This window comes from Triturus cristatus, chromosome 2_2 (genome assembly GCF_964204655.1).
Source record: "Triturus cristatus chromosome 2_2, aTriCri1.1, whole genome shotgun sequence".
NCBI lineage: Eukaryota > Metazoa > Chordata > Amphibia > Caudata > Salamandridae > Triturus > Triturus cristatus.
In genome coordinates, this window is record NC_140582.1 from 1163148198 (window position 1) to 1163724913 (window position 576716).

Genomic DNA, 576716 nt, shown 5'->3' on the forward strand with positions numbered 1-576716 from the left:
TTTGAAGAGGGAGACGCTTCCTTAACTCTCCCCCTGCAGACGTGTCTGGAATTTCCTGCCTCCCTGCCCTGGCCCCAGCTTGTCTGGGGTACAAAAGGCCAGAGTGAAACCCTTTGGAGCGTGCTGAGGCAGAGCCTATGTGGTGTGTAAGTTTGGTAGGTGACAGCTCCCCCCCCTCATCCTGACAGAGATGGCCTATCCTGACAACACCTATTGCCCCAATGTCTTACTATCTGGGAGTAAAACACAAAGACCAACTGCCAGCTACACTCAATCATGTGACCCAGGATGCAAGTTGTAGGCACCAAATGGTTAGGACAAGAAAATAGCAAAAAAGTGGTATTTTCAGATTTGTAACTTAAACTCCAACGCTACAATTAACAGGGGTTTAAAATTCCAATTCCTAAAAGCCCAAATTTGACCTTCCTACTTGCTCCCAATTGAAAGTTATCACGTATTAAATGTAATAAGGTAACCCAATGTTATCCGATGGTAGAGGCAGGCCTGCCAGTAGTGAAGAACGAATGTAAGAGTTTTTTACTACTAAGAAATATAAAAGTTAAAAGTACATGTCTAACTTTTTAAATACACTGCACCCTGCCCTGTGTGCTGTTTAGAAACTACCCTGGGGGACTATCAATCAATCAATCAAACATTTATAGAGCACTGCAAATCACCCATGAGGGTCTCGAGGCCCTGGAGCTATTTGCTGCTGTGTGGAGGTTTGATTATTCAAACATCCAGGTCTTTAATTCTCTTCTGAATTGCTGGAGCTAAGGTGCGATCCTGATCAGCTGGGGGAGGTTGTTCTTAGCCTTGGCTGCTAGGTGCGAGAGGGAGCGTCCTAAGCTGTTGGCTCAATGGATCTGTGCGGTGTCTGCGAAGGAAAGGGAAGCTGATCAAAGGTTTCTGGTCAGTTGCATTTGTTGATGTATGCTGGTCCTTCGTTGTGCAGGGCCATGTAGGCGTAGGTCAGCATTTTCAGCTGACTTCTCTTCTGAATCTGGAGCCAGTGTAGTTTCTTGAGATGTGGTGTGGTGTAGGTCCTTCTGGGAAGGTCGAGTATAAGTCTTGCCACTGAGTTATGTATTGTCTGGAGTCTCTTCAGGAGGCGTGCAGTCATTCCTATGTAGAGCGTGTTACTTTGTCCAGTCTGCTGGTGATGAGCGCCTGTGTGGCAGTCCTTCTGGTGCTTGCCAGGAGCCACCCCCCACTATTCACCTCAGTGCACAAGAAGATAATCTGCGGAGTCCCCCAAAGATTGCACCTCAGCCCGACCCTCTTCAATACCCACATGACCCTCCTGGCCGCCACAATCAAATCACACGGACTCAACATCATCTCCTATGTCGATGACACACAGCTCATCCTCTCACTGGCCAAAGATCCCTCAAAACACTAAAGCTAAATTCCACAGATGGATGATGAACGCCACAGACTGGATGCTGGTGAGATAGGAGGCGATCCATGTGAGGGCGTTTCCTTGAATCCTGATGTGGTGGAGTCAGCTGATCAGTATGTGGCGGCAGACAGTGTCAAAAGCAGCAGACAGATGAGGGCTGCTTTTTCCCCGTGGTTCAGGAGGGCCCTGATGTCGACTTTGGATGAAATCAGGGCTGTCTCGGTGCTGTGGTAAACTCAAAATCCAGATCGGGAGGGGTCCAGGACGTTTTGGTCTTCTAGGTTTTGGGTGAGTTGCTGGTTGATTGCTTTCTCAAGGACTTTTTCTGGCTAGGGGAGCAGAGAGATGAGCCGGTAGTACTTCATTTCGGCTGGGTCGGCGGATGTTTTTTTCATTCGGGGCCTCACTTCCGTTTTTTTCGAGTCATCAGGGAAGGAGGTTGCAGTGACAGAGGTGTTCATGACCTTCTTGAGCTCTTTGCTAATTGTCTTGCTTCTGAGGTTGAAGATGTGGTGCGGGCATTGGTCTGTGGGTGCTCCCGAGTGCACAGAGTTCTTGATGAAGATAGTGTTTTGCGTAGTGAGGATTTTCCAGTGGGTGAGAAGGTTATTCGGGGTTTGTGTTCATGGGTTTGAGCTGGTTGATGCTATCTGCAGTGGAGGGTTGGCGTTTGAAGTTTTCATAGATGGCCGAGATCTTGTCATAGAAAAAGTCTGCGAGGTTGTAGCACATTTCATGGGAGGGAGTGATGTCGTTCTCGGTGGCTGAGGGATTGGCGAAGAGTTCTTTGCTGTTGTTTGTGCTGGTTTTCATGTGGTCTACTGGGCATTCTTCTTGGTTTCTTTCAGGAGGCGGTGGTACTGGTTGAGAGTGGATCTGAAAGCAGTGTGGTCTTCTGTTTCTTTTATGATGCGCCACTTCCTTTCAAGTTGTCAGCAGTTGCATTTAGTGAAGTGCAATTCCTCGGTAAACTAGCTTGCTCTTTTGCTTTGTTCTTTGATCCTGGCTGTCTTTGCGGGGGCGATTGCTTCAGCAGATTCTGTGATCCACTGGGAGAAGTTCTAAGCTGCTTGTTCAGGGTCAGTTGTAGAGTTGGGAGCGGAGTGTGTAGTTCCACTGGTCTTCTGAGTGCACGGTGTCGGGGTAGGTGGGCCCTGAGAAGGTGAAGTGTACGAGATGGTGATCAGACCAGGTTACTGGTGTAGAGTGGATGCATCTGACTTTGTCACTGGAGGTGAAGATGGGGTAGAGCATGTGTCCTGCGATGTGGGTAGTGTCGGTGATGAGCTGCTTGAGGCCGATAGTGCTCATGCTTTCCACAAAGTCAGTGTAATTGGTTTTGCTGGGATTGTCGAGGTGCAAGTTAAGGTCCCGTAGGAGGATGTAGTGCACTGAGTCAAATGCGAGCAGGGTGATGAGTTACGGGATGGCGTTGAAGAAGTTGGGGCGTGGTCCCGGTGATCTGTAGGCAAAGGTGCCTCTGATGGTGCTTTTTCCATCTGTGTGGAGTTGGAAGTTGCGTTGTTTTAGTACTGGTGTCGGGTCATCAAGGGACATTGTGCAGTGGATAGTGTCCCAGTAGATGATAGCTATTCTGCCTCTGTGTTTGTTGGTTCGGTCCAGGTGTGTTAACTTGTTACCTTCTGGGATGGTGGTGGTGATGTCTGGAGCGGAGGCTGGTTTGAGACAGATTTCTGCGAGGAAGATGATGTTTGGGTGAGTTAGGAGATCATTTCCCAAACCTCCATGATTTGTTTACAGAGTGAACGTGCATTAAGTAGGATATACTCGACTTGTGAAGTGGTGTTCTCGGTTGATGTAGCGGCTGCAGCCGCGTTTGCGGTGTTGCTGATGTTGACTGCTTCATTCCTGAAGGTGAGGCAGCAGTGTCGGCAGGAGAATGATACTCAGGTGGTGCATGGATATGCACAGCAGCAGTGATTGTTGGTGTGTCTGGGGTCCAGGGCTCAGAGGTCAGTGGCAGTGTTTCTTCGTGGGGTGAAAGAGCCAGAGGTCTTGGCACTGGGCATGGTCCAGGCGCAGACAGGTGCAGGCGGGCTTGCCTTTTACGCACCTTTGGCACGCCAGTGTCGCAGCTGCATTGCAGCTTCCATTAAGTAGGTCCTGGGAGGAGGGAGGGGCGCTGGGGGGCAATGGGCAAGACTAGGCGGAGAGCGGGGAAAAGGGCAGCAGGTGGGAGCAGCTATGGGAAAATGAAGGAAAAAGGCGTAAACAAATTAGGGAAAAGCAGGGAAAAGCTCTAAGTAAAATGGTGGAAAGGAGGGAGAAAACAGTAAAAATGAGGCAGAAAGCAGGAGCAAGCGCTCAAAAAACAAGGGGAAAGGAAGGAGAAAGCAGTAAAAAAGCTGCAGAAAGCAAGAGGAAACACTCAGATAAATGGGAAAAGGAAGAAGAAAACAGTCAAAATGAGGCAAAAGCAGTAGAGAGTGATGCAGCAGCACGGAAGAGCTGCCCCTTTAAAAAGGAAGGTTTGGACCTGGCAAAAGGTTTATTTGGCCAGGTCAAAATTGCAGTTTACAACTGGACACTTAGGCTGCAATGGCAGGCCAGAAGTATGTTTATAGGGCTACTTACGAGGCTGTCACAATGCATGCTGCAGGCCCTCTAGTAGCGTTTAATGTACCGACCCTGGGTACATGTAGTACCACTTTACTAGGGACTTAGAAGTAAAGTAAATGTGCCACTTGGGTGTAAGCCTATTTCACCATGTATACATGTGAGAGCACAAGCAGTTTAGCACTGGTTAGCAATGGTGAAGTGTGCAGAGTCCTAATTCCAACAAAAGCAAATTCAGCAAAAATAGCAGTAAGGCAAAAAATCTGGGTGAACACCCTAAGGGGACAGGTTTAACAATTATGTTATTTCACTAAAGTTCAGGACTGGAATTAATGACCATAATGAGCTGGAGTGAGGTACTTATCCTAGGAGGTGATTACCTATAATACATATTTGTGTTATAAGGTTGGATGTTCTAGCGACCAAACTTCGAAACACAGGTGTAACGAATATCATTGTAGCATCAAATAGTGCAGGTGAGCAAACAGTAATGAAGCAAAACTGGTGTGCATCACCAAGGTACCTATATTGCTTGTAATCTTCTTAGAGACAAATTCCAGGAATGGGCGTGCCTTAGCGAGTGCAAGAGCCCTTTATCATTGGAGGTGGTGACACAACAACAGATTTATCAATGATTTTTAAGTTACGATGAGGTTGTCCTGGTGTCTGATAGGATGCCACCTTCTCGACTTTAGGGGTACTTCCAGATTGATCGCTTTCATGTCTTTCTTTTCAGAAATGATGGGATTCCAAGTAATGCCTGACAAAAGTATTTTACTGCTAAAAAAGTTAATGGAATTGAGTGAATGTCAAATAAAACTATGCCCCTGTCTGAAGACAAATAGCACGGGAAGGTGGTATTTGACGTCCCCTCATGCGGGTACAGCAGACCCATATCCCTCCTTACCCACATTGATTGTTCCATAATATCAAATTGGTACCCTGTCTAACTCCCAATTGAATTTTCCATTTAGAGGAAGTGCCCACAGCTCACTGCTTCCCTTTCTGTAACTGGTTGACCATTCTGCCCACTGGCAGCCTCCCCTAACCCTATGCAGAAGGTACACCCCATTGTCATAATGGGGTCCATGAGCGAGGAAGCTTGAAGATCAATGGTGCCCTTTGCTTTTATCCAAGAAAAAGACCAGAGTGAGGATAAATAGGAAAGAGAAAGTGTGAAGTGCAAACATTTATAAACTCATCTCTATCTTGGAAATGTTCAGACCAGGTGACGGTGTCTGGATGCAGTTAAAGGTACAGAAGACCCTGCTAGGGTGCTCCAGACCTTTTAGTTGCTACTTACTCAACCTTGTCGTTGATACTTTTTTGTCAGTCCCTAAGTAACACTGGGGCATATTATCAAGACAGGCGATAAAATTATCGCCGCTTTAGCGGCAGAAAACTGCAGCTAAAATGGCGATAATGGGCTTGATAATATGCTCAATGGAATTCTATGGAATTCCAATTGAAGCTCAGGTTAGATGTCCTTCACATCTAACATGGGCTTCTATTGGAATTCTCTGCGGCATATTATCAAGCCCATTATCGCCGTTTTAGCGGCAGCTTTCTGCCGCTAAAGCGGCGATAATTTTATCGCCTGTCTTGATAATATGCCCCCCTGTGTTTCTCTGGTGGGAGAGGCGTTTTGCAAGGGTCAATTATTTCTAGTGCTTCTTCAAGAGCACGGCAGAAGCCGGGGTCCCTGGACCCTAGGAATGAGCCAGATTTAGTTCAACTCTCTGGCATCGACGAGCAGGGTTGCGGTTATTCGGTGTAGTTTCTCTGCCTCGTTGCTGATGTACAGGTTCAGTTCTCCCGACATCTGATCTGTGCAGGAGACGCGGAGTCGCTATCCCAATAATGGGATTGATCTAATGCATTCTCTCTGGTGGGTCTGGGCCCTAAGGCTAGGTCTCAGCTGGAACCATCTGGAGGTTTGTGGTGCTATCCCCTTTGGAGGCAATCTTACATTCTGAATTGTTCTCGGGTGCTTGGTTGCGGAGTAAGGGTCCCTTCACGGGTAACCCTAAAAAATTACTGGTTGCTGGTCTATGTCCGTTCACAGGGCCCCGGGGTCAGCAAGACAGGTCCACAGACAGGGGCTAGATTCAGGGTCTCCTCAAGCAAGTTAATGTCCTAAAGAAGTGAGTCCTGTAGATTTTTAATCTCATCATTACTCTACATTTCACATATTTTCAATTACATTTCGCATATGTACATATTTTAGTTCCAGTTGCCTGTACGTTATGTATAGAGACCGAAGATTTGTTATTCAGTTACATAAAGCCAGAATATAACATATATTTGCCAACTTAAGTCCCTACTGGATTTGGAAGTATGTAAAAAAAGTTGGCTAGTCTGCTAATTTAGTTGGGGTCCTCTGTAGTCCCTTGTAGCTTTTTGTTGCTCCTTTATCCGGCTCGTTCTGCTGTGTAAATGATATCCACGAAAAATAATTCAATTATTGTACTTACTATATGGTTGGTAACTAAATTAGACTTTTATGTGCTTTAATTTGTTTTTGTAATTTTATTTAAGTTGCACTAAATGTAGATGTTTTTAATAAGTAAATCTTATGACACCTATTGGTCAAAGGAAATGTGAGGCACTTCCTGTTGGGTCATACAAGCCAAAGGTTATTTGATGATAATCACCTTTATTACATTTCGGGTCAGGGGCGGCTCCTCCGAGGAGCGCCGCCCCACTGGCTCAGAGCCAGCAACTGAAAAATAAAACAATATAGTCACAGTGGCGTAGCAAAAGTTGAGGGGGCCCCTCTGCAAGGTACACAAAGGGGCTCTGCTCCGGATTTAATCCAGAGCTCTCAGGCCTGAGTACTGTGCTGAGGGAGCCCCCTGCAGCTCAAGGCCCCCCCGCACTGCAGCGCTGCGGGGGCCTGTGTTACGCTCCTGTATAGTTACTATCATTGTCTTATTTCTCAGCTATTGACTCTGAGCCAGTGCTGTCGGGAGGGGTGGGCCGGGCCATGGGAGGAGTGATTGGTGCACTTATAAGTGCGCATGTGTGTTTTGCCAGTCGTTTTAGGCCAGCCAAACACACATGCGCACTTAGATTTCTCCAACCCAGATGCATTGCACAGCCGGGTTGGAGAAACAGCACATACTCCCTGTCCTGAGCGGAGCGTCAAAGCAGCCCGCTCAGGCCAATCCTCACACTGCTCTCACAGAATGAGAGAGCAGCGTGGAGATTGCACAGGGAGTCAGTGATGCTGTCCCAGGGGCTGCTGGGACCAGGAAGACCGAGGCGCGATGCGGAAGGTGACCAGCAGCTTCAGGTCACTCTCTTTTTTTCCTTCTTATTATCATTAATACATCTCCGTCCCTGTTCTCCTCTCCCTTCGCTCCCCCTGCCTCACCACTGTTTGTTTGTGGCGGCCGCCACTGTTTCGGGCAATAGTGAGCATCCATGGCACTTTGGTCAGCTGTTAACTAGCTGGCTTCACATCACGGGGAAACAATAGACTGCATTCACAAAGAAGAACAATCAGAGATGTGCGCCTGTGGACTTGTTGTCTGTGCCTAGTGTACATTTTAGACTGTTTTTTTAGATTCCTGGAGTATTCTCAAATAACATAACAAGTGTATTTGTAAAGCGCACAATTACTGGAAGGTGTCCTGGCGCTGAATAACAGATGCTTATTGTTACCCAACTCAATGGTACTCATTTATCGACCTGAAATGGATGAAAGGCTGAGTGGACCCGCCGGGGTTTGAACCTGTGACCATGAAGTCGACCACAGGCCCCTCCAGTGGGTGCTTTAGTCCACTGAGCCACCAGACCCATGCGTCTGAGACTCATGAGGAGAGGTTTTTAAAGAGCGGTGCAGGATTCATCTTTTAATATCCAAGATTCTCACATGTGAAAGCATTTATCCATGTGTAAATATTGCAGGGTCACGTTTACCTACTGATGAATACTTTGCAGAAGAGCATTTACACTCACACACATACGCACACATATTTATGCCAACACACGAACACACGAACACACTCTCTTTTGGGGCAGTTCAACCCCAGCCCCCATGAGCACAATTCTACTCCTGCCCTTCAACGTATTAAGATTTAGTGTAGCCATCGCACAGATCTGTAAATAGCCACTAACTTGCATTGTGTGTGTATCCCCATGCCTTCGAGGACATCCTAGCCCGGGAGTGCCCACTTTGGACCCGGTCAGCAGATCTGATCACAAGTAAAGCTACAATATCCAGGTGTAATGTTGCTCGAGAATAAAACACAAGGCGAGTGCAAATCCACATTTGGAACCTGCTGCCCTTGTGCATATGGCCAATTCAATAGTGAAACATTTATTTTGATGCGTTGATTGTATTCGTTTTTGGGTCAGAGTTTGTGCCATCTTAGGTCTCCTTTTTTGGTGATTGTTCTGCCAGTATGGTGCCCTCTGCTGGTGGCACATCAATAGTTACCTTAGAGCCAGTCCTGTTAAGACAAAATATTGTATCGCTTTCAGGAAGATTTGTGGCCCATTCTACCCTCATTTCAACCAGTTACGCTCAATATCACATTTCTAGAGATTACTAAGAAATGAATTAAACCCGTGGGTCTGATTCACAAAGGTAAGTGCATGTGTACGCGTCACTCTGACAGTTTCCAGTCCTGGAAAAGTGCAAGAGTAAAATGGCGGAAGTAAATCCCCTTCCAGGGTGGGAAGTTTCTCTGGTGAGGTTACTCGGTAAGAGGTTTCTTCACCGAGGAACAACATTGTGCGGTTGAACTCATGTGGTGGCGCCTCTCCTTATGTGGTTCTGCACTACGCACCTTTGAGTGTGTGGAAATGTCTCTGCATTGTCAAATTTCCAGGCGCAGACTGGGAACCCTTTTTAAATTCCAAAATAAGTAAATCTGCACCCAAACAAAGCCTTTAACTGTAGAGTGTAGATTTAGGGCCATATTTATTAAGGGTTGTGTCCCTTTTGCGTCAATTTGCATGGTGCACAAGCAACACAACCCTAGAAATGCGATTTAGAATGCCACGCAAGGCTACCTTGTGTGGCCCTGAGTGGCTTCATAAATCCAGCGCAATGCAGCACAGCGAAAATAACTGCCTTTGTGTTACTCTGCCCCAGGGCGGCGTCTCGTGGAAGGTGTGTGGCCAGGGGCGGCTGGTGACATTTGAAAGTGGTGGGCGTAAAAGTTGTAGATGAGTAGCCTGAAATGAGTGAGCATAACGAGCGAGCCCTACTGGCATAAGGGGGGCCACTTTCAAGCAAATTTGAGTAAGCAAGAAGGTTAATAATGTACCTCTGAGCTTCCACTCTCCCTCAACCTTTCTCTTATCCTTCTCAAAGCCTCAGCTTCCCCTCAGCTTCTCTCTCCTCCACTTCCAAGTCTCTGCACTCTCTCCTCCGCTTCCAAGTTTCAGCTGTCCCATGGCCTCTGCCAGTCTCTCCCTTCAAGTTTCTTCTCAGCCTCTGTCTCTGCCACCTCCAAGCTCCAGCTCTCCCTCAGTCTCTCTTTCCCTAGGCCCTGCTGTCCTACATTCCGGGCAAGAGAATGCATACTGTAGTGCACACAAGTCCTTTACACATACAAACAAATCCCCTCCTGTCACTTTAGGACTGCTTGCTCTCCTCTCTCTGCAGGTAGAAAATACATCCCCAAGCCACCTGTACTGCCTGATGACTTCTTTGCTCTTAGCCCTTCATAAAAGACAACCAGAAAGGAACTTGAGGGCTCTGAGGCCCTACACATGGCAGAAACTATATAACTGCTTTACATTGGCCTTCCACTTAACTTGGATGAAGATTTTTTTACAATTATAATGCAGCGCATGAGTGCCAGAAACAGGTTGCAGCACACACCTCACATTGATGGCCTTTTTAGGGTTTCAGAAATTGTTTTTTTTGTAGAAAAGTTAACAAAATCAACATCCTGTGCTATACAAATCTATTGTATCTCTGGAGCACTTGCATGACACTTGCACCAGTTGCCTGCACAAAATATGTGACTTTACATAGCACTTCCCATTGATGGATTCCTCCCAAACTTCCTGCACACCCATGAATTCCCCCTCCCTACCACTCACAGCAGCCCCGTTCCTCTCGAGCAACTGGAACACCCTAAAAACCACTTCTCCACCACCTCAAAAACGCCCATTGGATAACATTGCATTTCGAGCCTTCAAAAAAAAGCGTTTCTTTCGCACTTCCCCTACTTCGATCCTCTTGAAACTCACTGGGACAGTAATTCCAGCAATTACAAAGAATCTCACCAAGAATTACACAAATCCATCCAGTGGAAGGGGTACGACTTTTCGATCAAACACGCGCCCCCCGCAAACCCACAAAAACACCCCAAAATCAGCCAAAACTCGATCGAATTTTGCCAAACCACTGGAAAACCTTCCCAACACCAACCCAAACAAATCAAAATCAAATCCAGCCAAACCTTCCCAACCCCAACCCCAACCCAGCCAAACCACCCTATAACTAAAATTAAAAGACACTTACCTGACCGCCTCTTCTCCTGGTCCGCGTTGGCGCCTCTTCCCTCTTCGAACTGGAACAGCACGACGTCAGCACTGCGTGGCAACCCCTCAGCCAATCCTGGCGCTGCTGCAGCACCAGGATTGGCTGATGGCACAGCCTACTCCTCGCCCGCCGCCTGCCCATTAGGAGACCGAGGGGCTCTGTTCTGCTTGGGTTTTCGGATCAGATAGAACCCGCTCATCAGAGCCTCACTAACCCAGCCAGAACGTTACCCCCTCCCTCTCCCTAGGGCCTATTTACAATAGGGAACCACACATATATCTACCACCTAAGGACAGGGAATTCCTACTATACATACCAAGACCTCTTATAATCGGCGGCCTCGCGATCCCATACGAATCCAGACCTCTCTGCCCATACGACAGTATCACAAGTGGCGGCCTCGCGATCCCATACGAATCCAGACCTCTCTGCCCATACGACAGTATCACAAGTGGCGGCCTCGCGATCCCATACGAATCCAGACCTCTCAACCCAGACGGCAGTCTCAGCACAATCGGCGGCCTCGCGATCCCATACGAATCCAGACCTCTCTGCCCATACGACAGTATCACAAGTGGCGGCCTCGCGATCCCATACGAATCCAGACCTCTCTGCCCAGACGACAGTATCACAAGTGGCGGCCTCGCGATCCCATACGAATCCAGACCTCTCTGCCCAGACGACAGTATCACAAGTGGCGGCCTCGCGAACCCATACGGATCCAGACCTCTCTACCCAGACGGCAGTCTCATACGACAGTTCATCCTATGATTACCATAACATACAAAAAGGGAATCAGTCTCACTATTCATCAGATCACACAAGGACTGCCAGTTCGAGCATAGCCTGTTCTCCGGTTCGAGGGGCTCCTCTTTCCCTTATTCAGTTACCACTTACCTGATCAGGGTTAACATCTGTTCATGTAGCCGCAGCTGACTAGAAGAATAGGCTACCCTCTCATACAAGAACACGCAGCACATGTTGGTTCACTACAAACTGGGTACTTTATTACTCATTACATACGCAATCACATAACATTACAATATAACACATAACCTGCAAAGAAAAGTGAAAGATTAAGTTGTGTACTCTAATAAGAAAGGGTCGACATCACCTTAGTAGTATGTAGCCTGCACTCAGTGGTCATCTAGGTTCCCTTCTCGTCTGTGCCTCGGCTCGCCTGGAAGTCACACCTCCGCAGTCACGGATACATGTCTGCACCACTATGCGCTGTTCCCTTCACCCTTCTCCGAGTCACTGGGACCTCTTCCTTATCGGCTACTCTCTCCTCTCTGGCTATTCTGCTAGGAGAGTATCTGTCTCTCGGTTTTTCTCCGCCTTCAAGATGGCGTCTGTCTTCCCTGGAATAAGTAGTAGCTTTACTGCTAACGGCTAGATGCCGCCTACGGACTGAACATATAACTGCCTCAGACTTTCACTAATATAGAGGTGCGTTTCCTCATGGAAAATTCCGGCCCGTAACCTGCCGCCCACCAAATTCTTGTACCTCCCCGTACCAAGGACACGTTCCCAGCCGGCCGGCCTGATGTAGTGTCTTCGGCATGAAGAAAAATACAATCCTTCGATAAGGGCCGGCCTGAACCGGTTCTCTCCAAGCGAATAACACCTCATAACTAAAACATTACATTTGACCTAGAAGCATCCCAAGCTGCCGGAGCAGAAAGAAAGATGGAGTCTCTCCCGTTTGAGGCCTACCAGGCCTGAATTCAGCACGGCTCCATGAAATACCCTCACTACAGGACAGGTTATCCCTAATACTAACAAATCTATCCCCTAGGCTATGTGTGCAAGCCCTGATCTATGGGGAAGAGCACCGGATCATGTCGAAGTGCCTAGTAAATAGGCTCCATTCACTACTCTAACCCTTAGACGTGAATGGTAAGAGACTGAAGTCACATTCAATCACCTTTCCTCACAAGAAGGCCGGGAAAATCGAGCAGAACATTTCACCCTTGACTTCAGTCTATTATACATTCATTAAACAGAACTAATATCTGTGGAAGAATAATATGAAACAAAACTAACTGATCTATGTCTAGTACCAGGTGTGCAGAATTGAAGTAGTGAAGGAATACACTGAATAAAGCAACAGATAGAAATCAAAATGCCGATAGTAATCAGAATACCTCCTAATATCTGACGTAACATATGCAAATCAGGTAACCAATTAAAGAGCCAGTCAAACCAGCCCTGGTCAATGTGTTTTCTAACTTCTTCTGTCAAGTCATGTAGTTTATCAATGTGAGCTTGAATGGATTTTGTATGATCAGACAAGTTAAAACAACAAAGACCCTCAAAATCAGAACAATTGTGTCCATGTTTAAGCAAAAGATAATCAATGGCCGCTCGATTTTGCAAGATAGCTCTACGTTCACCCTGGGCGTCTAATAGCATGTCAGACAGGACTGTAGAAGTATGATTAATGGATTTTACCATCCAGCAGGCCATTTTCCCAATAGATTTGGCATTATAAACTGCCAAAGCAGGAACACCAACAATTGAAATAGCCAGGCTAAGGTATTCAGACTTGGAATATAAATGCAAAGATGAGTCACAATCCTCCTGTAACCTCACTGTATCTCGAATCACACGAGAGTTGGCATTCGGATGTGATGAAAACATTAACAAGCTCAGTCTAGTAATGGCACAAGGGCCTCCAGAAATATTTGCGGGGATATATGGCCAGGAAGTATTACCACATGAGAAAAGCCATCCGGCAGGTAGTAACATCGTGCGATAATGACTGGGGGTAACTACCAAACTCTTGCAAGTCATGTTATTCTGAACAGAAGTACATGTTTTCGGTGTCCTTTGAAGGCACAAAGTTCGTTCATGAGCGGTGAATGAAGTGGCACCTTTCAATCTTAAACGCATACATTCAGAAATCGCACTAGGATCACAAGTAAGGAAAAAACACAAATCACCCTGTGTGATATTATAGGTAACTATTTGGGACTGGATGGGGGGTATCGGGTCTGACAGTACAGTACACAAGGGGCAATACTCATAGGTAGCAAAATCGGCCAGAAGAACATTGGGGCGAGCATTCGATATATTAAAAATATGAGTCAAAGTCTCCAATGAAGCAGGGACAGCAACTAAACAAGTCGCTAGAATGTCAGTCACCGATCTCATCGGTGTCAAGCAGAAATGAGGGGCTTTAGTCACTCGTTTGGCTAACGTAGTCCAAAAGTTCGACGACGAATCCCACGCAGCGAAGGAACGCGACACTCGGGTTCTCAACTCAGCCCGGGTTGATGGGATCCCTCCTCTCTCGTCGTACCAGCCCAAAAGGAGTCCAACGCCGACACATCCTGCAGCAACAGTCCAAAGAATGATCTGAAAGAGAATCAAATACAGGCATTATTCATTCTCGTAAGTAACATTTGTCAGCCGGGACTGCTTCCCAGCTATCTTTCCCTGGTCTCATAACTAAAATGGTGTTGTCTTGACCGGTTGCAATGACTTCTGCTTGTTCAGGGGGATTCTTAGGCGACTGCACCCAAACTCTGGCCCCAGGATTATCTGTGGAGCCAAAACCTTTCTGGCCTCGTACAGTTAGCAACGTTGGGGCAGTGCCTTTTGTGATCTCACCACTGAAAACAGGCATTATTAGCAATTGAGCCACTCGGTCAGTTTGATGTATCAGTAAGTCAACCTCACTGCTATTCAGCAGGAGCACCTTAATCTCTCCCTGATAATCACTGTCAATGATTCCTCCAAGCACCTGAACGCCTTTTACAGCCAGCCCCGATCTAGGGGCGATTAATCCGAAATTCCCAGTTGGTATATGAACACCAACACCAGTTTCAATGATGACTCTATTCTTACTTTTTATAACGGTGTCATCCATGGCATGCAAGTCTAAACCTGCCGACCCTGGGGTCGCTCTACATGGAGCCAAAGCTCCGGGAGAAATTTCCCAGTACATCACAGTCTCTCTGATTTCATTGGGCTTAGCATCAACATTCGGAGGAAACAAACGCATAAGTGGGGATTCAGCATTTAGAAAAGGACGGTTATTCAAAATCAATAACGCTTGAGGCAAAATGTCTCGCCAATTCTTATACTTGTCATCTGTTAATTTACGTAACTGATCTTTCAGCATGCCATTCAACCTCTCCACAAGACCCGAGGCCTGTGGATAATATGGTATATGAAACACCCATTCAATATTGTTTTCCACACAGAATTCCAGTACCAATCTTCCACGAAAATGGGATGCATTATCAGATTGAATTTGGAATGGCACACCATAATACATCATAATCAATTCCAATGTTTTAATAGTATTCAATTGGGTAGCTTGCTTACAGGGAAGGGCCACCAACAGGCCACTGTATGTATCAACAATAGTGCAAACATATTGACAATTCCTACTCATAGGAAGTGGACCGATGTAATCAATCTGCCAAATTTGAGCGGGCAATTTCCCGCGATGTAAATGACCTTTAACAATTTGGGGCACTTTGCGCTGCCTGATATGCTGACAAATGGGACAATGTAGAATAACATTTTTGATTAAATCTAGGGGAATATAAATTCCTCGATCAGCAGCCCACCTGCTAGTGGCTTTCTCTCCAAAGTGTCATGCTTTCTGGTGGGCCCATTTCGCCAATCCCGCAATATCAGAATCTTGCCTGTCCACCACTGCCTCAGCAATTTTAGATTTCTCATCTGCAATGTTATGAAAGAATTTGTCAAGAGAGTCTATCGGGGTATGAGCATCCACATGGAAGATTGTAACAGTACTCTGTGGGAGCATTTCCCAAATCTCCTGCCATAATTCTTTTCCCCACAGTTCTTTTGAATGGATTTTCCAACTATGGGAATGCCAAGTCGGTAACCAAACTGCCAGTCCATTGGCAGTAGACCAAGAATCGGTGAAAATATGACATGTGCCAGGTAACTCTTGTTTCAGAACTTGATAAACAGCATAGAGTTCAGCAAATTGACTGCTCTTACCCTCACCAGTTGTACTCAGCAATTTTTGTGTGATCGGATTATAGGACACCGCCTTCCAATGCCGTTTCGTCCCTATGAACCTTGCTGAACCATCCGTAAACCAGACATGGTTTCTGTCCTCTGCGGACAAATCATCAAAAGGTCTACCCCACTTAACAGGAGACTCCTGTACTAAAGGTACGGAACATTCACTCTCAGTCTCAGTCGATGGCGCCCGCGCCACCTGCTCATGCAAAGATGCAACTCCTTTTTGTCCCACACGTGCCCTGTCTTGTATATACCATTTCCATTTAATCACACTCGCCTCTTGAGCGTGTCCAATTCGGTGAGTTTTCGGCGAACTCATAACCCACTGCATGATAGGAATTTCAGGTCGCAAAACTATATCATGTCCCAAAGTCAATTGCTCGGTATCCACCAGAGCCCAATAACATGCAAGTAACTGTTTCTCAAAAGGTGTATAACGCTCACCAGCACCAGGTAACTTTTTGGTCCAGAAACCTAACGGTACTCTACTCTTGCCTTGTTTCTGCCACAAACTCCAATTCGCATAAAGGCCTTGTACAGACACATTCAAATCCACATCACCATCACATACAGGCCATAAATCCAGAGCATGCTGAATTGCTTCTTTCGCCAGACTGAACGCATCTTGCTGTGGTTTATCCCATTCAAATGCATTCTTTTTACGAGTGACATGGTACAAAGGGGCCAATATTTGACTCAAATGAGGAATATGCTGGCGCCAAAAACCAAACAAACCAATGAAGCTTTGGGCTTCTTTCCTATTCCTCGGAACTGCAAAATCAAGAATTTTCTGTTTAACCTGAGGGATCACTTCTCGGTGCCCCTCATGCCAATTAATACCCAAAAATTTCACAGCCTGGGACGGACCTTGTAATTTATCCGGGTTGATTTCCCAACCTTTCTCACGCAGGCACTCAATGACTCTGTCCAATTGGGTCTGAACTTCCTCTTGTGTTTCGCCTTGGATCAAAATATCATCAATATAGTGACATATCTGAATTTGCGGATGAACCGGTACCTCAGCCAAATGCTCTGCCACCAGCCGGTGACATATCGTAGGACTATGCACATAGCCCTGGGGAAGACTTCTAAACGTCATCTGACGCCCGTTCCACGTAAAACTGAATTGTTCCTGACACTCAGGGGCAATCGGAATCGAAAAGAAAGCATTAGCAATATCAATGGACGCATACCATGTACCTGGATGTTTTTGGATTCTTTCAATTAGGGTAATAACATCCGGTACTGCAACAGTCAAAGAGGGTGTGTGTCTATTCAATTCTCGATAATCAACAGTCATGCGCCAAGAATTATCACTCTTACGTACAGGCCAAACAGGATTATTCCAAGCAGAAGTAACTGGGGTTATAACTCCTGCATCCACCAACTCCTGAATAGTGGTACTAATCTCTTCATGACCACCTGGAATACGATACTGCTTCTGATGAACAACTTTTGTCGCCTGGGGAACTTTTATGGGGGGCATTCTTAAGCGACCAACCCGTACAGGCCTGGACGATATATAATGTTTAGTTCCAAATTGGTAACATCCATCATCTAAGTGCAAAGTCATTCCTTTCAAAATATCAATTCCAATTATGAATTCTAAGAGTGGCACCACTAATACAGAGTATTCTTTTCTAGGAATTCTACCTATTCTCATTTCAAGTAAAGTTTGAACTGCGGGAGTTTCCTTTCCACCTAATCCGGTAATTGTAAAAGGCTGACCTTTAAACTTCTTTGATTTTCCATGAATAAGAGTGGCCTCCGCTCCTGTATCTACCAATGCTCGGGCCCTTTGGACATTACGATGTCTCCAATAAATATCAATATCTACATAGGGTCTATTATCTCTGTGAGCCCATCTGTGTACTGGAGCTTGACCTATTTCCTAGTCATTTTTACTGCGTTCTGTGTACCAGGATAAATCAGGATAAAGACTCTCACGTTTCCCAGGTATCGATACCTCCTGTTGATATCCATCTCTATTACGAAATGGATTCCTGTCCTCTGCATTGTACTGCGGGTTTCGATCGGCCAATCTGTGTCAATCCTCTCTCCTTCTCAACTCAGGGGATTGATCCCTATCATCTCTACGTCTGCTGTTAACATAATCATCTCTCCCCCTTTCTCTTTCCCCCTCTCTCTCTCCATCTCTCTCACGACGGGGGGACAAATCACGTACATAACGTCGATCATCACGACGATCAGAGCGCCCACGGCGGTCGTCATCACCGCTACCGTCAGAAAAACCACGATCACACTCAGTCGTCCGAACACGCCGGGCACCCTCCTTTCGATCCAAGCCACGTTTGCGAAACATTTCCCACAAACGAGAAGTAGTCTCACCGTCAATGTCCTCCTTCCGCACACCATCGGCCATAAGACCAAAAAACATATCACGTCTAGTAAGTTTATTGTCACCAGGAGTACGAGTGTCAGGCCGGGACTGCCGTTCAGGTTTAAACCACTCACCCAACTCACCGAGTTGGCGTACCGATTCCAGCACCATAGATAATATGTTACCAGTCTGATTAATCAATAAAGTCATCATGACCTGCTTATAAGCAACAGGGGAAGAACGAATAATACGATTCCGCACAGAAGATGTCAACAAACCATCAAGCAACCTGTCAGCAGTATTCAGAAAAATTGCCGTTTTCATCACCTCCTCTTTGAGACGTTGTGCAGCATCGCGCAAAGAATACCACGGTTTGTCATTCACAGGCAAGTCAGACTCAGTAGGATATTTTTGATTACAACCCTCAGTCGCCAATTGAAGCAAAGTAATTTGACCACCACCATTAAAGTTACGAAAATGATCCTGTACAGTAGAATCCGAACTCAAGGAACAAAACTTCAAACAATCGCCAGCATCCAACATAATGCCAGCAGCGCCCAGTTCATAAAGGCGCCCCATCCATGTGAGTAAGGTCTCACCAGCTCGCTGCCGAAATCGCTGCAAAATATCACTAATTTCTTGTTGAGTAAAATCCTCCAAAGAGTCTAAAGCAATACCATTCGGAGCACCGGGAGCCTGCTGCAACTTCTGCCGAAAAACTGGATGCACCGAGACCGCGGGACGAGCATCACAAGGAGCTCGACCAGTACACGTAGAGGAACAATCAGTGTAAGAAGCATCGACCCCACTCGAAGGACGAGCGCAATCACGGGGTGCACCATCAGAGGCGCAAGAAGCAGACTTACAATCACGGCCGGAGCGAGAGGACTCGCGCTTGGCAGACTCCTCACCCGAGGAAGGAGAATCACTCGAGTTCCAGATATTACCATCCCATTCATCAGGATTCCAATCCAGTCCGGCTTTCGCCACGACCAGACGCACCTTTCGCGTCGAAACCCGACCACGCCGATTCTTGTATTTATAACGAGCAATTCGCACAGCCGCCCTCTCGGCAATAGTTTGGTACGTCTCAAGTTTGTCAGCAAGCAACTTATTTTGACACCGCAACAAAGTATGAGCATTCTGAATCTCAACAAAGTTCGCTTCCACATCCTTATGCAATTTCTGTAACTTCAACAACCTCTCATGCAGAATCCTGTACGCAGACAGAACAATCCAACCTCTGCGCCCCAAAACGGGAAGCTCATCACCCTTAGATACCGGCGCCTTCTGTAAACAAGTAATCACATTAGCCGGCTCCGCCAGCTCCAAAAAAGAATTCCAATTCTCACTCAAACCAGTAGAATCAGCCCACTCACGGGCTAAGGCTTCATAAGGCGTTGAATCCCAGCCGGGAATATCAACGGGCAACTTAAAAGTAGATTTCGACTTTCTAGAAAACATCTCGGAAAGGAAAGAAAAAGAGAAAAAGAGAAAGAAGAAAAAAAAACTACACACACAATTATATACAAATAATATACAAACGAAACCACGCACGCGCCGAAAGCAAACACGATACAACCACAACGCACACAGGTTTCGGAAACGGTTCGTGACGCCAAATGTTCTGCTTGGGTTTTCGGATCAGATAGAACCCGCTCATCAGAGCCTCACTAACCCAGCCAGAACGTTACCCCCTCCCTCTCCCTAGGGCCTATTTACAATAGGTAACCACACATATATCTACCACCTAAGGACAGGGAATTCCTACTATACATACCAAGACCTCTTATAATCGGCGGCCTCGCGATCCCATACGAATCCAGACCTCTCTGCCCATACGACAGTATCACAAGTGGCGGCCTCGCGATCCCATACGAATCCAGACCTCTCTGCCCATACGACAGTATCACAAGTGGCGGCCTCGCGATCCCATACGAATCCAGACCTCTCTGCCCAGACGACAGTATCACAAGTGGCGGCCTCGCGATCCCATACGAATCCAGACCTCTCTGCCCAGACGACAGTATCACAAGTGGCGGCCTCGCGATCCCATACGGATCCAGACCTCTCTACCCAGACGGCAGTCTCATACGACAGTTCATCCTATGATCACCATAACATACAAAAAGGGAATCAGTCTCACTATTCATCAGATCACACAAGGACTGCCAGTTCGAGCATAGCCTGTTCTCCGGTTCGAGGGGCTCCTCTTTCCCTTATTCAGTTACCACTTACCTGATCAGGGTTAACATCTGTTCATGTAGCCGCAGCTGACTAGAAGAATAGGCTACCCTCTCATACAAGAACACGCAGCACATGTTGGTTCACTACAAACTGGGTACTTTATTACTCATTACATACGCAATCACATAACATTACAATATAACACATAACCTGCAAAGAAAAGTGAAAGATTAAGTTGTGTACTCTAATAAGAAAGGGTCGACATCACCTTAGTAGTATGTAGCCTGCACTCAGTGGTCATCTAGGTTCCCTTCTCGTCTGTGCCTCGGCTCGCCTGGAAGTCACACCTCCGCAGTCACGGATACATGTCTGCACCACTATGCGCTGTTCCCTTCACCCTTCTCCGAGTCACTGGGACCTCTTCCTTATCGGCACTCTCTCCTCTCTGGCTATTCTGCTAGGAGAGTATCTGTCTCTCGGTTTTTCTCCGCCTTCAAGATGGCGTCTGTCTTCCCTGGAATAAGTAGTAGCTTTACTGCTAACGGCTAGATGCCGCCTACGGACTGAACATATAACTGCCTCAGACTTTCACTAATATAGAGGTGCGTTTCCTCATGGAAAATTCCGGCCCGTAACCTGCCGCCCACCAAATTCTTGTACCTCCCCGTACCAAGGACACGTTCCCAGCCGGCCGGCCTGATGTAGTGTCTTCGGCATGAAGAAAAATACAATCCTTCGATAAGGGCCGGCCTGAACCGGTTCTCTCCAAGCGAATAACACCTCATAACTAAAACATTACATTTGACCTAGAAGCATCCCAAGCTGCCGGAGCAGAAAGAAAGATGGAGTCTCTCCCGTTTGAGGCCTACCAGGCCTGAATTCAGCACGGCTCCATGAAATACCCTCACTACAGGACAGGTTATCCCTAATACTAACGAATCTATCCCCTAGGCTATGTGTGCAAGCCCTGATCTATGGGGAAGAGCACAGGATCATGTCGAAGTGCCTAGTAAATAGGCTCCATTCACTACTCTAACCCTTAGACGTGAATGGTAAGAGACTGAAGTCACATTCAATCACCTTTCCTCACAAGAAGGCCGGGAAAATCGAGCAGAACAGGCTCCTAATGGGCATTCGCAAGGCAGTAAAAACACAAGTACGCATGACTGGGCACGGAGTAAAAATTAAGCTCCATGCCCACTCATGCGCACTTGTGCTGCCTTTCCCTGGGGTCTGACAATGCATGTCAGTCAACATGACGCCGGACCGCCCACGGTCCGACGTCATGCTGACTGACATTTACGAGGAGGGAGCTGATGGCAGAAGCAGTAATTCGCTAGTGGCTCTGGGTCTTAGAAGCAAAATCCAGAGAGCAGTGTTCCAGTTCTGAGAGGAGCAATTTCAGTGAGCAGTGTTCCTGGCTTGTGAGGAGCTGGCTCAGTGAGCAGCGTTCTGGGTTCCGGGGGCGGGGGGGCTACGCCCCCACGCCCCAATGGACGCACCGCGCCTGTGTGTGGCTGCCCCCTTGCAAAACCCATGCATTTTGACACATTCCCAGAAATGTCAGAGGAGCCGTAAGGAGGGGAAATATATTCAATTCTCCTTGTTTGTTCCTCTTTCTATGTGTGCTGCATTCTGGAAAATGCCTCCGGGGATTGTTCTTTGTACAGGCAGGTGTCCCTTCCTGCACAAAAACAATCCTGCTTACAACGCAGGCACCCTTGCACCCTGGTGTATGGGCGCCTGCGTTGGCGCTAGGCAGCGCATTGTGACCAGCGTTGGGGAAAGGCCGGAATGCGCCGAATCGTGATAAATACAGCACAATCCTGCCCATTCCCTGTGACACAGCACAGCAAGGTGACTTGCTGTGCTGCATTACATTTTGATAAATATGCCCCTTAGTTTTGGAATCGGTGCCCTGTAGTTATGAGAGGATTACGGTGCTCTCTGCGACATTTGTTTTGCACTAGAGTTTTGGTCTGTTTTGATTCAGCACTGCTATGACAAGCCTCGAAACCCCCTAAGTGCACTTTGCAATGACTGCACAGATTTTCATATAAACATAAATCATTTACCATGTGCTGTTTTTGTTCACAGACTGGTGACCATAAAGCAAAACCTGCGTTAAATTGAACTGAGCAATCCTGACACAGGCCATTCATTGATCACTAATGCTGACAGCCAATCACCGGGGAAAATATCACACCTCAAACCAGACACACATCCTTTAAATGTGCCATCCAATTCTTTAAAGTGATTCACTTATGAGCCCGCAGGACATTCGTCAAATAACTGAGGGGCATATTTGCAACAGGCAGCGATAATTATCGCTGACCTTGTATACCGCATTTTTTTCTATCGCTGGAATATTTCACCAGGCTAGCGTTGTATTAACAACGCTTAGCGCCATGGCGATGTATATTCCAGCGATAGCGCCCTTTTCCATGAAACATCGCTGGTTTTCCAGCGATGTTCTATGTAAAAAGGCGATATGCTTGATGATACGACCCTGTGGTCATATCACATGAATACACCTCCCATGTTAGGTATGCCTTAGTCAGGAATTTAACAGACGTTAAATTCCTGCGTTAAGGCATAATTAGCGCGATTAAAATAATCACTTCACCGCATTGTAAATATCGCAAAGCTGCCTTCGCGATATTTACCCATGTTGTTTCCACAGACACGCCTACTTTGCATCTCATTAACGATGCGAAGATAGGCGTGCTGGAAACGGGAGCAAAATCAGCAAAACACGCAATAGCGTGTCTTTGCTGATAAGGCAATAAAATGATCGCCGCTTTTCGGCCAAAAACGAACCAAATTTGTTTTTATCGCCGCATTGTTATTATGCCCCTCAATGAGAGTTTCACTCTATGTCCAGGATCGGAAATCAGACTCCTCCTCCAGTGTGCCCTGACTCATGCCTGAAGGGTAACGGATACATATTTGTGTGGAAGCATAGTACTGTAGAATAATATTCAGCCAGACCTAAAAGTAAAATGCCATGTGGTTTATGGACTGCCCTCCTCCCATCTGTGCTGCTCCTAGAGAACAGCAACATAAATGATCTATTTACCTAAGACATTTTAATAGCATTGCAATGTCATATGTGTACCCCTGAAAGTTCAAGCTCAGGCAGCTGGATAAATTAACAAAATGATGCCAACTGTGTGAAGGGCAAGCACTTCTTTTGTGAAAGTGTACAACGTCTGCCAAATCAAAGCATGTACTCCTGGCTCCCAAGTATGTGGGCGGAGCCAAAGCTCCTCTCCTGATGATTCTCACATTTGTTTGGCGACAGCAACACATGTTGCTTTTGTGGCAATTCATCAAAGTGCTATAGGTTGTGGACGTGACATCATGCACCCTTTGACTCCATATGATATCACAGCTGTGACACCTGAGTGCTTGTCCCATCCTGAGCAACTCAAGAGCATCCTACTGGCTGCTGAGGTGTAGGGAAGGGCTAATAGTACCCCTACAGGACTTAAAGTTGCTTCTTAGAGCCCTCTTCACCCCTTCGTTGCTAGGCCTATTCCCCCCCTGTGCTAAGCCTTTTTTTGGCTATTTGGGGTAGTTCGCGCCTAGGTCCCTGTAACTTTTTGACCACATAAGGTATCCATGCCAAATTTGCGTCCTTTTCTTCCAACATCATGGGCATTCTAAAGGTACCCAGGGTTTGTGGATTCCCCTGGAGGGGACCCATAAATTAGCCAAAATACAGCTACATTTGTTTTGGGGGGGTGGGAGAAATGGGAAATAAGGGCTGCAGATGAAAGCGTCTGGTTTTTCCCTGCAAATGGTATCAAAAAAGGGGTTGTGGTGCTGAAATCACCATCTTCCCAGCTTTCAGGGACAAGCAGACTTTTGTCAGAAAACCAACATTTTTTACACAGTTTTGGCATTTTTCTGGGACATAGCCTATTTTTGCTATTTTTAGTGCTTTCAACCTCCTTCCAGTTAATGGTAGAAATGGGTAGGAAAGCAATAATGAATACTGGAAAGCTATACATTTTAGAAAAGTAGACAACATTATGAATTCAGCAAGGGGTCATTTGTGTAGATCCTTCAAGGTTTCTTCATAGAAACTAACTGTTAAATATAGGAAAAATTGAAAATTAGTTGAAAAAAACAGCCTTTTGTGTCAACGTTTTCACCTGTAACTTCTGCTAATTATGACAACTGTTTAAGAGCAATATACCGTTACATCCGCTGGACCTTCCCGGTTGTGAGGATATGTAGGACTTGTAGGTTCACTAAGAACCCGATGAACCCAGAACCAATAACTGGGCAGCGTCTTGCAATGGCTTTTTATTATGTACCTGGCATATAGCAATTAATTTGGGAAAATATATACATAGAAAAATCGGTATGAGAGACACCTATGTATTTCTGAATTTGGAACAAAATATAGAGTTTAGAAACAGTAGATATTTGCACGTTTCCGAAATTGTGAGTACCCATACTAGCATGAGAATTATAGGTCATTTTTCAAAATCACTTTTTTTTTTACACATTGTCTTTCAATTGTAAGGCAGAAATGCATCAAAAGTCAATAGATAATAACAGTTGCTCTACAAATCTGTGTTACCCTAAGTCTCCCGATAAAAATGGTACCTCACTTGTGTTGGTAGGCCTAATGCCCGTGACAGGAAACAGCTCAAAACGCAATATGGACACACTTTATTTTTACAGTGAATACTGACCCTTTGTTTTTTAAAAGTGCCTACCTGTAGATTTTGAACCCTAGCTCTGCCGGAACTTAGGGAAACCTAGCAAACCTATACATTTTTCAAAACTAGACACCCAGGGAAATCCAGGATGGGTTGACTTGACTGGCTCCCACCACGTTCTATTACCCAGAATCCCTTGCAAACTTAAAAAGTTGTCCAAAAAACACATTTTACTCACATTTCTGTGGTGGAAAGTTCTGGAATCTGCGTGAATCCACAAAATTCCCCTCACCCCGTGTCCCGCAAAGTCTTCTGAGAAAAATGGTACCTCACTTGTGTGGGTAGGCCTAGTGCCCGCGACAGGAAACGGCCCAAAATGCAACGTGGACACACCACATTTTCACAGTGAAAACTGACCCTTTTTTTTGCAAAGTGCCTAACTGTAGACTTTGAACCCTAACTCTGCCAGCACCTAGAGAAACCTAGCAAACCTATACATTTTTTAAACCTAGACACCCTGGGGAATCCAGGATTCGGTGACATATCTGGCTCTTACCAGGTTCTGTTACCCAGAATCCCTTGCAAACCTAAAAATGTGTCCAAACAACCAAATTTTACTCACATTTCTGTGGTAGAAAGTTCTAGAATCTGTGTGGATCCACAAAATTCCACCCACCCTGTGTTCCCCAAATTCTTCTGAGAAAAATAGTACCTCACTTGTGTGGGTAGACCTAGTGCCTGTACTGGAAACGGCCCAAAACGCAACGTGAACAAGCCACATTTTCACAGTGAAAACTGACCCTTTTTTGGCAAAGTGCCTAGCTGTAGATTTTGAACCCTAGCTCTGCCGGCACCTAGGGAAACCTAGCAAACCTATACATTTTTTAATCCTAGACACCCTAGGGAATCCAGGATGGGGTGACATATCTGGCTCTTACCAGGTTCTGTTACCCAGAATCCCTTGCAAACCTAAAAATGTGTCCAAACAACCAAATTTTACTCACATTTCTGTGGTAGAAAGTTCTAGAATCTGCGTGGATCTACAAAATTCTACCCAACCCCGCATTCCCCAAAGTCTTCCGATAAAAATGGTACATCACTTGTGTGGGTAGGCCAAGTGCCCGCGACAGGAAACGGCCCAAAATGCAACGTGGACACACCACATTTTCACAATGAAAACTGACCCTTTTTTTGCAAAGTACCTAGCTGTAAATTTTGAACCCTAGCTCTGCCGGCACCTAAGGAAACCTAGCAAACCTATACATTTTTGAAAACTAGACACCCAGGGGAATCCAGGATGGGGTGACTTGTCTGGCTCTCACCAGGTTCTGTTGCCTAGAATCCCTTGCAAACCTCAAAAATTGTAAAAAAAAAACACATTTTCCTCACATTTCTGTGGTGGAAAATTCTGGAATGTGTGTGGATCCTCAAAATTCCACACACCCAAAGTCTTCAGAGAAAAATGGTACCTCACTTGTGTGGGTGGGTCAAGTACCTGCGACAGACAAGGGCCCAAAACCTATTGAGGCGACATCAAAATTACCTATCACAAAACAACCTGGGTGGTAGGAAACCTCAAATTTTGTTGAAAAGAACAATTTCTTCTCACATTCCTGTGTAGGGAAGTTGTAGGATCACCGGGCTGACACAAATTTCATACCACCCAGCATTCCCCCAGGTCTCCAGATAAAAATGGTACCTCACTTGTGTGGGTAGGCATAGTGGCTGCAACAGGAAATGGCCCAAATTGTACTGTGGAGACTTCAAAATTATCTTGCAAAACCAGGTTGTTTTGTGAACGACCTGGTTTTGCAAGGAGAGTCACCTGGGTTTTGACCACGGGCTCGGCGGCCATCTTGAGAAAGTACCAAACCCACACATTTCTGAAAACTAGACACCCGGGGGAGTCCAGCGAGGTATGGCTTGCATGGGTCACCCAATGTTTCCCTACCCAGAATGCCCTGTAAACTTCAAATTTATTTGAAAAAAACACATTTTTCACATATTTTTGGGTGGAATCACCGTGCCCGCACAAATGTCCTACCCCCCTGGGGCGATCCCCAAGCAGGGATACACTAGGGAGGGGTACCATTGGAAAGGGGAGATTTTCCCCTTTCCTATGATACCTCTCCTGTCTTTCTACGTGCTCGGGGGGCTGAGATAGCCCCCTGAGCACGTAGAAAGTGAAACTGAAATTAGCCTGAAGGCTCATTTTAGTTTCGGTTTCTGTGCAATGAAGTCAGCGCGACGTATACGCTTATCTTCATTGCACAGAAACAACACAGACAGCCTCGGGAGCTGGAGAATCCCTTCCCCAGCTCCCGAGGCTGTCGGGGGAAAAGGAAATCCCTCTGGTGCCCGCACCAGATGGATTTCCCCTGCCATATGCGAGGATGGCCGGGAGCCGTCCTGCGCTCACTAGCACTGTGGCGCAGAACGGCTCCCGGACGTCCTGCGCATGGAAGGGGTTAACAGTGTACTGCTGTCATAGCCTTCATGACCCTAAGGCTAAGGGCAGCAAGAAAATGTCACTGTACTATGCTCCCTGTCCAGCTTTAGAACGCAGTATTTTTTTCCAGGATATTTTGAGAATTGTAGGGAAATGCCTCTTTTTGCATGATCTCCCCCAAAAGTTTGGACTGATGCTGCTTGTTTTTCGACTCTGGGCATGTGCTGAGGCCTCCTAACCAGGCCTCAGTGCCAGTGCTTTGACCCCAAAAAGTGTAATGTGAGATGGGCTATACCCAATTGACATACTTACTCATAAGTCCCTTGAATAGGGTATCAGAGGTAATCAGGACCTGTTAGTTAAAGTGTCCCCCACAGGGCTGCAGCACAACTTATGCCACCCTTGCGGCAGCTGCAAAAAGAACAATTGATGGACAGAATGCAGAACAGTGTCATACATTCACCCCAGTACAGAGATTTAGACCTAAATCCATCTTTTTTTTGCTCACCATGCCATTCCAGTTTGGACCCAGACATATGCAAATCAGTCTTGACCCTGCACCCAATGGGAACAGTCCAACCCGAACTGCCAGGCCAGGTCCTCCCTGGACTGGAAACAAGCATCCTGGGACCGGTTTCGGGCGTTCAGCCTGGATAGCTTGATTCCAGTGGCATGGAGAGCACGGGACCCACGTCTGGGCATACCCTTTCCACTCGGGGTGACAAATGCAAAAAGAACAATTGATGGACAGCATGCAGAACATATGGCTGGGTCTAAACTAGGGTGGCATGGTGAGCAAAAGAACAATGGATTTAATCCAGATCTCTTGACTGGGGGTGAATGTATGATTTATTCAGCATTCCGTCCATCATTTGTTTGCGTAGGACTTTTCACCCTAGGTGGGATGAGTATGCCCAGATGTGGGTCCCTTGCACACTGTGCCACTGGATTCAAGCTAGCCGGGTTGATGAAGGGTAATACCCAGAAACCGGTCCCAGGATGCTTGTTTCCAGTCCAGGGAGTACCTGGCTTGGCAGTTCGGTCTGTACTGTTCGCATGAGGCACAGGGTCAAGACTGATTTGCATATGGCTGGGTCTAAACTGGGGTGTCATGGTGAGCAAAAGAACCTTGGATTTAACCCAGATCTCTTGACGGGGGGTGAATGTATGATTTATTCAGCATTCCGTCCATCATTTGTTTGCGTAGAACTTTTCACCCTAAGTGGGATGGGTATGCCCAGACGTGGGTCCCTTGCTCACTGTGCCACTGGATTCAAGCTAGCCTGGCTGATGAAGGGTAATATCCAGAAACCGGTCCAAAGGATGCTTGATTCCAGTCCAGTGAGGACCTGGCTTTGCAGTTCGGTCTGGACTGTTCCCATGAGGCACAGGGTCAAGACTGATTTGCATATGGGTGGGTCTGAACCGAGGTGGCAAAGTGAGCTAAAGAATGATGATGGATTCAACCCAGATCTGTGACTGGGGGTGCGGGTCTGAACGTTTCAGTGCTCCGTCCATCATCTCCTTGTGTGTGCTTCACTTCTGAACTGGCAGTAACACCTTGAGCTCTTTAATAAATGTATTTTTGAATAAAATTGTTCTTTAAATGCAAGGTTTGGCCTCTGTTTTTCCGAAATTGTCTTGGAAGTTGTCCTTCTCCACCCTTGGAGTGTATGAGGCTCACTTGCTATATTTACATATATGGAAAGTGCCAAGCTCACTGGCAATGATTGTGTACATGGAGAGCTTCAGGCTGGCCTGCTCTGATTTGATATGGAAAGCAACAGCCAGGCACGTTTGCTATGCTCATGTATGTGAAGAGCATTAGGTGCGCTTGCAATTCTCATGTATGTGGAATGTGTTAGGCTTGCTTGCTCTTTCATATATATGGAGACCGCCACACTCGCTTGCTGTGCTCGGGTACACGGCATATGGAGAGCATCAGACTCGCTTGCTATGCTCATGGATGTGAACAGTATTACACTTGCTTGTTCTTTTCATGTATGTGGAAACCAACAGGCTTGCTTGCTATGCTCATGTACATGGAGAGTGTCAGGCTCTCCGGCTATGCTCACATATCTGGAGAGCATTAGACTCGCTTGCTTTGCTCGTGTACATGGAGTATGGAGAGCATCAGGCTCGCTTGCTATGCTCATGCATATGGAGAGCATCATGCTCGCTTGCTATGCTCATGCATATGAAGAGCGTCAGGCTCGCTTGCTATGCTCATGCATATGGAGAGCGTTAGGCTCGCTTGCTATGCTCATGGATATGGAGAGGGCCAGACTCGCTTGCTATGCTCATGTATATTGAGAGCGTCCGGCTCGCTTGCTATGCTCATGTATATGGAGAGCATCAGGCTCGCTTGCTATGCTCATGGATATGGAGAGCATCAGGCTCGCTTGCTATGCTCATGCATATGGAGAGCGTCAGGCTTGCTTGCTATGCTCATGCATATGGAGAGCGTCAGGCTCGCTTGCTATGCTCATGGATATGGAGAGGGCCAGACTTGCTTGCTATGCTCACGTATATGGAGAGCGTCAGGCTCGCTTGCTTTGCTCATGGATATGGAGAGTGTCAGGCGCGCTTGCTATGCCCATGTATATGGAGAGCATCAGGCTCGCTCGCTATGCTCATGCATATGGAGAGCGTCAGGCTCGCTTGCTATGCTCATGCATATGGAGAGCGTCAGGCTCGCTTGCTATGCTCATGGATATGGAGAGGGCCAGAATCGCTTGCTATGCTCATGTATATGGAGAGCGTCCGGCTCGCTTGCTATGCTCATGGATATGGAAAGGGCCAGACTCGCTTGCTATGCTCATGCATATGGAGAGCGTCAGGCTCGCTTGCTATGCTCATGGATATGGAGAGCGTCAGGCTCTCTTGCTATGCTCATGTATATGGAGAGCGTCAGGCTCTCTTGCTATGCTCATGGATATGGAGAGGGCCAGACTCGCTTGCTATGCTCATGTATATGGGGAGCGTCAGGCTCGCTTGCTATGCTCATGTATATGGGGAGCGTCAGGCTAGCTTGCTATGCTCATGCATATGGAGAGCGTCAGGCTCGCTTGCTATGCTCATGGATATGGAGAGGGCCAGAATCGCTTGCTATGCTCATGTATATGGAGAGCGTCATGCTCTCTTGCTATGCTTATGTATATGGAGAGCGTCAGGCTCTCTTGCTATGCTGATGTATATGGAGAGCGTCAGGCTCGCTTGCTATGCTCATGTTATAGATTAGAAATCCTGCAGCCTGTCAAGCTGGCTTGCTATGTTCATGTACGTGGAGATTGTCAGCCGCACAGGCTATGCTCACACATCTGGAGAGCATTAGGCTCGCTTGCTATGCTCATGCATATGGAGAGCGTCAGGCTCGCTTGCTATGCTCATGCATATGGAGAGCGTCAGGCTCGCTTGCTATGCTCATGCATATGGAGAGCGTCAGGCTCGCTTGCTATGTTCATGGGTATGGAGAGGGCCAGACTCGCTTGCTATGCTCATGCATATGGAGAGCGTCAGGCTCGCTTGCTATGCTCATGGATATGGAGAGGGCCAGACTCGCTTGCTATGCTCATGGATATGGAGAGCGTCAGGCTCTCTTGCTATGCTCATGTATATGGAGAGCGTCAGGCTCGCTTGCTATGCTCATGTTATAGATTAGAAATCCTGCAGCCTGTCAGGCTGCCTTGCTGTGTTCATGTACGTGGAGATTGTCAGCCGCACAGGCTATGCTCACACATCTGGAGAGCATTAGGCTCGCTTGCTATGCTCATGTATAATACTAATATTAATAATTTAGTGATGATTATTTAAAATTTTACAATAGATTAAAAATAATCATTCAAATTATATCAAATACATTATAATAAAACATGTTTTTACAATAAAAACCTCCTTATTATACAAATTGAAAATGTACTCATGTGTATGGACAGCTTTAGGCACACTTGCTTTTGCTACGTTTCAATCAAGTGGCCTCTTTCCCCTCCACCTCTGAGGTCCATGTGGCTCTTACAAACTCTAAAAAATAAACAAACACTAATGGCAAATGCAAAAGAACTTCTTTGGTGCTCGAAATGTTTCCACTGTGGCATACAACTTTTGACTGTGAGTAATATTCTCCAGATGGCAGAGAAGGTGGCATTCCAGGCGTGTTTAATTAAAAAAAAACACTGATTTATTATTCGAACTCGTCAGAAAAAAATCTAAAATTCTTGGCTGGATTTAGAGTACGAAGAACCTGCTTCTTATCTTCCGGCATTCCAAGGATTTTCAACATCAGCACTGGAGGCCTGTAAGAATGGGTGTATTTTCTAACTCCTCCAGGCCTCCGAGTGGCTGCGTTTTAAAGTATATTAAAGAGGAGAAACTGCTAACATTAACAATCATATCCTTCACAGAAGGTGGTGGTCCCAAGGTGGAGGTCAGCAATCTGCAGGAGAATGATGGTCAGCAGGAGAGAAAGTCGTTTGTTGTTACTTTAGTTTATTGTCATAATTGCTTTAATGTGAGAGATGAGGACCGCTCATTTGACATTCCCATGCCATTCAATTGGAACATGCAGACGCCCTCCTATTTATTTGAAAGTCTAGATGGCAGCCGACTTGAGATCTCAACGCAAAGCGTTGTGCCACCCGAGCTCAAAGTTGCCAAGTTGGGCCAGTGTTTTAGAACAAGAGGCCACAGCAATGGCCCTTCAGAGAAGTGGGAAACCGCTCTGCTGCTGCGCGAGGGGCTGTGGGTCAATGGTGCTGTTTGGCAAGTTGTCCCCTGTAAGGTTCCTGATCCTATAACTGTGTCCCCTATGAACTTTGCCCCAAACCTCAGCCCAGCAAGGTCTCCTTTTTCACTCACCACCTCACTGGCTCTAAACGTGTCCTATATCTCCGACCACACCCACTCTATATGGGGGGAGGTCTGGTGGACATTTGCAACTCTTTAAATCCCTTCTCTGGTGCGAAGTTTCCAAATGCACTTTGCAAGGTTTATCCGGCCCACCCTTAGTGGCGGCTCGCGCCCCATTCCCCAACGACATTTCTCCTATCATCAAGCCCCACGTTATGAAGCATAGCGTCAGGAAAAGTAGCGATATCCCCTGTTATCGCTACTTTCCTTAGCCTGCTTCAGGACTGACTTAGCCATGATATCCTATGGAAGGTGGATATCATGGCTAAGTTTGTGAGTCCCTATCAGCAAGCTAACGCCACATTGCGTGAGATTATCGCTGGGTTTCCAGCGATAATCTCACGTTAGGCAGTTAGCATGAGGATTTTTATCGCTGAGGAGATAAGCGTTGCTAATAGCACGCTATCTCAGTGATAAAAATCCACGTTATCCGACGATAATTATCCTCACGCTAAGAGCGCTGAGCGATAATTACCGCCGGGTGTTGCTGATATGCCCCCATATGTGCAGATTTTTCGAGGTTGTAGTTTTCGCCACTAGGTGTAAGTGCCCACAGAGCCTATCAATTAGGATTTCCTGTTTGACCTTGCAGATGCAATTTTCGTTTGATTCAATAAAACCAGGTGTGAAAACGTCTTGACATTTGTCCCTTTGTTCGCCAGAAGTTGTTTTATGATCTCTCATAAGTTCTTTTCCCTTTTTAGGTCTCGCCTAGCGACACAGCGCATACGCTGCTCGCTCTGCAAGATCTATTGTTGTCAATTTAGCTTTCGAAGGGGGACAGGAGATGTGCACGCGCCTGGACAGGCGATGTGCACGTGTACGGCTCGCGTCATTTGAGCACAACGCGCGCATGGCACGCTTTTGCTTTCCCCCCCACCCCCTGTCAGGCCGCTGTGGAGGTACTATCACTGCACATCAGAATGTCAGTGTACGGCGTCATTGCTAGTACAAACTGACCATTGACATTTTACCTGTGTTTGTTTCTCTGTCATTCTAATCTTCAAGTGTGCTAAGCAATGGCTTCAGCCACAGGTGAATGCATAGGAAGCATATTTTTCAGAAGAAAGCGGGTAGCGTACAGCTGCACAGTTCGGACTAAGTACGCTTGTTGTTTGAAGTTTTAAATAACACGAACTCGACACGAAGAAGGTATTGGAGCACTTTACATATGCACCAGCTACCACAAGGTGTTTGCTTTATAACTGCCACTACGGGTTGTGTGTCGGTCGGCCCCCGGACTGCCGGACTCCGCAGCTCTGCCTCCTTACCCACCGTGTCCCTTCCAGGCAGCTTATACTTCACATCGCTTCGGTGAGAGCCCGTCCCAGTGAGCGGTCGAATCTTTCAGAAATGATCCTCGGCAGACGGGATGGGGAGCTTGCAGCAACGTGCACCTCAGCATTTCACCGCTAGCCCCGCCCCCTGTATCAGCTACATAGTTCCCCAGAAATATCAATTATCTATCTGCGCCTGCGGCCTCAGGAAAGTTAAATCTTTTTGGGTTCAGCGCTGCTAATGAAGTTGCATTAGAACATCTGGCTGTTTCCCGCTCGCTCGAGGTGGCACTCCAGACTCCAACCTATCAAGCTGGTTTTGTAATGACGTACCACTCCCATGCCCCTCCAAGGTACATTACCCATTATAATCTGTCTCAAATGCCTCCCTCAATGTGTCAACAGAGGCCCATGGTTCAAATCAAAACCGCATTTCATTGCTCAGCAGATCTCTGCTCTGAGTCGAGTAAATTTCTCCACAGCCTACGTGGTCATGCAGATGTGGGGACATTAAGTGTGAGGATAGCCCAACAGAGCCTGGCAGGCAGGAAACAGATTTCACCCATCCCACCACATTCCCTGAGACCAACCAGAAGTTGATTCTAGAGGGAGATCCATGGACTGCCGAGAAAATCTCCAGCAGGCAGGTCTGCAGCCCGATATAACTCGAATAGTTCAAACTGTCTGATAATGTTTCGTAACTTATCAAATGCTCAGCCGTGCCTGCTGGCGCCAGAGCCAATGCTGTCTAATTTGACCTGTAATGTGGTATTGAATTCTCTTCCTCACATAATAGTGTGAGGGGCAGTGTTGGCGCTCTGATCTCCAACCTCAGAGAAAAACTGAGGGTCGTCCAAATTCAGGCCATAGATATTTATCAATGGAATGGAATGATCAGCAGAAAGCGTCCATAGTCATCCAATATGACTTTTAAAGGTTTGAACTGAACCCCTGCCTAATCTATACGGCAACTCTCCTGGGGGAAGGTGGAGAAAGAGGACAACTAATGGTCTGAGCTTCAGCTGGAAGCAAATTTACTAATACCAGAGTCAGCAATTTGTGTTACCTGAATTATGAATTAGCCCAATATATATCATATGTCGGCTAAGATATGCCAACAGTAGGTGGGTTTTCCGATGATTGGTTTATTTTGTATGTCACCTGAGTATCAAACTCCTGGAAGGGCTTGAAGGACTGATTCCATCCTGCTCTGTTCCGTTCACGACCAAAGGATTTGTTTATCGTGGTGTGTGAGTGCTGCTCGGTTTGTATCCTGTTCAAAGTCGCCTCAGTAAGTCCCCCCTCTGCACATCCCATATCATTCCCCAATTGCTCAATGAACATCCCCTAAATAACATCAATACTTTAGAAACATAATGCAAACAGTAACATCAGTTCTATAACAATTAGAGTGGTTAATGTCGGCTCTGGGGGGTGCCCAGAGATGCAATATTAGACAAGCATTTGCAATGCAATAGGTCTCGCATTTATGCGAGTTTGAGCTATTGACATTGCAAATGACAATGCCTTTTATTTATGTTTTAAAAACAAAAACAAAAATAAAAGGCATTGTCATTTGCAATGTCAATAGCTCAAACTCGCATAAATGCGAGACCTATTGCATTGCAAATGCTTGTTGCTCTTTGTGTTGCTAATTGAATGGGCCATGGCCATGCGACGGGTCCCATGTTCCTCAACAAAGACCTCAGTTCCTTCGCCTTTGCACTGTCCTTAAATAACCAGAGTAAGCTCTTGCCTGCCGTTCTACCGGGGTGGAGGCAGAGGAGGGCGAGAGAGGGGTGGTAAAGTAGAAGATAGCACGCAAGCTGCCCCAATACGAACAACTACACTAGTTTAACAATAACGATAACGCCGTCACTTATCTACTGTGTTTCAGAGGCTTAGCTCCTTCACAGGGGACACCAACACTAACAATGAGAACTTGCACCCAAGTACCTTACCTCAGGAGCCTCCCTTCTGTACTACAGGACCGGGTTGCGGATACAACGGTGACACTTTTAGCATATATACCTATGTGAATTTTGTATAGTGTCTCACTGTCAACTTACAGTGATATCTTAGCTTGTTGACATTGTCCTCTGCTCACTCAAGTGTAGAAAGCTTGATCAGTTTTTACTGTTCCCACTTAGTAAGCTTGACATATGCCTCTTTCTTTACAGAGCGGTATGATACTGTGCAAGGAACATCATTGAAGAAGACACACAACAAGGCTTGGACAGGAGGACAAGACCAGGCATGCAGTCGATTGAAGAAGCCAGTGTCTGGAATCACAGGGTGGGGTCTGATCTCTGTTCACTCCAAATGTATTGTAATCTGGGCTTATCCTAGCTCGAGTTGTGCTTACGATGTCCTTCATTTTGTACGAACGCCACCGAAATCACGTGTTCTTGTTGTCGCTTCTTATGTTACCCATCAAGGATTGGACTAATAAACAGAAAACTGTTCCCAGAGAAGCTTTTGCTATGTTCCAAGGACGTTTTCACTGTCCAAGGCTATGGGCATGCAACGTATCCAATGAATTGCTGAACAAACCATGAGAATGGCTGTACATTCAATGTAAAGCTATCATGAGAGAATTCTCGAATGTATTCTGTGGTAAATTGATTCCTGTTGCTAATTCACTATTGGTGCAAATCCTGGGAAATGTGTCCCCATGTAGAATGTATGACTGTCTGTGTCTATAGCACTATAAAAGGATGCAGATTTCTATGGGAATCACTCCACCCCTTTCCCACTCTTAAAAGGCGAATCTATGCCAGATTTCACGGAGAACTGTCCCGAGGGGCATATAGTGGTGCAGAGCAGGGCAGCAAGTTACCTTGTTGCGCTGCCCTGTGTCACTAGGATAGGGCAGGAACGCACCATATTTATGCCATACGGCGCATTCCTGCCCTGTCCCCCCACGCTGGTGCCATTTTGTTGACTGGGTGTGAGTGTTTGATTGATTCTGATGCTCCGTCCATCACCACTCCCTTTTGTACCATTTGGCAGCCTAGCCCCAATAAAGGCACCCTTGCACCATGGTGCACGGGTGCCTGTGTTGTAGGCAGGATTGTTTTTATGCAGGAACGGACATCTTCCTGCACAAAAACAATCCAAAGAGGCGTTTTCATCTTTCTAAGTGTACAGAACACATAGAAAGAGGAAAAAGCGAGTAGAAGTAAACATGTTTCTTCTCCTTCCGACTCACCTAGGGAGGCATATCTTTTTGACACATTCCCAGATTGACCATGTTTGGTCAATCTTGGGATGCGTAAAACACCATAGGTGGTGCGTGGGAAGACCCACTGCAATGCCCCTGGATCGCCTCCCTTGCACAGAGAAAGGCAACGCAGCGATTTGCACGGAACTGCCTTCCTCCGGATTTATGAAGCAATTCAAAGCCACTCAATGTGGCATAGCGTGGCTACAGAAATCTGACAGAAAGGTTTGCGTGACACATGTACCACTTTGCCTGGTGCAAACGTGACCCAAGCCTCTCATAAATTTGACCCTGAGTTCTTTGTACCTATGATTTATAGGCTTTGCTGCTAACTTCCTGATAGAATATATGTTGTAACCTGCCTATAACTCTATATAAAGCTTTGAACCTACAACCCTTGCCTGTCGTTCTTATTTGAATATTTATCACCTGCTACCGTGTCGAATAGAGTGATGACTCTAGTCGGAGAGCACTAAAGTCCGCTCAGGGATTACACCGCTCGCGGTCCTAGTTGTTGGTGAGCTCATGAGTAGTATTTAAGGGGAAAAAAGAGCCCCCACAACAGCATTAAAAGACTGGTGCTGAAGAGCCACCCCAAATGTAACATTCACTACCTTTGTAACCGAGAGGAAGTAAACACTTGGAAAGTCTGATCAATGTTTGCCAACAAAAGGAGACTCTGTCATGGGCCCCAAGAGTGCTGTGTGCTTAGGACAGTGAGTGGGGAGAGTGGCAGCTCTGTACAGAATTGGACAGGTTAAGAAGCAACTCACCTTGGCTGTTGGAACAGGAAGCACTGAGAAGCAAGCTGGGTAGGTGACAGGTTAAGAGGGAACTCTCATTGGCTGTTGAATCAAGAAGCAGCAAGACGCAAGATGGGTATCTGATTTGTGAAGAGAAGGGGGTGTGTTGAGTATAGTGGAATGTTGAAGTTGCCTTGTAACTGGTAGATGACAGGTTAAGAGGGAAATCTCATTGGCTGTTGAATCAGGAACCATCGAGATGAAAGCTGGGTATCTGATTTGTGAAGAGAAGGGGGTGTGCTAGGTATAATGGAATGTTGAGGTTTGCTTGTAATTGGTAGATGACAGGTTAAGAGGGAAATCTCATTGGCTGCTGAATTAGGAAGCACCGAGAAGCAAACAGGTAGAGGATAGAGGAGCTCGTTGGTCTCACTAGTGGCTAAGAGTGAGCCCATCCTGACTGGCTTAATGAAGAGCAGTAACTTGGGGAGCCGGTGAGCGCCTTAAAGCTGTAGCCTTACTCGCTCGGGAATGTATATTTGACCATTCTGCAGGATTAAAGTTGATCCTGTTGACTTAGGGTTGAGGGAACAGCCATCCTGCACCTATGTTCATCAGATAAATTAGCATAAAGGAAATTATGACAGGTCACAACAAGGCTACATGCGCTACTAATGGATCAGACGCAGCCATCCTAAGGTGGGCAGCCTGTTGGCAGGCTTAATTGGTCCATAGGTAGGTATAGGGGTGGGCGGAATTTGCGAAATCCACTTTCGCAAATTATCGTGAAAAAATGTTTAAAATTATCGCAAACAAGCGGAAATATCGCGAAGATGCAGAATTTTTTTTCCCGCATGTTCGCGAGATTTTCTGCATGGTTGCGGGTCGCCAACTTACCCATGTGGTTGCTCGCGGGCGCGGCCATCTTGTTTTGAGTTGTCTCGCGGTGCATGATCGTGAGAAGAAAGACGTGATCGCGCGAGGCATGACGTCACTGCGGGCGCGAACTGTCGCGAGACAGCGCAAATGGCTAAAAACAATCCAGCATCTCATGGAGAACGCGACCGGATCAAGAAAACTTGTCGGCGAACGCAGGCATTTAGGTAAGGCGATCGCGCGCGCGCGAGAATGTATTATTTTACAGCGCGAGCAAGAAACAAATTATCGCCAAGCTGCGGAAATCGGAAATTTTGACATTTTCGCGCTCTCCGCGGAACGCGAAAATGTCAAATTATCGCAATTTCTGCGAACGGAACGAAATTTTTGCCCAGGCCTAGGTAGGTACTTCTGGAATAACACTCAGGTGTGAAAAAAGGCCAACAACCAAAACCATTGCTTTCAAGAATGGAGCAGATAGCGTAGATCTGGTGAGACAGTCGCAATGCCAAACAAAGATAGCAAAAAGAGGTTACAGCAAAAATGCACTCGAAGATAATCAAATTAAACTAAGTAATCTTTTCATCAAAAATTCTTAAATTAAAGTGTGCACCCTGTGGGGGGCTCTGTCAGCCTCCTAATACGAAAGTAGACGATATCAGCCCGGATACGTGTCCAGTAACTCAAGGCTCAACCACTACCTAAGCCAGACCACTATTTGTCACTTAATCCAAAGTGTACATTTAGATAATAAGAGTACTTTAAATATATAACTATGACAATCTCAAAACAGGTAATCGATGAATCATTTATCCTTCAACGAACGTTATCAAAACACTGGATTAAGTGACATTGTAGTAGTGCACCTTGAGTTCCTAAACAAACTGACAGCAGGCATCTTCTCCAGTAGGAACAATAACTGTCGGATGTCTCCCTCTGAAAAATAATACACCTATCTGCATGCCCTGACCTCCATGTATCCTCCGACATAGGCGCTTGGGGTTGGCCCTAAATGGAAAGTTGAGATCTGGTGTCGCAGGGTAGATATGACAGGTGTCTGTGGAGTGACATCTTAATGAAACTCCAATATAAATATGAGCAAAATCATAGCTGTGAGGGAGAAAATCACCTGATTTAAGTGCTTCCTTTGCAGGTACACATGACAATTACAAGGAAAATAAAATCCCAGGCAAGAATTGCAGAGGGAACTAGTGGCAGAACTCTATGGCCCAGACTTACAGTGACTTTGCACCAGGTTAAAGTCACGCAAGCCAAGGCAAAGTCTTGCCAGGATATTTGCTTCCAATTGCTAAAGGTATTTTACACTGGAAAGGTGCACTTTTCTCAGTTTTGTGCTGCTATACAACAATGTGCATCAAGAGAGCATTACTTGGGTATAGATTGGGCATATCTTCACAAGCACTCATACTTGGGCATAGATTGGGCATATCTTCACAAGCACTCATAGAATTGACGCAAACCCTGATCTACAAAGATAGCCAGACCAGGCTTTGCATCAAAAACGAATGCTTTCTTAAAGCAGGTGCTAACAAGGAGAAATGGTTTCATTTCTGCGGATCTCCTACACATTGCATGCCGGCTGCACTGCACAGCACACATTCGACATGGGCAATGCTGCAGAATTTGTCACGGCATTGGAGTACAAATCCTATGCTAGACAGCACACACAAACCACTACACCATGGTGAAAAAGTTGTGCATGGGGCTAGGCAGGCTTTATAATGTGGCGGCACATGGGGTGACAGCAGCAAGCCATTTTGAATAAATATCACTCAGTTCTGCGGTCTACCCCTTGTGCAATGCAGAGCAACAACTCCGATAGCTGCGCTGCATTGCAGTAAAAAGGCCGCCTCCTTAGTTGAACTGCGGCAGCCACTTTGTGGAAGGTCTGTCTGGGGCAAGGGGTTGCTGTTGACCTTGAGTCGACCCTTAGATCTGACACATGTCTATGTTTTAGAAGATCCCCAGCTGGTCCATGCATCAATTTACCAAGGACCATGGATGCCGGGACAGTCATCCTCGTGGGCTAAGGTCTTTCTGAGCAGAGAACTCCACTCTGGCAGAAGAAAGATTTAAGTTTTATTTGTGGAGGCATCACCTCAGATGTATCAACCGGGTGGATATCGAAGGGCACACTTGGGAATAGAATGTGGTAAGCGGATTTACTACTATGGTGGCCCTATGGAAGGTCAATTTGATATTAGTTGGCATAACCTTGACTGAATAATCAGGTAAGTAGAAGACGCGACTGATTATCTTGGAAACTGAAACTGCTGAACAAATCTCCAACCCCTTTAGCATCCTGGAGCAGGAGGCGATCACCAGGAGGACATCTCTTTGGAGGGTTAGAGTCAATAACTGATCTGCTAAGAAGCAGAACTTTGGTTGGCATCCTATAAGGTCGCACAACGACCTTATAGGATGCCAACATTACAGTGTTTGAGTAGGTACACAAAGCAACACTGCCTCTCAGGAGGATGGCAGAGGACCCAGTGGCTTCAATCACACACAGTCTCCAAATAAAAATAAAATGCTATTATGCTGTTTGTTGTAGAGACACTGAAATGTCTAAATGTGTATAAGAGACATTATTACGGGAAACGGCCTCAACAACGAATCAATAACAACGAGTGTACTAAACAACCAATCCTCAACAACGACCTTTACCCGAACCACGACTTCATTAACCACTACTGTACATGAACCACGACTTAATAAACAAGAGGTAAGTGTCAATAATTAAATAATTAATCTATAATTGGAATTAGGAAAGGGATGTAAGGTGTTTAATTTTAATCAGGTGTTCAATGTATTAGACTTTATTATAATTTACTGTATTAGGCACATTTGAAATGGTGACAAAACGGAGAATGCCCATTTTTTATTTTAAAAAAAAAAATTGCGAAAAGAACTTGCTATTTTACTATATTTTAAATGAGTAAATTTGGTGTTATTTTAATTTAATTTTAGTTGGCATTCTAGTCAAAATCGAAAAAAAAGATGATGGATTTAAATTTTATTGTTATTTAGCGAAGATTAGTGTCAATTAGTAAGTTCGCCAATATTTGTAAAAAAAGATTTTAAAGAATGATAATTTAAAGATTAAATACATAAAAAAGTATTATTAAAAAGACAAGTTTAATAAAATTACATTTTTGTGCCGTGTTTTAAACATGCATTTAAGAGAATGTAGTCTTAGAATTAGGTAATATGGAAATTGATAATTTTTCGTGGTTTAGTAAGTAGTTGTAAAGAAAATAGTGGTCTGGCTTAGGTAGTGGTTGAGCCTTGGTGGTTAAGGAATTTGTTGTTAAAGTGGTAGTGGTTTAGTCATAAATCCATTATTACTGCTGGGCATATTGTATGTATGTATGTATGTATGTATATATACCGGAGACTTCTTTACAGGTGGGGATATTGTATATATGTATATCGGCATTGTCTCTTCTTGTAACTCCCTGTTACATGTGTTGTTACTCCCTAGATCTTTTTTTTTTTTTTTTTGAAACCTTTATTACAGAATGCAAAAGATATACAAAGATGGGCCTACAACCTTCAGGCCGGCCGCTAGCAAACAGTGAGAACATAAAATACAGTCATTAAACACAAGCGGCAAGTGATAAGGGTCCCAGAAGTCGAGGGAAGCGTTGGCGGCCACACCGGCCGGACCCCCCAAATGACGGTTCCATTTTTTATAAGAAACCACAAACAAATCCACAAGGCAGCAAAAATCAAAGCAGCATTATGAGCTCCCCTGGGGAGGACCCTACCGATCCACAGGAATAGGGGGGGGGGGACAGGCCGGGACAGAAACAAAGTAGACACAATGCCCAGAACCAAGGTGACAAGCAGACTAGGGAGACTGGGCCACTGCCAAGTCAGGCGTCAGCGGCGGGGTACAAATCCCGCCACGATAGGAGTTCCAGGGGCCCCACACCTTCACCCATTTCCCAGGCTTACCTCTCGCCACATACACTACCTTCTCCCGAAACATACACCAATCCATGTTGTCCTTCCACACCGAAACCGTTGGTGACCTCTGGGAGCCCCACAATTGTGCTATGTCACGCTTGGCCACCATATATCCCAGAGTCACCCACCACGTCTGCGGCACCGTATAATCAGTCGGCTCCCACACATTTAGCAGACATCTCCTAGCCTCGGGAAACAGCGCCACACGCGTGACCGCTTGCAACACCGCATGTACACCACGCCAGAATCGCGCCACCTCCGGACATTCCCACAAAATATGGATAAAGGTCCCTAACGAACCACACCCACGCTTACACAGTCCATCCACGGCATATCCCATACGCATCAGACCCGGCCCCGAAACATAGACCCTGTGGAGTATTTTGAGCTGGACGAAGCGAATGCGGGCCGGTATGGCCACCTCTTTCGGGGAGGCCACCGCAGACACCCAGTCCTCGTCATCCAGCTCCAAGCCATCGGCGACCCATGCCTCACGAAGGCCAGTCAGCAGTCCGGAGCGATCGTTGATGAGCTTTTTATAAATCAATGAGATAGTGCCATCCGGTACATGCCCATCTAGCACTCTATCTTCCAGAGGGGAGCACTCCGGTATGGAGGCAACATCCGGGAATACAGAACACAGCGCGTGACGAACCTGTACATATCGGAAGTACTCCCTGTCCTGCAACTGGAATTCCTTCTGCAGCACATCGAACGTTTTGAATCCCCCCCTCATCCAGAGATCGCCCACCCTGCTGATGCCTATCATGTCCCACTTCTCAAAGCCTTTCGAGGTCCACAAGCAGCCCAGTCGCTCAGATGCATACAGTGGCGTCGCCCGGGTCAACCGATCCTTCCACCCCATAGCCAAGTTTGCCGCGTGCCACACCCGTACCGCGACCCGCGTAGGGCCCGTCAAACGTGCGTCGAGCGATGTAGAGTAAAGCGCATGATTATAGTCACCACCCGGCAGTAACAGTTTGTCCATTTCAAAAGCCGGGTTAAGGGTGGGCCCATAAAGGCCGTGGTTTATCGCAGCCAGCTGGGAGGCCCAGTAATACCGTTTGATGTCTGGGAGGGCGACCCCCCCGGCATACCACGGGAGCGTCAGCTTCGCGAGGGCGATACGCGGCCTCCCATCCCAAAACAGGTGGCGCTGCAGACCCTCCACCTCCCGAAAGTAGCGCGCCGGGACGACGTCCATCGTGTTTTGTAATGCGTATAAGAAACGTGGCAACGACATCATCTTAAACAGTGCCGCACGGCCGAGCGGCGAGAGCGGCAAGCGCCTCCAACGCGCCACATCCTCCTTCAAGCGCTGGAGGGGGGGGAGTAAGTTCTGTTTATATCGGGCCGCAGCGTCCAGGGTAATAAAGATACCCAGATACTTAAATCCCTGCGGAGCAACCTGGATGGGACAACCCCGCGGAAGGATAGGAGCCTCCCCAGAGAGGACATACACACAGGATTTAGCCCAGTTGATAGCTAAGCCGGAGTTGCGGCCGAATGAACGCAACACATCCACTAAAACAATCAGTGATTTGCGCGGGGAAGCAAGGTACAAAAGAATATCGTCCGTGTAAAGGGATACGCGATCCTCATACTCGGGGGTCCATCGGAGACCACGAATCGAAGGGTGCCACCGCAGCCACTCCGCCAGGGGCTCCAAGGCAAGCGCAAAAAGGAGCGGCGACAGCGGGCAGCCCTGCCGCGTGCCCCTGCCCAGCTCAAACGGCGCCGATACTCTACCATTCACCGCCACCTGCGCCAGCGGTCCGGAATACAACAGTTTCACCCAGCCAATGAATCCCGGGCCAAACCCAAACTTAGCCAGCGTCGCCCAAATATATGGCCACTCAAGCGTGTCGAACGCCATAGTGGCGTCCAAGGACGCCAAAATGGCTGGTTCTCATATGAACGGGACCCTCGCGAGCACCCCGTGCAGACGCCGCAAGTTAAGCGCGGTGTTGCGATGAGGGATAAAGCCGGACTGGTCCTGGTGGATCAGATCGCACACCACGCCAACCAGCCGATTAGCCAGCACCTTGGCGAGAATTTTCGGCTCCGCATTCAACAGCGAAATGGGCCTGTAAGACGTGACCCGATCCCGCGGCCTCCCCTCCTTATGAATAACCACAATAGTGGCAAGACGCTGGTCCAGCGGGAGGGAACCCGCCGACCGGGCCGCGAGGAACATAGCGCGGAGATGCGGAGCCAGCGTATCCGGTCGTAATTTGTACAGTTCAATGGGAAGGCCATTAGGACCCATGGCCTTGCCAGAGGCGACCGAACGTATGGCGAGGGCAATCTCCTCAGATGTCGGGGCCGCGTCCTCCCGAAAGGGAAGGCAGCGCAATGTCTTTAAGCAGGTCAAGGGAATCCTCTTCCTCTTCCGAGCGGGAGGATACCGGGGAATACACCCCACGGAAATACTCGGCGACACACACACCATCCAGTCTCTCAATCGACGGGACAACTCGACTCGCTCTCTCCTTTTTATCCAGCCACGCAATCAATTTACCAGCCTTATCACCCACATCATACAGTCGCCCCTGTTGCTCTCTACTCAGGCCCCTGGTTGCCTCCGTGACTAGGGCCCTGTAGTCCGCCTGTTTGAGTCGGAGAGCATGCAGTTTATCATCCGTTACCCCACACTCCAGATCACCCTCCAACTCAGTTATCTCAGATTCGATACGGGTCACCTCCTCCCGCTCGCGCCTCCGGGAATGGGAAATGAGGGACAGGGCCTCCCCCCGGAGTACCGTCTTAAACGCCTCCCACAAAGAAACCGCAGACGACACAGACCCCACATTGTCTTCAAAATATCGCTCAAGAGATTTAACCAAATCAGCGCGAATTGTGGGGTCACGCAGGTACCAGGAATTAATCGGGACCACCCTCCCCTCCCCCCTCGGGACAATGTCGAAGTACAACAGGAGCGGGGAGTGATCTGAAATACCCCGAGCCAGATGTCGTACCTCCCCGACCCTCCCTGCCTGTGCTGCTGGCATCAGAACATAATCAAGCCTCGAAAGACTACCATGAGCCCCGGAATGAAAGGTGTATTGTATCTGCGTAGGGTGTTTCAGCCGCCAACAATCCACCAGCCCCAGGGTATCCAAGAGGCCAGATAACCAAGCTTGGGCACGGGGGAGATCCCTGGGAGGGTGACGATCCTCAGTTCCGGAAATTACAGCGTTAAAATCCCCCCCAACCACTAGAATCCCCTCCGGCAGGCCAAGAAGAAGGCGCCCCAAATCAGCAAAAGTAGTTGTCTGCAACCCTGGCGGGACATAAACAGAAACCAAAACAATCACTTTACCCTCCAATCTACCCACCAGAGCCGTATATCGTCCCCTATCATCATGGAGCACCTGCTCAACCTCCAACGGGAGCGAGGTTTTAACCATAATGCCCACACCCCTCGAACCAGATGTGAAGCCCGAGTGGGCTGCAAGGCGATAGCCCCGTCTGTTCATGGCACGAAAGGAGTTTCCAATGAGGTGTGTTTCCTGCAGAAATACTATATCGGGTGAAATTCGTTTTAATAACTGCAGGACCACTCCCCGTTTTATCCTGTCCCCCAGTCCATTGACATTCCAGGACAAAAGGCTCAGTCCCCTACCCCCCATCATAGCCAAAACCGATCAATCTCCCCCCGGAGAGCACTTTAGCGATAGCACAACAATACTTCTGCCTTGTGGTACAAATAAACAATACCCAACCCCAACCCAACATCCCAAACAAAACTCCCCCCTCCCTGCACCCCTGCATGAGCCCAAATAGCCCCCCCAACTTGCAGTGTGCCTGTCGCCCCTGTGTAAACTAAATTACAAAGACCCCCTAGAGGAGGAAAGAGAACCCCCTCGAGACACAGCACAACCTCCAACGGAGGGGAAACAAGACACAACAGTCAAGAAACCCTAAGCCTGGCCGAAAGGTGGCATCATCAGGAATGAGCCCCAGTGTCGATACCTCATACCCGGTCCGGTGGGCACTCTCCTCCCGCCGCCCCCATCCCATCCCGATCATGTCCCCCAGACAAAGTGTCCAACCAGTCCCCGGCCACCTCGGGACGGTCAAAAAAGTGAGTGCGACCATCAGCCTCCACACGCAGCCTGGCCGGGAAAAGCATGGCATATTTTAAGTTCATGTCTCGAAGCCGCCGCTTAACGCCCATGAAACTCAGTCTCTGCTTCTGGACCGCCTGCGTGAAATCAGGATAAAAGTTCACCTCCATGTTCTCCAGCTTAAGCGGCCCTTGCAGTCTGGAAGCTTGCAAAATCGCATCCCTATCCCGAAAGTTGAAGATACGGGCAATAAGAGGCCGCGGAGGAGCTCCGACCTTCGGTCTGCCGCCAGGAACTCTATGGGCCCTCTCCACCGCGAAGAATTTACTCAGTCCTCGAGGCTGGAGATGGGTAGAAATCAGGTCCTCCACAAAGAGATCCGCCGCCGAGTCCTCCCGTCCCTCGGGCACTCCGATGATGCGAATGTTATTCCTCCGGGCCCTGCTCTCGGAGTCCTCCAGGCGCCGATCCGTGAGCGCACTTGCCTGCCGGAGCCGGCGCACCTCCGTCTGAAGGGCCGCGACCTCAGTCGTGAGGCCCGACGCGGTATGGGCCAAGGAGTCAACCCGGTCATTTGTCTTAGATAGATCTGCTCTAACAAGGTTGACATCGATGAGGACCGCATCGAGTTTGTGCGCCAAGGTGTCGAATTGTTGGCCTACTGAGGTCTTCATCTCAGCAATGGCGCCCATGACGTCCTGCAAAGTCAGATCCGTATGCAAATCCGGGGCATCCGGGGGACACTCGGAAGACTTGTGCGATCCGCCGGGAGACCCCTTCGGGAGGGTGTAGCGATCCATAATGTTGACTTGAGGTGCGGTGCCACGCCGGGTCGATTTGGCCTTCAGCCGATCTCCATCCTGCTTCGTGGCCATCGTCGCGTACCTCGCACCCCCGCCAGTCACGCAGTGGAGAGCAAGCAATCAAGGCCGTGAGCCCCGGGGGTCACCTCAGGAAGGCGGAGCGGGTCCCCGCAGGCAGGCAGGCAGGGTCCCCCAGCGAGGCCACCACCACACAAAGAAGCGCCGTAGTCCCACTCGCGATGACGGCAAGGGGACTCAAAAGCGAAAGTGAAAGTGTGGGGTACGCGACTCGCCAGGCCCGACCCGCCGTTGTTATTCACTTCGCCACTGGGTCACCCCCAAACTCGAGTCCGGGGTCAGGAGAGAAGAAGGCCGCAAACTTCAGTCGATGCTCACCCCGGCCCCCGAAGTCCGATTCAAAAACGGAAAACGGGTACCACCTCGGCTCAGGTTCACCGACACAGTCCCCTCAACCGATTCAGGATGAAGACAGGATAAACGTAGGAGGTTGCGGAGGTCCTCGGGAGCCTCGCACCTACGCGGCCATCTTGGTTGCGCGCTAGGCTCCTCCTCCTACTCCCTAGATCTTAATTACAGCCTCAAGTGACTATTTTCTTAAAAAGGCTTCAGGCGGGACACACAGAGGTTCCCTAGGACCCCTTTTGGTCACATATGGGGTTACAAGAAGAGACAAGGCGGCTACTAAGGAGGGATTACTAAGCCTATTGCCCACTGAAAAGCCACCGCTCACAAAGGACAGGGACAGGAGCCAATTAAAAAGATGGGCAGAAAGTGGGCAGAGCTTTAATCACATATCCTGAATACATCATGTCTCAAAGAGACAGCGCAACCGCTGCCTAGGTGATACCGAAAAAAAAAAGTAATTTGTATTTGTGACACGCAGACTGCCCCTAAAATCTCCGGTGGCACAGTAAGTTCATTTTAAACTGACATATATGGCATTAAGTGTGTCTTCGCTGAACCTCAGCAATGCAGAGAAAAGAGAGTAGGGGTGACGGAGTAAATGTAAATTAGATACTTGTATAGCGCACTACTCACCCGCAAGGGTCTCAAGGCGCTTGTACAAATACCGCTGTGGAACCCATCCTGGCTTTCCCTGTGAGGCGTCCACTCCTGGGCACCCCCAAGGTGGAGGCCAGGCATCCTTAGCGTTGTGGGGGCCGTTGTGGAGATTAAGCAAGCTATTGCCCAGAGTTGCAGAGTGGGACTCCATGATTGGAATAGGCACGAGGTGAGAATTATCAGGTCCGTGGAATTTTGAGCCCAAGAACTGCCGAGGCGGGGAATTGAACTCTGGTCCTGGGCTAGACCTCTGCATCAGGGTCTGCCGCTCTAATCATTGAGCCACACTTCTCCACTGGGAGTGGGGGGGTCTATACTACTGAAATGAGTTCAGGATGTTGCAGAATGTGCTGGATCAGTCTGAAGTGTTGGGACTGTCCTGCAGTCTCTTAAGGACAACTTACAGATCTTTCCATTGTGCCACTAAGGGCCGCTTTCATTGCCCGCGTGCCTCTTCTCGCCAGTGCGCTGTGGTTTCTGCCCGGCCCCACTTCTAAGAGTGGCTGCCTGCCACTACACTACACTTGGCAGCATGCCAGCCTTCCATTGCATAGCTATTAACTTACGCGCCATTAGCAAAGCCAGATCAATGAAGCGATTTGTGGCCCCCCAGTCTTTCGATGTCTGTAAAGGCCTAACATGCTGCCAGCCATGCAGTTGAGGTCGGTGCGGCCTGTGATTCTGGTAAGGGCGTCCGTGACCCCTTTGCATAGGCGGCAGGCCATCTCCCAGCTTCAAAACATGTGCAATATATCTGCCACAGCTGAGTGGCAGTGCGGGCACTTCGACAACACCTCGGGATACATTTTATGAAGCTTGGCTGGGGTGAGGTATGCCCAGTGCAGGATGTTGTGTGGTATGTATTGGAAGCGGGCGTTTCGGGAGACCACCTGAGGGTACAACACTGTTCTCAAGCACGTCTGAGAGTCTCCAGAGGATCCTGCAGTGTGTGGGCTGGGGGCTTAGTTAGCCATGTAATCAGTTGATGGCCACCACCCATTTGGTAAATGGTGATGGCCACCAGCTGGTGGTTTTGGTGGTGGTGGTGGTATTGGTGGTGGTGGTGATATTGGTCATGGTGGTATTGGTATTGGTGGTGGTGGTATTGGCAGTGTGTGGGTTAGGGGCTTGGTTAGCCATGTAATCAGTTGATGGCCACCACCCATAGGGTAAATGGCCTGGACCAGCGGATTGTGGGTGAGGTTCCGAATCCACTATACCCCACTATACACTATACTCATCATCTCGCCCACCAGCTTCTCATAGGCCGGAAAGTGGTCCACCAGGAGACCTGTATTGTCTACAGCTCTTCGAAGGGGCTAAGGGTTCCATCCAGGAACAGGTCGCCCAGGGTGAGCACTCTCCCAAAGCTCTGCTCCCTCCCTGCTGATCTGTTCTCTGACTGCTCAAATGGAACTCAAGTAGACCCCAGGGGTGTACTGAGACATGTCTGGCATAAGGCGCAGGGTTCTTCCAAAGCTGTCAAATTCCACCTGCAGCAGACTACTAGCAGGCAGCAGACTACTAGCAGGTGAGGGGAGCACCATCCTAGGTAAAAATAATTCTCACACCAACTAATGCGCCGTCCTTCCGGGGGCCCGTCCCAGCTCCTCTACGTGTCTCCCTGCAATCCAGCAGGTGGGCCATTGCAGCTGCGCCGCCGGGTAGCAAAGTTCAAAGTTCGGGGTATCGAGCCCTCCTCTCTCCATGGGGAGCTGCAGCTTGGTCAGGGCTACACTTCACCTTCCCTTATTCCAGATGAAACCGTTAAGAATGGTGTGCAATGTTCGGAATTTACTGTGGGGGATGTTCAAAATAATACAATAGGTGCGGAAGCATCATCATCTTTGAAAGAACCAAACTCTGCCTACACCAAAAGTGGAAGAGCACCAGAAGACGATGCGAGGATGGAGGGAAGCAATTGCCTTCATGAGATTTCCATCTTTGAGGTCTCGGGATGCAAGGTAAACATTAATGCCCAGACAGCGAAAGGTGAGGGGCTCCAGTGAAGGGCATGAGTGCCCACCAAAGCATGCTGTAGTGGACAATCTGGATGGATCAGAAACAAGCAGGTCTTCATCATATGTATTTTATTATTTATTTATTTATTTATTTATTTATTATATTAATTTCTAAGGCGCACAGCTACCCACAATGGGGTCTCCCGGCACCGCCGATGACATGGCGAAAAAGGGATCACTGTGGTTAAGATTTATTGGCGAGGAAAGTGCCAGGTCTTCAAGTTCTTTCGGAAGTTATGGAAGCAAGGTTCCAGTTTTAATGACAGAGGTAGTGAATTCCAGAGTTTAGGTGCCATGCACGAGAATGAGCGGCCGCCCATTCTGGACAGCCTAAAACGGGGGATATGAAAGTTGCCCTGAGAAGAGGATCTGAGAGAACGGACAGGATCGTAAGGACGAATGAGAGATTCCAGGTACGCAGGGGCCGTCTGATGTTTAATTTTAAACATTATGCACAGTGTCTTGTATTTGATGCGATTTTCAATACACAGCCAGTGTAGATCTTGAAGAAAAGGAGAGACGCAGGTCCTCCTGGGAATATAACACAGGAGGCGGGGCGCTGAATTCTGGACTAACTGCAGTTTCCGCAAAATCTCCTTGCTGCCCCCCAAGTATAGTACATTCCCGTAGTCTAGGCGTGATGTAATTAAGGCCTGAACTACTGTGCGCTTGGTGGAGTCCGGGAGCATCCAGAGGATCTTCCGTAACCATCTCAAAATGGTAAAACAGGTAGCTGCAACACTGACCACCTGTTGCCGCATCAAGAGTAGATCGTCCATAATAAAGCCGAGGTTCCGCACCTGCTTCACTGGCTGGGGAAGAGGACCCATTGTAGTAGGCCAATGTTGGGGGCCCCAAAGGTGTTTGTTATTACCTAGTATCAGCACCTCCGTTTTCTCACCATTTAGTTTTAGAAGATTAGTCTGCATCCACTCCGCCACCTTACCCAGACCAAGCTGAAGCGAGGAGGGAGAACTTTCCTCTCCCGCTGATAGTGAAAATATAATCTGGGTATCATCTGCATATGAGTAAAGAGCTAAGCCAGAGGTCTCCACAATATCCGCCAAAGGACGTATATAGATATTGAAAAGCAGAGGGCTAAGTGAGGACCCCTGGGGAACTCCATATGCAGATGGGCGGATAGAAGATGAGGCAGTTTGTGAAAAGATCTGAAAGGAGCGATTCTGTATAAAGGAGGCCAACCAGGCCAAGGCTGAACCCGCTACCCCTGCAGACCTGAGGGCGTTCAATAGGATGGAATGCGACACAGTGTCGAACGCGGCACTTAAATCCAGAAGGATAGGAGCCGCCGATTCTCCCCTGTCAAGCAGAGAGCGGAGATTCTCGGACACTCCTAGTAGCGTGGTCTCGGTGGAAAAATGCGAACGAAAGCCTGATTGAGAGGGATGGAGAAAACCGGACAATTCTATGTACAGCGACAAATGGCTGTTAACATGTCTCTCAAGAATCTTGGAGAACATAGGCAGCAAAGAAATCGGGCGGTAGTTTGAAAGAATTTTGGGGTCCGCTGTAGGCTTTCTAAGAAGAGGGACCACCATAGCCCACTTCCAGTCCTCAGGGACAGTAGATTCTCGAAGGGAGGCATTTAAGAGGGCCTGAATAATAAGAAGGGAATCAGGGGAGAGCTGACGAAGAATATCCATCGGAACTGGATCCAGTGGGGAACCGGATTTCACCTTGGATAAGCAATCAGATAAAGTTTGTTGATCCAGCCTGGGCCATTTGAGAAACAAAGGGCGGGCAGAGACAGGGACTAGCAGTGATGGTACAGACTGCAAAGAAGAAGATGGAGGCTGAGGTCCCAAAAGGGAACGGTAGATAGTTTCTACTTTGGTGGTGAAAAAGTCTGCAATCTCATTGCAGCGAGGCTCGTCGAGCGAAGGTGGAGATGGGGAGGCCTTGGAACCAGCCAGATTTTTGACCATAGCAAAGAGTGCCCGAGGGCGGTTAGAAGAGTTATTTATCTCGTCTATTACAAAGATGGATTTTGCTTTCCTACAGGCCAGATGATACTGTCCAAGTGCTGCTCTGTAGGTAAGTTTGCAATGAGGGCTGTAGCTCTTTCTCCACCTACGTTCCAAATGCTTACACTCAGACTTCATGAGTTTTAACTCATCCGTGAACCATGGTGCCGGGGGGTGATGGCCTAGGCTGCGTTTACGACGCAAAGGCAGATGAAGGTCTATGGCAGAAGACAGCCACGAAGAGACTGCTAGGTTCAAAGGCAAGAGAGGGAGATCAGGGTCTGGGCGAGAGGCAAGTAGAGAGGTATTAAAACCAGGGAGGTCTAATTTTGACCATGCTCTGTAATAGCTGACCGAGTCTGAGCTGTGGACTGGAGCAGATCTCTTAATCTGCAGACTAAAATGGATGGCATAATGATCAGACCAATCCAAGTGGGTAGACGGGCTGCATGCGTAGTCAAGGGTAGAGAAAATTGGATCCAAAAAGTGCCCTGCCTGGTGGGTCGGGCCATGATTACGTAAGAAAATGTTCAATGCCTCCAAATCCGTCAAAACAGCGCTGATTAAATCGTCTTGCGGGTTTTCCAAATGTAGGTTAAGGTCCCCCACAATGGTGAAATTGGCCGACTTTAGAGCGAAAGGGGCAACTAATTCTGCCAGTGATGATAGCCAACTCGTGGAGTGACTGTCAGTTTGACACATGGGAAACAAGGGTGCATACATAGCTAGATTTAAAGATTACTGCAATACCCCCACCTCTACCAGAGGCTCTATCACACCTCACCACTACATACCCCGAAGGAAGGGCAATGGCCACATCAGGGCCAGACCCGGAGTGAAGCCAAGTCAAGAACACTGCATCGGGCTGTTCTGAGTGAAGGAGGTCAAATATGTGGGCCTTGTTTTTGGGCAGAGATCGACAATTAATACTGATTAGCTTTATGGTCACGTTTCCAGAATCTCTGGGGGTTTTAGGGGACAAATGTTGGGACAGTGGTCTGTTTATTTTAGGTTTCACAAAAAAATTGCATTGAGGACACTTACGATAACAGATGGTAGTCATGTCCATAGGGTTACAGTGTAAGGAGTTGCCATGTAACCGTCGCAGATCAGAGGCAGAATACTTATAAGTCGAGCCGCTATTCATGTACGAAGCGGCATACTGACTGGCCGCTGGACGCTCCAGGGCGCGGACGGGTGCAGATGGGCTTGCCTCTGGCGCGCCTCTGGCGCGCCACCGGCGCTCCCGCTGCGCGCATCCGGGTGTTAAAATACGTCCGGTCGTCAGTCCAGGGGGCGTGCCCAATCAGCCAGCAAAGTCCTCCCTCTCTGTTGAAGATCTAAAGACGAGGGGGAGGCAGCGCCACAATAACGTAGCCACAGAAATATGAAGGGTATATGAAGGGAAATATGTATCCACAGTCCCGAGGCAGATTTAAAGGCATCTAGGATGTACACTATTTCAGCAATGCCCGACCTAATGTCCCTAATGTAAATTAGTACATCATCAGCGTATAAGGTGACTATGCGAGTCGTATCTCCTATCGGTATGCCCCAGTCATAGCCTGCTGCTGGAGCCTCTGTGATAGAAACTCAATTGCCAGGGCGAAGAGTAGGGGGAAGAGGGGGCAACCCTGATGCGTGCTCCTGACGACCGAGAAGGGGGCCGATATTCGTTGCTCTATTTACATTCTTGCTGTGGGGTCTGTGTAAATCAGTCTTATAAGGCGCTGTAGTCTGCCTCTAATGCCCAGCGCATCCAGTGTTGTGAACATGTACCCCCAGTCTAAGGTGTGAAATGCTTTTTTAGGTCTAAAGCCACACAGGCTGAAAAACGACTCAGAGCATCCTCCAGTATCCTGTGTAGTCTACGGATATTAAGTGTCGTGAATCTGTTCGATATGAACCCTGTTTGATCTGAGTGGACTAGGTTGGGTAGATGTTCTAGGAGCCGAGTGGCTATGGTCTTGCTCAATATCTTATTTATGCCCAACGTGGACAGTGGTCTATAGGAATCTATATTGAGAGGGACAATACCTGTCTTTGGAAGGGGGACCAAAAATGCCTCGCCGAAGGTCGGGGTATCGTACCATGGTATGTGCAGCTGTCTACAGCTCGAACAGCTTGGCTGTCAGTGGTGCCTGGTAAGCTTTAAAAAACTCAATAGGCAATCCATCTAATCCCGGGGTCTTACACGTAGGGGAGGTTCAAATTACACCTCGGGGTTCCTGCCCCGTTAAGGAGGCATTTAAAGTCTCTCCCTACTCTGACTCTACAGTGGGCAACGTAACTAAGCCCAAGAATTCACAGATCTGCACCTGACGATCTTCCGGGGGCGGGTTACAGGTGCAAAAAGTCCATGTACTTCATCCTGGCTAGTGGCTAACATTGTCAGAGAAATGCCGATCACAGTCACCAGGGTAGTGGCCATTGGTCTCCTCAGTAGCCGCGCTAACAAATAGCTAGCCTTGTCCCCCTCAGCATGCATTCCAGCCTGATATGGCTTATAGTCAATACATTGTAGTGCATGCCACTCTCTCTGCTCATTCATGGTGACCCTCAAGTGTTCCCACCACAGCCTCTACTTGTGTCAGTTCTCTGTGAATGGCATTTCTCGTGCCAACCACAGTGTGCAGGCAGTGACCCCGTATTACTGTCTTCAAAGCCTCCCACTCCACTAGCCGGGTGGTGGCAGACCCCCAGTTGTCTGTAATGTAAGACAACGTGGCACTGCTGGTCGACTCGTTAAATGCAGAGTCGTCTAGCGCCACAGCCTGTAAGTGCCATGTTGGTACAAGAGGAAGTGGTGCTCCTGATTCTACATGGAGAAGAAATGGGTTGTGGTCCGACAGGCTTTTTCCTAGATATTCCGCCCCTTTGACTTGCATCTGAATAGTGCGACTGCATAGAATCCAGTCTATGCGCACATGCACACTTATGTGGTAGAGAGTAACAGTAATGTTTTCTGGGTTTTAGCTGCAGTTTGCATCAGCTGTTGGTCCATGACCAATATGAAAGCCATTGAGACAGGTAGGATGCTGTACCAACTACTGGGGAGTTGGGTAGCGGAGAGTGCGAGCGGTCTATCTGTGGGTCCAAAACACAGTTGAAATCCCCTCCTTTGGATCAGGGCAGATGGGAACATCTGGTCAGCAGAGTGGAGAGGCATGCTAGAAACTGCTGTTGAGCTGTATTCAGGGCGTAGTTTCTTCCCAATAAGACATTCTTACCATCCACTTGTCTCTCTACAAAGACATATCAGCCCGTGGGGTCTTTTTTAACCATTGTGCTTGTGAAGGCCACTGAGGGCCTAAACCATATAAGCGTTCCCTGGCATTGCCTGAACATGTTGTGCTGTAATACTGGCCTCTCCAGCACATCAGGGGGCGAAGACCCTGGTGATGTGTGTCTCTTTGAGGAACACTAACTATCTGGGCACCCTTCCTCCTGTCATACTGATGTACTGCATGGTGCTTTCATGCTGTACCTATCTCTTGGAAATTCCATGTTGAGAACGCACCGTGAGCCATGTTACAGTCCCAGTAAAGGTTGTGGGGGGCAAACAAGCGAACGTGGGCCGTGGCCATGAGGCGCGTTGGAAATGGGGGCAGACTGCGTATATGGTGTGGCTCTGCAAAAACAATTAATGAAACTCCCAACTCCTGATCCCAGGACGTCAGAGTAACATCTAACTGTCCAAATGCACTGTCCCACCTGTGGGAACCTCCAAGCATCCTACCATAATGCATGGCAAGACCCCTAGAAAGTAAGGGGGTGGCCCACCAGTAAGGACTAGTACACATGTAGGTGATGTGTCTCAGAGTGGAGTGGTGATATGACCCTCTTTGCCACAACTAAGACTATGGGCCATATTTTCAAGGAACGGCGATAACATTAGCGCCGCTTTAGCGGCAGGAAACTGCCGCAAAAGCAGCGATAATGGGCTTGATAATATGCGCTTGTGAATTCCCATAGAAGACCAGGTTCTGGTGTGAACCTGGGCTTCTATGGGATTTCACAAGAGCATATTATCAAGTCCATTATCGCCGCTTTAGCGGCAGTTTCCAGACGCTAAAGCGGCGATAATGTTATCGCCGTTCCTTGATAATATGGCCCCATGTGTATTAAGTCATCCGGGCTCGTCTCCGAGTGCCCCACCTATGTGTGCCCCCAATAATTCAGTGTGGGTATGGCATGACATCGAGGGGTAAGGCCAACCCCAGGCGATGTACTCCCAGGCACGTGTCACCCAGTAGCACCCCATTCCGCAAGCAGTGGCACCCCACTCACTTTCAGTTTAGACAATGTCATCTGGTGTTTGCAGCGTAATGATTGGGAGACCAGCCGAGGCAGTGCTGCGGTCCAAGGTTCTCGACCCTGCCTCTGACGGCGCCCCATCTGCATCATCCGTGGTTGTGGGAGGCCTTCCCCGCCCACATATTGGTGGCCACTGAGAGTGCCTGCCTCTGTTCCTCGTGAGCCTGGGCTTGGGTGGGCAGCCGCAGGCGCGTAGCTAGGGGGGGGGCGGTGGGGGCGGACCGCCCCAGGCGGCACTATATTTAGGGCGGCATCCGTTGCGGCTGCGGCGGCCTTTATCATTTGTTTAGGGACACAGTGTCACTAAATAAATCATGAAATCCGCCGCGGCCGCAACGGCGCGCGCGGCCGGGTGGCCCTGTTTAAAAACATGATCGAATGTGATTCCGTGCAACGAATGAGCCAAACCTTTAGAGCAGCCAATGTGGTGCAATGACTTATCTGCAAGACCCTGCTTTTGCCAATGGTACACTTGGTTAATTTTGAAGTGCATATTTCTAACTAAATGGGTAGAATGTAATTTATTGTGACATGGCAATTCATAGTGACTAAATTACAGACATGAGGTGCTGTATCATGAACACTTCAAAATAGCATTCTGTTTCGTATTTGTCAACTTCTTGACCCTTCTTGGTTCATTCGCTGATATAGGTTTTTTACTATAAGGTGGGATTGAATCATTTGTAGTTACACTCTGTAAGCCACTGCTCTAGACGCTGTTACAGACAGACAGACATTACTAGTCGATGACTCCTCCACAGATACCACACCAATGTCACCTTGAAGGAGGGAGAAGTTCCACCATCACGATTTTCAAGCGAGCACATCTGAGTCAGACATTCACAATTTAATATCAAACGCTTTATTACGGGACATTTGTATCATATTTTAAAAATATATTCTTGCCCCTCAACCACCAAGCAATGAATGCCTACTCACCCAGTGACCCTTGTCTGGGGAGTACACTTGTTTGCATTATTAAGAGCCACGTGTTGTAACTTGTTGGTCCCATCCCAGCCTGCTCCAGGGCCGTCAATCTTGGAGCGCGCACCAGCGCTACCAATGACGGCCCTGGGCTACATTTTTGCCCGGCCCTCGCGATGAGAACGTAGCGGTGACGCGTCACGCGCTTCACCACTACGCACGCACTCTCGTGAGGACCGATTGTGGCTTGGGGCAGTGAGTCAGTCTGCTGCGTGGATAATTCGTTTTATGCAGCGCAGGAGAAAAGAAGTTTGTTTATTCCTAACCACCTTTCCTGACCCCTGCAGCTGCTTATCACATCAGGCTGTGACACAAAGTTTAACTAATGGAGTAGTAGGTAAGAGAATGTGTGACTATTTATACTTCTTTCAAAAATATGCGCAGGCCCAGCAGGACACGTACTTCGTGTGCCCTTCATTTAAACAGTTTTTATCATTATCATGGCTGATGCAGAACAATCAGACAAACACAATAACAAATGTCCCAATAACGCTGGTGATTAATGATCCGCTGGAGAGAAATAATTTGTCTGTTAGTAGTTTTTAAATGCAGATGAACTGTATTTTGTTTGGAAACTCAGTGGGTTACTGCCTTTGTTACAGAGAACCTTGCGTTACTTGCAGTTCAGAGTTACAATCCTAACATAGGACAGTGACCAATGAACTGTCACCAAAGAGTGACATGAATGGTATAGTTTTTTTGTTTTGTGATATAGTTAGAACTTCCTCAGTCTTTCATCATTCTAATGTTGCTAAAATGAGTATGTTTGGGCAGAGATACATTTTTATCAGTAAAGCTGACCCCATGGAATACTCTTTTAAATCCTAAGGTTGTGTTTCCCCAGACCAAACCCTCTCAAAATATACTGCCCACCAGTATGGATGACGTGTGATTCCTACACCTTGTAATCCTCATTGGCTTATGTGACATTCTCTGTAGACTGATTTACATACTTGTATGATTCATTGTCTCTGTATAATGTGTTTGTGGTGTAAAGTGCTGACACACTACACTGATATGAGTAGCACTAAACAACAAATGCATATGAGAGAGGGGCTACGGAGCGATGAGGGGCACTGGCGGAGGGTTGCAGTGAGGGAATCTGAGGAGGAGGTAGTTGGAGGGGATGTGGAGCGATGAGGGGCACTGGTGGAGGGTGACTTCAGGGCTCGAGTCGGGGTACCAGGCGGGTGGATGGCGTCCCCTCACTTATTTTAATGAGAGCTCGATTACTGGAGCAAATGGAACCACACATTTACTCTTTGGCCTCTCTGGGGCGAGATCGGAGCTCATTCAGAACGCTGCTCACGCGCTGGCTTCTCTGATGCAATGGCATCTAAGGGGTGAGCGAGGGGAGGCAATGAGTCTGATGGTGCAAGCCACCTTTCGTGACATCACTTGCTGTTGTGACGTCAGCGTCCCCCCACTTCTTTTTTTAGGACTTGTGCCCTGGGTGACAGTGAGGGAATCCGAGGAAGAGGTCATGGTGTGGAGGGGGAGCTAGGGTGAGATGAGGAGCACTGGTGGAGGGTGGTAGTGAGGGAGTCTGAGGAGGAGGTCATGAGGGGGAGAAGCTACAGAGAGATAAGGGGCACTGGTGGATGGTGGCAGTGAGGGAGTCCAAGGAGGAGGTCATGAGAGGGGGAGGGGCTATGGGGAGATGAGGGGCACTTGTGGCGTGAGGCAATCTGAGGAGGAGGTCACTAGGGGGGCCATGGAGGGATGAGGGGCACTGTTGGAAGGTGGTAGTAAAGGTATTTACAGAGAAAGAGGTTATTAGTGTGGCGCCAAAAAATACTTTCGCATCAGCGCTAAAGCCGGCCCTGTCATGACCTTTCTGTTTTTGTTTATTTAATTAGCAGTCGGGTCATAAGGGCTACTGTGGAACATACTTTAAAGTGCATGCTAATTATATTTACTGCTATATTCAATGTTTTAAGTTTGAAGGTGATTTTACTAATGTTTTTACCGGGAAAAAGCAAAGTGGAGCCCGATGGTGCATGATATGGGGCTGGGGCCCAAGGTCAGCTGTGAGGTAAGGTGCACTGGAGAGAGGAGTAGTGGATAATCAAGCCTGTAAGGGAGAGCGTTGCCGAGTCCGGGGTCAGGTGGAGGTAGTAATGTAGAGGGATTCTCCCTGAAGGCTCGCACAGAGGGAGCCTGTAAGGGAGTGCGTTGCAGAGTCTGGGGTCAGGTGGATGTAGTAATGAAGAGGGATCCTCCATGAAGGCTCGAACAGATGGAGCCTGAGTAGTATCACTTGCCTGATACTCCCACCTCAGAAACCTCCTCTTCCCATCAAAGGAACATTACATGGAAAGTGATAATATTTAGAAAGAGATTTGGAAAAGAGTGAGTTTTACTGGTCCTATTTTTCTTGTTTCTTTTGAATATTCAAGGAGTGCAGCAGCGCCGGAACAGTTTGTCCCGGGTCTTGGATAGAGTTGAACAAGTTCCCATGGCCCCCACAACTGTGTTTAAGGATTGTGATCATAATGTGTCGCCCCTCCCTGTATTTTAGCTTTGGGCCCCCAGGCGGGCTGTGCACCATGTGTGTGCTGAGGAGATGCACTATTACAAGCTGGTTTTAGGTACCAAGAGCACATGTCTTTTCATTCCCAGGGAGTTGGTTGCTGCTGCTTGGAAGTAATGACAGGGAGCGACCCCTGGTTGTTGCCTTTGGGCCACCAGAGTGGGCTTTGTATCCGGTCTGTGTTAGCAAGGTGGAGCTGACTGACCTCTTTGTGCTGCGTTTAGTTTTAAGGACACACAGTGAGTCATTCCCTGTGAATAGTTAATTTGCTGTTTTTGAAAGATAAAGAATCACAGGCTTCGACACTGTTAAGTTGGTTTTGGGTCCACAGAGCACATCACGTTTGTGCAGGTCCCCACTGCTTTAATGGGGGGGACCATGATGTATGGTCATTTAATGTCAGCTGTAGATGGAGGTTACATGAACAGTGTAATGTATGTGCATGTTTGCATTGTGTTGAGGGGATTACCAGGTAATTGTTCACACAGCTCTCTGATGGATGTCACATGCGGTTTTTCTGAGTCCCCAGATAGATCATGCAGTCTGTGTGTTCTCTTTTGTACTGCCAGTCACCGGTGTATTCAACTGTGTAGCCTTGGACCGTGTCATGTATGTGCATGTAACTTGCATGATCAAGGTAACTATTAGCGGCGATACTACGTGTCTCTCGGACCTCTTTGAAGTGCATGCCCTCCCGGGGGGGGGGGGGGGGGGGGCAGCAATCTGAGGGATAGCCCCGGGCGCCACAAGCTCTAGCTACGCCACTGGGCAGCCGCGGTCGGTAGTAGGAGTAGCTGCCGGGCGGTGACGTGGTGAGGGGGAGGGGCAGGGTGGGGGGTAGCAAACTATGGATTACGGAGGTTTACAGGTATGTTAACACATAAATTAATAAAACGAATTTCATTGCGTGCAGTGCATCGTATTTGGGGATGCAGTGCACGCAACGAAATTCGTTTTATTAATTTATATGTTAACTTACCTGTAAACCTCCGTAATCCATAGTTTACTACCCCCCACCCTGCCCCTCCCCCTCATCACGTCACCGCCCGGCAGCTACTCCTACTACCGACCGCGGCTGAGGGTGGATGCACACAACATCACAGTTCCACCACTCCCACGCCTCCTTCCGCATACCAATTTAATTACACATAAAAAGGTAAACAACATAAAAAATAACATTTTACAATAAATATATTACTTATTACAAACATTAATAGTTTAAAAAAACATACATTTAAAACACAGAAACATCATAATAATATAAATTTAAACAATATAAACAAAACTATAAAATTCTAGGAATAATACCTATACTTTTCCCACTTCAGTCTGCGCAACAGTAGGGAAAGGTTTGGACCCAGGAGGGGTTCAAATTAGTATTCCCACTCCAGTAGGTGAAAGTGTTGGATTGTGCAGCAGTAAAATGTATTATTCCCACTTCAGTCTGCGCAACAGTAGCAAAAGCGTTGAACTCAGGAGGGTTGGGGCATGGCCAAGATGGCAGCCGCGACGGATGCACTGTAAGGAGCTCCAGAGCTGGCCCGCTGACTCTCCTACAGTATCCTGCCCGGCATATTCATAGCATGTGGAAGACCTAGATGTAGCCAACTCATTACTGGGACCGAAACTTGTGAGGCGTCCCCTGGTCTTTCTTTGCAGCTCCCGTCGTGAAGGCATGAAGAAGATACGCATCAGAACATCACTGTGCTGGCACTGGCGTAACGATAATTGAGGGGACCCCCCTGCAAGGTACATGGAGGGGCCCCCTCTGGACTCTATGAGGAGCTCCCTGGCCTAAGTGCAGTGCTGAGGGGGACCCCTGGAGCTTGGGGGCCCCCGCACTGCGGGGGATGCGGGGACCTGTGTTACGCCCCTGTGTGCTGGCTGGCATTCCTGCTGCAGGCCCGAAGGACTGGTGTTGAGCCACCCTCCACATAATACACTACAGCCCTCACAATGGGCAAAGTGGGCAATTGCCCAGGGCCCCACATGTCAAGCAGCCCCCTGGTAAAATGAGAAGGAAAGCCCTCCCCTGTATAGTGCGCTCATGCACCCTATGACAGCTTAAAGGCTTTATGTATTTGCAACATTCATACCAAAGATGGCAAGTTTCAAAGTCTATAAAAATCCCAATGTAAAAGGTCCATTTCTAGAAAACGACAACAGTGCCAGACCTAACAATACGAGATCCAGTTGCAAAAAGAAATGGCTTAATAAATACTCATTCATGGGTTTTTTGGTATGTTTTTAATTAAATATAAACATTATCAAAAAGGAGAACAGTACTATTTGGATGGCAGGCAGCAGAGAGTTTGCGCTTTTGGGCCTCAGCTCTGAATGTGAAAAGTTTAATTTAATATTGTTTGGCGTCACTAGGGCTTGAATTAGCAAAAAACATGTAATCCACTCAGATCTGTTGCAAACAGGACCCTACCAAAAATACATTTTTCCCAAGGCCCCCCAAATTCTTAACACGTCACTAAAACAAAACTCATAAGGCTGGATAATGCTAAAAAAAAATAGACTATACTGAGAAAATAAGAGCACCAGGAACAGAACTTTAAGACAGTACAGACCATGCCTTACAGATCGTCACAGACTCTGGATGTTATTAAACAAGAAATGAATAACATTTTGAAAACAATAGTAGCATACATGTTTCCACTTGAACCCTGCTGGAACTCAGCCCAAAACTACAAATAGAAAAAATTAGCAAGAAAGGAAGCTTTAGGGGAGAAATCAGAGATTGGGAATTCTATGTATGAGAGTAGTATGCTAAGCCACACCATGGTGAATGACCTAATGGCAAATAAACTCTGTCGTTGGTCTCACTAGAGGAAAGACAAATCCCATCAAAATATATAAAAGGCTCTATGCCTTTGCATCAACACGGCTCTCTATGTAAATGTTGAGTTTTTACAGATTTTTACTGGGGATGAGAGAAATGTTTGATTCCGCCTGTGGAATTGGCGGAATTTGGCAACTTCGCGTTACTCTTGTAATGCGGAGTTCTGACCAAATTTTACCAATCGCTGCATGGCAGAATTATTTTTCCGTTAAACTTTAGAAATGCTAGTTGGCGAGTGCACACAAGATTTGGCATCCCCATGCATGATTTTCTAATGCGGGCGGTCACGAGCAGTCGCGGTCCGAGGGCTGCATCTCGGCTAGATGTGCTGCGGCTCAAGTAGATTTTCGACTGGAACGGGAGCAAAATCAACTCGAATGGCTGTGCGCTCTTGTGCACCGCATGGTGCCGTTCGTGCTGATTTTTCAGAGCTGCTCATGCTACTAGCAGAGCTAGATATCAGCGCTACTAGCATATTTTCCGCCCGTTGGTGGAACCGCAGATTCTTTCTGAGTTTTTATGCAACTCTGTAGAACTCCAGGAGTGAAACTCCACAAGCTCCGCCCACCCCTAAGTTCTACATATAAATACAGATAGAAACAGTCTCATTCCCTGTCTGTATTTAATCTGAAAAACTGAAAAATACAGAAATTTGACATTCATTTGACCTGACATCTTTGTGTTGTCATTCCTGCCAATTTGGCTGTGCACGCAGACAAAACGGGAAGTTAAAAATCATATATCCTATTGAATCTTAAATCGATAATCACATATATGTGGGCTAGTAGTGCACTACTAAAGTTTTCAGGTTAGATCATTGTGTTATTTTATGTGACTATTTAGCTCACTAAAACCTTGTAGACAATGAAGTGTGAGTTCACATTTATTAGTTCAACAACTACAGAGTTATACTATTTACAGTTTCGTTTTTTCACTGAACAAAAATAAGTGCATAACAAATAATAATAAAATGAGAAAAAAAATAATGTTCAAAATAGGTTTAAACTGCAAAACCAAATATGTCGACGACACTGACCTGGGAACTCTAACCATAAAAAATAACAATTGTTTATGTATTTATGTTCGAACCTCCAGATATGAGGCGTACAGCAGCAGCCGACATATTGTTGTGAAATCTAGCACCTCCCAACCTCCCAAAGAATTATTCTTGTGTGCCAGGGGGTGGACACTCATTTTTGGAGGCCTGGACTTATTTTTCCTCAGCTGATCCTGAGCAAGAGAGAGAAAGGCAGAACAACAATAACAAAAAAGGCAGAAGAGAGCAAAAGAGGAAGGATGAGACAAGACATAAGTGAGAAGAGGAGAAAGGGAGAAAAAAGTAACATGAATTGCAGAGTGGTGGAAAAAAGCGGTGCGAGGTGGAATCAAGAGTCGAACAGGCAGCCTGGAAATTTCGCAGTTACGGGAATTCTGCAGGGCCAGCGCCAGCGACGGGCTCGTAAGAAAGTGCCTATTTATTTATGTATTAAAAATTATATTTTAAATTCATCCTGAACACTAGTCGCCGATTAAGGAGCCCCAATTCATTTTCAGGATTCAGGCGCCATCTTGTGGTCACTTCCTGAAGACGTTTCTTTTGTCAATAATGGAGTCGAATAAATTAGGGACGTTTTGACAGATGTTAGGTTTTTTCCAATTTATCAAGTGAAGTATGTATTGTCCGCCTAGTGGAAACGAAGAATGAGTCAAGATAATGCCAAATGACGGCACACACTGCACAGATTAGACGTGGTATATTGGCATGCTGAGAAGAAACTTTAAACTCAAACCCTGAAACAAAGACACTCTATCTATCCGGACAGATCTATATGATGGTATCAAAGCTAGTGACCGGCTGCCAATACAAGTCCACAAACACCAGAATACAAAAAATCCCAATGAGCCATGCATACACCTGATTGAACAAAGTGCGATGAAAAATAAATAAAATGAAACATATATATAAACAAATGTAAGTGCAAGAAAACCACACTTGTAAGCAACACGCGTCACATTCCTAAACATAATTTATAGGACGCTGTAGAAATGCAAATACTCTCCACAATAGCCACAATGGAATTGCCATCGACTGGAAAAAACTCACAAGTTTATGAAAGTATAGCAAAAGTGCCAAGAAGAAAATATATATAGATTTGATACATTGATTCAAATAGGATTTTTTTAGAAAAAAATACCAGCTATATATTTGCATTTTGCTCTTCTGGAACAGCCAGGATCTGTCAGGTGAAGAAGAAGTTGTATTAAATGAATAGGATTATTTTCTAACATGTCAGTTATTCCTCTGTTTGTTCTAATAACCATTGAAACGAGTCAGGCAGCTCTGAAATACTTTCTAAAAGTAGGGGCATATTTACAAGGGCTTTATCTCCGCTTTTTTGTCTTAAAAAGCCAAAAAAGCGGAGATAAAAATATCGCCCTATTTACAAGAGGGTGCTAACATGCATAATCGCATGTTAGCACCCTTTTTCCCAACGCCTCCCTTTGCATCTCTAATGAGACGCAAAGTGGGCATCACTGGGCGTTCCCCGGATGAACTACCTTTCAAATATCGCTTATGTTCACATCACGATATTTACAAGGCAGCCCACAGGATTTTAGCACACGTTAGATTTGGGCGAAAACTGCTGTTTTCGACAAAAACTAACATCTGCTAAAATCCAGACTTACCTATGCTTTACATAGGGGGTGCATTATGCTGATATGACCACCGGGTCGTATCAGCAAGGTTATCGCCGTTTTGCAGGGCACATCGCTGGAGAACCAGCGACGTTCCCTGCAAAACGGAGATAACTTCACTATCTCTGGAATTTTTATCGCCCTGGAGAAACGCGTTGCAAATAACACGCTGCCAGGGCGATACATTCCAGAGATAGCCTGCGATAAAAAAGTTATCGCTAAGCACGGCCAGCGATAATTATCGCTGGCCGTTGCTAATATGCCCCTGAGTTAGTTCTTTGTTTGTTGTTTTGGGTTTATGTTTCAACATAAAAATATCAGATTTCACTGCTCTTCTCAATATTTTTACAGGCTGGAAATTAAAAAATTGGCCTGGTGCCGAGCCTAGGTTCAGTTCATAGGCTGGAGTGAGGAGCATCAATGAATCGAGGGGGCTTTTGATAATTCAGAGACAATAGATAACATATAGGAAGCTACTGCCATCACTTACATGTCTGTACACTAATCTTGGAAGCCCAGAGAGACAACTAAGAACCTGACTTTCTACTACTACAAACAATAACTACACAGGCCCGGACTTACTACTAAATGCCATGGGTGCTCCTACAACGCTCAACGGTGCTTTACCCTCCGGACCAATCGACTTCATGTCGCTAAAATGATTGAAAGTTGAGGTAGACACTGACAAAATCATATGTTGTCGTGTAGCCCCAGAGCACTTAGGGGCATATCAACAAGGGCTTTATCTCTGCTTTTTTGGCTTTAAAAGCCAAAAAAGCAGAGATAAAACTAGCGCCCTCTCAACAACAGAGTGCTAACACGCAAATTTGCATGTTAGCACCCTTTTACTCTACGCTTCCCCTTGCATCTCTAATGAGATGCAAAGGGGGCGTTCCAGAGTAAAATAATAGGAGAAATGTCGCTAAGCGACATTTCTCCTATTATCAAGAATGTCGCTAACCGTGTTAGAGACAAAAAAAGCAGCGCTAACCGCGGTTAACGCTGCTTTTTTACGTCTGGTATTTTTCTGACTTTGCCATGATATCCTATGGAAGGTGGATATCATGGCTAAGTTTGTCTGTCCCTATCAACAAGCTAACGTGAGATTATCGCTGGGTTTCCAGCAATAATCTCACGTTAGCCACTTAGCGTGAGGATTTTTATCGCTATTGAGATAAGCGTTGCTAATTGCACGCTATCTCAGCGATAAAAATCCACGCTAGCCGGCGATAATTATCCTAGCGCTAAGTGCGCTTAGCGATAATTATCGCCGGTTGTTGTTGATATGCCCCTAAGAACCTGACTTTCTACTACTACAAACAATAACTACATAGGCCCGGACTTACTACTAAATGCCATGGGTGCTTCTGCAACGCTCAACGGTGCTTTACCCTCCGGACCAATCGACTTCATGTCGCTAAAATGATTGAAAGTTGAGGTAGACACTGCCAAAACCATATGTTGTCGTGTAGCCCCAGAGCACTTAATAATGTATGGAGAGTGGGTGGTTCAGAGAAGAGACATTTCAAACAGCCATTGACACCCAAGCTGACTGCAAACTACTATAGTCAGGGACACTGGAATTATGCAATTTTGTGGCTGTGACGTTTCATGTATAATTAAGAATTTGTCGTATTTGCCACATAATCCATCATCTGCTGCATAATCTGCAGATTGTAACGAAATGCGCGTCTCTAGCTCAAATGGATCAACAATTACTAAAAGCACAGGTAACTGTGTCGCCTTGTAGTGTGAGATCCTTCTCAAAGGTTGACTGGTCACTTTGATGTTGCCTCTTGCTGTATTTGGCTGTTAAACTGGCATTAATGAGGTGAAACCCTCGTCTAGACAGTTTTAATTTAAGTTTTCTTGCCACATAATTTAGTCTCCTCTTCCACATGATTCCAGTGGTGCTAACTATGGTCACGTGAATTAACACAAATGAGAATCCTTGCAAATGGTGTGACATGCTATCATGAAATGAAAGCAGGTACAACTATTTTGTGCTATTATTTGGAAAAAATAAAAGGAATAAATCTGCAACATCCCAAACCCCACGAAGGTCTCAAGGAGGTTGTAATACTCAGACAGGGACTGCACTGCAACTACTGCAATTGGCCTGAATAAACCCCCAGGAGAAGCCGGTGTAAGGAAAAAAATCCACAATCAAGGATGGGACATGAAATCTGAGTAGGAAATCGAAGCAAGAACATACTATTAGACCGCCAAAACATACTGCACCCACCCCTTAACCTACTACACGTAGATCGTTTTCAGTCCTAGGTCACTGTACATTTTTTTATTTTTTTTATTTTTTTTATTTATGCTGGTCAGACACAAAGATACAGATCACCACCTTTTTACATATACACATTTGTAGCTCCATATAGGTAACGAAACCATAACATTTGCATATTCAAGCAGCATTGTTACAGCCGTCGACAGGTGCTATACACAGCTTATGCACAGGTAGTTGTCCTGGTACATCATAGAAGAAATAGAAACCACAGAAGTTACATAAGCCGTACTCGATCAATACAAACCCCATCAGTTATAACATATTTAAAAATATTTTTTTTCACGGATGTCCAAATAGTGTGACTCGCACCTACATAGTTTGAGATATACTCAATGTTCAGTTTGTGTGGAATTAAGGTTTTGTACCAATGGATCCCAGAAGTCTTTGGGTCGTGACGCTTGCGGCAGCTCCTCCGCATATGTTTCCAATTTCTCCCTGCAGTATGCCATATCTGCAAGCCAATCTTTACATTTTAGTATACGTCTGCCCCCCCCTCCATCGCATTGCTATGCGTCTCTTAGCCAGTAGTAATGCTACTGCCAGAAATTTGCGTCTACGAGCCAGTTTGATCTTATATATGCCTCGAAGGCACACAAATGCATTGAGCACCTGCTCTGACAACATGAGAGTGTGGGTGGTGATCACTTCTTGCCAGTAAGGTTGGAGTATCGAACACGACCATGCCATGTGTAAAAAATCCGCATTGGGCGCATTACATGTGTGGCATCTATCATCTGCCCTTAAGTTATATGTATGCAGCTGCACAGGTGTATAATATACCTGATGTATAAACGTGAAATGTATAATTCTCAGGTTGCAGTTAGGTGTAAGCATTTGCAGCTGTGCACAACTGTATTCCCAATCCGCAACGGCGATAGCATCACCAATTGCTGCCTCCCACCTTTCCCGGGGTTTGTTTTGCTCCAGGTCACTGTAAGGGCCATATTATCAATGAACGGCGATAACATTATCGCCCCTTCAGCGGCAGGAAACTGCTGCTAAAGCGGCGATAGTGGGCTTGATAATACGCCCTTGTGAATTCCCATAGAAGCCCAGGTTCTGGTGTGATAAGATTACATCACTCAAGCAACTTCAACTGTCACAAGAACAGTCTCTTCTGCCTTCTCAACCCTGTGATCACCCAGGGCCCTAATTCTCTCTGTTGTCTAAAGACCAATTAATCAAAACCCTCAAAGCTTTAAAAATACTTTTTACTGTGGTCGCCTAAATCTACTTCTCATTATTATAAAGATGGTCCATTATCTTCATAAAATCTGGTGTAAATGAATCAAGCCATCCTTACAAGAAGACATTTTACCTGCAAATTTAAATCATGTATTCCCTACAAAAAACGTAGGCTACCTGGTCGCAACTCTCCAACCACTGAACTATCTTCAACCCATCCTGGCTTGGTAAAGTAATTGGCAAATGTGTTTCAGATAAACTTAATACAATCATAGGCAAAAAAGCGTACTAATGGAGACACACAATGAAAGCTCCACTCCTATACGTCATACTTACGTACATTAGCACAATGTATCTACTGTGTGCCTTAACTTTATTAATGTAGGGGGCGTGGCTTGGTGCCCACGGAAGATGGGGGTTTACGAGTGCCTCTCCTCAGGATGGCACAGAATGGATAAAGCATTTCTAATCTTTTTCTTCACGACAGCCGTTGTCCTTTAAGCGCACCTTTAAAATACCCTGCAGGCATTGTCTTGTCCTTGTTCGCTGCCTCGGGAGTGGCACACAGCATGATCCTTTGAAGACGACGCGGCTCCCCTCACAGCAGCGGCAGTGCCCGCCATCTTGTGATGACGAGGTGGCTGAAGAAACAGAGGGGAATCTCATCTGGTTTGTGCTCCTGTATTTCCCTGCTTTGCTGGCACCTATTTTATAATGTTATTCGCTGGAGCACCAGTTTCCATTATTTATTACATTCTGGAATAGACATTGCATAATGCAAACTAAGCCCTCATATAAGCACACCATAATGCATGGAATTTGTGCTCTTCTTATATGGCACTAATTTTAAATTAAACAAGAATTTGTCCAATTCAGTAGAGGAAACTAGCTGAGGAGGGAGTGTACCAAGAACAATTTTCACATTATTGCATTATTACATATATGTATTTCCATGGACGAAGTTTCATTTTTTGTCTTGGACAACTCATAGTCTTATGTTTAACTTCTCAATGTATTACCTAGCACCTTCTCTCCATACTGTGACCCAAAGGAGGAGCGCACACCAAATGTGTCGGTGCTAGCTTGGCTCATTCAGTGCAGGCTCTTTTCTCGAAAATAACAAGGACCCCCTGATAGTTCCTAGGACAGGGTAATATATATTTGAAAATTAACAACCTAGGCAATTCTCATGAATGATAACATAAGCTAATTCTGTATCCAATAGTCAGAGCAACTCAAACAGTGAAACAAATATGCAAATTATTGTTGTTTTTTTAATTATAATTAATTTGTACATTCATGAATAAAAACAATTTTATTATGCATAAACAAGTGTTAAAAAATCATTACAATCATTAAAATAAATTGTATGTACAAATTAATTATAATTAAAAAACAACAATAATTTCCATATTTGTTTCACTGTTTGAGTTGCTCTGAATATTCATTCAGTGCAGGCGCCATCTATTTAGTGCTAACAAACTGCAGATAAGAGAGGTTTTTTTTTAGACGTGTTTGGTTTGTGAGAAGTTGGCCTGGCATATGCTGTCTACTAGTTATAGTGGGCACCTTGCACCAGTCCAAACAACCCTTATTGATGATAGGTTTAAAGACAACCTTTATTGAAAGCTATCCTAGTGGTAGCTATGGAGAGCCGCCTTCAGGCTAAGTCTTGAAGGAGTGTAAAGCAGCTTGGTTTACCAGATTATAACCTCTTGAATCACTAAATGAAATGAGAACCACACAAGGTATATATAAAACATATGTATTTATTTCTAAACACTCACTACTAATCTCTTTATGAGATTAGAGTCCAAGATACACAATAGTACAGTTCTAAAATGACAGTAAATAGCACAATATACAATGGGCCCTAGGGGCGGACCAAACCATATATTAAGAAAGTGGTATAAGAACCACGACTTGACTAGACACAGTGCCTAGAGCACGTAGAATTTCTGGGACCCCAAGGAACCACCCAAGGTAGTGACACAGGAGACCCACGGGAGGTGTGCAGTGTGAGAACACAGCCACGAGCCCCGTACTATTCTATGGGAAAGTCGCGGTTGGAAGTTAAGGACACTTAGGAAGGACTTTGAGCAAACCCCTTTAGACTTCGGGGGTTCTAGGGCCAACACCCACGGGAACACCAGAGTACTCGAGTTACTTCACCCAGGGAAGCTGGCTGCATAGGTGTCAAATGTTGTCGGGATCGTCGTTGATTTCAATGGCGACCTGCTGCAAAGTACTGCTGCCGGGAAGGAGAACAGTGTCCGGTGTGATCCAAGCCTGGATCAAAGATCAGAAGAACCTGAAAGCAGAGGGGACAGAGTCTGGGTCACTTGCCAGTGACCAGGGGCACGATAGACGAATGCCAACCGATGTCGGGTGTTTCAGGTGCGAAGAGGTGAAGCTTGACTCTGCCGCCACGAGGACCAGGAGGTGTCGACGATGACCAGGAGCTGGATTCGAGCTGTCCCACAAAGGATGTCGAGTACTGCAGTGTCGGTGCCCAGATTGGACCCAACAAGCCTTGCCAACAGCAACCCACGCAGGAAGAGAAAAGATGCTTCGTGTGAACCAGCAAGGTCCTGGGGACACTCCAAGCAATGGAGAGTCAGGGCACAATTGCAGCAACCAGATAAGCCCAATTAGAAGTAAAGTTGCCTTCACAGGGACCCACCAGTTGATGGACTGGGGATCACAATGGGACCTCAAGAGAAAACACAAAGGGCCAGCTCACTGAACACTCGTGGAGTGTAAGCAGGCAATCTTCAGGGCAAATGCTGCTCGGGGTCAGGGCTATAAGTAAACCAAAGCTCAGCTGCAGGAGTTGCTGGAAAGCTGATGCTTCTGCAAATGGCCGCGGTGTCCAGGGGTTCGGGTTGCACGGTCTTCCATGAGGGATACAGGCCTCAAAATTGCACAGATCAACCTCAGAGACCACAGAAACCCACCTCCTGTGTTGCAAAATTCTTCGGAGTCCGGCGGGAGCTTCGGAGATGCAAACCGGACAGATACGTCTTTGGTGCCTGCCTTGCAGGGGAGTAACTTCTTTACTCCAAGGGAGATTCTTCAGTTATCTAGTTCAATGTAGATCATTGAAGTTCCAGGGTTCAGTATCAGAGTTTCATCCAGGTGTAATCTAAAGTCCTGTAGCCTGGGTTTCCTTTATTATACTCAAGGAAGGGGTTGGACAAACTCTAGGGACCCACCTATGGGAGGGTCAGAAAAGAGGGGTGGCTACACTCATTTCCTTTGTCCAGTTTCATGCCTGAGCAGGGGCTGGTAGCCCCTGCAACCGGTTTGAGCTGGGCTATGCACAGGGACACCAAATGTGCCCCCAGTGCTGAACTTCAAAGCACTCTTGGAGTGCACCCACCCAGCCCCAATACACTAAAGCCTGACTGGGAGGTGGTGAGACCTCCCTGTGACAGGAAACCTATTGTCCAGGCCTCCTCTGCCGGAGTTTCATCCAGCAGCAGGAGGGCAGACTCGTGTCTGTGGCTGGCAGCATCCATTTTGTGATGCCAGGGCTCTGTTAGCTGGTTCCGGGTATACCGGTGCTGTCATGTCTCTCCCTCTAGAAGGGTGGGATCATACTCCCACACCAGTTACTGGTGTGGGGGTATGATTCCAAGGTGTTTGACACCAAACACAACATGTTTCCTTGCAGCCATCCCAAATTTAGCATTTACCATTTGGTTATAATGTATATATCCATGGATCTTCTATTGGAGGAAATTTGCGCTTTGCACCTTTACATGGAAGAGACCAATGCCAAGCTACAACATCTCTCTGACAGATGGTCTCAGATGGAAGAAAGACTTACCATAGCTAAGCAACATATCACGTTATTTGCAACAACTAAAAGTAAATGCTCTTCAAGCTCAAGTTTCCTCTCTTCAGAAACAAGTTGAGGATCTTGAAAACAGAAATAGGAGATACAACCTACATATCTATGGTTTACCTGAAGGCACTGAAGGTACTGAGCTGCTCACTTTTTATAATTCCTTTCTTCCTAAAATACAGAAAATGCCGTAAGGAATGTTGCTTAATTTCCAACATACTCACAGATTAGGTCATCAACCTGCTGTTGCTTCCACTTCTAGATGACCAAGAGGAGTTATCCTATATTTCTTGGCATATATTGATCTACTTCATGTTGTCTCAGCAGCCAAATCAATGAAACGTATCTCATGGTCAGGCAGTTTTCTGTATTTTTCCCAGGGCTACACTATAAGTACTGCAGACAGACGCAGAGACTTCCTCAGCATGAGACTGGCATTACGTTCTCTTGGTGCTCGTTTTGTTTTGTTTCATCATTGCTTCTTTAAAGCAACTTATAAAAATAAAACGACTACATATGAGGATCTCACTAGGATGAAGAGTTTTATTGACACCTCCAAGATTGAAAATATGGCTACATCTGGAGCATCTAAAGCTTAATCTGTTTAAACTCATATACTTTTTTTGATAGTCTCAGTTTTTTAAACAAGAATTTTTCAAGTTCTTATGTTGATACTCAGTTATAAGATTTTTTGTGTTTCAGAAAGATTATTCTAAATATTGCCCTAATATCTATTTTTCTCCTCTACAGGCATTGTCCTCTTATTTATGTCTGTCTGCGTTCCCTGTTTTATGTGCTGCATTCCTACCTACGCCTTTACCCTTAGGATTTGGACGTGTCCTCTGTTCCATGTGGTCTCACCTCCGTCCTTTTTAGAATTCTTTAGGTATGTTTTATTCTCTCTTCATTATCCTATTAGTGTCCTTTTCCCGCTTCGATTCTAGACCTCATTCCCTTCCTTACTATCTTTTACTTCACCTTTCTTGCTGTCCTTCTTTAAGTTATTATCCTTTTCCCTTCTTCACTTTCCTTTCGCGATATTGCAATTTTTTTCCAGATATAATGGTTACTTGTTTACTGTCTAGTTTCTTAAATGATATGTCTGATCTGACTTTTTTCTTTGACATGTGTTTATCTCTCTGAAAATTGTTTCTTGGAATGTCAAAGGTTTATATTCTCCTATTAAAGGACACCGTGTTTTGACTGTTTTATCAAAACTTGTGGCTAACATAGCATTAATTCAGGAATCACACCTCACAGAGATAGCATCTTTAAAATTGAAAAGGGGCTGGGTGGGTGAAGTTTTCTTTTCACCGGGAAATGGTAAGTGATATGGAATTATGACTCTTTGTCATAAATCACTATGAACTCAATTGATAACCTAAGAATCAAATGATAATGGTCAAAGGTTATTTACCAAGTTATTAATTGATACATTTCCAGTTTCTGTATTCAATGTTTATGGTCCCACTACTAATGATTGTCAGTTTTGGTCCCATCTTACCCCTCAGCTCATGAAATATCCTGATTATAACTTTATTTTTGCAGGTGATTGCAATCAAATTGTTGACCCATTTATAGTACGCTATTCCACACTATGCCACTCCACTGTACACCACTGCACTCTAGACCACCTTGCTGTACCCCACTCCAATATAGGCTACTTCTCTCTATGCATCTCTACACCACTTAACTCTATGCTCTTCAACTCTGTGCCATTCCACTCTACACCACTCCACTCCACCATGCACCACACCACTGTAAGTTATTCCACTGTAAGCTACTCAACTGTACTCTACTCCACTCTACGCCACTACACTCTACGCCACTCAATGCAATTCCAATCTGAACCACTCCACTCTGTGGCACTCCAGTGTACGCCACTCCATTCTACGCTACTCTACTATACGCTATTTCAGTGTACGCTGCTCTACTGTATGCTATTTTACTGTATGCCACTCCATTCTACATCATTTCCCTGTACACCACGGTACCCTATTCTACTGTACATCACTCCACTCTAACACCACTCCCCTATACGTCACTCCACTCAACACCACTCCACTGTATGCTATTCCACTGTACCCCACTCCACTCTATCCCTTTGCAGTCAACCCCACTCCACTGTATTCCACTGCACTCTACAACACTGTGCTCTACACTACTCCACTGTATGTAACTACACTCTACCCCACTCCACTCTACACTATTTCACTCTATGCCACTCCACTGTACCCAACTCCATTCTACGTCGCTGCACTGTACCCAGCTCAACAACACTATACTTTACTCACCACACTCAACAACAGTTTACACCCCTCCACTGTACCACGCTATACTATTTGGCACTACACTGTACAACAATATACTCCTATCAATGCCAGTGTCCAGCACTCTACTTTACTCTATACCACTTTACAACACTTTACTCCACTCTATGCAACTTCCTCTACGCTGCTGCACCCCAGTTAATATACTCTAGACACTACTCCACTGTACTCCACTACTGCACTCTTTGCCACTCCACTGTATGCTACTCTATGCCACTCCACTCTATAGCAGTCCATCCCATTCCAATCTACCATATTGCACTGTACTCTACTCTACTCCATGCCACGCCACACTACTACACTCCACTGTACAACACATCAATCCACTCTGTGACACTCTACTCCACTCTATGACACTTTCTAACATACCAGTCTACGCCATTGTACCACACACCACTACACTCTACAATACTTTACTCCACTACATACAATGCCACTCCACTGTACTTCACTTCATGCCACTCTAGAAAAACACACACTTACCTTAAGTATACTCACCTTTCAGTGTAAAAGCATGCGTGGTAAAGTCATTGCATGGTAAAAGCATTGTGTGGTAAAAGATGCGTGGTTAAGGAATCCTTTTGTAAATACAGTGTTTTTAAGGATGTCTCTCCTAGAGAATAACACAAGGTGACTGAAAACCCACTCTTTTCCTATGCAATTCTTCACATCAGCAACATTGAAAGCTTCAGGGGTGGGCATATTAATTGCTGTACATGTGGGATTTCCACTTGACCACACACCACACCAAGTGGTTCTGTCTAGAGAAGGATCATGGTGGTTAGATGACACCCTACACTTTGGATGTAGGACAATTAAATAACAAAATTAGAATGTGATATTTCAATCATTATTTGTGTAAATACTCATGCACGCCGATACATCTTGCATTCTTAAAGTGAGGCACATCTCTTACAGAGGGAGCTGAACAAATTCAAAAACTTGCCCCCAGTCACAGTTTCTCTAATGTACTTGTGAAGTGATAAGCTGTATGCCTTTGTTTCCTTCCATTGCTTTTCCATCTAGACAATAGGCTTCAGATAGCGCCCAGCCTGGGTGATACCTGAATAAAAGTAGGAATCATGGCCCTTTAAATCAGGCCTTTGTTTTGGGCCGGGCTTGAAGTTAAAATAAGAACACCCTCATGGTGCCTGCAGGTTGCTGCGGTCAATGAAACGCAGACAATGTGCACGTGCTGCTAAATTATGTCCGGGTGTAAGAAAATGGCATCATGTCAAATTTCCCTAGGTTGACTGGATCTGAGATCTGGCCCAGTAATAGCGGCCGGAACAGGGAACCCCATACTTTCCAGCACTGAGCCTTGGTGTTCGGCATGTTGATATGTAATAGCACCACACGCAGGCTCCTGAACAGAGGTTTGGGCACCAGCCCTCATTCTTTTACAAACCAAGCAGTAGGGGTGCACTTGGCACTGCAGAACATTAGTGGCCCCTTTTGTAACATAAACATGTGGCTGCTGCATAGAACACGGTGACGCTTGCCACTTGCTTGGGAGCGGGATATGAGTCCAGAGCCTCTGAATGAAGTTTATTGTGTTAAGTACAACGGTCATGTGCAGATGGTTGGCAATGTAAGCCCTTTGCCTCAATTATATAGCACTGTAACAATTTGCAATCAGCACTGCCGTTATGTATGGGATATTTACAAAGTCAACCCAAGTAGTATTTTGGCATAGCTCTGGTTGCACACATTTGGTTCCATATTACAGCCTGCAGCCAGGTAACCCGTTGTACTAGTATCCTTCAGCGTGTGTGCCATCATCTCCTATGGCTTTAGGCAGTGGTCCTCAAACATTTTAATGCTGCTCCTACCTTAGTGCAAAAAAAAAAAAAAAACATCACCCCCTCCCCCCCAAAATATAATACTGAATTATTCTATTGCATTGGCAAGGTTTAAATATGTCTTGACTTATTTAAACGTTGCAGTTAAGGACTGTACCGTTTTAAAAACGCAATCAAATTCATGATTGCCAAACATACTATTCAGGTCCGGCAGGCCTTACTAATGTGTAAAAGAATCTACAGTGTGATTATTAGAAATGGGGGTTGGGGTCTTGAAAAATACTGCAGCTCATTTTCCCTTCCCTGAAAACAATGCACTATTATCAGCATAATGCTTCTTTTGGCCAGAGCCTGGAGCCCCCCCCCCACCCCCCCCCCCCCGCCCCTCGGAGATCACTTGAGGCCTCCCTCCCTAGGGGGGCCGACCTTCAGTTGGAAGATCCCTGCTTTAGACCATACATGAAATCCAGGCATGCACCACACAGTGCGCACGTGCGACCCAAAACACTTCTCCATTTGTGGCTGCACTTTCATTTCTCCTCGAGCGCTCGCCGGCAATGCAGCACTTTACCCTTTCCCTTCTGCGGGCCTGATGTGCAGTGGTATCTTGCGGTAGCAACACTTGCTATCTGCAAAATCGCAGCGTTTGTAACAGCTAGCTACCCTTTTACAATTCACAAAATCGCTAATACTACACAGTTTCCAACTAGAACAAGCATTTGCAACGCAATAGGTCTCGCATTACTGAAAGTTTGACCTATTGGCTTTGCTATTAATAGTGCAACGGCAATAGCTGACACTTTCAGTAATGCGAGAGCTATCGCATTAAAAGTGTTTTTCTTCTATTTATTTATTTTTTAAGCAATTGCTGCACCCGCGCTTATTGCTTAAAAAAGACAGGGGTGTGTTAAGAGAACCCTGGCAAAGAAGAGCAAACCAGACCGGAAAACAGTGCTGTGCAAAACAGATGTTAGGATACCAATCATCCTAAACTTGGGGCTGGCTATTAGCTGTTATTACACTTCACGCCACTGTAGACACCGTACAACCACGACTGCAACTCACTGCCTCACTCTTTCACTTTCCTGACCTGTTGCCTGTCGTTTTGGGACAGCAGCTGACACATTTATTTAGATTATTTTCAGGTTTTTTTAATGAACAAAGGGCCATATTATCAAGATCAGCGTTAAAATTATCGCCGCTTTAGCGGCAGGAAACTGCCGCTAAAGCGGCGATAATGGGCTTGATAATATGCCCTGGAGAATTCCCATAGAAGCCCATGTTCACACCAGAACATGGACTTCTATGGGAATTCACAAGGGCATATTATCAAGCCCATTATCGCCGCTCTAGCGGCAGTTTCCTACCGCTAAAGCGGCGATAATGTTATCGCCGTTCCTTGATAATATGGCCCCTAATGTCTTTTTCAAGTCCCTCAAAGTGGTAGATCATTGGTGCCGCGTTCGCTGGCAGCAGTGAGAATGTTAAACATTTTTAGCAGCTTAGATCTGTGTATTTTGCGATTGTGTCCTTTTTTTAGCACAATCTCAATATTAACCAGCACACTTTTTTCCAATGATTAAAGGCACACTTAAGCATTAGTCACCTGTGTTTAACGCCTACAGTTTGCACTGCTGGTCTCATCCTTCCCACGTGAACAACTCAGGACCCTCGAAGATGCACACTTCATTGTGCAATGGTTTCAGTGTGAGTGTCATGATTTGTCAATTGCATCGCTTGCAAGAGGGTGATGCGCGTAGTCAGAATGAATGAAATAAAATAAGTATATCTCAGTGAGCTGATGTAAAAGAATAAATAGTCTGAACAAAAGAGAGGGGGAAACAGTTAGAGTGAGAGAGTGATTGATTGATTATAGAGTGAGAGAGTGATTGATTGATTACAATATAAAGGAGAATAAGAGAAAGTATTAACCGCCTTTGTTTTTGCCCGAATCCGCTTATGCCAAACAAACTCTTGCCTCTGAGCCTCCCACTGCCTCGCTGTCTCTCAAAAATCAAAGCGCTGAAGCTATGCGCTTAAGAAGGACCTCGAGCGCGGCAGCTTTGGCGGTGTTGGTTCTTTGAACACTGTGACCGGATCCCTGGACAGCGGCATCACTGGCCTGCGCACACTCTGGTGAGTGATTGACCTGGCTCATGGGAAGACTGGCAGCCGCAGACCTGAGGACATTAGAGTGTGCCTGCTGGGCAGGCCCCTGGTGAGGGAGGACGGTCCTGTTGTGCACGTACTCCGTCTGAGTACGAGGGTGAGAGGGGAAACCATGTCCTGATGTGGTCATCGGTTGACAATACACAAAGTGTCAGGGTTGGCTCACTTGAGTCCCGTTCTGTCCGGTCACCTGAGGCTGCTGACCAACGAGAAAGTGCTTCTGGACTGCCTGGGACATCCTCTCCAACCTGCGGCATGTGTGGCCAATAGTTGTCAGCCGGATGATTGAAGGAGGGCCCCGCATTGGGAGACCCTCAGTCCACTGCCCATGTCTGAGGCAGTCTCAGCACTTATAAAAGAAAAGTAAAAACACAACTGGCGCGCTGAATTTTTTAAAAAAAAACAAGAAGTGCCCATGAGTGGTGTGTACCAGAGCTGTCAGCCGGATGATTGAAGGAGGGCCCTTCGTGGGAGACCCCCATACCTACTGTCCCTGTCTATAGCAGTCTCGGGGCTTACAAAATGAAAGTAAAAGTGCACATGGAACTCTGAAAATAAAAAAACACAAGAAGTGTCCATGTGTGGTGTATGCAGCGTCTACTGCAAAAGCGCAGGGGTGCAGGGCTGCTTAAAAAATTAAAATGTGCGCTGAAAATGAAACAAGCGCTGGCGACGGTAGAAAGTAAAACTTATATTAAAAAAAAGTTCTCCCTCATGACAGCTCACACAGCAAAGGGTAAGGGATCTGTACTTTACCAGTGCGCCTCTGCCTGAAGTGAAGTGTGGTTTCGGCAAAGCCTATGAATTAGGAGGCAGCAAAGAAAAAGGACTGCGGAGTGAGCCAACAGTAAGTAGCAGGCGGGGAAAAAAGTTGAATTATTGATTACAGCAGGTCTTGCAGACAGCGCATGAGCACTGTCGCTTGACCTAAAAAGGGCTTTTGCAACCCTGTTGAAATTGTAAAAAACGGAGAGGGTGAAAAAGTGCTGCCCCTTTCCTATTTGCAATTTGGAGTGGAGTGTATTAATGGTTTGTGACAGCAATTGTGGTCACAAACCATTGGTCAAATCGTAACACCTCGGATGGGGGTTGGTGTCTGATTTACAAAGGAGAAACCGTCTTATGGGACAGTGTCCCTTTCGGCATTCATGATGGTGGCTTCTATGATGGCGCAGAGGACCACTTGGTGTCTCCTCATCCCAATGTTTTCCCAAACTGGAAGTATTTGTATGTAAAAAGCAGCACCGGTCCCTTCATTGGACACATGCTATTTTAAAAAGAAAGATGTTATCTGTTCAGAAATATACATGCAGGGACGAGAACCTGCTGTCCATTGCAGGTCCCCATCCCTGTGTTTGCTGCCAATCCAACCAGAGGTTGCAAACTACAAACTGCTTGATTAATATTAATAAGGCAAGGCATTTTGAGATCTGCTGCAAACTTACAATTAATGATGCAGCCTATTAGTACTTAGGTCGCACTGTAAATTGTATTTCCTGGCCTGAAAATGGGAATAGTACATCAGGCCCTATATTTATTAGCAGTAGCTTGGACGTGTACAATATTGATGCTTTAAGAAAAATCTAAGAAGATGAGGATGGCTATGGCGTGTGTTGCTGCACTCAAAGTAGTTCCATAACACAAGTGCTCTACTCCCTGGGTTAACCGTAAAAAAAAAAAAAATCACAACATGAATATACACAGATATAGGAGAGGCACACCATAAATAATAAAGTAACTCTCAATCAGTACCAACATAAAATGAATATTACCAGTGTAGGGGTCAAAACAATTAGTCAATCCCACAGATACAAGAATACTTGTATATAGTCAAAGTGCAAACTTGCAATATGAATGGCTAACACAGCCACAATATGAATGACGTACACAGCCAACGCATTTCATCCCTGAGACAATAGGACTTCTTACGGCTTGTAAAAACTAGGGGTGGGTAGAATTTGCGTAGTGGCGCTACGCAAAGATCCGCAAAACGGTAAAAAATCTCTGCGAGCACGCAGAAATCCCAGAAACACGCGGAATTGCTTGTTCCACACGTTCGCAATGCTTTTTTCCTGTTCGCGAACGCTGTTTACATGCTCGGGGGGAAATATCTCGCGAACACACATTTTGAAAGCACGAACAAGAAAAAAATTCTGCGAAGCCGCGGATCGCAGAATTTTCTGGCAATTCCGCGTTCTCTGCGGAACGCGAAATTACCCAAATTCCGCAAATTCCGCGAGCGGAACGGAATTTACCGCCCAGGCCTAGTAAAAACGCTTTGGGGACGATTCCGATCCGGGTCGGAAAGCACTCCGACCGAGTCGGATCTGGAGTGTTTTCCGACCGAGCCGGACCCTTACAGTTTGACCGAGCAAGTATGATGCGCACGTATGCTGTCGGACTCGGTTTGGTCGGACTCCCATAGAAGTCAATGGGAGCCAGTTGTACGACGCGTACATGCGCTCCCATTGACTGAATGGGTACGTCTCGAACAAGTGCGCCCCCTACAGTGGGTACGCATCGGTGCCATCCGCACCGTACAAGTCTGTGTTGGGGAGACCCATAGGTCTTCCCCTGTGTCCGAGTCGTAGGGCTGCGAGTGTCAGGGGGTCCGACGCGGACCCCCGAATTACAATTCCGGGAGCTTTTGCGAGCCAGACACTCCGGCTCGCACAGGTTGTCCGACGCGTGCATCGTACTGGCTCAGTTGTAAATCGCATCCATTGCACGCCACCGTAAGCTTCCGACCAAGAAGTACGGAGCGTTTCGGACCCGGAAACGACTCGGTCGGTGAATCTCACATAGCTTGCATCGTACTTCCTCGCTCGTACAGCTGTACGAGTCGGCCGGAAAACACGCGTACGGCTCGTAGTTTTTCCGGCCGGATCACGTTCAGTGCCCTTCCGACCCAGATCGGAATCAGCCACATAGAATGTGACAAACAAATATTAAAATCTCATACACTACAATTGTGAAAGTTACACATAACACACAAATATTAAAAATATACATGACTAAAAACAAGATACCAATATAGTATATCGATTCACCAGGAATCAAACCATTTAAGGGCACCCTAACATACATAAATGTAACTTTAATTGAAAGCAAGGCATGCGTCATGTACAGATGATAAGTTGATCACCTAATATCCAGTTGACTCATAATTCACATAGGCAACCTTCCTCTGCAGTATTATATTGATGTATGTTTATCAATCACAATAATTTTCAGTCCATCCAACATGTAAAATTGAAATACACAAATATACTCAATAGTCAATGTACAGAATATGGCCTAAGACATTGAAACAATAATAAGTCAATATTTCACAATTTGCCTCAGATCAATTCCAAAGTTTTAAATTTGGAAATGGACACCAATTCCTTATTAAAAGTCTAGACCTATATCAAATTTAAGGAACATACATCATAAACTTTTCGGTCCAAATAATTGTGACCAGTATAAACAAATATTGGAGATCTATATAAATAATCAAAAGATTTATTTTTTATCTTACCAAATTATTATTGTCCAAAAAGCTACTTTGCATACTATATTTGCATCTTGTTTTAAGTCATGTGTATTTGTAATATTTGTGTGTTGTATGTATTTTGCACAATTGTAGTGTATGAGAGTTTAATATTTGTTTGCCATGTTTTCTGTGTTTTTAGAAGCCCTGAAGAAGACCCATTGCCTCTGGGACAAAACGTGTTGGCTGAGTTTGTCATTCATATTACAGCTGTGCTCGTCATCCAGATGGCAAGAAAGAGATAAAGAATTCCACTTTGACGATACAAGTATTCCTATATCCCTGGGATTGAATAATTGTTTTGGAACTTACATTTGTAACATTAATTTTACTCTGGGACGACTGAGAGTTGCTTTATTATTTATGGTGTTCCTCTCCCATATCTGTGTATATTGATGCTTTAAGAAGCACATCACAATCTCTGTGCAGAAACAACACTTAATGCAAGTTTATTTTTAATGTGCAGAGCACCTGAGGTGGACTCCTATGCATGCCAAGCATCATTAAAAAGAGCAATCTTTGCATTAACGCACTGAAACAATGTTTCTGGCTATATTGTACTGCGATAGAGACAATGCATATCGAGCTAGATTTACAATAAGCTAAGCTGAATGCAAGCATGGTCGGAGGGACTGCTCCCTGGCATCCAGGACTTGAAATGTCTTAAGCAGACTACGAAGTGAGTAGGAACTGCACGGAGGGCTATCGATTTTATTTTTATTGTTAAATAGCCGCAATATATTTAACATTTATTCTCAATTGTTAAACTTGCGCTGCCAGTGAGTTTAAAGGTATCTAAACTGCATACCTGTTAACAAAATGCGTTCAGAGTCTTAATGGGGTCACCCACTTTTTCAAACCTATATCACCGCCCTTCACTTTCTGTTAACTTTAATGGGATCACCCTTTTGAGTGCCTGACTTCACCCGCATGTTTGAGTCAAGAGTTTGACACTTTCGAAACAGAACTCAGGGGCATCTTTACAATGAAGTGACGGAGCGCGGCGTTAGCCTCGTTGGCTTAACGTCACGCTCTGCCACTTCAGAAACGCAGGGCTTCACCGTATTTACAACAATGCGGTGCAGCCCTGCATTCCCCCTGCGCTGGCGCTAAATTTAGCTGCCTAGCGCCAACGCAGGCATCTTTGCACCATAGTGGCTTAACGCTGCCTTGTAAATAAGGAGAAGCCCCTGTCGCCACCGGAATTTCACTAAAAGGGCTTGTAAATATGCCCCTCAGTCCACTACAGAGCCTCCTTGTCTACCACACGCTTGCTGTTGCACATCTACACTTTAAAATCCAAAGGCATCCATGCGCTGCACCAGAAGAGTCAATAAAGGAAAAAAAGAACAGTGGGAGAACCCTTAGGGCAGGGCCACTAGAATTATGTGGCAGGGGAGGACCAAATTATGCAGCAGGGTTGTCTAAATTATGCGGCAAGAAAAAATAAATTATGCATCAGATTGGGCTACATTATGTGATAGTATTACCTCATATTTTGGCATTTTTACACGTTAACACTATCTGGACAAAGGTTTCACCTTATTATTTCCAGTTTGACACCCAGAAACAGCAATAAGCAACTGAAAGGGTAGCAGTCGACCTTTGTAAATTACCTTCCACGGCACAGCAAGATGTGTCCCATTTTTTTTGCAACTTTGGATCTGTTTGATCAAGAAATATTTTCTTTGTTTAAAATCAAGAGATTATGCAGATATTGGTGGATTTTGTGGCAAATGAGGGAAATCCATAGTTATGAGGGAAATGCAAAATTAGGTGCTCCTGGATTTAGGGCCACAATGCAATCATGAATGAGCTTGTCTCTAAGTTTCGATTCAGTATATTTTTTTTGTTTCAATTCCTGAGAGGTCACACGATTAAGAAATGCTAATTCGTGTAATCAAAAATGGTGCTTTCCTGCAAATATTACATCGCTGCCACTCAAAGTAACTACATTGCTAATAATAACCATAACAGCCGACATCATCAATTTAAAAGCGGGAAATAGGCCTGAGAAAAGAGGATGCAATTATTTTTAGGGTCGAACATTGCATATTTATTATTGTGGCCCAGAGGACTCCGGAGGAGGTCCCGGCCAGAGCTGCGTCGCCCCGGCTGCTGATCCGAAGGAGCCGGCGCCCGAGGGGAAGGTAACTTTTAAAGCTTGAAGTGAGTGTAGTGTAGAGTATGAACTGGATATATAAAAATCTAATAGAAAATCTACATATTTATTAATGTATGTGTGTGTGTGAAGGTCCCTCTTATTGTATGCAATCAGGACAGTTATATATTCATTCATTGATACTAATGTAGAGATTAGAAACTTGACAAGCATGGTGTTGGGGGCAGAGCAGGTTCCAAGAGTTTGTGTTTGGGGAGGTTAGGGGGGGCAGGAGTGGTCTACGAGAGGCTTAACTGGTCAGGCATCTGGGAGGGTGAAAAAAGCTCCTAGAAGACCCTGTTAGGGTCCCGTACAGGCACTATAGTGAACTATATATACTAGAACCTACCAAAAGGTAGTTAGGCCAGAAAGACCACTAAATATTGTCATGAAAGTAAAGCTGCGCACTACTGATCCATAACCTTAAACAATAAACGAAGAGCATAGCTGCGCAGGCGCAGAAAACACTATATTCTACTCATTGAAATGGGGGGGGGGACTGTGGAACTATTTGGTGCTTCCTACAATCCACTGGCTGGCACTCTCTGCACCCCTCGATCCCTGGTCTCCTCTGCAGCTCCCCGACCCCTGCCCACGTCTGCAGCCCTCGACCCCTGGTCACCTCTGCAGCCCTCGAACCCTGGTCACCTCTGCAGCCCTCGACCCATGGTCACCTCTGCAGCCCTCGACTCCTGCTCACCTCTGCCCCCTCGATCCATGGTCTCCTCTGCAGTTCCTCGATCCCTGCTCACCTGTGCAGCCCCTCCACCCCTGGTCACCTCTGCAAACCCTCGATCTCTGCCCACGTCTGCAACACTCGACCCCAGCCCACGTCTGCAGCCCTCGACCCCTGCCCACATCTGCAGCCCTCAACCCCTGGTCACATCTGCCGCCCTCGACCCCTGCTCACCTCTGCAGCCCTCGACCCCTGCCCACATCTGCAGCCCTCGAACCCTGGTCACCTCTGCAGCCCTCGACCCCTGCCCACGTCTGCAGCCCTCGATCCCTGGTCACCTCTGCAGCCCTCGAACCCTGGTCACCTCTGCAGCCCTCGAACCCTGGTAACCTCTGCAGCCCTCGAACCCTGGACACCTCTGCACCCCTCGATCCATGGTCTCCTCTGCAGTTCCTCGATCCCTGCCCACGTCTGCAGCCCTCGACCCCTGCCCACATCTGCAGCCCTCGAACCCTGGTCACCTCTGCAGCCCTCGACCCCTGCTCACCTCTGCAGCCCTCGACCCCTGCTCACCTCTGCCCCCTTGATCCATGGTCTCCTCTGCAGTTCCTCGATCTCTGCTCACCTCTAAAGCCCCACGAGCCCTGCCCACCTCTGCAACCCTCGACCCCTGCCCACGTCTGCAGCCTTCGTCCCATGCCCACATCTGCAGCCCTCGAACCCTGGTCACCTCTGCAGCCCTCGACCCCTGCTCACCTCTGCAGCCCTCGACCCCTGCTCACCTCTGCCCCCTCGATCCATGGTCTCCTCTGCAGTTCCTCGATCTCTGCTCACCTGTGCAGCCCTCGAACCCTGGTCACCTCTGTAGCCCTCGACCCCTGCTCACCTCTGCAGCCCTCGAACCCTGGTCACCTCTGTAGCCCTCGACCCCTGCTCACCTCTGCAGCCCTCGAACCCTGGTCACCTCTGCAGCCCTCGACCCCTGCTCACCTCTGCAGCCCTCGACCCCTGCTCACCTCTGCCCCCTCGATCCATGGTCTCCTCTGCAGTTCCTCGATCTCTGCTCACCTCTGCAGCTATCGACCCCTGCTCACCTCTGCAGCCCTCGACCCTGCTCACCTCTGCAGCCCTCGACCCATGTCCACGTCTGCAACCCTCGACCCCTGTCCATGTCTGCAACCCTCGACCCCTGCCCATGTCTGCAACCCTTGACCCCTGCTCACCTCTGCAGCCCTCGACCCCTGGTCACCTCTGCAGCCCTCGACCCCTGCTCACCTCTGCAGCCCTTGACCCCTGCTCACCTCTGCCCCCTCGATCCATGGTCTCCTCTGCAGTTCCTCGATCTCTGCTCACCTCTAAAGCCCCACGAGCCCTGCCCACGTCTGCAACACTCGACCCCTGCCCACGTCCGCAACCCCTCGACCCCTGCTCACCTCTGCAGCTCTCGACCCCTGCTCACCTCTGCACCCCTTGACCCCAGCTCACCTCCGCAACCCCTCGACCCCTGCTCACCTCTGCAGCCCTCGACCCCTGGTCACCTCTGCAGCCCTCGACCCCTGCTCACCTCTGCAGCTCTCGACCCCTGCTCACCTCTGCAGCCCCTTGACCCCTGCTCACCTCTGCGGGTCCTCGACCTCTGCTCAACTCTGCAGCCACTCGACCCCTGCTCACCTCTGCACCCCTTGACCCCAGCTCACCTCCGCAACCCCTCGACCCCTGCTCACCTCTGCAGCCCTCGACCCCTGGTCACCTCTGCAGCCCTCGACCCCTGCTCACCTCTGCAGCTCTCGACCCCTGCTCACCTCTGCACCCCTTGACCCCAGCTCACCTCCGCAACCCCTCGACCCCTGCTCACCTCTGCAGCCCTCGACCCCTGGTCACCTCTGCAGCCCTCGACCCCTGCTCACCTCTGCAGCTCTCGACCCCTGCTCACCTCTGCAGCCCCTTGACCCCTGCTCACCTCTGCAGGTCCTCGACCTCTGCTCAACTCTGCAGCCACTCGACCCCTGCTCACCTCTGCACCCCTTGACCCCAGCTCACCTCCGCAACCCCTCGACCCCTGCTTACCTCTGCAGCTCCTCGATCCCTGCTCACTTGTGATACCAATGCTGCATGTAGCCCTTGGCTTCAATGCACCGTCCTGGACCCCGGCTCCCCATCCTATCCTTGGCTGGAGCTCTTGGCTTTAACCCCACTTTGGCTTTAACCCGCCTTGGCTTTAAGCCTCTAGGTTTTAACACCCTGCGCTGCACCTGCCTGCACCCGCCTTTAAGACCTGGCATTCCTGCAGCTCCAGGGCTCAAGGATCCCCTAAGTTAGTGATACTCAAAATACAGCCTGGGTGCCGCATGTGGCCCTCCTCACCATCACAATTGGCCTCCAGCTGAGAGACTGCTCTGGGCTGCTGTTTACTTGAGAGAGCAGTAACATTCAGAAAGATGGTAAATAAACAGGCAGGCATTTATTAGCAAGGTAACTGAAGTAAAATAAAACAAGCAAATAAGGCATCCTGCTCCCTCTAACGTTATGGACACATTCAGTTTTTTAGGCCATCTTGCAACAAACGTGTAAAAATATAATAAAGTCTTTTCAAATTTAAAAAGTATATTTTATTAACCTGCAGAAATATTTAGTACATCAGATTATATCAGTGCATTCAGAAGTATGTTTTAAAACTGATAGTTTTTAAAAATGAAGTAGACGCTTCATGCCTCCTTCCACCCTGACAACAATGTCAACAGTGAACTGAGAGGCAATTGTCACATGGAACTCTCTGGATGGTCTGGGTTGTTATTAAAGATGGACAACATTAAAGTTTATTACATCAAACAAAAGAGGAGGTGTTGTCCAATGCACACCCCAAACTCATGTATTTCAAGGTGCACTTATATGTCATAATGAAGAAAAAGGAAGCAAAGTGAAATTAGACATATCATTTGATCAGATGGGGAAGTCAGGTTTGATCCCAGGTTTTTTTGTTTTCAAATTGTGCAATTCTATTTCATTTCAATTCAATGATCAAGTTATTTCCTTTTACCACTCGACTCTCCCAAGGGAGCAATAGCCACCAGAGAAGGCTTACCCCAAGGTGCAGTAGAGGGATAGTGATTCAGAGACAGCCTAACACAGCATTGCCAAATCTATGACTCTTCTAGAGACTAGGGGGCAGATTTATGTTCGACTTGCCCCTCATTTACGCCACAGTTGCGTCACTTTTGTGACGCAGCAGCGGCGCAAATCCTGCACCATGGTGCGGGGTATTTACAACGTGACGCATCTGGGAGATGCGTCACGTTGTAAAGCCCTGCGCCAGAAGTAGGCGTTCCAGGGCAGGTGGGGGCGTTCCGGCGCAGGAACGCCTCCTAAAAGCGGCTGAGGGAAATCTACAAGATTTCACTCAGTCACTTTTAGGCCCGTGCTGCGTCAAAACCCTGCGCCTGCTTGAAGCCGGCGTAAGGATTGACGCAGCATTCACAAGATAGGGCCCCCCAGAGCATTGCTGGAGCTGCGTCGCGCTTGCGATGCAACTCCGGCAATGCGCCACTTTTACGGCACAGATGCGTCACGCATCTGTGCCGTTTTTGCCCCATGGTGGCGGAGCTGGGGCGCATAATAACTGGCGCATCCCTGCTGATATGCAGGGATGCGTCAGTTATTATAAATATGCCCCTCGGGGCTTTATTTAGAGGGCAGTATGGAATGAAATCCTGATAATAACTCCATGACTCACTGACTACACCATGTATATGATTCTCTTCGCCTACGCCCACCTTCACCCGGCCCCCCTCACACACACAAAGCACCACTCCCCCTGTGGTGGCATCAATGCAGCCCTTGGGCACACCACAGACCACAACTGTGAAAATGTCTGCGAGCACCCATGCCCTACGCTCACCACTTCGCTGCAGCTTCTGGTCCACCCTTTCACCGATCATGATCCTGTAGCTCCCGGCTTCCCTTCAGCTTTTCAACTGCCCATAATACATACCCACTCCCCCCGCTGCTCCTGGTTCCTACTGCAGTTCATGTCCTGTCAGTAATCTGTTGAAGTCCCTAGAACTCCGGACCCCCTACAGCTCGTGGCTTGGTCGGCAACCACTGACTCTCCAATGATCTATGTTGCTCCCTCCACCTCCAAGCCTTCCCGCATCTCAAGACCACTCCGTGACTCTGGCATCCATGCAGCTCCTGGGATTGGAGCTTCTCGCAGTTCCTATGTGCCCTCACGGCTTCTCTGCCACTGCTAACGCTGGCCATCCTACACCCCTTGCTTCTTGTTGTAGCTCTTGATCGCACTGATATACCTGAGCTGCTTCCTTCAGCTCTGGACTTCACTTCATCTGCTGGGTCCTTGCTCACCTGGCCTCCTTTCAGGCCTCATCCTCCCTGCAGGTTCTAAGTGCACTGATGTGAGTGCACTGTCCCACCCGGGCGGTACAGCCACACCCTGATTAGGGGTGGGCGGAATTTGCGTAGTCGCACTACGCAAAGCTCGGTGAAACAGTAAATAATCTCCGCGAGTACGCAGAAATTCCGGAAACACGCGGAATTGCTTGTTCGCGATGCTTTTTTCCTGTTTGCGAATGCTGTTTGCGTGCTCGGGGGAAAATATCTTGCAAACACGCATTTTGAGAACATGAACAAGCAAAAAATTCCGCAAAGCCGCGGAACGCAGAATATTGGGCAATTCCGCGTTCTCCGCGGAATGCGAAATTACCCAAATTACCCAAATTCCGCGAGCGGAACGGAATTTGCCGCCCAGGCCTAACCCTGATACCAACACAAACTGCCTCAGCCGGGCGTGGCCAAGGCGTTTAAAAAGGAAGGACAGACTGCTTATGGTCAGGCCCTCACTAATATACATGTGGTGCGCATGCGAGTTATTGCAGCTATGTGGTAGGCTTCATGGCAGGCGCTGAGGTGCATCCAAACCCTGGCACCATCATCAATATAGGCTAGGGTGACCAGACGTCCCGGTTTTCCCCAGACAGTTCTGGTTTTCATAATTTTTAATACATGTCCAGGTTTCTGGGACAAAGGTAAATTTAAAGGCATACTCTCAATATATAATGTATCTGTTTCGGGCAGGGCAGGTTGCCATCGACAGCATGTATGCTGCAACACATGGGAGACAAATAGCAGGGGGGGGCAAGGGTAAGGTTAGAGGTCGATCCATAGCTAATTTTAGTTAAGGATAACTTAGGACTAAGCTCAAAAATGCAAAACTTGGGTCAGCCCAGACATATAAGTAAGGTTAAAGGCTTTAGTCCTACTTATATGTCTGACATGTCCCGGTTTTTGCTTCCTAAAATCTGGTCCTCTATCGTAGGCACATTGGCAACGAGTGTGGACTATATCCACAGTGAGCCGCAGTGCCAGGTATCGTCCATGGGAGGCGCACATGGGGTTGGGCCTACAGCGCGGTGTGCATTATTGGCTGTGAAGCCCTCAGAGTAGCGTCGAGGCTGACCGCAATGCCTGGTGAAAGGCTGAGGACGTCTCAGGTGGCGTGGTGAGCCCTGCTACTGATATGGCATGCTGTGGGGCTGTGGCCTGCACTCAAGAGTCCTCAGGTGGAGGTGCGGCACAACAGAGGCCCAGAAGGGGCCCTCTGGCAGGACTGGTGATTGCGGTATAAGGGCGGAGGATAGGCCAATAGCACCGCAAATGGAAGAGGAGGCACTAGAGGAGCGAGGTGCCTTCCTGGTGTCGGTGGCCAATGTCTGGCAGTGATTGAGCAGAGGACCTGTGATGGCGGATAAAGCATGCGCCGCAGGGGCCCAAAGGCCAGCCCAGGCCCGATTGTTGCTGCTGCAGGTACAGGAGAACGGATATCTTATTACATGCACACTCTACGATGGGGGTGCTGGCGCCATTCAGTGAGCTTGCTGACCCGGCCACTGTGGCCTCCGGATGGTAAATGTGGGTGGACTGGCTGGAAAATTACTTCAAGGCCACCAGGGAAGGTGACACGGAGGTCAAGAGGTCCCTTCTGCTGTACCTTGTAGGGGACGAGAAATCCCAGGCACAGGGGACATTGGTGACTATGATGCTGCGATTGCTGACCTTAACACCCCCTTGCGAACCCCGACTTTGAGCTCTTCAAGCTGAATCAAACCAAGCAGCGTGAGGGGGAGTTGATTGATACCTTCTATGTCTGCATCCAGGCTTTGGCAAGCACTTGCACTGATGACGATTAGCAGCAGAAGGTCAAAGCACAGCTAATTCACGGTTGGTGGTCGGCTACCCTATGGATTCTGATCCTCAGGCAGCCAGAGATCAAGTTGGAGGTCATGCTGATGATGGCCCGCACTTATGACCTGTCCAGTGCAAGCTCTGATGAGATGGAAGTGACCCTCATCCAAGACGCGGGACCACCGTTGGGCGTCAGAGGTACAGACGTTAAGATGGAGACAGTGGAGGCTATCCATACCAGGGCCCCACCTCAGAGGGAAAGACACTGGCCAGATGCCGACGCATCATGCAGGAACTGTGAACTAGAGGCCTACCCTGCAGACAAATGGTCAGTACCAAGGTGTACGTGCTTGGCATGCAACAAGCTGAATCATATTGCCAGGGTCTGCCGAAGTGGAGATAGGGGGCCCCACTGATGAGGCAGGAGACCACCAAAAAAGGCCAGCAGACAACTGTTGCTGGGGGAGCAGTCCCAGTCAAGCAGCCAGAGCCGAGAGTGGTGGAGAGAGCGAGACTTGGACAAAGATTACTCAGAAGATTAGGAGGTATTACTCCTCTCCTTTGTGGTGCCAGGGCTCAGAGAGCAGCGTCCACAGCTGGTGTGCAGCATCACTATCATGGGCATGGGGGTACGTGCCCTCATTGACATAGGGGCTTCAGTAAACGTAATGAACCACCAGCAATACCTACTGCTGTACCTCCGGCTGCCCCTGGGACCAACCCGCACAAGGATCTACATGTACGGGGGCACAAAGCCCATTCCTTTGGTTGGGGCAATGGATGTGGCAGTATAGCATGGGGACAGAGAGATCACGATCCTGTTCCATGGGACCAGAAAAGGGGATGGGACCCTCCTAGTTGCAGCACAGCTGAGGACTAGAGCCTGGTCGTCTTGCTAAAGAGATACATGATCTGCTGGTAGATTGCATCATGTAGCAGTTCCCAGAACTATTCAGGGGTCTGGGGTGTCAGAAAGGAACGCCAGTAAGGCTCCACATCAGCAAGACTGTCCAGCATTGAGACAACAGAGCACACCGTTCCACTTGTGAGCACAAGCGGAGGCAGAGCTTGACATATTCGAATGCATGAATGTCAACAAGCGGGTCACAGGGCCCACCCTGTGGGTCTCGCCATTGGTGATAACTAAGAAGACCCATGCAGCTAGGGGCAAGACAGCTATGTATAGACATGAGACTCCTGAATCAGGCCATTCATTCAGAGTGACACATCATCCCGACGATGGATGATATTGTTGAGGAACTCAGTGGAGTAGTGTGGTTCTCAAAGATTGACCTGAACACTGGATATCACCAACTGGTGCTTCACCCTGACAGTCGGTACATCATAACTTTTTCAACACAACTAGGTGTTGATGACGGATGACATCCAGCAAGCCACAGAAGTGGATGATGGACTTAAAAGAGTTGTAGATGCCATTGACAGCAATGCATGGAAGCTGTTCCTACAGGACACAAATCAGTGGAATCTGGTAGAGAAAACCCAGTTGTCGCACCTGTGGAGGATGAGAGATGACTTGAGCTCCCTGGCCAGAGGAAAAATCATGCAGGGCCACCGCATTGTCATCCCCAAAGCTCTGGAAGACCGGGTAATTGACCTAGCCCATGAGGGTCACCCAGCAGTTGAGAAGACCAAGGCATGGATGAGGTTATCGGTCTGGTTCCCCAGCATCGACACCAGAGTGGAAGAATCTGTGAGGCAGTGCTTGACATGGTAAATCATGGGAAGCCCTCCAGGACCACCGCCCATCGTTACAGAGGACACGCCAACAACACCATGGAAGAGGGTTAGTTTGGACTTTGTGAGTTTTCCGGATGGCTGATTCACCATGGTCATGGTCAATGACCAGTCCTAACATCCACTGAACTGACACCCATGACAGCTTTCTCCCATGTAAAGCCCCTGTTGTAAAAAACACTGGTTGTGTGTGGACACTACTGGACAAGGTGCCCATATGCCTCATTCATCTAAGGAGAGATGTAATGAGCTAGCTACTTTTTTAAATAATAAAGTAGAAAACATTATCAACTCACTGCACACGAGCCCCGTGGTTGGCCCCGAAGGATGGGAGGCAATTTCGGACTCGAAAAGCCAATTCCCTAGTCTGGACCAATCCAGTCCACCTCGTTCTCCAGTATTGGGTTCCTACTCGATAATCTACAAAGAACTGACAAGACTATTATTAGGTACAATTAAGTCTGGCTCTCCACTTGATCCAGCTCCCCCCCGCATCTTACTTCAGGGCAGACACTCTATCCTCTCCACAATGGCAGACCTCCATTCACTATCACTGAGCACCGGGATAGTTCCTAAGACGTTGTTAGAAATGAGAGGGCTCTGGTTGGTGCAGGTGTGTACCCACAACAAGCAGGGACCCTTTACGTCTTGCCAGGGCGAAGGATGACTCCCCAGAATAACCCCTGCTCACCCTCTAGGTGCGTGGCGCGAGCAGCCTAGGCTAAGTCTTAGGCGTACACGGTTAAGCAAGTGCAATTACACATACAGTAAACCCCTTGCATGCACCACAAACGGACACCAATCAGGAAGTATATAAAAATAAGCTTTTATGTAGATTCAGCAGATTCAACACAAGGCCCAGTAACGTTAAAGTGATGGGGCCACAACTCTTAGGAATACGGTAAAGTTCTCTTTGTTACGGAAAGTTCTTAGGCGGGCACAAGGTAACTGTGGGCCTCAGCGCACTTCGTGCTGAGGCGGCGACCGGGAAGCACACGGCAGATGACAGGGAAATAAACAACGTTGCGGACCCTGGATCCGATGCGAGCTCGCGGTCGAGTTTGTAAGTACAGTACCTTGTTTCTTGACGCGAAGGCGGGTGCGGGATTTCAGCGGCTCTTCGACAGAAGGGCGAGGCGCCGTCCGGGGCTCCCACACTCCACGATGGGGGTCTGATCTTCAGGCTCACGACAAGAGCGGGGTGTTGCAGGTGGCGAGTGAACAAAGCGGGGCAGCCGAGCACGCAGGTTACGTCCGGGCCGTCCGAGGCTTGGAGATGCTCACAACGCCGATTCCGGCGGGAGGTTGAAGGTGCGCAGCGAGCCTCCGGCGAGCGAGGTGACAGGGGCAGCCCAGCACAGCGTAGGGGGAGCGGCTCAGATCGAGCGAGGCTCTTCCCAAGGCGGGGGCGGCTAAGCAGTCCTGGTCACGGCTCAAGGAGGGACTGGGGCACGAGGGTCACAGCTCCGGCGAGGGAAAGGACACCACAGTCCAGCGGCAGGCGAGTGAAGACCAGGTAGAGCCCAATGGTCCTGGGGCTCAGTTCAGGGGGCAAGCTCGTTTCAGGCCCTTGGAGATCGTTTTGAAAAGCACAAGTCTTGAAAGTAAAAATAAAGCAAAGTCTTCAGCAAAAGGTTCCTCTTCTCTCCTTTGGCAGCAAGGTCACCACTGCAGGCCAGTCCCCCAGGATAGGGACAGTCTTCCTCCTTACAGCTTTCCCGGTGCCTCCTCCTCAGGCAGAGATTCTTCTTGGTCAAAAGCGGATCTAGTTTCTTAGGAGCAGGGCTCCTACATTTATACAGCAAATCTTTTGTTCTCCCAGGCCAGGGGGGCCCTTGCCTAGTCCAGTCCGGTTTCTGAGCACTTTGTTTACGCGATGCAGGCTTCTTCTTTCAGAGTGCAGGGCAGAGTCATCAGACGCTCCACGGGGGGCGGAGCCGGCATTGTGGTGGCAGAGCACTGTCCTATTCAGAGCCTAGGAGTACTCCTTCCACCCATCTACCTGTCGATCGTCCTATTCACCACCAGGCTACCTAGCCCTGCCCATCTGGGTTCCCCCAGCCCTGTCACTCACACCAGCCAGACATCAGATACACATCACGCAGAGGCGGGCTGAAATGTTTAGGCAAGCAAAGGCCAGCTTTCTAAAAGCGGCATTTGCAAACGCGGAATATTAAAATAAACCTTGGGAAAAGATGTACCTTATTATTCCGAGTTCAGGCATACTAAACTCGATCTTCTACCATGTTCCCTGGGTCGGTTAGGATCATAGGATGTAACAATCCTAGCCGCCCATGCTGGCCTATGAGAACAGGGTAGCCTTACAGTAGTGAACAACAAGATGGCGGTAATTCACTACTAGGACATGCCACGCATCCAGGCTTGTCCTACCTTATGCTTACAACGCACCCTGCCCGTGGGCCTACCAGAGGGGTGACTAACATGAAGTTAAGGGAAGGTTTAGGGACCGGCAAGTGTGGGCACTTGCCAGTCAGCATGTCAGTACCAGACTGCACGCAGGTTCTGCGATGGCAGACCTTAGACATATTTTACCGGCCGCTTCTGTGGGTGGCACAACCAGTGCTGCAAGCCCACCAGCGGTGTTTGCATTTACATGCCCAGGCGCTCCTGGCACACTTTACTGGGGTCTGACAGTAAACCAAACAATCTAATCATGGAATCCAACCAACATATACAATTTACATAGGGAGCACTCGCACCACGACACTGGTTGGCAGTGGCACAGCGCGCTGAGCGGCCAACACCATAAAAGCACATGAGGCACAGCGACAAAAAGAGGAAGGGAGACTCACGCCAAGGTGCCAGGTCTAACACGTGTCCCGTCCAGCTGAAAAGTGGGGAGAACTACCCTACCCCAAGGAGTTCCTCATCACTAAGGCGGAAAAATCTGGACAGACCGTCAGCATTGGCGTGATCTGTACCAGGGCGATGTTCCACCGTGAAATCCATACCCTGTAGGGAAATGGACCACCTCAACAGCTTTGGATTCTCACCCCTCATATGCATCAACCATCTGAAGGGCCTGTGGTCTGTCTGAACCCGGAAGTGAGACCCAAACAGGTAGGGTCTTAGCTTCTTCAGCGCCCAGACCACAGCAAATGCCTCACGCTCAATAGCACTCCACCTCTGTTCCCGTGGAAGTAACCTCCTGCTAAGAAAGGCTACGGGTTGATCTAGGCCCTCCTCATTAATCTGTGAAAGAACAGCCCCCACACCATGCTCTGAAGTGTCTGTCTGAACGATAAACTCTTTGGAGAAGTTGGGAGCCAAGAGCACGGGCGCCGTGCACATAGCTGTTTTCAGGGCCTCAAAAGCTTTCTGACAGGTGTCAGTCCAAATCACTTTCCTGGGCTGCTTCTTCGAAGTCAGCGCTGTCAAGGGGGCAACCATGTTGCCATACCCCTTGACAAACCTCCTGTAGTACCCAGTGAGACCTAGGAAGGCTCTCACCTCTGTCTGGGTTTTGGGCGACTCCCAATTCAGGATGGTTTCTATCTTGGGCTGAAGGGGTCCCACCTGGCCACTCCCAACTTGGTGCCCCAAGTACACCAGGGAACCCTGCCCGATCTGGCACTTACTCGCCTTGATCGTGAGGCCTGCCTTGCGCAGCGCCATCAACACTTCCCAGAGGTGGCGCAGGTGTTCTTCCCAAGTGGAGCTGAACACCGCGATGTCATCCAGGTAGGCTGCACTGAACGAATCCAGCCCAGCCAACACCTGGTTGACCAATCTCTGAAAGGTGGCAGGGGCATTCTTCATCCCAAAGGGCATAACCCGGAACTGGTAGTGCCCATCTGGGGTGGAAAATGCTGACCTCTCTTTAGCCCCCGCGGTCAAGGCGATCTGCCAATACCCAGACGTTAAATCAAACGTGCTGTGGTAGTGGGCAGCCCCTAGCCGATCTATGAGCTCATCAGCTCTGGGGATGGGGTGTGCGTCAGTCCTAGTGACTGAATTGAGTCCTCTGTAGTCCACACAGAACCGGAGTTCGGGTGTGGCTCCCGGCGCTGCAGCCTTTGGGACCAAGACCACTGGGCTGGCCCAAGGACTGCTGGAGGACTCAATTACCCCGAGTGCAAACATCTTGGAGACCTCCTCCTTGATGCATGTCCTCACCCTGTCAGTCACCCTGTAGACCTTGTGCCGCACAGGTGTACTATCCCCAGTGTCCACATCATGGACGCACCAATCAGTGACACCGGGAACCAGGGAAAACAGATCAGAAAATTGTCCCAGCAACTGGCGACAATCATTCTGTTGCTCGGGGGTCAGGGCGGAAGAGAGGGTGACACCATCCACTGACCCATCTTGCTCCTTGGCTGACAGGAGGTCAGGAAGAGGTTCTGTCTCCTCTTCCATCCCAGCATCTGTTGCCAAGAGCATGCCCACTTGGGACCTCTCCAAGTGGGGCTTGAGGCGGTTGACATGTAGGACCCTTAAGGGGTTCCTAGGAGACTTCAGGTACACCACGTAGGTAACAGGACTCTTGCGCTCCACCACCTCAAAGGGACCGGTCCACTTATCCTGGAGCGCACACGGCTCTACGGGGGCCAAGACCCATACCTTCTGTCCAGGCTGAAGCTCTACCAGAGTGGCATTCTGGTCGTACCACCGCTTCATCTCCTCCTGGCTGGCTTCCAGATTTGCCTCAGCAAGTTGCCTGAATCGCCTAGTCTGATTCCTGAAGGCCAGCATGTAACTATATACATTCTGGGGAGGTTTCCTGGGAGATTGCTCCCAGCCTTCCTTGACCAGACTTAGAGGTCCTCTGACCGGGTGACCATACAGAAGCTCAAAGGGACTGAACCCCAGAGACTTCTGTGGCACCTCACGGTAAGCGAAGAGAAGGCATGGTAAGAGGACGTCCCACTTACGCCTCATGGGTCCTTCTAGGCCCATTATCATGCCTTTGAGGGTTCGGTTGAATCTCTCAACTAACCCGTTTCCTTGGGGGTGGTAAGGTGTGGTGAACTTGTAGGTTACACCACACTCTTGCCAAAGGGATTTCATATACTTGGACATGAAATTGGTACCTCGGTCAGACACCACCTCTAGAGGGAATCCCACTCGGGAGAAAATTCCCATCAGTGCACGTCCCACCACGGGGGCCGTCACTGTCCTCAGAGGAATGGCTTGCGGGTACCGGGTGGCATGGTCCACCAGGACCAGTATGAACCTATTGCCCATCGCTGTCCTGGGGTCCAGTGGCCCTACAATGTCAATCCCCACTCGCTGGAATGGGGTACTGACCACAGGGAATGGCTGGAGTGGAGCCTTCTGCTTCCTTCCACTCTTTCCACTTTCCTGGCAAGTCTGGCATGTCCTGCAGTGAGTATCTGAACTCCTGCGCATTTGAGGCCAATAAAAGTGGGTGACAAGCCTTTCAAAGGTCTTGTCCTGCCCCAAATGCCCTGCCAATGGCACATCGTGAGCCAGCCCCAGTAGGAAGGCTCTGGAGTGCTGGGGTACCACCAGCGCACGGGCTGACCCAGGCTCAGCAACCTTAGGCTCTGCATATAGGAGGTCGTTCTCCCAGTAAATGAAATGTGATCCTGACTGGGGTGGGCGGAATTTGCGTAGTCGCACTACGCAAAGCTCGGTGAAACAGTAAATAATCTCCGCGAGTACGCAGAAATTCCGGAAACAGGCGGAATTGCTTGTTCGTGATGCTTTTTTCCTGTTTGCGAATGCTGTTTGCGTGCTCGGGGGAAAATATCTTGCAAACACGCAATTTGAGAACACAAACAAGCAAAAAATTTCGCAAAGCCGCGGAACGCAGAATATTGGGCAATTCCGCGTTCTCCGCGGAATGCGAAATTACCCAAATTACCCAAATTCCGCGAGCGGAACGGAATTTGCCGCCCAGGCCTAACCCTGATATCAACACAAACTGCCTCAGCCGGGCGTGGCCAAGGCGTTTAAAAAGGAAGGACAGACTGCTTATGGTCAGGCCCTCACTAATATACATGTGGTGCGCATGCGAGTTATTGCAGCTATGTGGTAGGCTTCATGGCAGGCGCTGAGGTGTATCCAAACCCTGGCACCATCATCATTATAGGCTAGGGTGACCAGACGTCCCGGTTTTCCCCAGACAGTTCTGGTTTTCATAATTTTAAATATATGTCCAGGTTTCTGGGACAAAGGTAAATTTAAAGGCATACTCTCAATATATAATGTATCTGTTTCGGGCAGGGCAGGTTGCCGTCGACAGCATGTATGCTGCAACACATGGGAGACAAATAGCAGGGGGGGCAAGGGTAAGGTTAGAGGTCGATCCATAGCTAATTTTAGTTAAGGATAACTTAGGACTAAGCTCAAAAATGCAAAAATTGGGTCAGCCCAGACATATAAGTAAGGTTAAAGGCTTTAGTCCTACTTATATGTCTGACATGTCCCGGTTTTTGCTTCCTAAAATCTGGTCCTCTATCATAGGCACATTGGCAACGAGTGTGGACTATGTCCACAGCGAGCCGCAGTGCCAGGTATCGTCCATGGGAGGCGCACATGGGGTTGGGCCTACAGCGCGGTGTGCATTATTGGCTGTGAAGCCCTCAGAGTAGCGTCGAGGCTGACCGCAATACCTGGTGAAAAGCTGAGGACGTTGCAGGTGGCGTGGTGAGCGCTGCTACTGATATGGCATGCTGTGGGGCTGTGGCCTGCACTCAAGAGTCCTCAGGTGGAGGTGCGGCACAACAGAGGCCCAGAAGGGGCCCTCTGGCAGGACTGGTGATTGCGGTATAAGGGCGGAGGATAGGCCAATAGCACCGCAAATGGAAGAGGAGGCACTAGAGGAGCGAGGTGCCTTCCTGGTGTCGGTGGCCAATTTCTGGCAGTGATTGAGCAGAGGACCTGTGATGGCGGATAAAGCATGCTCCGCAGGGGCCCAAAGGCCAGCCCAGGCCTGATTGTTGCTGCTGCAGGTACAGGAGTGAGTGCACACTCTACGATGGGGGTGCTGGCACCATTCAGTGAGCTTGCTGACCCGGCCACTGTGGCCTCCAGATGGAAAATGTGGGTGGACTGGCTGGAAAATTACTTCAAGGACACCAGGGAAGGTGACACGGAGGTCAAGAGGTCCCTTCTGCTGTACCTTGAAGGGGATGAGATCTCCCAGGCACAGGGGACATTGGTGACTATGATGCTGCGATTGCTGACCTTAACACCCCCTTACGAACCCAGACTTTGAGCTCTTCAAGCTGAATCAAACCAAGCAGCGTGAGGGGGAGTTGATTGATACCTTCTATGTCTGCATCCAGGCTTTGGCAAGCACTTGCACTGATGACGATTAGCAGCAGAAGGTCAAAGCACAGCTAATTCACGGTTGGTGGTCGGCTACCCTATGGATTCTGATCCTCAGGCAGCCAGAGATCAAGTTGGAGGTCATGATGATGATGGCCCGCACTAATGACCTGTCCAGTGCAAGGGCTGATGAGATGGAAGTGGCCCTCATCCAAGACGCGGGACCACCGTTGGGCGTCAGAGGGACAGACGTTAAGATGGAGACAGTGGAGGCTATCCATACCAGGGCCCCACCTCAGAGGGAAAGATACTGGCCAGATGCCGACGCATCATGCAGGAACTGTGAACTAGAGGCCTACCCTGCAGACAAATGGTCAGTACCAAGGTGTACGTGCTTGGCATGCAACAAGCTGAATCATATTGCCAGGGTCTGCAGAAGTGGAGATAGGGGGCCCCACTGATGAGGCAGGAGACCACCAAAAAAGGTCAGCAGACAACTGTTGCTGGGGGGAGCAGTCCCAGTCAAGCAGCCAGAGCTGAGAGTGGTGGAGAAGCGAGACTTGGACAAAGATGACTCAGAAGATTAGGAGGTATTACTCCTCTCCTTTGTGGTGCCAGGGCTCAGAGAGCAGCGTCCACAGCTGGTGTGCAGCATCACTATCATGGGCATGGTGGTACGTGCCCTCATTGACATAGTGGCTTCAGTAAACGTAATGAACCACCAGCAATACCTGCTGCTGTACCTCCGGCTGCCCCTGTGACCAACCCGCACAAGGATCTACATGTAGGGGGTACAAAGCCCATTCCTTTGGTTGGGGCAATGGATGTGGCAGTATAGCATGGGGACAGAGAGATCACGACCCTGTTCCATGTGACCAGAAAAGGGGATGGGACCCTGCTAGGGTGCAGCACAGCTGAGGACTAGAGTTTGGTCGTCTTGCTAAAGAGATACATGATCTGCTGGTAGATTGCATCCTGTAGCAGTTCCCAGAACTATTCAGGGGTCTGGGGTGTCAGAAAGGAACACCAGTCAAGCTCCACATCAACAAGACTGTCCAAGCAACAGCATTGAGACAACAGAGTATACCGTTCCACTTGTGAGCATGTCGTGAATGTCAACAAGCGGGTCACAGGGCCCACCCTGTGGGTCTCGCCATTGGTGATAACTAAGAAGACCCATGCAGCTAGGGGCAAGACAGCTATGTATAGACATGAGATTCCTGAATCAGGCCATTCATTGAGAGTGACACATCATCCCGACGATGGATGATATTGTTGAGGAACTCAGTGGAGTAGTGTGGTTCTCAAAGATTGACCTGAACACTGGATATCACCAACTGGTGCTTCACCCTGACAGTCAGTACATCATAACTTTTTCAACACACCTAGGTGTTGATGGCGGATGACATCCGGCAAGCCACAGAAGTGGATGATGGACTTAAAAGAGTTGTAGATGCCATTGACAACAATGCATGGAAGCTGTTCCTACAGGACACAAACTAGTGGAATCTGGTAGAGAAAACCCAGTTGTCGAACCTGTGGAGGATGAGAGATGACTTGAGCTCCCTGGCCAGAGGAATAATCATGCAGGGCCACCGCATTGTCATCCCCAAAGCTCTGGAAGACCGGGTAATTGATCTAGCCCATGAGGGTCACCCATCAGTTGAGAAGACCAAGGCATGGATGAGGTTATAGGTCTGGTTCCCCAGCATCGACACCAGAGTGGAAGAATCTGTGAGGCAGTGCTTGACATGCTAAATCATGGGAAGCCCTCCAGGACCACCGCCCATCATTACAGAGGACACGCCAACAACACCATGGAAGAGGGTTAGTTTGGACTTTGTGAGTTTTCCGGATGGCTGATTCACCATGGTCATGGTCAATGACCAGTCCTAACATCCACTGAACTGACACCCATGACAGCTTTCTCCCATGTAAAGCCCCTGTTGTAAAAAACACTGGTTGTGTGTGGACACTACTGGACAAGGTGCCCATATGCCTCATTCATCTAAGGAGAGATGTAATGAGCTAGCTACTTTTTTAAATAATAAAGTAGAAAACATTATCAACTCACTGCACACGAGCCCTGTGGTTGGCCCTGAAGGATGGGAGGCAATTTCGGACTCGAAAAGCCAATTCCCTAGTCTGGACCAATCCAGCCCACCTCGTTCTCCAGTATTGGATTCCTACTCGATAATCGACAAAGAACTTACAAGACTATTATTAGGCAAAATTAAGTCTGGCTCTCCACTTGATCCTGCTCCCCCCCACATCTTACTTCAGGGCAGACACTCTATCCTCTCCACAATGGCAGACCTCCATTCACTATCACTGAGCACCGGGATAGTTCCTAAGACGTGGAAACATGCTATCGTGATGCCTCTGCTTCAGGAACCCCAACTAGCTCCTTCGGTATTGGGGAATTTCCGCTCCATCTCACTACTTCCCATTTTGGGTAAAGTTAAAGAAAAACATGTTAATAATATCATCTCACAGGTCCTGGAGGAAAACAATATCTTGCACCAGACGCAAATAAGTTCCGTCCAGGACTTAGCACAGAGTCAGCCCTTTTAGCAATAACAGATAAACTAAAAAGGATACTAGACCAAAGGGGTTCGGCCACTATTCTTCTTCTAGACCTAAGTGTGGCTTTCGATACCGTGGATCATAATATACTAATTCAGAGACTAGGTGACTTAAGGATCCAGGACAAAGCCCAAAAATGGCTCACCTCTTTACTAAGCAAATGGTTTACCTCAGGACTCAGCACTCAGCCCGACCCTGTTTAACTTCTACCTGACTCCACTAGCACAAATTGTTCAGGAGTTCAGACTTATCATTGTGTCTTACGCTGATGATACACAATTAGTAGTCTCAGTGTCTGAGGAAATGAACTTTAGTCATCTTCAGCTTGTACCATGCTTGGAAAAGATAACCAACTGGATAGCCAACTCCAATCTAAAACTGAATTGCGATAAAACATATCTGATGTTCTTGGGAAACTGCCCAGGGGGATCAGCTGGCCGCCCATTCCAAAGTCTTCCATAAAAAACTTGGGGATGTGGCTAGACCACAACCTCTCTATGGAAACTCAAGCCACAAAACTGTTTTGGCATTTTGCGGATGATCCGTAAGATCATGAGCCTAATCCAAGAACAGGCACGGAGAACTGTGGTCCAGGCCCTAGTGATCTCAAGACTGGACTACGGCAATTCCCTGTATCTGGGTTTCCCCAAATACGTGGTCAACAGGCTACAAGTTGTCCAGAACGCTGCAGCGAGGATGCTCCTGAAGATCCCTAGACAGGAGTCAGTTAGAACCTCGCTGAAAAAATTGCACTGGCTCCCCATCCAATCCTGGGTCAGGTTCAGAGCACTATGTCTAACTCACAGAGCTATGTGTGATAGGGGTCCAGCCCTGTTAAAAACCATGGTCACCCCTGATGTCCCTAATAGATCTCTGAGGTCCTCATCTGACTACCACTTGAACACCTTAATGATAAAGAGATCCAGATGAGGAGGGAGATACTTCTCATATCTTGCTCCAAAGCTCTGGAACTCTAATGCCAAGGACCTGAGACTGACTAGAGCCGAAAGGAGTTTCAGGAAAAAACTCAAGACGTGGGTATTTTCTTAAGATCCCTCCCCCACACTTTGCCTTCTCTAGGTAGCGCTGGGAAGCCCTTGGGCAGCCATGCGCTCTATAAATTCTATAAACATAAACATATGGACTACCGGAGACCATCCAGACTGATATCGAACCTACTTTTCAAGGGGCAGAATTTCAGGTGGACCTGACAGCACTTGCGATCAAGCACCAGAAAATAATACCTCAGTGGCCTCAGGCCACCGACAACGTGTAAATATTGATGCGGACACCCCTATGCACTTAATGTTTCAAAGATACGTCAAGGACAGCATTCCGATGCCAGCCAAACAAAATATATTGTTGTTCCGACCAACAGGAATCCGAGAACAGGAAGGAGAGGAGGATTTGCCTGGACCCGATGGTAACTTGCCACCGGATGGTGATGAGGTTGTGGAGGGTACTGGGAGCAGCAGAACCCCTCAACAAGTAGCCCCAGGAGACAAGGTGATCCTGGGAAGTTGTGTGGGGCCAGAATAAGTCACATCAGGAATACCCATTGTACCACTGGCGGGGAGAAGCCGCTTGCATGGACTAAGACCAAACCCTGCCCTCAGCCCACGACTCAGGGACATTGTGTGCACCCAAATGGAGGGGAATCTTGCCATCGGACATTGGATGGGATGTACTGAGCCACCAGAGCAGTGCAGCCACACTCTGATGTCAGCATGCAGTGCCTCAGCAGGAAACCGCTGAGCCGTTAAATAAAGGGAGGATGAACCGCTCATGGTCAGTCCAGCATTAATATACATGCAATGTGCATGTGAGTTATGAGGTAGGCCTAATGGCAGGCCCTAAGGCCTGGTGTAGTCCAGTGCCCTAACTCCCTAAAGATCATTGGCCCCTGCTCCACAGCACAGCAAGGGCCCATACAACAACCTCGCCTCGGTTGACAAAATGCACAAAGGACACAGTTGTACGCTCACTGAGGGTCACCACGAGTGGCCTCCTACCCATTTATTTATGCCTTGCATGCTGCCTGGTCTCAGGCAATGTTGGTGCCGGGTGGCACCCTACTCTGGGCTCCTAGCTTGTAACCTCTCTTCTGTTCCTGGTAACCCTAAAGGGCCTGGCTCCCCTGCCGCTCTTGTCATCCCTGCTGTTCTTGCTTTTCCATGCAGCTGCTGTCCTCACTGAAGCCTGAGCCTCCACATCTCCTGGCAGTTCATGAACCGAGGGCTTCCTGTAGCTCCTGCTTTCAAAGCAGCTCCTGACATTGCTGCAGCTACTGTGCCTCCTTCTCATTTGTACTACTGCAGCAGTCTCTGCGTTTCCTGCAGGACATGCATCCCAACAACTCACAGGACCACTTATTTTGCATCACTTCCGAATTAAGTCCTCTGCATGAACTTGACTCCCTGAAGCTCCTCGGACACTTTCTCCTGTGTCTGCTACGATCTGCAGATCTCCTGGTCCATTTACAGCTTCTTAACTAAGTACTCCCTTCAGATCCTGGAAAACCTCTACCTCTTAAATTAATTTCTCACTTTTACTTCTGATTGCAGTATCTGGCCTCCCTGCAACTCTTGGGTTATGATTGCAGCTCTTGACACACACTGCAGCTCCTTCCCTAAAGACTCACTTTAGCTGCTAGCATGCTAATAGCTCCTGGGTCAAGAGTTCATTATAGCTCCTGGTATCCCATAAAGGTCTGTTCCATAAGTTTACCTGCTCTCCCACTGATGTTCTGTCTTTTGCTCTTGGTTCCCTGTAGCTTACTGTTGCTTTGCAGGTTCTGCATTCATTGTGGAACATTGCCTAACTGAAGCCTACTATCCTCCTTTTATACAAACACTGACCTTCTTTCAGATTTGATGTTCCCTACCACTCACAACCTGGTTCCTGCTAGAGTTCTGTGTCCCCCAGTACCTTGTGGACTCCTCCTCAAGACAGTCTTCCCTACAGGTCCTGGCACTGCTGGCAGCTCCTGGCTCTACAGCAGCTTCTGCCACTGATGCAGCCCCCTGGCACTACTTAGTGCTTAAGTCCTCCATGCACCGCCAGACCTTCATGCAGTTCCTGTGGTCCTGGCACCTCCAGACCTTCATGCAGCTCATGTGGTCCCAGCACCTGCAGACCTTCATGCAGCTCTTGTGGTCCTAGCACCTGCAGATCTTCATGCAGCTCCTGTGGTCCTAGCAGCTCCAGACTATCATGCAGCTCCTGTAGTCCTGGCACCTCCAGACCGTTAGACAGCCCATGTGGTTTAAGAACCAGCAAACTTTGATGCAGCTCCTGTGGCCCTGGCACCCCCAGACCTTCATGCAGTTCCTGTGGTCCTGGCACTTCCAGACCTTCATGCAGTTCCTGTGGTCCTGGCACCTCCAGACCTTCATGCAGCTCATGTGGTCCTAGCACCTGCATACCTTCATGCAGCTCCTGTGGTCCTAGCACGTGCAGACCTTCATGCAGCATCTGTGGTCCTAGGAGATCCAGACCTTCATGCAGCTCCTGTGGTCCTGGCATGCCCAGACCTTCATGCAGCTTCTGTGGTCCTGGCACCTCCAGACCGTTAGACAGCCCATGTGGTTTAAGAACCAGCAAACTTTGATGCAGCTCCTGTGGCCCTGGCACCCCCAGACCTTCATGCAGTTCCTGTGGTCCTGGCACCTCCAGACCTTCATGCAGTTCCTGTGGTCCTGGCACCTCCAGACCTTCATGCAGTTCCTGTGGTCCTGGCACCTCCAGACCTTCATGCAGCTCCTGTGGTCCTAGCACGTGCAGACCTTCATGCAGCATCTGTGGTCCTAGGAGATCCAGACCTTCATGCAGCTCCTGTGGTCCTGGCATGCCCAGACCTTCATGCAGCTCCTGTGGTCCTAGGAGATCCAGACCTTTATGTAGCTCCTCTGGTCGTGGCACCTGCAGACCTTCATGCAGCTCCTGTGGTCCTGGCATGCCCAGACCTTCATGCAGCTCATGTGATCCTAGCACCTGCAGACCTTCATGCAGCTCCTGTAGTCCTAGCAGCTCCAGACTATCATGCAGCTCCTGTAGTTCTGGCACCTCCAGACCTTTATACATCCCTTGTGGTCTTAGAACCTGCAAACGTCCATGCAGCCCCTGTGCAGGTCCTGTGGTCCTAGCAGCACCTTCATAAAGCTCATGTGGTCCTACCTCCTGCAGACCTTCATGCAGCTCCTGTAGTCCTAGCTGCTCCAGACCTTCATGCAGATCTGGGCCTCCCTTTAGTTTCTGTCTTTGCTGCAGCTCAAGTAAATGCTCAAGGATCTGCCACTCCCCCATAGTTCCTTTCTTTTTATGCTGTTCCCAAATCCCTGAAGCTTGATGCTCAAGAGCTCTCTCTTCTTCTTTGCTATGTATTCTTGCTCTCCTGTCTCCATTGCACCTGTGGGTCCCATTCTTGACTGTCCCATGGCTTCACCATCTAGCCTTTCTGCAGCTCCAGGGTCCTCTTCTCCTGTGTTTTGTGGCAGCCACTGTAGATCCTGGATGTCCTGCAACTTTTGGCATATTTGTAGTTTCTGAGCTGAGGATTCCAATGAGCTCCCAAATGATCTGCAGCTTCTTAGTCTGATGCCAACCTATACTGTCCATGCAGGTCGCTGGTGTTCTTTTAGCTAGTGTTTCAGTTTATTTTATCAATAAAGGCAGACAAACATTACAAATTCGCACACTTTAACAAAGTTAAAAGAAAAGATAAACTATCTTAATCAAGACCTATAATATGGCCTTTATCCCTAAGCAGATGGTTAAAGTCAAACTGCATGTAATGTGGAGTGCATATTCAGCCATGTCAAATGTTGCTTTGTTTTAAACTGCCATTTTATCCTGGTCAAATAAAGCTTTTACCATGCCTAAGCCTTCCTTTTTTCATACATATAGGCCATCCCTTGGATACGCCCTAAACAGCTCATAGGGCATGGAAACTGTATTTAACAACTGGTCCATGTACTTTGAACTTTTACATGTCCTGGTAGTGAAAAACTCTTCCATTGGTTTTTCACTACTGCAATGCTTACCTCTCCCAGAGGATAGCATTGGTTTAACTTATTACAATTAATAAGTGAAAACTTTAATTTAGGAACAGGAAGGAATATTGAGTTTGGTGTTTAAAGAATTGTAATTTAATACCATATTTAATAGAAAAGTTAGATTTTAAGTCACAATTCTGAAAATGGGACTTTTAGAAAGTTGGCAGAAAAAGGAGAAATAGGTTTTGGCAGGACAAGCTCTCTGACTTGATGATGTCACCTATCACATTTACACATCACAAAAGCGCTGCATCAGCACACTCAGAAAGGGTTTCAAACTAGTCTTTTGTGACCCCAGACAAGCTGTGGCCGAGGCAGGGAGGCAGAAAATTACAAATACCTCTGGGTGAAAACCTCCAGAACCTTCTCCTACTTCAAAGTTGGCACCAAGCATAAACATGGTACCCTCAGACCCAACTCTTCAGTTTACACCTCTAGACCCGTGGATTCAGAAGGACTGCTGTGCTGCTCTTCTGCAGGAAGGACTGCTAATCCGCTGCCCAGCTGCCTGTTACCCTGCTGCTTGAGTGAAAAGGACTGGACCTGTATCTTGAACCCAGGTGAGTGACTCCAAGAGCTAGTTGGTTGGCTTCCCGATCAGAGCCTTAGGGACAAGAAAGGGTCCAACCACCATGAACCCAGCACCCAGGATTCTGTCTGCTGTGAGTCTTAACCCCCCAAAGTGGTGCCACCCCAGATATGGACATTTGGAAGTGTCCTGAAGGTGCTCTACCAGCCCAGATGTGGCCTCTTGGGCAGAATTGATACAGCACAATGCATCACCTCGCAGCTGTGCATCGGAACAGCAACTGAGCGCTGCATCCTCAATGCAGGAGCGCGCATTGCAGCCCACAGTTCCTCGGAACTGCCATTGGGCGACACATTTCTGATACAGGACTTCATATCCCAAACCTTCGTTGATGGCATCCTCGACAACAATGCAGGATCTTGTATCACAAGCCTCGGTGATGGCTTCATCATAACCACTGCTGCACTATGCTTCTCTGACGCAGGACTCCGCATCGCAGCCTGCAGCTCATTGGAACCACCGCTGCACAATGCATCCTTAACTTAGGATCTTGCAACGCTCCGCCTAACTTGGTCCCTGTATCTGGCCTGTGCTCCATCGCTGTTGGCCTTTACTCATGACTTTGTCTCGGTCTAGTGCGACCATATTACCACTTTTGGGTCTCTGTGCTTTTAGCCACTATTTTTAGCTAAACCTTTAAAACTGCCTTTCTCCGGTTCTACTAGTTGATTTTTGTCACTTTGGTGTCAAATCATTTATTAAATATTACTCTATTTTTCTAAAACGGTGTTGGATTTTTCTTGTGTTTTGTTTTCATTATAATGCTGTTTGTGTGCTGCATAAATACTTTACACATTGCTTCTAAGTTAAGCCTGACTGCTTTGGTGCCAAGGCCCAAGTTACATTGGGGTTTGCTTGTGACTTCACCCTGACAAGAAATGTGGTTGCTGCTTGAGTAGGGTTTCACCCCTCAACCAGTAACTGGATTCCCTACATCCATCGTCTGATATGTTTTACTTTTCTATTTTTAGGTACTGCTGCAAAGTCCCCTTACAGTCCAAACATATTAGATTTGCCAACTGGCGTCTTTTCCTGCAATTGTTTATGTCACATTGTAGGGCAGAGCTTTGTACTATGTTCTTTATTTTTTATTTTCTTAACGAAATGTAACCCTTTAAGTATCTTCAAAATCATACATTTTTCCTAAAGTTTTCCTCTATTAATCGCATCAAAAGAAGTATATGGATCTATGTAGGCTGCATATATTAATTGATTTGTTTTAAAGGCATAATCTTACACCTTCTACTTAAAAGCAAAACCCCCCTCTACTGTTGAATGACCTCTCCTGCATCCTTACTGCACTTTATGCAAGATCCTTTCAGTTTCCACCAGTTCATCCAGGGTTTATAGCAGATGCTTCACATACATTTTACTTGGAATATCTTTAAAAAATGTCATCCTTTAATTATTTGGTACAGTTTGGGACCCTCTTTTCAAAATTGGGAGTCTGCAATTTGTTTGCAGCAAACTACTTCGGCCATCGAAGGCGTCAGTACTTGTGCCCGTAGGTCAGCGTCCAATTCTAATATATATCTGCGGACAAGCCACCTGGCCCTTCTGTATTATAGCTGCAACCTCCTTTGTGGATGGTCTAAGCGTACTCCAATCACTGCTGATGATTGAGGAGATATTCCTGTATTTCAATATTTTTATTTTCCTTAGTACAATAAAGATTGGAGCTGTAGTTCACCCATTATCTACAGCGCACGCCGCCTTCCTTCTAAGGTTTTACCGTCCTATGGCCAAATGTTTTTCGCTCTCCCACTGCAAAGGCCACAATGACCAGACCAAATACAGTGCTTTTCCTTCCAATCGATCATCTCTTCTTTCCTTCCTAAACCCCTTCTTATAATCTTTTATCAGCGTATTTCTGAAATTGGGGGTCACATTAAATGCTTCGCTTACTGTATTATTCAAAGTTGCTTTAGCCTTTTCTTTCTCTGACCACGATTCGACCCTCTTCTTTTTTAGCCCATTTCTAAACTTAGATGTGAGCTGTCAAATTTTACTTTTTAGCTTTTCATATTTCGCCAATATCTTATTTTCTGTATCTTTTCAGTATGAACGCAGGAGATTCTGATTCATTTGTTTTCTGTTTTCTCATTTTGACTGACCATATTATTCTACCATCGCTCTTACACTGATTGTAGGCTGAGATCCACCAAATGTCTGTTTCTTTAGCTATTGTTCATCCTGAAGCTTGTGACCTCCTTCTAGCTCTTGGGTTGGGGGTTCTATACGAGTTGAGGGACCTGTGCCCCTTAATGCTACTTGTCTCACAACACCCTAGGCCAAGCATGAACAGCCCTCCAAATGCATTCTGGTGACTACAGTTTTGTTTCCATGGTAAACCTACAGGACTACAAGCAGAAAACTGCAAAGTTAAAGGCAGAACTGATGGTGAACACTTCGTCACTTGTGAGTTACTGAAATTATCATGACCGGCATTTACCAAAACGCAGTGGGGAACGTTTGCTGAGATGCCAACGGTGGGCCCCTTCCCCCATGCATGGCAAGTTATTAGTGAGGATTTCACATCTACCCTCCCAGCTAAATTTACAGGAAACTGAGAAGAGCTGAATGGGAAGGTGGGCCTGATCTAATGATGGATAAAATCAAACTACCTGGCCTCAAAGGGGTCATCCAGTGGAGAGAACATAACAGTTCTCTTTATCAGGTCCTGCATTTCTGACAATCACCAGCAATAAACATTCTGGAAGGCTGCTTTGTTTGATGATGTCTGCTTGGGGTTTGAGACATACTGTGACACCCTTCATCAGATGGCCCCTTTAAACACTGATAAAACACAGCTCATGTGTAATTCTTCCCCATCGTTGTCATGTGCTCCAAACATGCAGCTTCTACTATTATAATAGAATATGTTCTGGATATATCTGTTATATATATATGCAAACACCAGGCGCATTCTCCCACTTCCAGGCAGGCGAAGAAGAAAGCACACGGACACCAGTCGTGCTTCAGGAGAGTTTAATCAGAGCCAGCACCAACACAGCACGTCATTACGCGTTATGTCATGAGTAATGTAATATGTGATGTCATCAGCAGTGCATTGCGGGGGCACGAGTTATAGTTAGCTGAACTAACTATAACAGGGGAATTTCTAGGGTTTTGTACGAGGGAAATGTCCAGCTAACTATAACACCCCTGAAACCGATGGTTTTTTCAGTGAATTTCTAAGGTTTTTTAAATGCCAATTCCTAACTATAACGCCCCTGAAACCTTTGATTTTTTCAGTGAATTTCAAAGGTTTTTTAAATGCTAATTCCTATCTATAACTTATCTCTAAAGATATCATGTTTAATGATTTTGATTGGATTTGTATATTTTTCAAATTCAGTGTGTCAATTTCATTAATTACATTTTTTTTAAAAATACTTTTTTAGCACCATTTTTTAAACTTATTTTTTCAATTAATTCTTTTAAAAATTAAAAATTATTATTTGAGCTTAATGGGTTTTTTAAACATATTTTTTTATATTTTTCAAAATATTTTTTTAACTAAATGTTCAAAACTTTATTTTATACATTTTTTTCCATGTTTTTGGATCTGCGCACCCAACGCGAAAGGAACCGTGCACCCAACGCGATAGTATGCGCGCACCCTGCGCGTATTTCGCCGTTTTTCTTTTTTTTTAAAAAGGGGGCCCTAGGGGGTCCTTCTGGGACCCCCTAATCACCTCTAGAGGGTCAGAGTATTTCCACTCTGCCCCCTTTATATGTTTTACACACTTATTCCCCTTGCTTCTTCAGCCTCGCTTCTACCGAGGCAGAAAATGGCCGCCAACAGTTCCTGGTTTCGAATGTAGAGAGAAACTCGACAGCCAATTCGCATTCAGCGCACGATGGGGAGGGTGCGCGCTCGGTTCGGGGAGGGTGCGCTTACGGTGCGTGTAGGTTCCGCGGATCCTCCCCGGCCATAGATATTTATGTACTTTTAACTCTAATTTTCTCAGGAACTACCGAACGGATTCACACCATTTATGCAAAAGGCACGAGTCTGAACTGAGGACTACCTCTTTGCCAAATTTGGTGTCATTCCGTTCAGCGGTTCGGGCTGTAGCTGCGACAACAGATCCTATGGAAAATTGCATGGGGAAATGCGTTTTGGGACCCCCCTTTTTTCTCGGTCCCCGCTTGACGAATCACCACAAAACAGGGTAGGAGCGGAGCGGAGCTGGCCAAAAGTTTGAAAAATTTCGTGAAGATTCGTCAACTGGCATTAAAGTTATTCCCAATAGAATGTTGCGGATTTCCTATGGAAGATAGGTCCTAACTATAACTATCTACTGGCGACCGCCAGTAGATAATATATATATATATATATATATATATATATATATATATGCAGACAAAATCCCTTCAAAGAAAAGATCAGAGGACACAGCGTGGATTCTCTTGGCAGTCCTTTATTCACGGTGATGGGCATGATGCATTTCGGCGCATTCGCCTTCCTCAGATGCCTGGTTTCACCTGATTACACCACCTCCCTCCTTTGTATGTTCCACCGCACTCCCATTGGCTGGAGAGCGGCAGGCTCCAATTGCTTGCAGCTGCAGTTCGATGCTGAAAAACACCAAATCCCAGCATGCATTTCTCCGGCAAGTATCGGATGTGGAGCTATGTTGTACTTCTGTGAGCGCTGTTATATCCATCAAGGGAGGGAGAAAACTAATGTTTATCGAGTGTATCTTGCAATGTCGGTGTTCAAGGCTGCCTAGAATCCACAACGCCTCAACCCCAAGCGCAAAGTCCAAACCAGGCCGTGGCAAGCAGGTACAATGATCCTGTGTCCCCGTACAATGACGGACTGCAATCCGCAGCAGCCTCTTGTTTGGCAAGTTTTCAGGGTGTGCCCGCACAGTCCAATACCTTGGAAATGAAAAGCCACGTTGCCAATATTTTGTGTAGGCCACTTGATAAGGCGGTTCCTCTGTACACGCGCTACTGGCCAGCGCGCGATAATATGCAGACAAAATCCCTTCAAAGAAAAGATCAGAGGACACAGCGTGGATTCTCTTGGCAGTCCTTTATTCACGGTGATGGGCATGATGCATTTCGGCGCATTCGCCTTCCTCAGATGCCTGGTTTCACCTGATTACACCACCTCCCTCCTTTGTATGTTCCACCGCACTCCCATTGGCTGGAGAGCGGCAGGCTCCAATTGCTTGCAGCTGCAGTTCGATGCTGAAAAACACCAAATCCCAGCATGCATTTCTCCAACAAGTATCGGATGTGGAGCTATGTTGTACTTCTGTGAGCGCTGTTATATCCATCAAGGGAGGGAGAAAACTAATGTTTATCGAGTGTATCTTGCAATGTCGGTGTTCAAGGCTGCCTAGAATCCACAACGCCTCAACCCCAAGCGCAAAGTCCAAACCAGGCCGTGGCAAGCAGGTACAATGATCCTGTGTCCCCGTACAATGACGGACTGCAATCCGCAGCAGCCTCTTGTTTGGCAAGTTTTCAGGGTGTGCCCGCACAGTCCAATACCTTGGAAATGAAAAGCCACGTTGCCAATATTTTGTGTAGGCCACTTGATAAGGCGGTTCCTCTGTACACGCGCTACTGGCCAGCGCGCGATAATATGCAGACAAAATCCCTTCAAAGAAAAGATCAGAGGACACAGCGTGGATTCTCTTGGCAGTCCTTTATTCACGGTGATGGGCATGATGCATTTCGGCGCATTCGCCTTCCTCAGATGCCTGGTTTCACCTGATTACACCACCTCCCTCCTTTGTATGTTCCACCGCACTCCCATTGGCTGGAGAGCGGCAGGCTCCAATTGCTTGCAGCTGCAGTTCGATGCTGAAAAACACCAAATCCCAGCATGCATTTCTCCGGCAAGTATCGGATGTGGAGCTATGTTGTACTTCTGTGAGCGCTGTTATATCCATCAAGGGAGGGAGAAAACTAATGTTTATCGAGTGTATCTTGCAATGTCGGTGTTCAAGGCTGCCTAGAATCCACAACGCCTCAACCCCAAGCGCAAAGTCCAAACCAGGCCGTGGCAAGCAGGTACAATGATCCTGTGCCCCCGTACAATGACGGACTGCAATTCGTGAAGATTCGTCAACTGGCATTAAAGTTATTCCCAATAGAATGTTGCGGATTTCCTATGGAAGATAGGTCCTAACTATAACTATCTACTGGCGACCGCCAGTAGATAATATATATATATATATATATATATATATATATATATATATATATATATATATATATATATATATCCAGGCTCGTTGGGGTGACCACAAGGTAAGCAGCACTCGAACACGACACTCTTTTCCCCAGTAAAAGCATTTATTTGGTATGCACAGCTTCGCTTCTCAGTCTATTAGCATACGACTGCCACCTGACGCGTTTCGTAGTTCACTTCCTCAGAGGCACCGCAGTCGAAGGAAGCAAGCCGGGCCACATCCTCCTTTTTAATCCAATCGTCCGCTGATATGCAGCTGCTCTGGATGAGACAAAACGCAATGATTAATGGGAGATGTAGTCCGTAGTTACTTGTCCATAGATGGTTGCTTCCTCAATAATTGCAAGTTCATAGCTCTACATTGAGCCCCAAGGAGTGAAGCCGCGCTCAATCCATGCGCCGCGCTCCACATTGAGCCCCGTACCTCGGAACTCGTGGCCCCCTTCACATGGGGTGGTGCTCGCTCAGCGGCTGGCCTGCCGCTTGTTATATCCAGGCTCGTTGGGGTGACCACAAGGTAAGCAGCACTCGAACACGACACTCTTTTCCCCAGTAAAAGCATTTATTTGGTATGCACAGCTTCGCTTCTCAGTCTATTAGCATACGACTGCCACCTGACGCGTTTCGTAGTTCACTTCCTCAGAGGCACCGCAGTCGAAGGAAGCAAGCCGGGCCACATCCTCCTTTTTAATCCAATCGTCCGCTGATATGCAGCTGCTCTGGATGAGACAAAACGCAATGATTAATGGGAGATGTAGTCCGTAGTTACTTGTCCATAGATGGTTGCTTCCTCAATAATTGCAAGTTCATAGCTCTACATTGAGCCCCAAGGAGTGAAGCCGCGCTCAATCCATGCGCCGCGCTCCACATTGAGCCCCGTACCTCGGAACTCGTGGCCCCCTTCACATGGGGTGGTGCTCGCTCAGCGGCTGGCCTGCCGCTTGTTATATCCAGGCTCGTTGGGGTGACCACAAGGTAAGCAGCACTCGAACACGACACTCTTTTCCCCAGTAAAAGCATTTATTTGGTATGCACAGCTTCGCTTCTCAGTCTATTAGCATACGACTGCCACCTGACGCGTTTCGTAGTTCACTTCCTCAGAGGCACCGCAGTCGAAGGAAGCAAGCCGGGCCACATCCTCCTTTTTAATCCAATCGTCCGCTGATATGCAGCTGCTCTGGATGAGACAAAACGCAATGATTAATGGGAGATGTAGTCCGTAGTTACTTGTCCATAGATGGTTGCTTCCTCAATAATTGCAAGTTCATAGCTCTACATTGAGCCCCAAGGAGTGAAGCCGCGCTCAATCCATGCGCCGTGCTCCACATTGAGCCCCGTACCTCGGAACTCGTGGCCCCCTTCACATGGGGTGGTGCTCGCTCAGCGGCTGGCCTGCCGCTTGTTATATCCAGGCTCGTTGGGGTGACCACAAGGTAAGCAGCACTCGAACACGACACTCTTTTCCCCAGTAAAAGCATTTATTTGGTATGCACAGCTTCGCTTCTCAGTCTATTAGCATACGACTGCCACCTGACGCGTTTCGTAGTTCACTTCCTCAGAGGCACCGCAGTCGAAGGAAGCAAGCCGGGCCACATCCTCCTTTTTAATCCAATCGTCCGCTGATATGCAGCTGCTCTGGATGAGACAAAACGCAATGATTAATGGGAGATGTAGTCCGTAGTTACTTGTCCATAGATGGTTGCTTCCTCAATAATTGCAAGTTCATAGCTCTACATTGAGCCCCAAGGAGTGAAGCCGCGCTCAATCCATGCGCCGTGCTCCACATTGAGCCCCGTACCTCGGAACTCGTGGCCCCCTTCACATGGGGTGGTGCTCGCTCAGCGGCTGGCCTGCCGCTTGTTATATCCAGGCTCGTTGGGGTGACCACAAGGTAAGCAGCACTCGAACACGACACTCTTTTCCCCAGTAAAAGCATTTATTTGGTATGCACAGCTTCGCTTCTCAGTCTATTAGCATACGACTGCCACCTGACGCGTTTCGTAGTTCACTTCCTCAGAGGCACCGCAGTCGAAGGAAGCAAGCCGGGCCACATCCTCCTTTTTAATCCAATCGTCCGCTGATATGCAGCTGCTCTGGATGTGGCCCGGCTTGCTTCCTTCGACTGCGGTGCCTCTGAGGAAGTGAACTACGAAACGCGTCAGGTGGCAGTCGTATGCTGTGCATACCAAATAAATGCTTTTACTGGGGAAAAGAGTGTCGTGTTCGAGTGCTGCTTACCTTGTGGTCACCCCAACGAGCCTGGATATATATATATATATATATATATATATATATATATATATATATATATATATATTGATGGAGTGAAGATCTCTACAGCTAGTTTAGTGAAAAACTTTGGATTAGTCTGCGGTGGTGGTAATGGAGACCAACAGATTTGACGTCTTCCTTTTCCTTCCATGTTTGCATTGTCTCAAGGTAAAGTCTAGGGCCCCTTGTATGCAAACACATTTATATACCAGGAAGGGCCTTAGCATTGAACTTCTGACATTGGCTGGCATGGAAGTGAGAAAAACCTATGACAGGCTTCTTATAGCAAGAGGTTCACGTGTAGTCTCTCTGGGTATGGACAGCTGGAATAAACTTTAATTATCCCAAAGATAGATTGAGGGCATACATCAGTGTAGAAAAAGATGTAAGACTGACATCTGTTCTTCACTTTCTTGCTAGCCTCACTTGTGTCTGCTTTCAAAGACACTAGTGCCTGAATGCCTTTGAGTATAGGCGCTATACAAATGATCTTTGATTGATTTGATGGATTGTATTAAGATTAAGGCTCCCTGTTTTCCGTTTTTACAGATTTTTACAGATAAATCCAGACAAAAACTCATGTATTTTCCTGTCTGTATTTATTTTTAAATGTGAATACAAATGGAAATGCAGTCGTTTGAGTGAGTCTAAATGCTGTCAGTCGTGGCCGCCGAGTGAATAGCTATGCAGATTGACAGGCAAGGGGGTTAAAAAAAGAAAGGAATTTTAGAAAAGAGGCTTAAAAAGCAGTAGATGTGCACAAGTTTGATACCAAAATGTGTATATTTTGATATAAGTGCGTTGATTTATCATCTGTTAGTTTTAATATCATTGAAACCTCTTAGGAAATCAAGCATGTTTGCACATTTATCGGATAAATATGTGGAACTATACTACCTTCTTTTTTCACAAAACCCAAAATAAATATGGGTAAATACAGATAAAATTAGTAAACAATAAATATAGATAAATACAGATGGAAATGTAAAAAAAAATACCATATAACCGGGAGGCCTAATTAAGATTTAGGACTGTGGAGGCGCATCATGGAGCAGCGCCTTTAATTCAGTAGGTTTGGGAAAGGTCATATTGGATGTGACTTGGGTTGTTCTTGTAACCTGCCAGATCTGCATTGCCTCTGTGAGGAAAGGCAGAGAAGGAGGACGGGTTTTCTTCTGTCTTGCTCATAAGCTGTGGAACTGCCTGCCTTTCAAACGGTGGGTTTGAAACCCTTGGGGTAATCATGTCATTAATTGAGCTCAAATCAGACAATCTCTGTCATGGAAATGTGACTAATAGCCCACAAACTGTTACTAACATGATCAGATAGGACTCAACATGGGACTCAACACGATCTTCCATAAGACAATTTTTAGGTCCTAGTTTTGAGGTGGGTGTAATATTAATTTTTCCAATATCTGGAGGAAGTCATAGCATCACTGCTCTATTTTTACGTTTGAAGACATTTTTCTTGCCTTTTCAACTCCAATTTTAGTCTTTCTTCATGAAATCAATGAGTTTCCCTTTAAGAACCCACTTATAATGAGCCCTCTTAAAATTACCTCTTCATCTGAGGGTACATCAGGGGGTCTTCAACCTTTTCCTTAATAAGAGTTACATCTGTTCAATGAAAACGATCCTGACCTACTAATATTATTGGAATTGTAATAGTGACTCCATAACATAAGATTACATTAGTAGCCACCATATGCAAGATCACCAGCAGTGATCACCTCAGTGCATCAGGCACGGTTGTCATCAGTAATGTAAGCAAGCATTGGCAAAGCCAACAGATTTCGAGATTCCGAGAGCTATTAGCATTGTAAATGTTAATATCTTTTAGCCATGTTTTATCGAGTGGAGTGGATTATGTGGTGTGGAGTTGGAATTATGTGGGTTGGAGTGGAATCATTTGTTGTGGAATTGTGTGGTGTGGAATTGTGTGGTGTTGGTGTTGAGTGGAGTTATGTTTAGTGCTATTATGCGGCATGGTGTGCAGTGTAATTATATGGATATTGAGTGTAGTGAAATTATGTGGTGTGGGATTGTGTGTCATTGAGTGTAATTATGTGGCGTGTAAGTATGTATCTTGGAGTGGCATGTAGTGGAGTGGAATTACGTGGCATGGGGTTGAGTATTTTATCATGATGTGGAATGCTATGGTGAGTATTGGATGTATGTGGTGTGTAATAGAATTATGTGTTGTGGAGTGGAATTATGTGGTTTTGTGTGGAATTATGTGGTATGTAATGGAACTGTGAGGGGGTGAATTGTGTTGTGTGGAAATGTATGGCATTGAGTGAAAATATATTGAGTGTAATTATGTGGTATGGTGTGGATTGTATTTATGTGGAGTGTTGTTATGTGGCATAGAGTGTAATTATGTGGAGTGTATTTATGTGGTATTGAGTAGTGTGTAATTATGTGGAGTTGAAATATGTGGTGCTGAGGGCTATTATTTGGAGTATACTTATGTTGTGTAGTGTGGAAATGTGTGGAGTTGAACTGTGTGGTGTTGAATTCTGTGCTGTTGCATGGAATTATGTGGCAGGTGTGGAGTGGAATTATGTGGCATGGTGTGGAGTGAAATCATGTGGCATGTTGTGGAGTTTAACTTTGTTGAGTGTAATTATGTGCTTGTAAGTTGAATGGACATAACTGGAGCATAAATATGTGGTATGAAGTGTAGGTTGGAGTGTAAATACATGTAGTGGAATTATCTAGCGTTTAAATGTATTGTGTGGAGTGGAATTATGTGGTTTGGAGTGGAATTATTTTGCATGAGTGGTATTATGTGAAGTAGAATTATGTGGCATGGAGCAGAGTGGAAATATGTGGAGTTGAATTTGTTGGATTATAATTATGTAGCATGGAGTGGAATGATGTGGAGTGGATTTGTCTGTAGTTGAATTGTGTGCCATGTAATTATGAAATGTTTAAATGTGTTGTATGTGGCAGAATTATGTGGTGTGGATTTGGGTGTTGTGGAAATGTGACACTTAATTGTGTGGTGTTGTGTTGAATGGTTATTCTCTCCATGGGCCAGCTTGTGCAGTGATCTCTGCAGGGCTTCGACAGCTGCGTGCAGCATATCTACTGCAGTGCTGAGGGGTTAGGCTTCATGGGAGGTGAGACGATGTTGTTTTTCTTTTCTTTCCCCTCACCCCCCTGAAATTGGCTAAAACATTGTGAATGGCATCCAGCAGATGTTTCTGCTGCCCCGGAAAGAGTGCTTGAGTCTTGCGATGACTCCTGATTCAGGCAGTTGGATTGATCACCGCTCTGTAGTTTCAAGGGGCTCTGCTGGAGGAAGGGGGCATGGCGATTAAAGGCACCTCACTGAGTCCTCTGTATATACTCAGCGAGCCAGTGGCGTTTATTTTGCTCTATCCTTCTGTAGTATGTTTTTTTTTAAAAATGTGCATCAGCATGAGGGGCAGAAATAAAGTTATTGTATTCCTACTGCTAGACCATGGCGGCAGCAGCTTGTCTGCAGTTCTTATGTTTGGTAATGTACCCCAATATAGGCCTGGGTAGTCGCCTAACCTTTCACCTACATTTTCCCTGCCATTGTACTACATAACAGTTTTTGGTATTAACTTTTACCTAGTTACGGTGCTGCATAAATGTCGTGTGGTTTTCCCAGAAAACTAGCCTCATTTATTATGCATGAGGACTCTCAGAATCACAGCAGGATTACCATTTTATGCATAATAACTATGCATAAGGGTCATCCCTTTTGCCATCCTCGGCCGAAATGACACAGCAAGGTAGCACCCCTGAGGGTACCTTTTGGGTATGTAAACACCATATCTTTGCTGGAGCAGGCAAAGGAGAAAGACTTCCATGCTGACACACTGACAAGAGATGCTGAACTATTCTCTCCTTGGTAAGAGGAGTTTACAGTGGCACTGCGAGCTAGCTGGTATACAGACGAACATACCCAGTGGGGGTGTCTGGAATAAGTCTGGGCACCAATCCCAGAGGTTATGTTGTCTAAACGCTCAGATCCTATATAGATTTATAGGAACTACAAGGCACAGTAATGCCCTTTAAATTACAGCAAAAAGAAAAAATGATGGACGGAATTCTGTGCAATGCAAACATTCACCTCCAGTCACAAAGATCTGGGTTTAATCCATCCTTTTTTTTGTACACCATGCCATTCCAGTTTAGACCCAGCCATATTCAAATCAGTCTTGACCCTGCTCCTCATGGGAACAGCACAGCCCAAACTGCCAAGTCAGGTCCTCCCTGGACAGGAACAAGCATCCTGGGGTCGGTTTCAGTGTATCCCCCTCATCAGCCAAGCTAGTTTGAATCCAGTGGCATAGTGACATTAACAAAGTAGGTCGCACACTGCTCGTCATACCCCCAAATAGCCCCATAGAACTCTGGATAATGTAGTAGCAACGGTGAGTACGCCTATGCCACGAGTATGTCACTATAATGCCATCCCTGGACACGTGTTTCGAGGTAATTGCCTCTCGTCAGCAGGGAGCAGGTAGGTATGTGGGGTGCCAAGTAGACTGCCAAAATATTAAAGGTAAAATACCTCTACCGGCGCGCAGGTGCGGATATTCAAATCAGTCTTGACCCTGCTCCTCATGGGAACAGCACAGCCCAAACTGCCAAGTCAGGTCCTCCCTGGACAGGTTTACCACAAGAAGCCGCTCCTAGTGTGAAAACCCAAAGCGAGTTACAGGAACGTCGTAAGTGTGGGCATCTCACAAAAAGTTACGGACTGGTCTCACACACCACCTGGTGTCATGCTTCATCATTGACCAGTCCTCGCCCTCTAAAACCTTCGTTTGATAGAGGGCGGGCATACACTTGACGACAAGGATGCACTTTCTAAATGGTTAAGTGGGGGCCCGTGAGATTGTGAGTGAGGTTAAAAATCATTATAGTGGTCAAAAGTGATTTTAATGTGAATGACAACTATATGATATTAAAAATATGTGTGACGGTGTATAGGGTTTCAATGTCCCCTAACCGTCCTATGTGTGGTCAACATGTTTCTGCCAAAATGGCCCTGTCGGGTCCGCGGCATTCATCAGGACCAAAGTATGGGTGAGGGCTCCGTTCTTACCATATGTCAGTAAGATACTACCACCGCATGAGTGTGGCATGGGCCACACTTCACTTCCTATGGTCGCAACCGGGAGCCTGGAGCGGACGCGTAGGATACAGGCATTTTCTGCCACCTGTTACAAGTTTAATTAACAGTGGATCTCCACAGGTCCCTCCTTCCCCCCTTGGGACAAGTTGTCCGACCGATTAGGGCTTCACCTTTGGAAGCACCATAGGAAGTGAAGTGTGGCCCATGCCACACTCACGCGGTGGTAGTATCTTACTGACATATGGTAAGAACGGAGCCCTCACCCATACTTTGGTCCTGATGAATGCCGCGGACCCGACAGGGCCATTTTGGCAGAAACATGTTGACCACACATAGGACGGTTAGGGGACATTGAAACCCTATACACCGTCACACATATTTTTAATATCATATAGTTGTCATTCACATTAAAATCACTTTTGACCACTATAATGATTTTTAACCTCACTCACAATCTCACGGGCCCCCACTTAACCATTTAGAAAGTGCATCCTTGTCGTCAAGTGTATGCCCGCCCTCTATCAAACGAAGGTTTTAGAGGGCGAGGACTGGTCAATGATGAAGCATGACACCAGGTGGTGTGTGAGACCAGTCCGTAACTTTTTGTGAGATGCCCACACTTACGACGTTCCTGTAACTCGCTTTGGGTTTTCACACTAGGAGCGGCTTCTTGTGGTAAACAGTTATAGTGGAGGCTGCCAGCTCCTAGAACCCCTGTGCCTCTAGTTCCCTCCTCCACAGATCCAGTGGAGACTTTGTGTGTGCTACCTCCCTGGACAGGAACAAGCATCCTGGGGTCGGTTTCAGTGTATCCCCCTCATCAGCCAAGCTAGTTTGAATCCAGTGGCATAGTGAGCATGGGACCCACATCTGGGCATACCCTTCCCACTTAGGGTAACAAAGCAAAAAGAACAAATGATGGGCGGAATGCTGAAGAATGCATACATTCACCCCCAGTCACTAATATCTGGGTTCAGTCCATCATTTTTGTGCTCACCACACCACCCCGGTTTGGACCCAGCCATATGCAAATCAGTCTTGACCCTGCTCCTGATGGGAACAGTCCAGTCCAAACTGCTAAGTCAGGTCCTCCCTGGACCGGAAACAAGTATCCTGGGACCGGTTTCAGGGTATCACCCCTTTTTGCATTTGCTACACCGAGTTGGAGGGGTATACCCAGATGTGGGTCACGTGCTCACCATGCTACTAGAGTCAAGCTAGCCTGGCTGATGAGGGGTGATACCCCAAAACTGGTCCCAGGATGCTCCCAGGATGCTTGTTTACGGTCCAGGGAGGATCTGGCCTGGCAGGTCAGGCTGGATTGTTCCCATGGGGAGCAGGGTCATGACAGATTTGCATGTGGCTGGGTTTAAACCGGAAAGGCATGGTGAGCAAAAAAACGATGGATTTAGGCCCAGATCTCTGTACTGGGGGTGAATGTTTGACATTGTTCAGCATTCCATCCATCAATTGTTAAGTGCACCTGCAGCCATTAAAACAAGAAATAACTTTGTCTTCGGTTTCCTGTCCAGAAATGGCACATGGGGTAATAAAGAAATACAAGCATGGACTGTGGGTGAGGAGGGCAGTAAAGAAAGGCACACTTTACAGTACGAGCTCTGAAGAGAACGAAGCAGCAGGGAAGGGGGTGGGTGGGAGGAGAAGGAGCAAGTGAAAACAGATGCACTCATGTGGAGTGCTTAAAAACAAATAAAAAAGTAGCTCCTAAAACAGGAGCAGTGGATGGACACAAGTACTCTGTCCATGCTCTGCGGGGGGGCCAAACACAAGAAGAATGCCATGGACTAACGGGAATGAGGGATATAACAGCGATGTTGCAGGGAACAAATGGTAAGCCTACGGGCGGTCTGAATCTCACAGATTGTTAACAACATGTTTTGAAGAGACAGCGCATGCGCTGCCTAGCCGAGACCTAAACAGACTTTATCAATGAGGAATTCTTCTACATGGGTAATGCTTATAACAACCATAGCTGCAATGCTTCTGGCATCAAGATAATAATATTAGTAATAAGTCTCCCCTATATAAGCTTTAAATATATATATATTGAAAATTCAACCATTTTTCTTCAAACATTCTGAAAATATGCACGTTTTTGTCTCAAATACAATCATCGATTGTATATTATACAAATATCAGGTATGTGCAAAAGGTGAAATCATAGAGACATACATCGTGAAAAGTCCAAAACAGAAGGAACCTGCCCCCCATATAAGATATGATAGGATGTTCCAGCCATATGTTGGGTAATGTCTAGGCCCTTGGGACAATCATCGACTGCACATTATGGGGCAGATTTATTAAGATTTTGCGTCAGAGGTGTGTCACTTTTGTGGCACAGCTCGACACAGAATCAATTTTGTTATTTTCAAAGTCATGCAAAGCCACTTTGTGTGCCTTTGTCTGGTATAGAAAATACAAAGTAATGCGAGGAAGCGCATAGGGCAGCTTTGCGTTACCTTGCGTTGGGATGGCGTTCCATAAGTGGAGTGTGGGTGTTCCTATGCACAACAATTTGGTGCATTCCCAGAATTACAAAGACTTGTAAACCTGGGAATGCGTCAAAGGGCTGCACCTTTCTCAGTTAGGCGTAACGAGGAGACATATCTTTATTTCTCTTTGTTATTTCCTCTTACCACATTTTGCAGCACACGTAGAAAGGGAAAAGCACAGTTAAGAATTGTTTTTCTGCAGAAAAACAGTCCTTCCTGAATGCAGGCTCCTTTGCACCATGGTGCATGGGTGCCTGCCTTGGCGCTAAGCAGCACACAGTGCACCGGCGCTAGGAGGCAGCGGAAATCTTAGTTGATATGGCTCATTTCTGCTGTCTCCCTTTCACGCAATGCAGCAAATTTGCTTGCTGCCCTGCACTGCGTAAAAAATGAGGTTATCTGCCCCTATATACATGACAGGAGTAGCTCCTGCCATGTGCTAGGGTCAAATCTAGACCCTTGGTACATCATCAATTGCTCTTTATTCAAATACTCGGTATGGATGAATAGATTCCTGGTTACCATAGATGCCCCTGGTATAATCATCTGTCGGACAGTATTCACATATCTTCTGTTTTGGAGTTTTTACCATGTATGTGTCTATGATTTTACCTTTTGCACATTAGAATCACAATAACTAAATTTCGCTTTGCTTGCTCGGGGAGCATAATGCTGCTTTTGGAGAACTGAAACTTGGGACTAGAGATCCCTCTGCGAAATGTACTGCAGAGGAAACAGATTGTGACGAAAGGAGAGCACAGGCCACAGTTGCACAAGACTCCTCTTCATTGACGCGCTCCATCGACTGAAGGATGCAGTTTCGCAACAGATTTAACCACAAATGCGTGGGGTGATGGCGCTCTGCCAACTGGACCCAAAAAGTCCCTCTTCTTTTGTTTCCAAACTATATACTTGCACGGCCAGGATTTTAGGGTCAACACACATTCAAACACAGGGTTTCTGGGGGCTCCCGACAAATGGCGGAGCAGAGTAGTGTAGTAAAGTTATCGTCACTATACACTACCTTCAGGGCTGGGCTGGTTCAGCGACTTGAAACTTTACAAAGAATGCCACAAACATGAAGGCATTTGCAGAAGTGTTGGGTAAGATTATCTACTAACAGAAGCTTTGCCTTTCTATGTACCCTCCAGGCTAGCAAACAGTTTCATTATGGTCAATGCAGCAGCATTGACTTTGTGGATGAATTTTCGAGTGTACATGTGTCAGAACCCCTTTCAGAGGACCACGGGGCAAGCAGCGGTTATTGGTCCCGACTGTGGGACTTGAGGCCTTTTACTCCTGATGTCCGGGGGCCTGGCTTACTATGAATCCTGAGCAACTGGTCCAAGTCCCCCTTCAGCACTTGACTCTCAGTAATAGCATAGGTCGAGCAGTCCAAGACTTCTCTTGGGGGAGAGTGAATACAGGGAGTGAACACGGGCTAACAACTCAAAACACGGGCAGCAGCAATAAATAGTTGTCCATTCAAAAACCTACTTTTATGAAAAAATATGTATTTATTTTTACCGCTTTTAACACAAAGGGAATTATGACATTAAACATTCGAAAATAACTTACAGTCCCCTGACGTCAGGGCTATAGTGTTTCTTTAGCTGGTTTTGTGAGTCTCACTCACTCCTCATTCTAGTAATAGTGGTTATTCCCCATTCACTATGGGTGGCATTCAGGTGTAGTCCGAGTGTCAGGATTTCCCACTCGGACTCTGTAAAACAGTAAAAAATGTTAAAGTAAAAAATGTTCCACACCGCAGCACTATCTGGCAAGCAAGTTCCCCAGGGCCAACTGCCCAAAATCAGTCTCACCCGCACCTGAAAGCTAAGTTTAGCCCTAAAGTCTAAACCTTCTACATCACGAGGCACACTGACCTTACCCCAACCCTCTCATAGTAAAACATGCTCTTCTTTCTCCTTCACCCTCATCTTATTCACTCACCTCCCATTTCTAGTCACACTCGGAGCTACTCTTCAGCTATTCATGGTCCAGAGCGAATGTGGCAACCCAGGGAAGCTGTTACTGACAACCTGAGGCCAGTTAAAGCTTTTTAAAAAAATATTTGGCTTTTGCTACATATGAATAAGTTTAAGCCCTGAATAACTAGACAGTGTGGTCTACTGGGAATGCTGCTGGCTTTGAACCTGAACTTGGAATCCAGCCTTGACACTTAACGTTGTGTGATCCTGGGCAAATCGCTTGTAAATGAAGATGCAAAATCTATGCTTTATGTTTCACAGAACCACCCATTCTGTACCATGCTGCAATACTCTAGTACCAAAACCTACAAACTGCCATTGTCAGCTCCTGTTCTGTGATACTCCAGTGCACAATATGACGTGACAAATACAGGACAATGTGTATTTCATTATTACTGGCCTATAATTACTGGTGGGGCCGGTGAAATACCGGCCAGGTGGCAACCCTGCCATCTCCAAATATTTCTCCTTTTAAATATGACTGGGTAACACATGCTTGTCGCAAATCATAACACCTGCACGGTGGCGAGCCACATCAGCCTGCCCATCCACGAGCATACGTGCTTAGCAACAAACTGAAGCTATAAAACTCAGTGTTATCATCAATGACTTTATTTCAGATGTCGCAATGATATTATCAATGATGTCATACAATATGTCATGTGTGATGTAATATGTGAAGTCATAAGCAGTGTATGGTTAGGGGTTGAGTTCAGCTAACTATAACTGGAGATTTAAAAAGTGAAAGCTGACATTGTCACCAAACTATTACATCACTTTAACCTTTGGTTTTTTTTTGTGAATGGGCAGCATGGGGTTGACGTGGAGTGAGACTAGTAAATCGAATATGTCTGAACTCTAATGCTTTTCCTACTGCTGCTCAGATTGGAGTGGGAATAGTAAAACTAACCTCTCCGAAGTCCAACGCTTTCCCTATTGTTGCTTAAAATTGATTCGGAATTACAAATCTGACCCCTCCAAAGGCCCACATTGTTCCTAATGTTGTATGACTGGATTTATATTAACTATTTTTTGTATTGGTGTTTAAATGTGTTTGTTTTTATTTTGTATTATTTATTTTTAGTGTTTATGTAATATTTACAAAAGTGTATTTTTATTTGAAAATATTGTGTATGTTTATTATATTTCTTTAATTCATTATTTTATTATGGATATCGTTTTTTTTAATGTATGTCTTGTTACTGTTAACCCCTTCGCCGCGGCACGAATTCCGCCGCAGCGCTGGGGGGGTTTGGGGGCAGTGCGGCGCCGCCATGCTCGTGACGGAACCACTCCGTCCTGAGTCACGGGCGAGCTGTGCTCATGACGGCGTGGTTCCGTCACGACTCCGCCCACTGCGCTATTCGCCCGCACAGGCGGGGAATTAGCGCCGCGTGGGCGGAGCGGCCACCAACGGCCGCAGCATGACGGCACCACTCCGTCATGAGCACACGGCGCCCGTGGCTCATGATGGAGTGGTTCCGTCATTAGCAGAGAACGGGTTAATATCACTTATACAATGTTTTTAATTGTTAAAATATTGCTGTGTTTGAGATTGATGGGCTGCTCCGTGCCCATTGTACTGCGGCCGCCCTGCAGAGTCGGGGCCTCCTTGACTCAGAGGATTTTGTTCTGGTGTGAATTCAGGAGCATGACCCACTCGCCCTCACATGCCAAGAGGAGGATTACCCGAATATAGCAAATATGTGACAGTGAGTATGGGATTCGGAGGGGACAACCTCCTGCTCTGATATTTCCGGATTACTGGTGTTTTCGTACTAATAAAGCACTATGCAAACAGGCTAATGCACATGACTGCTACAGGAAGGATTTCACAATAACATCAGTGCATTTACAAAGAATGAAATGATAAAAACGAGACAAACAAGGATTTCATGTTTTACACCCAAAATGAATTTATAATGCACCATGGGAAATGGATTGTTTTACTGAGTCATGTGACTGAATGGTTTTAAAGCACGCACAGATGCACTTTGTATTTTGAACTGTTTCCACCTGAGATCAAGGCTGCATTGGACGCCGAAACGCGTAAGGATATGAAAACAGAATGTGCTGCTGTGTCTTGGAATAAATACCAGGTTTCCAGAACTGGGCCTGATTGATGGGCTGCTCCGTGCCCATTGTACTGAGGCCGCCCTGCAGGGTCGGGCCTCCTTGACTCGGAGGACTTTGTTCTGATATATATATATATATATATTCACTGAAAAAACCATAGGTTTCACACATGTTATAGTTAGCGGAAATTTTACTGATAAAAAACCTGTGAAATTGCCCCGTTATAGTTAGTGCTGGCAACTATAACTCACGCGACCGCAATCCTCTGCTGATGCTAATACTGTATTTAGACACTTATTTGCCCATGTCTTCTTCCATACATTTTTAGCTATACATATATTACAAATATTTTTTTTTCATAAAGACACATATGTCATCAGCAGAAGATTGCGGTCGCGTGAGTTATAGTTGCCAGCACTAACTATAACGGGGCAATTTCACAGGTTTTTTATCAGTAAAATTTCCGCTAACTATAACATGTGTGAAACCTATGGTTTTTTCAGTGAATTTGCAAGGTTTTTTAAATGCTAATTCCTAACTATAACGTGTGTGAAACCTATGGTTTTTTCAGTGAATTTGTACGGTTTTTTAAATGCTAAGTTACTTTACGCCATTCGAGGCGTGCGCGCCCACTTAACGCAGTTCGTTCCGTGCACGGTTTTTATCAACTTTAATAAGCCCTGTACATTTGGTGGCCTTCGGCCACCAAAAGCACAGGGGGTGGGGTCAATGTGGATAGTGTTTTTTTTATTTCGATTTTATAATTTCATGTTGCCAAAATTTAGTTTTTTTTACCTATTAATAAGCCCTGTACATTTGGTGGCCTACGGCCACCAAAAGCACAGGGGGTGGGGTAAGTGGGGATAGTGTTTTTTTTATTTTTATTTTTTTTACCGTACGCTTACGGTAAGCGTACGGTAAGCGTACTCGGCGAAATTGCCGAAAAAAAAATAAAACCGTTTTTGCTCTTGGGGGATGTTTGGGGACTCCCTCAACATGACTATGTGGGAGGGAGTTGTCAAAACAGCCCCGTAACATGTTTTTGGCCATCATGTTTGATAAACAACACTCAGTGCGAGAGACAAAATGGCGGACGCCGCTTCCTGGTTTCGGCCGATTCGAATGTTTACTAAGATCTAAGAGCCAATCAGAATCGCGCTCGCGCACGCCACCGTACGCTTACGATAAGCGTACGGTAAGCGTACCGTAAGCGGGCTCAGATATATATATTGATTTAAAGGCTATTTTCTCAGAATCTACTGAACAGATTTACACCAAACCTACAAAAGGCACTTCCTTGACCTAGGGACTACCTCTCTGCCAAATTTCTAGTAATTCTGTTCAGCCGTTCGGGCTGTAGCTCGTTCTAAAGGTCCTATGGAAAAATGCATGGGAAAAACGCGTTTTGGGACCCCCCTTTTATCTCAGCCCCCGCTTGACGAATCCCCCCGAGACTTTCAGGGTAGGAGCGGAGCATAGCGCCCCACCTATTTTGAGAAATTCGCGAGGATTCATCGACCGGCGCCAAAGTTATTCAAAATAGAATGTTGAGGTTTTCCTATGGAAAAGGGGTCCTAACTATAACTACCTACTGGCGACCGCCAGTAGGTAATATATATATATATATATATATATATATTCAGTGAAAAAACCATAGGTTTCACACATGTTATAGTTAGCTGGACATTTTACTCGTAAAAAACCAATGAAATTCCCCCGTTATAGTTAGTTCAGCTAACTATAACTCGCGCGCCCGCAATGAACTGCTGATGACGTCACATATTACATCACTCATGACATGGTCAGTGACATCACTCATGACATCACTGATGACATCTCAAATGACATCACTGATGACCTCACTGATGACATCATCCAGTGAATGTGTGTTTTTCTGAAAATTAAATATGTTTTATATATGTATATCTCAAGGTTGATGGAAGAATAAATGGGTATATTACTGTCTAAATGGATGATTTCTTTTTGAAAAATTGATTATGTAACTGACTGATTAAGTGTATCATAGTGAATACATGGCTTAGTGAGTAATGTTTAAATATATAAATATCTGTATCATTTTTTCACTTTGTGTATAAGTGGCTGCATGGGTTGGTGAGTAGCTACATGGGTGTCTATATAGGTTATTAGTTGGTTTTTTGAGTATCAGTCTGAGTGTCTGCATGGTTCGGTGGGGGGTATGACGTAGTGCATAGGTGCATGAATGAGTGACTCACTGTTTGTATGTGTTGAACAGAGCATGTGTGCAGGACTGCATGGGTGGATGAGTGTGTGTATGGGTGTGTTAGTGAGTGAATGACTGTCTCAATAGTGTCTTTATGAGTAACTACATATGTTTAAAACTAGTATATGTGACTATTGGTTTATATATGTGAGTATATGTGAGAGTGAGAGATTGAAAGAGTTCCTGTATGAATAAGTATGTATTTCCATAAGTGATTGTTTAAAAGACTAAGTATGTGTAAGTTTCCGTAGAAGTAAGTGTGGTGGTGTGTGTATAACTGTATATGCAAGTAAATGTATGTTTGATTCTTTATTAGCATGAGTGACTATGTGTGTGAGTAGCTCTATGGATGAGTGGCATTGTGTTACAGGATGTATAGGTGTATGAGTACATATGATAAGTGAGTACATGTATGAGTGACTGTATTGGACTGTTGGTGAATGAGTGGATGTGTATGTGGATCTTAGAATTACTGAAGAGGTTGTTGTAACTGTTATTGGTATGTCCATTGTTTTGTAAATTTTAGTCTCTATTTTTGAATGTGTGTATCAAAGGTTTTATTAGGGGAAGAGGAGGTCTGCCACTCTATCACAAGGATGATGTCATCAGTGAGGTCATCAGTGATGTCATTTGAGATGTCATCAGTGATGTCATGAGTGATGTCACTGACCATGTCATGAGTGATGTAATATGTGACGTCATCAGCAGTTCATTGCGGGCGCGCGAGTTATAGTTAGCTGAACTAACTATAACGGGGGAATTTCATTGGTTTTTTACGAGTAAAATGTCCAGCTAACTATAACATGTGTGAAACCTATGGTTTTTTCACTGAATTCTAAGGTTTTTTAAATGCTAATTCCTAACTATAACGTGTGTGAAACCTATGGTTTTTTCACTGAATTTCTAAGGTTTTTTAAATGCTAATTCCTAACTATAACGTGTGGGAAACCCATGGTTTTTTCAGTGAATTTGCAAGGTTTTTTAAATGCTAATTCCTAACTATAACGTGTGTGAAACCCATGGTTTTTTCAGTGAATTTGCAAGGTTTTTTAAATGCTAATTTTTTTTTTTCTTCTATTTTTTCTAACATATTTTTATTTTAATTTTCTTACCTTTTATAAAGACTATGATTACATTTTTAAAATTCTTAAATATGTTTTTTTTTATATATTTTTTAAAATAAACATGTAAAATTTATTTGCAGTACTTTTTTTCTATTTTTTTTTTATTTTTTTAGTACGCGTACCGTAAGCTCACGGTAAGCGTACGGTTTACGCAATGTCCGTAATTTTCCTACGCTGCTTGCGTATAGTTACGCAATTTGCGTAGCCGCGCGTACTCCGCGTGGGACGCGTACGCGTGTACGCTACACGCGCACGTTACGCGGAAGTGCCGGGAGTGACTGTTATGCGCATGCGCGCAAGCGCGTGTCTTTTTTACGCGCATGCGCACTTTTGCCGTAAGCGTACCGTAAGCGTACCGTAAGCGATGGTAGGTCATGTGATCATGAAACACAACTTTTGATTGGTTGAAACTACTTTCAGTTCTAGAACTCTCCTACACCACACCCATTCCCCTCATTTCTGCTTGTGATCCCTTGGGAGAAGGAGCTGGTTTGTCTTTGGGATACGATGGCAGAACAGCAGAGCTCTTCTGAGAGTGAGGCTAGCACTAGCAGCACTGTCTTGAGGCAGAGATCGAGGAAACAAAAGCCCTCTTATGTATGGGATTATTTTACTTTTCCTGAAGGCCAGCAAAAGGTAAATGCACCCTTAGTGACTTGTAAGCTGTGTAAGCGTGTACTTTCTAGAGGTAATCCTAACAGGAAGTATTCCTTTGGGAATCACACCATGAAGAGACACCTCCAGGATGTACACAGAAGGACACATGGTCATCTTTTTGGAGGTAACTCTTCAGAAAGACAAGCCAGTACATCCACAGCAGCTCAGCCTGAACCATCATCTGCAGGGCTGACTCCTTCTTCTGCAGGTCAGGTGAGCCCTTCATCTGTGGGGGGAGAATCTCCTTTTGCTGGCCCTCTGGAAATCAACCCTCGATTTCGGAAGGTTGATATTCGATGCACATTTTGTCAAGATCTAATTTGCTATAGGGAGACCAGTGTTTCCCTAGTGAACAACAAAATAGATCAACACATTTGTCGCTTTGAATAATTTTCCCATGCTTCCTTTCCTCTGTCCCTGCATGAACACAACGGTTCTTTTAAGAGCCAACCTTATCTTTCATCTTTTTTTTACATATGTTTTTAAAAACTTTTTTTTATTTTTTTTTACCGTACGCGTACGGTGCGCGTACTTTTTTTTTTTTTAAAAAACAAAACACTAAAAATCAATAAACACATTACAAGGTCCTTGAGAGACTACAATTATTATTATTGACTTACCATACTCACTGAAAAAATATTTATTCATTTGTTTTTTTTAAAAATAGTTTTAAAAATGTTTGTAGTTTTCGAAAATTTTCTATATCTATCTGGAAAAAAAGAAAAAAGTATTAATATTTTTAAAACATTTTATAATACAGTACACATATTTACATTTTTTTCCATAAAATATTTTTGCCTTATTTTTGCTGTTTTCAGAATATATTGCATTTCACTATAAATTGTGAAAGCAATTGCATTCATCATTTTACAGCGGGCAAAAAAAAATAACAATCACAAAGATTGTATTAAAAAAGCCCTGATTCTTTTTTTACTTAAACTTAACATTATAGAAATGCATAATATTCTAAAAAAATATCATCTAATACCAATACTTATTTCTTTAAAATACCGTCTGATATGTTTGTTTAAGAAGTATAATCACAATATTATATCTCAAATAACTCCAAAATACATCTGATTTCATTTCCTTTAGACCAAATAGTAATTTTAAAATTCTTTTTTGATTAAATTTCCAATGGTAATCCAATAAAATTCTAAAGTTTTATTTGTACAGATCTCACCGATTCTCTGTAACAATTCCTTTATTGTATTTAAATATATTACTACATTTCTTTTCACAATAGTCACAAAACGAAATTTCCATGCCAATTTGAATGCACACTAACTGCTCTTTTTTTTGGGCAAGTGAAAATCACTTTTACAAACTGTCACATTATGAAACCACTTTTCAGATTTTTTAAAAAGCCCATGTCCAGACTGCTACACTACAGCAAGGGCAACCAGCCTTAGTGATGCTGAATGTATTTGCATTACAGACTGAAACCTGAAAACCCCACTCGCTTGTAAATACTGTGCATGACTATACATGGCAAGCACATGGGTGTGTGCTAAGACTCTGCTTCTTCCCCCAAAAATTCGCTCCCCCTTTCCATCTAATGCAACTGTGAAATCACCAGAGCAAGACGCAATAAATCTCTGCCTATAATTCCTCTCTGCACACAGAGTCATGTTTTCACATTAGTCCCAAAACGAAATTTCTTTGCCAATTTGAAAGCACACTTACTGCTCTTTTTTTTTTCGGGGCAAGTGAAAATCACTTTTACAGACTGACACATTATGAAACCACCATGTGTAACTACAACAAAAACAATTTCCATTTCTATTATTCATTTCTTAAGTTACCACATACATCCCCTCTCAAACTGTAAACTCACCTTTAAAATTAGTTAGTTGTGAAAGAAATGTGACACTCAAACAGCAGATTATCAGAGCCAGGATCTCTGTTGTGTTCACCTCTCTCCTCTCAGCAGAACCAGATAATGGCAAACTTTCCCTCTATTTTTCCACACATATACTTGTAAGTTTCAAATCTCAGTGCTTCCCCCTTTTTTTCAAATGTAATCACACATTTCTATTGGTTGAAAACCAACCCTTTTCCAAAAGTACCCTTCCCCCAACTTGACTTCTGCCTAGTACCCTTCCCCCAACTTGACTTCTGCCTGCTACCATAGCAACAGCTCATGGAACACTGCTGTGTTGAGTTAGGTCAGAAGTTCGCCAAACAATGTTTCAATTCCACAGAGCAAGAGTGCTTGACTTTTCAAACCTAACAGCAAATCCATAGTACTGTTCTTTGGTTACACATTTTTTTTTACCAATATAAAACATGCTTCTATTAATTTACACATACAGCCTAGTTTTTATTCTAGAATGGTATGAAACAGCCAATCAGTTCTTTTTGTTTTGAAAAAAATATGTATGCCTCCATTTCCAAACTGTCTTTCTTTTCATATTGCCATTCTACTGAAAGACACCTCCTGAGTGCATCCAGTTCTCCTTTGAAGATGTTCACAGTGTGGATTGTAGGGCACAGCTATGTCTTCTGGAGTGAAAAGTTTGCAGAGAAAACAGGTATGGTGAGAGACCTTGCTTTGCCAAATGTAGACATTAAATGGATTGGTCAGAGAGGGTTAAAGTGGCACCAATTGATGCCATTGGTGAAATCCTTCATTCAAATCCAACACCCTGACCTCATAATAGTGCACTGTGGTGGCAATGACCTAGGCACTTTGACTGGGGTAGGTCTGGAAATGCTTATGAAGGACACCTTTGCACAACTGTTTACACTTTTCCCTAAAACTGCCTTTGTGTTTTCCAACATATGCCAAAGGCAAAAATGGAACTGGTCCAATCATTTCTGTCCACAGATTGACAAAGCAAGAAAGCACGTCAACAAATCTGTTTCTGCTTTCCTCCGTGACTATGGTATGGGTGCCATTTACCACAACAACTTGCGTTATGACATGCAAGACATTTATAGAGGAGATGGTGTGCACTTCAATGATGAAGGGAACAGAGTCTTCCTCTTGAACCTTAGACTCTGCATCGGTACTTACTTGTAGGTACCACTAAAAAAATGACTTCATAAACACAACAGCTCTTTTTAGAGCTCCCTAATTTCTAAACTCTTAAATCTGCTTTTCATTTATTTATTTTTATTTTTTTACCGTACGCTTACCGTAAGCTTACCGTACGCGTACCCCGTGATTTTTTTTAAAATCAATAAATGTTTTTTTTGTACTTTTCTGTCCTTCTTTGACCCCCTTACAAATGTTAGGGGGTCTGTAACTCTCCTCATTGCCCCCTTTCCTTGTTTTCACTCTTTTTTTTCAGAGTGAAATACACAAAATGGCGGCCGCCGCTTCCTGGTTTCGACCGATTCGAATGTTTACTAAGATCTAAGAGCCAATCAGAATCGCGCTCGCGCACGCCACCGTACGCTTACCGTAAGCGTACGGTAAGCGTACCGTAAGCGGGCTCAGATATATATATTGATTTAAAGGCTATTTTCTCAGAATCTACTGAACAGATTTACACCAAACCTACAAAAGGCACTTCCTTGACCTAGGGACTACCTCTCTGCCAAATTTTGAGTAATTCTGTTCAGCCGTTCGGGCTGTAGCTCGTTCTAAAGGTCCTATGGAAAAATGCATGGGAAAAACGCGTTTTGGGACCCCCCTTTTATCTCAGCCCCCGCTTGACGGATCCCCCCGAGACTTTCAGGGTAGGAGCGGAGCATAGCGCCCCACCTATTTTGAGAAATTCGCGAGGATTCGTCGACCGGCGCCAAAGTTATTCAAAATAGAATGTTGAGGTTTTCCTATGGAAACGTGGTCCTAACTATAACTACCTACTGGCGACCGCCAGTAGGTAATATATATATATATATATATATATATATATATATATATATATATATATATATATATATATATATATATATATATATATATATATACATATATACACATATATATATATATTATCTACTGGCGGTCGCCAGTAGATAGTTATAGTTACAACCTAGTTTCCATAGGAAATCTCAAAATTCTATTTTGAATAACTTTGGCGCCGGTTGACGAATCCTCGCGAGATTTTCAAAACTAATGGGGCGCTCTGTTCAGCTCCTACCCTGAAAGTCTCAGGGTGATTCGTCAAGCAGGGGCTGAGAAAAAAGGGGGGTCCCAAAACGCGTTGTCCCCATGCATTTTTCCATAGGACCTTTAGACACAGCTACAGCCCGAACGGCTGAACAGAATTACTTGAAATTTGGCAGAGAGGTAGCCATAAGGTCAAGGAAGTGCCTTTTGTCTGGTGTAAATCTGTTCAGTATGTCCTGAGAAAATAGCATTTAAAAGCATATATATATATGTGGGCGAAGCCTAACCACACATCTCATCCTGAGATCTGATTGGTTGTCAGAACTTCATCCAAGAAGTGTTGGCAGCCATCTTGGGACCAATATACATGATAGCACCTCATTAAAAAGCATTGCAGTTAATAGAAGGTTTTAAGACTTTAGTTACATTATAAATCATTTGTTGATGGTACCATGTGAAAAAGCCTTCTGCTGGGATATCATGATTGAGAGAAAAATATTTTCTCATGCTTTTACCACAGAGGTTTGGAAGGTGATCTATAAGCTAAACTGAGAGCTTATTTTCTGTAAATTCACATTATCTTTCTCAGTCATGTGAGAATGAAGTCTGACATTCTCAGTAAAACATGTACATCCAACAAGGGCAGAGACTGTCAGTTGATTCCTTTGTGTTCTACTGCAGCTTCCCAGAGTGTTCCAAAGAACTACTAGAGCGCTAACAGTCCTACTTATGATAAACGTATGGCACACCTGAAGCCATCTTGCTTGGATTAAAGTGGTAACTCTTAAAACATTTAATTTAAAAAGGAACAAAATGAGGGGGTTCATTTTTCCATAAAAAGTATGATTAGTGCTGCAGAAAGAAAAATGAGGGCACATTTTGAGTGACTTCTCAAATCCTCTTCTATTTCATTAAAACATTCTGACATGCAGACTGAAACATGCACTTTCAATACCAGCAGCAGTTTTCCCTGGTGAGCAGTAGCTTTACTACAGTGATCTAATGAGCAAAAAGAGTGCTAACATTCTGAATTTATGGCAAATGTGTGACACACCTGAATGCCTTCTTAATGGAATCAAAGTAAAAAACTGAAAGTATTTCCTACTGAGGAGACTGCAGTAAATGAGGAAATTAGGAAACTTCATAACAAATAAGTCTCCCAAGATGGCCACCAGAGACAAAAGAGCCCAAATGTAGCCCAAATATCACCCAGATGTAGCCCAAGTATAGCCCAATTACAGAATGTCCCAGAATGTTCTTAAAAACAACTAGAGCGCTTACTGTCTTCATTATGACAAAAGTATGGCACACCAGAAACCATCTTGATTGGAAAAAACTGGTAACACTTAAAACATTTAATTTAAAAAGGAACACAATGAGGGGGTTCATTTTGCCATAGAAATTATGAATAATGCTGAAGAAAGAAAATGAGGGCACATTTTGAGTGACTTCTCAAATCCTCTTCTATTTCATTAAAAAATTCTGACATGCAGACTGAAACATGCACTTTCAAAACCAGCAGCAGTTTTCCCTGGTGAGCAGTAGCTTTACTACAGTGATCTAATGAGCAAAAAGAGTGCTAACATTCTGAATTTATGGCAAATGTGTGACACATCTGAATACCTTCATGATGGAATCAAAGTAAAAAACTGAAAGCATTTCCTACTGAGGAGACTGCAGTACATGAGGAAATTAGGAAACTTCATAACAAATAAATCTCCAAAGATGGCCATCGGAGACAAAAGAGCCCAAATGTAGCCCAAAATCACCCAGATGTAGCCCAAATATAGCCCAATGACAGAAGTGTGCAAAACACTTATTATTTTGTGTTTTTGCAGTGTTATATAGTGCAGACTTGTCAGGTATTGGAGTGCTTTACATGAGCATTGGTTACATCACACAAGAACAAATTCATTTTGGTTGTAGACATGGGGAGACTAAGTGATTTGACCAGAATCACAGAATGTCGAGCTGAAGCAGAAACTTCAACCTGGTTCCCCAGTTGCAAAGTCTGCAGTTCTGGAAGTAACACCACATCCTCTACCCTAAGTGCAACATTTAATCAAGTGGTCAACTGGATAAAAAAACATAAAGATAACAAATAATTTAAAAGTGCTTTGTCGCTATTTGAAAACTCAGAAAATATGTCCTTATTTTAGTCTTTTAGAGCACTAACCATAATTTTGATGCCAATAAGACCCTCTCATATATGTAATTTCTAAAGGAAATGCTCTAGGTATTACAGTTTTGATTACATCAAGATGATGTCAGGCGTTCCACACTTTTGTAATAAATATAGAATGTTAGCAATCTAGTTGTTCATTAGGATACTGTTGAGAGGCAGAGGCCAGGGGCACGGACTCTGAAAATTGAAGGCAGGTAGGAGGGTGCAAAGGCAACAATTTAACCACACTGAGCAGGCAGGAAGGGCCGTGGAAGCACAACAGACTATGGAGGGCAGTGGAAAGGGGGGCAGGGGCAACAAACCAACAATACAGGACTTGCAAGAGAGGCTGTGGCAATGTAATAGACCATTGTGGGCAGAAGGAAGAGGCAATGGTAGTACAACCATACATGCCCGATTCAGCCAGGAAACGTCGAATGTTTTTAAGCTCAAATGGGCTTTATTTGATCTGTCTCCTGTCTACACTCTCCTCTTTTTCAATGTAACTCAAAGGGGAAAATCAATACCCCAGTTTTTTTTCAAAATCTCCCTCTTACCAAGTTCAAAATGTTCGGCAAGTATGGTACATTGGATCATGGAAGGAAATGCGGTAGGGACATGGACTTGGATAACAGAGGACAGGAGGGACATGGAGAGGTGTACCAAACTGACCCTGCAGGGCAGGCATCAGGGTTTGCAGCAGCACAATACACCACACAGGGCATGCAGGACGGGAGTGCAGCACAACAATCCATAGAAAGCAAGAGGGAGGGGACAGGCCCATGCACATGGACAACAGAGAACAGAGGGGCAAGAGGCAATGGTAGCTAGCTGACCATAATGGACAGACAGGAGAGAAAGCTGCAGCATAACAGACCATAAAGGGCAGGAGGGATGGCATCAGGGGCATTACAATGGAACAGACAAGCCAGGAGGGAGGGAGTAGGGGTCTGCACATGTAAACAGAGGGCTGGGGGCAAGGGGGCAGGGCAGGAGCAGCAAGATAGCCATGGAGGTCAGGCAGGATGGGCACTAGAAGCAAGACACACCATGAAGAGCAACAGTGAGACTGTGATGGCATACACACAGACCATGGAGGGAAGGTGGGATGGGGTCAGGGGCAGCTAACTGACCACACAGGGAAGGTGGGAAGGGCCATGGCAGCACAGAAGACCATGCATGGCAAGTGGGAGGGTTAGTGGCAGCACAATGGCTATGATGGACAAGAAGGAGGGTGCAGGGGCATGCACAAAGGACGATGGAGGATAGAAGGGAGGGTCAGGACCTGTGCACAGACAAGAAAGTTCAGGGGAAGGGGCCTCACAACAGACCACACGGGGCAGGCAGGAGGAGCAGTTGCAGCACAACAGACCAGGGAGGGCAGAAGGGTGTGGCAGTACAATGGACCATGTAGGACAGGAGGAAGAGGATAGGGGCATGGCATGTGGACAGGCAGGGTGGAGGTGGCAGGGACAGGTTACAGTCATCTGACAATGCTAGGCAGGTGGGAGGGGAGTGGCAGCTCAACAGAACACTCAGAGTAGATAGGAGTGGCAGGTCCATGGAACATGGTGGGTAAAAAGGATGGAGCATGGGCATGCACAAAGACATCGGAGGGCAGGGGGGAGGAGAATAGGGGCAGCAAGCTAAGCACAGAGTTTAAGCAGGAGGTCAATGATGGGGCATAGAATTGGGCAATGGAGGGCAGGAGGAGTGGACTGGTACATCATACTAAATTGAGGGCAGTGGCAGCACATCAGACCATGCATGGCAGGAGGGAGGAGGCTAGTCCATGGATTCACACAACAGAGGATAGGGAGGAGGGGGATGGGGCAGCAAGCTAACTGTTCAGAGAAGGCCGGTATTAGGAACTTTATTGTTTTTAAAACATTGTGTCTGTGCGAACTACTTAAAATATGAACAAGTATGCAGCATAATCTCACTTTTATTCAGGAAGAAGAGGACGTTTGTGACTGTGACTCTGGGCTCACTTGGCAGAAACACCCCCTGACCCTCCACCCCCTATCGCAAAATGTAATGCCCGTGAAAAGGGTAGGTGAACACAGTGATATATAGAACATAGTCCTGAGAGCACGATTGAAAATGAAAACTAGACATAGTGTATGGTATAAACTATGCACCAAAAAGTGTGATATAAGATGAACCGGGCATGAAATAGAATATGCAATACATTGTGCGCAATGACAGATTCATTGGAGAGCGCGAGATAGCACAGGCACTAGCGCGTGCTATGCGATATGCGCCTTGGAGTGTAATATGCACAGGGCAGTGTTGTGTAACCTAACTAGTCTCTAAAGTTGTAATATAAAATATGTGCTGGGGAGTGTAACGTTGCATATGCACTAATATGTATGGCATAGCACTGTGCGTTATAACATAGGCATCGAGGAAGGCACGTTAGATGGGGCAATATAACCCGTGCGAAGACAAGTGTGGCATGACATATTCACGGGGTGGTGTTACAGTGCACATGGGCTAGAGAGTGTCATAGCATATGCACTAGCTAGTGGAATACAACACAGAGGTGTGTGGCACTCGGCAGGCAATGGTGGGTGTAACACAGCATTGGGCTCTGTCAGGAGCGCGCTGTGACTCTCAAGTGATGTTCGTCCCCTTTCCAGAGAGTAAAATAAAAAGTATTACACATCCGGCAGTGGATGTGTGTTTTATTAACCGTGAGGGGGGTTTCTTGCATAGTTTTGGTCGAATTTTTGTCGAATCCCCTTTGAATGGCTTGGTGTGCATGTGTATTAAATGTGCCCGTCAATAGCTACCCATGTTTGTATAAATAAACGACAAGGGTGTCTACCGGGATTAGGCACGGTAGGGCATCAGACATGTCAGAGCTTCACTAGTGGTGTAAATACATTCCACGTGGATTCATTGTATGCATAGTCGCCTTTTAATGAATATCACGCAAATCGTCATGGTGATAGGTACGTACGGTTTGTCCAGCATGTCCTAGGTGTGTCTATAAATATATATTTTTAAAAAATAATAAAAAACAGTGGCCGGCCCAGGGGATTGGGGTCAAAAAAATATAATTAGGAGACAGGACCTGGGGGATGGGGTCATCGGGGCCAATACATTAGAATAAGAAGGGGAACCACACAGCCCCCCTTCTTAAAAAATTAAAATAAATAAAAGACTGGCATCGTGCCGGAGGCCATGCCCCCTCAGTGCAGCACTCTGCAAACGCGCCCCCAACAGGCATCTCCAGTATGCGCCAGGGAGCTGCGCTGCAGACAGGTGTTCTGAGGCCAAGCCCCTTTTTACACCTCTCTGCAACGCAGCTCTGTGGCGCTTACTGGAGGTACCTAGTGGTCTAGTTTGACCCTAGGGACCCTTAGGATTCAAGGGGACTTAATCTCTCAACTTAGAACAGCCACAGGGCGCGTTTACACAGTGGTGAAGGGAGGGGACGGGGCCTGAGGTGACGTGTGCAAACACGCACTATGGCACGTTTTAAATTGGGGATATAATTTCCCTTCAATACTGAGGGCCCCTGGGGGCTAACTAGCCCACCAAGTGCTTCCAGTAAGCGCCACTGAGCTGCATTGCAGAGAGGTGGTCCAGGCCGTGCCACTTTTTACACCTCTCTGCAACGCAGCTCTGTGGCACTTACTGGAGGTACCTAGTGGGCTAGTTGGACCCTAGGGACCCTCAGGATTCAAATGAACTTAATCTCCCAACTAAAAACGGACACAGGGCGTGTTTACACAGTGGTGAAGGGAGGGGACGGGGCCTGAGTTAACGTGTGCAAAAACGCCCTGTGGCCTGTTTTAAGAGGTAGTTTTAATCCCCATGCCCTATTATATACTAGGGGCTTACAGAGGAGGTCATGCTAATCACAGGGGGACCCCAACGCATAATGTTCCCTAGTGTATGTAGGTGTTTTCACTGTATTCTAAGTGTCTTTTAACATAGCACTGGCTCTAGGACTGGTTAGTCAGACTCAGTTACCACCAGTATCCGTCTGAAAAAGTTGAGGGTACAGGATGATTTTGCAACAAGGCTTCTTTCTGCTCTTCTTTTTGTTCTTTCTGCACGTTATCCTTCTTCCTGCACTTTTCTTCGTCTTTGAGGACTTCTGTTGCTTCTTTTTTCACTTCTTTTGTTTCTTTCTGTGCATTTTTTCTTCTTTCTTCACATGTCCTATCTCTGTAGGCATAGTTAGAAATTAGCATTTAAAAAACCTTTGAAATTCACAGAAAAAACCATAGGTTTTAGGCACGTTATAGTTAGGAATTAGCATTTAAAAAGCCTCAGAAATTCACTGAAAAAACCATAGGTTTCAGGGGTGTTATAGTTAGCTGGACTTTTCACTTGTACAAAACCATTGAAATTCCCCCGTTATAGTTAGTTCAGCTAACTATAACTCGCGCGCCCGCAATGCACTGCTGATGACGTCACATATTACATCACTCATGACATGGTCAGTGACATCACTGATGACATCACTGATGACATCACTGATGACATCATCCTTGTGATAGAGTGGCAGTCCTCCTCTCACCCTAATATAACCTTTGATACACACATTCAAAAATAGAGACTAAAATTTTCAAAACAATGGACATACCAATACCAGTTACAACAACCTCTTCAGTAATTCTAAGATCCACATACACATCCACTCATTCACCAACAGTCCTATACAGTCACTCATACATGTACTCACTCATCATATGGACTCATACACCTATACATCCTGTTACACAATGCCACTCATCCATAGAGTTACTCACACACATAGTCACTCATGCTAATAAAGAATCAAACATATATTTACTTGCATATACAGTTATACACACACCACCACACTTACTTCTACGGAAACTTACACATACTTAGTCTTTTAAACAATCACTTATAGAAACACATACTTATTCATACAGGAACTCTTTCAATCTCTCACTCTCACATATACTCACATATATACACCAATAGTCACATATACTAGTTTAAAACATATGTAGTTACTCATAAAGACACTATTGAGACAGTCATTCACTCACTAACACACCCATACACACACTCATCCACCCATACAGTCCTGCACACATGCTGTGTTCAACACATAAAACAGTGAGTCACTCATTCATGCACCTATGCACTACGTAATACCCCCCACCGAACCATGCAGACACTCAGACTGATACTCAAAAAACCAACTAATAACCTATATAGACACCCATGTAGCTACTCACCAACCCATGCAGCCTCTTATACACAAAGTGAGAGACTGATACAGATATTTTCAAGTTCAAGAAAACTTTATTTCGGAGTAACTCCATAAAAGTACATAAAATGAATATAAAACCATTTAACAACAATAAGTAAAATGTTTAAAATTAATACAGCCACATGACTAATACATACTAATTACATACAGTGGATCAGATTTGCATTTTTAGATATTTTTTCCGTTTGTGCCAAAAAGCCCCCAAAAATTTTGCCACTGCGAACATAATGTGCACGGCCGTTTCGCTCTTAAGAATTCTGAAGGCTTCATGGCACCTAATGAAGCCCAGGTTCCTACAGATAGGGATAATCCATTTTCTGCGGGCCTCAGTATAACCAGTGCAAAAGAATATGAAATGCAACTCAGTTTCGTCACATGATCTGCAAGCCGGGCAAATACTGGGGGACGACAAAGACCAAGAACTAGTAAAAGCACGAATTGGCAAAGACCCGTGCCTCCATTGCAAAGAAAGCTTCCTAAGTATTATAGGATAGACATTGTCAAGGGCCAATTCGAAGGTATAAGTACTCTTCATAAGAAGGAATTGATTTGTTAGAGACGCTAAGGATTTAGAAGGTCGAAGTAAGGGTGCCTTGGAGTCATGATACACTTTGGTTAGAGCTTTCTTGGAAAGCTTGGGACAGGCGTTACAAGGATCATTCCATAGTGCATCAAGACCTAGGCTCTCCAAACTACTCCTTACGAATTTAAGCCAGGCAATGTTCCCCGAATTTGGGAAGCTAAGAACTTCCTGGAGGCCCTGTCTATAATGAGTCAATTCGGGCACCGTCCACAATCTGCGCCAGTAGATCACAGGACGAAGTGCCAACTCTTCCTCTAGGGGTCTAATGCCTAGGTCGAGTCGTAAGGGCACTAACGGTGTACTCGGGGGAAGAGCTACTAGACACCAGAGGAATCTATTCTCCTCCTTTGTCAAGCTGTCCAGTACTTTGTGACCCCATAATTCACTCCCATAGGTAACTGCTCCTCTTGCTTGAACCTTATAAATGTGTAGGGGAGGGCCTATGGGTTTAAGGGTCGACCTATTCTTCCCAACCATCCCTAATATTCCACCAATGTGTTGTGCTAATTTCAACCTCGCTTTCTCCTGATGTTGGCCCCACCCCAATTCCTCGTTCAGTGTAACACCAAGGTATTCAAAGGTGTTTACTCGTTCGAGTATATTGTCCCCTATGCGAGGGATACGGTGGAACCTGGGTGGCGGATTGAAGGCCATAAATTTGGTCTTTGTGGTGTTTATTTCCAATCCGTGGTCTCTACAGAAGTCCCCAAATCCATCCAGCACACGCTGGATTCCCATAGGTGACTTGGAGAGAAGGAGGGTATCATCAGCAAACATGATTGCTGGGACCCTCCTTCCCGCCAACTTCGGGACATCCGAATTGGGGACCCCGTTAAGATGGTCAATAACACCGTTGACAAAGAGGCAAAACAGGGTCGGTGCAAGTACGCACCCCTGTCTTACCCCTCTCTCAACGGGAAATTTGTTTGAGAGTACACCCTGTGCACCGCACCTCACTCGAGCATAGGTATTTGTGTGTAGGCGGATGATCATACTCAGGAGATCAGCTGGCATCCCAGCATTCGCCAGGACCTGCCAGAGCTTGCCACGAGGGACCAGGTCAAAGGCTGCCCTTAGATCTACAAATACAGTATAGAGGCTGCCACCCTCCAACTGTATTGTTTTCCAATGTAGAAGGGACAGCCTGAATACCTGATCTATAGTAGAGGTCTTCTGGCGAAACCCAGCCTGCAAAGGGCTCAAGATGTCCCTCTCCTCGATCCAGTCCAAAAGTCGATCCAACAGAAGCCTCGCAAAAAGCTTCTGAGGGACGTCTATCAGACTGATCGGTCTGTAGTTAGCGGGGAACAAAGGTGAGCCCTTTTTGAAAATGGGCACAATCTCCGCCCCAAGCCAAGTTGGAGGAAGTGCCATCCCATGGATGATGGCATTAAACAGTACCAGGAAGTATGGTGCCCAAACGCTGACCTCGTGCCTTAAGAGGTCTCCTGGGAGCTTATCTAAGCCTGGCGCTTTTCCTGTGGAAAGGCAAGTAATTGCCATTTCTAATTCCTCCAGCTTAAAATCTTCCAGCTCGGTATGATTGTCGATGGTGGGGACCACTAAGCACTCAGGCGGAGTTCCCATTTTGTCTTGCTCAGCTCTAGAATAGAGCAATGAAAAATGTTTTTCCCAGACTTCCGGTGCAATATTACCTTCTATAGCCATAACAGGCTCAACTGAGCCATGTTTGACTATATGCCAAAATTTCCTTGAATCTCTGGTTTGGAGAGCAGATGTTATTTCTGTCCAGTTCTCCCAATCCCAGTCTATTTTAGCAGATTCAAGGAGGAGCTTATAGGCCACCCTCTTCTCCCTAACCACCGAGGATGCTTCCTTGCTTTTGAGCACTTGGAGAAGATCTTTCTTAGCTCCCCTGCAGGTGGCATTGAACCATGAGGCTCTTTCACTTCTCAGTTTCCTGCCCCGAACCACAGGGTTCAAAACCTCAGCTAAATTGTCACAAAGTGTCTGATGAATGACCTCAAGGGAAGAACGACCTTCAGGCGAGGACAACTGAGGGAGGAGACTTTCCACTCTTTCCAGGGTAGAAGCCATTTGCTCGTATATTGCCCTTATACGAGTCGGTTTCTCTAACAATTTGTCCCACCTTATTCTTCGTCTGTTACTGGATAAGGTGAGACTGGGGGCAGGTAGTCTATTTCCTCGAGTTTCAGTCCTGAGGAAGCCATCTGCATCTAATGAAAGAATTAGGGGGTTATGATCACTATCCACCCTTTGGACTATTTAAAATCTAATGCCAATTTCCAATCCTGGAGTCTAATCAGTATGTAGTCAATCCGGGACTCCTGTCCCGGTCTATTAAAAGTTGACTGGGGCGGAATATCCCCATTGAACCTACCATTGCATGCTCTGAGTGAATTTGCCAATGTTAATGTTAGAACTTGCAATAGGAGGGGTGATGCTGCCCTTACTGGTGGTCCTGCAATACTTTGGATTCCCCAGAGATCGTCCTCTTCACTACTAATCCCACCTAAGTGAAGCGGAAGTGGTTCAAACTGAATATTAATATCCCCTCCGACCAGGAGTATATCTGGGCCGGTGAGAGAATCAAGAAAAGTCGTTAAATCCTCCAATGTCCTTGAGGTGGCCGCAGCTCCGACTGGTCTGGAGTATATATTTACCAGACTCAGACCCCTCCCAGTGGGCCAACGTAAGACCACACACAGGATGTCAAGAGAATTTGTTTCTATCACCTCGGCCGTACAGCCTAGATAGCAAGCAATCCATATTGACAGTCCTCCAGACGGGCGTCCCTTCCCACCCCATCTAGCCGGAATATTAAAAACTGCGAACCCGGGGTGGCAAAGGTTTTCTCTGGCTCACGTCTCTTGGAACATGCATATATCATGTTCTTTAATAAAAGTTTCCCAATCAGTATTGCCTAGCTTATTTGGGAGCCCAGCCACGTTCCATGACAGTATCTCTAGTGGCCTCAAGGCCCTGTTTGTAGGCATAGAGATCTCATACAGAGTGCTTTCTACCGTCCTTGATGGGGCGCAGACCCCCAACTCACTTCGTACTTTAGTTGAGGACCCCTGTAGAACTTTAGTCTTTCCGGAAAAGCAACCACCCTCCACCTCTACCCTCTCCTCCCTGTGTTCGGAGTGAGAAGGTTTTAAAGCTAGTTCGTCTACAGCCGCCGGAACATGTTCCAGGGGCTCTATATGAGTCACCGGTAAGGACAAGTGTGACCCGATGAGAGTAAAATTATTACTTGGACAAGAAGTCAACAATTTGGGGATCAGATCCATATCCTCAACCTGGTCGCCCTGTATACTGAGCCCATAGTCAAAGGTAGTACTATGTCAGTCGCAGTCATCGACTCCTGATAGGGCCCCAAATCTATTAGCAACTTCGAGAGGAGTAAATGGTAGCCTATAGTTCATCCTCCGCGGTCCAAGTCTATGATTCCCGGAGGGAACCGTAACCCATTCTGCTGCATTTCCGTAAGCCACAGGGCTGGGTACATACATGTTACAGTGTTGGACTTGGGGACCAGAAGTTGCTAGAAATGGGTGAGGGTAAGTCACTGTTTTTACTGGAGCCCTGGGGTATGCATTATAAGAGACTATTGATCTTGGGTAAAAATATGATAGTGCACGGGGATTTATAGACCCCCATGTAGAACCCAAGGGGTAGTCTAAGATGTATTTGACTGCTCTAGGGTCTCTAAAGTTGATGATAATTGCATCCCCTTCAAGATCCTTGATTCTGCGACCTAGCCAAGGAAGTCTCCGGACATGCAATATCTCCCCATTGATATTGGGGGGGAGGGGTCTATTAGTCCTAAGCCAGTGCATGGTTTTATTTTTAAGATCGTAATAGCCCTCATTTTTACCCTTAGCCAGAGGCGGAACTTCTGTTAACACTACCACATACGGTACCGCCTCTGGGGGTAAGTTAACTTGATGGCTATATGGGTCACTTGCTCTAGCTAGGTGATGATTCTCACCCCTCTCCTTTGGGGACATTACTAAGATGGGATTTGCTATTTCCTTCCTTATTTCACCCTCTTCATTTTGACGATGACTTTGCAGGGTTGTGATGTCGAGCGGCTTGTCCCTATACTGGGAATTAGAGCTACCTGTCTCATTAGTCCTAGTGTGAGTAAGAGGTGCGTCTGAAACCATGGGGGGGGGCGGGAGTAAGTGAGCCGGATCTTCCCGTGGCCCGGGGTATTTTATAATTAAAGATTCTAGATTCCCCAATCGTGACTCTATATTTTTTAGTCGTTCTATAATGGGTAAAGTGAATGATCTTATCAATTTCTCGATGCTCTCAAGATATGATGGCATTGTACCCAAATCAGGTAGGAGCAACGAAGAACGAGACAGGTCAGGAGGAGGGGGAATCAAAGAAGTAGAAGATGTTAAGGCCACATCGTGTATTCTTAATGGCAATGATGGAACCTTTGTCGGCGATGCAATGCCCACAGTTTGCATAGGGCCCTTGCCAAAATCAGTGTGATTGATCTTGCCTTTTGGCAAGTTGCCTAGTCTCTTTCTTCTCTTCGACGGAGGGGGCCTCGGAGCATTAGACACCAACGCCCTCCCTACCTTCTTACTAGACGACTTAGCCTTAAACTCAGAGGGAATAGTGACAGTATCAGTTTCTTTATCAAAGGTAATAATACTGGAAGGGGGCAAAGCAATTGAAACTGGTGACACATTGAAATTGCTAGGTGTAGACTCAATAGATCTAAGCAGCTCAGGGACATTATCCATAGCTAACGCCTCCTGCGTCAAAGTAGGGGGACTTAACACAATGAGGGACGAAGTCAAAGGAGATATACTGTCCATTAATGTCCTATTTTTAATACACTCTATAGAGCGACGTCGCTCGGCCCTTCGTTCGGCAAGCGTAGTCTCCTTGTCCGTGGGTACAATAACTTTTTTAAAATAATCAACCAATGTGCCTTTGGTCGGTGCATGTATTACAGGAGGATTAGTATCTATAATATCAGCCATATTCGTTTTTCCAGCAGTATCGAACACAGGACTCACGGTTGGTGGGCAATAAAGTTAGTAAGTTCCCCCGGTCCGGTCTCCTCGTGTCTCTGAGGGTCTCAGAGGGTCCGCCCTTAGTCCGGGCTTCGTCCCGGGTGATGTCCCGCACACGCGTCCCGCTGACGCGTAATGAACTTCAGGTCTTATGCTGACTGTGGATAGAGGGGGCGGAGTCACGGGAAGAGGCGGCAGGTGTGCTCGATGGAACACGCACAGCCTGCTGGTCCTCGCAGTCCCGTCCTCCTGCACAGCAGCTCCCCAGTCTTCTTCCAATGTCCACCGGGGCTCCCAGCACACAGGTCCAGTGAAGGCAATGCCCAACGGGGCTCCGCGAGGCAACAAGCAACAACGGGTCAAGGACTCTTCAGCGAGCGGCTCCCGCGAAGCGGGGGCCGCGAGGAGTTATCAGCGGTCAGCAGGGGGCGGAGTCACGGGAAGAGGCGGCAGGTGTGCTCGATGGAACACGCACAGCCTGCTGATCCTCGCAGTCCCGTCCTCCTGCACAGCAGCTCCCCAGTCTTCTTCCAATGTCCACCGGGGCTCCCAGCACACAGGTCCAGTGAAGGCAATGCCCAACGGGGCTCCGCGAGGCAACAAGCAACAACGGGTCAAGGACTCTTCAGCGAGCGGCTCCCGCGAAGCGGGGGCCGCGAGGAGTTATCAGCGGTCAGCAGGGGGCGGAGTCACGGGAAGAGGCGGCAGGTGTGCTCGATGGAACACGCACAGCCTGCTGGTCCTCGCAGTCCCGTCCTCCTGCACAGCAGCTCCCCAGTCTTCTTCCAATGTCCACCGGGGCTCCCAGCACACAGGTCCAGTGAAGGCAATGCCCAACGGGGCTCCGCGAGGCAACAAGCAACAACGGGTCAAGGACTCTTCAGCGAGCGGCTCCCGCGAAGCGGGGGCCGCGAGGAGTTATCAGCGGTCAGCAGGGGGCGGAGTCACGGGAAGAGGCGGCAGGTGTGCTCGATGGAACACGCACAGCCTGCTGATCCTCGCAGTCCCGTCCTCCTGCACAGCAGCTCCCCAGTCTTCTTCCAATGTCCACCGGGGCTCCCAGCACACAGGTCCAGTGAAGGCAATGCCCAACGGGGCTCCGCGAGGCAACAAGCAACAACGGGTCAAGGACTCTTCAGCGAGCGGCTCCCGCGAAGCGGGGGCCGCGAGGAGTTATCAGCGGTCAGCAGGGGGCGGAGTCACGGGAAGAGGCGGCAGGTGTGCTCGATGGAACACGCACAGCCTGCTGGTCCTCGCAGTCCCGTCCTCCTGCACAGCAGCTCCCCAGTCTTCTTCCAATGTCCACCGGGGCTCCCAGCACACAGGTCCAGTGAAGGCAATGCCCAACGGGGTTCCGCGAGGCAACAAGCAACAACGGGTCAAGGACTCTTCAGCGAGATATTTACATATTTAAACATTACTCACTAAGCCATGTATTCACTATGATACACTTAATCAGTCAGTTACACAATCAATTTTTCAAAAACAAATCATCCATTTAGACACTTATATACCCATTTATTCTTCCATCGACCTTGAGATATACATATTCAAAACATATTTAATTTTCAGAAAAACACACATTTAATTTTCAGAAAAACACACATTCACTGGATGATGTCATCAGTGATGTCATCAGTGATGTCATTTGAGATGTCATCAGTGATGTCATGAGTGATGTCACTGACCATGTCATGAGTGATGTAATATGTGACGTCATCAGCAGTGCATTGCGGGCGCGCGAGTTATAGTTAGCTGAACTAACTATAACGGGGGAATTTCAATGGTTTTGTACAAGTGAAAAGTCCAGCTAACTATAACACCCCTGAAACCTATGTTTTTTTCAGTGAATATATATATGTCTACATAGATATAGATATAGATATACATATAAATATATCTATATATAAATATATATATATGTGTGTGTGTGTGTGTGTGTGTGTGTGTATGTTAACAGTATACTTAGTTTGAAGGGTTAAATAAAACTATTTTTGTACGTTCATTTTAACATTTAAATTAGGTTAGGTATGTTTTTAAGTAATTTGATACAAAATCCTAACTTTACGACTTTCGGTATTCACAAAAGGCATTTAGGAGTAGTAAAGATAGGATTCCTAACTTTACTACTCCTAAACTGAGACAAAATCCTAACTTTGCTACTCCTAACTCAGATTACTTTTGTGAATCGGGATCATAAAATTCGTAAAGTAGTTGTTACCCTGTTTGATGGTTTGAGGCATCGGTTTATGCCTTTAATTCTTTAACAGTGTGAAATGTCTGTATCTTGATGATAATACATAATTGAAAATTTAGAAAGTTGTTTAAAAAAAAGTCGAAACATAATATTTTGGTAAATTATATTTGTGCCACGATATTCATGTCAGCCAATATTGTTCGTCACAATATCTTGTCATACAACTATCATTTTAATACTTAACTTGGGCTTGCCTGTGATGTAGTGACCCCCGATGTAATTGTTTAAAATCTTACGTGCGATGCACTGATTACCGATGTAGTGGCTGCGATGGAGCGACTCCCAACCCCCATCTCTTAGTATGGTAGAAGTGTACCCTGTATATAGCCTGGATGCTTGTTAACACCTTCCATGCATAGGACGGCTGGGAGCCGTCCTGCGCCACGGTACTAGTGTGTGCAGGACGGCTCCCGGCCGTCCTCGCACATGGCAGGGGAAATCCCTCTGGTGCAGGCACCAGAGGGATTTCCTTTTCCCCCCCGACAGCCTCGGAAGCTGGGGATGGGATTCCCCAGCTCCCAAGGCTGTCTGTGTTGTTTTGGTGCAATGAAGATCAGTGCGCATGTCGCGCTGACTTCATTGCACAGAAACCGAAACTAAAATGAGCCTTGGGGCTCATTTCAGTTTAACTTTCTACGTGCTCAGGGGGGTATCTCAGCCCCCCGAGCACGTAGAAAGACCAGGAGGGGTATCATTGGAAAGGGGAGAATCTCCCCTTTCCAATGGTACTCCTCCCTAGTGGATCCCTGCTTGGGGATCACCCAAGTGGGGCGATCCCCAAGCAGGGATCCATCTACTAGGCACCAGGGAGGGGGGAGCGGCCCCTTGGGCAAGGGCCTTTGCTTCCCCATAAACATTGGGCAGAAAGCCCACTAGAACCAGGGATTTTGTTTAATTAGGGGTGGGGGCTGCCCAATATGGCCACCCCTCCCACCGCAAAATACCAGTCTTTCTGTCCACCCTGGGGGGCAGATGGGGGCAGTAGCATTCCCCAAAGTCTTACGGGAAAAATGGTACCTCGCTTGTGTTGGTAGGCCTAGTGCCCGCAACAGGAAACGGCCCAAAACGCAACGTGGACAAACCACATTTTCACAGTGCAAATGGACCCTTTTTTTGCAAAGTGCCTAGCTGTAGATTTTGAACCCCAGCTCTGCCGGAACCTAGGGAGACCTAGCAAACCTATACATTTTTTAAACTAGACACCCAGGGGAATCCAGGATGGGGTGACTTGTCTGGCTCTCACCAGGTTCTGTTACCCAGAATCCCGAGCACACCTCAAAATTTGTCCAAAAAACCCACATTTTCCTCAAATTTCTGTGGTGGAAAGTTCTGGAATCTGCGTGGATCCACAAAATTCTACCCACCCCGTATTTCCCAAAGTCTTCTGAGAACAATGGCACCTCACTTGTGTGGCTAGGCCTAGTGCTTATGATAGGCACGGCCCAAAGCAACGTGGACACACCACATTTTCACAGTGAAAACGAACCCTTTATTTGCAAAGTGCCTAGCTGTAGATTTTGAACCCTAGCTCTGCCGGCACCTAGGGAAACCTAGCAAACCTATACATTTTTGAAAATGAGACACCCAGGGGAATCCAGGATGGGGTGACTTGTCTGGCTCTAACCAGGTTCTGTTACCAAGAATCCTTTGCAAACCTCAAAATTTGTCCAAAAAACACATTTTCCTCACATTTCTGTGGTGGAAAGTTCTAGAATCTGCGTGGATACACAAAATTCCACCCAACCCGCATTCCCCAAAGTCTTCAGAGAAAAATGGGACCTCACTTGTGTGGGTAGGCCTAGTGCCCGCGACAGGAAACATCCCAAAACGCAAAGTGGACACACCACATTTTCACGGTGAAAACGGACCCTTCTTTGCAAAGTGCCTAGCTGTAGATTTTGAACCCTAGCTCTGCCGGCACCTAGGGAAACCTAGCAAACCTATACATTTTTTTAAAACTAGACACCCAGGGGAATCCAGGATGGGGTGACTTGTCTAGCTCTCACCAGGTTCTGTTACCCAGAATCCCTTGCAAACCTCAAAATCTTTTTTCTAAAAAACACATTTTACTCACATTTCTGTGGTGGAAATTTCTGGAATCTGTGTGGATCCACAAAATTCCACCCACCCCGCATTCCCCAAAGTCTTCAGAGAAAAATGGTACCTCACTTGTGTGGGTGGCTCAAGCACCCGCAACAGGCAAGGGCCCAAAACCTATTGAGGCGACATCAAAATTATCTATCACAAAACATCCTGGTTTTGCAAGGGGGTCCCATGAGGTTTTGGCCTCGGGCTCGGCGGCCATCTAGGGAAACCTACCAAACCCACACATTTCTGAAAACTAGACACCTGAGGGAGTCCAGCAAGGTATGAGTTGCGTGGGTCCCCCAACATTTCCCTACCCAGAATCCCCTGCAAACCTCAAATTTAGCTCAAAAAAACACTTATTTCTCAAATTTCTGTGTGGGAAAGCTCTGGAATCTACATAGATCCACAAATTTCCGACTACCCCGCATTCCCCAAAGTCTTCCGAGAAAAATGGTACCTCACTTGTGTGGGTGGGTGAAGTACCCGCGACAGGCAAGGGCCCAAAACCTATTGAGGCGTCATCAAAATTACCTATCACAAATCAACCTGGTTTTGCAAGGGAGGTCCCATGAGTTTTTGGCCCCGGGCTCGGCGGCCATCTAGGGAAACCTACCAAACCCTTGCATTTCTGAAAACTAGACACCCGGCGGAGTCCAGCAAGGTATGGCTTGCGTGGGTCCCCCAACATTTCCCCACCCAGAATCCCTTGCAAACCTCAAATTTAGCTGAAAAAAATCACTCTTTTCTCAAATTTCTGTGTGGCAAAGTTCTGGAATCTACGTGGATCCACAAATTTCCTTCTACACAGCATTTTCCCAGGTCTCCCAATAATAATGGTACCTCACTTGGGTGGGTGGGTCAAGTACCCGCGACAGGCAAGGGCCCAAAACGTATTGAGGAGACATCAAAATGACCTATCACAACACAACCTGCTTTTGCAAGGGGGGCAACCTTGGTTTTTGGCCCCGGGCTCGGCGGCTAACTAGGGAAACCTACCGAACCCACACATTTCTAAAAACTAGACACCCGGGGGAGTCCACCAAGGTATGGCTTGCGTGGGTCCTCCAACATTTCCCTACCCAGAATCCCCTGCAAACCTCAAATTTTGTTGAAAAAATAAACATTTTCTCACTAGGCCTACCCACACCAGTGAGGTACTATTTTTCTCAGAAGACTTCGGGGAACGCAGGGTGGGTAGAATTTTGTGGATCCACGCAGATTTCAGAACTTTCCACCACAGAAATATGAGGAAAATGTGTTTTGTTTTTTACAAATCTTTAGGTTTGCAAGGAATTCTGGGTAACAGAACCTGGTGAGAGCCTGCCAATTTACCCAATCCAGGATTCCTCAGGGTGTCTAGTTTTCAAAAATGTATAGGTTTTCTCGGTTTCCCTAGGTGCTGGCAGAGTTAGGGTTCAAAATCGACGGCGAAGCACTTTGCAAAAAAAGGGTCAGTTTTCACTGTGAAAATGTGGTGTGTCCACGTTGCGTTTTGGGCTGTTTCCTGTCGCGGGAAGTAGGATTTACCCACACAAGTGAGGTACCATTTTTCTTGGAACACTTTGGGAAATGCGGGGTGGGTGGAATTTTGTGGATCTATGCAGATTCCAGAACTTTCCACCACAGAAATGTGAGGAAAATGTGTTTTTTTTTACAGATTTTTAGGTTTACAGGGGATTCTGGGTAACAGAACCTGTTGAGAGCCAGTTATGTCACCCCATCCTGGAATCCCCTGGGTGTCTAGTGTTAAAAAATGTATAGGTTTGCTAGGGTTCCCTAGGTGCTGGCAGAGTTAGGGTTCAAAATCTACAGCTAGGCACTTTGAAAAAAGGGTCCGTTTTCATTGTGAAAATGTGGTGTGTCCACATTGCGTTTTGGGCCGTTTCCTGTCACGGGCTCTTATCCTACCCACACAAGTGAGGCACCATTTTTCTCGTAAGACTTTGGGGAACGCGGGTCAGGTGGAATGTTGTGGATCCATGTCGATTCCAGAACTTTCCACCACAGAAATGTGAGGAAAATGTTTTTCTTTTATACATTTTTATGTTTGCAAGGGATTCTGGGTAATAGAACGTGGTGGGAGCCTGTCAAGTCACACCATCATGGATTTTTCCTGGGTGTCTAGTTTTAAAAAATGTATAGGTTTTCTAGGTTTCCCTAGGTGCCGGCAGAGCTAGGGTTCAAAATCTACAGCTAGGCACTTTGCAAAAAAAGGGTCCGTTTTCACTGTGAAAATGTGGTGTGTCCATGTTGCGTTTTGGGCTGTTTCCTGTCGCGGAAGCTAGACCTACCCACACAAGTGAGGTACCATTTTTCTCGGAAGACTTTGGGAAACGCGGGGGTGGAATATTGTGGATCTACACAGATTCCAGAACTTTCCACCACAGAAATGTGAGTAAAATGTGTTTTTTGGACAAATTCTTAGGTGTGCAAGGGATTCTGGGTAACAGAACCAGGTGAAAGCCGGTCAAGTCACCCCCTCCTGGATTCCCCTGGGTGTCTAGTTTTAAAAAATGTATAGGATTTCTAGGTTTCCCTAGGTGCCGGCAGAGCTAGGGTTCAAAATCTACAGCTAGGCACTTTGCAAAAAAAGGGTTCATTTTCACTGTGAAAATGTGGTGTGTCCACATTGCGTATTGGGTTGTTTCCTGTTGCGGGCACTAGGCCTAGCCACACAAGTGAGGTACCATTTGTATCGGGAGACTTAGGGTAACACAGAATTGTAGAGCAACTGTTATTACCTATTGACTTTCAAAGCATTTCTGCCTTCCAAATGAAAGACAATGTGTGAAAAAGAAGTCATTTTGAAAAATGACCTATAGTTCTCATACTAGTATGGGCACTCACAGTTTCGGAAATGTGAAAATATCTACTGTTTCTAAACTCTATATTCTGTTCCAAATTCAGAAATGCAGAGGAGTTCTCATACCAATTTTTCCATGTATATATTTTCCCAAATGAATCGCTATATACCCCGTACATAATAAAAAAACATTGCAAGACACTTCTGTTATTGGCTCTGGGTTCGTCGGGTTCTTGGTAAACCTACAAGTGCTATATATCCCCACAACCAAAAAGGTCCAGCGGATAGAACGGTATATTGCTTTCAAACAGCTGTCATATTTAGAAGAAGTTACATGTGAAAACGTCACACAAATAGCTGTTTTTTTCAACTAATTTTCAATTTTTCCTATATTCAATGGTTTGTTTCTATAAAGAAACCTTGAAGGATCTACACAAATGACCCCTTTATGAATTCAAAATGTTGTCTAATTTAATAAAATGTATAGCTTTCCAGGATCCATTATTGCTTTCATACCCATTTCTACCATTAACTGGATGGAGGGTGAAAGCACAAAAAATAGCAAAAATAGGCTATGTCCAAGAAAAATGGCAAAAATGGGGAAAATATTTTGGTTTTCTGACAAAAGTCTGCTTGTTCCTGAAAGCTAAGACGATGGTGATTTCATCACCACAACCCCTTTTTTGATACCATTTGCAGGGAAAAAAACAGACGCTTTCATCTGTAGCCCGTTTTTCCCATTTTTCAAAACAAAAACAAAATTGAGCTGTACTTTGGCTAATTTCTGGGTCCCCTCCAGGGGAATCTACAAACCCTGGGTACCTTTAGAATCCCCATGATGTTGGAAGAAAAGGACGCAAATTTGGCGTGAATACCTTATGTGGTCAAAAGGTTACAGGGACCTATGCACGAACTACCCCAAACAGCAAAATAAAGGCTTAGCACGGGGGGAGGGAAGGCCTAGCAGCGAAGGGGTTAAAGAATCATCTGTGCATAGTACAACCTTGGATTGCAAGATCTCTGTCACAGGCAGATGCTGATCTAACCACACTTCTTCTGGAGTAGGCCTAATCTTGCCACCTAGTTATGCACTATCTGGAGCCCTCTGGGACTCTGTGTACATCACATTGGGTTAGTCCTATCTAGCTACTCCTAGCTAGTGAGTTCCACAAAATGGTGCATAGAGCTCAAGGATTGCACGGAGGTATGGAGGCTCCCAAGAATTACAATGAGGATTGTATGTGAAATGCATGTTGCATCTGAGCACAGATCATCCCAGCATAACATTATGGACATACACGCTTGAAGTGATTTGGAAATCTTTGACTATTTTAAATTTGATTTAATTAGCATAATGGTAATACAGAGGTGTGATCCCGAAATTGTGTTAGTACAAATTGTCTTTCGGTGCTTCTAACGTGGTAAAAGCAGAGCAGCAGTTTTTAAGGTGGTAATTAAAACATATCTAATAGATAGAGGTTTTCTGAATTGACCATGCATTGTCGCACAAATATATTAAATGCAGATATTATCCTCTAGCTAGTTGTTCTTTACAATCATTTAAGAGCATTGCTTGCTTCTGTCTCAGGCCCCCAATGGCTGGTGGTTGTGGTTAACCCACAATTATGCCTGCTGGTGTAGTGAGTGTGAACTCACCCACTGCATATCATAAATGATAAGAAGCTCTAGCCGCCATCTTTTGTTGACAGCTCAAAATTGGTGCAACATTGTGAACGATAGCAGCGAATGACACTGGAAAGCAAGTGTATTTATTTGTGATGGTACCTATTGCTGTCTAACCAAATCTTTCTATTTCTTTTAGATCACAGAAAAGAAGAAAAATGCTTATAATAAAACTTTTTTGGCTGGCGACTATGGTATTCCAAGGTATGGTGGCATACTTGTGTTTAACACTTATCACTTTATATATATTTTTTTCTTTCCATATGACTCTTTCTACCAAAAGGCAGATCCAAAGTACCTTATCTATAAGGAGGCGACTGAAAGCCTCAAAGCACTGCATTAATCGTCTATAGGCAGATTCCTATTAATACCATCCAAGCAAAGCTGGAATAAGTAAGAGCAGCTCCTGACACATGCTTTGCTCTCATTAGAGATCTTCAGAGAGTTCTAGCTTTGCCCAGGCACAAGGGGGCATCCAGTCTAGGATAAAACAAATCACCTGCAAGCTTAGAGTGCTGCAAGCTTAGAGTGCCGCAGGCTTAGAGTGCTGCAGGCTTAGAGTGCTGCAGGCTTAGAGGGCTGCAGGCTTAGAGTGCTGCAGGCTTAGAGTGCTGCAGGCTTAGAGTGCTGCAAGCTTAGAGTGCTGCAAGCTTAGAGTGCTGCAGGCTTAGAGTGCTGCAAGCTTAGAGTGCTGCAGGCTTAGAGTGCTGCAAGCTTAGAGTGCTGCAGGCTTAGAGTGCTGTAAGCTTAGAGTGCTGCGAGCTTAGAGTGCTGCGAGCTTAGAGTGCTGCAGGCTTAGAGTGCTGCGAGCTTAGAGTGCTGCAGGCTTAGAGTGCTGCGAGCTTAGAGTGCTGCAGGCTTAGAGTGCTGCAGGCTTAGAGTGCTGCAAGCTTAGAGTGCTGCAGGCTTAGAGTGCTGCAGGCTTAGAGTGCTGCAGGCTTAGAGTGCTGCAAGCTTAGAGTGCTGCAGGCTTAGAGTGCTGCAAGCTTAGAGTGCTGCAGGCTTAGAGTGCTGCAAACTTAGAGTGCTGCAGGCTTAGAGTGCTGCAGGCTTAAGAGTGCTGCAAGATTAGAGTGCTGCAAGCTTAGAGTGCTGCAAGCTTAGAGTGCTGCAGGCTTAGAGTGCTGCAACCTTAGAGTGCTGCAGCCTTAAGAGTGCTGCAAGCTTAGAGTGCTGCAAGCTTAGAGTGCTGCAGGCTTAGAGTGCTGCAAGCTTAGAGTGCTACAGGCTTAAGAGTGCTGCAGGCTTAGAGTGCTGCAAGCTTAGAGTGCTGCATAAATGATGGCACGCTAACTTGTTTCATGCGTTTATGGCCCTAGATTGCTGGTATTTGGAATCTATTATCAGTGAGAGTCTACCAACTAATTTCTCTCTATACGTGTTTATTCCTTAAACATGGAATTCATTGAGAAACACCAATTAGCACATATGACGTTTAGGAAAGTCCGTGGTACAATGCAGCAAAAAGTATTCACATAACATAAAAATCAAACACCCAATGACTTCACAGCTTGGCCTCACATCCCCCACATATGAAATTCAAAACATGACAAAGGGGTGACAGATGGCCTTCGGACACTACAGACAAAGCTTCAGTGTGCACTTGCCAAGCCCAAGCCATCATAATATGTTTAGGGTTACCTCTGACAGTAAATACGTCAACTTTAATGTATACCTGGAAGCCACGAGGCCTAGTTATAAATGGTTAGGAGTAAAACACAGAAGATATGCTAACTTGGATATTATAGTAGTAACATGGATGTTATGCAAATGTACATGTTTCAGTAGTAACAAGGATGTTATGCAAATGTACATGTTTCAATAGTAACAAGGATGGTATGCAAATAGACATGTTTCAGTAGTAACAAGGATGTTATGCAAATGTACATGTTTCAATAGTAACATGGATGTTATGCAAATGTACATGTTTCAGTAGTAAGAAGGATGTCATGCAAATGGACATGTTTCAGTAGTAACAAGGAAGTTATGATAATTCACGTTTCAGAAGTGACAAGGGCACTAAACTGGCACTCAGGCTGTGCATTTGAAGAGCCTGTCAGGTCTTAAAAAGCCTACTTTGCATCCTAGACTTTGAATAGAATTGATTGTTCATTCTGGCAACATTTGGCTACTTAGAGGAAATCTTACAGGCCTCAAACATATCTGACTGACTGCTCATAGTGGCAGGAAAGATAGACTGGCATCAAGTGCTTTCACCTCTTTACTTCACCCAAGTGGAAAGTAAAATCCTTTGCCTCAGTGTCCCTTGGAACTTGTGGAAAGTCTGCAGGTCTGTAACCTTTGAGAGGCAGTTTCTAGTGATTCGGTTCTGATCTCTTCAGTGTTTGTTTATTTTTCTTGTGCTGAGAAAGAATCAATTTGCTTTATTGTTCCAAGCACGAAAATGCCATGCTCAAGGTTGCCAAATGTGTTCATTTTAGTGTTTACATTTGTGTTTACTTTGGGTAGAGTTCGCTGACTTGTTTTACCAACAACACAATGTATGCATTATTGCAGGCCTGGCTGACTCTCCATGACATGCCACTGAAGAGTTGGCAGGGCTGGGAGCACCAGTCTCAAATATGCCTCATGGCTTCATGTCAGACTGCAGACTCGTAGCCGGGATTAATTTATTAGCAAAGCATACTTCACTTCTTAAAACTCTGGAGCCTACGCTCAGAAAGGAAAAAAGGAAAATTACCTCTCTCATCAGACTGTGTGCTACTGGCTAAAAATCTCAGACTGGCTGAAGGTGTCACTCATGACATAGGGCAATTTGGCAGCATTAAGACGCCAGTAATGACCATCTCCGAGTGTCACTCATCACACCTCAGCACTGCCACTGAAAGGATAGCAGGACTGAGGAATAGACAGTCTCATGCAAAGATAAATTGTAAACGGCCGGTCTGACTGGGTAATTGTCAGTCACATGGGAGAAGTGCTTCAGAAAGGCTTGTAGGTCTGGTTCAGTGTCAGTTATATGCAGGGCCACTGGAATTATGCGGCAGGCGAGGTTCAAATTATGCGGTAGGGTTGAGTCAATTATGCCGCAAAAAAAGCGGCATAATGCAGCACATTTTGTAAAAGTATTGCTTAATTATCTTGTTCTTTTTACACTTGTTAACACTGTCTGGGCATTGGGTCATTAGTACCAGTTTAATACCCAAGTATAGCAATAAGCAACAGAAAGTTGACCAGTCAACCGTTGCAAAAGGCCTTACCCTGTACAGCAACACGTTCCGCTGTGTTTTTTGTAACTTTTGTACTGTTTGAGATAGAAACAACATTTTGTTTTGTTAAAATCTGCAGATTATGCAGCAGATGATGGATTATGTGGAAAATGCGGCAAATCTATAATCATGCGAAATTCGCTGCGGCCACAGAATCCATCATTCCAGTGCCCCTGGTCATATGCCACTGAAAGATCAGTAGAACTGTACATTCAGGATCACCTTTGAAAGGCTGCCTGGGTTGAGGCATATCAGTCATAAATCAGTCTGCATCTGAAAGGGAATTAAGTGGGGGCATAGTCTGGCAAGTTCCATACACCCTCATATATCTGACTGACTTTACCCCAGTACTACCACATCACAGCACTTACATAATGTAAACATGAAAACACTTCACAGGAGTATCAGTAGAGCACGCATTCACATTAAGGGATCTTTTAGTGCTATTGACAGAGTACTGGTGTTTATTGTTACTCAACTCAAAAGTACTCATTTTATCAACCTCGGAATGGTGAATGGCTGAGGGGGCACTGACATTTAAACCTCTGACTATGGTGTCAGATACACCCTCCTGCAATTGATGCATTAGTCCACTGAGCCAACACCGCTGACTTAATGGAGATGAACTGAGGTAATGCAATTATTTTGATACTCGTTTTATTTCTAAAGAAAATGAGGCCAAGTGAAGACCTGGTGGGTCTAGTAAGCTATGTTTAGTTATTCAACCTGTAAATCTAGTAGCAATTTGTTGTTTTTCATAACATGACTTATGGCTTTATTACGACTACGCCCGTCCATTGGACTACCATAGTTGTGGTGACGGTCCGTGGACGGACAGACTGGCGGTCCACCCGCCATATTTCAACGTTGGCGGTTAGACCACCACAGAACCACCGCTACCGCCAGGGATCTGCAATCCCTGGTGGTCTTGCAGCGGTGTGAGGCTGGTAATATAGTGGTGGTGCCGCTGCGGCACCGCTAAGCATATTACTTGTTTCCTCACCGCCAAAGTTTTCATGGTGGTGAAATGGCCATAAAAAGTGTGGTGGTGAGGAAACTAAGGAGGTCCTACAGGGGCCCTTGTTGCCTCTGCACCAGGAAATGCATGAATGGGGCGCATGGTGTGCTTCCCTGTATGCATGCACCCCCAGTTCCTGCAGGGAATGGACTTAACACACCATGCCCTGCAGGAACATGCAATGGTGTGCCCATTGGAGTACCTTGCTATGGCTCACATATGAGCCTTAGCATGGCACCGTCGTAGGCCAGCTGCCACAGGACGGCCCGACCTCGATTCCAGTCAGAATCTGGTGGGCTGTCACGATATGGTTTGGCAGTCTTGTAGCAGGGCCATGGCGTGGTGGTCCGCTCCAACACCACCAAAGTCATAATAAGGCCCTTAGTACAAATGTCACATAAATAATTTTAAAAACTATGGTTGGCATTCAGCTTTTCATTCACTTTGTCCCAAGCCCAGATCTCTGATAAAAGGTGTGGAGTACCACATAATTAATACTCGGCTTGTAGGCAAAGAGGCTCATTGGCTTAATGGTCGCTGTGGTAGGCTCACCTAGACATGGAAATACAATTCTATGAGCTGCCTCTAACCACTAACACTATAAATATCAGATTTGTGTGAAAAGGAAGAAAGAAGAATCTTACACTGGGAACATCCAAATACATCAGCTTTTTCACTACCATGTCAAAATAAAGAAACCTTAAGTAATGTCCTGTGATGAGGGTTTTGGCAAAGACAACTGGCACCTCTCTCCGCTAGGGAAACAAATGATAGGTGAGCAGTTTAGACATGTTTCTCTTTTATTTAGAGATATCTTTATCTAATTTTAATGGACAGACGTAAGAGATGGCTTAGGAAGCCCACACAGATATACAAGACTTAGGGTCTGATTACGAGTTTGGCGGTCCATGGGACAGCTGAACCCATGGTAGAGGTGTGGTGGCGATCGTGGACCACCGCCCCAGTGGTCCGACTGCCACATTACTAGAGCGGTGGTCAGACCGTGAGGGGACTGCTGCAACCGCTGTGGATCAGCGATCCCCGGCACTGGCGCAGCAGTCCTGAGGCTGAAATATGCTTGGCGGTGTCGCTGAAGAAAAGCTAAGCATATTACAAGTTTCCTCCCCGCCTCACTTTTCACGGCGGTGAGCACGCTGTGAAAAGTGAGGCGACGAGAAAACAAACGATGCCCTCTGGGCCTGGGGATATATATGCAAGGGGCCCATGTTGTGCCCCCTGTGTGCAAGCAACCTGTATTTGCTGCTGGAACTGCATAAAGGTACACACCTCTGCAAAGTGGCTATCAGTGCAGGGTGTTGTGTTGCTTACGTGTATCTCTAGTGACAAAAGCCAGTCCATTTTTCCACAACACTTTTGTCTATTGTAGGTTTGCTAGTTACTACAATATGAAAGTCATGATGAGTTTATAACATGCCACATTGTTTTGACATAGGGCCTGTTTTGCACAAAGATGGGCACAACATGTGCCCCCGGTGTGCATGCACCCCCAGTTCCAACACGGCATGGACTTCAAAGTCCATTCCGTGCTGGATCTTCCTTTGACGTCTTTATTACGGTGCCTATTTTATATGACTAAAAAAGTAATAATACAGCGGCAGTTCTCACACTGGTTTGGCGGTGCGGAGGCAGTCCCGCCGCTTCACCATCAGACTCACAATCGGGCCTTTACTATTCCCACTCCAGTGGGTGCAACAGCAGGGAAAGTGTTGGATTCAGGAGGGGTAAACTTCACTAATCCACTCCAGTCTGTACAAAAGTAGGGAAAGCATTAGACTCAGGAGGGGTAAAAGTTACTATTGCCACTCTGGACTGTGCAACAGTAGGTAAAGAGTTGGACTCTAAAGGGATAACATTTACTATTCCCACTCCAGTCTGTGCAACAGTAGGGAAATCATTGAGTTCAGGAGGGGTAAAAGTTACTATTCCCATTCTGGACTGTGCAACAGTAGGGAAAGCGTTGAACTCAGAGGGGTAAAATGTACTATTCCCACTCCAGTCTGTGCAACAGTAGGGAAAGCATTGAACTCAGAGGGGTAAAATTTACTATTCCCACCCCAGTCCGTGCAAAAGTAGGGAAAGCGTTGGACCTAGAAGGGGTCAAATTTACTATTCCTACTCCAGTCGGTGCAACAGTAGGGAAAGCGATGGACTCAGGAGGGGCAGCGTTTTCTATTCCTACTCCAGTCTGTTCTACAGTAGGGAAAGTGCTTCACTTTAAACACATACCATATTTTAATACAAGTATTGATTTCTTAAAATTAAAAAACTATTAACATAAAATTAAATATATACTTTAAAGAAAACTATTACATTTTTTAAACAATCATACATCTTGAAAATAATTATTATGAAAAAATATAATTTAATAATCATTTCTTTAGACTCACACACTATACTGCCACATACCTAGCATCCCACATTTAACACATATCTGAAATAAAAGATTAAAACACAATTAACATAAGTAATAATAAAATAATAATAATAATAATAATAATAAATAAATAATGATTTGTTAATTAATTATTACTTAAATAACTTCCCACCCTACCCCCTAAAACTCCAACATCCCACTCCCAAAATATAACTTAAAACATATAACTACACAATTGACTAAATGAATGATCAACTTAAAAAATGAATGATGTACTATTAGTACATTATTACTTAATTAATGTCTCACCCAATAACCCTACAAACACAATAACCCGCACCTAAAACATAACATTAAATATATAATAACGACACTCTACCTAATTATCAATTAAATAATTAATAATAAATCAATAATTAATTATAAGTAAATTATTACTTAATTAACTTCCCACTCTATACCCCTACAAACCCACCGACACACACCTAAATGTAACATAAAAAATAATGATTACAAAATGTAAATAATAGCTAACAATTAAATAATTAATCATAAATAAATAAATAATAATGTATTATTTAAATAACTTCCCACCCAATAACCCTACAAACCCAACATCCCACAACTAAAATATAACTTAAAATAATTTAAATAACACAATTTATATAATCCTCAAATAAATAATTATTATTAATTGAAAAATAATAATTAATTAATTCTACTTGATTAACTTCCCACCCTGTACCCCTACAAGCTTCACAACCCACTCCAACACTATAAATTACTATTTTACAATTCAATTAAAAATATAAATAACTTAAGATTACAAACTGTATTTAAAAACTTTAACAGCTATTATACAAACAATATAAAACATTTCTTTTTTTTTGTGTTGAAATTTTTTATTGAATTTTACAATAAAATACATGGTAATAAGAAAGATAAGAAAACAACAATACATTATTAAGAAATACTTGAGAAATACTATAAAAATGAAAAAATAACATTGGATATATAGCATATGTTGGTGGATACAAACATAGATATGAAATATATAAATAGGCATATTGTAAATAGATAATTAAATAAATAAATATATAAATAGTGAGAATTGATATGAATAAGGTATTGATAAAGCATATATTATTAATTGATTGAATATGAATAGATCAAATATAAATATAAGACAGAGACTGTGCATAAGAACATCACAATAATAAAAGCGAAATAAGTTGTCGTAGAAAATGTAAGGGAAGGAAAGAGGAAAAGAAGAAGGTAGAAAGAAAATAATAAAAAAAAAGAAAAGAGGAATAATGTGAAAAAGATGGAGCCAGAGTACGAAGAAGAAAGGAAAATAGGAACAGAGTGAAGGGAAAAATAGTAGAAAAAGAATATGAGAGGGTGAAAGTGTACAAAAATGTAAAACAATGAATTAGTCTGCTTAACTAGATGCATCAGAAGGGACGGAGGAATTAACAGTGTTATCAATATCATCAGTTTTTGCTTTTAGAAAAGGTGACCAGGTGTGGAGAAACATATCAGCTTGATCCTGAAGGTTATAGATCATTCGTTCATGTGAAGCCGTTTTTTTGCAGCTAACCATTCTTCCTGTGATGGTGGGTATGATGACTTCCAGTGTCGTAAAATACAAATTTTAGCTTTACCCAAAGGAGGGTGGAAGAGACGGAATTGTGATTTAGAAAGTTTTGGAGAGTGACGTAGATAATGTAAAAGAATGTTAATAGGTGTGAATGGTAAGTGTAAGGGCATTGTAGAATGTAAGGTTTTACCAATATAAGACCAAAAAGGTTTTATTTTTGGACACTCACAAATAATATGTCACAACTAGAACATCTCCATGTGGAAGTAAACCAGCTTTACGCAGTTTAACCGGTGACCAATGCCAGTCATGGAGAATATTAAACAGACAAAATGTAAGTCTAGCTTCACAGAATCCTTTATGTAGACCCTCCAGTATCTGATCCCATTCAGCAGCTGAATAAGAGATTGATAACCGGGATTGCCATTTAAGTTGAAGAGTATGAGAAAGGGTTTGTGAAAACAGTTGAAGCGTAAAGGTTTTATAAAGTCCAGAGGTCACTGCTTTATGCTTCCCCCATATAGTTAAGTAGAACAATATTGGAGATGTTTGAAGCAGCCAAGGGGGTGCCCCTAAATATTTTTCAAACATTGTTGGAGTTGAAGGTTTTTTAGAACAATGCTGTATAGGAAGATTAAATTCCTCCCTTAATTGTGAGAAGGGTTTAAAGTCACCATTATGAAGAAGCTGATCTGGAGAATGGATGCCCGCTGTTTGCCACAAAGGCCAAGATAATGTACGACCATTAATACGTATACCTGAGTTATTCCACAAGGGAGCCTTGACATGAATACGTGAGTTTAAATCTAATAAACGTTGTCCTCTTTGTCAGGATTTATGCATAGCTGACAAAATCGGATTTTTGGGATCAGAACGACAAGTACCGCTTCCATACAGAAGAAAAAGACCTGAATTCATGGATAAAAGATGGCGCACTATGTGAATCCATTGCGGAATATCTTTGATTCCTGGTACAAAATAAGAAAATTGAGAGATGTGCCATGCACGGGAATAGTGTTCTATGGATGGGAGACTCATTCCGCCATATAATTGACGAGCTTTTAGTTTTGCAATTGCAAGGCGTGGCCTAGCTGAATTCCATATAAAGGTCTTAATATTAGAATCTATTGATCGAAGTGTCGAAAAAAGGGATCTGAAGAGGAAGCATACCTAAAATATAAATAAAACGCGGAAGAGTGACCATTTTAATAGCTTGGACTCTGCCCCAAAGGGACAGCCCCAAAGTCCTCCATTTGTTAAAGTCACGTTGCATTTGAGAAAGCAGTGGAGCCAAATTGTCTGTTATCATGCTATCTAAGCCCATATTAACTAAAATTCCTAGATATTTAAGGCGTGAAGATTGTCAATGAAAAGGGAAACCGTATACAGCTGCTTTTGTGGTTCCATCATAAATGGGTAATGCCTCACTCATGTCCCAATTAATCTTATAACCTGAAAAGGAAGAGAAGTTATCAATAATTTGAAGTAGGGACGGAAGAGATCAGGGCAGATTTGTAAGAGTAAGAAGGATATCATCTGCATATAAGTAAATTTTAGAATGTCCAATTGGAAGGGGAACACATGTGATTTCAAAAGATTGGCGGATAGTGGAAGATAGTGGCTCCATTGATTAAAGAAAAAGAAGGTGGGATAAAGGGCAACCGTGGCGCGTTCCCCTCCGAATCAAAAATGTATCAGATAGAAAACCACCGCAATTCACTTGGGCAGAAGGATTGTTATATAATAACTGTACTTTGGTTATAAATTGTTCACCTAACCCAAAGCGTTGCATTACTGTAAAGAGGTAGTCCCATTCAATGCGATTGAACGCTTTTTCTGCGTCAAGTGAGAGAGCTAATGCATCCTCTGATAGATGTTTGGCAGGCCACAATGTATGAGCTAATGTACGGAGATGATTCCGAGAAGAGCGTCCCGGGACAAAGCCCACCTGAGTGTAATGTATTAGGGAAGGTAAGACTTTACGGAGGTGGGACGCTAGTATGCTGGCCAATATTTTGATATCACAGTTTAATAGCGATATGGGACGTAACTACTGAATAGCAAAGGATCTTTACCAGGCTTGGGTAGCACAGCGATAACTGCCTTGTTAGAAAGAGGACCCAATGAAGATTCACTATCTGCCTCCTGAAATGCAGCATGTAAAGTATCAATAATATTGTGTCCTGTCCATCAGTAGAATTCAGCAGGGAATCCATCTTCCCCAGGAGCTTTGTGGTATGGCAGGGCAGAAATGGCTTTGGAAATCTCGTCCCTGGGATTTCACCTTCAAGTAGTGCTCTACCCTCATCAGAGAGGCGGGCAAGTGTCACACCTGCGAGATAGTAAGACATCTTATCCAGATCTATTTGGTTGCCTGGAGTATAAAGGGATTGGTAGAAAGATGCAAATTCATTGACAATCTCTTGAGGTCTCGAGAGTATGTCACCTTGTGCTGATCAAATAGCCGGAATGGCCATGTCAGCCTCCCTCTGACGCAGTTGTGCAGCTAACAATATCCCTGCCTTTTCTCCCTGTTCGTAATGTCGCCCCTTCCTTCTCTGCAGAGCATATTCAGCTTTTGAATTAAAAAGGCTATTTAAAGCCATACGTGCTTGCTACAATGATTTACGATTCTGCAAGGTTGGGGTTATTGTGTATAGGTGAGAATAAGATTGAATGTCGCGTTCTAGCTCTATTTGCTGGGCAGGATTCTCCTTCTTAGTGAGTGCTGCATCACGCATTAGCTGACCCCTTACAGAGCCCTGATTAATCGAGAGATAGTCTTGGAGATGTGATTGTAGTGAAGTTTACCCTTGGGAGTTCTAAGCCGTTGTATGTTAAAATGCCGTGGTTTGCGCCCTGGCCGAGATAACCCTAGTTAAAGAGACAAGAGGACAGGGGAGTGATCAGACAGAGCTGCTTCTAATATGCGAGACTCCGTGACCAATTGAGTCACTTAATGTGATGTCAAAAAGTAATCTAAGCGAGAGAATGTGCCATGAGTAGGAGAAAAGAATGTGTACTCTGTATCTGTTGGGTGACTAAGACGCCAGTGATCAACTAATCCTTTGTCTGAAATCATATCTTCTAGGATAGCTCTGTCCGTCGCATTTCCTTTATCTAATGGACCAGTTTTATCTAGAATTGGGTCACGTACCACATTCCAATCCCCACCAATGAGATATTGTGAAGCATCAATCTCTGTTAGTAGACGGTTCAACTGGAGAAAGAATGATTTTTCAGTTCCTGTCAGTACGTAAACTGATCCAAGGCAGATGAAAGAATTCCCAATACGTAATTTAGCAAATACATATCGGCCATCAGGATCTGACCATATTTTGGAGATCGTGACTGGGAGAGACTTCCGAATAAGAATTGCAACTTCACATTTGCGGATAGGATTAGTATCTGTGGGATCACCTTTTCGAATGCTGCTGTGGATGACCTTTTCCACCCAGTCCCTGCAGAGTTTATCAGATTCTAGTGTATCTAAATGAGTCTCTTGTAATCATGCCACATCTATGTGTTTGGATTGGAGATAAGAAAGAACCTTCTTCCTTTTAATGTAGTGAGTGAGGCCATGTAATGGTGCATAGAGGATGAGTACTCGTCATAGTGAAGCAATTACAAAATGGGTTAGCAGCTCAAGATTCAATATACTTTTCAAAATAAGGAGAGCAATACATTAGGGAGAATACGATAAGAGGGATAAAAGGTAGAATAAGAAAAGAGTGCTCTGGCTTACCACGGAAAAACCAGTATTTTGGTGTTAGGGAAACAACCAAGAATATAAGAGAAATAGTCTAGATAAATAATATAGTGTGCTGGGAGGAGGAAAGGAAACGAAAAGAAACTATCAAAGTAACTTGTTAAATAATAAGATTTAGTAGGAGAAAATTACAAAGAAACGATATCAGAAATAGGAAAGATAAACAGAAAAAAAGTCTGAAAATGGAAAGTGAAACAGAAAACAAGAAATTTTTAAACTTTAGCCGCAGGTCTGGGCTCACTAGAGCACCACCATGGGTGGGAACCTCATCCAGAGGGTTGAGACTTGATAAGGACTGTATAGGAAAATAAAGTAAAGATCTAAAGCGCGAAGTGCGCAATAAGAAGATGTAAAGAGCCAATCGTGTATTAGAAAGACTGTTGAAAGGAAGAGATAAAGGCTGACTGAATACATAAATGTACATATTGAAATATATATTAGTTCAACACTACCTAAATATAATCCATAATATAGAACAAATTACTAAATATTGCCAGCTTGTAAAACAGTATATTGAACAGTAATTCTATAGATATTAAAAATTGATCAGAAAAAAGTAAATACAAATATAAATATAAGTAGCATTGGGGAGGATGGGAATGGGCATCTGTAAAAGGGGAAGAGAAACGCTGATAGAATATATAAGTAAACATTAGAAAGATATATGAATTCATTAATGTAAAAGTACTTAATATTGAACATTTGACTACTAATTTATAGCATAAATAAGATACAACAAGTAATCCCATTGCAGCACAGACAAAGCGATTCGCGACATGGGCGCACCACTGGTCCCTCACAGATGCCTGGTGCAATCGGAACCCCACCACCAGACTCTGGTCGTTCCACTCAGTGCCATATGACCTCAGAGTGCGCTTAGACAGTTTCCTTTGCTATCCTGCCTCTCATTTCAGATACGGACTACCTGGGCAGAACCATATCGGACCATGACGCTCACACACTCATGTTCCGACGGCGCCCACCACACTTCCCTGTCCCTGCTTGGCGCCTTCCCAGGGACTGTCTCGACGACCTGGTTCTGCAACAAACTCAGGCGGACCACATCCGCCAGTACTTCCAAGAGAACACTGATACAGCCACCACACGTACGACAGAGTGGGACGCCTTTAAGGTACTTATACGGGGCACATGTATTCAGCACATCACGGGATTCCGTCAAGTCTTGGAGCGAGACATCAAAAGCGCAGAGCAAACACTGGCCGCCCTTACAAAAGAGACTGACCCAGACAAAGGCACGCCGGCCCAACTTCCTGCTGTCAAAATAGCATATGAAGAGGCGTTAGCAAGCTTGCGCCGGTATAACTTTGACCCATGCTCACAAAGAAGGTGACAGGGCGGGCATGTTATTGGCGTAGCTCGTCAAGCAAGATTCGACCCTCCCGCCAATCACGGCCATTCACAGTACTTGAGATATTCTATTATACTCCCAAGATTCCATCCTGCGTGCCTTTCAAGATCATTACACATTACTATATGCTAGCCCTGCTCAAATACCAGTGGGGGCCCTCTCCCATTTCCTGAATCGACACCAGCTACCCCAGATAGACCGCGACACCCGCCGAGACCTTGATGACCCCATCCGAGTGCCGGAAATCAGACACGCCATGAAGGCGTTAGCTACCCGGAAGACCCCTGGTTTAGACGGCCTCCCACTAGAATTTTACCGCACCTTGGCATCCCAATTGGTCCCCCAACTAGAGAGGCAGCTCCGAGCGGCCCTTGGAGAGGGCGCCTTACCCCAATCCATGTGCGAATCAGTTATAGTGTCCCTTCTCAAACCAGACAGGGATCCCCACCATCTGGGCTCTTATCGGCCCATAGCCTTATTACCTGCAGAGTATAAAATCTACAGAAAAATCCTGGCGGATAGATACGCCACTATCCTTCCGCAACTGATCCACCCGGATCAAAATGGATTCGTGCCCGGCAGAAACACCTCTTACAATATCCGGCGGCTGTTCCACGTACAGGACCAGATCCGTGACCGCTTCCCTCATGCGGCGTGTCTGGTCCTGGATCTGGAAAAAGCCTTTGATACCCTCTCATGGGCATATTTATTTTGGGTCTTACAACATACGGGAATAGGACCCCGCCTCCAGGCATATACTAGGGTCATATACTCCACGCCCACCTCCAGAGTGCGAATAGGCCCCCTTATCTCCGCCCCCTTTTCGGTCCGCCGCAGTACCTGGCAGGGCTGCCCACTCTCCCCCCTACTTTTCGCCATGGCAATGGAGCCTTTGGCAATCCACCTCCGTGCCGCGGGCGAGGAGTGGGGAATCCCTATCGCCAACTTCACCCATGCTGTGTCACTGTACGCCGATGATGTACTCATTTATGTCCGAGATATTGCAGCAGACCTCACCCCTATACTACACATTTTACAAGATTTTGAAGACGTGGCTGGACTTAGAGTCAACTGGTCTAAGTCCACTGTCTACCCCTAGGTACAGGCCATGCCCCAGTGCCGGCTGAGACTGGCCATTGTTGACCTCTCATGGAGCCCCCAGGCAGTACGTTACCTAGGAGTTCGACTAAATCATACGCCGCAGGGCATCTATGAAGGCAACTACCGTAAGCTGATGGCGGCATCAGATCATCCATACACTTTTGGAAAGATCTCTCACTGGCAGTCACAGGCAAGATAGCGGTCGCAAAATTTATCCTAGTCCCAAGACTCCTATATCTCTTTTTCAACCTTCCAGTGGTTCCCCCCGCTCGTTTTTCAGCGAACTAGATACCCTGCTAGGGACCCTCATCTGGGGCTCTGGACGTAGGCGTGTCGCCCTGGCAAAATTGCAGCTGCCTCTCGACCAAGGAGGGCTAGCTGCCCCATCCTTTGAGGCTTACTTCCTGGCCGCCCAATTACAATGGGTGTCCCGCTGGACAGCGGGCCGGGCGCAGAGATAACTGATCACTACGCCTGGACAACTTCAAACTCCCGCCATCCATCGCATGCTGCTACCAAGGGCTGCGCCGCCCCCGACCAAGCCACTCCAACTGATGACAGCGCGTGCCTGTCTCGTACACATCCACAGAATGCATCGTGCGGCGCCTCCGTACTCCCCTCTCCTGCGGTTGGTAGGGCTTCCCAAGGCCGCACACATTATACGGAGAGAATGCTGCACATATGGACTGAACACGCCCTGACGGACGCTGGGGCGCTATATTTTACCAGACATTTGAGGCACTCATGAATGACTTTGATCTCCCTAGGGACAGTTCCTGCTGCATAGGCAGCTCCTAGATGACTGCCTCAAACAATGGCACACAATTGATGTAGAACCCCCTACACACCCGGTCCTCCACGCAATTCTACAGATGGGCCCAGGGCGACACCTAGTCACCTGGATATACAAAGCCATACGATCCCTTAAGCAGCCCACTCTTGCACCCCTCAGGGAAAAATGGGAAACTGACTTTCGCAGGCCTTTACATGATAGGGAATGGATCAAAGCACTAGCATACACCAAGAAGGTATCCCGCAACTACCGCTTCAAAAACATACAATTGCATATCCTGCATCGGGCATACCTCACTCCCAAAAAACTCCAGAAGTATTTCCCCAATAGTTCCTTCGCCTGCCCTAGATGCCGGGAGCCCACTGCCTCATTTTTACACATGCTATGGGACTGTCCGTCCCTCCACAGCTACTGGCGTACCATCCATACTACCCTTAGAACGGTCACAGGACTACGAGACCTCTACACATGGGAGGTTAGTGCCCTTGGAATCTGTAAGCGCCACAAGCACATGAAAGTAGAAATGCGCTTTGCCTCCTTAGTGCTCCTCCTGGCCAAACGATGCATAACTATGCACTGGAAGGCACCAGAAGGCCCTCCCCTGGCGGCCTGGGTGGGTGCAGTCAAGAAATGGGGCACAGCGGAAGAGGGAATACTTTGAGGGGAGGAAGTCCAGGGAATTCGCAAACATCCAATCTCCATGCCCTGGGCCATGATACTCCACTCCTTTACACAAGATACGCTAACAGTGGCGGAAGCACGGAGGGGCGGTTCCCCCAGGGCCCTTATAGCCCCTGTGGATGCTCGGGAGGGTGTTCAACGGGCCCAATGGCCGCCAACGACCCATCACCACACCCTCCTACAGACAGCTCTAAGCGATGTCCCTCCTCCTCCCCTATCCGCACCGGCGCAACTCCAACATGATATCTCGCAATAGTGCAGCTTTCAGGCACTCATATACACGCGGTCGCAACATAAGACACAGTGCATCCTAGTTCTATACCCCAAGTTTGTTCACGGTTAGAATATGGCTGGCTCTCCACAACCCCTACGCGAACATGAGTGGGGGGACAATGCACCTCACATCCCCAGCACGGCGTAGAGTTCGTCCTACATGAACGTTAACTGTATATGGACACAGAACCCTAAGGGTCATCGCCCACCAACAGACTGAGCGAGAGGGCTCTACAACCTTCAAATGATATGCTCTTATGTCAAACTATGATGTACCCGTGCGAGATCGCTAATACGCCAATGCCATCGGCAGTGTAAAAATGTGATGTGTGTAATAATCTCAAATGCCAATAAAAATGTTTTACAAAAAAAAAAGATACAACAAGTAATAAATATGTTTGTATCAAGAATAATAAGATAGACTTGTTTTTAAAAGGTATAAACTTAGGTATAAGTATAAATATAAATATTATTAAATAGATAATGGAAAGGACAAAATGCATTAATACATAGAAATATTATCCAATATATAATAATAACATATTTAATATAGACTCATTAAAAGAGAAAAGATCAAGGCTAATAAGACGTGGGAGGATACATTAAAATCCCGATGGCTCTGAAACTGTAAAGAGGAGTAAATACATTGCATGTTAAAAATCATACAATAAATCAGAGCACTAAATATTAAATAGAATAAATTTTACGCAAGGCAAAATCTAACAATACTCTTCAATAAATGACGGACAATAAATAATCCTATAACCATTCTAAGTTGAGAAACAATTATGTGGATAAGACCAAAGAGGTAAACTCTAATGTGAAGAGCTAGAAAAGAGTTATCTAGAGAAGATAAGCTCCCAATCATATCTATAGTGAAATATAAATATTATGAGGGTCATTCTTCATCCGAAGCAGATTTTAAGGGAGATGTCTCCATGTAGATCTGTGTGAAGGTAGATACGGACTGAAGAGCAGAGATTTTGTCTTCATGGTTACGAATTGATCGTTCTACATCTCTGCCTCGAGGACGAATTTCACTGTTGCGTTGCTGTAAATCTGATGACTGTGGAGGATGTTGAGAATCAAGAGAAGACAGTTCAATAGGAGTATATTGTACGTCCATGTCCTGAATGCGTTGTTCATCTATAAAGTGTTGTAGATCTTCAGGATTGTAAAAGTCTTTGGATTCACCATTTTTGGTGATGCGAAAACGGGCAGGGTCAAACAAACCATATTTGATGTCCAATCTCCGCAACTGTGGCCTCATAGAAAGAAAAGCTTTTCTCCGTTCATTAGTTTCTCACAAAAAATCAGCTGCAATGTGGATTTCATGTCCAGTATATGAACATTGTGAGCATGCTGCCATTAATATTTTTCGTACTTGCTCATGCCTCAAGAAGCAAGCAATAAGAGGCCGTGGCCGAGAATCTGTGGCAGTGTGTGGAGCACCAATTCGATGAGCACGTTGGATTTCAAGCGGTGGACTGAAGGTGATGCCCAGAAGTTTAGGAAGAACATTGCATAGGAAGAGTTTGGCATTCTGACCTTCAATCTTTTCTGGAAAACCCAAAAACAGAGATTGTCTCATCTACTACGGACTTCTAAATGAACTAGCCTACTGCAAAGAAACAAGAGATCCTGATCCTTGTTTTGTGTGGAATGGAGTTTGGATTCTTCCACAGATAAGCATTGGTCTAGTTCGTCCGTCTTAGTGTTAAATTGTACAATCTCTGCTCAAATTGACTTGGTCTCAGCAGCGAGAGAAGAGATATTAATGTCCATATCTGTCAGACAACAACTGATAATTGATATCTCTTGTAAAATACGATCCATAGTTTTTCCTGTCATTGCAGAGGAGGTGGCTGAAGACGGATTAGACATTGATGAGGCGGGACCTTTCGTCGGAACACTTTGTGATTGTTTAAGAACTTCTGCAAAGAGAGGTTGCTTGGAAGTTTTGTGCTCACTTTAATGATTAGGCATTTGGAAATTAGCTGTCATATATTGATAGAATATTAATAGTAGTAGCACTAGTCCTCCTGACCAAATTATAATAGTGAATAAGTCTGACAGTATGTGTAGTTGAAAGAAGTCAGGAGAATAACATTAATGAAACATTGATATGTGACAAAATCAAAAAAAAAAACCTGTAAGTCACATGCAAGGATATTTATCTCATAAAAGCAAAAATAATGTGCCTTCACTTTGCAGAGACTAAGGGGTCGATTATAATGGTGGGTGGATCGCCACCGCCCGTATGGCGGCGGCGATCCACCCGCCATTATTCACCACCCGCCTCCCATTTCCCCCCGCCATATTAGGATCGCGGTGGGGACCACAGCGGACGCAAAGAACGTCTGCCAGTTTTCCGCCGGTCTAACAGGAGACCGGGCGGAAAAGGGGAATGATATGGTTGCGGTGTCTGCAAGATACCGCCATCCATATCAAGATGCAGGCGGTGAAGTGCCTTTCCATGCTGCATTGCCGCCATGGAAAGGCATGCAGAGTCTGCATGGGGGGCCCGTTGTGAGCCCCCAGGTTGTCGGGGGTGGGGAGTGCACATGGGGGGTACCAGTGGTACCCCCCTGCATTTGCTTGCACAACGTGGCAGGCACCGCACGGTGCCTGCCACGTTGTGCATGCAAATGCACAAATGCCTTTTTAAGATTGCGGCGGGTGCTGCTGAAAGCACCGCCCACCACAATGTCAAAAATCTGGGATGCGACCGCCAGTGTGGCGGGTGTATCCTAATTGGATTTGCCGGACCGCCGCACACATAGCGGGCGGTTCCATTTGCCGAAACGAAAGTCCGCCCGCCATCGTAATAGACCCCAAAGTGTCTGTCGGTATATTGCACATCAACTCAGAAGAAACCACACGAGAAGATAAAATGGGAGATGTGTCACAAATAGATGTTCTTATCAGTACAGTGCAGAAATAATAAGAGAAAATGGTCAGAAAAAGTCACCTCAGGACGAGAGTCAGTAGCATCAGACGTTAATGGAGCATTGCAGGTCACACCATGAGTAGTACATTTAATAAACAGTGCAGAAGAAGAATTTATTTAATGTTGTAGATTGAAGCTCCAAAGATGGCATGCACTCTGAGGGAAATGTTCCATGTTTAATAATTGCTGACAGAAGGTAGTTCGTGAAAGCTCCAGAGAGGCTTGTAGAAGCTGGCCATGAGCAACACAGTAATGTGCATATGGATTTATGAAAGGCCTTACCAGGATGTAGCGAGGAGCAAGAGCCAAAGAACGTGGCTTTTTCAGCTACGCGCTCAATGATAAGGGCCCCACATGAGGGTAGGAAAGCGTGCACCAGCTACGCAAGAGCCGGGGATTCGCCTGTCAGGACAGGCCGAGCGGGCGTCTCGTGAGGAAAATGCCGCGGCGGTGAATACGTGCACCTAGCGAGTACAGAGACTCGCAAAAATCATCCCAGCCGCTGTCGCCACATTCCGCTGAGTAGAAACGTCGGCGCCGAGGTCCTGGGCACGTTGAGGAGAGCGCCGCCTCCGTCCGAAGTTACACCAGTAGCGGAGCTCGGCGTTTAGGCAGCCATCTTCCTGCATGGTCAGACCACGTCCCAAAATGATATTTCTTACCTTTAAAAAAAAAAACGATATTTCTGCACATGATATTTCTGTATCACGATATTAGAAACTCAATATTTGTGTGTCTCAATATTTTTAGCTCGATACTTTGTCCAAAAGCTGTGAAATAAAAGCATTAACCCATCCGCCCTAAATAGGGTAGAAAGTGTAAAGCCCTTCCTCCAAAAGCCCATACTCCATTGGGCCATAGAAGGAAGTATTGCCTTGATGGAGCCAACAAGCGCTTTGTCGCCAGAATACTTATGGTCGGCCCATCTCTAAATGTGGTGGACAAACTTAGGGGCATATCAACAAGGGCTTTATCTCTGCTTTTTTGGCTTTAAAAGCCAAAAAAGCAGAGATAAAACTAGCACCCTTTCAACAACAGGGTGCTAACATGCAAATTGGCATGTTAGCACCCTTTTAGTCTACGCTTCCCCTTGCATCTCTAATGAGATGCAAAGGAGGCGTTCCAGAGTAAAATAATGGGAGAAATGTCGCTAAGCGACATTTCTCCTATTATCAAGAATATCGCTAACCCTGTTAGAGACAAAAAAAGCAGCGCTAACCTCGGTTAACGCTGCTTTTTTACGTCTGGTATTTTTCTGACTTTGCCATGATATCCTATGGAAGGAGGATATCATGGCTAAGTTTGTCTGTCCCTATCAACAAGCTCACGTTAGCCACTTAGCGTGAGGATTTATATCGCTATTGAGATAAGCGTTGCTAATAGCACGCTATCTCAGCGGTAAAAATCCACGCTAGCCGGCGATAATTATCCTAGCGCTAAGTGCGCTTAGCGATAATTATCGCCGGTTGTTGTTGATATGCCCCCAAGTGTTTGGCTGGCTGTTTATTTTGTCGCATTGTTCCCAAAATTCAAAATCAGGCCTGTAGCAGAACAGGTGGGCCCATAGTAGAACAGGTGGATAATAGCAACATTGAACAGTACCTTAGACATTTCCTGGAATTGCTTGTTCACAGCTATTCCAAAATTACGAAACATCCATCCTGCATTATTAACTCCCTGTTCCTTTCCTCTTTGTTATAGGATTGGGGTCTTCTTGGAACGTGATGTGCCCAGATCAACTGAAAACTGTGACGGGGTCCTGCTTGTTCATCCCATGTGAATTCACCTTCCCCAGTGATGTGATGACTCCAAATGGGATTACTGCCATCTGGTACCAAGACAATAATGGCCAAAAGGCTGTTGTCTACCATTCCTCCTCCACTGAGATAGGTGGGAGGTTTCAAGGACGCACTGAGCTTCTTGGTGACCTCAGCAAGAGGAACTGCACATTGCTCATCAGGAATGTAGTAAAGGAAGATGCAGGAAACTATGCTTTCAGATTTGAAATAGACAACGTGAACCGTTGGTTGGATAAAAAAGGTGTCACGGTGACTGTTACTGGTGAGCATTAACATGTCTCTTCGCTGACTATTTTGCTGATGGTTTATTGATGGCTACTTGGGTGATGTTACTCCATTAATAACTATAATATTATGAATGAGTGTTGATTGCATGGCCAGTTCTAGCTGGACAAAGATGTATTTAGGTTATAATCTCTCATAACCATAAATGTCTCATGTGGCTTTTTGTGATAAACCAGTGTTGGTAGACTGTCACCTTCGTTACAATTCTCTCTTACATTGCATAATATTCACAAAGTATTTTCTTAAGATTAGAGGCAGGAACTGGAATGAATTTTGAGAGGTTTATATATATAAATCTAAAACCCAAGGTAAGTGCCTGTGCATTGCCACTAAAGTCAAGATAATATGCAGTCTAGCTGTTCGGTTAACCACTAAAACAACAAATTGTGTTCCTATTGTAAAGCGTCTATTTTTTTAGTTAGCGCGGGAAGGCTCAATAGGTCATCTACAGCTTAATAAGTAGTTTTTGTTATGGTAATAGACATAACGGGGCTGATTACGGTGGCAGTTGGACAAGCGTCTAAGTGCCATCGTTGTGGGAATGGGACCGACTGACAGGTAGTCGGCAGTCGCGCCCGCCAAATTACACAGCGGTCAGAAACATGCCTCTTGCCATTGAGACTTGTGCTGCGGCCGGGAAAAGAGCCGCAGCACAAGAACTAATGTCAACAGGCATTTATTTTAAAACATCCCTGCACCATGTGTCAGGCACCACACGGTACCTAGCATACGGGACACAGATGTTTGGGCGAGCACCACAGATGCCCCCGGGCCTCATAGCGGAGGCCCAGGGGGCAAGGGGAGCCTGCTAGGGGCCCCCAAATTCCCTTTCTGACAGCCTTTCTATGGCGGTCGGACTGCCATGGAAAGGCTGTTGGAAAGGGACATGGTAATCAGCCCCAAAGTGCGATTACTCTTCTGAAGCTGTGGTAGCATTTAATTAGGCTATGAAATTCACTGGAATTGAAAACAAATGTGACAATGTAAGGCATATCTGACAATGTACATTACCTCCTGTGGCACAGACCGCATTTCACCCTGAACCACTGCATCCAATACATTACTGGGGTCCAATTAGGGCATCAACTTATTTTAGCTAATGTTTGTTTGTACTCAATTAGGACATGTTAGAAATTGGGTTACTAGTTGACTGAGGTATGAGCCCTGGTAAATCTGCAACCACAACTCTAGTCAGGGTAAGGTCTGGGCAAACCCTAGATTTATCTGTTAGTTTGGCACAGAGCAGTGAGACTTAACTTTGAGGCAGTGTGTAAACCTGGTGTGAAAAAGATTCCACACCATGTTAGGAAAAGACCAAAACAACAAAAATCTAATAAGCAGAACTGGAGAAATTGAATTACTAAATGTTAAGTAAAAATAACGCCATGAAGCAAAGTTGCACCAGACCAGGACAAAGTTACAAGTTAAGCTGGCCACGATGGAGCATGGGCTGGCTACAGGGACCCACTTAGGCCAGCTAAACAAGGTACTTGAAATCCTGGTTGCGGAGCCTTGCGTGGATCTGCATTAAACATGCTTGGCACAGCTGAGGCAATCCAAACTGCAGCGAGGCTGCGGTGCAAGGTCATGTTACGTTGACGCCAGGGATCCTGTTGATGGGGCTTGCGATGCAAAGGCCGGTGTCGAGGATGTGTTGCGCAGTCGAGGCAATGAATTGGTTCCGATGAGCGGTGAAGCTGCGATGCAGAGTTTTGGTGTCATCATCGAGGCTGATGTCGATGAAAGCTGCAGGGAGCTTGCAGCAGATCTGAAGGCAATGCGTTGAATCCAAGATGCTGTTTGCAGCAGCAATGTCAGTCTTTTGAGAGGGGTTCAATCCACACAGCAGCAGCAATTGTGTCATTTCTGCTCGAGAATGCCCTGTTCACCTGAAGAGATGTGTTGATTCTGCTCGGGGATGAGCCACTCATCAGAGAGGATTCATTGGTTCCCATGGTAAGCACCTTAGGCCCACTTCCAAGGGTCCAGGACTGGGGTGGCACCACTTGGCAGGGCAGACTCACTGTTGGAGAAGCAGGGTGGTTGGAAATCTTTTAAGCCCCTGAGACTTCAGAGCAGGAGACCAGCCAACTAGCCCTTGGAGTCACACTGGGTTCAAGGGATGCAGGTCCAGTCCTTTTCACCCAGGCAAAGGTCTATAGGCAGCAGGTCAGTACAGCAAAGCAGTAGTCCACCGGAGTGAAGTCTAGCCGAGTAGCAGTCTATCAGCAGCACAGCAGTCCTTCTTCCTGGCAGAGTATCCACAGGTCCGGAAGTATACTGACGTGGTGGTACCTTAGGTCCAGTTCTTGTACCCAGTGGTGTTGTGTAGTTCCTATAAAACCTATATAGGATAGCGTTTAGACAACATACACTGTAGGATTGGTGTCAGACTGATTCTAGACACCCCCACCAGGTATGTTAGCCTATGTACCAGTTAGCTCACAGTGCCACTAGAAACCCCTCTTACCAAGGATAGAATAGTTCTTGCCAACTATCGAACATGGCAACCCTGAACCCTCAGAATCGTGGAAACAGTGTACTACTTTTCGCCTAGTCACTCTTGCTCACTTAGTCTCAGAGAGATACACAGAATAAACAGTATGGACATTTTTCAATAAGCATTTATTGAACAGTCGTTATTCTAGTGTAAAATAGGTGTGCTGAAACAATCATTAGACAGTAACAGATATAAATGATTAGAAGCACTAAGAAAGTAAAAGGGTGGTACATTTCTACCATTTTGCTATAACCATGAATACAGGCAAGTATAGAAAATACGTGACAATAAAATGTGTACTCCTACGATTCTACCCTAACTAGATGTACCTAAGTGTACCTAGCATGTATGTAGGTGTCAAGCCAAGAATCCCTCTAGGATAAAGTCACCCCCATTACCTGAAGTGAGAGACTGTGGGACCCCGTCTTGGTCTCGAGTCGGACACCCTGCAAGGGATGTTCAACCACTGTGAGCTGGAGTATCTGCATGCAGGGACCTCAGCATCTCACGTCAGTGTGTCGGCAGGGAAATACTGATCTCCTATGTTTGTCTGAGCAAGATGTGATGTGTATATACCCAAAGGTCTCCCTGAGGGTTCTACCTTGCTGTGGCACTTGTGGGACTTAGGATGACGTTGGGAATTAACTTTATTCATACTTATTATACAGGAGATGGTAGTCCTGCTGAGATTCCAAAAATCTTGTGTTCTGTGTGCAGTGTTATATCTAGGTAAAAGGTCAGTCACCAAGAACCGTTATGTGTGTAATGTAGGGGAGAATATCAGTGAAAGGTTACAATGTCACCTGAGCATATATTGGGGTACCTATATGGAATATAACCCCCACTCCTCAACCGACTGGATGACATAATTAAATTCTAATGTACTACTAGGCTGTTTAGGCACTGGTATGCAAACAACTACAGTAAAACAATAGCTTTGCAAAAAAATGTACAAAAATAAATTCTAAAATATGGTAAAAGAAAAAATGGTCACTCAAGCAATAGCTCTAACGTGTCCATATATATAGTTTGAAGCACTACAAGCATTGTAAAGCCCTGCAGGTCATATAAGTGTAAATTGTTCTGTAGTTCCAATTTTAGTTTGAGTAAAAAAAGGAAAATTTTCCCAGCACACGACAAGCCAAATATTTATGTGTCCTGGCTGGTAGACGCAACATTGCTGTTGTCTGACTTCGCAGATGACGACCCTTGTAACACCTTGCAGATTACATCAATTGAGCACAGATGATCTCCCGTACTGCCTGCAGCCGACGCGGGGGGAGCTTGTGCACCATCCAAGGCCTGGGTGTCAGTGGAGGAGCCAGTATCCATTCCAACAGGAGCAGAGACTTCCTGTGGAGGTTCCAAGAATGCCGCCATCAACATAGGAATACACTGGGGACACTGCAGAACATGGGCCCAGTAAAGCATCAAAGTCCGGTTCACAACTGATGGGAGTGTCAGACAGAGATCCAACACGCATTCTTCTCCGTAGAACAGGCATCGGAGAACAGGTAGGACACAGTCCATCCAGACTGGACTAAATGACAGGAACCAAGAGGCGCTTAGTTTCAGTAGGCGAGGTGTGCCTTGATGTTGTACCATGCGATCAAGGTATTTACGCTCCAGGAGTGCTTTTTCCATCTTGTTGGTGACTGGGACGTCCTTTGCGTAGCAGAAAAAATACAATCTGATATCTGCTATCAGAAACAGGATCAGCCGAAATCCTCCAAAAATGCTTCCGGATATGGAGTGTATAAAGTTTGGTATAACTCCGAGGACGGTCTGAAAGGTGCTTAACAGTCCCGAACCTATGGTATTAAATAGGTGGCCTATACCTGTCGTATCAGACATGTTAGAGATACGATTTACCATTTCTGTGAAATGTAAGGGGCAGTTCGTACATATGAGTGCCTATATCTCAGCCGAGGACCTTGCGATCTGGAGAACAAAATCCTCCCGGGCGGAGGTTAAGGGCACGGTTTTCCGTAGAAGCATGGCTTTCATTCTTCTCAGAGTATCAAACTGTATAAAGGAAACATTAAATGGAAACCATAGCGGCGCCTCCCTGACTGTGTGTGTCGGTGGAAGCAAAACTTGCATACAGCAAGTAACCCTGAAGCTCACGGTAACTAGATATGCGATGCCCGGAAGCATCCCACAACAACCTTGATCGTTCAGCATCAAGTAACTCCCATTTGAAAGCAACCTGAATACCGGGGTAATCACGGTTGCTGGGGTACCCCTCAAGTGACAGGATAGGGTCACTACTGAACCATTGCAGGCCCGTGCAGCATAATATCTCAATATTTGAGGTTGAGGTTTTTAGCCAATCGAGGCATAGCTTCCCAATACTGTATGATGTCACCACCCCTGGATGTTCTCTTGTACATAGCGTGGGTCTGGCCTGTGGATACTAAACCCTTCAGTGGTACCCCTGAATCTTCCCTGACATCTGTTTGTGTCTGTGGGCCAAACCAACCACCCCTTCCAATTGGGGTCTGATCTATTGTATTGTTAAATGTCATCTATTGTAGCCCCTGCTTGTGAAGTTAAAATTTCCTCGGTATGTGATGGTATTGGAATCTGAAGAGTGTTCAAATCCTTGTTCTTGGCTATTCCAAGACAGGAAGTCTGTTGCACAGTATCATTTAGAAGTATCATCTGGTGAGGAACGAGGCATGCTCTGAATAGCGCTTCTATCCCCTGGACTTGCCAGTCTCTAGAACCCCAGTACTCTATGTCTTTCCAAAAGTCGAAATCCTTTTCAGACAGTTGGGGGATAAAAGTTTAGTGTTAGCATATTTTTCTGTGCGGATGTCATCGCAACCTTATAGTAATATGAGGTCGGGTCAGAAATGTTATATCCTGAAAAATATGAAAATTTACGTGCAAAAGTTTTCAAACTACTTTTCAGTGGTGTAGGGCAATGTTCCCATTGGTGATATGCGAAAACATTTCTAGGGGTACTGGATTTGTGGAGAGAACGATGACCATAATGTTGATAACAATACATGGTGTTAAAATCTGATGTGTCTTCTAACATTTCATTATTAGAAAATGCAGCAGACTGTTCTAAATTAGACAACGTATTGTTTACAGTTTCAAAACCCCAATCATCGGAAAATGCACTGGAGGTAATGATATCATTTAAGGACATTTTAAATAAATGAGGTATTTTTAAAAGTTCGGTCGGACCAAATATATCATAATCAACCTTGTCCCATACTATACCATCAGGTATATGAACTGCTGTAATGTTCACTGATGACAAGTCTCTTTGTTCATGATTGATGAAATATGAAGTTTCAGGATCAAGTTCACTTTCAATGCTGCAGAGCTTTGGCGAAGGTATGTTCCATTAATAAGTAAGCAGAAAACAGTTACTAAGCCTATCGAAAAGAAAGAACAGTATATCTATGATTATCCAAAGTTCTAGCCAAGGTGACAACAGGTAAGTCTTTTTAAGAAAAATGAAGACGTCTTTGATTTGTTGTTGAAGAGATATTGGGTCTGGCGTTGTTTCAGGTTTACTTGGATCCAATGAAAATTTATCAAAGTCGATGAAATAGCCAGATGCAGTTTGATCCATTTTAGGTAGCTCAGCAGGTTTTGTTGAACTTGTTGAGGGCTCTTGTTGAGGCATATTTATGTAAACATCAGTGTTAGGTCGAATGGAAATTTGTCTTTCATTTTGATTTTGAATTTCTGTTTCAAGAGGAACGAGTTCATGACATTGTTTCATAGTCCATCATTCTGTATGGGAGAGGAACGTGATGAGCCTTTCTGTCTGAACTTCCTGTATAGTGGCTATAGGAGGGCGTCGGCTACTCAGGAGCCCACGCAGCCTACTATTCAGTATCGGCCACATAGTGTGATTTGATCAGATCAATGGAGACAAATCTCTTCTCCTTTTTTCCGGCAAGAGCTGGCAGAAGTACAGTTCTTGTTCCTTCAAAGGCCAGAACAGGTACAGGCTTTCTGTAGGATGGCCCAAATTCCTTTTTGTCCACTATCTTTTCCCTGACCAGATCCCCAACTTTAGGAATCCAGACAGGTCTTGCTGTGACTAACTTGACTTCCCCAGTGGTGGTCCCCTTTACCTGCACATTACTTTGTAGTGCCCTGGATTCATTTGGATCCTGTAAAACATCCAAACATTTATTGATGTCAAAATGTTCTTCATCTGTGCCATCACAATCGAGATCAGGTACCCACATTCTCATCCCAAAAAGGACCTCATAAGGAGTGACACTCCCTAGAGAACTTCTTGGTATGTTATTCAAGGCCCGTTGTACCCCATATAAATGTTTGACTCAACTGCCACCCTTGCTTAATACTCTAGCTGTTAATGATTGCTTTAACTCCCGGTTTTTCCTCTCCACAACCAAATTTCCCTCGGGTTGGTATGGAGAGGAGTACCGCAGTGCAACACATAAACTTCTCATGGCTTCCTTGTAAGCCCTAGAGCTAAACGCGGAGCCACGGTCAGAATGTGCCAACTGCGTATGTCCCTATAAAGACTCACAAATCTTTGATAACAGTTCGAGCGTCAGCCGAGTGCTGAGGCCATAGCCATAGGAATCTCGAGCAGGAATCCACTGTAGCCATGATGTATTTGTAAACCCCATCAGATTGTAAGGGGCTGCAGTGGTCCAAATAGAAACAGGCAAGTGGTCTGTCTGATATTAGCAATGGTGTCTGTGTTGGATGTGTTATGGTGGAGCCCTTCATCTGTTGATAGATGTCGCACTTTAAGACATATTCTTTGGTCTGCTTTGTTAAATCCGGCCACCAATAGCGTTGTTTCAGTTAAGAAACTGTTGCTGTAACTCCCGCGTTTGCAGAACCCAGACCCTCGTGTGCAGCTAATTGTAAGCCCAATCTGCGATCCATGTTTGGTATTACTCTATCCCCCACTCCGGGTATTTAAGCAAATGGAACGTTATTTGCATCTAACTTGTAGGAGTACTTAAGTGGAAAACCTTTTGGCGATGCCTTATTGTCTTTGCGTGAAGCAATGACAGCTACCATTATCTGTCTGTCTATTCTCGTTTTTGAACGAGTGATTGCAGCTATGGACGCAGTTCATACTGCCCCCTTTGTGGCTTCATCAGCCAATGAGAGCCTTCAACGTAAACACCATCACATTTATGACTCAGCGTGGGTATCACGTGAGCCCTTGGTAGTTCGCTTTTCAACTCCACTACCTGTTCCCATAGCGTTTTATGCTTAATTGTGCCACCTTTTGAGTCTTTAAACCCATTTTGTCCCCAATGGTGAAGATATTCATTGTATGACTAGACACAGTAAAAAGAATTGCACACAATTAGTGTGGGGAATTCTGAATCCGTATTTATCAGTGCCAGCAATAGAGCTTTTAATTCCACCAGCTGAGCCATTCAGTCTCCTAGAGCTTGGATGGAACTTTCCGTCCTGCATAGACCTTTTACAATCGCACATGCAGCGCTGTACTGTTCTTTGCTTCCAAAGGCCGGCTGAGCAGATCAGTCAGTGTAAATTATGTATTCATACTGATCTAGAGACATTATTTCATTCAGGAGACGATATTCTTGTTCATATTGCAAAAATGCTTGTGTTTTAGACTTAGGTCGTATCTGTATTCTACGTCTGATGCAGTGAGAGTATTCGCCCATTGTATCCATTTTGGATGTAGAGCTTTAGCATTTGGAATGCTAGTCTTTGTAGCAGCCTCTAAGGCCGGTACTGGAGTCACGACAATTATTTGTTTTCCCTGGGCTAGTGCTCTTTCTCTCACTACAGCAGTATGTACAGCTGTCAGAATTTTCTTTGTGGATGCGAAGCGCATCTCAGCGTTCTTATATAAGTGTGATTTGTATGCTATGGGTAATGTTTCGCCTTCATTGTATGTTAGGTAGGTGTACCCAGATTGACCCGCAACTATAAGGATCACTAGGTTGCAGACATTTACGTGTGTCTGTAAGTATTTAAACGCTATCATGTCTCCTTGTAGGGAAAGAAGGATATCTGTGTGTTCCTGTGTCCATTGTCTAACTGAAAAATCAGGTCTTATGAGGTCGTAGAAAGGTTTAACCCTTTCTGCGTAATCCGAAATGTATGTTCTACCAAAGTTAAGGGATCTCAGTATGGATTGTACATTTTTCAATGTTTTTGAAGGTTGGAGCAGCGCACATGTTTCTAAAAAGTTAGCTGCCAAGCTTTTTCCTTCACTTGAGAGCTCTCATCCCAAAAATAGGACATTGAGTTAGGCATTTTTAAATTTTTTAAAGTTGAATTTGTAGCCCTCAGAGGCGAATCCCAAAATTATGGTGCTCACCCTGGTCAAGTGTTCCTCTAGGTCATCATCCATCAGATAAATGTCATCTACATAGGACAATGCCTCTTCATCCAGATTCTGAAGTAACTCAGGTACCCTAGCTGAGAACAACCCATAGCTGTTTTATACCCCTGGGGGAGTCAACAAAATTCTGTCAAATATCTGCTCTCAGGCGCTATATTTTGGCAGAAAAATCCATTTGAGATATCTAGTGTTGTTATGTATTTTTTCTGCACAGTTATTCATCAATGAGGCACTGTGTGCGTTTTGTACTGCAAATGTTTTTGTGCATGAGTTTAGATGTCGATAGTCTAAAACTAGACAATATGAGTTGTTAGGTTTCATTACGGGAAATAAAGACTTATTCATTGAAGAGGTGCAAGTTTCAATCACACCCTGGTATTCAAGTTGATCTAAGATCTCCCTGACCTGTTTTTTAGCTTCTTGCTTAATTGGATACTGTCTCTGTGGATTCAGAGTAGATTTTAATGGTATCACATGGTGGGTTAAATCTTCATCCTACCCAACATGGTTGCGATATAGTGCGGGGGCAAGGGCTACCGTCCATGTCTGTGTATATGTGTGTTTTAAGTGGTTAGGGACGAGGTCTGAAAATGCTGGGAAAATTACCCTTTCTCCCTTTGGGCAATTCATAACAATAGCAGGCGGCCAATCTCTTTCAGCTAAAAGAATGTCATAGCCAAAAGTCAGATTCTCCCAAAAGAGATCGTTATTTTTTCTGGGCTTGTTCCCCTCCATTTGGAGTGTTATTTCATGTAACCTATGTGGGACACTTACCCTAGTATTAGGCGTTTCCACCATGATATGTTCACTCAGCTCTGCTGTCACCAGAAATTCCATCAGGTTCTGGTGAGCTATTGTTACTTCTGCTGCACTGTCTAGTATCATCAGAGCCCATTCCCCGTTCAATAGTTGAGTCCTTAGAATTCTGGACATGTCTGATCTTAAGACCTGCTACCCTCTTCTTTTTGAATTGAGGTTTTGATTTTGCTTTTTCTTCTTTCTTTCAAGTGTTTTATGGAGCGTGTTATGTGTCTACGGACTTTGTACTCTTTTCTTGTCTGTGTTCAGACCGTCCATTCCTCTCAGGGTTTTTTGATGAACCCTGAAAGGAACAAGAGGAATGTGTATCAGTGTCCTGATACCTGTCAGGTTTCCTAATGTTGTCCCTATTCCTAAAGTTATACCTCCTTTTGGAGGGCTCCTGTTGAGGAGACCTACCTCTGGATTAAGATCTATTCTCTTTATTCTATTGTTGTTTGTTATTTCCCCATTTCTTCATGGAAGAAGCAGGTGCTTGCTTAAAGGAATCTTTTTCGGTACTACCCATCATTTGAGGTTTTATAGCCCTAGCTCCCAAGTTGTCCCTACCTAATTCTGTATAAGCAGCTTCAACTATTTTAGGTAATTCATGTTCCTGTTGTAGAGGGGTGAACTCCCTTAGGCGTTGGTGTATTGCCACCGATGCAGCCTCCCCTTTAATGTTTGCTAATATTATTGCTGATACCTGGGCAAAATTACCTAGTAATTTCATCCCTAAGTTCAGAGCAGGTTTTGCTCCGTACTCGTTTTTTATTTGTCTTAATACATCTGGTATTACTGCTAATGGTGGGATACCATGAGTCCTGGTATACATGGCAGCGAAAACTGTACCCCAAGAGGTACAATCCTCTATCTGGGGGGTGACCCCCATGGGCAAGCAGATTGTTAACATTCTGTGTTTTTCTTGTGGGCTTGTGTTTGGAAATTCTGCCTCTAGCTGTGTTATTTTTTGCGCTACCCAGAATGGCATTTGTTCACGTTTTGTGGGCATCTTGCCCATAACTGCGTGTAACATTTGTGGTGTGATTTTAGTTGTTGATGTTTGAATAGAACCTGTTGGTGCAGCCGTTGCTGGCTGAAGTGTGAGTGTTCTCATCACAAATTGTGTCATGTTTCTGTACAGTCTTATTAGTTATTTATGAAGTGTACGTAAGTCTCCTACTGGCATTGTTTCAATGTCAGGATGTGGTGTATAGGCAGCTAACACTGGCCATGTTGCTCCGTCTCTTTCAAGCGGACCGAGTCTTACTTTATTTCTTGTATGGGGAGGGCGCCTTTAAACCAGTATAAATGCTCCTGGTAAGTGAGCGGAACTTCAATGTCCTCATACGGACAATATTCGTTTGGTAAGTCATCTTCTGTGTAGTAATGAAATGTTTTTGTTCGTCCATTTGCCTGTAGGAATCTAACCCATGATTAGGATACCTCAGTTCTAAATGATTTGTGTGCCTCAATCACGAAGGTTACTGGCCCACCCCTAGCTGTTAAACCATATGAGGCTAGTTTTAGGGTGATGGCATTTCTAACATTTTCTGTAATTTGTATTGCATCTGCATCTTTTTCTTCGGCTGAGAGATTTAGTTCATGTACTGTGTTATCCGCTTGCTCAGTCATTGTTTTTAGTACGAAGACTTTTTCAAGAGAACCAAGATAAGGTGTTTATGCACAAATAGGAACAATGTGTCCTTCAAGCTTGATTAATCCACAGCCAAAAAATAGTATTTTGCCTACTCAGCTCGGCGGATTTTGTACCCTCCCACTCCAGACGTCTCTGTGAATGTGAGTAGGGGTCTTTGAGAATAGCACGACTGAACTTCTCAGATTTCACTGTTAAATAAGTAACCAACCAACGTTGGGCGCCATGTCGTGTAGTTCCTATAAAACCTAAATAGGATCTGCGCATTTAGACGACATACACTGTAGGATTGGTGTCAGACTGATTCTAAACACCCTCACCCAGTATGTTGACCTATGTACCAGCTAGCTCACAGTGCCACTAGAAACTCCTCTTACCAAGGAGAGAATAGCTCTTGGCAACTATTGAACACGACAACCCTGATCCGACAGAATCGTGGAAACAGTGTACTATTTTTCGCTCAGTCACTCATGCTCACTTAGTCTCAGAGAAATACACAAAATAAATAGTATGGACGTTTTTCAATAACAGTCGTTATTCTAGTGTAAAATAGGTGTGCTGAAACAAACATTAGACAGTAACAGATATACATGATTAGAAGCACTAAGAAAGTAAAAGAGTGGTAGATTTCTACCATTTTGCTATAACCATGAATACAGACAAGTATTTAAAATACATGACAATAAAATGCATACTCCTATGATGCTACCCTAACTAGATGTACCTAAGTGTACCTAGCATGTATGTAGGTGTCAAGCCAAGAATCCCTCTAGGATAAAGTCAACCCCATTACCTGAAATGAGAGACTGTGGGACCCCGTCTTGGTCTAAAGTCGGACACCCCGCAAGGGATGTTAGATCACTGTGAGCTGGAGTGTCTGCATGCAGGAACCTCAGTGCCTCGCGTCAGTAAGTCGGCAGGGATATCCTGAACTCCTCTGTTTGTCTCAGAAAGATGTGATGTTTATATACCCAAAGGTCTCCCCGGGGGTTCTACCTTGCTGTGCCACTTGTCAGACTTAGGATGGCATCGGGAATGAACTTAATACATAGTTATAATACAGGAGATGGTAATGCTGCTGAGTTTTCAAGAATCCTCATGCATAATTTACCAGGGAAAATCAAGCGTTCTGTGTGCAGTGTTGTATCAAGGTAAAAAAAGTATTCAAAAGGTATGGATCACGCACTCCGTAATAACCCTTCTGTTAGAACCAATTTTAATAGGAGGTATTTGGGGGTTGGTTGGCGTGCAGCAAGGTATCGTCCTCTGATCCTGGGCGTGTGTCAACGTAACAACTGATGAGCTTCTCCACTGGTAAGGGTCTCTTTAGTGCACTGCCGGAGATCACAAATGGAACATTTTAGATGGGAATTTTCAATCAATTCAATCTCGAAGTCAACTTCTGTTTTCAGTTGAGTTTCTTTATTTGCCTTCAAAACAATATTTTCGTATGTTGTAATTGTCCACTTTGTTCATGTGAAAACATAAACCATATGCATCAATGGATGAACACCAAACCTTGTTTATTTCCAGTTCCGGTTTCACTGGGTCACTCAAATGGCGTTTACCTAAGGAGATGCATCACCCATGTAGCTATCCTGATAAGCAATACGTCCCCTGATGAAGGGCAGTGCTATGCCCGAAATGCATTGGGGACATTCATAATCTTCGTTTGGTGTTCATACATTGATGTATTTGGTTTATGTTCTCACATGAACAAAGTGGACAGTTACAACATGAGAAATTATTGTTTTGAAGGCAAATAAAGAAACTCAACTGAAAACAGAAGTTGGCTTCGAGATTGAATTGATTGAAAAATCCCATCTAAAATTTTCCATTTGTGATCCCCGGCAGTGCACACAGCGGGGAAGCGCATCAGTTGTTACGTATCTAGGTAAAAAGTCAGTCCCCAAGAACCATTATGTGTGTAATGTAGGGGAGAATATATGTGAGAGGTTACGATGTTACCTGAGCCTATTTTGGGGTACCTATATGGAATATAACAGTGGTTCCTTTGAAGTGGGGAGAATTCAAAGACAGGCCTTTGAAGTGCACAGAGATCCCTCCCTTCCTGCTTTGGCTCTAGACTCACTACAAGGGGGTATGCAGCCTGTGTGTATGGACAGGACACAGCTAAACCAGGTGTGAGGCTGGGCCCCAGCTCATCCCTCACATCCTGACAGGATGACCCATCAAATCACACCTAAGCCCAGCTGTCACCCACCCCAGACATTTGATCAGAGACAGGCAGCAGGCACCAAATGGCTAAGGTAAGAAAATGAAAATCACAACAAGTACGCCTGGTCATAAATTATCTTGTAAATTAGTTAACGTATGTGTAATGAAGCTGTTAAGAAAGAAAAAATTAAAACCTTGTTTGGGCAAGAATCCTCACTCACCAAGAGTGCTTCATTCACAGGGTTCCCTCCTCACACCCGGCCTGCAAAGTCTATGGTATGGGTTACAACTCCCATTTGGGAGGAGCTGAGGTGTTTTAGGATGAGCTATGAAAAAGCGTCTGTGAGGGACAGAGTGCAAAAGATGTAAAAAGTGAATAAAATTATCTCCAAAGGGCCACATATACATTATTGGTGGTCCGCTGGGACAGAATAAGAGAACGTGTTTTTGTGTACAGCAAATATACCCCTCTCAATGCCCATTTATGACTCCAGCGGGGTTCTATTGCATTCATCAGGACCTAAAAAATGTTTCTATTGTCACTCTTTGTGGGTAGAAGCAAAGGAAAATGAAAATATACTGGCCACCGTAGGATCTGAGCGGCCAGAATGACGATGGTCCATGTATATTCTGGGTCCATCGTCTTTCTAATAATAGCAAGGATAATGTCCACTCTCAAAGCCCTCGTACGTTTCAAAAGCGCCCAACTCCTTGGACAGTATGTAAGCCGCACCATTGAGAGGGGTATATTTGCTTTAAAAAAAAAAAAAGTCCTCTTTCTTTTGGTCAGTCCCAGCGGACCACCAACAAGGTATATTCGGCCCCTTGGAGATAGTTTTATTCACTTTTTACAGTTGTAGCCCACACCATGGACTTTGCAGTCCGGGTGTGAGGAGGAAATCCTATGATGAAGCATGTCGCCCTCGGGTGAGTGAGAGTTCTTGTCCTAACAAGGTTTTCCTTCTTTACTTTCTTGGCAGCTCCATTACGCGTATGTTAACTAATTTACAAGATAATTAATGACCAAGCATACATGTTGTGATTTTTATTATGATTAGGGATTAGTACACGTCTGGTTGGGCCCCTCCCCACTAGATCCCCTGTGTGAGATTATTAAGGTAAGAAAATGCCAAGTTTCTCAAAGTAAACATAAGGAGATGATGGCCGGAGCGCGGAAACTTTCCAGACACTCACCCTAGTCACAGATCTGGGTTAAATCCATCATCATTCTTTAGCTCACTTCGCCACCCTAGTTTAGACCCAGGCATATGCAAATCAGCCTTGACTCTGTTCCTCATGGGAACAGTCCAAGCCAGGTCTTTCCTGGACTGGAAACAAGCATCCTTTGACACGTTTCAGGATTTCACCCCTCATCAGCCACGCTAGCATGAATACAGTGGCAAAGTGAGCAAGGGACCCAACTGGGTCAAGAGTAATTTGCACAAGGCTGGGTCCGAACTGGGGTGGCATAGTGACCAAAAGAAAGATGGATTCAACACAGATTTCTTGACTGGGGATGAGTGGTTGCAAAGTTTCAGCACTGCGTCCATAATCTTGCTGTGTTTGCTATGTTTGCCCTAAGTGGCCAACCGGGAAATGCCCAGACGTGGGTCCCTTGCTTGCTGTGCCACTAGATTCAAACTAGCCTGGCTGATGAGGGGATGAAACCCCAAAACTGGTCCCATTATGCTTGTTTCCAGTCCAGGAAGGACTTGGCCTGGCAGCTCGGGCTGGTCAGTTCCTATGATGAACAGGGTCAAGGCTGATTTGCATATGGCTGGGTCCAAACTGGGGTGGCATAGTGACCAAAATAATGCTGGATTCAACCCAGATCTCTTGACTGGGGGTGAGTGGTTGAAAAGTTGCAGCACTCCGTCTATCATTTTTTAGTGTTTGCAACTTTCTAAAAGTGGCATTTTTAGAATTACAATTTAAAATCTGACTCCACTACAAGGTAGGATTTTAAGTTGTGATTCCAGAGACACCAAACTTGAAAGAATCATCTTTTACGATTTGGAAATTATGCTTATAGATTGTAATAAGGCAACTCCAATATTATCCTAAGGGAGAGTAAGGCCTTGCAGTAGTGAAAAACGCATTTAAGAGTTTTTCACTACCAGGGCATGTAAAACTTAAAAGTACATATCCTGATTTTTAAATACATTGCACCAGGCCCTCTGGGCTGTCGAGGGCATACCCTAAGGCTGACCTGTATGTATTAAAAAGAAATGTTTGGACCTTGCATATGGGTTATATTGCGAGTTCGAAATGGCAGTGTAAACTGTCCACACAGGCTCTGCAATGGCAGGCCTAAGCTATGGTTAGAGGGCCACTTAAGTGGGTGGCACAATCAATGCTGCAGGCCCACTAGTAGCATTTAATTTACTGGCCCTTGGTACCTTAAGTACCACTTTACTAGAGACTTATAAGTAAATTGAATATGCCAGTTGGGGATAAACCAATATTACCATGTTTAGAGGAGCGAGCACAAGCACTTTAGCACTGATTAGCAGTGGTAAAGTGCACAGTTGAGATAAGAAAATTGCTAAGAGTTATGCTCTGTGAAAGATGGTGACCTTTGACCCCTGGAGTGGAAAAAGGAGCATTTGAGTCTCTGCCGGTGCTATTTACCCTTGGGGTGGACCAGTGCCCAGGGGTCGGCGCAAGGTAAATTTAATTAATTATCCAAGGAGGGGGAGTCCTTGGGCCTCATCCCCCCAGTCAGCGTGACTTCCATGGGGCAGGGACCACATGCCTGGGTCCTGAAAACAAAGAACGGGCCCTGGGATTCCACTCCCTGGACTCAAACACAGGAGCAGGGGTGGCCCAGCCACACACAGCTGCTCCTGCTGCTGACAGGAGCTGGAGACAAGTTGCTCCTGCAGCGGGAGCAGGAGAAGCAAGAAAAACAGACTATCTTGCATGCCGGCCGGCCACTGGAGTTGGCTGGGCGCGAGGGAGCCGGGCAGGGTTGCAGAGGCCTTTCGGCTAACCACTCTGCCCCCAACATGGAATTTGCCTTGGGGTGGCCCGGGTGGGCATGGGCACCCTCTGTAATAAAAACAAAAGAAGAAAAAGGCTCTGTGGCTCAAGGCCGCATGCATTGAAAGAATGCAGCCGAAGCCAATAATAAAATAGTCATGGCTCCCAGACTGAGATTGCCCCTACATGTCTCGGGAGAGGCTGATCTGCATACGTTCCTGCCTTTTGTGGTGCCCCAAGGAAAGCAGGGGCACCACCACCATGCTTACAGACGTGCTTGGGGGCTGCAGGAGAGCAGCAGGCCCCTTTGATTAACTTTAGCAAGTTGACCCTATGTTTCTGAGGTCATATAATCCATGACCTCCAGGCTTCTTCACCATAACTTTGAAAGACTTTCCAAGTCTGAGACTTTTGTTCTCCAAGCTGTGAGAACAGTGCCCTCTAGAGGATGGTTTTATGGCTGGATTTTCTGTGGCTTAAAAGTGTTTCAGAAAGACTTAGATCCATGTTATATTAATTTTTAATGCTTTATTGATACTATATTATTGATAGTGACTTTTGATAAACATCACAAAGCCTTATGAATAATAACAATTCCTTTTCAATATGGTTATTGATTTCAATGACATCATTGGAATGTTTTAACATGTGGTTACTGCTCTTTTAATTTGGTGACCTTTCACAAAGCTAATCGGTTTGCCGTATATTATTATTTCAATGACCCCTTGACAAAGCCAAAACGTTTTCCTTATAGATTGATGTGGTGACCTTTGACAACGCCAATAGGCCTGCTTCTTTTAAAGTGATACCCTTTCTATATTGTGATGTTCTATCTGGTATAAGTGGGGGGTGGAGGGTACTGTGATTTTTTTGGACGCTGTGACCCAGTAGTAGTCAAATGTGCTTTTGCAATGTCGCCAAAGATATTTCAATCTGTCTGATGTATATATCTGTAAACTAATGCATAGTATTTAGTAGTGTGTGTGTGCAATAAATGTACTTTTCCTTTTTCAAAGTAGAAGCACTGACTGGACAATCATTTATCGAGTGTTATTATTGCATGCCAGTGACTGGTGATTACTAGCCCCCACCACCTCCCCTGAGTAGGCCTTTGACTGCTCTGTTTTGTTATCCTGAGATAGGCAAGTGCTACATGGGGTGCTTGGTTCCCAGTATGGAGAAATTGTGCACCTATTACTTGTGCAGGCCTCACACCCTGCACAACTAACAACTGCAACAGGGAACAATTTAGCACAGAGGTAGAGAAATCAGTAGAAACTAGCCCGAGACTATGAGAGAGACCCAGCCCTTTTCTCGATGATGGCAATGACTCAAGCCCCATGGCCAATACTGGAAATGGGTGAATATTAATACACACGCAGTCTCTACTGTTACCACCAATGTACTGGTTGATGAATATTTAAAACAACGATTGAAGGTGGTGGTCCTGTGCCTACTGGCCGGTAGAGCAAGTCAATGTCTATCTCTCATTGAATCCGTAATGTAATTTGGAACATTGTTTTGATTCCTTTCTTTGCTCAAGTTCAGCTTTTCAGAAGTTATGAACTTTTTGCTACATATTTTATGAGTTTTAAGCATGTGGCTTATCTTATGCAAGCCAACATGTTTTTAAAACGCTACATGTCATTTTGAGAAAACAGTTTCAATGTTTTTAAAACTTAGCAACACCTTTTAGACTATTTTCAATAATAATATCATGAATACATTTTACAACTTTTTAACAAGCAAGAATATTCTTAGAAAATCTCTTTAAAGTAGCTTTACTTTTAAATATAAGTGCCAACTTATTTCCCCTTTTTAAGAAATAAGCTAAACGATTGTGAGAACTATAAAATGTATTATGGAGATGGTGCAAACATATTACACAAATTTTATTTATTTGGGATAGTTCCATTTCTTAAATTCATTCTGTGGAAGTGCAGCCTTGGGGTTAGCCAAAATTCACAGATGTTGCATTTGTGTGTGGAATTTTGATATTTATTTTGCAATGACATAAACCTTTTGATGATGTTAGGCTCTTTATGGAACTATTATCAAAATGTATAATATGTCATACCCATGAATAAGGATTGTAGTAGTGAACAATAAGAGGCCAGATCTGGCCAAGTTTGATGGAAAGGCACCTGCTTGACCAAAATGTCAACTAAATTTGCTTTTGAAATAGAGGAACCGAACAAAAAGTTAGCAGCATTACCATTGTACTTAAGACATTCAAAGACACTTTCTAGGACATGAGTTGGTTCATTATATTGGCTCTTGTAGGCACTCACTGGATACAAACTTGGACTGTGTCCTACAGAACATGACAGAGTCATGTCAGTCAAAGAACTTACCGTGACGTACTTAAATACACGTTCCATGGTTAAACATCAATCAGACATTTACAATATTTTGGTCAATGATGCTCCAGACATGCTTTTATTGTCTGAAACCTGGCTTACTGAGGAATCCTCTCCTGAGATTCTGGCAGCTCTTCCAGATAACTACTTTTTTCTACACACAGATAGACCCTCAGGAAAAAGAGGGGGCGGTGCAGCAGCCCCTATAAAAAAAGAATGGTCCGCTACTACTCTGTCACCTTTCGAAATTCCATCAGTTGACTCTTTGGTAATTAAACTGTATCTGAAAAATAGCACACTTATATGTGTAGTACTATATAGACCTCCTAAAATGATGCCTGATTTTCCCAAAGCATTAGCAAATAATATTGCTTCCTTGACCACCGACTACGATAAAGTCCTGGTCGTGGGAGATCTGAACTAATGGGCTAATGAGACAGATGAAGGAAACCTATCCAGAGTACTTACGGAGTCCCTCACCAGCCTGAATCTTACTCAATATGTTCACTCTCCCACGTATATTAAAGGCCATTGTCTCGACCAAGTGGGGTCCACTAGTGTCATTTTGCATAATTTGGTAATTCTGCCATGTGTATGGTCAGATCATTCTATTATTAGTTTTAACTTGAATAATTTGTCAAAGCCGAAACATTTACCTCACCTAAGTAGCACCTTTAGAAATTAGAATCGTATTAATCTGCCTGCGCTCCTGGCCACTTTATCCTGTGAGCAGAATGTCTTAGAGGGAGATCTAGACAACTGGGAAAGAGAGATTACCGATTGGCAAAGGAAGGCCTTCAATACCCGTGCCCCTTTACAGTCTAAAACTTCCTGCCTCAGCATCTAAATGGTTCACAAAGGATTTGAAGATCTTAAAACTTCATGTACGCCAAGCGGAACGGAAATGGCGAAAATTGTACTCATCGGAGGATAAAGTGAAATTTATTGCTACGTTGCATGCTTACAAAATAGCCATACTGGAGGCCAAGAGAGCCTACTTTACTAATAAGGTACTTGTATCTGATAACAGCTCCAAAGAAATCTTTAGGATTGTGAAAGAACTATCCAATCCTAGTAAAGTGACCCCACCTCTTTTGGCTACTTTGTAACGACCTGAATTCCTTTTTTGAGGAAAAAATAAACAAAATTCAAAATTCCATTGATCCTAATAATAGTACTACTAAAGATAGTACGACCTATTCCAACTCTCACTCCCTTAACACCTTTCCCAAGTTGAACATTAAACTTTTTTGGATCTAGTAGTAAAGGTCAAATCGGGCTCCCCTAAGGAGGACTGTCCTATTAACTTACTGAAAGCAATCTTCCGGGCCTTCCCTGACACTTTTCTGGAATTCCTTAATCGCTCTCTGTCCTATGGTATTGTACCGCCAGATTTTACGGAAGCTGTGGTCATTCCTATCCAAAAAAAACAGGGTCTGGATTTCAGAAAGCTGTAGAATTATAGACCAATCTCACTCCTTCCATTTCCAGCTAAACTGTTGGAGGCCCATGTAGCCACCTGTCTTAGTTCCTTCCTTGAAACCAGTACGTTTTTGGATACTCATCAGGCAGGCTTTCGTCCAGCGCACTCCACAGAATCTGTGATCTTATCGGTAATGGATGATCTTAAAAGACAGGCTGATATTGACCGCTCTCAGGCCCTGATCCTCCTAGACCTGTCTGAGGCAGTTGATACTGTGAACCACACTATTTTATTGGAGCGAATTGCCGCAGCTGGTCTCGGGGGCCCAGCACTGGATTGGTTCAGCTCCTTTTTAGAGGACCATAAACAATCAGTGTGGCTTTCGCCATACAAATCCAATATGGTTGAAATGTGATGTGGTGTCCCACAGGGTTCCTCTCTTTCACCAATCCTTTTTAATATATATACGTCCTTTAATCTCTAGTCTTAGGCAGATGGGGGTGAACATTTTCAATTATGCTGATGATATACAGCTAATTTTCACCCTAGAGAACTCAACAGAATCTGAAGATTTTGTCAGGAGCTCCATGCTGCATGTGAAAACATGGATAAACAATAACCATTTAATATTTAACTCAGAAAAGACCGAGATTATCATTCCAAGTAATAAACGTATCCACTGGACACCCTCCCACTGGCCGCCTGAGTTAGGTGCGGCTCCTCTTCCCAAGCCAGTGATAAAGGGGTTGGGTCTTTATATTGCTTCGGATCTCGCTATGCGTGCCCAAATTAGCTCAGTTACATCCGCCTGCTTTGTTCAACTTCCTAAGTTGCGCAAGATTAGGCGGTTCCTCAGTAAAGAGGCCAGCATCCAAATTGCGATTGCTCTTATTCTGTCAAAGATTTACTATGGAAATGCCCTTTACCTTGGCCTTCCACAGAATCAGAGACATCGTCTTCAAATGATTTAGAACTAAGCTGCTAGAATCATCTACCTTAAGGATAGACGCTGTCATATCACCCCACTGCTTAAAGATCTCCACTGGCTTCCAGTGGAGCAACAAGCTAAGTTTAAAACTGGCTTCATTCAAGACACTGGTCCAAGTTTCATCTCTTCGCAAATCAGTAAGTATGTACCTCAGCGTACTCTGAGATCTATGCATCAGAATCCTCTGAAGGTGCCCAGAATCAGAATCAAGCGCATTGGAGGGACCCGGTTTTCTTTTCTGGGCCCGATGTTCTGGAACTCACTACCTATCTCACTCAGGCTTGAGGTTGATTATGTGCTGTTTAGGAGACAACTTAAAACCTGGCTGTTCTCCCTAGCATACAACTAGTTGCATCTTGTTTGCTCTTTTCTCTGATCAGACTCCATAGCGCCGAGAGACCTGTCGCTGGACGTGCGCTTCGCTAAATTCCCACGTAACATAACATAACATGCAGGAAGTCCAAGGATCATGCACATTATTGAGTTTTATTCCATACATTTTAATAGTTCTCTTCTGATAATCTTATCTGCATAAAGGTTGCAAGGAAAGCAGATAATACACACCTTCCACAAGGTCGTAAGAAAGGAATGAATATCATTGTCAATGTAACTTGATGTTTTTCCTTTTTTTTCTTCCTAGATGACCCAGTAAGCCCTGAGATAACTGTCCCAGCAAACATCATAGACGGCAGTTCCATAACTTTAAACTGTATGACTCCATATTTCTGTCCGGACGACAGTATATCACTGCAGTGGAAGGAAGGTGTTCCAGAGGGGGCTTTCATTTCTACGGAAATGCAGCTAGATACATCAGCTGTTTTGACTCGACAAAATTTGCACACCATTGCGTCATGGCGGGAAAACCAGAAAACGCTCCAATGTGAAGTATCTGTTGGAAACCGTCGGGCAGTGACGGATGTGACGCTCAATGTTAAACGTGAGTACTCATGGGCATCAACACACCAAAAGGCAATGGGCAATGGGAGAGACACAACACATCCTCAGATCATCTTGGTGACATCATAAGGTTTAGACCTCTAGATACTCTATGGAGCCCTGTTTGCTACTGAATTGCTAGATAAAGGATTGGAAACTACAGAAAGTCAAAAAGGTTCCAATAGTCCTTTTTAACTCTTAACACCAGTAGCAGGGAGTTGAGTCACAGCAGTACCAAGAGGGAAGCCAGTGGAGGCAGCTCTTAATTCACCTGCATTTAGGCATTCTTGCTCCCAGGTTTCACTCCAAGGGGTCTATGAATAGACAAAGAAAGTTACAAATCCTGGGCACCATTGTTTTTTAGGTATTTAGAAAAGGTCAAAGACTGGATGAAATATAGTAGGAGTCTATATAACGCTGACGCTCATCATGAGAAGAGAAAAAGAGATGAACTTAGAGTAACTGAAATTACCACTAAGTACTAGTTCCTTCATATGAATTGCGCTAGGCTCTTCATTTGATTCTAACATTGACCAAGTGTGTTTCTTCTTCCTCCATTACATCTGTTTGGCCTATGTTGATAGCTTTGACCATTGTATGCAATCAGTATGCCATTTTCCTAATAGTGTCTGCATAATGCTAGACCCCAGGATAGTCCTGCGGGACTACTAGGCTTTTAGAGAGTGCTATCTAAAAAATGTTTGTTTTCTCTCCGATTTCTCATCTGCCAGTCCAACTGATCATTACCTGCTGGGGTTGACTAGATAAACTGGACTGAGCGTAGATCACAGCACTAGCAAAGAGCAGGTACTCAACAGTGAGCTCATAAATCAGTTGAGGATGAGAGGTTCCTGTAGTGGGGTGGAGTTGGAGCAGCATTTTGAAAAAAGATCTGGGGTTCATGCAACCTATTGCTAGTGACCCACAAAATGTTTTATGAATATATTTATGAAACTTCCCATTTTAGATGTTTTGGAGCCAAATTTGCACCGTGTGTCAATGGACGAAAAATAGTACGACAGGAGTACTCATTTATGTACTCCAAAATGCCTTCATAAATAGACCCCATTTAATCCAACCTGTTATTTAGCACCTAAAACAACCCATTACAAAGAAGGGTCTGCAGCAATAGACACTCAGGCTGTCACAATTCACAAAACAAATAACTCATGTAGAAACAACACTCAGAGGCAAAGTCAATGCTGAAATAAGACAAAATGCGAGAAACAACTAGAATATTGATACATAATAAGTCAGAAGATGCTTTTGTTAGTAGTCCAGGATTAAAGAGATGGCAATAAGGAGATTCTAACATTAAACTGCCAATTCCCCCTTTTCTGGGATAATGAATGCAGAGTAGATGGTAAAACATCTAATCAAGGAGAATATGAAGTTAAAGGTGAGAGAGAGTGAGAAGCAGCTAGAGTGGTCAGGAATTTTGTGGTTTAGATATTGACTGAGTGCAGCTGGAGTTGAACCGATATCCTAGGCACAGAAAGCTACCATCATGTCCTACAACATATATTTATCCATTAGATAAAATAATCAAAAAGAGTGCAATGCAACAAAATGTAAGGATGATGCTTGTGTGAAATAACAAATTCTAGACTTACCAAATGCTTCACAAGAGAGCTTGATGTCAAATCCAAGAATGTTCAGAATGCACACTCTGGAACCAAAGCACCCAGAGTGATAGTTGAAATGATAAGTAGGAAATTAAATCAAAACAATGAATCAAAGAATCCAAACCGACAAAGATTAAAGGAAAGCGAGAAGTGAATGAAGAAGGAAAAACAAAATAAAGTTGAAGCAATGCTGCAGGATGATGAACTCCATGGCAGCGGAAGCCCTCCAACAAGTTAAAGTTACTAGTCAATGAGGAGTTTGGACTGCTGCTTCTTATGATGTCCCCAAAGAGAATGCTTTTGTGTCTCAGTGTCCTGCAAGAACTAATCTCACAGCCAGGGGTCTTCTACAACCATATACGTGTCCTGCCCACCTGTGACCCAACCTCCATTGGCCCATCTACCAGCATTTCCAGTGCCTCCCATATCTAATCTGACACAGTATGCACTCTGAAGTTATGGTGCGTTGCTGATGTGAGAATGAAAACTTGTAAGGTGAGGTGTACATCTTGGTTACCAAAGGTGGTTGTTACAGAGTTGAATATTGGATTCCAACACGTCTGGATTTATTCAGGAATGATGTTTACTCAATCCTTGGGTATCCAACCAAAACCATCTTTGAAACAAGAAGCCAAACATGAGTGCTTCATTTCCCATTATCCATCTGCACAGGACAAGATATCACTGGTTTCCTGCTAAAACCATCTTTAAAAGAAGAAGTCAAGCAAGAGGACTTACTTTTCTATTATCCAGCTGCAAAGGAAGTAGCACCACTATATTTCCCGTCATCCACATGTACAGGAAGTGACACCATTGGTTTCCTGCCAAAACCGTATTTGAAAGAAGAAGCCAAGCAAGAGGACTTAATTTCCCATGATCTGTCTGCACACCACCCACTACCCCCTGGCTTCTCCCACCTCCCAGGGCCAATTAGGCCACGGCTTCACTGCGGACTTACAGTGAACATGTGCAGCAAGCACTCCAAAAGAAAGCTCCCTGCACCTGTCCATGCTTGGATGGCTCTCAGCACCAGAAACCCTGGTCCTGCCCACCTCTACCCTGCAACACTCCTCCGTGTTCTCAACTTCGCCGGTCGCTTGTCACACTGCTGCCACACCATGCCACATGGTGGGAGCATTCACACGTGCCTCCTGCAACTTATTATGCACTCTCCCATACCCAAAACTACAACTTTTGCACCAACACCACTCACTCACACAAACCAGACACCTGCTCACACAGACCACCGGCGCAACATGCCACACTTGCATACTGCTCAATACCCACTCACGCACTAAACATGCCACACAGATATCGAACCTACTGCATGACCACGCTCAGGACCTGCTCTTCCCCACAGAAACATGACTAAACCCAACCTCTCCACCTGACATTGCTACAGCAAGTCCCACTGGCAACAAGATCATCAGGCAAGACCGTCAGCACAAGCCCAGAGGCAGAGTCACCATTATACTCAAAGACACCATCACCTGCACCACCTACACGGACGCCCCCTCCAGCTAAATGGAACACCTCATATTCAAGACATACATCATAGCCAACTTCTCCCTAGAGAGAACCCTCGTATACAGACCACTGGAACCCTGCACCAATTTTGCCAGCGTCATCATAGACTTCATTGCACCCCTCATCATCAACACCAGCACCTTCATCCTCATCCTCATCAGAGACATTAACTTTTTTTTTTGCCCTCATATCACCATAGCGACAGAAAATCTCAGACCGTTCTTTCTGTCCATCTCGCAGTCTGTTGCATTTTCGGTTGGCTCCCCCACACCTTGAACTGAAAATCTATACAATAAAGATTTAGGTCTAGGAGTGCTAAGCCGCCCTTTTCAAGCCCACACCTCATCTTCTTCCATGCCAACCAAGCCTCCCTGGAAGCCCACATAAAACTGGATCTTATCTATAATTAATCAGAGACCTTAACTTTTACTTAGAAGACCACATCAACCCAAACTCTATGGCCTCTCTAGAAATCTCGGAAACCTCGGCTTCACCCAGCACATTACTAAACCCACCCACAGTGCCAGACAACTATAGGACATGATTTTCTCCTCAATCAGCAACATCAAAATCAACAAGCCAGCAACTATGACCTGGATAGACCACATCCACGTCAGTTTCAGCATACTCATCCCACACTACCACAGATTTACTGCTATCGGACTGACCCGCCACAGCTGGAAAAGCATCACAAAAGATGATGGGATTTCCGCCCTCTCTACACACCGGCCCGAACCCACCAGCACCTTGTTAAAGCCATTAAGAACCTTAACAGCAGGATTCATGCATGCCCCGACACCCTGGCTCTCTCTCAAGCACTATCCAACAGCAAGAGGCTGACTTCAGGCTAGCTGGTACACACAGGAACTCAGACTGATGAAGCATCAATATAAACAACCAAATTGCGAATGGAGACCAAGTCAAGACACCATGGAAAAAGACAGCTTTAAATCGGCACTACATTATAACACCAACCGATATGGAACACCATTGTGCCCCTGCTCAAGGAACCATATACTGACCCAGCCATGCTCTTCAAGTACAGATCCATATGACCCAGCCACGCTCTTCCAGTACAGATCCATATCCCACCCATCATTACTGGACGAGGCATTAGAGAAACTAATCAACTGATGCCTTACCTACCACCCCAGCAACCACCAGCTCCTTGATGCCACACGCTCCAGATTCAGGCCCAGCCACAGTACAGAAACAGCACTCATCAACAACTGCATGCTACTTGACGGTGTAGGCACAGAAGCACTTATTCTCTTGGACCTTTCTGCATCACGATCTCACGCCCCATCCTCATAAGCTGCCTTCATGAGATTGTCATCCAAAGACCCATTCTCCACTGTATCTGCTCCTTTTTAACAAATAGAACACAAGCTGTAACCTGGCACCCTACTCTTCAGAAGCTCACAAACTTATTTGCAGAATGCTCAAGGTTAATCGCTCAGCCCAACACTTGTCAATGCATACCTGATCCCTCTGGCCAATGTCACCCGTGCACATGATAGCAACATGCAACTCATACTTTCCCTTTTGGACAAGACCCCTAACACAAGAAACATGTTCCCCACCTGCATTCCTTTGTAGGAGCTACCTAGTCAAGAGAAGAGCGTAGCTAATTATTGAAATTGAGAATTTTAGCTGGAGAGTTATCTCCCATAGCAGGGAGAGAGATGTTCAAAAGCCTGGCAATGGTAGTCCCCTCGATTTGGCACAATTCTGCCACATCAATGTAGTAGAATTATGGGGGAGACATGTATCGATAAGAGCAGGTCAAACTACAATGAAAACAAGATAGCTATAATGGAGTATTGTTCCTCAGAAGGCGAAAGAGCTCTTGACGCAAATTCAATTGTCACCTCTATACTATCTGACTATTTTTGTGAGAGTACTTCTCCAAGGCCTTTGAAACTTGCATGCATGGTCATGATACATTTCAATGAAGGGTCAAAACCTTGCCTGGCACTTGCTCAACAAATATCAGATTACTTTTCATGATGTCTTTTTAGCAATTTAAACTTATTTTTCAACAATTGTTTAAACTAGAATGTTTTTTTAGACATAGTGTTCAACCCAAATAGCCCAGGACCAGTGCTAGTGGTTCGGCATAGCATAAGCATAGGAAATCAATTTTGACTGTATTACCAAATGTGCTCTCTGGGGAAATTGAAGCTCTTACCAATTTCACTCACATAATTAAACTATTGAGTGTGCCAGACCTAAAGTACACAAGATGAAGAACTTACTTTTAATCATTCAAGATGAGGTGAACCGGGAAATAGACAAACTTTTCAAACCATGTATTATAAAGCTGATTGATACTGCAGAGTGGATAGCTCCTTTAGTTGTAGCAGGATGATCGAATGGGAAAATTCAATTGTGCATCAACCTTAGAAATCTTACTAATAATATAATCGTTCAAAGGTTTCTCCTGTCAAGAATTAATAAAAATGCTTGCCATGACGAAGATGATGCAGGGTTTTCCAAGATAGAATTCTCATCGGCATATCACCAGGTGTGTTTGTACTCTGAGAAGAAAAAGATGACTGCATTCATGAGACCAATGGGGGTTTTCAGTATATTTGCATGCCATTCAGATTAGCGTTTGTGGCAGCGGTTTTTCATAACTTAATGCATAAATATTCTAAGCAGCACACACATAGACATTCTAAGTTTATATATATATATAAGAATCTGAAACTGACAACTTCATCGAGCCAGGTTTACTATTTGTAGTTCCTCACTTTTCCCTTGCCCTAGCCCTGTAGTGGTAAATAGGAAGCGTGTGAGGGGCCAACGATGAAACAAGGAGTCAACCCTGTGATGTCATCAGGGGTGCATGGGTGCATCATCTTAATCCTGCTACCTCTGCCATTTTGGTAAATTGATGTTGAGGTGTAAGGAGTTTCACCAGAATGTACTTTTGGGGTATTTTAGCCAACATTATTTATTTATGTATTTAGTTACTTAATATTTGTAGAGTGCGGGTGATACCGAAAGTAAGGCTTCTTGGCGCTAGTAATCTCAAGATTGTCAATACTATTTTGCCATGGTTTTCTCATTCTCAGATGCACCGAAGGGCACAGAAGTTGTTATCAATCCAAGCACAGTAAACATTAAAGAAGGGGATAGCGCCTCGATGGCGTGTACCGCGAACAGCAGCAACCCTGGCATCACCAGCTACAAGTGGTACAAGGATGAGGTTGAGGAGGCCTTCAGCATTGAGCAGGTGGTGACCTTCCAGAGTGTGGCTCCTTCTGACTATGGGCAATACCACTGTGAGGTCAATAATCCTATTGGAACTGGAGTGGCACCAGCCCGAACCCTGACTGTCTTCTGTAAGTTAGTTTGCATTTTTTATTTTATTAATTCCTAACTGTCTTTGGCACCACTCGCTCATCAGAAATTAAAAGTGACAACTAATTGTTAATGAGATTTGAAAACATCTTATGGCCTAGATTTACTAACATTCTATGTTGTGGTTGTGCCACTATTTTGGTGCAAAGTGTCAGGATCTCCAAAGCCATGCACATCTTGAAGTGAATTGCATGGCTTTGCATTGCATTTCCCTCCAAAAGTAACAAGGCAGCGCATCGCTTGCGTTACCGTGTGTTGGGGATGCGTTGCATGGGTGGAGCCTGGGAGTTCCTGTGCATGTGGTCAGAAAACCTGGGTTTGCAGATAAATGGTTTGCAGACCACAGGCTTGTGAATGGAAGAGAATTAGCTTTATTTCTCCTCATTACTTCCTCTTTGTATTCTGAAGCACACATGCAAGGACAACTAAGAGTCTAAGGATTATTTATTGTACCGGAAGGTATCCCTTTCTGCACAAACACAATCCTGACCACTAAATCTGGGCTTATGTCTTTTGTTTGCAGCAAGAGACAACCTAATTTGCTCCCTCGTGTTTTCCCTAAATTTTGAGAACATTTTTGACTTCTTCATAATTCCCAGAGGATTCCATGACCATCGCTGTGAGTGTTGCTGTTTTCCAAGGAGCACTTTTATAAACTTCACTTTCGCGTGAGTCAGGATTAGACTTCCGCATAAAACTTTCCAAATGCAAATGAACTTGATAACTTTTTTTGTTTTTATATTCTTCACAGGGAAAATAGTTATCTCCATTGAGAAGCCCCTTTGCTATCACACCTCAACAATTTGGGCTGCGCCATGCCTCTCACCACCCACTTGATTAGAGTAAATGTCTGACTGCTTCTGTGGTCACAATAGAACAATAGTATGTGAATACCTACCAAGGGCGGCAGTTGTGCAGAGCTTTCTGAGACATCCCCAACCTGATGGCTATAGGTTTTCTCATCTATGAACGACCAAAAAGATATTTAAATTCCTGTGCATCCTGAGTTTGCAGAACACAGAGTTCAGAGGGACTGAAATGGTAATTTCAGGTGTCCCTAGTTCTTCTCTGTTTGCATTGTTTGCCAGGAGCCACAACATTAGGATCAACATCCCTATGGATGATTCATAGACCTGGCATCTTTGGTGTTGGTTTCCCCCTAAGTTTTTGCCTTTAACCCTCCTGTTTGCTGACTTTGTTTTTGATGGCTTTAGGACACTGCCCAGTTTACCACTGCTAACCAGTGCTGAAGTACATGTGCTCTCTCCCCTAAACATGGGAGAATTGGCTTATACCCAACTGGTGCATTTAATTTACCTGTACGTCCCTAGTAAAGTGGCACTACCTGTGACCAGGACCTGTAAATTTGATGCTACAGGTGGGGCCTGCAGCACTTATTTTACAACCCGCTTAAATAGCGTTTAAACATGTCTCAGGTCTGCCATTGCAGCCTGTGTGTGCAGTGTTACACTGCCATTTCGACTAGGCAAAATAAACCTTTTACCAGGCCAAAACCTTCCTTTTTAGTACATATGAGTCACCCCTTGGGTAGGCTCTGCATGGTCCAGAGGGCAGGGTGTAGTGTATTTAAAATGTTGGACATGTACTTTTTAGTTTTACATGTCCTGGTAGTGAAAAAACTAATAAATGTGCTTTTCACTACTGCAGGACCCACCTTTACCATATGCTAACATTGGAGGTACCTTGTGGCATCTAATAAGTGATAATTTCCAAATGGAAGTAGGTAACTAGTTTGGTATCTTTGGAATTGTAATAAAAAATCCTCTCTTATGGTGGAATCCGATTTTAATTTACAATTTTGAAAATGCCACTTTTGAAAAAAGTTGTCATTTTCCTGTCTTAGCCATGTAGCGCCTGCAGCCTGTCTCTGGGTCAGATGGCTGGTTGTAGCTGACAGTTGGGCTTTGTGCATTCCTCCTAGGTAGTCACACACAATAGAGAACTTAGGTGTGCCTGGATGGGCCATCACAGGCAGGATGGCAGGGCGGAGCTGGGCACAGACCTACTTACACCTAATTAGGCTGTGTCCTGTCTCCATACAAAGGGCTGCATACACCCTGTAGTTAGCCTGGAGCCAGGACAGGGAAGGCAGGATGCCTGGGAACTGTAAAGGGAAACCTCTAGAAGCTTCTTCCACTTTGAAGGAAGGCCCACGTATAAATATTGGACCCCAGACACCAACTCTTCAGTACACCTCTGGACCTGTGGATACTATACCAGGAAGGACTGCTGTACTGTCGAAAGGACTGCAACTCTGCTGGACTGCTGCCCTGATGTGGTGGCCTGCATCCCTCCTGCATGGGTGAGAAGGACTGGACCTGCATCTGTTGAACCCAGGGCCCAAAAGTGACTCCAAGGGCTAGTTGGCAGGCATCCTGACTAGAGACTCAGAGACAGAAGGCCCCAGCAACTTTCAACCCAGCACGAGGACTCTGCCATCTGTGAGTCTTACCTTACCAAGTTATGCCACCCCAGTCGTGGACCCTTGCAAGTGGGCCTGGATGAACCCAGCAGAACAGACGCATCACCTCTGCTGCTTGGTACAATCCGAAGCAGAACTGCTGTATCGCCTCTGCTGTGAGGGTTCTCCCAGCACAAGGACTCCATATCAACCTCTCAGCCCGCTTCACCGACGCTGGCCCTCGATCGCAAATCCCTCATCAACGTCAGCCTCGACAGCGATGCAGGTTCTCGCATCACAGCCCCTCAGCTCTTCCAAACTGACGCATTGCCTTGACGACTGTGCTTCACATAATTGACACCAGACTTCACAACACAAGCCCTTATCGATAGAATTGTCGACAATTACTCAGGACCTCGCATCCCAGCTCCACAGCACAGAACTGACTCATTCCCCTGGTTGCATAACGCATCCTTGATGCAGGACCACACAATGATCTGCAACCAGGATTTAAGGTATTCTTTTTCAGAAGGTCTAACTGGGTCCCTCTTGCCAGTCCGTGCTCCATAGTGGTCAGACTCTGAACTTGTAACTTTGTCCGAGTCCGGTGCGACCAGATATCCACAGTGGGTGCTATTTTTTACTGAACTCTTTCAAACTGGATATCTCCCATTCTACTGATTGGATTTTTATCATTTTGGTCTTCTTTTATTTACATTGTCTCAGGGTTATGCCTGACTACCAGAGGGTTGAGCACAGGTTACATTGGGGTGTGCTTGTACCTCACCCTGACAAGGATTGTGTTTGCTGTTTGAGTACGGTTTCACCCCCCTTAACTAGTAACCTAATTTCTCACATAACCCTTCATCAGGCAGACAGACACCTGCAGTGATGGTAAGACATTTGAAGTAATGCCAAAGCCTATAAATGAAGATAGGGCAGTAGAGTTTTCAGCTGTTGAATACACAACCTCTCACCTCCATAGATACACTGGCTATCATCAACCTACATGTGTTCTGAACCACAGGTAACCTGCTTTCTTAACTGGAGTTACCAAGTTTGCTGATAATGTTGTGTCCTACCTTCTTCTGTCACTTGTGATTTTTTTGTTGATGTGAGGTCAATGTCCTGTAGGTTGAACAGAGAAATTCAATCTAGAGAGACTATGTCAGAAGTTGTGGTTTTTACACAGTCATCCTGCGAGCTTGTTAAATTCCCTTAAAGTATTCAAAAACAGAAGGCACAGGATTAGAATGTTAAATCCTATCCTCATCCTATCTTCATTGATTCATTCTCATAGATCTTTTAATTGGTGTCATAAGGAGGAGAGCTATCCCCCAGAGACCTAAGTGTACTCTTTCCACTCTTCCCTTTCCAAGCAAAGTCAAACAATAATCAGTATGCAGAGAGGAAGTGCAACAGGGTCAACTTAATGGCAAATGAATGTTTATTTTCATTCCTTCGCAGAAACATCTAAGGTTCATATTGTCTCATGAACTGTGTGTATCATGGTCCGATGAATACATTTAGTATTACCTTAAATTATGTACATTTGTGATGTTTCTTCCACAAACCTCCTGCAGGGTCTGTCATGATTGGTTCAGCTGCCCCATTTTGGACCATGGTGCTGACGCCGTTGCCAAAAGTAATGTTGTGTTATGCTATTTTATCTTAAATAGTTTATATGTATGTATATGGTATTTCTATAGTATGAAAGTATCCAAAAACCTGTGGAGCACTGTACATTGTCAAAGGCAAGCTTAAAGTTGGCAAGTAGAAGGAGAGGAAGCTGAGTTGTGGGCAGTTAATTAATTATGATGTAGTGTTCTTTAAAGAGGAGCATCTTCATTTCTCTCATAAATTGGAGCAGAGTTTGGGCAGTCCTAATGGATATAGGAATGTTGTTCTACATCTTGTGTGCCTAGATGGAAAGGTCTCCTACCTTTTTTTTTACTTTTTTACACCCTTTAGTCTGCAGTCTAATGGCGGCCTGGATGCGGGTGTGCCGCGATCTAAGCCTGTGCACAATTTTCCAATTCGTGGGTAGAATTGGAGACATTTTGGTAATTCCATATTACTCTTGTAACACAGAATTACTGATCAATTAAAATTCTGCCACTCAGCCGGTGGTATTAAAATTATGCAGTGGTTTCTCATGTTTCCAAATAACTGCATAACACTCAGCTCCATTCATATTCTGCAGTGATAAAAAGTTTTAATTACAGCAGAGTTTGCAAGGACGACAAGTGATATGCAGTGATTTCTAAACTTCAAAAACCAGCTGCATAATTTCTAATTATGCTGGCAACGTGGTGGAATTTGAATTTATTAGTAATTATGCCTAATAAGAGTAACAAGAGTAACAGCCAAAATTCCTCTGATTTTGCTGGCAGAATTTTAAAAATCCTCGGCAAACCTGCAGCCAGGCACTCATTAGACTGCAGACTAAAGTTTTGAGACCACTATATAGCACTCAGCACTCCTTACATGCTCTGCAATGATTACAAGTTTTAATCACTGCAGAGTATGAAAGGGCACCAAGTGGTATTTGGCGGCACTATTTTCTTAGGCTAAATGCATCCTCACATCCATTTTTGTATGTAATGGTGCATTTTGCGCTAAGAAAATAACATCAAATTCCCACTTCACCCTGTTGCGGAATTCTGTGGAATCTGGTGGTGAACTTGTCTGCTGGATAAGCAGAGGTCCTGGTCATGACAGCTATGTAAATGATGCAGCTGGTTTTGAAGATGGTGCAGGCCGGGAAGGGGACCCAATAAGGTTCCACCATGATCAGAATGATTGATCGTATTCCTTCAGGCTCTGGATGAGACGTGCTGTGCTGTGTAGTATGTAGGGTGCCAGTGTGGCATTTCAGACGCCTTTGATCAGAGTATTACCTCCATCCAGATGTGACGGTATCAGCAGTTCTAAAGCCTTTGTCTAGAAGAAACAGCTTTACTTCTCTTAGACGAGAGAGCTAGTGCCAGGTTGTAAGAAATTTGGTTATTGTTTTTTGTGTTTTTTTGGTGATGTGTTCCTTGAGCTTGAGGCTGGTGTCCAGGGTGAATCCAAGTAACTTGACATTCTGTGAAAATTGGGGCTCAAAACCCTCTAGGTTCATGTCACTGAGACAGGTTTGTTCAGTTTCTGGCTTCTTGTTTTTTGAATATAACCGGAATTCTGTCTTGGTTGGGTTAAGCTTCAGATAGATGCTGGATTATGTGCATGCCGTGTTTGATTCACTACACGTGTGAAGCAGAGGAGACTTTCAAGTAGAGTTGTGTATCATCAGTGTATTGTTGAAATTTGAAGCTGCTACGAATGAGTAGAGCACAAAGCGGCTCATCTTTACATGTTGTGTGTTACATTTTCTGAAACGACATTGTGTATCCCAATGAAGGATTGGATATCAGAAACAGTGCACAAACAAGCAGTTATAGTTTCCAAAAAGCTTTTGTCCTCCTATACACTTTTCACTTGCGTCTAGAACACTGCTTCCCAAACCTTTTAGAACCGTGAATCAATCTTTTAGAACGACAAACCTAGCTTAGATGACATGAGGCAGGCAGTTTTTTAAAGTAATTTCATCAGTATTCATTTACAACCAACCTTATCCTAATGTTAGAAAAATAGGCAGCCATTTGATGGAAGACATAGCCTGACATTTGACCTCTGTCTTTGAAACACAGCAAATGTGGCAAGATAAATACAGAATTAAAGGCATCTTTATTCCTTGTTTGGACTTTTGCGACCCACCAAAAATCAACTCATGACCCACAGTTTTGGAAATACTGATCTAGAGGTACTCAAAATAGAGAAGATTCATGATGGTAAAAACCAACCCCATTTATTGCCCAAATGCCTAGCCCTTACCCTCTTCTTTGACTCACCAAGTATTCATTAAAACAGCCCAAATGCCCTCACTTGGTGGGTACGTTTGGCCCAATAATCATCTGGATATATAGTCTCCATGAGTCCCCAAATCTTCCCCTCTTTTCATTGATCGTTAAACTTACCATGACTAAAATGTCTCATAATCTCCAGTGCCACGGTATCACAGCAGGGGCATCCTCCTCTTCCATATCAGGCAATGGTGGATTTTACTACCACTAGACATTACCAGATTAAAGTTCTGTTCTCCTTTGTGGGCTCACTTGGACCAAGCAGAGCAATAAAACTGACCAAGGGCTCTTTGATATTGGGTATCTTATAATATTTTAAATGACACTCTGGACTTCTTTCCAAATTAAGGCGACATATGCACCATGTCTCCTAAAGCATCTCCTCTTCAACAACTGGGATCAGTCGTGCAATGTCTATGGTGTAGTTTGGAAAGGGTTTAGTATCAGTCATAGAGAAGGTTGTATTGACTCTCCCTAGTTGTATCCTATAGTGCTTTTGAAATGTCCCATCATCAAACCGATTCCCATCTTCGAGTGGAGACCTGCCTACCTAGAATTCGCTTTAATTTATGCATGTGTGCGAATATATCAGGATATCTGGCAATTTGTCCCATATCCTCAGGGCTGTCTGTGTGGGAGTGCTCTGGAATTAAATGTAGGATCTAAGATCCTTATTATGAGTATGGCGGTCCACAGACAATCAGACTCACAGTGACAGTCTCCTAACTGCCCTATTAAGACTACGGCAGTCAGGTTGTCCTGGGACTGCTGCAGCTGACAGGGATCCACCATTCCCTGGAAGTTGTATGGCGGTTCTGAGGCCGCAATATGCTTGGCAGGACGGCCACGGTCCCACCAAGCATATTATGAGTTTCCTCTCCACCATGGTTTTTCATGGTGGTGAGCCCAACATGAAAACTGTAGCAGACAGGAGACAAAAGGGAGCCCTGCTGCCTCACTCATGTGCATGCACACAGGGGGGCACAACATGTTGTGCAGGTACTGCCTTTGATTTTCCCATTGCGGTGCCTATTTCATAGGCCCTGCCCTGTTTACACCAAAGAACCGCCCACCAGACCAGAAGAGAACTCCTGATCTGGCAGACGGTTTGTATACGGGTTTGGCAGTGCGGGATCGGGGGTTCCTGCACTGCCAAACTCATAATAAGGCTCTTAGTCTCTTTTCTTGCCATGCAATGCACAATGGACAGCCCACCACAGTGTGCACCATGTGTGCCCAAAGCTTATCTGTTTCCCTATTACACCTTTCCGTTATCACTTTCAATTAAAACAGAGCACTGCATAGTTCAAAATCTGGTAAAGCCTTACCCTCCTGTACCTTCTGTTTCTGAATGACCCTCATTGGCACTCCTACCCTAGAGCCCTTTGAAACAAATCGTGAATCTGCATGTTGGAGCTCATTAAAAAGCTTTTGTTTACCCTTATTGCTAGAGCTTGCAGTAAATATGAAATCAAAGGAAATACATTTATTTTTTGCAATGTTTATACTTTCATCTGCATGAGGAAGAGAGATGACACTTTCTTCAGATCACCACCTATCTCAGCTAGTAATGGTGGTAAGTTAGCCTTATATAGGTCTGAAACGTTCACTGTTATTTTAACCTCTAGATATATTCTGTGTCACCCACTGGGGTGGAATTCATTGTCTCAGTCTAGTACCTTCCTCTTGACTCAACATAATATTTATGATACAGACTTTTAAACCAGCATCTTGTTCAAATGAATGTAAGTGATGGATAATTTAAAATATGGATCCATCTACTGTTCCGAGAGTGAGTACAATGTGGTCCACAAATATGGCTGAGTGGTGGGCTTTTAGTGCAAAGGAAATTCCCAGACTTTTATCTGATTTTCTAGTGTGGCAAACTAGTTGAGTCTATGTAAAAGCAAAAGAAAGTGGCAATATAGGACATTATATATATAAAAATGTATATTAACTGAAAAACCCCAAAGGTTACAGGGATGTTATAGTTAGGTTCACACTTTACCCACACAAAACCATAGAAATTTGGCAGCTATAGGTATTCCTATAGTTATACTTATGTTAAGAAACTATAACACATGGCCTAAAGTTACTTAATGGCGCAAGTTATAGTTTCTTAACATAAGTATAACTATAAGTATAGCTGCAGAATTTCTACAGTTTTGTGTGGGTAAAACATGAACCTAACTATAACACCCCAGAAACCTTTGTTTTTTTCAGTTAATTTCTATGTTTTTTAATGCAAAGTTATATATAATTACTGTATGTTAATACAACCACCTACACACACGGCAGGTCGTGAGGCCAACCCCCATGCACGTCACAAGCACCTATCTCGACGCTGCGCAACGTGGCGGGGGTACGGTGTTAGAGTTTTTTTTCCATTGGGCTTCGGATCTGTCGATCCCTCACGTGGATCCTCGATTCAGGCCCAAAAAAGATTTGTGGGCAATATCTTGCCCATTAGGTATTCCTCAGGGACCCCTCCATGTGTCCAGTGGGGTGAGGATACCTGTATCCTGACTCCTTATGTGCTTTGACACTTTATTTTTCCCTCCTCAGGCCAAGCAACTAACAAAATGCCGGCCGCAAAGTTCCTTTCAAGTTGCAGCCAGCCAATCAGGGTCTTACTTTTCCCCTGGATCCACGGATCTTGAGGGTACCCATGAATCCCAGTGTTGTGATCCGTGAATGATCCACGTCCCTAGATATCTATACATTTCTTTCTTTAATAACTCCCAAACTACTGAACAGATTTACACCAAATCACACAAGGGCTCTTTACGGACCAAGATCTAGCCTTCTGCCAAATTTGTTGTAATTTTGTGCTGTAGCCATGTCTAAAAACGGCAAAATCCCCATACACATTGCATGGGTGAAAAGCGTTTTGGGACCCTCCCCTTTTTCTCGGCCCCCGCTTGACAGATCACCCAAAACTTTCCATGCAGAACTAAGCAAAGTACGGCATCTTTCAGGCAAATTTTGATTTGTCAAATGCGCCAAAGTTATTAGCAAAAAACGCTTCATCTATGGGAAAAGTTGGTCCTAACTATAACAAACTACTGCCCATCGCCAGTAGGTAAAATAATCTCTCTCTCTCTCTCTCTCTCTCTCTATGTATATATAGATATATAGATATATATCTATATATAGAGGTGCTTGCCGTATCTCCACAAAATTTTCACAGAGCTTCCCCTTTTTGGTTCAGCTGGTGTGGTGAAAGTTTTAGGGTGATCCTTCAAGCGGGGCAGAGAAAAAAGGGGAGTTCTAAAATGCGTTTTCCCCATGTTAAGCCTAAAGGGATTTTTTTAACAGACTGCAGCCCGAACTGCTGAACAGAACTACACCAAATTTCGCAGAAAGCTAGGTGTTGGTCCAGAAAGAATGCTTTTTGTGCTTTGGTGTAAATCTGTTCCGTAGTTTTTGAGAGAGGAGTTGGCCTAATGGCTAGGGCGGTCGACCTCGAAACTGGGGAGCTGGGTTCAAGTCTCGGCAATGACGCTGAACATCCTGTGATTCTGGGCAAATCACTTAATCTCCCCGTGCCTATCAAAAATGAATGTGTGTCCTAATGTAACGTAACTGGTGCTATGTAAAGCGCTCTGATACCCGTTTCGGGTCAAGTTCGCGCATTATAAATCTCTGCAAATAAAAATATATATATCTTTAAAAAACATAGATATCTGGAGATGCGAGTTCTTGCAGTGGACTTTCGAATCCTACTAAAATTTGATTAGCTGTCAACATTTCAACTTGGAAGTGTTGGCAGCCATCTTGGGACTCGGCTTGAAGCTGAGTCCCTGGAAGAAAGTTGTAAAAAAAGAAAAGGGGCAGAGTATGAATACCCTGATCCCCCCCAGATATGTTGGTGGGGATCCCTCAGGGATGTGGACTCGTGGATGGATCGGCAAATCTGTGGCAATAGTTTTTTTGAAAGCGTGGGCTCCTGTGCTCGATTTGGGAATAACCCCCGGGTGAGCCAGGCCCAGGGGGCATTGTGGAAATGTAGGGGAGGCGTACGGGGCTAGCCACCTTCCTGGGGCACAAATACAATAATGAAGAGGGTCCATTGTGGGCCCCGGGGACCACCGCGTCGCCGGGACTTACTTAATAAAGAAGGGGGGGCCGCGCAGCCCCTTCATGGAGCCCTACATAGACCCGGGGATCGCCACCCCCCAGGGTCTGCTCCAGCAATATCCCAGGGTGCCCACCCCGGTAAATTACAGCTTGCTATGGCACCTCTCTCGCCAAGCCATAGCTAACTCTGCTATCAGCAAGCGAGAGCAAAAATGCTCTTGCTTGCTGAAAGCAGAGCATGCCAGTTTTCCTGCCCACTGTGAAGCGAGCAGGGAAACAGACATTGCTTTGGGATCGAGGGAGCTCCATGTTGGCAGCTCTCTGGGCCTCAAAGCAATGCCGGCTCCACCAGGAGGCGGGGAGCCAGCAGGGACTGCGGAGGCTTTGAGACTCCCCCCGCGGTCCCCGCCGAAGAGGCTTGGCCCTGGGGTATGGGGTCCCTGGGACCGATATCGACCCGGAGGGGCTGCATGGGCCCCCTCCCCATTTTTAACAAATAAAGGAAGGCCTGGACCTGGGTATGGGGTCCCCAGGGCCGATATCGGCATGGTAGGTTGGACATGTGGCCCCCCTCCCTGTTTGTTAAAAAAAATAAGATAAAAGTGGCAGGCCCTGGGGATGGGGCCCCCTGGGCCGAAAATGGCCCAGGGTGGGGGCCGCTCGGCCCCCCTCCCTTTCAAATATATATTAAAAAAATAAAAGACGGGCCCGTGAGATAGCAGGCCCCCTCCATTTATTTTCAATACAAAATGTAAAAGGGGCAGGCACCAGGGGATTGGGTCCCCGGGCCCCAAAATGAGAGTTCTTACTGGAGGTAACAGGAGTGTGTGTTGGATTAGCATGTCCCTTCCTAACCCTCTTAAATTTCCCTAAATCCCTCCCATTTAGTAGTAGAGAGTCCCAATTTATACATATGTGTATGGATCTCTCCACCACAAGGTTACATAAATGCTGTTGTAACCTATTAACAAAATACTCTTGTCTAACAAGTTGTGTGCTTCATTATTACTATTCATTTCAAAATAGAGTTGCAATGAATTTATAGCTGAGTATTAGGGATATTAATAACTGATACTATGGTTTTCATTTTGTTTTTCCTCACAGCTACATGCTATCCCTTGCTGTCAATAATGCACTTAATAAATTGTATACATAAAACATGAAAATAGTTGGATTATACACAGAACTAGTGGAATAATGTTGACTGAATTATGTGGCAAAGAAAGCTACATTTTGCATATTTTGATACAACATGTCCCCACTCTTTTACAGCGGCAAGAGTCTTGGTGTCACCATCTTCAGAGATTCGTGAAGAGCAAACGGCCACTCTGACCTGTGAAGTTCCTAGTGGAAATCCAGACAAGATCACTTATAGTTGGTACAAGAATAACATCTGGCTGAAGGAAGGATCTGCAAGAGTATTGGTATTCCACAAGGCAATCGACAGTGATACTGGCTATTATGCCTGCAAAGTGCAAAATGACAAAGGCAGTGATATTTCACCTCCCATCGCAATCACAGTGGTTTGTAAGTTTCTAAACATACCTTTTTCAACTGACAGTCATTAACACATCCTTATTGGGACAGGAATATTCCTTGCATGGTGTACAGTCATGCCCCTGCCCTGAGTGCCCAACTATAAGACCTAGGCCTCGTCCTGTAGCTGGAGGGGCACACCAAGTGTACTCTTCAGAGTGGCAGAGGACTACTGTTCCTGTTAGGGGTTCATGTGTGTGTGGTGGTGGCAGCATTCTGTGTTTGTGTAATTCTTAGTGTGGTCAGACCTTTTACCCATGCCATGGAAGTTGAAGCCAACTGGACCACTTGTATAAACTTGCACTGCTACAGACAAGCCTTGATCCTTGTGCTAAGAGCATGAGAGAAAGGGTATATGTATGTTATCTGTGTTCTCTGTGTTCCACACATATGTGAGTTTCTGAGTGAACCAAAGTGGCACAGGCCTGCAGGTTTCATTTTGGAAACTCCTGGACTTTTCATGTGCAGAAGATGGAGGTGATAGTTCTTTCTCAGACAGTGAAAGTGTATTACTGACAGTCCTAAGACTGGACGGTGGAAACCTGGGCACTGAAGTGGGGACAGAGGAGACAGGTTTCACATTAGAAATCGATTAGATACATTCGATTCTGAGGGCTGCTGATTAGAAATATTGAGAAATGCCATCTGGTAGATGGTAGGGGAGAAGAGTGGGACTGCAGCTCCTGTTTTCAGAGTGTGCTGTCTCTCGTACAGATCACTTTCAGGTGAGGCTCTTGATAGTTAGGTACAGAATGCTCACTCCTCTTTGTGAATCTGCTGTGGGTGCTCCAGTCTAGAGATATCTCGGCTGTGAAGAGCATGACTTCACTTTAGACAAAGGCTGATTCTGAGAGTTATTACCACCAATGCGTGGATCATTCTAAACTCTACCTGAAGGTCACCACCCTGAAGACAACATTTTAGCTGCTTCAACACTTGAAAACACGCAATCCTGGATTACGTTTCATCGCCTCAAATTCAATGCTATAAAACTAAGCTGACCACAGGAACAAGACCAGATTGACTCGATCAACTTAATTTGTTCTCAATGCATTATTTATAACGTTATATCTCTATTTTACACCCATTAGGCTGGCTTACGATTGATGGGAGTGCATTTTTCGGAAATAAGGCATTCTCTGGATGTGCCTCAAATATGGTACATTATACTACCTTCAAATATGAACCTTAGCATCATTTTCATCTTTCAACAGAGAACTTTCTCATGATCAATATGGTCTATATGGCATTTATGATGATGTCCTGAGCATATCCCAACACAGAGATAGGCTAAAGGTTTAGATCAGGGTTCTCCAATATCGGCCCTGGAGGGTCAGATCCAAACAGATTTTTAAGATAACTACATTTATCTAAATGTGGATATGCTAAAAATCTGGCATGGATCCAGCCCTCCAGGACCGACATTGGAGAACCATGGTTTAGATAGTAACCTTCCTTGCATGATAGAACTGCTTAAATCCTTGATTGTATATATTTTGTCAAGACAGGCTTTACTTACTTTACTTTACTTTTACTTACTTTGTTACGCATTTCCACGCTGTCTCCACTGTACTCATCCATTTATTATTGTTTCCAGCTTTATCATATGTTATTTTTTCCACTTTTCTAAATGAAGTTCTTTGATGCTCCTAGGCCTTGTACACACTATACAAAAATTACTTTGGAACCTGGCCATCACAAGACACTTTATTACTCTAATCTGCAAATATGCCATTCTTCCTTCAGCATTAGGAGGAAGACTGCAATAAATATAACCACTGGCAATCACTCGGAGTAGCATTCTAAGCAATATTCTTATGCCCAGAATGCTACCTCAGATAAGACCCAGCCATATGCAAATCAGTCTTCCAATAGGAACAGTGCAGACAGAAATGCCAACCCATGTCCTCTCTGAACTGGAAAGCAACAAGCAACCCAAGACCTTCAATTGGGTTCAGCATACTTCCAGTAGCACAGTGAGGGAGGGACCCATGTCTGAGCATACCTTTGGCCACTTAGGGCGTTACATCAAGTATACAAAAGGTGATGGGAGGCTGCTTGCAATAAGTTTATCCACTGCAATCTCTTGGGGTAGTGTTTCAACTCAACTAAAGTCTGTCATAATCCAACCTCAATAATTTTACTAATGCTACATACCACCCTCAATTCTAATCACTAACAGAATCTTCTCCTGTTTACTTTACCTGACAGGGTTAGCCACAAAAGTCACTCTTTAGTTCTGACAAGTTATACACTCCACCTAACCATGTTCCTAAACAAATACCACATGAACAAACAGTCTCTATCACAGGACTTCTCATTCTGCCTGTTAAATGTTAGGTCTATGTGCAACAAAAACACTTTCATCACAGATCAATTATACAGCCACTGTCCACCAGTGGACTCTACCTAACAAAAATTTGAGTTCAGCCACATAATATCACCAGTCCAGAGTTGCCTTAAATTGGTCACACAATTATCACCAGCTCACTCCGCAATATAAAGTTAACATTTACTTTTGTTAATTTCAGAAAGATTCACCCCAGCAATCAGATAGCCATTTTGACATCATCTCCTCTTTATTTCCACAGTTAATTGTCAGCTGTTCTCTTCTATCTTTACTCCAATTAGTCATGATTCAATGAATGTCCTTCTGCTGCAAATTATTTGGCAGCCTTTTTCTTAATTAACCTTCTTCATCATGATCTCCAATCCTCCCAATTCTCAGACCCTTAACATCATCCTCCATATCCAACTTCCTCCTAACATCACATGTGGAACTTGCCACCATTCTCTAAACCTGTAACACTTTTCTTGTGCTTTCTGCCTCAGGAATCCATCAAATTATAAAAATTAATATTTCTTCAGTGACACTCCTCTAACTTACTGATTCCACCAGCCATTGTGTAAGGCTTCTATATTCCTAGATCCAAAATCATAATCATAATCCTGAAGAAAATATCTGCAGTCATGACCACCTCCTCCAGCTACTGACAAACCTTTCTTCCTTTTTTCTCAAAATTAGTTTAGGATAAATTGGGCATGTCACAACACTCTTACCACACCCATCCCACTGCCCTATGCAGGCTTCATCCCAATAATATCTCATTTGTAACTTCATCACCTCTAATAATCAGAACAATCTCACATCATTCTTCTCGTTCTTAACATCTCTCTCTTTCTGTCTCACTCTGTCTCTCTATTTATCTGTCTCTCTCTATCTGTTTCGCTCTATCTATCTATCTCTCTCATATATATATATATATATATATATATATATATATATATATATATATATATATATATATATATATATATATATATATATATAACCAGCTCGTGGGGAATGTCCAACAGTTGAATCGCACTCGCACACAGAGAAGCTTTCCCCATCGCTTTATTGTTGGTAAAGCAGTTGCACTTCCAGCATAATTGAGCAACTGACCGCAGCCCTGACGCGTTTCGAATAATCTTTTTCAAAGGGTTAGTGCAGTCAAAAGAGCATGTGCGGCAACACCTTCCTTATAATGCCATATCGTGAGTCCTGATTGGACAACTCTGGATGAGTAATCACGTTGCATGCTGGTTGGTGAAGTCCGATATTCGTCCCCAAATGGATGCGCTTCAAATTCAATTGCTGATTCTTGGCTCTGGTTGAGCCCCGGAAAGCGCTGCTGCCTCAATCCGTGCTCTGTGTCCCACTGTTGAAGCTCGTATTTTCTGAGCCTCGTGGCCCTCGTTACGAAGAGACTTCACCAACCAGCATGCAACGTGATTACTCATCCAGAGTTGTCCAATCAGGACTCACGATATGGCATTATAAGGAAGGTGTTGCCACACATGCTCTTTTGACTGCACTAACCCTTTGAAAAAGATTATTCGAAACGCGTCAGGGCTGCGGTCAGTTGCTTAATTATGCTGGAAGTGCAACTGCTTTACCAACAATAAAGCGATGGGGAAAGCTTCTCTGTGTGCGAGTGCGATTCAACTGTTGGACATTCCCCACGAGCTGGATATAAAGGCGGCCGTCCTGCCGCCGAATCTGCACCACTTCGCAACGAGGGCCACGAGGCTCAGAAAATACGAGCTTCAAAAGTGGGACACAGAGCACGGATTGAGGCAGCAGCGCTTTCCGGGGCTCAACCAGAGCCAAGAATCAGCAATTGAATTTGAAGCGCATCCATTTGGGGACGAATATCGGACTTCACCAACCAGCATGCAACGTGATTACTCATCCAGAGTTGTCCAATCAGGACTCACGATATGGCATTATAAGGAAGGTGTTGCCACACATGCTCTTTTGACTGCACTAACCCTTTGAAAAAGATTATTCGAAACGCGTCAGGGCTGCGGTCAGTTGCTTAATTATGCTGGAAGTGCAACTGCTTTACCAACAATAAAGCGATGGGGAAAGCTTCTCTGTGTGCGAGTGCGATTCAACTGTTGGACATTCCCCACGAGCTGGATATAAAGGTGGCCGTCCTGCCGCCGAATCTGCACCACTTCGCAACGAGGGCCACGAGGCTCAGAAAATACGAGCTTCAAAAGTGGGACACAGAGCACGGATTGAGGCAGCAGCGCTTTCCGGGGCTCAACCAGAGCCAAGAATCAGCAATTGAATTTGAAGCGCATCCATTTGGGGACGAATATCGGACTTCACCAACCAGCATGCAACGTGATTACTCATCCAGAGTTGTCCAATCAGGACTCACGATATGGCATTATAAGGAAGGTGTTGCCACACATGCTCTTTTGACTGCACTAACCCTTTGAAAAAGATTATTCGAAACGCGTCAGGGCTGCGGTCAGTTGCTTAATTATGCTGGAAGTGCAACTGCTTTACCAACAATAAAGCGATGGGGAAAGCTTCTCTGTGTGCGAGTGTGATTCAACTGTTGGACATTCCCCACGAGCTGGATATATATATATATATATATATATATATTCACCAAAACCCCTCCATGCAGGAAGATATATACACAAACATTTCCACTGCTCGCCAAATGTGCCGCTCTCTTGCACGACGTGTGCCGCTTACTCGCGGAGGCAATTCTGCGAACAATTTCAAAACAGTACTTCCCAGGAAGCATAGCGCACTCAAGAGTATACTTTTAAAAACATATTATTGCACCACCATAGTACTGACAAACACGTTTCGGCCTCACCAGTCTTGGTCAATGTCAGTGTTACCTTACTTTCTTTCAAATTTATTTAACCCTCCATCACCTATGTGTCACTCATCATCATAGTAAACGGACAGAGTTTTTCAAGTAAGAACAGGCAAGGCATGTTACGGAGTGGCCATCAGTGGCAGCCCCCCTGCTATGGTGAGGAGCGTCGCCCCACTGCTTTTAAGCAGAGCAAATAAGGAAACAACAGCTGACCAGGGTCAAGCACCTCAATTCCAATAATATTGTATATCACAAATTAAGTGCAACAACTCCCCGCATCCACTGTTGAGAGATGCCAATCAATAGAACAATCCAAGACAAAAAAAGGGAAGGTGCACTATAATGGAAGTCAAGAATAGAAAATACACTGGAAATCCAAAACGATTCTTCTTTTATTCGTAGTTGTTTTACTAAAAACGGCACACAGCCAACGCGTTTCGTCCCCTTGTGCCTTCGTCAGGGCTGTAACAATCACAAAGACATTTTTTACACATAGATATACATATATATATACATAAAAAAATACAATACAAATGACCAATCCACAATACAACACAAGAATAAATGTTCATACATATATATAAATTTGGAAGAAACATAAACAATTATCACACAAAAACAAAATAAGTAGCCCAGAACCAAAACAAACAGTAAATTATAAAAAGTCACATTTTATGAACAGAAAACAAATCTATACATTTGAGATTCATGGAGTGAAAACTCATAATCCTGAATATTGAGTCCAAAAAGTGGAACTAAAAAGAATATAATAATAAGGGAAAAAGTAAATAAATAAAGGAGAAAAATAAAGACAAAAAGAGCATGATAGAAATAAGGCTTAAGAAAATTTAGGAAAAGGGGAAATACAAATAGTGAAAAAGAGAGCATCTCACCTCACTAAAGGTAACAAAACACTTTCAGAATACGTATCAAGATTCCATTTCAGTGCTTATGGCGTGTGAGAGCACTAATACAGAAAGTCCGATATGATCAATCAAATGAGGTTCCTGAAGAAATATATTAATTTTTACTATTTTTATGAAACAGATTATTATGGCAACATTGATAGTGCATACAAAAAAGTAAAAGTGCTAATAAGATGGCAAAATCAAATACAAAATACCTCACCTGGAAAATAGACCAGTGGAAGGAAATAGTCAGCTCAAATCAAAAGCATTCCTAACAATCAAAGAAAGGCAGAGGCGTCTATGGCATACAAGAACCCCTGAAATAATTAAGTTGAGTAATTACCCAAAGAGCCAATATGTGAAGTAATATAAAAATACTAATTCGATTCACAAAAATGTACAAGAGCCAGACACATAAGACAGAAAAACCTCACCTTGATAAAGGGGAATACGGTACTGAATAAGTATCCAATACAGGAGCGGTAATATTCGCACAGGTAACGAAGAAAGAGGACCAGTGGATCCCCACTATCAGGTTTCTGAAAGAAAAACAGGATCAGTCACTAAAACCCGAATCGTCCAATAATGGACAATTCGAATATTAAAAGGATGAGAAATGGGGTTATTAGGGAAATTATTAGAACCCTAATCGATCATGATTCAAAAGTACCCCAAGGATAAAAATATAAAATGAGAGCATCCATATTAGAGGTTTCCATTAACGCATTCTAACCGAAACAGTATTAAACGATCTTTGTCTCCTAAATAGTAGTGAGAATATGCACGTAACATATTACGAGTAAGACTGCAATGTTGCGCATGTGGGCGATAGTCCCATTCTATTGAAACAAGTTTCAGCATGGTATATAGCCAATATGGAGTCAAGTAGTTCCTATACGAAAACAAGTTCTTGGATATGGTAACATTGTTGATGCGACAGAAGTCGCAAAATAGAAATGCAAGCGGGAAAGTATCCCGTTTTCAAATATGTCGCTCAAAATTCAAAGACAGAAAAATAGAGAGATATGTGATGCGCAATTAAAAGAAATGGACACAGGAGGCATTAACCTACAGTGTTTCAGTGTAATAAAAACAGCACTTCTATTTTACCACACTGGATTGACATGTGCCGATAGCCAACGTTAATAATTACTGAAGACACGAGTAAGGTTGAAAACGTGACAACCAGCTCGTTGTTAATTTCAATGGGCATATAGCCAAATATAAACAGAGCAGCGCTATACCTAAAATGCAGGTGGGAAAGTATCTTGTTTTCAATTACATCTCTCAAGAGTCAGAGACAAGGAATCTAAAAGGTATGTAGCGCGCATATAACAAGCTGGACAATGGAGACATTGACCTACAGTATTGTTGTGTAATAAAGACAGCACATCTATTTTACCACACAAGGTCGATATTTGCCGATAACCAAAGTTAATGATACTGGAGATACGAATAAAGTAGAAGACGTGACCACCAGCCTGTTGTTAATAGTACTAATATAAACAGAACAGCAGGGTACATAGCAATCGAATCAGAACGGGAGCAATGAGGACAATAAAATTCAAATGTAACGGAGCAAGGCGGTAACGCATCTGAAATAAAGCACAAAATACCCTAGCTTACCTTATCAGTAAAGAACACGCGAACAGCCTGGTACCCGTAGGCGAAGCGGATCAGTATAGGGAAAGCCACCATTTAGCATACAGTTTAAATGAAGCCCGCTGTCAGGGGTAGTGACGTGAGCACGCTACGGGCAAATGTAACCATAAAGGAAGGACCACAACCCAAGAATAGAGAAAATCCATACCGTGGCGGCCATATTGGTATATCAGAAAATCGGTTCTCACCAATAACAACCAATTCCCTAAGGGCGGAGCAAATTAATACAGGGAATATCGTAATTTCAAATTCAGTTTAAGAGATACGTGCTTAGCAGAATCGTAATATAAAACATAAAAATAGGTTCACACCTATAACAACCAATTATCTAAGAGCGGTACAGATTAATACAGGGAATATTGCAAATTCAAGTTCAGTTTGAGAAATACATGCAAAACCAGATCATAATGTAAACATAATATAATCAAATATGGCCATGAATCAAGGAACAGAGATCTAAAACAAGAAGTGACCATATCATGGCGGCCATGTTGGAGTGTCAGAGTAGTCCATTCTAAAAGATGAAAACAGAATGCACGACACCCAATTACAATTACAAGTCTGATGTAAAGAGGATAAGCTCGCCAATTAGTGAACAAAAAGATAAAACTAAAGTCGCAAATACACGAGAATAAGTCCCAATGTGATAAAAGGCAATACATATTTAAGGAATATCAAGGGACGAACCTAGAAACATAAGAAAAGGGTCAAATGACAAACCTATTTGAGGTTTCACCCAAAGGACTATCTGTTCAAGAAATTAAGTAGATAGACCACAACTATCTTCTATGCGAGTAGATAGAGACCCTGTAAACTAAAGAAATGCATTGATGATGTTTACGTGATGTATCCATAAGAGGGTATCTATTCACAAAATTAACTAGATGGACCATGATCATCTTATGAAGGAATAGATAACACCTTATACCCTATACAGATGTATTAGTAGTGTATAAGTAATATAGCCATGAAACATGAGGTTGCTCAGGCTGTCCTCTCGCCATGAACATGTAATAGAGGACTATGTGAAAAAACCCAGAATAAAGACAGAAGAAGCAAAATGAACTGGAATAGGATACTGTTAATATACTTCGTAGAATAACATCTGGTCTGTAATGTACAATTATTCAATAGCATTCTCCTTTGTATTACTAGGTGAGGAAATAGTGAAATTCAGTATCGGTATTGTGACCCATCTGGGTCGCTTTCAAGCGACAGATCCATTTTGCCTCCCTCTGTCTAACTTGTAACTCACGATTCCCACCTCTGGCCCCAGAAGGTACATGGTCGATACCATGAAACCAAAAAGAGTTGTCATTAGGATGGGTTCCCCTGTAATGCTCACTTACAGGATAGCGTCTATCTCCGTTAATTATTGCCCTACGGTGTTCTTGGATCCGGATCTTTAGCGGATGTACAGTGCTTCCTACATAAATGATATTGTAATTGCACCCTAACACATAAATTACATGTGTCGTATTGCAGTTAATAAAATGTGCAATATTGTAGGATTTGGTAGTATTGTAAGTGAAGTTAGTAGTTTTGTTTTTCCCAGATGGGCATACATTACAGGAACCACAAGTAAAAAAGCCCATTGGTTTTGAAGGTAACCAAGTGTGACTAGGGTTAGTCACATAGCTGGGGCACAACATGTCACGCAAGCATCTACCCTTGCGATAAGTAATGGAAGGTCTATTGGGTAGACATTCGTTACAGCTAGGGATGTCTTTAAGAAGGCTCCAATTCTTATTTAATACCGTATAAATTTTATTGCTGTTGGTGTTATATTGAGTGACAAACCTAACTGTCTTGTCCCTGTGGGCAGTAACGTTTGTTTTAGGTTTGTCAAGCAAAGTATCTTCCCTTTTGAGTTCTTGAGCCCTTTCAATTGCCCTATCCAGTACTTTTGGATTGTAGCCCCTTTTCAGGAATCTCCTTTTTGAGTCAAGCACATGCTCATGGTAGGTATTCTCTTCACTGCAGTTCCTCCGTAACCGTATCATTTCACCGTAGGGAATATTGTTGATAACCGATCGTGAATGTGCACTTTCGGCATGCAAGACTGCACTACAGGCAGTTTCCTTTCTGAAGAGAGTGCTATGTATAACCCCTTCTTTAACGTAAAACTGTATGTCCAGAAAATTGATCTTCATTGTATCATAAGTCATAGTCAGTTTTACATTAAAGGTATTGTCGTTTAAGTAGGTGTGATATTCATTTAGCAACTCAATGGATCCAGACCACAAGACGATAATGTCGTCAATGTATCTCCCCCAGAACACAATATGTTGGGTCCAGGGGGAGGCACGTCTATGCCAGGCATACTCCCTCTCGAACCACCCCATGAAGAGGCATGCGTAAGAGGGAGCACATTTTGAACCCATGGCAGTCCCAAGTATCTGATGGAACCAAGAATTGCCATGTAAGAAAAAGTTATTGCTTAAGATGATATCAATCATTTCTAACAACATTTCGTTGTAGTCAAAATGATCCGCACCTTCTCTATCCGGAAAAGAGCGTACAGCCAATATTCCAAAATTTTTTAGTATACATGTGTACAAACTTTCAACATCAAAAGTGACAAAACAAAGTTCATCAGACCATTGGAAGTCGTTGAATTTCACCAGAATATCTTTACTATCCCTGATGTATGAGGGAAAGTCTAGAACATGTTTTTGATCAACAAATTCTGAAAGTTTTTCAGACGGAGAGTCAATTCCTGAAATAATAGGGCGGCCGGGTGGAAAAGTGCCGCCCTTATGAATTTTAGGTAGGATGTAAATGTAAGGAAATTTCGGATTGTCAATCCTAAGGTATCTGAATTCATCTTCGGACAGTAAGCCAACATCTCTCCATTCGCATAATCTCATATTGATCATAGTTGTAACTTTCTTAATGGGATTGCTGGTGATTTGTTCATAGCAAAGAGTATTACTCAATTGTCGATCAATCTCAGACATGTATTCGCAATGGTTCATAAGCAGTGCGAAGAAGAAGCATGAAATGGTAATAACGTTAAATTATTATCATTTTATGCTTCCTGCTGCTTTGCGGGTGGGCAGGTTGGCAGGGCTGCTCTGCTCTCGGAGCAGGGCAAGGGAGCAGTGGTTTGCCCACTCCTAAGTGCACAATGACTGTTGGGTCGGCCATCTGGAGCCTCCCAAACCAGTCACTATCCCCGTTCTCCATGCAGGCTGCATTACAGCCTGCATGGAGAACAAGTCCAGGCTCCCATTCCCTGGTTGAGCGTCCAACCAGGATGCTCAAAATCAATCACAATGCTGCATTGCAGCATTGTGATTGGTCGGGAGAGCCTGGGTGCCTACCAATCGCAATGCTGCATTGCAGCTTTGTGATTGGCCAGTGCGGCCTGGCTGTGCTTCCGTCCAAGACGGAGAAGAGCAGAAGCGGAGACGCGGGACCCGGCACAACTGTAAGTTTTTTTTGTTTTTTTTTAAAATATTTTATTTTAAATATGCTTGTCCCCAATGCGACCCCCCGTGCGACCCACCCGCCCTGTCACCTGCGAGCCATGCCCGCCGCCGCTGTCGGGCATTTAAAATTAGTCAACATTGCCATAGCTCTGTCTTATTTTACACTGTAATGCTGTCTTTTACAGATCATTTCAAGGACTTTCAGCCCAATATTCTTTACAGTATTGTGCATGATGATATTTCTCACCAATCACAGTTTGCCTGCACATATTGTTGTCACATTCACAATTGCGCATTGTATGGGCATTGCACAGAAAACCCTTTCTTTGACATTCCACCGCAATGAGCTAGGTAATTTTTTCAATAATATCACCTTACTTTTATTGGTCACCACTGTCACCTACATGACCAATTATTGTCGGGCTTAATCCCATCACAATTGTGTCCTGTATGGCCTTGATATAGTGCCATTGAAAATACAATCATCAAATTTAATTATATTAGCATTGCACATCTTGCTACTAAACTACTGTTAGATAAATTATAAAGTGCATGTTTGCCACTTCCTTAATTTCTTATATGCTTATATGTTTTACAGTACTCCCACGTTGCCAAACTACAACATCTTCCTGTTTAATCTATGATATAGTTAATAAATATCTTTATAAAGTGCATTCATGCCATTTCTCGCCACAGAATACCGTCCTTCATCGACGGTATTCCAACTTCTACATGTGATCTTTATTGCTTCTATAGTCAATGCAAAGCTCTTATAAAGTGACTGCGCCAGAAATTTTATTTAAAGTGACTAATTGCCTACCGATAAAACCTACCCTCTCCTATAATATACAATATATAAAAGATAAAATCTAAATTCAAAAAGGGAGGGCAGGAGAAAAACAGTGCAAAAAAAGAAAAAGAAATGGAAGAAAAGATAAAGAAAAAAAGAAAAAATGAAGATGGGGGCAGGGAAGGGGATGGGGATGAGAAGGGTGAGAGGGCCAAAAATACTCAATGTTTTTCATATATATATATATATCCACATACATATACATATATATACAGAGTATATACTACAATATTATAGTATTAGAAATTCACTGAAAAAAAGGTTACAGGGACGCAATAGTTAGGCTCAGATTGTACACGCACAAAATCATAGAAATTCAGCCATTATAGTTACCTGAGCTAACTATAACTTATGCCCCCGCAATGCACTGCTTATGACCTCACATATTATATCGCTCATGACATGGTAAGTGACATCACTGATGACATCTGAAATTACATCACTGATGACATAACTGTTGACATCATGCAGTGATAGTGAGTGTTTAAAAAAACGTTGATGAGTATCCTAAGCTACTACAAAAGTTAAATTATTATACTTTGTGTATTACTAATGAGTGATACTACTTCTAACATATATTATGTGAGTGCCTGTGTGACTGTGTGTACCCATGTGTGAGTGGTTGTCTGAATGACTGTATATGTGTGGGAGTAGGTGTGTGAGTGGCTGTGTGAGTGGCTGTATTAGTGAGTGAGTGGGTGTGTGAGTGGCTAAATGGGTGACTGAGTGGCTGTGACTGAGCTGAACTATAATGTCCCTGTAACGTTTGTTTTTTTCAGTGAGTTTCTAAGGTTTTTTAAAATTCTATTTCCTAACTATAACATCCCTGCATCCTTTGTTTTTTTATGTGACTTTTGAAGGTTTCTTTACATTTTATTTCCTAACTGTAACCGGTAACCTTTGGGAGTGAGTGGGTGTGTTAGAGACTGTATGGGTCTGTGACTGGGTTTGTGAGTGATTTTGTGTGTGTGTGAGTGGGTGTGTAAGTGTGTGAATGGATCTGTGAGTGGGTGTGTGAGTGTGTGGGTATGTGAATGGGTCTGTGAATGAGTGTGCGAGTGAATGTGTGGTTCTGTAAGTTAGTGTGTAAGTGTATGAATGGGTCTGTGAGTGCCTGCATGGGTATGTGAGTGGGTGTGTGAATACCTGCAAAGATTTGTGAGTGGGTGTGCCTATGTGGGTCTGTGATGGGTGTGTGAGTGTCTGTGTGGGTCTCTGAGTGGGTGTGTGAGTGCCTATGTGGATCTCTCAGTGGGTGTCTGAGTGTCTGTGTGGGTCTGTAAGTGGGTGTACATCTGTGTGGGTCTATGAGCGGGTGTGTAAGTGTCTGAGTGGCTCTTGACATGGGTATGTGAGTGGCTCAGTGAGTGAGTCTGTGAGTGTTTGTGTGGGTCTGAGAGTGTGTGTGTTAGAGGGCCTGTGTGGGTGTTTGAGTGGGTTTGTGAGTTTGTGGGTCTCTGAGTGGGTGTTTGAGTGTCTGTGTGGGTCTTTGAGTGGGTTTGTGAGTGACTTAGTGGGTCTGTGAGTGGGTGTGTTGCTGGGTCTGTGATTGGGTGTGTCAATGCCTGTTTAGGTCTTTGATTGGAGCGAGTGCCTATGTGGATCTGTGAGTGAGTCTGAGAGCGCCTGCATGGCTCTGTGAGTGGGTATGTGAATGCCTACATAGGTTTGTGAGTGGGTGTGTGACTGCCTGGACGGGTCCGTAAATGGGTGTGAGAGTACCTTTGTGGGTGTCTGAAAGTTTTTTTTTTAAGTGCACCAAGATTTGTGAATCTGTTGTGGATTTACACGGGGGCTCCGCTGAGAATCATAGAGGACCTGTGGATTAACGAAGTGGGGAAACAATTATATAACTCAATTCTGTACGTAACATAGGTCCCTCTCATACTCCTCTAACACACCCATTGGGTCAGGGTACCGAAACCCAAACTCCTTTAATCATTTTACAGAAACATTTTAAGACCCTAGGACCATTACTCGATACTTAAAATGGTGGCCGCAACCTCTTGGTTAGTTGACTTGGCGGATCCACTGCTGAGGATCCCCGTCCCTAGATATATACATGTGTTTTTCCTTTAATAACTCCACAACTACTGAATGGATTTAAACTAAATCCCAAAAAGGGCTCTTTCTGGACCAACAGCTACCCCTTTGCCAAATGTGGTGTAATTCTGTCCAGTAGTTTGGGGAGTATTTAAGTTCTGTGAGTGGTTGTGTGAGTACCTGTATAGGTCTGTGAGTGGGTCACTGAGTACCTTTGTGGGAATGTAAGTAGGTCTATCAGTGCCTCCATGGATTTCTGAGTGGGTGTGTTAGTGCCTGCATGGCTCTGTCAGTGGGTCTGTGAGTGTCTGTGTGGGTCTGTGTTTTAGTGTGAGAGTGGTTGTGTGGGTCTGTGAATGGGTGTGTGATTGCCTGAGTGGGTCTGTGAGTGAGTGTGTGAGTGTCTGTGTGGGTCTGTGTGTGGATGTGTGAGTGCCTATGTGGGTTTGTGAATGGATGTGTGAGTTCCTGTGTGGGTCTGTGAGTGGGTGTGTGAGTGTCTATGTGGGTCTGTGACTGGGTGTGTGTGCCTACATGGGTATATGAGTGAGTCCGTGAGTGACTGCATGGGTCTGTGAGTAGGTTTGTGAGTGTCAGGTGGGCCTGTGAGTGGGTGTATGTCTGTGTTGGTCTGTGATTGGGTGTGTGAGTTTCCGACTGGATCTGTGAGTAGTTATGTGAGTGGGTCTGCAAGTGGATGTGTGAGTGGGTCTGTGAGTGAGACTGTGTCTGTGTGTCTCTGAGTGGGTGTGGGAGTGTTTCAGAGGGTCTGTGAGTGGGTGTGGCAATGCCTGCAAAGGTCTGTGAGTGGGTGGGTGAGTGCCTATGTGGGTCTATGAGTGGATCTGAGAGTGCATGCATGCCTCTGTGAGTGGTAGTTTGAATGCCTGCATAGGTCTGTGAGTGGGTGCGTGACTGCCAGTATGGGTCTGTAAATGGAGGTGAGTGTACATGTGTGGGTGTCTGAGTGGCTCTGAAAGTGTTTTTTTTTAAAGTACTCCAAGATTTGCAAATCCATCGTGGATATACAACGGGGGACTGCTCTCAGCCTCATGGGGGATATGCAGATTCCCCAAGTCAGGAAAAAATGGTATAACTCAATTTTGTACCCCGGGACCATTGCCCGATACTTAAAATGGTGGCCGCCACCTCCCAGACAGGTTGTGGTCAGCCAAGCACGGCATTGGGGGTGGCATGTGACTTTGTGGATTCACCGCAAGGAATCGGCAATAGATATACATTCCTAGATATACACATTTATTTTTCCTTTAATAACTCTGCAACTACAGATCAACAACAAATCCTAAAAAAGGACTCTTTCTGGGCCAACAGCTACCTCTCTGACAAATTTGGTGTAATTCCGTCCAGTAGTTCAGGCTGAAGTCATGTTCAAAATCCCTAAGGAGAATTACATGGGAAATGCACATTTTTGATCTCCCCTTTTTCTCGGCCCCGCTTGACAGATCACTCCGAAACTTTCAATGCAGAATCTCTTCCTTCAGATGAATTATATATATATATATATATATATATATATAACGATAGAATTTTGAGATTTCCTATGGAAACTGGGTTGTAACTATAACTATCTGCTGGCGACCGCCAGTAGATAATATATATATATATATATATATATATATATATATATATATATATATATATATATATATATATATATATTACCTACTGGCGGTCGCCAGTAGGTAGTTATAGTGAGGACCCCTTTTCCATAGGAAATCCGCAACATTCTATTTTGAATAACTTTGGCGCCGGTCGGTGAATCCTCGCGAATTTCTCAAAATAGGTGGGGCGCTACGCTCCGCTCCTACCCTGAAAGTCTCGGGGGGATTCGTCAAGCGGGGGCTGAGATAAAAGGGGGGTCCCAAAACGCGTTTTTCCCATGCATTTTTCCATAGGACCTTTAGAACGAGCTACAGCCCGAACGGCTGAACAGAATTACTAGAAATTTGGCAGAGAGGTAGCCATAAGGTCAAGGAAGTGCCTTTTGCAGGTCTGGTGTAAATCTGTTCAGTATTTCCTGAGTAAATAGCATTTAAAAGCATATATATATGTGGGCGGAGCCTAACCACACATCTCATCCTGAGATCTGATTGGCTGTCAGCACTTCATCCAAGAAGTGTTGGCAGCCATCTTGGGACAAATATACATGATAGCACCTCATTAAAAAGCATTGCAGTTAATAGAAGGTTTTAAGACTTTAGTTACATTATAAATCATTTGTTGATGGTACCATACTTATTTTAGGAATTGTGGTATGTTCTAAGGTGATTTCACCATGTGAAAAAGCCTTCTGCTGGGATATCATGATTGAGAGAAAAATATTTTCTCATGCTTTTACCACAGAGGTTTGGAAGGTGATCTATAGGCTAAACTGAGAGCTTATTTTTTGTAAATTCACATTATCTTTCTCAGTCATGTGAGAATGAAGTCTGATATTCTCAGTAAAACATGTACATCCAACAAGGGCAGAGACTGTCAGTTGATTCCTTTGTGTTCTACTGCAGCTTCCCAGAGTGTTCCAAAGAACTACTAGAGCGCTAACAGTCCTACTTATGATAAACGTATGGCACACCTGAAGCCATCTTGCTTGGATTAAAGTGGTAACTCTTAAAACATTTAATTTAAAAAGGAACAAAATGAGGGGGTTCATTTTTCCATAAAAAGTATGATTAGTGCTGCAGAAAGAAAAATTAGGGCACATTTTGAGTGACTTCTCAAATCCTCTTCTATTTCATTAAAAAATTCTGACATGCAGACTGAAACATGCACTTTCAATACCAGCAGCAGTTTTCCCTGGTGAGCAGTAGCTTTACTACAGTGATCTAATGAGCAAAAAGAGTGCTAACATTCTGAATTTATGGCAAATGTGTGACACATCTGAATGCCTTCTTGATGGAATCAAAGTAAAAAACTGAAAGTATTTCCTACTGAGGAGACTGCAGTAAATGAGGAAATTAGGAAACTTCATAACAAATAAGTCTCCCAAGATGGCCACCAGAGACAAAAGAGCCCAAATGTAGCCCAAATATCACCCAGATGTAGCCCAAGTATAGCCCAATGACAGAATGTCCCAGAATGTTCTTAAAAACAACTAGAGCGCTTACTGTCTTCATTATGACAAAAGTATGGCACACCTGAAGCCATCTTGATTGGAATAAACTGGTAACACTTAAAACATTTAATTTAAAAAGGAACACAATGAGGAGGTTCATTTTGCCATAGAAATTATGATTAATACTGAAGAAAGAAAATGAGGGCACATTTTGAGTGACTTCTCAAATCCTCTTCTATTTCATTAAAAAATTCTGACATGCAGACTGAAACATGCACTTTTAATACCAGGAGCAGACTTCCATGGTGGAGTAGTTTTACTACAGTGATCTAATGAGCAACTAGAGTGCTAACATTCAGAATTTATGGCAAATGTGTGACATATCTGAATACCTTCATGATGGAATCAAAGTAAAAAATTGAAAGCATTTCCTACTGAGGAGACTGCAGTACATGAGGAAATTAGGAAACTTCATAACAAATAAATCTCCCAAGATGGCCACCGGAGACAAAAGAGCCCAAATGTAGCCCAAAATCAACCAGATGTAGCCCAAATATAGCCCAATGACAGAAGTGTGCAAAACACTTATTATTTTGTGTTTTTGCAGTGTTATATAGTGCAGACTTGTCAGGTATTGGAGTGCTTTACATGAGCATTGGTTACATCACACAAGAACAAATTCATTTTGGTTGTAGACATGGGGAGACTAAGTGATTTGACCAGAATCACAGAATGTCGAGCTGAAGCAGAAACTTCAACCTGGTTCCCCAGTTGCAAAGTCTGCAGTTCTGGAAGTAACACCACATCCTCTCCCCTAAGTGCAACATTTAATCAAGTGGTCAACTGGATAAAAAAACATAAAGATAACAAATAATTTAAAAGTGCTTTGTCGCTATTTGAAAACTCAGAAAATATGTCCTTATTTTAGTCTTTTAGAGCACTAACCATAATTTTGATGCCAATAAGACCCTCTCATATATGTAATTTCTAAAGGAAATGCTCTAGGTATTACAGTTTTGATTACATCAAGATGATGTCAGGCGTTCCACACTTTTGTAATAAATATAGAATGTTAGCAATCTAGTTGTTCATTAGGATACTGTTGAGAGGCAGAGGCCAGGGGCACGGACTCTGAAAATTGAAGGCAGGTAGGAGGGTGCAAAGGCAACAATTTAACCACACTGAGCAGGCAGGAAGGGCCGTGGAAGCACAACAGACTATGGAGGGCAGTGGAAAGGGGGGCAGGGGCAACAAACCAACAATACAGGACTTGCAAGAGAGGCTGTTGGAGGGAAGATCTATTACGGGTCAAGGAAGCTAGGGGCGGTCCCCAGATCCCCGGGAGCCACCACAGTTCTGAGCAGGAGAGTGAGTCAGGGACAAAAGGGGCACCTTAATTTGAGCCGGGGTGCCTAGGAACGCTTGCTCCAAAAATGAAGAAAACAGACATATGAGACATGGAATTGGAGGCAGAATACAATGGCAGTTTAATGAGAAGATGCAACTTCAAAGAAACCGCAGAATAGAGACATAAAGTACAAAAAACAGAATCCAGATAATCATACAGCTGTCATAATATTCTCTGTATCTCAATTAATGTACTGACAGAGAGAGAGAGAAAACACATCTATAAATGCATCATGAGAAACAAGTTACACCAAGGAAAATGTTACCTAGGAACACTCACGTTTACTCTTAGAGCAAGCATTCCTGCAATTACAATACAAAATCTTTTAAATGCAAAAGTAAAGAGAACAATGGTTAAACATAACATGACATTTCATATAGGTAAAATAGAATAAGATACTTCAAGCAAAGCAGAGCAAGACATTTTAAGCAAAGGAAGACAAGAGCTCCCAGCTCTTGGGGAAAACCTGCACTGCCTGTTAACCTACATACAGACGGCGAGGTAGTCCGTCGATATCTGTGGGTGCTCCCTTTTTATATCATTTTGTGGGCTCCTTTGCACGCTACATCTACCTACGTATGCTACCCAAAAGCTTCGACTGCAGATTTTACCAGACATTTCGTCATTTACCCACTTAATGCTGACAATGGACTGGGTGAAAAGGTCAGTCTCTCAGGCCAATCGCTTATCGTAAGTTCCATAGAGCAAGCAGAAAATAATGGGTATTGTACGGGAATTCAATATATTCATGTATAAAATCTCCTCAGTTCTCCTAACTTGACGCTCTGCGGTTGCCACTTCCTTAAAAGCGGGAAACCTGCCCAGGAAGCAAGTACCAGTCCAGGATGCAGCCTACTGTATGTCGACAGCTTCAGGGGGATGTTGAACTTTGATACCGAGCACGGAGCACTCGGGTAGGGTGGGGGCTACTAGTTTGGATCAGAAGGCCTCGCAGACCTGCCTTCAGACTGCTATACACTAAAATTGCAGAGCTATGGTCAATTTAACAAAGAGGCCTACATATTGAACAGAAGGGCCTACACAGGGGTTTTATGCTGGCTGAGTGGTAAGGATGTCTCAGGATAATTATATAGCAATACAGGACCCGCTGGTCAATTTAATACGGCCTACAAATGCAGCTGGCAGGGCAAGGACAAGGGTCTCATACTTCAGGTGTGGACAGAACGGGCCAGGGGCCCCCTGTGATACAAAATCTACCCTCCTTCAAGGCTGTGGCAATGTAATAGACCATTGTGGGCAGAAGGAAGAGGCAATGGTAGTACAACCATACATGCCAACAGACCCGATTCAGCCAGGAAACGTCCAATGTTTTTAAGCTCAAATGGGCTTTATTTGATCTGTCTCCTGTCTACAATATCCTCTTTTTCAATGTAACTCAAAGGGGAAAATCAATACCCCAGTTTTTTTTAAAAATCTCCCTCTTACCAAGTTCAAAATGTTCGCAAGTATGGTACATTGGATCATGGAAGGAAATGGGATAGGGACATGGACTTGGATAACAGAGGACAGGAGGGACATGGAGAGGTGCACCAAACTGACCCTGCAGGGCAGGCATCAGGGTTTGCAGCAGCACAATACACCACACAGGGCATGCAGGACGGGAGTGCAGCACAACAATCCATAGAAAGCAAGAGGGAGGGGACAGGACCATGCACATGGACAACAGAGAACAGAGGGGCAAGAGGCAATGGTAGCTAGCTGACCATAATGGACAGACAGGAGAGAAAGCTGCAGCATAACAGACCATAAAGGGCAGGAGGGACGGATCAGGGGCATTACAATGGAACAGACAAGCCAGGAGGGAGGGAGTAGGGCTGGGGGCAAGGGGGCAGGGCAGGAGCAGCAAGATAGCCATGGAGGTCAGGCAGGATGGGCACTAGAAGCAAGACACACCATGAAGAGCAACAGTGAGACTGTGATGGCATACACACAGACCATGGAGGGAAGGTGGGAGGGGGTCAGGGGCAGCTAACTGACCACACAGGGAAGGTGGGAGGGGCCATGGCAGCACAGAAGACCATGCATGGCAAGTGGGAGGGTTAGTGGCAGCACAATGGCTATGATGGGCAAGAAGGAGGGTGGAGGGGCATGCACAAAGGACAATGGAGGATAGAAGGGAGGGTCAGGACCTGTGCACAGACAAAAAAGTTCAGGGGAAGGGACCTCACAACAGACCACACGGGGCAGGCAGGAGGAGCAGTTGCAGCACAACAGACCAGGGAGGGCAGAAGGGTGTGGCAGTACAATGGACCATGTAGGACAGGAGGAAGAGGATAGGGGCATGGCATGTGGACAGGCAGGGTGGAGGTGGCAGGGACAGGTTACAGTCATCTGACAATGCTAGGCAGGTGGGAGGGGAGTGGCAGCTCAACAGAACACTCAGAGTAGATAGGAGTGGCAGGTCCATGGGACATGGTGGGCAAAAAGGATGGAGCAGGGGCATGCACAAAGACATCGGAGGGCAGGGGGAAGGAGAATAGGGGCAGCAAGCTAAGCACAGAGTTTAAGCAGGAGGTCAATGATGGGGCATAGAATTGGGCAATGGAGGGCAGGAGGACTGGACTGGTACATCATACTAAATTGAGGGCAGTGGCAGCACATCAGACCATGCATGGCAGGAGGGAGGAGGCTAGTCCATGGATTCACACAACAGAGGATAGGGAGGAAGGGGATGGGGCAGCAAGCTAACTGTTCAGAGAAGGCGGGTATTAGGAACTTTATTGTTTTTAAAACATTGTGTCTGTGCGAACTACTTAAAATATGAACAAGTATGCAGCATAATCTCACTTTTATTCAGGAAGAAGAGGACGTTTGTGACTGTGACTCCGGGCTCACTTGGCAGAAACACCCCCTGACCCTCCACCCCCTATCGCAAAATGTAATGCCCGTGAAAAGGGTAGGTGAACACAGTGTTATATAGAACATAGTCCTGAGAGCACGATTGAAAATGAAAACTAGATATAGTGTATGGTATAAACTATGCACCAAAAAGTGTGATATAAGATGAACCGGGCGTGAAATATAATTTGCAATACATTGTGCGCAATGACAGATTCATTGGAGAGCGCGAGATAGCACAGGCACTAGCGCGTGCTATGCGATATGCGCCTTGGAGTGTAATATGCACAGGGCAGTGTTGTGTAACCTAACTAGTCTCTAAAGTTGTAATATAAAATATGTGCTGGGGAGTGTAACGTTGCATATGCACTGTGACAAATATATGGATCCCAGATTGTAATATGTATGGCATAGCACTGTGCGTTATAACATAGGCATCGAGAAAGGCCATTAGATGGGGCAATATAACCCGTGCGAAGACAAGTGTGGCATGACATATTCACGGGGTGGTGTTACAGTGCACATGGGCTAGAGAGTGTCATAGCATATGCACTAGCTAGTGGAATACAACACAGAGGTGTGTGGCACTCGGCAGGCAATGGTGGGTGTAACACAGCATTGGGCTCTGTCAGGAGCACGCTGTGACTCTCAAGTGATGTTCGTCCCCTTTCCAGAGAGTAAAATAAAAAGTATTACACATCCGGCAGTGGATGTGTGTTTTATTAACCGTGAGGGGGGTTTCTTGCATAGTTTTGGTCGAATTTTTGTCGAATCCCCTTTGAATGGCTTGGTGTGCATGTGTATTAAATGTGCCCGTCAATAGCTACCCATGTTTGTATAAATAAACGACACGGGTGTCTACCAGGATTAGGCACGGTAGGGCATCAGACATGTCAGAGCTTCACTAGTGGTGTAAATACATTCCACGTGGATTCATTGCATGCATAGTCGCCTTTTAATGAATATCACGCAAATCATCATGGTGATAGGTACGTACGGTTTGTCCAGCATGTCCTAGGTGTGTCTATAAATATATATTTTTTAAAAATAATAAAAAACAGTGGCCAGCCCTGGGGATTGGGGTAAAAAAAATATAATTAGGAGACTGGCCCTGGGGGATGGGGTCATCAGGGCCAATAAATTAGAATAAGAAGGGGAACCAAACAGCCCCCCTTCTTAAAAAACTAAAATAAATAAAAGACTGGCATCGTGCCAGAGGCCATGCCCCCTCCGTGCAGCACTCTGCAAACGCGCCCCCAACAGGCATCTCCAGTATGCGCCAGGGAGCTGCGCTGCAGCCAGGTGTTCTGAGGCCAAGCCCCTTTTTACACCTCTCTGCAACGCAGCTCTGTGGCGCTTACTGGAGGTACCTAGTGGTCTAGTTTGACCCTAGGGACCCTTAGGATTCAGGGGGACTCTCAACTTAGAACAGCCACAGGGCGCGTTTACACAGTGGTGAAGGGAGGGGACGGGGCCTGAGGTGACGTGTGCAAACACGCACTATGGCATGTTTTAAATTGGGGATATAATTTCCCTTCAATACTGAGGGCCCCTGGGGGCTAACTAGCCCACCAAGTGCTTCCAGTAAGCGCCACTGAGCTGCATTGCAGAGAGGTGGTCCAGGCCGTGCCACTTTTTACACCTCTCTGCAATGCAGCTCTGTGGCACTTACTGGAGGTACCTAGTGGGCTAGTTGTACCCTAGGGACCCTCAGGATTCAAATGAACTTAATCTCCCAACTAAAAATGGACACAGGGCGTGTTTACACAGTGGTGAAGGGAGGGGACGGGGCCTGAGTTAATGTGTGCAAAAACGCCCTGTGGCCTGTTTTAAGAGGTAGATTTAATCCCCATGCCCTATTATACACTAGGGGCTTACAGAGGAGGTCATGCTAATCACAGGGGGACCCCAACGCATAATGTTCCCTAGTGTATGTAGGTGTTTTCACTGTATTCTAAGTGTCTTTTAACATAGCACTGGCTCTAGGACTGGTTAGTCAGACTCAGTTACCACCAGTATCCGTCTGAAAAAGTTGAGGGTACAGGATGATTTTGCAACAAGGCTTCTTTCTGCTCTTCTTTTTGTTCTTTCTGCACGTTATCCTTCTTCCTGCACTTATCTTCGTATTTGAGGACTTCTGTTGCTTCTTTCTGCACTTCTTTTGTTTCTTTCTGTGCATTTTTTCTTCTTTCTTCACATGTCCTATCTCTGTAGGCATAGTTAGAAATTAGCATTTAAAAAACCTTTGAAATTCACTGAAAAAACCATGGGTTTCACACACGTTATAGTTAGGAATTAGCATTTAAAAAACCTTAGAAATTCAATGAAAAAACCAAAGGTTTCACACATGTTATAGTTAGCTGGACATTTCACTCGTAAAAAACCATTGAAATTCCCCCGTTATAGTTAGTTCAGCTAACTATAACTCGCGCGCCCGCAATGCACTACTGATGACGTCACATATTACATCACTCATGACATGGTCACTGACATCACTCATGACATCACTGATGACATCTCAAATGACATCACTGATGACATCACTGATGACATCATCCAGTGATTGTGTGTTTTTATGAAAATTATATATTTTTTATATTTATGTATATCTCAAGGTCAAAGGAAGAATAAATGGGTATATAAGTGTCTAAATGGATACTTTTTTTTGGAATTTATTTTGTGTAACTGACTGTTTAAGTGTATCATAGTGAATACATGGCTTACTGAGTAATCTTTAAATATTTAAATATCTGTATCAGTTTCTTACTTTGTGTATAAGTGGCTGCATGGGTTGGTGAGTAGCTACATGAGTGTCTATATAGGTTATTAGTTGGTTTTTTATCACTATGAGTGTCTGAGTTTCTGTATGGTTCGGTGGGGGGTATTACTTAGTGCATAGGTGCATGAATGAGTGACTCACTGTTTGTATGTGTTGAATACAGCATGTGTGCAGGACTGTATGGGTGGATGAGTGTGTGCATGGGTGTGTTAGTGAGTGAATGACTGTCTCAATAGTGTCTTTATGAGTAACTACATATGTTTTAAACTAGTATATATGACTATTGGTGTATATAAGTGAGTATATGTGAGAGTGAGAGATTGGAAGAGTTCCTGTATGAATAAGTATGTGTTTCTATAAGTGATTGTTTAAAAGAGTAAGTATATGTAAGTTTCTGTAGAAGTAAGTGTGGTGGTGTGTGTATAACTGTATATGCAAGTAAATGGATGATTGATTCTTTATTAGCATGAGTGACTATGTGTGTGAGTTACTCTATGGATGAGTGGCATTGTGTAACGGGATGTACAGGTGTATGAGTACATAAGATGAGTGAGTACATGTATGAGTGACTGTAGAGGACTGTTGGTGAATTACTGTATGTGTATGTGGTTCTTAGAATTACTGAATAGGTTGTTGTAACTGATATTGATATGTTCATTATTTTGAACATTTTAGTTTCTATTTTTGAATGTGTGTTTCAATGGTTATATTAGGGGGAGAGGAGGTCTGCCACTCTATCACAAGGATGATGTCATCAGTGATGTCATCAGTGATGTCATTTGAGATGTCATCAGTGATGTCATGAGTGATGTCAGTGACCATGTCATGAGTGATGTAATATGTGACGTCATCAGTAGTGCATTGCGGGCGCGCGAGTTATAGTTAGCTGAACTAACTATAACGGGGGAATTTCAATGGTTTTTTACGAGTGAAATGTCCAGCTAACTATAACATGGGTGAAACCTTTGGTTTTTTCATTGAATATATATATATATATATATATATATATATATATATATATATATATATATATATATATATATATATATTTTTTCACCTTTTATGCCCACACCCCAATTAGGGGACAGAGAGGGAAAGAGAATACATTTTCAAATTCAGATAGGCTGTATCCTCCTAAAACAGAATCACTAATCTCTGTAGCATTATTTAGGTTCTTACAGGCAAAACACCAGCAGCCTGTATGAACATTCTTTCACAGAATTGTTATGTATAGTTTACATTGGAAAATGAGAAATGCAAGTTGTGTGCAAGATCTGCTGTGTGTTTTGTTGTCCATGAAACATGTCACATTCCAGGCTTAGATGCCGAGGCATTTAATCTAGGGGTATTAGTTTTACTTGTGATATATACATATATATGAGGCAGTGTCAGCCATATGTCAGCAGGTGTTCTGAGAGACCCCCAGAGCAGGTGCGAGCTCCTTTAGATGCTAGATGCCAGCACACATGGCACCAGTGAAAGTAGTGCAACTGTTTTGTGAATCACACAGTGAGTCAGTGATTCCAAGGAAGCCACTAGTGGTGGGGAAGAGTCAGTCACATGGTAAGGCTGGGACACAGTTAGTTTTAGCATAGTGTGGTGACCCTGTAGCTGCAGAAAACATAGGATGTTGTCAATCACAAACTTAGCTGATGTCACAGAAACAAGGGTAGGGTCAAAGGCTAGAACATGCTAGGTTGATCCTTCAAAGAGGTCGGCAGAGCTGGACATAATCAGTTTGATTATTGATGGTTGATAGGGCTGGGGTGGGGACAGTTGCATAAGAGTGTGTCGCTGGGAGCGAAGAGTTTGACGCATGCCAGGTCAGTGTCTGAATTGCTGGCAGAACTAGGAGACAGTTAGTATGATCTTAAGATGGCGCGTCTCAGTGGCCGGATGGGCTTGGACGGAGCCAGTTACATGAAGTACGGGCAGGGTAATTCACAAGTCAAAAGAGTGTCTCAGGGAAAGGTTTGTGGTATCAAGCCAGAATGTTGTAACCTTTATATCTCTGAGGGTAGCAGGAAAGGGATTGACGTTTTTCAGTCATGATAATGACTCATATATAAATAATAAATAATTCACATTTGTTAATCGTGAACCTATCACCCCTTGGGGTACCCAGAGGCTGGGTTGCCTTCGGGGAGGTTAAGTGAGCTACTGCCCAGAGTCACATGATGCTGAGCTGAACTGCCCCCCGCTCCGGAGATCGAACCGTCAGCCCTGCGCTTCAGAGTGAGTTGCTCTGGCTGCTGCGCCACACCTCTCATGAGGAGCATGCGTGTTCAAACCACCTCTCAGTGTATTGAACAGTTGCATCCATAACTCATACACCAAATGAAAAGCTTATTGTATTGTAATTGCATTTATATAGCGCTTACTACCCCTGACGAGGAGTCGAAGCGCTTTTTCGGCGAGTAGCACGGTACACCGGAACCCACAAAGGATTAGTGTTGAATTAGTATAGTGAAATATGAAAGTAATCTGAGTGGTGGATAGGTTAGTCAGTTATTTGGATTCAGAAGGATAGCTGAGGTAAAAAGGTTTGCATTATAGCCTTACAATACCAGTAAGTAATAGCAATTAAAAGCACATCATTAAATAACAATACCTGTGTGTTACGGGCATCGTGCCGGGCACACGCGCAATCCATAAATAAACTCTGCAGAAACAAGAACAGGTGCCGGCACTCCAAATTATGTGCTTTTATTCCACTAAATACAGAGTAGAGACAGTATTTTTGCTACTACAAGACTTATTCATGTTGGTCGCCATTTTCACATCATTCCTCATATGAACGAAGAGTCACATGACTTCCTAGTATTATCGTTTCATGAATCACATTGCTTGAATTGCTTTTATATGTATGTACTTTTATGACAGTTTTTTCTCGCCGAATAATGTTCTTGAATTGAATTGACTTCCTAGTATGTCAAATAGACTATGTAAACAGACTTAGGGAAGTGTTTTTATATATAATGCAAGATATACTTATCTGCACAGAATACACGATAAATACAATATTTGTTAACCATACTACATAACTGATAGACATCAACGACAGACTCTTACTTGACCTGTGCATTACTATCATGATAAAATCTCACTGTGACCAAATTGTCAAACAGGCCTTGCCGCAAATCACAAAGCCATGTTTGCACAGGCGATCGATCCAGTGAAAAGTGGAATTTAATAATTTATAAGCTACATGTTTTCACTTGATATCTATGCCCCCATCACTTGGCGGAAATCACCGCGATCAATGTTATTGATCACTTCCTTTAGGATTGGTAATAGTATTGCTTCAGTTTTATGTACAATCAAGCCCAAGAGGGGAAAACATACAAAAACCTTCAACATCGTATGTAATACACATAAGTACTAAAGCAGACTATAATGGCGACGAAGATTTCATTCTGCAGTGGATACAACAACGACGTCAGTACAGTGACACCATGTACTCTTTCAATCAAGCAAGATGTTGCACGAATTTGCATGAGCAAAGTGCATAATATATTGTGCACTGTGCCTCGGAGTATTCCGTTTTCACCGTGCAACAGTTTAGATATTATTGCTCATGTTTCATGTAATATATAGCATATTAAATTAAATGGAACTGTTCAGATAAAAAGATCACTATCAATACCAATAAAGTGACAAATTATCAAAGTTCCACTCTTCCAGCCGCTGCCCCTGCAGGTAAGAGCGGTGAGGCCGGGTTGGGGGGGATTCGACAGACGACCACGAGAGAAAATTAAATAAATAAATCATTTTCCCTCAACACTGTCTGTCGAAATTTCCCATCCCACCCGGCCCTACACTATCACCTGCATGGGCCGCAGATGAACTCTTCAAATTAATTCTGTAAATTCACAATGTTCCAACTCGAACATTGAAAACATACAATCTCAAAGAGCTCAACAGGTCAGACATTATTACTCCATCCATCCATAAATGCAATCAAAAAAGTTTATATGTAAAGAACACACAATACTCTATATGATACCCTTTCATCAACAATATGCCAAAGGTCATAGCTTGTTTAATGTTTTGGAGAATTTCTTTATATCACATTCCTCATAGCATAAAAATTTAACTCAGAAGTGATATTAAGTTTGTAATTCACAATTTCATCACTTTTATTCAAAGAGGGACATGAAGCATCTCTTTTGCGAACAATCCAATATTTACATCAATATAAAAGAAGTCTGTGATTCCTGAAAAGAGCATTTTATTTAAAAACAACTAAACATCCTAAGGAAGAAGCCAAACTGATTACAGGTCTTCCCAGGTGTGGGTGCAATTGCTTGTCAACTTGACCTGTTTTGCATATCTATCTATCTATCTATCTATCTATCTATCTATCTATCTATCTATCTATCTATCTATCTATCTATCTATCTATCTATCTATCTATCTATCTATCTATCCATCCATCTATCCATCTATCCATCTATCCATCTATCCATCTATCCATCTATCTATCTATCTATCTATCTATCTATCTATCCATCTATCCATCTATCTATATATATATGTACACGTATACATATAGCCCTGTTTTTTGTGAATACATATCTGTATATATATATACACACACACACCTATATATTCCAAGCTTTTTCACTATTGGATATTAACCTTACAAAAATAGTTTTTTATTCTGTACATTTGCACTTTGAAGAAACTTTTCAATATTTTTAATTTTTATTATTTGTGTATTAATGAGCATTTTAAATATTGAATATGTTTTTATGTAGTCGATTATTGTTGCGCTGCATCCAATATGTAGTTACACCCACTTAGGTTTTATTTTTCAAATACTCACGAATAATGATCGTATGAAATTGGTCTTTGTTCTGTCCAGATATATTTGGAAATGTTTTCAGTTATTTTTAAATGTCCATGAATTAATGTACATTTTTAATAATAATTACATTTTATGTATTGCCATATTTGCACACATAACCTGGTTGCTGCTGTACTAATGCTATATCACTATATATATATATATATCTATATATATATACTTTCTCTATGCCTATTGCATTGTGCTTTGACTATCACGTGCTGTTGCATTGTCACTTTAAAAGTGGGGACACTACCTCATGGCGTCATGAGATCAAGGCCTCCCGAAGGCCGAAACGCGTCATGGCGGTAGTGCTGGGTGTCTGAATCAATAAAATACCTTGCACGAAGATTTGGGTCCATATTCGTCTTTTCCTGGGCACTAGGATCAATTTGACGAAGTTCGTCTCTCTCTCTCTCTCTCTCTCTCTCTTTCTCTTCTCTCTCTCTCTCTCTATATATATATATATATGTTAATCTTTTTTCGCCAATAAATCTTTAAACGATTTAAAGTAACAACAGTGCTGGTCAAATCTACTTTGATATATAGCTATAGATATATATATTCACACAAAAAACAAAGGCTACAGGGACGTTATAGTTAGGTTCAGATTTTACACACACAAAACCATAGAAATTCAGAAGTTACAATTATAGTTATCTCAGGTAGCTAGAACTTGTGCCCCCGCCATGCACAGTTTCTGCAGCAATAATTTTACAGCAAATGTTGCAGTGATATTATCAATGATGTCATAGACGATGTTATGATGATGTAATATGTGGGGTCATTAGCAGTGCACGGTGTGGTAAATATTTCATTACCGGTACTATTTTTATGCGGTAAAGTCTAGTAAGAATAACTCAGTAAATATAAGAGGCAGAATCCGTGGTATTAGAGGTTCTAAAAGGCTTTATTCCTCTACAAAGGAATTACAGTTCAAACTGCAGGCTTCAAATTCCATCACCATGAAAGTTCAGGAAGGGAAGGCAATACATTATTGACAAGTAATGGTATTTATATGGAAAGCATTACATTAAGACAGATGCAAGAGGCGTAACAGCTGATAGTACAGATAATGATACACATACGTAATGAAAAAAGGCGTAAACATAGGCGTAACTAAAAACGTCATTAAACATGATGTCACAAGTGGGTGGATCCATAAGAGAATCCTGAAATGTCAGCAGAAATATTTGGCAGAGATGCGCGCGCAGCCGCATGACGTGTGATTGACGTGCAACTAGAGGGTGAAGGGGACTTGACATTTAGCTCTACATGTGGAGACAGAAGTCTGGGGGGTCATGTCAACTTAATCCCAAATCATATCTAATATCTTATGTTTAAAGAACTGTATTATCCAAAAGGAAAGGTCTCTATGATGGAATCTATTCTATACTGACTGTTAGTGCGTGTACAAGCGTCTAAGTGTCTACATGAGATGCGAGGGGGCAGGAATCTTCCATGGTAACAGGGGCTATGAATTACTTGCATGAGAACAGTGAGGCCTGGCCCTTTGCACGGTAGCTGGAAGAATGTTTACCTAAACTACTAGACAGGAATGCATCGGATGAGGAGCGGAGCAGATAATCTTGAAGGTGAAATACAGTTTTTGGCAGGCAACAGGCTGGATCAGGCACCGTTAGCCGCGCAGGGAGTAGGACAAAGTTCATGGATACAGATGCAGGCTCGGACTGGAGCTTTCAGAGGCAGAAGGCAGAAAAAGACTTGATGGCAGAATTCAGGGCCTACTCGCCTGAATCTGTAAAATGTGGAAAGTGAGCCACATAAAGTCGGTGGCCTTTCATACTTAGGAATGGAATATCTGACCCATTCATGGCGAATCTGAAAGAGGACATGTTGACGGTGGACGCACATGTATTTGCGTCTTCATAACTGGAACTGGAGGGAACATACATGTACTTATAGCATGCACATGGAGCCGTTGGGGTCTACGATAGGGGACATAACTGATCACAAAATTCATATTTCCTCAACGGCGAGGGCCTGAGTTATAATTACTTGAGATAACTCTAACTCTAACTGCTGAATTTCTCTTAATTAATTAATGCTGCTGCCCAGCCAGACAAATATGCATTTGACAATTTGTCAAAATACTTTCTCTTAGCAGCACTTGGACAGCTCAGCTGTAGTAAACACATAACATTTTCCATTATAGCTATGAGGCACCTAAGGCTTCAATTCCTATCAATGTTCGGGGAGGTCCTAGCCCACACATATGTTTGGGAGTATTCCTGTGTCCCTTGCATGTAGTTCATAATGCAGGAACACTTCCTTATTTGTGCCTATCAACACTAAAAGTAAGTGTGTTTCAAGGCTGAGAATGTGGAGGGAGCATACACAATGTAACATGTAACATGGTTGTGGAGAGGGGATCTTGAGAGGTATGAGAGATATGAGGGAGTAGGAGACTGAGTGTTGCAGCTAAATGTTCAAATGCACATTTTTGCCAAATTTGTGTATGTGAATCATGCCACAAATCGGTAACCTGATTTGTATTTCAACAAAGTACCCTGAAGAAACCTTAAGGCAACATGTTTTAGTACCCAATAACTCAAAAAATACATATGTAGACCAGGAAAAAGTCAATAAAACATTACATTGAGTGTATGGTTGTTTCCGATGGATTTCCTGCTTTGATCCCACTTATTAATTAATAATAAATATAGCCACTGAATGACAGGATGCGAAACAGGGATCAAGAAGACAACAAGACTATATATCTCATCTCTTTCTGTGTTGTTTGACCCTGCAGATCCTCCAAGGACGCCAGTTATAACCTCCTTCTTAGAGACTCAAGAAGGAAAATTGGCATTTGTTCACTGTACCGTCGATAGCGAACCCACTGCGGAACTGGCCCTGGAGAGGAATGGTAAACTTATCGCTACCACCAGCTCCAATGGTGCACCCAACCAGCGTCTCACTGTCTCGTCCTCACGCAACTCTTTGAAGTTGGAGATCAGAAGTGTGGTCCTGGATGACGAAGGAACATATGTTTGCAGAGCTACAAATGTCTATGGCAACTCCACAACCTCTAGACACTTCAGCGTGGAAAGTAAGGACATATTTTGTGTAGTTCTTTATTTCAATTGCACTGTGATGTATGGTTTGTAAAAAAGACAAAATAAAAATTGACAAAGTAAGCCAGAAGAGAGAATTTACTGGCTCTTCAGTGAGCGCCATCCATGCTGTTTTGAGGGGTTTAATCTGCCACCGAGGAAACGTAAGTCGCAAAATGATCCGAGAGATTGCAAGGCTATTGTACTTCTTAAAAGCCTTTCTGCTTCACTCAATGAAAAAATTACCCCTACACATCTCTCTAAGAAAGATGGGAATAAAAATAGACCCATTGCTTTTTAGTATGAGGGTGCCGAATTTTTGGAGTTGAACAAACAGAAAAACAATTACTCATTAAGAAAGCAACAGGATATCTTGTGATGGTAACTCAGTAGTAGAGTCTGTAACTAATGAATGTGGAACTAGAAGGAGGAGTCAGAGCTTAGAACTGGAGCCAGAATTCAATAGAATCAGTAGTCACAACACAAAAGCCAATGCTTAATCCTCAAACCTTCTTCCTTCCTCTGACACTACATTGTTGCATTGTCTAGCACTAGCTTCCTTGTCAATTTATGTCATCAGCTTTTCCAAACTTCAAGGGAAGATAGACCTTCATGGCCTCATAAAGCCCTGAGATTCATGATTTAGAGGATATTGCATATTATGAAATTTATGAGGCTATAGCATATTATGAGGATTATGAGAATTTCACATATTATGAGGATTTCCCATATTATGAGGATTATGATGATATTGCATATTATGAGGATTAGGAGGATATCGCATATTATGAGGATTATGAGGATATCTCATATTATGAGGATTAGGAGGATATCGCATATTATGAGGATTAGGAGGACTTTGGATATTATGAGGATTAGGAGGATATCACAAACACATTTTGCCCTGTAGGATTATGAGACTTGTTGGGAAACTGTGCATTTGGGAGTTTTTTGCCGCTTGTTTCTTATCTAAGTAGATTCCATAGCTGTCTAGACTTATTGCTAAATAATTAATCAATTTTGCTAACCTTCTAAGCAACATCTTTTTTATTGAAGGAGTGCTACACTAGTCTGATTCTCAAATATCAATTAAAAGTAGCCGGGGGTAGCGCACTGCTACCCCTGCTCTTTGGTTCCCTTTGCACTGTGCTTTATATGTATGGTATTAGAGGTCAGCAGTCATATTCTGGAATGTGCCCCATGGGCTCAACAGGTGTGGGACCTCAGGGCCCTGTACCTCAGGGCACTTTGGTATTACATGGCTTGGCAGTAACACACATCGCACTGGCAATCTCAAGAGACCATTCCTCCATTTCCATGTGGCCACGACCCTAAGCAAATGAGGGAATCATTTACCTGTTCACCCATGCCATACTATAGACTCTTGTAAATAGGCAAACAAGCCTTTAGGAGGCGATCTAACTGTGTACCACATAGAGGTGGCACAGAGTTAGTGCACTCCCAGAGGGTGCCTCTCCTGAAGTGGGCATGGGGGTTACAGGGATGTCTGAGGCATCAACCTGCATGCAGGTGCAGTCCCTTACGGCAGGGGATCCCTTCCCCAAATAAACCTGAGGTTGCTTTTCCAGTTTAAACAGCAGCTGTTCCACCTTTCACAAATGCCCTGCTCCCAGTGCAGGTGCATTTGCTATGATACAGTGCATTGTTCAGGTCTGTGCCCATTTGCACCATGGCTCAGTCAACAGAAGTTTGCAGAGTCTATAAAATAGCCCCAGGGCCGCAGGAGCAGAATCTGAACTTAAATCAGGACCTTCCTATGACCACACTTTGCACTCCCCTTAGTCCATCCAAAACAAGCAGGAGGCTGGTTGACAAAAAGGCAATATGGTGATGTCATCAAGGATCAAATGGCACCCAATGGCACTTCCGCAACTTCAGCTTTTTACTGAATCAACAGACGCCCAAGCTAATTCATTGTCCTGCAACTGACAATTAAAAAAGTGAATTTTAAAATTATTGGCAGTGGATAGGGTCCATATTTCAAATTCAAATTATTTTTTGTGTGTCGACTAAATATGTGGCATTATAGGGCTTAGGCCGCTCCTTCTCGTTATTCATATGCTTGTGGAATAGAGCCCTCCAGCCTACCTTAGTTGTGCTTCCCTAGACACCCTGCAATTGACACATAGTTTACTAACACAGCTTCAGGCATCACCTACAGAGTTTCCAGAAGGGAATATCACCAAACATTGATTTTTGTAAAAGGTCCTGAGAATCAAATGTACATACCACAGTTCCCTCAGCATGTCTGGGTTCAAGGATTAACCTTAAAAAATGACGCAGGGGATGTGTGAGAAATTGGGTAGTTGGTTGACTGGGGTGTGAGCCCTGGTCAAGCAGCAACCACAATCCTTGTCAGGGTGAGGCACAAGCCATCCCTAAATTAACCTGTGCTCAACCCTCTGGCAGCTTGGCACAGGGCAGTCAGGCTTAACTTAAAGGCAATGAATAAAGAATTTGTGCACCACTTCAAACAGTAATTAATGAAAACACCACACAAAAAGGATAGTTAGAAAAATAGAACTTATTTTTATAAATAAAACAAGACTAAAACTACAAATCTACGACCTTAAATCATGGATTGCGGAGCTTTGAGAGGAACCATGTCTAAGATGAGTCTTGCAGTCAAATCAATGTATTGATTCCGAGATGCAGCAAGGCTGCGATTCGAGGTCTTGCATCGTCGAGAATCCCTTTGATGCGGCTTGTGATGTGAAGTCCGGCATTCAGGATGCAGCTCATAGTCTGAGCGATGGGTCGGTTTCGAAAAGTTGCTAAACTGCAATGCGGAGTCTGGCATTGTCGTTGAGGCTGCCATCACTGAGAGATGTGAGATCCTGCACTGAGGATGCGTCATACTGTTGGGACGATGTGTCGATTCCAAAGGGCTGCGAAGACATGCAGGAATTTGCAATCGGTCCAATCCACACAGCAGCGATGATGGGTTGGTTCTGCTCAGGTTCGTGCCATGCAGCAGAGGAGATGCATTGGTCCCCCGGAATCCACAGACTGGCAGAGGATCTTAAGTCACTTCCAAGGGTCCAGGAAGTGGGTGGCACCACTTGGCAGGGCAGACTCATAGATGGCAGAGATCAGGTGCAGATGAAAGGTGGTTGGAAGCCTGTTATGTTCCTGAGAGTTCAGACCAGGGAGCCACTCTACTAGTCCTTGGAATCATTCTGGGTTCAAGAGATGCAGGTTCAGTCCTTCTCACCCAGGCAAGATGACAGTAGGCAGTATGTCAACACAGCAGGGCAGCAGATCCTTCAGACCAATAGCCAGCAGAGTGGCAGTCCTTGAAGCAGAAGAACAGTCCTTCTACCTGGCAGAGTATCCACAGGTGCAGAAGTGTACTGAAGTAGTAGTGTCTGAGGTCCAATATACCCAGTTGTATCTTTCAAGTAGGGAGAACCTTCTAGAGACATTCCTTTGATGCTCACATATGCCCTGCCATCCTGGCCCTGGCTTCAGACTAACTACAGGGGGTATGCAGCCCTTTGTGTGGAGACAGGACACAGCCTATTCAAGTGCAAGTGTGGCTGGGTCCCACTCTTCCCCCCATCCTGCCAGTGATGTCCCATCCAGTCACACCTAAGTTCCCCATTGTGTGTGACTGTTTAGGAGAAATACACAAATCCCAGCTGGGAATAACATTTTGTTTGAATCATGAGCATTGTCTTGTTGCATTCTTAATAAAACAATTGCAGCACTGATGGATGTCTATTTTGCTACGAGTTAATGGCAAACCATTGTTAAAAGGTGTGTATAGGAACCTATAGGCTACACCGTTGTGCACTTTGGGTCTGGTTCTTCATAAGGTAACCAGCTATTCACTAAAAGGATTATTTTGCCAGGTCGAAATGACAGGTTAAAACCGCACCAACGCAGGCATGATACATGATACATGTTTAAAGGGCTACTTAAGTGGGTGGTGCAATCAGTGCTGCAGGCCCACTAGCAGCATTTAACTTACAGGCTCTGAGCACAGACAGTGCCACTTTACTAGGGACTTACAGGCAAATTAAATATGCCAATTGGGTATAAACCAATCCAACATGTTTTTAAGGCGAGAGCAGAAGCACGTTAGCACTAGTTAGCAGTGGTAAAGTCCACAAAGTCCTAAGGCCAGCAAAATCAAAATCATCAAAAACAGGAAGTCTGAAGGCAAAAAGTTAGGGGAAAACCACGCCAAGGATGCCAGGTCTATCAGGATGCAAGAAAGGATGCACAATGAAAATCAACTTCTCGTAAAGAGTATGGTGCACAAAGTATGGGTATTCAAAAAATAGAGTGAATTAATAAAAAGGAATATTAATGTATAGGGACTGCTAAAATGGGAAGGGGTGAAACAGAAATAAATACTTTTTAATAATCTAGTAGGAAATTAAGATTATAGCCCTGTGCTAAAGGGTTATTGTAAGCATCCATTAATGTCTACGGCGATAGAAAAATGCTTATGACTGTGGTCACTATGAGTCCTATTGGCATGACGATGTACATGGTGAGGTCTGGACCAGAGGATACAGGATAGATGTTTAATAAGTTCATTTTAGAATTTCATCTTTCTTCTGCAGCAATGATTACTCAGTAGGTGGTTATCAATCAATCAATCAGGATTTGAGCAGCGCACTACTCACCCATCAGGGTCACAAGGAGCTGGGGGTGATGGGGAGGGGGTATGCAGGTCCGTTGGGGTCATTCTAAGAGCCAGGTCTTGAGGTCTTTCCTGAATTGGTGCAGTGTGGGGCTTCACCGGAGGTGAAGGGGGAGGCCGTTCCAGGTCTTGGCTGCGAGGTAGGAGCAGGAACTTCCACCAGCTCTGTTCCTGTAGAAAGCGTGGGACGGTGGCTAGGGCGAGGCCGGAGGAGCGGAGGTATTTCTAGGGGGTATGTAAGGAGAGGTAGTTGTTGAGGTATTGTGTTATAGAGGGCCTTGTAAGCGTGTGTGAGCAGCTTGAAAGTTATTCTTCTTTGGACGGGGAGCAAGTGGAGGTCACGGAGGTGTTGGATGATGTGGTTGCGCCATGGGATATCGAAGATTAGTCTGGCCGCGGTGTTCTGGACAGTTTGGAGTTTGCAGAGAGTCTGCTTGTGATGAGGGCATGAGTGACCATTTTCCTGGAGTTGGGGGGTATCCATTTGAATGTTTTGCTTAGTATGCAGAGTTTGTTGAAGCATGCGGACAAGATGGCGTTGATCTGGCGATGCATAGTGAGCGATGAGTCTAGTATGATGCCGAGGTTACGTGCATGGTCTGTCGAGGTGGGTGGGTTTCCGAGGGCAGGGGGCCACCAGGTGTCATCCCATGCGGAGGGGGTGGAGCCAAGGATGAGGACTCTGTTTCTCTGAGTTGAGTTTCAGGCAGCTGTTCTCCATCATCCCTTCTTGAAAGTTGTGCCTGGTGAAATCGGGTTCCTTGGTGAAGGGGAGGATGAGTTGAGTGTCATCGGAGTAGGAGACGATTTTGAGCCCGTGGTTTCTTACGATGGTTGCAAGGGGGTCCATGTACACGTTGAAGAGGGTGAGAATGAGGGAGGATCCGTGGGGAACACCGCATCTTGTCTCTGTCGGTTCTTAGAGGAAGGGCGAGAGTCTTATTCTCTTTGTTCTGCCCGTGAGGAATGAGAGTATCCAGTCCAGGGCTTTTCCTTGGATGCCAGTGTCGTGTAGTCTGGTGGCTAGGCTGTGGTGGGAGATGGTGTGGAAGGCCACTGATAGGTCCAGGAGGATGAAGGCTGCCATTTGGCCTTGGTCGAGGAGAACGCGGATGTAGTCTGTGGCGGCGAGGAGGGCGGTCTTGGTGCTGTGGTTGCTGTGGAATCCGGATTGGGTGTTGTCTAGGATGTTGTTGGCTTCAATTAAGTATGCTAGCTGGGTGTTGGTGGCCTTTTTGATGACCTAGGCTGTGAAAAGAAGCAGCAAGATGGGCCTGAAGTTCTTGAGGTCCGTCGGGTCTGCAGAGGGTTTCTTCAGGAGGGGGTTGACTTCGAAGCGCTTCCAGTTGTCGGGGAATGTGGCAGTCTCAAGGGAGCAGATGATGGTTTGACTTGGCTCGGTGCGATGGCTGTGGTGGCCCTGTGGAAGATGTGTGGGGGACGGGGTCTGAAGGTGCTCAGGAGTGGACGCTCTTCATGGTCTTTAGGGTGTCTTCTGTCATGAGTGGGGTCCAAGTGAGTAGGGTCTGTTGGGTGGGGTTGCTGGGGGTGGAGGTTGAGGCGGTTGCAGAGGCCTTGATCTTCGAAGTTATCGTAGAGTGTCTTGATCTTGAGGTGGAAGAAGGAGCTGAGTCTGTTGCAGAGGTCTTGGGAGGGGGGATGTCTGTTGTCTCACTGTTGGGTTTGGCAAATTCCTGTATGATGGAGCAGAGTTCCTTGAAGTTGCGGGCATTGGAAAGGATTCTGTCTTGGAGGAAATTCTTCTTTGTGGATTTGATGAGTTGGTGGCGAGCCGTGGTGACTGTTTTGTAGGCAGTGTTTGTTTCCGGAGTTTTACTGTTTCTCCACATCTTTTCCAGTCAGGGGTGCTGGGATTCTTGAAGTGCCGTGGTGAACCAGTTTGCTTTCCTGTTGTGTCGTCCTGTAGTCTTCTGGAGGGGGGCGAGTGTGTTGGTGCAATTGGCAATCCATTGGTGGAAGTTGCTTGCCATGGTGTTGGCGTTTGACGTAGTTGGGGGTGAAGTGCAGGTGAGAACAGAGGTGACGTGTTCTTTGGATACTTTGTTCCAGTTTCTGCATGGGATGCACCGTGCATGCTTGTGTGCGGTGGGTTTTCTGAAGGAGAAGTGGTTGCAGTGGTGGTCAGTCCAGAGGAGTTCCGTGGAGTGGCTGAAGAAGATGCTGTTTCCTCCTGCGAAGACGGGGTCGAGTGTGTGTCCTGCTGTGTGAGTGGGGGTAGAGAAAAACTGCTTTAGTCCTGTGTTGGTGATGTTTTCTAGGAGGGCGGTTGTGTTGAGGTCATCGTGGTTGTCCAGGTGGAGGTTTAGATCTCCGTGTAGTGTGTAGTCTGCAGAGGCAAGGGCGTGGGGTACGATGAGGTCGGTGATGACGTTGGTAAACAAAGCGCAGGGTCCAGGGGGTCGGTATACGAGGGTTCCACGGAGCGTTGTTCTGGGGTTGGTCTGGATCTGGAAGTGGATGTTTTCCATGGGGGGGCGAGGTGGCGTCCATGTCAGTGGTTGTCATTCGAAGGGAGCTTTTGTGGATGATGGTGAGGCTCCCTCCTGGGTGGGTGGGGCGGTCTTTCTTCAGGAACTTGTATCCGTCAGGGATGGAGGTTGCGATGTTGGGGGCGGAGCTGCCGTTGGTCCAGGTCTCTGTGAGGAAGGCAATGTCGGGAGTGTGAGTGTTGAGGAGGTCCCAGATTTCTATGGCGTGTCTGTGCAGGGAGCGTAGATTGAGGAGGATGCAGTTCAGTGGTTTGTGTGCGCTGGCATCCGGTGAGCTGGGGGCTGCTGCTTGGGTCCGGAGATGGGTGAAGGTGCGGCAGCAGTGTCGGCAGGAGATTGGGCCTTGGGTGTTTCTCAGTGTCGAGCGCTGGCAGTTGTTGTTGAGTCCGGGGTTGAGAGCGTGGAGGGTGCTGGGGTTGTAGCGGCACGTGGTTGGAGGACCAGGGTTCCTTGTGTTGGTTGGGGTCGGGTCATGGACAGGCGCAGACTGGCTTGACTTTGGCGCACCTTTGGCGCACCAGCTACATGAGGCCACGCAGCAGCCGCCATTAATTAGGGGTCAGGGGGAGGGCGATCAGCTTGGAGGCAGGAGCGACATGCTGGGGGATGAGGGGCCGCAGGGGCAGCAGCGGCGGGGAGCGCGGGAAGAGGGAGCGAAACTAGGGATAGGAGGCAAGAGAGAAAAAATTGGCAATGTGGGAAAAGAGGCAAGAGAAAGAGAGGCAGAAAAGAAAAAAGGCAAAAGAGAAGACAAAGGACACAGAACAGAGCAGTGTAGCAGAAGAGCAGGGTGCTTTTCACTAGACCACCAGGGATGAGGCGCAGGCAGGAGCCTGCGGGTGGAAGAGGATCTCGAACACCTACCTTGTGAGTAGCTCGGGAGCACTGGCTCAAGAGCAGACCCTTACAGATGGAGCTGCGTGGGGGAGAGCAGTGACACCGACCAGGAAGGTCAGTGACACTGACCAGGAAGGTCAGAGAGTTGTGTTGACTGTAGTCAATGGACATTTGGCATGGATGCCTGTGATGAAGAAACTTGAAGCTGATTAAAATGATGCAGGGAGGACAAGGTGCTGCTGGAAAGTGGTGCAGGATGTGTGGCCACTAGACTAATGCCATGGTTCTAGTTATTATGATGGTTAGTGCTAAAGATGCTGGAATTGGTGGTGCAATGGGTGGTGCAGCAAAGCCACAATGTGTCTAGGGTGGAACCTGGGTGAGAGCTGACTAAGCCTCCTCCCGGAAAGCAACATGGAAGGCAGAGATTTTGTTCCTACCTACCAATGTCACCCAGTGGCAAAGTGCCAAACTGGAGTTATAAAGGCGCCAACAATGGTTGGTGAAAACTAGTGCAATATCTTCCACCTTCTTAGTTAAAGTTAGTTGCACACAACTCAGATGACAGGAGTTTTGGCTCAGGCTGGCGCAGGGCTCTTATTTAGTGGCTTGATTACCATGATTCTAACCAAGGGAGTAGCCAGAAAAGTAAACTATCCCCTGCTTGAAACATAGCTCCAAACAGACTGAGCGTGTGAAGTGAGCAAATGCAACTATCCTTAGAAGAGTTCCTTTTACCCACCTTCATCTATCCATTCTTTTAGCCTTCCATTTATTCACCCATCCTTCTGTCCACCTTTCACCTTTCCATTTACCCACTCATTGTCCCATCCATCTATCCGTACGACCATCCGTCCATCCGACATCCATCCATCCACCCATCGATCCAACCACCCATCCACCCGTCCATCAATCCATCCATCCATCCATCCTTCCATCCATCTTTTCACCTATCAATATGTTGATGTATTCATCTGCCTTTAAACCATCCACACAGTCACACTTCTCCATCTGCCTATTCTACCATCCCTCCATCCATTCACACCTTCACCAGTTAATTCTTTCACTCTTCCATTTAACTTTTCATTCTTCCATCAATCCTTTCACACTTCCATCGGTCATTCTCTCACCTTTTCATCCTTCCTTTCACCTTTCTTCCATCTTTCCTTTCATGTTTGCTTCCTCCCTGTCGCCCTCCCTTTCTGCCCTGGTTGTTTTTCCCCTTTTATAGCTACTCATCTATTTTCTCTCATCCTTACTTTTTTTTACATATATTTCACTCTCGTGCTCATCATTTTCCTATGTATTTCTCTTACTGCATTTTCTCTTATTTGATTTTTTTCTGTATGTGTTTCCTTACCTTTGCATGCCAACTGACAGGGCTGACAGCTTCCAGGTCAGCTATCGCCTGCCATACCGCCCACAATCAGCGCAAGCCGCGCCAAGCAGACCCATTGACGGTACATGATATCAGCCCTTGGCGGTATACTGTCTAATAGTTGGATAAAACCGCTTATTGTCCTGACTCAAAGGGAGACCTAAAGATAAATCATCTTCTGACAGGTTTCATCATCCAACAACTGGTTCCTACCATGTGTTTGGTCCTGATGATGACCTTATTAAATAATGCCTTTTAGGTTCGAAACGTCACCAACCACACTACTGGACTGATAGCAATTACATTTATGTACATACTGTATTGTTAGAGTAGGTCCTGCTGTGCCAATTTGTATTTGTACAGCTCCTAGTATTGTATTAATGCTTTGTATATAGCACTGCACACATCCTCTTCACCTTTTTCACCACTCATTTTCACTGCACTGTTATGTTGGCGCACCTCATCATGATATAGTATGTTTGTTGCATAGCATGGAAATGTTCATGCAGTTATTAAATGTAACTGTATATACACAATTTGATTGTTGTTAAATCATTTAGCCAAGGGAGCTTAGGTTTAAACTTCCTCTGAGGGAACTTCTGTTCTTTTTCTAACATTGTCCTACTCAGGGTTGCACCTTAGTTTTGTATGCAGGTGAAACTTGGGTCAGAGAATCTGGTATTAATAAGTGCGGGAGGCACCACTCCTTCCTTCCAACTTATTGGCAAGAGGGGAGGTGGTTGCTCATATCGATCGTCCCGCCTTCACAGGCTAAAGGAGAGAGGAGTGACACTGAGCGTAGCTACCTAATTCCCTTTTTTTGCACTGTATCCAATAAGAGGTACATACTGGAAAGTATGTGAATATGTCTTTCCTTAGAGAGCAGACTCCATGTTAGTCTGTCTGTTTACTTTGTACTTAGACTTTCCCCTGGTCTTTCTGGAGGTATGCTTCATGACACAGTCTCTATTGAGTTATCCTCAGAATAATTTCAGAGCCTCAGACCTGCCATCGTGTGACACGATATCAGCTCCAAAAAACATGGTCACCCAATGAGGAGCTGATTTCACACTGTGGCAGGGAAAATGATCTGAAAACCACTGTAAATAGTGGATTTATAGCTCGTTTTCTAAGGCTTTGAACTGTCAACATCCATCAAGGGGCTGAAAACACCCCAGTACTTCAGCACCAGCCTTTACAAGCTATTGTTTTTGTTTTTGGAGGAGGGGGCTTGGGGACAGGGTGGGGGCAAAAGTGCCTCTTAAGTACTTCTTGGGCATGAGGCCCCACCACCTTCAAACCGAACCCCTTTCTCAGACAGTGAGATTTGTGTTCAAGTTGGCAAGTATGGAACCTGTTGCATATTCCCAGAGACAATCATTATGACTTTATATTTAGAATATTGAACTTTTGATTGATGCTGAATGCTGATGCTAACCATTTGCCTTTTTCCTACTGTAATTTTTCTTTAACTTTTAAAGAAACCTTCATGGTTTACACTTGAATGGTATTCCAAGTGGATTTTCTTGGGTGGATTTTCCTAGATGGGTTTTATTGTAATTGAAAGCCTAGAGCTCTCGTCCTTTGGTCATCATACAGCCCTGGTCTGTTCTATCGGCCCTTTTAATGGGAAAAAGTGTTGGCACAACAGACCACGAGGTTCGTGTTTTCACATTGTAATGATGGGAAATAAAGTCTGTGTGAGAGCCAGTCTGAGAGAGACTTCAGGTACTGCAGAAGGCGCATCTACGCCAAACAGCTGGCACCAAGGTGGCACATGGGTGCTTGCGATCAGAACAATAACAAATTACTGAAAATGAGATCCTGTGCACACGTATGGATAATTAGCTGGTCCTGTATGTATTCAGTAAATGCCAGAAGGAGTCGGACAGATTCTTAATAATGGATAAACACCGGTCGACATCAGGTGTGTTGCGTGCAAGATTCCTTTTAATGAAAAGTTTCAGTGCAATATACAAAAGAAAATTGATCAGCCGACACGTGTTTCGTCACAACGTGTAGCTGTTGTGACTCATCAGGGCTGTACGGAAGTAAATGTATGTATCAAAAAGGACCTCGATATGAAGTCACTCGGATGACGCTAAAATAGCAGGATCGGTTGAAGAGCAGTCTCGGGTACGGGATCAGCTTTCGGTATTCACAGAAGGCATTTAGGAGTCCTAAAGTTAGGACTCCTAACTTCTGTGAATACCGAAGTGAGTAAGTGTCTTCTGTGAATACCAAAATGAGTAAGTGCCTTCTGTGAATATGAAAATGGTAGCAAGTTTAGGATTTTGTCTTAAGTTAGTTCTGTTAATCGGGCCCTACATTACTAACATGTATTACTATGTATGTATTACTAACATTGTCAGGTAGGATTCAATAGTTACCCAATAGTTTCCAGGTTAGTTGTGGGAGATGCGTGAGTCACAGAATGTCTGTTTCTTCTGGTAAGCTGGTAAATTGTGCCAAACCTAGTCTGGCCTAAGAGCCAAGGACAATCTACTGGGCTGTATTTATAAGCAGACTTATAAAATGATATCACTTTGTTGCGAGTCCAGTGTGTGGTGCTCAATGTTCCCCTATGGCTGGCTAAGGAAATCCCGTGTGGTGATCCGTAGTTTTGGGTTCAGAAGCCCCTCATCCCGTGACCTCATCCTTGTGTCTGTTTTGTGTTACTCCTCCAGTTGACTTACACCTATGCATAGCGCACAAGGCAGTCGTTCCACATGAGTAACTTTAGCAGCAATGGGCATTAGCCTGTTCAATTTTTATATATTTCCAGGTGGCAAAATCCCTTCTCCTTGACCACCATGAATCATAGGGTAGTTTGCTGATGTTTTTCACCTCCTTTCTTCATGTTCTCTGTCCATATCTTGTAAATGCATGTGTGCATGTAGAGCAGAAAAACCTTAGAAGGTATTAAACACCCACAAATTTACAAGCTATAGTCTGCCTTTACTCCTAAACCTAGTAATAGAAAAAATTGCCATACTGTTGCTTGATACTATATTCAATTTATGGATGGCATTGTCTGAGGATCCTATTCTGTACACAAGGATCCTGAAATTAGACTTGATCATAGAGAATGGTCCCATGTTCAATGTTGATTGCATTTGCCAGAATGATGATCATAGATCGGAAGACCTATAAGACAATTAATACATATGGAATACTAGAATATAGAGTATTGTTAGAGAGGTATGTTCTGCTTATTGTATTGCATCCCTATCTCTTTAAATTACTTCCTTCTCCCACAGCTGCAAAGGTACTTATTTCGCCATCCGCTGAAGTGCGTGAAAGAGATATGGTAACCATGACCTGTATGGCCACCATGAATGAGCATGTGGGATCCCGATACATCTGGTTCAAGAACACAAAATGGCTGAAGGAAAGCTCAGAGAGATCTTTCATCTTTGAAGCCATAGCAAGTGGCGATGCCGGGTCCTATAACTGCAAATCAGAGAACAAAGGCGAAAGTGCCACATCACCACCGAGAATGTTGACCGTGTTGTGTAAGTGGTTTTGCATCTTGGTTTCTTCTGATTGAAATTCTTCCTTTACTTAAAAAAAGTGGAATGTGTTTGTAATTTGTTATACCTTATACCAAATGCCTTAGTAAAGGTTACTTTTATGCTCATATAGACTGTGTACAGAACAAACTCAAATACATTACAATAACCAATATAACTGAGAGGCATTTAGATTTGAATACAATTATCAGAAATTGTTTCAGCCATCATGACTGATGAATATAATGATAATGGAAACATCAATGAGTTTCTTGGCTGGAAAATTTCTCTTTGAAATATTTTGAAAATAATTGATTGATGATGCTTCGAGAAAACCAAATATTATGCTATGAAAGTACTTGGAACTGGAATTACATTTTGGAATTCCATCAAATATGTGGTGAACTTGCCTTAAGATATTATATTTATTTTATACTTTTCCGTCAAATTGTAATGATTTTCAAACATAGTGACAATGGTAAGTTAGATCATTCAGCAAGATCTGGGTGACTGGTACAATTTAAAAGAGGGAAAGCTGTAAAATTTGCACTAGAAAATGGTAGTATTTCCATTGACAAATAGAATATTTTGTTCATGACCCTTCAGATAAATCTGCCCCTGTAAATCTCATTAAAGAGTTGGAAAAGGGTGTTCCCAGGCGTGACTTCCCTTATGAGTTTGTCGACACTCACAACCATGAACATGTGTGGGCATTCCTGAGCTCCTTTCTGACCCTCTTCCACTATGGAAATGGTTGGAGATTTACTCCTGTTTCAAGTCGAAAGTGTCACCCCTACATTTACTACAAGGAAAAATGTTTTCTCTAGGGAGAAAAAAGTGTGCCTTCGTACAGCGGGCTCCCCTCCCACGGTGCTCATTTCTCTGCTATGTATGGAGCATCTTACTTCTTTTGGCAGGCATTCAGCTAGCGCCAAGACGCCCTTTGGGTATTCAAGCGTTTTATAAAAATAATAACAACATAACAACAACAACATGAGGAACTCTTCCCAGCTGGCATTGGACTCACAGGAACCACAGGAAGAGTCATCTGACATTTCCCGTAGTATGGAAGCCTTTTTCCAAGCATACCATTGGGAATATTGGTGAATACCAAACAGTATAACATCTGCACCCACAGATGTAAATCTATGGGTGCATAGTTACTACATTCTGAAATCTGAAGGTAAAAATATCCCCTTCTAGGAGAATGAAGGCAACAACTGAGCATAGAAAATACTGGTATTTATTGGGGGATTTTGTTTAGAGGATGCTCCCTAAAAGATCTTACACCTCGTAGTTTGTATATTAATGACCACTCTGATGTTGCAAGATGAGGCGCAAGATGCCCGTAAAACAAGGAAGCTGTAGCTGCAGCTAAAGCCCTATGCCGATGACAAATAGTAGAATTCAATGAAACCCTTGGTATAAAAAGCAATAAGGACAAGCCTCAGATCTTGTACTGGGCAGCAGTGAGATTTGCAAATATCAAGCAAAAGGTCAAGGATGAAAACTTGATCCAGATAGGCTGGGCCAAACTGCTTTCATTTGAGCCACCATCTCTGCAAAGGATCTTAAGTGATGTTATGTTATATTATCTTATATTACAGATATCTCTATATGTATATTGTCATTAGTATGCCCTTTCAGCACTGTTGGAGTTCATCTACCTTCACGCCCTTGTCTGGATGATGCCTTCACAAGTCTGAGTTCAGGTTGTTTTAAGCCAGAACATGAGTAGAGTGGGTGTGCTTCCTGTGTTGAATGTATGTAAGGCTTTACATTGGAAAGCCTCCCTCCTTCTGGACAAAAGACTTGTTCAAATCCCATGACATCTGACCACTATATTCTAATTTTAAATTCAACATTACATAGGGTCTTAAAGGGTGGCCATTGCTTAAATGTGCAGAAATCGATTTGGTGAAATTCTCGCCTGCTCTCTAGGCACACAACTGACCATTGTGGTCCAGATAACATACATTTGAACATTATGTACCCCACCATTTACATGACCACCCAGTGTAAAATGTGCATTTTCATTGACTGACCAGTGTAGAAACAACACTTGCCCTAGAAGACTTATTTTCCAGTTGGAAACAAATACAGCAAGCACATTCTCTGGCAATACTTCCATCATCTACCTGTTGAGCATAATTCAGCATCAAGATGCCATAACAATGGAAAAGTGGTGTAAGGCTGCCCCCATCCGCCACACTACCCACTGCACAAACCAACAGTGAAACCCAGTCAGTGGCCTCCCGATAACAATGCTGCAACCAATATTCAGAGTCCAAGGTGACCGTTCGACGGGCCCAGTCAATCATCCGATTGTGAGTTTGCAACCACGGCACTCTAAGTTTTACACCAAAAGTGGGGGCATCAATCAGGTAAAAACAGACAGACTCAGAATGACCATTTCCCCATGGATTTTCTCGTGCCTTAAATAAAGTAAACTCCTGGTGTAACCCTTGGTTTTCATGCCGCTATTCCCTCATCTCTGACTGAAGTACTGTAAGGGCTGCCATCAATTCCTGCACAGAAGGATCCATCCCCGCAACCCTCTCCTCTAGGGGGATAGAACTACCAACAGAGGGATCCATCTTCGCTCGGGCAGTGTGCTGTTCGTGGGCTTGGTTTTCTGTCCTGCCCCATACACAACTAAACACTGCAGGAACGAAGGTTATCCCAGTCTTCTTCTCACGCATTCAACACTCCCACCCATATAATAACAAGGTGAAAATAGAAGAATACTTATGGGAGAAGGTGGGGCAACAAAGACAAAAGAAATCAATAAGGACCTAGGTGGGGGACAAGTGCTCTGGACTCCTCAATCTGACTACGACCATTTCCAGGGGGCACTTGAGTGACTATAGAAAGAAGAAAAGAAACAAGAAAAAAATTAATAAACATCTGCCAGAACCCAACCCCCATCCCCCCATAACCCAAACAATCTATCACCAGGGTTAATTGGGAATGTCTTACCCCAGTGGAGCAAAGCAACAGCCTCTATAAGTCCTCTACTAAGTTCTGTGTTCAGCAGTCCAAGTAAGCAAATCGGAGTCCGCGAATCAACACAGTCCTTTCTGGAAAAACCCAAACTGGGAAAAAAACAGTTTCAGAGAACTGTAAAAATAAGGTAAATTCCTAACAGGATCCCTTATATGCTAATTTAATGAACAAAAGGGTAAAAAAAAAAAAAAGGGGATCCAACAAGAGAAAGGGGACACTAATACGCCACTGACCGTAGCTGCAGGAGAGGCGTCACGGAGGGAAAAAGGCAAACCCAAACAAATGAATAGTACGGAGGAGCTGAAAGGGGGCGTGGCTTCCTCTGTTCTGTAGTACTGAATTCCAGCGTTGCACCTTCTAACACAGTTCAAGGCAAATATCCGAGGGAAAAAAACAAAGCCAGTGTCCCAATCCTAATCCAGGTCATCAAAGTAACAACCCGCAGCAAGCTCTAAGGAACATGATTCCTTCCGCTTTCTTGACGTCGTCCAGCAAGGAATATCCAGCTCAACTCCAGGACGCTGAAAACAAAATCCTTCCGGGGGCAAGGGACCAGAAACAAAATCAAACATGAAAACACTGGCGAGCTCAAATTAAATACAGAGCTACTGCTGTGCGTCCACAGGTAAACCCTCCCACCCTGACCAAACACCCGACAAACCACCAACAATAGAAAGAGGACGGCAGCCTTATTGCATAAGGGAGGGACTTGGATGCAGCTAAATGCCTACAGGGATGGTGGGTTCTTCTATATCAATGCATTGATATGTTTTGTGCTATGCTGGCGGAGGTGGGCGGCGGGTGGTGGTGGGGTAGAAGGTGGTGGACGATTCAATGTGACATGCTTATTAAGTTTTGTGTTGGAAATGCAAATAAAAATAATTATAAAAAATAAAAAAAAACAATAGAAAGAGGACAGGACAGAATAAAAGCAAAGCCTCTCCTACGCTCCCAGATCCCGGACATGACAACACCTCAATTAAAACAAGAAAGTGCAAACAAAACCCTTCAGGACCGTGGTACTCTAAAGAATTTGCAATAAATTAACTATCCACAGACAGGAAAGAAAATGGGAGGAAAACAGAACTACAGATGACCTCATAATACGGAAATCCCCCCACACAAAAAACTGACAGCTTATCACATCAGCCAAAGCATTGTACTATATCAACATTATCAATGAAGACACCCACCAACAGAAGCAGGAAACCCTTCAAGGCAATCAAGCCCTGCATTAACTCCCCGCCAGACCAACCTATTCCTCATTCCACAGAACAATCCAATGCAATCAACCTCTTCAGTAAAAAACAAATACAGAAGATCCAATAGCACATAGACAATGGTCATCCTTCAAGAAGCCCTGTTTTTTGCAGATCTTGCCAACATACTCAACTCCCTCAATGCCTCTCTCTGGGGGTGCTCTTTAACCCCTACTCGCCATTATCAATGCCTCCTTCCTCAAGGCATCTTTCCAGACGCCAATCAGGGCCAGATCCTACCACTCCTAAAGAAACCTACACTATACCCTGATAACCTAGCCAACTACTGGCTGATCATTCAACCACCATTTATCAGCAAGATCATTGAATAAAGCCATCTATGTTCGACTCCAAAATCACATTAATGCTAACAATCTCCTGCCTGACTACCAGTCTGGCTTCAGATCAAGCTGCAGCAGGGATACTGCTTCCTTAGTTACCTTCTTACACATCGCAGACAACGTCCTCCAGACTACAGATGAAGATGACCGCTGCCTTCTGATAGGGCTGGTCCTCTCAGATAAGTTCTACACAGTCGACCATACTACCTTTGTGCACATCTTGAAATATCGAATGGGATTCACTGGCAACTGGTTCTTTTCCTACTTTTCCAACCAACGCCATTTTGTTCATATGGGCAAACGTTGCAAAGGATCACCATCATTTGTGGAGTAGCCCAGAGTTCCATAACGTTCTCCAGCATCTTCAGCCTCTACCTGGAGCCGTTTCGTGTTCTACTCATAGACAACAGCTTCAAGATTCAACAATATTCCGATGATCCAGGACTTCAGACAGTGCCTGCATATCATCCAGTGGGAGATTTCAAGCCTCTAACTGAGACTCAACCAGTGCTTAATCTGAGTTGGCAGTTTTCGGTGCTCAGCTCTGGCACTTTATAGTCAACACAGGCACTTATGACAGACTGACCTTGGTGGCGCTGGTTGGCTAATTTTGTGATGAGCTCAACAGTTGTTTATTGAAGCAATGTACATTAAAATGACCAATACCTGCCACCCAAAGCTATAAGCCTACATCAAACACTGTCTGAATTTCCACCGGCCCTCCAGGCACTTGCGATCTGCCTCTCTCGCCCATGCCCCTGCATCCACAGAAGCAATAGTGGTGGACATTCCTTCTCCTACCTGGTCGCCAAATCCTAGGATAGTCTCCCCCACCACCTCTGGACCTCCCCCTCCCTACAGGACTTTAAGAAGGAGCTGAAGACATGGCTGTTCGGCTAATCCCAACCCAGCAGTAAAACCCCAGCGCCTGGATATCCTCACAGGTGAAAAGCAGCCCCTTATATATTCTTTTTTTACAAATTAAGTACTGGGCTCAACCCAAACAAGACAGAATTCTTAATTTTTGCCAAGAACAATAAACAGTAAACAGTTAATAATCTAGCTTAATGACATGAACCATCATGGCATAGAACCCCAACTTTCACTAAATGCCAACTTGTTTTCACCCTTAAACGCCAGACTCACGCTCAAGGAACACATTGCCAAAAAACAAAGACGGCTTGGTATCAGCTATGACTTCCAAAGAAAGTGAACCATTGCTTCCAGAAAGGAACTTCAGAACTGTTGTTCAAGTCCATGTACTCTTGCATTTGGATGGTGGTCATGCCCTGCTCCATGGCCTCCCAGACTCCACACTGGCACCCCTTATGGGCATCTTACACAGCATAGCATGCCTCATCCATGGCCTTAAAAAAATATTAGATCACCACCATCCTGATGTAAGGCCATTGGCACCCCTTGCCAGACAGCACCATTTTTTAAACCAGCAGCATAATTCACGAAGCTATCATGATTAGCACCTCTGCTGAGCCTGCCGACCAGCTCACCATCTCTGGTGGTACAAGACACACCCACAGCCACGACACTATTGGACTGCAGACTAAGAAGTGTAAATAAGAGAAAACAAAGGAATATGCCTTTTCCATCCATGCACCCCGGATTTGGAAAAACATCTCTGTATCCATCTGGACCTCCCCAACTCTAATCCAATTTAGGAAAGATTTGAAGATGCAACTCTTTAAAGAACACTACACCACAATACATTAACAGTCCACAAATCAGCTACTTATCCTATCGCTTGTTGACGTTATGCTTGTCTTTGACCATTTATGGCAGTCCTCTGACTTTTGGATGCATTTGTGATATACCACAAATATATATGCATTCATACAAAGAAATACACACACTGAGCCATCTCTGCTCTGTTAACATTAAGAACATCATAGTACTACAATGCATAGTGGAAAATGTAAAGAAACCTCACTTTTAATATCTTATTTATGACAAATCTGAGAGCTGATTATCAACCAGAAGATACAAATAGTTTAGTCACTATACAAGAATAATAGGGTTCTTTCTAAGTGAAAAGTTGGTTTGTGTTTCTAGTGTCAAGTGGAAATTATTATATTTTGCTAAGTTTACATCTGATGCCCCTAAGAAAAGTGTGTGTCTAAGCAAAGTTTTGTTATCTGTGGCTAAGTGAAAATGGGTAAACATTAAATTAAAATATTGGAATGATGTCCATCTGAAAATGACACTTCACAGAAATAGAAAGGGAAGAAAAAAAAATTACATAAAAAGTCAAAAACATCCAAAGATTCCATTCAGCAAGTATAAGCCTTAGGGCAAAGAAAGTAAAACAACACCCCATACTGGTATTTTCAGAGATGCAAATAAGGTGATGTCAGACTTATGCATTCTTAGAACTCTTACAGGGATTCGCATATATGTTTCTGCAAATGTGATAATATGAAAAATATAACAGCATGTTTAAGAGGTTATTTTGACTGTTCAAGCAATATTGCATTTTTAGGTATTTGACTTCCTACAAGTGGTGTTAGAACTTATTGGAACATACTACTTTCATCAACAGATGCACCAAGGAAGCCCTTGATATCTTCCTTCCTGCAGATGCAAGGAGGGCAGCTTGGCGTCATTGAGTGTTCCGTAGACAGCGATCCCATTTCTGAAATATCTCTATACAGAAAAGGTATTCTGATGGCTTCGACCAGCCTTCACGTTCTTCATAATAAGAGGCTCAGCATTTCTTCATCTCATAATTCTTTGAAACTGGAAATCCAAGGTGTTGAATTGGAGGATGAAGGACAATACATATGCTCTGCCAACAATACTTATGGTATTGCAAACTCATCTATAGATTTCACTGCAGAAAGTAAGTGACAATTAGTGTTATTTGCAACTATTACAAATGGTGGTGCTGTTTATTTGAAACCAAGTGTCACTTTTATGTGCTAGCCACAAGAAGGTTGTAGTGGTTGGAATTATATGTGCGATCAAAGTTTCCAAGATTCTGTTTTTCTTGACAAATACCACCTCTATTTGCGGACACATGGCTAATTCTATGAAAGACAGACTATTTCTATGAACAGTGAATGTATTTCCTACATTTTCTAATATTTTTAAAATTACAAAATCCCAAGAAATTTGATTAGAAATCTATACATATCATAGTAGTGAATGCAGCATATTTCCTACTTCCCGTAGTCATTCCCATAAGAAATGTCCACAGGCAGATATTCCACACCTTTGTGATTAAGTGCAAGATAAATTCGATTATTTCCTTTGATCGTTTAACATTTCAATGCAGATATTTAAGAATTAAGCATAAGGTTTAATATACTAGCCTAATACTAAGTTAGTTAAAGAAGTAATTCATGAACTAATTAGGAAACATTGTGAACAGTTGTATAGATACCAGACAAAACCCCCAAAACAGTTTGTTTGTGAAACAAATAACATCCTGTTACTGTTAGAAAGAACAAACAAAAATCAAACAAACAAAACAAAATGTTGGCAATTGTGAACAAAATGCAATGGTTTAAGATGTCTTATTTAGCTGGTGATAGCCCTAAAGATATTGAGATCTTTGATTTGCATCCATTTTATAAAATAAAATTCAACGATTTACTGGAAGATCTGAAAAAAACAGAATTTGGGAAGAATATCTCAAATTAACCATAACGTACAGACTTTAAAAGCAGTCGGAATCTGTATACCTTTGAAATTGATGGTGGCAAAGATTAATGTGCCCCAATTATTACATAAAAAATCAGAACCCCTTTTTAAAAGTAAATTATGTCTCGCGATATGTTGGGCAGTATGTGTATGTAAGCCTCCGGAATTCGTAATTTGACATCTACCAGCAGAAGGACCAATGAACTACTCTACATATTTCACATATGTGCTGAACTTTTAATATCCAGATATGTAAATAATTGATGTTATTAACAAGCGGTTTGCTGACCCAGACCTGAACTCCTGATCTAAGGATCACCACAAAGGTCAGCAGCGTCTTTTAACTCACTAAAACATAATTATGCAATAGACAGTAAATTGTAAGCAACAGTTGAAAGGATTAGGATTTTGGTTAGGATTTTTTTTCAATGTTCCCAAAGAATATATTATTTGACTATGAGGAGCAGATACCATATACTGTTTGTGTTAAAGATAATATTTCAGATTCTTGTAGTACTCAGTTAAAGGAGCACAGAACGTATCGCAAGTGTAAATCTTCATTAAAGCCCCAAAGCATTGTGGTAGATGCAGTGCTTGCATTTCTCGTTTCTTTCTTTCTTCTTTATCTTAGCAGTGAAATGGGGATTAATTTTCAATGAGGTAATCTTTCATTCAAATTGTACAGTTATTTACATTTTGTTAGTTTTACAAATAACTCCTGTAGAAATGCTTTGAAGGGAATGTTGAGATGTCAACAGCTAAATGAGACATTCTGGTTTTCCTCCATTGATTCCTTTTTGCATCAACCAGCTGTGAGAATAACCATCAGCCCATCTGCAGAGATCTTGGAAGGGGAGGTGGTCACCCTCACCTGCATGTTGAGCCGTGACTCCAAGGATGGTGACAACTACACTTGGTACAAGAACAATGAATGGCGCTCCGACAGCTCTGAACCGGCCCTCGTGTTTCAGCAGGTATCGAGCCAGGACACAGGGTCGTACTTCTGCACGGTGTGGAGCAAGGAGGGAAGCAAAAGCTCACCAGCCATTGCCTTGAATGTATTCTGTAAGTTTGTTGAAGTGTCTTTTATAAAAAAAGAAAACATGTTCTTGGAATATTAGGAAGTTGTGTTTGGGGTTAGTCATGACTGTGGTAAATTTGTGAGCATTTTGGCTTCATGATAGTTGTGGTCCACAGTATCATCAATTTTATAAAAGAATCTGGCAGTACAAGAGCCTGAAACTGCAGTTTCACTTCTTCTGCAATTTGATAGGAAAATATATTTAGAAAAAAATAAGGAAATATCAGGCTTCCTGCCACTTATTAGAATATTTGGAAAGGTGCCAAAGTAAAAGACTTTTCTGCTTTTTAAATTTTATTCTGATCAATGAACTCCATGCGTGTGTGTGTGTGTGTGTGAGAATATGTGCGTACACGCTCATGTGCACGTATTTATGTGTGTCCCTCTGTGTATGCTCTTTCGAAGATGCATCTTGCATCCATTACATGGAGAGGGATGATAGGCATCACATGCTCACATCAGAGACCTTCTCCTGACATCCTCTGCTGCACCCAGCAGCTCACAGTTGGGTATCATGTCCAGCATGCACACGAGGAAGTCCCAAGTGAATCTCTTATCCTGAACCCCAGTGATGCCTACTGCCAGGCTGAACATGCAATATCTTAGCATGAGGGTTGGGGCTCTTAGCCTCATCAGGCTGCCTCATTATATTCAATTGAGGCTCCCAGGGATGCAGAGGCTCTTTTTGTCACTGGAGCTTTGTTAAGGAAGTCAGTCAGTAGCCTGGCACCTAGATGACTATCACCATTTAAATTCTAACATGGTCAGGTAAGGTTACTTGAGACATAGAACAACTGCCTACAGACCCGCACTGATAGCACGGTCTACACATGCAATTTGGCATAACACCTTTGTGTATGTGTACATAGAGCAAACGTAGTTAAAAGGCAGAAGAGTGCTGCACAAGGTCAAAGAAAAGCATAGCTTCAATGAGAGATAGGAGAGGAAGCTGGGTTATCGACTACCAATACAATGTGAAGTAGTGCTCTTTAAAGAGTTGACTCTTCAACTCTATCCTAAATTGGAGCAGCATTTGGGTGGTCCTGATGTATACGGGATGCTGACCCAGATCTTGGGTAAACGGATGGAGAAGGCCTACTGCCTTGTTTTTTGTTTTTAATCCTGCTTCATTTCTTTTCTTCTGCTAAGAAACTTTATTTTATTTGTGATTTAAATGATGTGGGGGATATACTTGCTCACAAGCCTTTAGCACGAGGCATCAAATGATATCATATACTTAGATCAGAAGGTCAGTAGGTCACTCATCGGGTGTTGGTCTCATCAGGTCAAAGGATTGGCCAGCTATTAGCTCTGCAGTCCAGAAAACATGCACTTATCTTTGTCAAGTGGTTTTTCAGTAGATAATAATAATCCAATTGTAAAGCGCGAACAATCAACCGTAAGGGTCTCTAGGCGCTGGGGGCCGCCGGGAAGATTAAGCGAGCTATTGCCCAGAGTCACATGGTGCTGGGCTAATCTGCCGCCAGCGATCGAACCGGGATCCCCAGATTCCAGCGTCAGTCGCCCTGGCCGCGGCGCCACACCTCTTCCTATGGTGGTGCTTTTTAACTCTTTGATTTGGACAATGACATTGTCCTCTCAATGTTCTTTCCGAATCTCTTCTCTGAGGCTGAATGATGTAGATGTGGTTTCAGGGACAGACTGCAAATTGTGAGTGTTGGGTCCCTTGGTGAGGGGAGGGCTCCAGGCACCAAGAATGCAATTCCTATCAAATACAGTAGAAGTGCAACTTGCAAGTTATGAGATCACATGGTGGGAGCGCTATGAGATTGGAAGGGAGATTTTACACCATCACATCTACAGTGGATAAACATGAAGAGGCCTTCAGAGTCATGTCTTAATGTTTCTTTGCTATGTCTGTTGTGCAACATGACACTATGGCCCAGGTTTAATAATATTTCATGCAACGCAGTGCAACATCCAAGTTTGTTGTAATGGATTGCACAAGAGGAAAAACACAGCACAGAGCCATACATGTTTAAATTGGTCTCCTGCTGGTGTCATCTCCTGCACTGGCACTATAAAGGGCTGCCTTGTGAGATGTACAGCCGTGCAGAAATCATTGTGCGCAGTCTATCATGGGATCTGCACTAGACGCATACCCTTCCAGTACAAACTGTTATGTCTAGACAAGCATAGAAGTATCCTTCACACTGGGGTCTAGATTTACAATGATTGTGCATCAGGGTTGCATCAGGGTTGCGTCACTTTTGTGGCATAACCATGATGCAAACTAATTTTTGCCATTTAGTAAGCCATGCAAAGCTACTTTGCATAGTTTAGTAAATACAAATTAATGTAGCGCATAGAGCTGCCTTGTGTTACTTTTTGTCAGGGAGGCGTTACATGGATGGAGCATGGGGGTTCCTATGCATCAACTTATGTGTTTTGCTACAAAACCCGATTTACAAAGGAGAAATATGTTTATTTCTCCTTTATACTCCCCCTTTCCATTTGTACTGCATGCTGCAGCACACATGGAAGGAGGAATATGCCTCTTTAGATTTGTTTTGTGCAGGAAGGTGCCCCTTCCTGCAGAAAAACTATTTTACCCATAGCGCAGACACCCTTGCACTATGGTGTAAAAGAGCCTGCGTTGTCACCAGGCAGCCCAAAGTGCACCAGCGCAAGGAGACAGTAGGCATGCTGCACATCATTGTAAATATGGAGCCCTTCTGCTCTCTTTCTCTCTCTCACTCAGTGCCGTACAGCAAGTTCCCTTGCAAGTGTTGCTTGAAATAATAGTAAATGTGCCCCTGGTGTGTGCTGTGCACATCAGCAAACACAGCAATTGATGTTTTTTTTAACACATGAACGCATTTCTCCTTGTTAGCACATGGTTCAAAGAAGCGCTATGTTTTCTGATATGAAGCCTGATCGGCCTCCCTTAGTAGATCAGGCTTGGCGTCAAAATGTATGGCTGTTTGTGCTGATCCACCCAACTAACACCCTACTAATGTCCCATTGGCGCCTGGCAATGCAAAGCAGCTCAAAATACTTTTTGTACTTAGAAAGGGGCACCTTTCCATTGCAAAATGACCTTTGTACTGGAAAGCAAATCCCATGTGGCACTTTGCATGAGTTGTGGCACTTTGCAGTGACGCAGGGCCTTAGGAGTCTGGGCCTGTGTTTGCCAGCTTCCAGGTCAACTCATTGATTGAAAAAAGGCCCTTGACAGATTTAACTGACGTATTATTTTGCTTTTGCCAGATTTAAAATTATTGTTTGCTAAAGAAATCCATTTATTTTGTAGCAAGCAGGTCATTTTCTACTCAGTTTGACCTTAGTATTTTCATATAATGCCATATGACCGTACACTGCCACAGCTTCGAGATATTTCACCTGAAGGAACCATTTAAAGCATGTATATGTCCATTAAAGGTACTATCTACTATATGATAATTCCACAGTGCTGTCCAGTTAGTAGCAGTGCTGTTGGACAATATCTTTTATGAATATTTACTGTCGTACAGAGAAATAGAAAAAAGACTGCTTGGACAAACTAAGAAAATATACGATTTGTATTAATGGCTTCCACTGGAACTCGGCGTGAATCAGGGAATAAAAGCTCCGATAATCAGAACACTAATTCTCAGCACTTAAAAGCTGTTGCTTGCATTGTCTTTCACAACGTCGCCCAGATCTGGAGAGACTCGAGGGAATCAGTGAGAGGACATGCACTGGTTTTTCACCTACCTTTGGTCTCCTGAGGCTCAAAGGATGCGGTGTTCCACTGCCACCGCTGGTCAGTGAGGCCCATGGGAGACATTAGCTGTCGGCCATGTTGGTAGAGGCTGTCTAACAAAGTGAGGCCCATGGGAGACATTAGCTGTCGGCCATGTTGGTAGAGGCTGTCTAACAAAGTGAGGCCCATGGGAGACATTAGCTGTCGGTCATGTTGGTAGAGGCTGTCTAACAGAGTGCCTGCAAGCATGATAGCTGCACTGCTCCTGCTCTCTGCCAATCAGCATCATACATGCCAACATTTTAGAAGAGGAAAGTGGAAGATTTTAGAAAAATAATCAGGAGATTGTTTTTCTCCTGGTGACAATTATCAAGGCCTGAATTGGCTCTACTGTCATGTATTGCTGCAGGTTCGGAAATCAGAAACGCTGATGTCTTTTTTTCTCCCACCTGTCTCAGGAGCACGGAGAAAGTGCAGGCAGATTGTGACAAAAATGTTGTGCACTAGCATGCAAGTGCAGGTTACCAGATACGTTTTAAGGCATAGGCAAAGTGGGCTCTGGCCCAGGGCCCCAGCCTTTCAGGGGGCCCCTGATAGAGCCAGCTCTGCTCTGCAGAGAGTCTTGCCCTGATGACCTTGAATAATTCTAAAACAGATCTTTGGAAAGAGCGTTTTCCTTTAATTTATTTTTAATGTGGGTGATGTGTGAGAGTCTATCACAGACATTTGGCAGACAAATGTTTTGTTTATGTTTCATGCAACATCCATAAAAAAAGTTTCTTTTAGATCAGTACAGATTAGAAATGGGAGGGGGACACAGAGATTATGTGCAGAAATATTAATGAGCTGCTGCTGTGTTACAATATTGAAAACAGGTCACTATCCCTAAATATTAGATGTAAACATATTTAGAATTGGGATAAATGTGCCTGTGGTCTGTCAGTGACCTGGCAAAAGAGGGCATGGAAGAGCTGAAACTGGATCATAAAATCAAAGCTGTTCCGAACAGCTCCCCCCGCCCCCCACAAATTACGTTTGGCCCAGGGCCCCCAAAATCCTTAAACCATCCCTGCAGGTTACAGGCAGTGAATGCTACGAGTCTCACTAGACCAGTCTCGGCTGCAACCTGCCGAGAAATCGGGTTTTTGAATGCAGGAATCGGGAGGCGGGAGACTGCCTTGAAATCGGTAGTCTCCCGCCTGAATCGGGAGTGTTGGCAATATGCAGCAGGAGCAGCCCTTTCAGGGAGAGAGGATGAGGAAGAGGGAAGTGTGGAGGGAGTGTGAGGATGGCAGAATGTTCAGCAAAGAGAGAAGCGGAGGAGCGGCCTGAATGCCATATATTTTATTTATTTGGGGCCTCATTTCCAAGCGCATTGCAACTCCGGTGTAGCACTATTTTTTTACGCACATGCAGCGCAATGGGTTTGCCCATATTTGCAAGACCAAGTAAAGTCACTCTGCGTGACTTTTCATGACCTTGTAAATATAGGCTCCTTTCATGCATTACTCTGCGTGAAAGGGGCATTCCATGGGTCTTTCTGAGGGTGTTCCCATGCAACATCCATGGAACCTGACATATTTCCAGATTTACAACGTTTTCTAAAACTGGGAATGCGTCAGAATCGGAATAGCGCAACAAGGAGAAATACTTTTATTTCTTCTCATTTTTTCCTTTTTCTATGTGTGCTGCCTTCCGCAGCACGCATTGAAAGAGGAAAATGTCTTAAATTATTCTTTCTTCCTGCACAAAAACAATCAACCCTGAAACACAGGCCTGCTTGGCACATGACGCTCGCGCTGGGGAAGACGACAGGAATGCACGTTATCTTGTAGACACAGCGCATTCCTGCCCTTTTATTTTGACGCACGGCAGCGCAGCAGGAAGACTTTCTGTGCTGCCCTGTGTCAAAATATAGTTAAATAGGCCCTTAAACCTGAGGGGATTAGTTCTTGTGGGGAGCGGTAGGGCAATTTTGTTCGTGTCTCTCAGGACTCTCATCTTTTTCTCAGTCGTGAAAGTAGAAGAAGGTCAAAAGAAAATGACTGCAACCATTTGGAGTAGTAATATATTCTGGGTCCTTGCAATGTGACTGATAATGTATTCTTTAAGGTTTGAGTGAGAGAGTGTGTGGTAGAGTTTGTTGAATGCGTGGAGCGATAGCCAATGCCTGTACTAAACACAAGGTCATGGCCATGTGTGCAGAAGAGGTTCTCAAAGTGGGATAGGACACAGTTACATTTAATTATAATTAAGGCTCCCTGTTTTCCGTTTTCTCTGAAATTTACAGATAAATACTGGCAGAAAACAATGTGCTCCTTTAAAGTGACTCCAGGCTAACTTTGATGAATAATAGGCCAGCAGCTGAACATATGGACAGCACGAGAAATTAAAAAACAGGATGAAATGTATTTAAATAACGGCATATGTCATCATACATTTATGGTATAATGCTAGTATTTACCAGTGGATGTATTGTTATGTAATATTTGACAGCTTAAATAGCTAAAACACGAAAGACATCAAAGTATGAATGCACGTCTATCAGTTAAATAAATATGGAAATTTACAGTATTTCAACTTCATTTATACGCAAAACACAAAATAAATATGGATAAATACAGACGGAAATGTTAAAAAAATAAATACCATTAAACCGGTAGCCCTAATTATAATGGTACATATTTATCATGTGATGAGTGAGTGGGTAAGGTCACATGTCTATTTTGGAACGGGTGGGCACAATCCTAGGAGTGAGATCAAACCGGGTCAGTGGTTTTGGGTTATTCCCGATCTCTAAAGAACTGTGATTTATGGTGCAGCGCCTGCTTCGCAAACTCTAAAGCATCCCCTGAATCTGGAGTTAATGGGCTTAGTTCACAAACTTAAACATACACATATGTTTATTAATGTGTATATTTACTCCTACATCTAAGTGTAACTATCCATGTTTTTGCTATTCACCATTTCAAAGGGGAAATTTAGACCTGGTAGTAGACCCACATGTCCCCACCCTCTGAAATAAGGGGGCGAAGAGTGCAATGTTCTTAATAGTAATCTTTCACCTGTTGGTGGAGATCCCTGTCACTGATGTGGAGATCTCCATATGGGAAAGCATAGGGAAAATTATTAATGTTGATTATTATTTTAAAAAAAGTTACTAATATTTTAATGTACAATACTTAGGCAAATTAATTTAAAAAATGTGTTATAACCTGTAAAAAATAAAATAAAATTGTACAGCATAATAACTTATCAAATAAAATGTATAATTTAGACACATTCATATTTAGACACTTATCAAAAATAAAATTGCTCACCCTCACTAGCATTTTTAATTCTATTATATTTAGTAAACTTGGTTAAAAGTTATATATTTAATTATTTTAAAATTCTTTAAAACAAATTAAAGTTTAATTAACATTAGTTGTTATGGAGTGTAATTACAAATCCCAGCCTCTATTGTTTGCTGTGGGAGTGTGTTGCAGTATCAGTGACTGACCATGTATGGTGCTCAACATACTCCAAGGCAGAGCTGGAGTACATGTGAGCCTATTTTAACACCTTTAGGGCTGTAGTAACTTTAGAAGTATATTTTCTGAACTGATATTGTCTTATTTTTCTTGAGATAAACTGTAAGATTAGATGTTTCATACAATGTTTTTATAGCCACCCAGTTATACATTTGCAATGCATTTAAAATTGTATCCTAAAAACTGAGGGGCTTTACAAGCCCCTTGCTCCGCTGATACGTCACTTTTTTCCCATTTTAAAAGTGACGCACTGGAGGCGCAAAGGGCTTGTAATTTAGCCTCTGAATATATCATGAGATGAAGTAATGTGCACTTGGTTGTCAAATGCATATTAAAGTAATACTTTTCAGAACTCCATACTTAATATGATATTTGCAACCTCAGATCCAGGACATTGTGCACATATGGATGATGTATGACACATAGGAATCACTGCTCTAGAATTGAATTGAAACATCCAAAATCTAAATGTATATATTGTTATTTATACTGCACAAACCTGGCTGGAAAACAATGGACTGCTGTGTTTTCCTTGGAGAATAGGAAACAATCTACAACATCAATTAAAGCAGGTAGGCTTGGTTATACAATTTCAATTCACGCATTACATTTCTAGGCACAGAGAGATTAAAGGCCTGAATATGAGTCTGACAGTCTATGGTCAACCTGACTCGTGTGGCAGTGTTCCATCTGCCGGATTACGACTCACGACTCTCGGACTCGTTCTGGCGGTGCAACTGCACCAAATTCGTAATCAGGCCCACAGTGATTTGCCAAGGATCACACGATTTTGAGTCAAGCTCTGGATCTGGGTTTCCAACATAAGTCCCCAACAAGTTGGCAGCTGTAGCCCCTAGATCACATCTGCTTCTCATCAGCCACTACAAAAACACAATATAAGAAGAGGCCATTGAGAACTGGAAAATCTTCCCTAGAAAAGTGGAAGAAAGAAATATATCATCACAGTAGGAAAATATTCCTGCAAGGCAGAATGTAATTAAGAAGAAAATATAAGTAGATTCGTTCTATACTTTCAGATTGAACTGCCACATAAAAACGAGAGATTCTTTTAGATCAAATTGGTAGCTTTGAGAGTAACTTCACTGTTTGTCACTGTCCTTTTTATGTTAGGTTTTTTTGTTTTGATTTTGAACACAAAAGAAAGACATCATGAAAACAATGAACAAAGTGTTCACCTTTTTTAAAATGAGAAATAACGTAACAGCTTCAAGACTTTCTTCTGTTCCTTTTCTGAAAAATGTCATTTCATTGTAATGGTTTTTGTAATTGTATTTGTATATTTGTGATTCCTTACCCCTTTCAAGGCTCAAAACACTTCCTGGAGTTCAAGTTCTGTTATTTATATAGACTGACCAGTATAACTCAAGTGTTTTGGCTCCACTCACAGATGCCCCCAGGAATACTCAGGTTAAATCTTTTCTGGAGACTGGTGAAGGGAGGCTGGCTTTCATTCTCTGCACCACGGACAGTAACCCGCTATCCAGAATCACCATGTATAGAAGGGATGAACAACTGGCTTCCAGCGACTCCGAAGCTGCAGCTAGCCAGCGGTTCAGAGTCACCTCTTCCCGCAATGCCTTAAAAATCGACATCAGGAGTGTCATGATGGAAGACGAAGGGATGTACCGCTGTGATGCCAGTAACGCACATGGGACCTCTTCACAATCTCTATACTTCCGGGTACAGAGTAAGTACCAGTTGATTGACAATGATCATTGTTTTTATTTATTTATATATTTGTAAAGTACACTATCACCTAAGATGTGCTGGGCAAGGGACCGAGTGAAGGAGAAGACAGCAGACTAAACAACGGGGCAAGCTCAAGGACTTGAAAGATGATGGTTAAGAAAAAATAGAAATTTGTTAAGGTGTTTCCTAAACAGAATTTGACAGGAAATTTGATGATGTTACGGTAGCCTGTTCTAGAGCTGAGATTCCAGCATTCAAATACTCTTTCCCCACATTTAGTTCTCTTGTCTGGGATGTTTGGAAAGGCTTGTGTAAAGGAATGCTAAAGTCTAGAGGGGCATTAGCAACATTGAACTGAATCTGCTGTTTAACTGGGAGTCAGAGCAAGGTTCGTCTTGCCTCCATGACATGGTCAATTTTCCCAAGCAGTCTCACCACCATCGCCGCCATATTGTGAATCCACTGCAGTATCTGAAGGGTGCTTCTTGTAAGCCCTGGTAAAGGGCGTTCCCATAGTCAAGCCAAAAAGACAAGCGCCACGCAGTTCTGTCTTGTTTGATACACAGTCGGAGTTGTGAGAAGCCGATCAGAATTTTTTAGAATAGGTTGGATACGTTCAGACTTTCCACGGTCTTTGGCCTTTTTTAAAGCCTTTTTAAAGTGGTGCATGGTTTTTGAATGACTGTATTAAATGTTTTATGGAACAGTCAATAGTTATAACCCTTTGTGAACTCGACCAATGATGCTTGAAAAGTACCTCTTGAAATTAAATCTTCCAAATCATTATCATCATCATTCTTGGTGTGAGCCAGCATCAAATGAATGCAAAAAGAACATATGATGGACTGACTGATGAACAAATCAAACAATCACCCCAGTCACAGATTTGGGTTAAATCCATAGTTGTTTTGCTCCCCCCGCCGTCCCGGTATGGTATGCCCAGATGTGGGTCTCTTGCTTGCTGTGCTACTAGATTCAAGCTAGTCTGGCTGATGAGAGGTGAAACCCCGAAACCGGTCCTAGGATGCTTGTTTCCGGTCTAGGGAGGACCTGGTTTGGCAGTTCAGACTGAACTGTTCCCTGGGGAGCAGGGTCAAGACTGATTTGCATATGGCTGGGTCCAAACTGGGGTGGCATGGTGAGCAAAAGAACGATGGATTTACCCAGATCTCTTGACTGGGAGTGAATGTTTTATTTGTTAAGTATTGGGGAGGGTTTGTGTGTACGAAACAATTGAGCCCCCGATTTACTAACCTTTCACGTAAGGCCACTTGCTGTGCTGTGTGTCAATAAAGGGAGGGAGCAGAAATTAAGATATTTCTCCTTGTTACGCTTGTCTCAGGTAGGAGACCGTTATAGCACACACCCAGGTGTGCTGCCTTTAGTAAATCCGGGTTTGCATCGAAGTACGTGGGTGGATACGTGGGAACACTCATGCTCCACCCATAGAACCTACCCGATGCAGTGTTATTTTATTTTTACAAAGCAACGCAAGGGGACTCAAATTTGGCCCTTGCATGGTGTGGCTATGTAAATCGCCACCACCATTTTGCTTTGTGGCTGTGTTAAAAAAAGTTGAGTAACCAAGACACGCTAGGTTAGTGAATCGGCCCCTAATGTCTTCTACTCAAGGTGTAATCTGGTTATTAGAATCAGGGGACCTTTTTAACCGCTGTTAGTGGTCCCAATTATGAAGTTGGATGGTAAACATGGCCAAAGGCACCTAGCCGGTAAACCATTCCTGGCAGCCCTTTCTGTCGTATGTAGAGATCGGATTGGTGATTAGGTGAATAACCAGTGTAAAGCACTGTTCCTCAGGACGGGGCCGGAGGCATCTGGGAAAACTAAAGGGAGATGCACGGTTTACCAGGGTGACTTCCGGTATCAACAATTCATCTCACTGTGACGTCAAACATGAGTTCATAACAGTGTAGAAAATGAGGGTCGATGTAGGAATGCAGCGGAGCAGGAGACATGTACGGAATCCGAATTAAGAGCAAGGTGCAAAAAGGTTAAAAAGAAAATATTACGAAATCAAAAGATTTTTGCTCCCAAGATATATGTCAACATAGTCAGTGACAATAAATACATTCATTATTTTTAATATGAATAATTATGATACACCAATAGAAACCAAATCACATTGCTGTCTCTTTTATCATGGGAAGCCTTCTTTCTAATACCCTTCTTTATTCGTGTGCAGCTGCGAGAATTCTGGTTGTGCCACCCAAGGATATCCGCGAAGGTGACACAGTCACCCTCACCTGTGAGGTCACAAGCAGTACGCAGGACGACCTGAGCTATATCTGGTATAAAAACAGCAAATGGTACCAGGAAGACTCCGGAAGCTCCCTCGTGTTTCAGCAAATCCATAGTCGCGACACAGGCTTCTATCACTGCAGGGCTCGCGATGAGGACGGGAGCAGCACATCGCCTGCTGTCAATATACAAGTGCTTTGTGAGTTAATTTCCGCTCTCTATTTAAAATTTGTAATTGTATTTATATATATATATGTTTGTATGCATGTGCGCGTGCATGCATGTGTGTGTGTGTGGGTGCGCCCACCTCCTTTGAGGCGGTCCGGGTAAGCGAGGTAAAGCGGGGAGATTCTGTACTGGTAAGAAATGCATTGAGTTCCTTTATTTTCAATTTACCAATCACGAAGGTCTAAACATCTTTGAGTTGAAGCTAACACTCATAAAAAGATAATTTTACGGCATTTTGTACAATAAAAAACACGCCCACCATATATATAAATGTATACACCCACACATTGATTTTATTCATTTATCTGTTTTATGCAGATTGCAATATATTCCTATATTGTAATCTTAGATTTCTGGTGACATTCACAAACCAGAACTCATCGATGGCAATATGAAACCATATTGCGTGGTTGCCGATTATAGATTATATACCAACTATACAAATCATTAATCGTGTTCTCATTGCTGCACTGGACCACCTTGTCACGCCATTCTGAGAGCTCCCATTAGCATTAGCTCAGTAGCTGTTTCTGTGTTGGGCTTCCCAAGAGTAGGGGTGGGCGGAATTTGCGTAATCCACTTTCGCAAATTATCGCGAAATTTTTTAAAATTATCGCAAACAAGCGGAAATATCGCGAAGATGCGGAATTTTTTTTCCCGCATGTTCGCGAGATTTTCTGCATGGTTGCGGGTCGCCAACTTACCCGTGTGGTTGCTCGCGGGCACGGCCATCTTGTTTTGAGTTGTCTCGCGGTGCATGATCGCGAGAAGAAAGACGTGATCGCGCGACGCATGACGTCACTGTGGGCGCGAACTGTCACGAGACAGCGCAAATGGCTAAAAACAATCCAACATCTCATGGAGAACGCGACCGGATCAAGAAAACTTGGCGGCGAACGCAGGGATTCAGGTATGGCGATCGCGTGCGCGCGAGAATGTATTATTTTACAGCGCGAGCAAGAAACAAATTATCGCCAAGCTGCGGAAAGCGGAAATTTTGACATTTTGACGCTCTCCGCGGAACGAGAAAATGTCAAATTATCGCAATTTCCACGAACGGAACGAAATTTTCGCCCAGGCCTACCCAAGAGCTTACCGGGGGCGTAAAGCCCGCCCATTGCTTTCCATTGGCTTCATTTCTTGTCCATTATTTGTTTGCTTTCTATTTAATGGCTTTCCTTGTGTCCACCTTGTGTTTACCCCGCCCATGGAGCATACCCTCTTTACCATCTCTGTAGCTGGCTAGCATCTATGTTTCTACTGCTCACTTTTAGAGAACTACAGGGCATATTATCAACGGGCAGCGATAATTATCGCTGGCTGTGCTTAGCGATAGCTTTTTGATCGCAGGCTATCTCTGGAATGTATCGCCCTGGTACCGCATTATTAACAACGCGTTTCTCCAGGGCGATAAAAATTCCAGAGATAGCGAGGTTATTGCCGTTTTGCAGGGAACATCGCTGGTTTTCCAGCGATGTTCCTTGCAAAACAGCGATAACCTTGATGATACGACCCTGTGGTCGTATCAGCATAATCCACCCCCTATGTAAAGCATAGGTAAGTCTGGATTTTAGCAGACGTTAGTTTTTGGTGAAAACGGTCGTTTTTGACAAAATCTAACGTGTGCTAAAATCCTGTGGGCTGCCTTGCAAATATCGTGATGTGAACATCAGCGATATTTGCAAGGTAGTCCATCCAGGGAACGCCCAGTGACGCCTACTTTGCATCTCATTAGAGATGCAAAGGGAGGCGTTGGGAAAAAGGGTGCTAACATGCGATTATGTATGTTAGCACCCTCTTGTCAATAGGGCGATATTTTTATCTCCGCTTTTTTGGCTTTTTATGCCAAAAAAGCGGAGATAAAGCCCTTGTAAATATGCCCCTACTTTTTTCTTTTTGTTTAAACACTTCATGAGATTGCATGTGTTTTCCAGCTGTCTTCCTCAAGTGCTTCCTTCCCAGTTATTTTCTTTTGACCATGTGCATCACTCCTTCCGCTAGCACTTCTGTTGCTCTCTCTAGCCTATGTTCTTCCCTCCACCACACTCCAAGGTTCTCTTTCACCCATGTTGTTTTTTTATCCCTTTGTCTCTGATTTCTCCCTTCTGTTGCTTCTTCCCCACCCGCTGTATCGCTTCTACCGCCACCAGCCATGTTTCTTCACCCCACTCACTTCCACAACCCGCTTCTCTGTTTTTTTTTTTTAAAATGACTTTTATGCTCCATTGTAAAAAAAAAAGTGGTTTCAAGCTACTTTTAAAAAAAATGTGCTGATCCATCTTGGACCGGTATATAAAAATGGAAAAAAACACACTTGTGTAATTTTGTAAGTGTGTGCATGCGTGTTGAAAGCATCTGCGTGCCTGCAGCAGCTGCATCATTACACTTTTTTTTAGCCATGCTGCACAGCAGCAGAAGTGCTGTACAGCATGGTTAAAGCCACTGGCATAGTAAAGCAGTCTCATAGATGAGACCTATTGGCTTAGCCAATGCTTGAACCCTGTGCTGCAGTGTGCAAAAAGTTACTTACTCAGGAGGACTCTGACAGTAGCTGCTGCCGGGCCTTGCAGCCTCACCCTGTGGTCAGGGGTCGAGGAGAGGTGGCCTGCCTCCACTCTGTAAATGTATTTCTCTCTGGCCACTTGCTGGTGGTTCTGAGACAAGACCCCATTTCCCTAGGCCCAATCAAGCCTCCTCAGCAGCACACACCCCAGATTTCAATGATGATCCATTGTCCTCAGCAGTCCCTGACTTCATTTTTGCGGACACTTATTCTGCTCTAATTCATTGCCATGTGCTGAATTTTCAAATTGTTCACCTCAGTGAAATATTCCAGTCACCCTTGGAGCCCCCTCTCAGCACTGTACCGGCTTCATGCTGGAGGCTGTGGTGCCAAGCACAGTAGACTGCACTCTTCCAAGTGCACAGGTCTGCCACTCACCCACCCTGTATATGCATCACATAGCTATGTAACATGCCAACAGCACCTGGATGCATGCTATTATGACGAAATGTTACCTATCTTTGCCCACAGTAAAATCATGTTTTAAAAGGAAGTGATGGTGGTGTCACACCACCGCATTGGACTGTGCCCCACCCCCAGCACAGGACAGCAATCTTTATTCTGGGGCTGTGGGAAGTTTTCTCCCATCTGCCCCCAGGGGACAGAAAGTAAACTAGACACCAGGCATTTTTTTTTAGAAACTATATTGGGGTATGGGTTGCCGAAGTATGGATTGGGCTTATCCCCACCCCTAAAGCACAAACAGTCTTTCTGCCTCTCACAGGTCTGGAGCATCCCCAGCCCCACAGCAAAAGAGAGCAAATGTGTGAATTCTTTTGGGCATAATTTTGACATATGAGCCGGCAGAGATGGATTAGAATCCCATCTCTCGTGCCATAGTGAATACAGACTCTGGGTCAGCCGGCAACCAGGGATCACTACAAATCCTGAGCATTCCTTACAATGACAGACACCGGGGAATCCACTGTGCTGTTACCGGCATGAAGACTGCTACGCTTTCTTGCCCAGAATGCCCTGCAAACTTCAAATTTTGGCTAAATTCATTTCTGTGGGGGAAAGTTCTGAAATCTGCAGAGAAAAATGACTACCTCGCTTTTTGGGTTAGATGGACTACCGCTTGAAAAAATGCACATACTATGGGAAAAACGTGGTGTTGTGCTTTTTAACTCTGCTTCTGAAAGCTGAGAAGATGGTGATCTTAACACAGAAAATCTTTTGTTGATGCCAGTTTTAGAAAAAAAGATGTATTCTTACACAGCACTTTTTCCCATTTTTCCAACAAAAACAATGTTTTGCTAGATTTTGGCTATTTTCTTGCTTCCCTCCAGGAGAATCCACAAACCCTGAGTACCTTTAGAATCCCCAATGATGTGACAAAAATAAACAAATTTGGCCTGGATATTTTTTGTGAAAGAAAATAAACATTATGTTGGTTATGCGCAAAGTGCTCCAAACATCCAAAAAAAGGGCTCAGCACTTAGGGGTGGAACAGCCTCAGCACCTAAAGGGTAAAGTCTAGGGTTTAGGCCAAAGTAATGCATTAGAAAGATACATTAAAGTAATATCACCCTAGGTTGGCATTGCCTCTCAAATGACATATTGTATGTGGACTAAATGTGGATTTATTTTCTTAGAAAGATTGTATTTTTATCGCCTGCCAGAAACAACCCAATCATTCCTGGGGTGAGCATGTGCTCAAATATACAAAAGACTTACAATTCAAAGCCCACTTAACAACACTTTACTAACTGAAATATTTCAAAAATGCTGAACTCATTTACAAAAACTGAATAGTTCTTTCTTTATGGTGGCTTTGGTGTGATTCCATTCAGCAGTTTTAGCTTCTATGTCATTTAAAAGTGTAAATGGTGCATTTGGATTGCCCCAAAAATGGTCATCTACCCATTCACATGTATGGTGGGCAGACAAGAACAGTGACCAACCGCCCCTAAACATTCTTGGGAGATTTACTGTTGAAGGGCTGCATTGGTTATGATAAAAAACCAAAACAGAAATAATATTCCTCTCCACTGGTACACTATGCAGATAAATGTACTGCTCTTGACTTTATATATGACATCACAGATGAGATCACAGACGATATCACTTATGACACCATACATGCCGTCATGAATGACTTACGTGAAGGGCACACCATAATATTGACTCTACTTGAATATGAAAAGAAGCAGTGGAACTGATAGCTGACGTGTCTTCACAGACATAACCTACACAATGTTGGCAGCAGTACTACATTGAGAACATGTTAATTCTCACTGAGATTGCTTAGAAAATGGCTTTAATGAGAGGTCCTTAAATAGATCACATTGAGAGTACAGCCTGCAGTACCATATTTGTAGCACATTTTAGCAAGCCACACTAGAATGAGAGCGTTGGGAATGAATTGCACATGGCGGAACATGTGTTATCTCTTCACTTACATTGTATTGAGAACATTGGTGTATGTCAAGTAATCCTTCTGCGCTTGTTTTCTCAGATGGACCAAGGAATCTGACCATGAGCGCTTTCTTAGAGATGCAGGATGGGCAGCTGGGCATCGTCCGCTGCTCTGTCGACAGCAACCCTCCATCTGAAGTGGCGCTCTACAGAGACGATGCTCTAGTGGCTTCTACCAGCTCCCCTGCTGCTCCCAGCCAGAGGCTTGCCATCTTGTCTTCTCATAACTCCTTGAAACTGGAAATCCGAAACGTCATGTTAGAGGATGAAGGCGCATACATATGCTCAGCGAATAATACCTATGGCAGTGCCGAATCGCAAATCATGTTTTCTGCAGAGAGTAAGTGTCAATTGAATCCACTTAAGAGGTTAAGACTTTCCACCATTTCTGCTTCGAGTAGTAGTTTGGGTAAAATATGTGGATCTATGCCTAAATTAGCAAAATCTATTAATAATATCAGTGCTTTAAAATGTATTATAGAAACTGTTAAAAAAACATACTGCAGTGTGTAAGAGTTATAGTTATATATTTATAGGAAAGTATATCTTTATTTCTGCATTTACATTTTTGATCAACGTGTTTTAGTACTTGAATTTGCATTAGTAACACTATTATTGTTTTTTCTTTATGCCGATGCAACATAAGTAACTTGAATATAATGGAAATGTGGTTCAAATATAATGAACGCGGTGCAATTGTATCTGGAAATGTTTAACATTCAGTTAGGATCCCAGAGTGTTGAAGGGACTGTATACAGCACGCTTGTTCATTTTTGAGGCATGCCAGCTATGAAGTTCTGCTATACATATTATACATAGTACATGTATATCTTTATTCCACTACAATAGACTCCCTGCTCCACTATCGCTCTTGCTGTTTTCTGCTTTCTTCCTTCATGACATTTGTTTCCATCTTTCTCTTCCTCAGTCTTTTAGCTTTCTATGTTTTCCCTCTATTGCTCTTGGTTAATGTCTAATGGGAAAAAATAAATGCTGGTCCCCAAAAGTGAGTGTTGCTGGCCTCACAGGCAACCACCGGCACAAATTAAGCACAGGGTATATCGTGTAAATAGTGTTAAGCCTTTGAATGTAATTGCCTGTGACAGGTTTAGTTAAAGTAAGGATCTGAATTCTTTTAAAAGTCAAAATTAACTATTCATTCTTAAAATATTATGGTTGGATCTTTAAATTAAAAAGTTTCAATTGAAAGTACGTTTATTAAGATATTTGTTCATAAAACTATACACAATAATACACAGCACAATCATTCAAGAACAAATAATAACATAATAAATAATGTAATAATACTAACATCTTATAAGATACCCAACACTTCACTATCTAAACATTATACGATTATTTTAATAGCTATGAAGAACCTTACATCCCTGATAACAATTTACAAAAAAATCATATTGCCTAAGAAGGTCGTAGGTAGCTGTCTCACATAAGATTGTGTACTTTAAAAGTAATGGTTTAAAGAACTTTTTCTACTGATTTAAAACAATTAGAAAATCATTTACCATGTGGCATATAGAGCATTTAGTATTTAATATGCATGGTCATAATCCCATTCTGTCTTTTATCATTGCACAAAACTTTGGAACAGAAAGCAAATGATTACATCCTGCTACCATTTTTATATTTCTTAAAGCTGAGGGCTGCGTAAGCAAAAAAGATAAGTGAAAGTATCTTTACTTTCACTTTCTAATCATGTTAAGGTAAAGGCGATAGAGGCTTTCCTCACTAAATATTGATATTACTGTTTCAAAGATGTTTTCAATGCAGAACAATTTAAATCTTTGTTTGATAGAATTGGTTCCCATGACTCAATACTGCCATATGCCATATGCTTTATGTTTGTCTCTCCGATTAATTAGGACTTTTGAAAGAGACTTAGCCCGCTTTCTTTCACAACATATAGCTTCTTCCTAACAGAGAGACAAAAGCTTTGTTAGATGCTCACTAGAAGTCAATTTACAGAGAAACTTCAACAATTGAAGTCCTGTCAATTGTGTCCAAGAAGTGAGATTCCATTCATGATGAATAGCCATGTTCCATTTGAACAATTTAAATATGTTTCCAACATAAGCTTTCAATACCTGCCTATGCTTCACATGTATCAGAAAATACTACCTCTGACCCATAAAGTACCTTTGGTAGACTTTTCATTTCTGTACTTTTCATTAAAGGTACTAACAAGCAACTTCCACAGCTACTAATTTTACTAGTAGTCCTAAAGTTAATAAGGCTCTTGACTTTATTGAATTTCGGTGGTTATTCCAATTTAGAGGTCTATTAAGTAACACACCCAAATACGTATAAGACTGTACATCCTCAATTTTAACTTTATCTATAAACCAAGATGAATTTATTATTCTCTTACCAAAAATCATTATTTTAGTTGTTTCTCTATTTAGAGTTATAACATTTATTTTACAATGCTCAGCAGGACAATCAATCATCTGTTGTAAACTTACAGTTGAGTAATTAAAAATAATTAGATTGCCCATATAAAGTTAACAAGCATTAGCAATGCAATAGGTCTCGCATGTATGCGAGTTTGAGCTATTGGCATTGTAAATGACAATGCATTTTATTTATGTGTTGGTTTTTAAAACATAAAGAAAAGGCATTGTCATGTACAGTGCCAATAGCTTAAACACTCGCAAATGCGAGTCCTATTGCATTGCAAATGCTTGTTTAATTAAGTGCTGCAGCGGATTGGCTTCCGCAGTTTCTCAGGATGTGAGAGTCATATCTGTTAATCTATGAGCTTAGTCTTGGTGCCACATTTGTAGGGTACAGCTAGCATTTTGTATCATCTGAGATGCCGACACAGATGTTGGAAGAGATTTTTTTTTAAGGAAACAAATGTGACAACTGCTAAACAGCAACTCAAAATATCTCTACGTGCTTCATCTCACATTGCTAATTGTGAACAATACTGCAAATCAAATATCACCTTCAGCTATATAAGCATCTTACACAGTATACATCTTACACAGTATTCCTGTATGTGCTCTGTTTTGTCCCCAGAAGGAAGTATCTCAGCATTTGATAAAGGCTCAATACTTCCTGCAAACGTCCCATCATCCAGTGTCTGTGATGTGAGGGGGTTCTCCTTTAAAATGCCTAAGATAGAGGGAGTCCACGGGTTTCTGGCCACCAGAGGCTGCAGGTTCAACATAAGATCAACTAAGTTCGCCTTCTCAGGATACAGCTCATTTGAAACATTATGCAGGGACATGCAGTTCCAAAATCCCTCACTTTACTCTTCATTAATTCCACTTCCACGAAGGTCGTTGTTCGGAAGCGCCTGCAGAGGCAGCACAGCCGGAACCTCCAACAGGCTGCAATCAATGCAGGGGTGCTGTTTAGAGAAAGGATCACAAATATACAAATATAAAGGTTTTAAAAGTCTGGTATTTCGCTACTCCTCATATATCTGAAAAACAGCACCCATTAGAGAGTCAAGACAGGAGACAAGCAGCGATTCAAGCATCCGAAACAATCCCCCTGCATTTCTCATTCGGTGTGGTGGTATTTTACAAACACTTCAAAATAATTGATAAAACATTGTAGACAGAACTCCAAGTGACAAATGATCTAAAAAAAAAAAAAAGAGTATGTAAATAGATCTCCAAGTGAAAAAATGGATCCTGTTCTAAAGATAAGCCAGTTTACCTGTGCTGTCGCCCCTCTGGGTGTCCTGTGTGCTGCCTGGCGTGGGGTCCAGCCATGCTGGTTTGCCCCACAGTGTAAGAACACCTCAGCCCGGAAGAGTCACTTATGTTACATTTCACAGTAACACGATGAAGGGGCTGATTGATCTGGGAACACAGTTGGTGAAAACAATTGATGTAACTAATGAGCACACTCATTGTACACCAGGGGCAGTTTGAGCCATTAACTGATGATTTAAATAAAAATGAAAAAACACAAGCCGGTTTCAGTTCAGCACTGGGGAAAAAAACAAGCAAGGAGGGGGTGGGGGGACTTTGCAACACTAGTGGGTTCGCGATATGCATGGCACTTTGCACATTATGCAAATACTCAGTCCTCAAAAAAAAAGTTTGCGTCTGCACATTATCGTAGTACTCACGTTTACATTCAGCATTAGGAAAATAAGAAGAAAATAATAACATTTCATAAAAAGGGTACTTGAAGAATGAGTCCCATGGCCAGTAGCATGAATTGATAAAAAGTGCTTTTGGCTTCTTTATCTATTGATTGACCAATGATTGACCATTAAGCAGCCACGAGCACGTCTGCTGCGTATCTCCAGGGCGAGCAGTGCTTCTTGAATCGCCTGTCACAACGCCCAACCGATCCCCCCGCCATACAAGATTCTGTCAGGCCCTGTGAGCGGCAACGTCTGAACCTATGTCCCTGCCCTTTGCATACACGGGGTTCGTTTGTGGGTCCAAATAAACATGGAGGCGGGTGGGGGGGGGTGGGGGCAAATTCCCAAAGAAGCATAACTCAGATGAACTGTCATTCTTTCTCCGAGTAGCATATTTGATTGGGTCAAAAGTGGCTGATGGAAAACTGCAGAAATCGCCCTGTTAATTATGACCATACTGCATCGGCTTATATAAAACAAAGTTACCTCCAGGCACACAGGGGGGAGGGGCAGAGACGGTAAAGAGTAGCTAGCGTGTAACCATTCACCTGCAGCACGAAGCACTAAACGCGACCTGTGCAAATGAATAAGTGGTTCCCATTTTCCCCAGAGATGCATAAAAAGTTAAAAGAAGCTGCAGTGCGGACTGCCTGTGCGCGCACCATTGCACCACCACATCTACCAAGAAACCAGGGAGGGGATGTTGCATCACTGTTAGAGCTGCCGACTTTGGAGCTGGGGAACCAGGTTTGAACCTCGGCGTTAGATCAACAGCCTGTGATTCTGGGCAAATCACTTAATCTCCCCGTGCCCACCATGAATGAATGTGGCCTTGTGTAACACAACTGGTGCTCATCTAAAGCACTCCAATACCTCCAAGTCGAGTTTGCGCTATATAAATAAGCACACAAAAAAAGCCGAAACAGCTAGTGTGTTCAATGGGTAAGGCTGCTAGTTTCTGAAAGTACTTACAGATTAAGAGTAGAATAATACTGAATGAAGCACACGTTTCACAAGCGTCCTGCATCGTGCATAACAAAAGAAAGGCACGGCTGCCATATTTCAAGATAATGCTTGGCATGCCACGCTGCAACGTTTAAAAAAAAAGAGTTCTGTGAAACAACATATGAACATTAGATGCGGAATGAAATTGAACTTGGGCGGTGCTCTACTGCAAAAAACAGTGACATTTCGCTCCCTACACCAGTTAGGAAGCAGCAACGAAGAGGGACACCGTACTACACCAATGGGAAGGCAGCAGACAGGAGCAGAGTCCTTTATGGACTACAGCAGGTCTTGCATACAGCGCATGCGCGCTGATGCGCGACCTAAAAAGGAATGTCGGCTCCTTCCAATTTCGGTGAGAATGACTTGGTTTTGCTCCAGGTGGCCAGGTGGTCCCCTACATAGACATTGAAAAAAGAGAGCCAATACACATCCTTACGGCAAACTATTTTGTATTTTACTTGTTTTGGACCGCTTACCAGAAAGATCTAACTCTACCTGAGTCCAATTTGAAGTATGTAATCCTTTAATACTATGCTTTTATAAGTGGATGGAGGCCCTGAGATATTTTTGATAAAGTCTACTCTACAAACGACCTCTTTCCACTGAGTTAAAAACTGCTCGAAAGTCAACGAAGCAAACACACAAAGGTTTAGCTCCATTGATTTCTGTATTAGTGGCCATAGTGCAAAGCAATGATCAGTCGTGGAATGGCCCTCACAAAAACAACCCTGCTCCGAAGGAAGGAGATTAATTTCAACCACCCAATCTTTAAGTTAAGTTTGTAAATAGCATCTGTTAAGCTTATTAGTCTATAATTACTTGGTTCCATTCCATCACCCTCTTTAACTAGTTAAATCATGGGCACGTGCCATGACTAAGATATAATTGCAGTTTGTGCTATCCACTGGAATAAGGGAGTGGGTATTTCTGCCCAACAATTAATATTCAGTTTAAGAATTATTGCAGAAATGTATACTAAGATTTAAAAGTGCGTTAGTGTCTCTTATTCTTTCCTTGCAAAAGAAGTTTAACAACCCCAGATTACAGACCGAGAAATAAGGAAACACGTTCGCTTTAAGAGACCCATACATGTTACTTAAAAAACAATTTTTGTGCCGGGATCATACAAGCCAGAGTCAGGATTGAACTTGAAGGAGATACATAGTAATTGTCAAAGTATTTTCTGATTATCTTGCTGGATGCAAAGAGCTGACTATGGAAACAACCTTCTGTCCACAGGACTAAGATTATATTGATTGGTGGAGGCACTGTCAAAAGAGGTATTAATTGAGTATGATGCTGAGTGTAATGCGATTATGTCAGTCTGTTACATACCCACAGATGTCAGAGGGTTCGGTTGAAGCAACACTCAGCATTGCTGCAGGGGCAAGCTGATCTCATAACCTTAGGGTACCATTCCCCATCTAAATCATAGGCGTCTGCTTCTTTACACCAGTTGAGCGCCATTCATTCGCAAACAAGTAGCCAAAAAAGCAAATCGTGCTACAAATCAAGTGAAGAGGGTTGCATAATTTCCAGTATAAAATTCTGTGATGCCTTGATATATTCATCAAATGTCATTGACTGGTCCTTGTCATATGACTTAGCATCATGATAGATTGTCTCTTTTTTTAAACTGTGTTTAAAGTTACTTTGATATTGTATTCATCTCCACCATTACAGAATTATATGTGATCCACATATATTGTCTTATTCTCTTATTCTATGCAGAGGTATAAATTAGTCCATGACTGCTCTATTGAGATACATTAGCACATCATCAAGTAAGTTGGTAAGTATGGGTATGTTCCAGAATCCTATCCTATTCCTAGTCCTGAACTATTGGCCTAATTCTCCTTCCCATTTCCATGTCAGCTGGGTCAGGTCTATTTTAGTCACACATCAGGCTGATTACTAGAGCCAAGAGACTAGTTTACAGCCTCCCCCATATGTCAGAAGGATCGGTATGATTTCCTCCCACAGTACGTGTATTGCTCGAGTCACAGCTGCGTGTTTTAGGAATCGCGTTTCTAGCAGCTCGGAGTCCATGATGAGCTTCTCCAGGCTCTTCAGTTTTCCTCCTTCATAACAATCACCCACCGAAAGCAGGTCTGTTGCCATCCATGTTGCCATTCTGCTCACCGTGTAGAACCCACCTCCTGGCTCTGCAAGCCCAATTAACAGTGATACCAGTGCATATAGTGGGAATTGCATGTTTTTTTTTGTTTACAAATTTTCACCCGCAGCGCAGAGCTACAGCAAGCAGTTTGGGCAGTGGCCCCTAGTGCAGCTACACCCCTAGAAGGAGTGCTATCCAAGCTCCCTCTTGCCGTAGTATCTCTTGGCTGCCTATTTCCTCCAGTTGTGGCCTTGCCTCCCATGTGTTCACCCATTGTAGCCATGGCAGCTCCTCCACTAGGGCGGAGGAGCATCACCCCACCGCTGTGCAGCAGCAAAATAAAGGAAAAATAAAATGATAATAACTCAAGGTTATTACCATTTCATTTTGTCCTGCTGCGGCAGCTTTGCAGGATGGGGCGTGGCAGGGCTGCTCTGACACGGCTGCAGGGGGGTGATTAGCACACTTTGCAAGTCTAGGCCGTCTGGGGCCGGCTAGCATTCAGGCTCACTGAGCATGTTTTCCACCCAGGCTGCATTGCAGCCTGGGTGGAAAACATGCCCAGACTCCCACTCCCTTGCTGAGCGCTGAATCGTAGCGCTCAGACCAATCACAACGCTGCATTGCAGCGCTGTGATTGGCCTAGGGAGCATGGGTACTTACCAATTACAGCACTGCATTGCAGCATTGTGATTGGCTTAGGGAGCCCGGGTGTGCTTCCTGTTCTGTCCTGGTGGTGCTGAGGGACGAGGAGGAGAGACGGAGGAGAGACGCCGCAGTACGGTAAGTTTAAAAAAAATATTTGTACAATTATTTTCATTCTCCTTAATCTCCCCGCCGCCCCACCACCTCCAATTGGTGCCGGCCGCGACTGCATTGTATCTGTGCCGTAGCATGGTATAGTTAAAAGTCTGGGACGCCCAGACCTCTATCTCTAGTAATCAGCTGCAAAGTGCTTATGGAGAACCGTTTGTCCTAGATAAGGTTGTGCACCAATTTGTAACTTGTAATTTGTAACTGGGTTTTGTATCGCGCCAACTCACCGACAGGTCTCAAAGCGCTACTGACCAAGTACAGCAACAAAGATGAAATAAGAATATAGAGGTGTCTGATCTAGTAACCGACTATTGAGATGGGAATGCGTTTTTAAAGAGTAAAGTTTTCAAGGACTTCCTAAAATGGAGAAGATTGGGTTCTCTGTGAAGTGCCTCCGGTAGCTTATTCCAGATGGTAGGAGTCTGAACTGAAAAAGATCTGCCTCCTTTTGTTGTTAACTTGAAACGTGGACAGGATAGCAGAAAAGATCCGGACGATCGCAGGGCGCGCTTAGGTTCGTATATTTCGAGCCTTTCTTTTATGTAGGCTGGCGCCTGTCCGTGGATTGCTTTGTGGCAGATACACATACTCTTAAATTCGACTCTCTGCACCATAGGCAGCCAATGTAGCCTATAGAGCAGAGGGGAGGCATGAGTCCTCCTCGGCATTCCAAGAATCAGACGTGCTGCGTCATTTAGGATAATCTGAAGACGGTTGATGGAGTTCTTTGGAAGGCCGAGGTACAACGCATTGCCATAGTCTATTCTAGACACTATTGTGGCTGAGACAATGGTTCGCAGCATATTCCTCGAGTGCAGGGGGGCGAGTTTACGTAGTTGCCTGATCAGATTGGTGCAGGAACCAACTACAGCGGATACTTGATTGGCCATCGAGAGTTCCTGATCGATTTTCATCCCAAGACTCTTGACACTAGGGCACGGTTTTGAAGTAGGTCCTAGTTCTTGTGGCCAAAACAAATCATTCCAGGGGGAAGTAGAGGTTGAGATTACGAGGACTTCCGTTTTGTCTGGATTGATTTTCAGCAAATTGGACGACATCCAGTTCACTGTAAACCGTAGTATGTCTTGGGCCATGGACTGAGCCGATGGTGTATTATCGATACTCAGCAACAGCTGAGTATCGTCGGCATAGTTAAAAACTTTACAATTCATGTTTGCCAGGGACTCTATCAATGGTTGTAGGTAAAGATTAAATAGGAGCGGAGAGAGCGCTGATCCCTGCGGGACTCCACAGGCTAACATGCCCACGTCTGAGACCTGGTCTGCCAACTGGATCTTCTGCGTCCTTCTTGTTAAGAAGGCTGTTAACCATTTGAGGGCTTGCTCTCCTATCCCAAACCTAGCCAGTCTGTCCAGGAGCAGTGCATGGCTGACAGTATCAAACGCCGCTGAAAGGTCTAATAATATCAGGGCGCTTGGCTTTTTACTGTCAGCCATGCATCTTAGCTCATCCAGTACCGACAGCATTACTAGTTCTGTGCTATGGTGGGCACGAAAACCACCTTGCCGCTCCTGGAGAAGGTGGTGAGATTCCAGGAGGGATGACAGGGATTTTAGTACGTGCTGTTCTAGTACCTTTGACAGAAATGGCAGCTGGGAGATTGGCCTGTAGTTCTTCAGGCTAGTTGGATCAGCTCCAGGCTTTTTTATCAGGGGTCTGACGCGTGCCTCTTTGAAGGTAGATGGTAATGATACAGTGGCTAGTGAGGTGTTTAAAAGATCTAAAATCTGGTCTTCTAGAATCGGTATTGCTAGCCGAAGGATGTCGGGCGGGCAGGGATCAGCGGGGGAACCTGATTTGGTGGATACTACAAGTTGTCTCAGAATGGTGGAATCAATTTCGGGGAAGCTGGTAAAGACAGGGATTGAAGAGTTTGAAAGAGGCAGTTGTTCGATGTAGGGGACTGGGTTATCCTTCTTGATATCAGACAAGATGGTCGCTACTTTTTCGAGGAAATATCCTTGAAAGGTATCGCAGTCAATCAAGATATCTGCCTTTTCCTCCTTCTTACTCAGCTCTTTCAGGATTTGGAAGGTCTCTCTCTGAATGTTAGTAGCGTTGTTAATGCGTGTCTCATAATAATCCTTCTTGGCTGATATAATAAGCTTTTTGTATAATTGAAACAATGTTCTATATGATTCCCTGTCGGTATCCTTTTTGGATTTCCTCCAGCATCTTTCGAGGTAGCGAAGCTTTCTTTTTTGTTCACGTAGACCTTCGGTGAACCAGGGGGCTCCTTTCTCTGCACCTTTTATTTTTTGTGTCTTTTCAGGAGCTAGCTCATCGATTGATTGCCTAAGGGTGGTTATTATCATATCATACTTTGAGTCTAGGTCAGTACTATCAGAAGGGGTTGTAAAATTCTGTTTGTATTTGGGCAGGGCTTTGGCTAGGGTCTCAGAATTCACTTTTTTCCATTGGCGCACTTTTTTTGTTTTTAACGGTAGTTTGGCCTGGTAGATATTTTGCGGTAAGTCATACGAGATAAGATGGTGATCCGACCAAATACAGGGTGAAATACTTGTGATGACCGCTTTTGGTGTCGAGGACCAAATGAGATCTAAAATATGGCCTTTAATGTGGGTTGGAGCTTCCACAAGTTGTGTCAATCCAAGGGCGGTCATGGTGGTCTGTAATTTCTGGACTGACGGATCTTGATCACTTTTATCCCAGTGGACATTGAAGTCACCAGTTACCAGGATGTTTTTATAACGTGTGCATAGGTCTGATATAATGGGAAAAAAGAGATCATTGAACATGGGGGTACTTTGGGGTGGGCAATATACTGTTAAGATAGTAAGACAGGAGTTGTTCATGGTAATTTTTATCCCCAGTAGGTCAACGGTATTTATAGTCTCTGATAAGATTTTGGTTACCATACATTGCCTTTTAAAGATCGTTGCTACACCCCCACCTCGGGCCCCCTCTGGTCGATTATGCCAGATCATATCATACCCACTGGGAAGGGCGGCGATGATATCCGGGGAAGAGGCATCACTCAGCCAGGTTTCGGTGAGTGTCAGGATATCGATAGTCTCGTCCTGTAGAAGGGTGAAGATTTCCAAGTGGTGTTTCTGCAGTGACCTGGTGTTGAGGGTAGCTAGCTTTAAGGGGGTTGAACGGCTTAAGTTCTTACAGCTAGAGATGTGCAAGATGTGATTTTCCTTGAGAGTGGCACATATAATAGGAGATAGGGTATACCTGTCAGATTTCAGTGATAGGAGATCCGCTGAGGTATAGCAGGTGCGTGTGCCAGAGTCCCTAGGCCCTGAGCCCGGTCGTGCGCGGACGGGCGCAGACGGGCAGGACTCTGGCACGACTCCGGCGCAGGTCCGGCGCGTCCGCTGGTCGCGTCCGCTGCGCGGCGCCATCACTGTCTGTTTTTATAGCGCTGTCGATGGCCTCACTAACCCAGCCCGACCCAAGATGGCCGCCAAAACCAGCGCCCAGCGCTCTCGGCGTCAATACTCAGCCGAGAGCGGGACCGGAGCTGCAGGGAAGGGGTAAATGTAAATTCTAGGCGCTGCTGAGCGCTGGGGGGTCTCAACACACCTATTAAGATCAGGTGTGAAATATACTAGTAGCGAATATCAAAATGTAAAAAACACGATTGTAAAACAGGGAAAGACAAGAGACCTCCCGGCTTCCGCCTCAGGAGGGGAAAGGTGCGTGCAATATCAGGATTACCAGTTACCTACTCCTGGCGCCTTTTATAGCGCTGTCGATGGCCTCACTAACCCAGCCCGACCCAAGATGGCCGCCAAAACCGGCGCCCAGCGCTCTCGGCGTCAATACTCAGCCGAGAGCGGGACCGGAGCTGTAGGGAAGGGGTAAATGTAAATTCTAGGCGCTGCTGAGCGCTGGGGGGTCTCAACACACCTATTAAGATCAGGTGTGAAATATACAAGTAGCAAATATCAAAATGTTAAAAACACGATTGTAAAACAGGGAAAGACAAGAGACCTCCCGGCTTCCGCCTCAGGAGGGGAAAGGTGCGTGCAATATCAGGATTACCAGTTACCTACTCCTGGCGCCTTTTATAGCGCTGTCGATGGCCTCACTAACCCAGCCCGACCGAAGATGGCCGCCAAAACCGGCGCCCAGCGCTCTCGGCGTCAATACTCAGCCGAGAGCGGGACCGGAGCTGCAGGGAAGGGGTAAATGTAAATTCTAGGCGCTGCTGAGCACTGGGGGGTCTCAACACACCTATTAAGATCAGGTGTGAAATATACAAGTAGCGAATATCAAAATGTGTCTAATGATCTGAACCAGGTCGGGGGAATCCAAATAGGAAGGCTCACAATCGAATCAAGTACTCTGCCAGCATGATTATCTTTGTGAGTGCTATTCTTGCCATTATGGGGAGATTCAATGTGCACCAGAATGCTACACCGCCCCAGGTATTAGAACATTTGCCACACATATCACCCTCTGCCAGTCACTTGTGTGTCCCCAAGCCTTCCCGAGACCAACAAATGTCTGAGTATAGTCATCCATAGGCTTTCAATGACTTTGATAAGTCCATATTTTCTCCAAATTTTTTGGGTAACCTCTGCCCTCATATATCATCCTTTTTTTCAGCCAGCATGCACCAGTCCATGTCTCTGTCGCAGTCGCTTAGGGTTTACAGTTCACTAACACACCATACACATCATTTATTAGAGCTATACAATTTCATTCCTGTTACTTGAACCATACCTTTTGTGATCTCCCTCCAGTAGCCCTGTATCCGTGGACCTGCCCATAGGATGTGAAAGAAAGAGCCCTCCTCTTTATGTACATTTCCGATTCGCACCTTCACATCCTACATAGGACTACTTTAGAGTAGTTGGACCGATAGGAAATATGGAGTTATGTGAGTCTGAAATTATTATGAAATGCGAGATCTCCGACACTTCTGCCCACTCCCCCTCCTCCAATTTCCTGATATCCCCTCCCAGGCCACTTTAAGGCCCTATAAAAGGAAAGGAAAATTGTCCATGATTTTTTTGTCTAGAAAATATATGGTTCCCCCTTCTAAAGGTAGGGATTCCTACAGTTCCGTGACTTGTCTGACATGTGATGACAGAGCATGCCTATCCTGCAGATACCGGTTAGTTTCAGTCTCTGCTAAATGACACTCTGTGAGGAGAGTCCATAGGGGAATCATATCCCCCTTCAAACACAGATCACCTAGTTTAGTGATGCCTATCAGGTCCCGCTTAGCAAATTCTTTCTATTTCCCAACTTCAGATAACACATAACTGTCCCATAATGGTACTTCTTCTGTAGATTTCCCCCTTCAGCCAAGATAGGTTGTAACTAGCTTTTTTGTGTGAGTGGGTAGATAACAGGGCAGGGCCCTTCTATAAAGCGCTACAAGGTGGCCTCGACTAGCCATGTTGTATCTGTCCATTTGCGCTGCCGATTTAACTTGTGGCACGTAGACCCAGTCGTTGATTGTTGCCAGTTGGGATGCCCAGTGGTATTACTGTATGTCCGGCAGGGCAATTCCCCGAACATACTTGTTGCACATAAGTCTATAGGGTCCTGAAAAGGTGTGTTTTGTTTTGAAATGCATAAATAAATCTGTGTAAAGACATAATTTTAACCATGGCCCGCAGACCTAGAGGTGAGAGTGGGAGAGCTCGCCAATGATGAATATTTTGCCTTAATTGGTTGAGAAGTAAATAACGTTTTTGTTCAAGGAACACCTTAGGCATCCTGGTTATTGTATCTGCCCATCTATCTATCTTCTTGCTCTCTTCGTCACAAGGACACACACCCTCAGATCTTAACCTAGGACTGTGTAAAGTGGCCTCGTGGAGGTCTGGACCTGGAGGAGGTCTGGACCTGATAGGTACCTCAATAATCACCTCCCATATTGCTATAGGGATGATCTGTGGGGACAACTCATAGAGGACAAGTGGGTTCAAGGGTGGGTATGCACATCACCATGGTGATGATTCACATCTATATATAATTGCTGATTTTGTGTAATGTCAGAAACTGTAGTTGTCTTCGCTGTTTAATCACTGAGAACTTAAAGCTCATGTCTCTGGCACATATACAGCTGCGCTCATTGCTACCCTCTCATGCTTCTGCTACAGAAAACAATATAAAATACTCTGAAACCCTTATTGTAAACTCTGCCTTCTATTTTAGGTGCCAGAATTGTTGTGGATCCATCCACTGAGGTGCTGGAGGGAAACACAGTAACCCTGACTTGTTCTGTTACAAGCAACGCCCCAGGAGTGCCTGCCTACACCTGGTACAAGAATGGGAATTGGTACAAGCAAGGCACAGACAAGACGCTGACGCTCAAAAGCGTGGTCAGTGGGGACTCAGGTTCCTACTACTGCAAGGTGCAGACCCTCAAGGGAAGCAAATCTTCCTCTTCGGTTTCTCTAAACATACTCTGTAAGTTTCTCAAAGCTTTTCTGTTCAAGGTACAGGACATGTAGAGCCAACTGAGATCATTATCATGCTTGAATCAAAGACAGGAAATTAAGTGCATACCTGTGTTATCCTTGGTAGAGATAGGATCAGCAACAGTTTGAAAAGTCATGGGGCAGAATGCAGTATCTGAACAGAAACACTTGGTCTGTGGTATCGGTGGCTGATATGCTATTTGGGGAAAGGCTTTCCTAATCTGGGTTTAGTGGGTTTGACCCTGCTGTCTGTGGAGTGTGTCCTTGATGGTTGAAGTTAGCAGGTAACACCTTTGCTTTCCTGTGGAGAAGTCTGTGATAGAGCAATTACAACTCCATGCTGTGTGAACGGCAATGCCCTTGTCTATGGCTGACCCCTTTCTGTTAGTATGAATTTTCCCTCAGTTTAGGACAAAGATCTTTTTACCTGTTGAAACCTTAGTTTGCGTAGTAGTCTAACCCTCAAAAGGGTCTTCGCTATTCATGGACATGAAGGTAAAACCTCTTGTGGTTTTGAACTTGGGAGCATTTTGTCGCCTTTTGAAAGGGCTGGTACAATCAGTGCTGCGTTTGAGAACCTTTCCTTTTCTGTGTGTTGACCCCCAAGCACCATGTTGGCATCTTTGCTTCTACGTGGGTTGAGTGGAAAACCTTTTAATCTCTGTGCACGCTGGGGTGTTGTCTATGGGCCTCTTCATAGAGGGAGGAACCCTCCTCCTCTGTCCTTCTGCACCACCATTTGAGTATGTTCTTATTTGTGAAAATGTATCATCTATGATTGATAAGTTCATTGCTTAGTTCCCTCCATAGCACTGAAGGTCTTGAGGATTCCTAGACTGCCCCTTGTTAAATCTTTGATTTGTGGGGATGTGGATACAGACTGTTAAGGCTCCTCTAATTTTCTTTAGGATTTACATTGGTCAAATTAGCTTTCTTACGTCTGTTTTATTTGCTATTTTTCATCAGGTTTTTTTTATGTTGTAGATTTTAAAAATACATTCTTAGAAAGTTCTTTTGAGATTATTCTCTCTTTTGGTTTCTTTTGGGGTGATTGCATTCTATGAGTTTTTCTGATAGCGCCATCAAAGAAGCTGAACTTCCTAGCTTGTGTTTATGGTAAAGGTGACTACATTTTCAAGGATAGTTAAAATATAGGTTGTTGTTTGACCAACAACCTCATTAATAATGAACCAGAGCCCTAGTTCTCTCCTCCCAGTTACTCCTACAAAAAAGAGTATATAGCTCTCTATCATGAGATTATCTCTGATTTTCACCACTTACCTCTACTGTCAAACAAATGGCAGTGCTCAAGATGAACTAACAACAGCCATCAGCTAACAAAGTCTTCATAGAATTTTAAAGGTAGGTGCTCTCTCCATCCTCCTCACTTCAGGGTCTGGGTCTTCACCCTCTAGCCACTAAATGCAGGCAGTGCACTCCCACTGTCCCTGAGGCATCATCCCTTTTCTGCCACTCTAAGCCAAGGGCATCCAAAGCGGATTGCACTTTTGTGATTAATAATGTGAGCCAAAGTTTAAGGGTGCATATTAAAAGACATCTGCTCCAGCATTTGCAGAATCTTCTTTCAATGTTTGCATTGTTTATCCTGTATACTCTCTCACGTTGCTATGTTTACGAAGTTACAGCTGCCTTTGAAAGCAGTTTACAGCTCTCAGTATTTCCCTATATGTGCATCCAGCCACTACTTTACACTTCCAACCCATGAGCTGATCAGCTGTCCTTGCTGAAGCAGTGGCCTAGCAGAAGTCTAGTGGTGGTCACCTGATTTATGGCCAACTAAAATTAACTATTGTAGTGCTATCTCACATGCAAATAATGTGGTACCTTTCTTTAACTTTGCATCCTCGGATTGTCCGCTATCTCAAAAAGCTTGTCTTTGACTGGAAAGTTTTGGTTGTCACCTCTCCTCTTATTTTTACTTTTGAATGACCCTCTTCTTAATTTCCATCCTCTGCTTTCCTATTCTCTCTGAGCAACCCCTATACTAAATCACATGCTTGTATGCGTACCTCATTAGAAAGATCGCAAGCTCTCCAGTGTTGAAAGTCATAACCTGCAACCTAACCAAAACAATCTCCTTTATTTTATTTATTTTCATTTTATTTTGGATTTGTAAAGCGCATGGCTGCCTCAGCGACGAGGCGTCCCAGCGCAACCAGAGACCGAAGACAAGAGCCTAGGAGAGCAACAGAGTGATTAAACAGCAAAGGTAGGGAAAAGCCATGTCTTCAAGGCCTTTCGAAATGCCAGATGGTTCGGAATGGCTCTAATATGAGCCGGGAGCGAGTTCCAAAGTTTCGCCGCAATACAGCAGAACGAGCGCCCCCCGGCCCTCGCTCTCCAGACTCGAGGAGTGCAGACCAACGCAAGGTCAGCAGATCTCAACAAACGCCTAGGCACATAGGGCTCCAGCAAATGGGATAGCCCCGATGGAGCCTGGCGTGACAAGATCTTATGTGAAATGCACAGCGCCTTGAACTGAATACGCTTTTCGACAAGCAGCCAGTGGAGTTTGGGGAGCACGTGCGCCACTGAGCAGGATCTAGGCAGTGCAACCAGAATCCGCGCCGCCGCGTTCTGAACCCTCTGCAGGCGCTTGACGCTAGCCTTATTAGCGCCCAAGTAGAGGGAATTTCCGTAGTCCAATCTGGACAGAACGGATGCCTGGACAATGGTCTGGCGCACCGTGGGAGGGAAGAAACCGAGGAAAGGCTTCAGGCCACGCAAGTGCCCGAAACAGACGCCCGCGACGGCTTTCGTTTGTTTAGCGAAAGTCAAGCCATTATCAGACCACACACCCAGGTTCTTCACAGCCTCTTTAGGGAGTGGGGTGGGTTTGAGGCGATCCGGCCAGCACTGAAAAAGCGATCACCAATTGGGTGTCGTCAGCATACGACACCAAGGACAGCGGCCTACCCTTTGCCACCTCCGCCAGGGGTCTAACATATAGATTGAACAAGAGTGGGCTTAATATTGAGCCCTGCGGCACCCCCTGATGCAAAGCAAACTCCTGAGAGTAAAAAGGTGGTACTAAGACCTGGAAGGACCTCTCCTCTAGAAAAGACCAGATCCAATCCAAGGCCGAATCCCTGATCCCAATTTCCTGAAGGCGTTTGAGAAGTATCTTATGGGACACGGTATCAAAAGCGGCACTTAAGTCCAGAAGGACCAAGGCCGCGGAGTCCCCTACGTCCAAACTGCCCTAATGGCTTCCGACACTACCAATAGCACGGACTCTGTACTATGCCGGGGTCGGAAACCATGTTGTGATGGATCAAGGATGGCGTTCTGCTCAATGAATTTAGACAGAATAGAGTACACATGTGATTACACCAGTTTAGCCAAAAAAGGCAGCTGGGAAATGAGCCGGTAGTTGCTGGGTTCGGCTAGGTCCAAAGAGGGCTTTTTTAGCAATGGGATGACTTTAGCGTGTTTCCACGCCCGTGGTACAGAGGCTGATATCAAGGACAAGTTGGCCAGGTCTAAGCTCACAGGAGAAATCAGTGAGTGAAACTGGCGAAAGTGGGCGAGAGTCACAGGGTCAGCCGGGGAGCCAGATTTAATTTTTAAACACAGGGCCTCAAATTTCGAGGGCGTCAAGGGAGGGAACGATGACAAGCTATTGCCCCCCAAAGTATCCCCCCCTCCTGGCACCTCCCTCTCCAAAGAGAAAACTGCCTTTGATAGAACCAGATAGATCTGCTCTACCTTGTTAACAAAGTACTGTGCCAGCTCGTCGCACTGATGGTTGGAGGCGATGGGAAATGCCCTAGTGACGCCTGCGCTCTTCATGCCTTTGAGCAGGGAGAAGATAGTCTTAGCGGGATTAGAGCTGACCAAGATTTTATTGGCCACAAACTCCGCTCGTGCTCTCTGAATGTACTTGTAGTACTGCTTAATAGCTGCCTGGTATTCTAACTTTGCTACCGCATCATAAGAGCGTCTCCAAGCACGCTCTAGCTGCTTGCAGCTCTTTTTTGCTAGGGTTAGAGAATCATTGAACCACGGATTAGATGGCCCTCCCCCTTTCCTCCCCATTTGGCCGGGATACATCTATCCAGGCTGGCCGGAAGCCATTCTTGGAAACACGAATTTGCCGCATCCACGTCTGGTGGTAGCTGAGGCCTATGCCCAGATAGCCAGACAGAGAAAAGCTCCAAGTCTAAATTGTGCCAGGGGCGTTTGAGAGCTTGGGCTGGGCAGATCCTATCAGCTTTGCCCTGCAACTGCAGAGAAAATGAAACCAGAAAGTGGTCTGTCCAAACCTGCGAGACCGGCGGGTAGATTTTTATAGGGCTAAGATTAGAGAAAATAGGGTCCAACAAATGGCTAGCCACGTACCCTCGAGAACGTGTTGTATCAGCTTCAAGGCCTCTAAATCGGCCAAGAAGCTGACAGTCTCGGCTTTCTCACCATTCTCAAGGTGGAGATTAAGATCCCCTAGAATGGTGAAATTAGCCGCCTTACTGGCGCATTGTCCCACTTTACTCAGTAGGTCTTCCCTAAAACCACTCGAGGGCCCGGGGGGCCTATAGATTAGAAGGCCAGATACCGTGAAATTGTGGTTTAACCTGATTTTAAATGGAGCACTTTCGCAGTCCACTATGTTCTCCTTACACAGGCTGAAGGTATAAGCTTCCTTAACAACTGCTGCAATACCGCCTCCTCTCCCCCCTCTCTAATAATGGTCTCCAACACATAGCCTTGAGGAAGAGCCAACCAAGGCTCTGCCACTGAGTCTTGGGTGAGCCAAGTCTCCCTTAGGAATAGGGCATCAGGGGACTCGTCAGCTAAGAGGTCAAACACCTCGGCATGATGTTTCGCCAGTGAGCGGCAGTTCAGGCTGAGGAACTTATTCTCCTTGTGGCCTGATGAGCATGGGACCCTCTCCACTGAGGCCAGCTTGAAAGTACAGAAGTGACAGTGGAAGGATCGATCCTGAAAGGACCAAGGTAGAGAAGGGCATTTGGAAGCCAAAGCCAGGAGCTCTTCCTGCGAGTACCTGATAGAATCCGCAGCGAGATATGCAGGGGTCCTGGCGCCTGGCGACGGACGGGCGCGGACGGGCGTAGAACGGGCTTGCAATAGGCGCGCCTGCTGCGCGCCAGCGGCGCGCCTGCTGCGTGGTCGCAGCTGTGCCTGCATTTAGGCCATCCTGGGCAATCCAGGCTACAAAAACTGTCCTGCTAACCTCACACTCCCTCCAAGATGGCGGAAACACTTCAGCTCATTCATTAATTCCACCAAACATCTGTATGAACTCACACTCTAATGATCATGCATTACGCCTATTTAATTTAATATACCGCAAAGAAACTGGAGTAAATGCATGGAATAATGTCCTTGATGGCACAAGACTAATTCCAATGATCAGCAATAACCAATAAACCACTAACCTTGAGTTCCGGAACGTGTTGCCTGATGTGAAGCACTTCAGCGCCTCGCCAGAGATACTCAGCACTATATAAATGCAACCACAATGCACTATAACACAGTACAATAACATGAAATACAATGTAATACGATTATGTACTTTGGTGAACAAGGTGGCAAAACCAGATGGAAGTCAGTCCAGCTGTGGAGGAGGAAACCATAAGCAGGCAGCAGGACTCGGTGGGGGGGGGGGGGTTGTGGTAAATAGGAAGGCGGGGAGAGAATGAATGGAGGACCCGGGAGTCCCGCTCTGGCAGGAAAAAATGTAAAAAACTGAAAAAGGATATATGTGATATTTGGAAAAACTACATGCAGACCATGCTCGGATTTATTGGCATTTGTCATGTTGGAATTGCCGGCTTGATAACTGGCCACAGTAGATGTGTCTTATGGTGGCCGTGATTGGTTCATCAGTATCTGATGGTGGCCATGATTGGTTCATCAGTATCTGCAGCATTACACTAGGCGCTGTAGAGTACCTTGCCGTGGGCAGGGGACAATTTAATTCTCAGAGGCCCTTGCTGCCTCACTCCCATCACCCCATATGATATGGCACACACTCAAAGTATCACTGCATCTGCTCAGCAAGGGAAGCAGTGCCCTTATTTCAGGGTTTGACCAGGAATGGAATCTATGGCTTATCCAAAGGGTCACTTTATGCAAAGCCGACAGCCTGTGAACCGCAGAATAACACCTTTGCATAGCTGTCTACTAGGTGGGAATTCAGTTTTCCCGCTTTCGCAATATTCATGTGCAGACAGGCATTAGCGCTCCAGGAATGCAGGCATTAACTGACAATAACCGACCATACTCCTAGAAACAGTCATTTTGTGTCTGAAATGTTTGCATGCGAAGCAGCTGTAACAGGCTTGTGTAGTGTATTTCTGAAAGAAACCCCAGGCAGAAGTTGGCAGTCACAGCAGGATTGAGATGGAAAATTGTGCATTCCGTTTACACTCTCTATGCATGGCAGCCGTTTCCTGTGTCTCACGCAAGCATCTGTGTCCCGGAAGAGATGACATGTCGCTTCCTGTGAAGGGGGAGCAGAGCCTTTAAACGGTACAACACAACACTATTGCTGCGTTGAAATTTATGATTGTTACTTTACTTTACTAACGCATTCTCAGCGCTTAATTTGTAAGCAACTAAGTGCCAGGACCCAAGATATTTCTCATAAGAGAAACTTGCAACCCCCGCTGTCCCTGCCAGCGCTGCCAAATACCAACATCAACGCTACCTGCCCAAGGTCACACTACCACAAATGTTGGACCATTCCTGGTCACCCAAAACTGTAAGAAGGGCCTGGACATGCTCTAGTCCTTGGGTAATGATGCCGACTAATCAATTGTATCAATCATTATATCCATGCAGCTGACCTCAATCACTCAATCAACTAGTATTTGTATAGCGCGGCTCATCATGCCGGGGTGTCCAGGCGCTGTGCTGCAGTTCTCAGTCGAAGAGCCAGGTCTTTAGTCCCTTCTTGAAGTGGTTCAGTGATGGTGAAGTGCGGGGGTGGAGAGGGAGGGTGTTCCAGGCTTTAACAGCGAGGTGGGAGAATGAGCGCACTCCAGTGCGACTGCGGCAGACGCGTGGCGTCTGAGCAAAGGGGAGGTGTGAGGAGCGAGGGTTTCTTGGTATTTACACTATCCGAAGAGTTCATTATCTCACATCCATGCACGTGGAATAAGTGGGCACCGCTATATTCACTTTAGATGAAATCGTCACTGTGGCCAGTTGATAGATACTCCAGTGGGGGCAAGTCACCCAAAAAATACTGTGAAATCCACTAACATTATCACAGCTCACTCTTAAAGCTTTGAAAACGTTTTTATTAATTGTCACTGTTGCTCATCCAGTCACCTATAGAGTGAATTGCAATAAACCCTGTCACTTATGAAAGTTCTTCCACAGACGACGATTCCAGATCAGAAAAGATCCCAATCGTCGTGCAGCGTACGTTGAGTCTACAAATATCAAATCTGAATTTGAGTATGGAGAGTTTTGTTTGCTCAATTTTAGGTCCTATTTAGGCAGTCCTATTGTTTCCAATATACAACGTACAATTAGAGAGAGTTTTGGGTCAGCCCGTTGCTCATGATTGGATGGGTTTGTAGTCAATCTCTGTTGTTTGCACTTGATTCGGTGGCTTTCCTCCCTGTACTTGTGTTTTTCCTGCCCGGGAGCATTTCAGTCTCACAGTGTTCTGATTGGATGAGTTGTATCCTTCTGTGGGATGCTTGAGGGGACTCTTTTTCGAATTTGCTATTGTGTATTCCATGGGAGTGCATTTGTTGATTGCCCTCTCCCACTTTTTCTTCTATATCTCCCCACCCCCTGCATAATCTTTCTTCATTTCACCCTGCTCCCTGATGCTCTGGCTGTGTAAGTTTGTCTTTTATTCATTATTCTTTATTTTACCTGCTATTTCAGCAGCTGGAAAGTGAAACCGGTCTACTTGTTTCATTTCTTGCGCTTCATAATCATTAAAAAAAAAATGTAATATACCATCCTAACATGGCTGAACGCCATGCTATAACCGGCAAGGAAAAAGGTCTGCCATTCTGCAAAATGAACGCACACACATATAATAAAGCGCATATGTGCGTGTTAGCAGCCATCTTGGACTGGGCCTCCTTTATTAGAACATGGGCCTGCTTTAATAGAAAACACATTCCTACATTGCTGCCACGCATATGCATGAGTTGTGATGCATGAATTTGCATGCCAGCACTACCAAGGTGTGTCAAAGCCAATAACCTACCCTTTTAAAACAGAGACCTATTGGATTTTCCAGTACTTGGTATTAATGGAGCGATACCTCTCTCCCCAATACCTCTCTGCACTCTTCCTTTGCTCTTTTTTTAGTTATTAAATTGATAGATTAATATTGTGTCCTATCTCCTCTTCAAGTTTTGTTTTGTATTTTTTTGTGCTTTCCTTTTGCTATTACCCAAACTTTCACTGTAGATCAGCGGGAAAAGCACTATTTTGTGGTTTTGTAGTTGTTGCATGACACCTTGCTTACCAAAAATAAGTAAAATAAGCTGCTTTTTTGTGTTTTTACTCTTTGTATTTTTCTTTCCTCATTACAGCATACGGCTGTGAATAGGAGCGTACATGGGTCGGTTTGTATCTTAGCCTTATAGCTTTGGTACCTTTTATAAAAAGCATTACAATACGTTTACAGTGTGAATCTTCTTCAGCTGATATAACACCAATTGGTTTCTGTCTCGAGGGATCAAGCAGTAGTTAAAGTGAAACAAAGCAGGGGATTCCATTGCCTGATACTTTACACCCTTCATTAATAGAAAATTAATAAAAATAAACAATTATCATGTATTTAGATCCCCCAAGGAATGCATGGATAAGATCCTTCCTGGAGACCGCCCATGGAAAGCTGGCCATTGTTCAGTGTGCTGTCAGCAGTAACCCGCCATCAGTACTGAGCCTGCTCAAGGAAGACACGCCGTGGGCGAACACGTCGCACCAGGAAGATTCTTCGCAGCGATTGGCTGTTTCCTACTCTCAGAACTCCTTGAGGTTAGAGATCCGAAATGTAATGATTGAAGACGAAGGAACCTACGCTTGCTCAGCCACTAATGCGTATGGTACCACCATGGCCTCCACCTACTTCTCTGTAGAGGGTGAGTGTTGCTTGTTTTCCTGACTAATCTCTAACACTGCAATTCAGTGCATGACAGCAGTGGTTGTGTCACAACGTCCGGCACAAAACGATGAGGTATGAGGCAATGGTGACTGCACCTATTATTTAGTGGGGTCAAAATTTATGTTGCTTTCTTAGGGTGCTAAGGATCTGAGGTTCAATACCTCTAAACATCCTAGAAAATCATGAACAAAGCACTATGATCCAGCACACCACATAATCATTATATGTAATACAATATTGTATATTGAAGAATATCAGTCCAATCAGCGGGTCTGGTTTCAAGTTTCTTTATTTAATTTTCTTCTTTAAAATCTGCGTAGCCGCATGGACTACGTGATGGAAGGACCGCTCCTGTGACCCTTAAAATAGATACAAATCCTAGCTCCTAACAGGACAATTTGCATTGAGAGGAATTAAAATGGTCGTATATAAACTTTTCTCTAAAGGAGCGCTAACAACTAACTTCAGTATTGAGGGAACATACGGAAAAGACCCTCTTATTACAGTTTTGCCCTGAAGAAGTCCATAAGGACGAAACGCGTTGGCTACGCAGATTTTAAAGAAGAAAATTAAATAAAGAAACTTGAAACCAGACCTGCTGATTGGACTGATATTCTTTAATATACAATATTGTATTACATATAATGATTATGTGGTGTGCTGGATCATAGTGCTTTGTTGTGTTACAACGTATACAATCAGTGGCTGAAACAAACAAAAGTGAATGAAGTTAGTACACCCTTTACCAACAACATGAGTGAAGTGCAGAGGGGGAAGTGATGTTGTGAGACAGTGGTTCGGGGGTAATGTTAATCTTCTGTTGTGGTCACAGTAGTTTGGAAAAGTACAGCATGTTGAAAGTTATCAAGGGTTAGTACTCAGCATCAGTGCCTAAGCCGACCATGAATTCAACGCTAATGTCACTAAGTGCTCATGAGTAGTAGTGTGCATTTCACTGATGACCACAAATTGAAAAAAGTCTCAAACATAGTTAGCTCTGTGACCAATAGCCCTGACATCGCTCTTTATTAAACCACTTGGTAGATACATTGCTTGAGCTTTTTAGAAGAGATATAAACTAACAAATGTACCTTCAATGTCTGTATCATCACATATTTCTGTGCCTGTTTGACTTATTGCCTCAGTTCAATACTAGGCCTGGGTGTAAAATTCCGCTCCGCTTCTGGAGTTTGCAGAGTTTTTCCACTCTGTGTAGACATTAGAGTTCTGAAAAACTCAGGAAAGCAGCTGGAGGGGAGTTTTTCCTCTTGCGGGGCTCACCAACATTAAGTTGCCGAGTGCGAGCGAGGAAAATTGTACGCTAGACCACCTCCCTGCAAAATTTCAGTTGCAGCAGGTCACTACCGCTTAAGTTGAGAAAACTGCCGCTCGCGTTGAGGAAACTTCCATTTGAGTAAAACATCTACTCAAGTGGCAGAAAGAAGCAGTGCACTCTTGTGCTGCGTGTTGTGCAGTTTGCACTGATTTTAAAGCGTGGGACAACCTCCGAGTACTAAAAATCAGTGTGACTTCCCTCACACTGCCAGTTTTGGAACTCCGTGGAGCGCAGCAGAGTTTTTTCAGCACTTGGCAGAGTTCCGTGTAGTAGAACTCTGCATACTCCTCCCAGGCCTATTCAATACCTGTCTTAACCAATATGGATGAGGGATAACTCATGAACAGGGTGAAAAGAGGAAAAACATTTTCTGTTGTTTTGTCTAACAGCGATTTTCTAGATTCGATTTGCTCCTTTTGGAAGGTAACACTCAATTACAGAGTCTGTCTTTTTGCCACTCATTTTGTACTCTCAATTTACAAGTATAAATGAGTTAATTTTGCAGTTCCAACACTTTTTCTGGCCATTTTTTTCTTCCCACTTACCAGAACATGTGAAATTTGCAATTTGCACAGACACTCACAAATGCCGACTATGACATACGACTATGCAAGTAATCTCTTTGCATCATATTAAATTTTCCTTAAATGGATTAAACACATGAGCACATTTTACATTTTTACTAGGGCAAATCAATTTGGACATGTAAAACATATGTTTTGAATATGGCCCATAGATCAAATTTTTGTAAATAAGTCATGGACATTAGAGATCACATATAAGCAGGAGAATATTTTATATCAAGGATGAGGTGAGGAATGCCTTAAGTAGGCTGAAAAGGCAGATACTAATGATGCAGAATGTTCATTGCAAAATATTAACTGAATGGGAAGGACAAGGGGCCTGTGTTGAACTGGTCTTCCAGTGATAATAGTGTCAAATAGAATCACAGCTTATGAGAGTGCTGATTCTTTGAACAATAACTACATAAAAGAGCAAGTAAGAGGTGCAGGCACTCAACGGATGAGCTGAATTCACAAACAGCAAATTAATCTGGAGGCGTGATGAATTTGCAACAGTTTTTCACCCATGTGAGTGGCCAAACACCTTGGGATATCTACCATCAAGGGTATTTCTTTTTCTCATACCTGTAGTTCGGGGATCTGTGACATTATTTTTAAGAACTATGGTCACTGTCTTCACATTGAAAAACTTGGAAATTAGAAACAGCTCGACCTACCAAGCCTGTAAACTTTACTGTTACTAAACCTATTTACTAAAACCTTAGCCTTCCAGTATATCAGTATATCAGAGGTAAAGCGACCATTCAAACAAACCATTTCCTGTGCGGAAAGATTTTTTTACAGTTCTTGTGCAAATTTTTAACTGGCGCAGCCGGAAATGCAGCTATGGGAATATTATACTTTTTGATTAATAAATTAATTTGTTTTCTATGGCATCGTTTTGGATTAAGACAGAGGTTAAAATCACCCACAAGGAAGGTAGCACTATTGGGAAATTTGGAAGTCAAACAGGCAAAGTCCTTTGTAAACCTGTGCAGGAGATTGTGGTTGTAATAGATATCTAATACATTTGTACAAATGTGTATCACATGATTTACCTGGATGAGCGATACATTTCTTTAAAATCCTACTCTGACAGTCAATATAAATTCACATTTTGTATTTGTAACTTTTACATATCTACTTATTTTAATAGTGATAAGAGTTAAAAGGTCTTCTGAAGCACAGCCAGAGATATTAGGTCTCACATATAACTGAACAATTGTGTCTCTTTTAGACAGATTAGAGAATTCTGCTCTCATACATGTTTTAGCCAGTCTGATCTCAACAACCTATTTAATTCATTAACATTCCAAAAACACAAGACAGGGTAGTACAAATACCATTTTTTCTTAATCCTCATCACTTAATCCTGTAATGTCTTCCTGATATGTACCCCTATGTAAATTTACGATTGTTCATTCCTGTGACTGCCTACTATTTCTTCTCTAGGTCAATAAACTTAGTTTAAATTTAAGCCAGACTGATTGTTTAAAACTGGTTTAATCCTGGGAGTTGTTATTTCCGTTTCATGCATAGCCAACATTGTTGTACCATGTGCCTGCAGTTCAAGCTACGCTTGTATGATAACCCTCTTACCGAATTTGAATCTCACCAGAGCTTTGTAACTTCTTTCCCCTATTAATTTCTCATGAAACCCACATTCAACAGATCTTCAGGTGAGATTACAGTTTAGGGAGGACAGAAACAAAATACTTGTAGCAGACGAAAGCAGTATAATTGTTTCAATTTATTCGATATTTTGCCTAATCTAATTGTATATAAATATAGCAAATGGCTAATACCTCTGGTATTATACAATTCATGTTTGCTACTGAAAGCTCTCATTTGTCTAACACCCCATCCTCATTAACCAGCAAAATCTTCCTCCATGTTTGACTCTCCCCTCTTTTTACGCTCCTTCCGAGAAAACCGAGGTTGGATTACCTGGGATATTTGTTTGGTGTGATCTGTATTAAATCTTGACCTTGTGCTTAGCCCCCACCCCCCGCCCTCTTGATGACTAATTTCACACCATTCATGAAGATTTTTCAAAAACGGGTTTCCACAGTTAAGTCTAGTCGCTAAATGCTTGATTTCTTTTTTAGTAGATGTTTCTAGTTTATATTTAGAATTCAAGTGGCTTTTAGATAGACCTACATTTCAATGTTTATAGTGAATCCAATTGCCTCACCTTTTAATCAGCACCAGCTAACAAGAGACATCAATTAAAGGGTCTTCTGCTTTATTTACAGCTGTGGATTGGTCCACATTCCGTGACATATTTTGGGAAATTATAACTATGGGTCTCAATAGAGAAGGTATATGAGTATTAATATCTCTTGCACCAATTGTACTGTTTAAAATGATAAAATAGTCCTGGATCAGGGTCACCTGCACACAAGATAACATTATTTGCAGAATTTCTTTCCATCTGTAATTTGTATTTTTGTAAACTAAGTTGAGCAATTGATCTCCCATGCACATCTGGATTTGTGTATCCTCTGTTGAATACCTTCTACATAGGAGATGCTGTGCGGATAAAAGTTGGCTTAAGAAAACATTACTATAATGTATGTTGTTCCAGCGGGCAGAAAGTGACTACACAGTTGGCTCCGTCCACACAGTATGCGCAGTATCCACTGGCTTTATTGGAGTCGGAGGACTACGCTCAAATCTGAAAGTCAGCCGCACAGAAACACGTACCGAGCAGGATCCATACCAACGGTCCTGCCGCACGCTCAACCTCCCCCGGCTCCCTGAGGAAGGAGAGCTCAGTGACAGCAACGTGAGCTTGCAACCCAACGGTGCGGGAGTGTGGCTGGAAACACTGGAGGGCCCAGGGGTTCAGCACTACACATAACCATTACTGTCCATTTAAGAAGTAGGGAAAGAACAAAGCTTGCATCAATACTCAACACAATTCACTCCACTCGATTGAGTCTCAGCCGCAGCGCTGACGGCGTTCAAAAGTGATGTACAATGGGAGAAACAGCGAAGGGAAACACGACCCTAGTGGAGAAGGTAGGGGTGGGCAGTCGCAAGCCTCAAAATTTATTTTCAAAACAAAAAAGTAAATGTTTAGGTACTGTTTTACATTCAGGTGCTTCACTGTCAACTTGTTCCCTGGAGCACTCCTCACTGATGAGTCTCAATGAGGCTGAAAATGGTCTGGATTGCTTGTGATCTTGGTCAGACAGAACATTTCCCGGCCGCTCCAGCTGGTTTCTTCCTTTTTGGGCATGACCAAGCCTGATTTGCATATACTTGGTCCCTTTCTGTAGTGGCACAGTGAACAAAAAACAATAGCCCAAAATGCAGCCAAATGTGACTGCCAGTGGCTGCAAGTAATTCAAGCTTTTCACCTATTATTGCTTTGGTTTTTCTCTGAAAATATATCACAGCTTTTGAAACTTTTTCTCCAGGGCCACTGAGCACACCTTCCCTTACATTAAAGACAGCAAGAGTTGGGAAACAACGGCCACTGTGAAAGATGCCCATTACTATGGAAAAGGAGAAAGAAACAATGTACTTTTAAACTCCAAACAATGGTAGAAAACCTAATAAAAAGAAAGCGAATTTAAATATAGTACCAGTTGTATAAAAGAGAGGGACATTAAGGTATCAATGTTGTTCAAGAGGTAGAACCATCCAAACAGATCAAGGTGTTCCAGATATCGAAGACTAATGTAACCTTTTTCCCATTAAGAGTGCCCCAGTGCCAACCCAACTAAGGGGCATATTATCAAGCACGGCATTAACATTATCGCCGCTTTAACGGCAGTTTTCTGCGATAATGCGCTTGATGATATGCCGCAGAGAATTCCAATAGCAGCCCATGTTGACACCAGAACATGGGCTTTTATGGGAATGCTCTGTGGCATATTATCAAGCCCATTATTATAAAGCAGCGATAATTTTAACGCCCTTTCTTGATAATATGCCCCTCAGTGCGATGCCTCGTCCAATTACAGTTCCTCATACTGTGGGCATTGGGAACCCTGTGGGCTGAGTCCCTGGAGATTACAAGCAGGGCCCTGTCTGTCTCCCTTTCAGGGGAGACTATTTCCAACCTAGCTCCCCAATATTTCCTCAGTTCCTAGCAGCTGAAATCTGCTGAAATCTCTAAGTGAAACCCCATAATCCCTCATAGGTCTCTTTACTCTTCTTTTCCAAAGACACGTCTTCTCTGGCAACACCTACACTTACCCTCTGGAGGCCTGCTCCTCTTCTGTAATATGGGCTGGTATCCACTCCACACTGCTCTTTGTTCCTTATCCCTAGGCCTCTTCAATGAACCCCCAATTGTACAAAACATTCTATCTGTTGCCTTCCACCTTCCACCCAGCACCACTCCTTCTTGCCAATGAGGCTCTGTCACCCCCTCTCCTCCACACCACAGCACATTTATTTCCTTGTTTCCTGTTCCCCCTCTCTAGCCCTCTTCTGCTATTTTTCATGATTATTCCTTTTTAATACGATTCTGTTAGTCGTTCGGTGTTATTCATGTTTTTTTATTTTCACTGCACCACCTTCTTTAGCAAATTTTTTTCTTGATAGTTAACCTCTTTCAGGCCTTCTACTACGTTAATGTATATCGCATTGCTTAATTAAATCAAGTAATTAATTAAACTCTTGTTTCCGGCCTCATAATGCTTACATGTAGCTGGCCCTCTATTATTACTGTTGCTTCTTTTCTTCTCGCTTGACTTGTCATCTTAACTTTGTACCAAAAGTGTTTGTTCACTAGGCATGATGTCCATTGCAGTCCACATGTAATATAAATCCCTGTCTCTAGGTGAGTGGTCCTAATTTAGTTCTATCAAATCTTAGCACTGAATCGAGCTACAGAAGCGGCAGAAAAACATGGAGGCCCCTAGGGAAAGTGATAGCACAGCGCCCAGAGACCCCTAGGGGTGGCAGTGTTGTGCTTTACAAATACTGATTGATTGATTGATAACCGTTCAGTGGATCAGATGGGCCTTCTTTTTTATGCTGCGCAGAGCTGACATCAACCTTGGCCCCTCCATTAGGGCAGTGGAGCGCCACCCCCCTGCCACCAGCCGCAAATAAAATTGGTTTCTAACCCGTTTTATCGTCATTCTTTTTTAATCCCCTGGACCCGCCCCAGGGCTCTGACGAGTCTTGGAGGCGGGTCCAGGGGGATGACACTGTGGTGGGGGAGTGTAAGCACTCCCTTGTCCCTTCACTGCGCATGAGGTGTTTGGCCAGCTGTTTTTTTAGGCCGGCCAAACAGCTCATGCGCAGTGAAGCTTCCTCCAGCCCCAGCTGCGTTGCTGGGGCTGGAGAAAGCAGGCGCAGGCTCGCGGTCTGCCTGGGAGTGCAAAGTTGTAGCGCCCAGGCCAATCCCGATGCTGCTTTCCTACAGCGTCATGATTGGCCGCAGTGCAGTGTGGGAGCCTGTCCCAGAAGCAGGAAAAGCTGGATGAAGCGGACGGCGGAGGAGGCGATCAGGTAAGTTTATATTTTTTATGTTATCTTTTTATTTCGGACCCCGAGCCCAACCTCCCCCGAGCTCCCTCCTCCGGCCCGCCCCGCCTCTTTGGCAGAGGCTGGGCTGCGACTGGCTGAACGTAACGAGGTGTAAAGATAGACATGTAAACTTGTGCGTGGCATGGACTGAGTCAATGATATCACATTTGCTGCTTGTAAAGGCAATCCAGAGCCTCCTTACTGGTGGTGCTATAGGGTGCACCTACTCGGACTGCCTCTGTTCTGGAACTGACTTCATAAGTAAATAGGACCTGAATTAGATCTCAGCGGATGGGTTACTCTGTCACAACGGTGACGGATAACCTGTACACCAAATATAAATCCCATTATGTCCTATGGGATTTATATTTCGGCGAACGGGATGTCCGTCACCGTTGTGACAGAGTAACCCGTACGCCGAGATCTAAATCAGGCCCTTAGTCATTTCAGCCAGATGTTGAAAGGGTTGCAGTGTGTGGATACCAGGCATATTTCTTGTAAATTAAGGTAGGTGCCAAGAGTATAGAGAATGTCTAGCCTAACAAAACATTTATTCATTCTTCCTAAAGTGTTCAGCTTTTTCCTAGGTAACAAAGAACTTATGTTTTTGTATATTCAGTCTGTGAAAATTTCTTGATTTCCTCCTCAGGGGCAAGAGTTTTAATAAACCCAGGTGCACGCTTACAGGAGGGCGAGACTGTTACCCTAACCTGTGATATCACTAGAACTGCGCATCCAGTGACCCGTTACATTTGGTATCGGAACTCAAAATGGCTTCTGGAGGGCAGTGCATCATCGTTAGTACTTCAGGATTTAGCAAGTGAAGACGCCGGCTCATATTCATGTGAAGCACAAAGCAACGAGGGAAGCAAGGTCTCACCTCCGGTCATCTTGCAAGTATTGTGTATGTATCCAAAATCTCACCTCATTCATTTGTCTCAAAATTTATGACACCATATCATTATCTGTAAGATAGCTATGCCATGGGAAAATAAAGGCATTAACTTATAACGCTACACCTTTACTGAGGCAGTATAAGCAGGATCATTGATCTTTGCATACTACATGAGATTCATTGTTCCCATCATTGTCCAGTATTGGTCTGAGATCCTTGGACATCATGAGCCACTTCAATTGAACGAAACAGAATAAATCTGACCCATGAAGGGGTCATGTGAAGCAGTACTAAGGATGCAACCGGTCAAGGTCAGAATAAAATGTATCTCCTATTGGAGACAGAGATCAAGGATCTTTTAATAATACCCTAGTAAACGTCTAGGGTTATAAGTTAATACATTTACTTTTCACACGGTGTTGTCACATGTTGGCTCCATGGTTAAAGGTTAGGTTTTTTTAATTAAAGTTGCTTACTGGGTACACACTGAACACTCAATTGTCGCTGGTGGGAACTTCACACTAGACTTCATAGACCCTGTCCCAACTCCTGCCAAAGGTGCAGTTTAAGTAGAGGGGCTTAGAGAGTTCTTGGAAGAAAAAAGGGCAAGAAGTTAGCTCAGGAAATTGTTCCAGAATCTAAGAGTTTAAATCAAGCAGTGTCTTCTCTGGCTGTGTATGATGGAGTTAGGTTGTGAGAATGTGGCAAATTGACTGATCATATGAGAACATGTGGGGAGATCATTGACAACACGTAGAAGAGTCAAGGGGTGATGCTATTGCCGCATTTTCTGGCTGTCAGAGCAATTAAAGATTTTATGATATAATGATTTTGTTATCCCTTTTTTGATGTTAGCCCAGACTTTGTTTTTGGAGGCCACATTTGAAAAGGTTGCCAACAAACACAAATCCCTCACATTTATTTATCAGGGTATTAGAGCTAATTTGCAGTGGTTGGAGAAATTCTCCAAAGCATGCATTTCCAACAAAAGAAGAATCTCTAGAATGAACAGGCTGAAAGCAAAAATTGGATCAACCAATAAAGCTGGCGCTGTAAATATACTTAGCTAAAGTCATCAGTTCACCATCCTACGGATTGGAAGCGTGAGGCTCCACCCCAATTGACTACCTTGCAGTAAGTGAGAATACCTTCATCAGAGACATGCGTGCAACGGAGCCCAGAAAAAATGACTTACCCTGAAACAAGAGCTCAGGGCCAAATCTGTCTCTAACAAATTTAACTTGTATTGATATGCCTTTGGTTTCCTCTATAGACACTACTTTAAGGACATCATGGCTTATATGGGCAAACTAAGCAAACATTATTCAAACTGTGAGAGAAACACAAAATAAGGTCAGTTAATCCCAAATGTGGAGTGATCCAGGTGCTTTGACCAAATCTTGTTGTGCTGTTGTGCAGGAGAAATATTGGAAGTAAAACTATACACCATCCACCTGAGCTCAAAGAGTGAGTAGGTAAGAGAGCAATGTGACCGTGAAAAGAAAAGAAGTGTGAACACTACTTTAATAGAACTGCACTTAGTAAATTATTCGTGGAACGCTTTGTGTGGTTAGAGATATATCTTTTTGTATTTATTACCTGCTTTTATATTTTTGCTAACTATTATTTGAATGTGTGATTTTTGTGCTATGACTCAGTCTAATGCGGTACAGGAAATGACAATGATAAATATCCCATACAATAGAGCAGACCTCTGGGTGTGTGCTTGGGAGACATATTGTAGCTCATGTGATGGCATTTGTGCAGTCCTGCTGAAATCACTGTCAAAGTAAGACCTAATAATTGTAGCAGGTGGGGAAGCAGGATGGGAAAGATGGACAAGTAGTATGGCCTTTAAAGCATCGCTTCAAGTTCTAGAAGCAGGTCCTGTCTTCTTTCATTACTGTTTGGAAACATCCTATTGTAACTTTACTGTCTGAAGAGACAATCAGTGGCTCTAGTTTTTGACTCTTTTCTGATCTATTAGCCTAAGTTGGAGGTTCAGACACATATTAGGGGTTAAGATGAATATACATCTTTAGTCACTGCCTTTAAGGTCAGTAATTTAACTGGCATGAGCTGGATCTGTCCCACATTAAATCTTGTTTCTCTGTTGTAACATCTGCATTGAGAACCTGTTATGGTAGTTAAACACTGCATTCCGAGGAATCGGATGGGCTGTTCCACTCTCTGTAATGAAAGCACAATGTATGTACATTTTTAAATCTTATAAATTATTCTTACCATACTTCAAATCAAGAATCGTATTTACTTTATTGAAAGTTTCCATTCATTAGCTGGGAAAACTACAGATAGAATGTGCATTGCCAAAACATTTTCTCTCTATATTATACAGCTCTAGTTTTCCAACACAAATATCCTGTAGATTCCTTTTACTTCAGTAGACCATCTACGGTCATAAAATAGGGACCATGTTTATTTTCTACCTACACAGAACTTTAGAAAACTTTCTTGCACTAAAAAGCATCCCAAAAATGCAGGTACAGAAAGCGATGTATTTGTCTGTAAAGGTTAACAAAACTAAATTCTCATCAATTTTACAAAAAAAGTAAACACTAATTAAAATCATTTTTGGCAGTGAATATTAAAATACTGATGTCCCTAGCTTATATTACAGTAATTCATTTCACTTGATGGGTATTGACATCAACATTATAGAAGATAATGTGATCAAAACATCTACCCAACTTCGGATTACTACAGTTTATTTGATAGAATAACTATCCTACATACAATTCGATGTAGATGTCTTATGTATAAACACAGATTGGTGGGGGCCCATCAACTCAGACATCTTGCTGACTGTCTTGTAATTATTTTATTGCACTATGATATCCTCAAAAAAGTCCAGACTACTTTTTCAAAAAACTTATTAGAGTTAGAGTGAGTGTTTGATATCTGAAATTTCCTTTAATTTGACTGGCTCCGCATTCTGAGATTGTCATATTTATTGTGAGGTAAAATCACCCCAGGGTTAACACATAGCAACAGCTTATATTGGCCCAAATTTACAGCACCTTTCATATCAGAATACGGGTTAACATGCATAGTTGGTTTTACCACACCTTACATCTACATATTTACCCTCAATCCACCCTATTTTACCATCAAACATTCTTCCAGATAGTACCTAGTCAGTGCAAAACACCCACACAACTCGGAATCGGGATTCAGATGCAAAAGTGCATGAAAGAAATCAGACGCTCAGGAAAGCTCATAGAAGTCTAACACAAGTTTAATGCAAAAATTGCCAGAAAGTATCTATTCTACGTGCAATTTGCAATTTAATGGACCATCACACAGCTGTTTGATCAGTAGATAATGCTAAATTCTGTAAATTTCACACTATGTTTAAACAATGTTTCTCAATGCAATAAGCAAAGAAAACAGCATGTGATTAAATAGAAATTTCAGATAGACAACAGCGAGCAGGTGCCTGATTCTTCTTGTGGGAATGTGAGAAGGACTTTAAAATAAAGATACAACATCGCACTGTAAAAGTGTAACTTCACTAGGTATGCAGTCCTCGCTTGGTTATGCCAACTTCATAATGAGGCTACGCATAATCAGACAGTTAAAATGAATGTGCAATGTGCAAAATGGAATAACAAAGCAGTACAGCATTTAAAATGAATGTTAATGTGCAATAATGTAAAGCTCTAACAGTGCTTTAAGCAGGTATAGAAAAAAGTTGTATTACTAACACCTGGGTATACTTTAAATTGTGTTCTCAAGAACTTGTACTGCATCTGGATTAACCTCACAACTCAGAATAAAGCCCTAAGTATTAATGGCCATTTCACATTTCAGCACTGATCCCAATCATGTATATGGTTACCTATGTCTTAGTTTGTCAGTGTTATTTTTAGCTGTATTGTACGATAATGCTTCTCAGACAGTTATAGCAAAGTTTTTGAGTTGATGCTAATAAATCTTTTAAGAGTCTACGTTGAATGTATTTTTACATTGATTGGAAGCATTTTTAAAGTGTTTTTTTACGATTTAAACAGCAATTTGTAGCTGTTACTTTGTTTTGATTTGTATGAAGTTATTCTAAGCTTTATAAGATTTCCTGTTGTTCCCAACTCCAGACCAACCTAAAGTTCTGAACTTACATTAAGTGTTACTCTTATTTGTGAATTGATTTTGTCAAAGCATAAGGCTTCTGCGTTTTACGTGAACCGCCACCCTGTTGTAATCTTCCAAGTTTGCTCTTTTGTTATTTGTTAAATATTTAAATGTATTTTTGGGTTGCTGTTTGTGCAAATTGTTTTTGTTTTGAAATGATATTCTTTCAATAACTCTAAGATGTACTCTAGTTGTTTCCTAAAAAGAAAGGAATACATATGCGCGTTTATGATTTCAGAATTGTTATGGGATGTATCGGTTTATGGCATGTACTGCTACAGCTTCTTCATGGGGATAAATGTTTTTGTAACGTGCCAGTTTGAAGCCCATGAATCAGTGAAATGTTATCTAATAAAATAGTGCCTACAACAGTAAAGAATACGTGATATGGTGAAATTTGGTGTTGACCTCAAGTACTAATTTTGCATTCTAATACTGTCAAATTCAAACATCACTGACAAAAACTTTATGTGATACATACTTTACATATACTGATGACCTAAATTCCAGTTTAAAGCCTTTCTAAGATATTTCATCTTTCTGTTATGCAGTTTCCCCAAGACAACCTTTGATGGTCTCCTTTCTGGAAACACAGAGGGGACACCTAGGCATTATCCGGTGCTCTGTAGAAAGCGATCCTCCATCAAATGTTGCCATCTACAGGGCAGATGAGGTGGTTGCCTCCAGTGGTCTCCGTAGCTCAAGCAACCAGCGAATCAGTGTCTCTGTCACCCACAACTCTCTTCAACTGGAAATCAAGGATGTTGTGCTGGACGACCAAGGAGAATATACGTGTACAGTGAACAATACTTATGGGAGTGCAACAACATCTACATACTTCACTGTGGAGAGTACGTACATTTGTTTTTAGTATAGATTGTATATACTGTAATGTTGCATGCTGTTTTATAGTGTGAATTTAGTGATTCTCAAAACAAGGTAATCTTTATGATAGACTGCAAGCTTTGGAAATTCGGAAACATCAATAGATTTGATGCTGCATTGGTTAAGGGCATTGCACTCTTCCAGGCCAAACATTTTTCCATATTTATTTATTTAGTTAGTTATGCACATAATTATTTATTTATTGGTGATATTATTTAGCATGCACGTGACCTGTTAGGGTACTAGTGCTTCACATTCATGATTTTCCTTGGCACATCAAAACAACTTTGAATAGACTTAGTAGCTGAGTAAAGGCACATTGTATTGTAGAATAGCATCATACACCAAAGAGGGTAATATGTCTAAGTACCAAATCAGAGACTGTAGATATCATAGTCATTGGGCATATAGCTAGTTTTGGACAACAGCAGATAAACCAAGCAGAGGGTTCAAGTCATTCAAGGCCATAGTGAAGTTACATTAACAGATCTTTCAACTCCTTTTGAAGCTCCACAGAAGAGTTTGGTTCTCCTTGTGAGGAGGATGGAGTTTAATTTATTGGGTTCTCTCACCTAAAATTGCATGTCTCAGAGTACTATTTTTGTTGAAGAAAGACATTTCCAAGAAAAATTTGCTGAGCGAGTTCCTCTAGAAATGGTCTGTTTGTGTGCCACGTATTTTGGGGTTCCCAAACTTAGTATTTTAAACACTATTAATGCTAACTTAAATATGCTGCTGGCTTTGATGAGGTGCCATTTGAGAAAAATTAGGTTCAGAGAGACGTGGTCAAACCTCGTAGGTAAGGCCTGGACATTGAGAAGGTTGATGAAGTCCCCTTCTTGATTGCTTGAGAAAAAGGCGACTCTTCCCAGTAGCCATGGTGCCACCCTGCAACAAATACACCTGACAGGTATCAAGTGTCCCCATATCAGTGTCCCAGTTGGCAATAAAAACCTATATAGAGAAAAAAAACTCCTTGTGTGTCAGGAAGGTGAAAAGACCCATATTCAGAAACTAGACAAAGGTACAACTGCTAGACCCAAAAATTTGGGTAAAACATATTCGAAACAAAAAGAGTTGGCTCCAACCCACATCAATGGAAAGGGATCTTCTTTGTCTTCGATTGTGAAATTTGAATAACATCCTATGAACTGACAATCATCTTGGAAAGTAATGGCTATAAGGCTTGTCCATGCATCTTTTATTTATGTAAATGAAGAAGAAGTCCAAGTTTGACATTGTTCTTTTCTTCTTGAATTGAGTAGTCCCACCACCACTTTTATGCCTTGTACTCCAGACAGCTAGATGAAAACCACTCCAAGTGACTACAAGTGTGGAGATGCCTACAGTACTCTACAAACAGACACTCAGTCATGTGCTGAGTGCAATATCTTGAAATATGCTGCCCGGCAGAGCGTGGAGTTCTTATTCCCCCTTTAGACACACCTGTCTTCAGTTATCACTTGACACACTTCTCGGCATGAATGTAATGCTTGTTCCTGATATTCAGCTTGCAGATGCATGTAAGGCAGTATGATGTTTTAATCAAAATATTGTGCCACATATATTGTTTAGCAAACAATGGCCTGATTGGAGTTCATAACGGAAAATCTATGCCAAAGGGGGGTGATTATTTTGTAAGAAATATGTAGGAAACAACATTTCTGTCAGTGTGTTTGCTAACTATGGGCCCGATTACAAACAGGCTTTCTGCCTGACATTGTAGGTTTCAGTCCGACTGCCATATCTGGATGACGGCGGTTGGAGTGAAGCCTGCGAGGGATTCTGATGCCCTTCTGATGGGCTCAAGGAGCCCGTCCAGCTCAAGGAGCCTGTCGGAGCTTCAGAAACCACCAGAATCCCCTAATGATGGCGGAGTCAGGCTCAGCTCCTCCGTCGGAATTAAGATGGCACTTTCCACCTGCCCTTTCACGGCGGTCCGCCCGCCATGAAAGGGCAGGGGAAAGTGACTTTGGGTGCCCCGAACAGCACCCCTTTCCCCCTGGCTCTCCACGATAGGCCCTGGGGGCACATATGCTGCCCCCTAAACATCTGAAAAAATCAATTTCCTTATGGGAGCTTGTGCTGCGAGCCTTTTCCGCATGCCGCCCAAGCTGGCATTGGGGAATGGATGTTTACGATCGCCCATATGGTCCGTCGGTTCCAACCCCCAGAGATCTTAATTAAGCCCAAAAGTCTGATAGTAACACCAGTGTGTTACTACCTCAAATAGAACTATATTACTAGCTCAACTCCCATTTCATAGCCAAGGGAACTTGTCAGTATAATGTATTACTAATCCCATCCCTACATTTACCCTGCATCTATGTTGACCCTAGCAGTAAGCCTAACCCTAACACTACTGCTTACTTTATATTCATTTAACATAAATTAAATTACAAAAGTAACGTTAAAGTAACCCTAAGGTTAATCATAAACTCACATTGAATTAAATTCAGTTAAATGATATTGAATTAAATATTGACCTTAGCATTACCCTTCCAATAACTGTAGTCTTTATTTGAATACCATACAATTGAAAAAGTAATCTTAAACTAACCTTGCAGTTAAACATTATGCTATTAATAAACTATATTTGCTAGCCTTAAATTAAATTCAATGTAATCATAACCTAACCCTAATGATGGGGGAATCAGCCTGAAGCATTGCTTCATCTCATGCGGCGAGGAGGCGTGTGACCCTGTAGGAGGTCATCAGCTGGGACTGTGTCTGATGAATGGCCTTGTTTAGGTCTTCTGCAGCGACAGCAGTAACCTTGATCGCTTCAGCTCCAGAGTCACCAGTGGCAGTGGCGACCCTGTCTCAGAGTTGAAAATATATGGCAGACATTCTAGAATGCACCGAGGTGGAGCATTGGTTGATGGAGGGGAGATTTTGTGGCAATAGAGGAACTCCCAAAATAGTCCAAAACAAGTCCTACATGTATGTCATGCAGTGAACATCAAGTGCATTACAGATAAAAATGTGTTGCAGTCCAATGTGTCGAATGTTTGCATTTGAAGCATGTTAGATGGTTGTAAATTTATATGTATTGGTGTTTGCCATGGCCAGCTTAGCATATGAGGAATAGCCTTACACACTCATGTTCATGTTTCTGTAGTACAGAACTTTGACACGAGCAGCTTATTGACCTAATTGGTAACTCATGGTGGTAGGATGAGCAGAATTCATTCATATGGGCATGACTAAACAGAAACAGACTGAGTAAGGGGCACCAGTGTGGTCAAATATCCACTTGTTTGCACTTTATGCAACAGCAACATAAATTAATAGATAAGTGATGTGAGGTTGCAGCCACAGGGGAAGACCTGTTCACAAAGATGACTATGCATGTGTATATTTATTCATTTGGATATTTACCTTTACACCTAGGTGCCACACTTCCCTTTTTAGCTTTTCAAGTGTACATTTACATCTAGATTTAGACTTACAAGATTCTCAAATGTAAAAGAATTACAAATAACTTTCCACTTGTTGGTAGACATCTCTACCACTGTGGCAGAGATCTCCCTATGAGACAGCATTGAGAAACTTATTAATGTTTATTATTCTTTAAAAAAGTTATTAAATGTGTTTTGTTAAATATAAACATCAAATGCTATATTTTCCCCTATTCGATAAATTGAAATGTTACAGCAGATTAACTTCTCAACTTAAATGTGCATTAATGATTTCTTAAACTGAATCTATTAATTTAATTAATTAATTTAGACAGAATCAATTTTAAAGAATAATTTTTAAAATCCGCCCCTCGTTAGCATTTTTATTGCTATCAAGTATGTGGTACATTTTTTAAAAACGATGCATTTAATTAATTGAATTACTTTTAATTTTAAAAGGAAGGTAGATTTTTTTTTTTTTTAAATTATGTTTATTATTACCTTTTAAAATAATAAAATACTTGAATTATTGAAATATTAAGTGTTTGGTGCTTGACCTACTCCAAGGCTGGACCTTGCTTTACACCTGTTTTGATAACTTTAGGGCTGCAGTAACTTCACAGTTGTAGTTTGTGAACAGCAATGGTCTTACTCTTTTGTGGGTGTCTTTGCATTAGAATCTCTCTCTCTATACCCCTCCTTAAATTCCCCTAATGCCCTCCCATTTAGGGGCAAGTGTTCCCCATTTTTAAGTCACTCCCCCTTGTCTCTCCCACATTTTCCACTGAAATACAAAAAAACGTACGTTTGTGGAGATCGCTGTCACCGTGGTGGAGATTTCCACACAGAAAAGAAAGGCAAGGCAAATTTCCACACTCATAGGTTTGTGAATCGCCTTTTGTCGTACATGATTCGTACTTCTAAAAAAATACTTTATGTACTATAAAATGAAGTTTGTGAATAGACCTCTGGGTATTTATGTCTGTTATGCCATTGGCCCCAGGTTGATACAGGTCCCATCCACTGCACATGTGTCTCTGAGCGGAAAACAGTGCTGTAACTGAGCAGCAGCATACATAACCTATACATGGATGCCACAGTATCATATTGGCTTGAGGCTTGACATTTAGCTTGCATTACAGTACCATGTGCAGGGTGAGTGAAGCTAGTGTTGCAGAGGCTGCTTGACATTGTTCTTGCTTGCTATCCATTGTCTTAAATAATTTCCTACTGCACATTTCCTAAGGTGCTTGTGTCAGTATTTGAAGGTCAGAGTTGCAGTAATCCACCACTCACCCCCAATGAACATGTCCATCAAAGCCAATGTCTCTGCTACCCATGTGACAACCTGTAGGTGAACACATACTTCTGGTCATCAGAGATGAGCCTTTTGTTGGGAAGTGAGGTAGTGTGTCTCGGAGGTGTATCACACGGGACAATGGAGTATGGATCTGCTTGGGAGTTTAATGAGCCTGTGTAGTGTATCATCATATGTAGTAGATGCATTTAGTGGTGTGCTCTGGTAAGTATAAGCGTCTGTGCTTGACACTCATGGGAGGTCTTCTCCTGATCTTGTGTAAGCAGCTGGGCATATGGATCCCTGACAGTTAGCCATGAATAGACCCTCTTTGGCTTGCATAGGTCCATAGTCCACATGGATGGATGTGGTATGCCTGTAAGCCCCCCTCGTCAGGTCATCTGAGTACACACGTACCACTCTTGCTTAGTGGTCCAGCACTCCGATGGTCCAGGACCTTTGAACGATGTTGTTCCATATTCTCTGCTTCCTCCCACTTCTCAGTCACTGCCCTGATCCTCTCTAGAGTTGCATGTATTGGCAGGGGGTCCCCTCCTGAACTATCAGCTCCTCTTCAACAATAGACTTTGGGGCTCTGCCTGTTCTTACCTCGTGCATTGTGTAGGGTATGAGTAGGTCTAAACAGCATGTAGCCTTATATGGTATTGCACAGAGCTGATTCAACTGCGGAGGAGAGCATTTTTGATGTTACATCCTAACCAGCAGAATGTCCCTCCACAGAGCTTCCATGTGTAATATCCATTGTGAGAAACGGTTCCTAGAAATGTGAGTGAGAGGGGCCTGGTGCCATCAAAGAGTGTCTTGAGGTGTGAGAACATACACTGCAAACATTTCACTGGTCATAGATGCAAACAATATTGCTAACATTGATAAATGAGTTTGAGTCTTATAAAGCGCATAGCTGCTCGTATAAGGAGTGTCCCAGCTCTAAGAGGTCAGAAACAACTCACCAGTAGCAGGTGGGAAAGGAACCAATCTAGAAAAGACAAGTCTTCAGATATTTCCAGATGAGGTTCTGATGGAGATAGACTCTGCAACGGTAATGAATTCCAAAGTTTAGATGTGAGAAAACAAGAAGGATCTCCCGGCCGAGCGAGTTTTCTTGACTTTGGGCACCTGCATTGACACTGCCTCTTAAGACCTGAGCCACCTCCCAGGAGAATAGGAAGAGAGAAGAGGATGCTAATAGGCCACCCCAGTTTTCCTATGAATCCTATAACAGAAGCAGAGGACTTTCAAAGAGAGATGCTTCTCCACCAAAAGCCAGTGCAGGTTCTGGAAGTGCCATGCCCATGGATGCATGCCTATGGATGCATGCCTATGGATGCATGCCTATGGATGCATGCCTGGGAGATAAACCAGAAGGCAAGCCGCTGAACGTTGAACACGCTGAAGTCTCTTGATCCCATCCTGAGCATCTTCCAGATCTATGAAGTTACAATAGTCTAGCTGAGAGACCACTAAAGCCTGAATCACTGTCTTCGGGGCCGAAACAGGCAAAAGATGAGTAAAGTTTTAGGGAGATTTATTAATACCAAAACACTTGCCCAATAAGGCTGGGATTTGACTCTCTAAAGTGAGTTTATTGTCGAACCAAAAACCCAGGGTTTTTACCTTGGGTTTAGGCTGAGGAAAAGGGCCAGAGACTCCGGTCACAAGGCCGAGGACCATTCTTTGAATGTCTTTGCTGACTGAAAACAGAGATGACAACACAGCGCATCACAGCTTTAGCACACTTGCCAGGTGACACAATGACATGTGTGAGACCCCCAGCCTGTCATGCAATCAAGGGTTGGTGTTCATTCAAAATGCCTGAGCCACCAAACTCATCCCAGAAGTCTATAGATTTATTTTAGTGCTGAAGTTTACCAAACAGTAACATGTCCCCCTAATGTGCAGGCCCCGCTTGTTCTGCCGTCTTGGGCAACGAGCTGTCATGGTTTACAGAAGGAATATTGGCATTCACATGGAAGACAGGTACCCTTGCATCACAGATAACTTCTCATCTGAGGGTATGCTAGTGGTGACAGCTATGGTGTTGTATGGGTCACTGTGATGGAAAGGTGGCTGGCGGATTAAACATTTAGCATTGACGTCTGTACACTAGTGACCAGCAGGTTACAAGAGTGAATCCTGGTAAGGCAAATGTATCCTTGTATCCTTCCAAAGTCTATAAATAGTGTAATCTCATTACTTTGTATTTACAGATTTTAGAAATATGAGTGACTGTGGTATTAGCATTATAAGTAAAAATATTAATACTATATACTGAGCCCAGATACATCACCATGTGAAAAAGGCCCCTAGCCTGATGCTACAGCGCGCTGCCTATCCTGCTCAAGCAGGCTCTCAGATGTAGAGCTGCGCTTGTGCTGGTCATCACCATCAGAGCACTTCATGCAGGCACTTTAAGCGGCTTTCCTGCGAGATGCCGGCTGTGGTGCTGGAGGTTTTATTGAAGATCTAGGGTGCTATTGTGATCTGTTGCAGCGGCTCTGTGCCAAGCACCTGTGTTTAATTTCTAAAGTGTATTCATTTACCTCAATATTTCTCAAATGAGTGCATTATTTACAGACAGCACAGCTCTGGACAGAAAGGGGCAAAGGCTTCTCACCGTTTCAAAGCTGTGCCATCTGAAAATCATGCTTTCATCGGAAGGTATGGCTCTTTCGGGTGCTACCTGGCCACGTGCCACGCCTCTGGCCTTGGATCTGTGGCTCTTGCAATTACTCAAGGATGCGAGTCTTCAAGGCGGATTTATGATGATTTTGCATCAGGGTTGAAATACTTTTGTGTGGCAGCCATGATGTGAAATCATTGTTGCATGTCTTTGCGTGGTTTAGTAAATACAAAGTAACACAACCCAGTGCAGAGCGCCTCCTGGCATTACCCTGAGTTGGGAAGGCGTTCCATGGGCGGGGCGTGGGCATTCCCATACATTCACCCACGGATTTTGGTGCGTTCCCAGATTTACTAAAGATAAAAGTTGGAAATGTTTCAAAATGCTAGGCCTTCCCAAGTGAGACAGAACGAGGAAAACTATCTTTATTTCTCCTCGTTATTTCCTCTTTCCACCTGGGCTGCATTCTGCAGCGCCCATGGAAAGAGGAACATGCCAGTAAGGATTGTTTTTGTGCAGGAAGATATCCCTTCCCGCACAAAACCAATCACGCCCGTAACGCAGGCTCCCTTGCAGCATGGTGCGAGGGTGCCTGTGTTGGTGCTAGCCGGCCTCAATTCTGCCAGCGCAGGGAGAGAGCTGAGGAGTGCCATGTGTTAGTAGATATGGCACTTTTCATCTCTCTTCCATTCACGCAACGCAGCAACTTCCCTTACTGCACTGCGTTGCGTGAATTCTAAGTATTTTATCCGCCCCTTTGTTTTACGGTATTGCAGCATCACGGTTGACTCTTATTTTTATTTGACATGTTTTGGTCTTTGATATACTTTGCCTTCCTCTGGCCCCTCCTTTGATACTCTCTTTATATTCTCTCTTTTCTATTTCTTTTTCCTAAGTGTTGGTCACATACCCATTACAAACACCCCATTTTCTATTATATAACTACGGATATTCTGTGGCACAGGATGAATTCCTTCTATACTTTTATGGGGCTATGCACAGGTTTTCTATTTCCACAAATATGGACATTGGTGTAGTGAATATGTCCCCCACAGGTGTATTACCAAAATCTCCTAGACCAGTTTTTGGGGGTTTTGTCAACTGTGCCCTAAATTTTCATTGCAAATAATGAACAGGAACGGGTTCCGCCAAGATGGAGTTCTGGAGTCAGCATGGTACAAAGTGGCATTAGGGTGGCTCCGCCAGTTTTAGGTATAAATGTAGGATATTGAAATGTCTCACTTTTGGTTTTTCACACTGCCACACTCTCGAGGGTCCGAAATGGTGGGCTTGATGTGCTTGCAAGCTGTCCATGCCTCCTCTGACCGAGTGTTCACTGCATTGTGTGGTTGCCAGTTTTTCCTCTTACATGTATGATTCGACACAGATTACATATGATTTCTTATATTTTCTTTTGTTAAATAATACATGGCGAATGGGCAAATATAACAGGGTTTTCCTAATCTATGTTTTATTTTCAAACCAGCTGCACGAGTGATAGTCGAGCCATCACCAGAATTGCCGGAAGGTGACCTGTTGAACCTGACATGTGTGACAACCTCTGGAGTGCACGGGACAGCCAACTACACCTGGTACAAGAACAACCGATGGCTGCAGGCCAGCACTGAGCCTTCTCTGATGCTGCATAAAGTGACAAACACTGACACTGGCTCCTATCACTGCCAGGTGGAGGACGCAGAAGGCAGCCGGACATCAACGCTGATTGGGATAAATGTGCTTTGTAGGTCTTCTTTTTGTCTCTTTGTATGCATTGATTTTACTAAAAGCACATATTGTTATCACCTCTCTGCACCTAGCGACAGAGCTGCTTGTATGTATTTAAATGGCATTTCTATAGCACCAACCTAGTGAAAAGGCAGTGGAGCGCTGGACATGGTCAAAGGCAAGCAAGTCTGTGAAAAATAGGAGAGGAATCTGGGTTGTGGATGGTTAATGCATTATGCTCTAGTGTTCTTTAAAGAATATTCAACTCTTTCCTGTATTAGAAAAGTGTTAGGGCAACCCTGGTGGATACGGGGATGTTGTTTTACATTCTGGATGCATAGATGGAAAAGGCTTGCTGCCTTGTTTTTTCTTTGTCACACTTCTTAGTTTGCAGTCTGATGCTGTCCTGGCTGATGATGTGCCACGAACCTCCAGAGATGGTGAGCTTTTCTGCAAGATAAGCAGGGGTGCTGGTTGTGATGGCTTTATAAATGAGCTCATGAAAGGGGACACCTCTGGATGCCAAAGCCCCTCTCAGCTTTAGCTGATAGTGCTTCAAAAGGTGTTGTATGAGGGGTCTCGAACCTGAAGATGAAAATGAAAGACAACCTATCTTGAGTATTTACATAAAGCAGACTGAACCCTGGTGGGGCAGTGAAGCGCTCTCTATAGTACTATCCAGACTACAAGAGGATTGATGGACATTAACACAAGCAATAAAGGCGATTACATCAGAGGGGGATCACATAGTCATGGTTACATCAGGTCAATAGTTGTCACAATTTGCAGTGATCCAGGTATGCATAAAGTACATGAGGTTTTCTTAAGTGGTTGGGTTTTAGGCTGAAAAGACGAGAGTCTTGAGTTGTTTCCTGAAGGTGAGGGTGCTGGTCTCAGGTGAGGCAAATTTCTACTAGAGGTTAAGACTGAATGATATAAAAGCTGTGCTTTCTGGCTTTCATGGGTTATTGGGATAAATCGGTCGAGGATGCCGATGGTGCAAGTTTGGCCAGTAATAGAGAGATGTTTACAAGGTAGTCAGGCTTTTGAGTATGTGCAGTTTTGTGAAGTAACCTGTCCTGGTGTCCTGGAATAACCTCATGTTTTCTATCTCCTGTGCATAGACTAGTGGCGGCATGAAAGACACCTCTGAAAGGGAAGAAAGTGGGCTCTGGGAGGCAAATAACTATGTCTTTGTCCACGTCAGTGTGAAAAAAGGATAAAGATCTGGGGCTGAACGATGTTCAGCCAGTCTTCAATCTGCGGTTGTAATGGACCACGATTGAGATGTGTGTAATTCAGTTTAAGTTTGACATTGGACATTACTGTTTGATTCAAGAGTAGGCCTGGGTGTGAAATTCCACTCCACTTGCGTAGTTTGCAGAGTTTTTCCCACTCCGTGCTCCGCGTAGCGTGCGGAATTCCGAAAAACTCCACTCCGCAGAGCAGTTTTTTGCTCCCTTGCCAATGTTAAGTTGGTGAGCGCGAACGAGGAAAATCTTACTGTAGACCACCTCCTGGTGAGATTTCTCAACACGTGCGGTTGCGAATGCCCGCTACCACTTGTGCTGAGAAACCTTCCATTCACGTTGAGGAAGCTGCCACTCGAGTAGAGCATCTACTCGAGCGGCTGGAAGATGCAGCACCCTCTTGCGCTACGCATGGTACAGTTTGTGCTGACTTTCTAGCACGGAACAAACACCTGGTACAGAAAATAAGAGCATACGGCGTGACACAATACACTCTGCCACTTGCAGAACTCTGTGTAGCACTGCAGAGTTTTTTGGTCAACTCTGCAAACTCCGCCTGGGCCTATTCAGGATGAGAAAGTATCAACTTGCTGAATGTTGTATTGCTGTTACATTTTCCTCCCTCCTCCCCATACTGCACCCTTGTTTGCAGACTAGCAGTTCACAAAAGTGTCCGGGCCTGCTCATGCCCCTCTATCCTGAGGCTGCATCCTCAGGAACCCTCCGCTACATCCACATTCGCTGCGTTGCCGTCTCATCAAGCTACTGCCCCACTTTGATGCGCCAGCAGCCGTCACCCTTTGGATGCCGGAGCTCGCTTAGTGTTTAGTGTAGGCACATGGGCATTTTTGGGTCTGATAATGGTTACCAGTGGTATCTGTAAAGAATTGCGTTTCATGTCTGCCTCTGCATTCCCTGGAGAAGTTTTATCTTTGCCATCCCTGTATACAAACTGTTGCAAAGTGGGTTGTTGGTAGTGGTAAATATGCATCTACCACTGGCAATTGTAACACTACCACAATATAGGGCTCAGAATAGGTTTTCGAAAATGTATTCCTGTGCTCAACCCTTGGTAGCTTGGCTGCGAGCAGGCAGGCTTAACTTCAAAGATAGGTATGTAAAGCATTTAAAAACACACATAATAAAACTCCAACACCAATTCATACAAATAAGAAATATTTTTATCTTTAAAATGACACCAAAATAAAAACAACCCAATGTAGGGAACAGGAGATATGAATTTTTAAGATTTAGCACTGTATAGCACATAGAGACCTAAAGCGTCTATTGGAACATCTGGTCACGCTAGACCAGGACAAAGTTAAAATATCAGACAGACCGTGATGGAACCCTGCGCGGCTACCCCTCGCGGTAGGTCTATGTCAACGTTAATATCTTCTGACTTAGAAACTTTTCTGGAGCTTTTCTGCCCCGGACCCTCAAACCTCTCAGTCAGACTGGATTCAGTGAGGGTTTGCCGGCTTGCCTTGCGACACGCTCCCGGTCAAACCTGTGAAAGTCCGACCTCCAGAGCTTTCCCGGGGGACAAACCACAGATCCAGGCCGGTTTGCAGTTGAAGGTAGACAACTTGACTCTCGCGTTTGGTATGGTCCCCTCCTCTACGTTCGGACTTAGGAAACTTTACAGAGCTTTTTCTTGGAGGCTCCCTCGAATCTCTTCACCAGGCCTGATTCGGTGAGGGTTCGCCAGCTTGGGTTTCCACCAACACCCGGGCAAACTCTGGATGTCGGACCTCTGGAGCTTTCCAGCGGGACGAACCTGGCCGACTCGCGGTTGAGGTTGCTAGCCTGGATGGCCAGGTCGAGTCTTTCCACTTATGGAGCTTTTTCCACAGTTTCTCCAAACTTTAATCTTCTGGTACTTTTTCTTGAAATGTCTTTGAGGGTTCCAAAGTGTCCAAAACTTAATCCAAGGGCTTGGAAGCTCCAAGATGGCCCTTGAAAGTTTGAAACTTCAAATACCACAATCCACTTGGACAAAACACTTCCAAATACACTGTGAGTAGTCTAGGCTGTGGTGATCCAGGCGAGCTCTGCTAACCTGTAGCTTTCAGGGAGTCCACTCTTTAGTCATTTTGAAGCAGGTTTGATCCACGGGTTTGTATTCCAGATTGTGCAGCAGGCACAGTCAGTCCGAGGCCTGGTTGGTGCAAACCAAACTTCGAGCATGGACCCTTCTTCTTTCTTTAGTTTCAAGCAGCAGATTTAAAAGGCACTTCCCCCCTCAGATTCTTATTCAGTGTTCTCTGGGGTCACAAAGCAGGGCACTCCTGTCCAATGAGGTGCAGGACAACACCCCAGAGCATTACCATTTCCTCCAAAGTGTGGCCCAATGATCTCCCATAAAGCACTATTTCTCCAAAGTTCAATATGGCTGAAGTCACAGCAGAGAGACAAGAGCTGTCTTAACCAACCTCCTGGATTGCTAATCTCCATATTCTTAATATTCTCCTCCCCCCTGGCCTCAGCACAATCCTTCCTTAAGCCGGTCATCTGGCGGGGTTCAAAGAGCATGGGTGTAAATGAAAACTGGTTTCTCCTGCCTGTCTCCTCTTTCAATTGAAGAATATTGTTTACAACCCCTCCTCTTGGCTCTGTCATTCCTGTGGAGCAGAAACCTCTATTCCCAGAATGGCTCTTTGACCCCAAGGGCTACTTATCACCTCATCAAAGCAGCCTGGCTAATCCACTCAACTCTGACCAATCAGGGCAGATGGCTGGAAGGCTGAATTTTGGCTTACAGGAAGGAAAGTGTTATAACTTCTTGTCTGTAAATTTTAGGATAAATTCAACAATAGTATATTGTTGGATTTTTCAATACCATTCTAGTGAGTCCTTGAATAATATTCTTCTGACTCTCCTTGTGGGAATTATTAAAGAATAACTTCTTGCCATGTTAACCTATGTGGCTGGGGTCTGCAATTGGGAAAATGAACTGGGCAATTTTTCCAACGTCAGTGCTTATAAAACATCTTTCATAAGGACCCTGCCTATATTTACAGGACCCCACACCCCTGAGATACCCAGGGAAGACTTTAAGGGTTCTGAAATATGCAAAAATATTGCAGATCCTCACTCTACAGTGCTCCTAGCACAAAGGTCAATTTTGGGAAGCACTTTACTACAATGTGGGGAGGGAAATGTGCACTTATGTAAACATATTTTTATATGAGTCCTCCTTGTAAATGCCTGACCCCCACCACTGGGTCACATAGCAGAGACCCTGGGGGTACCTAATAAGCAAAAACATTGTAGTGTATTAATATTTAAGTGCCCCAAACACAAAAGTTGAGTTTGGGCACAATTTACATGTTTACAGCGGTCATACAGCACAGGGCTGCTTTTAAACTCAGCTCAGGCTTCAGCAGTGCGCACATGCAAGTGCAGAAAGGGTATCTGGCCTCTAAACTGCCATGCCCTATTATATACTAGTCACATAAAGGTAGTTTTGATTCCCCTGCCCTATTATTTACTAGGGCCTTTTAGGGTAGGTCATGCCAATCACAGGGGTACCCCAACCCACAGTGTACCCTAATGTATGTAGGTGCTTTTACTGTATTCTAAGTGTTTTCAGCATAGCACTGGCCCTGGACCTGGTTTAGCAGAGCCCACGGACAGTCAAAGTTAGTTACCACCAGCAGGGACGGTGAGTCCATTGGGGCATTGGGGCGTAGCCCCCCTGCCCGCAGCTCCCTCGGCGTCTCTGAATTTCAGAGACGGCAAGGGAGAACAACTGACAATTATGTCAGTCAGCATGCCGTCGGACCGCCCACCCCCTTCAGAGTCTGAAGAGGGTGGGCGGTCCGGCGTCATGTTGACTGACATGATTGTCAGACGGACCCGGGCCATCAGGCAGCAGCACAAGTGCGCATGAGTGGGGAAGGTGCGCAAATTTTTGCACCTTCCCCAGTCATGCTCACTAGTGGCTGCACAGGCTGGCGCATGCCCATTAGAGAGCGAGGGTTGAGCAAAGGCTCAAACCTCGGTCTCCTAATGGGCAGGCGGGCGAGGAGTAACCATGCCCTAAGCCAATCCTGGCGCTGGTGGCTATTTGCCATGAGTCAAAGGATAGCCCAGGAGGGCTGCTGTGCCAAGAACCTTGGTGCAGTACTTATAATGAACACAATCAATAAGATTTATTTAAAGATAAACACAAAATAGTCCCTTTCAGCAGTAGTCACTGGGCTACATTTCCATGGGGGACAAACGAGTTACTTTGGGTGCAGCCACTGCACCTCAAAATTACGTTTATTCTCTTGCAAGCCAGGTCTTTAGTAATGGGGCAAACAGGGATATTCCTTTGATACGTAGAGAGAAAAATAACAACAGTATTTTTTTAAAAGAAGTTTTATATAGCACTAGCTAGACCCGTGAGTATCAGAGCGCTTTACAACAAGAATGAATAGAATAGTGAAAAACATGGTATAAGGATACATGAGTAGATATGTATAACAATAAAAATTGCTATTTCTAAATGATTCCTTTGTAAAAAGAAAAAGCTGTTTTCTTGTGGGGCGTGTATAAGCTATAGGCTATTCTTAAAAGAAATATAGGTCTGCTAGAGGTTTCTTATAGTTCTTTGGCCGTCTCTTTTCCCCCTCCTCTTGGACCTCAAATTAAACTAGGGGGTACCTTTTCTTCATATCCGATATTCATAACAATAAACATTTTGAGACAATACATTAGAGGGGTGAGTCAAGAGGTAGCTTATGGTCTAGGTAGTAAGGAGAGTCAACTGGGTTGTCAGAGTCGGGTTCAGTTGGCTTTGTTAGTAAAGTATTTGTCGGGGAGATGGAGTGTCAGGTCCCTTTTGAAGAAGGAGAAGGAGGGGTTGCATCTGAATTCAATGGGGAGTGCGTTCCACAGCCTGGGTACACTACCCAAAAAGGATCAGGACTGGGTGGTTTTCTTTTTCAGTTTCGGAGGTATGAGAAAAAGTGTAAAATCTCACCTGTCCTAGGAGTCACCAAGGGTGCACCTAGTGAGCACTAGGGGGCATATTATTAAGCACTGCGTTAAAATTATCGCCGCTTTAGCGGCAGAAAACTGCCGCTAAAGCGGCGATAATGGGCTTGATAAATGCCACAGAGAATTCCAATAGAAGACCATGTTGACACCAGAACATGGGCTTCTATGGGAATTCTCCAGGGCATATTATCAAGCCCATTATCGCCGCTTTAGCTGCAGTTTTCTGCCGCTAAAGCGGTGATAATTTTAACGCCGTTTGTTCATTATATGCCCCTAGATTTGTTGCTTGGGGCCTCTCTAGGATTATGGTCCCCAGAAACCCATCAAATAAAGTAAAAACACAGGGCAACTTCAGGGGCAAACCCTTCTGATGAACCTGGGAAAAGTAGCAGACATTGGAAAATATTCAAGAGAAAAACATGTTTCAATGAGAGCTTTGCAAAAAGTCATAGAATTTCAATGAGCTGCAAAAATGGTAAATTTCTGGTGGCAAGCCCAGAAGTGGATATCCAGGTACACATTGATGAGCTCTACCGAAGCATGGGAACCATTTTTTGCAACGCCTCTGATTTGAAATGCTTCATGGCGAGAACGCTGTTGACCTGATACAAGTTTAGGATTATCCCAAACTCCCTTGTTGCCCTATGAATCAAAAATATAATTAAGTATGCGCACTGCCCTTTGCCCGCTTGTGCTACTGGATTGTTGGCTTTCTTGATCAGCAGATCACAAATTGCAACAAAGGTTTTCTCTTGATCAGCTTTCTTGATCAGCAGATCACAAATTGCAACAAAGGTTTTCTCTGAACTCCATCGGTGGTAAATGCAGTGGTCCATGTTGTCTGGACACAGCCGTTGGCTGTTGAATGATCCTGCTGGTCATTTTACAGTTTCACTTAAAGCACCTGCATGTTTCATCTTCTTGAATGTTGTGTGGATTTTGTTTTCAATGTTTCTGCAGCCAGCCTTGCACCCCCTTGGGTGGTATCTTTAATGCTGGCCAAATGTGCCGAAACAAGCCTCAGCTGCAGATGCTAATGATCAGACCCCACCAAATTCCACTTGTGAACTGTATTCTGCTTGCTTCTGTATATCCTCCAAAGGCACAGATCATTCTATGCTCTCCTCCACAACTACAAGGAGCAGACATCCGTCTTAGTAGTGACTGAGCTGACGTGGGGTGTTAGTGAAAGCCTTAATAGACATCAAGTAGGGAGTTGTTCTGTACATTCTCCTGTGTGCTCATCCTCCACTAGAAATTAAATAATCTTTGGCCATGAAGAATTATTCCTTTGACAAGGCATACGCTGGCCTTCTTCTGAAATAGTTGGAACTGATGAAGAGTCCCCTCTAATGATGATCCTGGAGTCCACTGGGCAGGAAATCCATGTTTTGTTCTGATGTACACCTCGTCTTCCTTTAAGATTAAATTGGACTAATGTTTGAGATTAAGATAGTCTGTTGAAGTAAAACCTGGAGTGGAATATTGTGTTTCGGAAATGGAAATCTGCATACCACTTGTTCCCGAGTCCTTCCCCCAAAACTACTGTAAGCTGGTGGAGAGTGAGAAGGACACATCTGCTTCCATTCACAACTACTTTTCCCTGCATTGTACTTGATATACACCCCTCTCCTTTGCTGTCTTGTGCTGAGGTGTGGATTGGCAACCCAGAGAACTTGCCCGCCATTGAAAAGCTAAGGACTTTCCTCTGCTTGGAAATGCATGAGAAAAGAACAAATCAAGTGGATTCACTTCCCCCTGTTTCTGCCTCTTTGGTTACAGTGTCAAAGAAGTCATGGGATTTTAGTATCGCAGGAGTTCATCCAAGTGAAGGTCATCACCCACTCCAATATTCCTCACTTGTGCCCACCAACTCTGTGATACAGTCAAAGGCCAGTCTTATCCCTTATAGATATATTTTATGTAAATGTATTGCACATAGATATTCCTTAAATTTGGCATTGCCCAAAGTTAGGTTCAAATGATATAATCCATCAATAACATTTCCAGAAAGAAAACTAAAATCAAAATAGGAATTTGTAGAGAGCAGTCGCCAGGGAAGGAGAAGAGAGTGCGGAAAACGTTGATGCTCCAAGTGGACCATCTTCTTCTGATAAGGACTGTCCTAAGGAACTTGTCTAAGATGGGTGTAGAAAGAGTCAATGAACCCTCACGTGTACAGAAATTGTTTCTCTATAGCGTTGAATCAAGTATTTTACACCATGTTGTTGGTTGTTACTGACTGCTTATTAGGTAAAAGTTACAACAAACCTGGTTAAATTGATGTCATGAATAGGAACCTGTCTGCAATCTTACTAAGCAGTATTTGTCTTTTCCATGTCTAGATGCTCCAAGAGATCTCCAAGCGTCTTCGTTCCTGGAGACCCAGGGACGGCGGCTGGGTATCATACAGTGCTCGGTTGACAGTTCCCCCGCCTCCATCCTAACGTTTTACAGACATGATGCACCTGTGGCTTCCACCAGCTCCCACAGCACCTGGGACCCAAGGTTAAGGACATCGTCTTCGTACAACTCACTGCGGCTGGAAATAATAGAGGCCAAAATGGAAGATTCTGCTAACTACGTCTGCACAGCCAACAACACACTGGGCTCCACAACAACGTCTCTGTACTTCAATGTGCAGGGTAAGCAAGACAAACTTGGTAAAAATGATACAAAGAGGAGCTTGGAAGCTAGGGGCTTGAGAAGTTCTCACTTTTTTTCCTGAAAAGTTTTTTAAAAACCTTGGAATTTCATGAACTTCAGGGACCTGCAAATCTTTCAAAAACAAACATGCTAAACAAATATGATTATGATATCCTAATCAATAGAAGAAAATCATTTTTGCAAGAAAATTATTCCACAGATGTTTTCTGCAAATAAAGTTGAGCAGAGTTTATAGTCCAGGCAAACTTTTCAAACTGTGCAAAAGTTTTTCCCACCTCTGTTGTGCAGTCTTTATTAAGGAGGGGGGTTTATTCAGAATCATATCACATGCCCCCACACCATTTACATCTCCCACACATTGTTGTAGGAATCAGCTCATTGGTGTGTCTTTTCCTTATCTATCCTTTATCATTGCAGCTGCTGAGGAGGTTCACTTCTACAAGAGCTTAGCCGTGGTCGCTATTGTCACTGCTACTTGTCTCCTGTTGCTGATCACTGTGTTAGCAGGAAAGATTTGGAAGAGGTGAGTCTGATCTCATGCATGTAGATAATACAACAAGGAGCAAGTAGATTACACGGTAATGGCCTAAGATATCTAGTCCCTCATTACCTCCTCATCCATCTTCCCGTCCCATTCCTTATTAATGAGCAGCTCATCTGCTCTGCAGAAACCTTTCACCTAGCAGAGGTCAAACACTTACCCCAATATGGCACTACCTACCCGGCATGCATAAAGAGGGAAGTGCGTTACCATGGCAACCTGTACTTTTATTCTGATGATGCAGTTTGGTATTCCTTGCGAGGTCAGGTAAGTGTTTTTCTATACTTGTGTGTTCTCCGTGTTTGTGGCTTGCTTTAGCAGTCACACTGTGTTTGTTTACACCTATTCGCCCTGCTCCAGCAGGCACTGGTTTTGTGTTTTAGGGGGGGGCGACGCTGAGTGCCCTTGTGCCTACTTCGGCCCCGGATTCTGGCTCCTCTATTGTGCTCGCCTGCCCAATTGGGCTTCCTTTATGTTTTAGGGTTCTTCCTGCTTGGTGGCACCTTCCACAAGAAGTTAGGGGCCTTGGGACTGCGTTCCTTAGAAACTAGTCTGATGCAGGACGCGTCCGTGTTCATGTGTTGTGCTACTATGGAGCAGGCTGCTGCCAGCATTGCGGTTCCCACGGCGGACGCGCTATGATCAATGAGGCTGTAGAGGCTGCTTTGAGGGCACGGGAGGTGACGTTCCTCCTGCAAAAGTTCCTTGCCCTGCTCCCCTGCCTGATTCTGTTAATCCTGATGATGAGGATTTTAGAAGGGGGTTTGTTCACGGAGCTGAGCTCTCTGTCTCATTTGTCCATGTCAGGAATAATTTGGGTTTTCCTCCACCTGTGGTAGATAGACTGGAGGATAATTCTTTTACTCAATATCACCAGCCTGATCCTGACTCTTTGCCTTTACACGGTGCTGTCAGCAAAGTGCTGGCCCATGAATGGCGGGATGTTGATAAATCTGTCTTTGCTCACTTTTTGGTTAAACGTTACCCTTTGGATGGTTTTTCAGTGGAGTTCCCTCAGTCTGTCAAGGTGGATAATTTGATGGCTGGCCTTTCCTCCCAGGGCATGGTTCTGTCCGTTGAAGCCCTTCCTTCCGACCCAGTCGATATAAAGTTGGAGGGTGCTGTGAAGCAGGCCCGCGCTGCTTACAATCTTTCTGTTCGGACCACAGTCTATTCCAATTATTTGGTTCAGTCCCTGTTGAAGGTGTTTCAAGCTCTAGCTCTTCAGTTGAATGAGGGGGAGGAAGCTTTCTCCTTGTTGGCTCTCATGAAACTTCAGGTGTGGTACCTGATAGACATTTTCTTCAATACCTTGTGTGCAGCTGCTGCAACTTCAGGGGCTTCCATTGCTGCTCATCATAATATTTGAATGCAGACTTGGAAGGCGGAGGCCTCATAGAAGTCTGTCTGGCTCAAATTGCTGTTTGAGGTTTCCAAGGTGTTTGGCCCCCAGCTGGAGGACTTGGTCAAACAGTGGGTGGAGAATCAGAAGCTTGTGGCCCCCGTTTGGCTTCCTTCTCAGGGTCGGAGCTTGGTTATCGCCGCGCCTTTGCCTTTCCTCCAGCCAGGGGTGCTCAGAAGCCCTTTTGCGGTAGAGGTCATGGCCGGGGTCCCCTGGTGGTGAAAAGTCCCAGTCCCAATCCAGTGGTTCTGCCCCCACTCTGTCTCCAAAGCAGTGACTCACTGCCTTTTCCAGTTTGTGGTTATCTTCGCTTCTTTTCACTTCCGGGGTCTTTCCGATGCCTGGACGGTTCGGCCAGTGACCTCTGGTTACCGGATGGAGTTTTCATCTCGTCCTGCTCCAGTGTTCAGGGAGACTCCTCTGCCACGTCATCCACTGAGGTGGACGGCCTTGCTGGACGGCATTCGGCCTCCCATGTAGAAGGCAGCGATCGTGAAGGTTCCGCTCCTGGAAAGGGGGCTGGGTTGTTTATCCATCCTCTTCCCTGAAGTCATGTATTTCGAGATCCTCTTATATGCGATAATGAAGCAAAAGGAAGCAAAGTGAAATAAAGCAATTGCTCAAGTGAGGAAGCTGGGATAGATCCCAAGTTTTCTGTTTCACAATGTGCACTTCACCCTTTAGATGTACATGCTTCGTTTCCCCTAACCAACTTTACAGGCCTCCGGCCTGCAGACTGCTAGCGTGCTGGCATCAATGTGGCCCTTGGTCACACCATAGACCAAACTCTTTGGCCCCTGGGAAAATATCTGCTAGTACCCATGCTCTAGACTGTGTTTTAAAGGGCTGCCCTAAGCTTGGCATATAACTGGGTTGGTCCTTAATATATACAATATGCCTGGGGAAATTTTAACTACGCTGGAGTCATTTTGGTAATTTTGATTTACTATTTTGACATGGAATTACCAAAAATTACGCGATTATGCCTGCATAATTATGAGCAATTTGGTACAGAAATCCTACTATAGGAATATAGAACAACAAACTCAGTGAGTACTAGTAGTTGCTGGCTGCTGCTCTTTGTGTTCTGTTGCATTTAGCACTGTTTTCTTAGTGCAAAATGCATCCTTGGGTCTTGGTGCTAAATGCTGTTTTACGCTCCTCGTGTAAATCCATGTAATCTCATGTAATTTGCCATAATTTCACTTAAGTACGCTACAGTAAATCTTATGAGGCATGCCCACCCCTAGCTTAAATGATCGGCACACTTGAACTCACTAGTTTAAGCAAACTTCCCTTTACATAGAGCACAATTTAATATTATTTCTATCTATAGCTTTACATCCTCAGATTACTGTATTCCTAAAACCCTGTTTGAAAAATGTACCTTGCCTTGCAAATCTAGCGTGATTCCTCTCCTTCCTTTAGTCAGATTGACCCTCTTCCATCTTCTGCATGTCTCCTCTTTCTAAGCCTAGCCTTCTCTCAGTCCAATACCTGCCTACCTTAATCTCTGGTATGGTATTTCTGCAAATGGCTCATGTTAGAAATGGGGGTCTCTAGTTGACAAGGGCTTGCACCTTTGTCCAAATATGGACCCTTCTTCCTAGTCAGGATAAGGGAGTTACACTCCTAAGATATCTCCTGCTCACCCCCTTGGTAGCTTGGCACGAGCAGTCAGGCTTATCTTAGAGGCAGTGTGTAAAGCATTTGCACATAACCAACAGTATTACAGTGTAAGCAGTGTAAGGGTGGTGCGTCATGTAACTTTACGAGCGGAGCCCTCGGACCAAGGTGCAAGTGGCGTCATCGGGGATACCAAGGCATCGCCGCGAAGCGAGGTGGTGCGGAGTGCAGTGCGAGCAAGGGCTCGGTGGCTGCATCCGCAGGCATCGTCGGTGAGACCAGGGTCACGGTGCGGCGTTGCGGCGGTGCCCTCTAAGGTGCCGTCAGGACTCGGAGTCGGCAGCGGCATCGTAGACGTCGTTGAGTTGCTTTTCTTCTGTTGCAGCACAAAACACACAGTCCCCAGTGCTGAGGGTAGAAAAGCTTGAAGTCTTTGCTGTTCCTGAGACTTCTTGAACAGGGGGCAAGCTCTACCTCAAGCCCTTGGAGAAACTCACAAAAGTAGATTGCAGAAAGTTCAGTCCAGTCCTTTCACTGCCCAAGACAGAAACAGCCACTGCGGGCCAACACAGCAACGCACACAGCAAAGTGGTAGTTCCTCCTCACAGCTTCTCCAGCTCTTCTCCTTGGCTGTCTTCTTGATCCAAAAGAGTTCTAAAGTTCTGGGGTTTGGGCCCCAATATTTATACCATCAAATCATTTGTTCTCTGAAGGCAGAGAGTGTCTGTACCTAGTCCAAACCAGTTCTGGGTGCTTTCTGCCAGTGCACAACTTTTTCCTTCGTCAGTGTGGGTCAGGGTCATCAGACGCACCACAGGAGGTGGAGCCAGCATTGTGGAAGGCAGGCACAGCCCTATTCAGGTCCAGGTGCTACTCCTCCCACCACTCCTCATGCAGATATGTATATTCAGCCTTGTGCTGACTCACCCTGTCTCCTGGAGCCACCCCAGCCCCTGTCACTCACAATCCAGACATGCAATACACAACCTAGCAGAGGCAGGCTCGATGGTTAGACAAGAAAATACCTACTTTCTAAAAGTGGTATTTTCAAACACAGAATATTAAAACCAACTTCACTAAAAGATGTATTTTATCATCCTGAGTTCAGGCATACTAAATTCGTTTTTCTACCATGTTCCCTGGGTCAGGTTTATAAGATGTTATAATCAAACTGCCCATTCTGGCCTATGGGAACAGGTAGCTCTGCAATAGTGAAACACGAAATTGGCTGTAATTCACTATGCCACACACACCAGGGCATGTCCTACCTTTCGTATACAATGCACCCTGCCCACAGGGGTACCTTGGACCTACCTTAGGGGTGACTAACATGTAGAAAATTGAAGGTTTAGGGACTGGCAAGTGGGTGCACTTGCCAAGTCGAGATGGCAGTCCCAGACTGCAAACAGGCTGTGCAATGGCAGGTTAGAGTTACACTTTACGGGCTGTTTGCGTGGGTGGCACAATCCAGTGCTGCAGCCCACCAACAGCATTTGATTTTATGGGCCCTGGCACGCGCAATGCACTTTACTATGGACTGACACATAAATCAAATAGGCCAATCATGGAAACACCAATCCATAACACATTTTACTACAGGAGCACTTGCACTTTACCACTGGTCAGCAGTGAGAAAAGTGCGCAGAATCATTACACCAGCAAAAACAGAGTCAAAACCAGGAGGTCAGAAAGCAAAAACTCAGGGGAAACACGCCAAAAGATGCCAAGTCTAACAGCTCACATCCCATTTCATAGATCACAAGCACTCCTTCTTTAAAACCCTGTTCCTACAACCTAAGAATACCTAATCTCTGCCAGTTTATCTAGTCATAACACCAACCATATGCATGAAGCACATAGCTTCCACTAATGATCACACCTAACTCCTATTAATTTAATCTACCACAAAGAAACTGGAGTAAATGCATGGAATGGTTCCAGCATTAGGAGTCAAAGACAGCATCAGGTTTGTTGAAATTTTGGCTCTCAATATAGCTGAACAGAAAATGTGGGATGATAGAGCTCCCGCGGGCCAAAATATAAAAAATATTTATATAGTTGGCTCTGATCCGGTCCGTAGTACGCCTGCAGGAGCCAGCATGGTGGTCTTGCAAGGACAGAATGTGACTGGAGAAACAATTAAAAATAGGCTAATGTGGGGTAGGGGTCTGTTGGGTTTTGTCGGCATGGAGGGGCTGGCTGCCCACACGGACTTGGGCGCAGGACTTTGCCACAGGGTGTGTCCGCAGATGTATTGTAATAATATCTTACTTTGAATTAAAAACAATAGAAATTCATTGAAAAAGGCAATGGTTAAAGTGGAGTTATACGTAGGTCTTCTGATAATAAAAAAAAACAATACTCTCTTAAAAACAAAAAATACTGTAAATAACCAGTTATACGAATCTTACCTAAGTATAACTTGCAACACTATGATACACTGCTTATGACATCACATAATACATTACTGATAGGTCAGATTCATATAACTGGTGAAGTTCAGTGTTTGTTTGGTTTTAAAACAGTAGTTTTTGTAATTATTAGAAGACATACATAGCACTCTACTTGACCCTTGATTTATTCAGTGAAAATACTCAATGTATTATATACATATATATATTCACTGAAAAAACCATAGGTTTCACACATGTTATAGTTAGCGGAAATTTTACTGATAAAAAACCAATGAAATTCCCCCGTTATAGTTAGTGCAGGCAACTATAACTCACGTGACCGCAATCCTCTGCTGATGCTAATACTGTATTTAGACACTTATTTGCCCATGTCTTCTTCCATTAAATTTTAGCTATACATATATTGCAAATATTTTTTTTCATAAAGACACATATGTCATCAGCAGAGGATTGCGGTCACGTGAGTTATAGTTGCCTGCACTAACTATAACGGGGGAATTTCATTGGTTTTTTATCAGTAAAATTTCCGCTAACTATAACATGTGTGAAACCTATGGTTTTTTCAGTGAATTTGCAAGGTTTTTTAAATGCTAATTCCTAACTATAACGTGTGTGAAACCTATGGTTTTTTCAGTGAATTTCTACGGTTTTTTAAATGCTAAGTTACTTTACGCCATTCGTGGCGTGCGCGCCCACTTAACGCAGTTCGTTCCGTGCGCGCACGGTGCGCTTCGCGCACCGTGCGCGCACAGTGAGCACGCGGTGCGCTTCGCGCACCGCGCGCCCACTTTACGCAGTTAGTGCCGTGCACGCACGGTGGGTACGCGGTGCGCGTAGCGCACCGCGTGCCCACGTTACGCTAGATGGGACATGTACGCACGATGCGCTTCGCGCACCGTGCGCACATGGAGGACATATGATGCGCTTCGTTGTGAAAGGTGATATTTTAATTTTTCATAAATCTGTTAAGCCATGCGCAAATGGTGCCCTGCGGGCGCCATTTGCACTTGGGGTGGGGAGAGTTTGGATAATTTTTTTGTTTTTAATAATTTTTACCGTACGCGTACGGTAAGCTTAATCGCCGAAATTATCGAAAAAATGAAATTTCCGTTTTTGGCTTTAGGGGAACTTTGGGGACTCCCTCAACATGGCTAGGTGCTTAGGAGCTGTCTAAACAGCCCCTTTACATGTTTTTGCCCTTTGTTTTTTAACCCCCTCTCAGAGTGCGAGAGAGAAAATGGCGGCCGCCACTTCCTGGTTTCGACCGATTCGAATGTTTACTAAGATCTAACAGCCAATCAGATTCGCGCTCGCGCACGTCACCGTACGCGTACGGTAAGCTTACCGTAAGCGCACCGTAAGCTGGCTCAGATATATATATTGATTTAAAGGCTATTTTCTCAGAAACTACTGAACAGATTTACACCAGACCTACAAAAGGCACTTCCTTGACCTGAGGACTACCTCTCTGCCAAATTTCAAGTAACTCTGTTCAGCCGTTCGGGCTGTAGCTGTGTCTAAAGGTCCTATGGAAAAATGCATGGGAAAAACGCGTTTTGGGACCCCCCTTTTATCTCAGCCCCTGCTTGCCGAATCCCCCCGAGACTTTCAGGGTAGGAGCGGAGCGTAGCGCCCCACCTATTTTGAAAATTTTGCGAGGCTTCGTCGACTGGCGGCAAAGTTATTCCAAATAGAATGTTGCGGTTTTCCTATGGAAACAGGGTCCTAACTATAACTACCTACTGGCGACCGCCAGTAGGTAATATATATATATATTATCTACTGGCAGTCGCCAGTAGATAGTTATAGTTAGGACCGTGTTTCCATAGGAAATCCGCATATATATATATATATATATATATATACACACACACAAGATAAATAAATCTTGCTATGTCTTATGTTAGCATCATGAGTTTATTCAGCCAAATGATAAGGCTTGGCCTTCATATATCTGTATTGAGTTAGAAAAAACCTATAGAGTCTTTACTTAAACCAACTGTAAGTGCTCACACCCATCAAATGCCCTTTTGGCCAGAAGCAATATTTGTTCGAAGCAAGGGGTGTATGTTAGTCACTTTAGACTTACATTTATTCAATTTTCACTGATAAACCATCCCTTAAATCAAGAAAAAACATTTATTTTTATTCTCAGAATAGCCATTCATAGGAAAGAAAACTGCACTTTCTCTTATTTTGTCCTTGTAAAACTTTGTTTTATATATATAATATATATATATATATATATATATATATATATATATATATATATATATATATATATATATATATAAATATATAACTGTATTGAATCTTGCAAATAAAGCAATACACCTTCTTAAGTGCCTGCCTATTGATACAAGGTCATGATTTTGTTCTCTGTCACACCACAAACAGATTAGCCAATATTTAGACAATTTCACTCATTCCTCCATTCAAACACACATTTCAGCATTATTATGGAGAAAAGATGGAGCCTTACCTGAGACATAGATTGTGAAGGAGCAAATGCATGGAGATGTCAATGTGCTTTGTTAAATTAAAGGGCAAACACTGACAAAAGGGGAGGATTGAAACTGGAAGATGGATCAGGGCTTGAGATTCAAAATGCAAACTGGCAGCATTCCTGTTATATGGCACACCCTCCTCAAAGGCGGACATTGGCTTTCCGTGCACGGTCTGGTCTATGGACAACTGTTACACCAGGGGTCTGTCCCTAGAACCTCCCGCATTTTTTGTTGTTGTGGCCAGCAAATCGAATTGCCCAGATTTGTGTGTCCTCCCAGGATCCATAAATCCTTACTGGAACAAGAGAGAATAACATTTCCCTACTCCAGTTAGATTCCATTATTTTTCAATGTTTGATTGACAGACTTTGCTAATCCAAATGGTGTATGTATGTATGCATGTGATATTTATATATTGGAAACTGTGAGAAACCAGGGCTTTTTGCAGTGTCCCCAGCAAACTTTTTGCCCTCATTTTGACTACTAGATGCTGGTTTTCAGACTCTGATTGTGCCCTGGACTCTGCTAACCAGACCCAGGTCCTGTGCTCTGATTAAAAGAACATGATAATTAGGTATAATAACAATTGGTGCTGACAACCTACCTGTAAGCCCATAGTATATGGTAGGGCATGTAGGTTTAGGGGCCCAGTAGATGTAATGCACTTAAGTGTGCCCTGCTTTGTTGCCTGTTGTCATTGTTAAGGCAGCCCTGCTTTGCAGTCTGCTTTTAAAATACTATTATATGCAAATTTGACTTTGGAATTAAAGGTACTTCCAAAGTCTTAAATTAGCTTATTGCTACATATAAGTCACCCTTTAGTTCTGCTCTAGGTGCCACAATGGTAGGGTGCAATGTTAAAATAAGCCTGACATTATAAAATATGTTTTATATGACCTGGTGTGCGAAAAAGTGCCAATTTCATTTTCTCCCATTGTAGCACATTGGCTCCATAGGCTAACATGGGAATACTTTATGAAAGTGTAACTACCGACAGAAGTGAGCTAACAAATATAATTCAAAGACTTAAAAGAACAGTTATGATGAATCCAACACCTTGCCAATGTTTAGATTTCTTAAAACTATTACAGAAAATAAGTTATGGAACTGGCTTTTCTGATGCACCAAAATCTAGCCTTCCAGCAGCCTCTCCTGATTGGCCATCCTTTGGCAGACTGAGCCAAACTGCTCTGATGAGGTGTGAAGTGGCCTGCATAGAGATAAAGGACATCTGGTGGAAAGAGATCTGCAGCTGAAGAGCAAAAGGCAGGATGGGGTTGGAGTAGCCAAACTGGTCTTCAAAGAGGAAATTACAGTTAGGACAGGACATGGGCTCAATCCCACGTCCTGCACCCCCAGCCAGACAGGAGCCCCAGTAATTGAATTGGTAGAGGGGCTGGAAGGGAGTGTTAGGGAAACGTAGGCACACCAGTGGGTTGGCTTAGCCAGATCTTAATCGCCAGGAGAGAGTTTCTCCCTTTTGCTTTCTGGGACAAGAATATGCTACACTTTGGAGGAAGCTGTCATACGTCTGGGTGGCACCCTGTACCCAATTGGTCAGGGGTGCCTCCCTGCTTTTCACCCAAGAACACTGGATAAATATGGGAGAGCAGTCTAGCAACACAGATCCCTGCCTTAAAACTCCAAGAAGAAGGACTACCCTGCTGGACACTTGGGCTGCTCTCATAAGGACTGCACCTGCTGCACACTTTGGTCTTCGGCCCAAAAATAACTTTGCTTTGCTCTGAAAGTTGAAGGAGGACTCTCTAAAAGCAACAGGTTAAAAGAACTCTACCTGCATCTACTCCACCAAGAAGAACCCAGCTGCACAGCGTTTAGAGCACTTTTAAGGATTTGGCCATGGGTCCTTGTTGTCCCAACTTCCTAAGGAGCAACTCAGAGATTATGGAACCTTTGATTGGTGTTGTGAACCCTCAAAGACCCAAAAGAAATGTCTGGAGAAGAAGGACTGCCCTGCTGGACCCTTGGACTGGACAAGAGAGAACTGTACTCGTAAGGACTGCACCTGCTGCACTCACAAGGCTTCACAACACAAGGACTTTGCCTGTCTTAAAGGATAAGGAGTATACTCCCTGATTGATCAGCAACAGGTAGAAAAGTGGTGAAAGGGCTACCTGTAACATCAACAATGAGGACAACTCCAGCTGACACGCATCACCTGGATTTTACTTGGATTGACCAGGTGCATTGTGGGAGTTATAGACCCAGACCCCAAGAGGGAAACCAGAGCTTCTAAACTCTTGGCCGGTGCTGTGGACGACTTTCCTGCATCAATAAACACTTATGGAAGTAAATGTAAAAGTCTTATATCGTGGGTGGCCTGAACTCTTGACTTTGCGTTCTTTTGTAACCCTTTGAGCGCTATTTGCTTCTAACAGCTAGTTTTACTTCTAATCTTTAAAAAATGATATCTCTGGTTCCCTACATTGGATTTTTGTCATTCTTATGCCATTTTAATCATAAGAAATCCTATTCTGATAACATTGGTGTTACATTTTTATTGTGTGTTGTGTCTTACTTATTTAATGTATTGGTGTTTTTAAATGCTTTACACACCTCACTCCTAAGTTAAGCCTGCCTGCTCACAGCCAGCTACCAAGGGTTGAGCAAGGGGATATTTTATTGAGTCCTTCACTGGACCTTATATAGTGATTGTGGTCTTATTACTTGTGGTAGGTACCAACTTATACCTACTACTAAACTACATTCCAACAGAAACCTAGCTAAAAAGCATTGAAAAGCTGTATATGGTCAACGTCCAGCATGAAGTCAATGATTGATAGGAGAGGTAACTTGTTTGAGGACTGCTAATGCATTGCAGTGCAGTGTTCTTTAAACATGTGCATCTTCAACTCTTTCCTAAATTGGAGCAGTGTTGAGGCGAGCCTTATGGATACAGGGATGTTGTTCCAGATATTGTTCCACATGGTTATACAACTAGCAAAGATATCTATCACATTTTTGCCCAACAGACCTTGATTTAGAGTTTGATGGAGTGGATATCCCATCACACGTGATGGATTTCCCGTCCGTTGTATTACAAGTGCGTTATATCTAGACTTTTCTGTTTTCTGTATTTATTTGTTTTGGATTCCAGTGATTCCCAAATTCTGAAAATCAATGGTTTCTGTGTTTTCATTTTGATGCCTCAAAAATGGCTTCAGACTGTGTTATTCAGTGTTAGAAAGTACTTTCAAATATGTTAGATGTAGGGCCACTAGAGTTATGTGATTTTGTGGCTGCAGTGTTGTTCACATAATTATGAATTTGCCACACTTACCACATAATCTATAATCTTCTGCATGACATAAACATTTCATCAACAAATTGTTTCTTGCTCAAATGGTACATACGTTACTAAAGACACTGCCACGTGTTACCACACAGTAGGAGGTACTTTGCAAAGGTTAACTGGTCGCCTTAAGTTGCTGATTTCTGTATTTTTCTATTTCTATTAGATACTACTAAGATTAAGCCTTTGCTTAGACAGCTACTTGTAAAAAGGACACAAAGCTAAGTAGCACTGCCACAAAATGTGCTGCATTACACCACATAATTTGCATTTTCTTGCTGCATAACTTAATCAACACGGCAACTTAATTTGGTCTTTCCCTGCTGCATAATTCCAGTGTTCTCATCCTCTGATTTCTTAAACAGCCACTACCTGGCATGAAGTTATTAATGAGCAGAAGCATTTTACCAGTTCACACCACAGTGAGAGGCTATATTTTCTGGACACGATTTTATTGCTTCCTATAGGTTGACTATTCCTAATTCTTTTAGTAACCGTTCAAGTGCTAAGAAAAAGATGAGTGGCGAAAGGTGGCACTCTTATCTGCTACCACTGGTAAGGTGGAATCCACTGAAGAGCTTTCCGTTGGTTAAACAAACGCTTGGGGGTTGTCATAGAGACGTTTAACATAGTGTATTAATACTAGTAGATGGCATGCCACTCAAGGGTTTTTAAAGAGGTAAGGCCATTCTAGTCTATTTGGGGCAATCTAGAAATGAGACTGAATGCCGATAATCTGCCCACCACAATTTCTGATTGGTCAGGGAGGACCATTGATGAGATCAGTATGTTTAAGCGTGTGGCTAAAATGTTATCCAGGATTTTTCTGTCTGCATCAATAAACAAAATGGGACAATACCATTTTTCTTGCAGGTCCTTGTCCTTCTTAGGGATCAAGAGGATTGTGGCCTCTACAAAAGTGCCAAAGGGAATACCAGAATCTTTGTAGTGCTTGAATAGTGATAGGTGTCTTAAAGTTAGTATCACTGGGTGTGGGTGACAGAATTCTGCTGGAAAGCTATCAGTGCCAGATGTTTTCTTTTACTTGAGGTTTCATATACTCTTTAGTATTTCGTCTTCAGTAATATTTGCCTCCAGGGATGAAAAGTCTGTTTGGCTCAGTGCTTTTCTGGAATGTGGAAAATATAATTTTTACGTCTTCCTTGGAGGGTTGTTTCTCACTAGTGTAGAGTGCTTCTGAGAAATGTTTAAAGAACTTGGGGGCATATCAGCAAGGGCCTGCGATAATTATAGCTCAGCGCTTTTAGCGCGAGGATAATTATCGCAGGCTAACGCCGGATTCTATCGCGGAGATAGCGTGCTATCAGCAACGCTTATCTCCCAAGCGATAGGAATCCATGCGTTAGCTGGAAAACAGTGCGATTATCGCTGGAAATCCAGCGATAATCGCACTGCGACCAGCGATACCTTGCTTATAGGGCAGGGTGGTCTTAGCCATGTAATCCACCTCCCATTGGATTACATGGCTAAATCAGATCACAAGCAGGCGTAAGGAAAGTAGCGATAACTGTGGTTAGTGCTACTTTTCTTATCGTTCTGCTTGTTTGCGTGCATCTTGATAAATGGAGAAATGTCGGTTAGCGACATTTCTCCAGTTATTCTGGCACGGAATGCCCACTTTGCATCTCATTAGAGATGCAAAGCTGGGCGTTGTTGTAAGGGGCGATAAATCAGCAAAACACGGGATAGCGTGTCTTTGCTGATAAGGCGATAAAATTAGCGCCGCTTTTCAGCCAAAAACGGCCGCAAAAGCGGCGATAATTTTTTATCGTCGCCTTGTTAATATGCCCCTTGGATTCTTCAGAGTCTTTAGAATTGCCACGGTTCCCTCCAGTATGGTATTTGGATCTAATGCTGATGACGAAGTGACCCACGGTATAGAATCATTGCTTGTTAAACTCAATTATCAGTTTCAGGGAGTCATTGTAGGTGGAACTCCGGTTGTCTTTAATAAACTTATTTTCTAATTTTTGATCTTCTCTCGTATTGCTTTATATTCCATCATTGCTTCTTTCTGGTGACTATTGCTATGATCTCATTTTGGAGAGTTGATTTGTGGGGGTGTGTGATTGTGTGATTTAAGGAATCAGGCATTTTGCAGGTTTACCCTGACTTTTTGCCCCCATTTGGACCACTAGGTACTGGTGCAATGGCTCTGAAATGCCATGAGCCCTGCTAAACAGGACTCAGTGGATGTGCTCTGACCCTTGAAATGGTCCATGTTAGATAGGCTCCGCCCCAGTTGGTATAGCCCAACTTATTTGTAAGTTCCGAGTATATGGTACCAGTGGTGCCTAGGGCCTGTAGGTTGAGGTGTCTCTTATGGACTGCAGCACTAGTTGTGCCACCACAAGGTAAAACATGGCTCACAGTCTCACACTGCAGACTGGAAGGGTAGTTTAAAACTGCTAACTCAGCTTTGCCATGTAATGTAATGGCAAATCCCAAACCTCCCTTTTTAATATATGTAGGTCACCCCTAAGGTAGCCCCAGTGAGCTCTAAGGAAGGGTGTTATATGTTAAAAAGTGGAACATGTACTTTTACATGTTCTAGTAGTAAAAATCCTAAATTGTTGTTTCTACCTTGGATAGGCTAATAGCCCCATTGGCAAGTACAGAGTTACAGGTTGATATCTTAGCCTTCTAACTTCTGAATGGGTCTACTAAAGTTGGTACTGTAAGGTATCAAAAGAATCAGTGCATTAAATCCGATTTAATGGTTAAATCAAATTTTGTGTCACTGGTCGGCAAAGTGCAAATCTAGAAGTTGCTATTTTAGTTGCCTAAAGTTTCCAGTAACTGTTGCACATGTGGTCTGTCCTGTAGACAGCTTTCTGCCATCCTGGGGAGACGTGCTGATGACTCCCAAGACAGGAGACAATGGGTGCCTGCATGAGACAGAGGTATTACATCCCTCCTGCAGGAAGTCACACGGTTGTAGGCCCAAAAGGTGAGGTTCAAATGAGAAGCCGCCTTTGAAAGACAAATAGGAAACACTTGGGAAAGAGGCTGCTCTATTGTTGAGCTAGACAAGCAGTTTTTCAGGGACCTGTTGCCTCTTGGTAGCCACACCTCTGGGTTGGGCTAGGCAGCTCTGGATGCAGAGAGAGGGGTTCTCCCATGTTGGAAGTTGGCAGAATGCTGCATCTTGGAATAGCCAGATTCCACACTTCTCTGAAAGTGGTCATCAGGAGGGAGGTAACCTAACTACATCCTACCCTGAGGGCATTTTCTGGGCATAAAAGGTCACCCCTGGAACCCATAATTCAGATCTCGACTGGACTTTATGAAAAACTGAAGAAGGACTGCCCTTCTGCACCATGGAACGGGCAAACAGAGGCAGCAATGGCGTTGACTTCAAATGCCGAACCTGGAAGCTAGCAAAGGAGAAGGGACTGTGCGTGCTGTGCCCTGAGTGGCCACTAGACTGCTGCTAGACCCAAGAGAACTTTGAGGGACGTCAACCCTATGACCAGGACTGCCTCACTCCCTTCGTGGACCCAGGAGTAGCTGCAGGACAACCCCGGTTGATCGCATTGCATCCACAGCATCCTTGACCATTTTTAGCATCCTGCATCCCTTACATCAGGAACACTTCCATAGGAAACCACTGCAATGAATGAAAGTAACAGGAACTGACTGAAGACTACTTATGCTGCTGAGGTAACTGTTTCTGAGGAACTTGCAGGTCATCCTGACTGGCTGAGTTGGTCACCCCAAGTAACTCTAACAGACCGCAAAACAACTAGCCAGAGTTTATGCTCAAAACGTTTCTGTGTCAAATTCGTCTAATTTGCCAAAGCGTGTTTGTGGTTGAGTGAAATCTTTTGATTCACTATACCTTATAAATTCTACATCTACAGACCCCTCTGGTGGCTCTTTTTCTTTGTGGTGTCTAAAAATACGGTCTATTTTTATAAATTGGTTTCAGATTTGTTAAGTGTCTCGTTGATTTCTTCACTTGTTTTGGCACTGTTTAAATGCTTTACACCTGTTCCTTTGTGTCAGCCTTCCTGCTTAAAGCCACAGCTACCCAGGGTTGAGCTGAAGGTTTGACAAACATGGTGAGGTCACACTATCAGACTATATAAAACACCCCATTCCTCACACCAGACAACTTATTTGGAGATCGTTTTGGAGCTGTTGTTGTTGGAGATTTCTTTGATGAATGGTTTGAGGTGGTGGGCAGTGTTAAAGTCATTCAATACATTTGCTTTCAGCAGCCATCTGGATTTTAACTGTTGTGTTTGCAAATGTGAATGAGAATGGAGCATGGTCTGAGAGAAGGATTGAACCAATATTTGCTTCTGTTATGAGGTTGAGAAGATGTTTAGAAGTAAAGAGATAGTTGATTCTCATGTGTGAGCTGTGGGGGTTGAAGTAGAGTGTACATTTTTGCTTGGTAGAGTTGGCAATGCATCAAATATCTGCTACATGTGCACCCTTATTAGTTTCTTCTATACTTTTTAGATTTTGATTGGGAAGTATATTGTAGTAGATGTTCTGCCCATGATGGCATCAATGTAGTTGTAGCAGACTTCTATGAGGACCACATTTTTTTTATGAGGCTATCTCTGATGACTTGTTGGTCTCTTTCCAGAGGTAGATACAACTGTCTGAACAGTCTGAATTCTCACACTTGTAGAAGTGTAATGGTTAGAAGTTGTGTAAGTTTTATCATTGGTAGCGCTTGCAGTAGCAATGTGTGGTGCAAACTGCCATGGCCTCATCAAAAGGGCCCGGCACTTATTTGTTTAGAAATTAAGAACTGACAGAGGCCAACTGCCAGCTAATTACAGTCATGTGACCAAGGGCACAGGCTGTAGGCACCAAATGGGTAAGGCAAGAAAATTGCAACTTTCTAAAAGTGGAATTTTCAGAATTGTGACTTAGAATCCGACTTTACCATTAAGAACATTTTAAATTACAATTTTTTAGAGACCAAACATGAACAATACCTGTTCCCAAACAAAAGTTATCACTTATTAAATATAATAAGGTTGCATATTGTTATCCTATCAGAGAGGTAGGCCTCACAGTAGTGAAAAACGAATTTATGAGTTTTTCACGATCAAGACCGGTGAAACTTAAAAGCACATATCCAACTTTTTAAATACATTGCACACTGCCCTATGGGCTATTTAGGGCATTCCTTAGAGGTGACTTATATGAATTAAAAAAAAAGGATTAGGCTTGGCAAGAGGTTTACTTTTCCAGATCGAAATGGCAGTTTAAAACTGCACACAAGCTGTAATGGCAGGCCTGAGTCCTAAAGTCAACAAAATTAATTTCAGCAGGAAGAGTGAAGGCAGCATGTTTGAGGGAAGACCACCGTAAGGCTGTCCTGTCTAACAGTGGGTTATAATACCCCTTAATGACCTCCACAAAGGTACTAAACGGCAAATTACACTACCAATCTGTGTACATGGTTAATGCTAAATAGTTTATTCATGCAGTAGTTATAAACAAATGTACATAGCATCATTCAGACCTCAACATATTAAATCCAGTACAGTGAGAGAGAACAGCAGCGGCTGGTGCATGTAAGCACAGTGGGGCAGGGTGGGGCACTGCGAGGGGATGTCAACAGACAATGGAATAGGAGTTATTTATTTATTTAATTTTCCTTATTCTGTCGTCATCCCACCACCCCGCCGCGCCTACCTGCACCAGCCACTGAGAGAGAATCACATCAACTAAGCTTTGTGTGTATGAATCCAGATGTTTTCTGATGTCCTTTAATTCTAAAAATGGTATTTGTGAGACATTAAGCATGGTTTTCTCATGTCACTTAGAATGTACTGTGGTAATAAGTGTGGGTGTTGTATGGATGTGGATATGTGTCTACATGTGTGTGGGTAGGTGGGTGCGAGTGTGTGTGTGGGTGTGTATGTGTGTGTATGGGTGTGGATGTGTGTGTTCACATGTGGGTGTGTGTGTCTGTGTGTTTGTGTGTGTGTGTGGATGTGTGTGTCTGTGTGTGTGTGTATATGTGTGTGGGTGTGTGTGTGTGTGTGTGTGCGCATGTGGAGGTGTGTGTGCATGCATGTGTGTGGGTGTGTGCATGTGGATGCATGTGTGTGTGCATGAGTGTGTGTGTGTCTGTGCATGTGTGTGTGTGTGTGTGTGGGTGTTTGTGCGTGCATGTGTGTGTGTCTGTGTGCATGTGTGTGTGTGTGTGTGGGTGTATGTGCATGCATGTGTATGTGTGTCTGTGCGCATGTGGGTGTGTGTGTGCATGAGTGTGTGTGTGTGTGTATGTGCATTTTTATAAAGAGTTGAAGAGTATCCTCTGTAGTTTAAAGATCAGCTCATAGTGTTAGGGAGGCCCAGCAGTGTTTTCATATTAGGCTGTGTTGATGACGCTATTACAGAGATAGAATGTCAGTTAAGCAAGGGAAGATTTTTAAGAGTTCTCAACTGTTCTCAAGTCTGCTGCTTTCTTTTGTTCCGCATTCTAGAACTAAGCTGAGGAAGGAGACAAATTATTAATAAGTTTCACACTGAAAATAAAGTAAATAGATAATGTACTAAACGGACGACGTAATGATGTGTACTAATGTGCTATGAAAAGCTGAATGACAATCGCTTATAACATAATTTATTGTTATACATTTCTTTCAGGAAATTAGAGTTTTCGAAGTTGGAGACTGAGGACAATATAATTGAAATGACGTCGAAAAGGGAGGAGCCCCAGGTATAGTCGCGCGCCGAATCATCAGTGAAGCAGATAACTGACTGATGTCGATATTGCTTGTGGGAGTTTTAGCACTGACGTCAGCGGAAGTGGGCTCCTCCTACTGATAACATTGTTGTGTATAGCATGTTTTACAAGGTGACAAGTGTTACATTTTGTAGACCCAATACTAGGCAGATTTTTCACTTGACTTTCAAGATGTTGTGTGCTAATACAGAAATAAGGATGCGCGAGACAGGGCTTGACAAGTGACAGGTGAGAAAACCCACCAAGGCAAATCTCACATATGTTGTTTGATTAATGATAGAAAATCCTTTCCCCCAAAACCAGATTCCTGAAAGTGGTTTTGCCCGGCATACATTTTTCATCCACTAAAGTCTCAGTGTATTGTTCACTCGTCAGGTAAGATCAGAGGATGTGCACTGACGTTTTCTATGTTTTTAGTGCACACCTAGGACAAGCTAGGCAAATGTGAGACTTCTCCCCTAGTTACAGATGTGCTTCTGCAGATGTTTGGTTGTTAGAGATGTTGGGCCTGTTCATGATGTCTTTTAGTGATTCATGTGCTATTTGTGTAAGACTTCGGACACTCACCAGTAAATATAAAATTACTATGCAGCTTCCAATCTAGAAACAAACCATAGTGAAGTAAAAGAACTATACAACATAGGTAGGGGAGTGCAGAGTTCGAAAATGTTGTTCCTTCACATTTCTTTTTTTTAAAACATTAGTTTGCAAAGTTAAGAGATTTAACAAGACTACACTAGTGAAGTTAAAAAAACAAACTGAAAAGTGAATTAAAATTGGTTTGTAGGAGAAAAAAAAACAAAGCATACATTTTGGAGGAGTTTTGTTTGTGAGAAAAAATCTCATATAAGAATAATTTTGTGGGAAATCTGTGAACTTCGACCAACGGAATTAAAAGTTTGCTCAGCTCTACATCTGCGTACCCAGATAAGCACAGCACAGTCACACAACTGACTCTTCAAGAGTGTCACAGTACAATACTGGTGTACAGGTGATCCAAAATCTAGAAAAGGATCAGGTCTGTTTCCTTTGGTTCACATCCAAGCTAGGCTGTCAGAACTTGTTGAGAATATTTTGGGGCTGATTCACAAACGTTAAACCGAAAAGTAAGGGCAGAGATGTGCTCCCCCCTCTGAGCATGCATTCCTGCGATTTGACATTCGCAAACAACCCAAGAACTATGCTGGAAAGCTACTCCATTCTGGGAAGGGCAGGTGAGTTCTTTAAAAAGATCGTATTCGCTCTTGTAGAGTTCTCTTTAGTAGAGGAGTCAATCAATTAATCAATCAGGGATTTATGTATATATATCGCAGCTATTAACCCCTAAGGGTCTCAAGCCGAGTCCACACAGGGAAACGGGCCCACCAGTCGAGAAAACATTTTTCCCACTGGAGAAGGTCCTTCTTCATAAGATGTGAGGATGATTCGTTCTACTTTCTATCCTAGAAGAGTAGTCACTCCAGCTCTGGAGTATACCTCTGACCATTTTCCAGGATGGAAGGGGTCGATAGAACTTTGTGAACGCCTACAAATGTACGTTTGTTGACGTTCCCAAACGTCTAAGGCAACCCACACTTTGGAACGCCACCTTTCGACCTTGAGTTGGACGTACAAGTGTGGATTTCTCTGCACTCGTGGTGGAGAAACCTGCAATCCTAAAAGTACTTAAACCAGTCAGGAGTTCCTTTGTGAATTCCCAGGAGGTGCAAAAAAAAGGTAAATTTGGCTATAAACTTATGTTTATGAACAAATGTACCTTCATGAATTGCCTCGTCTTTAACTGACACAGGGCCTATTGATAGACTGGATTTTGTAGTATGTTTAGTAGTACTATATCACTTGCTTCAAAATGGCCTTCACAGACCTACGTGAAGACACTTCTGTCTCTGCCTCTCCTATCTTTTCTCTGTGGACAGCTCCATTTCGATTGCGAGATCTCCACAGATATCAGTCAATGATTCAGCAGTAGATGTGATAGGGATCAGAGGAGAGGCTGGAAAATGTGGAATACTTTCTTCAAAAAGTGAGGGTGTTTGGAAAGATGTAGAAAGGGTGTGGGAAAAGCTAAGGAGAGGTTTAAGGGGGAATATGAAATCAGCCACACAAGAGTAAGCGCATTCCTATTTACAAACGGCTCTTCTAAAACCACTACAGCAAAAAATGTCCAAAACAGCCATAATAGTACTCTGGCTCCGACCTGGACCACACAGCACCAACGTGGCCAAACACTGGTACTGCAAAACCATCCCATATAAAATAATATATATATTCATTTAATTTCTTTTTTTTGATGTTACATCTGTAAAAAAAGAATATTATTTTGCTATAGAAAATTTTATTAGCCTTTGTAAATTTAGAAATAAATGTAACTATATTTAAAAAAATATTTAAATTAAATCTATACATAAATGTTGGTAAACTTTAATTACTAATGAAAAATATAAGCATTTTACTTTAGGTGCGATGTATTAAGCCTATAAAAATATTTTTATTGAAGTTAATATATTTAAATTAATTAACTACATAATTTAAAATTAAGTTAATAGTGGTGCAGCTTTTTTGTTTTGTTCTTCATCTAAAGTGAATGAATACTACCTTACATTGATATTTAACACAGAAATATTTTTACTACTATAGGAAAGTCTCTGCACCAGACGCAGAGACCTCCATCTACATATGGAAAGTTACTAGTAGTAACTTCACACTCATAAATGTGGCTCCACCGCCTATTTCAAGGGGTGGAGATATGTCAGTCTAGACTTTGTAGTGAATTTCCACTTGTAAATGATGTATAGCCAAAAGTAGTAAATGTAATACAAAGTGTAAGAGTACATTTAAATGTGTAGATTTACTCCCAGGTGAATTTAACTATATGAATATGCCCTTGAACTTGAAACTTTATATAATGATTACTTTTTGTATTTTGCAGGCTGGGGTAGCGCATTGAATCAATCTTCAAAGATACAGCAGTACTCCAGAATTTTCCAATGAAACAGAAGAGGCAGTAATGCTGTCTACAGAAGGAAGAAAATGCTACCATTGCCCCACGCTTTTCATGAGCAATAAGTGCCATCTTCAGATTCGCAAGGAAGCATTTGTCACATTGTCACTGGTATTATGTGAAAATAAAAATACACCAAGAAAGAACTAATGGTGAAGAAAATAAAGTGATGAAAAGTTAAACAGGGTTTATTTTAATGAAGGAAATCCAGCAAGCATTCAGAACATTTCTTCTTTATGAATTACTTCAAAATTGTGGGGTTAGGCCCTATTATGAATATCCTAGTAGATTCTGATGTGTGTGAACTCTGGTCATAACTGCCTGCAGTTTTCTGCATGTACATTTGGCAGGACAAACCTGTCAAAATACCCGGGGAAAAGGTCTGGTAAATATCCAATCATGCAGAAAAGCACCAATTCAAATGTGGTTCCTGATGTTTCTTGGTCAAACTCAGAATAGAAGGAAAGTACCGGACCTAGTGAATACTTCATCCCATAGTATCTACCTGGTCTGATGAATACCATACACCCCTCCACAGTACTCATATTCAGGCACCAATGTTGGTGTTATTGAAAGGTTTATGTTTGTTATGGTGTTAAGTTAAAATTTTGTATTAGAGTTTGATTGGATGATAAAGTGAGGGACAGAGTTAGGTTTAAGGTTAGTTCTGGTGTTAGGTAAGGTTTAGTGCTGGGATTGTAGTTAATGTAAGTATTATATTTCAGGTAGTGACTTGTGACAATATAGTAGTACAGATCAATGTTATGTTTGAAGTTGGAGCCAATGTTGAGATAGTGGTAAAGGTTATATTTGAGGTAAAGGTTGGTGTTGGGATTGAGGGAACGGTCAGAATTGTGTTTGAGGGAAGGGCTCGTGTTCAGATTGTATTAAAGATCAGTATTATGTTTGAGGTAAAACTGTGGTTAGTGGTATGCTAAACTTTAGGGTTATGTTTGGATTAGTGAGAGGCCCGTAGCTGAGGTAATGGTTTGTGTTTGGTATAATCTTTAATTAAGGGTGAATCTTTTTGTGACAATTATAGTTATTTGTCAAATTGTATTTAATGCACAATAAAAGGCATTTTTTCTAAACAGGTTTACTTAGTAGCTTCTTTATAAATGTATTTCTTCATTTTTGCATTCTTAATTATTACATTGAACCAAATTGTTTAGTCAGAAAAATAAATGCAATGTCACAACTACTGAACACAATGAGTTGTGATAAGATTTGGAGAAGTGCCCTAACTTGACAAATTGATTTGTAGGCAAATTTTGCGGCCAAATCAATTGTTTTATGGACATTTTCTCAGAAACCTATATTTGCAGATAGTTACATGGCTAAACTTTTATTTTTATTTGAGGGAGTTTCTCTCAAGCAAATACAATGTTGGCTGATGTTTTGTTCAGTTTGGTTTTTTTATACTAAAATTGCACCTATAATGGTGATAGATTTTCCAATACAGAGATTTCAGTGTGTGTCACCATCAGTACAATGCAACTACTGGTCTTACTACATCTGTGAGTAAGTGAGTTTTTCAATTAGGCCTGGGCCAAAATTCCGTTCTGCTCGCGGAAATTGCGACAATTTGGCATTTTCGCGTTCCGCAAAAATGTCAAAATTTCCACAATCCGCATCTTACCGGTAATTTTTTTCTTGCTCGCGCTGTAAAAAAAATTCATTCTTGCGTGCGAGCGATCGCCTTACCTGAATCCCCGCGTTCGCCGACAAGTTTTCTCGACCCAGTCGCGTTCTCCACGAGATGTTGGATTGTTGGTAGCCATTTTGCGCTGTCTCGTGACAGTTCGCGCCCGCATTAACGTCATATGTCGTGCGATCACGTCATTCGTCACGCGATCACGTCTTTCTTCTCGCGATCATGCGCCGCGAGAGTATGAGAAGATTGAGATCTCGAACACGTCATTCTCCACCGCGAGCGAGAGCGTGAGGACGCGGGCACGTCATATTGAACGCGAAAAGGAGAAAGAGACCCCGAACATGTCATATCCAACGCGACAGGGAGCGAGAGAACGCGATCAAGTCATTTTGGACACGCCATCGACATCCGGCGGAAGTAATGTGAAGCTCGAGAACTCGAACATGTAAAATTTTCAATTTGGAGAAGAATATCAGCTCTAGCAGCATGAAACCTTCTGCAAATGATGATTTTGGATGAAAACAACTCCTCAGATTGACATTTGGCTGTCCTTTTTTGTGCAAGGAGTCCTTTTTTAAAAAGATGGGGAGAGGGAGGAAGTGTCACAGAATCTCCAACTTCTTGTTCCTGTCCAGCAGGCTCCTCCCAGTGCTTTGTCCATCTCCTGCTCATTCTGCCTTTGGGGTTTTGAGCTGGAAAGATCACTCTTTTTGTCTGCTGCATCATTGCAGTTTGATTGTGGGCATTGCAGTTGTTGTAACTACAATTTATTTTTGGTAACTATCATCATTCCTTTTTTAAAAAATGTTGTGGGTAATAGTAGTCAGTAGTAGGCCCGAGCTAGTCATGGCCCCATGTGTGTGTGCATGATGAAGCAACTGTTCATTTGGTGTTTTTTGAATGTATTACATTTTCAAGCATAATTTAGGGCCTGGATGGCATTGGATTTAGTTGGGAAATGTGTTTTTTTGGGGTGGGCTTTCTGTTGTTGGGCCTGGCCTTGTGCCTGGTGGCTATTTAGAAGCCTAGGCCTGCAAGCTTGTCTGGCCTTGTATGCCAACAACAGGCCTGCTTTCATCCAGTAGGCTCAGAGGCTGAGCAGGTAGCCACAGCTTTATTAATCAAGTGTTTCTGTGTGGTCTGTTGAATTTAGACATCATTTAGGGTATGGATGGCATTGGATTGAGTTGGCAAGTGTGTTTTTTTGGGGTGGGCTTTCTGATGTTGTTGGGCCTGGCCATGTGGCTGGTGGCCATTTTGAAGCCTAGGCCTGAAGCTCTTCTGGCCTTGTCTGCCAACAACAGGCCTGCTTTCATCCAGTAGGCTCAGAGTCTGAGCAGGTAGCCACAGCTGTATTAATCAAGTGTTTCTGTGTGGTCTGTTGAATTTAGACATCATTTAGGGCATGGATGGCATTGGATTGAGTTGGGGAAGTGTGTTTTTTTGGGGTGGGCTTTCTGATGTTGGTTGTCTTAAAGACATGCTTTTGTTGTGTGTGTCTGGTGTGTGTTGGTGTGCAATGCATGCACCCTGCAGAACTTTTTGGGGCCTGTGAATGTTCGCATTTGCATTTTGTTGTATTAAAAAGGCAGAGCAGTGTGCTTTAGCATGCATCCTTTACCTGGCTTTTATAGGCCTTTTGTCAGCTCCTGGTGTTTCCCAGGCCCCCTGCTTGTTTGTGATTTGTGAGTGTCCATGTGGCTGGTGGCCTTTCTTTGTGTTGGGAGTTATTAGTGTCCTGCTTTTGCCATATAGGCCTGCATGGTTTTCTTATTGGCTTACTGCTTCCATCCATCCACCCCCTTTGCCAGCAGCAGCTCCATGGATGCTGAGATGCTCAAATAATTTAATGGCAAATAGTGTCCACCCCACTTCCATTACATTTTTATTTTGGTGGTTCTTATTAACTTTCCTATCCTTCCTGAGAGTGTAGTGTGTGACTGTACACAGTAGTATAACATAGCCCTTGTTGAAAAAAAGTCATAAATGGCTAGACTATATCTTTTGTTTGCACTAGTACAGTAGTAAGTAACTGAACCACAACAACAAATGCAACATTTCACTGATGTTCTTCTCCTGGCTTATTTGCTTTTAGGTGCACAAAAAGCCAGAGGAGGAGGTGTCATCAGCATCACCCGGCTACCCATTGTACTGCCAGCCAGACAGAAGTCCTGCTGCGCATCACGTCCACGTGTGACCAGAACTTGTTGTGCATCTGCATCCTGCCTGACATCTGAAGAAGATGGCCCCAAAGAAAGGTACCAGGTCCAGTACAAGAAAGTTGCCGGTGAGAAGAAGGAACAGAAAAAGGAAGTGCCATTAACCACGACTGGTGTGCCGGCCAATGTTTTTTTTGGCACCAAAAAAGTTACGCCTGCAGCAGCGTTGTCTGGGAACCAAGCTGGGAGCAGCACCTCAGCACCAGCGGTCCAACCCCACCAACCTAGGCCCAAGGGCTTTAGTGTCGCAGAGGTAGCCAGTCTACTAACGAGAAGCGATGTTGCAATGTCATTATCGCAAAGTAGTACACAATCAACGCAGGCGGAAACTCAGCAGATAAGTGTGCAGCCGCAACAAGAACAGCAGCAGCCGCAACAACAGCCCACCATAGTAGTTGTTGCTCCTGACGTAGGGGCATTTCAGGAAATCGACCTTCCTGCAGACAAAGTGGAGCAAACCACTGTTTCAGAAGATCTATTGTCTTCCAGACCACCAACAAGGAAAAGGAGGCTTAGTCCATCATCTTCTTCTTCAAGCCCCGCATCTGATGATCGTGATGCCACTTGGCATCCACCAGCTCAGTCTGAGAGTGATGCACGCCACAAGACAATGCTTCTGAAAAGGAAGGTCCCAGAAAAACTTAGAGTTATGCAGGTAGATATAGAAGAGGGGGGTGATGTTGATGAAGACGAGCCAGTCATCTGCACATCACTCCCGCCCCAAAGGGATTGGAGACCAACATTTTCACCCTATCCAGAAAGGCTGCTACTGAGCGGGATGTAGCATGGATATCACCAACACAGGTTACACTACCACTACCTCCAGCTGCCATATTTTCCAAGGCCCGGCATGGACCTACATCCAGCTCAACCATCTCAGTAGGTAGTGGTAGTAAAAGTCACAGTGTAGCTGCACAGGGTCACTTCCAAGCACACCCTCCAATTCATCTGGTATTGAGAGTGGCACATCCAGCAGCGCCAGAAAGTTCTCCTCCTCAGTTTGGGACTTCTTTTCTGTTAGCACCAAGGAGGAGAACATTGCTATATGCTCAATTTGTCGACAAGGTGTTAGGCGGGGTAAGCTTGGTACAAACTATGGTACCGGAGGCCAAGCAAGTCATCTCAGAATACACCACACTATCGTGTGGGAGAATCACCTACTTCAGTTAAAAGAAAGTAGAAAAACTCAACCCATTGAAGTTGGTCAGGAAGAATCAGGGAGCGATAATATTGCGGTGGAAGGTGAAGAAGAGGGAGGCATTTCTAGCCCTGTCCCCAGTAGTGCAGTGGTACCGCCCACATCCTCCTCAGTAACATCTGAGTGGCACCGCAGTAAGAGCCATACTCAGAGTCAGGCTGAGACACCAAGGCGACCGAGTACCGCAATGAGACAAACTGTGTTGTTGAGCCTAAGTGAGTTAATGAAAACAACAGCACCACAAAGTAAAGTAATCCAGCCTACCATTGAGAGCATGCTTAGGTTGGAGGGGCAGTTCCAACGCAACCACCGAACGGCACGGTTGTACAATGCGAAGCTGGCCAAAATGTTAGCGCTGGACCTTCTCCCTTATTCATTTGTGGAAGGGGTGGGTTTCCTTGAATTTGTGTCAGCCATCTGCCCTAAATGGAAGGTTCCCAGCCGTTCCTATTTCACAAGAATTGCTGTTCCGGCACTACATCATGATGTGCTGGAATTGGCTTTGCAGCAGAGTGCTGTTCACAATATCCACCTGACAACAGACATGTGGACCAGTTGCCAAGCCACAGATTACATGTGCATCACTGCACACTGGGTCTCTTTTGTGGGGGTTAGAGATAAGCTATCTGCACGAGGTGCTGTTGACACAGCTGCGATTTTTAAAGGTACTCGGAAACATGCAACTGTAGCCATGTTCGCCATGCAGAAATCTCATACGGCTGTAAACATTTTGCTAGAGTTTTGCAGCAAGGTTTTTGAATGGCTGCACCCAATAGGGTTTAGTATTGGTTTTGTTGCCACAGACAACGGCAGTAATGTACTTATGGCCATGGATCTTGGTTCCTTTTTCAGGGTTCCTGTTTGGCGCACTGCATAAACATTATAGTTCAAGACTTTCTGAAAAAAGAACCCATAGTCAGCAACTTACTGGCCATCTGCCAAAAAATATGCACTCATTTCAGAAATTCTTTTAAAGCTCGGAAGCAGCTGAGGATCATTCAACGTGAATATAGGATGCCAGTCAAAGCACTCATCCAGGAGGTGGTAACACGTTGGAACTCAACGTATTACATGCTTGATCGTCTGTTTGAGCAGTACAGGCCACTCAATGAATATGTCTGGAAAAGAGGGGATGCTACTGTTAAAGGCATGAACCTTCAGATGGAGCAATGGAGCCTAATTAAATGCCTGACTGAGATGCTTCGTCCTTTTGTGGTCTTCACACGTGAAGTCAGCAAGGAGGACTGTACAATGGGCTAAGCTATCCCGTTATTGCAAATGCTAGAGCATCAGCTGAAGAAGGTGTCTGAATCATACAAAGGTGTAGAGGACAAAAGAGAAGCCTATGACTTGGTGGAGAGCTTAGCCCGTCACTTAGCTGAAAATACAAGGATAGAAAATAAAATTTTGTCACAAGAACATTACATTTGTGCCCCAATTCTGGAACCACATGCAAAATTTGCATCAGATTGGTCGCACACTGCTACACCTACCAGTCGTGTTCCCCCAATGAAAATGGTCCCTGAAGGTCAGCGTCGGCGGATACACCTATGCTCAAGAGTGCGTGCAAGTATGCGTGGCGTGTGCCATCCCTGGACACGTGTTTCGAGGTAGTTGCCTCTCGTCAGCAGGGAGTAGGAAAATGAGAGTGGGGTTGCTGTGTAAGCTGCTAAAAACATAATCAGGTCTAGTACCTCTCTTAGCGCGCAGGTGCGTAACCATGAGTCCGTCGACTCCACCGGCTCAAGGGAGCCTGAATATAAAGTTACATCAGATTGGTCGCACACTGCTACACCTACCAGTCGTGTTCCCCCAATGAAAATGGTCCCTGAAGGTCAGCGTCGGCGGATACACCTATGCTCAAGAGTGCGTGCAAGTATGCGTGGCGTGTGCCATCCCTGGACACGTGTTTCGAGGTAGTTGCCTCTCGTCAGCAGGGAGTAGGAAAATGAGAGTGGGGTTGCTGTGTAAGCTGCTAAAAACATAATCAGGTCTAGTACCTCTCTTAGCGCGCAGGTGCGTAACCATGAGTCCGTCGACTCCACCGGCTCAAGGGAGCCTGAATATAAAGTTACATCAGATTGGTCGCACACTGCTACACCTACCAGTCGTGTTCCCCCAATGAAAATGGTCCCTGAAGGTCAGCGTCGGCGGATACACCTATGCTCAAGAGTGCGTGCAAGTATGCGTGGCGTGTGCCATCCCTGGACACGTGTTTCGAGGTAGTTGCCTCTCGTCAGCAGGGAGTAGGAAAATGAGAGTGGGGTTGCTGTGTAAGCTGCTAAAAACATAATCAGGTCTAGTACCTCTCTTAGCGCGCAGGTGCGTAACCATGAGTCCGTCGACTCCACCGGCTCAAGGGAGCCTGAATATAAAGTTACATCAGATTGGTCGCACACTGCTACACCTACCAGTCGTGTTCCCCCAATGAAAATGGTCCCTGAAGGTCAGCGTCGGCGGATACACCTATGCTCAAGAGTGCGTGCAAGTATGCGTGGCGTGTGCCATCCCTGGACACGTGTTTCGAGGTAGTTGCCTCTCGTCAGCAGGGAGTAGGAAAATGAGAGTGGGGTTGCTGTGTAAGCTGCTAAAAACATAATCAGGTCTAGTACCTCTCTTAGCGCGCAGGTGCGTAACCATGAGTCCGTCGACTCCACCGGCTCAAGGGAGCCTGAATATAAAGTTACATCAGATTGGTCGCACACTGCTACACCTACCAGTCGTGTTCCCCCAATGAAAATGGTCCCTGAAGGTCAGCGTCGGCGGATACACCTATGCTCAAGAGTGCGTGCAAGTATGCGTGGCGTGTGCCATCCCTGGACACGTGTTTCGAGGTAGTTGCCTCTCGTCAGCAGGGAGTAGGAAAATGAGAGTGGGGTTGCTGTGTAAGCTGCTAAAAACATAATCAGGTCTAGTACCTCTCTTAGCGCGCAGGTGCGTAACCATGAGTCCGTCGACTCCACCGGCTCAAGGGAGCCTGAATATAAAGTTACATCAGATTGGTCGCACACTGCTACACCTACCAGTCGTGTTCCCCCAATGAAAATGGTCCCTGAAGGTCAGCGTCGGCGGATACACCTATGCTCAAGAGTGCGTGCAAGTATGCGTGGCGTGTGCCATCCCTGGACACGTGTTTCGAGGTAGTTGCCTCTCGTCAGCAGGGAGTAGGAAAATGAGAGTGGGGTTGCTGTGTAAGCTGCTAAAAACATAATCAGGTCTAGTACCTCTCTTAGCGCGCAGGTGCGTAACCATGAGTCCGTCGACTCCACCGGCTCAAGGGAGCCTGAATATAAAGTTACATCAGATTGGTCGCACACTGCTACACCTACCAGTCGTGTTCCCCCAATGAAAATGGTCCCTGAAGGTCAGCGTCGGCGGATACACCTATGCTCAAGAGTGCGTGCAAGTATGCGTGGCGTGTGCCATCCCTGGACACGTGTTTCGAGGTAGTTGCCTCTCGTCAGCAGGGAGTAGGAAAATGAGAGTGGGGTTGCTGTATAAGCTGCTAAAAACATAATCAGGTCTAGTACCTCTCTTAGCGCGCAGGTGCGTAACCATGAGTCCGTCGACTCCACCGGCTCAAGGGAGCCTGAATATAAAGTTACATCAGATTGGTCGCAAAATTTGGACTGAAGACATTCTTTGCTTTTTCAGAGATTGATGTTGCCCGCTACAAAACTTGTATAGCTGAGGCAGCCAGTAAGTTGGAAAATGAACGGCTGCTAATTAAAGCCCGCAAGATCAACCCACAAGAAGTACTGCAGCAGGGCATGCAGGATCAAGTGCAACTTCGTCGGCTGAGGGCTGTGCGTTTGGATCACAGCATTCACCATCACTATCGACAACAGCAACAATAACTGGATCATTAGGCCCAGTAGAATCATTAGACGATTGGTATGTACAGTTAGGCATTAATAAGCACAGTGCTGATGCACAGAGAAAAGAGCCCGAAAGCTTACCAGCAGCACCCCTGAACATTGAGCGGATGGTCCAGGCCTATCTGGACGACCCAACAGAGGTGTACATTGATCAAAACCCATTGCAGTATTGGTATAGGAAAAGGTCTGAATGGCCACTGCTCAGCAGGCTGGCGATAAGCTATCTGGCTTGCCCTGTCGCAAGTGTCTCTTCCGAACGTGTTTTCAGTGCTGCTGGTTCCATTGTAACATTGAGAAGGACCAGTCTCTCGCCCAAAAACGTGGAGAGTTAACAATGATCAAAATGAATCAGCACTTCATACCACCGAATTACACAATACATGAAGCAATGGAGGAAGATGAGGACAGCGGCTCAGGTGACGGAAGTAGTGTGTCACATGATTACCTACTACTGGCTGAACCCCCAGAGTTTGAGGACGAGCTATACATCCCTAACAATTAGGCTTGCGCTTACTGTCTTCCTCCCTTTTTTTCCCCTTTATTTGTGTGTCTGTCGTTCCGGTTACAAACTTGTGAATCACAACAAATCCATTACCACCGTCTTCTACTCTTCTTATTTAATATACAAGTTTCAGGTGTCTGCAATTTGACAGTACAGTCCTCCGAATCCAGCTCCTCCGCTCCATCATACTGAATCTCCCACCTAAATCCATTGCCCTCATGAATGATGATTGGATGATGGAAAATAGAAGAAAAGATAAAAACTTTCCTAGTCCCGCCAAAAGAAGTGGAGCATGAATCAGATGACTACTATAGCTATCCTCCTTTCAGAGCCGAGAGAGACTGCCCATTAACTGAAATTGAGATGGAACAGGTAATGATTGATGCCATGCATTGGACGCAGAGTCGCAGACTGAGTGATTTTGTTGTGTTTGTTGTGCATGAAGTTATGTCATTGTGCACTAATCATCTTTAAACAGTACACACTAAACGTAACTCAAGGTGAATTTTCCCCTTCTTGCAAATATGAAATTTGTACTTCTCCTACAGCTTGATACATTGCTTTTAATTCAATACAGGAAGGGGACTCAATCTGCACACTGAGTATGATTGACAACAGCACCGTCCATGATGATGATGGCGAAAAAGACGGCCCGTTAACTTAAGATGAGAAGGAACAGGTAATGATAATTAATGGCATGCATTGGACACCTGACTCTGAGCGATTGGTGTTTGTGTTTTCGTTGTTTGTTTGTTGTGCACGAAGTGAAGTCAAAGTGTACTAGTAGTCTTACTGTACACACTAAAGAGTGACTCAAGTCAATAATATTTCTACTCTTGTTGTGTAATAACAGAATTTTACTTCTACTGCAGGCCGATCTTCACAGTCAGTCAGTACAAGTATCGGAGATGATTGATGGAATAATAATAAGTCAGGAGGACGTGTCATGAGTGGCATAATAGTCTAAAGGTAAACACGTCAACAACAACCACAGCAGACCCAAATGTCTGTGTAGAAGTGGAGTCGAGTGTAGCGGTGAGATGACTGTGGTGCATTGATTTACTAACTTAAATTGTAAAATGCTATGTTTGGAATGGATATGTGCTTTTCCTTTGTCCAACTCTTTCAAAAAAAAAAAAAAGTACTCAAAACGTAGGATGTGCTACTGCTAAGCAACGTGCCGTCAGGCTTGTCACTGTGGGCCTGCACTCTCCGGTTGTTGAAGGTCAATGCTGGAAACAGACTAGAGTAGAGATGATGCATACATGCCGCCTCGGAAAGTGTTCTTGTTGCACTACACCATAACTTGTGCATTTGTTTCAACTTTGTTTCTCAATATCCCCTTTGTTTTTCCATCTACAATTACAGGCCGGGCCTTGCCCTATACTTGAGATAACATTACAATGCACACTTATTTTACCAATAAATCGACATTTTTTTCCAGCTGGGCAGTGGCGAGTGGCGACACCCAAGATTGATGGACGAGAGGACCAAGAAGAATGCCGAGATGCAAATCCAGTCCACATTTTTGACCAGGATAACACAGTAACAGTATCAACTTTCATCTTCTTTTAAATAATTTGATCAATTTTTTTGTCTACAATCTTTACAACAGTGTGTTCTTGTTGTTGTTATTATCATCATTAGGTTTGCTCTCTGTTTACGATTCTTCCCTACCAATATTTAAAATTTCTATTTGCTATCTGTAAAAGTATTAAGGCCGGAACAACAGAACAGGAAGTGTATGTAATCCGGGTCTCTCATCATCATGCATGCATTTCCTTTTTCTCCCTTAACATATGGATATGGTAGTCTTCAAAGATTGTCGTTTGTTTGTCCATGCGTACTATTTTTCACTGTCAAAGATTTCCCCAAACCCCCTTCCCATCCATTCAACAAACCCTAACCCTCTTCCCCCGGGCTGTGTGACTTATTGTCGAGGTGTGACTAAATTAATTGTACACCAATACTTAATCACACGCTTGCTGGGGTGGAAGTGGCAAAAGCAACAGTACTTCAATTTCAAGGTAGAGCGATGATCTTCTTCTGCTTGCCCACCCATGAGTAGTATATTTTAGTGGTGATTTTATTTAACAAAGGAACATATTCCCCAGCATTAATTGCCAGCATTGATTGGATTTGTTGTCATTCCTCATACACAGCACTAACTGTTACGCTGTAGGCCTAGTCAAGTGACTCAACACAACTATAGTTTGTAACTCTGTCTAGTAGGCTATCCCAACCACCATTATGTTTTGTTGTAAAATATTTTAGCATATTATTGTTGCTCGGTAAGTTCTGTACTGTACTTCATTCTACTACTCCTCGAACAGTCTCTCAAAGGCGATTGACTGTCTCATTTTCTTTTTTTGCAAATGCTGTTGCCCTGCCAGTGTCTACTACTACTACTATACTACCACCACCACCCCAATCATGGCATGTAAGAAAAAGGAAACCATCTTCACCATGCAGCCATTGCTGTGCCTAAGTTAAACATCAAGCAAAGGTAAGAGAAGTTTGGGGGAGGCAGAATTAATAATGGACATTGTTTCAATGAATTCAATTTCACACACCCCTTTGAGTCCAGATAAAGAATGCATAGACTAGAGGAGAGACTGAAAGTACTAGTAGGACAAGTCAATCACAAGAGACACCACCAACATATTGAACCCTTTTCCGCCTGGTCGACATGTGGGGGGTCTGACTCTTTTCTTGGCGGGAGGTTTGCCCCTGCGGGGTCGGCGGTGACTACAGCCGGCCCGGCGGGGGCAATCCGCCCGCCATCCTAATGGGGCCCTAAGTCTCAACAGTACAGTATACATACAGTACACCCTTGCAGTGAGTGTACTGTCAACAATAGTAAAGGATTATGAATCTAACTTACCACCGCCCGCCACTGGTGCTGGCACTCCCCCTACCGCTCCATCGTCGGTATCGGCAGCAACTGCCGCATCCTCTCCCTCCGCGTCGCCTACGCTGGCCCCGGCAATGGTGGTCGGTAGTGCGCCTAGAAAACAATTGCACATTTATTAGGCGTCATATACACCTCCCCCTATTGGTCAGTAGCAAGATTGAAAAATGAGTTAATAGTATATAACATACATCACTAGTACAAATCAGGTAGTAGTAGAATAGACACTAATAGTTATATATGGTCCCCCCTAGGGTCATTCTAGCCTTTGCTTAGTTAGCCCGAGCCATGCAACCATTTTACCTTTGTGTCTTTTATTTTTGCACATGTGACGTTACCTTTCGCCTTGTTGTATAAGACACCTTTGAGCCCACATGACCTGCCTCACACTGCTACTGTCTACGCGCTGCGTACAAGCGGTCAACAAAAACATTAACAAGCCACTTTTTTATGAAGTACTGGTGTACTGTTAGTCCATATTGCTTATCCATAAATGCTACACTTTTTGGCACGGCTGAGAAATGCTTGCAAGTTGCAATATACTAACGCGCACCATTTCATTTTTCGCATTACAGACGGAAGATTCCCTTCTACGAACCAGAGCTTTGCAGAGCTTATGAATGATGCAACAACTGCCAGTACTAGGTTCTTCTAAGGTGAGGGGTCCCTTCACTCAGAGATCTTCATTTATAAATTTATAAAAACTAAATTCCTAGGGGATGGTGGTGCTGCCTTCCACCACTGTTCAGTTATCATGATTTAATTCCCAACTGTAAGTAAGTGTAATAATGTTTATTGTTTTAATGTTATTGATTTTTCGGTTGGTGCTGCATTATATAATAGAACAATGTACAGAGCTTCTCAATTCAAAATAAACATTTTGAACTTACATAGACTTGGTGGTATTTGGTGTGGACTTACATGAGTGAGCAAATTAAAGGAAGGGTGTGCATGTGCATTGCTTCCATGACTGAGAGGTTGGGTGTGTTATGTTCTCGGTTGTCTACTTGTTGGGTATCTTGGGGGGAGGATTCAGAGACCTAATAGTTATGACAAGACACTACTATAGTCGGGCAGGGGATTGTGGTGGGTTCTGAATTTCTGATTGAGGTGTGTGAGGAAGGTCCAACCTACCATCACCAACATCCTATTTTCTTGTGCAAAGGTCTGTATGTGCAAGATTCCTACAACAGTAGTAGTATGTCCTATAGGCTATCATATCAAAATAGTAATACATCTGGTTGGGCATTTGTGAATTGTTAAAGCATCAAGATTAACAAAGACTCAAGATCAATAAGACTAGAAGTAGTACAAGAGGGCGACCCAAAGGACTGGACTCAATGGCTAGAGCTACTGGTGAATTTGAGTTTTATTTACAACCTTTCAAATAAAGAGTGGACAACTGGGCAAGCTTAGCTACTACAGTACAGACAGACTGATAGTAGTAGTAGTACAGAGAGCCATCATAGCAGAGGCAGGGATAACAAGATTTTTGAAACCGTACAGATCGAAGGATAATTGTTGGTAAAAAATAGCATTGGGAAACTGAAACAATAGTTCGTGAAAAATATGGTGCAGTAAAAGTTATGGAATAAGAAATATTATTAAAAACAAGAAGACTTACTAGGGCCAGCAGAGGAGCCCTCGTTGGTGTCCTCCTGGTGGTGATGTTCTCCCACCGACTGCCCACTCCCTGTCTGCCTGCCCCTGGATGCTGATGAACAGGAAAGATATAAGAAAGAGACAAACATTGATGGATGGTGTCAAACAAATACAATATTTTTATAGAACGGTCAAAAAACACTTATGTAAACAACAATTGCAATAACTAAATTGACCGATCTAATCTGGTCAACAAGTAGTATTGGGGAATTCGCGGATCGACTACTTAAGTTACTATTTATCAACAGTAATCCAGTCTTCCATTCTGATTCCAGAATACTAAGTTACAACTAAGCCTAAGTACGACGTACCACCCGACCTAGCCCACCTATTCCAGGCGTGCCAATTGTACATTAAGTATGCATTTCCACTTCTCTTTAAGTCCTCAACAATGCATATGGTCAAATGGAGGACACATGACTACATTTTTTGTATACACCAAATTTTGGGTTGATTGATTGATGCTGATGTTCTGCTAGTGCTAAGCCAATTACCACCACTCATTGAACAAACTAGAAAAGGTTCTAATAAAGACTGGCGTACTAGCAGTATGTGACGTAACTGAGGGGGCATCATGCATACCACTAAAAAATTACAAACTCATACAAAGTACCTAAACCTAAGTATCAATCCACCCCTATCTCTTAGTGACAGGAAAAAGTAAGGACTAGAGTCACTGTAGCATTACGTAACTTAATTTCTCTAAAAGAAACTCTTACAGAATCACGCTAAGCGAGCGCAAACGCAAAGTTGCAAACAAGTAAGATTAGTAGTAGCGCAGAGGAGCACTTGTGTCATAACAATCACAGAAGACTTTTAAACGTAATTAACCTGGAATGTAAGCAGCAACATTCTAGCTGGTTGGAAGAAAAAAAAGATATTCGCAATATATAACACAGAGCAGAAGAACAGACACAAAGTAGTAATAATTAAATAGTTACTCACCAAGACCCGGGACCTCCACTCCTAGCAGGTCCAGCAGGTCCTGCTCACGGTCCAGGATGTCAGACCACTGGCGCGTCAACTGCGCCTGGGTGTGCCGGACCCCAGAGCAGCGCAACACTGCCCGGCGCACCTTACTCCACCGCTGTCGACGCTTGTGGAGGCCGTACCCGGACCCAGGCCTGCCACCTGCTGCCAGGGTTGAGGGGAGGTGGTGCAGCACAAAGAAAATTAGTGCAGCCAACTCCACCTCCCCAAATAAGACCCGTGCCTGCACCCCTTGTGGGCACCGCCTTTCACAAGGAAGGCGTTCGCGGCTATGGCTGCGACGAGCCTCACCCTTTGACATGGTTCTGGGACGGGGCGGGAAAGAAAAGGTAATAAAATTTAATAAGTAAGTAAAGGAAACAAATAGCAGGCAATAGAAAGAGTGAAAAAGTAGCTAAAAAACAAAAGAAAAGTAGACAAAATCCAAAAATATAGAAGCAGGAAAATAGTTAGAGAAATAATAAATAAAAAAGATTTTAAAAAAGTGGCTTCAAACAAAGGATTGAAAAGATGCAGGGAGGATTGAAAATCAGGCCCCAGAACCATGCAATAGAGTGAAAAACAAGATGGCCGCACCCATTGCGACCACGTGCGCAAGTTCGCACGATATTTTCTCCCCGAGGACGCAAAAAGCATTGCGAACAAGTAAAAGCGTTTGCGAACAGGAAATACGTACCGCGAACGGGCGCGAGCATGCATTGCGCGACCTGGAACAGTAAGTAAGCATCGCGGGAGGGCGGAACAAATGAAAACAAGATGGCCGCGCCCGTGAGCAACTGCATGGGTAAGTTAGCGAGCCGCGATCACGCGAAAAATACCGCAAACAGGCGGGAAAAAAACTTCTGCGTCTTCGCGATATTTCCGGCGTGTTTGCGGAGATTTTCAACATTTTCGCGATAGTTTGCGAAAGTGAATTTCGCAAATTCCGCCCACCCCTGGTTTTAATTGCTGAAATATTTTGATTTTTTTCAAACAATTTAATATAGTTATGGAAAATTCCAAACAACCTATGGGACCTATTTACAAAGGTAAACTTACATGTCAGTAAAAATACACATGTGAGTGTATTTTTACACTTTTTAGTAACTTTACTACTTTGGGTTTTTCACTATAATGGAGCTGATTCACAAATATTAACTTGCATGTGTGTAAATCTACATGTATATGTTTGCCCATACACTTAAGTAACTTTACTACTTTTGACTGTTCACCATTTACGTAAAGTTACTCAAAAGTGTAGGCTTGCAAGTCTTAACCTCTTGCAATGGGGGATAGATGAAATTTACGCGTAAGTTACTACAGCCAAAAATGACCAGTAGTAATTCCAGCATCACACATGGCCACCACTGATATATAACACCATCCCATAAAACATAATGGAAGCAGGAACTTAAAATAGAACCCTGTAGAAAATAACGTTACATTTAAAAATATTGTTTTGACTTTTTAAAAATAGAAATAAATCAAATTGAATGTTAGGAAGATGGCATGCATTCTAAAAAAATAAAAACTATGTAATGATAACACAATTTCATAAACTTATAAATTTAGAAATAAATATAGCTTTAAAAAAATAAAATTGTATCTATTAATAATTCTTTTGTAGTGCTTAATACGTGGTAAGTAAATACAAACATTTTATGATACCCTGGCGGACAGCTCTGTATGGTAAAGGATGAGGAAAATTGTTAACGTTTATTAAGCTTTGATAAAAAATTCAAACATTTTAATGTAAAATATTAATGTTAAATAATTGTATATATTAATGTTAACTGTGGAACAATATAAACAAATGTTACAGTGTTACAGCATTAACAAATTAATTTACATTTAAATGTACCTGTTTAGATTATATTCAATGAAAATTGACTTCTTTTTTTGAAGTTTAGATCATAAAAAAACTAAAGTAAAAGAACATTTTTGATTATGTATTAAAAAGTATTAATAGTGTTATATAGAATTCATGACAAATAATTGAACCATATTTTAATAAAAACATTTTTTTATTTTAAAGAGGTTATTAAAATATGTTAAAATAGAAAATATGTTTTATTTTCAGATGAATTTGTATAACATTAAATTACATCTATTTAGATTGTTTTGTTTAAATAATTGTATTTATTTTAACATTATTTAGTTTCTTTTTCATATTAAGTCGCTAGGTCCATTATTTTCTATTAAAGGGTGTTGCAGTACCAGTGGTTGACCATGGGCTGTGCTGGACTTACCCCAGCTCTCAGCTGGAGTTCATTTACTACTGTTTTGGGTCCTTTTTGGCTGTAATAACTGTGGAAGTGCAGCTTATAGGTAATATATATTATAGGCATTATAGCAATAGGAATTATCTTACTCTATTGTGAGTAGGTTCACTTTCCTCTCTAGATTCCTCCTTCCTCCTCTCTTAAGGCCTCCCATTATCCACTAAGTACTCCCCATTTACTAGCCTCTCCTCTCTGTCCATCCCCCATTCACTACTAAAACGTATACTTATGTTTGGGGAGACTCCACAGTCAAGGCAGAGATCTCCGCACAGAAAAAGATAGGAGAGGTGAAGGCAAAATCTTTGAAGGTAGGTTTTTGAATAGCATTTTGTAGCTATGTATTGAGTTAATTGAATGCTATTTCGCCGTTTTAACGTAGATGAGCTGGTCAGAATAGCATATGATGAACTTGTCAGTAAACATTTACAGACTCTTAAATTGAGATTGCAAATGGGTAATGTTTCACAGTTTGCAAGGGGCGTGTTGTAGGTCTTCCTTCCTAACTCCAACTCAGTATGAAATGTAACAATATTTGACTATTATCAAGTTGCACAACATTGAAGAGTTACTGACTACTGAATCGGGGTGTAGGTAATAGGCCAGGGGACCACAGGCAACCTTCAAATAAACATTTCTAAACAAGATTTTCTTTAAATGCAGCCCAGTTTCCTTTAAGGAAAGCATGCTTCATTTAATAAAAAATGAATACTTTATTTCTGGATCATCACAGTCATGCTGGTCTGTTGACCCTAAGAGGCCACCTTCCCTGTGACGGCCACCAATCGGGGCGAGTCTCCGTTTGCAACATAGTTCATTTCTATTTATGAGGTAGGTTGGATTGTGCCTCAATCAGATTCGAAATTTAAAGGACTATGGGGCATATCAACAACAACCGGCGATAATTATCGCTGAGCGCACTTAGCGCTCGGATAATTATCGCCGGCTAGCGCCGATTTTTATCGCTGAGATAGCGTGCTATTAGCAACGCTTATCTCAATAGCGATAAAAATCCTGGTGCTAAGTGGCTAACGTGAGATTATCACTGGAAACCCAGCGATAATCTCACGTTGGCTTGTTGATAGGGACAGACAAACTTAGCCATGATATCCTCCTTCCATAGGATATCATGGCTAAGTCAGAAAAATACCAGACTTAAAAAAGCAGCGTTAACCGCAGTTAGCGCTGCTTTTTTGTCTTTAACAGGGTTAGCGATATTCTTGATAATAGGAGAAATGTCGCTTAGCGACATTTCTCCTATTATTTTACTCTGGAACGCCCCCTTTGCATCTCATTAGAGATGCAAGGGGAAGCGTAGAGTAAAAGGGTGCTAACATGCGAATTTGCATGTTAGCACCCTGTTGTTGATAGGGTGCTAGTTTTATCTCTGCTTTTTTGACTTTTAAAGCCAAAAAAGCAGAGATAAAGCCCTTGTTGATATGCCCCCAGGTCGGTTCGTAAAATTCTTCACTGATCAAAAAAATATTGGTTGCAAATGGCAACCAGCTTTTGAGACCAGTAGTTCGCACCTTAGGCCCTATATATTTAACAGGCACTTAATAACGCAATGTCACATGGCTTGTAGGTTTTTTATATAGTGTTCATACCATGATTCCGTTCTTCCCTTCGGTTTCACTTGGAAAGGGACCGGGTGTAAAAATCAAATATTATACTAATGTCACAATCTCAGGCCATAGGTAGCACAGATCGGCAATTCCTGCAGCTCATAGAGCAGGGGTCCTGCTCAATTACATGAACTGTACTAGAGCATGCAGCAGACAGGTTACACCCGTGTGACATGGTCAGCATTGGCCATACTTCATAGAAGGCTTTATAAGTGTAGATGATAAAATGACTGTACACAAGTCAAGAGGTATCATAATCTGGTATCTGAAAAGCTACCTTTAAAGTCCTGGCTTTTCTTAAGGTCGGCATATATATCAATGATGGTCTATTGTACTGCGAGGGATATTCAGAATGTCGTCAATGCCCGCTATACATCAAAGATGGGCCACTATTACGTCAGAGATTATCAGGAATGGGCTGCCTTGGTCTCTTTTAGCCACAGTGAACCAATCAGCAGAGGAGGACAGGATCGAGGTAGGTCTTTGCACGAGTGAGGCTGGTCTTGCTGTACTCTTCCCTCAAGCAAAGCTGTTGGCGTTTCTTTTTTTAATATAACATTGCATGTAAAAGTATGGTTATAGCTCAGCATCTGCACATAGAATTCATGTATAAGGAAATCATTGAGTAAGGGAGGGCCTCAGCTTGATTTGTTAATTGTAGTTATTTATCTCTTTTATTTATTGAAATTATTTAAAATGCGCAGCGTTAGCTAACTCTTCTTGGCGCATCTGAAATGCCAAAGGAGCAAAATTAAACTTTGTACGCCATGTTAAATTGGAAAGTTTATAAAGCATTTTTAAAAGGTTGAAATTGATGATTGATTCCTTAATTCATGAGCCTGCTTGTTATATTCTTTGTCGCAGTATATCTGTACAATTATTGCGCATGGTAGCTCAAGATTGTTTTAAGGGCCTTATCACTTGCACCCCTCCTTTTTAGGACGAGCTTAGTGCTGCGCGCAAGCGCTGCTCTAGGAGATGACCTTTTGGAATCGGTCTGCACTTTTCACAAACTTGTGCATGCCACAGCATCCACCTTGGTGCACAGGGGCCATCTGTTAGTAATTAGCGTGGCCACGCTTGTTACTTTTGCTGGGTAATCTCTCCATTTGTCATATCAGTTGTGTGCAGCAGGTGGCGCCGTTGTATTACTTGATACTAAAATAGCACAGTCCTACAGGCTTGTTGTCTATATTAGACTGGAACATTTTTAGGTTTGGCTTAAAGAGTGTTGTGTGTGCCATTCATCCATGACAAACGTTGCGGAGATACAAATAATAGATGTTGAGGTGCGGCAAGTGGAATTACCATTTTTCCATTCATTTAGAAAAAGGTGTGCAAGAATCAAGCTTTAGGAAACCAGTTTAGCTCTTATTCTTTTATTGATGTTATGTGTTTTTTACTACAGGTATTTTCCGTTTTTGTTCTCACTATTTTCACAAGCTAATCTTCATGTGAATGTGTCATATGCAGTTTAATTGGTATGAATTGCACTGTTAGAAATGGAGATCCGTCTTTACGCAACTACTAGTAAAGTGGGTATTTACTTTGATAGAAGCCTATTTGCATATATGCATATCACTGCGCTTTTATTGATGGTAACAAGCCATCAGTTTCAAGAAGATTATTTTTTACATTCCTTGTCGCATTAGAAGGATGTATTGCTTATGACCCAAAGCCTGCAAAGAAATGTAAACATTTGTTTCGGAAAAGGTTTGATACACCAGCAGAGTAACATAATTACAAAGAATGTGGTAGTGTTTGCTTTTTACTTTATCTACTATAGTTGTTTAGTTACGAAACTGTTTAATAGCAGATAAAAAAACGTAAGTGAAACACCAAGTGCTTTTATTGTTTAGTAGTGAAGGAAACCCGGTAAACGTTATGTTGGCATGCTGCATAGTAGTTGGTTTGCTAGATTTCTCTCTGTATGCTGGCATAATATTTTTGACCCCGCGCTTTCACTTTTTACATCAATGCATTCTGGGAATTGTAGTATCCTGACCCTAATGGTTTGTGAAGTGAAAGATCAGGAATAGCTGTATATTGGGTTTATACACACTGCTGCTAAAATCGTATGCCAAATCTTGGCTGTGCAGTTGTTATTTGTGCTGTGTTGACATGATATTAGTGCATCTGATTTACATAGTAGCTAAAAAAAATGGGGTAAATCGTAGGCAAATCATTTTGCAGATATTTTGAGCGTGTTATTACTGAATGCTTGCTGTTTTGTGCTCTCCTGCCAAAGTAGTTGGCAGTAAGAGTGAGTGTAAAGTATGAGTGAACGCTATTTTCTCTCATTTCTAAATCTGTACAATTGCTAAGAGGTGTGAACATTTCATTTGCAACCTTTTTACTTCCCGCACCACTTTCTACTTGAGGCACGGTGTTCCACATAAATTTAATGATGTGGAAAACATTAGTATGTCGTATGCTATTACTAGAAAGATAAAGGTGCTACATTCAAACGCTACATATATATCATTATTCCTGCGTGCCCAGGGCTGGACATCGTCTGCAGAGAACACTGTATTGCTACTAACAGGCTATCATTTAACAAGCATTGTCATAACCAATAGGTCTCGCTTTTGGGACCTTATAAGTGTTTAGTTATCCAGCACAATATCCTTGGTGCTACAACATCACCTGTTGCATGGGTAAACACTTATGAGGTCCCAAAGGCGAGACCTATTGGCTATGCCAATGCTTGTTGTTCTTGCTGCACACACCCAGGAAAAACTCTCTTGGGAACAGTAAAATGACATGTCAACGGTACAAGTACCACCCTATTTTTCACAAGACAAACATTCCCCTCTCCGATTTCCACAGAGATCCCATTTGTAATCCCCTGTTAACTACACGTACACACGGTATTTGTAACTTTGGGGAGCCAAAGTTACCAGGAGGCTTACCAGGTCAGGCACGTAATGAGAGCAAAACAAGAAAAAAATACAAATGTATTGCGAGAGCGGCCAATTCTCCATCCAAATCTCCTCATCCCTTTCCCTGGCAGGGCTATTGATCTATCGCCCCCCAGGAGCCCCAGGCAATTTTATCAATTCCATATTCGAATCTGTATCACAATTAGCTTCCTCCACCTCCAACTTCCTTATACTAGGTGACCTGAATTTCCACTTCCTAGACCCCATGGATCGAGTAGCCTCGGATATTAGACACGACTTAACATCTTTAAAGATACATCTAGTGAATAACGAGCCTACCCATGAGAAGGGCCATTTACTGGACCCTATCCTCACCAATATAGCAGCGGTGACCACCAACCTACCTGTGACCCTACCATGGACGGACCATTTTCTGGTCCCTTTTTCCTGGGAAACCCCCAAACCTACTCTCTTAACCCCTAAAACCCAGGTTACCGACCGACAATGGCGCAAATTGTCACCGGAGAAATGGGCTGCTTCTCTTGCAGACTCCATTCCCGAGCTCTCCTTTGACCCCAACACGGCTGACAAACAATTTTGTGATTGGATCACTTCGTCCCTTGATACGATGCTTCCAAAAACCACCACCCTTAAACAGCCCAAGAGAATTTCCCCCGCTCTATGGTATACTCCAGAGCTTAAAGCTCTGCGCCAAGAGTGCAAAAAAAACGAACGCGCTTGGAGACGTGAAAAATCAGGAACCAATAAAAACACCTACTCTACCTCTCTTCTAAGCTACAAAATCGCTATTCGCAAAACCAAAAGCGCGTTTTATCAGAAGAGATTAGAAAAAGCGGGATGCTCCAGTAAGGAAGCATACGCCATCCTTAAAGAGCTCTCAAAACCCCCAGAACAAGGACTGGGACCTCCCTCCGACCCTAAAGCAGACCAGGAGAAATGCCAAAAATTGGCTAATTTCTTCCATGACAAAATCCGACTTATTCTGGACTCAATTCCTCCCTCGAGCCCAGGGGAAGAAATTGTTTCCCAATACACGACATCGTCCACTTGTCTGTCCACATGGGGCCAGGTCACAATAGACGAAGTGAGAAATACGTTCAACTCCATGAAGAGCGGCTCCCCTAGGGACCCTGCTCCTCTTCGGATCCTTAAGGAGGTAGCCCCCACTATCATCCCCTCCCTTACTCATTTGATTAATACCTCATTCCAACAAGGAGTCGTACCCTCGAGCTGGAAGAAAGCTGTGGTAAAAGCCCTACTGAAGAAACCTTCTCTCGATCCTGAGAACCTGGCGAACTACAGGCCCATTTCCCTACTCCCAGGAGTCAGCAAGATCGCGGAAAAATTAGTCAACAGGAAACTCTCGCAGTTTCTAGAGGCCAATAACAAACTAAAAAGTTCCCAGACGGGCTTCCGACCAGGGCAGGGCACGGACATCGCCCTCCTGGCAGCGGTAGAGGAGGCCAGAGCGCTACTGGATGGGGGAGGATCAGTGGCAGTGATCCTCCTCGACCTTAGCGCGGCGTTCGATACCGTCGACCATCAACTCCTTATCGAAAGATTGGCAAGAGTTGGAGTAGAAGGTACAGCCCTATCCTGGCTGTCATCTTTCCTGGCCCAACGGTCCTATCAGATTTGGGAGAAGAACGCCCGCTCCTCCGAAATGCCCCTCCAATGTGGTGTGCCTCAGGGCTCTTCCCTGAGCCCCACATTATTTAATATCTATATGTCCACATTGGAGGAGGTTATCACCCCATTCGGAGTGAGCGTCGTCAGCTATGCTGACGACACACAATTAGTGGTGTCTTTGTCCCATCCCAAACAACAGAAAGCTGATCTCTTTAACTGTCTTACGCAGGTTCATCGTTGGATGAATAGATCAGCCCTAAAACTAAACGGGACAAAAACGGAGGTCCTTATACTTGGCCCGAAAGGAACCTCACTCCCCCTGGATAGCTGGCCAGCCTGTCTAGGTCCTCTCCCTGACCCAAAAATAGAGGTGAAAAGCTTGGGAGTATGGATCGACTCCGATCTCTCATTTATTCCGCAAGCAAAGAAGGTAGCAGGGACCTGCTTCGGTCTTCTAAAATCTTTGAGGAAAGTCCTGCCCCTTCTTCCCCCTAAACCCCAAAAACTGCTAATCCAAGGTCTCATAATATCGAGACTAGATTACAGTAATGTGATTTATCTGGGCGCTCCCGAAGCGACCCTTAATAAATTGCAGAGAATTCAGAACACTGCTGCCCGGATCATCACAAACACCCCGGCCAGATCATCTGCTAAACCCGCTCTCAAACTCCTCCATTGGCTCCCCATAAGGGAGAGAGTCAAATTTAAGGCCCTGTGCCTGGTCCACAAAACGTTGCATAACCAAGGCCCCCCAATCCTCAGCAATTTTGTTACCCCTTACACTACCACTAGATCCCTCCGTTCTAACGCAGAAAACCTCATCAATACCCCGAGATTCAGGAAAGCCCGATCAGGAGGAAGACGCTTCTTGGTACAAGCTGCCCGTCTTTGGAATTCACTCCCCCATGACTTACGTCTTGAACCACAATATCTGCGCTTCAGGAAGCTGCTAAAAACACATCTCTTTCCCTAGCTTCCATGCCCCCCCCCTGTTTTGATTTCCCACCCTTCCTCTTTTTTGCTCTTAGCTCCCGGGCCTCAGATTTGTTGAATCGGGGTTTTTAGCGCTGGGATACCTCCGGGTGACTATGCGCTTTATAAAAATAAATAATAATAATAATAATAATAAATGTACCTTGCACATTTCAGAATACAACACAAGGTGGCAGCAGAGTACCGTGCATTTTAATGTAACGCGAGTTGTTTATTATGGGTCGCATTTCAAAGGTTTTCTCTGTCAATGAAACAAGCACTGTCAAAGCCAATCGGTTTCGATTGGGATGATTGGAAAGGCGAGGCTTGCCAGTATTGCAATTAACCTGCTATGAATAAACTTGTTAAGTGACCGTGCATGTTACTGTTTAATACAGAGGCTGAAACAAGGTAGTTGTAGTTAATGATGGTTTGAAAACTACATCTGATCTACTTCGCACTGTTGCATAAACGTATCTGTAGGGGTGAGACGTAAGGAAACCTTTGTTTATATTGAGGCATTGTTTGCAATGCATTTGTGATAAATAAATAAGTGAAGCTTCAGCAGCAGCAGGAACTGCCACACCACAGAAATGTAGTGTGTTAAACAAGAGTATTTTAATATGACAGAACTTGAGTTTTTTAACGGAACTTCTAATAAATCCACCAGTGTCCAGAGGAGCCCCCCTTCTCCTCGGTGCTTATTCATAGGTGGGAAGAGGAGTCTGGGCAATAGGTTGCTTAATCTTCCCGACGGCGCCTAGAGACGGGTGATTGTTCGCGCTTTACAAATGTGGATTATTATTATTCCTACAGAGGTTACCCTGACGTTGTGGGAAGAGAAATGGAGATGAGAGTGAAGAGGAAGGCGAGGGCGTGCTATCCGATCTACACACCTCTCCCGTCTATCTGAAAAATAAAAGATACATTTGATATCGTGTACCACCCGACTTGGCTACCAGGACTAGTATGTGTTCTGTGCTCCAGTGTTTAAATGACCCTTCATAGATGGGGGAGGGGCGGGCACTAAACCCAATCAGTGGTTTAAAATGTGGATGCAATCTCCAGTGAGAATCTTTGCTAAGACTTGAATTCAGGAGGTGTTGCTAGTAAGGTTATGTCTCATGTGAACAGCAGGCAGTTTTATTGAGCTTGCATTGTGCCTCGATTGACATCTTTGCACTTCGTATACGGCTGCTTTGGGTGGTATTGTATTGTCAGCTGACATATGTTACACATCCATTTTCATAGGAGTCTCCAGACTTTTGTGATTGGTTGGCTAGAGATGACAAAAGGGACCCTAAGTTCTTTGTAATACATGCACTATTTTGTAATTATATTTCAAATTAGCATTCGATCTCAGTAGAATCTGGTTGTGACCACCTTTTGCGAACCACTGGTAAATGCCACAGTGCTTCACTTGGGTTCTGCATTTCTGTCTCCTCTACACCAATCAGTCTGATCTGTAATTCTTTTGTAATTCTAACCATTTCCCCTCAGAATTTTGCCCCTCTGATCTTAAAACTCACTGTTCCTAACAGTGGCAGCCCGTCCTTAAGGGTGGAGGATCCATGCCCACCCCACCTTTTTCCAGGCTTGAAGAGTGTCTGTTAGGCAGAGCACAGCTCAGCCTGACAGACACTCTTCATGTTCAGGTTAGAAAGCCAGATGCTGTATTTGCGCTAAATGCGTAGGCGCCTGGAAGCCTGAGCTTAACCCTGCCGGGCTAAAGATTTTAAAGCCACGTGGGCATGATCGCTTCAGCCAGACAAAGAGAATGGTGGTCCTTCCCCTATTGACGAGGAGGAGTGTCACTAATAGCCTCGGCCTGGGCTCCTCTGTTTTACGCACTGAAGTGCCCAGGGCCGAGTGTCTATCAGTGACGCTCATCACAGAGTGGCGTGGAGTCAGCAGTCTCATTGACCTCATCCTACTCTGTGACAAGTAAGGGACTGCAGCCTCCTCTCAATGGCTGACACATAAGAAGGTCAGCCATTGACAGGAGGGGGCAGTCACGATGATCAGGATCCACTGAGACCTCCCTCCTGCCACCCAAGATCCCCTCTGTGGCCTGGTAATTTTTTTAATATTTTGTGTGTGTGTGCATGTGTGCATGTATGAATGTATGTGTACTTGTGAGTGTATGCAATAAATAGGTATGTGTGCATGTGTATATGCTTGTGAATGGTTGGTGAATGTGTGCACATGTTTGAATGCATGGGTGGGAGTGAGTGTGTTTGCTTGTGTGTGTGTTACAGAACGCTGTTATTTTAACTTTGAGCAAATCGCTTTTTAAAACAAATACCTAATCCTACCTCGTCTCGTGCTCCCCTGGGCATCTCTCCTCATCTTCTAACCCCGCGCAGCCGAGGTAAACGCTGCAGCGGGTGACCGATTATTCACATTTGCTGCCATTAGCCAGCCTGACCTCAGGCCACGCCCACTCGCACTAGGCCACGCCCCTAACACCGCCTATAAGTAATGTGCTTTCCACGTACGCGCAGCGGACGGGCGCAGCGGGCGCGCCGTCTGCGCGCCGAAGGCGCGCCTAAGGCAAGCCCGTCTGGGCCCGTCCGGGCCCAGCCGGCCCCAGGCCCAGTCACTATGCCCATTCCCACTGCTGGCCTACTTACCTACCCCAGAGACAGGCTCCTTGCATTTAACCCCTCGAAAAACTCTAAGTGTAACTACATCTATTCAGGAGAAAAACCCTTTATTAACTGTGACCTCTGCAATCCGGCACCTACCGTTGCAGAACATCACAGCCTACAGCTCGGCCTTCTTAACTGCAGGTCCCTTCCTAAACATTCCCACGAAATTAACCTTCTGGTATACAATCATGCCATCGACATTCTGTTCCTCACGGAAACGTGGCTCACCCCCTGCTCTGACTCTGACATTGTCAACGCTCTACCACCTGGCTACCAAATACACTCTCAGAATAGACCCCTCGGTAGAGGAGGTGGCCTGGCAATAATCTACAGAGAGCGATTCTCCTGCAGAACAGATGACGGTAATATAGACGACTGCGAAAGCTGCCATTTTGCCCTACAGATATCCCCTGCAACCTCCCTTTCTGGTCTATTGATATACCGCCCGCCGGGAGCCCCAGCCAAATTCCCTAGCGCTCTTGCTGACACAGTCACCCATATGGCAACCACCACTTCCAACTTTCTAATCCTGGGGGACTTGAATCTCCACCTACTAGACCCCAAGGACATAACTGCTTCCGAACTTCTCCTGGACCTCCTGTCCTATGGCATCCGACTAGTGAACTCAGAGCCCACCCATAACAAAGGACACCTCCTGGACCCCATTCTCACCAACATCCCTGACCTCAAAACCCACACTCCTCTTCCCCTACCCTGGACAGACCATTTCCTTATACCCATTCACTGGCATCTCTTGGTCCCACCCACCCTGCCGTCTAAAACCCGGGTCACCGATCGTCGTTGGCACAAACTTTCGCCAGAAGAATGGGCCGCTACACTCAGGGCTACTCCTCCCCATCCGGCCTCCGACCCAGTCACTGCGGACAATCAGTTCAACACCTGGCTCACCCACTCACTGGACGATCACCTCCCCAAAACCACCAGTTTAAAACGAGTCAAAAGAGTGAACCCGGCTCCCTGATACACTCCTGATCTTAACCTCCTACGTAAGGAGTGCAAAAGAACAGAGCGCTCATGGAGAAAGGACAAATCCATAGGAAAAAAAGCCGCGTTTCGCACCTCCTTAAAAAACTACAAATTCGCCCTTCGCAATACCAAAAGCACATTCTTTGATGAAAGGATAAAAAACTCTTCTTGCTCCGCCAGGGAAACCTTTATCATTTTAAAAGAATTACTCAAAGTCCCAGAGCCGCAACCAGAGAAACTTCCAGACGCCAACACCTCTGAAGATAAATGCCTCAATTTGGCCAAATTCTTTGACGAGAAAATTCAGAAAATTCTCGCCACCCTCCCTGCTGTCGACCTCAGTCTCATCGATGAGGGCTGCACTAATTCGGACCCAGCCACTACCCCCCTAAACTCTCTCGGCCTGGTAACTATTGAAGAGGTTCTAACGACGCTAGCTACAGTCAAAAGCGGTTCCCCTAGCGACCCGGTGCCCTTACGCATTCTAAAAAAAGTGGCCCCTACGATCGCCCCTCCTTTAACGGACCTCATTAATTCATCACTGCTCCAGGGAATAGTCCCCCCCAGCTGGAAAGCAGCCGTCGTAAAGGCGCTCCTTAAAAAACCTTCACTTGACCCCCTGGACATGGCCAACTATAGGCCAATCTCCCTCCTCCCTGGAATCAGTAAAATCACTGAAAAGCTAGTCAACAAAAAGCTTTCGCAGTTTCTAGAGTCCAACAACTTGCTCAGAAACTCGCAAACCGGATTCCGCCCAGGTCAGGGCACGGACATCGCCCTGCTTGCGGCAGTGGAGGAGGCCAGAATCATTTTGGACGCAGGAGGATCAGTGGCAGTGATCCTCCTGGACCTCAGTGCGGCCTTCGACACTTTTAACCACGAGGTCTTAATCCAGCGACTCAAAAACATCGATGTGGATGGCACTGCCCTGGCCTGGTTCGCATCATTCCTAGACCATCGCTCTTTCCAGGTCTGGGAGAACGACTCCCGCTCCCCTGCAACCCCCCTCCACTGTGGAGTGCCCCAGGGCTCGTCATTAAGCCCGACATTATTTAATGTCTACATGTCCCCACTGGAGGGGGTGGTCATCCCGTTCGGAATAAAAATCATCAGCTACGCGGATGAAACGCAATTAGTGGTGTCTCTATCACATCCCAACCAGGAACCATCTAACCTTCACAGCTGCCTATCAGAAATTCAGGGATTGATGAACTGTTCGTCGTTGAAACTCAACGGATCAAAAAACGATATCCTACTCCTTGGCCAAAAGGGCCTCTCCCTTCCCCCTAACATCTGGCCTCCCTGTTTGGGTGAACCTCCAGTCCCCAAAACCGAGATCAAGAGCCTGGGATTCTGGATAGAAAAAGATCTGTCCTTCAAGACCCAAGCCAAAAAAATCGCCGGGACTTGCTTCGGGCTCCTTAAATCTATCAGGAAAATTCTGCCCCTGCTCCCTCCTGCCTCCCAGAAATTGCTCATCCAAGGCCTCATCCTTTCTAGGCTGGACTATAGCAATGCCATCTATCTGGGGGCCCCCGAAGCAACCCTCAACAAACTGCAAAGGATCCAAAACGCCGCGGCTCGGATTCTTACCAACACTCCGTCCAGATCATCGGCCAAGCCAGCTCTGAAGCATCTTCACTGGCTCCCAGTGAGAGAGCGAGTCAAATTTAAGGCTCTTTGCCTGTCCCACAAACTCTTGCAGGATAAAGGCCCCCCCATCCTCAAGAAATTCATCAGGCCCTACAAAGCCACAAGATCCCTTCGCTCTGACCACGAACACCTTATCACCACTTTCAGAGTGAAGAGGGCACGCACTGGCGGAAGGCGTTTTTCTGTGAACACAGCCCGCCTGTGGAATGCCCTCCCCCGTAATCTCAGGGTGGAACCAGACCACCTCCGGTTCAGAAAACTTCTGAAAACTCACCTGTTCCCCTAATCTCCTCCCTTACGTCAACCTCTTGATTGTCCTGATCTTAGCCCTGGGATGCTTACGGGTTACTACGCGCTTTACAAAACCCCTAAATAAATAAAATAAAAAAATAAATGTGGGTGGCTCGGCTGCCCCACCCTTTGCTCAAATTAATGGCTGCCACTGGTGTCATGTGGTCAGGATAAACCCGGCTATAATCACCACCAATTACATGCTCACGTTTCTTAAGTTGCCTTCTCTTTTAAACATGGCGGCTTTTGACATTCATTTGCGTGCATGACCATGCAGGATAACATTCTCCGAATCTGCATTGCTTACATTTCCACTTATTAGGCACACTATCACGACAACTTGAACATTCAGTACAAGGAATAAAGCTCACTGTGCAAATGTCATTATCATTATTGTTCGGTAGGCGACAGAGCTATCAGACTAGAATACACACTTGCAGCCTGGGTAGGGTTTCGAATTGTGTACTGTTTATTATATATATATAAAGAACCACTTCCTTGTTTAAAGGAGAGGATCACTCAGCTGACACTGTGAGGTCACTGCTTGCCGGAATTCCAGCTCAGCTGATTCCTGTTTGCTGACACAAGCAATGTCCAGCTCTGCATCAAGACGGACAGCCTGATGACACTTACCCGTAGGTAACGGGGAAGTTAGAACACCCAGCAGGAATGTGGCAGATCACCCACCCTAGGCAAAACTAGATTAGGTAGTGCTAGGTAGGAGGACACAGTACATATGTGACAGCATATATTCACTGTTTTAGCACAATTGTGGAATTGTTCATAATTTTTCACTTTTCTCGTAATGCTAATTACATTATTCTGTTTCCTTGTATTAATTATTGCAGCGCATGTTTTTACTCAAGAAACAGAATGCTTCAATAAATATCGAAACAGCAGGTTGTGTATTCTTGAGTATTTATTTGCGTATGCATTAGAGTCCAAATGAAAAGGTTGTAGATCTGTTACCATGATTTCCTTGGGTCATGGTTGTCATATTCTGTGGTTGCATACATCTATCTGTTACCTGATTAGATTTCGGGTACAGATAGTGCTCTGTTGCTAGCAGGACTCCAGGCCAACATATCCTGAGGGTGTGCATCAATCAATAAGCGCGCTACTCGCCCGTGAGGGTCTCAAGGCGCGGGGGGAGGGGTCCACAGATCTGTTCAGCCGAAGAGCCAGGTGTTGAGGGTCTTTCTGAGGTGTTCAGGGTGGGGGCGCATCTGATGTCTGTCGGTAGCTCGTTCCAGGTCTTGGCTGCAATGTGAGAGGAGGATCTTCCACCTGCTCTGGCTCTATGGATCCGCGGGGTTTTGGCCAGTGCGAGGTTGGAAGATCGGAGGTTTCTTTTGGGTTCATGGAAGTTGATACAGTCGTTGAGGTATTCGGTCCGTTGTTGTGTAGGCATTTGTAGGCGTGAGGGAGTATTTTGAAAGTAACTCTTTTCTCCACGTTTATGTTGTCCAATAAACGCACTGTTTTTTACTAGTAAGTATAAAGCCGTATGACATGGCGCCACCAACATTCTCGCTTGGGTTCTTATTTAATGGATCGCCTGAGTAGTTTTCCTTTGTATGCCAAAGATCCCTACTCACCTACTAACCGGAGACGTCTGAGGTGTTAGGAAAAAATCCTCCTCAGTTGAGTAAGTAACCCCTAAGTATTGGCTGTAGGTTGTTCAAGGTTAAACCTTTCAAAGGATTACCTCCTAATGGTGCCCTCTCTGAATTCCATATATTCTTATGGCACGTAACATACCTGAAAACTTCAAAAGCTGCTACAACATGGTCCCACACCCACGGGAGGGGACGTTACCTTCTTGGTTGAGGGTCACGAAGCATTTAGGACAGAGGTATTCTATTCATGGATTACATTCCCAGAAGCAGACTAAGTTCATTGCCTGATATAAACGGGCAGTAGACGGCAACAAATATGGACTGAGTGGTGAGTACTGCTAGAGCAGAATTGTAAAACGTACTCTTCGTCATTTTCAAAGCCATCACAACCAGCACCCCTGCTTATCTAGCAGACAAGCTCCCCATCTCCGGTGGGTTCTCAGCAAACCCACAGCCAGATATCATCAAATGCATACAAAGAAGCAGCAGGCCGTTTCCATCTATGCACCCATAATTTACAACAACATCGCCGTATCCATCAGGACCGCCCAAACGCTGCTCCAGTTTAGGTAGGAGTTGAAGACATGTCTTTAAAGAACACTACATCACAGTGCATTAACCGTTCACAACCGAGCTTCCTCTCCTATCTCTCGTCGTCTTTATAATGGTCTTTGACCGTGTACAACACTTCGCTACATGCATACAAAAGTGCATACTTTGTTCTCTAGCAGAAACTATTGACTGGTATCTATTGACACTACCTGTGTTATAGTTCATTAAGTGGACCCCACGTGTACATAAGAACCAAGGCGTTACATTTCAACGGAACATTATATATTACAATGGTGTAATAAATGTGATCATTCTTTTATTCCTTGAGAAACACTATAATAAATAATAAATTTAAAAACATTAATAAATCTAGGTCTGCCTTCCCACTGTATATGTCGATGTCTCAAGTCACTTCTCAGTAACAAGTGCAAATAAATAGGGAACATTTTGAAATTAGAAAGGTTTCAAAGAGGAGTCCAGAAGTTGTTGTTGCATAGCAGGTGCATCCTTGCCTAGCTCCTGTAAATGTGAGTGCACTATGCTTTCATTTGCCTTTTCACTATAAGACAGTATCCACGGTTGGTGTAAATAACGCAATAGGAAAAAACTAAAAAATTCAAGACAAGGACGTAGGATGTAACTATAGTGTAGAGATTCAGTATGTCATGCATAAGTGAGCCGTGGAGACTGCAGCGCAGTCAGAGGCGTAGCTAGAGCTTGTGGCGCCCGGGGCTATCCCTCAGATTGCCGCCCCTGGAGAGGGGGATGAGAGGTGCTGGGGAAAAAGGACCGAGAGACACATAGTATCGCCGCTAATAGTTACCTCGATCATGCAAGTTACATGCACATACATGACACCGTCCAAGGCTACACAGTTAAATACACCGGTGACCGGCAGTACAAAGGAGAACACACAGACTGCCACCCTGCAGGATTTCAGGAAAGGCCTAAAAACATGGTTATTCGATTAACGTCCCTAATCAGCAGCACCGCCCCCACCCTCCAGCGCCTAGATACCCTCACAAGTGATAAGTAGCGCTATGCAAATCCTGTGTGTTTGATTGATTGACACCCGATTTCCACACATCGTTTGTGCGCTACATTAGTTTTATCTGTAAAATTGTATGTCTTTGCAAGTTAAGTGACCACTTCAATGGAGATTGTGCTGTCTATAAATGACACTGCGCGAACACACCATGCTTTAATGATATATGTTCAACATTGTGAGTTCAGTGATGAAGCACTGATGGCAGCGACGCCACTCTGAAAATTGTTCGAGCACCACTGGGTGTTCCCAATCCTGTTTCTCTTGGTTATTACCTTCTCTGACTCAACGAAATTCTAGTCCCCCTCCCATATGAATTTGTCACAAGCCCTCTGGACATTATTAAGGCAGGTATTGGCCTGATAATGTGGTAACCAGATATTTTACTCATTTGCATTTTTAAAGAGGGGCGCATGTTGTGTGTGTTTTTAGTGTCTCACCAGAGTGACCAAAAAAAGAAGCCTGCTGTGGTCGGCCCTTTATAGTTTTCAGAGCTTGATACAGTCTCTGACAATTCTATGTTTATTTGTAAATTGCTGGCCTTTGTGCTAAGGCTGGGTGTTAAGCAGTCTGGATTCCTCCTTGCACAATTGTTGGCTCAATTACTTTAACTGTAACTCTAAACCTAGAACACAAACCCTAACCACAAACATGCGGTACCCGCAATCTAAGCATAATCATACATGTATCTCTAAACCTATTGTTAATCCAAGCGATGCTAATAACTCCAGTTCTCGTTCCACCCCTATCCCATTCATCTAACCATCACCCTCATCCTAGTTGTAACCTAATTCTTTCTAATACTAATATTGGCTGTCACTCCAACTCAAACACTAATACCAGCTTTAAGGCAACCCCTATCTCGTGCCCTAACTCGAGAATAGCAGATCTTGTTTCAGTGCAAGATTTGTGCATGCGTTGGTGCCTTATGTTAAAAACAAGATCTGCAAACTTTAGTCCATTCTCTAGATGTCATCAGGTAGGTATGTGAAACTGCCCTACTCACTGGCCTATCGAGCCTGGCTTCCCCAACATTATTATTAATCTCAGCAGCAAGGCTTACTGCAAACATGGAAAAGGGCAGACCACAGCTCATCAGTTAGAGAATGTCTGAGCTCGCTCCCAGTAGAGAAACACTGCATACTCAGGACAGTGTGCATAACCTTCAAAGCCCTTCACCAACCTACCTAGCATAAGCAATTACACGTCACTGTGCAAAACAGAAACCCCAGAATCAAAGAAGCACTGATGCTTGTAGCTCTGAAATTCAACATAAAAAAATCGTATGGCCTTATTTAGAGATTGGCGAGTGGAATACTCTGCCACACAGTGGCACATATCCTGTGCTCTGTATACTCCATCTCAATAACAGCACCCAGAATATGGATTTTCTATTTATCCAATACAACTCCATATTCATGCCTCATAATACCTAACACTTACGTTTGTGACATTTAATTGCAGCTCTCTCCAGCACCTGCACCGCCACATATGCAGTGTCATTCTTAAATCAAATATTGTAGCGTGAAGAACAAACTGACTACTTAACGTTCACTATAAGACAACACGTCTTTGCTAACATGGATTTATATGACTTGGATGCATTTCTCAAAATATGTATCTACAAATTGCAAAATGCTCTGACATCATCCTGAACATTTCTTTGTAAATATGTATGTTTATTATTTTGAATCATTTCTCACATTTTTTTGTAAAAATAAAAAGCTGTAGAGTACTTTAACATCGTCTGCGTGTGGTATAAAATTTCAAATAAAGAAATAAAAACGTAGAAATTACCAGCATTCGCAGGGTTCTATACTTTAAGGAATGCTCTCCGACACCCCACTGTACAACCGGCGGCCATGTCTATGTTTCTACAGGGCAATGCCTGCAATGTTCAGCTCATGGTTTGTGCACGTGGAGGGGCGCAGCTGGCACCGGAAGTACAGCTAACAGTAGCAGGCCGGACATAAAGGAAGCATAGCTGCCAAGGTTTCAGATTGCTAAGTGTGACATTTTTATAATGTCAGCGTAATTATGAGTGACATTTCAACAACTATGAGTGACACTTTTTTCGCAAGGAAAATCAAGCAATAGAAACAAAGGCAACATAAATATCAGAAATTACACCCATTTGAGTAATGAGAAACTCCTTTTGCATGCGTAAAACTAAGCAATGTACTCCACAGAAAGACATTAATATCAGAAATTACACCCTATTGAGCAATGAAAAGCTCTAAAAAAAAGACCTTTTAAACTATTGCAAAATCCTTGAAATAGAAGATCACTAAAGTACAGCTGTTTTTTAAGACGACTATTGCATTTTCACACAGTGCTTTATTTGCTGGTTAGGACCTCATGGCACTATGAATAAAGAAATCAGTAATTCCCAAAGCACAAAACAGGGCACAAATCTGTCTCTCTCTAGTTACACACAACCTACATTTGATTGTATTAATCAGTTGAAGTTTCATAAGGTAAACGTAAAAGAAAAAATAATTCATTTTCCCATCAATTTAAATTTGCATGATCTATGAGCATCTTTAAATTAAAGCATATCATGTTTGTATATATGGTTACCTGAAGAACAAAGACCAGAATAGGTTTAGAACATTCAATAGCCATATGATGTCTTTTACACCCACAAACACACTCTGAAAGACATGATTATTACCCCATGATTATCCAGCACTTCACCTTCTGTGCTCTGCTGGACTCTCACCTCTTGTGCCACCAGAAGCCCAGCGAGCGTCTTTTCTTCGGCCAGGTTGTTGGTCAGGGTGGGCAAGTAAGCTTCACACAGTGCTGAGAGATAAGTAGCAGGTTGTAGGTGGCTGCATGCCTCTCTCCTCTAGGACCGTCGGCCAGGGTCCCTCGATGTAAATAACTAGTCAAGCACCTGAGTAGGTGAGGGCTGGCAGGCCTCGATACGCAGGCAGACTGCAGGGAAAACAACATCCTGCCAACACAACTCTCCTTCACAAGCTTGCTGAGCTCCTGAACTGGCCTCTAATTTAGCAACCAGGGAGATGTAACAGCTGCCAGCAGTGGTCTTAAACTGCAACACACATCTGCTCTGCCAACTGCATTTCACTGTAGTACAGTTTATTAGAAATGTTTGCACTGTGCACAATCCATAACTCACAAGTTTGAATGTGCTCTCATATGTAACAATAAATAGAAGTAGGCCCAGTGAAATTAAGTATTTGCCCAGGATCACAGCACTTGGTCAAACCGGAAAGAGCGGGTGGGAGGCAAAACCACGTTGAAAAGTGGCCTTTTTTTACTGCAAAGCAGATCGGAAAGGTAGATATGATTCTCTGTCTTCCTGCTACCCGGTGTCCCTCTTCAGACTCTCCAAAAGTGCATGTGTGCATGCAGGTGATAATTACTGCTGCAGTGCTGAACGCACACATTTAAGGCGCAACAGGACTCAAATCACTAACCTAAGAGCAGAATGCATTCTTCCAAATAGGTTTGTCTTTTTAACCATAAAATTCAGGTATGCCCAATACGGAACGCCCTCAATTTAGGGCTTTGAGACAAACATTGGGAAAAGTGAACTAAGTGTAACCAGGGCTTTAAGTGGGATGAAGAAACTGGGGGGTCTCTCAAAGGGGCTAGATCATTGTAATTAAGGGCATGGCTTAAAAACATATCAGCTAGGCGTGCCGCACGACTTGTATTTTGCTGTTCCTGTCATTGCATCCAGATATATGATACAACAAGTCACATCATACCTACAAGTCAGGACTATTGGCTTTGTCAATGGTAGTTGCATAAGATAAATAAGCAGCAATTATGGCTTGTATTTAATATTGAAAAAACTTCCACTTAAAGCCCTGGTGACACCACGGCAATGTTGCTTCTCCTGAGATTAAAAAAAAGGGAAATCCAGAGAGAAAATGACTCTTTTTAAAGGATTTCCCTTCACCTACAACCCTCACCACACGCACATCGATGTGCCTGCGGTCACTGGAGTCCGGAAAAAAAATGGACCGCCTGTGCCAGGGCACAAAACAGAGCCCGATAGAGACCCGTTTTGATGCCTCCTTAAAAAAAACTGCTGGTGCTCAGACCCGGTGAGACCTGGCCCACTTAAAGCCCTGCCTAACTGGATAGAGCTGCAGAATTTGGAAATGGGGAACCAAATTAGAGTCCCGGCATCGGCTCAACAATATTGTAACCCTGGGCATATCACTTCATCCTCATCTCCCCTTCCTTTAAAAAATACATTTTAACTTAAGGCATTCATGTGGAATGCCTGGTTCTCGTGTATAGCGCTATTGCCTTGGGTAAAGTTTGCGCTGTATAAACTGCAATTATAAATACAAATAATGAAATACCCCTACCAATAGTCTTGGCACCTGGAAGTTTCCATTTGTGTGGAGTTTCAATCTGCCAAGCCGGGGACAGAACCTGCAACACCGAGATCTAAGAACAGCTATAGAGGGCAAAGGGCTGGCTGTTGGAGAAAAGGAGGCCACAGGACTGCGTCACAATTCAACTTTCATTCTGGTAAATGTGCTGGGGTGGCCCAGTTGGAGACTGGATCCCTCCCTTTGGAAGAAGTTAATCTGTCCTTGAAATGTGGCGTTTGGAGAGGGCTGGCGGCTGAATTACAAGGTATTGTTTGGGAAAAGGGCAGTCAGGGGCAGCTGGTGTTAGTATGGAAATAACAATGGATCACAAACCCTTGCTCCTTCCAAACTGTGTGTTATGGCTCTTCAAGGCAGATAATGGTCTGCTTCTGAAACCCCTAGGGTTTCTTCGATTAGGATGTCTCCGATAATGACTTGATCTCAACTATTACAAGCATTGGCAAAGCCAATAGGTCTTGCACATGAGATCTGTTGGCTTTTTGGCATTGATTTGTAACCAAGCTATGCAATAGCGCAATAGTTGCAGGTGCTCTCCTACAAAATGAGGCAGGATTGCTTTTATTTGGAATTACCAATATGTAAGAAATTCGATGTTGGGGTGCAAAAATCCTCTTCATGGTAGTAGATGTGCACCCCTCCCCTGAGTACCCAACACATACAGGGATAATGCAGCACTGAGTAGTGCATGCATGGTGTATGCATGTCCTGGAAGTGCATGTACCTATGAGTGGTACAGTACCTGGAGGATGCAGTGCCGTACAGTTTGTGCAGGATAAGTGCATGTGCTGGTTGTATGTGAAACTGTGAGTGGTACAATACACAAAGGATATAGCGTGTGCATGGTAGATGCACATGCTGGATATATGTGTACGTGTCATTGGTGCAATACATGAAGGGTGCAGTGCATGCATTTTATATGCACATGCTAGATGTATGTGCGCCTGTGCGTGGTACAATGGGAAACAGATATTATCACGAAGGCTTTGGAACGCAAAGTCTTTATACCGAAACCGGCAGAACGATGGTGTCATCAGCACGCTGCACGCTCGTCTTTTGACCGATTCTTTGACCAAAATGAATGCTTTCTGCACGCATGGATTTAGAAAAAAACCTGTAATCATTGGTGATGTTACGCAGAACTTACTTTGGTCACTAGGTGGCACACATGTCTCGTGTGATCACTGTAAAAAAAAGAACGGGAAATGATTCTTATTTTGTCACACGCTCTATTAAATGGAGGAGGCGTCACCACCCTTCACGCAGGCAGCAGCGGGAACTGCGATTGTGACTGGGCTAAGACAAGTAGTTGGTGTTCTTTTTAATATTTTGAAGAGTCTTTGAAAAACACAACTCTGTCGTGACAAAACTTCTGATAATGCTTTCCAATTGGGGCATACACATTTACACATTTAATTTTGGAAAAAGATCGATATTAAAAGTAAACAGTGAGGTATGACTTCAAGTCCACTACCTCACTGCAATTGCGCACCAGCCAGAAACAAAACAGTACAGTAGAAGTCCGCCCCAATCATTCCCACAAAGCAACAACGTGATCTGGCTCACTACAATGTGCAAAAGCGCAATTAGAATGATTGAATGGAAAATGTTGTATTAGAACTGACGGCGTGATTTATACATTCATTGTATTGTTATATTTAATTGCACTGCATGTGCCAGCGTGCAGGTTCAGTTCGTACTGGAGAATGGTGTGATAATGCAAGCTTTGTTCAAAGACTTATGTAATAGAAGCTGTTGGTCTATTGGCTTTCGTTCTAGATTCATACATTCGGTACAATACATAAAGGATACAGTGATGGGCAGTGCATGCATGATAGATGCATATGCTGGATGTATGTGTGCCTGCGAGTGGTACAGTACATGGAGGATACAGTGATGGGCAGTGCATGCATGATAGATGCATATGCTGGATGTATGTGTGCCTGCGAGTGGTACAGTACATGGAGGATACAGTGATGGGCAGTGCATGCATGATAGATGCATATGCTGGATGTATGTGTGCCTGTGAGTGGTACAGTACATGGAGGATACAGTGATGGGCAGTGCATGCATGATAGATGCATATGCTGGATGTATGTGTGCCTGCGAGTGGTACAGTACATGGAGGATACAGTGCTACGCAGTGCGTGTACTCTGTATGCATGCACTGGGTGTGTGTGTCCCTGTGGATGGACCAATACAAGGAGGGCCCTGGTTTCCATTTTCAGAGACCCAGGCCTGCATACAGAAACATGCAGAGGAGGTAGAGAAATCCCCCAGACATATTTATAGATTTCTGCATTCCTTCAAGCCGGGTGGAGCACACACTAGAAGGGGAGGACCAGGCCCCCCAGTACACATCTAAGGGTGCTCTTTGATTCAGTGAGAGGTCACAAGGAAGGGGCCTGGTGACATCTCAGGAATGAGATGGGGCTGATAAGAGAATCATAAAGAGTAGGGCTGGGAGCCCTCAGCTAAACCTTAGAGACTCATATCACTGTGAATGACATCCAGATGTGAACTCTAGTCACTCCCGTTGCCTGTGTTATGGGGCTATCAACGTCAGACTACTGTGACAGACTGCTTGTCGAGAGGGAACAGAAAGGTAGATTGTTCAAACGAAGCAGAACCCCAACATAAAACTTCAAAAGCTCAAACCCTAAATCACATTTGGTGTCTGGAAATGGCCTACAAGAAGGGTAGGTTGGCACCCCAAAAATTGTCATGTGCCAAGCAGTCAGATGGACTGTGTGAGGAGAGGGATCTCTGCAAGAATTCATCCTGTGACCAGGACTAGCGGCCAAGTTCTACTAGTCTCCCTGCTGGATGAGGGAACATCACACAGGGAACCTGAGACTAACGGCTCTAGAGCATGGATCACCAGCACCTGACCGCTTGCCAAGACCAGAGTGTACAGTGCGGAAGAGGAGAGCGTTGGAGATAGTAAAGTCCAGCGCAAAGCCCTAAAGAGTGGACTCCCTGTGCGAGGTGTGAGGAAACGGCTGCTGCACTGATAGGAACGTTGCCCATGTGCAGGACTGAGTCAGCGACCACCGTACGGCACGAGAGAGCCACCATGAAGACAACTGCGGAAAGATTGCCATTCAGCAAGGGCCAAAGCCTGCAGGGTAACTTTGCGATGAACCTGCATGCCAGAAGGGGTCGCTGTGGCAAACGCTGCTGTTCTGTAAGGGCTGCAGCCTTGTGTGGCAGCTGTGTGGCAACCTCGTATGCTAGGAGGGACTTCTGGGAATACTTGTACTGCGTTGATTGGGCCAAAACACGTAGACAGTAGCAGTGGTGATTCATTGGTTACAGGACGCAATGAGGACTGCGACTAGTCTGACCCCCGCGGAGCAAGGTAGGACGCCATGGAAGCATCACCACCCAGGTTCAGGATTGACGACCGGAGCATCATAATCACTTCCCCACCCCCTTCAGAAGTGTGGAGAAACCTACCCCACAGGAGATGTGCAGGAAACCTCTGATCGCTGCCAGAGTGCGACCATGCGAGGGAGAGAGAGCTTGCTCCTGCCGAGTGCAGCTGCTGAGTCTGCATGCATCTGTCTCACCTGATCGGGACCTGAGCCATTGGCAGTGCCCACAGACGAAGCACACTCCAGGAGTCTTGCTGCTCTACACCAATTGATGCTGCTGAGTTAACATATTGGTTGTCTTTTATCCTGATAGGGAAGTGGCTAAGACACCTGAGTGAGGCTTTCAAGCTGGTTTTAGGATGCGTTCTGAAGGACCTAGGGAGTGACAGTGAGTGGAGAACTTTAATCAGGTCAAGGTCAATAATTTGGCTGAGAGCGAGAGATTGGTTTAGCAAGTGGAGCACTGCAACACTAGGACACTTGTGAATGGAATTTAAGAGTCAGAGTGGACTCCTGAGACACAAACTGCTAGTAAGGCATTCCCTGGATGTTGCCAAAAGTGAATGGGGAATAACCACTATTGCTAACACAAGCAGCAGGTGGGACAGGGAATTGCCATTGAAACACTTGAGACCTGACCTAAAGAGGAATTGTGTTATTGTTTGTGAATGTTGTATTTTTACTTTGAGTGGGTTGCGCTAGAAATAAAATACTTCACTTTTTTCATAAAAGTGAGTATTTGGCTGGACAATGATTTATTGCTGCTGCTGCTGCTTTCAGTTTGAGTTGTGAGCCATTGTTCACTGATTTTTATCCACACCACCCCTCTCAGGAAGTCTTGGGCTGCTCAGGCCACGCCTACCCTGAGAGTCAAGTGCAGAAGCCATAGTAGGCCGGGTCCCAGGACATCAGGAGTAAAAGGCCTCAACCTCCACGGTTGGGCCCAGTAACCCCTGCAAGGGGTTCTGACATGGGTATACTAGTTGAGAGGGGTAGGTACACACCCTGCGTAATCCCCTCAATCCTCTTTAGGGTGAATCCCTAAAATAACTAACTTAAGCTGAGCTCAGCCCCAAATAGATATGGCCGAAAGCAGACAGGCTTAACTTAGAGGCAATGTGTGAAGTATTTAGGAACTATTAAAAAAGTTATAAAGTTGGAAAGTAAAACTATTAAACCACAAAAAGATCTAGGAAATAAAGTAAAATTTAATAAACAAAATGTTATAAAAATTATAAAAATCCAATAATGAGAAGCAGAGATTTGGATTTTTAAAGTTTCAAGAACAATTAGCGCCAATAAGCACAAAATACTTGTGGTAGAATGGGACCTGGGTGCAATTTGACGCTGATCGCGATGGAGCCGGGGATAGATACACTAGCCAGGGTAGTCCTGGTCTCTTGTAGATAGTTACATGCCTGTAGCTTTAAAAGGAGGCCAGCCTTATGGCACCTGGAGTCCACTTCTTTGTCCTAGGTACAAAAGGGAGAGAAGGTCCAGACTTCTAGGCTCTTTGAGTGGTTTGTGGGGTAAAGTTCTAAAAGTGGGTCGAGTTAGCACTGGGATCCCATTGGTTAGGGCTTCCCCATGGGTCATTCCCACCCATTAGCTCTTACCAGGCATAATGTGACATCTTCAAGCATCCACTTCAGAACACTCCTGGACCTTTGGAAGATCAGAAGAGGACTGCACCTGCTGTCTTAGACTTAACGGGTGGAAATGACCCATGGGGAATCCCTCACCAATGGGATCCCAGGGCTAACTCAACCCGCTTTTAGGCCTTCACCCCACAAACCACTCAAAGATGTTTTCCTGCCCCCTGCCTTTGTATCACACCATTTTTTTAAATGCACAGCATCCGAAATGGTCTTGTTTTAGCCTGCTTGCCCAAAATGAACAAGGGCCTAGTCATCCACACTGTAGTTGTATCGCAACTTGGGCCTGCCACACAACCTGTGCCAATAAGCAAACAACTATTAAAATAAAACAATGCATCCTGACAAAAATCTCTTAAACTTTATGTATTTCTGACATACAGCGCAAAACAATCACACCTCCAACAGCACACTCAGGGGTATATTCACAAGAACGTTTGATAACTACCGCAAGAGTAGCGTAATGCAACTTTCAATATTGCAGCCTATAGCGTGAAAATAACCCTGTGACAACGTGGGATTCACAACAAGACGGTACCATGCGATAGTCACCAGATAACGCGCCAAACGTCCGCGCCAAAATCAATGCCACACCTCAGAAATGCGATACGTAAACACAAAAAAAATGCGATGAGGCCAACCGCGGTACAAAAAGTAGCAAAAACTAGCCACTGGCCTGCAAATCCCACGCATCTGGCAGAACAATGCACCATAATAACCACAGAAAGAATACACCAAAAACAATCCAAAGTGCGTAGCAACATGGATGCACCCTGAGATGCGCAGGGGCCAACCCGAACCCCACAACATCCACAGACTACCAGCAAGGAACAACAGGGTCGGGGAAGGCCAAGGAGAAGAGGGAGAGGAAGACTGGGTGCAGAGCGCAGGAAAACAAGACCAGCGTCACTGAGGTGACAGAACACTAATGCAAATAACCTACTAGCAGACCACCTGGATTGCAGTCGGAGTGCCCAGGAGGCCAATAGGCGCCGGCATGACGTGACTACCTAAACCAGGCACAAACCCGCTGCCAACAGGAAGGCAGCAACGGAGAAAGGAGGTGGCAGTCCAGCGCCAGCTGAGGAGCTGAAGAAAACCCAGTTCACAGTCATCAGTGTGGAGACGGTGCAAGGAGTAGGGAGTACGGATACAGCTTGAGAAGATCTGACACAACATCAACAGAGAGTGCAATGAACAGGGACTGGGCGGACGGGGGAGTGGGCACAATGGCATACGTGCACAACGAGTTGCAGCACACTACACACCCACAATCACCCAGGTCCATGGCCCCGATCCCCTTGGCACACTGCAGCACACACATAGCACGAACAGCACACCCACATTGACGACAACGGGTAACAACGCGTATAGCCGACACTGCAGAACAGAGGACACAACTGGCTCCGCACATGCACAGAAACATGCCTACTACATCTGACGGAGCCTGAAACTGTGAAATGGAAAAGTACGCGTACGACATCACATCCGTCATGTAGACCAAATGTACACTGTCCCACAGAAGAATCCTGCACCCCCAAACAGTCACAATGTACATTGCAATACAGTCTGCATGCAAACCTGCACAATGCGCCAACATATATGTCAACGCAAAGTAATGTAAATGTAAATGTGCTAGTACTTATATAGCGCACAGCTACCCCGGACCGGGGTCTCCCGGCGCTGTATTCATACCGCTAGGGAACCCTTCCTGGCTTTCCCTGTGAAATGTCCACTCCTGGGCATCCCCAGGGTGAAGCCAGGCATCCCCAGCGCTGTGGGGCTGTTGTGGAGATTAAGCAAGCTATTGCCCAGAGTTGCAGCATGGGACCCATGATTAGAATAGGCACTGAGGCGAGAATAACCGGTCCGTGGAATTTATAGCCCGAGACCCTGCCGCGACGGGAATCGAACCCTGGTCCCGGACCAGTGCTCTGCATCGAGGTCTGCCACTCTAACCATTGAGCCACACTTCTCCACTCAAGTCAATACGCACCTCCCCTTCACATCGCAGAGGGGCACAAAACACCTTCAGCAGAGCACAGAATACAACACATCAGTGATGCCGTTGACACCAACGCCCTAAAACAGCACATGGATATCCCACGCGACCCCCCACCAGGACCCGGACAGCCAAGCTACTCAGAGGAGAACACCCAGCCTGCAACAGACCACACAGCAGGAAGCACCTGCAAGCACAGCTGGCTCACGACACGTCACCACCCACACATTTCACCCCAATGCTATGTTCCAGCCCGGCAAAAGGAGGTGGCCCAACAGGTTGGGTGGGGGCCGAACCCATGGAATGCGAACCAGGACACATACGTAGGTGTCCATCACCTTTCAGGGGCCACCAACACCCCAAGAAGGAGACCCACATTGCCCTAGAGACACATGCAGTTGCACATTCACAGTACAGAACCACGGGAAGTGGCGCTCAAATTGCAGTCACACACCCATGTTGGCTCTTCATACGATGGCCCAGGCCACTCCCCTTACGAATTGAGTGGGTGACAACAAAGCTACATGTCCAAGCTCCAACCCACTGCCTGCGGTGACACGTGTGCATCCAATGTACACAGCACAATGTAATGGCGTAAGTCCCATGGCCCTCATGCACACAATAAGACCACAGGGACACACGCAAATATCATGTTGAACTGGCTGCGTGCATGTACCCCCGGCCCCTTTATTGGCAGGGTCACATGTACAGTGACGCCTATGCTGGATGTGTGTGGGGTGAGTGTAAGCCATTCCGCATGGAATGTCTGGTGCTGGCAACCACTTGAACATTAGACACCAGTGCAACGGAAACAGATAACACATTCATAAAAGAGTCAACTGCTGAGCAACATGGAGGGAGCCGGAGAAAGTCCAGAGGACAGTCAACATGCAAACAGAAGTGTCCGTGAGTTGCAGTGCACTGGGGATGGGACACTAGAGATGAGCACGCCCATGTGAAGAAAAAGTCTCGGATTGTGTCCCTCCGACAGACGACAGATGCAGATGCAGTGGGGTGTGTTATACCTGCATCATCTTCCTCATCAACGTCCCAGAGCCCCCACACTGTTTGAGGTGACATAGCTGCGCAACCTCTCCACAGCTCAAAACTCAATCAGTAACGGACAATGACTTGTGGTGCACTGAGTCACTTGCACCTGGAGTGCTGAGCAGGGTATCAGGCCGATGATGGCATCCACAACAGGTCTGAGCAACTCCGTAAGTCTGTCAGGACCACTGTGTCGACTGTGGCAGATGGCTGTTGGAGGTGGTCCTTGCGGTGGTGGCGTGTGCCTTCAGCAGTGATGCCACGTCCGGGTTGGTCAGGACTCGATTTGGTGTGTGAGCCCTGCTGGGACGCTCTTGGGCCCGGAGGCTGCGTACAGCGCAGGGCCACAGAGAAAGGGCATTGATGACCCCAAAGCCAACGCTTCAGGGGCCTTCCAATATCTCAGAAGAAGGGGTCCCAGACCTGACGAGCACAGAGTTAGTGGCCCCGGATGCACAGCTGCCAGCACAGGCACCCAGCCACGGGACGGTGACTTGCGGTGCAGTCAGATGGGCCATGCGACCTGAGCGTGTCACCATCAATGTCCGAGGTGTATGTTGCGGAGGGCATCAGGGGACAGTGGAAGGTGTCCTACAGGGCATGACGCTGAAAGGTTTGATTTTATCAGGGAGCAGCAAATGGAGGAGTGGAATGCGACAGCCTCGTTGCCACCATCAATTAGGTATCAGCTACATGAGGGTGAAAACTGCCCCCTAGTCCATAAACTCAGATGCCACCAAAGTTCGACCAGAGTGTGTCCTTGATTGTCGGGGAACAGACTTAGTGGCACCAGGGCTGAGAGGGGATGCTGTCTGCGATGATGCCGGTACGCTGATATGAACTCAGCCATTGCAAAATGAAGATTCTGTGACCTACTGGACCGCAGTGTAGGCCCGAGGCAGCGGTCAGCAGTGGCCCACATTCATGTGTTGTTGGCTGGCGAGGCACAGAGTTAGTGACACAAGGGCAGTTGTCGGTGGTGTTCGATCACCTCCGTAACAATGATCTTGTTCCCTCCGGACTGCAACGCGTCATCCTCTTACGCCTCTCCATGCATGTGATGACATGTATTCTGCCTTTTGAATAACCAATGTTCAGTTCCAAATCTGTGACCCACTCGTGCGCAGTGTAGGCCGAGGGCAGTAGTCCGCGTAGGGCCACAGACACGTGTGGTTGTGATGCCATGCACAGACTTGTTGGTACCACATCCATGTGAGTATAGTGACTTGTCCTATGCCATTAAAGGGTGTTCACTGCCATGGTGTAATCAAGACTCAGTTCCAAATGTGTGACCTACCTGACCGTGGTGTAGGCCTGAGGCAGCGGTCAGCACGGCCCATTCACCTTGTGTCGCCGGCATAGGTTGGATGGCCCCACCGGCCTGCGTAGTTCAGGTTCAATGGTACCACGTGTTCAGACACCTCCATGTACATGACCTGGGTTTCGTACGGACTGAGCCGCATCTTCCACTTACTCCTCTCCGTGCGACCACTGGTGTGGACTCTTCGTGATTTGCGCCTAGGTGCTGGATGTGGGACCTACTGGCCCACAGGGTAGTCTTGGTCCCTCATCCACATACCACCGGCTGGCGTTGTACAGGGTCAGTGGCACCACGTGTCGCAGGTTGGCATTGAACAGGGTTAGTGGCACCACGTGTCGCAGGCTGGCATTGAACAGGGTTAGTGGCACCACGTGTCGCAGGCTGGCGTAGAACAGGGTTAGTGGCACCACGTGTCGCAGGCAGGCGTTGAACAGGGTTAGTGGCACCACGAGTCGCAGGCTGGCGTTGAACAGGGTTAGTGGCACCATGTGTTGCAGGCTGGTGTTGAACAGGGTTTTGCACCGCGTGTCGCAGGCTGGCTTTGAATAGGGCTAGTGGCACCACGTGTCACAGGCTGGTGTTGAACAGGGTTAGTGGCACCACGTGTCGCAAGAAGCCATATGTAACTATGCCTCACTGATCAAAGGGAGTCTGGTGCTGTTGCCGGTGGCCCGGATTTGGGGTCACTGCCATTCATGACTCAGGACACAGTTTCACACATGGGACCTACTGGGCCGAGGAGTAGGCCTGAGGCGGCAGTAGAGTACGTCAACGAAAAAGGACTAAAGCGGACCCTTGTCGTGGAGGCCATGATGGACTGAGGAGGCTGCCAAGGTCACGGCCCTCGGGCTTGGAGCTTGATCCGGAATGTGGCAGGCCCTCCTTGACACACGCCGGTGTCGGCAGGTGATCAGTGTAGCCTGGCTGCGCAGGTGAGGGCCTGACGGGTTCGGGGTCCGGCAGGCGCATGGCATCGCGGGCAACTCCGCTCACGAGGACAGCGTCGGCCTCGTGGTGGGGTGAGAGGCGCCGCCCTGGCAGAGATGTTGTGCTTTCCAGAAGAGGACCACGCCCAGGGCTAAGTGCTTTTTATTCACACCCCCACTCCGGTCATGCTTGGGGGGGGAGTTACAGGCAACATTTCCGCAAGGTCCTTCACTGGCTGGGGTGAAATGGTTGTGTCCCTTGTCCACTGGACTCCATACACCAGAGGTGTGTGTCGCCATGGATATGTGTGTGTTCTGCATACTGCGGTGTGTCCAGCACATCTACGCCACTCTTGGCATTGTGTACTTTCCCAATCATGGTTCTCCTGCATCCTTCACACATGCCTGGTTGCCACCTCTCCCCACATTTGGATGTCGTGTTGCTGAGGTGCCATGCTGTTGATGGCTCATGTTCACGGTTTGGCCAGGTAAATAATTTTGTGAGTTGTTCTGTCATGTCTGGTGGGTGGTCATGTTGTTGTGCATGTTGCTAGTGATTTTGTGACGTGTGCATTGCCAGAGTTGTGAGTTGCATGGTAGTGGAGTTGAGGTGAGTAGGGTGTCCATTTGAAACTTTCCATGGGGCTATGCATTTCCATTGTTGCCATCCTTGGTAGGCTGGTTGATGATGGACTGTCGGAGGGTGAAGGAATCATGCACACTGGCTGTGTTGTTGGAGGCGACATTGTTGGAGGTTCCACGGTGGTCTGATGTTGCCTGCACATTGATGTGAGACATGTGCTTCCTGTTGCGGTGATTGTGTGCTGTGTCACCAAGGGGCACTGGTATGACATGTGTGCTGTGGATTGCCTCCAACACGTGCGTGCATCCTGCTATGGTGTATGGTCTTTGCTTGGTTTCCAGCGGATCCTGCGCATTGTGTTGGATGTATGGGGACTGGGGTACGAGGATGATGGTGATGTCCAGGACAGGTGTGGTGGACTTGGATGTGAGACTCCTCCGACTCTGGTGAGTGTTGTTTTGGGAGTGCCAGGGGACAACAGCCAATCCAGCATCTTGGTGTGGGGTGGGATGTTGGTTGTCCGCTATGTTGGTGCTGTAGGCCTGTTAGGCGATGATGGTCAGGATGCGTAGGATGGTTGTCCCTTTCAGCCTGTAGTGGACGGTGACATTATCAGATGTTGGGTCTGTGAGGCTGGTGCGTTTCCTTCGGGTCCGCTGTCTTTGTCTGCGCTGCCTCTGTGGTTGTCCGGGGGGGGGGGTTCCGGGTGTGGGGTGGGGTTGGTGGGTGTTGTGGCCCTCTTGGGTGTCCGGGCCACATGACGAGTGGCTCCTTGACATCTGTTGCACTTCTGATGTGGCCCTGGGCTGTGCTCTCTTTTGTGGTGCTGGCTGCCGCACGACTTAATACCAGGTCAGAGCAGATGTAGATTTCCTGGTGTTAATGCGCCTTATCGCCTGTTTTGTGTTTTTATCGCCAATCTGTCTGGTCGTTGAGAATGTTAAGGTGTGGTGTGGTCACGGCTTTTGGTACGGGAACGCCCACTCTGTATCTCATTAGCGATAGTTGCGGGGGTCCTCTGTGGCGATGTCTTTTGCAGCTGTTAAACTGGTGCTGTGGGCTGTTAGCACCAGCTTGAGAATGGGGACGTAAATTTATCACGACTTTGGCTGCGATAAAGTGCTGTTAATTTGGCGATTGCTCCTTGTGAATATGCCCCTCAGTCTTCACTACAACCCAGCATAGTAGCTTAATTAGCAGCCCACATCTTAAAGGAATGTGTACCATAATTCTTCGCCACAACCCGTAGCTTGTTTAACATCATGCGCAAAAATTGAAACCTAGTCAGCAATAGAATGTTCAACCAACCGCAAAACTCTGAATGTCCCAGATCACATAACTGCACTGGCATCTCGGCCTTCTCTGCTGTTGCTTTCAGTGAAAGACTACAAAACTTTCTGTACGTGCAAATTAGACAAAGCATCAAGGATGTTTTTAACAAATTTTGGAACGTACTTTGCTCTAAAACCAAAACTGGACTTCAAGCAACCCAATGGAAAATCCTCAGCAACCTCAGACACCTCTCATCTCACTTCTGGCTTTAGACTAAAGCCACCGCCACCTGCCTGGCCACATGAAAGCTAATTTTCCTGTTAGCTAAAACGAACCCCTACAAAATCATGGCCACCACCAGCGAAAAAATTCCAGAAACACTCCTCTTCCTGGGCCACGACCAATTCTGTGGCCAACAATAAACACACCATCTACCATCCCTAAAGAGACGCAAATGTCTGGAACTTGCTGCATATGAGAAGATTTGGACCTGCCAAAGCTATTTATCCTCCAGTGACCATTGGTCACGCCATTAAAATCTTTTTTAAAAAACAAGTCAAGACTTTCAAATCCGCTCTTACGCCTTCATTCAAGTGCACCCTGTGAAATAGCAAAAGAGGCTCCTACAAAAACCAAACCTCCTACAAAAGGCACAACCAGCCTTGACTAATATGTATGCTAAGTTCAGGTGTTCCAAAAAAGCTTGCACCTTTCTCAACTCCATCCTCTTGGCCATTTGCTTCTCCTCCAGCTTTGTCAGCAGCTTCCAGTTTTGTTCAGAGGCTACTGCACGTCCACCTTTGCATCATCTGACTCCACCCAACAAACAGGTGAGTGACATGGAGGGGCTCTCATTCTATTCAGGGGTCAATGGTACAGAATGGTCCTACATCACCTCCTGTAAACCTTGCCATGCTCTGACACATTCACCAGTGATGCTTCTAACCTCCAAAAAACATTAATATTTTGTTGAAAACCAGTCCTAAACATACATAACCACTGTAAAAACCTTCTAAATTTGATTTCAAACAGGATGTATTAAAATGTACCCTCTAAAGACAATGCTCGATCCAGAAAAATCTTCAAACTGCGAGTGTAAAAGGGGGTCTTGCCACCTCAGCACAAATACCACCTCATCTTACCAGACCAAAGGAAATCCTTGACATTTGCATACTACACAAATGTATCCTCAAGGGCATTGAAATCATGAAAGGACAATCCTTCAGGCCACGATAAGTGGTGCATAATGCGTAATTCTCATTCCTGCTTCCTAGACACTACTCCAAGGCGTGAACCCATCAAGTCTTTTAATGACCAAAAATCAAAAGGGCTTACACCCTACCTGCCTTCACTAGCTAAACCAATCTCTCCCTCATAGCCAAATTATTGTCCTTGACCAGGTTTTTCTGGTCTTAATTTTGGTGCTGCCTCCTATTTACGCCACCCTTGTAAATATGAGACAGCGTCAAAATCAATGGGTTTTTGCAATGGAATGCCCACAGCAACACCCACTGCCCACCCCTTTCACGCTAAGCATAGCGTGACAGGGAGCCATATTAACAAGGCAGCGTTAAGCCACGTTAATTGGCTTAATGCTGCCTGATTTGCATATGGCTATGTCTGAACTGGGGTGGCAGAGTGGGCTAAAGAACGGTGATGGATCAAACCCAGATCTGTTGACTGGGTGTGAGTGTTTGATTGGTTCTGTGCTCCGTCCATCACCACCCCCTTTTGTACCGCCTTGTAAATAAGGCAAAACCCCTATCGCCAACACCAACAACACTGAAAGTGACGTTGTGGAGGCGATAGGGACTTGTTAAATATGCCCCTTTGTCACCACCCAAGTTATCACCCCTTCCTTCACTTTGGCTGGATACAACTGATGCCTCTTGAATTCGCTCTCTCACTTTATCATCACTGACCCCAACGACACCTGGTTCGCCACCTTCTCCTCTGCTCTTTCTGAGCCATCCTATGAATCCTAGTATTTCTACCTAACTGATTGGAGTGGTCTGTTTCTTCGTACTCGGTGCTGGAGAGCTATTGATGCTTCTCTATGGCATTCTGTTCAAATGTATCACCTTTCCTCTCACTATCCAGACTCTGAATGACACCAATGCTTCCTCCAACGTTAACACTCTTTTTTTGCATACCTGTAAGCCACAAAGAGACATCCTCTTTTGAAATATTCACACCTTACTCCACAATCATTCCCTGCTCCATCTCTGCATATATCTCCTCATGATCCAGCTCCATTGCTTCACCCAACCCAGCATAAAAGCCATCAAAACTCCCACCCCTCGTACCCACATCCCTGCTTGTGCTAGCCACATCTCCATTACCCACACCGTCCTCTGTCATCATACAAAACCACTTCCTGGTGGACATAGTTGCCAGGGAGGTCTTGGGACCAGCACTCCCAAGTTGCAAAAATCTTGGCTGGTGACTGAAGGCCATCACTGGACTCCCTCTCCGTCCTTGAGCCAACCTACTTTCCAGTGACCCCCAGCGTGAAAGAGTCACCATGCCCTGAAATCCCACAATAGATGATGGAACTTTTCTGCAGTAGATCCCTTTCCTCTTCTTCCTCTAACCAAACCCATCTGCTCTTCCTCTTCTCCTCTTGCACCACAGCCTTATCTTCTCATCTGCAGCCTGCCCTGCTCTCTCACCTGCCTTACCCATCAAGTGCTCTTCAATCTCTCCATCAACACCCAACCTCTTCATCATTTTTTAACTCCGTTCCCAGTTTGCCTGACAGCTAAAGAAATGTGGTGTGGTCTGCCAAGTGCACCGTAGAGTCTCCCTCCCTCCAATCACCCGCTGCCTGTCATCCCACCCTCCTCATCCTTACTGCCTATTATGGTGATAGAGGCTCCTCTGCGACCTTTAGTACCACCATCTTTGGTGACGTCTTGCAGGGATGCCTCCTACGCTTCCCTGGTGCACTGATGTCACTGCCTCTGGTGCATCCATGCCACAGCTGAACTTGCCACAGCTGAACTTGCCACAGCCTTCCCACAATGCGGCCTCCCTCAACCTAACGCTTGCTATATTCTGAAGATGACCATCCTCTAACCCAGAGAGGTTCACCACAACTAGCATGGCTGCTGCTCTAGAAGATGCACTCCTCTGCATGACTGTGAGCATCCCAGGACCAACCTCCTATGACCTATCTGCAGGTAAGGGGCCTGACCACAACCTCCCTAATACTCCCTGTGATGTCAACCACATCCCTCTGCCTCAACTCTGCTCCTTATCACCCCTCACGCTGCCTCTTTTCCCTGACCTACCCCATGGTAGTGAACAAGCAGTCATGCTGCAGCCACCCACCTGTAATCAACAAAACAAGAACGGTGCCAATGCTGCACTTAACTCTACTGGAGAATTGGACCATGAACTGAATAAAACAGTTTCACTCTCAACCACTTTTTCCGTTGGGTTTAATCCAAAATATTTTCATACAATACATTTGTTTTTTCAATTTGCATGGGTTTCAATGTGGCACTTATCGCATATCAAAATAGAAAAAGACAATATAACATTAATATCTACATTTACATATATTAATTTTTGCGACACCCCCACTTACATACGACAATCACTCATACGTACTAAGCAAACAAACTCATCAAACATACTCGATAGACATTGTTTATGGCAAAGAAAAAAGTTCAATGTAGTTAATATACATAAGGCCATCAACAAATCTAAATTGTCACAATTATGATACACTGTATTCTCTTGTTTTTAAATGATTGGCCAAAAGCGAAGAAAGGTCTACACGTTTCGAATCCCTTCGCGTATAGGGATTCTCATCAGGACCAACACTATCCGAAACAAAACAGAGACAGAACTAAGTTTTACTAAATGACCCGAAAGCAATTGAGTGCCAAGCCGCACCCCTAATTCTAACGTCTTACCTGCAGCTGGATGTGTGCAGACGAGACTTTCACAATTAGTTATAAAGCCGTCAAATGACCTAAAAAAAGAGTTAAAGAACAACAAGACTATTACCTCCAAGAAACAACCTTCTTAGTAAATGAGCCAACTAAAGGGACAGCCTTACTTGTCAGGCTGTTGTGGTGTCAGAAATATGGTTCTCTCCTATGGCGTCAAAGTCTAAGATTTAGAGCTGCTATGTTCCCAGTTCAGCAGTGCCCAAGCCTTTAGTTCGGGGGTTGACCTTTACGATTGTTTATGTAGAATTCTGGTAAGGTAGAAAGTATCAGAGGAGTGCTTAGTTAATCGTCCTCCTTGGCATATATGGCATTCTAGCTGGTTTCACGGCGCTGCGAAACGCTGAGCCTCTTACCTAGAGAAGATCCTGCAAGGTCATCAAAGCTCCTCAGTCCGAGCGTGTGGCGCCATTGTGATTAGCATGGAGTTCACGTCGACAAGACATCTATTTGAATGCATGCGCTTCCGCATTGGTTGGTTCATGGGAGTTGCAGTTCCAAGAGTGGTTTAGTGCCGTTTTGTCCTATGCGTGTGATAGTAGCAACGACAATCGGATTGAAGAACACTTTGAGTGGGAGTTTAGTGTAATTTGGGTTGGGGGGGAGAGACATAGTCGCTCCTTGATGACTATGGACTGAGCGTCAGGGTAGCCGGTGTTCATGGGAGTTGTAGTCTTCTTGATGTGTTTTTTAGCACAATATGTTGGCAAAGCTTTATTCAAGAAATGAAACACCATGGTGTGTGAATCGATGTTAGGATCAGTGCATATACAGACTTATAAGGCCTAAAATATATTTGAAACAGGAAGGACATCATTGTGAAACGAGTGGCATGATTATTCACGAAAGACAAGTGATATGCATCAGATAGGAAACGTGCCGATGCTGAGATGACATAGTCAAGTATTGGACACAAGGGTCGCGTCTGCACAAAGTTTATTCATTTATGTGGTAAAACAGACTCAATACAGTGTATTCCAGAGACAAAACTGGGAGCCGTTATAGGTTATAAATCTCAGAAATTTCATTCAGGCCGTCGACCGACGTGTTGAATGTTATAATAAGCATTGCTTCCCTTTTTAATAGTTTGGTATCGAGGTCACCGCCGCGGCTGTCTTGTTCAACTTTTGAGACGATGGTCCATTTTACATCCTTTTCTGTATGGTTGTTGAGGTGCCAATGTTTCACCAGCGGGGCGTTTTGCACATTCTTGCGAATTCTGGATTTATGTTGCTGAATTCTAAACCTCGTCTCCTGATCTGTTTTCCCAATGTACAGTTTGTTACATGGACATAGGATTCCATACACCACGAATTTCGTTTTACAGTTGGAAAAGGTGTCATGTTTCCAATGAATACCCCTGTGGGTGAAATGATTGCCTTCCATCGTTGACTCACAGCAAATACACGTTCCACATTTGTGATGACATTGGATCAGTGGAAGATTTAAAAAGCTTCTCATATTGGGACTTTTGATTTTTGGTAGTGAAGCTCGTACTATCTGGTTGGCAATGCTTTTATCTTTCTTGAAAGCGAACAGCGGGGATTCTTTTAATGTAGTGTCAAGATTCTTGACCAAGTGCCAATTTTGAGTAATGATCTTTTTAAACCAGTTGGACGTGGGGCTAAAAGTGGAAACACAAACAATCCTGTCCATTTTAGATTTGTCCTTCCTTTCCAAAAGTGCATCTCATGGGGTCCACCAAGCTCGTTTGATTGCTTTTTTCAAAAGTTTTTTGAGGTACCCTCTGGTTAGAAGGTTGGTTTTTAGTTTTTCCGCATGAAAAAAATATTCATCTTTGAATGAACAATTTCGGCAGATTCGCAAAAATTGGCCATAGGGCAAATTATCCCTTAAACTGCGTGGGTGATTGCTTGTGTAGTGTAAGGCTTTGTTTCTATCCGTTTTTTTCTTGTAAAGTGTAGTGACAAGATGGCCCTCGCTTGGATAGATCTCGACATCCAGAAATGGCATTCTGAGTTTAGAGCAGTTCAGACTGAATTTAATGTCTGGTGTTCTGTTGTTAAGCCAATCCACAAAGGCTTGTAGTTGGTCTTCTTCTCCAGTCCAAGTCAAAAAAACATCGTCGATGTACCGGACCCAATTTCCAATATAAATTGAAAAGGGGTTATTATTATGTACAAATCTGTCTTCGTATTTGGACATGTACAGGTCTGCCAGCTCTGGGGCGAAAGGACACCCCATTGCGACGCCTTTGGTCTGAAGGAAATATTCATCTTTGAAACAAAAGTAGTTATTTTTTAGAGCGAAGGTGGCTAGTTCCATAATAAATTGTGTAGGCACCTTTTCAGGTTTAGGTCTGCTATTAAGGAATGTTTCCAAGACCGCCAAACCTTCATCTTGTGGTATCTCCGTGTACAGTGATGTCACGTCTAACGTGACGAGGAAATGTACGTTTTCTTCAAATTCCATTGTGCTCAATTTAATCAAAAAATCCGTGGTGTCTTGTAAATATGATTTCACTTCTTGCATGAATGGTTTTAGAAAGAAATCAACGAATTTCGAAATAGGTTCAGTTAATGACTCGCATCCCGAGACTATCGGTCGTCCCGGGGGACAATTTTGATCTTTATGCACTTTTGGTAGTACATAAAAGATTGGCGTGCGAGGGTGTTTATTTTTCAAAAATTCGTATTTTTTTTTGCCTAAGAACCCTTGGTCGAATCCTTTTTGAAGAATATTGAACAATTTGCCTTGTAGTTCAAACGTCGGATCTTTCACTATCTTTCTGTAACATTGTTCATTCGAAAGTTGTCGAGTCACTTCTGCTGTGTAGCGTTCTATTGCCCAGATGACTATGGAACCTCCTTTATTGGCTTGTTTGATTACTATAGATGGATCGTTTTTTAGATCAATCAAAGCCTCTTTCTGGTCTCTGGTGATATTAGGTTTGAAGAATCTCCTTTTTTGTTTTTCAACTTCAGCTATGGATGATAAAACAACTTTCTCGAACATGATTACCTCTTTAGGAGTTTTTGCTGTTGGTGGACAAAACATAGATTTCTTCTTCAATCCTGTTGTTTCTATGTTGTCTTTTATTGGATTGTCAGAAAAGAAAGTTTTAAGACGTATCTTTCGGCAAAATTCAATAAATTCAGTTTTTAATTGGACGAAGTTGGTTGCTTTAGATGGAACAAAGGACAACCCCTTCTCTAATACACTGGACTCGACGTCTGTCAGAATTTTATCTGATAAGTTGAAAATCGAGGATTTCTTTAGTTCTTGTAATTTTGGCGCCTTGTCGACATTTCACATGGCTGGTTGGTATATCTGGACCTGCCTCGAGATTTCCGCTGGCCTCTTCCTAAAAAAGGCGGTTGTTGGAAATTTTGTTGGAGATTGCCACGTCTATTGAAATCTGCCCGAGTGTTGGGGTTGTCTGTGTCGCTACCACTTGATGAAGATGACGTTTCGGAGAAAGTGATGAAATTATTTCTGGATCTCCCTTGATAATCCGGTAGGAATCGGCGTGATTCTGGTCTTGAATAAAAATCAGTTTGTAGGTACGGGTAGACTTTTTCCAATGAAAAATTCTTTTTATCCTTTTCGAATTTAGTACCCTTTTGGTTGATCGAATAATCCTTAAATTCTAGAATTTCCTTTTCTACTTTGTCTAGAAGTGCCTTAGCGTCCGTGATAAGTTGGTTAGATTTAATTTCAATCTCCAGACTGGCAATTTCTTCTAATTGTTGTTTAGAGAGTCTTTGTGCTGTCTCAACAGTGAGAACCATCAAGTCTCTACTACATTTAGTTTCAATCAGGCTGTATCCTTTTTTGTAAATTGGATCATCTGTGAATATGACTGGAACGTTACGTATCTGAAGGCCTCCTGGGATAGTTCCTGCCCTCAAATGTTCGATTAAAAAATATCCATGTAAGTCTGTCCGAATTTGTTTCTTTTTCAGTCTTATAAGTCTGTCAGATTCATTATTGATTTTAGCTGTTGAGCTCAGGGCGGCGGATGAAAATAATGGAGGGTCATTTATTAATTTCAATATGTGTTCCTCACTGTATGCAAAAGTATCGCAATCTGACATAATTTTGATAAGTAAACAACAAAAACAAAATACTCAAAAGATCTCAATTTCTTCTCATACATCAAACTAAAGCCTAAAAAGAACACAGAGTGATCAATTTAGAGACCTGCAGCCAGCAACTGCACATGACATAAAACACAATAAACTACTACCCTGACGCTCAGTCCATGGTCATCAAGGAGCGACTATGTCTCTCCCCCCCAACCCAAATTACACTACACGCCCACTCAAAGTGTTCTTCAATCCGATTGTCGTTGCTACTATCACACGCATAGGACAAAACAGCACTAAACCACTCTTGGAACTACAACTCCCATGAACCAACCAATGCAGAAGCGCATGCATTCAAATAGATGTCTTGTCAACGTGAACTCCATGCTAATCACAATGGCGCCACACGCTTGGACTGAGGAGCTTTGATGACCTTGCAGGATCGTCTCTAGGTAAGAGGCTCAGCGTTTCGCAGTGCCGTGAAACCAGCTAGAATGCCATATATGCCAAGGAGGACGATTAACTAAGCACTCCTCTGATACTTTCTACCTTACCAGAATTCTACATAAACAATCGTAAAGGTCAACCCCCGAACTAAAGGCTTGGGCACTGCTGAACTGGGAACATAGCAGCTCTAAATCTTAGACTTTGACGCCATAGGAGAGAACCATATTTCTGACACCACAACAGCCTGACAAGTAAGACTGTCCCTTTAGTTGGCTCATTTACTAAGAAGGTTGTTTCTTGGAGGTAATAGTCTTGTTGTTCTTTAACTCTTTTTTTAGGTCATTTGACGGCTTTATAATTAATTGTGAAAGTCTCGTCTGCACACATCCAGCTGCAGGTAAGACGTTAGAATTAGGGGTGCGGCTTGGCACTCAATTGCTTTCGGGTCATTTAGTAAAACTTAGTTCTGTCTCTGTTTTGTTTCAGATAGTGTTGGTCCTGATGAGAATCCCTATACGCGAAGTGATTCGAAACGCGTAGATCTTTCTTCGCTTTTGGCTAATCATTTAAAAACAAGAGAATACAGTGTATCATAATTGTGACAATTTAGATTTGTTGATGGCCTTATGTATATTAACTACATTGAACTTTTTTCTTTGCCATAAACAATGTCTTTCGAGTATGTTTGATGAGTTTGTTTGCTTAGTACGTATGAGTGATTGTCATATGTAAGTGGGGGTGTCGCAAAAATTAATATATGTAAATGTAGATATTAATGTTATATTGTCTTTTTCTATTTTGATATGCGATAAGTGTCACATTGAAACCCATGCAAATGGAAAAAACAAATGTATTGTATGAAAATATTTTGGATTAAACCCAACGGAAAAAGTGGTTGAGAGTGAAACTGTTTTATTCAGTTTATGGTCCAATTCTCTAGTAGAGTTAAGTGCAGCATTGGCACCGTTCTTGTTTTGTTGATTATATGTGGCTTGGCCTTTCTGCTATATAGCCAAAACCCGCGCTTGTTCTTCACGCAGCCACCCACCTGAGCATCCTTCCTCCTGAGTCATTTTACTCCAAACCAGGCCAGTCACAAAACCCCAGACGTAACCAGATCCTCCCCGCTCTCGTCCTGAATACCCTTCAATCCTCCCGTATGCAGCTGGCCACCCTGCACTGCCCCATTAAACTACTATACCACCAAAGGTTTCCTTCCTCTACTACTCCCTATCACCCTCACTAACCTCCCTTGCAACTTCCGACTCGTTGACTCAGCCTGAGCCCAAGAGAAAAAACGTTCATTGGCCCGACCAAATTCCAACATCTTCCCCTGACTTGCATCAAGGAGTTGTGACGATTGAATAAACTGTCACTACCTAGAAGTCTACTGATAACCCATCCAAGCCCTACCCCTGCCCTCAACTTAGCCAATCAGCTTGCCACCCGCCTCCCGAGCAGCCCTGCCAAGTGCTACGTTTCTCGCGTTAGAATAATAGCCTTTCCAGTAATTTTCCTGCATTACCGCAATGCCTGAGATTGTCACGCAAAACAACCTTGTCCTGAAATGTGATAAAGCCATGTAGTTCTGATTTCTCACTTTGCTGGGACGGACGCATAAAAGCTGAGCTTGTTTTTCAAAGGCCACAAGATGGCGCGAGTGTACACAGGGGGTATAGGAATCTCAATATATGATGACGTGGAAATATCCTGCTATCACAACTCATATGCAAGCCAAACGAACTTCAGAGATTTGAAGATGGGCACACAAAACCACACACCTGCCTAATTAATGTAATAAAAGCATCTCTTGCTCAAACCATAGTATCAAACAGATGTGGATGTTCAACCGCAAAACGGAGCTTCTAAATACATGCCAAAAACTGGGTCAGTTAAAACTGCAGTAAAACAGGGGCCTAATTGGAGAACTGTACAGGACAGGGAGAAGATCCTCGCTGGGGCCCCTCTCACATCCTGTAGTCAGCCTCGGGACCCACTTGGCAGAGAGCCTTGTCAGACTTTGTCAATTGATCATGATCTGATCATGCTATTAATTTGATTGATTGACAGCCAGTGAAGTACAGGCTGGCTAAAATAGGGAATCTTTTTTTAGTTTATTGTTTCTCTGCCGCCTGCCCAGCAACAGTTGTCCAACATAGGCAGTGAGCTGTTCCATGCTACTACTAAGGGCCTAATTGTGATGTCGGTCGGAAAGGCTCCGACCGGCATTCGGATTTACCTAACCCCTGTTGGAACCCCTGTTTCCAACCGGCTCTGAAACATTTCCGACTGACCGATTACAATGGAAAGTAACCGTTTGGTCTTTCCGACTCAGTTCTGACCGGCATTCAGAGACTTCGAGTCGGTTGGAGCCGAATCGTACAGGTCTATGGACCGCGTTTCCGACCGACGTATTACAATGTCGGATTCGGATAGCCTTTACAAATCATTTGTCCGACATGGAAAGGCTGTTGGAACCTGACTTTGGAGGCCTATAGCAGGCCCCCCTTCACCCAGAGGCCTTCGGTTGGGGCCCGTCGGGGTGCCCATTGGACCCCTCTTTGCACCCATGCACACTGTGGCAGGCACCATGGGTGCCCGCCACAGGGTGCAAGATGTTCCGCACTTACCCCTTTCTTCAATGACCTGTGCTGTCGGTCGGAATGCAGGCTTCCATTAAAGTCAATAGGAGTCCGACGAACGGTGTTCGGAAATATCGTAATCGGTCAGTCGGACTCCCCGAACCCGAGTCGGACGAAAACGATTCCGACAAGGAGTCGGTCAGAATGCTTTCCAACCGACATCGTAATGAGGCCCTAAGTGTAGGTGACATTATACTGTACACGACAAAGTGTCACTCATAGTCGTTAAATGTCACTAACAATTGCACTGAAATTATTAAAATGTCGCACATAAGCAATCTGAAACCTTGGCAGCTATGCCCAAGTGGCCTGAGCCACCTGCCCGAAATCTCCGGGGAAGAGACCTCGTTACTCTAACCTCTGTGATGGATCCTTCTGGCAAAACCAACATAGCTGCCATCTGTTTAGCACCATGCGGGGAGAAGGCAGTGAGAGGAATCGCAATTTGAAAAAAACAGCTGGGGAGAGAGTGAAACACAGGTCTCTGTTTCAGAGACTCTGAGGAAGAGTGGGAGGAAACAGACAGGAGGGGTGGGGGGAAAGCAGAGACAAAGCGAGAAGGAGAAGGACATGCACCCCCCACGGAGTGGTAAATAGTTCCATGACATCAGCAGTGGAAGGCTACACACCATAGCCAATGAAAACCATCTTGGATAAAAAGCTATGCTCCAGGGGAGGAACAGACAAATAATAGGGATGAAAGCCACCAATAAAAAGCAGGGAACTAATCATGAGCAAATGTTAAACTCTGTGGAGTATTGTGCACAGTGCTGTCTGTGACAGAGAGCTGGAGCTGTTAGTAATAAGAACACAGAACAAATTATGTAAGTGATCATTTTTATTTTCCTCAACCAACAACAACAAAAAAATGAAAAAAGTACATCAAACTGCGCTAACTGTGCTTTTTAGGGTATTTGGCTCACAACGGATATGGGAGGCATTGTACAAATACCAGCACAATACTACATTCCTGAATGTTTCGAAATCCTACTACTTGAAAACTTCAGGGTCTCTTTTACCTTGATACACCTCTCTCTTCATCTGCAATTTGTGAATCTATTTCTCAGCATCCCTTGCTCCATAACACATCTCCCTTTGGTGTCCTGACGCCAGGATATCTACAGCCCAACCTGAAGCTCCACTGAACTGTTTTATAATTACTGAGTAACTGAGTCAATTAATTTTATGATTAATGAGTAACTCTGCAGTGTAGCTAGTGTATGCTAATGTACGCAGCTGTAGTCCAGTCTCTTTGGCCCTAAACATTCCTCCATCATTTCTAATGCTCCTTTTTTTCGTGCTGAAATATCCGCCTTGACTGCGGAGAGCTTCTCAAGCATAAATATATGCTTTAATGGTAAATGTGGGAGGGACAGAGAGGTATGGCTGTAAAATAGAGAATACTTACTGCTAAAAGAAAGGGGCTAAGGAAGATGTAAGACTAGTTTGAGGGAGTGACAGTGAAGGGTTTAGGGAGGCATGCTCCCACCCAGAAAAAAAGAGCAAGTGTCTTCCTATTCACAGCCCATGCTTCTATAGATACTACAGCCAAAAAGGACCCAAAACAGTTGTGAATTTACTCCATCTCAGAGCTAGTGTAAGTCTAGCACCACCTATTGCCACTCAGAGGTACTGCATTACCCTCCCTTAGAAAATAATGGAGGCAGGGACCTAAAATATTACCCCATAGGAACTGTTTAAAAACATAATAACATTTTGTTTAATTTGAAAAAATCTAAACATAAAACAATTATAAATGTATTTAAAAACATTACCTTTTTTAAATGTAAAAATTAATGTAATGTTATTATTTATTAAAACCAAATCACTGTTAGTTCCATACATCATGTTTAATAATTTTAGAGGTGCTATAAAAAATTATAATTTTTCTATTTCAGGTGGAATTTTTTTAAATTGCACTTCGAAATATCATTTTATTTTAAATTGAATACATTCAAAATCATTTCATTTTTGATTTAATATTACATTTCTAACATATATCAATCCACATTTAAAAATAAATCTAACAATTGATTAACATTTTTATTCAACTTAAACATATTTTATCTCTTTTTATAGAAAGTTTATTAAACTTTTAAATTTTTACCTATACATTACCATGCAAATACTCCACCCCGACAGCGGAGATCTGTGCAAATTGTGTGGAACTTCAACTGTGGTCATGAAGTAAATCAATTAATCAATTCAAATCAATCTCTATTTGGTAAAAAACGTAAAAGAACTCATAGATAAAATCAGCAATACATTGCATCACAACAATTTGTTTTCCTGTTTAAAATGATATAGCCACACATTATTTCAAGATAAAACTCCCTCTTCAATAATTAGGACAGAAAGTGCCTTATCAAAATGTAAATACAGGGACTACGTCGGGGTCCTGCTACTGGGAAGTCATAGGTGTTTGGCGAGCAGCGTACTTTGGAGTAAGTGTGACTACAAGTACGCGCTCCCCTCCTGGACCCATGGGGCTATTCCCCTCTCCCTTTAAAATACTAATGGCTTTCTGAAAAGCGGTAAGCCGGGCTACAAATTGTAAGTCTTTTTGTATTTGTTCACAAACACCCCAGGTTAGGGTGCACCTTAGAGTGTGCATACCGCCGAGGTGTTCTTTCCCTTTTTTCGCCAGTTGGTCCTGATGAAAGCCTTGCTAAATGGGCCAATCTAAAGGCAGAAACATGTTGACCATGATTTTATTTCACCTATATTTTGGACTAGACTATTAGATTCAGCCTTCACGTCCAATCACGTTTTTAGCAGCGCTTGGTTAACCACGAATAAAGTTGGTTTGGGTTTAAACCAAGCTCTTTTTAAAACACTATCTTTCTATATCACCACACCCTGAAAGAAACCCGCTCGGCTGTAACCAGGCGTGGTAGCACACCAGGGAGGCATTTGGCCTCTCTGGTGGGAACCCAATGATGAAACATGTCACCAACCAGGTTGGTGAGTGAGGGTTCTTTTACTCACAAGAGTGACTCCCCCCCTTGTTCTAGGCGTTGTATAAAGATTAAGTTTGTTGTGCACTCTTTCATTGTTTTTTGTTTAGATTGACCAGGAGATTAAGAGTGTCTTATTTCTCCCTTCCTCTCTTGCTGTTATAATATAGAACTTCAACTGTGGTCATGAAGTAAATCAATCAATCAATTCAAATCAATCTTTATTTGGTAAAAAACGTAAACGAACTCATAGATAAAATCAGCAATACATTGCATCACAAAAATTTGTTTTCCTGTTTAAAATGATATAGCCACACATTATTTCAATCATAAAACTCCCTCTTCAATAATTAGGACATGGAGGGCCCGATTCACAGAACTAACTTAAGACAAAATCCTAAACTTACTACCTTTTTCGTATTCACAGAAGGCACTTACTCATTTTGGTATTCACAGAAGACACTCACTTCGGTATTCACAGAAGTTAGGAGTCTTAACTTTAGGACTCCTAAATGCCTTCTGTGAATACTGAAAGTCTTAAAATCAGGATTTTTCTCAGTTTAGGAGTCCTAAAGTTAGGACTCCTAACTTTACTACTATTAAACTGAGAAACATCCTAATTTTAAGGCTTTCGGTATTCACAGAAGGCATTTAGGAGTCCTAAAGTTAGGATTCCTAACTTTACTACTACTAAATTGAGAAAAAATCCTAATTTTAAGACTTTCGGTATTCACAGAAGGCATTTAGGAGTCCTAACTATACTTCTACTAAACTGAGAAAAATCCTAATTTTAAGGCTTTCGGTATTCACAGAAGGCATTTAGGAGTCCTAACTATACTACTACTAAACTGAAACAAATCCTAACTTCTGTGAATACCGAAATGAGTAATTGCCTTCTGTGAATACCAAAATGAGTAAGTGCCTTCTGTGAGTACCAAAATGGTAGTAAGTTTAGGATTTTGTCTTAAGTTAGTTCTGTGAAACGGGCCCAAAGTGCCTTATGCAGATGTAAATACAGGGACTTCAGATAAAGTTGATATTTCCCTCAGCCTATCTCAACAATTAAAACCACAAAGAGCCTTTTGCAAATGTAAACAAAAAGTATAATAGGGATGCTCATGATCGTCAAAAGAAAGTAACATGTGTGAGACAGAGTGAAGAAGAGGAGTCCTCAGAGGAGAGTGAGGCGGTAGATAGTCAGAAAGGGTGAAAAAAGGTGTTGCTGAACATTGCAGGGGAAGGTACTAGTAAACCGGTGTGTTGGGTATCCTTTGGGAGAGTTTCATTACTGGTAGCTGCTGACTCGGGGTCCTCATAAACTATCATTACAGAAAGTCTGGCAAAAGTATTTTGTCAGTAAGATAGGCAAACATTCAGAGCTATACAGGAGAACGAATAGACATGGTGGGATTCAGGCAGTTAGTCTTCAGATGTAAACTTTATGTGGCCAAGGATGGACCCTCTGTTTTGGGCTGGAAGGATCAAAAGAAATTAAGTACACATTTTGATCTGAACAGCGTTGAACAGGTATTAGTAGCTTGTGAGGAGGCAGACACTAAAAGGTGGGTCTTAGAGGAGATTACTGTGGTATGCCAAGAGAAAATAATGACAGTATAAGTAATATAACAAAGTAAACACATCCTATAATGATAGATTATGTACATAGTAATATGGATTGAAAAACATAACTGCAATTTTAATACAAGTGCATTTTTATTATTTTATAAGAAAGGAAGAGAAAGTAAAGAAAAGAAAGAAAAGGGAGAAAAGAGGAAGGATAGAGGAGAGAAATATTGTTATGATTAGAATTAAATAAACAAATAATTAACAACAGTGTGGTTTATAAATCAATAGCAAATTAACAACTCCATTCTTTAAGGAGGTTCGTAGATAAGGACCATAGATATGGTCGAGCCATATCTTTAGAAAGAAATGAGGTAAGGGGTGACCATAATAAGTCTTTTTTAATCTTAGAAGGAAGAGAAGTAGCATGGGCTCGATCCATACGATGGTGATGACATAACAAATTCCACCATGCCAAATAAGAAAATTTAGATGTATCTTTCCCGTTAGTTGTGATTATTTGAAATGCAAAAGCAAACATTAAATCAACAAATTTCCCAACTATACACTGAGAAGTCCAGAGGGGGGAAACACTTCCCAAGAAAATATGTATGATATCAAAAGGAAAACCTGTGGACAAAATATTATTAAGCTTATCCCATATGTGTGACCAGAATTTTTGATTGGAGGGCATTCGAAAATCATATGTAGGAGGTCGCTATTGTTATGAGCGCAGGACCAGCATTGAGCTGTAGTAGAGAGTTTAAACTTGTATAAATTCCTGGGGGTGATATATAATCTGTTATAAAAATAATATAATATTTGTGTCATGTGCTTGCTGAACAGGATGAAGTTTGAATCTTGGCCCATAGTAATTTCCAAGTGTGAGCTGGGAATTCTTGATGTAGATCTGATTCCCATAAAAGCTCTGTTTTAGATTTTGTAGAAAATGTAGAAGAACTGAGCAATAATTTTTATATACTGGATGCTCTCCTTTGTGAGGAAAAATCAAACTTAGAAGGGGGAGGACGCATATCTGGAGCTATATCTGATTGTTGAGATATATGGGAGAGAAGAAGAGGCTTAATGCGTTGCAGAAGATGAGCATATTTGGTAGATAATATATGCCGTATTTTCTCTGTATCTCATTAAACTCTAGCAAAGAGCCATTAGAAAATAACTGGCCGACGGTTATAATACCTTTATTAATACACTCTTTCCACACAATAATTCTATTATTTAGTTTACTGTGTGCATTATACCAAATAGGGGATTGTAAGGTATTTTCTGAAGTGGTGTTAGAGGAAAAAAAATCAAAGGTTTGTAAATAGCTATGGAATGGGTAAGTATAGGGGAAATAAAACCTTTAGGGGGTTGGGTGATGCGGATCGCCCCCTTGAAAGTAAAAGGTGAAAATTGTGCTTGTTCTAGTTGCCCCCAAACTTTTGATGAGTCTGTCTGAGTATCAGAAAGGGAAACCCAGATATGTTTTAATGTAAAGGCTGAATGGTTTGCTATAAGGTTAGGGAAATTAACCCCACCAGAATCTTTAGGCTGTTGAAAACAAACTAAAGCGATTCTGGGTTTACGTTTGTTCCATAAAAACTGAATCAAAGCACGATTGATGATTTTAAAGAAAATATGGGGAAGAGATTTTGGCAGCATTGACAAATAAAAATTTACAATAGGTAGCAACATCATTTTAATCGCAGCCAGCCTACCCCACCATGACAAAAATAAAGGAGACCAACCATCTATTAAAGCATTAACTTTAGTCATAATCTCGTTAAGGTTAATCTTAATAATGTCTTAAATGTTATTGGAATAAAGTATGCCTAAACATTTAATACCTTTTGAATTCCATTCGAAACCAGAATCATTGAACATATCCGGAAGACAATATTTATTCAATGGCAAAACTTCTGATTTATCAATGTTAAGTTTATAGCCTGAAACAACGGGGTAGGTGTTTAATAATGAAAATAATTCTGGTAAAGATGCAGAGGGGTTGAATATGTATAATAAAATATCATCTGCATTTGCTGTGTATTTAATACTCATATCTTTGAATTGAAACCCAGGAAATTTAGGGGAACTGCGAATTGTTCCGAGAAAGTAAAATGAATAAAATGGGGGATAAAGGGCAACCTTGCCTTGTACTTCTATGTAGAGGGAAGTAATGGGATTGTCTGCCATTGACCCAAATGGACATAGAGGGTTTGTAATATAAGAGTTTCATGTATTGAATGAAATGAGGACTAAAACCATGCCATTTCAAAGCACCGAACATAAATTCCCAATTCACTCAATCGAAAGCCTTCTCTGCATCGAGCATTATGGAAGCTAAGGGGGAATTAAGCTTGGCAGCTAAGTGGACGATGTTAAGGAAGGTTTTAGAGTTATCTGAAATAGATCTTCTCTTCACAAACCTGATTGATGCACATTAACTAAATCCGTAATGACAGAATTAATACGGAGAGCCAGTAATTTAGCAAAAATATTGCAATCTGTATTGATCAGAGAAATGGGCCTATAGTTACCACATTGAGAGAGATCTTTATCTTTCTTAGGGAGAAATCAGAGCATGGCCTTGGTAAAAGAACCTAGGGCCCGAATCACAGAACAAACTTAAGACAAAATCCTAAACTTAGTACCATTTTGGTATTCACAGAATGCACTTACTACTTCTGGTATTCACAGAATGAACTTACTACTTTTGCGATTCACAGAATAAACTTACTACTTTTGCTATTCACAGAATGGATTTACGACTACTAACTTTACGTCCGCACTCGGGCCGGAAATTCCGGCCCGGAGGCGGAGTTTCCGACCCGGAGGCGGAGCTTCCGGGCCGGAGGCGGAGCTTCCGGCCCGGAGGTGGGGATTCCGGCCAGTGGCGGAGATTTAGCCATGGCCAAAATCTCCACCTCTGGGCCAGAAGCTCCGCCTCCGGCCCAGAGTAACTTAGTAAAGTTGTTTTCCAAGTTAAACACCTGGGGCAAGCCAGGACTTCCAGGGGGGTCAGTGAGAGAAGCATACTGGGGTTTAAAATACTCAACCCACCTCCCCTGGGAAACATTGTTTTGGGGGCCCTCAGGCTGCCCACCGGATCCCCACTTTACTATACTCCAAAATAATTTACTATTATTCTGGGCACTTGATTCGAGGAGGCCCTGCCACTTCTTTTCATCCCATAATCGTTTCGCCTTGGCAATACAACTTTTGTAGGTATTTCTGCACTGCCGCACCGCACATACATCACCTTCCTTCAGGGCTTTCCCGAGTAAAAGCCTTGACTGCCTACATTCCCCATTATACCAAGTTACTTGGCGAGGTGCAGCTCTTTGGCCAGATTTCGCTTTTTTAAGAAAGTAAGATTTCAAACTGACAAAAAAACTATTATGAACTAATGTTACATCCCCCATTTCCCCATTGGAAGAAAGGATTTGCTCGATAGCATGGATGGAACCGTCAACCTCTGCTAAAATATTTAATAGGGCAGTAGGGTTCTCCCTTAGGCCGGACCACCTCAGCCGTCGCATATCGTTAGATGGCACAACCTCAAGAGAACGCAACACCCCTGCCTCTAGTGGACCACAATCTGCCTTTCACCATCTGTGGGATAAACAAAGGGGGTTGTGATCACTCTCGGGGAGGGCCATTATCTTCATGTCAACAAGAGAGTGCTATAATTTCACATCAGCTAGAATATAGTCAATTCGGCTCTTACTCAGGCCATTATTAAAAGTATGGGTGCCATCTCGATCACTGGGCATCCTACCATTCAAAGCCCTCAGGCTCTTTTCCATGCAAAGAGAATTAATCTGAATGGCGACTTCTGGCCACCTTTTTATAGGAGGCAAATCCAAGAGAGGAATACCCCACTGTAACTCTTCCTTGTCCTGGGTATCCCACTCGGTTTCAACAAGTGGTTCAAACGTTACATTAAAATCACCTGCAACAATAATAAGGGTTTCGGCTGAATAAAGATCAAACAAACTCATGAGTTCATCTATAACAGGAGATTTTGTACATCTAGACCCCCTAACATACACATTGTATATGTCGATTGTGCCCAAGGATCCAAGCTCTAGCCTCAACAGTTGGATGTCTCTATTCCCAGTATGGAGGAGCTTACTATTCAAACACAGTTCACTTCTCAGCCAAAGACCCCCAGATGGACGCCCATGGGACCCTTTGGAGGCCGGAATATGGAAATTTAGATAACCCAGGCAAAAACGTGGTTCTAAAAGCCAAGTCTCCTGGAAAAGACAAATATCATTTTTGTTGATAAATTCAACCCAATCCATTATGGATAATTTGGCATTTAAACCAGCAATATTCCACGAGCATAAGGAACCACCAGCCAAGGGGGGGCAATCCATGTTAGAAATAGTAGATAGTGATTCAGGGGATATACTATTGCTGGATAGGACAAACCCCGGACTTGGCTCAGGGGCAATGATAGGATGATAGCTGATAGGATCTTTGTCCACTTGGTGGTCATGGGTAAGACAGGGGTCGATACAGAGACCACCCACCATGGGCACTTGATACTCAATGGCCTTCACCCTAACACCACAATCCCAGAGGCCAACACCCCCCACACAATGTAGTCAATCAATACTTTTCAGGGATGAACCATCCTCCTTTCTCTCACTCGATTGATCACACTTCATCCCCCCTAAATCATATGAAATATATCTTCTTAATTGAATGGAAGAGCCCTCCGGGGGGCTAGACCTGTATTCCAGGGCAAGGAGATTTTCTGCAAGGGTATTACTTATTAAAGTTAATTCAATACAATCAACAGGAACCCTAGGAGAAGTAAGTCTAAGAGCTCTAGAGATATCCTCTCTAATAACTGAACGACACCCCCTAACATGTCTCAGCCAATGTATCGCCTCGGGATGTTCTTTGCCACAGTTTGTTGGCAATTTAGGGACATTAGTCCTAAAAAATTTGTTGGAACAATTGATGGTGTTACCCTTAGAGTGGTCATTACGAGTGCCCCGGCCCTCCAAAGTACCTTGGGCAAGGGTTACAGTATCTCTACCCGCACCCACCCTCCTCATACAGTTCATTCTATCCTGCCCAAAGCTCTCAGGGTTAACTATAGATTGTACCGAAATATGGCTATTACCAGCCTTAACCACGTCAATGTAAGTAACGTTACCTTTTGGACTGAATTTAGGGAGCCCAGAGGGATCAGCCTAATTGTCTGATGGAACTACTAGGGCAAGGGAGGGAGTCCTCTTAGGGTTGCCAAGCGGCGGACAAGGTACCACAGAGCACAACCCTACTTTGATAGACAGAATCTCTATCACTGCCTTCAGTGAACCAATTTCCTCCCTCAACGAATGGACCACTTTAATAAGATCTTGTAGGGAGTTATCAGAAAATTCAGCAGGACTATCTAGAGGAACGGTAGGAGAGGGGATCAAAATTCCAGGTAATCCCGCATTTATATCACCCTGCTCGATCATCAGAGGGGAAAACCTGTTAAAACACGGGACAGCGGGTACAGTTTCCCCAATGGCAATTTCAGAGTTCAATGGCAAGTTATCCCCATTAGCCAGAACAAAGGGCACAGCCACTGTGCTAGCCCCTTTGCGACCAGATGATTTTGATTTAGTGCGGAACATATCCGGAACAATGGTGGAAACAATAGGCTTAACAAACCCCGAGTCAACAGGGGGCATAGCAACAACCTCTCCATCACCCAACGGGAGCTGATCAGACCCCAGAATAGCCTCACACTCCCCAACCAATAGGCCAATACGTGCCAAGGCCTCCTCCGGGTCAGGCTGCTTGGCAGCTCTTCGGGTCTTCCTCTGCTTACGCGGTTTGGGCAGAGTACTGCTTTCACCAGCTGCCCCCAGGGAGCTTTCTCTTACCCATTTGGGATGGGGGCACAACAATGCCGTAGCAAAATGGATATCACAGAGCAATAAGAGGAGTATCACTCAGGACAAACAGGATAACCGCTTTATCCAAGCACCCCACTACCCAGCCAGTTATAGGAAACAGTCAAGGGGAGGGCCACAGCCCAGCCTCTGTCGGCCCCTGACGGCCACAGACGGCCCGCCCTTTGACCGGGCTTCGACCGGCGTGCCCGCGCGCGTCCCGAGTAGCGGCAATAACAGGTGACTAAATAGCGCTGGAGTGAAATCCGATACTGGCAACAGGTGAGGCAGCCCCTCAGTCCTTCTGGGGCTTGCAGTCCTGGAGCTTGCAGCTAGTCCCCGCCGCGATGCGTTTCCCGCGAAGCGCGAAGCGCTACGAGTTTTTGTAGGCGCTGGGGTGAAATCCGATACTGGCAACAGGTGAGGCAGCCCCTCAGTCCTTCTGGGGCTTGGAGTCCTGGAGCTTGCAGCTAGTCCCCGCCGTGACGCGTTTCCCGCGAAGCTGGCTGGGAGAAGCCCTAGGGCAGGGTAGGAAAGGCTGCAGCAGAGCGGCCAGAGATTTCGTCAAGGCACTTAGAAATGGGTTGAAGGGCTGAAGCCAGAGCCTTATCGAGAGTGAGTAAGGGACCGAATGGTCGATCACTTCTATTAGCCCATCATCATAAAAGTAGCCTACATCTTTAGTAGGCCAGTAGGCCTCAAGGCCTTGCTCAGAGGGTTCGTCATCAGACATGGTAATGGAGAGAGGTTAAGTCACATTTTCTTGTGGTCCCCACAGGAAAGCAAGGGTCAAAGGGTGGGGAAGTAAGGGGGGGATGAACCTGTGTAGGTTTGTTGCAGCCCTGCAGAACTCTGCCAAGCAGGGTGTCAATGGGAGCAGGATGCTGGTAAACAGGCCACAAGGAATAATTGTTCCAAAAATTATGATCTTGGTGAAACAAACCACCAAAGTCTTTTAAAAATCCTCAGATTTTCATAAAGTTAAAGTAAATCTCATAAATACCTGAAATAATTCACCCCTGTTGTTGCAGCTCAGGGAAGGCAGCACCAGCTTGATGTTCCTGTGAGTTTGCCATGCACAAGAGAAAAACGCTTGCCAAACTTCCCAGAGGTACGTTCGAGTAGCCCAAATGCGTCCTCGCATCTGGGAGGGGCCACCGTGGCCGCGTGAGTAAGCACGACTGTGTGGACCTGGCGGCTGGAGGCCCGCACTGGGATAAACAATTCAAGAAGGGAAACAAAGATGAAATGGCGTAGTACGCGCCTGGAACAAATATAAAAGGACGTGTGAACCGGAGGCAGTCAAGGACCCAAAACCTGAAAATAAAGAGGTAATGCAGAGTGCGACAGTAATGCCACAAAACCAAGAGGCGCTTATCTTAACTGCGGAGCAGCAAAGAAAGAGGCACTCAAGATGGCGTCTCTCTGTTTTCTATAGAATGTCTATACTTGACGGGTGGACTGTAGATGCGGCATGGTTCAAAGCCTCTTGGCAAATGTAGTCATTTAAGCAGGTCTCGAGTCGGGGTACCACGCGGGTGGACGGTGTCCCCCCACTTATTTTACCGGGAGCTCGATAACTGGAGCAAATGGAGCCACAAATTCACTCTTTGGCCTCTCTGGGGCGAGATCGGAGCTCATTCAGAACGCTGCTCACGCACTGGCTTCTCTGATGCAATCGCATCTAAGGGGTGAGGGAGGGGAGGCAATGAGTCTGATGGTGCAAGCCACCTTTCGTGAGGTCACTTCCTGTTGTGACGTCCGCGTCCCCCCACTTCTTTTTTTAGGACTTGTGCCCTGCATTTAAGTATTTTTTTCTGTTTTATGATTGGTTGCTTTTTGGAGTAGTGAAGATGGAGATAGCATAGTGACCACACCGTCATCCGCTTCATTCAACACGCATGCACAGACGTCACCCAAGGATTACACTGACACTTTCATTGTGGGTGAAGAACTGCTGCAGGTTTATTTCATACAACATAAGTATGACGATAAATGGGTTATCTTACGGGCGATCCAGGGCAAGCAGCCCCTCGCTGCTCCGCCCGCCTGGTGAGCCAGCACGCACGGTGGGTCGATGCCCGGCAGTGCGGCACATATTTATTTTCAGATCATCCACTGGGTCACGTGATCTGTCTCCTACTCCCGCCCCTTCTGACAGGGGCGGAGCATGTTGTGGCACTCCCCCGGTTGGTCAGGCCCCCCAACCGCCCGAAGGACTAACGGGGCGCCGTCGCGGTCTTCCCAGAACCCCCTTCGGCTCCTGGACCTTGGCTCGGGCACCCTTACTGTGCCGGACAGGGGTACCCTTACTGTACCGCCTGTCGCAGAGGTACCCATACTGTACCCGTCTGCCTCCAGATCGCCCTGTAACTCCGCCTGCAACGCAAAAGAAAAACACTAAAACATTCCAATAACGCGCTGTCTCTGCCACGCAGGGTAAGCGGAATGGGTGGGAATACGCGTGTCCGGGCAGGAGCGGCGCGCAGGAAGCAAAGGAGGAACTGGGCGAGAGGGACGCCTATGTAGGGGGGGCTAGCCTCGCCCCCCTAACGGCCCGCCTCCACCTGCACACTCATTGGGAGATCTCCTCCCTGGGCGCGGCCTCGCGCGCGCGAGGCAGAAGAAGGGGGAGGGGGAAGGCTGCGACGGGCGGCCACTAGGAAGCTGCCCTGCTGATGTCCCACTGCGTGGGACGCGGGCAGCGGCATAGTGACCACACCGTCATCCGCTTCATTCAACACGCATGCACAGACGTCACCCAAGGATTACACTGACACTTTCATTGTGGGTGAAGAACTGCTGCAGGTTTATTTCATACAACATAAGTATGACGATAAATGGGTTATCTTACGGGCGATCCAGGGCAAGCAGCCCCTCGCTGCTCCGCCCGCCTGGTGAGCCAGCACGCACGGTGGGTCGATGCCCGGCAGCGCGGCACATATTTATTTTCAGATCATCCACTGGGTCACGTGATCTGTCTCCTACTCCCGCCCCTTCTGACAGGGGCGGAGCGTGTTGTGGCACACCCCCGGTTGGTCAGGCCCCCCAACCGCCCGAAGGACTAACGGGGCGCCGTCGCGGTCTTCCCAGAACCCCCTTCGGCTCCTGGACCTTGGCTCGGGCACCCTTACTGTGCCGGACAGGGGTACCCTTACTGTACCGCCTGTCGCAGAGGTACCCTTACTGTACCCGTCTGCCTCCAGATCGCCCTGTAACTCCGCCACAGCTCTGGGGAGGCTACCGTCGCTGCCAGAGCCCCCCTTCCTCCCTTCGCTGTTATAGGTGCCCTGCCCCTGCGAGCCAGCTTTTAGTGGGCTAAATTATGGGTCCTGTTCTGTAACCCGTAAATATACGGCATTAATTTGCAACATTACTCAGAAGCCCAGGGCAGACTAACAAAGAATGTCTTTTGGCCCCACTGCCGTTCAGCTTAGACGTGACTGGTGTTCCTAGCTTTCTTAGCGATGCCACTGCCGATCTTCCTAACGTAATTATGGGAAGATCTAGCACCTACATATGGAGCCAGAACTGAACCATAGCTGAATTCGTCAATCCATCGATTCCCTTCATATCCTAGCACGAAGGTTTTAATTTCCACTTTGTCTACAAAGGTGATGTATAGATAGCGTCATGGTTCCTGAATTGCTGCTGCTGCTGCGGGGATTGCATGATTTCTTAGCAGGACAAAACATTTTAACGTAACTGCTAAATGGACGCATTCTTTTATCATGACTCCGGATAAAGCCAATATGACTGACTGAGCTGCCGAAGAATACATCTCTCAGCTCGAGGACCCAAATCTGTGAACGTTTCCCACCTCCCTGGCTCCAAGGAAAGGCTGAGCGAGAAGAGCAACACCTAAATCTGATTCTCAGGCTGGAAAATATGGCATGGGTAACAAGGCATTGGTGAAATAGGCGCTTGTGGACCTGCAATCCTATTAAGATTTTTCAATTGGCCAAATTAGGTGCCTACCTGGCTTGGAATAGTGTTCCCAGCAGCTACAGCACAATAAGCAGGGTGAAGGTAACCACCTTACCTACGTATATAAACACAAGCTGACATCACGGGTATCTAAATTTGCTTCCTTTCACATCGTATTATCCTATTGTTTACTACAAACTGACCCATATCTTAGCAACATCTCCTCATTTTAGCCTTTCTACTTGCAAATTAAGTTACATTAAATTGGACGATAGAGTCTTATACTAGTCCCGCTGTTTGTCCCAATCTTTTCTTACTCTCCACTGGGACAGCGTACCCAATTTCCTTGCTTGTTGAATAGAAGCTAGCTTTTGGACTTTATTGCTGCTGAAAGGAGTTAATAGGTTTGCCTACAGTCCTTGTTATACCGGTGTTGCTGTGCTATAAGTAATTCGTGGCACCGACATCATGGCTTGAAAAGGAAACTTCTTATTTTATCAAATAATTTGTTGTGAGCCCCAGTTCTGATTTCGTTCATATCCTCATAGTTGGCAGTGTCTCTATCTTGCCAATACCTGGGTCACGTCCACCTTAATGATGACAATACATCTGGCTTTTCCGCTAGCCTTGCCCATTAACCTGTCAAATGTCAGTGGAGAGCAGCACATCTCTGGTCATGCTTATTTCAGAAGGTGTTAAGCCCTTTCCATTACTAGAAAGTTTAAGTGCAATATTCAAGAGGTATGGTCGCTCTCTGCTCTCTCAATTATTACCATGAAGATGAGGGCATGCCATTCACGGGTGTCTGGTTGAAGTATGCGCAGGTAATCGACACTAATTCCCACGTGCAGTGCTGTGAAACGTTTGAAATAGTTCATCAAATTCAGCCAGCCACCCCCTAGGTGGAGGCTTGCACTCCCAAACTTCTGCTAGTGTAAAACCCGGCCACACCTCCAGTTCAGTGAAATTTAGTAATTCACGACACTGACAACCCCAGGGGCCAAATACTGGGCTGTGTTAATGCGGCCCGATATCACCATGAACAATTAGCTTGGAGTGGATGGGTGTTAACCTAGGCTGGCTGAAGGAAAAAACTTTGACAATCGCTCCTGGCAAGAGGTAGTTATCCAGCCCGCCTTACTTCCTTCCCCAGTTCGACACAGGTCAAAGAAGAATGCCCCTTCCAGAAAGGTCATGGCCTTATCCCTAAAGCCTATCCATACAGCATTCTACCGGAAATCTACAGCATTGCTTGTAAAGCTTTTTCTGGTTCCACAATTAATTGTGGTCGATATGCTCTCCCTCAGTTTGAACAAAATCTTAGCTAATCGTACGCCTGCCTAATTCCCGGGGCTGTCTGGCTTAATGCTTTACGCCTGGAATTGCCCCACCAAATGTGGCCTTGCACTGAAACTTAACTGGGTTGTCTCACCGTTCCTTTTAGAGCTAGAAATGCCCCCCGTGCTCCTTGTGCTTACTAAATGGACCCGCTCCGTAGCTTCCAGCACACAATGCACTTAAATGCCATCTGGTCCTGGTGCCTATCAAACAACAGTGACAGCCTCTGTCACCTTCATACAATACATAAACAAACCTCACAAGGTCCCAGGAGCGTCAAGCCAGGCTAAGTCTCAGTAAACCATGTCACTCTGTGCTTTCACCGGCCTCCCTGTGGAACAGGGAGAATAACCTCAAAGATGTTAAGTATGATAGACAAACCCAGGCCTTCTGCATGTCTCAAACCAGCTCAGGCTGCTGCCTTTCCTGTATAGACTGAGCTGCCACTATGGCTGAGTTGCAGAAAATATCACTCCAGCCGTTTCCGAATAGCAAGGCTAAAGATGAAAGGCAGCCGCATCTCTTAACTTAAGCGTGGAACTCACAAAATACCTTCAAGATGTTATGTATGACACACAGACCCAGGCCTACAACTTGCCTCAACACAGCTCAGGCTGCTGACTTTTCTATATACACTAAGCTGCCACTATGACTTGATTTGAGAGAAACCTTACCCCAGCTGTTTTCTAATAGCAAGGCAAAGAAGAAAGACAGCAGCATCTCTTGACTCAAGCGTTGAACTTACAATAATAACATTGGTAGCTCAATTTCTGTGTTACACCTTTCCACAAGCTGACCATTGCATCATGGTTGAGACTGGGTTTTAGGCTGAACCTTGACATATTTGTTGCACCACTTGGGACACAACTTCGTCCCTTCGTACCTACCGGCATGGAACTAATGCCAAAGCGATTCCCCCCTAGTACCGGATAACCTTAATAAATGCTGCATTTTGGGACAAAGATACCAGGGAATAAATGCAAAGGGGGCTCTCCAGTGCGTGTGAACCCATGTCATTGCGATTAGTAACTGTTGCTCTGTTCGAGCTAGAACATGCGACTTTATTCATTTAATCAATTAATCAGCAAAGCATGCTGGAGATGAAGGAATATGTGGCCGGCCCAAGGATATACAAAAAGAGGCACGGCGTTGAAAGGTTCCAGGGACATGGCTGAGTGAAGCGGCCTCACGACTTTTGTGACCTTGTAGCGCAGGTACGGCTGGCCCTCGAAATTTATTTTAACTGACAACACAAGATGGAGCCCTACATGTGGACCTACGGAAAAGCTGCTGTATTGCCAGCGGCGCAGGAGTCTGCATAAGACACTGCATAGGGCATAAGCAATGTGGGTTTCTATTCCTATTAAATGCGTGCCTATGCACGATGATGCCGGGCCGATACCGAAGGCCCTTGGCACTGGTGCGCCACAATGCAAGCTTGCCTGTATCACAAGAAAAACCTTCCCCAATTGGACATACACACAACCGCTTCTAGTGTCCTGCAATAACAGCTATTCCGAAACTCGCTAACGAAAGCTACCATTGGCCAGAAATTAGTAAAACTAAACCCATTGTGCGAAACAAGCGCCAATCAGTGACAACAGTCTTAAGAAAAACACCATCAGCAAGTAAAAGAAGAAAGCATAAAAAGAACTACTAAAGTAGCATACCTTAATCATGTTTGTAATGATTATAAGGAAAATAAATATACGTTCTTGTATATCGAAAGCTACACGAGCAATGTTTTTTTTTTTTTTTTTTTTTTTGTGGCGTTGGCGGCGCCCTGTGCAAGAATGTTGTTGGCGCCCCCCCAATGCCGCCTCCCCCACGGATTCTCTCACTAGCCCCCTTTAACAGTTGACCAAGTTTCCATAACCACACTCCCAGATGCATTGAATTAGTTATATAGCGCCACTCCTACCAGTGTAGGGTGTCCGAGAACTTTGCATCTCACACAAAAACCGCCGGGCCAATCAATCATATGCATGTGAATCTGTGTACAGGAAATGTTACCTGAGCCAAAGGAATCAAAGTGTAGGAGACTCATGTCATCCCTACTGGCAGGCAGTATAGTTTAAGGCTGCTTGGTATGGAGAAGCACAAACTCAGAGTCTAAAAAGAAACAGCATAGTTGGGAGTTCTGTTTTATAATAAGAATCAAAAATTAGCTAGCATTCGCGCCAAGAATTTTCAATTCTATTAAGGACACGGAGGCGAGGATTATGCTTTCTCCTTCTTTACTGTATTACTCACAGCAGCCAATAAACATACAATTAGTAAAACAACTACATTGTCCATGTGACTTTGCGTCAGCCACGCCTCCTTAGCCCTCCATAAGAGCCCTGGTCACTGTCCCAGCCTCCTCTTTCTTTGCTCGAACTGTATAAAGTCCACTAATCCACAACTTTCACAACCTCTTCCAACCTGGAAGTTTAACAGGAACCCAAGTCCTCCGAGCAGTCTTCAACGTGAAGATATCCGCTTCCAGACCATCCGTCTGTTCTGAACGATTAACCGGAACACAACTCCCTTCCAAAAAGCTTCAACGTGAAGGTCTCCTCCTTCAGACTTCTTGTCTGCACCTAGGAAAATCAAACATGAACAACCCGTAAACTCCATTTACCTCAAAGTTCATATAATCATCAACGGGTGGGTAAACATGAACAATCATATTGTACATAGCCGGGTGGGATAATCCTCGCCTCCGTGTCCTTAATAGAATTGAAAATTCTTGGCGCGAATGCTAGCTAATTTTTGATTCTATTACAGGACCGGAGGCTTCGGATTATGCTAGTTTAACGCTTATTAAATACCACAGAAGTTATATCTCCCACCGGCTTATAATAAAACTGTTTGAATGTTGACTCTGAAGACCAATCAGCACAACGCATAATGTCCTGAATACTAGAAACTAGCATAAATGACTTTGAAGCCATTGCACCTCGCACAGAATGTGCACCAAACATTTGAACATCAACACCTTCTTCTTTCATAACATAGCGCAGCCATCTGGCTATAGTCGCAGCAGACACTGGTTTAAAAGGTTTTTGTATTGCAAGCAAGAGTTGCGTAGAACCCTCAGCCCTCAAAGATCGGGTACATTCCTCATAGGTCTTCAAGCATTGGACCACACATAATTTTTCGTTACTAGGAAAAGCATTATACTCAATGTGTCTAGAAAGTGTTTTAGTACGTCCCGTGATAGTAAAGGAAACTCCTTCCGGAGTAAATACTCTACCTGTAATGTCCAATGCCCGTACATCCGATGAACGTCTGCAAGCCGATAAGCACAATAGCATCGCTAATTTTGCGAAAAGCTGTTTCCTTGACAACTGACTATTCACCGGCCAACTGTTGAACAAAGAAATGACTAAGGACACATCCCATAAGCCCGAATATTTGGGCTTGGGAGGATTTGCAATTCGAATACCCTTAAGAAGTTTACATATCATAGGATGCATGCCCACCGGTTTCCCATCCACCGGTGCGTGCCCCGCCGAGATGGCCGATCTGAAATTATTTACAGAGCGATAAGCAAGGCCACTCGCCGCTTTTTCCGAAAGAAAATTCACAATATTGGATAGTCCGGCCCCCACGGGATCCAGACTCCGTTCCACGCACCAACCCATCCAGCTTGTCCAGGCTGATGAGTATCGCTTCCTGGTGGAAGGAGCCCACGCTTGCCTGATGAAGCCTGAAGCTGCCTCCGAAATTCCCGGCATTTCCCACTGTTGCCGGAAATTCTCCATCCCATCAGCGACAACCTCTCCGATGTGATCAGAGGGTGTCGCTCCCCGTGAGGTCCCAGGAGGAGAGACTCCGACCAAGGGAGTCTCCTGGGAAGATCGCAGCTCATTTCCAGCAGGATCGGGAACCATGGTTGCGATTTCCACCGTGGTGTCACTAAGATCACCTCCGCTTGCTGTCTGAGAACATGAGAGGTTACTCTCGGAATGAGGAGGAATGGCGGAAAGGCATAATTCACTGCTCCCGACCAATCCTGGAGGAACGCATCCGTGGCCTTCGCCACTGGATCCGGTCTCCAGCTGAAGAAGTTGGGAATCTGTCGATTCAACCTGGAGGCAAACAGGTCCGTTTGACACGGCCCCCAAAGCATCTGCAGCCAGCGAAACATGCTCGGCATCAACTTCCAATCGCTGTAATCCCTGGATTGCCCTGGAATATACTCCGCTATTACTGTTATCTGGTGCTGCAGGCAGTAATGCCAAAAGTCCTTGGCAATCTCCACCAACAGGGGCGATCTCGTTCCCCCCAACTTGTTTATGTACCTCACAGCTGACACGTTGTCCATTCTTAACAGAATGCAACAAGCTGTCTGTCTGGGTGACAGCGTCCGAATTGCAAAGGAGCCCGCTAGGAGCTCCAGACAATTTATATGCAACTCTAATTCCTGGGGAGACCATCTTCCGCCTGTGGAGATGTCGCCACACCGCGCTCCCCAGCCCCAACGACTGGCGTCGGACTCGATGACTACTTCCGGCAAGGAGCCGAAGATGGCCCTGCCGTTCCATGCTTCTACGTGCCCCAGCCACCATTGCATCTCGTCCCGAACCTCCTGAGAGAGCAGTACCAGGTCCGAATACGCTAGACCCTTCTGAAGGTGTTGAATTTTCAGTCTCTGCAATGCCCTGTAATGCAGTGGTCCCGGAAATATTGCTTGTATGGATGATGCCAACAAACCCACTATTCTGGCTATGGTCCTGAGGGACACCATCTGTCTGTCTAACATGGCTACTATCTCCTTCTTGAGATCCTTGAGTTTAGCTTTGGGAAGGTGCAATTGCGCCTTCTTGGAGTCTATCACAAACCCCAGGAATTCGGTGTTGGTCGACGGAATGAGAGCAGACTTGGTCTGATTGATCACAAATCCTAGACTCTGCAAGAGAGACATTGTCATGTGCAGGTGCTGCAAAACTAGAGTCGGGCTGTGAGCCATGATCAAGATATCGTCCAGATAAATGATCATGCGAATCCCCTGTTCTCGCAGATGCGCGACCACCGGCTTCATCACCTTGGTGAAGCACCAGGGAGCCGAGGAAAGCCCGAAAGGAAGGGCCAAATACTCGAACCACCGACCTTTCCACTGAAATTGTAGGAAACGCCGGTGCGGATGAAAAATAGGGATGGACAGGTAAGCATCTTTTAGATCCAGCCTGACCAGCCAATCTCCCGGTTTCAAGAGGTCTGTCAAAAGGTGTATCCCTTCCATCTTGAAGTGTTTGTATATTAGAAAACGGTTGAAATCCCTCAAGTTCAAGACTAGTCTGTAACCACCTCCCTTTTTCTGGACCAGAAACACATTGCTGCAAAAGCCGTGGGGCTTGTGATCGCACAAGACTATTGCGTGCTTTTGCAGCAAGGCCTCTATTTCCTCGTCTATAAAATTGCATTTGTGTTGGGAAAAATGGAGAGGCCTGGGCCATGTGTCCTGACAGGGAGGTTCGTAAAATTCCAGATGGAATCCCTGAACCGTCTGAAGCACCCACGCATCTTGGGTCAGATTGCACCAATTGTGCAGATAATACTGAGTGCGACCCCCCAATGGCAGAAGAGACAAATCTGTTACACTCACCTGTGGAATTTTGTGCGTGGAAGCCTGCTCTGTTCCCGCCACTTTGGAATCTGCGTTTGTTGAAGCGGCGGCGGGTGGGGTAGAAGGTACCCCCTCTGGTAGAGTCCCATTCACCTCTTCCGCGTCCGAAATCACCTCTTGGGGGACCTTGATTGGTGAAGCGGCCTGACGAGCGTCCCCTACCTCGTCCGGCCCTATTGAAAAGGCCCTGGGTAAATACCCTTTTTATCCCCGATTGGGCCTTGTCCAGCGATGTGAAGGTCCCTACGTACTTTGACACGTCCTTCACGAAGCGGTCCCCGAACAAATTGCCCTCCGCCAGCGGGCCTGGCTCAGCCGCGGCCAAATCAGTGAGATTAGCGTCCATACGCATGAGCAGGGACTTGCGCCTTTCCGTCGATATGGCACAGTTGGCATTACCCAACAGGCAGATCGCCCTCTGTGTCCACCCGGCCAAGATATCCGGGTCCACTGGAGTCGCCGACTCTTTGGCCACCAAAGCCATTTCCAGAATCTTCGCTAGGGGACCCACTACGTCAAGCAGCTTATCTTGACACCCTCTCCAGGCTCTGTCTATCCCCTTCTTGGGGTCTCTTGCGAACTTTTTCAAAAATGTAAGCAAACTTACGTCTATCTCCGGTGTCTCGGCTACCTTATCCGGTAGATCCGGCCGAGGGCATTCTGACCGAAGCCGATTCCTGACCTCTTTGTCAAACCCTTTGCGAATATTCTCATGCAGATATTCGATCACTTCCGGTGCTGGCGCCCAGTCAGTAGACCTCGGATGCACTATGTCACTAGGGTTGAAAGTGAAAGGCGTAGTGGACGCCGTCTCCGAAGGAGTCGGAACCACTTTCTTAGCCCTCTTTTTAGGGGGAGACTCCTCGTCCGTGGTATTGGTATCGGTATCAGTGGTGGTGGTATCAGTGTCCTCATAGACTCTCTGCTTGCTTTTGGCCTTTCCGCCAGTCGAATACGCGTGGTCGCCACCCGCGGGTGGAGGAAGAGTGTCCAGGGTCGTGGCATGTGGCCAGCGGCGCACTTTTGCCAGCTCTGTGCTCGAGCGTCCCCCGTATTTCCCTTTGGTGAAACCATGGCGTTTAGCAAAACTCTCCAGCTGCTTGGTAATCGGTTTTAAAGCAGCTGCCAATGCTTGATGTACAGTCGAAGGAACTGTAGTCTGCAGTGCCCTGTTGACAGAGGATTGGACCGAAGCGTCCAGAGCCTCTACAATATCTTCCTCAAGGACAGTCTCCTGCTGTCCCTCATAATAGACATCCTCCTCATCCTCTTCGTACCGTACCCACTCATTCATGCTTGCAAGGTGGAGGAACTGAACCAATCCACCAGCGGTAGAAGAGCCAATAATTATATATTCCTGGAGGAGTAATGGGGGGGCCAGCCCAGGTGCACACAATCAATCTTGTACCTAGCCCCCTCAGCAGATGCTGTATTTAATATTCGTACAGCCTTTCCAGGCGTCAGAGCCAATTTTAACGATTTTCTGGAGTGTGTGCTCACTCCTAGGGCGACTATTCTTCCAGCCAGTCAGGCGTCACTCACACGGAGCGAAAATGCGCTCCTGAAACCCCCCGGAAGCCGAGATCGGCGTGTGCAGCCCAACGCGAGCCCGAATCCTACTGAAAACCAGCCCAAATGGGCTTCGCGTGAGCTGCACACGTCGGCCGGTAACCATCCGGCTCTGCGTGTCCTCGGGCGATGAGGGAAGCCCTCGACACCGCGCTGAACGCGCTGGGCCTTAAACGGCCCGAAATTATGCCGCCCAGCGGCGCGGTACAAGCGTGTGAAGCTCGCGCTCCTTAATGCTGCAATCTACATCGGGAGAGGATTACCATCGATCCCCCGCTAGCGGCGCAGTGCGCCCATCCACCAACGCTGAAATCGCGTATGAACAAACTTCGCTACCAACCATTACAAGTAAGCAATGACACCTGGCAAAGCGCAGCGCGCTGAAGCAATATTGCGACTAAATCGGCTCATATAAAATAATGAAAACGAGGGGTACTTATCTCATGCTGTGAGCAGCAAAGAAAGAGGAGGCTGGGACAGTGACCAGGGCTCTTATGGAGGGCTAAGGAGGCGTGGCTGACGCAAAGTCACATGGACAATGTAGTTGTTTTACTAATTGTATGTTTATTGGCTGCTGTGAGTAATACAGTAAAGAAGGAGAAAGCATAATCCGAAGCCTCCGGTCCTGTAATAGAATCGACTCCTAGCCAACTTAACCCTTTTTGCAACACTGATCAATGTTCTAATAATGTATACTTTGCAGTGTGTATGCAGTTCTAGGATGAAAGTTGATAGCTCACTATCCTATATTAGGACTTTAAGTTATAAATTGCAAGTAACAAAAGGACGTCCCTTTTGAAAGCAGTAACCTGCTGATCTGTTTACATCATATGCACTCTGTAATCTACTTAGCACACGTTCTTTGCAGCAGGCATATTAACCCTCTGCACTAACTTCACCTAAGTCAAAACCTCAACTATACAAAATGCTGATCTCTCTCCAGGAAGATAATTCACCGCAGGAGTTATCTTGACATTATGTGAGGCCTGACAATTGCCGGGGGAAAGAAACGCTGCAGCGGGTGCTTAAAAAGCTTAATAAACGTTCAAACACGGCGCCCCCAGGAAGCCAACACCCGGTGCGGGGGCACCGGTCGCACCGCCCCAAAGCCGGCCCTGAGGAGAGGTGTACCGAGGGGTCATGTGACTACGGCGTTCCAACGCCCGACGCATAACCTCCTGCGCCCGCATCATCTCCTTCAGTGACCGACGCACACTCCCGCCTGAACGACGCAGTGACCTCAGATTACCATTTTAAAAGCCTCTCTTGAAGTCATGACTGATGCTCCACAATTTCCTCAATAATACAGAGCACAGCAAGTCTCGACCAATACATTTGCAAACAAGCATTGAAAATGCAATAGGGCCCAGCAACCCGACGCTCATTACACCACAACAAAATTATAATAGCATAGCGATACACAAAGCTGGGCCGGGGACAAAGCACACGTCCCACCACTCCCAACCGTGCATGCTGTTGCCTTCATGAGCCATGGAAGAAGTGAGGGGCGGGGCCGGGGGGTCGGGTTGAGGGTCGAGGACTCGTCACTGTGAGGGAGGCTCTTTTAAAATAACACGCTTCTCCACACTCCAGCATGTAAGCAGGGAAGAAGACGTCTTTATGTTTTTAACAACCAGAAGTTGTGATCCACAATCCGCACAGCGGTCAATAAACAGAAGCGACGGGCAGAAGAGGCCCACAACAGCTTTCTCTGGGGAAAGCTCGGACTACGCCCTCGGGCGGGGCTCCTTTTAATATGGCTGCTGCTCGCTGTGTGCAATGGAGGGTCTGACACCGTCCTCTCGGGGTTTTGTGCTCAACGGTCATTCGTCAACAAAGTATATAGTATCAATTTTTTAGGGCGACGTTTAACTTTTTCCCAGCCTCGAGCACATCAATCGTCCCAGCTGTATACAGTAAGGAATGTAAGGTGAACACAGCGCCAGACCAAGGGCACAACCGCGTGACCGACGCCAGACCAGGAAGCAGGGGCACAGGAACTCGCGCGGCACAGGAAACCAACGGCATGAAAGCCCTGCACCACAAAGACCCCTCCCCCTGCCTCGCACCCACACTCGGCGTCCCCTGCACCCTACCCCGCCGCATTTACGGCAAACGATCGGTAACTAGGGGTGCAGGGTGACCAAAGCAAACACTCCTTTCCCGCGCGTCATCTTAATCAATCGCGCACTGGGCAGCCGCTGGGACGATCGGCGTGAAAGGGGGGGCACCCGATCTAGTCCTCCCTACCCCGTTTACCACGAAACAATTTAAGGCTACCTCCGCGACCGCCCTGCCCGCAACCGAAGAAACCCCGCACTGTTTACCTCCGTGCACCAGTACACCACCAAATCACCTCCTTCTAGGCTGCGCCGCACTTCCGGCTCTACGGGAACGCCGCTGCTCTCCACTTCCTTAACCCGCAGTCCTGCTATCCCTCAGCTGCCGTCCATCAAAGACCACGCGCCGATCCTCTAACAACGCGTAACTCGACGGCCTGCACGGAAAGATTAAACGGAGCCATCACGCGTGTCCGGGCAGGAGCGGCGTGCAGGAAGCAAATGAGGAACTGGGCGAGAGGGACGCCTATGTAGGGGGGGCTAGCCTCGCCCCCCTAACGGCCCGCCTCCACCTGCACACTCATTGGGAGATCTCCTCCCTGGGCGCGGCCTCGCGCGCGAGGCAGAAGAAGGGGGAGGGGGAAGGCTGCGACGGGCGGCCACTAGAAAGCTGCCCTGCTGATGTCCCACTGCGTGGGACGCGGGCAGGGGCATAGTCGGAGCCTCTGGTCCTGCCAGAGAATCGATTGAGGCCCAGTTTGCGAGCTTCCCCCTAGTGTTTCAGGAGGGTGGAGCAGTCCTGATGCAATGGTAGGTCGGGATAGGCCGCGCCACGGGTTAGTTTAAGTTCAATTCGTTTTTAGAGGAAGTTGGACTTGTGTTGCTTTATAAGTGTATATAGTGCGGGAACCAAATGTAGATGTACAGCGCCCCCCCCAACCACCCTTCACTTTGTTTTTCCTTAACTGTGAGTTCTGCTACGCTAGAGTGGACAAATTAATTGGAAGACAGACTGGGGGTGGGGGGGTCTGGAAAGGGGTTTGAAACAGACATTCCCTGGATTTTTAGTTATTGGGCATTATAGTGTGGCTGGGGCTGCTGTGACTCTCATTGCACGGACAGGTTAGGCTGGAAGACGTTGCCAGGACGTTTTCTTGTTGCCTAATGTAAAGCAGAGTTGTCTCAGTAAAGTGACCTTCTGAACACATATGTAGAGTGTGTCATGCTGCGCCTGAGTATTGCTGCACAGTGACAGAGACAATATATATATAGCCAGTTTCTATTTCAGGGACGTGGGCAGTACGGCTGCATAATACTGTGATCGCAGGGGTGAAAAATAAAAGTTGATTACGCCTGACACCCTTGCCACCTTTAAAAGTTATAACCCTGAAAGGCTATGAAGGCACGTCAGAGCGTGTTATTCCTTCGCACGCGGGGCGGGGGCGGGGCCGGGGCGTAAGTAGGGTATCAGTGCGCGAGCTAGGCTTTGCGTGCGTGCGTGCTATGATCTGAAAGGCGCTGGCTGACCTGCGCGTGACCCTTTCAGTGATCTGACCGCAGCATTAACCATCAGACAGGAGGATGCTGATAGGCCGGCCTGGAATGAAAAATACGCAGCAGATGTCTCTACGTGCTGCGATGTGGCGGGATTTGCCCTGCGGTGGAGGGGAGGACGGAGAGCGGGGGGGCGAGGTCAGATTGGGTCTGAGATCACATGTTCCTTTGCAGTCTGAAAGCCCCGCTGCGCGCACGGGAGCGCGCACACCATTTTCTGCATCATGTTCTTTGGGTGTGTTATGATGCAGTTACTGGCGGTGTTAAACCCCAGCTTCTGAAAAGACGTAAAGTGTTGCTGATGTGCCATGAATGTGCCACAGAGGTTATAGTTCATATAATGAGCCCTCATTATATGCCCTCGACTGCGTGCTGACCCTGGCTCACATCAGATGGCTCAGCCTGTTGGTATTAACTCTCAGAGTAAGGACAGTAATGTGGCAGTCCAGTTGTATTGGTGCAGAGTTGGGGTAATGCAGGCACTAGTGGCTGGGGGCAGAGTCAGTCGAATGCCAAGTAGGTGGGGCTGGTACTAAGCCAGTCGCAGGCCAAGATGACAGGCTGCCACAGAGCCAAAAGCATGCCAGGTCATACCTGTAGTTGAGAGCGAGCCACACATTTACTGTTGTGTTTCATTTCTAGAGCGCTCACTTACCACTCGTGTGATCTGGTGTCACATTCATTTAGTTGCAGTCCTGAATGAGCAGGCTATGTACAGTCGGTTGGACGCAGATCATGTCTGCCTTATCTGAGATTTTGGATAAGCCAAAGCTTGTTTGGCTGGAAGCGTGTTCAGTGGGCTGGACTATGACCTAATGAAGTTCTGAGTGGTACTTGGAGCCTGTAGCTCAACACAATATTCAGCCAGGGGGTTGTGAAGACATCCTCACTACCTAAATGGGTTGGCATTTAGCTGGAAGTTGTTCATGGTGAGGGGAAGGGGCTGAGCCTGCAAAGCAACAGATTCAGGCTCGCTCTCAGTGACCTGGGATAGAACTGCCTTTACCCCATCCCCATCGGCCTGCCGTGCGACTAGCTCTGCTGCAACTTCACTGGCCTGCCATTTGACTGGCTCTGCCCCAGCCCTTCTTGCCTGTCATGAATTGCTGTTTCTGACCATATTGACCTGGCACGCAGCCCGCTCGGCTATGGCCCAAGAGGCCTGGCATGTGACCTGCTCTGCCACAGCTCCCTATCCTGGTAAGTGATGTGGACCTGGGCCTGGCCGCCAACCAGGCACGAGACCTACTTTTCCTCAAGCCCACTGGCCACTGCCTTTAACTGACCTGGCATTTGACTGTCTCTACCCAAGTCTTCCAGTCTGTATTGTGACTGATTTTGCTCCAGCCCCACAGACCTGATATTAAGCTGGCTCTGTTCCAACCTTGCAGGCCAGATGTGAGACTGTCCCTGCCCCAGTCCCAATCCTGGCATGTAGCGTGACTGTCTCAGCCAGGCGCGCAACGCCCATTGGACTCAAAGGGCTTCAGCCCCACCCCCCGTCGTGTGTGGCAGCCCGGGATAGGACAGCTTCCCAGGCACACACACAACCACACCTGAGTACTTCCCAGGTCTTTAAAAGACCTTTTGCTCGTTAATGAGACTTTGATGTTTTTCACCTCTTCTTAGAGCCCCTGCAGCTCCACTCTGCCTTTTGCTTGAAGAATCAGCCCCCCCCCCCCCGAAATTTGGCTCTAGTTGCACATCTGGTCTCAGCCCTGTCCATCTGACATGCAACTGACTCTATCCCAGCTGCACTGGCATGTCATATGAGTGTATATGCTCCAGTCTCAATTACTTCGCTTCCAAGTGGCTCTACTTCAGCCCTGCAGATAGCCATAAGACTGACTCGTCCTCAGGCCTGCCAACCCAAGAGAGAGAGAGAAAGATAGGGAGACAGATAGGGAGGAAGAGAGAGAGAGAGACACACACACACGCACACACACACACACACACACATACACACACACACAGTGAGAGAGACAGACACAGCGAGTCTCCTAATATGCTATTAGGGCTTTGTTGTGGTAAATAAGATGAGAACAAGCTACCAAATGTCCCTTCCATCCCTCTGTAATTGGGTTATTTCTTTGGATGAGGGTACCCACTTAATGACGTATAATCTGCTTAGTTCACAATACAGTTCAGTGAAAAACTCTGTCCTGGGTAGCAGTGGCACATGCAACAGACAATTCTTTAAAGAAATGTGTGTTAAGCAGTTGAATACAATGGAGTGCTCCGTGCTTCTATGGGGCCAATAAAAGCCCTCAGAGCAACATTCCACGTTTTTAGGTCTCGCCCGAGCCAGCGCTTTAGCGCTGCTCTGGCGAGAGCTATAGAAAACGGGGATTTGGATGTGCAAACGAGTGCTTTTCAGGCCCCCAACTACAGTGCATGTGCGCCGGGCGCGAGCACCATCTGGCAGCCTGCGTGTACATTTCACGGGCGCTTTGATGTTCTCAGTGAGCCGCGCAGCCACTGCGTACATCAAAACGCCCGCGAAATGATTACTTTCACTTTAGCGGCCTCACAAGTGAAGCATACCCTCTAATTCTTCTTTGAGCCACACCTAACCAACCCTTTCATCCTTACAATCTAACGTTCGCACCTACTTGGCAGACAAGGGAACATTAGCACCCCATCTCTACCTCACGTACATGTTTTTTTAACTAAGGCCATGTGCTATACTTTTGTGATTTAAAATAGGGTTCCCTTTTTTAAAAACTATTTCGGTACTTATATGCACTTTATACTGTAGTATAATCCTACACACTTCACGGCTTATTAACATGCATCCAGGCGTAATTAATTATTGTTTACATTGCTTTGCCGCGCAAAACAAAAGGAGCGTTTTGAATCCTCCTTTACCAGCATTGCAAGTCTTATCACATCAGCCTGCGTTACACATAATTGGCACCATCCCACGCATGCTACAATTTCTAAGAGCAGCCTCTGGTGTTCCTGGTGTGCATCTCTTCTCTGTTCACTGTCAGTGCACATCGCTTGCAGTTCACTTTAGTGCGCTTTCTTTATGTACACTTTTTAGTGTAGTCTAAACATACACACTTCAAGGCCTCCTAAAATGCACACTGCCGCCGTTATTTATTTAATCCCTTACTTTTACGCAAGCCTTCTCTGGACATGGAATTTTTATAACATCAACTTGCATAATATGTGTTACACATAATTGGCACCATCGCAGGCGTGCTACAATTTATATGGACAGACTCTCATGTTTCTTAATGTGCATCTTTTCAGTGTTGACTATAAGTGCACTTCACGTGCGGGACACTTAATGTGCTTCCTATATGTACACTTTTTAGTGGAGTCTAAACTTACGCACTTCACAGCCTACTTACATGCGCACTGCCGCCCTTATTTATTTATTACATCGATTTTCCGTACAGAACAAACAAAGCATTTGAAAGTTAATTTTTCCGGACATGCAAGCCTTATCGCACCCACCTGCAAAACATGTTTTACGCAAAACTCATCAACCCAGGCGCGCTGCAATGTTTGTGGGCTGTCTCTGGTGTTCTCACTGTGCATTTCTCTACCGTTAACTATAAGTGCACCTCCACTGCAGTTCACTTCAGTGCGCTTCCTGTATGTGCACTTTTTAGTATAATACAATCCTACGCACTACATACTCCTAATATACAAACTAGATTTCGCGCTGTGCCTGTACATGCTACTACCATAGCTTGTATAAGCGCCAGCCTTCAACATGTTGCGGATTAAACATCGAAGTGGTGCCTTCCCTTATTTAGACATTTTGGCAAAGCAGCTACTTTAACCGCACTGCTGGCTTCTTTTATTTCTGAGGCCCATCTTCTTTCTTACGGTTCGCTAGGCTGCAGTGTAAGCTCGTACAGTTAGTGTTAATTTCTTTATATACAGGGATAGAATACTGCATGCATTTAAAATAGTGACTACACTTACAGGCTCATATACATCATTGTTTCACACACACGCTACTTTGAAGAGCACTTTGCATTACTTTTTAATTTGCGCACTAAATGTCACTGGGCTTGCAAGTGTGAGATCGATATCATATCACTGTAGATATAGGTGTGATATCACTATTACTGCAGATTTAAGTGTGGAATATCTATTATAGCAAATATTGGTGTGAGATTGCCATCACTGCAGATATTGGTGTGAGATCACTATTGCTGCAGATATAGGCCTGACATCACTATCACTGCAAATATAGGTGTCAAATCACAACAAGCATTGGCATAGCCAATAGGTCTCGCCTTTGGGACCTTATAAGTGTTTAGCCATGCAAAAGTTGCATAACTAAATTCTTATAAGGTCCCAAAAGCGAGACCTATTGGCTATGCCAATGCTTGTTGTTCAAAGCTGTTGCTGTGAACAATGGCCTCTCAAAGCCGGAGGGGATTTAAACCCCCTCGGGCTCGAGAGGCCTTTGTTTTATTTGTTAGAACATTCTGCCCTCTAGTGGCAGAATGTTGTAATAGCCTCATAGCCCTTCGTAGCTGAGTTATACCGGCCTTTAAAGTCCAGCTCTCTTGTTAAAGGCCAGAGCCGAAGCTTTAACGCTGGAGCAGGCCTTTCATAACCGGTATAGCCCGTTACTAAGGGCTATAAGGCTAAATTAAATCACATCAAAGTCAAGAACACAACACAATACAAATCCCCAAACCAGTTGGGACACATCTGGCCACATTCAAAATTTCACAAAAATTGAAAACATGGATGAAGAGAACCAGAGATATTGTTTTTAATCTTTAAATAAAAAAATGCCAAGAAGACCATTGGAACATTGGGGTTCTAAACCTCAGTTGGCTTAAATGCATTACCCAAAAAACACCAGAGGCTATTCCTGCCTCAAAAAGATGAAAGAAAAAAACCCGTGCGAACTGTTCTCCCTTACAGAGGCAGGAGCAGAGCCAGCAACCGTCCACTCTTGCACACGCCAATGATTTTGATCTTTCTGGTGCTCTTCTGGGCCACCTCAGTCACTGCTCCAAGTGTGAGCCAGGCCTCTCTAGCCCTGCTTCCTACAATAACAACCAGGAGTGCCACTTTCCTCGAGATGCTGTAAAAGTCACTCCTGGTCTTTCCTACAGTTCATATATTCATATATTCTATTCAGTTCATATATTTCTCGGGCAATGTCTCTCTCCAGCCGGCGTTTTCACAGTGGCCAGTGCAATCTGTTCTCAATTGCGTAGCTGGTTTCATGAGGCCGTGGACAGGGGGAAGTCAGCCGGCTGTTGCAAATCAGTTCAATTCCATTGGTGCAAGTGGAGAGGAGTGCTTCAGGCCTGTTCCTCCAACTGATCAATTCTTCTTTCTTGATATGTTTCTTCCGGGTCCAGGAAGGTTCTGAGGTGTTGGTGGTGAGGTGGCACTTTTTATCCAGTGTATTAGCCCATCCCTGGCAGAATTCCCCCAAAATAAAACACAACTCTCTTTTTCAGTACTACTTTTACAACCTTACTGAAAATCTTCTCTTGGTCCCTCATTCAAAATTGCACAACTCAAGCGATCTGAGTCTCCTTCTGAATCCATGCCTATGGAAATGAAATGAAGACACACAAGGTGTTCCTCATCTTGAAACAGGTTCCACTCATGTTGTAGGCAAAGATGAATGTATGAATGACTCTGGATGAAGGGCTTCTGAAAGGTAGTCGCAGTAATCCTTTGTGATGCAATGAACTTCTGTCCCTCCCAGATGGCTCATCGCGCCTGAGAGGTTAGTGTTTGCACTACACCAGCCTTCTTAAATTTAGAAGTGGTTGTTTTGTTCTCTAGCAAACCAGCACTTCACACCTAAGTTGAATGCCTCCAGCAGAACTGAGTTAGTTCTGCACGGCATTTAGGCAATAGAAAGTATGTTTTAAAAAAAAGTTACTTCCCCACTGCAGATATCAAAAATATACTTTCACTATTGGATACAAAATTTTTGAATAAATGTGAAAAATAATTTTCTATCATGTTTCTACTGTCTACTCAACCTGAACTTTAAAAATAGGCTTTTATTCACAATAAAGCCTGCTTAGGTGAAAATAGAACTTTTCCTACTTAGGGCCTGTTGCAAAATGAGGCAGCATCTGTGAGGCCTGCACAAATAACATGACTACATTTGTCCTTCACTGGGAACCAAACACCCAATTGTAGCGCCTGACTCTCAGAGGGTAGCGTTGCAGAGCAGTCTGAGGCTTACTTAAGGGAGGTGGTGTGGGCTAGTAATTGCCAATTAAAGGTGCACAAAAATAACACTCAATAATTGATTGTCCAGTCTGTACATTGCTTTATAAAAGTAAGAGTACATTTATTAAACACACACACTACTCAATACTATGCACCAATTTACAAATATACATATGCTGTTGGAATTACTTTGTGACATTGCATAACATCTCCACCCCTCCCGCAGGGGGGGTGGGGTCTAGTACCACCACTCCCATGTATGCACATCAACTTGCCCCCAATGCAGATAGTTGAACATAACCTGGAGCGAGGGCCCTGCGCACTGGCACCATCCCAGTGGCGACCCACCCCATTACCTCAACAAGCATTAAAAAGGGGTAAACCTGCCTTAGTGGCACATGGCCCTGACTGAGCATCTCCTACTGACCATAAAGTATGCACCTCTATATCATAAGAGCTAGCAGTCTGGGGTCTTCACCTAAGCGCAGCAGCAAGAATCCATGTTTACGCACACTTTAGAATGACAGTACTCATCCCCTTGGTTGATCATTTGAATGCATTGCAATTACAGTCCCTTTGGGCATCACAGATGAAATCACAGAATTACGCATATACAGCCAAACACCCTAGCAGGACTGTCTGGCAACATACCCCACTTGGCCTATGACATCACCCTACACCAGCACATCACATTAAACACATGAACTTCAGTCTCTCTGAAAGAAATAACCATTAATAAATGCATTTCGGTGCAGTTACACCACTTCACCTCCAGGGGATGCCCTTCTCCAGTCATCCCCCACTCAGCCCTTCACTCCGTGATGCACTTCATAGTACACCCTCAGGTGTAGAACATAAGTTCCAGCCCAGAAGGTGTTAAATGCTGGCTGAGCCCTTGAGGGTTTATTCTTTCAGATGCCCCGTGAAACTTATGGGTGGACCGTTCTCCATTATGCTGGGGGAGGCTGCGGTGCTCCTGCAGCCCCTCTTCACTTCTTTTCACACATGAGGTTGACCCCCTCCTCTGGGGGCCACCAGGCGCTAAAAACGATGTTCTCCCCATGCCTTGCAAGGCATTATGGGGCGCTTCGAGCTCCTTCCTGTAGGAAGCGCAGTGGCCACAAAGAAAAGAAACTCGGACCAGGAAGATGTGGCAGGACGAGGAGTTTAATAAAGCGTCTGCATACAATCCCGTTCAAGCTCAGAATGCCCGTTTCCACCACCCCATGCTCACGCCCAACTTCTACCCAGTTTTAAAGACAAACATTCCTTACCCAACACGAGTCAGTCACGAGCTGGAATGCAAAGCTCCGCTCGTGACTACTCGTGACAATAAACACGTTCCCAACACACCTTCCCCCCTTTAAAAAAAACTGCAAAAAAAACAATATAACAACAATAAGAATAACATCACAACTAATACTTTAAATAACATACAAAATTAATTCATAACAAAATCTTTGTACCTAGCAGGGAGGCGATGAGTGCGCCCAACCCTTGAATTATCAGGAACAGAAATGGAAGGAGCAAAACCCTCTTGTTCATTATTATGCTCCAAATCCAGAAACACATTACTGGTGTGATCGTTTTGGTGAGTAATAACACCCTTAAACACAGAAACCCTATTTAAATTCCAAACAGAACCACCCTCAACTCTGACAGCGTTCTTAAATGTTTCAATTACTCTTCTTGGGCAAGACCAAATAGACATACCTTTACTCACACGTTCTTTTTTCTTTATGCGAACCAAATCCCCTACTTTGATAACCTGTTTGGTTACTGAGCCCAATTTCTTTTCCATTTCACCTTTCATTTTAGCTTTGTATGATCCTACTCTTTGTTGCACCGCTTCATAATCCACTTTAAAGAAATCATTGAACCCCTTCCTGTTCTTTTTCATCCACCAAGGAATTAAATTAGTGCTGGGCTTACGTCCTCTTAACAATTCAAAAGGACTGACTAAGGTAACAGAATTTGGAGAGGTCCTGTACGCTAACAACATGGATTGCAAAGCATTCCGCCAATTCAAACCACCCTTAACAGACAATTGAATAGCCTCCTTAACCACACGATTGAATCTCTCCACTTGACCATTCGCTTGAGGATGGAAAACAGCGATTTTATTATGAGTAATTCCACATTTAACAAGAAAATCTTCCATTTCCTTGCTAATAAATTGTGGTCCATTGTCCGTCACCACTTCTTGAGGAATGCCTTCCCTACAAAAAACTTCATCTAGAAATTCAATGACACTCTGAGAGGTAACTTCCTTTACCATTTTAACTTCCGGCCATTTGGAATAGTAGTCAATGAGTACTAATCCAAAAGCTTCATGCTTAGGTAAAATATTGAAAGGGCCAATGATATCTAACCCAAGTTTACACCAAGGACCAACTGGGAATTCTACAGGATGGGGTTCCGGGCATAAGGCCATGGCTGACTTGTCACTGTTGGAGCAATGAACACATGAGCGAACAAAATAATCAACTGATGCATCAATGCTTGGCCACCAAAAGAATTCCTTAACACGTCTCCTGGTAAATGAAATTCCTAAATGTCCTTCATGAGCAATGCCCAGAATAGTATTCCTGAGAGAAAAGGGAGGAATGATCTTGTCACCCCTCAATACCAAACCATTCTCTACAGCTAGTTCTTCTTGAACCTTAGAGAAACTCATCATATCTCCAGATAACTTCCTCTGATCAGGCCAACCTTGAAACACATACTTCTTGACATTAATTAACTCAGAATCTTTTCCCATTTCTTGCAACCAGATGTTTTCTTGCAAACCAACATGTTTATCAAACACTAAATTCATATCACCCATAGTAAAAGCTACTTCACAGTCATCCTCTTTGATTTCGTCTGGAAATGCCGTGGGTGATATTAATCTGGACATGCAATCAGCATGTACATTGGCTTTACCCTGGACATATTCAATTTGAAATTGAAAAGACTGTAATCTAGAAGCCAGTCTTGCAAGACGTGCAGTGATAGTACGTCCACCACCTGGTGCCATTAAATAAACAAGCGGCTTATGATCGGTTTTTATAATGAATTTAGTGCCCCACAAAAAAGTTCTGAAATGCTTGGCTCCCCAAACACACGCTAAAAGTTCCCTTTCAATAACTGAGTAATGTTTTTCTGCATCTCTCAAAGCTCTTGAGGCGTAAGCTACAACCCATTCTTTACCATTGTCTCTTTGCAAAAGAACACCACCTAACCCAGTACTGCTGGCATCCACCATGATAATGCATTGTTTGCCACACATAAAAGGTTTAAGACATGGGGCTTTCACTATGAAATCCTTTAAATATTGAAACGCTGTAGACATATCTGTGGTCCAAATAAATGTTGCATTTTTCTTCAATAAACACCTAAATGGATCTACTTTGGAAGCAAAATTAGGTATAAATTTGGCATAAAATTCAATGAGACCCAAAAAGGCTACAAGTTGTTCTTTAGACATAGGTATGGGAGCATTTATAATACTTTCAATATGATTGCGTTTAGGTTTGATTCCATCTCCACTAATTGTATGTCCTAAATATTCTACTTCTTTTTGTTTGATCTTACATTTATCAAGACGAAGAGTCAAACCTTTTTGAGCTAAAGCATCAATTACACTTATTAAATTTGAATCATGTTCCTCATTATTTTTACCATAAACAAGGATGTCATCCTGAAATGCTATCGCTCCGTTTAATCCCTCCAAGGTATCTCTCATAAGTCTCTGAAACACTGAAGCTGCGCTAGCAAGACCAAAAGGCATGCGGCAATATCTGTAAAGCCCTTCGGGTGTGATGAAAGCAGTGATATTTTTTGATTCTTCGGAGAGAACCACTTGGTGATAAGCACTAGCCAAATCAATGCAGGAAAACACTTGAGCCCCCGCTAGGGTGGAGACCATCTCATGAAGATTAGGCAAAGGATGCGCATCCACCCAAATTGCATTATTTACACTGCGCAGGTCCACACATAATCTAAGCTCACCTGAGGACTTAACCGAAATCACAATGGGAGAAACCCAAGGCGATGACTCAATTGGCTCAATAATGTTCTTACTACATAACTCCTTAAGCATATCCTTCAATTTGCCCCTGTAAGTGAGGGGAACATTTCTCACTCTGTGGCGCACAGGAACTGCATGGTCTTGTAACCTGATGACATGTTCAAACCCTTTGTATCTTCCTAACTCTCCACTAAAAACATCAGGAAAAGAGCGTTTCAATCTATTTACAAATTGAGGATCTTGATTGTGAGTGATACTGCAAGAATCTACTACGTAGACAGGGGGGTCAGCTCTAGGATCAATTTTTATTCCTAATTGGCGTTGGTGGGGCCATCCTAAAAGTGGCAAACCTGATCTTGCTACATAAACTTTCCCAAAAATGTGACGACCAGAAAATGTTAAGTTTGTGCAAAAAAACCCAACCAGGTCAATTTTGTGTCCAGTATATCCACCAGGCGATACATCTGGTGGGGACAAAACCATCGTAGGCCAATTGGTACGCAAAATATTTAGCGAAATAATGGTGTACCAAGCACAAGAATCTACGAAGAATTCTAAATCAACATCACCCACAGTAATGAAACATGAGGGAAACTTAGAATTCTCATCCCCGTCACACATGTTAATAACCGTGTTAACTACATGCTCATTATCATCTCCTGGATCATCGTTATCATCATACATGTAATTGACTTTCCTAGGAATCGTTTTACAAAATTTTCCAAAATGACCTTTCTTATTGCATTTTGTACAAACTCTCCCTATAGCAGGACAATTCTTAAAATCAGCTAAATGGCTGTCACTCCCACATCTGTAGCAAAGTAGAGGATAAGTGTTTTTCTCGTATTTTCTACTTTTGGTTTTACCATCAACTTTTATCGGCTTATCAGTCTTTTGCTGAAACTGTTTCCTTTGCTTATCAGAATCTTTAGTAACATTGAATACATCATTTTTGTCATTTCCTCTAATTTCTTTTACGAATTTTTCCGAATGTTCAATTGATTTCGCAATATCAATAGCATTGTTTAATGACATGTCAGATGTGGTCCAAAGACGCTCTTGCACTTTCTTATTGTTTGTCCTCATTAAAATTTGATCCCGTAGCACTTGTTCATAACAAATATGCTCAAAATCACAAGTGATGGCTAAAGATCTGAGAGCTGACACGAAATCTTCAATGGGTTCCTCATCTTTTTGCTTCCGTGAAAAAAATATAAATCTTTCCATTACAATGTTTTTTTTTTTCCCGTAACGTAAATTCAGTTGTGAAGATGCATATTCATACACGTTAATATTACCAGGATTAATCAGTGCAGGTAAGCTTTTAAATTCTTTTAATGCAATTCTGCCTAAACAGTGTTTCAAAAGCGAAAGTTTCCTGTCTGGTTCACATTCCTCACCCTCTAACACTTCTACATATGCTAAAAACACAGGTTCCCATATCTCCCATGACATGGGAGGATCACCAGGAACAGCTAGAAATGATGGAGGAGGAACAATGCCAGACATGGTGAAAGAAAAAGGAGAAGAAGAAAGAAAGGAAAAAAAAAAAAAACAACAACAAGCACAAATATATATATGATGATAATGATAATTAAACCGAAACACAAAGAGACAACTCCATAAAATAATATATCTACTTATTGCATGAAGAATAATGACGGTATGAAATGACACACGGTGTGCGTGTCACCGAAGTAGTATATTACCCTACAAGCTGCTTCTCGTGTAAATGAACCACAGTATGTAATCCTATTTACTGTTGCCAAAACGATGCAGAAGGATCTTCTGATGCGTTCTCCTCGAAGAAATGTGTCTACGAGTAGTTGCCAGGAAACCACTCCCATGCACGTATTAATGACGCGTTGCGCTCAAACAGCGTGCGTCCTTGTATGCAGTACTGTATGTGTACTCCGGTTGCCAGGAAACGAAGTGAATCTCTCCCCTACGTATGTTGACACGCTGCGCTCACGTCAGCGTGCGTCCTTCATACGCTTCGAGGATGCTCCTCCGGGTTCCAATCCGTAACAATGGTGTTACGCCGGTAAAATCCTTGGACACAGGAATACGAGAAACCGTAAAGAAGTAAGGTAATTGCTTTTCCATCTACCTTCCACGGTTCCCAAGTCCCATGTAAATTAAAAGTAAGTCCTTTCCTTCAATTCGATGATATCGTAGCTTCCCAGGAAGGAAAAAAAAATAATGAAAAATCCGGGTTGGAATTAAATGTGGATCCAGATCCCATCCTCGTCGCCAGTGTAGGAAGCGCAGTGGCCACAAAGAAAGGAAACTCGGACCAGGAAGATGTGGCAGGACGAGGAGTTTAATAAAGCGTCTGCATACAATCCCGTTCAAGCTCAGAATGCCCGTTTCCACCACCCCCCGCTCACGCCAAACTTCTACCCAGTTTTAAAGACAAACATTCCTTACCCAACATGAGTCAGTCACGAGCTGGGATGCAAAGCTCCGCTCGTGACTACTCGTGACAATAAACACGTTCCCAACACTTCCTATGAATATTAGACGAGCGGCTCTCCCGCTGTGCCGGGGAGAGCCGCGCTGGTGGTGCTGGCGGCTTCGCCGCATCTTCCTCCTTCGGTGGGGGGCCCGGTCCCACCCGGACCCCCAAGTGATGATAGGCGGCTCGGGGAGCCCACACCCGGCCGCTCCTTCAGGTTTCTGGGGCCGGGCCCACCTGGGCCCCTCGCACCTCCCGTCTTCATGTTCGGGGTCCCGGTCCCACCCGGGACCCCCGCATGCCTCCGTGATGGAGGGCAGCCCGGGGAGCCCACCCCAAGCTGCCCCCGCTGGCTCCCCGCCCGGCCAGCACCCTCGCGTGCTGCCGCGGGAGCCGGCACGACTCTTCTCTTCTGCCCGCTCTCAGACACACAGCGTCCGCTTTGGAGCGGGTCTTCGGGGAGGAGTGCGACGGCACTTCCCCCCACCTTCTCCACACTCGGGGCCCGGGGATGGGGTCCCGGGCCCCCGATCATCTTCGGGGGGGGGCGCGACGGCACTCCCCCTCACTCCGCATCAGTGGGGGCCAGAGTGGGCTCCTGGCCCCCTGCCTAGGGCCACCTTCACGGGGAGTGCGACGGCGCTCCGCATCTTCCTTTCTTCTGCGGCGGGGGCCAGGGTGGGTTCCTGGCACCCCGCGGGGGTACCTTCATGGGGTGCGCGACGGCGCACCCCGACTTTCCTTCTTGGGGGGCAGCCCCCGGGACCTGACCCACCCCGGAGGCAGCTTCCAGACCGGCGGCGGAGCCCCACGTGCTTCGTTGGTCCCATCAAAGGTCAAAGGTTGGGTACCTTCTGGGGGGCATATCTCAGCCCCCAGGGGTCCGATCTCCTCCATTTTCACGTCCTCTTGCTCCTGGTGGCGCCCCCAGCCACTGGGAGCACTCTCCTTCGCCCTCCGGGTCTCCAAGAGGGTGCCTTCTGCAGGGTACGGTCTTCACTGGCTCCCTGCGCCAGCCTTTCGCCTGGCTCTCCCTCTGGGCCTTTCTTCTCCCTGCGCAGAGGCCACTGCTCCTGCGCACCGGTCCTGGACTCTTCCTCTGGTGCTGTTAGGGTCCTGGGGCAGACAGGGGGTCTCTCCTTCCAACTGCCCATTGCGCCAGGCTCCAGCACCTTCAGCCTCAGCAGACCACACCCCAGAGAGAGCACTTTTTAAAAGTTGAGTAGGGGGCTGGCAGGAAGTCCCTGTTGGTCCTATCAAACAGCGACACATCACTTTCCTGCCCCTGCTCCCTCCTTCTTGTCCAGCCCCTGGGTTTGTTAAAAATGGCGTCGTCCAGTGTCTCTGGCCACATGGCCTCTGAAACCCAACTCCTTCCCTCCTTGGTGCAGCCTGGTGCCTGGCACCTAGTGATGGATTAGCCTGTAGCCCCACCCATCATCTCTTCATGGAGAGGAGGCCTTTGCTTGTGGAAGAAAGGTTATCAATCCATCCAGCTGAGGTCAGCCCTCAGTCTGGGTCTGGTCATGGCTGGCTCAGAGAAATATGACAGTTCTGGATGACCCAAAAGCAGTACAAATATGACTTGGGACTCTGCAGAATACTTATTTTCACATTCGCTACATTGGACTTAAGTGTGTGTCTGGAATCTGTAGGCCTAATGGAAGTTAATCTAGCCATGGGCCCCACATTCCCATAGGGGAATAATGAAGTGAAAACACAGTAAAACACACTGACGTTCCCTGGCATGTTTCTTCCCAGTGTATAAAGCCTATTCCATGTCACTACCCAATTCTGCATAAGTTCTGCCACACCATTCACTTTGTAGCTGCTCCTGGACTGCACACGCTAGGAATCTCCCCTGCGCAGCCCGTACACGTGTGAACACGCATGTACACATGTGTCTGCATGTAACCCGCCCGGTGTCCCTTACTCCAGCTGCTGAATAGTGGCCTGGTTAAGCCAGGGGAACACCAGTAAAATCCCCATGCAGTCTCTTACATCCTGAGTTCACTATGGGTGAGTCCCAACTTATGAGGCTCCCCCACAGTAAAAGCTCAACAATTAGGTGCTCAAAAAGCGAAAAATCCGGGCGGCCCTTAGTGTCAGAACCACCTTCTAACAGGGCCTGATTCTGATGCGGTTAGGAAAGCATTCCCACTTAGGGCCTGATTCCGATGCGGCTAGGAAGGCCTCCTAACGGCATTTGCTCCTTCCAAATCGGATCGGGAACGTGTTTTCCCGACCGAGGGCCCAATTATGATGCGGTTAGGAACATATGCTCCCATTGAAGTCAATGGGAGTCCAAACAAATCGTATCTGGAAGCATCCGGATGCATCTTACTCCGCCGGTCGGACTCTTCCCGATCCGAGTGGGTCGGAAACTATTTCCCAACCGATTCGGTCGGGAAGCTTTACCAACCCACATCAGAATCGGGCCCTGAGTGACAAACAGCTTATAGAAACTGTTCATTGTGAAGACTTGATTTTCTAAAATATGTAGTGTTTCCCACTTTTATATTTTAAGCGCACAGCCTTTTGGACTGACAGGCCACACCTATAGGTGAAGTAGCCAAGGTTTCAATAAAAATACACACTGAAGTCTACATATGATATTTAACTTACACGCTTCTGGTTGATTTCTTGAGTCCAACCTCCCATGACTTTTCTGGAAAGTTAAATATCCAGTGTAGTGTAAAAAAATGTACCATCCGTATTCAAGAGCAGCGCACATGCACTGTGAGTCTGAATGGTAATTTCATGTCCCCAGAGTCCGAGTACCAGCAAAAAATCAGTCCATAAAAAGGCAAACAATATCGAGAGACCACACAGAAAAAGCAACCATGCTGCTATGTTTATAAGACTTCACTATGTGATGTATTGTCATTGTTTTGGTTCTAAAAAATATTGTTTAGTGAGTGTCGGAGTAAGTAAATGTGTGAGTGATCCACTAGGCACTTAGGTGAATAGCGAATGAGGTGTGGACATTTTAGAAGGGAGTGAGTGGAAGTATAAGTACAAGAGAGAGTAATTTAATAGTGAGTGAGGTCTAAGAATGTTAGTAAGGAATGAGGGAGTGAGAAGTGGCTTAGTACGGAGGGAGTGAGTCAGTCATTGCATACACAGGAGAGTGAGCATGAATGAGTGAGCAATTGAATGAGTGAATAAACAGGGGGAGTTCATGAATGGAAGACTATTGAAAAGGAGTGAGGAGTCTATTAAAGGAGTGAGTGAGAGTAAGCCGGTGAGGGGTTGATAGGGTGAGTGATTAATTGAACAATTAAATGCATCCATGAATGCATGAGTGAGTGATCAATGAGAACATATGTCAGTGAGTGCATGAGTGAGTGAAACGTGAAAGGGTTAATGTAAAGTGATGGAAGTGAGAAGTGGGTGAGTGAGAGTAAATGCCATTTCAGAAAAAAAAATCAGATATTCCCTCAATTGTGCCTAAATTTCTTTTCTTTTTGCCACATTTTAATGTTGGCCAGAATGTGCGTGCTGAATGTAGACTGGTTCATGACATGGACTTTTTGAATGTAGTCACTATGGTGACTTTATGGCTAGTGCAGGTGTGAGGCCATTTCTGTGTGTCCTACCTGCAAACGAAAGACAAAATTGAACACCCACAAACTCGTAGGTTTGTGGGTATTTATGTGCACCTTGCAGATAGTTTCCGTATCTAGAAATGCGTGCAAATGTACTTTCATTAAGAGCAGGGGTAAGTGTTTTTTCAGGTCCGAAATGGGTAGCAAACACCCTGATGTTTAAAATGAATGGGGTAAAAGGCCAGTCCTCATATTTTCCACCACCTGAACCAAAAACAGTTAAATGTGCGCATGTGTCACATTTCCATACGTAGGAATTTCCATTATATGGCAGTATAAAAATATGTACATGGTTGTCTTTGTACATTTTAAATGTTTTATTGTATTACAGATGATGTACAATGCATGTTTTATGAGTAATATTGACATGGTTATGTTAAAGTGTATTTAAACGAAACGAAAACAAAACGTACCCTAACACTGGTGTAGATTTTCAGGAGTACGCATGGATTTTTTTAATCTCCCGAAAAGATGGAAATTTGATCCAAAAGTTGACGTAACACTATGTGAGCAAATCTCGAATTTTGGCTGTGTTATTTTGAGGGAAAAATTAAGGTTTGCCAGCACTGACATGAACATTCTGTACCAATTCCGTCCTCCATAAGAAATGCAGAGCAGATCTTGGAAAAGCAAAACTAAACAAAATATTTTCCTCTTGACCTACAGTTTAGACTTTGGCCACTTGAGGGCACTAAACTCCATTTCATAGTTAAACAGAACACAACTGCTCTGTAAATTTCATAGATTGAAAAATGTTGATGAAATTGCTCGTGCATGTAACTTACATCTTATCCCACTTCCTTAGATCAAGGGTTTGATTAATGGGGGAGGGGCTTTGTTGTAGTGCAGAGAGGAATAAAGGAATTGGACCATTTGAAACTTAGGTGTTTTGCTAGGCAGCGTCTATATTTGTGGTGTTCCTGCTTAAAAAGATTACATTTTATTGTGCCCATTTGCCATTCCTGGCGACGAGGATAGAATGAATACCGGCCCACTGACACAGAGTGACTGTGTAGGAGGCAGTATACAACATCATCACATTTAGATATGCACTCCATATGCTGTAGGGTGAGGTTGGCTTGAACTTCTCATGCAATCAATTCCTCGCAATGTTTTGCTTCACCCACCCTCTTGGTGGGTGCACATCACCAAAAACATGCCACCCTACGCAAATCTGTATTACAAAACTACCAACCTCACTGTAGTGTCCTTCTAGTGTTCTGCCTGTTTGTACCCCACACCTTACACCCACCCATTACAGGCGTTACTGGTCAGGTGACCCTGCTAAAAAAAAGGGGCCGGGCGCACGTGCCCTGGGGCAGTTATCCAACTACACCCATGGTCTTTGTCTCATGATTCTACTAGCATGTGAGCCTAGGGCCCACAACACCACAATGACGACAAGGGGGTCGATCCCCGCGTTTGCTGTTTGTCGACCGCTGCTTGCCTTGTCCGGTGGCAGTAGTGGTATCCAATGTATAAAACACTCCCACATCTGCTGAGAGCGCGACGGCTCGTAGACAGAAGGGGACAACATCTCTTAGCCAGGAATGAGGAGAGGGAAGAGCCTGTTAGTCTGCAACAGTCCGATGCCCCCGCTGCCGTCCACCTGCTGACGGACTGGGCAGTGCGATACGAGAGGCCGTCGCTGGAAAAGGGAAGCCAGGGCTCGAGTCGGGGTAGCACGCGGGTGGACGGCGTCCCCCTACTTATTTTACCGGGAGCTCGATAACTGGAGCAAATGGAGCCACACATTCACTCTTTGGCCTCTCTGGGGCGTGATCGGAGCTCATTCAGAACGCTGCTCACGCACTGGCTTCTCTGATGCAATGGCATCTAAGGGGTGAGCGAGGGGAGGCAATGAGTCTGATGGTGCAAGCCACCTTTCGTGACGTCACTTCCTGTTGTGAAGTCAGCGTCCCTCCACTTCTTTTTTTAGGACTTGTGCCCTGAGGGAAGCGTCCCAGAACTCCCTCGAGGTGAGGCCGAGCCCCAGTTCAGGCTTAGCACGACCGCAACCCTGCAAGTGAGTTAACTGGCAGTCACCCTGCCAGCTCCCGCTGTCAGACCAGCCAGAGACAAAGTCACAAAATTCCCGCACGGGCGAAGAGGCTGCAATCGCAGTGAAGCGGACTAAGTGCCCGCGGGAACAGCTCGCCAAAATGTCGAACCCGCCCCAGCATTGTGGGAAGCCCACACCGGCAGTCCCAGCCCATACTGCGCGTCGGTTCACCCGAGAAGGGGGAGCAGAGCCTGTCAAGCAGGGCTGGACTGGCCGCAGTGAGCATCGGGCGTTTGCCCGGGAGGCTGCACGGGTGTGGACCGGTTTTGCAGCTATGCTGCAATATCGGCCCCCAGTAATAAAAGCAGCAGTGCTGAGGACCAGTTTTTATTAGCAGTAGTGCTTCACACTCCCCTTCCAACCCCCTTGAGTTGGGGCCGGTCTGCCAAAATTGCCTGGGCTTTTGTGGGTTCCCAGCCCTGCCCTGCCGTCAAGGTGAGAGCGGGCCATCGCTAAATGAAGTAAACCGGTGACGGAGCAAACTGGTGCCATTACCGGGCAGGCAAGAGAATTCTGGGAGGCACCCGCAGAAGGAAACCAGCATCTCTGGAGGCCCGCAGCATCAGGGAAGCTGCTGCGGCCTGGTGGCGTGAAGAAGCGCAGCAACGCCACCCGGCAGCAGCCCAATAAACCACACCAGTGCTGCACAGATCCCCGTATAGCCTTTCATATCGGAATGAAAGCGCAGTCTTAGTGCAACGTACAGGCGCCCCCGTCGCCCCGTAAAGAAAGGGAAAAGAGCCTGCAATGTCCACATTTGTTCCCAAAGCACCCGTAGGTAAAGATACAGCCCTCAGGACTCCTAAAACTGCTGTTCCCTCCTTAAATGGTTACCGCGCCACCTAGCAGCTACTCGTGGCACCACGCCCTGCCCTGAGTGCCTTACCTAAAGGAGGCACCTCCTTATAGATATGGTGGATGCAATATATATTTTATAAACAAAGGAGGGACACGGAGCCGGGTTTATAAGGTCCTGCTCACAGGCACCAAGGAGAGTACTGTGTAAAGAAATTGAGCAGTTCCTAAATAGCTAAGACTATGGGGGAAGGGGAAGAACAGGTCTTTCTTCAAAATGCCCTCACAAACCCCAAAGGATGTCATGCTTCATCATTTGGGCATTTGCCCCTCGTCAAGCCGGCGCTGCAATGCCTGACGGGCTCCCGAAACCGGGGCTCTTTATCGGGGATCTTCTGAAGAAGCCGTGGGGTGCGTGTGGGTGTGAGGGCTGGGTAGTGCACAAAGCATAAGGTGAGTAAAATAGGTATAGAGCTGTCCTACTTAATTCAAGTGTTTATTATTGAGGTAGCTCTAGCCTAGTTTAAAACTGTGTAGAAGCCTTTATTTTGGAGTAATGTTCCTTAAGGGCTAGTGTAATAGACGTGGTCAACATGTTTCGTGCCCAAGCTGCCCCATAAGGGGTCAATGGCACTTCGTCAGGACCAAAGAAATAATTGTGTAGTGAGTGCACTACCGTCTAGCACAATGAAGTCAAGTTGCTAGAGGCGGTAGGGGGTATACTAAAGAACTGGTACTGGGGTATACTAAAGACCCCTCGTTACCTAGTCCCAGCTGACGGGGATTGAACCAGAGCACTTTAGTTGCTACGATCGAAGTGTAGGCAGGCAACTTGCGTTCGTCCTACCCTCGCTCTGGGCCCAGTGCTGCACAGATCCCCGTATAGCCTTTCATATCGGAATGAAAGCGCAGTCTTAGTGCAACGTACAGGCGCCCCCGTCGCCCCGTAAAGAAAGGGAAAAGAGCCTGCAATGTCCACATTTGTTCCCAAAGCACCCGTAGGTAAAGATACAGCCCACAGGACTCCTAAAACTGCTGTTCCCTCCTTAAATGGTTACCGCGCCACCTAGCAGCTACTCGTGGCACCGCACCCTGCCCTGAGTGCCTTACCTAAAGGAGGCACCTCCCTATAGATATGGTGGATGCAATATATATGCCACTCTGCTGCCAGTCTTAAAATATTTATACGTGACCAACGATTTCGCCCTCAGCAGCCAGCATGCATTTGGTCTCTGACATCCGCGTACCTGTTCAGCACCAGCGGTGCACAGGAGTGCAGGGAGGAGCAGCTCTGCAGTTAGAGGTGCACCTGCTGCCTTACAGCACCCCCTCAGGTGAGAGTGCGCAGCCACAGAGCCTGAGACTGTACGGGCAGCTTCCGCTGGAGACACGCAACCTACAGGGCCAGGACGGCTGCTACTGCGAAAGAGTGGCTTACAGCACCACCTGCTGGCCGCTCTGCAAACGATGGTGGCCTTGACGTCCTGGTGGTGGTCCTTAACTTGGCATTTGGGCAGCGGGTGCCGCTTCTTTGACGGTTGGTCTACTGCTAACACGTAGTGTAATGGATAGTCTCCTGTGTCTTCATCCATGTCTTCGTTGTCCAGGGCATCCTCTACCACTTGCGCTGACTCTTTCTGTGGTCTGGAGGATCTGCAGACTTTTGTAAAGTGATTTATCTTGCTGCAGGCAGAGGACTGCTTCCCTTTTGCTGGGTATTCATTCATCCGATGTGGGGCGCCTCCACAGTAGCCACACTCCTTCCCCCTTTCTTGTGTGCGGTTTGTCTGAGAAAGGCGTGGCTGCACTACATTCAATCAATCAATCAATCAGTACATTTATAGAGTGCACTACTCACCCGCAAGGGTTTCAAGGCGCTGAGGGAGGGGGGCGAGGGGGGTGCTGCTACTGCTCGAACAGCCAGGTCTTAAGGTGTCTCCTGAAAGTGAGAAGGTCTGGGTCAGTCGGAGGTGGGTGGGGAGGGAGTTCCAGGTCTTGGCAGCGAGGTAGGAGAAAGATCTGCCGCCTGTTGTTGTTCTTCTGGTGCGTGGTACGGTGGCGAGGGCGAGGCTGGCTGAGCGGAGTTGGCGAGTCGGGGCGTAGAACGAGAGGCGTTTGTTGAGGTATTCGGGTCCGGCGTTGTGGAGCGCTTTGTGTGCGTGGGTGAGGAGCTTGAACGTGATCCTCTTGTTGACAGGAAGCCAGTGCAGTTCTCTCAGGTGGGCGGTGATGTAGCTGTGGCGGGGGATGTCCAGGATGAGGCGTGCGGATGCATTCTGTATGTGTTGCAGTCTTTTCTGTAGCTTGGCCGTTGTCCCTGCATAGAGTGCGTTGCCATAGTCGAGCCGGCTTGTCACGAGGGCTTGGGTGACAGTCCTTCTTGTTTCCGTGGGGATCCATTTGAAGATCTTTCGTAGCATGCGGAGGGTGTTGAAGCAGGAGGAGGAGATGGCGTTGACGTGCTTGGTCATAGTGAGCGATGGGTCCAGGACGAACCCTAGGTTGCGTGCGTGGTCGGTGGGTGTCGGTGCTGTGCCCAGGGCGGCGGGCCACCAGGAGTCGTTCCAGGCAGAGGGGGATGGTCCAAGGATGAGGACCTCCGTCTTGTCTGTGTTCAGTTTCAGGCGACTGATCTTCATCCATTCGGCTACAGCCATCATTCCTTCTTGGAAGTTGTATTTGACGGTGACTGGGTCTCTGGTCAGGGAGAGGATCAGCTGGGTGTCGTCGGCGTAGGAGATGATGTTGAGGTCGTGTGCGCGGACGATGTCTTGCTCAGTATTTATCGGGTGATGTAGTGCCACTTCCATGTGTGATGCTCTAGCCCTCGCCAGTTCTTTTGATCTTCCCATGGACAGAATGTCTCCTTGTGGGTTCCCTGACTCTTGGAGTATGCTTTCCCAGGGTTTTGCCGAGTAGCAGCCCTGAATGATATGGGCTCTGATCTCCTCCTGCTCCTCTTGAAAGCCATACGTACTGGCTAGTTCCTTCAGATATCCGTGGAATGTGTTTAGCGACTTGTCTCCTCCTTCTGGGCTTGCCTAAAGACAACCGTTCATAGTCCCTGTTTGCCATCGGTTCCAAGTTGGCATTTAGAGCATTGAGGAGCGTGATGTACATTTTATGTGTGGCTTCTACGAGGGTCTTGTAGATCCGGTGTATGTCTTTACCCCCTCACTGAAGTAGTAGTGCACGGCGTCGATCTGGTGCAACGCTTGCCCCTTCAAAGTAGAACTGCAGATGGTCTGTCCTATCCTTCCATTTTGGGCTAGGGAGGACAGTGAGCCATTAACCACGAACGGTTCGATGGCAGGGATAGTCACCATCGCGATCCTGACAGTGGGGACACCTTGCGGCATGAGCGCTGCCATGCCACAGAGGTCTTTAGACAGCTGCCTGACCGAGGGAATCCGATCTCCCCACTGGGTGGTGATGTCCCTCTGACTTGTGGCAGCGTGTAGGCTAACTCTCCCTAGAGTCCTTGTGCAATCTGTTCTGCGCATGTGGATGAGGCTAAGTGCTCCTCCTTCAGAACTACTAGCTTGTGTTTCCCTGAGTTCCTTTCACTTTTGGTTTGGACCACGTGGAGGGAGTGATAAAACTTTTCCAGAACCCAGGCAGCCTTTCTTCTGTGCCTGCGACGGTTCTGTGGGGCCCTGATGCCTCTGCACATTTTCAGTTGTAATTTGTGCCCTACAGGGGCGTAGGCAGCACCGCAGTGGGAGTAGGCTGTTTACCTCCTCCGGCAATCTCGCTGTGAGTCGGGTAGCGGGCAGGGCTGGGGCCTCCAGGATGGCACTATGATGCCAGCAACACACTCACACCACCAATATTAAGCGAGCGGGTGGGCAGCGTGTGTACCGGCACAGCGGCGGTAACGGTCGTGTAGGTCAGCGACCCCCTCGTCGTCAGTGTAGAGGCCTGGCGGGGCCGGACTGGGAACCAAAACCTGCCCTGGCAAAGTGCTCAGCCGCCTCACCCCCGGGCTTGGGTGTGCCACCGAGCTCTTTGCCAGGGCCGGTTTTCGGCCGATTTTGTAACAGGGCCGATTTTGCAGCTACGCTGCAAAAACGGCCCTGTAACAAAAACGGCCCCCTGGGGCCCAAACTGGCCCCCACCCGTGCGGCACACCGGGTGATTGCCCGGTGCTCGCTACTGCCAGTCCGGCCCTGCCTGGCGCCCTGCTGCGGTAATAGGGACACAGAGCCAGGTCTGATGTAAACTCTGTGGTGCCAGGACTTATGTCACCGGACCACGCCTTTATTTTGATACCCCCGCATTGCGTCATGGGGGGACGAACCAACTTCGAGATGCGAGCGGGTGACTTGCTAGGTCACACCCCGTCATCTCGCCCAATATGGAACATTACACTCCATCTGGCCAATCACTCTGTAGCCATGTGGGATCAAAAACAGCTGTCCTCACATCCCCTGCCCGTGACTGCACCTGGAGCTGACTCAGTGACTGCCCCCAAAGCTCTCTCCATGCTCACTGCAATAGAGATCTGCTCTAACCCTTCTTGTGGGCCCTCGATCACAAGCGGGACCCACGCCGCTGGGCTTTGCTGGCCGCTCAGTGAGCCTTAGGGCATGCCCCTCCCCCTACCACCAGTGCCGGATCAAACTCTTTGGAGGATCCGGGGCAGTCAAAATTTCGGGGCCTGCCCGCAAATGATCTCCTAATACCCAGAGCACCGGATTTTTTACAAACTGCCAGCTGAGCCTTTAAGAGACAAACTGTTATGTTTATTTATTTATTATTTATTTAATTATGTATTTTTATATAGCACGGACTTTACCCGAAGGTGCCAGAGCACTCCACAATAGGAACAGTAACGTTACATAAGGAGAAAATTACAAGTGTGCATAGTACAAGAGCAAACGTTACGTTACATGAGGAAAAGTGACAATTGTTCAAGTAACAACAGTAAACAAGATACAAGATGAGGTAGCAAATGATACATTACAAGAGGAAAGAGTGACAAGTGTGCATGTTACACAAGCATACTGGATACAAATAGAGGTATAATACTGCAATAAGTGGCAGTCACTCCAAACACAAGAACACACTTCTATAGGCATGGAGTACAGAATTTCCTATAGTGAAAGAACTTCCTTGAGGGAATAGATGTGGCATGAATTCGGTAAATTACATAAGCGTACTGGATACAAGTTGAGATATAATACTGCAATAAGTGGCAGTCATTCAAAACACAAGAACACACTGGAAAGTCACTTCTATAGGCATGGAGTACAGAATTTCCTATAGTGAGAGAACTTCCTTGAGGAAATAGATATGGCGTGAATTAGATTTCGAAGTGTCTTTGAAGGAGGAGAAGTTTGAGGTCAGTTTTGAAGGACCAGGGGGAGGTGGTGGTCCGGACCTGAGGCAGAAGTGAGTTCCAGATTCTCATTACGTTGCCTGAAAAGGATTGGGCCATCGATCTTTCCCTTTTGAAAGTGGGAGGTTCAAGCAATACATTTTCCGCATTGTGTGATGGTCTAGAGCAGGGGTACTCACAAACTTTCTCTTGGGGGCCAAATTTACAGTGTGGTTTGTGGCCGAGGGCCGCACCTTGGGGGTGGGGTCATTGGGGGAGGGGGCGGGGCTAGAGCAACAACAAAAAATGTGACCATGAGGTGGAACACAGGTCCCTGCAGCGGACGCCTTCGTCCACTGAGCCACCGGACCCGGCATACACATATCTCTCTCTTTCCCTCTCTCTATCTCCCTCCCTCCCTCCTCCGTCTCCCTCCATCCTCCGTCTCCCTCCCTCTCCCTCCGTCTCCCTCCCTCCCCCTCCCTCCCTCCTCCATCTCCCTCCCTCCTCCATCTCCCTCCCTCCCTCTCTCTTTCTATCCGTCTCTCTCTCTCTCCGTCTCCCCCTCTCTGTCTCCCTTCCCCCCTCTGTCTCCCTCCCTCCCTCCCTTTCTCCCTCCCTCTCTCTCCCCCTCTCTCTCTCCCTCCCTCTCCGTCTCCCTCTGTCTCCCCCCTCTCTGTCTCCCCCTCTCTGTCTCCCTCCCTCCCTGTCTCCCTCCCTCTCTCCCTTCCTCTCTCTCTCCCCCTCTCCCTCTCTCCCCCTCTCTCTCCCTCTCCGTCTCCCTCCCTCTCCCTCCCTCCATCCCCCTCTCCCCCTCTCTCCCTCCCTCTCCGTCTCCCTCCCTCTCCCCGTCTCCCTCCCTCTCCGTCTCCCTCCCTCTCCCCGTCTCCCTCCCTCTCAGTCATGGTTACCTTTTTCCTTTTACACTCATTATTCTGAAATTAGTGAGTGCTTTTGCATGAAAAGGTAAGGCCATGACTACAGGGCCTGTAAGGGACCCGTTTCAGTGCCCATTGCTTATATTCTTTCAAAACATAGGCAGTATGGTATAAAAAGACCACATGCGTAAACACACAGTCGCTGTACACATTTTGTTTTCCAATTCACCCATCAAGCAGGTATTTCAGTACCTCCAGGCAAGGTGCACTTTCCCACACAGGGAAAACTATGTTGTTCAAAGAGAGAGGAGTAAACAAAAGTATCACTTCACTCGCAAACACTGTAAAGTGGCACTAATGTGTTTAGGTGTGAATAAATCAATCTGGACACCTTGCAACCACTCTGTCTTGCTTTAATTAGTTATTTATTTTTCACATTTTGAATGTTTTATTTCTCTCCACCCGGAGGCTGCACTTGTGTCAGAGAAAGACAACGTTTCCAGCAAAAATGTTATTCTTTTTTTGATCCATCTCACAGGGGAGCAAATAAACGAAAGGAGGAAAGAGAGGGTAATACCCTTTCTTGAAGTCTCGGTTTTCACTGAGGAGCGAGATAGAATGAGAGGGAAGACTCGGAGGCTTAGATGCCTTCACCGTGGTGTGTGCGCGCACAGCTTAATTTATGGGGACTTGGGGAGGCTGAAGAGGATTGCTTCCAGGCGCAGCCGTCTCCCTCGCTTTGAGTGAGGGGGTCCTGGAGCGTGGGGGCCCGCACCACGGGGGCTGCGTTATGCCCCTGGCAGCTGAGGCAGCTTCCCTTCCAGGGCACACACACAGCCCTACCCGAGTACTTCACAGGTCTTTAAGAGACCATTTGCATGATAACGAGGCTTTGTTGTATTTCACCTCTTAGCGCCCCAGCAGCTCCACTCTGACTATCGTTTGACTCCCCGGGCCCCCACAGAACAGAGTCTGTGTTTGCCGCAAGGTCCGCGGGCCGCCAAGAAAGGCTTGCCGGGCCGCTGGCGGCCCGCGGGCCGTACTATGAGTACCCCTGGTCTAGAGCTTCCAGAGAGTTTCTGTTTATTCACCAAGTAGCAAGGAGAGGAGGAGTGCAAGGCTTTGTATGTGATACAGGCAGTCTTGTAGATAGATCTTGCCTCGATGGGAAGCCAACAGAGGGAAGATAAAATTGGTGTGATGTGGTCGCTTCTTATGGCCCCATATATGAAACGAGCTGCAGAATGGAGAACAGATTTAAGGGGGGACAAGTGAGATTTGGGGAGGCCAGTAAGAAGAGAATTGCAGTAGTCCAATCTAGAGAGAACCAGCGATTGGACCAGGGTTTTTAGGTCTTGTTCCGGGAAGAAGCATCGGATCCCCCAAAGAAGGCGCAGTTGGTATCGAGCAGACCTTGCAATGGAATTGATGTGGGAGAGTAGAGTGAGTCTTTTGTCGAGTATGACACGAAGGGATTTTGCACTGATGACAATGATGGGTTTATTGTTAAGTAGATTCATCTGATCCATTCATGATTGAACCGGGGGAGGAGAGAAGTAGATTCATCTGATCCATCCATGATTGAACCGGAGGAGGCGTGAGTGAGGCGGAGAGGAGGAGGAATTCAGTTTTGGAGTGATTCAGAAAGAGTGGATGAGTTGACATCCAGTTTTGAATGGATTTGAGAGTAGAGTTTAGGATGGAGAGATTGTGTGTGGAGGACACCTTAAGGTAGATTTGGGTGTCGTCCGCATAAAGATGATAGAGGATTTCAGATTTACTTAGGAGATTTCCCAATGGTTCAAAATAGAGGTTGAACAAAGTGGGTGCAAGTATAGAGCCTTGAGGGACACCTTGAGCTACCGCCAAAGGAGATGAAAGACTGTTCGCTATTTTGATAATTTGGGATCTATCAGAGAGGAAGGAAGCAAACCATTTAAGCACTGTGCCTTCAAAGCCCATTCTCTGTTGAAGAGTGTTAAGGAGAGTGTTGTGATTGACAGTGTCAAAGGCTGCAGAAAGGTCAAGGAGAATCAGGAGACAAGACTCCCCTGCATCGAGTATCCGCAGCGCGTCATCAATCACTTGCAGCAGGGCTGTTTCAGTGCTGCAGTTTTGCATGAAGCCAGACTGGAAATTATCAAGATCATTATTCTTGATATGACGGGAGAGTTGTTTCGCTACACATCTTTCTGTGATTTTCACCAGAAAAGGTAGGTTAGTGATGGGGCGGAAGTTGTTGAGGTCGTTCGCATCAGCGGTGGGTTTTTTAACAAGAGGGGTAACCTGCCCAGTTTTGAAGGACACAGGAAGGGAGCCTTGACTGAGGGACAGGTTAACCAGAATGGGGCAATAGGAAATAGAATGGGTGTAGAAGTCAATGGCAATGTCACTAGGGATGGGGTCCAGAGAATGGTTGGAGGGCTTTGTTTCAAGGATGCATTTGAGGAGAGCATCTTCAGAGATGGTGTCTAAGTTCTGCCAAACGGCTAAGGATTTGCGCTCCTCTGGAGGGGTAGGATGAATGACCTGCTCCACAAGGGATTTCACTTTTCCGTCAAAGAATATAGCGAATTCCGCTGCTTTCTTTGTAGAGTCCTCCAACTTCGGGGTTGGGGGAGAGCAGTTTGGATTGTTGTTGAGGTCGAATAGTTTTTTGGGTCTATTTTTGGCTGAGTCGCGGAAGGTTCTGAAGTGTGATGCTTTTCAAGAAAGATGTGCTTGTGGTACTTGGATCTTGCTGAGCGAAGCGTAGCAAGATTATTGGTGGAGGGCACTTGTCTCCATTGTTTCTCCAGGATTCTTAGGTGCTTCCTTTCTTCATAAAGGGGTTTGTTGAACCAAGGTGCAGAGGGAGTAGGCCTTTTCTTTTTGCTTTGGAGAGGAGCGACGTTTTTGATTTTGACTGCAAGGACTGAGAGGCATTGGGTGGTGAGTTTGTTGACATCCAGGTTCGGGTCTAGCCTTGGAAGTGATAGCAGAGCTGAATCACAGAGAGCGCCGAGGTTAATATTTTTAGTGTTGCGGAACCAGGTGGTAGTCCTCTTAGGTTGGCCGAGAGTTATAGAGTGTGATAGGTGAAGAGAGAAGGGGATGAGGAGGTAGTCAGACCAGTTTACATGAATGGGGATAGCGATAGTAAGCATATCTGCTTTAGAAATAACAAGGTCCAGGATTGAGCCCTTAGAGTGTGTTGTTTCTGTGCAATGTTGGACAAGATCATTTGCTGAGAGAAAGGTGGCCAGCAAATTCGCCGAAGAGTCATCCAGCGAGCCCCAGTGGAGATTGAAGTCACCCAGGAAGATCTGACTGTCACTTTGCGAGTATTGGTCGCTGATGAAGTCAGTGAGTTCCTCCAAAAACGAAGGGCCACTAGCAGGCAGGTGGTAAATGGCATGGAATCTGAGGGGTGAGCCGTGGTGCACTTGAAGCTCAAGAGATAGGCATTCAAAGGTACGGAAGGAGCTATTAGGAAAAGCCTTGAGTTGAAGGGAGTTTCTAAAAATGACTGCAACACCTCCCCCAACTTTGTCTATTCTGTCCTTTCTAAGTATAGAGTAGACTGTGGGAATTAGGAGATCAAAAATAGAGTGAGAGGTATCGTTGAACCAGGTCTCTGTAAGGAAGAGCATGTCAATATTGTGAAAGATGATGGTATCGGAGATTTCAAGTTTGTGTTGCATTGCAGATCTGCAGTTGTGCAGCAGACAGCGCAACTCTGTCACGACTATTTTGGTGATGGGGGCACTTGGGCTATGAGGAGTGATAGGGATATTGTACTTGTACGAAGGTGCCCGGGAGTATTTAGGCGGGTGATTGGTTCTGACAGAGACGATGGCCGGAATAGTGTAGATAGAAGGGTTACTTGGAGAGGAAAGTGGAAGAAGGGTGGCGTTCGAAGACTTGTGTGAGTTCGCAATGTTTGGAGTCGACTGATTATGATTGGCTATTTTGGGGTGTGGGGGCGAAGTACATCTCGTGTGTTTGGGAAGGTGAGTGTTTTCCAAAGGAATTGAGGTGTATGGAAAGGTGGCAATCTTGGAGCTTAAGAGTGAGATGGTAGCGTTAAGCTGGGAGATGAAGGTGATGAGAGATCCAAGCTTATTTCCAGAGAGAGTAGGGCAGAGCACGGCATGTTGGGTGGCTCGATGGAAACAGGAGGGGGTGCAATTGGCAGTGGAGGACAGGGAGAGGTGAGGGTATGGTTGGGGAGTTGGGGTACAAGGTTCAGGGGTGGGGAAAGGTGATGGTTGAGTGCGGGTGTTGGTGCATCAGAGGTGCAAGGAGAGTTGTCTTTGTTGAAGTTACAAGGAGGATAGGAATTGAGAATCTGATTTCTCTGGTTTATGTACTTTAAATTGTTAATGTGTACCTTACATTAATACAGTATTTTCTCTATAGAGTCGTTAATGTAAAGTTTTCGTTTCTTTGAGTTGATTAATTTTTTTCTATCATTTGGAAACAATATTTAAGATAGCTTGATTGTAATTTTGTTTCAAGATCAAATCAATATTATTATGATCCATTGTCACAGGGCCCCTAAAAGCAGTGGGTCCCATAGGCCGGTGCCTACTTTGCCTATTTGGTAATACGGAACTACCCCCTACCTCCAAGATCACTTGCAGAATGCACCGTGCTCCCCTGAGGCCTGGAGGCTTCCTGCAATCTCGCCCGCCCCCTTCTCAACTGCTTTCCTAGCCTTCACATGTGGCGGCAAGCAGGAAAAGACCGCCGCTGCCACTCCATGGGAGGCCCTAGTCACGGAGCAGTGCCGGCCGTGATTCAGGCCACTCCCTGACAAAAGGTCCTCACGCCCGGCCCCTTGCAGCAGGCGTAAGGCCAAATCCACCTTCTCCTGCATACCAGCGCCGCTGAGGCGCTTCAAGGACTGCATTTCCCACAAAACAACATGCTCATCAAATAAATCTACCTGGCCCTCCTGACTCCCTACCAGCCCTGTCATTTTCCTACACCTGTCCCCACCCCGCTTACCAGATTATAGCCTTCCCTTTGGTCACCTTCCACCCAAGCCCTCAATCTGATCTCATGTTCCCATCAATCACTTTAGCCAGGCGTTCAGTGCTTAATTTGAGCAGGTTGTTTCCAGTGCTTGGCACCGGCACTTAGTTGTGAACACGGGCACTTATGACAATCTGCCACAAGGAGGCGCTGCCTGGCTAATTTAGAGATGACTATAACAGCAGTTAGTTGTTAATTGAACAAACATTTAAAATAACCGTTACCTGCTGCCCAAGCCATTCTTATAGCTTGGGAGCCTGAAGTCATAATTGTAGCATTTGTAGTTTTGTGATGGCTAATAGTTTTGTTTTTACTATCATTGGCAGCATGGCAGGGGCAATGTGTGGTGCAGGCTGCAATGACCTCCTGACGAGACCCCTGGGACTTTTCTTCTTACAAATTAAGCACTGGGAGCTTCCTGTGTTTTTCTAACATGAACATTACATTATTTGTAGTTTCTGGGCATATTTAAATCCCTGTGCTTAAAGCACACTGGGCTTCCATAAATATTGGTATGGGTGTTGCTAGGTTACTTGTGCTGCTTATTTGGGGCAGTACATAAACATAAATTCTTGCGCCATTGCTATTACACGTGGCCTCAACCAGCTCCTTTTTAGGTCTCGCACCTGCGCTGTAGTGCGTAGCACTGCTAGCATAGCGAGAGACCTCTTGTACGGGGTTTCAAAATGGACCCAGGAATCACACACGCTCGTGCGTGTGCTTTTCCTTTTGTGCCCCGCTATTGGCCTTTGCGTGCATGTTTTTTACCAAGAGAGCACGCAATAGGCCAAAGGCGGGCGCATTGCTCCGCCTATGGCCTCTTGGTGTCTATTATGCGCACCAAAGGCCATGTGGTTTCAATTATCGTGCCCAGACACGGGCGCGATAATTGAAACCACATGTTTCGCTGTGGCGCGCGCGCACCACTCGGGGGCGTGTTTTTTTTTTTACAATAGCGATCGCTTTCGTGATTGCTTTCACTGCGCAGCTGTCTAGTTTAAACTAATGATAGCTGATAAGTCTCATTCGTGAGAATAATGGTTCTTCTGTAATAAGTGTTATGCTTTGAAGTTAAGTAGTTTACGTAAAAAGCACAGACAAATACTGGTTAGACAGTATAAGTGGTTTTAATTTAAGGACATTATAGCCATGCTAATACCTTCTGCTTCCGGAAGTCTGCCTGAACCTTCCGAAGCTGTCTCTGGCAGAGAAGGACTCCCCCTTGACGCCGCTGTGTGTCTGTCTACCGTGTCCCGGGATCAAATCCCCCCCGGAGCTAGCCCGGCGTTCATCCTTCCCATGACGGCCCCAGCCCCAGGGTTTCCATCTTTCTTCCGAGTCCCGTTTCCTGGAAGAAGTTTTCTTTCAGAATCCACCCATTTGTTCGTGTTGCCCAGAGGGCTGCACTTGAATTCCCCGCGCAACCTCCACCCTAGACAACCTGCAAGGGATTTTTGTAAATCTGAAGGTGGTACTGGTAATTAGGACAGTGCAACAAGTGCAGTATCCCGATAGACGAGAGAGAGAGTGTACGGCGTCCCTACAAGGACACAGCGCTGGACCGAGGAAGCCGCGGGTAATGCGATTGTTAACAGGTGACAGAAGACGCGCGCCACCCTCCCACTGCACACGGTCCTCTCGCTGCTAGTCGAGCTGCCTGATACGCAGTGCACTGCTTAATATGAACACAGCCAAGGCTCGGGTCGAAGACTATGGAGGTGGGTGGGAGTGGATATTTAAAAACCTGAAACGCGCAGGAAAACTCAGCGCGAGATCGTGAAAGTGGCCATTTACTTGCTATAGAATTTCAGTGTGTGAACCTGGCAGCAGTGACTGCCGCCCAAGCGTCCGACTGCTGACAGCGGAGCCTGGCACATCTAGGGCACTGCTGCAGTGTTCCACTCCGAGGCACGCTTGGACGGTGGGGTCGCCAGTGGCTTCACGAGGTTCGTGAGCTGGGCACCCACCAAAGTTTCACCAGGCAGGCTAGGGAACCAAAACTACCCTGGTACTGCACTTAGTGAGCGAGCCTGACCACTGCAAGACTAGCTTGTGGGGAGGAGCGGAGTGGGGGGGGGGGGGAGGAAGAATGCCTACCCCCCCCAAAAAAACAAGCATTTGCAATGCAATAGGTCTTGCATATACACGAGTTTAAGCTATTGGCATTGTAAATGACAATGCCTTTTATTTATGTTTTAAAAACCAAAACATAAATAAAAGGCATTGTCATTTGACTTGAAATTATTTTTTCTCTTCAAGAACACGCGCCGTACATCATCATCGAGAAAGTCCAGGTACTCCCGCTGAGCTTCCCGGAGCTCCTGGTCATCAAAGCCCACCACATCAATTGCTAGAGAACACGACAAAAACAATCACGCTTTGTAAACCGTTCTCAAATGCTCGAGGTGAGCGCGAGGACGTAATGCTCTAAGTAGGCCCGTGCGTTGCGCGTGCTTATGCGGGTCAACACGGCATTAACTCTAATTGGCCGTTTTGCACCTGGATCACACATCATTTTCATTCCTCGCTTTTTTAACCATTGTTGTTTTGCATTCTCGGACTTATAGTTCTATGTTGCTATTCCAGAGACAAACGTACAAACACCATAAATACGTTTTAATCCTTAGGTGTGTGAGCTCACTGCATTGGAACCAGTCGCACTATGTGATTGATTTTTCCCACAGCTGAAACGGTTCTTACTTGTGGGTATCCATCCATAGCTCAAGTATCCTGGCACGTACGTGTTATTTGGCTGTCCCTAGGAACGAGGATATACCCCCTCCCTATCCACCCCGCTCCCCCTCATCCAGGCCTTTTTTTTCTATTAAACATTGATTTGAATTCTGGGTACTGGAGTTTCAGATACGCCCCCTTGACTTCCACCAAGATAAGTGTTCTTGGCTTATAAGCCTGTACTAGCTGCAGGCGTCACACTAATATAGAATCACATGAAAGCCATTAGATGAATGAAGGATACATAATTGTAACTGCATTATGGTGCCATTATATAATGGAAAGAAAGGTTCTGCTGATAAAATAAACCACATGGCAGAGGACAAATTAGATTGTAAATTTCACAGGAACCCGAGGAAGCTTCATTGGAATATAGTTGACATGATAGTAGTTATGGGTTTTTTAAATATTTCATATTTATTTTGATGCAGTTTGGAATAAAATAAGGCATATTTCTTGCAAACAGGGAAACACTGAACAGACTGTTCAGTTGTCAGAAATAAAGGAAAGTGTTTATTTATGTTAGTAAGTAAGGGTTTGGTACAGACAAAATGCTATTGTATAGTAAGAAAATGTGATTTTACCTATGAACTGTAGTACTACATGTCTACATTTATTAGGACTGTTTTGACTGCACAGCTGTCTGCAGCAAATATTGTTGGCAATTGTATAAAATATGTATTGGCTCCATCCTAAGGAGTGCGCCCTCTCACCTCATGTTTTTGACTATTTGATATACCATTCCACCTTCCAGGAAGTGATTCTATTGCGTAAGGGCTATTTTAGATTTGAAATCAGCATGCGGTTTGACACATCAAATTCTGTACCTTCTACAGACATTCTACCCAGAAAAACAATCATTTTTACTGCTTTCTTCCCAGCACTGACAAAGTCAGTAGCATAGGCTTTAATGTGATAAACATCATTTGTGCATGGAGTGCACGTAAGCGTCACACTCTATTATGGTGTATTTTTTTGTATGTGTTGTCTCTATGGCCTACTTCGTAATCACATATCTTTTGTTTTTGTGTGCATTTTGTGCCATAGTTGCATACTTACATCTCGCATTACTGAAAATTAGAGCTATTGGTGTTGCATTATTATTTGCAACCCCAAAAGCTCAAACTTTAACTAATGCGAGACCTATTGCATATCTCTTTAAAACTGTCAATGGGCAACCTGGCCAGAGTGCTTTGTTCACTATCAGTATCACAACGGTTCACTGTAGACTTCTAATTGTTAATACAGTTTCTTAGTTAGAAGATGAACAACCCATCCTGAGAAAAACATATTCAAAGAAGTGCTTCAAAGAAGTTCAAATTAATGTAGTTGCAAACACCTACCAACCAAATTAATAAGGTACTCAATACATTTATTTTCATAAGCGAAATTCTGATAATGTAATTGAAAAATGCACAGTGCAGAAATAGTGAACAAGTGACAAGTGCATATACATAAACACGAACTACGTCATGATAATCTGTTCGGGTCTGCCTCAAATAGGCAAAATGTGCCTGGAGCCAAAATGCAGGCTTGTTTGAGATCACCTTTAATATTTGTGATTGGGAGGGAGGAGCCAAGATGGTGATCGGGACGGCAGCGTAGGCTCCCGGCTCCGTGAACCTCCACATCCCGCACAGATATCCTGCATGTGATCCTCAGCCTGCGCTACATGCCCGTGTTGGTGATTGAGAGCGGCAACCGATCGTGTGATCCTGAAGTTTCCGGTACCGCCTGAGAAATGTTCATTTGAAGTTTGCGGCCTGTGCAGCCCTGGGGCCGGGACCTCGGGTGGACAACATGGCCGGGCGGCAGTTCAACAACAGCGGCCATTGGTGACCGGGTGGAGTCGGAATACCGAAGCGGAGCGAATATTGGCCTAAATCTCGCTGTGGTCGCTCCTACCGTCGAGCGTGGCGTGGAAAAGGGCCCACACTCACAAACCATGAGCCTTTGCAACAGACTCACTACTGACAGACACCACACACAAACACCTTAACTTACACACCATCACACAACCTCCTTCACACATACCCCCTCTACACATTCACACACACACCTACACATTCACACTCCGCGGATGACCCCATCCCACCTGGCCCCTCTGGTGTCCAAGCCCCTGCAGCACCTGCTTCAGGTACATCTGTGCCAACCACCACCACCATTCCTGCCACATCCCAGGAGACACCCAGGAGCCCTGCCCTGCCCTGGCAGGCGGTCGTACGTTGGATGCGGGGGATAGCTGCGAGGGTGAGGCTGCCGGAGCGGAGCTGGCGGGTGGGGTTGTAGAAGCTGAGTCTGATGTTCAGGTAGGCTTGTCCGGCGTTGTGGAGTGCCTTGTGTGAGTGGGTGGAGAGCTTGAAGGTCATCCTCTTGTCGATGTGGAGCCAGTGCAGGTCACTCAGGAGGGGGGTGATGTGGCTGTGGCGGGGGGCGTTGTTGATCAGTCGTGCGGAGGCTTTTTGGAAGCGTTGTATCCGCCGTTGGTGTTCGGATGGGAGTCCTGCGTAGAGTGCATTGCCGTAGTCCAGTCAGCTGCTGACGAGGCCCTGTGTCACTGTTCTACTTGTTTCGGTCGGGATCCACCAGTAGATCCGGCGGAGCGTTCGTAGGGTGTCGTAGCAGGAGGAGGAGACGGCGTTGACATGCTTGGACATGGAGAGGGAGGATGTGAGGATCAATCCTAGGTTGCGTGCGTGGTGGGTGGGCGTCGGTGCTGTCCCCAGAGCGATCGGCCACCAGGAGTCGTCCCAGGCTGAGGGTGTGTGTCCCAGGATGAGGACCTCTGTCTTGTCCGAGTTCGGTGTCAGATGGCCGCTCCGCATCCAGTCCGCGATGGACCTCAGCCCTTGTGGGTGTTTGTTTTGGCGGTGTGAGGGTCCTTGGTGAGGGAGAGGATGAGCTGGGTGTCGTTGGCGTAGGAGATGGTTTTGAGGTGGTGGGGGCGGGCCACTTGTGTGAGGGGGGCCATGTGGATGTTGAACAGCGCCGGGCTGAGGGATGATCACTCACCCCTTACACAAGCACACAACCCCGGGGCAGCCAATGGAGTTACCCACTCTCACAATGGACATGTGACACAACAAGACCAAGCCACAGCCAAAGAAGCATCCAAGGCCAAATTCGACATGTCAAACACTGTGGAGAACATTTCAATCAGTCCCCTGCAACATAGCCATCCACAAGTGAACATTGATGTGAATGCTAGGCACATACAACTACCTTGAGGAACTGTGGCAAATAGAATATGTGTGAAACATGAATGTTGCATTAAACAGCATTAACATTGACTCTCTCTCACACACAGGGCAACGTCATGGATCACCCCCCAACAATGGGGAAGAAGAACCACAGTCCCAGGCTCGGGAGGAACCTGATCCCAACGGCAGCGACACCTCACAACACTCCGCGGATGACCCCATCCCACCTGGCCCCTCTGGTGTCCAAGCCCCTGCAGCACCTGCTTCAGGTACATCTGTGCCAACCACCACCACCATTCCTGCCACATCCCAGGAGACACCCAGGAGCCCTGCCCACACTGAACAACTGAGCCAGTCTGACCTGGAGGGACAAGGTTCTCCGGGCACCCAGGAGGAGGCAGCCAACACTGACACTACCATCCCTCAGGGGTCCCGAAGACCCGATGTGCCCACAACGGCAGGCCAGGCCCGTGTGGGCAGGGGTGGTGGGAGTGGAGGCAGGCGGAGGCGAGAACCTGACCAGCCAGCTGAAGGGACCGGTATGTCACACGTCCGCAACATCATGGAGGCATACCGGCGTGACACCAGGGCCATCAGTCAGGTAGTGGCGACCCTCACAGACATTAAGAATCAGCAGGCTGAGCAACACGCCAGTCAACAACAACACCAAGGACGGATGGAGGCAAGACTGGCAGAGCTCGTGGCGGTGCAAAGGGACATAAGCCATTCACTCCGTCGGATCGCCGACAACATGGGCAACCCTCCCTGTGACACCAGGCGCAGACCAGCACCAGCCACAGGGAGGGAGGAGGAGGAGGAGGATTCGTCCGACGGAGCATCCCAAACATCGTCAAGGCCTGCATCTGAGGGTCCCCGGAGAAAGGTGGGTCATCCACGGAAAATACCATGAGAGGCAGCGGACCACCCACATCTCCCAGGTCACCTGGCCTGGCACCTGGCTTTCATGCGCAACAGCAGCACATCATTCAGACATTCTCTGCCACATGGACTTGCTGGTCACAGTCTGACCAATGATGACCAACACTGTGGTCTGGACTCTGATGACTTCAAATGCCAAGGATAGCATCTCCCCCTGTGAACTTTGGATTCGATGCACCCGTTAGAGCACCTCATGTTATCTACCAAAATACGCACCCCACCGAGAATAAAACTATTATTTTGTCATGAGATAATGCCGTCATTATGCATTAGTCCACAACATACGTGTGTGTTAATGTCAAACTATGCCTGAGTGTTGAACTAACTCCAGCCATCCATACCCTGGGATCTGAGTCCGGTACAGGACACACATGGGTCACAATGTATCATCCAATACAGCCTGGGAGCCCAAGACTCACCCGTGATGGCCTCAAGCTGCTGAGGGGGGCTTGAAGTACTGTGCGCACACACCAATCAGGAAGACGATGATGAAGGCCTACAGGTCATGGCTCATGGGGAGGTTCCTGGGGAGTGAGTCCCAGGTATGTTTGGCCAGGTGGGAAAACCATCTCCTTCATGCTGGAGTGTTGTGGATGTGAAGAATGGTGGCCAGGCCAAGTTCGGATGCATTGAGTTGGGCCAATGGGGTCTTGGATGACAGACGTACAAGGTTGGTATTGGGCTCTGGGGTTGTTGACTGCCTCCTGAGTGTGTGTGAGGAGTGTGAAAGTCATCCTGCACCACACAGTGATCCCTTGCAGCTATCTCAGGTGGACGGTGATGTTGATGGGGTGCGGGATATTGAAGCTGAGTTGTGCAGATGCACCCTGTATGTGGACAATTTTCCCGTGAGTTATGATGTACTTGCTCCGTAGAGGGCAGGGCAGTAGTTGACACGGCTGGTGTCGTGGACCTGGGGGATGGTCTGTCTTTCCTTGGAGTAGATCTATCAGAGGATCATGTGCATCATGCAGAGGGTGCTGCAGCATGAGGTACAGATGATGGTGATTTGCATGGCAAATGTGAGTGACAAATCCATGATGCACAACATCTTGTGTGCGTGGCCACTGGGTGCTTGTGTAGGGCCCCTGCGGGTGGGACACAAGGAGTTGAGCCAGCTGTAAGGGGACAATCCACCGATGCTTACCTCAGTCCTGTACAAGTCCAGCCTCAGGTGGCTGATGTTCAGCCATTCATCCACGGACCTCATGCCTTCTTGAATGTTGGAACTGGCAATGGCTGGGTCTTTGGTGAGGGTGAGGAGCACCTCATCATCATGGCATACGACATGATGATGAGGTTGTGTGCGCCTGTGATGGTGGAGAGGGGGGTCCTGGACACATTGAAGATTGACACGCTGAGAGATGAGCCCTGGGCCATGTGCCAGATGACGCCACTATACCACATGCTGAAGGCCTGAGTCCCACTCCCATGGCCTTGCTGGTGTATGGAGCCGGTGTGGAGCAGGAGGGACATGATCTGGTTGGTGTGGCAGGGCCTGGAAGGAGAGGCAGCGCTGTGGAGGCAGTTGGAGTTGCACACTCAGCATGCAAAGGTGTCATGTGTGCGCTTAGGGTATGGCTGAGAGCAGGCGGTTGAGTTTCGGATAGACATTGCTTGGATGGTGGCTACAACCTTAGACTGTAGTGTGATGTGGGTCATGCAAGGATATGAGGGTCGTGCAATGTGCACGTTGCATGTGCTGACGGTCCTGCCTTTGACACCGCGTGTACCCAACAGTGGCAGAGACAAGGTGATGACAGCCAAATGAATGGCTGGAGGTAGGCAGGGAGGAGCATCTTTGAGGCGTGTGCGTTGCCAAATCCCGCCACTTTGTGGGCCCTTGCTGCAGGGGCCGCAGCAGCAGGTGGCATGTCCTTGAAACTATGCCAAAGGTAGCACACAAAGACAAGGATGTCAGAAAGGGCAAATGCAACAGGCGTAAGTAAAGGAAGGAGTGTCCGGTTACCCATGGAACACCCAGAGAAAATGGATGCACAATCACCAAAGATGACTGACACAGGATCAGGAAACAGAAGGCCGAGCCGCACACAGGAGACACACCCTCAGCAGGCGTTGACGGCCCGTCGTGGGGACCAACATGTCCAAATACATACCCAAACATGGACTTCATGCACAATAGAGATTCTGACCCATGAAGACCTGCATGCATGTAGCCAAACTACACATAGACTCATATGCACAATCTTTGACAACTATGCCAGAGATGCTGCATGCAAAGTGGCACGAGACCTGCATTGACAGAGATGAGGCACCTTGGAGGGTGAGGAACCCCTTTATTACTCAGGCTCACACTAAGGGAAAAGCATCAATATGAACAGACACACAGGTCATTTGGCTGAAAATGTGGGACCTACACTGGACACCCCCTTCACAACACAGATGTAGTAAATCCTAATAGCCTGGCACACAAGTTAAGGGGATGAGCCAAACACCCCCTTTGCACACGGAGAGGCTGCAATTCCCCATTGAGCCTGTTATGGGGATGTCCCACACCATGTCCACCCGTAGCATCCCGTATGTTTCTGGGGGAAGTTATACACACATTGATGCCTTCATCAGAATCCACTAACCATTAGAGATGACTGTCACGAAGGTAGACTATCAATTCATGGGAGTCATGCTACATGTCATGTGCCCCATGGTGAGTCGACATGTATGCATGGTAACCCAACATGCACAGGAGCAGTCCTCACACATTCCAAACACCTAACAACCCCAAAATGCCTTGCTGCAATCCTCACCCAAAATGACTTTTCCACATGTCCGTGCATGGAATGCTGATTCAGCACACGTTGCAATACTCATGAGGAATAGCAGGAGGCCAATGATGACACGACCAGACAACATGCGCAAGAACCTGTGGATGACAGACACACAAGCAGTCAGCTAAAAGATTGTTATCCGCATACATGGTCATTTACTCTACAGGAATAATGTTGTCACCATGCGATTATAAAAATTAGGGTCACAGCTAAAATGATTGGAATGACATCATCACTCGAGTGACACATCAGAACACACATCTAAGTCACTTAGCATACAGTCAGCTGGACACACACATTGCAATACATGCCACACAAGGCTCCAAGCGTGCACACTCAGACCCAGTGACTCACCATTATGAGAAGAAGTTGCGTATGAGCTGACTCCGGATATCCTCCTCCTCCTCCTCCTCACTTACCTCGTGACTAAGCCCTTCATCCTCCACGGGTGGATGTTCCTGCTCATGCTGCTCCAGGATGAGTGGCACTGCCTTCTCCACTGCCATGTTGTGCAGCATGCAGCACACGAGGAAGATTTTTCAGACATTTACCGGTGCATATGGGAAGGACCCGCCTGTCTTGTGAAGGCACCGGAATCGGCTCTTCAGGAGGCCAAACGTCCTCTCAATCACTCGCCTGGTCTGCCCGTGTGCATCGTTGTAACGGTGATCTGCAGCTGATCTTGGGTTGCGGAGAGGCGTCATCAGCCATGGCATGTTGGGATAGCCAGAGTCCCCTACATGGAAACATCATGTAAAAAAGTGGGTCAGGAGATGCCGTAAGATACAAAGATACCACAAAACACAGGACAAACAGAGTATACCCACCAACAAGAGATGCTCGTTCGTTGTGCAGCCGCAGCATCATTTCTGGCACCCTGCTACGCCTCATGATGTAGGCATCGTGTGCTGACCCTGGAAAACGTGCACAGACATGGGAAATCAGCATGTTAGCAAGACACACCACAAGGGCATTTATAGAGTGGTAATGTTTATGGTTGCGATAGGCGACCTCCTGTCCCTGTGGTGGTACAAAAGCCACATGTGTCCCATCAATGGACCCAATGACATGGGGCATCCCTCCCAGGGCATAGAAATCACCCTTGACACCTGTCAACTCCTCAGGAGTCGGAAAATGGATGAATTCATCCAGGTGCTCCAACATGGCTGCCAAAACATCATGCAGGACACGGCTGAACATTGTCTGGGACATGCCACCAACATCAGCTATGGTGAATTGAAACATACCTGTGGCAAAGAAATGTAGGGCTGCCATCACCTTCATCTTGGGGGTCAGCGCAGTAGGATAACTGTCGCGGTTGGAGGTGTGGTGCCAGCCTGTTTGTCAGGTCCTCAATCAACTGTTGGGTGAATCTGTAACGGCGTATGCAGTCACGTTCCCTCATGGCACCCAAGTCTGGCATTGGTCTGGGGACCAGCGGTGCCCTGCAGAAATTGGGAATAAATAACGAAGAGTGAGAACCTAACAACATCAATGTCAATGAACTGAGCACATGCCCAACTGCTAATACACATCTGCTAAATACAGAGTCTGGTCTGTGCAATACATCCAGGACACGTATGCCAGCCAGGTGATACTCCTACGACGCAGATATGTCCTCATGTCAAAATATCAAGTTCGATGCATACAGACACACGTTATGTGGAAATCCACATGTGGCATTGTGTGCGCAGATGTGTGCCATGCCCATCTAGACGCAGACACATGTTGGATGCAGGAACAGCAGATGCAGTGGACGGGACACCAACAGCAAGCTCATGGGAACACATGACACACACATGACATAGTCACATCGGTGCACGCTGGTCGTCAAATGTAAGTTGTAAGTGTCCCTGTCCCTGGCATCAGGGGACAGTTGCGGGTGGTGGTGACTGTGCCATACCAGTGATGCTGTGCATGACACGTTTGTACTACATGCACACATGTGCAAAGTGTGAAGGGGAAGTGTGCCACATAGTGCCCCATCACACATGACATGTGTACACAGGTCATCACACATCAATTGTGCAAATACATGAGGAGACATGTGCAATATCACTGCCTGACACACCTAGGCCCTGCACATGTAGGACAGCAATGACAATGACTTGATGTACATCCTTCTGCGGGTCTGAGACCTCCATTCCTTTCGTGTGGGCATCCTATCAACAGTGTAAGCGTGTGAAACGCACCGTACACACGCTCTGAGGGCGTGTGTACGGTCCGTATCACTAGAGTTGTGTGCTCGTAGGAGCACTCGTGGTACGGACCGTACACACGTACGTGTACTACCAGTGCCTACACGTACGTGTACTACCGTGCCTACACGTATGTGTACTCACAGTGCCTACATGTATGTGTAGGCACTGGTAGTACACGTACCCGTACGTGTACTACCATTGCGGACACATACGTGTAGGCACTGGTAGTACATGTACGGGTACGTGTACTACCATTGCGGACACGTATGTGTAGGCATTGTGAGTACACGTACGTGTAGGCACTGGTAGTACACGTACCCGTACGTGTACTACTATTGCAGACACGTACGTGTACTACCAGTGCCTACACGTACGTGTCAAAGGCACTGTGCAACTGGTGCCGTAGGGGTACGTGTGAAACGCACCATACCTGTGTGTGTATTTGAAAATTACATAGGGGACACATAAGGGACAAGTATTAGGCACTAAATGCATGCTGGTTGTCATGGATACAGAGTTTTCTGTTCAAATTTTCCATCAGGTGGCCTGGAAAAGTCAGTTGGCCACAAAATACATTGTTTCAAAGTGGTTGTTGACTTGACATGATTCTGAAATTTTGAACGATGCAAATGCTGTCACTGGTGTATGTGGAAAGGGATTGGAGTAAACGTAAGATGCGAATGAATCTGACCAATCACTATGTATTCCTCCAAATGAATGCCCCTCAGCAAGACAGATATAAGTCAGCCAGAACCCATGAGAGGGCACTTGCCTGCACAAGTTTCCTGTCGACAACACTGCTGCTGTCTGTGCTTCCTCTGACACCATGTCAAGGTCTGTGGAGAGGGCCCAGCCATTCACCCAGGAAGAGAATGAGGCATTGCTGGATGTCATCCTCCCACAGTACCCCAGCCTGTATGGGAGACCAGGGGAGCAGGTGAGTTCTGACTCCACTAGCTTTGACTGTGCACCTTTTTTGTGACTGTCACTTCTGGCATTGTGTCCAGGTGTGACAGACATGCAATGTTGTTTAGAGTGTGTCCCGGGGGGGGAATGGCTTATGTCTCCCATGCAGAGCATGATGTAGTTCATGTGTGCACTCCTCACTTGCATTGTGCTTACTGTGACATTCACTGCATAGTGCATGACACATTCAGCCTGGCTAATCCTTTGTGGCATTTTTTGCTTATTGTCCTGAGGTGATTCAGTGGTCCCCCTGGTGTGACAGGTGACTGTTCCCACAGATGTGTCTGAGTTGAGTGGAGCTGTGGTGAGAGTGTCCAAGTGATGTGTACGCCCCCTGGACATTGATGTGTGTGAATGTTCCTTGTCATGTTGGTGAGTGTCTATGTGAAGTGTTGCACCACAGCTGCATGGAGGAGGCAACAGCTCTACCCATCTGATGTGAGAAGTAAGCTGTGCTGTGTGTCTGACTTGCTGAGCTAGCCCCACACCTGTCACCCCCCACAGGCAAGTGGCACATGTGCAGAGTGAGGTTTGTATCCGCTGTTGCCAATGGCATGTGATTGATCTGTGCCTGTGTGTGTCTGTGTACTCTGCTGAGGTTGCGTCAGTGGCCTGCGGCATGTAACTGCTTGGAGGTGCTGTCCATCAGCCTGGTGTCTCTTGTGATGCACAGTGTGTGCCATGTTCATAGAGTGTGTCGCACCCCTCATGCCACCTGTGTACTTTACATGCCATGTAGTGCATTGGGGCTTCCACAGAGGCCAATGTCCATATGACTAAGATGCAATTCCTTGGCAGCATCCTATGCCCTGTTCAACATTTCAAAGATGTTCAAATGTGTGTCTCTCTGACATGGAGCAGGTGTAGTGATGTTGTTTCGCTTTGTCATCCTCACAGGTAACTGCCTACGCCAAGGGGGAGATCTGGAAGCAGCCGTCACGGCCGTGAGATCGGTGGAGGGTCGCAGTCGGCGCCTAGCACAAGTGAGAAAACGGTGGCAGGACATCCGGTGCTGGACCCGGAGGATCGCCCGGGTCCTGCTGGAGGACTCACCTCCACGCCGCCACGGCGGGGGCCGACGCCTGACCCACCAGATGAAGCGTGTCCTGGCGGTGGTCTTCCCTGAGATGGATGGGCGGTTACAGGAGAAACAGCAGCAGCAGCAAGGGGGTAGGTACATGTGTGTTTGTTGTGTGTCACCAGCTTTTGGAAGTGCTCAGTCACCTGGATACACTGCCAGGGTTTATATGTGCAGTGCATATCCTTTTCCCCCAAGTCAACCGGTGCTGTTCTTCCTCTCTTCCCCTCCTTGACATGTGTTCCCTGGTCTGTGTGTAAACACTATTGCACATGGTAATCTAGGTTGCCAGTTAATCCACGTGCACATTGCTTTCTACATCATGTGTGGGGGTGGTCTGTGACATGTGTTGGTACCTTGCCTGTGCCCTGTCCTGTTCAGTCATTTGGGGGTCCATATTTGTTGGCACTGATGCTGAGTCTCAACATAGGAGTGTGAGGATTCAAATTAACAGACTTGCAGTATGCATGACCGATGTTGTGGCCTCAGACATGATGTGCATGAGTGGGAGATATGCATAGTGCCGGGGCATTTGCTCATGTTAGTCAGATCATTCCAGTACCATGGAGCAGTGTGCCCATTACAGTCCCCTGAGACACCCTTGCCTCTGATTCATGTGTGTCATCCAACACTGTGCCCATTCTCTGTGTGTTCAGCATAGGTTGGCCTCTGTGGCATTGTTCCCTGGCCTCATTTGTATTAATGTAAAGTGTGCTACATGTGTCCACTGGACAGGGTGACCCCATTTGGCTTGTGCATCCTCACACTGGGCAGTGCGTGTGTGTCTATGTACAACTATCTGTTGATGGTTGTTTATCACAAATATGTGTTGGCAGCCTCACGAGGTGATGTGGAGTACATTTGTGATTTCTTGATGCACATTTTAGTAAACCCAGATTAAGAGGTGTAACTTCTTGATCTGTCTCAATCACATTTTGTCAGGTATGGGGGGTTTGTGCGGGCAAGGCCTTCATGTCCAAACCTTATGTTTCCTTGCCAGGTCTGACCTGTGTGTGATAATTGTCTGGACAGACACTCAACATGCAGTGACCCAGTCATGTTGTGCAGGGTTTAATTTTAGTGCTTTGTTGCATGTGTCAAAAGTTTAAATACATGATTCCTGCTCATCCATTTTTGGCAACAGTGTGTGGTCCAGATGCTACGTAGTTTGTTCTTTGTGTGGTTACATCTGTGTGGACATTCTTGCTTGCCCTGAGTGTGTCTCCTCAGTGCAGGTGCTCCTTATTCCGACACAATTGCAGGCCCATTATCTTATGCATTGTCCTGTGTGTGGACATGTGTGCCACTCCACATGACAGACAGTGGGTCAGATGTGTTGCCAACTGTGTCATCATGGTACGGATGGCCATGTGACAGGTGGCATGATTCAAGTTGTTAGTCAAGAAGTCTTGTACCCTGGCACTCACTACACTTGTCAACATGTCTTCATGTTTTCAATGCTTGAGTTTGATGTTTTGTTGTGTAGGACAATAATGTGCCTGCATGACAGATGTCTCCCACGGAAGTGCACAAGAAACCACCTTTACACTTTCAGGGGACACGCTGGCACATATTAAAGAAAGGCACAGTTCGAATAACACTTTTTTTAAGGTAATACATATCCATGTTCCCACAGTGGGGTGGCATTTGGGTAAGTCCTTGGTTGTTGCTGATACCAACTTAAGAGTGTCAAGTCATCCAGACCGCCGTGGGGCCATGTATATGTACTTACTGAAACCGCATTTCTTTGTAACAGTGGCTTGTTTGAATAAGGCTGGCAGCTCATACAATGACTGTGTAAATGTAGTTTTGTGTGCACCTCCTTGTGTGACTTCTTTTATACAGGCACATGTGTGTTCTGTTCACAAAGTGGCACATTCACACATTCTAAAAATGTAGATTGTGTAAAGCGTTGTGATACCCAAGGGATCACAATGTATTTCGTTTGGGTTTCCAAAGTACTCACAGGTCTCTGATTGTGGGGACACCTTCAGCATTGCGGTCTGCTATTTAGCCTTGGGTGCACCAATACTGTTTCCTTCACAGTAAACAAGAGGTGGCATGCCTTCATAGTATTGCTGTGCTCAACTGTTCCCAGACACTAGCTTCTCAGTATAATTCGATATCAAGTCATTTGCTGTTGTGTCCTAATTTTCCTTGTTTCCAAGTGGCATGGTGGGTCAACCAACTGGGGAGTGCAGGGCTTACATATGTGCGGAGTAATGTAGATGTTACTCATGATGCTTTTCCTGATATGCACTGTGACCTATTTTGTTTGGACTCATGTGTCAGATGTATACAGGGGACTGATTATTTTCTGTATCTTCACCTTGTCCACAGCATCATCGGAGGACACGAGGGAGACACCTGCACGGATCTTGAGGAGGGATCCAGCACCGGTGCCACCACTGCTGGCGAGTCGGCGGGAGCAAGTGGCACGGAGGGCGAAGGGAGTCAGGCGGAGGACCTGTCTGGTGGCGACACCGACTACGACGCTGACGGGTCTGAGACTGAACTCCTCGAGGGGGCGGAGGCTGCTACAACACCTGGCAGCAGCACAACATCTGTCACCGCCTCCTCCATTCCCATCACCGCCCTCCCAGTTGCTCCTGTCCCTTCTGTCCGTGCAGGGCACCACCGTGTCTCCTTCGTGCCAGGCACCGCACCCCCTGCCCCTGTCCCCCCTGCTGCCCTCACTGCAGAGTCTGTGGACATTCAGCGGCAGTTGCAGGTTGGCCAGACATCGATGCTGAATGTCCTCCATGGCCACACCAGACTGCTGACACAGATGGTGTCGTTCATGGAGGGCATGTCAGCAGCGATGTCTGACCAACGGATGTTGCTGAGGTCAATGGACTCTTCACTGACGGCAGCAGTGAGTCTCCTGCAGCGCTTCGTCCCCCCCCTACCCCTGCACCATCCACACTTCCCACTCCCATGCCTGTCCCATGCACACCCAGACATTCCCAAGCACGCACCCCACCAGACACAGGAAGCACACAAACACGTAAGGGCAAGCACACACCTCCTGGCAAGCACACTCAGGGGGATAAAGGCACACCCACTGGGTCTGGGGCACACAGGCATACACGCAGCCAGAGTCTGAGTCCGCATGCCTCACTACCCAGTCCCTCCAAAGGCACTCCCCTTGGCTCCCCTGCCACACAGTCAGACAAGGAGAGCTACTTGGCTGTGCTGGGCCTCAGCCCCACTGGCTCACCAGCCCGCAAACGGGCAAGGCACTCCCCGGTTAGGGGTGTTGATCCCCCCCTGTCCACCCCCTCCCCCAGTAGAGCTGCACCCCATCCCTCCGACCCCCCCCTCCTTTGTACCTGTGGTTTCTTCTGGTGCAGGGGATACTCTGAACAACCTGGCAGAAGTGTGCAGCGCCAAGCTCACCTCCACCTTTGGTGCTGCCCCACCCCCTGTGGTGGAGGCGTCCAGCCCTGCACCCACCACACCTACCCTTACACCTCCTGTCCCTGCGGTGCCTGGTCCTTCCCCACATGATGTCCCCCCCCCAGTCGACGAACCTGAGGGTTCTAATGTGCAAGCAAGCTAGGGGAGACACATGCCCATGTGTCCCCCCCAAGGACTTCTATTCTGGACTGGCCATTGGCCTTTGTATATAGTGTTGTTGATATAATTGTTATCTTATGCTGATTAAAGCATTTTCTTTTGACTTTGCACACTATTGCATTTCAGGTATTGATGTTGGTGCTGATGCTCCAGGAGTTGGGGTTGTGGTAATGTGTTATGTTTCGGGCTAAGGTTCGAGTCTGATGGTCAGGAGGTGGCCCATGGGATCTGCGAGCCATCACAAGGTCTCTGCAAAGGATCTTTGGTTGTGTGTGTTATTTGTTTTTTGAGACATTGTACCAAGGTGTGTCCCTTCCTCCGTGGCACCTGACATCTTCCCTGCAGAGAGTTGCACAATTGTTGTGCTGACCTGTGTATACATTCCCTTTGTTGGTGACGGGTCCCTGCAACTATGGCCATGCCTGCTCAGCAATGTCTCCGGCTGCATCGTCTGTGCCATCCTTGCTAGTCACTGTACTTGTGTATTGAGTATGTTGCCATGCCTTCAGGGAGTAATTCTCCCTTTTCCGCACTATGCATGTGTGTAATCCCAGCCTAGTACACATATGGTACTTGTTCGGCAGGGTATTTGGGCACCTGACTGACAATTGTGGGCATTGTATCTGTGGGAACTCCACCCTATTCCTTTCATGAGAGACAACATCTTGGTGGCTGTCCCAGCACCTGTACATTTCTATCAGTCCTGGGATGTGCGTGACAGTGTGTGTTCCCTTTGGCTCTCTTAGTTTAGTAGGCATTGACATGACTATACAGTTTTGTGGCATGATCTCTGTGTGTGTATTGTGCTGCATCCGCCAGGGGTGGGTATGCATGTGTCATTTGTCCTCACACCCACATGTGGTGTGTCATGCAGTGGGGGAAAGACATCCATCCTCATGGGAGTGGTACACTGCTGTCAGTGATGTGTTGTTATGGCACTTTCGACATAGTCGAAAATTAGGGATGCGTACATTCACCCATGGAGTTGTGGTCATCTGATAATGATGTACACACCCCATGTCTCTGTCCACTGCTGGTATTCCTCTGCACCCACCCCTCACATGTCTCTGTCCACTGCTGGGAGTGATAGGCACCCACCCCTCACATGTCTCTGTCCACTGCTGGTATTCCTCTGCACCCACCCCTCATATGTCTCTGTCCACTGCTGGGAGTGATAGGCACCCACCCCTCACATGTCTCTGTCCACTGCTGGTATTCCTCTGCACCCACCCCTCACATGTCTCTGTCCACTGCTGGCAGTGATAGGCACCCACCCCTCACATGTCTCTGTCTACTGCTGGGAGTCCTCTGCACCCACCCCCATGTCTCTGTCCACTGCTGGGAGTCCTCTGCACCCACCCCTCACATGTCTCTCTCCACTGCTGGGAGTGATAGGCACCTACCCCTCACATGTCTCTGTCCACTGCTGGGAGTGATAGGCACCCACCCCTCACATGTCTCTGTCCATTCATGGGAGTGATAGGCACCCACCCCTCACATGTCTCTGTCCACTGCTGGGAGTGATAGGCACCCACCCCTCACATGTCTCTGTCCACTGCTGGGAGTACTCTGCACCCACCCCTCACATGTCTCTGTCCACTGCTGGTATTCCTCTGCACCCACCCCTCACATGTCTCTGTCCACTGCTGAGAGTGATAGGCACCCACCCCTCACATGTCTCTGTCCACTGCTGGGAGTACTCTGCACCCACCCCTCACATGTCTCTGTCCACTGCTGGGAGTGATAGGCACCCACCGCTCACATGTCTCTGTCTACTGCTGGTATTCCTCTGCACCCACCCCTTACATGCCTCTGTCCACTGCTGGGAGTGATAGGCACCCACCCCTCACATGTCTCTGTCCACTGCTGGGAGTGATAGGCACCCACACCTCACATGTCTTTGTCCACTGCTGGGAATCCTAGGCAGCCACCCACCCACCCACCCGCACCCTTGGTGCAGTACACTGCTGTCCTGGCCATACACCCCCCCCCCCCAATGTACTGGTTATATGCTGCACCAGGCCCTAAACCAACATTCTTGGCGTGTGTACGCCTTGTCTCACAAATATACTGGTGCCCTAGGGGTACGGGTGATGCGGTCCGTACCCCCGCATTCATCGGTTGGGTATGGTCCGTACCATGCGTACTCCTACATCACCACTGCAATTGTGGTATGGACCGTACCCACGCTCTGAGGGCGTGGGTACGGTCCGTACCACGCGTACCCCTACATCACCACTACAATGGTGGTACGGACCGTACCCACTCTGAGGGTGGGTACGGTCCGTACCACGATTGTAGTGGTGATGTAGGGGTACGCGTGGTACGGACCGTGCCCACGCTCTGAGGGCGTGGGCACGACCGAGTGTAAGAACCCTCCAAATACTAATATTGAAAATCGATCGTTGAATCCACAGGTGCGGAAAGAGGTGGGTGGTCAACTGCAGCAACAGCAGCAGGTGGTTCCTTCCCAGAACCAGGTGCCAAAACCACCTTTACCACAGAACAGAAACTCACAGAAGTATAGTAAAGAATCGGTATTCTACAATGAAGAACAGGTAAATAAACCATCACGTGCTCGCACTGTTTCGCAGTATTGGCTGCAACATGATTAGAGTGATTCGGAAATGGATTATTGACGGTGCCGAAGGGAGGAAGAAGAGTGCGTACTTGGCGCAACTCTAGAAGTAGACCAGACAGGACCATTTGTAGATGGGAAGATTAATGATGATAACATTATTTTCCTAGTGAACACTGGCGCTACTCGATCTACTGTTAGATCAGCAGATGTTAAGAACCTTCCTCTTTCGGATGAAACAATCCAAGAAGTTGGTGTATCTAACCAACAGTTGAAAACACACCTTACAGAACCTGTAAAGGTTAGTATACGGAAATTTTCTGACATGCACCGATTTGTGGTGTGTGACACCAGTCCTGTGAATTTGCTAGGTAGGGACCTGCTGTGCAAGATGAACTGCACTATATTTTGTACTCCAGACGGAATAGCCTTTGAAACACCAGATGAGGATGTATTTTACAAAATGACTATAGCCAACAGAGAATGTGAAACTATTGGAACATATGCAGTATTTAATCCAGATGAATTGCCCAGAGAATTGAAACTGTCTGTAAAAGCAGAGGTTTGGGATTTTACCGGAGAAGATGTAGGGCTAATGAGAAACGTAGACCCAGTGAAAATTACTGTCAAAGATGGAGTTAGTTATCCAAACATTCCTCAGTACAGATTGACACCTGAAATAATTGAAAGAGTAACTCCAATAATTGAGAAAATGATCAAGCAAGGAATTCTGAGGGAAATATTGAGCAGTCCATGTAATTCACCCATAATGGGCCTGAAAAAGCCAAATGGGAAATTCAGAATAGTGCAAGACCTGAGAAAGGTAAACAAGATCGTTGTACCATGCTGTCCCATTGCACCAAATCCATCAGTGATTTTGTATCAGATTCCCCATGATGCAGAGTGGTATACAGTAATTGATTTGTGCCATGCGTTCCTTTCCATTCCATTGCATCACGACAGTCAGCAAATTTTTGCATTTCGGTTTGGAGACCGTATTTTGGCATGGTGCCGAATTCCACAGGGGTATACAGAAAGCCCCTCAATATTTAATCAATTGTTGAAAAAGTCATTGGAGAGTCTGCAAATGCCCGAGAGTTCAGTACTAGTGCAGTACATCGACGACCTCCTTGTGGCGTCGAAAACTCGTGAAGCTTGTGAAGTAGACACTATAGCCTTACTAAATCACCTGGCAGATGGAGGATTAAAAGTGTCTCCAGCCAAACTGCAGTATTGTAAGAAGGAAGTACAGTATTTGGGACATAACATTGAAAAAGGATTGAGGAAAATAACAATAGACAGAATCAGAATCATAAAAGGAATGAGAGCTCCCATGACTCAAAGAGAAGTGAGAATGTTTCTGGGAATGGTAGGGTACTGCCGCCAGTGGATCAGTAACTTTTCACTGATCGCAAAACCTCTGGTTCGGCTTACAAGGAGTGATGTAAAAGATCCCCTTGAATTGAACAAGGAAGAATTGGTAGCATTCAAACGATTGAAAGATGGGTTGTGTGAAGCCCCCCTCCCCCCATGGGTATGCCTGATTATGAAAAGGAATTTGAGTTATATTGCAGTGAAAGAAATGGATGCACTTTCTGTGTTAATCCAGAAGCATGGAAGATTGAGGAGACCGATTGCATATTACTCATCAATGCTGGACCCAGTAGCTGTAGGCTTACCTGGATGTCTGAAAGCAGTGGCTGCAACATGTCGAAGTTTGGAGCAGAATGAAGGAATCGTGATGGGATATCCTTTGAAGGTGTTTGTACCTCATGATGGGGCGATTCTTTTAACAAGGAGTCGTACTCAGTATATAACACATAGTCGGCTGACTAAGTATGAGAAAGTCATATTAGGTGCAACGAATGTGGGCCTTGCAAGATGTGTGAATGTGAATCCAGCAACGTTGTTACCTGATGGTGAGAATGTGGAAGTGAGAGATGAAGCAAATCATGATTGTTTGGATGTGCTTGAGTATTGTACGAAACCACGACCAGACATAAAAGATGTACCTTTGTCAGAGAATGAATATGTAATGTTTGTTGATGGGTCATGTTTGAGAACAGAAGAAGGAGTGTTGAGTGCAGCATACGCAGTATGTACGGTTTCCACAGTGATGGAAGCATCCTATTTGAAAGGAGTGAAATCTGCCCAAGTAGCAGAATTAGTGGCTCTGACTCGAGCATGCAAAATTGGGAAAGGTGTGAGAGTGACTGTGATAACTGACAGCCAGTATGGCTTCGGAGTTTTCCACGATTTTGGCCAGTTGTGGCTGCAAAGAGGTTTCCTGACCTCAAGTGGAACTCCTATAAAGAATGCTAATGTGGTTGGAAAGTTGATTGAGGCGATACAGCTGCCTAAACAATTGGCTGTGGTGAAATGTGCTGCTCATACCCAAGGGGAGGATTATGTTACTGTCGGCAACCGTTATGCCAATGACATGGCGCAGTACTGTGCCAGAAATCATTATTCAGTCAATCGGGCAAAGGAGAAGGAAATGACTTCCTATTCCTTAATGTTTACTAACGTTGTAGGGACATGGGAAGAAGTGAGGCAATTGCAGGAAGAAGCAGGAGATGAGGAAACAAGGCAGTGGGTAAAAGCAGGATGTGCACCAAGGGAAAAGGATCATGTGTGGGTCTATCGAGATGGAAGACCAGTCATACCTGATAGCATGTTGTCTACCATGGCACGGATGTATCATGGCCAGGGACATATAGGGAGAGATGCTATGATTAGGTCATTTAAGCAGACCTGGTACAACCCAAAATTCAGAATCATATCAGAGAGCCTATGTCAGAGATGTTTAATTTGTCAGCAGTACAATCCTGGGAGAAAGACAGTGGTGAGTTTGGGAACTATAGGTCGAGAAGGAGGGCCTTTTACCAGAATGCAAATAGATTTCGTTGAGATGCCAACATGTAACAGATTGAGGTACGCTCTGGTCATAGTCTATTCTCCAGGTGGGTAGAAGCATACCCGACAAGGAGAAGTGATGGATTGACAGTAGCAAAGCTGCTTTTGAGGGAATTCATCCCCAGGTTTGGGTTCCCAGTGACCCTTGAATCAGACAGAGGAGGGCATTTCCATAATGAGATTGTGAAATTGGTCAGTGAAGCATTGAATGTACAACAGAAACTGCACTGTGCCTACCGACCAGAGGTTTCTGGTGTGGTTGAGCAAATGAATGGTACAATCAAGAACAGAATTGGGAAAATGTGTTTAGCCACAGGAATGAAATGGCCTGATGTCTTGCCTCTAGTTTTGATGACCATACGTGCAACCCCAGATAGAACTACAGGGCTAAGTCCTCATGAAATAATCATGGGACGTGCGATGAGGCATGCATACATACCAGTCAACAAGCTGATGACAATTTCTGATGACATGGTGTTGGAGTACTGTAAAGGCCTGTCTGACGCAGTTCATTCTGTGTTTCATCAGGTTGGAGCGGATGCCACCACCCTTGAAAAGAAGCAAGCCCATGATTTAAGCCCAGGAGATTGGGTGAGGATAAAAGTCCACAGAAGAAGAAACTGTTTGGTTCCCAGGTGGGGAAAACCAAGACAAGTCATTCTGACCACGACGACAGCTGTGAAGTGTGCTGGACTGAAAAACTGGATCCATGCCAGCCATACCTTGAGAATACCAAATCCGGTGGATTGCAAGGAGAAAGAGTACTATGACGAATCAGAGTCAAGTACTGAATCAGATCACGAAGAACCAAAGACAAGTGAAAATCCTGAAAGGGGGGAAAACGAACCAAAGCAGATTCTGGTCCCCAGAAGTGTCTCTCTGAGAAGAAGATTGCAGATTTCTGAAAGTTCAGATTCTGAAGATGAGCAAAGAAAGAAAGGTCCCAGTAAAGAACCTAAAAAGAAAGAAGGAAAAGACAAAGAAGAAGCAGTGAAAGAAAGTCAAAGGGAAACAGATCCCAAATTTTGAGAGAAATTCCACCTGAACTAATAGATTTGAATGAAGAAGGGACAGTTACAGAGAGAGAGGGACAGATTGTGGAAGACCCCCGAGGAGGTGTAGGGAATTGCAACATCCAGCTAGGTGAAGGGACAAGTAGTCAGCAGGAAGATTGCGTGCCGGAGACCCGAGGAGGGAAAGAAGCAGGGAAACCAGAACAAGTGGTGGATAAAGAAACTGGTGAAAAGGAAAAGCAAGGTTAGAAATACCTGAAGGTCGAGTTCTGAGAAAGAGAGCTTGGAGAGAAGAAAAGAATGAAAAGAATGTTAAAGAAAGTAAAGTGAGAAAAACTGTAAAACCAGAAGTTTGGCCGAACAAAATAAAAAGACTAAGATATCGACTGTCTAGTGAAATCACCCAGAGCTGAACAGGTGAATGAAGTCACAAGTCAGGAAAAATCAAAGGAGAAAGAAACAGTTGTAACAAAAGAATCTGGAAGAACAAGAAAACCTAACCAGAAGTATAAGTCGCCGGAATGGACGTATGTGGCCCTGCCTGAAGAATCCCAAGAGGCAGATAGTCAAGGAAATCAAGAGGAGGCTTTACTGAAAGTGGTTAAAGAAGAAGAAGAATCAGAAATCCTGAGAGTTCTCTTGTCCGACATTGGAGAAGAAGAAGCGGTGATTCAGGAAATTCTGTATCCTGATTGGGTGAAGGAGGCAAAGGATGATGAGATGCCAAACTGAATAATCAAAGAAGCTGTTGATGTGGAGAACGAAAAAGTAGAAAACTAGTAGAACCAAGTAGAAGCTTAGAAGCTTTGGGGTAGAAACTGGTCACAAAGTAGAAGAGGCTAAGTCAAAAGACACAGTCTATTTTAGAAAATGGCTAACACAGATAGTAGTAAAAGTAGATGTACATTCATGAAGAGATGGTGTAAAACATGTTGCTGTTGTACAGGATTATTAATGCTTTTATGGAGCATCCTAGCTCTTGTAATATCATTTAAAGTCACAATAGATACAATAGAAGGAAATGGCCAAAACAAAACTAACACAGGTAAAATCTCAAAGATAGTACCGACTGTAGCAACAAACATTCATTTGCATAAAGATAGGTCTAATAATGATTTCTCTAATAATGTATTTTCAAAATTATTGTATGAATATGTAAAGACTATGGATGTAAGGGACTGCTACGTCTGCATGCAGTTACCTGCTTCTGTGGCAGAGGGAGTGACTTATCATCACCTTACAGCTACTTACGGAATAACCTGTAGTGTAATAGCTAGCTTATTTTATGAAATAGGGAAATTAGAGTATTATTTTTCAGATGTAGATAACATTTTTGCATTAGTGCCTGCTAATAATAAGTTGAATAAGGTAAGACCTGCAAAGGTTTTAGGTGAATTGTTCCTAGAGACTAGTGAACTAACATTAGAAGCTGTGTTTAAATATAATTTGACATGCAGCTTGCAGGAAGAATAAAAGACATTTTTGAACATGGTTGAGGAAAGAAGGCATAAGATGCACAAAAAGGCAACAGAAGGGAAGGTTGAGAAAACAGCTTGGGACATAGAAAAGGAGAAACACCTGACAAAAGGAGAATCAACACCAAGATAGCTTTAGATAGGCCTCAGAAAGGAAAACTTTGTATAAGAAGGAATCAAACTGCATACGATAACTTGTTTGTAGGTAACAGTGAGTGCCATGATACATACCGAATCATGGGTGGATGGGGATCTAAAGGTGGAAGAGGTCCAGTATTTCCTGGAATATATTTTATCTGTGGGAATAGGGCATATTATTATCGTTTGCCAGACCATTGGTATGGCACATGTTATGTAGGCCTGGTATTTCCAAAAATCTTTCACATGGACAGGGAAGAAGGTGTAAATAGTTCAAATAGTCATTTAGCACAAAGAAAGAGAGAATCTTGGGCAGAAATTGTGGGTGACATCTTTTGTGCATTGATACCGGCAGTGGGAATAACTCTGAATTCAAATAAAATTAGAAGATTATCTACAGTAGTGGATCGCTTGTCAACAAGCACTGCTCATGGAGTCTTATTGGTTAATACTGAAATGGTTGCCATGCGTGCTATGGTAATGCAAAATCGACTTGCCCTTGACATTCTTTTGGCAAAAGAGGGTGGAGTCTGTGGAATGCTGAAAGTTCAACATTGTTGCACTTACATTCCAGATGAAAGTAAAGATCTAAAGGTTTACATTAAAAGTATTACTGAATTGCACGATGAACTTGTATCACTGGAGGTTGAAGATGTATGGACAAGAATGGGAAAGAAAATAGCTGCTATTAAAAATTTCTTAGCTAAAATAGGTAGTACTGTTATAGGTAACATTCTGTTTCCTTTAACATGTGTGATAGTTGCAGTACTAGTGATAAGATTAGGGTGTATGTGTTGCAGGAAAAAGAAAACAAATAATAAAATAAAAAGAGATAAACTTAAGAGAAAAGGAAAAGATCCAGAAAAGGATTTTGAAGAGATATCCTTAGATGAGTGGAAAGACAAAATGTATAAGAAGGTAAAAAGAGATGAATATGAAGAAACTGAATTTTGAGCTATGAAGTAGAAGTCATTTCAAATCTTCGTAAAAGGGTACTAAAGTTGGGTGTTTTGTGGTGATAAAATCACCAAAGGGGGGATTGCTGGAGCGAGGTTTTCCTTAAGAAACGTATACCTCCTCCATTTCATCAGTCTGGAATCCGGGAAAAGCTATTTGCTCAACTGACCACGTTGATTACGGGGTTCATCTGGGGTGCGGGGAGGCGGAGGGTAGCGCTGCTTACTCTACAGCGCCCCAGGAGTGAGGGAGGCCTTGCGTTGCCGGACCTGGAGTCCTATTACCATGCTGCGCAGCTCCAGTGGTTCACAAAGTGGGTGGCGGGTCACATCAGGCGTCCGGAAGAACAAAGTGGGGCGGATCCGAGCTGGTCCCAATTATCTTGTGTGCTGCTCCGGGTGCCGGTGAGGGACGCCTCACTACCTCCGGACTTGAGGGTGGTTCGACAGTGCTGGGCGCGGTTGGCCAGGAGGGCGCGTGTATTATAGATTGTGTCTGGCTCGACGCAGTGAAAATGAAAGATCGCACGAATGGGCCCGGGCATGGTTGGCACTCCTGGACTTGTTCAAACGGTCGGTTGTGGGGGATGGGGGAGGTCCGGTGGGGGATGATGGGACCCCGGTTCCTTGAGCGCCCTGTAACAGGCTTCCCCCCTCTGCTCTTGAGGTACTCTCTGTTGGGATTGCTGGGAGGCGGGCCCGACGTGTGGTGGCTGAGGCTTTGATGTACATGTAATTCTGATAGGTACTGGCGACATGCTTGGGTGGGTGGGTAGGGTGGGGTGGTTCGTTGGGGGGGTTGCTGGGGGATGGGGTGGGGGGTATTTTGGCTGTATTGCACACTCACTGTGGATTACTCTTGTGGATGCGCTACCTTGTAGCACGGATACTATTGGGGTGAATGCTGTACAGTTGTAGTTCATATGCTGGGGTGATTACTGCAATGCGTCCTGACTTGGTTGGAGGGCGGAATATCGGGGACGGGGATTGACTGCATTTTGTTCTGTGACCTAATAAAGTCTGTTTAAAAAAAAAAAAAAAAAATGAATGATTGATTGGTGTTATGGGCCCCACCAGTGAATGAGTGAGTGAAATATGGTCTGGCCAGTAGCGAGGGGATTTGTGGAGTTCAGCGCTGGAGCAATAGCACAGGCACTAGCGCGTGCTATGCGATATGCGCCTTGGAGAGTAATATGCACAGGGCAGTGTTGTGTAACCTAACTAGTCTCTAAAGTTGTAATATAAAATATGTGCTGGGGAGTGTAACGTTGCATATGCACTGTGACAAAGATATGGATCCCAGATTGTAATATGTATGGCATAGCGCTGTGCGTTATAGCATAGGCATCGAGGAAGGCACGTTAGATGGGGCAATATAACCCGTGCGAAGGCAAGTGTGGCATGACATATTCACGGGGTGGTGTTACAGTGCACATGGGCTAGAGAGTGTCATAGCATACGCACTAGCTGGTGGAATACAACACAGAGGTGTGAGGCACCCGGCGGGCACTGGTGGGTGTAACACAGCATTGGGCTCAGCCAGGAGCACGCTGTGACTCTCAAGTGAGGTTTGTCTCCTTTCCAGAGAGTAAAATAAAAAGTATTACACATCCGGCGGTGGATGTGTATTTTATTAACCGTGAGGGGTTTTCTTGCATAGTTTGGTCGAATTTTTTTTGAATCCCCTTTGAATGGCTTGGTGTGCGTGTATATTAAATGTGCCCGTCAATAGCTACCCATGTTTGTATAAATAAACGACAAGGATGTCTACTTGGAGAGTACCCACCGGCGGGGGCACCAGGATTAGGCACGGTAGGGCGTCAGACACGTCAGAGCTTCACTAGCGGTGTAAATACATTCCATGTGGATTCATTCTATGCATAGTCGCCTTTTAATGAATATCACGCAAATCGTCATGGTGATAGGTACATACGGTTTGTCCAGCATGTCCTAGGTGTTTCTATAAATATATATTTTTTTAAATAATAAAAAACAAAGGCCGACCCCGGTGGATGGGGTCCCTGGGGCCGTAAGTGGCCTGAGGAGGGGGGCAACGCAGCCCCCTCCTAAAGAATTAAAAAAAATAAAAGGCCATGACCCGGGGGTTGGGGTCCCCGGGGCCGATTAAGGCCTTGGGAGGGCCTAATTAATTTTTTTCAACAAAAAAAATTAGGGTGCAGGCCTGGTGGATGGAGTCCCCAGGGCTAGTAAATTAGAAAAAGAAGGGGGGCCACACAGCCCTCCTTCTTAAAAAATAAAATAAATAAAAGACCGGCATCGCGCCGGAGGCCACGCCCCCTCCTTGCAGCACTCTGCAAACGCGCCCCCTGGCCAGTTGTAAGTTGGGGAATTAATTCCCCTTCAATACTGAGGGTCCCTGAGGGCCAACTAACCCAACAGGTATCTCCAGTATGCGCCAGGGAGCTGCGTTGCAGACAGGTGTTCTGAGGCCATGCCCCTTTTTACACCTCTATGCAACGCACCTCTGTGGCGCTTATTGGAGATACCTAGTGGGCTAGTTTGACCCTAGGGACCCTTAGGATTCAAGGAGACCTAATCTCTCAACTTAGAACGGCCACAGGGCACATTTACACAATGGTGAAGGGAGGGGACGGGGCCTGAGGTGACGTGTGCAAACACGCCCTGTGGCGCATTTTAAGTTGGGAAAATAATTCCCTTTCAATCCTGAGGGCCCCTGGGGGCCAACTAGCCCACCAGGTGCTTCCAGTAAGCGCCACTGCTCTGCGTTGTAGAGAGGTGGTGCAGGCCGTGCCCCTTTTCACACCTCTCTGCAACGCAGCTCTGTGGCGCTTACTGGAGGTACCTAGTGGGCTAGTTGGACCCTAGGGACCCTCAGGATTCAAATGAACTTAATCTCCCAACTTAAAACGGCCACAGGGCATGTTTACACAGTGGGGAAGTGAGGGGACGGGGCCTGAGGTGACATGTGCAAACACGCCCTGTGGCGCGTTTTAAGAGGTAGTTTTTTATCCCCTGCCCTATTATATACTAGGGGCTTACAGAGGAGGTCATGCTGATCACAGGGGGACCCCAACACATAGTTCCCTAGTGTATGTAGGTGTTTTCACTGTATTCTGAGTGTCTTTTAACATAGCACTGGCTCTAGGACTGGTTAGTCAGACTCAGTTACCACCAGTATCCGTCTGAAAAAGTTGAGGGTACAGGATGATTTTGCAACAAGACTTCTTTCTGCTACTCTGTTTGTTCTTTCTGCACGTTATCCTTCATTCTGCACTTTTCTTCGTCTTTGAGGACTTCTGTTGCTTCTTTCTGCATTTCTTTTTTTTCTTTCTGTGTGTTTTTCTTCTTTCTTCACATGTCCTATCTCTGTAGGCTTAGTTAGAAATTAGCATTTAAAAAACCTTTGAAATTCACTGAAAAAACCATAGGTTTCAGGCACGTTATAGTTAGGAATTAGCATTTAAAAAACCTTAGAAATTCACTGAAAAAACCATAGGTTTCAGGGGCGCTATAGTTAGCTGGACTTTTCACTCGTACAAAACCATTGAAATTCCCCCGTTATAGTTAGTTCAGCTAACTATAACTCGCGCGCCCGCAATGCACTGCTGATGACGTCACATATTACATCACTCATGACATGGTCAGTGACATCACTCATGACATCACTGATGACATCTCAAATGACATCACTGATGACATCATCCTTGTGATAGAGTGGCAGACCTCCTCTCCCCCTAATATAACCTTTGATACACACATTCAAAAATAGAAACTACAATTTTCAAAACAATGGACATACCAATATTAGTTACAACAACCTATTCAGTAATTCTAAGATCCACATACACATCCACTCATTCACCAACAGTCCTATACAGTCACTCATACATGTACTCACTCATCATATGCACTCATACACCTATACATCCTGTTACACAATGCCACTCATCCATAGAGTTACTCACACACATAGTCACTCATGCTAATAAAGAATCAAACATCCATTTACTTGCATATACAGTTATACACACACCTCCACACTTACTTCTACAGAAACTTACACATACTTAGTCTTTTAAACAATCACTTATAGAAACACATACTTCTTCATACAGGAACTCTTTCAATCTCTCACTCTCACATATACTCACTTATATACACCAATAGTCACATATACTAGTTTAAAACATAAGTAGTTACTCATAAAGACACTATTGAGACAGTCATTCACTCACTAACACACTCATGCACACACTCATCCACCCATACAGTCCTGCACACATGCTGTCTTCAACACATACAAACAGTGAGTCGCTCATTCATGCACCTATGCACTATGTAATAACCCCCACCGAACCATACAGACACTCAGACACTCATACTGATACTCAAAAAACCAACTAATAACCTATATAGACACTCATGTAGCTACTCACCAACCCATGCAGCCACTTATACACAAAGTGAGAGACTGATAGATATTTACATATTTAAACATTACTCACTAAGCCATGTATTCGCTAAGATACACTTAATCAGTCAGTTATACAATCAATTTTTCAAAAACAAATCATCCATTTAGACACTTATATACCCATTTATTCTTCCATCGACCTTGAGATATACATATATAAAACATATGTAATTTTCAGAAAAACACACATTCACTGGATGATGTCATCAGTGATGTCATCAGTGATGTCATTTGATATGTCATCAGTGATGTCATGAGTGATGTCACTGACCATGTCATGAGTGATGTAATATGTGACATCATCAGCAGTGCATTGCGGGCGTGCGAGTTATAGTTAGCTGAACTAACTATAACGGGGGAATTTCAATGGTTTTGTACAAGGGAAAAGTCCAGCTAACTATAACGCCCCTGAAACCTATGGTTTTTTCAGTGAATTTCAAAGGTTTTTTAAATGCTAATTCCTAACTATAACGTGCCTGAAACCTATGTTTTTTTCAGTGAATATATATAAAATTCATCCTCTTTCAAATCGGGGCATTAAAAGACTTCCGGGGGACCTCATAAAATGTCCAAAATAATACAAAGTGTAGCAAATCCTGTGGAGACTCACCGTTGCAGCCACAGGGTGCTAACAACTGGCCTCTACTACTCCCCTAGGTATGGCCAGCAGGAGGTGAAAAAGATCCAGGCAAAACCTGGTTAGTAAAAAATGTTCCTAAATACTTAAAAACCCCAGGAGATAAGGCTCAGCTAGTGATGCTGTCTTAACATTAAGAATTTACGGACGCTGGGTTTACGCAGTTCCAGCTCTTCCCGCTCAAGTTTCCTCAGACTGCTAAAGGACTCCCTTATTAACCCTACATCATTTTTGGTTATTTGTTCAGGGTTGGTGTACAATTCGGCTCGTCCTAACCTTTCGAAACTACTCTTGATATATCCGAGCCAGGGTATACCGAGGGCATGGTCAAGAGACATACACTCTTTTAAAATCATCTGACTCAGTGTTAATCCCTCACTCAATTAAGTTTTCAACCAAAAGGTTAGGGGACGGAGTGCCAAGATGTCACATAAATGAGGCACCCTCAGTTCTTCATGTACCACCATGTTAGACGTGCCGTGAGGAAAAATTTATTCTCTGATACTTGTAAATCGTGTGTAGTAATGTGCCTCCATATTTCGTTGCCATAAGAGGCTATCCCTACACTCTTGGCTTGATAAATCTTTAGCAGCGCTGCAATGGGTCTCTTTACCAATTTTGAAGCAAAATTGAAAATGGCCGCATTCACCCGCACCAGGTCTCCCCTCTTCCTCTGTTTCAGAGGGCCCCATTTCAATTGGTCATCCATTACGACCCTCAAATACGAGAAAACGACAGTTCGAGGTACCTTAGCCAAACCTACCCTAAATTGAAAAGATTTTTTTGGGCGAGTAACCATCTGCATAACATAGGATTTAGAATCCTTAATATATAAATCCCGATCCGACATGAAGGCGGAAAAGGCATCAAGCGGGGTTTGTAGCCCCACCAGCGGTCATGGATATGAGGACCGCGTCATCCGCGTAGAGTAGTACAGGGAGACTACGTCGGCCTACGTGCGGATAATCTACCCCTGTTAGCAAAAGGGCTTTATCTAGATCATTGATATAAAGGTTAAACAAGAAAGGAGCCAAGATACAACCTTGGCATACACCTCTTCTTATAACAAAGTTCCTTGACACCCGTAGATTCTGTGAGATTCTAACATGAGCCTCCTAAAAAATAGACAATATTCCTGTCTACCCCAATGTCTAGCATGGACTACCACAGTTTGGCCCTGTTCACGCGATCAAACGCGGAAGACAAGTCCATAGATGCTAGATAAATGGTACCAGAGCGTGCAACCGTATATTTGTTAAGAGTCATAGAAAGGGTAAGGCACTGGACCACCGTGGAAAGGCCTGGGCGGAACCTGTACTGAACATTTGATAATATATCATTTTCCTCTGCCCAACTGGTCAACCTATCTAGAAGCACTCGACCCACCACCTTAACCACCAAATCCAACAGCAAAATTGGTCTATTGCAATGTGTACTATCACGGTCACACTTTTTAAAAACTGGCACTATAGTCGAAGTAGCCCAGGACTCAGGGCATCCGGTCTTTGCCCCAGCATTAATTACGGCAACAAGGACCGGGGCCCAAAAGGTAGGGTCAGATTTAAAAAGATCCGGAGGATACCGTCGGGTCCCGGGGCTTTGTTGCTTGTCAGCCCGGCAATACCATCCACGACCTCCCCCAAGCCAAAGATCAGATCAGGGTGGCTTCCTCTCGACCTGACTGACAGTTGAGCTCAGGTGGGCTCTCAAGCATGTTTTCAAAATGGAGCTCCCATTCATCCTCGGTGATGTGTGATCCTGGTGCACTACCTTTGTCATGCTCTATAAAAGGGCTGCTAATAATGCTCCAGAATCTAGAGCTATTCCTCAAAGTGCAAGCCTGGGTCAACCCCCTCCACGCTTACTCCTTCAAAACAGATTTGCGTCTGGCCAGTTTCAATTTGTAATCTTTTCGACACGCTCTGACCAGAGTCTGCTTTCTTGGGCTACTATTTAAGGCTTCCCGCAGCTTTCTTGCTGCAACAGGAATCAAACCATCTAGGCGTGGTAAACAGACATAATATCGAATTCAAAATATCGACAGGACAGAATATCGAGTTTTTAATATAGAATGGACAGAATATCGAATTGCCAAAATATAGTGGTGAAGAATATCGAAAATCAGGTAAGAAATAAAATATCGATTTAAATAATATAGAAGTAAATAATATCGACAGTCATAATATAGTTGTTAAAAATATCGATTTTTTTTATAGTGTTTTAAGTGTTAGTATATTTGTTAAAAGTATGTATAAATTTTGGAATGTATGTTTGAATATTTTTAAAGTAATGAATTTTATGTTATTTAATTTTTGTGTCATTTAATTCCGTAGCGGGTTGTGGGTTTATAGGGGATTAGGGTGGGAAGTAATTTAATTATAGTACATTAAATAATAATTTTTAGGAATTATTAATTATTTTTAATTTAATTTTGCGTTTTACTTCTGTAGCGGGTTGTGGGTTTATAGGGGAATAGGGTGGGAAGTAATTTAATTGTTATTAGGTAATTATTAATTGGTAATGAAAATTAATTGGTTGTTGATTAATTATTAATTGGTAAATAATTTGTATTAATTGGTAATTAATTAGTATTAATGGTTTAATTGATAATTATGTTCATTGTATTAATTTATTATTTGTAGCGGGTTGTGGGTTTATAAGGGAATATGGTGGGAATTAATTTAATTGTAAATAATTAATTATTGAAATATTTTTTTTATATTGCTAATTAATTTATTCTTCATTTATTATGAATTGGTATTAATTTTATTTATTAATTTCTGGTATTGAAAATTAATTGGTTGTTAATTCATTATTAATATGTTATTAATAAAAAAAATGGTATTTATAATAAAGTAATTATTAAATATTATTTGATTGGTAATTAATTTTAATATTTTTATTTGATATTAATAATTTATTTATTTTTAATAAAATATTAAATTATTATTTTCTCTACTATTGCACTCACTGGAGTGGGAATAGTAATTTTTACCCCTACGCTATCCAACGCTTTCCCTACTATTGCACTCACTGGAGTGGGAATAATAATTGTTACCCCTACGGTATCCAACGCTTACCCTAGAGTTGCACTCACTGGAGTGGAAATAGTAAATTTTACCCTCCCGCTATCCAACGCTTTCCCTACTGTTGCACACTCTGGAGTGGGAACAGTAATTTTTACCCCTACGCTATCCAACGCTTTCCCTACTGTTGCACTCTTTGGGAGTGGGAATAGTAATTTTTACCCCTACGCTATCCAACGCTTTCCCTACTGTTGCACTCTTTGGAGTGGGAATAGTAATTTTTACCCTCCCGCTATCCAACGCTTTCCCTACGGTTGCACTCTCTGGAGTGGGAATAGTAATTTTTACCCCTACGCTATCTAACGCTTACCCTACAGTTGCACTCACTGGAGTGGGAATAGTAATTTTTACCCCTACGCTATCCAACGCTTTCTCTACTGTTGCACTCTTTGGAGTGGGAATAGTAATTTTTACCCCTACGCTATCCAACGCTTTCCCTACTGTTGCACTCTCTGGAGTGGTAATAGTAAATTTTACCCGCCCGCTATCCTACGCAAAAAATATTGCATTTTTAAAATTAATATTACGTTAATATATATGTATTAATTATTTATTAATTTTAAAGTAATTTAAGTATTTTTAAGTATGTTTCAGTTAATTACATGTTTTATTTCATTAATTTTACATTAATTTTAAGACATTTACAATAATTCGATATTGTGACTAACTATATTTTTTACAACGATATTTTGGATTCTATATTTTTGTACTTACCTGTTTGGAGATAAGGCTTCGATATTTTGGCATTCTATATTTTTCCTTCGATATTTTGGCAATTCGATATTCTTCTTCTCGATATTTCGTCAGTGATCCCTAGGCGTCTGGATGACTGTGCCGCAAGCCAGGATACTTAAAAGGTCACCTACTTTAACAGAGATGATATTGAAAGCATTGATAACCTCCCCTCGAGATATATGCAATGAGGTACACAAAGCTAATTCACTAGCACATGACTCTGTTACCGACTTATAAAAAGCATCTGGGGAACTCTGTTTCCACTTTAACCGTCTTCTACCATCTGTTGATCTCACTGACCCGCTTTGCTCAGCTCCTCTTTTGCATGTCAATAAGGGCCCACAGAATTCAACACACAGAGGGTTATGGTCACTATGGTTCTGGTTGGACGACTGACCCTCCAATTGATGCAGGTGAAACACAGCATTAGAGGTCCAGTAGACTCTTTTCAATCGATGTCAAGCGATGGATTATCGGACCTAATTTGGAGTCCAACATGTTCTTCATCATCACCTGGAGAGATTCTAATGTGCCCATCAAATCTGGCTTGGTCAATGTTTGAGTAGTCATTGGGACTTTAGGTAACAGGTTAGGTTTTGATCTTTTAGCTTTACCCCCCATTGTTTGGGATTTCCTTTATGTACCTGTCCCTAAACTACCCGCCTCAGCCATTGATAAACTCACTTGCGTGGTTGAACCGACAGCTTTTAAAGTTTCCGGATGCTTGCTGGGGGTAATCCCCGCATGCCCTTGGCTCATTATCCCCCTTTTTGTTAATAGTGATGGCAGCAGAAAGGGGTAACTGTTGAGCTGTAGGATGGCATGTTATCCCGGCACAATCCTGCACGACCTCACACGACCCAGGATTATTTGACAGGTTTAATAGGTTGTCATCAGTGCTGGGCAAAGATAAGTGTATGTCTGCGATAAGGGATGAAGCAGTGACGGGAGACCTAGAAAGAGGTCGATTTACCAGCTCAATCTCTGTGGCAAGCACTGCTGCAGCTTGCTAGAGGAACGAGTCCATGGTGACCACAGAGGCGGTAGTACCAGCTGCGGCCCTCCCAGGCGCTACTGTCACCTTGCGCTTCCCCATGATATCTCCAAGATGTTCAAGTTAATGCACTTAGATAACAGGGCGTAGACCCTGGAGCTGATAAGGTATAGTTGATTAACTTCAATATGTTAAAGTACAACTCCAGGACGCCAGAATGCAGGAACACACAGCTAACAGACTCCCCTGCAGCCAGCGTACTTAATACCAATACAGAAACCGTTCAAAGTAAGGCGAGTCTTCCTACCTTTTCCTCAACCGCTGAAAATGCTGCAGGAGGTCAGACAGTGAGTCTGTAAGTAAACACAGAATATGAGAGGCAACGCGAGAGTGAAGTGGCTAATACAGTGTGATATTACAAAGTTATCATAGTACACACACAGCTGAATAGTTTTTCAAGTTTCTTCTTTATTGCAATGATGTTGTCATATCCACAGCCTGTGGATATGACAACATCGTTGCATTATTTTGTACATTTATTGAAAAAAGGATTCTATAATTATAGACTTTTATACCTGACATTTTTTTAAATACACCAATGAGCAATCTGTAGAGTAGTGGCAGGTATGGGGCATTATTGCCATCGATGTTGATATGATCAAACATTAGTCAGTGGTTAAAAATGGCCGCCAGAGTTACTTTACATCTGTAATCATGTTACAGTTATATAACTATGGATAGGGACTGCTGATCTGTGATTACATTCTAAATATGGGGTTTGTTGCTATTGATGTTGACATTTTGAAACATTTGAGTTACTGGTCTAAGATGGCCGCCAGAATTTTTTACGTTTGTAATCGTGTTTTAACTGAAGAGCCGCTCTAAGATGGCCACTGGAGTTGTTTCATGTTTGTGGTCATGTTTTAACAAAAAACTGTGGATAGCAATTGATGAGTTGTGTTTACACTTTGAATATGGAAAAGACAGTAGCATCAATACTATTTTGGTGTGTGGCTTTGAAATTTAAAGCCCGTTACTTTGGAAATGGACTAGCAACACTTTGAGACGAAAGTCTAAGTGGTAGAGATCATTAAAAGATGGCAGCGATGGAAAAAGCTCGGGATACACGTAGACCGACGTCAGATGATTTGTCCAACCAATTGGCTTTATGAGTGGAGTATTTAAAATGTATCTTGACATCGACTCAGTTGCACACCTAGTCAGTGGATGTCCCGTCATGTACACGTACAGGTAAGCAGACACGCAATGGGGAATAGATTTAGTTTTAGCCCGCGAGCTTGTTAACTTAATGTGTTCGTGTTCTGCACTGATTGAATTGTGGGACCACTCATGTAACCTGAGCCAGCGTTTAAAATACAAGTAGTTTGGGTTGGAATGTTAGCGTTTAGAATAGCGGCACAGACTTATTGCTGGATTCGTTCATGTAACCTGAGCCAGCATTTGGAATTAGAAGCCGGTCTGGTTTGGAGTGTTAGCGTTTGAAGTAGCGAGTGAGTCTCTCCAATATATTTGGGTTTTCCTGGCTACGTTTAAATACGTTTAGCCACTTAGTGGAGATGTGAAATGTCACATGTTTTTTATTGAATGAACATAAAATATGCTGGTAACACAGTGTTAAAACAAAATATTTTAGGGAACATCGAACACAGATTGGGCATAGTAAAATTAAAGATCAGTATTATCATGTGGCCAGTTGCTGGATGATGTTATGGACTTGAAGTGTGGAGCACAAAGGAAGGTCTTAATGGAATGACGACAGAAAAGAGAGACCTGTACGTCCACCACGGTGTTTTAAGGTCTTTGACATTTTGCTGGGTAGTTAGGGACTTTTTACACTCTTGTCCTTTCATTTACAGCTCAAGGTGGTGAGCATTCATTTTTTATTCTTTCGAGGGTTGGTTTCGTTATTGCATCACAAAGATGATATCGGTAAGATTGACCGCAGAAGGATTGAATATGTTTTAAAGAGAGTTGGTTGATGTCATGCTAATCGATTTTTTGTTCTTCAGTTAAAGAATAAAATAGAGGGATTCACCTGAAGAAACCGCCTCATTGCATAAATATCCACGAGTTGAACAAATTCATCTGTATATTTTGGTCCTGATTGGGAGGTGGTTCTAGGCATCTAATGGTGGAACCTATGTATCATAATGTTGTAGGAAGTCTGTACTATGAACCTATGTATTGGAAACCTGTTGGAAATCTGTACTATTTTGAATGTTTAGATTAAAATATATATGAAACAACATAAATGACATAAACCAAATTATGTACTCTTGGTGTAATGCATGATGGTTATTGTTAATGTCCATGTATGTACTGTGTATAAATTGTGCTAAATGTGGCTGGTGTTTATTGTGCTACTGCTTGTATTTGTTTTAGTCACATTGGGTCGTCTTGGCCTGTTTTTTAAAAGTTTTCTTTTATATGTGTTTTTTAAACAGCCCTGAAGAAGTCCTGTGAAATAGGGACGAAACACGTAGTCTGTATGCGATTTGTGTCAGGACGTTTTTGATTACACACTTGCAACACACGAATAAAAAGAATGAAAAAGAACTTACGAAAAAACTCTCCTCCATTCATTTGATATTGCTCATGTTGTCCCATATATTGCACTGATCGAGTCTTCATGATTATTATGTATCTTATCAACGAGAACTGTGGCTTCATGTAACTTAATGAAGTTCATTATATTTAGAATAATACGTTTGTGTGCTCCTCCATCTTGAGAATAAGTATAAAAATCTTCACTGGAATTGAGCCCCTGTGGGCTTTTTGTGTCCAGCCCTAAAATGTACCGTGTTTCTAGTCTTCTTAGTGCAGCCTCAGGGTTTCCACCACATCTTGGATACAAAACTGAATCTAAAACATAATACCTTAAATGTTCCAACTTATTCTCATGCATTCCTTTAAGATGGCGTGCCACGGGGTACGATGGGTCAGGATTGGTAATTGCCCTGATGTGTTAGAGTATTCTCTTGTGAACATGCAGCTTTGTGCTGCCTACATATCGCAATCCACAAGGGCACTCCAACACATATACTGCATGGTCAGTTTTGCATATTAGAAATTTCTTAATATTAGTTGGCTCATCTTTAAAGGGTACTGAATAAGATGTTTTGTTTACACAAATCTACATGCCCGGCACGTGGGGCATTTTACAAATCCCTTCCTTTGCATTAGCCAATTAGTCTTTGTTTTGATCTCGGGGCTGCTACTAACTAGAACATCACTCATTGAGGAAGCTTTTCTTAAGGTAATGGCAGGTCGTTTTGGTAGTATGTCTCCTAAGACAGGATCACTTAGTACAATTTGCCAATTCTTCTTTATTATATTACATGAACTATTTTTCTGTCTGTTGCATGTAAGAATTAGCCTTATACTCTGTTCTCCCTGTGGCTTTTGGCTTGTTGCTGTAGGACCTGTCTCGCTATCTTATGTTCTAAACAACAGCCCTGATCTACTTGAGGCTTGGGTTTTTCTGATTGCTTTGTCAATAATGCCATCTGAGTATCCTCTTGCCAAGAACCTGGTTTTACTATGTCTTTGGTCTGCCCTCAAATCGTTGTTGTTGCTGCAAATTCTTCTGATTCTAAGCATTTCTCCATATGGGATACTGTATATTAAGTGTTTGTGATGCAAAATTGTAGCGTGTAATATGGTGTTTCCAGCTGTTTGTTTGTAGTGTAGTTTTCTTTCAATTTTTCTGTTTGTGAAATATACCTCTACAACCAAAAAACAAACTAATTCTCGACTAACAGTTGCCGTAAAATGCAGATTGATGTTGTTAACGTTAATTTGTGAGATGAAATTCATTACACTTTCTTTGGTATCACGCCAAATCACAACAAGGTTGTCAATATACCTTAACCATACCACGACATGCTTATCTAATAGTTCCTTATAGTTTGCTCTGAGGACCAGCTCCTCCCACCATCCCATGTGTAAACAAGCATAGTTTGGTGAGAAACTGGCCCCAATTGCAACGCCCCTAATCTGCTGGAAAATGTGGTTCTGGAGCATAAAAAAGTTATTCTCCAGGCAAAATGTAGTCATATTCAATGACATTTTATTATGTTGGTATAAACAAATTGATCTGGTGCCTAAGAAATGTTCCAGGGCCGTTATGCCATTCTTGTGGTGGATACTTGTGTATAACGTGGTGACATCTAAAGTCATAAGTAGATAGTCCTCTTCCCATGTACAATTGTGGATGTGTCTGAGGAAGTCACTAGTATCCTGTATATAGGAAGGCAAGAATTGCACATGTTCCTGTAGAAAGAAATCAATATAGCGCAATGTATTTTCTAAGAGACCTTTCCACGCCGACATTATTGGTCTCCCAGGTGGCTTGCTGGCACGTTTGTGTATTTTCGGACTAAAATAAATTACAGCCAAAATTGGGTGGTCGTTTTTCAAATATTTACATACATCCGAACTGAGGAGTGCTGCACTTTTCCAGGCAAGTAACTTTGAGTAAAATTCTCTCTATGTGGCACGAGTAATTTGGATGTTGCTCCTTTTGTAGCAGTCGTGGTCGTTTAGTTGTGTCATTGCTTCTTCCATATAATCGGCTTTCGGACAGATTCCTATACTTCCCCCTATGCCGGAGTTCCTGATCACAATTTGATCATTGTCTTGTAATTTATTCATTAGTTGACAATACTTGTAAACCTGTGGGCTAAGCGGTTTTCGCATTCTTTGTATTTAATGATTCAATTTTTTGACTTGCGATGTTATTTTTTCATTAAAGACATCAATTGCATCTCACGGTATAATGGGCTGGAATGTTGATTTTGGTTTGAATCCTGTACACACAGTTCCAAAGTTATTCAATTGTTGTTGCTCTATGACCAATTGGGCAGATACTTCAGAATTGTCTGATATATGTTCATTCTGTAGTTGTTGTAAGTTACACAGTAATTGTACATCTGCTGCTGTCATAATATTGGGGCTAGGTGGAGGAAAATTGTCTGTTGGACGTTGATTACTGTCACTGTTTTTACGAAGGAGATGACATTTCTGCAGCTTTAATTTGCGAATAAACTTATAGGCATCTATTCTCGTTTGAGAGTAGTTGAAATTGCTCTCCGGACAGAAAGACAACCCTAGAGAAAGTAATTGCATTTCTGCCTCATTTAAGGTGATCTGAGATAGATTGATTATGGTGTTAGCATTCTGGGTATTTGCCTCTATTTGCGCTTCCATTTGATGATTTCCGGTTTTCTGGTGGTTCTCATTTTCTCATTTGCGCCGGTGTTTGCGTCTTTCTCGCCGCTTTTTATTCCTCCTTTGTCTTGTTTGTAATTTTGTGTCCTGGGGCGTAGCGTTTTACGCCTGTCTTGGCGTAAAAAATAAAGTTCTTCCGCCAGTGACAGCTTTATTGTTAATTGTCCTGCCATCTCTCTATTCGATTCAGAGTCTGATTCACTTTCAATTGCGGAACTAACATCTGACTTGGATGTAGTGATTTGCATGTAAGTACTAGTACTGTTGTTAGCCCCCTGCTGTTTTTCAAAGTGGACACCTTTTCTGGTTGCTTTCAGCGAGTCATACTTCTTAGAAAAAGTACAAATCTGGCCGTTCATAATCCTGTTTATCGCGTTGGAATTTGAATGCTTTCCTTTTTTTTAATAATTTCGTCCTCTCTGCGTAATCTTGTTGTCATTTTTTCTCTGCATTTAGTTATTAATTCAGTTACTTCAACTTTGTTAATTTGTTCATTCAACTCCTCTATTTGTTTTTGCAATTCAGTCCAATCAATTTCTGCATATTAGACTCAAATTTGGACCAATTTCTTCGTTGAGCCCAAATTACACTCTGCCCATTCCCTCAGCATATCAGGGTTTGGGGTATTCAAAGCTAGGCGCAATCGTAATCCTCAAACCTCGTGGAATTCTGCCCACCTCCAAATATCTATAGAGTGATTTGTGCTCCCACCATTTTGCTTGCTCATGTTTCATGAGCTTTTCCAATTTTTTTAACAGTTCCCTGATATCCGTTGAGCCCCTGTTAGTTGAACTACTGCTTGACTGTATTGGCACATGAGTCCTCGGGAAATCACTACACATCTCATCTTCTGCTGCTTCCGGGTTCCGCAGCGCATCGGCAGACATTTTCTTTAAGCAAATTCAGGTTGGAGTGTTGACTACTAGCAACACTCAAACTAAGCACACCTCTCTACCGGACACTTTGTTGTTTTCCTTCCTTGGCGGTTGCTGGTGTTCCTCGTGCCTTCCGACTCGGATTACGCCGTTTCCACTGGCGGTGTTAAATGTCTCTAAATATAAATAAATTATTTATTTAATACTTTAAATGCAATATACCCAATCATTAACTGCATCATGTATTAAGACATTTAAATTTTTTTACTAGGACCAGATAGTATCTAGGCAGCCCTGTATCTTGTATTCCATATTATGTCTACTACAGTCCTCGGCTCAGTTATTATTCTTTTTTTCTATAATAACTATATATTTTTTTATTTATTTATTTATTTGTGTAGCACAACTAATACCCTAGGTCGTCTAGGTGCTTATCATCCAACATCCTGCCAGCATTGAGATTAGAAAAGGCTAAAGTCTAAGTGTAACCGAAATTGTGCAGTTAATAGCCAGCTCTTCAAACCTTTCCTAAAAGAAAGCAGATCGGGCAAATTTTTGAGTTTGTACGATTCCACAGTCTGGTTGTGATATTTATAAAGCTGTTTGATAGTTGTGATTTGGGAACCTCCACTAACATGTATGAAGAGGACCGCAATTTTCTGGTTGGGGTCTACCAGCGGAAACGGTCAATCAGATAAGCAGGGCCCTGATTATGCAGTGCCTTACAGGCGATGCAGAGGGCCTTAAAATGTATCCGTTTTTCCACTGGTAACCAGTGTAGAGCATTTGAGGGCCTGCTTGGCGGAGCAATATTTTGGGATTCCAAATAGCAGAGTGGTGGCAGAGTTCTGCTATTTAACAAGGAGAGCTTTGTTTATAACAATCAGAAGGCCATTACAGTAGTCCAACCTCGAGAAGACTAGTGCAATGACCACCTTTATCTGAATTTCTAGCTGTATAAAAGGAAAAAAAATCCTCAGAATCTTCACTGTGTAACAGGTGGATGAAGTGGTCGCTTTCACATGGTGGGAGAAGGACAAGGTGGTGTCAAAAATGACTCCCAGGTTTTTTGCCCTAGTGGCAGGAATGGGGAGGGCTAATTACATGGGCCACCAGTCAGAGGACCAGATAGATGGATCTCTGCCGAAAAGAAGAACCTCAGTCTTATTAGAGTTCAGCTTGAGGCAGTTCTCCGACATCCATCTACTCACCTGTCGCAAACAGGCGTGAAAGTTGTGAGCTTCGTCCCGATTATTATTTGAAATAGAAACTATAATCCGGGTGTCGTCTGCATACGACACCATGGCAAATCCATGGGATGTATTGAGTCTAGCCAGGGGGACCACATATACATTAAAAAGGGTCAGGCTCAGGGACGAGCCCTGCGGGACACCACAAGGGAGTTTGAAGCTCTGGGACCTAAGGCCGTCCACTTCTACAAATTGTTCCCAGACCGTTAGGAAGGATTTGAACAAAGATAGAGCAGCGCCTGCTATTCCTATTTCTTGGAGGTGGTGTATTAGGAGGCTGTGATCTACCGTATCTAACGCCACCGACAGGTCCAGTAATATCAGGGCCGCCATGCCTCTAATATCCACAGAGCGCCTGATTTTTTCTGACGCCGTGATCAGTGCAAGCTCTGTGCTGTGTTCACTCCGGAAATCATACTGTGATGGATCCAGAAAAACATTGTTATTGATGAATGTGCCCAGTACTTGGTTCATATATTTTTCCAGAAGTTTTGCTTGTAGAGGCAGGCAGACAATTGGACGGTAGTTGCCAGGATCTGTTTTATCCAAGTTAGGTTATTTTAAAAGTGGTTAAATGGAGGTTCTTTTTCCACATTTTAGGAAAGATCCCAGTTTTAAAAACAAGGTTAAATATCTCAGTAAGATGGCAGGCGACTAACTCGGTCGCAGAGTTTATTATCTTAGGAGGACACGGGTCCAATGGTGAACCGGATTTGGTGGCAGGAAGAAGTTTGATGACTTGCTCGTAAGTTATAGGGTGAAAGTCTAAAAGATGTGAAGAGTGGGTAATGCAGGGAATATTGGGGTCTTGTAAATCTACTCTTCCTGCATCAGAGAGTATAGACTGTGGGTGGGAGATGTAGGGAATATGGGTAACAACCGCAATAAACACAATTCAAACTCCCCCAGCCATCTCCAGATGACATTGGGACTGAGATCAGGGCCACTTGGTATCTCATGTAACTTCTTTATAGTCTCCTTAATTTGATCTATCTGCTTGTGTCTGCTAAGGGAAGTGTGGATGAGATGCGTACAGCATTCAGTCCACTTTGGCTACCAAAAGATAAACTAAGGCCATTCTATTTTTAATCCTCTGTTTTCCATAGGCATCCACCTGTCCCATCACTAACTCCAATGCTATTGAGGTTGGATTTGTCATTTCTTCTAAAATGTCAGCATTTCTTTGTATTTCATCTAAAGCTACAGTCATTCTATAGATTGGCATTAAGTCCAAAAAGAATGTAGAGGTGGTTGAAACAGCCTGTTGGCCCCTTTTTCACCCTGAAGGATGATGCTCAAAGTGCCGTATAGCTGGAACAATGTGTCCTGGATGGCAAGCCCCTATCCAGTCTAAAGGCATCCAAGAGTAAGCTTGTGACTCGCAAATAAAATAAGCATGACCCCCTGTGGGTGGCATTTGAGAAGCAGCAGTCTATGGGGAAGGCGGTACTCAAAGGGAGATGACTCAAAAGAAATGTTCCCCACTATTTAACCACATTTACTATGTCCAACAAAAACTCTAGAGACATTGGCTCCTTAGTGCTCACAATTAAATCCTTGCTCAGTCATTGAGAGATGAGTTATTTCTGGCATGATGCACTTCAAAGGATTGCTTAGCAATTCAGCAACTGGGAGGGGTGGGGGGTACGGGTGCCAGTATACTCTGGCACTGTATGTCCGAAGTTGAGAAAATGAAAACAAGTGTCATTTAAAATGAAGGGCACACCAATCTATGGGATATAATCGCCCACAACAACAGGCATGTGCATGCATAACATATATATTTGTAAAGCGAACATTCACCAAGAAGTACATCTTGGAGCTGAATAAAACATGTTTTTGTTACCCAGCGTAATGTCACTTATTTTATCCACCTCAGAAGGATGAAAGGCTGAGTAGACCTGCTGTGATTTGAATCTGTGATCACAAGGTCAGTCACAGGCCCCTACTGTACACGCATTAGTCCACTAAGCCACCAGACCTATGTTGCATTGGTGGAGTAAAGCGTTACAACAAACAAATGATGGACGGAATGCTGACAATGCATACATTCTCCCCCAGTCAAGAGATCTGGGTTAAATCCATCGTTCTTTTGCCCACTACACCACCCCAGTTTAGACATGGCCATATGCAAATCAGTCTTGACCCTGTGCCTCATGGGAACAGTCCAGCCTGAACTGCCAAGCCATGCCTTCCCTGGACCGGAGTCAAGCATCCTAGGACCGGTTTCTGGCTATCAGCCGTCATCAGCCAGGATAGCTTGACTCCAGTGGCGTAGTGAGCACGGGTCCCACGTCTGGGAATACCCATCCCACTTAGGGCGAAAAGCGTTACAACAAACAAATGATGGACGGAATGCTGACAATGCATACATTCTCCCCCAGTCAAGAGATCTGGGTTAAATCCATCGTTCTTTTGCCCACTACACCACCCCAGTTTAGACATGGCCATATGCAAATCAGTCTTGACCCTGTGCCTCATGGGAACAGTCCAGCCTGAACTGCCAAGCCATGCCTTCCCTGGACCGGAGTCAAGCATCCTAGGACCGGTTTCTGGCTATCAGCCGTCATCAGCCAGGATAGCTTGACTCCAGTGGCGTAGTGAGCACGGGTCCCACGTCTGGGAATACCCATCCCACTTAGGGCGAAAAGCGTTACAACAAACAAATGATGGACGGAATGCTGACAATGCATACATTCTCCCCCAGTCAAGAGATCTGGGTTAAATCCATCGTTCTTTTGCCCACTACACCACCCCAGTTTAGACATGGCCATATGCAAATCAGTCTTGACCCTGTGCCTCATGGGAACAGTCCAGCCTGAACTGCCAAGCCATGCCTTCCCTGGACCGGAGTCAAGCATCCTAGGACCGGTTTCTGGCTATCAGCCGTCATCAGCCAGGATAGCTTGACTCCAGTGGCGTAGTGAGCACGGGTCCCACGTCTGGGAATACCCATCCCACTTAGGGCGAAAAGCGTTACAACAAACAAATGATGGACGGAATGCTGACAATGCATACATTCTCCCCCAGTCAAGAGATCTGGGTTAAATCCATCGTTCTTTTGCCCACTACACCACCCCAGTTTAGACATGGCCATATGCAAATCAGTCTTGACCCTGTGCCTCATGGGAACAGTCCAGCCTGAACTGCCAAGCCATGCCTTCCCTGGACCGGAGTCAAGCATCCTAGGACCGGTTTCTGGCTATCAGCCGTCATCAGCCAGGATAGCTTGACTCCAGTGGCGTAGTGAGCACGGGTCCCACGTCTGGGAATACCCATCCCACTTAGGGCGAAAAGCGTTACAACAAACAAATGATGGACGGAATGCTGACAATGCATACATTCTCCCCCAGTCAAGAGATCTGGGTTAAATCCATCGTTCTTTTGCCCACTACACCACCCCAGTTTAGACATGGCCATATGCAAATCAGTCTTGACCCTGTGCCTCATGGGAACAGTCCAGCCTGAACTGCCAAGCCATGCCTTCCCTGGACCGGAGTCAAGCATCCTAGGACCGGTTTCTGGCTATCAGCCGTCATCAGCCAGGATAGCTTGACTCCAGTGGCGTAGTGAGCACGGGTCCCACGTCTGGGAATTCACAAAGACTTTCCTGTGAGTAGCTGTGAGTTGCCCTTGTATGGCTCCTTCTTCATTCCTAGACTGCAGTAGTAAGCCGAGAGTTCTACAAGAGTAAGGGCCTAATTATGAGTTTGGCGGTCCAATTGACCGCGTGGTGCGTCTTCTGTCCGGTGAGTCCCGTGCTCACTACGCCACTGGAGTCAAGCTATCCTGGCTGATGAGAGCTGAAAGCCCGAAACCGGTCCTAGGATGCTTGATTCCTGTCCAGGGAAGACATGGCCTGGCAGTTTGGTCTGGACTGTTCCCATGAGGCACAGGGTCAAGACTGATTTGCATATGGCCATGTCTAAACTGGGGTGGTGTAGTGGGCAAAAGAACGATGGATTTAACCCAGATCTCTTGACTGGGGGAGAATGTCTGCATTGTCAGCATTCCGTCCATCATTTGTTTGTTGTAACGCTTTTCGCCCTAAGTGGGATGGGTATTCCCAGACGTGGGACCCGTGCTCACTACGCCACTGGAGTCAAGCTATCCTGGCTGATGACGGCTGATAGCCAGAAACCGGTCCTAGGATGCTTGATTCCGGTCCAGGGAAGACATGGCTTGGCAGTTCGGGCTGGACTGTTCCCATGAGGCACAGGGTCAAGACTGATTTGCATATGGCCATGTCTAAACTGGGGTGGTGTAGTGGGCAAAAGAACGATGGATTTAACCCAGATCTCTTGACTGGGGGAGAATGTCTGCATTGTCAGCATTCCGTCCATCATTTGTTTGTTGTAACGCATTGGTGGAGTAGGCAAAAGAGGTGCGCATGAAGAATTTGGCCCACTGTCAGATGGCAGAGCAGCAGAAGGCCCAGCATTGGTAAAAAATCCAGAGTCAGGCCCGGTGGAGGTGGGAGGAGCATCGTTGTCTCTATGAGGAGCAACTCACTTGCAGTGTGGAGAGTGGATCCATGTTGCGAGACCAAGACATTTGATGGCTGTGCTGGAGATGAGCAGGATCTGATGGGGTCTGCGGCAGCGAGGCTGTAGTGCAGTGTTCCTCTAGTACACAAGGACACAGGCCAATCCCCCGGCTGGAGGGAATGACAGGCTTCAGTCGCGCACTGAGGTATGGTTGCTTGCACTTGAGAATGGAAACTGTCTAAACTTTCTGCTGTATTGTAGGACTGCATCATCATTTAACTGAAAACCCAGCTTGGCAATAGAGAGAGGGAGATTTGAGGGGAGCATCAACCCATGATTATTTCGTATGGGTTCAACTATATCTTCTTGTAAGGTGTTGCGATCATCGACCACCATAATGGTAATGGCAGGGAATAAGCCTATTTTAACCTTGTTTCTGAGTATATCTTCAGTATCTTAAGTACCATTGTTCCTTTCTACATTGACTGATAGGCACAATGAAAGTGCTGGTCTGCTCCTAGGGCCTTACTCTTGGACCTGATACCCGTCAAAGAGTGTTTTCCTGAACTTTTTTGCTTTTTCCACCTGGGTTTTGGTGTAAATGCGGTGTGAAAGTACACGCGCCCTTCCTATCCATGTTGAGGAGTGGCCCTGATTCTTCCTTATCTCGGGGACGACCCACCTGTGCACCCATGACGTGGACACAGGTGACAACCTCCCTGTCAAGAACAAATGTTACAGGTTGTAGGATAAAGTGAGAGATAGTATCAAGACGGTAGTGTCTAAGATGCTAGAACTGGGGGTCATAGAACCCTCCAGCAGGCCCTCATCAAATCCGGTGGTTCTGGTGCCAAAAGCAGCTCCGGCGGGCACCGCACCTGAGCTAAGGTTCTGTGTGGACTATCAGGGGCTGAACTTGGTGACCCGGATTGACACCCTTCTAATTCCCCAGGCAGATGAGCTGATCGACAGGTTGGACACGGCCCAGTATTTAAGTACCTACGACCTCACCTTCGGGTACTGGCAGATCAGCCTCACCAAGGGATCCAAGGAGAAAACTGCCTTCTCCACTCTGGAAGGGCATTCCCAATTTAGGATCATTCCCTTTGGACTCACGAATGCCCCCGCCACCTTCCAGAGGTTGGTGAACCAGATCTTTGCTGCTATGGAGGCCTTCTCAGCTGCTTATCTGGACTGCATTGCCGTCTTCAGTAACAGTTGGGAGGATCGTCTCTTTCACCTCCAGGATGTACTTCAGGCCCTGCAGCAAGCAGGCCTGACTATCAAAGCCAGTCAGTGCCAGATAGGGCAAAGGTCGCTGGTGTACTTTGGACTTTGGGTGGGTCGGGGTAAGGTGCTACCCCTCCAGGCCAAGGTTGAAGATATCCTAACCTGGGAAACCCCCAAAGCCCAAACGGCCTTCTTGCCCCTTGATGGGTACTACCGGAGGTTCATCAAGGGATATGGTACCATTGTGACCCCATGGTGGAGCTGACTTCAAAAAAGCAGCCAAGAAATGCAATCTGGACCGAGGCCTGCCAAACGGCATTTGACTCCCGCAAACAGAACATGTGCACCACGCCTATGCTCTAGGCCCTGGACTTCTCTCGGGAGTTCATCATTCAGCCGGATCTCTCCGAACATGGTATTGGGGCCGTACTGTCTCAACTGAACGAGGAGGGCCTAGACCAGCCGGTAGCCTTTATCGCCCAGAGGTTACTACCACGTGAGCAACGATGGAGTGTGATAGAGCGGAAAGCCTTCGCCGCGGTCTGGGCCTTGATGAAGTTGCGGCCATAATTGTTTGGCACACACTTCTTTGTTCAAACAGACCACAGACCCCTCAGGTGGCTATTGCAGATGTGGGGTGATAATCTAAAACTACAGAAGTGGTCCATTTACTTACAAGGGATGGACTTTAGAGTGGAACACCGACCAAGGGTCGATGACTCCAATGCGGATGGCCTATCTAGGTTCTTCTTTCTCCTTAGTGAGGAGGACTACCTGGATGCTGGGTAGAACCTCCCGGCTGGAGGGACGCATGTTGGACCTGATACCCATCAGGTAGTGTTTTCCTGAACTTTTTCACTTTTCCACCTAGTTTTTGCTGACTCTCTTATGTGGCCTCCAGGCTTTGGGCACTTTCCCATTGAAAATGTGGTGTCAAAGTGCACAAGCCCTATCTATCCATGTTGGGGAGTGGCGCTAATTCACTGTTCTGGACACAGCCGATCAGTTATTTCAGACTGGTGAGTGCGAACTGGCATCTATCATGAGGACACTCATGAGCAGCTTGCCATTGTAGGCCGCTGTGTGTTTGCACACGCTCCTATGCTGCCTGTGATTGTGTATGTCACCTGCCAATGCTGGCTAGTGCGTGCACACACACACGTATTAGTTAAACCTGTGTCCAGTCTGCTGTGCACACTCGGGCACGCACAAAGCACATCTGGTGCTGGGAACTATGTGTCCCTCCTGCCATTGCAGGTCGATGTGCGCAATAGCACAAGTGCGCCCAGGTAGTGAGGAATACCTATGTGTTTTCACTACCTATGAGGCCTGCTCTTCCTATAGGATAACATGGGGAAATGGTTGACATTACTTCAAACAGCAATAGTGGATTGCGGTGGAGCAGTCTCATGATGCTTCATATCATTGGATGCACATTGCCAAACGCTTTCCATTGATATAGGGGGTTTAGGCATAACTCACTTAGAAATGCCACTTATAGAATATGGACATTTTTGTGCTCCAAGAGCCTCGGACCATGGTGTCTGGCTCCTTTCTGTGCTCCAAGAGCCTCGGTACCATGGTGTTTGGCTCCAGGAGACACCAGGGGATGGGGTGAGCACATCTGTGCATTCCCCAATCGACAGCCATGAACCATGGGCATCCCACGGGAACGCCAGACCTCTGCCATTTTAAGGCTGAATGGGATATATTGAAGATAGAGGTTGTGACACTTAGCCTCTAAGGGCCGGATCATGTCCCCACTAAATAATAAGATCTGCATTCCAAGGCCAATAGCAGACAGGCCTACAATTTAGGGGAGACATCTGTGGTTCAAAAGGAAAGAAAACCCTAATCCACTGCAACTCCAAGACACACAACAGTATAACTACCGGTGCCATCCTTCAGCAAAGGGTGAACTAAACTTGTGTGGACATGGGACAAGAGAACTCAGACTCTGTGGAGCACATTTTCAGAGGACTTTGTTGTGCACATGGAGAATAACTGTCTTAATAGATGCTAGCTTGGGCCTAGGACTTGCTGAGGTGTGGCGCCATTAATGTGTGCTTGCCAAGGGTCCCCCCGCAGGCCTCCTGTTCTCTTGGAGATCTCATTGATATCAAAGATCTCACCTGACGGACCTACCCAATCTACCTGTGACATCTATTGAGCGTTGCCCTCTCAAGTGCCTACCTCAGGTACCAAATCCAAACTGGACATGTGGTGCAAGAATGGACCTAGAATTTGCATCGGGAGACCGGATTGCCTAGTGCAGAGCCCCAGAAATCCTTTTTTTTTTCATCCAACCAGTAGTTACATATCTTGAAAACATCACAATTGCTATACATTAGCTTTACATATCGCATGGGAGTACAACCTTTATCATATACATATCATTTATCATTTAGCCGCCCCTTAGTACAGCAGATGACAACCTGAGTCACTAAATTACTTCTCTCCCACTTGGTTCGCTACAGCACACCATAGATATGTGTCTCCTACGTGTATTTTTACCTATCACGTTTGTATGTAAAAAGTATGGTCTTATAGGTCAGTCTGTGGTTTCGGACTCCGAGGTTGCCTGCAAGTATTGGACAAGTGGTTCCCAGAAATCTCTGGGCCGCGCGGCCTGTGGAATGTCTTCTGCATAGGTCTCTAACGTTGCTTTAGGTAATGTCCGCGATCCAGTCTTTAAGTCTTGGGGGTCTCTTGCACCCCCACCGTATAGCTATGCGTCTCTTCGCAAGTAATAATGCGACCGCCAAACACTTCCTACGCCTGGCATATTTAAGTTTCCTAACTCCTAGTATACACACCAAGGGAGTGTTGGGAATCTGTTCCGATAACAGAACCCCAGAAATCTTGCCCGCATCTAAGGCATGTGGTTCCCATACTGGGTGACCTCGACACTCATACGCGTCTAGTGGTGGTGAGTGGATTTACCGGTTGCGCGAACCCGCATGGCCCGTTTTGTTGATCGTGCCACATTTCGCTCATGCGACACGACTGCGTGCTCATTGAGTACGGTGTCTGATTCACAGGGTGCGACCCTTTGAGGTAGAGGTGTACCAGGAGTTGCGCCTAATCCTACCTCATGTGGCTCTGCTGAACTTGCACATGTTTGTGTGTGACTGGACTGGTCTGGTGCACACTGTTTCATCGAGTACCAGACGTTATGCCTCATTTCCATCAAGGTTTGGAAGTGCAACTCTTCGCTGTGCAAGACCGGAATTGCTTGGTGCAACCCATCCACCCTGCACCGGTCATTGCGCCTCCTTTCCAGGGAGGTACGATATTGCAACTCATCATGTTTGAAATCTGATGTGCCTGGTGCACCACATCCTTACGCACACCAGACACTGTGCCCTGATTGCATGTGCATGATCTGAATCATCGTGTACCAATCAGGGCGTCTCATCCTATTGAGAGGCTCCCCTGTGTTACGCCCCATTCATCGGTTGTTACCTTGTTGACCGTCATTGCGGTGGACCAACTGCCCTCTCCACACGTGGTCCCTCCCGGAAACATCTTGGCACCAGTTAGTAGCAAGAGAGATTGACATGGTTGAAGAAACGCTTGCGAGACAGTTCGGAAGCAGGTCAAGAGATTGCGTGACTCCTTTGTGTTATGAGACCTGTGGGTGAACTTCCGGAGTGGCTGCTAACCTTTCCCTTGTTTACGTCTACCTCCTAATTAAAAATGCTACATATTCCCACCTGCTTCCCGAGGACCTAGACCAAGTGTGACTTTGGCTGAGTGCAGCCCAGTGTCCGGTGGCACGGTTGATTATCTTCCATCTGGGGGTACAGGACAACCGGGGTGAACTAGAGGATGGCGGGAGGCTGGGGCCACATAATCTGCAAAGGTTGAACCATTGACCTGCTGGGTGCCAGTGGCACTGCATTAGGGTGCTGAGTACGTATTTGTGTATAAGAGTGTGCTGTATAGACTGGCTGATACCTGTTGTACCACGTAGAGGTGTGGGTGATCATGTGTGGATCACCGGTGATTTACGACACTGGCCGGCAGTGCTGCATTATACCTTGATTTTTTCCAAAAGGACAATACCTTTTGACATTGGGTTTTCCCACATGGCTCCAGCCTACGGCGCTGCTAAAAAGTGTTCTATTTTCATGCATGTGCATAATTTTGACATTGTGCACCGCATAGGGGCGCTCTCTCTCAATTGGGGGGGGTAGTGGGGGGGGGCTAGATTAAGAATTGTCCCCAGTGTGCATAATCTTGATATCATAACCATATGAGTGGGCCTAGTACTGCTAGTAATTGTCCGAATGTATTTTATGTCCAAAAGTATATGCTGGTCATGTTACAATGATTGTATATGTGGGTTGAATATAAAACATTTTTACATACATCCTGTGTGAAGTCTCTTTTGTGACACTATTGTGTATGTGTATTTATCGTAAGTGACTACTGTGCCTTTGCTTTGCCACCCAAGGGCGAGCACCGGCTATGCAGCGAGTGTAGGCACCTGCCCTTGAAGGAAGCAGTAGTTCTGCCTAGCTGGGAGCATCCCTTCACCAACCAGACACTGCTGGTTCCAACACTTACAAACTGTCTGCTCTATTGATAATACGAAGTGTGTTCAGCTGTTGGAGCCAAGGAATAACATGTCTGAGTAATGCATAGCTACTGTAATGGCATGTGCTTGGATACAAGGTTATGAAAACTTAAATACAAGCACAAGAACTTATGAGCACTTTACACATTTGGGCATCTGAATAAAGTCTACCTGGATGTGCACGAAGGAGGCCCCAAAGGGGAGGGGAATCAGCGGAGTGGCTTTCATTCGTTTTCTGATATTGTGTGACAGGCATATGGCACAGAATTAGCACCAACTCCTGGTTATAGAAGAAACGAAGGGCACACACCAATGGGTTGCAGTGGCACACATCATGCTGTTCCTACCAATGTGGCTGCTGTATAATACATCCTTGTAAGGTTGGAGAGTAGAAATTTAAGTGCGACCAAATGCCCACTACTCTGTTGTCAAACCCCCTCAGGATCTCTTTTAGATTGCTGCTTGATCCCGAACTGTTTTTGCATTTTGGAGGCTTGTTTCTGCAATTAAGAGAAATCTTTTAAAGTTGGTACAGGAAATAGATTGGTTCTTATAACATACATAATACATACTAACATCAGCAGTTTAAGACAATGCAGCATTCTTGAGAGCTGAATCAGCTCAGCCATTGCCCCATGAAAACATCATCATAAGGGTGCTGGTGTGCAGTGCACATTACCACTGCCACCTTTTCTGGTAACTGCAAGGCATTTAAAAGATTTTGAACACATTGCACATTCTTAATAGGAGTACCAGCTGAGGTCAAGAAACCTCCCTGCATCCAGAGGAGCCCAAGATTGTGCATCTCTCCAAACATACTGGCTGGGTACTCAGTTACACTTATGTTTTTGGCTAGGATACAAGCTTGAGTGAGAGTGATGAGCTCTGTGACTTAAGCTGACTTCACAGTACGTAAAAGCATCTCTCCACAGTTTAGTACACAGTACAAACAGCATAACTAGGGTACCCTCATCGCTACTGGGACATGATCCATCCACCCAATATGTTAGCTCACAATCAGTGATGGGTACATCAGTCAAATCAACACAGGGTTTAGTAACAAGGGCAGAGGCTAGGACACATTCATGTTGATCGCCGTCCTCATTCGTGGGTATTAAGAAAGCATGGTTCAAGCCGGACAGCAGGTCAAAGTAATATGAGAGCAGACAACAACCATATTTCATATCAAGACACTCAGGATGTGGAGAGATGCAGGTTTTTGCAGTGAGGAGGTACACAACCACAGAATGGTAATAAGCAACTGCTAATGGTGAACTCAATACAATATTTTCAGAAACTTTAACAAGATTTGCAGCCGCTGCCACAGAATGTAAAACATGGTGGGAGTCCAGTTGCAACAGGGTCCAAAACTGTAATGGGCTTTTCCTGATCCCATGACTTTGTATCCACACTCTAAGTGAAAATCTATTTAGTTAATAACAATGCAAAGTAAATAGTTTGGCATAACCAGGGAGCCCGAGAGAGGGTACAGAAATTAGAGCTTGTTTAATTATTACAAATACGTTTTTGGCTTTACTAGACCACTGCAGAGGTTCAGGGGTATCTTTTTTAACACACTCTTGCAAAGGTTTTGCCATTTCGGTGTAGTCAAGATATCACTGCCTACAGCACCCCACCACCCTAAACAAGCATTTGCAATGCAATAGGTCTCGCATTTACGAGAGTTTCAGCTATTGGCATTGTAAATGACAATGCCTTCTATTTATGTGTTTTAAAACATAAATAAAAGGCATTGTCATTTACAATGCCAATAATCTTAAACTCTCGCAAATGCGAGACCCATTGTACTGTAAATGCTTGTTCTGTTTGGTTATTGATCCGAGTTTTAATCAGTAATTGAAATGAAAATATCTAAGTGAAAGCGTTTTTTTTTTTTAAATGGGTGAGGAGAAGCAATGGGACAGAGCAATGTGAAGCGGGCAGTAGAGACGTCGCAGGGGTGTGGAGAAGCAATGGGCAAGAGAGGAGAATGCGGGTGAGAAGGAGAAACATTGGGTGAAAAATTAACCTCAAGCAGGCAGGGAGAAGTGCACAGGTGTGAACGCATGGGTGGGAAGTACACAAGGAGAAGTGCTACATCGAGAGGGTGGGGAAAAGCACATGATGACAGAGTCAACACGGAGCACCTCAGAATAGAAGTACACGAGGGGTACAGTTGGAAAAAGCATGCGCCCTCATGGAGTGCTTAACCAAAAAGAACAAGAGGCATGTTAACATCATGTCAGATATTTATTAAAAGGTTGTTATTGTTTATTAGATTTAGACATGTAGTATTTGTGCTTAACACAGGTTGCAGCAGTGAGACCCTCTTAGACATTCAGCGGGAGTGACGCACTGGTAATGTACAGAGTCACGGTGGTGCTTGGGTGTGATGCTCAGCAGAGTTTGCAGCACTGAGACTCTCTTGGAGGTGTAATGGGCCGTAGGTCCAGTGAGAAACTTTTTGAAATCCCTGCTCACGATATTGGAACGGTATTTCACTGGTGTTTCTAGACCAGCGGTGCCCCCTGTGTGCTCTGTGCTTCAAGGAGCACAGCACAGGCTCGTCTGACGTGCCATCGAGCACATGCAATGAGATGGGGGCCTCTCTGTGCAGATGTGACCCTTTCTGCCCAGGTTTAGCACCATTCAGCAGCACTGCGTGTGCCACCACCATGCACTGGTGACTTCTCGTGCAAGAAGTCCCTGGCACCATCGTAGGGTTGGCTTTATTGTGAGCCCTGGCATCTGTCTGTCTGCAGCACGTGACCCGGGCACTCACCTGTGCCCTGCAGCTGCTGGCACCAGAGGTGTCTGTGTACTTACTGGGCGCGGGGCACGTACCTGGCGCTGGCACTGCGAGCTGTGCCCCATGAACATCTGTTTCTACGTCAGACATCCCATAATTTCACACTGGCTGCTGAGAGATGAAATGCTGCTTCCTGGTTCAGAGACAGGGATGTGTGCGGGCACACGCATGAACGCACACACACACACACACACACAAATGCACGCACCCATGCACACATGCATGCACACACTAACGGACCCACGAGCACACAAAGGCACACAAACACCCAGAAGACGAAGGACCACTCACTAGCAGACACGTGCACACACGCAATTAGGGCACACAAAACATATTTATACATTGGTGCACACAAAACACACCTGGAAACATGCACACACACACACCCAGACAGAAACATGCAGAGAAATACACACACCCGAGCGCGTATACAGAGGGAGAGGCAGGCAAGTGTGCACACCACTGCTGCACACACACGCGCACACCTTCACAGCACAGCTCCAGTGCACAAAGGTGCTTTTACATGCACTCGAGAGATTTATTTTATGTTTTCTACAGTGTGAAGTTCCACCGCTGACAACAGAGGATTCCTCCGAAAGTGAAATGGTTAAAGCAACACTTGCCAGTTAAATGAACTTTCCAGATAGTTCCAGTGGCATGCAACACTCTTACCGATTGTGGTCGTGGAGGAACTCGTCTACACATGAACTTCAGATACATCATGGTGTGTTCATGAAAGCGGCCTGTTTGGGAATCTTCTGAAAGATTCACCGTGCGTGGCGCTAGCTGTTTCTCTCCTTCCCCGAGCCACACATTCGACACCAACAGGAGGGTGGTAACCAGTGCTGGAAAGTAGGGGAAACTCGCCGGAAACTGGTTCTAGTACCAATATCTGGGCCGGATCCCCATGGACGTATGCTAATGCTGAATTTTCCCTGCTGTGGCTATGTTTATGTGCAATGGGGGCTCAGGACCACTCGGTTGGCGCAGCAATCTGAGGGCAGCACGGAAAAAGATGCTGCAGCCTGTAATTTATCCATCAAGCGGGGTGAAGTCAGACTCCCCGGGCCGCGGAGCGTCGCCGTGGGGATGTGTGCGGGCACACGCATGAACGCACACACACACACACACAAAATGCACGCACCCATGCACACATGCATGCACACACTAACGGACCCACGAGCACACAAAAGCACACAAACACCCAGAAGACGAAGGACCACTCACTAGCAGACACGTGCACACACGCAATTAGGGCACACAAAACATATTTATACATTGGTGCACACAAAACACACCTGGAAACATGCACACACACACCCAGACAGAAACATGCAGAGAAATACACACACCCGAGCGCGTATACAGAGGGAGAGGCAGGCAAGTGTGCACACCACTGCTGCACACACACGCGCACACCTTCACAGCACAGCTCCAGTGCACGAAGGTGCTTTTACATGCACTCGAGAGATTTATTTTATGTTTTCTACAGAGTGAAGTTCCACCGCTGACAACAGAGGCACAGCAATCTGAGGGCGGCGCGGAAAAAGATGCTGCAGCCTGTAATTTATCCATCAAGCGGGGTGAAGTCAGACTCCAAAGGGTAGCATCGCCACATGAGTCACGCCGTCCGACCGCCTCTCTGCGGGGTCTTACACGGCTCACTGCCCCCAGTCCAAGTGAAGAGGTCATAGGAGCGCCGATGAGAAGTAATGCATTGAGGCCGTGGCATCAGCAACTACCACCGTCCATCCGTATGGTACTACACAACCTTCCGTCATCATGATGTCAGCCTTACACAGCCCTGGGTCAGCGTGATGTCTATGCACTGAGGTTGTGACTGGGTCGTGTCATCAACAAACTACCGCCATTCACCCGTGCTGCCCTTCTCAACACCCTGTCACCATGATGCCAATGAGCTGACGCTGTGATGTCATCAAACCACCGTGGTCCCTTTGTGTGCGGCAGGGCTCTGCACCGTGACATCAAAACCATTTCCGTCGCTCCTTTCAGTTTGACATATCCTGCTGTCATATTGAAACAGAAATACATCACATCACAATGTAAAACGGCAATTCCGAACACTGCGCCACATGACTGCTGAAATTCAACACCAAGATCGCTACATCAAAGAAAATTGTGTCACACTACAACAGAAATATGGCATCACAGATCACTGTCTTACATTGCAACAGGAATACACAGTGAGTTACTATCTCAAAGGAAAAACGACACCAGGCGGAAGTCAGCAGGACTGCTTCATGCACTGCGAAGGCACGAGCCAAAGCAAACAAGGAAGTGTGGAGAAATAGATACAAGATGAAGAAAGGAGAGAAGTGAGTTAGACAGAACAAGAAATGAGTGAGGAAGAGTAACGGGCAGAGACAGAAGGTGAAAGAATACAAATATATAGAAAGCAGAATGAGGAGCGAAAGGGAAACGAAGAGAGAACAAGAAGGGCTGGGCGAGAAGGGAGGGGGGAATGCCAGCAACAGAGGAGCCCGCGAAAGTGAAAGTGATCGTGATTACGATCGCTACGGAGGAAAGACACATGGCGCTGCGCGCGTGCACGTTCATGTGCACTGTAGCTTTAGGCCACGGCAGCACTTTGAAAAGCCCAGATATAAAATGTCTCTTCGAGCCTTTGGCTCGCGAGACCTAAAAAAGTACATACTTGGTACACAGTTACAGGGCAGGGCAACTTATGGATGGCTTCAACTTTTTCAGAAGACAAGTGGAGCTTGCCGGCAGAGATTTCCTTATCCAAGGTATCACACTCGGGGCAGGAAGAACAGCAATTTTTTCTTTGAAGCCGGTGAGAAGGTAAACTAAATCCTCTTTGCAATGATCTAGAGTAATAGATGCCAAAAATAAATCATCTACATATCATGAAGGGGATGCCTGACTCCAACATGGCGTCCGTGGGGGCCACAATCATCAGGATGCAGCGATCGAGGGATCTCAAAACACCCGGGTGCCCGACCTCGTCATGGCCTCCACACAAATGGACTAAACAACTAGGCACCTACTTTCTATTCTTCTATTTCTCACCCTTGAAGCCCCTCCACCCACACCGGACTCCTTGGACTGGCACATCGAGCTTACTCTAGTGAGGCTAGAGGTGCTCCCCCACCATCTTCTCCCCCCCTGGCTCACCCACCATAACATTAATTTTGGGATCTTCCTCCGACCATTGAGACCTATCTAGCTGACCGATGCCCAGTGGAGCTACCTGTTAGCTAAAGAGGAGATGGGCTGTGGACTTCCCCCTCGGCCATCACCTACCCAGCCGTACTTTAGGCAGACTTTCCTTCGTCTCTCCGTCGTATTCGCCACCTACACTCTTTCCCTTCCCCATACCCTTCTGCGCTCCATATTTCTCGTCTTCCTATGCTCTTTAAAATGTTTTTCTTTTTTAACCGAGACCTGCTATTTGGCCGTTGCCCGGTGGAGCTACCTGATAGCTAAAGAGGAGATGGGCCGTGGGATTCCCCCTAGGCCGTCACCTACCCAGCCCGACTTGGGGCAGACTTTCCTCCGTCTCGCCATCGTATCTCCCTCCTACCCCTTCACCCTACCTTTCTACGCACCATTTATCTCATCTCCTATGCCCTTTAAATGTTTTACTGGTAACTTATGTAAACTGTTAACTGATGTAATTTTGTAACTTTGTGGTACCTCATGTAAAGCGCACGGATACCCTCGGGTCTAGCCAGCGCTATATAAAACTCAATAAATAAATAAAGACATAATAAATAAGGGTGGAACACCATTGGAAACCCAATGTGTCCAAATTCTTATGGGGTACAGAAAGGATTGAGGGACACTCTTATGTAAATCCTTGAGAGAGTTGTGTCCATTAAAGCTGAAACCCCCGGAATGTGAAAGAGAAGAGATTGTGACTCTCCTCGTGTATAGCAATGGAGACAAAGACGAAACAAAGGTTAACCCCAATAAACTGGTGGGCATTTGTGGGGATGCAAGAAAGGATAGTGGCAGAACTGGTGAGCAGAGGAAAACCTGGGATAACCATGTTATTTTTAGCCCTAAGGCCTTGTACGAATCACTTAAGATTGGCTTTCCCTGCCTTGTGTATTGGTATAATCAGGGTACTATACATACTAACAATAGGTACAAAAACATCTGCTTGATCAAATCCGCTATTACCGGGTGGATCGGGCTTTAATGCGTAATGGAGTATTCTAGGTAAGTTTTGAGGGCTGACCTTCAGTTTTATGGGCTCCATCGAAGAGATGAATTCTACATCATTGGCATCTATGGACCATAATTTGGACGGTACTTGTGAAAATAATTCAGCTAAATCCGGAGATTTGGCAACCTTCTCTACTTCCTCTAGACAACTCACACTCTCACACAGTAATGCAATTCCCTTATTCTCTTTGAGGTATATTCAAGAGCACCCCTTCAGGGGTACAAAACAAAATAAAGTTCCATTTACAAAGTTTATTCCTGCCTAACAAGTTTGTTGGGGAAGCCAGGATAAGTAAAAATTAATGCTTGTCTCTGATACATCCCACAGAAATGGACTCAATATCAGTAATATGGTGGAGGGGCTCTAAGCTTGGAAGTGGCGAATGCATCTGTGGACATCCCAGAGAGAGGGAAATAGGGGAATGCAGAGGTTTTGGGAGCTGAGTGGCTTGCGCCTATGTTAATGAGGCAAGTAGTACATTTACCATCAATGATACAATTCACATAAGGGCCTTCTGATCTACTGGTATTAATTCATTAATAATACATTTGGAATCTTTTGGCTGTCCTAAAATTTAGCAAAAGGATTTAAATTATATGATGCTACCCAGGTTGATCAGGGAGTCCTGATGCGTTATACACTGTATTGTTTTGTTATGTTATGTGTCTTTTTATAGTGCACATCTCACCTGGGAGGGTATCGTGGCGCTGAAGCAGGAGCTGTACAGACCAAGCCAGGGCGAGGGCTAGGGCGAGAGCCTGCCTACCGTTCCTTGCGGAATTGAAGAACTGAGGAGGCAATGTGCAGGGGCCGGTCGATCAAGTCTTTAGGAGCGAGATGGGAGAAGGGACATTCTTGTTTCCAATGTCCCAACTGCCCACAAGCGAAACATGAACCTCCTGCTCCCAGGGCCCCTCCTCTGCTCCTTCCATTTTCTCTCCCAATTCTTTCGACTCTCTGCCCTCCTTTGTCATCCCGCCTTTGTGAGACTCCTTGTCTCATGCCTCTAATTAACCTTTGCATATGCTGCAGTTTTAAACATAACAATTTTGATTCAGCATGTTCTTTTTTCCCTGTGAGGCTGCACAGTGGTTGGCAGCTGTCATCAATTCAGCTGCCTTCTTAGTTTGCCGACCAATAATGCTCTGTAATAATCCCTGTACAGAACCAGCACCTACAGATTCCTGAGCCATCCCTGTCAGATGGGCTGAGCCTGAATACTTTCCAAACACATCCTTACATCTGGCCAAATAATCAGCTGACGCCTCACCCTTCTTTTATTGGCAGCTCGAGATCTTAGTTCAACCAGCTTTCGCTTTGCAGATCTTCACCATCGCATTCGACAGTGAATCCTTCTCAGCATTTATTTCCCCAATATTTCTAAGGCAATGAGGAAATATGAATTTTTATGGTCAATTGTGTCCCCTATCTAGACCCCAACGGCTCCATGTACATGCTACAAGTACATGTATGTTCCCTCCACTTCAAGCTATGAAGACGCAAATACAATTGTGTCCAACGTTAATATGTACTCTTTCATATCTGCCATGAATGGGCCAGATATTCCGTTCCTAAGTATGCCTTGCCACCGTCTTTATATGGTATACTTTTCACGTTTTCCAGCTCTGGCAAGGTAGGCCCTGAATTCTGCCATCGAGCTTTTTCTTGCTTCTGCCTCTGAACTGCTCCAGCCTGGACCTGCATCTGTATCCATGAACTTTGTCTTACTTCCTGCGCGGCTAACGGTGCCTAGCCCGGCCTGTTGCCTGCCAAAACTGTATTCAGCCTTCAAGTTATCTGCTCCGTTCCTCAAGAAATGCATTCCTGTCTAAATAGCTTAGGTAAACATCCCTCTAGCTGCAGAGCAAAGGGCCCGGCCTTACTGTCTCCGTGCAAGTAATTCATGACTCTCGTTACCATGGTAGGCCCATGCCCCCTCGCATCTCATGTAGACACTTAGACGCTTGTACACGCACTAGCAGTCAGTATAGAATAGGATCTGTCCGAGAAGACCTTTCCTTCTAGATAATATAGTTCTTTAAACACAAGATATTAGATATGATTTAGGACTAGGTTGTCCTGACACCCCAGACTTCTGTCTCCTCATGTAGGGCTAAATGTCAAGTTCCCTTCACCCTCAAGTTACACGTCAATCACACGTCATGCGGCTGCGCGCGCATCTCTGTCATGTATTTTTGCTGACTTTGCAGGATTCTCTTATGGATCCACCCACTTGTGTCACCATCATAATGACGTTTTTAGTATACGCCTCTATGCACGCCTATTGTAACGCCTTTTCTATTACGTATGTGTATTCTTATCAGCTGTTACGCCTCCTGCATCTGTCTTTACTGTAATACATTACTATATATGCTTTAACCTGTCAATAATGTATTGCTGATCCCTTCCTGAACCTTCGTGGTGACGGAACTCGATTGCCTGGTTCGAACCATCATCATTCCTTTGTAAGGAATAAATACCCTATTATACCCTCGAATACCACGGATTCTGCCTCTTATTTTTACTGAGTTATTCGTATTGTATTTTACCGCATAAATTAAGTCTAGGTAATTTAAATTTACCACAGCAACACTCTCAGCCCTTACTCTTTCTCTATCTCACCTCACTCGTCGCTACCAATACCTGATTCACGCCTGCCTGAATGGGACTGTTTACCTCAAACACACTCTGTAGTTCTTCTCTGAACTAACTTTAATTTTTCCGAATGTTAGAGAACTGTGTCTTGATGTTCATTGAGTTGGAGTGAGTCTAAGGCACATGGCCTTCCACCTTTCTCCCAGCCACAGGGGAGTCTCTCAAAGGGAGAAGAGTGGAGTAGGGTACCCTCACCGTGGATGGGGAGAAGGGAGACGCCTCCAGGCAGCTGTCCTGCGCTCTCGCAGTCATAGTTGGGCTTCATTCTTGTAGATCTCTCTGCTCCGAGGTGGAACTTGTGCATATTGTAGGCCGATGCATGGTACTAGAATCATCCGTCCTTGCCGCTGTCCTGCTAGCCTGTTGCCTCTCAGGGCTCACTTGTGCATTACCTCCTTGTGCTTCAACCACCAGAAGTCTGCAGACATTTCCAGGGGGCTCAACGGCGGCATTACCTACCCTGTCAGCTCTCACAGGTGGCATGTCCAGCAAGACCTCCTCCTTGGTGTCCACACTCCCTGTCTCCTTCTCTTGTCAGTGATCATGGGAAATAGACATGGAGGAGGTGGAGCAGCTGGGGTACAAGCCCTACCTCTGGGTCTGATTTAGAGTTTGGCAGAGAGGATATCCCATTGCAATGGCAACAGAGTGCCCTCCAATTCAAACTCACGGTTCGCCCATCCGATTTAGAGGTGGACGAACCTTAAGTATGTCGATGACGGAACCCTCCAGCTCCAGCTCCGACATGCTATTTAAACAGCCTGAAGAAGTACAGGGCGTCAGAGGTTCGCCATCTGACAGCCTGCCCAATTTGCAGTGGCAATCGTATGGCTTTATTTTTGCTGTGTATCAGCGCCAGATAAATCCTGGTGGTGAGGGTCAGTCAAAAAAATAATAATAATGCCCCTGAAACTCCCATGGTGTGGTAGTCTTTAGTTTTTCATTTTTCAAAAACAAACTACAGCTTTGGGAGATTGCTGTTCAAAAATTAGAAATTGTAAAAGTTTGATGGGTGGCCATCCTGTTTGACAGAGCTGTCCATTATACTTTTACAGCATTGACAGGTACCACTGTGACGACGGATCCTGTCAATGTTAAGAGTTGTCCCCGGGGCTGGCAAACAACTCTAGATTTTCCAGGTTGAGGTGCCTCGGGATGGCGAGGGCCATGAGCCTCCGCCCACCAAAGTGTAAATCACCCCTTCTCTCTCTAAGGGACTGATATGGTATTCCTGTTTATCCTGAGTATCTTTCGTATTCTAGCCTGTGTGACTCATGTTTCCATTTGTGCCCCTCATCATGCCATTGTTAGTAGAGTGGCCATTGCTTGGCATCTATTCTATTTTTATGATATTTTAGTTTCTTCTGTAAATTAGCTAATTTTTTATGTTAAAGGTACCATGTTGAGAAATGGCCTTATTTCTGTCCTCATTAGTTAATCCCATCCATTGTGATAAATATTTCCACATGTGTTGTAGGTACATAATATGGGTGGGTGGGGCTTGCCACGTTTAGATTACCCAGCAATACCATTCCTCACACTTGAGTACCAGGGGAAAGGGCTTGCAGGCCTTGAGCCCAAAGCTCATCCCATGAAGAAAGGTAGAGAAGGAAACTGAAACCAGATCGGGAAGGTATTGCGTATTCATTCCCAAAGATCTCCTGGCATTCGACGAACCTATAGTCAATACCAAGAGGCGCTTGTGAAAGGATTGGGGCATTTACATCAGAGGGTCTCTTTCTCTAACAAGGTCATTCTTCAAGAGTCTGTGCTCTGGGTCCTGGCACTCCTACCTGTCTTCCTTTTTACCACACTATTTCACTCTATGCCATGGGTTGAAACTTATACTCATTTTCAAATTCTCTGGCTTCCTCCGAACTCTTCGTACCATACCATTTTCCTTTTATTTTCTCCTGTTGTCGCCTACCCAGATGACATTTGTGTGCACCCTCTTGACAATACATTAGCCACAAAACAAGCCATGAAAGCAAGCAACAAACAAACAAATGATAAGCACAGTTAGACTTTATCCAAGGTTTGGACTCAGTTTTTACTTTTATCCAGTTTCCCAGGTCTGGCCGTTCTCCACCCCAGGTCCCCTAGTAAAACATCTCCTTCACCTCTGGTGACTGGGGTCGTCATGTGGAGCTCAGTCCAGTACTCTCCTGCTTTCTACCTTTTGAGGATTATATCAATGCTACATGCACAATATGTTGAAAAATAAAACACAACACCCTAAAGTCCAACTACCGTGTAATGCAAAAGAGCAGGCAGCCCAGCAAAAGACTCACAGACAATCGTCTTTTCAACTGGCCAGGGCGCTCGTTAGAAAATGTCAATGGAGGCATTAAAGCTATAACACCTATATTTTTAGATCAGTATCTATAAGCTTTTTCTCAATACAGGTCAATGAAGCTCAACTATTTGACAGAAACATGTTACTTTAATTAGGAATTATTTAATGAGAAGGTGGAAGGCTTTTTTTCCGAGGAAGCATAGAACGTCCTGGAGGAGAAGATATCCTTCATAAATACAATACTAGGTTCATTATTCTCCTAAAATCCCACTTCCACTTGCCAGGTTCGAAAGCGAGGCTGCGCTTCTTGGAAAGGTGCAAATCTACACCCTCGAGTTATATGGCTTCCGGGCCTACTTGAACCATGAATATTGGAATGCATGTTTACAGCTACTGTAAAACGACATCCATCTTTGATTCTAAAAGATTGGTATATACTCGATGATGTGAATGCGTGATACAAACAGAATTTAAGGTATCATAATGTATTTCATGTTCATGGAGCAATAAGTTCCAGAAGATCAAATTGTGCCCCATGCAAAGAGTGGACAAACCAGATCGGAGGATGAAAATAATCCTGTGCATTTTAGATCCTTTCGACACTTTGAGCAGTGGTGGCTGATGACTGTCTAAAATGGTGGGGCATTCATTGGGTACTTGCTGTTGCTGCATTCAGCTTTATCTCTTTCTCTTTGGTCGCACCTTCTTCTGCCCACTCCGCAGAAGGTTTGTTCACGTTTAAGATCATTACGTTTGCATTGTGGATCACTCCGTTACTGCGCTGGATCCTGATGATCCGTCCAGGGCTCAACCTGTTCAGTATGAGGTCCACTGTTGCTGTGGTCATTGCACCCATCTGGTGTCGAATGTCACAATGCAGAGAGTGCGTCAGTCTCGGGGACTGCACACACGATGCTTCTAGTGGCGGCCAGAATGGATCGGCGGTGGTGGTGGGGTAGAGTGGGGTAGGGGAGGGGGTAAAAAAGAAGAAAAATACTTTCCTCATCGCTGCAACTCTTCTCTGTCATCCCTCGCTCCAGCCAGAACAGGAAGCACACTCAGGCTCCCCTAAGCCAATAACAATGCTGCAATGCAGCGTGGTGATCGGTCTGAGCTCAGTGGTTCGGCGCTCAGACAGGCAGTGGGAGCCTGGGCATGTTCTCCACCCAGGATGCAATACAGCTTGGGTGGAGAACATGCAAAGTGCACATGAACTGTTTGGCCATCCAAACATTCCTGCGCACTTACAGAGTGCCACCACTCCTCCCCCTGCTTCTCTGTCATTAGAGCAGCCATGTCCCGCAAAGCTGCCTCAGCAGGTCAAGATAAAGTGATAATAACATTAAGTTATTATCATTTTTCATTTTTTTTATTTCACTGCTGCAAAGCAGTGGGGTGATGCTCCTGCACTTCAGCCGAGGAACCTCGGTGAAGAAGCCGCCACTGGATGCTTTCTGCAGTTCACGCAGAGACCGGCATGCATACGGGGCTCTCGTACAGCATTTCACACTTTATTGTTGAAAGAATCTGTCTTTAGGGAAATAAGGCCGCAATGTTGGGGATTTTCATGCACACAAGTCCCACCTTGCAAAACAGACTAGATCTGCACAGCCTTTCGATACCACATTAGGGGCAGCAATGCACTTTACATATGAAAAATAAAGTGTAATGCGACATACCGTAGAAACCTTGGGGAGAGGAGTTGGCCTAACGGCTAGGGCGGTTGGCCTCAATTCTGGGGAACTGGGTTCGAGTCTCGGCAAGAATGTGCAACCTCCTGTGATTCTGGGCAAATCACTTCATCTCCCCGTGCTTAACAAAAATGAATGTGTCCTCATGTAACGCAACTGGTGCACTTGTAAAGCGCTCTGATACCCGATATCTTTGTGTCAAGTATCGGCTATATAAAACTCCGTTAAAAAAAACTAATGCATCTGGGAGTTGTAGTTTTGTTTTAATTATTTCAATGGATCCTTTTTTGGACCATGGTGGCAGATTGTAATGCAAAAGGCAGTGGCTAGACAGTTGTAATCGCTGTGACACCCAGTAAAATGATAAAAGTATCTCTTGTCTGGACTCAGGGGTAACCAGGATGATTGCCTCACACAGGGCTTTAAGTGGGATGAAAACACTGCTGGTCTCTAAAAGGGGCGTAGCCAATATAATGAGGGTGTGGCTTAAAACACCTAAGCTAAAAATTTGTGCTCAGCATAGTGCGCCACCTGACTGGTAATTTGCTGCTTCTGTCTTTGCATCCAGGTATATAATACATCAAGTAACATTACACACAAGAAGCCAGGACTATTGGCTTTGCCAATGGTTGTTAGTTGCATAAGATAAATAAGCACCAACTATGGCTTTTGTATAGAATATTGAAAATGCTTCAGTTCTGACACAATAAGATTGTAAAAGAAGTATCACGAATTACATGGAAGTTACATCAAAGGCAGTGAAGGGTGGCGCTGCTGCAGAGTTAAAATGTTTTTTTTCATCCTGAGGATGAGGGCATAAATTGAGAGCCCGACAGGGTGTAAATCTGAGGCAGCGCCAAAAAGCCATGCAAGAGCAAGCCTTAGACTGTTGAAACGAGGAGAAAAAGTTTTATTTCTCTTTGTTTTTACTTTTTCTATGTGTGCTGCATTCCTGTACATGAACAATCATTAAATAATGACGATTATGCTACTTCTATGTGTGATGCGTTCTATGATACACATAGAAGTACCAAATCGTCATTAGTGAAGGAGCACCTTCCTGCAAATAAACAATCATTCCCTGCCACGCAGGCACCCTTGCATTATGGTGCAAGGGTGCCGGCGTTGGGGCTAATCCAGCTAAATTTAATGCCAGTGCTAGGGAAAACACAGCAGAGTGCCGTATTCTTGTGAATACGGTGCATCCGTGCGTTTTGAAAATGTTCGAGTGCGGCACTGCCAAATTTGGCACAGCTTCTCGCTCAGACATATTCTCGTAAATATGCCCCATTGTGTGCTAATCCTGCCTCTGTATTTCCGATCGTCAGGGAAAATGAGCCTGAAGGTACGTGTACACTCTCTACGAAAGGTATGTGTATTTGTCTACTTTCGGTCTTCTGACTGGAAATTCTTTGAGGTGCAGGCAGTGTAGCCATACCACTACGGACGGGGCATATCAACAAGGGCTTTATCTCTGCTTTTTTGGCTTTAAAAGCCAAAAAAGGAGAGATAAAACTAGCGCCCTATCAACAAAAGGGTGCTAACATGCAAATTTGCATGTTAGCACCCTTATACTCTACGCTTCCCCTTGCATCTCTAATGAGATGCAAAGGGGGCGTTCCAGAGTAAAATAATAGGAGAAATGTCGCTAAGCGACATTTCTGCTATTATCAAGAATGTCGCTAACCCTGTTAGAGACAAAAAAAGCAGCGCTAACCGCGGTTAACGCTGCTTTTTTACGTCTGGTATTTTTCTGACTTAGCCATGATATCCTATGGAAGGAGGATATCATGGCTAAGTTTGCCTGTCCCTATCAACAAGGTAACGTGAGATTATCGCTGGGTTTCCAGCGATAATCTCACGTTAGCCTGTTAGCGTGAGGATTTTTATCGCTATTGAGATAAGCGTTGCTAATAGCACGCTATCTCAGCGATAAAAATTCACGCTAGCTGGCGATAATTATCCTAGCGCTAAGTGCGCTTAGAGATAATTATCGCCGGTTGTTGTTGATATGCCCCTACCATGATTCACAAAGGTAAACGTACACTTTTATGTAAGTTTGCGATTTTTTGCAATTCACAAAGGAATTTTACAAGTAGTATCTTTACCACTGCCCATCTTTTTATGGGCGGAGTCACCCCTATGAGTAGATACTACTCATAATATGTCTTTGTGAATTGCAAAAAATCGTAAACTTACATAAAAGTGTAAGCTTATCTTTGTAAATCAGACCCACAATATCTGCAGCTGTATTTGCATCATATAATATTAGATTATTTCACAAAGGAGCCTGGTGGCAGCCAATCTTCTTTGTTATTCAAAGAAATGGGAACGCCCAGATTTGAAAGCGAACAAACCGAATGCACAAGAGCACCATTGGCCTAGTTATGCAAATGAGCCAGATCTTGTGGAAATGGCCTCTCTTTCTTCAAACTTTATTCCGTGTTAGGTGAATTTCCAACAACGGAAGTGCGTCAACTGGAGCTGCAGCGGCTTATTGTCGCTGAAGTGACAGGCGCTACTTACGGTGTCGCGCAGCAAAATATAGGTATTTGCTGTTTCTATGAACACAAGTGCACTGCCTGGATTTTGTTTTCACCCAAACAAAGAGATAATACCAATGTAAAATCAGCGCTCCCTCCCCAGCTTTGAAAACCCGTCAACGCGCCGCTAATGCGTCGGCTGCAAATATTTTTAATTGGTTTTAATGCCGTTGCCCAAACAATGAGTGTCAATTTGCTCTTCCATTAGCCGCTGCTAATGAGTGTAAAGGAAATATAGTGTTGCTTAAACAGTATTAGCTTCTTGTCATCGCGCATCCCCGCCTTTGTCTCGGAGCGCGAGACTGCAGCTGTTCCCTCCCCCCGGGACAAACATGTCAATCAGGGCGCGAGATGCAGGTGACAGCATAATGGCCGCCACTGACAACGGGTCCTTTTCAAAGCGCCTAACGAGGATCCACTCAGCGTCGAGCCACCCGCCAGGCTGCGCACTGTTATTAAAAAAAGATGACAGCATAACTCTGTTACGATTCTTGTTTTTTGTTTTTTTAAAAAAAAAAAAACAAATGCATATTCTTTTAATTAAAGCATTTGGCTTGTGTATTTCTCCAGAACTGTGCAATTCCATTACAGTGCAATGCGAATTGTGATTTTTTTTAAGGGCCAGACATATGCATTTAGAGGTATTTAGTGATAAAAGCAACGCTAAGCCGGTGTTGCTACTCGCTTACCAGTCTGGCTATCGAATTTTTAAAAGGAAACATGCCCCTAGTTTAAATAAACCGTTAGCTCCTGCTAGAGTTCGCAGTTTAACAACATCCTAAAGTCTCAAGTGTGCCACACAGATTGCTAACAAAAAGTAAAATGGCCTGTCATCTTGGGCTGCAGTGGTTTGATGCAATTTCCTGTGATTTTATGGCATAGATATGTGATGTCACTTCCACCACCCTGCCAATTTGGTGAAATGGCATACATTTTTTTTCCCAGTTCCTTATTTAGCGCAAACTTGACCGAAGATATCAGACCACTTTGCGTGAGCACCAGTTGCATTACAGACGGGCACATTTTTTTATTTTTTTTAGGGCAGCTTATACACTGCTCTTCAAGGCAGGCTGTATTCAGGTAGGGCCTTGAAGCTCCGCCCATTTCCTGCCTATCTTTCAATTGGGTCCTGTTACTGTCCCTTGTAAATGGTTGCTTTTGATTTATGAATAGGCTTAGTAGTCCCTCCTTAGTACCGCCTTGTCTGCATTTGTAACCGACCCCATGAGGACTGGACTTTTTACTTGTGTTGGTACACAGTCTGCTTTACCTAGTCTGTGAACAATATTTTATTTAATGATTTTCCCATATTCCACCAGCGATGTGCTTTCCTACAAATGCGATGCAGCGCGCGCAACAAAATTCTTTTTTTTTTTTTTTTCGTAACTTACCTGCAATCTGCCGTATGCCGCATTTTGCAACCCCCCACCCTGCCCCTCCTCTGCCCCACGTCACCGCCCCAGTAACACGCCCTATACGGGCCGTGGCTGAGAAACCTTTTTTTTCCAGTGAAAGCAACCCATACTATGCTTTTACTTTAATAGCGGCACACTCCTTTCTTTAGACGCTGCTTGCCATATTCAGGTTGCAGCGAGACACGTCTAAACAAAGGCGCGCTGCTGCCATTCAACTGAAAGCACAGCATGGGGCGCTTTTACCCAAACAAATTTGTGTGTGAACTTCACAAACAATTTTTTTTGTAAAAACGCCCCATGCCGTGCTTCTACTTCAATGGTGGCCACACCCCTTTCTTTAGATGCGGGTCGCAGTAACCTGAATACGGTGAGCAGCGTCTAAATAAAAGGGGCGTGGCCACCATTAAAAAGGTCTCGCATTTGTAAGAGTTTAAGCTATTGGCATTAGGAATTACAATGCCTTTTATATATGTGTTGGTTTGCAAAACACACAAATAAAAGACATTGTCATTTACAATGCCAATAGCTTAAGGAGGGGGAATCGTTGTCCAAATAACCAGTAGCAGAGTTTTGTTTATAAAGGTCAGGGCCGGACTGGAAACCGAAACCAGCCCTGGCAAACTGCTCGGCCGACCCCCCCCATCCCCCTGGGGTGAAAGGGGGTGCAACCGAGCAGTTTGCGAGGGACGGTTTCGGCCGATTTTGTTACAGGGGGCCGATATTGCTGAGCCCCGTAACAAAAATGCCCCCCCAGGGGCCCAAAACCGCCCCCCCCACCCTAGCGACCCACCGGGAAAATACCTGCCGCCCGCTATGGCCAGTCCGGCCCTGATAAAGGTACCTGAAGGCAAGGAGGGATGCTTTGGTGCAGCATGTTCAACGAGAAACTGTGAGTTTTCGGTCTAACACTGACAAATAGGGTTGAATTCCATATAGCTCCGCTTGCTTATAGGTTTTTCTCCCAGGCACCGTAGAGGTATTTACAGCCAATCAGATTGCTGAGCGCGAGAACTAATGTGGGAGAAGTGAGGAGAGCTATAGTGTAGCCAGTGTGACATGGGGCCTAGGACATGGAAGGAAAGTGGTTCCCTGGATGCTGTCTGAATGATAAAATATAGAAATAATCAGGGTTTATTGAGCACCTCAGGCCTCTGGGCCTTGGTGCCACTGCTCCCTCCTCACAATGGTAGCTTCACCCCTGGAGGAGAGGGCCTGCCTGTTAGCACTCCTTAATTACACAACACAGCCAATGCTCAGAATCACCAGTGCAAAAAAGTGAGACCGCAAGTGTGAGAGTTGTGAAGAATTTCTCCTAAGAAATGTGTAGAGGTCATTGAGTGGATGGCTATGAACTGAAGTACCTCTTATAAGAGCAGCTCGGACGAGTACAACTGCACATCGAAAAGTAATGCCATTAACTATCATAGCAAGTCATTATGCCCACCACCTTAAAATTGTATGATTTTTAATGTTTTTTAACTTTTAATGCCTATGTCTTATGTTTACAAACAAATAAAAACATTCCCAGGCACTCCAAGGCGAGGCCTATTAGCCTTGCCAATGCTTGTTTTGAGTTACCATGATCCAATGGATCATGTATGTGTTTCCTTCAGAACAACAAGTGCCCCAGGTCCTTGCATGAGCAGCTCTCCCTTTCCAGTCTTGCTTTGCATTCTAAGACTTGTAACACAGATTGTCCCATTATACAGCGCTCTGATATCTGGGCGGGTTATGTTCGCGCTTTATAAGCTCCATAAATAAATAAATAAACGAAAAGGTGACTGCACGATGCTCCAAAGCAAAACAATTAACTAGACGAGCTACTCCTGCGTGGATTTTGGAATGTTGAGAGTTCTGTTTGCTATTTATGCTAAAAGTAACACAAACACAGCAACCGAGCCATAACTGGAAAACTGTCCCACAAAAACAGGTTTTATTGATGAAAAGGTTTTAGTGTGAAAACCTCTCCACAAGTTGGGCAAAGCACACTAACTTCACCCTTTCCTTCATAACTGACAACTAGCTGTATGTCCTGGGGGATATTTTCTTCAAGTCCTAGATTCTTTTGCCAGTAACACTTTGCATTCTGGGACCTGTAGTTTTGGTGTTACTCTTTTGACTGTGGGCGGATAAAGCCCAACGGACAGTATGCCACCTGGACTACATGAATCTGAGGCCTCTTGTAGCTATGCTTTGAGAAGAGCAAAGGCTTTGTGCTTTCACTAACTTTGCCAGTACCATTATGATTGTGCACACCGCTAGTAACAGCAGGCCTGCAGTGGCATGGACAGTCTTTTCACGTTCCTACTAGAGGTTCCTCAATGGGGGCCTCACTTACTGCACTGAATTGTTCTTCCATTCTGCCTTTAGGGTTCATCCACCTGCTACTCTCAGAGAGATGTGTGCCGACGTACAGTCATTTAGATTCTTTGCAGTTGTAAAGCCAGAGGGTTTTTGAGTTTTTTTCAATCTTCCTCATTTTGGAGCAGCAAGAAGCTCATTTTGACCAAACAATGGAATATTGAAAAGTTCTGGTCTTGGCAGGCCTACATTTTTTTGCAACAATATGCAATAAGCATTACGATTTTAAAAGGAATAAAAACGAATGGCTCTAGCTAAAGCTGGCATGCAAGACGTTTGCAAATAAAAATAAATTTAAAAAATGAACACAGTAAAAATGAATAAAAAAACATGAAATGAAAGCAGAAATGAATGCAAAGTTTCACCCACTAGAGTAGACTTTGCACTGAAGGGGACTACCTTTAAGCAGATGTGCACATGGAAAATGCTGTCGCTCATGCTGAAGAGAGCCAAGGACAGAAGAGGGCGGATCCACTGCTCAAAGACGTACTCTCTGGTGGGAGCGAGCTAACTGTGAATGACACTTGAACAGACCAATGGAAAGCGGGCTGAGTGAAGGCCGCTGCGTGTATTTATCTACAGCTATGTATTTTTATGGAAACTTGAAGCAAACCAGACAGCTACGGCTGTCTCTGGGGCAGACCAAAAAACCGGAGAGCAAAAGGGGCTGTGCTTAACCGAGAGAGCATTCCAGACATGCAAACAGACCCGACTCAGGCTGAATACTCCAGACCTTTGAAGCCAAAATGGCCTATTTTGGCTGTCTCCCGCCTAAAATTGTCTCTGCTTTAATACAGGTCAATGGGGAAAATACCATCTCCCGATTATTATTTTTTAAATCTTCCATTTTCCTCTTCTAGTAAAATGGGATGAGGCAGGCAGAGAGAGACAGTTATTTGATTTCCTTGCTACACTTGAGCATCAAATCCAGTGCTTAATTTGAGCCAGTGGTTTCCGGTTCTCGGGACCAGCACTTAACTGTCAACATCGACACTTATGACATTTTGCAACATGGTGGTGCTTTCAGTGTAATTTAGTAATGAGCACAACAGTTTATTATTCATATACTAGACATTAAAAATTGCTAATACCTCCCGCCATAGTCATTCTAATAGCGTTGGGGGCCTGGAATGTGCTGAATAGTCACACTTGTTGGAGTGTGATGGTTAGTAGTTCTGTTGGCACTGTCATTGGCAGTGCTGGCGGGGGCACCAGGAGGAGCAAGCTGCAGTGGCATCCTGACGAGGGCCCTGGCACTTATTTTCTTGCAAATTAGGCACTGATGAAATCCCTGCAGCCTGCAGTCATCTGAAGTCATGTAAACCAAAGCTGCGCCTTCTCAAAAGGTAACATTGCCCAGACCTTAATGGTAAAGAGGGCCAAGAAAATGCACTGATTACTAGAAGGATGTTGCTCGTCTCTATCATTGTGATGAATCCCAATTAACTGGTGAGCCTAAAAGAAGCAAAATGCTCAAACCTACCCCCTCCCTTTGTTTTCTCGCACATTCTCTCTCTTTACATCCATCCATTCTCTGTCTCTCTCTGATCGCTTTTTCTCTACCTTCCCATTCCACCCATCTCTTCCTATCTTTTGAAGCCCCCCCACCCCCCGTTCCTGCTTCAATTAACCTTAATGAAGTGCTTAACGAAGGCACCAGGAACGGCCCCCTGTCTTAACAAGCATTGGTAATGCATCGGCTTTGCCTATGTAATGACTAAAGAGCTATTTTCATCAATCATCATCCAGGAGAAGGAAAGAGCTCCATGACAAATAACACAGGAGTGGAGAGGATGTGGCGCAGTGACCAGAGCTGCTGACTCAAGAGCTAGGGATCCCGGTTCAAGTCTCAGTGGCGCTGGTCAACATCCTGTGATTCTATGCAAATCACTTAATCTCTCCGGGTGATACATTTTTTTATAAATATGCTGCAATAGTACAATGCAAACTGATCAATTGATGGATGGATGTTGAACAATGTCAAGCATTCACCCCAGTACAGAGATCTGGGCCTAAATTTGTCGTATTTTTGCTCACCATGCCATTCCAGTTTGAACCCAGCCATATGCAAATCAGTCTGGACCCTGTGCTTCATGACTGCGCCGGCCCCGGCCGGCTCTGGTCGTCAAGCATTGCTTTGTGGGTTTGGTTGGGGGCAGGGCCGGGAGCCATCCTGGGGGGTACGAGTCCTATGAACCCAGCCATATGCAAATCAGTCTGGACCCTGTGCTTCATGGGAACAGTCCAGCCCGAACTGCCAGGCCAGATCCTCCCTGGACTGGCAACAAGCATCCTAAGACCGGTTTCTGGGTTTCATCCCCTTCATGCCAGGATAGATTGATTCCAGTGACATGGAGAGCACGGGACCCACGTCTGGGCATACCCGTCCCACTCGGGGTGACAAATGCAAACTCAACAGTTGATGGACAGAATGCAGAACAATGTCATACATTCACCCCAGTACAGAGATCTGGGCCTAAGTCCATCGTTTTTTTGCTCCCCATGCCATTCCAGTTTATACTCAGCCATATGCAATCCATTCTTGACCCTGTTCCTTTGGGTGGCGTGGTGAGCTAAAGAACGATGGATTAAACCCAGAACCAGGTGCCTTGGAGTGAATGTTTGCATTGTTCAGCATTCCGTCCATCACTTTTCCTTTTTGCAGTAGTAAAAGGTAAAACTTTATGAAAATATAGTTCCACCAAAGCGGATGTTAACAGTATGTTGGCGGTGGCAAACTAATAAGAGAAGCAGACAAAGAACAAGCATTGATTAATGCAGGAAAATATGCTACAGACCATAGAAATGGAGGAAAGGTAAGTTGCGTGCACAGGAACCAATGAGAAACCAGAAAAGAGAGGAGGCGGGATCCATATTAGAAACAATAGATTACTCGAGCACAGCGCAAGCGCTGTGCAGGCAAAACCTAAAAAGTGGCTTCCAAGGGCAGCTCCAGCCCACAGGGGAAATGCCCATTGGAATAAAAGGCCTGTTACAGCATTTGTGTAACGTTGTTCTTAATATGTGCAAATGAACGCATCACATTAAACAGTACATTGATGGCTGACTTCCCATGTGCACAGTTATCGGCTGTTATTACCTTGGTCGCAGGTTGAAGCAGCCAATGCTTTTTGCACAAATAGCTTCCAATAGGTTTGCCGTCATGTGCGACTCCTTTGGCCTATCCTAGGATTCCACTTCCCTCTCTCACACAGTAGACTTACTTTCAACTACCTTGTGATGTTAAGGCGTGCATGTACATTTTGACAATGCAGAGTCTAGAGCACCTAAATAGTATTTGATGTGCAGGATGCTTTTCTCATCTCATGCCATAGACAACACAATGAAGCACACACATGCATGTCCCTCATACAAACCAAAGTTATGCTGGACTAGTGCGCCTTTGCAGTGGTGAACCGGTAGGTGGCCTCCACCACATAGATTGGGCGTCCACACAATGGGCCAAATGGTCTAGTGTACCTTGTATCTTTGTCTCTATATGCAGGAAAGTGCCTAGTTTTGAAATGGTTAGCCCCCACTTTTTGCCTGGAACATGATGTGATCTCGACTGAAAGTGCACTGGGTCCCTGCTAACCAGGTTCCCAGAGCCAGAGCTCTTCCCCAAAACTGTACCACAATTGGCACAACTTCAGCCACCATATAAGTCCCTAGTAAATGGTACCCCTGGTACCGAGGGCATTGGTACTGAAGAGGGTCCTCTAGGCCTAAAGCACAAATTGTGCCAACCTATGGACCCCTCACCAGGATTATGCAAACTGCCTTTGCAGGCTGCGTGTCTTGGTGCAGATAAAACCGAAGAGTTGACATGGCACACATCCCTGTGTGCCATGCCCACAGACACTGCAGGAGATAGGCAAGTCACCCCTACTGTAGGCCTTACAGTCCTAAGGCAGGGTGTGGAAAAGTAGGTCTGTTATCTTGCCATTCACTCCGCCATTTTGTGCTATACCCTTCATGACTGACCTTCTCTCTCTTTCACGATCACTCTGGAGCTCTACTATTGACCTCCCACATTCCTGCATGGACGCTCACACCCTGTTTGTGCTTTGACCTGCCACAAACTGACCAGCCCATGCTCAACCAGTCAGACAGGGAGTTTCCCAGATGTTTATCGTCCTCACCCTGCACACTATGCCCTGCAGGCGTCCAACAGCTACCATCTGCAGGCCTATCAGATTGACCTCTGCTAGCTGTGTAATCATTCCTCTCGCCTGTGCCCTGCAGGGGTCCAACAACTACCATCTGCGGACTTATGCGATCGAACTTTAATTGTCTTATTAACATGCTTTTCGCCTACACCCTGCAGGGGCCTCACCACTACCATCTGTGGACTTATCAGATTAACCTTTGTTTGACATATAATCATGCCTTTTTCACCTATGCCCTGCAGGGGCCAAACAGCCACCACCTGCTGATTGTATCATAACTGACCATTGCTTGTCTGTAAATTATTGGTGTTTGTTATTGTTCACCTAGCATGCACAGGGTGGGGATGAAGGGTATATAAGGTGCAGAAGCAAAGCACTCAGTAGATTGCCTCCTCAGACAAGCTGCGGGTGTCTGTTGCCGATGCTCTCTCTCCATCTCATGAGATTGTAATAAATATCCTTTCTCTCGGCGCTCCAGTGTTGGTCTCAGTTTGTATCCCGGACCTGTGGACGAAGGGTGGACCCTGCACCTTTGGGTGGTCCCCCAAAAGACCCCCAAATCCACAATTGGTTCCCAAACGTGAGGCCCGATCAGCCACGCGGCTGCCCGGTCGAGGGGTCCCGACGAGGAAGTTGAACGGACGGTGGTGGGGCATGCCTACGCGAAAAAGACCCTCGTCCTCGTAGCCACCACCTGACCTTCACTACATCCAGAAAGATCCCGGCAAGTGGCTCCGGTCCTGACTCGGGCCCCCGATAGCCTTGGACGATCTTTGCAGTAAAGAGACCGCCTGTAGAAAGAGACAAAGGATTCTGGTAGGGTCGCTGGTTTGCGACACCTTTTTGTTATTTGTTTGGTTAGCTGGTTTTCTTCGGTAAGAAGTCACTCTTTGCAAAGAGTGATACTGGGCGGGTAATGTGGACTTTTTGTCCGAACTAGAAATTTGTAGAGACGTTCTTTAACGTAGAAAAACATGCTCGCGTTTAGTAAATTTGCAAAATGGTTTGGTTGTTGTATATCTCGATCGAGTGTGTTGGTAGATAGTCAGCCGGCTAACCCGGAAGGTACCTCAAGTAAGGATATGTACATAAAATACGGTATTTCTCCCATAATGTATAATTCATTATGGCATAAATACACGTCCAAGGATAAAGAGACTCAGTGGCCCATATATGGTTGTTTTGAATCTCACAATATTGAGGCTGTAGAAATACAGCTCTTTAGACGAAGGTCGCAACAAGCTTGACGCCCTAGGCCAAGGGAAAAAGGAGGGAGCTGAAAGAGAGAGAAGTGCTCAGACCAGGCTACAGAAAGAGGCTCGAAAGAGCGATAAGCAGACATTAATAGAATTACAGCAGGAAAAAGTTGCATCCAACCTTGCGCGCACAGACAGAGGACACAGGTTGAATGTGTCTGGTCAGTACCCTGTGCGTCATACACCACTAGCGCGAGCAGACCCCCATGAAGAGGAGCTTCTCCTCCATCCATTGCCACCACCGTACCATGTCCCTCCCCATCCTAACCCACGGCCGGCCGATGGAAATGTACCCTCCGAAAATGCCCAACCCCTGCCTCCCGATCCCACTGCCCCTCCCGCTCAATCTTACCCCGAGACCACATCTTCTGCTCGATCCCACACCCCCCACATTACATCCACACAGAAAAAGGCCTTGGATGGTCTAGTTCGCACCTGCCTGGTGGATCTTTTCACCTCTAGCCAGATCCGTGCTATCTATGAGGCCTATGCACCACCTTAAAAGGGCTACTTCCTACAACAATTTGTTTATGAAGTATTCTCTCTTTATGAGAAACGCCACGAAATGACACCAGCAGACCATGTTAGAGGATTGTATCGTAAGTTGACAGAGGGGGGAGGAAGTGCTGAGGAAAGCAACAGTTTGTTAGCACTCGAGCTCCAAATGATGGAGGGTCTAAGGAGAGACCAGGAGGAAGAGGAAAAGCCACTAGCAATGGAGGGTGCGACTGGAGGTCGTATGGCACCAATAACGGAAGCAGCTCCAGTCTTTGACCCCGCTCGAGGGGCAGGTACTGCTGAGGGACTAGATAGTCCAGATGCCAAAAGTAGGACGTTATATAATTGGGTGTACACTCCGTGGCTTCGAGCTGACATCTTAGCTTTCAAAAAGGACTTACCTGACCCCGTAAGAATCCTACGGGATTCTACGAAGGGCTGGACACGGTTATTACCAATTATACGATTACACTGACTGACATAGATCAGTTCGTTGGGTTAATTCTGCCCTCAGATATTTGGAGACCCATAAGGAAAGTTGACGATGAGGCCTTGTTCAAACATAAGTGGGAGGATTTGACGACAATGGATAGGGACAGAAAACCAGGTGAAAGGCCTGCAGAAGCTATTTTAGAGCTGCCAGGTAACATAGTAAAAACATTGAAGGCCACAATTCAAGCTAGGAAAGTAGATTGGACAGCCATCACTGCTTATAAACAAAAATCTGAGGAAACTACATCTGACTACTTCTCCCGCCTCAGCCAGGTGTTTATTGACTATAGTTGATAGGACTCGACAACTGAGACAGGTCGACACTTACTAGTTCAGACTTTTGTTAAATGATTTTCGCCACCCATCTCCACAAAGTTACAGAGTAGCGAAAGCACGTGGCTTGCTGCAACACCCACACAGATCTTGACTATGGCCCAATATAGCGAACATCTGAAGAATAAGATAGAGGAGGAAAAAGATAAGAAAAGAAAAAAACTCAAAGAAAAAGTAATGCTTTCCCAAATAAGCATCAGACGGGAGGAAATGGTAGAGGTCCACAGTATAATTATATGCCCGCAACTGCTGGAACACACCCACCCCCACGTCAACTGTCCCAGGACCAATGCGCAGATTGTCCTCTTTTACAGCGAAATACAATGGGTCGGGGAAAGGGACTGAGTAGAGGTAGAGGAAGAGTCCCACCCTCCAACGGACAACAATACCAAGTGAGAGGACACCAGGTCCTACCCGAGCTGTGACATAGCAATACCCGAGGTACCAGAACTCATACTACCAACACCAAGAAAAAAGAGCCCAATCTGGCCCAGGAAGAACGCACCCATCGAGGGACATCAAGACCTCTGAGACCTACTCCGTAATTGGCCCAACTGTCCTGGAATCGTCCCTGCAACCTGCCTGCTCATGACTGCAAAGACCATCTTGATGCACAGAGCCCAGCTGACCTATCTGCTTTGCACCCAGCCTGCCCGGCCTGGGTACTGACAAACTAGCTGTGTTCCCTTGGTCCTGAGGCCCTTGCAACCCAAACCCTCATTTGGGGTCCCCCAGGCTTGCCCGTAACTCTCCTTATGCAGATGGTTTTGAAGTCATCCTCTTCTCCATAGCGCCTCTGCTACCAACGACCTCAGCACCCTGCTCCCATCCAAATCCGGGAGGCTCTAGCGATCTGCTGGTGGAACATTTGACCTAGCCTTGTTACTACCCTAAAACCAGAAGGTGAACCTCGAGAACCAACTGTACGATTTTCAATACATTTTGCTATTTTTTCGATAGACTTCTATTGTGCGTAATTGAGTACAACTGTGAGTTATTTTCCTAACTTTGAAAAATTCATAACAAGATAAGTATTTACCAGTGAACAAAGTTCTTGGTCTTAAAATTAATATAAGAATCAATATTATTTTTGCAAATTGGTCTCAGATTTATTCTTGAGTGTGTGTCTCAGTTATTGACTCTGTGAGTACAACAAATGGTTAGCACTACCCTCTGATAAGCCTAAATGATCGCCCATGCTACCACAAAAGAGAGCATTAGTACTATCTTCTTTTGCCTCTGTGTATCAGTCTGGGTCTCACTGAACTCCCTATACAGTGTACTTCAATTTAGTGCACTATATAGAGAGCAAGCTTCCAACACTATGTTACTGCCTTCCTCTATGTCATTTCCCATCTATATTTCTCCATGACCATCTCCCCACATCTGTGGCTCCCTGTCTATGTGTCTTGGCACCCCTCCATCTTGCAATGGCTCCAAGAAAGATGGACGTGCCGCTGCAGCTGTGGAGCACCACGCAGTTGTGAAGGGCACTTGCTGCAGGAATATACTAATTAGCATTTGAAGGTCCCACATCCTTTCCAGTGAGCCCACAAAATCGGGGACATTGCCACATACACCTGCCCCATCAATCCTGCTGCCTCCATAGGCAGTCAATGACAATAATGTGCTTCTCTAGTTATACCCATTCATGGCATGGTCAGGTCACACACCATCGTAGAGGTAATGTGAACTCCGCTTAGTGACTGAGCACCTCACATTTGAATCCGTTGTTGTAGGAAGGTTGGTCATTAGTAGGTGCAGGTAGCCACCTACAGCTAGTAATAATACCACAATCATTAATAAGGTCCAGCCAAGTCTCAATACATGAATCCAAACTCAAACCTTGCTAGCTTGACAGACCAGCAGTCAAGCTTAACTTATGAGACAGGTGTGTAAAGCATTTAATATCACCAAAACAGGAAATAAGTAAAAGACACAACACAATACAAACTCCAACACCAATGTATAAAAATGAAGAATATGTTTATCTTTACAATGACACCAAAATGACAAAAATCCAATGTAGGGAACTGGAGATATGAAGTTTTAAAGAATAAACTGAAATGTAGTACCTAAACGCACAAAGTGCCAACCGGGAACATCTGGTAGCACTAGACTGGGTCAAGACTGAAATCTCAAGCCAACCGTGATGGAGCGCGGGTCAGATACAGTCCCAGGTAGGTCCCAGGTAGGTCCTGAAGTTTTATCTGCTCAGAATTGTGCCAAGGGTCCCGTTCACAGGGCCGAACTTTGCCTGTAGCAAGGAGAACGTCACTGGCGGGGGTCTGCGGGGCACGTAGAGCCACTGGGTGTCATGGGCAGACGAGCTACAGCCTTGCGGTCGCGACCGGTGATACATGCTGAACGAAGAGACAAACCTGCGCCCACTCACGCTGAACCTTTGTGCGAGAGGTGCAGTTCCAGAGCAAACGTGCCCGTTCACATTCACAAACAGCCCAAAAGCTTGATTTTAAGGGCTACAAACTCACCCATGCACCCAGGGGCCTGAACCCCAAGGGGTGATGCCTCTTGGGAGTCAGGAACTCATTGCAGATGGGTCCAAAAGCTGTAGTCCAGTTGGTTCTTGGTTCCTTTGGGGAGAGTCGAGACGTCTAGTGCTGGTCAGGGGCTCAGAAGCTCAGGATTGCCACTTGGTGGCTAGGACTCAATCTCCCACATTGTACCTGATCAGACAAGGAAATCCAGGTGTAGCTTGTCAGCTCGAGTAGTCCTCTCTTTGGTCTGTTGCAGGTGGTTTCTTCCAGCACTTTTCTATATGTTGCTGCTCAGGGAGTCCACTACTTATCCTTTAAGAGAGGCACAGTCCTATCTTGTATGGAGACTTGAGAGTGGAGCAGGTGCAGTCCTTCTGAGTGCAAGCCTTCTGTGGTGCCATCCAAGGGTCCAGCAGGGCAGTCCTCCTTCCCCAGATGTTTCAGGCAGGGATCTGAGGGGCTCCTGAAGATCTCCCATATTTATTCCCTTTTCTGGGCTGGCAAGAGGTGGCTTCAAGTTGCCACCCTCTGCTATGACCACTTCCTGGGCAGTGTGTCATATTTTTGACCCATAATGCACAGTTCTCCAAAAATCTAAATGGAGATTACTTTTGGATTTCCAGGACTGGATCCTAGATTCAGTCCTGGGTCAGAACTTGGAATCAAATGATAAGTCGACTTAATTACTGTGATGATTTTTAGACAATATTTTGCTATTTTAAAAGTTGACACTTAGAAAATATTTCATAGAAAACAGTCAATGATTCCCTATGGCAGAAAATTCAAGTTGCAGGTATGGTATGTTCACGTTACTTTTGTAATCCAGTACTGGGTGCCTAGACTCAGTACTGGGACCTTTATCCAAAACAGGTAAGTAATTAAGTTTTCACAATTTATTCGATTTTTAAAGAATATTTAAAGTTTGCAGAAATCGACAGAAGAAATTTCACAGAAAAACAGTCAATGGTTTCCTATGGAAGAAAATTGGGTTACTGGTAAGTACGGTTGTGAATATTTTTCAGAGTCAGTGCTGGGCACCAAAATCCAGCACTGCGAGCTCACCTAAAGCAGGTGAGTATTTTTGTTTTCGTTACTCGGCTGATTTTTGGTGAATATTTTAGGTTTTGAAAAGTCCACCCTAGGAAGAAATTTCAGGAAAAACCAGTCAATGTTACCCTATGGAAAAAATTGAGTTATCGGCTTTAAGGCAAGTACTCGACTGGCAGAGTTAAGGTTCTGGGCATACACTCAGGGGTCTCCCAGGGTCAGGTAGGTGCAGTTGTTACACCCTCAGCGGCACAGGGGCAGCCGAGTGCAGAGAGAGTTAGGCCCAATGTTATCTTATGGGAAGCAGGGGGGCCTTGCTTGGTGGCTGCTGACTAGCAGGCCACGCGGCTGTGGGAGCTGGGCTCCTGGTCAATTGTTCAGGGCAAATGGGGAAGTAGATAGGTGTAGAGGTTACACTGCCAGGGCCACTCGGGCGGCTGGGTGCAGGGTGCTTTTGAGCCTTCGGGCGCTCAATTAATTTCAATGGGAAAGCTCCGGTTTAGAAAAAGACTCCAAGCTCGGGTACGAAGATTCTTCAGGTGCCACCACCACTTCGAGAGGTAAGTTGGGTAGTTGTAGGATAGGTAGGTACCCCGGAGTTGGGCACAGGGGGCCGCGGGGTGCCTTTAGGTGTCGGGTAATCTTACCCTCTGTTGATCGCGGTTGGGGGGCACCTGGTTCTGAGGCTGCAGGCGTCTTCAGGAGCGTTGAGGGAAGTCCTTGGGTGCTGGACTCGGGGTCACAGTCGCCGTGGGGTCATCCTCATGGTCTTTGTTCACTCCGGCACAGGCAAGGCTTGGCTGGTGCAGAGTGTGAAGGGTTCGCGGATCCGGGCTGATGCCAGGGATTAGAAGTAGATTTTGAGTAGAGCCTCTACTCATGGAAGGGCCAGGGGCTTAGAGCCAAAAGGTAGCCAGGTCCTCCAGGGTTTGTGAGGTTGCTGGCCACAAGAGATGCCGGGTTGTAGCAGGAGCAGGTTCAAGGGTCGACAGACCGGTAGGGCTGGGGCCAAAGCAGTTGGTGTCTTCCTCTTCTTAGCAGCTGCAGGGCAGGTCTTCTTTCTTCTTGCTCTTCTCTGTATTTTGAAATCTGGGGAAGGAAGGTTCAGGGTGCCCCTAAAAACTAGATTTAGGGGCGTTACAGGTAGGTGAAGAGCAGGGACCAATGGGTCCCTGTCCTGGGGTGGGTACACCCCCTATCCTGCCTCTCTCCTGTGGGAGGGGGCAGTAGCCTAGTCCTGATTGGGCAGGGCTCCCCATCTTCAAGATGGCGAGAGCCCGGAGATGTGCTTCACCTCGCCTCCCCCACCTGAGGGGTGGGGTTGGCAGGCTGGCACATCCCCCGTCCTTATTTTGGGTTTCCGGCCAAGATTCCCGCCAGAGTGGGGGGTTGCAGTGGCCTGGGGAAGCACACAGAGGTGGCATGCCTTTGAAGCTTCCCCCTGCCCATCCTGGGGGAGGAGATCTAGCACCTCGCCCAGGATGTGCATTGTTCAAGGCCCAGGAGAGCAGGGGCTCTCCTACCCAGGGGTCCAGCAACATGTCTGGGGTGTGGCAGCCTCTCAGACAGACGTGAATTGTAGGTTAGAGTTCAGGGGGCATCTCTAAGATGCCCTCTGGGGTGCTTGGTACATTAAATCCTACACTGGCATCAGTGAGGGTTTAATGTGCTGAGAAGTTTGATACAAAACTTCTCAGTCTTCAGTGTTGCCATTATGGTGCTGTGGAGTTCATGTTTGACGAGCTCTCAGCACCATGTACTCTTAAATGGCAGCACTGCACTTACAGTGCCCAGGAATTGACCTGGGTACTGTAGGGGCACAGGGCTCCTGCTCCTGTGCCCACACCACTGGCATAGGGCACCCAGCTAGAGAGGTGGCTGATGTATGCCAGGGCAGTGTAGGTGGTGGATATGGCACACAGGGATATGTGCCATGTCGACCCTTTGTTTTGTCCTGTACCCAGACACTCAGCCTGCAAGGGCAGTGTGTGTGTGTGTGTTAGGGTACAGGGCCTCTAAGGGTGGCACAATGAGTGCTGCAGCACTTAGAGGCCTTCCCTGGTCACAAGGCCCTAGGTGCCTAGGGTACCATTTACCAGGGGCTGACATGTGGCCAGGGTTTGCCAATTTGGGTTTTAGGTTTTTAAGGAAGGAACGTAGGCCCTGGGCACCTGATTGGCAGGAGTCCAGGGCACACTCAGTCAAAGTACATTCAGCAATTCAGCAAAACGTGGGGGCATATCATGCAAGAAAGATGGCACTTTCTCACAAGCACCATGCACACTCAAAATATGAATGCAAAATAGGAATCCACAATGACAAGGAGGCGGAACAAGGCTTAACATCCATGTGAGCGGGAGGAAGTACAGGAAATCGGCACAGCACACAAGCAATGTGTTTGGCTTGCTATATGTGTTGCAGGAATCAGTAGTGAATGGGAAACTCAAGACTGGTGAATGGGCTGACCATTCTGAGACCTCATTTCACGTTTTGATCCCTGCACTCACTGACTGAACTAATTTTCAAGGGGCTCCCTAATTAAGCCATGCATCCTTTAAGTACCCCAAAATCTGAGAGAGCATATTGGGATATTTATTAAATATGTTGACTTCTAATTGTTCCCTAATGAGCATAATTGGGTCATCAGCATTGTATTCCATTTCATATTGAGGTCTCCATACTTAGGCCTTTTGTGTCCAGGGAAATACTACCCACAATGTTATGGTTTTTAAATTCTGTGAGCATTTCTGTATCCTAATGAATTCAGTTTGGGACACCTATAACCCCAATGTGGATACCAACACTAGATATTTATTTTCTATCTCCCTTTAAAACTTTGGTACAAGTATATTTTTAGAAAGTTGGCATTTTCTTGTACTAACTATTTGGTGCCTGCATCCTGTATCATGGGTCACATGACTAGGTGTTGTTCAGTTGGTCTTTGTGGATCTTTCCCTCCCAGAGAGTAACACAAAGAGGGACTAGGTTTGGGCAGGATGGGCTATCCTGGTAGGATGGGAGGGGCGGGCCAGTGCGCAGCCCAACTTACATTTCAAAGGAGCTAACTCAGCACACAAACAAAGAACTTCACACTAGCCTTTTGTGACCCCAGTTTTGAAGGAAGGAAGTCGATTAAATTGTATAAAGAAGTTTAATCTAAGATATATGCAGCAACCCCCAACAGCTGACATCCAGTGCTCTGCTGTCCTGTCTCCGTGACTCCAACAGACTGGCCTCACGTAGTAGAACATCAGTTGCTAGGTTACAGATGCTGGGTGACAACATGGTTACATCACCAAAAGGAACATACAAGATTACAACATATCCTCTTTCCATAAACAATTGATAACCAATAAAAACTTAACGTTCAAGAACTAATATAGTCTTATAATTTCTTTGGAGTAGTTATCTTGCGTGTGCTATGCCTAATGCTTTTATAAGTATAATCATTGTACTTGTAATAGGTGGTCACATCATCTTTTCTAGGGGTAGATGCAATAGCACTTCCTGGAACTGATGAACCCCCATCCCCTTCAATTGGATTATTTTTGAGCCATTCATGAACCTCAGTCTCATTGCATTTGGCCACTCGATTTACATTCCACCACATACCATCCGAAAGTTTCACAAATTCACCCTTGACTACTAGAACTCTTTTTGGATCGGATAATTTTGAACTCCCTTTACAATGAAAAGAATCAGTTTTCACCCTCACATACATACCCGCATTGAACAATCTTGGTTTCTTAACCAGACTATCATTATGTTTCCGTTCATAGGAGTCTTGATATTTCTCAAGTTTGGTCCTAATCTCACACTCATTTATTACTCTCCTACCACATCTACCCATCCATGCAGGAACAGCAATGGAGCATGGTGCTCTACCCTTCAATAAACAAAAAGGGGTTTCACCCGTTACGGAATGTGGGGTTATCCTATAATTCCATAACATATTTTTTACTTCGCTCCTCCAACACCCATTGTTTTGGAAAGTCATCTGAATACATTCACTAATCACACGGTTAAAGCGTTCGATTAAACCATTTCCCCTGGGATGATATACTGGAGTCTTGGAGTGCTTGATGCCCCATTTTTTGAGAAACTCTAAAAACTCACTAGATGTGAATTGTGAACCATTATCAGTAAGAATCTCCGCGGGACAACCATCTCTTCGAAATATTTCTTCACAGAATTCAATTACATTACTGGATTTAACTTCTCTGACAAATGTTATTTCCGGCCATTTGGAAAAATAATCCATCAATACAATTGCATATCTGTTGCTAATTCCCAATATTTCAAATGGGCTACAAATATCCATGGCTAATCTTTCCCATGCACGTTCCGGCCACTTTGAATGGTGAATGGGACTTTCTTGTACAATATGGGTTTTGTCGCTGCGTGAACACGCCACACAATCTCTTACAAATCGTTCAATCTGTCTATCCATTCCTGGCCACCAGAAGTCATTCCTTGCTTTCCTCTTCATTGCAGTCATTCCACCATGTCCTTCATGCAACAAATCAATCAGCTTTGGTCTAAGAGAAATGGGAACTACCAACCTGTCACATCTCCTCAATATACCATTCACAACTGACAATTCGCTCCAAACTTCCTTATATTGTAAAAAGTTCTCTTGAAGTTTCCATTCCTCCATGATGGCTAAACATTCAATTAATTTTTTCATGATTATATCCTCCAACATGGCTTGTTTCCATTCGCTCTCATCGATAGCTTGACACACATCTGATAATTTGGCTACAACCCAATCATCTACATCAAGATCAAAATCATCTTTGTCTGGTTTGGTTACAGGAAGACGGGATAAGCAATCAACATTAATATTCCTTACACCAGGAACATACTTCAAACTAAAATTAAATTCTTGCAAACTGTAAATCCATTTTGCTATACGAGGAGAAGCTTTTCCAGCACCAGATGTGGAAAATAAATAAATTAACGGTTTATGGTCTGTGTGCAATTCGAACTTTGTTCCCCAGACAAAATTTCGAAAGTGTTGCACGCCCCACCAACATGCTAACGCTTCTTTTTCAATTGTGAAATAAGTGCTTTCAGCACCCTTGAGTGTACGTGACGCAAAAGCTATCACACGCTCTTTGCCATCATGCATTTGCATTAAAACTGCTCCTATTCCATAACCACTAGCGTCAGTTACAATTATACTCTTGTCATTAGGATTAAAAGGCTTTAAGGAAGCTGCATTTGTGACAGCTTTTTTGACTTCTTCAAATGCACGCTGACAGTTTCCAGACCATTCGAAAATGACTTTTTTTTTCATGAACTCTCGTAAGGGAGAGACGCATGTAGAAAAGTTGTAAATAAATCTTGAGTAATACTCTGCTAACCCCAGGAATGATCTTAATTGATCTTTGTCGCTTGGAACGGGAGCATTTTCTAGATCTTCAACAAGTTTGAATTTGGGCCTGACCCCCTGTGATGATAGTGTGTGTCATAGATAATCTACTTCAGTTTTACAAAATTTACACTTCTGTAGACTTATAGTTAAACCAGCTTGTTCTAATTTGCTTAACACATTCTCTAAGAATTTGTCGTGAACACCTTAATCTTCACCCCAAACTAATATGTCATCCTGAAAGACAAGTACATTAGAATTGTTACCCAGTATGTTTTGCATGACCCTTTGGAATACTGCTGAGGCTAAACCGAAAGGCATGCTTCTGGTGTAATGAAGGATGTCAGATGCTTAGACTCAGATTGTTATAGTATCTGATGGTAAGCACTTGACAATCTAAGGTGGAATTTTTTTTGCCATTTTCTATGGTTGATAACATTTCATTTATGTGTGGTAAAGGGTAACGGTCTACCCATATGCACTGATTTAAATCTCTGGAGAAGTGTAGCTCACTGGTTAGAGGAGGCATACCCTGAAGCAGAGATCAGGCCAGGGACCTGGGTTCGATTCCCGACGCGGCAGGGTCCAGAACCCAATTGTCCACGGACTCGATAATTCTCGTTTCGGTGCCCACTCTAAGCACGAGTTCACACTATGCAGCTCTGGGCAACAAGCCTGCTTAATCTCCACAACGGCCCCCCGCGGCGGGATGCCTGGCTTTCACCTTGGGGATGCCCAGTACGGGTTATCTTACAGGGAAAAACCAGGACGGATTCCCAATGCAAGCGCCAAGATGCCCGTAGGGTGATAGTTGCGCTCTATAAGTACTCCAATCAATCAATCAATCATTAAGTACACACACATGCGGATGCTGCCGTTAGGTTTGCGTGCGATAACAATTGGACTTAACCATTCTGAAGCTTCTGTGGGTTCGATAATCCCTTCCTTGCATAACCTGTTCAACTCTTCCTTAAGAGGACCTCTTAGTGCCAATGGAACATTTCT

The 576716-nt window shown here is 45.0% G+C and overlaps 1 protein-coding gene and 1 long non-coding RNA gene across 3 annotated transcripts; both read left to right on the top strand.

The window, feature by feature from the left end:
* The first annotated feature begins 84690 nt into the window (after positions 1-84690).
* On the top strand, positions 84691-369331 carry SIGLEC1 (sialic acid binding Ig like lectin 1). 2 transcript variants are annotated; one of them, XM_085642703.1, is made up of 22 exons: positions 84691-84847; positions 159238-159302; positions 179979-180338; positions 202231-202527; positions 208759-209028; positions 220727-220981; positions 252800-253099; positions 265764-266018; positions 273176-273475; positions 275089-275343; positions 284007-284306; positions 286512-286766; positions 291817-292116; positions 306011-306265; positions 315078-315377; positions 323442-323696; positions 328388-328687; positions 337547-337801; positions 346370-346669; positions 347109-347214; positions 365140-365212; positions 368169-369331. In XM_085642703.1, the coding sequence occupies exons 2-22, from the start codon at positions 159257-159259 to the stop codon at positions 368184-368186; spliced, it is 5055 nt and encodes a 1684-aa protein (XP_085498829.1). In that variant the 5' UTR covers positions 84691-84847; positions 159238-159256; the 3' UTR covers positions 368187-369331. The 2 variants fall into 2 exon arrangements, with proteins under 2 accessions (XP_085498829.1, XP_085498830.1); XM_085642704.1 differs by having other exon boundaries at positions 84741-84828.
* Positions 369332-523561: 154230 nt separating this feature from the next.
* On the top strand, positions 523562-524956 carry LOC146863289 (uncharacterized). The gene is made up of 3 exons (XR_014978588.1): positions 523562-523638; positions 524265-524337; positions 524418-524956. It is a non-coding gene; the product is annotated as an uncharacterized LOC146863289 (long non-coding RNA).
* Positions 524957-576716: the final 51760 nt, after the last annotated feature.

What these genes read in the sequence shown, in the direction of transcription:
- SIGLEC1 (XM_085642703.1), top strand. Translation starts at nt 159,257, where the DNA reads ATGCTTATAATAAAACTTTTTTGGCTGGCGACTATGGTATTCCAAG. An exon ending in CCGAACCCTGACTGTCTTCT is followed by an intron (nt 209,029 to 220,726) that starts GTAAGTTAGTTT and finishes ACTCTTTTACAG; the next exon opens with CGGCAAGAGTCTTGGTGTCA. An exon ending in GATTGGGATAAATGTGCTTT is followed by an intron (nt 337,802 to 346,369) that starts GTAGGTCTTCTT and finishes TTCCATGTCTAG; the next exon opens with ATGCTCCAAGAGATCTCCAA.